At 41.7% G+C, this 481,904-nt stretch overlaps 5 protein-coding genes, 1 long non-coding RNA gene, 3 other non-coding genes and 2 pseudogenes across 19 annotated transcripts in view; 6 read left to right on the top strand and 5 right to left on the bottom strand.

The window, feature by feature from the left end:
- Nucleotides 1–24,269: 24,269 nt before the first annotated feature.
- Nucleotides 24,270–24,371, bottom strand: LOC122454068. The gene has a single exon (XR_006273288.1). It is a non-coding gene; the product is annotated as a U6 spliceosomal RNA (small nuclear RNA).
- An 11,075-nt stretch (nucleotides 24,372–35,446) lies between these two features.
- On the bottom strand, nucleotides 35,447–275,509 carry HERC2 (HECT and RLD domain containing E3 ubiquitin protein ligase 2). Of its 5 annotated transcripts, none has more exons than XM_043488204.1 (94): nucleotides 275,441–275,509; nucleotides 275,193–275,239; nucleotides 274,282–274,382; nucleotides 262,469–262,583; nucleotides 232,779–232,916; nucleotides 225,428–225,647; nucleotides 222,768–222,868; nucleotides 222,133–222,289; nucleotides 220,737–220,847; nucleotides 219,976–220,147; nucleotides 218,241–218,414; nucleotides 216,371–216,559; nucleotides 215,669–215,820; nucleotides 213,572–213,729; nucleotides 213,369–213,482; nucleotides 211,533–211,784; nucleotides 206,848–207,041; nucleotides 199,280–199,480; nucleotides 196,141–196,369; nucleotides 195,910–196,034; nucleotides 185,708–185,886; nucleotides 181,481–181,665; nucleotides 180,134–180,289; nucleotides 179,296–179,481; nucleotides 174,095–174,265; nucleotides 173,661–173,764; nucleotides 172,644–172,794; nucleotides 169,282–169,496; nucleotides 168,907–169,039; nucleotides 168,685–168,812; nucleotides 168,398–168,593; nucleotides 165,733–165,866; nucleotides 165,009–165,182; nucleotides 164,790–164,926; nucleotides 164,522–164,673; nucleotides 163,677–163,868; nucleotides 154,621–154,808; nucleotides 153,379–153,571; nucleotides 151,939–152,121; nucleotides 149,802–149,983; nucleotides 148,927–149,074; nucleotides 148,649–148,845; nucleotides 148,180–148,410; nucleotides 147,181–147,319; nucleotides 145,469–145,612; nucleotides 142,835–142,977; nucleotides 139,503–139,770; nucleotides 139,222–139,358; nucleotides 138,660–138,758; nucleotides 136,650–136,818; nucleotides 136,426–136,551; nucleotides 134,823–134,931; nucleotides 134,566–134,705; nucleotides 126,011–126,201; nucleotides 125,316–125,421; nucleotides 125,130–125,221; nucleotides 115,843–116,018; nucleotides 109,466–109,577; nucleotides 107,734–107,815; nucleotides 107,484–107,627; nucleotides 105,990–106,080; nucleotides 105,519–105,696; nucleotides 105,251–105,332; nucleotides 105,001–105,172; nucleotides 104,121–104,265; nucleotides 102,954–103,179; nucleotides 92,963–93,134; nucleotides 91,351–91,540; nucleotides 90,651–90,791; nucleotides 84,437–84,628; nucleotides 81,609–81,762; nucleotides 75,403–75,510; nucleotides 73,817–73,948; nucleotides 73,258–73,416; nucleotides 73,056–73,174; nucleotides 72,323–72,448; nucleotides 71,730–71,885; nucleotides 71,222–71,337; nucleotides 70,923–71,121; nucleotides 61,651–61,865; nucleotides 56,373–56,550; nucleotides 55,692–55,853; nucleotides 53,643–53,734; nucleotides 53,298–53,437; nucleotides 48,702–48,889; nucleotides 47,824–48,021; nucleotides 45,451–45,534; nucleotides 40,361–40,502; nucleotides 40,043–40,237; nucleotides 39,309–39,421; nucleotides 38,525–38,715; nucleotides 37,541–37,646; nucleotides 37,063–37,275; nucleotides 35,447–36,386 (listed from the first exon to the last, which is right to left on the bottom strand). In XM_043488204.1, exons 3-94 carry the CDS (start codon nucleotides 274,351–274,353, stop codon nucleotides 36,114–36,116), a joined length of 14,514 nt encoding a protein of 4,837 aa, XP_043344139.1. In that variant the 5' UTR covers nucleotides 274,354–274,382; nucleotides 275,193–275,239; nucleotides 275,441–275,509; the 3' UTR covers nucleotides 35,447–36,113. The 5 variants fall into 5 exon arrangements, with proteins under 5 accessions (XP_043344139.1, XP_043344140.1, XP_043344142.1 ...); XM_043488205.1 differs by having other exon boundaries at nucleotides 275,487–275,502; XM_043488207.1 differs by having other exon boundaries at nucleotides 154,714–154,808; nucleotides 275,193–275,473.
- LOC122453894 lies at nucleotides 96,460–96,810 on the top strand (annotated as a pseudogene).
- On the top strand, nucleotides 228,973–229,079 carry LOC122454117. The gene has a single exon (XR_006273326.1). It is a non-coding gene; the product is annotated as a U6 spliceosomal RNA (small nuclear RNA).
- On the top strand, nucleotides 244,356–245,713 carry LOC122453893 (annotated as a pseudogene). The gene has a single exon (XR_006273210.1). The product of XR_006273210.1 is annotated as a 45 kDa calcium-binding protein-like (transcript).
- On the bottom strand, nucleotides 272,372–273,019 carry LOC122453895 (guanine nucleotide-binding protein G(I)/G(S)/G(O) subunit gamma-5-like). Its single transcript, XM_043488210.1, has one exon. It carries the CDS (start codon nucleotides 272,863–272,865, stop codon nucleotides 272,659–272,661), a length of 207 nt encoding a protein of 68 aa, XP_043344145.1. The 5' UTR covers nucleotides 272,866–273,019; the 3' UTR covers nucleotides 272,372–272,658.
- Nucleotides 275,510–278,327: 2,818 nt separating the features above from the next.
- LOC122454045 lies at nucleotides 278,328–278,434 on the top strand. Its single transcript, XR_006273267.1, has one exon. It is a non-coding gene; the product is annotated as a U6 spliceosomal RNA (small nuclear RNA).
- A 39,931-nt stretch (nucleotides 278,435–318,365) lies between these two features.
- On the top strand, nucleotides 318,366–367,797 carry NIPA1 (NIPA magnesium transporter 1). The gene is made up of 5 exons (XM_043487888.1): nucleotides 318,366–318,577; nucleotides 338,009–338,056; nucleotides 338,979–339,069; nucleotides 359,614–359,774; nucleotides 361,975–367,797. Exons 1-5 carry the CDS (start codon nucleotides 318,415–318,417, stop codon nucleotides 362,484–362,486), a joined length of 975 nt encoding a protein of 324 aa, XP_043343823.1. The 5' UTR covers nucleotides 318,366–318,414; the 3' UTR covers nucleotides 362,487–367,797.
- On the bottom strand, nucleotides 362,333–372,936 carry LOC122453736. 2 transcript variants are annotated; one of them, XR_006273148.1, is made up of 3 exons: nucleotides 372,783–372,936; nucleotides 371,569–371,837; nucleotides 362,333–362,447 (listed from the first exon to the last, which is right to left on the bottom strand). It is a non-coding gene; the product is annotated as an uncharacterized LOC122453736 (long non-coding RNA). The 2 variants fall into 2 exon arrangements; XR_006273149.1 differs by lacking the exon at nucleotides 362,333–362,447 and adding an exon at nucleotides 371,509–371,568 and having other exon boundaries at nucleotides 371,653–371,837.
- A 39-nt stretch (nucleotides 372,937–372,975) lies between these two features.
- NIPA2 (NIPA magnesium transporter 2) lies at nucleotides 372,976–394,302 on the top strand. 4 transcript variants are annotated; one of them, XM_043487884.1, is made up of 8 exons: nucleotides 373,030–373,278; nucleotides 374,050–374,185; nucleotides 377,331–377,448; nucleotides 381,640–381,870; nucleotides 383,289–383,345; nucleotides 389,188–389,278; nucleotides 390,415–390,575; nucleotides 392,218–394,302. In XM_043487884.1, the coding sequence occupies exons 4-8, from the start codon at nucleotides 381,732–381,734 to the stop codon at nucleotides 392,850–392,852; spliced, it is 1,083 nt and encodes a 360-aa protein (XP_043343819.1). In that variant the 5' UTR covers nucleotides 373,030–373,278; nucleotides 374,050–374,185; nucleotides 377,331–377,448; nucleotides 381,640–381,731; the 3' UTR covers nucleotides 392,853–394,302. The 4 variants fall into 4 exon arrangements, with proteins under 4 accessions (XP_043343818.1, XP_043343819.1, XP_043343822.1 ...); XM_043487883.1 differs by lacking the exon at nucleotides 374,050–374,185 and having other exon boundaries at nucleotides 372,976–373,278; XM_043487886.1 differs by lacking the exons at nucleotides 373,030–373,278; nucleotides 374,050–374,185 and adding an exon at nucleotides 375,268–375,289.
- Nucleotides 394,303–394,772: 470 nt separating this feature from the next.
- CYFIP1 (cytoplasmic FMR1 interacting protein 1) overlaps nucleotides 394,773–481,904 on the bottom strand; it is a 114,818-nt gene continuing 27,686 nt past the window's right edge. Inside the window, exons 2-31 of one of the 2 annotated variants that reach the window (XM_043487882.1) lie at nucleotides 464,676–464,798; nucleotides 464,511–464,600; nucleotides 463,805–463,882; nucleotides 463,531–463,632; nucleotides 462,519–462,700; nucleotides 458,790–458,886; nucleotides 458,565–458,693; nucleotides 450,945–451,049; nucleotides 449,042–449,133; nucleotides 446,539–446,656; nucleotides 441,088–441,210; nucleotides 440,102–440,227; nucleotides 433,987–434,153; nucleotides 432,589–432,736; nucleotides 431,726–431,873; nucleotides 430,295–430,451; nucleotides 429,104–429,200; nucleotides 427,027–427,103; nucleotides 426,809–426,917; nucleotides 425,034–425,153; nucleotides 423,123–423,322; nucleotides 413,726–413,813; nucleotides 408,124–408,267; nucleotides 407,776–407,866; nucleotides 405,141–405,271; nucleotides 401,433–401,505; nucleotides 400,807–400,901; nucleotides 399,851–400,089; nucleotides 399,278–399,425; nucleotides 394,773–395,582 (exon numbers count right to left, since the gene is read on the bottom strand). In XM_043487882.1, the coding sequence (XP_043343817.1) occupies nucleotides 395,418–395,582; nucleotides 399,278–399,425; nucleotides 399,851–400,089; nucleotides 400,807–400,901; nucleotides 401,433–401,505; nucleotides 405,141–405,271; nucleotides 407,776–407,866; nucleotides 408,124–408,267; nucleotides 413,726–413,813; nucleotides 423,123–423,322; nucleotides 425,034–425,153; nucleotides 426,809–426,917; nucleotides 427,027–427,103; nucleotides 429,104–429,200; nucleotides 430,295–430,451; nucleotides 431,726–431,873; nucleotides 432,589–432,736; nucleotides 433,987–434,153; nucleotides 440,102–440,227; nucleotides 441,088–441,210; nucleotides 446,539–446,656; nucleotides 449,042–449,133; nucleotides 450,945–451,049; nucleotides 458,565–458,693; nucleotides 458,790–458,886; nucleotides 462,519–462,700; nucleotides 463,531–463,632; nucleotides 463,805–463,882; nucleotides 464,511–464,600; nucleotides 464,676–464,792 (3,756 nt within the window). In that variant the 5' untranslated portion in view covers nucleotides 464,793–464,798 and the 3' untranslated portion in view covers nucleotides 394,773–395,417. Of the gene's footprint in view, nucleotides 395,583–399,277; nucleotides 399,426–399,850; nucleotides 400,090–400,806; nucleotides 400,902–401,432; nucleotides 401,506–405,140; nucleotides 405,272–407,775; nucleotides 407,867–408,123; nucleotides 408,268–413,725; nucleotides 413,814–423,122; nucleotides 423,323–425,033; nucleotides 425,154–426,808; nucleotides 426,918–427,026; nucleotides 427,104–429,103; nucleotides 429,201–430,294; nucleotides 430,452–431,353; nucleotides 431,508–431,725; nucleotides 431,874–432,588; nucleotides 432,737–433,986; nucleotides 434,154–440,101; nucleotides 440,228–441,087; nucleotides 441,211–446,538; nucleotides 446,657–449,041; nucleotides 449,134–450,944; nucleotides 451,050–458,564; nucleotides 458,694–458,789; nucleotides 458,887–462,518; nucleotides 462,701–463,530; nucleotides 463,633–463,804; nucleotides 463,883–464,510; nucleotides 464,601–464,675; nucleotides 464,799–481,904 lie in introns of both variants that reach the window. The other variant, XM_043487881.1, reaches the window with a different exon arrangement.

The following is a 481,904-nucleotide window of genomic DNA, read 5'->3' as shown; positions in this document are numbered from 1 at the left end:
GGAGAGGGTGTGGAGAAAAGGGAACCCTCTTACACTGTTGGTGGGAATGCAAACTAGTACAGCCACTATGGAGAACAGTGTGGAGATTTCTTAAAAAACTGGAAATAGAACGGCCATATGACCCAGCAATCCCACTCCTGGGCATACACACCCAGGAAACCAGAACTGAAAGAGACACGTACCCCAATGTTCATCGCAGCACCGTTTATAATAGCCAGGACATGGAAGCAACCTAGATGCCCATCAGCAGACGAATGGATAAGGAAGGTACGGTACATATACACTATGGAATATTACTCAGCCATTAAAAAGAATACATTGGAATCAGTTCCAATGAGATGGATGAAACTGGAGCCCATTATACAGAGTGAAGTAAGCCAGAAAGATAAAGACCAATACAGTATACTAACGCATGTATATAAAATTTAAAAAGATGGTAACAATAACCCTATATGCAAAACAGAAAAAGAGACACAGATGTACAGAACAGACTTTTGGACTCTGTGGGAGAAGGCGAGGGTGGGATGTTCTGAGAGAATAGCATTGAAACAAGTATACTATCAAGGGTGAAACAGATCACCAGGCCAGATTGGATGCATGAGACAAGTGCTCAGGGCTGGTGCACTGGGAAGACCCAGAGGGATGGGATGGAGACGGAGGCAGGAGGGGGGATCGGGATGGGGAACACATGTAAATCCATGGCTGATTCATGTCAATGTATGGCTAAAACCACTACAAAATTGTAAAGTAATTAGCCTCCAACTAATAAAAATAAATGAAAAAAATTAAAAAATTTAAAAGACAAGATTATTCTAAAATTTATATGGAAAAGCAAATGATTGAAAATAACTAAAACAATCTGGCAAAAGAACTTAAACAGGAGGAAGTGAAGAAATTGTTAGTTTCTCAGTTGTGTCTGACTCTTTGTGATCCCAAGGATTGTAGCCTGTCTCTGCCCCTGTCCTTTGTCCATGGGATTCTCCAGGCAGGAATACTGCATTGGGTTGCCATTTCCTTCTCCAGGGGATCTTTCCAACCCAGGGATCGAACTGGGGTCTCCCTCATTGCAGGCAGCTTCTTTACCATCTGAGCCACCAGGGAAGACCAAACAGGAGGAAACAAGCTATTTACTTGCCATTATTACCATACTATACAATTGCCATTAATAATGCTGCACTATACATAATACTTTTACTGTAATATTACAATGCTATAGCTACAATAATGAAGAGTGTGTGGTGTGGCAGAGACATACACATAAGGACCAATATAACAGAACAGACAACTCAGACATAGGCCCATACAAATATGTTGAATGGATTTTGACAAAAGTGCAAAAGCAATGTAGTGCAAGAAAGATAGCCTGTTTTACAAATGGTGCCAGCATGATTGGACATCCACAGGCAAAAGAGAGAGAGAGAAAGAACTTATAGCTCTGTCTTGTATATGAAAGTTAAATCCAAAGTGGATCACATACTTAAAGGTAAAGCTGTAAAAGTTTTAGAAATAAACATAGGAAAAAATCTTCAGAATCTAGGGCTTGGGAAAGAATCTTAAACTTGATAGAAAAAGCACAATCCATAAAACAAAAAATTGATAAGTTAAAATTCAAATTAAAAATATTTTTCCCTGTGAAAACTTGTTAGGAGGATGAAAAGACAAACTACAGGTTGGGAGATATTTACAAATTACATATCCAGAAAAGGACTAATATCCCTCATATATAAAGAATCCTCAAAGGAACTTCTGCAAAGTAAAGAACCCAATTTGAAAAGGGGCAAAAACAGAAATTCTAGCAAACAGAATTCAACAACACATTAAAAAGTTCATATACCATGATCAAGTTGGGTTTATTCCAAGGATGAAAGGATTCTTCAATATATGCAAATCGTTTAGCATGAAACACCATATTAACAAGTTGAAAGGTAAATCTATATGATCATCTCAATAGATGCAGAAAATGCATTTGACAAAATTCAGCACCCATTTATGATAAAAAACATTTCAAATAAATGGGCATAGAAGGAACCTACCTCAACACAGTAAAGGCCATACATGATAAGACCACAGCAAACACGATTCTCAAAGGTTAAAAACTAAAAGCATTCCCTCTTAGATCAGGAATAGGACAACGGTGTCCCCTCTCACCACTATTATTCAACATAGTTTTGGAAGTCCTAGCTATGACTATTAGAGATGAAAAAGAAATAAAAGGAATCCAGATAGGAAAAGAAGCAAAACTCTCACTGTTTGCAGATGACATGATATTATACATAAAAAATCCACAAGAAGCTATCAGAAAATTACTAGAGCTAATCAGTGAATTCAGCAAAGTCACAGGATTCAAGGTCAATATACAAAAATCACTTGCATTCCTATATACTAACAATGAAAAATCAAAAAGAGAAATTAAGGGATCAATCCCATTCACCACTGCAACAAAAAGAATAAAATATCTAGGAATTAAAACTACCTAAGGAGACAAAAGAACTGTATACAGAAAATTATAGGACACTGGTGAAAGAAATCAAAGATGACATAAATGGATGGAGAGATATTCCATGTTCCTGGGTAGGAAGAATAGGAAGAATCAATATTTTGAAAATGACTATACTACCAAATGCAAACTACAGATTCAGTGCAATTCCTATCAAATTACCAATGGCATTTTTCACAGAACGAGAATAAAAAATTTCACAATTCATATGGAAGCACAAAATATCCTGAATAGCCAAAGCAGTCTTGAGAAAGAAGAATGGAGTTGGAGGAATCAACCTTCCTGACTTCAGACTATACTACAAAGTTACAGTCATTGAGACAGTATGGTACTGGCACAAAAACAGAAATATAGACAAACGGAACAGGAGGTCAAGAAGCAACAGTGAGAACTGGACATGGAACAACAGACTGGTTCCAAATAGGAAAAGGAGTAAGTCAAGGCTGTATATTGTCACCCTGCTTATTTAACTTATATGCAGAGTACATCATGAGAAATGCTGGACTGGATGAAGCACAAGCTGGAATCAAGATTGCCAGGAGAAATATCAATAACCTCAGATATGCAGATGACACCACCCTAATGGCAGAAAGTAAAGAAGAATTAAAGAGCTTCTTAATGAAAGTGAAAGAGGAGAGTGAAAAAGTTGGCTTAAAGCTCAACATTCAGAAAACTAGATCATGGCATCCGGTCCCATCACTCCCTGGCAAATAGATGGAGAAACAGTGGAAACAGTGACAGGCTTTACTTTCTTGGCCTCCAAAATCACTGCAGATGGTGATTGCAGCCATGAAATTAAAAGACACTTGCTCCTTGGAAGGAAAATTATGACCAACCTAGACAACTTATTAAAAAGCAGAGATATCACTTTGCCAACAAAGGTCTGTCTGGTCAAAGCTATGGTTTTTCCAGTGGTCATGTATGGATGTGAGAGTTGGACTATGAAGAAAGCTGAGTGCCGAAGAATTGATGCTTTTGAACTGTGGTGTTGGAGAAGACTCTTGAGAGTCCCTTAGACTGCAAGGAGATCCAACCAGTTCATCCTAAAGAGATCAGTCCTGAATATTCATTGGAAGGACTGATGCTGAAGCTGAAACTCCAATACTTTGGCCACCTGATGCAAAGAGCTGACTCATTTGAAAAGACCCTGATGTTGGGAAAGATTGAAGGTGGAAGGAGAAGGGAACGAGAGAGGATGAGGTGGTTGGATGGCATCACCGACTCAATGGACATGAGTTTGAGCAAACTCCAGGAGTTGGTGATGGACAGGGAGGCCTGGTGTGCTACCATCCATGGGGTCACAAAGAGCTGGACATGACTGAGCGACTTAACTGAACTGAGAGAGCCCAGAGATAAACCCACACACCTATGGGTAACTTATTTTTTACAAAGGAGGCAAGAATATACAATGGGGCAAAGATAGCCTCTTCAACAAGTGGTGCTGGGAAACTGGACAGCTACATGCAAAAGAATGAAATTAGAACAATTCCTAATGCCATACACAAAGATAAACTCAAAATGGATTAAAGGCCTAAATATAATATAAGGCCAAAAACCATAAAACTCTAAGAGGAAACCATAGGCAGAGCACTCAGTGACATAAACCAAAGCAAGATCTTCTATGACCCACATCCTAGAGTAATGGAAATAAAAACAAAAATAAACAAGTGAGATCTAATTAAACTTAAGAGCTTTTGCACAGCAAAGGAAACTACAAACAAGGTGAAAAGACAACCCGCAGAATGAGAGAGAAATAGCAAAGGAAACAACTGACAAAGAATTAATTTCCAAAATATACAAGCGGCTCATACAACTCAATACCAGAAAAACAAACAACCAAATCAAAAAGTGAGAAAAAGACCTAAACAGACATTTCTCCAAAAAAGACATACAGATGGCTAACAAACACATGAAAAGATGTTCAATATCATTCATTATTAGAGAAATACAAATCAAAACTACAATGAGATACCACCTCACACCAGTCAGAATGGCCATCATCAAAAAGTCTACAAACAGTAAGACTGGAGAAGTTGTGGAGAAAAGGGAACTCTTTCATAGACGGTGGGAATGTAAATTGATACAGCCACTATGGAAGACGGTATAGCAATTCCTTAAAACACTAGGAATAAAACCAGCATATGACCCAGCAATCCCACTACTAGGCATATACCCTGAGGAAACCAAAATTGAAAAAGACACATGTATCCCATTGTTCCTTGCAGCACTATTTACAATAGCTAGAACATGGAAGCAACTTAGATGTCCATCGACAGATGAATGAATAAAGAAGCTGTGGTACAATGGAATTCTGTGGACTGTGTTAGTTGCTCAGTCGTGTCCAACTCTTTGAGACCCCACGAACTGTAGCCCACCAAGTTTCTCTGTCCACAGAATTCTCCAGACAAGAATACTGGAGTGGATTTCCATTCCCTTCTCCAGAAAAACTTCCCAACCCAGGGATCAAACCCTGGTCTCCTGCCTTGCAAGTAGATTCTTTACTGTTTGAGCTACAGGGAAGTCTCCTACAATGGAATTCTACTCAGCCATAAAAAGGAATGCATTTGAGTCCATTTTAATGAGGCAGATGAATCTAGAGCCTATTATACAAAGTGAAGTAAGCCAGAAAGAGAAATATAAATATTGTGTGAAAGTGAAAGCCACTCAGTCATGTCTGACTCTCTGTGACCCCATGATAGTCCATGGAATTCTCCAGGCAAAAATACTGGAGTGGGTTGCATTACCCTTCTCCAGGGGATCTTCCCAACCCAGGGATCAAACTCAGGTCTCCCACATTGTAGGCAGATTCTTTACCAGCTGAGCCACCAGGAAAGGTCAAGAATACTGACATGTGTAGCCTATCCCTTTTCCAGCAGATATTCTCGACCCAGGAATTGAACCAGGGTCTCCTGCCTTGCAGGCGGATTCTTTAACAGCTGAGCTACCAGGATATTACTTAAATAGCATATACTGATGCGTATATATGAAATCTTGAAAGATGGTACTGATGAATTTATTTGCAGGGCAGCAGTGGAGAAATAGACATAGAGAACAGACTTATGGACATGGCTGGAGGGGAAGAGGAAGAGGGTGAGATGCACAGAGATAATAACATGGAAATTTACAATGCCACATGTAAAATAGATGGCCAATGGGAATTTGTTATATGGCTCAGGGAACTCAAACAGGGGCTCTTTGACAATCTAGAAGGGTGGATGGGGAGGGAGATGGGAGGGAGGTTCAGAATGGACAGGACATGGGTGTACCTATGGCTGATTCTTGTTGATATATGACAGAAAGCCACAAAATTTGGTAAAGCAATTATCCTTTAATTAAAAAAATAAATAAAGTGGCAAAAAAAGAAAATGGGCAAAAATATGAGAAGTCACCTCACTGAAGGGGACATAGAGATGGCAAACAAGCACATGAGATGTTCAGCATCATTATCTGTCAGGGAAATGCAAATTAAAACTACAATGACACGTCACTGCATGCCTATGAAAATTTCTGAAGTTTCTTTACTTTTAGTAAAGAAAACACCAAATGCTAGTAAGCAAGCAGAGGCTGGACTCCCACTGCTGGTGGGAATGCAACATGGCATAGACAGCCTGGAAAGAAGTTTGATAGCTTCTTAAGAAAGAAGTATCACATGCCCCAGAATTTACACTCCTGGACAGTTATCCTGTATTGATGAAATTTACTTTCACACAAAAACCTAGACACAAATGTTCATAGCAGCTCTAATCATAATAGGCCAAAACTGGAAGCAGCCCTGATGTCTATCAACACTTGTCAATGTCTAAATGATTAGGAAGCAGGATCAAGATGGTGGAGTAGGAAGACCCTGAGCTCACTTCTCCCCATGAACACATCACAACTACAACTACACATAGAGCAACTTATGCTGAGAATGACCTAAAGGCTAGCAGAACAGCTCGTTTACAACTTAGGATCTAAAGAAAGAAGCACTCAGAGTCTTGCGGGAGGGGAGAAGCAATATAGTAGGGACCCACATGTTAAGCAGGGGACTCAGAAGAAGAGGGGAATATCCAAGGCTAGAGGGATCTTCACTAGGCAGTGACAGGTTCAAGCCATATAACCTTGGCATCTGACACTAGGAGGATGATCCCACTTAGCTGATTTGAAAACTAGTGGGGCTTACCAGAAGGCTGTAGGAAATCAAGACTCTGCACTTGAAGACTACATGCACTTGCTTACTCCCAGTCCCAGCACAGAGGCAGAAAATTGAAATTTACCCGAGGCTCTGGCTGGCATGCCAGGAGTACCACACCATGCCCCTCAGCCCACACAAGGCACCTGCACCAGTCCCTCCTACTCCAACACTGCTTCTGCTAGTGCAGAGCTTGCCATAGCCAATAAGAGTGCACATACCTGAAAGGAACAGAGCCAATAAAGGCACAAAGGTCTTAGCCAGGGCAAAGACCAATGACACCAGAAAAAAAGCAGAGACATCTCAGTGATGCTACCCCAGCCTTCTGGCCCTATCCCTCCCCCCAAAAAGGCAGAGAATGTCATCACACCAGGGAGAAGGACAACTCCCTCGGCTCTGCACCAACCCCTCAGGTCCCAACCTCATCCTCAAACGGGCAACAACTGCCATTGAGCCTAGGAGAAGCCCCGGATGGTACCCAGTTCTGGCTCTAGCCTTTCCAACTCCAGCCTTAATCCCAAACAAGGTAGTGGATAGCAGAACACTCCAGGGGAAGATGTAGCCTGTCCTTTGGATCCAGTTCTCCTACCAGAGCCACTGGGCACATGCAGGCCATGTAGGGATGCTCCCGCACAAGGACCCCCCTTGAAGATTGGAACGGGGGCTGCTTTACTCAAGTTCATAGAGACAGCAGATAGAGCTAAACAAAATGGGACAACAAAGAGATATGTGTCAAGCAAAAGAATATGATAAAACCCCAGAATGTTGTATACATTATATATTATATTATATATAATTATATTATATTATATATAATAATATAATATATATAATAATACATTATTATATTACACTATATATAATACATTATATAACAATACATTATGATATAATATATAATTGTATATTTATAAATATATATTTTTATAAATTTTGTATAATTATAAATATTATATAAATTTTTTATAAATTTACTTCTATAAATGTTTATATATTCATACATAATTATATACAAATTATATATTATATATCAGTTCAGTTCAGTTCAGTCGCTCAGTCATCTCCGACTCTTTGCGACCCCATGAATCGCAGCACGCCAGGCCTCCCTGTCCATCACCAACTCCTGAAGTTTGCTCAAACTCATGTCCATTGAGTCGGTGATGCCATCCAGCCATTTCATCCTCTGTCATCCCCTTCTCCTCCTGCCCCCAATCCCTCCCAGCATCAGGGTCTTTTCCAATGAGTCAACTCTTCGCATGAGGTGGCCAAAGTACCGGAGTTTCAGCTTCAGCATCAGTCCTTCTAAGTTGGATCTCCTTGCAGTCCAAGGGACTCTCAAGAGTCTTCTCCAACACCACAGTTCAAAAGCATCAATTCGTCGGCGCTCAGCTTTCTTTATAATCCAACTCTCACATCCATACATGACCACTGGAAAAACCATAGCCTTGACCAGACAGACCTTTGTTGGCAAAGTAATGTCTCTGCTTTGTAATATGCTATCAAGGTTGGTTATAACTTTCCTTCCAAGGAGTAAGCATCTTTTAATTTCATGGCTGCAGTCACCATCCGCAGTGATTTTGGAGCCCAAAAAAATGAAGTCTGACACTGTTTCCACTGTCTCCCCATCTACTTCCCATGAGGTGATGGGACCAGATGTCATGATCTTAGTTTTCTGAATGTTAAGCTTTAAGCCAACTTTTTCACTCTCCTCTTTCACTTGCATCAAGAGGCTCTTTAGTTCCTCTTCACTCTCTGCCATAAGAGTGGTGTCATCTGCATATCTGAGGTTAATGATATTTCTCCCAGCAATCTTGATTCCAACTTGTGCTTCTTTCAGCCCAGTGTTTCTCATGATGTACTCTGCACATAAGTTAAATAAGTAGGGTGACAATATACAGCCTTGACGTACTCCTTTTCCTATTTGGAACCAGTGTGTTGTTCCATGTCCAGTTCTAACTGTTGCTTCCTGACCTGCATACAGGTTTCTCAAGAGGCAGGTCAGGTGGTCTGGTATTCCTATTTCTTTCAGAATTTTCCACAGTTTATTGTGATCCACACAGTCGAAGGCTTTCGTGTAGTCCATAAAGTAGAAATAGATGTTTTTCTGGAACTCTCTTGCTTTTTCAATGATAATAATATATAATATATGATATAATAATATATAATATATATATTCTGCATATATACACAGAACATTTTAATGTATATATAATATATAAAAACCATAATATATAATATAATAATATATAAAATATGTATTATATACATAATATATATGTATAAATATACAGAATATATTATATATATAATATTCATATTAATTTAAATATTAATATATTAATATATATTAATAGATATATAATATATAATAATATAATCTAAAAATAATATAATCTAATAATGATGATATATAATAACAGATATAATATATAATATATATTACATTTAATATTTTAAATATACATTTAAAATACATTTTAAATGTATATTTAAAATGTTTAATAATATTTTAATATTTATATATGAATATATTATATAATATGTTATATATTATATGATATATATTATATAGTACATAGTATATATATAAAATATATATTATATAATAAATAATATAATAATAGATTATATATATACTATATATATTCTGTACATATACAGAATATATATAATATAGATTAATATATGATATATAATAATATATTATATAATACATAATATATTAAATATTATGTATAACATATTGATATATTATATATTTTATATTTTATATATTATATACAAATAATATATTATCATATAATAACATGTAATTATATTATAATATATGTGACATTTACCAAGAGAGATAATATAATAATATAAAATATAATAATTATATATTATATTATATATTATATATACATTCTATATTTTATATATGTAATATACACACATATATATGTGCATAAAATATATATTACATTGTACACAATAATATTTATATATTACATTACATATATGTACATATATAATGGAATATTACTCAGCCTTAAAAAAAAAAGGAATGAAATATTGCCACTTGCAACAACATGGATGATGACCTGAAAGGTATTATGGTTAGTAAAATAAATCAGACAGAGAAAGACAAACACTGTAAGATTTTACTTTTACGTAGAATCTAAAAAAATAAAACAAATGAATATAGCAAAATAGAAACAGACTCACAGATACAAAGAACAAACTTGTGGTTATCAGTGGGGAGAGATATAGGGGGAGGAACAAGATGGTGAAGAGGATTAGGAGGTATAAACTACAAGTTATAAAGGTGGTGTCATCTGCATATCTGAGGTTATTGATATTTCTCCTGGCAATCTTGATTCCAGCTTGTGCTTCTTCCAGCCCAGCGTTTTGAATGATGTACTCTGCATATAAGTTAAATAAGCAGGGTGAGAATATCTTGCCCTAGAACTGGTCTTTCTTTAGGTTGGGAGCTAATAATTACACAGCCAGAGGATGTCTCTTTTGCCGTTCTTTTTCAAGCATTTATCAAGTATAGCAGAAAAAGTTTTACATATACATATATAAATAGTAAGTGAAAGTTGCTCAGTCATGTGCAACTGTTTGCAACACCATGGACTGTAGCCCACCAGGCTCCCCTGTCCATGGAATTCTCCAGGCAAGAATACTAGAGTAGGTTGCCCTTTTCTCCTCCAGGGGATCTTTCTGACCCAGGGATCAAACCCGCTTCTCTTGAGGCTCCTGCATTGCAGGCAGGCTCTTTACCCCTGAGCCACCAGGGAAGTCCTGTATAAATAGCGAGTATAATATAAAATAAATATTTTGAAAAACTTATGAATTTTTGCCTAGCTAAACAAATTGATGACATTTTAGTTCCACTTGTTTGACTAGAATGCTATGTTTCTAATTTACATTCAATCAAAACTTTGATATAGTTCCATTTATTCTGGCATCTAGTTTTACTGCTAAAAGTCTAGAAAGATTATTTTAGTGATTTTAAAAAAATTTGAATGAGTCTTGAAACTCCTAATCCAATTCCAAGAATATAAAGTTATACTACGTTATTAAAAAGAAAAACAATAGGAAATTAACATATGATACAGTATTATTAACTAAAGTACAGATTTTGTTCAAATTTCTCACCAGTTTGTGCTAGTGTTTATTATTTATTCTCACACCTTATTTAACTGCACTGAGCAGCTTCAGCTGCATGCAACAATTTCTGGTAAATTCTCTTCATGTTTATTCTATTCTATCACAAGTATTTTCTAATTTTTCTTGTTATGGCTTCTTAGATACACCCATCATTTAAAAGTGAACATTTAATTTCCAAATACATAGTTTTTTAAAGTTATCTTGTATATTAATTTCTCATTTAAATTTAACTTTCTTCTCTGCAATCACTCTCTGTGGTTTTTCGGTCTTCTAACTTTATTGAGGCTTTTAATGGCTAAGTCAAAGATCTCTCTTGGTAAATGTCACATTGTACTTCAAAATATATGAGCTATTTTCAAATATAGTTTGACATTGATTTCTAACATAATTCCACTGTTAAAAGAGAACAGACTCTGTATGATTTCAATACTTTTAGACCATGAAATTTTTCCACCTTGTTTTATGCCCCTGGATATATTCCAGTGTCTCCTAGTTGATAGTCTTTGGGAACTTGAGTAGAATTTGTATCCTATTGTTGTGTGAAAATTGTATAAATCTTAATTATGTTGAATTGGCTTATGGTGTTTTTCAGGTCTACCATATCCTTCTGCTTCTCTGTATAATCATTCTATTAACTTTTGAATGTTTGACATTGAAACTCAAACTAAAAATCTTAATTTATCTACTTAAAACATAATTTTAATATATAATGGAACTATATGTAACTTTGTTATGTGTTTTCCAAGTCTCCTGTAAATGTGTAAAATCATAAATTTTGTAATTTGAAAAATATAACTATGATACAAGTATATAATTTACAGCACAGGGAATATAGCCAATATTTTAGAATAACTTTATATCAGTATAATCTACCCAAATATTGAATCACTATGTTGTACACCTGAACTAAATATAGTGTAAGTCAATTATAATAGATAAAAGAAAGAAAAACATTATTAATGATAATAAATGACATTTGCTGGAAAAAAAGGAAAGAAATGGGTGTTATCAAAACATCATTTTCTGCCTTAAATATGTACAATATTTGTCTATTTGTTAATTATACTTTAATAAGTTGAAAAAAAGAAAAGTGAAAGAAAAAGCATGTGAGTGGTTAAACAAATGATATTACCATGGAACATATATACTCAGTGATAAAATGGCACAAGCTATTGAAACTGCAACAACTTCCACGAATGCACTTTCACAGAGACAAGCTATTCACAAAAGGTTACATATCATATGATTCTGTGTGTGAAACATTAATGAAATGACAAAATTGTAGAAATGGGAACAGCTTAGCTGCTTCCCCCAGGTTAAGTGTGGGGTGGGGTGGATGGGATGTAAGTGTTGTAAAAGGGCAACACGAGAGTCCTTTGGTGATGGGATGCCTTGTATCTTGGACATCCTCACAGTTGTACAATAGTTTTGCATGAGGTTTGCCATTGGAGGAAACTTTGTAAAGGGTTCAGGGGATCTCACTATTATTTCTTACAATTGCATGTATATATATAATTGCCTCAAAATAAATTGAATCTCCCTGTCTTCCCAGAGTCATTCAGCCACTGCCCAGTTCCCCTCCTGTCCTGTATAGCACAACTTCTCAAGACTACATTCACTTCTCCTTCATTGAACCCACTTCACCCAAGCTTATGTCCCCCAGTTTGATGAAAAACAACCTTGCCAAGGTCACTGGTAAACTCTGAACTCTGTCCCTCTCCGGGGTTCTCAGCATCCTACTGTGCAAGCACCCTTCCTTCTGGTCCCACGATTCCCTGGCCCTCTGGTTCTTCTTCTCATTCTCCTTTGCTGACTCCCTCCCCTCTTCCCATCCTTTGTCTTGAACCCTCCCTCCCTAGATCTCAGTCTCAGGGCTTTAGACACAGGCCACTCTGAAGATGTTTACTTCCCAATCCAACCTGCCCTGAGCTCAGGCTCCCATCACAGCCTCCTCTGTGTCCCTGCTCATCACTGCCCGCTGGCTCTGCTCTTGCTCAGCCCACTTTCTCAGGGTGGCTGAGGGCTCTGCTCACACATAGGTCCCTCTCTTTCTCTTATATTCCTCATCCAGTTCCTCTAAACATATCCCAAATCCTCCTGCTTGCAGCTGATCATCACCTCTCACACATGTGACTTGAGAACCCCTCATGCACGTGACTGGAGAACCCCAGCCCACAGCATGTCCACTGGGAACACTCTCCAGCACCTCAGCCCCTGGCTGAACCTCCACTGAACCCGAAGCCTCAGCCTGGTGTCATCCCACTGAACCCCATGCAACTAATCTACTGAAAGATGTCTAGTGCTCACCCTGAGAACTCCACAGATGAGGGCCTGGTCAAAATATGAGGGTAAGCTTGAGCTGGGACAGATACCTGCAGTCAGCAGGAGAGGTGCCATCCCTGGCACCCTGATTATCTGGAACAGGAACCCTCCAGTCAGATTTCCACACCAAAATAACCAAGTTGCCACCAATTTAGGGGGGAAAAAAATGGTTGTGGCTGACATTTCAGACCCAGTGGAATGTCACAGTATTCACACCTGGCCTTAAATATATCCATCTATGCTGTTTGTTCTGTCCTCTGGCTCTGATTCCTTCCCACTAGTCTAGTTGCAGTGACAGAGGATGTGCCCAGAGTCTGATGGGAGGGACCCATCAGGTGACAACACTGGGTACCAGAGTGGCCGGGGACAGTGCACAAGGGTGAGATGACTGGTCACGCCCTGCTGGGAAGACAGTGGCTCTACCCCTGTGTCCTTCCTGACCTGGTCCAGCAGCTGTTGCTCACTGTTCCAGGCCTGAGGGGAAGCTCAACAATGAAGACATTAAGAAAGGAGGATCAGTAAGTGGGATTCATCCCAGAGATGCAAGGATTATTCAGTATATGCAAATCAATCATTGTGATACAGCATATCAACAAACTGAAAGATATAAACCATGTGATCATCTCTTCAGATGCAGAAAAAGTTTTCAACAAATTAAACACCCATTTATGATAAAAACTCTCCAGAAAGTAGGCATAGAAGAAAACTACCTCAACATAATAAAGGCCATATACAACAAACCCACAGAAAACATTATTCTCAATGGTGAAGAACTGAAAGCATTTCCTCTAAGATGAGGGACAAGACAATCATGCCCACTCTCACCATTGTTATTCAGCATAGTTTGGAAAAACTCAGAAAGAGGAGTTAAGGAAACAATCCCATTTGCCATTGCAACAAAAAGAATAAAATACCTAGGGATAAACCTACCTAAAGATGCAAAAGACATATATGCAGAAAACTGTAAGACACTGACGAAAGAGATCAAAGATGACACAAATAGAGGGAGAGCCATACCATGTTCTTGGATTGGACGAATCAATATTGGAAAAGTGACTATACTACCCATAGTAATCTACGGATTCAATGCAATCCATATCAAACTACCTGCCTCCTGAGAAACCTGTATGCAGGTCAAGAAGCAACAGTTAGAACCAGATATGGAACAACAGACTGGTACAAAATTGGGAAAGGAGTATGTCAAGGTTGTATATTGTCACCCTGCTTATTTGTTTTGTTTTTTTTTTTCCTCTGTTATCTATTCTTTTTTTTTTTTTTTCCTCATTTATGTTTTTTTTTTTTTATTAGTTGGAGGCTAATTACTTCACAACATTTCAGTGGGTTTTGTCATACATTGACATGAATCAGCCATGGAGTTACATGTATTCCCCATCCCGATCCCCCCTCCCACCTCCCTCTCCACCCGATTCCTCTGGGTCTTCCCAGTGCACCAGGCCCAAGCACTTGTCTCATGCATCCCACCTGGGCTGGTGATCTGTTACACTTTAGATAATATACATGTTCTTTTGAAACATCCCTTGCCTTCTCCCACAGAGTTCAAAAGTCTGTTCTGTATATCTGTGTCTCTTTTTCTGTTTTGCATATGGGGTTATCATTACCATCTTTCTAAATTCCATATATATGTGTTAGTATGCTGTAATGTTCTTTATCTTTCTGGCTTACTTCACTCTGTATAATGGGCTCCAGTTTCATCCATCTCATTAGGACTGGTTCAAATGAATTCTTTTTAACGGCTGAGTAATATTCCATGGTGTATATGCACCACAGCTTCCTTATCCATTCATCTGCTGATGGGCATCTAGGTTGCTTCCATGTCCTGGCTATACTAAACAGTGCTGAGATGAACACTGGGGTGCACGTGTCTCTTTCAGATCTGGTTTCCTCTGTGTGTATGCCCAGAAGTGGTATTGCTGGGTCATATGGCAGTTCTATTTCCAGTTTTTTAAGAAATCTCCACACTGTTTTCCATAGTGGCTGTATGCTTATTTGTTTATATGCTGAGTACATCACGTGAAATGCCAGGCTGAAAGAAGCACAAGCTGGAATCAAGATTTCCAGGAAAAAGTCAATCATCTCAGATATGCAGATGACACTACTCAAATTGCAGAAGCAAAGAGGAACTAAAGAGCCTCTTGATGAAGGTGAAAGAGAAGAGCAAAAAAGCTGGCTTAAAACTCAACATTCAAAAAACTAAGATCATGGCATCCAGTCCCATCACTTCATGGCAAATTAGTTCATTTTAGTTCAATCGCTCAGTCGTGTCTGACTCTTTGAGACCCCATGGACCACAGCACACCAGGCCTCCCTGTCCATCACCAAACTCCTGGAGTTTACTCAAACTCATGTCCATTGAGTTGGTGATGCCATCCAACCATATCATCCTCTGTCGTCCCCTTCTCTTCCTGCCTTCAATCTTTCCCAGCATCAGGGTCTTTTCAAATGAGTCAGCTCTTCGCATCAGGTGGCCAAAGTGTTGGAGTTTCAGCCTCAACAACAGTCCTTCCAATGAATATTCAGGACTGATTTCCTTTAGAAAATCATGGCAAATAGATGGGGTGGAAAATGGAAACTGTAACAGACTTTATTTTCTTTGGCTCCAAAATCACTGCAGATGGTGACTGCAGCCATGAAATTAAAAGACACCTGCTCCTTGGAAGAAAAGCTATGACAAACCTAGATAGCATTTTAAAAAGCAGAAACATCACTTTGCCAACAAAAGTCCTTACAGTCAAAGCTATGGTTTTTTCCAGTAGTCATTTTGTATGGATGTGAGAGTTGGACCATAAAAAAGGCTGAACACCGAAGGATTGATGCTTTTGACCTGTGGCACTGGAGAAGACTCTTGAGAGTCCCTTGGACAGCAAGGAGATCAAACCAGTCAATACTAAAGGAAATCAACCTTGAATATTCATCAGAAGGACTGATGTTGAAGCTGAAACTCCAATACTTTGGCCACCTGATGTGAAGAGCTGACTCACTGGAAAAGACCCTGATGCTGGGAAAGACTGAGGGCAGTAAGAGAAGGGGATGACGGAAAGTGAGATGCTTGGATGGCATCACCGATTCAATGGACATGAGTTTGAGCAAACTCTGGGAGATTGTGAAGGACAGGGAAGCCTGGTGTGCTGCTGTCTAAGGGGTTGCAATGAGTCTGACAGGACTGAGTGAGTGAACGACAACAATCAAACTACCAATGGTATTTTTCACAGCACTAGAACAAAAAATTTCACAATTTGTGTGGAACCACAATAGATCACAAATAGCCAAAGTAATCTTGAAAAAGAAGATAGGAGTTGGAGGAATCAACTTTCCTGACTTCAGACTATATATACTACAAAACTACAGCCAGTAAGACAGTATGGTATTGGCACAAAAACAGAAATATAGATCAATGGAACAAGATAGAAAGTCCAGAGACAAACCCACGCATCTATGGGAACCTTATCTTGACAGAGGAGGCAAGAAAATACAATGGAGAAAAGACAGCCTCTTCAATAAGTGGTGCTGGGACAAAATGGACAGCTACTTGTAAAAGAAAGAAGCTAGGACACTTTCCAACACCACACACAAAAATAAACTCAAAATGGATTAAAGATTTAAATGTAAGGCCAGAAGCTATGAAGCTCTTAGAGGAAAACATAGGTGATATACTCTTTGACATACATCACAGCAAGATCCTCTTTGACCCATCTCCTAGAGTAATGGAAATAAAAACAAAAGTAAACAGATGGGATTTAATTAACCTTAAAAGATTTTGCACAGCAAAAGAAACACTAAACAAGATTAAAAGATAACCCTCAGAATGGGAGAAGATAACTGCAAACAAACAGTTCATGCAGCTCAAAACCAGAAAAACAAAGAACCCAATCAAAAAATGGGTGAAAGACCCAAACAGACATTTCTCCAAAGAAGACATATAGATGGCCAACAAACACATGATGCTCAATATCACTCATCATTAGAGAAAGGCAAATCAAAACTACAATGAGGTATCACCTCACACCAGTCAGAATGGCCATCATTTAAAAATCTATAAACAATAAATGCTGAAGAGGATGTGGAGAAAAGGGAACCCTATTGCACTGTTGGTGGGAATGTAAATTGATACAGCCACTTTGGAGAACAGTATAGAGATTCTTTAAAAAAAAAACTAGGAATAGAACTATCATATGACCCAACAATGCCACTACTAGGTATTTACCCTGAGAAAACCATAATTGAAAGAGACACATGTACCCCAATGTTCATTGCAGCACTTTTTACAATAGATAGGAAATAGGAGCAACGTAGATGTCCCTTGACAGATAAATGGATACAGTAGCTGTGGTACATATATAATATGGAATTATTACTCAGCTACAAAAAAAAAAAAAAAAAAAAGAACGCATTTGATTCAGTCCTAATGAGGTGGATGAACCTAGTCTTATACAGAGTGAAGTAAGTCAGAAAGAGGAAGAAAAATATTGTATGTTAATGCATGCATAAGGAATCTAGACAAAATGGTACTGATGAACCTATCTGCAGGGGAATAGTGGAGATGCAAATACAGAGAACAGACTTGTGGACACATAGCGGGAAGGAGAGGGTGGGACAAATTGAAAGAGTAGCACAAAAGCATATACTCTGCGTGCTAAGTTGCTTCGGTTGTGTCCGACTCTGTGTGACCCTACGGACTGCAGCCTGCCAGGCTCCTCTGCTCATAGGATTCTCCAGGCAAGGATACTGGAGTGGGTTGCCATGCCCTCCTCCAAGAGATCTTCTGACCCAGGGATCGAACCTGTGTCTCTTACATCTCCGGCACTGGCAGGCAGATTCTTTACCACTGGCACCACTTACCATATATAAAATAGACTGCAAGTAGGAATTTGCTGTGTGACACAAGGACCTCAACCCAGCGCTCTGTGACAAACTAGAGGGGTGGGATGGAGTGGGAAATAGGAGAGGGTTTAAGGAGGGAGGGGACATATATATACTTGCGGCTGATTAATGTTAATGTATGGCAGAGGCCAACACAATATTGTAAAGCAATTATCCTCCAATTAAAAAATAGAGGTAGAAAAAGAATCAAAAACAAAAAGGAAAAGGGGATAAAGAGAGCTGTGTTCTCTATGCTCCAGCTGGGGCCAGACACCCACAGCCCTTCCATGATGGCCCTGAGAGCAGAATTTGGCTAGGATTTTGTGGGCATGATAGAATTTCTTTGCATTCTAGGTTTGGTGCCAATGAGCCAGCAGAGACATAGGGACAGGAAGTGGAAGAGTGGCAAGTCCTAGGAACCTGCCCTGAGGAGCCTTCAGTCGAGCAAGACTACACCTCAGCAAGCACCTCCTTGGTACACCGTGCATGTTGTGGTGCTGTTATAGCTGTCCTGGGAATGTGGTACCCTCTTCTGCACAGACAGGCCAATTGAATAAAGTGAATGACTTAATACAATGCTAGCCTGGTGCTTTTACAGTAATGCATAAACCAGCAGTAGCAATACACACATCATGTGGAAAATTTCTTTGTAAATTTTAAAAACACTTCTCTCCATGTTCTTTCGTCATTTGACATAATGCAATAATGGAAACAGACGACAGACTAAAAGCACATTAGCTGCTGTGAAAACTTTATTATTAAGTAGAAATCACTCCACAGGCAATTCCTTCCTCCTATGGTCAATGTCTAACTCCTGAGATCACACCCAGTTATCCAATGTCCCTCTCCACAAAATCATTCAGGGCCAAAGCTTCCTTCTTGACATAGAACTGTCCAGGTAGCTGCATCCTTGTGGGTGTGACTGGGTCTTCTGCATTTGGTGCAGTCTTTCTAGGTGATAAAGCCCAGAGAAGGTGCAGGCATAGACTCTGGGATCATAGAGGCCACCAGGTATCAGCCCACCCTGTACGCAGAGACAGGCCTTTCCCAGTGATGGCAGCGCAGGTGCCTTTTCCCTCATCCCACTCCAGGCCAGGACCGAGACTGCCAAGTCTGATTCTTAATCCCTCCAGGTGGCTCTTGCAATGAATGAACTGGGTTAAAAGCACCCCTTTATGTTCTCTCTTTTTAATTTTATATCTTTAGTTATTTTTGGCTGCACTGGGTCTTCGTGGCTGTGCATGGGCTTTCTCTAGTTGTAGCAAGTGGAGGCGATGCTCCAGCCACAGTGTGAGGGCTTCTCGCTGAGGCGGCCTCTCCTGCTGTGGAGTGTAGGCTCCAGGGCACAGGCTTAGGAGGTGTGGCCCAGTGGCTGGGCTGCCCTGAGACACACGGGGTCTTCGCAGATGAGGGATCAAACCAGTGTCCCCCACATCGCAGGGTGGATTCTTAACCCCTGGACCACCAGGGAAGCCTGATGTCCTCTTTTTAAAGTGGGGACAGAGAACATCGCCTACTGGATCAGTAAACAAAGGATGTTGTGACGGTGAAGCCAGCAGCCTCTGCAGCCACCGCCAACTGCACCCTGAGGAGATTCAGGATGGAGAAGAGCAGGGGGGATGCAGGCCCTGCAGAGCTGAGAACATCAAAAGAGTGATTTCAGGGAGCCCAGACTCTAGTATCTTCTCATTCAGAGAAAAGCACTAAATTCCTGGGATATCTGGTTCCTTTCAATTAACAGTTATCTTTTGATGTTCCGACTACATGGTTTCTGCGGCAAAAATTCCTATATATCTTGGCTACTCTCTTCTTCAAAGCAATCCCTCAGAGATATCTGAAAGGCTGTCTTCTGGGGCATGAGTCCTCAGAAAACCCCCTGAATAAAACATAATTCTCAACTTTTAGTTCAGACAAAAGAGCTGTCTTCCTCTGAGCAGTGAGGAGAACTTGGCGTCTGTGTGCCGAGTTGCTTCAGTGGTGTCAGACTCTGCGACCCCATGGACTGTAACCTGTCATGCTCCTCCATCCATGGGATTCTCCAGGCAAGAACACTGGAGTGGATTGCCATGCCCTCCTCCAGAGGATCTTCCTGATCCAAGGATCAAACCCAAGTCTCTTTGTCTCCTGCCTTGGCAGGCGGGTTCTTTACCACTAGCGCCACCTGGGAAGCCCCAGGTGAAGAACTTGGAGGTCCCACTCTGTGCTCAGGCCTCTCTCTCTCTCCCCGTCGTAGGGGACAGACATCTCCCTCCCCGAAAAGAGATTTGCGAAGCAGTTAAGTCCTGCTACTCCCCTTGCCAAGGGCAACTCCTGTGTACCTAGGGTCTCGGGTGCCCAGCATGGGGGCATCCTGCCCAGGCGAGCAGCTCCCTAACAGTAGGCAAGTACCTCCACATATCCCGCAGTGCAGCACAATTGAAACCACAAAACTCTGTAAAATCTAACCAGCAAGTGAGGTTCTCACCCACGGACATGTGACTCACCAGTCCCCTTCTGCCGCTCAGACCACTGTGTTCCAGCTGCCTTCTTATCTGCCCCAGTGTCTCCAAGGTGCCCAAACACCTCTGCAGAGGTCCCAAAACCTGTTCCCTCCCCTGGGGCCCTGTGACCATTCGGGCACACACAACCAGGAGCACCTCTGATGACTCCCTCTGACTCTGCAGACCCCTCACCCAAGCAGAGCCTCCCTGACCTGACTACAGTCACCTCTCAGCTGGCAGGACTGTGCAGTGGCTTTCTAGACCCTCCTAGCTGCTCCCCACCATCTAATCACAGCAATCTTTCCAACACGCACATGATGTCCTGGACTCAGTCTTAAAATCTTCCTCAGGCATTGAGGCACCTGGATCTCCAGCAGTGGCTAGTCTCCCCCTACCCCATGATTCCTGATGATCTCAGATCTCAGCTAACCCCAAAGGTGTCATGGCTTCTCAAAGAACAAGAATGGTATCAGCGTTTGCTTTTCAGCAGTGTCATAAATCTTTAGGGACTTATATTCCTAAATCACCCCCACATCACACCTGATTTGAACAATGGCACTCAAGCATTTGTAAGCTAAATCTGCAATAAGAGGTAGTTTTTGTGCAATCCGTTACAGTTTGGCTCAGATGCTAAAGAATTTGCGTGCAATGCAGGAGACCTGGGTTCAACCCCGGAGTTGAGAAGATCCCCTGGAGGAAGGCATGGCAACCCACTCCAGTATTCTTGCATGGACAATCCCCACGAACAGAGGAACCTGGCAGAATACATTCCATAGGATCACAAAGAGTCAGACATGACTGAAGCAACTAAACAGAGTTACAGTTTACCTAGAGCTCTCATCTGACCAGTGCTCACGTGGGTTAAGTCAGTGGTGAGAGCAGATGCCATCCCACAGTTCAGGCAGAAGATTTGCTGCCTGAACTGTTCCAAATTCTCCTCCTCCGTATCCCCATGGCCCTCCAGGGCTGGGGACACCCTTTGTCTTGGGAACTTGCCTCCCAATGAGCCATTATATCCAGAAAATAACTTGTTGTGGTGTCAAGCCCGAGTTCTCATATCAGTTATTCAGTCTTAGACTTTGCGCATTTTCCCTGAGAGGAATTTTCCTTGCTCCTAAAAGCAACAATTCAGCACAGGCTTATTAAAACCCCACCTGCTCCCTAGAACAGGTTAGCTCCTCATCTCTTCTCTCCCAACTAACCTGAGATTTAATCCTTAATAGCAATTATGTGAGAGGGCTTCCCTGATGGCTCAGATGGTAAAGAATCTGCCTGCAATCTGGGAGACCTGGGTTCAACCCCTGAGCTGAGAAGATCCCCTGGAGGAGGGCATGGCAAACCACTCCAGTATTCTTGCCTGGAGAATCCCCTCGAACAGAGGAACCTGGCGGCTGCAGTCCATGAAGTCACATGGAATCAGACACACCTGAGCGACCTAGCACAACACAGCACAGGTATCTCTAGACGTATTCAATCTCCCAGGCCCTCCAAGCCCTGGCAGGCCTTGCCTCAGGGGTCTGAACAGCAGACCTCATGCCCACCCCTGACACATACACCTCGGGGATGGCATTTCCTAGATGATTTAGGTTACAGGGGACTGTGTTGTAAACACAAGGGTGTGGAAGCCGCCCACCCTGCCCACAGCCTCCTGTTGGCTCTTCCTCAAAATCACTGCAGGTTGTGGAGTTATCACATTCCTTAAATCAGTGCTCAAACATTTTCTTTGGGCAGCTTCACAGGTAGCCAGGCCAGTGTGGTGGGAGCTCCAGATACCTACCCTGTCAAACCCAAGCACATCCACACCCAGGGATGCCTGTGCTTGACATCCGTTCTTTGGAAAGAGGGGGCAACCTTAAATTCATTTACTCCACTGTGTGTGGTCAGAGTGCAGAGAAGCAGCTCTGAGGGATTTAATGTTTTCACCCTGGCGCATTCCATTCCACAAAAACGCCTGACTGGTGCTCACGTGGGTTAAGTCAGCGGTGAGAGCAGATGCCATCCCACAGTTCAGGCAGAACATTCGCTGCCTGAACTGTTCCAAATTCTCCTCCTCCGTACCCCCATGGCCCTCCCGGGCTGGGGACGCCCTTTGTCTCGGGAACTTGCCTCCCAATGAGCCATTATATCCAGAAAATAACTTGTTGTGGTGTGAAGCCTGAGTGCTCATACCAGCTATTCAGTCTTAGACTTTGCACATTTTCCCTGAGAGGAATTTTCCTTGCTCCTAAAAGCAACAATTCAGCACAGGCTTATTAAAACCCCACCTGCTCCCTAGAACAGGTTAGCTCCTCATCTGCTCTCTCCCAACTAACCTGAAGACTTGATCTTCTTCCAGGAGCAAGTTTACAGTTCAAGATGAGAGCGCTGAGTGATGATGGAGGTAGTCCCGGGAGGCAGGCGAGCTCCCAGCTGCTCCACCGTCCTCCCGCCAGCCTGGCCACGCCCACAGACGTCACGATGGGCACCCGCCCCGCCCCCACCCACTCCACACCCTCGCTGCTCCCGCGCCTGCTCCCTTACCCCAGCAGCTGCAAGAGGCCATCAAACAATGAAGACAATCGCTGAGAATTTGCTCTATGACTCAGGGAACTCAAACCCAGGCTCTGTAACAAACCTAGAGGGGTGGGATGGAGTGGGAGGTGAGAGGGAGTTTCAAGAGGGTGGGGACATAATGTATACCTATGACTGATTCAAGTTGATGTTTGGCAGAAACCAACACAATTCTGTAAGGCAATTATCCTTAGATTAAAAAAATAAATTAAAAAAATTTTAATTCTTTTAATAAAAAAGAAATAAAGAAAAGATGCTCCTGGTCAGAGGCCAGAGTTCTCTCTCCTTTTAAATCAGAGTATACTTGCTTTACAATGCTGTGTTAGCTTCTGCGGTACAGCAAAACGAACCAGCTATACATACACATAGAGCCTGTCTCTGGGGGATTTCCTTCCTGTTTAGGTCACCAAGAGCACCGAGTGGATTTCCCTGTGCTGTACACTAGGTTCTCATTAGTTATCTGTTTATACATTATATGCATACATGTGTGTACCTCAGCCCGGAGCTCCCAGGTCATCCTACCCACCCACCCACGTCCCCCTCGGCATCCAGAGGCTCGTTCTCTACATCCATGTCTCTAGTTCTGCTTTGCAGATCATCTCTACCATACAATGTTTGATTTTTCTCTTTCTGACTTACTTCATTCTGTATGACAGTCTCAAGAAATATTTCATTGTATATTTGTACCACATCTTCTTTATCCGTTCCTCTATTGATGGACATTCCATGTCCTGGCTATTGTAAATAGTGCTGTGATGAACATTGGGGTACAGGTATCTTTTTGAATACCTCATTGTAGTTTTGATTCGCATTTCTCTAATGAATGATGTTGAGCATTTTTTTATGTACTTGTCGGCCATCTATGTTTGTATTTCTGTATTTTCTCCTTCTTTGGAGAAATGTCTGTTTAGGTCTTCCACTCATTTTTTGACTGGGTTCTTTGTTTTTCTGATACTGAGCTGCATGGACTGTTTGTATATTTTGCAGTTTAATTCTTTGTCAATTGCTTTGTTTGCAAATGTTTCTCCCATTCTAACAGTTATCTTTTTGCGTTGTTTATGACTTTTTTCCTTTGTTGTGCAAAAGCTTTTAAGCTTAATTAGGTCCTATTTGTTTCTTTTGTTTTTATTTTCATTACTCTAGGATGGGGTTTAAAAAGATCTTGCTGCAATTTATGTCAAAGAGTCTTCTGCCTATGATTTCCTCTAAGAGTTTTGAAAATACAAAATGCTTCACGAATTTACATGTCCTCCTTGCTCAGAGGCCATACTAATCTTCTCTGCAAGGTTCCAATTTTGGTATGTGCCAAAATGAGCACCAGGGGCAGAGCCCTCTCTGAACACTAGGTGCAACCAGCACTTACTGTGCCCTGTCAAGCTCTACTTGATAGAAGGTAGCCAAGTATTGATACTTGTAACAGGGTTTTCCCTATGAACAAGAATTAGGAAAATGCGAAATCAGTAAATATTCTGCCTGCTTTTTTTCTGTTCTGCTCTTTAAGAATAAACCTGAGCAGCATTCATCTTATTTTCTTATGCTTTCCCACCTCCAGCCTAGGGCTGTGAAGGTTACACTTGTGGAAACCACTGTATCATACAACACACACACACCCACATACAGATGCACACTTGTACACACACGGACACATAAACACATAAGGAAATACAGACACACTGAGACAGGTAAACTATTCACAGAGACACAAACATACACACACACACATCACAGACATCACACACACAGAGATTCAGAAGCACACACAGAGAGACACATAAATAACTACACACACACCAACACAGACATATGTATAGGCACACACAGACAGACACACAGGCTTGCCGTTGACTGAGAAGCCCCACTGGGGCTTTAATCTACTGGGCACTGCAGGAAGTCCAAAGCTCTTGGCTCACCTCCAGTGTAACAGGCAGAACTCAAAAAGTTATCCTGATGGGAGTTTCCTCTCCAGGCCTCTCTGAGAGAACCATGAAGCCCAGTTACACTAGGTGTTTGAAGGTACACACTTTTAACACGTATGCTGTAGAATCAATGCTTTTGAACTGTGGTGTTGAAGAAGAAGAGGCCCTTGGACTTCAAGGAGATCCAACCAGTCCATCCTAAAGGAGGTCAGTCCTGGGTGTTCCTTGGAAGGACTGATGTTGAAGCTGAAACTCCAATACTTTCGCCACCTGATGCGAAGAGTTGACTCATTGGAAAAGACCCTGATGCTGGGAGGGATTAGGGGCAGGAGGAGAAGGGGACAACAGAGGATGAGATGGTTGGATGGCATCACCGACTCAGTGGACATGAGTTTGAGTAAACTCCAGGAGTTGGTGATGGACAGGGAGGCCTGGCGTGCTGCGATTCATGGGGTTGCAAAGAATCAGACACGACTGAGCGACTGAACTGAACTGAACTGTACAAAGCAGGGTGTGTTGGGGGCTGCCCAGGAGCAAGGACCAAGGACGCAGGGTTGCCAGGCCTCCCAGAGCACCGTGGGCATTCCCGCAGAGCGATGCCAGTGCTGGCTGTCCAGCTGGAGGCCCCTCCTCTCCAAGAGGAGGCCCAGTGCCACATCAGCAGTTGTCTCTGTTCAGACTGCCACTCGCAGCCTGTGTGGACACAGCAGCAACCCAGTTCACGTGGAGGGGGGCCACCTTGGCCAAGTCTTCCTGCAGCACCTTGAGAACTCTGTTACATGGGAAAGTGGTGAGGGGGCCCCAGAGCACGCATGTGTAGGCATCTGGGGCAGACAGAAGGTTCCAGGCTGCCCTGCCCTTACTGAATGCCCTCCATACAGTGGGAGGCGGACTGTGAGTGCCAACCTGAGCAGAGAAGGGTCACGAAGCACCAGCAGGGCAATCATGGCTACCACATGGCTCTCCGTGCCTCATGCCCATGTCCCCAGCATCTACGTGCTGACCCCAAGCCTGCCTAATGTCTCTTGAGTAGCTGCTAAACGTTTGTAGTGAAATCACCCCTATTCCTGCTCCAGGGGGTGGACTTGCATGGCCTAAATTAGGGAGGAAATCTCACCCTTGCAAGGAATTGGCATTTTCATGGTCAAACCCACATGGTAGCAAAGGCCCCTCAGAGCAGGGGAGTCTCCAAGGCCATGCACCATGCTGGATCAAACCATGAGCTCTCTCGGATCCTGATTTATTGCCAGCCCTCCCTCTTGGTTGCTGAAACCAGGTCCAGGTGGGGGTTCCCTTCTTGGCAGCTGGGAATAAGGATTGGATACAGAAGCATCACTAGAAACCTGTAGTGTAATTCAGATGGCCCTGCTTTCCCGTGAATGGGGACTAGATTTCCTCAGCCACAGTGGTTGGGGACAGTTCAGGAAAGACATGGTGATTTTACCAAGATATCACTATAAAATCACACTTTTCTTGGATGGCTCAGGAAATTCCAAAATAGCAGCTCTCTTAAGTTTTTTCAGCAAAGAGCAGCATCATTGGAATCTGACACAAAGGCCAACAGTGTGTATTTTGAAGTATATGGTACTGTTTACCCTGGAACAATATGAGTTTGAACTATGTAGGTCCATTTACACATGGATTTTCAGCTGTGCATCCCTAGCCCCCATGTTGATCAAGGGTCAACCATACTTGAAAGTACATGCAATTTCAGCATTTCTGCACTAAAATCCTTTCGCTTATATTATATACAGTGGTGGGTTTGTGTGAATGTGTGTATATGCATAGTTGATGTGTTTGTGTGTGATCCTGTGAAGGTGCCCCTGATCTCAGATCCTCAATTGATAGGTATAACTCAGGGTGATCCCTTGCCCGGCCCTCCAGCCACATGTTCAGTGGCTTCCCTTTATGAACTCCACCCTCCTCCAGGGTCCCTGTGACCACTGGCTCTTCAGGCTTCTGTGGACTCCAGCCTTTGTCTGCTGACCACAAAGCCCCTGTGTTCTGTTCATCCACTGGTCCCCACAGATGGTCAGATCAGCCAAACCTGTGTACTGATCCTTTATAGGTATGGGAAAGGAAGGGAAACTGGGAAAGATGGCCAGAGCAGTTTCCTTCTACCTCTTGGCCCACCTCAGAAAGCAGAAAAATCAAACACAAACTTGGACAGGTCTTTATCTATTGCTGTAAAAAACAAGCCTCCCCAAGTTTAGTAACAAAAATAGTGACCATCTATCATGCTCCCAGATTCTTTTGGTCAGAATGGAATTTAAAAAGGCACCAGGGAAATAGCTCATCTATAGACCGAGACAGGCAGGGCGACACAAAGGTGGGAAGTGACTTGAGTCTGGAGGCTGGAAGCGTCTGGAGGAGTACTAACTCACAGCTGGTGTGGGTCTACTGCCATTGCCCCGTGGCCTGGACCTTAATGCTTGGACTGCCTCACAGCATGCTGCCTGGGGCCCAAGAGTCAGGAAATGGAAGCCAGGTCCATGAGGCCTGACCCAAGATAGTCAGGTGTCACTTCTGCCATATTCCATTTAGCAAGCAGCCACAGAGGCCAGGTCCAAGAGGAAGGACACAGCTCCCAGCTCTTGGTGAAAGAAATGTCAAAACCATTACAGCCATGTTTTAAATTGCATGAATGGCTCTCTAGCCAAGGATAGTCTAACTGAACAATGAAGGCTTAATGCAGGCAATGGGAGGAATTCTGGACTAAATTCTGCAGTTTAAAGGCATTTAGTAGGGAGGAGACAAAATGGCAGAGTAGAAGGATGTGAATTCATCCCTTCTTACAGAAACCAACATCTACTAACACATCTACTAAATCACAACTAACTACGGAATAACCACTGACAAAAAACAGAAACAGGTGGACAGACAGACCCCATTCTTGGACTGCAAGAATCAACAGTGTGACAATGACTGTACTACCACAGGCAATCTACAGATTCAATGCGATCGCTATCAAATTACCAATGGAATTTTCCACAGAACGAGAACAAAAAAATTGTTTTAATTTGTATAGAGACACAAAAGACACCAAATAGCCTAAGCATCTAGAGAGAGAAATATGGAGCTGGAGGAATCAGGCTCCTGACTTCAGGTTATACTACAAAGCTCCAGTCATCAAGACAGAAATATAGACTAATGGCACAGGGTAGAAAGACCAGAAATAAAAACACACATATATGATCAGTTATCTACAAGTGAGGCAGGGTTACAGTGGAGAAGAGACAGTATCTTCAATAAATGGTGCTGGGAAAGCTGGACAGATATATGTAAATGAATGAAATTAGAACATTTCCTAACACCATACACAAAAACAAACTCAAAATGGATTAAAGACCTAAGTGTAAGACCAGATACTATAAAACTCTTAGAGGAAAATGAAGGCAGAACACTCTTTGACATAAATCACAGCAATATCTTTTTCAATGGGATCAAATTAAACTTAAAAGCTTCTGCTCACTAAAGGAACCCATAAACAAAATGCACAGTCAATCCACAGAATGGAAGAAAATATTTGTAAATGATGTGACCAACAAAGGATTAATCACCAAAATATATAAACAGCTCATAGGGCTATTTGCTCAATTTAAAAAAGAAAATTGCCTTAATCAAAAACACGGGCAGATGACCTAAATAGACATTTCTCCAAAGGAAGACATACAGATGGCCAACAGTTACATGAAAAGATGCTCAATGTTGCTAATTATTCAAGAAATGCAAATTATAACTACAATAAGATATCACCTCACACCAGTCAGAACAGCCATCCTCAAGAAAATCCACAAACAGTAAATGATAGAGAGGGTGTGGGGAGAAGTTAGCCCACTTGCACTGCTGGTGGGAATGTAAATTGGTACAGCCACTATGGACAACAGGATGGAGTTTCTGTAAGAAATTAAAAATAGAGCTACCACATGACCCTGCAATCCCACTACCGGGCATATACCCAGAGGGAAACATGGTTTGAAAGGATATATGCACGCTAATGTTCATTGCAGCATTGTTTACAATAGAGAGACATGAAAAGCACCTAAATGTCCATCCACAGATGAACAGATAAAGGAGATGTGATACATACATACAATGGGATATTACTCAGTCATTAAAAAGAAACAGTGCCATATGCAGTAACGTGGGTGGATCTAGAGATTATCATACTGAGTGAATTAAGTCAGACAGAGAAAGACAAATATTATATGATATCACATATGCAAAATCTTTAAAAATGACACAAACAAACTTATTTACAAAATAGAATCAGACTCACAGACTTAGAGAACAAACCTATGGTTACCAGGGGAAAAGAAGTGGAGGAGAGGGATAGACTGGGACTGACATGTACACACTGCTGTATATTAATACATATATATGAAATATAGAGAAAATGATACTGAGGAACCTATTTGCAGGGCAGGAATAGAGATGCAGACATAGAAAAGGGACTTGTGGACATGGCACAGGGAAGGGTGGGATGAATACACAGTAGCATTGAAACATATACATCACCAAGTGTAACCCATGGTTTCTGTGTAAATGTATTTTGAACTTTTGAATAAGTGCCAGGAAACACAATTGCTGAATGGAATGGTAAGAGTATATTTAGTGATGGACAGGGAAGCCTGGTGTGTTGCAGTCCATAGGTCACAAGAGCTGACTCATTGGAAAAGATCCTGATGCCAGGAAAGACTGAAGGTAAAAGGAGGGGATGGCAGAGGATGAGATGGTTGGATAGCATCATGGTCTCAATGGACATGAATTTGAGCAAACTCGGGGAGATAGACAAGGACAGAGGTGCTTGGCATGGTGCAGTCCATGGGGTTGCAAAGAACTGGACACGACTTAGTGACTGAACAACAGAGGGTTTTTAAGGCAGTGACACTATTTTGTGTGATACTAAAGTGATGAAACACTTCATTATATATTTGTCCAAATCGTTAGAATGTAACACCACCAGGAGTAAGCCTTAATGTGAACTGTGGATTTTGAGTGACAGTGAGGAGTTGATGTAGGTTTATCAATTGTAACAAATGAATCACTCTGTTGCAGAGGTCGATAATGGGGAATGCTATGCATGTGCAGGGGCAAGGGGCATATGTGAATTCTCTATACTTTCTGCTCAATTTTGCTATGAACCTGAAACTTTTAACAGTCTTTTTTTTTTTTAATGTAATGAGCTAGAGGAAAATTCATCATGCAGACTTCCTCAAAGGAGCCTCATTTTCGTATACGGGGAAAACTGTGAAAAGTGGATGAGATGGGGCCCACTGGGTTGAGGTCCCTACACTGGAGAGGGCCTGCCCCTCACCTAGGTGGAGGGTGTTCCTGTGGCGTGCCACCAGCACCACTCCAGCCCATCATTAAAGAGAAGGCGCCTGGTCCCCAGGACTAGGACACACAGTGTCCAGCACTCCCTGCTCTAGAACCAGCGTGTCAACTGCAGTTTCCAGCGTCCCACACTGGGACTGGCTGTCTGCTTGGAGAAGTCATCATACCTCCAAAGGCTCTTTCCATCCAAGCCACCTGAAAGAGAGAGCAGGGGATCAGGCTCTGGTGGCTTCCACTGGGCGTGCACTTGCCCGTGGAGGCAAAGTTGGGACTTGGGGTCGCAGCAGTGCCACCAGAAGAAAGAGGAAATAGATAATCCTTCAGTGCTTCTGAAACTTATTATTTTATTTATTTATTTATTTATTTATTTATTAGTTGGAGGCTAATTACTTCACAACATTTCAGTGGGTTTTGTCATACATTGATATGAATCAGCCATAGATTTACATGTATTCCCCATCCCGATCCCCCTCCCAGCTTCTGAAACTTAAAAAAGAAAGAAAGAAAGAAAAAGAAAGAGCTCATAGTGAGTATGCTTTATGCAAAAGTTTGTGGACAGGGCCGTAACACTGGAAGTGAGCTGGTGTGGGGGCAGCTGTCCTCCCCAGGAAGCAGCAGTTTGGGTCTCAAGACACTTTTCACTTCTAAAGCCTTTAGTATCCTCAATGATTTTTATCTGAATTACATTTATCAAGTTACCATATAAGAAATTAAAACTGAAAATTATCAAGTTACCATATAAGAAATTAAAACTGAAAAAAAATTTCTTAATAGTCCCACAAGGTAAGGTAGGGTAAACAGCAAAAATGTTAGTATGTAAAACTGAAAATTTTTTAATTATTCATTTCAAACTAAAAATTAACCAATTTCTTATTAACGTGAATACTATTTTGAGAAATTATTTTTCAAAACAAAAAAATTAGTGAATAGCATTTACATTTTTATCAGTCTCTTTACTCTCTGGCTTAAGATAACCAGATTCTCATTTTTGTCTCTGCAGTCCAAAACTGCAACAGTCAGCCCTCCACTATTGTTCCACAAGTGCAGATTCAACCAACCTCAGATCAAAAATAGTCAGGAAAAATAATCCCAGAAAGTTCCTAAAAGCAAATTTTGAGTGTGCTGACAATTTACATAGTATTTACATTGCATTAGGTATTACAAGTATGTATCATATGTATTATAAGTATTATAAGAGATGAGTTAAAGTGTATGAGATGATATACAAATGTTATATGCAAATGTTATGCTATTTTACATAAGGGACTTGAGCATCCAGTTTAGTAGCCTTAGGGTTCCTGGAACCAATTTTCTGCAGATATCAAGGGACAATCTTAATAATTTTTTTATGGTAATATAATTGTTCTACAATATCGTATTGGTTTCTGCTGTACATTGTGAATCAGCCATGCGTACACATACATCCCCACCCTCTTGAGCCTCCCTGCCACCACCAACCCCACCCCACCCTCCAAGGCCATCACAGAGCACCAAGCTGACCTCCCTGCGCTATGCCATGCAGCAGCTTCCCACCAGGTGTCTGTTTCACACATGGCCATGTATACATGTCAGTGCGACTCAATTCATTCCCACCTTTGCATTCCCCCTGCGTCCAGAAGTCCATTCTCTACATCTGCACCTCGATTTCTGTCTGCAATTAGGTTCATCAGTACCATTTTTCTAGATTCCATTATATATGCATTTAAATACAATATTTGTTTCTTTCTTACTTCACTCTATATGACAGGCTCTAGGTTCATCCACATCACTTCAACTGACTCAATATCATTCCTTTTAGTGGCTGAGTAATATTCCATTGTGGGCTTCCCTGATGCCTACAGTGGAGACACCGGTTTGTCTCCTGGGTTGGGAAGGTCCCCCAGAGAAGGAAATGGCAACCCATTCCACTATTCTTGCCTGGGAAATCCCATGGGCAGAGAAGCCTGGCTGGCTACAGTTCATGGGGTCATAAGAGAGTCAGACATGACTTAAGAGACTAAACAACAAATATTCCACTGGATTTATGTACCACAACTTCTGCATCCACTCATCTGATGGTGGACACGTAGGCTGCTTCCATGTCCTAGATATTTTAAATAGGGCTTCAATGAACATTGGAGTACATGTTTCTTTTTGAGTTATGGTTTTCTCAGGGTATAGGACAAGTCATATGGTATTTCTATGTTTAGCTTTAACACTTTCATTGTGCCTATGTTTAACATAAGCTAAATAAGATTATTATAAATTATATTATAGACATAATTATAAATTTAAGATTTATGATTATAAATTATAAATACAAATATTATAAATTATATCTGATGCAAATTTGTCAGCAAGAAAAGTTAACTTTTTAAATTAAAAAAAATTTATTCTTTAATTGGAGGAAAATTGTTTCACAATGTTTGGTTTCTGCCATATGTACAATACAATTCAGCCAAAAGTATACAGTTAGGTCCAGCTTTTTAAGGAACCTCCATGTTGCTCTCCACAGTGGTTGCACCAATTTATATTCCCACCAACAGTGCAGGAAGGGTCCCTTTTCTCCACACCCTCTCTAGCATTTATTGTTTGTAGATTTCTTGATGATGGCTATTCTGGCTGGAGGTGGTACCTCATTGTAGTTTTGATTTGCATTTCTCTAATAATGAGTCCCCTGCATTGGCAGGCAGATTCTTTACCAGTGATGTCGAGCATCTTTTCCTGTGTCTGTTGGCCATCTTCTTTGGAGAGAGATCTCTTTAGGTCTTCTGCCCATTTTTTGATTGGATTGCTTGTTTGATATTGAACTCCATAAGCTATTTGTATATTTTGGAAATTAATCCTTTGTTGCTTGTTTGCAACTATTTTCTCACATTCTGAAGGTTCTTTTCATCTTGTTTATGATTTCCTTTGCTGGGCAAAAGCTTTTAAGTTTAATTAGGTCTCAATTATTTTTGTTTTTATTTTCATTACTTTAGGAGGTGGATCAAAAAAGATCTTTCTGTGATCAATAAATTTGGTAAAGTTGCAGGATACAAAACTAACGCAGAGAAATCTCTCGCATTCCTATACACTTAACAATGAAAAAGAAGAAAGAGAAATTAAGTTAACAATCCCATTTACCACTGCAACAAAAAGAATAAAATATCCAGGAATAAATCTACCTAAGGGACAAAGGCCTGTACTCAGAAAACTATAAAGTACTGATGAAGGAAATCAAAGAGGACACAAGCAGATGGAAAAGTATACCATGTTCTTAGATTGGAAGAATCAATATAATGAAAATTAATATACTACCCAAAGCAATCTACAGATTCAATGCAACCCCTGTGAAATTACCTTCAAAGAATTAGAACAAAGAATTTTACAATTTGTAGGGAAATACAAAAGACTCTGAATAGCCAAAGTAATCTTGAGAAAGAAAAATGGCGCTGAAGGAATCAGGGCTCCCTGACTCCAGACTATACCACAAAACTAGTCATCAAAACAGTGTGGTACTGGCACAAAAACAGAAATACAGATCAAGTGAACAGGAGAAAGGGCCCAAAAATAAACTCATGAACCTATGGTCACCTAATCTATGACAAAGGAGGCAACAATATATATTGGAGAAAAGACAGCCTCTTCTAGTAAGTGGTGCTGGGAAATCTGGACAGCTACATGTAAAAGAATGAAATTAGAACATTCTCTAATACCATGTTGTTTAGTGGTTTTTTAGTCACTAAGTCATGTCCAACTCTTTTGCAACCCCATGGACTGTAGCCAGCCAGGCTCCTCTGTCCATGGATTTCTCAGGCAAGAATACTGAAGTGAGTTGCCATTTCCTTCTCCAGGGGATCTTCTCAACCCAGGGACTGAACCCATGTCTCCTGCAACCCCTAATACCATACATAAAAGTAAAATGGATTTTATAGTGTAAGAACCAACACTATAAAACTCTTGGAGGAAAACAGGAAAAACACCCATATAATGTCTTGACTGATGGATATGAAGAAAATTTGGCCTCATGCAGATATGTAGTTGAAAAAGAGGACTTTCTGGACACCTTGACAAGGACTCAGGCCTGAGTGCAGGCTGCACCTGTTCTTACTTGCTCTCCTACCCTGAGTCATCAGAAGGGCATGTGAAGCAGAGCCCTACCCAACCCCAGTCCAGAACCACACAGCCAAAACTAGCCCACCCAGATGCAGAGAGAGAGAAATAAGTGTTTATTAAAAAAAAAAAAAACAAAAAACCTTTATTTTTGGCTGCACTGGGTTCTTGTTGCTGCTCCGGCTTTTCTCTAGTTGTGGTGAGTGACAGCTGCTTCCTAGTTATGGTGCACGGGCTTATTTTGGTGGCGTCTCTTTTGTAGAGCACAGGGTCTAGGGCACATAAGCTTCAGCAGTAGTGGTGTACAGGCTTAGTTGCCCCCCAGCATGTGGAACCTTCCCAGACTAGGGATCGAACCCATGACTCCTGTATTAGCAGGCAGATTCTTAACCACTGGACCACCAGGGAAGTCCAATAAATTACTGTGTGCCACTGACTAACAACAAAAGGGATGGTGATTAAAACAAAAAATCTCACAGCTTATAGAAATTTTAATACAAGCTGAAAACTGTTATAACCAACTTGGTCAAGAATAATTGTCCATAAGAAAATTTCTCTTTGGATCTTTTAATGTAACACATTGGATCCCTGAGCAAAGTCTCCCAACATAAAACACTTACCTCTGGCCTCCATCTGGTACCGTTTACCCCAAGTTCCACTGCATCAAGCCTATCGACCAATCTTCCTACTGCAATCTCAGTCTTTCTCTCTGCAGAGCCTACTAGACATGTGATCCCATGATCCTGGAACAAGCAGCTCAAATCCTACCCCATGGCCGACGGGGCCATAAACACTCTCTTGCCCCCAGGCCTACGGGAACCACAGTTGCACAGGCAGACGGCATGGAGGACAGGAGAGGGTCTGGACCCCAGCCACTCCCCTAAACCTCGCCCGTCTCCTGATGATTTCTCCCTTTGTCACTGTAATGAGTCTGGTTCTGTAACCAAAAAAGTCTAATTAGACTGGAATCATTTTAACTAGTGCTGCATCAAACACTAATCTATATTTTGGTGGTAGTATATCCACCAGTGCTAGTTTTAACCATACATGAAAGATCAGCTTACAATTTTGTGACAAATGTTTTATTTATAGAGAATTAAAATTTAGGCATAAACATGACACAAACATTATATATAGTACTGTCCATGACAGAAGTTATGATACTGTTCACAGAAAGGACTTGGTTCAAGTTACACACCGCAAATGCTAGAATGTGCACCTGGGGAGGAGAGGGGAACTGATAGCCTTTTTGTTTTGGTTTGGTTTAAATAACTTCTGGATGCATTCAAGTAATACTGATCATTTAATGTTCAAAAAACTTTTAATAAACAAATTCCGAGTAAAATTAATTGAAATATTTATAATACGATTTCATTGTTACACAGTATTTCCAATGTACAATCAAGGCAATGCACAACATTTAAAAGGAAGGGGAAAATATCTATTGCACCCACAAGGAAAAAGGCTTTTTATTCATTTTCAGGGATGCTGCAATTCAGTATTCATGTTAAAACCTTTACGCACTTTAGTAAACACAAAGTCCTACATGTAATGCAGCATTGTGGGTTAGAAGACCCTTTTAACAAAGTTTCCAAGTGCAAGGCTAACTCTCCAATCAATATCCCACACACTAGAGGACTGACCCATCTCCTGGCACGCCCTGAACTCTGAACTGTAGCACTGCCGCCTCATTCAGTCTCGTGTGGTCTTGTGGGAGATGGCATTTGTCCACCTCAGTGTCCTGTTAAATAATCCTGTGTAGAATCTGAGGCAAATGAATCCACATCCTCGTTCTCCGAGTCGTCACTGCTGTCATCTGCAGCCGGCTCTCCTGTGAGGGCTATGCGAGCGTAATCATCTGTGTCTATTGACTTGCAAAAGTGGATGGCGTATTTCAGTTTCTCCTCCAGCACCTGCTTACAGGAATACCTGGGCAGCTTCAACAAGAAGAAGCATGTGTAGGATTCAGGAAGGAAATGGTCAGGTGGGTTGTATTTATCCAATACCTGTTAATGAAAAATGTTAAATAATCAGAGACCATGTACAAGGACAGGTAAAACTGCAATCTGTTTTATTACGTTCATTAGACTTGACTCTCATTCACAGACAGCATGATGTTTTTGGCTAAGAATAACAAAATATCAGAAAAAAATATCATCCAGTCAATTTTAGAAATAAAAAGCAGCAACTCATTAATTCTTAGAACTTTCAGTAAAAACAGCAATTGGTTACTGTGATTCCACCCCCAAGGGCTAGGAGGTAAACAGAGCCTGATTCTGACCAGTCAGAACTCAAGGCAGAACTCTCACCCTCAATCTGACAGGTGCTCTGATTTTTCTCAGTAAGCAGCATTATTTATTGATTCGCCTAATTCAACCAGAGAATCAGACAAATGCTTTGTTACATGATGGGTATGCTCAGAATCTAGAATATGCTGACTTAATAGCAGCATATTCTGGGGGTGGACAGATACATTTTTTAGAAGTAGGTAGTGGTACCCAACACCTGTAGTCATAAAATTCTGAGCTATCATATCAGAGGAGTTAAGTGTTTTTCATTTTGTTTCCAGAGGGTAGGAACACCATGTAACAGGAAAGAACTGTCTGTTTTCTCAGCTGCGGCAGAGCTCTGTGCGAGGGGCATGACTCTCAGCTGTTCCCAAAGGACATGCAGGAGCCACACCTGGATGACGAAGTCTCTGCCCCGGAAGTCGGCGATGGTCCTGGGCAGCCTTGTGCGGCCCCACACGAAGCGAAGGAAGAGGGAGCGCTCAGTGTTGGAGAAGGACTCCATCACCTCCCAGAACCACTGGATCAGGGGTGCAGAGGGCTCCACCCCCTTGTACGTTGCCACAGACTTTAAAAGGTGCAGAGGGATGTCTGGGCTGCCACACACCTGTGGAGGGACACACTTCACATCAGCACACCACAGCTTTCTACCAGGGCTGGTGTGGGGAGGGTCAGGTGAGGGAGGCTGGAGGGGAGGAGCGGGAGGCAGCGAACACTCGCTTCCTGAGCGTGTCTTACTTCACTGAAAAGGCGTGAGCAGATCTCAGACCTCCAAGAGAGAGGTTTAACTGAGAGGCTAACTGGTGGTGTTGATTCAGGGGATTACCACGAGAAGGGCGCTGCAGGGAAGCACAATGAAGGGGTGGGCATACCATCGTCTCCAATTCATATCCGGTGAACAGAGAGAGAAGAGGGACAGGCACGACTCGGGCCATCCCCTCACGAACGGCAGCTACCTGCTCATCAAATTCATGGAGTCTGAAAGAAAACATTCACTGTGCGTTTCATGCAGATCATGTTCTACTCATACCAAGTCTCATTACACGGACGAGCAAGGCGTGTGCTTTGTAGACAGAGTCTCAAAGCTTCTTGCGGACTGAGTTGTCTGACTGGCCCACAGAATTCTAACTCAAAAAATGAGCCACAGCTATACCCATTGCAAGACACAATTCTCAAACTTTCCCTCCTTCCCAGGAAGGAGACAGAATTAGACATGCAGAGTCAGAGAGTCAGGTCCCAAAACAGCCGAGCTAAGAACTTTCTGAGTGTCAATGCAGTATCCAAGGTCCTTGTGACTGGCAAGCTAGGGCGTGAGACCGATGAACACAGGTGGGCAATGCAGGATGCCTGCAACGACTGCCCTCAGCCAGAGTCCAGCAAGCCAAGCCCACCGAACACATGGAGCCTCATCCCAACGCCCAGCTCGGTGATTCTGGAGGACAAGGCTTCCAAAGACCACAGTAAGGGGACAGTGGGCAGAGACCACGGATGGCGCTGCCGGTCCACAATGCAGCAAACACAAGTGAATGGTAGTGCAAGGGCCACGTGGGGCGGAGACCATCCAAACACAGCCCCGCCCCAGCAAAGGCGGCACACAGAGGCCCTATGACTCTACCGGCACAGTCCAACAGGGGGCTTCTCACCCTGGCGTTCTAGCCAGAGCCAGGAATCTCAGGTGAGAATACTAAGTACTCTGACCCTGACCACAAAGTACGCTTGATGATTGTAGGCAGCAACTGCTAGAGCCAAGTCCATTAAATTTTACTTATGGAAAAAAGCTACCACCCAAGCAAACCATTTTCTGCTATTTTTGCTATTTATTGAGTTGAAGCTCTGGAAGGCAGACAATCACACACCTGTAGTTTATTGCGAGCCGGACGTACTCTGCGCGGTTGTCCAGAGTGATGTGCGTGTACTTGGAGCTCAGCTGGATGTCCTGGCCGCTAGCACTAGGCACTGTGAAGGGCAGGCTCATGGCCTCAAACTCCTCCGAGGTGGCTTCATTATCACGGATGTACATGAGTCCAGGGATAAAATCTTTATCGACCTTCCAGGGGAAGAAGGGAGTTCACCCATTAAGCCAGGGCTGCTCCTCCGCCCCAGACCCCAGTTCACATCCCACATACAGTTGCCGGGTCTCGATGTGCCTGGAGCCTGTGGCAAGGCTCCAAGTGCACTGCATGAGCCAGGAAATAAAGGGGGTGCAGCAGGGGAACATTTTCACCCATGGAGCTGTAACAAGGAAGTCCTTACAATCACTTGCTGAGTGATTATTGGTCAGAGGCGAGTCCCACCTGCTCTGAGGGAGCCACACCCTGGAGAGGCCCCAGGAGCCTCAACGGTCCCCAGCTGCCTGCCCACGTGCTCAGCTGTGCCACAGGAAAGACAGCAAGCTTTCTCATCTGACGAGACTGTACAAGAGGTGAAGCCCACAAAGCAGATATCAAGTTCTAGAAGCAGGCTGGCCTGAGCCCATACCGCCACTCTGCCACCAGATGGTCAGCAGACTGACCTTCCTGAGTGTGCTGGGACCTCAGGGCAGGCTGTGCCTCTGAACCAGACCGCAGGTCACCCCCACCATGCTCTGCACTGGACACACACTGAGTCCCATTTCTCTGTCCTCTCCCTCCTGGAGGTTACCTCGCTGAGGTCTGCAATGGTGAGGCTCATCCCAGCCAGCTGCTTCCAGACAGGCTCAGCAAGGTTCAGACTCAGGGGACTTCCAGTCCGAATGGCAATACCCAGTAACACACCTGCTCATTCAAAGCACAAAAGACAGGATGTACTTGGTACTGATGACAAAATATCTAGTCCATTCAACCACACAGTGGAGACGTACTCAGCCCTGGGGCCTCAGCGCCTTCTAAACCAATGCGACCCCGATTCACAGAGACTTAGGTCTGTCCTTGAAGCCTTATACCCTATGCTAAAACTCATTACTTGCTTCTGTTCCTATGGACTAAGTCTATAACTCTTCTGCTCTTTACACCAACAGTTGTAGCCACAGTGGCTAATCCTTGTTCCTTTGATGGCAAAGCAGACGGCCGGAGCTTCTCAAGGAAGCTGGATGCACTGCCATGAGTGAGGACGCAGACTCACCAGGAGGGCCCGGCCAAATGTAAGGACTCTCTAAGATGTGACCCCAAGTTTCGGATATGTTTAAGATGCAGAAACAGTATCTCAGATCTCCTGAGCAGCAAGGGCACCACCTGGTCCTCAGCACACAGCTGCTGGTGGCCCAGCTCCCCACGTTCCCGCAGCTGCACACTGAGGAAGCTAAAGGCAGGTATTTACAGCAGCCGCCACCGCTCCCCAGACAGAGCCGCCGTCACACGAGGCAGAGCGCACGGAGCCGCCCCGCACGAGAGGCCTACCCAAGAACCGGAACATGCTGGTGTGCACCGGCGCCCTGGCCGCTGGGCTCAACAGGTAGCAGTCCCGGTTGGCCCCCGACTCGTCCCTCCCATTGGGGGTTACGATCAGAAGCGGGGTGAGTCCATTCTGCAGCTCCTCACAGATCTCGGCTATGGACTCACTGTAGCCACCACCACAGTCATCCACAGATTCACCTAGGGAAAAGGGGGGTCAGCAGCTCACAGTCACTGACTGCATCAGAGCCCCCTGGGGAGCAGCTGGGGGCTCTCCCACTTCTCCTCTCACACCAACACCCCTCTACACACGCGAGCGCTCACCCACAAACTTGACCTTCCAGACGCGGTGTGGGAGGAGGAGGCTGTCAGGACTGAATGAGCTCATCTTAGCGCACATCTGCCCAAAGACCGACTTGGTCCCATCAGGACCTGCGAGGCCCCCTTTACTTCTTGAACGCTTGACCTAGAGACAGAAAGAAGGAAAATACATAACAAAGTCCATAGCAGAAAGCACATGGGTGCCATCTTCACAAGCTGACCAGCCTGAAACCTCTGCATCCAGAGCAACGCTCTGCAGCTGATCATCCCTCCTGCTACCCTCGCCTGCCTTGTCCTGGTCACAGTGGGGGTGAGGGTGGGGTCCCTCTACAGACAGCAGACAGCACTCAGATGCCTGGTGTCACCCCTACAACCTCGGGCCACTGTGAGCACCCATTAAACCCAAGTACAAGCACCTGAGCATGCCTGTGCAAACATGAAGGGCAGCTGGACCTCCCAGGACTCACCCCTGTCCGCGTCTCCTCACCCACACCTGCTGAGGACCCCAAAGACCAGCCTTGAGCGCCTCTCTCTCCCGCCCTTGACACAGGCTGCCTGTGAGACAGCGGTGGCCATCGGGCCAGGGCCCGCTCACTGGCACACACTGCACATCAGGATGGGAGGCGGCTACCGAGAGAGCACGGAACACAGGAAGGCTGTGAGCAGCTCAGGTGGGCAGTAACTGCAACCTGGTTTACACTCACACTGTATTTAACCTTACCCATCGTCTCCGTGAAGAGGAGGCAGGATACCTGAAAGCAGCCTCTGAGCAGACCACCAGCCCTGGGAGGGTCACATCAAGTGGCTCTGAGACCAAACCTGGATGCACCAGCTTGGCCAGAACAGAACCTTCCTTCCCTCCTTTCCTCACCTGCAGAGATTCTACTCAACCTTTGGGGTCACTGTGTCTCCCAGTATGATCACTTATCCCACCTGCGTTTCTCGTCATAAGCTATCCAGACTGATGCAAAAGTAGCTGTGGTTTTGCACTGTTGAAATTTGCCATTTGACACTGGAATACATTCTTAAATAAATGTGGTTATGTTATACATCATTTTAATGTGCATTTCTTGCTTTATGTTTTTTGCTAATGACTTATTACTTGCTGCTTATTTTATATTTATTTTAAACTATGGAAATGATGTTAGACCAAAAGCAAATTCAAGCGATTTTCTTATTCAAGTTCAAAATGGGTTGTAAAGCAGCAGAAACAACACATTTGGCCCAGGAACTGCTAACGAATGTACATCACAGTGGTTGTTCAAAAAGTTCTGCAAAGGAGACGAGCCCTGAAGATGAGGAGCATAGAGGCCGGCCATCGGAAGTTGACAACGACCAACTGAGAGCAATCATCAAAGCTGATCCTCTCATAACTACACAAAAAATTGCCCAAGAACTCAACATCAACCATTCTACGGTCATTTGGCATTTGAAGCAAATTGGAAAGGTGAAAATACTCAATAAGTGGGTGCCTTATGAGCTGATTGAAAATCAAAAAAATCGTCATTTTGAAGTGTCATCTTCTCTTACTCTATGCAACAACAACAAACTATTTCTCGATTGGATTGTGATGTGAGATGAAAAGTGGATCATGTGACAACCGGTGATGACCAGTTCAGTGGCTGGACCAACAAGCAGCTCCAAAGCACTTCCCAAAGCCAAACTTGCACCAAAAAAAAAGGATCATGGTCACTGTTTGGTGGTCTGCTGTTGGTCTGATCCACTACCACTTTCTGATTCCTGGAGAAACCATGACATCTGAGAACTACGCTCAGCAAGTGGATAAGATGCACTGAAAACTGCAACGCCTACAGCCAGCATTGGTCAACTGAATGGGCCCAATTCTCCGTGACAACGCCCAACCCTATGCTGCACAATGCTTCAAAAGTTGAACAAATTGGGCTAAGAAGTTCTGCCTCATCTGCCACATTCACCTGACCTCTCGCCAATTGATACCACTTCTTCAAGCATCTCAACAGCTTTGAGGGAAGAGAAAACACTTCCACAACCAGCAGAAGGCAGAAATTGCCTTCCAAGAGTCTGTCAAATCCTGAGGCATGGATTTTTATGCTACAGGAATAAACAAACTTATTTCTCATTGGCAAAAATGTGTTGATAGTAATGGTTCCTTTTCTGATTAATAAAGATGTGTGTGAGGGAGGGAGGTGGGAGGGGGGTTCAGGATGGGGAACACATGTACACCCATGGCTGATTCATGTCAATGTATGGCAAAAACCACTACAATATTGTAAAGTAATTAGCCTCCAACTAATAAAAAATAAATGGAAAAAAAAAATAAAATAAAAGGTAATAGCAGGAAAAAAAAAAGTGAAAGAGGAGAGTGAAAAAGTTGGCTTAAAGCTCAACATTCAGAAAACTAAAAAAAATAAAATAAAATAAAGATGTGTTTGAGTCTAGTTATTCAGGGTCTGAAACTGCAATTATTTTTGCACCAACCTAATAAGATGCCTCAACAGATCGGAACAAGCTCTCATTCAGTACTCAGTGGACTAAGTAACTCTGCAGCCTGAAGCTCAGGCTGTGCTTCAGAGTCACCCAGGAAGCTCAGTCTGAAGTGATGGCACAATGAGAAGTTAAGGAAAAATGATTCTGAAAATGTACTTTTACACTGACTCCTCTGGCGAAACTCTCATCATCCTTAACTTCTTTGTGAGTTCTCAGCTGAGTTTAACAGCTAATTTTCCTACTGCAGAAATTACCAGTCTTAAGACTAAAAGAACAATGACGATAATAATAACAACAGTTTCCTGTGGAGTGAGTTTCCCTACACGCCACACATTCAGCTGCACGTTCTCATATGTCATTTCACTTAGCCTCAGCAGCTCTCTAAGGCACACAATACCTGGGGGGAAAGTGAGCTACAGAAAGGAAGAGGATGTGTTCCTATGTGAGGGGAACACAGTGAGACACAGACTTGCTTCCCACCTGAAAGATACATCACCTCCATTTACAGTGCCAGTTAACACAGACTCAGCCGCTATGAAGGAACATGGCTATATGAATACAGCCAGGACACTGCAAGGACAGGGCTGTGTACCTGATATGTCTGAACAGCAGGAATATAGGTAGTTTTAACTGTCTTTAAATTTTCTAAATTTTTGGGAATGTGCTCATTTCCATAACTGCATTATCTATAATATAAATTTTTAATATACACTGATTTTTAGACCCTGTTACAAAACTAAATCAAATTCAAACAGAAATACCCTCCAAGAACACAGCCTACTTTTACTATCTCTAGGGCACTTTCAACATAAAGTAAGAAAACCTCTGCACAGGCATCCCCACAAAAGCTGCAGCCCTGGGAGAGCACGGAGAAGAGGCGACCCACACCACCTTTCTGGGTGAGTACTGGTGTCTGCATTCGCCTTGGACTTACAGACTGTTCCCTCCACCACTCTGCTCTATTTTATCTCCATCTTTGTGGAAGTTCTTCCTAATTTTAAGAGTGGGTATGAACCACTGAAGTGAAGGGAACCTGGCTCTGGCACCTGAGGGTCTCTGGGCAGCTGGAGTGGCTGCTCTGACATCAGGGAGCACTGTACGCTGCACTGAAGGTTATTTACATGCCTTTAAAAATGTATAATATCGAGTCTGTTTGCCCTCTTATCTGTTCAGACATGCACCCAACAGACTCGTAACTCGAAGTACCAGGGATATAAAGATGAGAAAGAGCGAGGCATCAGGGACACCATGACGGAACAATGTGCCTCGTGCAGACTCCAGGTTATCCAGGTGCCCAGACGACTGAGGCCCCTGGGCCTGGACACCCACACTGGGCAACTGGCCCCAACACGGTGCCTGTGCATGGCTGAGGCAAGCCTGAGATCCAAGAACACCCAACTGTCTGAATTAGATAATCTGTAGCCATCAGCTTTCTGCACTTATGAACTTTAGTATTTAAAACCTAATAAAGTAGAGCAAACCAAAATGATTCTCGAAGTAGGGAAATAAAAGCTTTCTCATTAATCAAGCTAAACAGCCCATTTGTTTGTGGAATGGGCTGACTGACCTCCAGCTTCACATTAAACACTATGACGTCAGTGAATTAATCACTTCCATCAGCATGGTCACACGTGTTCTCCAACAAAGGACAAGAGTTGTTGTCTTAATTAAAAATGCCCCCAAGAACAACTCTGGAAGAATTTCTAGTCATATAACCAGCATCAGGGTAAAAATCATGTGCTAACAAGAAGGTTCAGGAACAAAGCACTTGTTCTTCATGGCTCGCTTTTGCTCCAGAGGGGGGACCAATTTCATTTGCATGGTAAATGTCAAGCACACACAATGTCATCATTAGTGCCTTTTGTTTTAATTAATTCTTTTAATGTGACGCTTACATACATTCGGCAGCAGTATAAATCCAGAGATAGTCTCCTTTTCATTTCTTTGATTAGTACTGTGATGCAAAGTCTTAGTATTAGTGATTCTGGCCTATTAAAGTGACAAAGTAAGCCATCAGAACTGGGGAGGGTGTGAGGCTGGTGTGAAGAGGAAATCTGCTCTGCATCTCAGAACCTAACCCAAGTGGGAGACTGAAGACACACACAGAGCTAGAGCCACACCAGCCGGCCCTGCTGTATCCCAGAAAAGCAGGCCCAACTTTCCAGCCCACAGCAGAGAAATCAGCATGTGCGGCTGGTTGGCATAAACAATCCCACAGCACCAGGGCACAGGACAGAGATCTGGGTGCTTACAATGCATTAAGGGGAACAGAGAGCAAGTTACCAAAGTCTAGTTCAGGTTATAACATACCCCCCAAACATTAGCAGCAACTGTCAACGTGTGGTGGAAATATGGGTCATTTTCACTTTTTCCTTTTTGCTTAACTGGATTTGTGCTCCCAGGTTATCTGAAATAAGCTTTTCTTCTTCATGTTATAAAGAAGACCATTTACATGGCCACCTGGCAGTCTCAGCAACACAGGCCATCCCACACACATGGCACCTTGCTCTCTAACCAAGGGCACAAGAGGAGTCTTGCTGTGAGTACTTGCCGCAGGCTGCAGGGACACAACTCACAACCATGAAACCATCGCATCTGTGCAGAGAGAACCATCTCCATTTTGTTACCTGGATGCGGTTCAACTCCACCACAGGGCCGTGCTGGCGATCTCGCACCATAGTGGCTTGTACTACTTTCCGGAAAGCTGCTTCCTAAAACACGCAAAACAAAATTTAGACTGTTATACAGAAAGTATCACCCATAGATATTTCACGTCATAAAACCCCCTTTTTCAGGTCTGAGGTGGCCCAGGGGATTAGCCTGGCATCAATACACAAGTCCATGCAGAGGCTCAGGCAGCCAGCAGGGCCAGTGCTTGGCAGCACGCCCGCCCCGCCTGCCATCCGGGGGCAGGCGGCGCCCAACGTGCACTGCACACAGAGGGGTCAGGGCCAGAGCCTGAGGCGCACCTGCTCTAACTCAGGTCTCAGGCCAGGCTCAGGGCTAACGAGAAACCTGAGGCCTCCCAGCCAAACTACAGGTCCAGTACTGGCAGGACTGAGGCACCAACGATACCTCAGCACCGCTGCTCTGAAAGAGACACCAGACACAAAGTAGCTGCAGGGGCAGGGAGCCTAGGGGGCTGGGCCAGGGCTGCGGTAGGGACGGGGAGACCAGTGAGCGAGGGGACGCGTTGGCACCACGCGCTGAAAGAAGCCTGGGGAAAACCCAGGGTGAAGACGACGCGCAAAGGGAGCAGGTCCCCACTTCACCTAGGGAGGAGCATGCCTGTGTGGACCCAAGCATACGGAGAGATCGTGTGGTGGTGTGCACGTGTCTGAGGATGGGACCAGGCTCCAGAGACCCTCAAAGGAGACAGGGTCCCTGGCAGACACGGGTCGCCACAAGTGGACCCCTGTGTTCTTTTCTGGAGAAAGGGTGACTGGGAGAGAAGTAGAGGGGAGGGCACACTGCTCTGAAGTCGGAGCCCCAGAACTCCCACCTATGAAGGAGGCAAGGGCAGAGGGGCTCCCATTTGCACAAAGGGGTCCACAGACACAGGAGACTGCGGAGTAAGCCCCTCCCCACACAATCTTGCACACCGACCAGCTACCTTTGCCCTCACCCTTCCTGACCGCTGCTCTCCCCCTGCTCCGGGCAAGCGTTCCCTTCCCCACAGAGCAGCCCCACCTAGTCCCACCCTCCTAAAATGCACTCTCTTCTGGGCTCTGCTGACTCCACAGTCACCAACAAAACCTACTCCCCAAAACTCCCAGCAGAAGCAATCCTTTCTAACTAGGACCAAAATAGAGGCTGATACTCTGTTGCAGAGAGAAACTTTCAGCCTCCCTGAGGCCCCCACTCCCCACTCAGTTGCAGGAGACTCACACACCGTATGAAATGTGCTGCCTCTCTTTGCTCTCCCCTACAAGGAGAAGCTTTCTCCCTTTTATTGCGTATTATCACCTCCACTCTGAGGAATTAAAGTAACGGTGAAAGGAATCAATTTGGCATTTTTATTACTGAAAAAGGGTTGAAGCAAAGTTTCAAATTTGATTTTACCTGTCCACAATTTTTTCCTGCTCCCCATCATCAGATAAATTTTTCCATTACCACAATCCCCATCATTGTCTACATGTCTCTAAGCCACACATAAAAATAAAATGTGTGCACCAGTCATTTTTGGCTAGGAACTTTAGGAAATAAAGCTAATCCTGAAAAATAATCTGTTTAGACAGTACTCCAAAACATCTAAATTTTATTATCATTAAAAACCCTATACGTCAGAGAATCAGAATCCTAAGGACAAGGATTCCTCCATCTAAGCTCCATGCTTCCCCCTGTATCCTGCTCACCACACAACAACTGAGCCTCTTCTAGGCCATCCTGCCAAGATGCTTGCCAGAAACTTGATGACTTCAGATATTTCAACTCTAGACAGCTCAAATTATTACAAATGTCAGTGGGTCAAATCTGTCTGACAACTTTCAGAAGCCCTCATTCCTGATTCTTTTCACAGTCTGATAAATTACCTTCAACCAGGAATTTCTACATATCCTAGTATAATACTTCTATCTAAGCAATCTATAACTTCTGGGTCCTCTGCTAGACATACCTGGAGAAGAAATTATCTCATTTTTTTCCTTCCTGCTGCCAGTAGGAATTTGCCATAAAGCCTCAAGTCCAGGACAGCAGAGAGCACTGTAAGAATGGAAGCTTAGTTTTGCCAACCCCCTCCTGAGGGGTGGGGTAGCGGTAAAGAGATTATCATAGCACCTAACCATTTTTAATATAAGCTCCAAAAAAGAAGGGATTTTTGTCTGACTGTCACTAATGCATTCTAAGAACCCAGGACAGAACCTGGTACATAGTCGGTGCTCTGTGAACATTTGCTAAATCAGCTGTTTTCAGCACATTTCTGGTTTAGAAATTTTTGTTGGATTAAAACTTACTCAGGATAACAATATCACCTACAGTAAAGATTGTTACCAAAGCAGTACCTTTCCCTGGGATATCAGAATTCCTCGAAGAGTGTCAAACCCCACAGATGGCCCAAGTCCAGTTTCATCGAGAGAGCCTTCAAGGTCAAACATGGGGATGCAAGGGCAAAAGAGCTCTGAGATGTGATGCAGTAGCAGCAGCCGGTTCCTCAGGGCTATGATAGGGATTTCCTGTAAATGATTGTACTCCATGGGAACCTGAAAGATGGAAACTTGTTATGTCAATTTAGGTGTCAAATGTATAGTTAAGCCACAGTATAGTAGATGGATTGAAAATGTTCTTGAAAACAAAGAAGCACTATGACTTCTGAGTTTGGTTTGAAAAATCTTGCTGTTTTAAAAATAATATTCTGGCCATTTTGCCTGAGCCAAGAAATGTAAACCATGGAGAAAGCTTAAAAAAAAAAAAAAAAATCAGCTTATAGAAATAAATTTAACTGCAGAAAACACACAATCTGTACTACCAGACTAGTTGATACAACTTTTAATAAAGGTGACGCACTGGTGCACACAGAACGCCGCCAGGTGTGAATAGTGAGGTTCTCGTGTGTGAGTGCTCAGCTGCGTACGACTCTTCGCAGCCCCAGCGACTGTGCCCGCCAAGCTCCTCTGTTCATGGAGCGTTCCAGGCAAGAATACTGGGGTGGGCAGCCTTCTCCTACTCCAGGGGATTTTCCTGATCCAGGGACTGAACCTGGTAATTAAGGTTCTTAAAACACTGTTTTCATCACTATGAATCGGTTATTTTCAGTGGAATGCCTCTGTAAATACACAAGGGGAACGGAAGTGTGTGCTGCCTGTACCCCCGTGGCTCAGGATACAGACCCCAACTCTGTCACGACGCGCGTGCCTGCGAGCCCCTGGGCTCAACCACTGACCTGTACAGGCAGCTTCCCAGCGCTGGCGGGCTTGCTGGTTGACCAGGCGAGAGTGTGTGCTGAGCCACAGGCCACACGGTTGACCTTCTTACCCTGAAGGGCAGCTACCAGCCGAGGCCTCTGGATGGCATTTGTCGTTCCATCTCCCAACTGTCCCTCATCATTGTCACCCCACGTATAAACTTCACCTAAGGCAGCAGATGGAGAACAAGGACTTATAGACAAGAACCAATAAATGCACAACCACCACCATCTTCCCACACACACAGTCCTCACTACCCTCCAATGGCCTATTGGCAGTCATCTGTGCAAATGTTACACTTATGGGGACCTAGATGTCTCGAGTCACAATACTCAAAAGGCAGCAGGATCCCCAGGACTCTTGACAGCCTCTGCTGGCTAAAACTCCTTTTCCAACCATGTCTGTTCACCAGACTAAGCATGTACCTGGAAGCAGCTCTTAATCCGAACAAGTAATATCAAAACAGATGGTAAATACTTAACAATCCAAATTGACTTTGTATGTTAAAGGAAGACAAAGTCAGTTTTTAACTAAACAAAATCCATGTTTTAAAGGAACATGTGCTCTTCTAATGGTCATTCCGATCCTAAACACAAGACTCAAACACTAATGAGAATCACGCTCAGCTTACCATGCTAGACCAATCGTGAAACACCACTGTATGGTTACGGTGGTGATTAGAACAGAAGTGAATTCAGTTCTGTAGAGATGGCACACGCCTTGCCAGATTCACAAAGACTCCTCAGGATGCCACGCAGCCATAAGCACCACTCTATAAAGTACAAGGCCTGCACGATGAAGGGCGGGGTGTTGTGCCCTTCCCCTTCCGGTTCTGGACAGCGCCGTCCGAAAGCCACTGGGTAGGTGTCAGAGTGCAAGCAAGAGGAAGAGAGCCTCTCTGCAGAGGCACAGCCCGGTGCACGGACTCAGACCGCACAAGGGACAAGGGCTTCCACAAAGAGGGTGAGTCCAGTAGCAGAGGCAGGCCAAAGCAGGGAGCTGTATACCCATGAGAGGGCACAGTCCTGAGTGGGCGGGCAGTCACAACCCGAGTGACGTGAGGATCCACACGGGAGAGAAGTCAGAGGCAATGATGGGGCAGCAGCCACTACAGGCAGAGTAAGTTGCTACATTAGAGGACCAGGTTTCTTACAAAAGAGAAAGGAGTTATAAGGATGGGGAGAGGGAAACCTAGAATGAAGCTGTGGTTCAGAACTAGAGCTTGGGGTACTGGTGTGAACAAGCTGTGTTCACTGTACATATATACATACAGAAACAAACACAGATGCAATTTTGTATATTATTTACACATATATTCCCTAGCTCTGTCCTCTAAGAAGGTCTGACAGCAGTGATAGCACTGTAGCAACGAGCACCTATAGACCAGATCTTGTCTTTTAAATGCCATTTTCCTCCAGAGGCACCAGGACTCCTTGGGAAATCATCAAATTCTAGGTTTGAGACATAAAGACTCAGGATAAGGACAGAATGCCTTATTGTGCCAGAAAGCACAGAAATACTCAAGGAATAATGTGGGGATATTCCAGAAGATGAAACAGGGCATGATTTGAGCATCAAGGTAAGTAATAGCAACAGCTTATTAGTTTTGTTGTTGTTCAGTCACTAAGTTGTGTCCAACTGTTTGCATCCCCGTTGAGTGCAGCACACCAGGCTCCTCTGTCCTCCACTATCTCCTGGAGTTGCTCAAACTCATGTGTCCATTGAGTCGGTGATGTTATCTAACCCTCTCATCCTCTGCCACACCCTTCTCCTTTTGCAGCCATCAGTCTTTTTCAATGAGTCAGCTCTTCACATCAGGTAACCAAAGTATTGGAGCTTCAACTTTATCGTCAGTACTTCAAATGAATATTTATAGGGTTGATTTCCTTCAGGACTGACTGGTATGATCTCCTTGAAGTCCAAAGGACTCTCAAGAGTATTCTCCAGCACCACAGTCCGAAAGGATCAATTCTTCGGTGCTCATCTTTCTTTATGGTCCAACTCTCACATCCATACATCACTGCTGGAAACCATAGCTTTGACTGTACAGATCTTTGTTGGCAAAGTGATGGCTCTGCTTTTTACATACACTGTCTAGGTTTATCACAGCTTCCTTCCAAGGAGCAAGCGTCTTTTAATTTCATGGTTGAGGTCACCATCCACAGTGATTGTGGAGTCCAAGAAAATAAAATCTATCACTGTTTCCATTGTTTCCCCATCTATTTGCCATGAAGTGATGGGACCAGATATCATGATCTTAGTTTTTTGAATGTCGAGTTTTAAACCAGCTTTTTCACTCTTCTCTTTCACTTTCATTAAGAGGCTCTTTAGTTCCTCTTCATTTTCTGCCATTAGAGTGGTATTATGTTGTTGTTGATATTTCTCCCAGTAATCTTGACTCCAGCTTGTGATTTATCCAGGCTGGCATTTTGCATGACGCACTCTACCTAGAAGTTACAAAGCAACGTAACAACACACAGCCTTGTCGTGCTCCTTTCCCAATTTGGAACCGTCAGTTGTTCCATGCCTGGTCCTAACTGCTGCTTCTTGACCGACATACAGGTTACTTAAGAGGCAGGTAAGGTCTGGTATTCCCATCTCTTTAAGAATTTTCCACAATTTGTTGTGATCCACGCAGTCAAAGGCTTTAGCATAGTCAATGAAGCAGAAGTAGATGTTTTTTGGAACTCCCTTGCTTTCTCTATGATCCAACAGATGTTGGCAGTTTGATATCTGGTTCCCCTGCCTTTTCTAAACCCAGCTTGTATATTTGGAAGTTCTTAGTTCACATACTGCTAAAGCCTAGCTTGAAGGAATTTGAGCATAACTCTGCTAGCATGTAAAACGAGCGCAACTGTATGGTAGCCTGAACAATTTTTGGCATTGCCCTTCTTTGGAACAAAGAAGGAATGAATGAAATTCTGGAATGAAAACTGAACTTTTCCAGTCCTGTGGTCACTGCTGAGTTTTCCAGATGTGCTGACATATTGAGGGCAGCACTTTAAGAGCGTCATCCTTTAGGATTTGAAATAGCTCAGCTGGAATTCCATCACCTCCACTAGCTTTGTTTGTAGTGATGCTTCCTAAGGCCCACTTGACTTCACACTCCAGGATGTCTGGCTCTCGGTGAGTGATCACGCCATCATGGTTATCTGGGTCATTTAAGACCTTTTTTGTATAGTTCTGTGCATTCTTGCCACCTCTTCTTAATCTCTTCTGCTTCTATGAAGTCCTTACCATTTCTGTCCTTTAATTGTGCCCATCCTTGCATGAAACAAGATTACATATATATAACTCACCAAATAAACTAGGAAACCCTGAGTCCAACAAGACGAAACAAAAAAATTTTAAATATCTGATGAGAATAAGTAAATAAAATGTTCAAGAACTCAGCATGTCATACACAGAGCCACAATTCATCACAGTGACACAAAGCAAAGTCAGCAAAGGCACATGGACGCAGCGCAGAGAAAACCAGGAGCAAGCTTCCAACAGGCCCCTTGCAGGGGTGCCACACGGACATACTTAGTTCCCCGAGGAACCAGCTGCGGCCACCTGTGATGTGCTGCCCCCAGGGAAGCTCACTAGACACTCAGTGCCCAGGGCTGTGACCGGGGCAGGTCATGCAGGCACCTCTGTTTGGCATGTACCCAAGTTCCAGATTCCCCCCCAGAAGGAAGCAGGTTTCAGCAGAGACCACACTCTTTTCAAACATTCTAACAAGGCCTCTTTCAATTAGGGCTAATGGGTTAGCCTGAAACCCAGGTTCCAAGAAGCCAGCTGAAGGCCAACCTCATAAGCAGGCCTTTCTAAAAACAGCCATCAACGTGTGGGGCAAGGGGAGAATGGGATGAACTGGGAGATGACGACTGACATACATATACTGCTCTGTGCCGCAGGGCTCAGGGAGCTTAGCGCGGTGCTGATGACGACCAGAGGAATAGGAAGGGGCTTGGGAGGGAAGGAGGCTCAAGGCGGGGGGATATTTGGCCACTGATGCCAAAGAGCTGACTAATTTGAAAAGACCCTGATGCTGGGAAAGACTGAAGGTGGGAGAGAAGGGGACGGCAGAGGATGAGATGGTTGGATGTCATTACAGACTCAATGGACATGAGTTTGAGTAAACTCCGGGAGTTGGTGATGGACAGGGGGTCCTGGTGTGCTGCGGTCCATGGGGTCGCAAAGAGTCAGAACGACTGGGTGATCGAAGTGAACTGATAGATACATACATAGACATAGACACAGACATATAGATATACATCCATATATAACTGATTTACTTCACTGTACACCAGAAACTAATACATTGTAAAGCAATTACACCACAATTGAGAAAAAATAAATAAAAACAGCCATATCAGCCCTGCTCTGCTCACTCTTCTCTGCCGCGAAACACAATATATTCACCGGTATTAACACCAGGGGCTGAAGATGATGAAGGCCAACAGCACAGATGTATTTTCAGAATATAGTATGAATCCCTCCATACCCACCCCCCACCACCTTACAGCTGTGCATTCATCCCTGACCTCTCAGATCACAAACCTCCAAGTTACAAACTCGCCTCCACCTACCGTCCTCAGAGCAGCACACGCAGTGCAGGGAGCCGGTGGCAATGGCAATGACCTTCTTCCCCTGCAGCCCTTGGACTTGCCGAGGTCTTCTGACATGGTCGTCAGATCCATGACCCAGCCTGTGATAATCACCTTTGCCCCTGTATACAAGAACATGGAACTTGTGAGTGCAATGCCATCTCGTTCACCATGCTGCCCCACCCTTCTGGTGCCAACACCTACAGGAAGACAGAAATTGCCACCTGCCACAGAAGTTACATTTCAGTCTACAAAAAGACAGTTAATGTAACTTCAAATTAACAATCATTGGTTTCGGTGGAATTAAATAAACAGAATCTTGCATACCAAGTGTAAACAGCACCAGATTTGGTAAGGGCGACGGAAAACTGGGATCCACATTCCACTTTAACCACTCCAAGGCCTGTAAGAGAGTCAATCTAGAAGGGAAAAGGTTCAATTAGACTGATTGAACCAAGGATTTTGCTGATGGCCGCACCCATATACTGAACTAAATCTAATAAAGAACTCTGAGAACCCTTACTCCTATGCCAACTATTTATTACAACTTAAAATCCTGCTCCGTGTAACCAAGTGTTCTCAAAAGGAGCAGAAATGCCTGGCTCTGAGGGTGCACAGGCCACAGGCAGCCTGAGGCCCCTGAGACCTGACGCGTAAATGGACACATTGCTCATCCCCAGAATTCACTGTCCCGACTCAGTTTCTCTTTACGGCAGCCCCACTCTCCAGCAAGCCCTGCACTTCACATCTGCCCTCCAGCCTTCCGAGACGTAGAAGCCCGCGGGGGAGGAGGAGCAGGTAACACGGAAGAAGAGCCAAGACAAACAGGGTTCTGGCCTTCTGATACCAGCCCTCCACCTGCCCAGGTTATTCCAATTAAACACATGCTGATCATGCCGGTATTAGAATCCACTCCCAGCCCTGCCTGCTCAAGGGTCCAGAACCTTCACAGCCAGCACCCAGAGGTCTTGATGGGATCCACTGACCTAGCTATCATCTTTCTTCACCTATCAAACTATGCTCCTTATTACTTGTGACTGTTTCCAGACTCAAGTTCTCATAATTATAAGTTTAAATTAGTAATAACTTAATTCTTTTAGTTTTCTCCTCACCCTACCCCCATCACAAAGATATCAGTGATATCCTCCAGCACCCCCTCTCCCCAAGTACTTGACATTTCAATCCTGGTTAAGTCTAAAGCTTTCTCAGCATAAAAAAGTCAACAATTTTTTCATAAATGTGGAAAACATAAGCAACCTGTCATGTAGTTAAAATTCTGTATAATTATAAGGGAAAAGAGAAAGTGGTGATAAGGAGAAGGAGGCAGCCTTGAGTCCCAGATTCTCCAGCAGCACCTGCCAAGGAGGCCCTGAACAGCCACAGCCTCCTGGCACAGAGTTGCAGGTGCCGTCTCCTTCATCATGCCCTGCCTCAGGAAAGCACCTGCATGATGATGAAGCTTGTCATGTCCACACTGCCCAGCATGGAAGCGCATCAGCTCCTGAAATGTGGATACTGTCAAGTGAGGGAATTCTGATTTAGGCCAACATTTTAGTAGTCACGTGTGGCCAGTGGCTACTGTACTGAGCAGCACAACTCTGAGAAGAACAGCCTGGCAGTCCCAGCTCAGGCTCCTCTTCTGACTGGCCCTGAGTGGCTTCCCGTGCACCGTGCTGGCCTCTACCCCACACGGGCAGTCTCGGAACACCAGCTAGAGAGGATCCAGGCAGAAACAGCTTCTAGCTTCCTTTCACAGCACCTACACTTCCAAGTCCACAGCAAATCACCTCAGCTGCAGGCTACTAGGCAGTCAGCAAGTGACTCAAGCACACCAATGAACAAAAAACCTCTGCCAACTATCTATTCACAAAGGCAAAATACAGTTTTGACCACAAATGCTAATAAACTACCCAGAGCCACTCAGCTCAAGTGAAGCCTCTTCTCTTGGCTTCTCACAAGATATCCATCTAACAGCTTCTGACTAAGCCAGATGCAGCCTTTCGGCAAGTACTAGTACACTGCACAGCTACAGACCTCAGGAAACTGAAGAGTGTGAAAGAGTTGGTGCTTTTTCCTCAAACAGGGCTACACACTAATTAAAACCACAGACTATGTGATTCCTCCCTGATTACAGACACTTTCCAAGAAAGCACAAAACCGCACTTAAAACATCTTTATCCCTCTGGGTCTTTCACTCACTTTCCCCCCAATAACCCACTATATTTTCTCCAAAGAAGTTAAAGGTGAAGTTAACGCAGTATACCACAGGACATGAGCCCAGCGGGGCCCTGGGCTCACGCACGTGGATGGTGCCCATGAGCAACCTGAGCTCCAGAGACCTCACACCCGAGGCCCCAGGAGCGTCAAGGGAAATACCTTCATGGGCACCTTGCAGCCGTCACTGCCTCCTCTGCCCAGCTTGCCGTAGTCCCCATCCCCCCAGGACCAGACGGTGTCGTCATCCGTGAGGCAGAGGGTCTGGGCGTCCCCGCTGCCACAGGCAACGTCGACCACGCGGTGGCCCTGCAGCGCCTCCACCTGCAGAGAAAGGGGGCTTAGGGGTTATCTGACCACAAAAGGAAGGAGAATCTCCCCTAGAGAGGCCAAGGTGCTGAGATTTTTTTGTTTGGGGGATGCCTGTTTTAATTCTTCCCAAAAAACAGGTAATCTTAATAATCCTGTAAGAGAAGATAGAAAATACCCCTCACACATTCAAACTATAGGCATCTCAGCTGTAAGAGGCAGACCTCAGTGTCCCCTGCTCAGTGCTGCCACCCTACTGTCTCACCCAAAAAACTGGGCCTTCTAGGAGACAACGTCTCTAGGTAGATGCCAAAGCGATATTTACTAGTGTAGATAAAAGGGTATTTCAAACACTATCCTGTTTAAATGACCTATGGAAAATATACCAAGATGGTTTTTATTCCCACCAAAAATAAAACTGTTAACTCTGAAACTAAAATGAATCTGGAACAGGAAATATTTTTTATTTTTAAAAAAGGATAGTGACAATGGCAAGCTGTCCCTCCAGACCTCCCAAGCAAAGCTGCTCCTCACCAGCTTCGGCTTTAACTGGTCCTCACTGTCACTGTGCCCCAGACGGCCATACCGGCCTTTGCCCCAAGTGTAGAGGTCACCAGCTGCAGTAACACACGCGCTGTGGGCTCCACCGGCAGCAACATCAACTACCTCAGTTCCTCTTAGAGACTCAATCACACGAGGACGGTCACACGGACTGCAAAAAAATCACCAAATATAGCAGCAGGAGTTTAATTCCTGAATGTTTTAAAATTATTTCATATTAGGCTTCCAGTGTGCTGTTCACTTATTCAATGCACACCTCTCAATCTACATCAAGTCAATCATTAAAAAAAAAAAAATCAATCTGGAGGAATCATTCAGGCCTGAACTCTAAATTACATAATACCCTACCTACCTTCTTTTACACAAGCTGCCAAATGCTAGAGAAGAGATGTACAGTCTAAATCAAGGGGTAGCTCTTACAGGTTGACTAAGTCTGGACTAGAACCTGTTTTTGAAATGTCAGTGAACTGAGAACGGGTTTTACAATTTTTAAGGGTTGTAAAACAAACAAAACAAGAAAGAAGCATAGACAACAAAGATGGTTATGTGACTGACAAAATATTTATTACTATCTGGACTTTTAGAGAAACAGGTTATCCACCCTTGCTATAAATCAACTTTTCATTTACAGACTCAAATAGTCTAGAACATGACAAGCACTGACAACAAACTTCTTTTTCTTGAGTTTTGAAAGCTCTTTTTAACAATTTCAGATATAAGACCTTAGTCAAATATTTGATGGCAAATGTTTTCCTGTCTTAACACTGTCTTTATAAAAATTGTGAATTTCTTCAAAGAGAAGCTCACAATTTTCATGAAGTCCAATTTATCCTATTTTTCTTTATTGAACTGTACTTTTGGAGTTCTAGCTAAAAATCTTTGTCTGACTTAAGGTCACAAAAGTTTCCCCTCATGTTTTCTTCTATAAGTTTTTAGTTTTAGGTATATGAGTTAATCTTGGATATGATGCAAGATAATTCAAGTTCAAAGATCGAGGTAATCCCTTAGACAAAGCTGAAGATTTCAGGCTGTGGTATGTGGAATTTAGGCTGTAGTCCTTATTTCTGGATGGATTACTGGACATGTTGCATAGTCCATGCTTTAAACCAGATCTGAGCAGAATATTGGCTAGTTGGCCTAGGTAGAAGTAAGTGAAGTATTTGGTTTAATTTTGGGTATTAATGGTACAAGGTAAGAATTTAAGTTCACTGTTTACCATATGGTTATTGAATTGTTCAAAACCATTCACTGAAAAGGCTGTCTTTTCTCTAAAAACTTGTCTTTGCACTTCTGTAAATTATTCAATGCAAATTGTGAGGGACAAATCAAATTTCATTCTTCCACACTTGTTGTGTCAGTATTTGCAAGTGCATTTTTGGACTCCCCATCCTGTTCTGCTCTACTGACATATTTCTCTCTCTTTAAGTACCTCACTGTCTTGATTACTGTATCTTTATAATGAGACTTGAAGTTAGGTAGTATCAGCTCTCCAACTCTGCTCATTTTCAAAGTTTGTTTTTACTATTAGAAGTACTTTGCATTTCCACATGAATTTTATAATCAGCTTGCCAATTTCTACAGAAATTCTGAATGGGAAGGGGTTGAATCAGTAGGTTAATTTGGGAAAAACAACAAATTAACAATAATGAGTCTTCCAATCCATGAACACAGTATACTCCTCCATAATTTTAGGTCTTTTACAATTTCTCAGTAACATTTTTATAGGTCTTTTTGTTGTCTATAAGTTATCCATATCTTTGGGTCAAATTTATTCCTTATTATTTCAATTTTAGGGGAAGGGTACCATAAGTAGTATTTTAAAATTTCAACTTCTGATTGCATCTGTAATATGTATAAAGACACACAGTTGACTTTTTTTGATACAGGAATGTTTCCTTTGTCTACAACTGACCTTCATTTACTGATCTTCTATCCTGTAACTTTGCTAATCTCACCTATTAATTCCAATAGATTTTCTGTAGACACCATCAGATCTTCTACATAAATAATCATATTATGTGTAAATGGACAGTTTTAATTCTGAATGTTCACTGGAAGGACTGATGAAGCTGAATCTCCGGTACTTTGGCCACCTGATGAGAACAGTTGACTCATTAGAAAAGACCCTTATGTTGAGAAAGATGGAAGGCAGGAGGAAAGGGGATGACAGAGGACGAGATGGTTGGATGGCATCACCAACTCAGTGGAAATGAGTTCGAGCAAGATCCAGGAAATAGTAAAGGACAGGGGAGTCAGGTGTGTTGCAGTCCATGGATGGGGTCACAAAGAGTTGGATGAGCAACTGAACAACAAATTCTCTTTCCAATTTGAATGCCTTTTATCTCTTTGCATTATTGTATTGCCCTTGCTGAACCTGCTAAACAATGCTGAATACAACTACTGACATCAGTGGATGTCCCTGTCTTGTTCCTGGAGATAGGAAAACTGCTAGGTCTGTCACTATCAGGTACCATGTTAGTCCTAGGTTTAACAGAGATGCCCTTTATCAAGTTTAGGAAGTTTTCTTTCCTTCCTATGTTGCTCAAAGTTTTATCAGAAACAAAGGTTAATCTGCCAAATGTTTTTCTGCCTTTCATCCATTGAGATAATCAAAATAATTTTTCTTTTTTATACTGATCAATTTTTTAATGTTAAAACGATTATTCAATTTCTGGTATAAACCTCACTTAGCCATACTGCTTTATCCTTTTTCATACTGTTAAGACTCAATTTTCTAAACTATTAAGAATTTTTACATCTATGTCAATGAAGGATATTGGTCTGTATTTTCCTAATAATATCTGAGTCTGATTTTGATATAAGAATGGAACTGCCCCCACAAAAATCTAAATTGGGGAGAATTCCCTTCTTCACTTTTCTGAAACAGTTTGTGCAGAACTGGTATTATCTGTTACTTACATGTGTGGTAGAAATCACTAGTCATCTACATGGTCCTGAAGACTTACTTGTGGAAAATTCAATTTTTTAAATAGACACAGGGCCATTCAAGTCATCTTTCCTGAGTGAGCATTAAAGAATGTGTGTCCTTTGAGGAACATGTCCATCTCACCTAAAAAGTTAAACCCGTTTGCATAAAGTTACTCAACATACTTCATCTTTCAGTAACTACACATCTTTAGTGATGAAAACTCCCTCATTCCTATATTCCTATACATTCACAGTGTCTGTCTGTGTGTGTGTGTAGAGATAGATCAGTCTAAAAGGCGGTTTTCACTGATTACACTTTCTCAAAGAACCGACTTCTGTTTTCTTTCATTTTCTTCCATTTTTCTGTTTTCTATTTCATGGATTCTTATTTCCTTCCTTCTGCTCACTTTATCTTTTTCTAGTTTCTTAAAGTAGAAGCTGAGGTCATTGTTAGGGACCATTTTTCTTTTATAAAAAGGCATTTTATGCTATAAGTTTTCTTCCAAGTACTGCTTTTTCTGGATCCTACATATTTTTACATGCTATTTTCACTTTCACTCCACTGTATCTCCACTGTACTCTAGCTTGCATTACTGCTCATCAGAAATTCACCATCACCCTTCATCTGTTATTCTTTATATAACTGGTATTTTTCCCTCTGGCTGCTTTAAATTTTTTTTCTCCTAATCAATGATCTTGGGCAATTTGATTATGATGTGCTCTGGTGTAGTTTCCTTCAGTTTCTCTTGCTTAGGGTTCTCTGAGCTTCTTATATCTGTGGGTTTATAATTTTCATCAAATTTGAAATTTTTTAAGCCATTACATCTTCAAAATCTCCATCCTCCTCACCTGTCATTATGCATATATTGGGCCACTGGAGGTTGCCCGCGGTTCACTGATACTACTGTCTTTTATGTATTCTTTTCTTCTGTTTCACTTGAATACTTTCTACTGTTATGTATTCAAGTGCACTGTCCTTTTCTTCTGTAATGTTTAATCTGCCATTAATCCCATGAGCTGTATTTTAGGCCTTGGACACTGTTTCTTACGTATTTTGGATATTAACCCCTGATCAGTTACATGATTTGCAAATATCTTCCCTCATCCCACAGGACGCCTTTTCACTGTGCTGTGCAGTAGATTTTCAGTTTGATGAGTCCCATTTGTTTTTGTTGCTTTTGCTTTTAGTGTCATATCCAAAAAGTCAATGCCAAGACTAATGTCAAAGAGCTTTTCCCCTATGTTTTCTTCTTGGAGTTTCATTGTTTCAGGTCTTATAGTCAACTTTTTTAACCCATTTTGAGCAAATTTTTGTGACTGGTGTAAGACAGGGGTCCAATTTCATTCTTCTGCATTTGAACATGTAATTTTCCCAACACTACTGAAGAGACATGTGCCTGATAATTTTTGACCAAATGAACAATATTATAAATACTATACCATATGCTGTTTGTATCCATAAAATATTCTTGAGGTTTGACCTCTACAACACAGTTAAGTTACTTATAAGCAGTTTAATCCTTTCATGTCTTGCTTTCTTAGCTTTGCTGGTGGGATCAGAACAGCAGTTCAGCCAGTCTTAACTAAATTCCTTCGGCAGTTTTGTGCCCCATCATCCTTGGTCCTCTGCTCAGGGCCCCATGAGTTAGGAGGTCTGGGGAGTGGGCACTACCTACAGAGCTCTGTGCGCTCTGAGTCTTTTAGGTGGTCTATTCCTTGGCCTCTCAGATGTTCTCTTCACAAATGAGTGTCAGTGTTCACCTCTGGAGATCACTGAGCATACCTCACTGCCTGTTATTCAATGCCTTGAGGGCTGCTGTTTCATGTATCTTGTCTGGTGCTTTAGTTATTTCAGGTGCAAAGGTCCTGTGGCTCCAATTTGGCCTTTATTTCCCATTACTTTTTAAAAATTACTGAGTTTGGCTGTTTTGTGTAAAAAACTGTGTCATTTGTGTGTTCCTTTCCCCTCACTGACGTTTGCTCTGTATTTATAGGTTTAACATCTGCATGTTAACAAAATGCCAGCTATTAGTAGAGAACTAGGACCAGGGTAAGCAGCCTCAGGGGAAAGGACAAGATGAAGCTCCCCATACTTGGTAATCAGAAATCAAAATTCAGATCTGATGCCCCAAACAGAGAGGTCATGTAGGCGAGCCTACATAATGTCACATGAATTATTTCTGCTAAGTAAGTCATTAAGCTTGAGTAGATTATTGCAGATGTTGCCCTGAAAAACAAGCTGCCAATACACTACACAAGCATTAACACAGGCAAAATCAGGAAAAAGAAGACACAACACTGGGAACGGCGCTTCACACAGTACCTTCTGTTGCCATGCCCCAGCTTCCCATCTTCTGCTTCACCCCAAGAGTAAACTTCTCCTTCTGAAGAGAGGGCAAGACAGTGTTTTCCTCCTGAGTTCACAGCTACTTTCTTAATGAACACATGCTGAATGGATTCAAGTAATGTCGGGGTGGACACCGATTCTGTCCCTCCAACTCCTAGTCTGCCGCCCGCACCATACCCAGTGGCATATAGCTACAAGATAAAATAATACAGACATCATATTTTTATCTAAGGATCCCATAATTCAAAAATTAATAAATCAAAGCTCTAGGTATTTTTACCACAGAAAAATTAAATTTAAAATTAAGACTTTATTTTTGTTTTATAAGAACTCTAAAAATTAAAGAAAAAGTTACAATTAATAGAAACTCAAAATTCAGAAAATGTATTTTGAAAGCATGTCTTTTCCCTGGAAGTACTTCTATTTTTGTCTAGAATAGCAATTACAATACACACCAAGAAAAGCAAAAAAAAAATTAATTATCTACTATATGCAACCCCGGAGAAGGTAATGGCAACCCACTCCAGTATTCTTGCCTGGAGAATCCCATGGACAGAGGAGCCTGGCAGGCCATGGTCCATGGGGTCGCAGAGAGTAGGACACGACTGAAGTGACTAAGCACGCATGCACACACTATATGCAAATCCCAAATAACACCTACAGAAATACCCATAGGAAAAGTATACATATGTCTAATATTTCAGCAAAGCAGTATATAACACACACACACATAGAAGACTATACTATTTTTCTTTCATTCTAGGTGGGTAATTCATTTAGGATATAAAACATCTTTATCATAAAAAAAAAAAATCAAGACTGCCGTTTCCCAATGCATGTCAAACACTCCTCCTATAACAATTTAAAGACTGTTTCACATTGTTTCAGCTGGTCTGCATTGTTTCAGCTGGTCTGCTACACTGACACAACACGAAGGAAACTTGAAGGCCCAAAACAAGGAGTAAAACCAAGAATTCAGACAGATAAATGAGCCCAAAGTCAGTTTCCCCGGGAATGCTTTGAGGATCTCAAGTGTCGGGGGTTAGGAGTCAAGCCCAAAGGGAGACTTTGTAAAAAGAAGAGGCTGAGAAGGGCTTCCTCTCACTCAGACTGAATGAGAACTAAGAAGAAAACAAAGAAAGCTGTCTTTCTCAACCTTAGGACGGAATGAAAGGGTGGAAAATCTCTCCTGAGAATTCATAACCACGAAAGCTGGTCACTGAGTTAGTTTTCAGTCTGAATTAATGCTACCTGTGGTCTATATCCTGCAGACTTCCCAGGTGGCTCAGACAGTAAAGCGTCTGCCTGCAGTGCGGGAGACCCAGGTTTGATCCCTGGGTGGGGAAGATCCCCTGGAGAAGGAAATGGCAACCCACTCCAGTATTCATTCTTGCCTGGAAAATCCCATGGGAGGAGCCTGGTAGGCTACAGTCCATGGGGTCGCAAAGAGTCGGGACACAACTGAGCCACTTCACTTCACTTCACTTCATGGTCTATATTCTGTAGCTAGAGAATTTAATTTACAATGGCTTTAGACATGTAGTACCCCAGGGTCATAAATTCTCTTTTGATCAGTGACTTCAAACCAGACCTCTAAAACCACAAACTTTAACCAGCAGAGACAGGAGAGAACACTATGTGAAAAAGCAAAAAAATGTGTTGGCTTCTCTTTTTCTCTTCCTTTAGATACTGCCTGATCCCTCAGTCTCATTTAGATATGCCTGATCCCTCAGTCTCTGCCTGGAACCTTTCATGGAGCTATTTCCAGGCAGTTTTCTATGCTTCAAAAAGCTGTCCCATCCTTTCAGAGTCCTACTTCTTGCAGATATTTAACTAAGATGTTAATAGATTCTATTTCTTCTCTCTTTTTCTCTCTCTCTATTTCTGGCTAATTCCTTGGAGCGCGGAGGCCCGCTGAGCTCACTTTCTTGCCCAGGCTTCTAAGCCCCTCTGGAGAAGGCGCACTGTGCCTTCACCCACTGGAGAGGGCGCCCGGTGCCCACGTGCAGCAGCGCGAGCCCTGAGAACAGGGCTCTATTGGCTTTCCGAGTAAACCAGGGGAGATCAGCCTCTTTCTCTCCCTTACTCTCGGGACCACCAGGTTCCGGTCCATTAAAGGACCAACAAGCGCTATCAGCCTCTTTCTCTCTCTTACTTTCTTATCGTCGACTCCGGATCACCAGGTTCCGGTCCATTAAAGGACCAACAATAGAGAAAACATGGGAGAGGCAATATTTGAAAAAATAATCTCTGAGAATTTACCAGAATGTTAAAAGACCAGTTCCTAGGAACCAGGAAGCCCACCCCTCATCCCGCACCACCTGGTAAAAAAACAATAAAAAAGGACAGGAAAAATAAAAAGAAATTGACACCTAAATATATCATAGTGAAAGTCTAAGTCACTAAAGAAACATTTTAGAAGCAGCTGTTATACAAAGAAAGGATTTATAACTTTCATTTGGGTAAAAATTAATCTGACTGCTGATATCCCCGGTCATGATCAATGACACTCATGATCAATGAGGGCCAAAAACCAGAAGAATAAAACTTTTAATAGACTGACTAAAAATAATGGTCAACTGAAAATTTTGTACTCTAGGACATGGCTTGGATTACTACCCACAAGCCAAATCAGGCCCACCACCTGTTTTTTATTAAAAAAAGAAAAGTTTTATTAGAGCACAGGCACACTCACTCATTTTCATATTCACCACAAGCTGCTTTCATAATTGCAACAGAGATCAGACTGTATGATTCCCATAGCCAAAAAATACTATGGCACCCTTCATAGAAAAAGTTTGCAACCCTTACAAGCTAGAAAAAGGACAAAATTAAAATATTTTAAAACAAACAACAAAACAATCAGGAGATTAACCAATAACAGACCCTCACTAAAAGAAACGGAAAATACATGTTTAAAGTATCAGTAGAAGGACTGACCACCTGACCTGCCTCTTGAGAAATCTGTATGCAGGTCAGGAGGCAACAGTGAGGAACTGGACATGGAACAACAGACTGGTTCCAAATAGGAAAAGGCTGTAGACTGTCACCCTGCTTATTTAACTTATATGCAGAGTACATCATGAGAAACTCTGGGCTGGAATAGATTGCCAGGAGAAATACCAATAACCTCAGATATGCAGATGACACCACCCTTATTATAAAGCGAAGAAGAACTAAAGAGCCTCTTGAAAGTGAAAGAGGAGAGTGAAAAGGTTGGCTTAAAGCTCAACATTCAGAAAACTAAGATCATGGCATCTGGTCCCGTCACTTCATGGCAAATAGATAGGGAAACAGTGGAAACAGTAACAGACGTTATTTTGGGGGGCTCCAAAATCACTGTAGATGGTGATGCAGCCATGAAATTAAAAGATGCTTGCTCCTTGGAAGACAAGTTATGACCAACCTAGACAGTATATTAAAAAGCAGAGACATTACTTTGCCAACAAAGGTCCATCTAGTCAAGGCTATGGTTTTTCCAGTAGTCATGTATGGATGTGAGAGTTGGACTATAAAGAAAGCTGAGCACCAAAGAATTGATGCTTTTGAACTGTGGTGTTGAAGAAGACTCTTGAGAGTCCCTTGGACTGCAAGGAGATCCAACCAGTCCATCCTAAAGGAGATCAGTCCTGAATAGTCATTTGGAAGGAGTGACACTGAAGCTGAAACTCCAATACTTTGGTCACCTGATGGAATGAAACGACTCATTTGAAAAGACCTTGATGCTGGGAAAGATTGAAGGCAGTTAGAGAAGGGGATGACAGAGGATGAGATGGTTGGATGGCATCACCGACTCAATGGACATGAGTTTGGGTGGACTCCGGGAGTTGGCGATGGAAGGAGGCCTGGCGTGCTGCAGTCCATGGGGTCACAAAGAGTCACACACAACTGAGCGACTGAACTGAACTGAGAAGGAAAATTATCCCAGAGAATCCAAGACATAAGAAATAACTGGTGAGAAAAGATGTGTATAACGTTTGGGTAAATCCAGAAAATATATGGTCTACATAAAAAAACAATAATAACAATGCTTATCATTAGGGACACAGGTTAGGGCCAAAACACAGAATAACAAAGAATCAGCCTTTCTTATTTGGGAGGAGTACAGAAATACTGATTAACTTTAAATTTTAAATATGTTAAAACAACCAAAAAACAACTAAAAGACAGAATCGTCCAGAAAACAGAAAAAGAGAGCTACACTTCAACCCTTGATACTTCTGGGTAGCATGACCTTGATACTTCTGGCGCGTAGCCTCTGATTTGCTTCCCAGAGTCCCTGTTTGCAAGATTCCCACCCCTAGGTAATCCCTCCTTAGATGTGGGCTGGGCCCAGTGACACTCTCCTAATGGACAGAATGTAGCAACAGGGATGACAGGTCACCTCTGCGTTAGCTTGCACAAGACTGTGACTTCTGTCTTGCTCTCAGACTCTCCCGCCTTGACGAAGCCAGCTGTCATGGGAGATGGCAAAGAGCTGAGGGCAATCTCAGCCAACAGGTCATGGCAAGCTGAGTAGCCCTGTAGCAACTGCAGCCTGCCCAGAGACTCCAGGTTGGAGGACCAAGCTAAGTTACCCTGACAGACTGTGAAATAATAAATGTGTATTGTTCTATGCAAACTGTGGTAAGTTAAACAGATAATATGGTATCATAACCTGACGTGGAATGGGTAAGACAGATATATTATGATGAGGTAAGACAGATATATTATGATGAGCACACTCATGACCCTGGGTCTCCCAAAAATTCCAAACACAAACCAATATGTGTGTCTGTGTGTACACGTGTGTGTGTGTGTGTGTGTGTGTGTATATACACATATATATAAGTATTTATAAATATATAAATAAAACAGAACCTAACCAAGTAAGGTTTCTTCAATGAATGCAAGACTGTTTGATACAGGAAAAGCAATCAATCTAATTCACTATATTAATCTTTGGCCTCCTGATGCAAAGAGCTGACTCACTGGAAAAGACCCTGATGCTGGGAAAGATTGAGGGCAGGAGAAGGGGGTGACAGAGGATGAGATGGTTGGACAGCATCACCGACGTGAACATGAGTTTGAGCAAACTCTAGGAAATAGTGAAGGACAGGAATGCTGCAGTCCATGGAGTTGCAAAGAAGGATCCCATCACAGTGTTTCCTTTGCAGCCTAAATTAAGACAAAAAGAAGGTTCACCACCACCACCCCTGTTCAGTATTATACTGCAATTCCCACCCAGCCCAATTAGCTCCATTTCTCTGTAAAAGACAGGTGAACTGGAAAGGAACAAACAAAATTTATCTCAGAACATGAATTTATAAAGATGATACAAAACAGTTTGAGATACTAAGAAAGAAAAGAATATAATAAGGTCACTAGACATTTGGGCTTCTCTTTGCTTTAGGGCTTCCCTTGTGGCTCAGCTGGTAAAGAATCCGCCTACAATGCAGGAGACCTGGGTTCAATCCCTGGGTTGGGAAGATCCCCTGGAGGAGGGAACAGCCGCTCACTCCAGTACTCTGGCCTGGAGAATTCCATGGACTGTATGGGATTGCAAAGAGTTGGACACGACTGAGCAACTTTCACTTTCACTAGACATACAGTCAATATATAAATAACAACTATTTCCACGTATCAGTAGCAATTTTTTAAAAGACAGCATTACGGGAGAACTTCCAAGATGGTGATAGAATAAGATGGGGAAATCACCTTACTCTCCACAAATACATCAAAAATACATCTACATATGGAACAACTCCTAAAGAACACCTTCTGAATGCTGGCAGAAGACCCAGACTTTCAAAAAGGCGAGTCAATCTCCTTAGAATGAGGTAGGTCAAAAGATAAAGGCTAAAAAAAAGAGACACAGGATTTCAGGACGGGGACCTGAGCCCTGGGGAGAGAGCTGTAAAGGAGGAAAAGTTTCCACATACTTGGAAACCCCTCATGGAAGGGGAAGCGGGGAGCTTCAGAACCTGACAGGGGAGCACAACGGCGGGTGCTCGGAAGGCAAAATGGAGAGAAGTCACCACAGAGATAGCTGCCGAACATTACTTCCCAGGTGAGAAGCTGCTCACACTGCTGGCCTGGAACAAATGGGGGCTGAGTGCTGAGGCTCAAGCTTTGAATCTCAGGGAGATGTCCTGATTTGGCCAACTGTGAGAATACTCCGAGGAGGTTAGTAGGACACAGCTGAGCGAGTCCAGGGAAAAAACTGGGCATCTCGGAGAGACAAAATATCGTTGTCACTGGAACACTCCAACTCCTAACTCCATGCATTTGCAGACAGCGGTGTGTGCCCAGGTGGTGGCTGCCAAAACCAGCAAAACTGGTGGAAAGCCAGAGGCAGAATGTGACACGACTGCAGTTTATGTAAACATAAGTGACCAGACACTGCCAAAACCAGGGCAAGTGCCTGAGGCAGCAGACAGAAAGCCGCCACTGCAGTCCCAACCCCAGAGGTGGAAGCTGCCAACAGTGGTGAGCAGGCACAGGTTACTGCCCAAGCCATGCTGGGAGTCTAAGCAGCTTGGTTCTTCCTAGGGACCCACAAATTGAGGTATATTCCTCTGGGAGAGCACATGACCCGCCTTAGACTGTGACAACATCTGGCAAGTCTAACACCGCAGGCACTGCCCAGTACATCCTAATTGTGGCTGCCACATTCCACCCTCTCCACAGCCCAAGTGAACAAGTGAGCCCTAACAAGCCTTGGCCTTCTCCACCTCTTGCCTGGCTAAGGAACAAACACTGCAGGGTAGCCTATAAGCAGAGCTAATCAATCAAAATCACTAGAGTTGATCAACAAATATAATAAAGTCATAAGTAAGTAAGTAAGTAAGTGAAGTCACTCAGTCATGTCCAACTCTTTGAGACCCCGTGGACTGTAGCCAACCAGGCTTCTCCGTCCATGGGATTCTCCAGGCAAGAATACTGGAGGGGGTTGCCATTTCCTTCTCCAGAATAAAGTCATAGGATATATCAATAAAATTAATACACAGAAATGCCTTGCATTCCTATACATTAACAGTGAAAAATCAGAAAGAGGCATTAAGGAAACAATCCCATTCACCACTGCAACAAAAAGAACAAAATACCTAGGAATAAACTGACTTAAAGACAAAAGACTTGTATGCAGAAAACTATAAGACACTGATGAAAGACATCAAAGACAACACAAAAAGATGGAGAGATAAACCATGTTCTTGGATTGGAAGAATCAATATCATGAAACTGACTATACTACTCAAAGCAGATTCAATGCAATCCCTACCAAACTACCAACGGTATCTGTCACAGAACTAGAACAAAAAATTTCACAATTTGTATGGAAACACAAAAGACCCCAAATAGACAAAGCAACCTTGAAAAAGAAAAAAAGAGCTATAAGAATCAACCTTCCTGACTTCCGACTATACTACAAAGCTATAGTCATCAAGATAGTATGGCTGGCACAAAAAAACAAAAATATAGACCAATGGAATAAGACAGAAAGTCCAGAGATAAACCCACGCACCTATGGGCACCTTATCTTTGACAAATGACACAAGCATACACAATGGAGAAAAGAGAGCCTCTTCAAAAAGTGGTGCTGGGAAAACTGGGCAGCTACACGTGAAAGAATGAAACTAGAACACCTCCTAAGACATACACAAAAATAAACTCAAAATGGATTAAAGGCCAGAAACTAGAAAGCCCCTAGAGGAAAACATAGGCAGCACACTCCTTGACATAAATCACATAAGATCCTCAATGACCCACCTCCTAGAATAATGGAAATAAAAACAAAATAAACAAGGAGGACCTAATTAAACTTGTAAGCTTTTGCAGATCAAAGGAAACTATAAACAAGGATAAAATAATTGCAATTATTTTCTCCCAACTCTCAGAACAGAAGAAAATAACTGCAATCCAAAATATACAAGTAGCTCATGCAGCTCAATATCAGAAAAACAAACAACCCAATAAAAAAATTGGTGGAAGATCTAAACAGACACTTCTCCAAAGACATACAGATGGCCAACAAACACATGAAAAGATGCTCAACATTGTTCATTATCAGAGAAATGCAAATCAAAACTACAATGAGTTATCACCTCACACCAGTCAGAATGGCGATCAGCAAGACATTTTACAAACAATAAATGCTGGAAAGGGTGTGGAGAAAAGGGAACCCTCTTGCACTGTTGGTGGGAATGTAAATAGATACAGCCACTATGGAAGACAGTATGGAGATTCCTTAAAAAACTAGTTTTATTCCAAACTACCATATAACCCAGCAATTCCACTACTAGACATATACCTGGAGAAAACCATAATTGAAGAAGACACATGTGTTCACTGCAGTACTATTTACAGTAGCTAGGACACGGAACCAACATAGATGTCACTCAACAGATGAATGGATAAAGAAGCTGTGGTACGTATACACAATGGATTATTACTCAGCTACAAAAAGAACATATTTGAGTCAGTTCTAATGAGGAGGATGAACCTAGAGCCTATTATACAGAGTGAAGTAAGTCAGAGAAAAACAAATATTGTATATTAACATATATATATGGAATCTAGAAAGACGGTGCTGATGAACCTATCTGCAGGGGAACAGTGGAGATGCAGACACAGAGAACAGACTTGTGGACACAGTGGGGGAAGGAGGGGGATGGATGAATTGAAACGGCAACACTGAAGCATATACAGCACCGTACGTAAAACAGACAGCCAGTGCAAATGGATGACACAGGGAGCTCAAACGCGGTGCGCTGTGACCATCTGGAGCAGTGGGACGCGGTGGGAGGTGGTAGGGAGGTCCAGGAAGGAGGGGACACATGTATACCCATGGATGATCATGTTGATGTACGGCAGAAACTAACACAATAATATACAGCAATTACCCTCCAATTAAAAAAATTTTTAAAGACATTATGATAGCATAATGCCAGCATCATGACAGCAGACAAAAATGTAATACATACGTCAAATGGACTGATGCGCCAATAACTATAATATACCTTGTAAATCATACATACATACCTTGTAAAAAAAAGTAAAAAATTCTAAAGTCATAAAATACACTAAAGATTATACAGAAATACTACAGAATTTATGGCATACTGCTTTCGGAATGCCATAAATACTATTAATCTTGAAATAATGTTTCAGTACAGAATCCTTATACACACTATGATCCAAACTGCCCTCTAGCCACAGCTGTCTCTCAGTTTCGATGTCAGTATGACACAGAAAACACACCTTCTTACCTTCCCATCAGCTGTCACTGCAAAGAGCGTCTGCTCTCCTCCAATTAGCTGCACAGGTCTGAGAGCTGCAAGGGCTTCACATGGCGTAGGGACTTTAACTTTTGCACCTTCAATGCCCCCAAGCTGACCTCTATGATTATGACCCCATCCATAAATTGTTCCACTGCCACCAGCAGAAAGAGTCCAGTCATCTGGTCGCCTGTAACAGACATTAAAAAACAATTGACATGGAAAAGAACTCCATGTGAAGCACCATTTTCCCACAGACAATATTAACTCTTGTTTTGGCTATAGTCAACCTGTTCATCCACTGCACAAGCTGTTCATCTTGCTCTCTTCTAAAAATGCTGTGACTCTCATGGAGAACATCCATGTTTTCGCCATCCGCCATCAATTCACGAATTTTCTTAGCCACCTGGACAATATTATTATGAGATTATAAATCAAGCACTCATCTCTCAGGAATAAAATAAATAATACTAAGGCAAGAAGACAGGAGAGGAGGTCTTCCCAACCAAGAAAATGAGGGAATGCCAACATCAACATTGTGATTTTAGGGTAAAAAATCAAAACCGACATTATATTACATTGAAGATACTTTAAAATGCCTAGGCAGTATCATTATATCTTTACTAAAAATAAACTTTAACTGAAATTCAGTGTTATTCATTTTCAACTATGTGCTTCTTTTTTTTAATGATATTCCTTGCCTTGCAGATGTTACCATCTCATAACACTGGCATCTCTTTACACTATAAAAGAAAACACTTTGCATCCCCAAAGAGGTTTCAAAATAAGGTACCATACCTCGTCGAGAAACAGACGGGGCAGTGACGTTCTCTTGTCCAGGGCCACAGCAACGCGGGAGGCCATGCAGTACCTCCGGAACCAAGCCCACTTGTGTGTTTCAGCACAGCAAGGGAGCGTGTCTAATTCCAGGTCACAAGCAAGAGCTACTAGTACCTGCAGCCACCAAAAATTAACAACACAGGGACACTCAGAGACACAGCTTACATTCTACTTCACCAGCACTGGATGCCAAAGACAGCCCCCATGCAGGCTCTCTGGAGGTCTTCCCTCAGAATTCCTCACTCCAGGATAACTGCCACAAGCCCAGCAAGGGGCGTGGCATCACCAATGATGTGGATTATTCCTACCCAGTTCCTAGTGATGCACCTGACAACAGGTAGTCAGATCAGACCACTGCTACAATACTTGCCACCTAAGTAAAAGCATCTGAAGGCACACTGTTATCAAAGCACCAGAGCTTAGGTCACGCAGACAATCTTGAAAATGTTTCACATCCAACTTCAATACCTCAGGGATGCCTGATATTTGATGCACTGTACTTGACAGCTCCCTGGGGTTCTCTCACCGCCTCAAAACAAGCCAAGTGTTACCTTAAAGAATGGGCTGTGCAGCAGCTGCTTGCCACCTCTCACAATAGGGTCTTCATATTCAAACTGCCTTTGCAAAGCTTCTGGGAGGCCTTTCACCAAAGCAGCAAGAGCACTGCCTGAAAAACTCTTTTAAGAAAACAACAGAATTATAGCCCATACTAGGAAACCAAATTCAGCAGAGTTGGGTTGAGTGTTTTGTTTCTGTGAGTCAAATGTTTAATTATACTGGTACTATTCTCCCCTAAAACAAGTGATTGATATTTATAAATGGGAAAAAATCTAAAAAGACATAATGAATACTGAAATTAAAAAGAGCATGAAAATTCACTGCAGAATGTTTGGTCTTAATTTCAGTATAACAAAAACAGTTCTCCCAGGGAACCAGAAAGCAATTTCTGCTTCACAAACCTCCACCTCCAGCATGGTTAAGATAAGCATTCTTTTAACAGTTAACTACTTCTTCCAGCAAAACAAAGGGGATGTGGTGAGTTTGACACATAAAGCCCAACAGACAATCCTATTCTCACAGCCATCTACATGGGGCTGTTTCTATAATCAAAGTCCAGCCTGCATTCAGTACAGCAGCAACATAAAGGAGTCTGAATGCAAGAACGGCTCTTAGTCCTATGTGAAATTTCCCAACTCTTCTGTGATTAAGAAGTTAAAATAATTAAAGCAACATTTTAGTCCCAAAGGGTCACACAACTAGAAACTATAATGTAATGTTTCATACCAGAGCTCTTGTTTCCCCATCATTATCTCCAAGTAGCCTATTTATGTTAATTGATTGTCCAAATTCAGTTGTAAGAAGCTTCCTCAGTCTTTGAAGGGCCCACATTCTGTGACTGGCAGCTGGAATGAGAAGACAGAAAAGTCAGAGGATGACCATCCTTCTCAAGAAGACAGACAGACCTGACAACAGAGGTGCCACTCACCCAAGGCACTCAGCTGCGCACATGCTGCCAGGGACGCGGCGAGGCGGGGGACGATGCTTCTGTTTGAGGCAAGGTTGAGCCGGAAGTCCAGCAAGCAAGTCACCAAGTCCATGGATGGGCACGAGAGGACACAGCGGTCAGAAAGAAGGTCTTTGGGGCCTGAAGAAAGGGAATTGTAACTGTCCCCTTGCTGGGCAGAGCAACAGCTACCCCACAAGGAGATTCAACCCACAGTGAGTGCTTCATCCACATGGATGTCATGGCTAGAGGGCTGCGGCCACTGTCGTGTCACTTACCCACGTTCGGTACACCGACATTTCACCTGAAAACTCACATGGCTGAACAACTGCAACCAGCAACAGTTGGGAAACTTTGGGTGAAAACAGAGTGCTACACCCCAACAGCCAGACAACTGAAACAGCTCATTGCAGTTCTGAACCTTGATGTGGTGGGGCCTTGGCCAGTGCTGGGTCCCAACACAACAGAAGGTAGACTACAAAGCACCAAATGAAAATACATGTGTATTTCCCTTGCTTGGATCATCAAGCCCACTCCTCACCTGCAGCTGGCATGATGGGGTAGACTGTGAAGCGCCAGCCCCACCCATTCACAGACCCGTCACTGATGAACTTCCACTTCAACTCATCCCCTGGGATGCGCAGTTCGCTGGACCAGTCAGACCACTCCCGGCCTGGGGGACAAAAGCACACTGGTGGTAGGTTTACCCATCATCAGATCAACATTAACTTCCTTAGTTACAAAGTCACTCACACCCCGCCTAAAAGACAGCTGGCTCCTCCAGCCCACTGCCCAGGTGCGTTCACACCAGGGCCTTCAGCTCACACTGCAGCAAGCAACTGGGAAGCAGAGGACAGGCAGGCACTGCCCCAACAGAAGGCACGCACACACAACCACAATGCCATGGGAGAGGCCCACAGAGCCAGCCCGTGCTCACTCCAGGGTCAGGGCCTGCAGGACTTTCTCTGAGAGGATCTGATGTAATGGTTATTACCCAGGCAGCCAAAGAGAAAGCCTCAGTCTTCCTCAAAGGGGAATCAAGTGTTCAAAGACACGGGGCCCCACTGAAGCACAGGGCAGTTCAGCACAGACGAGCCACCCCCCAGGGAGAGGAGAGCAGCCCCGCCAGAGCCTGGGGTGCCCTGGAGAGGAGCTTGGGGACAAGCTTATGGTGTGCCACCCCAACCGAGCTTCCTCTTAGAGGAGTCATCAGCCAGCAGAGTGGGGGTAGCCTGGAAGGGGCCCTGTTGGAAGCAGAGAAGCTGAAGACATCTCAGAATACCACTGCATACTACAGTGACATCTGCCGAGCTGCCAGGAAAAAAAATCCATGCTCATCTGTGATACCACTTCATCCAAAGTAATGTCTTGTGAGTAATTCTACTGGTACACAGCCAGGCCCATCATTTATATTTGGTCTGTGGCTGCCTTTGCTACAAAGGCAGAGGGGAGTAGTTATGTTAGGAAACATTTGTTGACCCTGGCTCCAGATGAAGAATAAAGATATCTGAAGAGATCTGCACACACAGACACATATACACCTGCACCGATGATTCTAAAAAAGCCAGTGAAGGGCATTTAACAAGCCCCTAGACAGCGTGATTCGCTCTTGTTCAATCTCATGGAGCACATCAGAGCAGAGAGAGACCCAAAGAAGAAAACCTCCCACCTACTCCAGTACTGTCCACCGCGTGCACACGACACTTACTCCGTGTGGAGCCTAACTCCTCACAGCAATCAACTAAAAAATAAAACCTTTAAGAAGCCTTGTAGTATGTCCATCTTTACCGTGCATCAGTCTGACACTCCCAAATGCCTTACAGCACCATCTCCACTGTCTAGGTGAGACTGGGCCCCCCCCAGACAACCAGTGCCCCCAACAAGGACCGGCAGTCACACTGGACACCAGTAATCCCACCCACCAGTGGGGAGGCACATGCATCACTTGAATAAATCACAGGAATAAATCCCCTGAAAGCACAGGGGAAAACAGATACAACCTACTGTACTTTGCAGTTAGGTCACGTATCGTCCTCTCCTGCAGACGCATGTCAGAACGCAGCAGCAGTGCTCTATTTAGCGGTGCTAACAGTCCTGTTCTACAGAAGCAGGCTCAGCCCCTCCTACCTGACCGCACGGAGACGACCCTGCTGACGCCGTCCATGACTGTGAGAGGGTCATGGCGCCTCTCGGTGGAGCACTGCCGGTCAAACTCCACCCGGAGCCCTTCTGCACCTGGGGGACAGGCAAGCAGAGACAGAGTGACACTCCCGATCGACACTCCACAGACGGGGCCACAATCATACACACAGAGGCAGGGAGTCCACAGTGATGTGCAGCAAAGTCAGGAGGAACTAACCTCAAAAAATAAGGACTCCTTGCACTCCAACTCTGCCTCCCACAAAGCATTTCACCCGTGATGGAAACAACACAATTCACTCTCACTCGGCCAACTGGTTTTGTGGTCTCACTTCTGGGAAAATTTTCATGCTACAGCCCTAACCAGGAGACCAAGCTTTATTATCCTGCCCCCCACATTTTAAAAGCCATATAAAATCATGTCCACCAAGAATCTAGCATCAGATCTAGAGTCTTCTCTGGGACAAATTAGCTTAGAAAAGAATCAGGGAAGGGTATGACTTGGGTTATGGTGGAGGGAAAAAGTTGGCAAAACAACTATAAAACCACTCAAAATAGTGAGAAACAATGATTCCAGGGCTCTTCAAATCAATTCAAGGCAAACAACGAACCGAGAAGAGTTCATTCACGGAAAAACTACCCAACTCAGGTAGGAACAGTGACAGCCTATGTGTTCTCGCCTGGGGTTGCCCTGTGCGGCTGCAGCTCAACTTTCCCAAGAAGGGACTCTGTCTCCAGCGACCTCGTGCTAACTGGTGCAGAGCAGGGGCAGCGCCTGGGCAGAGATCCTAAAAGTCAGAGAGTAGGGAGCGTAACTGAGGACATCCAGAAAAGCTTGCATCTTTGCTGGCTCGAGAATGTGGTGTGGCTAGGGGGTGCCAGACATGAGAACTAGCCAGAAATCTAACAAGAAGATTCTGGAAGTCAGAGAACAAAGAAGGACTCAATGAGAACATCATGCAGTCCTGGGTGACTCGAGGCACATGTCCTCAAGAAAACGGAGAGCTGGGTGTGCGTGTGCATGTGCGTGTGTGTGCGCACACACGCACGCACATGCACACACACACAGGAAAACTGCCAAAACACTGACTTCCATGCCCTCCCTTGCTTCCATCCACAGAGATCCATCCACAGACGGGGAAATGAGCAGGCTAAATCAAGCAGATATGGAACAAACCCTAGAAGTCAGGCTAGAAAACAAAAATCAAAATAAAAAAGTAACCTGGGATATCAGTGGATATGTGATGCAGGGGAGAGATTTTAGAGAGTAATTCCAGGCATCTTACAAAAGAAACACACACAAAAAAACATAGAAATCCAGCAACAATTACAAATCTTTTTTAAAAACTCAGAATTCAAGTGACACAACAGAATCTAAAATGTCCAAGTTTTCAACAAAATATAATGGAATATGCAAAAACACTGAAAAATGTGAGCCATACTCTCAAAGAAAATCAGGCAACAGAAACTGACCCTAATGGGCCAGATGCTGAACTGAGTAGGCAATGACTTCAAAACTATAATAAATATGTTCAAAGAATTCAAGAAAACAGTGAAAACATGATAACAATGACTCTGGGTCCTTAGACCTTTTTGTATAGTTCTTCTGTGTATTCTTGCTGTCTCCTGTTAATCTCTTCTGCTTCTTTTAGGTTTGAACAAAGCCCCAAAACACATGACAGAAAAACAAATATAAATGAAAAAAGCAGGCAAATCCTGTTTTTTTTTTTTTTTTACAACTGGGGATTTCAAAATTTAGCCTTCAACAACTGACAGAACAAAGAGACAGAAAAATCTGTAAAGATACAGAAGACTTCAACAAGCCCACCCACAATCTTCAACTCTTATGCACCTCTTTATCTGACTGTTCACCTGTATTCTTTGTCATGTCCTTTATAAAAACTCCATGGGGCCGCAGAGAGTCAGACATGACTGAGCGGCTGAGCTGAACAGAACTGACAACAAACTAATGAACCTAAGTAAATGTTTCTGTGAGTTCTGTGAGCTGCTGTAGCAAATCAACTGAACTTCAGGAGGAGGCTGTGGAAACCTCTGATTTACAGAAAGTCAGCAGGCAGCATAGGTCAGAATTTGGCATTCTGACTGGCATCTGAAGTGGGTGCAGTCTTGGTGGGACTTAAGCCATTAACCCAGTGTCAGGATTGAGTTAAACTGCAGGACACCAGCTGATTTTGCACAGCTTCATGATGTGTGGAAACCCTCACATGTCTGATGTCAGAAGTAGAGTGCTGTAGCAGTGAGAATGGAGGAGATACAAGTGAGGGAGTTTTCATTTTTATTTTTGCTTTTTAAATTTTATACAGAAGACATATTCTGTAAATATGTTTTCATATTTATGGAAGAAGAATACCTACCCTACAAAAACTCTTTCAGAGAGTAGAGGAGAAGGGAACATGCTGCAACTCAATCTGTAAAGCCAGTATTACTCTAATATCAAAATGAGATAAAGATATTACAAGAAAGGAAAGCTACATAAATAAATTTTGACATTTTTAATAAAAAAATAAAAAGGAAAGCCACAAGCTGACACTATTCATGAAAATAGGTTAAAAAATCCTTAACAAAATATTAGCAAGCCAAATCCAGCAACATATACTACAGATTATACATTGTGGACAATTATGATTTGTCTAGAAATGCAATACAAGTTTAATATCCAGAAACTGATTCACATAACATGCCATACTAATAAAGGATTAATACAGAAAACAGTATGTCAATACACAGAAAAATCATTTGACAAAATCCAACACTCTCTTATGATAAAATTTCCCCCACAAACTAGGAAGAGAAAAGTTTCCTCAACCTGATAAAGGCATGTATGAAAAACCATCAGTTAACATACCAAATGCTAAGAGAATGATATGTATTCACTCTATGGAATAAGGTAAGGTTTTCCACTCTCATGCCTTGTATATAACATTAACTGCAGCTAGTCCCTGTTCTAGCATAAGACAGAAACAGGTTGTGTCCGTTAAATGCCACCAAGCGTAACTGGTTTGAAGAAGAAAGTCTGAAACAACACTTGGGAAAGGCTGTTCCAGTACATGGTAGCAAGGAAAGGATTCGCTCCACGGGGAGACGCGGCCAGTAATCCGTAGCTAGCTGCCTACGAGAGCACTGCTCCAGGCCGATGGCCTACCCCCGAAACACACCGAGGGGCCCCCATGAAAAAGGCCGTGGAGGGGCCAGGAGAGACAGGCAAAGAGGAAGGGGATGCTGCTGCTTGAGAGGCAAACAAGGCTCACGGGAAGTCGCACAGCCACCATCAAGGATCTGAGGCCTATTTTAAGGTTACAGGGGCGCACTGGCAGGTTTTAAGCAGAGTAGCAGTATATTCTGACCCTCTTTAAGAGAATCTCTCTGGTTATCACGTAAGGAGTTGGTTCTGGGAGACACAGAAGGTGAGAAGTAAAAACAGAACATCTATACTATACTGGTATATGAGTTAGTATAATAAACCAGGCGAAACTAGATGGTTAGGCCCAGAATGATTTGGAATGGTGATAAATGGCTGAATCTGAAATATATTTTTAAAGGAGAAATGTTAGGACTTGCTGGCAGACTGGATATCAAGGAAGAGAGAAACAGAAAAGAGGAAGAGGTATACTAGACTTTGTCTTAGGTAACTTCTGAGTGGAATTATCTTTTGCTTAATTTCTACTATGAGAGACTAAGAGTTCAAAGTTAAAGAAGCTTTTGTGAATCCCATCTCATTCTAAAAGTTTAAGAAAACTAATTTCACATAAAAATGATCAGGATAAAAGTATCGAGGTCAAATACAATATAAAGTTATTACTACAAAAGAGAGAATAAGAATAGAATAACATTTTCCTATAAACAATGAAGGCAAGCCAGAAAGATGTGCCCACAAAACACATGAAAAATATAATCTATTATTTCAAACCAAGCTAAAAGAAATTAGGAAAATGATACATGATATGAAAGAACAAGGTAAGTAAGAATTAGGACAAAACACTAAATGATAAAGTTTAGTAAAGAATTTTTTTAAATTCAGAAATGAAAATTAAATTAGAAAGAACATGGGGCAAATAAACACAACAGATATGCTTTGAGACAAACAGGAGAAAAGGAAGTAGCCAACAATGCCTCTAAAAGGCATCCAACACAAGATAACAATCACATATCCATGAAAAAGAAAATTGAAACAAGGCTGCAAACAAATACCACAAACTGTAATGCCAAAAAAACTGTCTTAAAAGACAAGACTTGGAATTACTGAACATTTTAAAGGGGCACTAACCCTTATCTGAGAATGTCACTTATAACAACAAACTTTCACAGGAGGAAAATATGGTATTCAATAAAACTAACTTTCAAATGTGGGCAACCAACTCTTAGAACAAGTTGACTCATGTCGGGACTATCACCCTCTGAGCCTTGCTGAGGAACTGACAAGAGAGTGAGCTTCAGACAATCATTGTAAGGAAGGAGACAACTAGAACTAAATGAAGATTAACAGGAAGAAAGCAGAGTATGCAATAGCTGTTATGCTCTGGGATTTATAGTATGACCAATCTATTCAAATTGCAACAATGAAGAGAGCAAGAAACCAAGAAAAATTTTGTTAACTATTTTCAGTAACGGTACACCTACCTGGTAGTGTTAGACTGGTACCCTGAGTCTTTGTGCCTGTGATGTGGGATAAAGTAAATAAGTGATTATGAGATATTCTATCATTCCTCTGTCTTAGAACCAGGATTTGGGGGGAGAAAAGAAACATAGATGTAACAGAAGAGGTTAAGTACAAATAGAAACATGTAGTTCTGAATTTGGATCTATTATATCATTATGAACTCAAAAGAAAGTCGGTCAGTCGTCAGTCAGTTTGACTGTCGGCTCATTTACCCTGTCTCTATCCACTGAAAAAGTCTAGAAACAACAACAGCCCAGTGATCTAAAATGCCATCTCCACTAAAAGATACCAGGGTAGATTCCAGGTGGAGAGGAGAAACGACGTGATGAGCCTAAAGCATCCCGTCTTATCAGACTACAAGGAAGTAACCACTGGACCGGAATCAGTGCCAAGAGCCAAACGCAACAAGGAGCTCAAGGTCTGGAGATGCACTAGTTTGAGCTTCAACGGGACAATAGTCATAATGGATAAAAGCCCATCATACATGTTTAAGTCCATGGGTTCATGATGTAAAAGAAAAAACAAGTAATTTTCTGACTAACTCGTGTTAAGGATTTGGTGCTTCCCCATCTGTCAGTCTGGGTTCAGTCTCTGGTCAGGAAACTAAGATCCCACAAGCTGTGAGGAGGCACAGCCAAAAAAACCCCAAAATAACTGGTCACCTTCAAAGGATGATGTGTTCATTCTCGTGAAAATGTAAAAAGAAGAAAAGAATCAAGCTTTTATCCTGCCTTTCTTATACAAACAGTACTCCTGGGGAACCAACCAAAGGATCAGGGAAAATGTCCCTATATAAAGTAATCTAGCTAATAAATGGGAAAGAAGTGAAATAATTAGAATAGCACCATTTTGCAACCACCAGTGGATTTAATGGCCTCAGGCAGTGAGCATCAGTAGCTGCTACCATCACAAAAGGAGAGACAAGTGGATACTAGACGCTTCCAGGCGCTGGATCACGAACACTAACAGTCCTGTCAGAGGGTCCGGCGGAACCAATCAGGCCGATGAATCAGGGGTCATCGGGTGGCAAGACAGGACTGAGCAACAGGTTAAAGTGCAGCCGGGATGAATTGTTGAAAAAAACAGGAAGAAGCTACAGGTTAAAAGAGACTTAAAAGATGGAAACTGTTTAATCAAGAGAGTTATGAGAATGCACACGTGGGTAACAGAAACTGCCCAGAAATACAAGCCGGCACCGTGTCACATCAGAGGGGGCGACACAAGGAAGGCTTCTGGGAACAGGCAGAGGATTACTCCTAGATCTGAGTTTCGGCAGCTAAGGCATCCACCTCATAAGCATTAAGCTAAACATTCACTTTGCATAGTTTCCTGTATTATGTTTTGGGTAACTGAGGTTTCTAGAAAAGTGGGAAAAGTGACTCTAAAGCAATTCTGTTGCTTTTTTTAAATGTAAAACAAGGACGGCTGCTTCAACTGATGCAATGGCAGAAATGAAGCCGTTCTACAGGCAGCTTTTGTATGAGCCCGTCTGCTCCCTGGGGCCAGCCCTCAGTACCTGGGATTTTCACTGTACCGCTGGACGACGTGTCGTCGGTGTAGGGATGGCTACTCTCCACCACCACAGGCTGCGAGGACAGGCGGCCACTCTGTGAGTCTGTGGCCACATCCTCCAACTCGGTGACGCAGAGCTCCAACAACATATCTGCCACCTGTGGGGGAAGCAGGGGACAAAGCAGGAAGACATCAGGATGCCTGCCCGGTTCAGTTCTTTCCACAGGGACGGGGGCATGGAGAGCTTGCGAGTTTGAGAAATCTAGTTTAAGTCAGGGCTCAGTCTCCTCACTGATAAAATCATGATAGCAGAGTTGGCAGGGGTGCTGAGAAGCTTGGAGGGATCTATGTACAAGGAATAAGGAAGCAGCTGACATACATGCCAAATGATGAAATGAAATACCCGTCATCTCAACACTTTCTCTTCACATCAAGATAAGGTTATGTCCTAGTGAGGAAAGTCTGCCCAGGAACAAAACTTTCAAGCAAGGAGCAGAAGGTGATAAAAATGACCAAGATCCTAGAAGGCATGGGGTCAAGCAAGAGGAATAGGAATGGAGAGGGATGACCCAGCTGTTGAGGCTGAACAGGGGTAGACAGCATCTGAAATGAGAGACCCGGGGTGTCTCCTGACCCAAGACGTTTAGGGCCAGCCCCCATACCATACTCGCCCAACAATTCATAATGCTCAGACTTCATTTTAAAATTTTAGTGAGTCACACCATTTAAATGGCCAGTACTTGTGATTATATTTTGATTGCTATTTTAAAAACAAACAATACATTGTTACAGTAATAATACATTAACTTCCAAAGTTTTTAAATTTAGAAAAACGTAATGAAACCATTCTCTATTCTTCCAGAAATGATTAATCTATTTTCCTTGTATTTAGATAATAAAGATTATCTTAGTAAGAAGTTTCATTAATGACAAACTATACTCATTGCCATAATTTAGGTTTTATAATTATGAATGCAAAAGTTTCTCTTGTTTAAAGAGTCTCAAATACTAGATCAGGATGGGACATAAGAGTAGCACCTGCCACTGGCCAGGAAAGTTGGAAGAAAGTCCCCATCTCTGTTTCTGTCTCCCCTTGAGTTTGAAATGTTGATGTCACCTAACTCCTAATGCACAGCCCAGCAGGGGTGTTCTGGGCTTTAACACTTTCTTCTGCAAAGACAGCCAGGACCCCAAGAGAGGCAAATAAACTCTGAGAAGAGGGTGACAGAGGGGTCACAGGTGTGGCTCTGCCCTCAGAGATCACGATCATTTCTCCCATCCACCAGAAACCTGAGTGTCCTTGAGGGAGTAACGACCACTGTGAGCTTCAGCTTTCTTATCTGTAAACAAAGGGAAAGCCTGTGCTCTGTACTCAGCGAATGCACCAAGAACCAGGCCTGGAAGATATGTACACAACAAATCCTAGGTATTATTACTTTAAATCCACGTTCTCATTCCATCCTTTCCTCTCACAAATGCAATACACTTGTAAAAACATTAATATTTTGCTTATGGAAATTCACCTTGATTTAATCTCTCAGAATTATGCCAAGTAACTTGCCTTGAAAAACTACGAAGTAGGAAACCTATAACTTTTCAGTTCTTCCTGAATCTGATTAAGAACTAACAAGCCCCTAAAATATCTACCAAATCATTTATTATGATTTCAAGAACACTCAAGCATTCCTAAGTACATTACGGTCTTGGTGGTGGGGACAAGGAAATCGAGCACATGTGATGCAGCTGCAGGGGGCGTGTGGCCGCAGACCCCCCGACACGGCCGGTGCTGAGGCAGAGCAGGGCTGCGCATAAGCGGCAAGGGGCCTTAAGGAAGCCCGGGGCTTCAGAACTGATGGGTTCTACTTCTAAGGTGCACTCATGACACTGACTTGGTACCCGACATCAGCCACATGCGGGTGTTCAAACTTAAAGTGAAATACAATGAAAACGTCAGTGCCGCAGGGGCACTAGCTACATTTCAAGAGCTCAAGGGCCGTCCGTGGCTAGAGTCAGCACACTGGGTGGCTCAGGTACAGATCACCAGGGCAGAGAGTCCTACCGAGCCCAGTGCTACCGAACACTGAAACCTACTTTAAATAGTCAAGAGTTAAAAACACGGTGATATTAAAGCATAAAAACTAGAATAATGGAACCAAAAAAAGTCTATAAAGGACCCAAATAAGTACAGAAGTTTACAATACAATAAGTGTGGCCTTCAAGTCACTGGGAAGAAGATGGATTCAGTCAATAAATTGTGTTGCTGCAACATGTTTGCCGTCTAGGAAAAAGTAAAGCTGAATCCCTACTTTATCCCCTATATCAAGATAAATTCCAGATGGTTCAAAAAGGTAAACATAATAACAAATGAAGCTCAGCTTGGTACTCTGTGGTGACCCAGAGAGGTGGGATGAGGCGGTGGGAGGGAAGCTCAAGAGGGAGGGGATACATAATCTATATATATATACATATGGCTGATTCATGATGTTGGTATAACAAAAGTAATACGACATTGTAAAGCAATTATATTCCAGTAAGAAAGTAACAAATGAAAACAAAGATGAATCAAGGAAGCCTGAGAGGCTTCTTACACAATGTCATGCTCATTCCATGTTTACAATGTAGTACAAAATCCAGAAGCCATAAATGAGAAGGCTCGGCAGATCTGACTTTGCAAAAGCTAGAAATTTCTAAATTCTAAAATACTAAGACAATGTTAAAAGGCAAACTGAGGAGCACGTCAGCAGATGGCAGAGAAGGGACTCGTTTTCGCCAGAAGCCCTTCAAGCACAGGACGGCAGCAGACCTCCGGCCCAGCCACCCCCTGCAGCTCACCTGCGGGTAGGCAGTGCCCATGCCAGACAGCACAGCTGAAAGCACGTCGCGGCCCTTGTCCCCCGCCCGGCCACACACAGACAGCTTGAGCAGGTCCACCATGACACGTGTGTCGTCCACCACCAGCAAACTGGTGAACTCATCCAAGGGCTGAAGTTCTGCGCCTGACGCTTTATTCTGGCTTTCAACATCCTAAAAAAGTTCAACAATTAAAATGAGGAATCATACAGTAACAGACAAACAGTCAAGAACTCAAAGGATACATGATTGCCAGTGATGAGCAAGGAAATTTCTGAGGTATTTAAAACCATGAAATACTAGAATAAGAAGTAACAGGCCCCTAAATCTACACCACCATGTACCAAGCTTTCAAAATCAATCAACTATTTTACAAATTATCAACAGCAGCTGTCAAAAGGAATGCCTAGACTGTAAAGAAATGACAATTTATACTGTGACCAGCTTCATATATTAGGTGTGTTTCAAGGGGAGACTTCAAATGAAATCTCACCATGTAAAATTTACCACCACAGGATATGTTTGGGATCTTCTGTCAACTGCATTTGTACACTGTACTTTTACATCTGTTGCCTAGATCCTCTCCATAATTCTTTCTCAGAGTTTTACTTAATGGACTTACTGACATATGAACATTGCTCATAATCTCTTATTCCTTAGGTACTGTTAAGAAGAAAACAGTCTTCTCAGTACTCCCCTGTTACTTCTCATTCACAATATGTCAGTTAAAACAAACCACACCTGTGATTATTTACCTCTTTCCACATCAGCAGAAAAAGGAATTGCTTGTTTGCCTGGGACAGCATCACTGACCCGTCACAATCCCACGTCACGAGGGTTTCCTGCCCAGGACAGTCACCCCACAGCCTCTGCCACCACAAAGGAGCCTCGTGAAGGCTGGCAGTGGGTCTGGCTTACGGAAGGTAACAGGGAGATCTGACAGCTTCTGAGCTCAGAGGGAGTGGGTATCAGGGACCTGAGCCCTTCCTGCTTCCTAGGCAGAGGCCAGCTCTCCAGGGAAAAGAACAAGATGCCACAAGTATCTCTTCTCTGCTCTCTTGCTTTCTGGATCTCAGTGAAATCACTGTCAGTGGTTTTCAGAAACAGAAATAAGCCAGGGAAAGCACAAGCCCCACTTAGCAATCTTAAGGGGAATGTGATCCCAACATTGTGTAGACTCCGTCAATGCTCAGGTTGGCCCTGGAAACCACAGCTCTGAGGCAGGAGCATGGCTTCTCCCTGAAAAGAAACAGACCCTGCTCCCACCTCCAGGTGAAGACACAGGGAATCAGCAAGTGAAGTGCATCAGAAACGAAGACACTCCAGAATCTCATTCACTGAAGACCAGCAAAAACATTCGGTGGAATATATTAGTCATATATAACATCTTTGGTCTTATTTGAAACAATACCAAACATTTCTTGGTGGGGTTATTTAAAAAAAAAAAAATAGAGAACAAATCCAAAGGAATAGCTGAAAAATAAAATCACTAGCTGCATAACCTTGCTGTTGTTTAGTCACTAAGTCATGTCTGACTCTTTTGCGACCCCATGGACTGTATAGCCTGACAAGCTCCTCTGTCCATAGGATTTCCCAGGCAAGCATACTGGAGTGGGTTGCCATGTCGTCTTCCAGGGAATCTTCCCAAACCCAGGGATCAAACACGCATCTCGTATCTCCTGCATTAGCAGGCAGATTCTTGACCACTGTGCCCAAAACTAACATGAAAATTACTTTCCTGTTATTAATGAAACAAACAAAATTGAAATGATAGTAATTTCAGGCTATAATCTGGATGATGCCTATGCCTCATAAATAAATTGGTAAGAAAATTATACCATCTTTCTTCTACCTAAAAGAAAAAATTTTGCATAATTCAGATTAATTTCTACATTAAGACCTCACCTTAGGAGATTGCCAAATATCACAAGTGGAGTCCAGACATCTAATTTACAAATATCAATTTTCTTATTACTACAGGTTATGAATATTTTCCATAGCATATATTTTTGTCACTAGTAACAGCACAAAAAATGAAGAGTTCTAAATGTAATTGAAAATAATATGCTTGTTCACAAGGTGAATATGGTGGCCAGGGAGACCATGTGAGCAGGATGAGATGGCCTGGGATAAGGAGCACTTGAGTAGGCTTGGGAGGACATCCACATCGCAGGGGGGAGAGGCCGCAATGTGACAGAGCCAAGCCAAGTGGAAGGTATTCCTGCTTTGGGCCAGCTGGCACTGGGGACAGGGGTGGGTCAAGCAGGATGAGAGGTCATCCCTGCACAGGCAGCCTGGTTCTGAGTGCCAGAAGCTGTGCAGGGGAAGGAGGGATCCACGTGGGCGAGGAGAGGCAGCCAAACACGAAGGCGGCTGCCCGAGGGAAGTTACTAAACTGTCAATAGAGGAGCCAGAGTCCCCACTTCCAGAGAAGAGCATGATCAGCACAGAAAAGGAAGAAACTGGAATGAATCCTGTGCAGTTATTAGTACTGACTGGTTTTCAAAACATGTAGGTATATGCCAAAATAAATATTAACATGCATAACTTATTGAAAGCATATAAGCACACGTATTTTCTAGTTCTGCCCAGTAAGAAAGGAGATGAATTACACTTCCCGCCACAGAAAAAAAAAGATATTTCAGATCTTGGCTTTGAAATACCATGCTGCAAGAAAAAGAACCACTAGTTTTTGGAGAAATATGATTTCTGTACTGCAGCATAAAACATCCTGATGAACCTAGAATTCTGTGTTGTACAGGAAACAACAAAATAAAAGAATAATGGGAACATGTTCAAAGAGAGAAAATTCTACCAAATATTTAAAGAACTGACACCAATCTTTCACAAACTCTTCCAACAAACAGAAGAGGAACACAACCTAACTCATCTAGGAGGCCAGTATTACGCTTTAATGCAAGTTAGGAGAAGATATAGTACAAAAATCCTTAACAAAATAGCAAAGCAATCCAATAGGCAAGTTAGGCCCTGGAGTACAAAAAGGGTAACAGAGTTTCACCAAGAGAATGTACTGGTTATAGCAAACACCCTCTTCCAACACCAGAGCTGACTCTACACATGGACATCACCAGACAGTCAATACGGAAATCAGACTGACACCACCATTTGGCTGCATTCTTTGCAGCCAAAGATGGAGAAGCTCTATACAGTCACCAAAAACAAGACTAGGAGCTGACTGTGGCTCAGATCATGAAGAAAGTAGAGAAAACCACTAGACCATTCAGGTAAGAACCAAATCAAATCCCTTATGATTAAACAGTGGAAGTGACAAATAGATTCAAGGGATTAGATATGATAGACAGACTGCCTGATGAACTATGGATGGAAGTTTATAACACTGTACAGAAAGCCATGATCAAAACCATCCACAAGAAAAAGAAATGTAAAAAGGCAAAATGGTGTCTGAGGAAGCCTTACAAATAGCTGATAAAAGAAGAGAAGTGAAAGGCAAAGGAGAAAAAAAAAAAGATACACCCATCTGAATGCAGAGTTCCAAAGAACAGCAAAGAGAGATAAGAAAGTATTCCTCAGTGATCAAAGAAATGGAGGAAAACAATAAAACGGGAAAGATTAGAGATCTCTTCAAGAAAATCAGAGATACCAAGGGAACGTTTCAGGCAAAGATGGGCTCAATAAAGGAAAGTAACAGTACAGATCTAACAGAAGCAGAAGCTATTAAGATGAAGTGGCAAGAATACACAGAAGAACTATACAAAAAGATCTTAATGACCCAGATAACCACGACGGTGTTATCACTCATCTAGAGCCAGACATCATGGAGTGAGAACCCAAGTGGGCCTGAGGAAGCATCACTACAAACAAAGCTAGTGGAGGTGATGGAATTCCAGCTGAGCTAGTTCAAATCCTAAAAGATGATACTGTTAAAGTGCTGCACTCAATATGCCAGCAAATGTGGAAAACTCAGCAGTGGTCAAGACTAGGAAAGGTCAGTTTTCAGTCCAATCCCAAAGAAAGGCAATGCCAAATAATGTTCAAACTACTGCACAACTGCACTCACCTCACATGCTAGCAAAGTAATGCTCAATATTCTCTAAGCTAGGCTTCAACAGTACATGAACTGAGAACTTCAAGATGTACAAGCTGGATTTAGAAAAGGCAGAGGAAGCAGAGATCAAATTGCCACATCCTCTGAATCTTAGAATTGCAGAAAATCATCTGTTTCACTGACGACACTAAAGCCTTTGATGTGTGGATCACAAGAAACTGTGGAAAATTCTGAAAGAGATGGGAATACCAGACCACCTGACCTGCCTCCTGAGATATCTGTATGCAGGTCATCAAGCAACAGTTAGAACTGGACATGGAACAGCAGACTGGTTCTAAATTGGGAAGGGAGTATGTCAAGGCTGTATATTGTCACCTTGCTTATTTAACTTACATGCAGAGTACATCATGCAAAATGCTGGGCTAGATGAAGCACAAGCTGGAATCAAGATTGCCGGGAGAAATATCACTAACCTCAGATATGCAGATGACACCACCTTTATGGCAGAAAGCAAAGAGAAACTAAAGAGCCTCTTGATGAAAGTGAAAGGGGAGAGTGAAAAGGTTGACTTAAAGTTCAACATTCAAAAAATGAAGATCATGGCATCGGTCCCATCATTTCATGGCAAACAGATGGGAAACAATGGAAACTGTGAGAGACTTAATTTTTTTGGACTCCAAATCACCGCAGGTAGTGACTGCAGTCATGAAACTAAAAGACGCTTGCTTCTTGGAAAAAAGTCACAACCAACCTAGACAGCCTATTAAAAAGCAGAGACGTTACTTTGCCAACAAAGGTCCACCTAGTCAAAGCTATGGTTTTTCCAGTAGTCACGTATAGATATGAGAGTTGCACCATAAAGAAAGCTGAGCACCAAAGAATTGATGCTTCTGAACTATGATGTTGGAGAAGACTCTTGAGAGTCCCTTGGACTGCAAAGAGATTCAATCCTAAAAGAAACCAGTCCTGAATATTCATTGGAAGGACTGATGCTGAAGCTGAAGCTCCAATACTCTGGCCACCTGATGCAAAGAACTGACTCATTGTTAAAGACCCTGATACTGGAAAGATTGAAGGCAGGAGGAGAAGGGGACGACAGAGGATGAGATGGTTGAATGGTATCACCAACTCAGTGGACGTGAGTTTGAGCAAGCTCCGCATATTGGTAATGGCCAGGGAAGCCTAGAGTCCTGCAGCCCATGCGGTTGCAAAGAGTCAGACAGACCTGAGGGACTGAACTAAACTGACTGTGCTAGAAAGTAAAGTGCTCAAAGAAATATGGGGACACATCAGAAAGACAAGCTAGATGGAAAGGCCTACGAAAGGCCAAGTCTGGGACAATTTGGGCATCAAATGATGATACCAATACATGTCATTATTTGAGTAAAATAGAATTCCATGAATATATACCGACAAAAAGATGAGATGAAAGGGAAAGTTCTTCCCTACTGAAGAATAGCAACAATGGTATTCCAAAAGGAATGATGAAATCTGAAAGATCACCATTTGACAATTATCACAGTAGTAATGGACCCAGCTGGAATTATCAAGATACTAAAAACTGGCAGATTAAAACACAATGAGGGATAAGGTAGTAACATAGTCTCAAAGTAAATTATCTCCCCATGAATATCTACAAACATGCTTTTCTTAAATTTATTAACTTCCAATGGAGAAATCTTGCAGACAAATTTAACAAAGTAATAAGAATTAATATCACCTGTAACGCAGCAAATCAACAATGCACACACCTCAACAGAATGCACTGAAAAGAACTCTGCATCATTCCTGCGGCATTTCTTATAAAAAGAGGAACTTAAGGATGGTTCCATATTGAAGACAAAAAGAGGTAACCCTCACCCCTGGGCAGGTTCTAGACCTGTAATGAGCAAAATCTGAGTCGGTCTCTGGGGCAGAACATAGTCCCTGATCAATGGCAGGATTGATCCTGCCTGATAATCAGGAAGCACACTCTGAAGCTTTAAGGAGGGTTGGGATTAAGCCATGCAGCTCTCCCACCAACAGTTCAGAAACACTAACTATTGGAGAATCTAGGTAGATAGTACAAAGGAGTTATACCATGTTCTGTTTCTAGGAAATATTTATGCAATTTGTGTGTACATTTAAGATTATTTCAAAGTAAACCATTAAAGAAGAAAACCCCTTGACCTCTTTGGTTTTGGTCATGGTTTCTGCAATGATGCTGGCAGCTCCTGGGTCATCTGTTACTGGGATAAACGGCCGAGAAGAAGCTGAGCAAGCAGATGGGGTCACTGCAGAAGGGGTCACAGCATCCTCAGAAGAGATAATCTAGTTTGAAAATGAGGAAGAAAAAGGACAAACTTGGCAACGTGGCACACTTCCCATCTGACTCCAAAAGGCTTACTTACCCGTTAGGTCATCTGGAATATGCCAGATTTTACAGAGATAACAAGACATTTATACTACCAGCTACCACCTCCACTACAATCTGGGATAGCTCCGCAAAGTTAAGCATATTCATGTTCCCAGGAAAACCTATTAATGTTCACAAGCAATCACATGAAAACAACTAAAATGAGCTCACATCTCTCCAAGCTGGGCTTTTCCCCAAATTAAATTACAAAAACCTTTAGTTTTCAGAGCGTTCAAGTTTCAGAATTACGAACAACTGTGTGGTGCACTTAGCAACTTTTTAAAAGAATATTCCCATCTACACACTAAGAGGATCCTTTTAAATAGAATACTAATTCAAGTCAAAAATCATAGTAGTAGACACAAAAACATTCTGAATTAAGTGAAAGAATGACTTACACTTTATAAGACACAAATGAGCTACCTTTCACTTCCTGATCAAACACTGCTTTACTGCTTTACCGTTTATTTTTACCTCTCCTCTCTTTTCTTGCCATGGATTTGGACTCAGTCTGTCTTCAATATCAACAGCCAGCACACACTCCTCTCCATTCATGGGACTGGCCATGGCAGATACGTCAGAAGGGGGTGCCGAGGAGGAGAAGGAAGGACACTCCACCGGGGCAACCATGCCGGCCGGCATCAGGGCCCCAACCACGGTGTCTCTGTCAGGAGGGAAAGTCAGGCCTGTGGTGAACTGCATCTACCTCTGCAGGATGGCAGAGTCAGGGGGCAGGGCAACTGTTTACTGAAGGATTCCCTCATTATTATAGGATAACTATAAAAAAAGAGTTTTAGAAAAATATTGAATGTTATTACTAGGTATCTGTTGCCTAAAATATTTACTCCTGATCTTATTTACTGAACGACCATAGTGATAACAGGTGAAAAACTGCCAGCATAAAAATCAGACCAGAATAAGCCTCTGGATTTCTCTGAGAAACCACCTTGGTTGTTAAGAGTCTAAGGATAATTTGGGGTTGTGTTGTTAGGTCACCAAGTCACATCCAACTCTTTGCGACCCCATGAACTGCAGGCACGCCAGGCTTCCCTGTCCCTCACCATCTCCCTGAGTTTGCCCAAGGTCATGTCCACTGAGTCAGTGATGCCATCCAACCATCTCATCCTCTGTTGCCCTCTTCTCCTTCTGCCTTCAAGCTTTCCCAGCATCAGAGTCTTTTCCAGCTATTCACATTAGATGGCCAAAGTATTAGAGCTTCAGCATTAGTCCTTCCAATGATTATTCAGAACTTATCTGCTTTAGATTAACTGGTTTGATCTCCTTGCTCTCCAAGGGGTTCTCAAGAGTCGTCACCAGCACCACAGTTTGAAAGCATCAATTCTTCAGCGCTCTGCCTTCTTTATGGTCCAGCTCTCACATCTGTACATAACTACTGGTAAGACTTTGATTATAGCCTTGACTATATGGACTTTGTTGGCAAAGTGATGTCTTTGTTTTTTAATACACTGTCTAGGTTTGCCACGCCTTTCCTGCCAAGAAGCAATCATCTTCTAACTTCATGGCTGCAGTCACCATCCTAGTGATTTTGTGTTTATTGCAAGCCAGATACCAAAGGTGCCTCACACAAAGCAGCGAAGACTAAATGGCCTCTCAACAACTAAGTTAGCCTTTAGTCTAAATTAGTGTCCCTAAGTATTTATTTCTATTCATCACGTACATAACCACAATACAACGACTGATGGGCCATTCATTTAGTATGCATGAAAATAGCAGCAAAATGGAGGAAAAGACAGCACTATCAAATCTCTGCCTTATCAGGAGTGAAGGAGATGACAACTGTCCTAAATATTACTATATATAAGCATCAACTAATTCTTCCCCCCAAAACAGGTCTAAAGCTTATTGGCCATAAAGAAAAATGACAATGTTTTTCAACTTGATTTTCTAATTCATATTTAAACCTCCATTAAAGAAAAGCATAAAGATACCATCATTCACTATCAAAGGGTGTATGACCTAAAACTCATAGTATTTAAAAACAGTAACAAACATCCTCCATCAAAAAATTAAAAAAACCTAAAGTTTACATAATTGTGGGATTTCAAAAGCTAGCAAACAAGCCTACCTGGCATACATGATTTGCAAGGCTGTAAGTATATGAGATAAGGCCTGTTGTTTGGCCAGATTTCCATCTAATGATAGGAGAATCTTGGCAAGAGAAGGGCGGTTTGGTTTAGAATTATTTGCACCATTGATTTTATTACTGGCAGGAGAAGAATCAGCATCAGAAGGCACACCTGGAAAAGTAAAATAAAACTGGGTTCAATTTTTAAGATCAGAGTTTGCTCTATTTCTATAATTTGACCTTTCCATTTCATTTCAAAGCACACTGCAATCTGCATTTTGCTATTTCACAGATTAAATATCAGTCTCACTAATAATCTTGCAGTTTAAAAACAAACATCTTTGTTTCTCTAAAGAAGTTACTTTCATGGAAGGTTCACTATAACTACAAAAATATGTAAATGCTTTTGCAAAATGCACTTACAACAATTTATGTTATACATATATAAGCCATGAAAATACTCTGATAACTATCTATATTTACTTATTGATGAAATGTAAAACAAAACAAAAATCCAAAACAATGGTGAGAAGCCAGTACGTTCACCATATACAGTGTTAGACACAAGTTCCAGCTCACTGCCCTGAGAGTTCCCAGGCCTCAGGACAGGGACAGAACCAGAAGGAGCCCAGTGGTCTCTCTGAGAAGAGGAGGTCGGGCTCTGCGCCAGGGAGTCCACTGTGGCCAAAGTTCACAGGACAGGATGAGAGAGGGAAAAGTCGCACAGAGAGTGCCCTGGAGACAGGCAGGCATTCTCACTCATCCAGATAAGATGCCTACAAAAATGGGCCTGACCCAGAGACACAGAAATAACTTGTATGAAAGGGCTAGGAGAACTCAGAGGTCCCAGCTACTGCCTGTTCCCATCAGCTAGAGAGAAGACCTCATAATGCACAAGGCACTGAGTAAAATACCCCAGTGGCAGGGAATTATTAGTCCCTGAATAATATCAGCTCTGAATCCACTCAACAAATCCAAGAAAAAGACCCAAAGGGATCAAACTGTTTTGAGAGTAATTTAACTGCATGTAAGCTCAAGATTCATTACACACACAAAAATCTCCAGCAACATTCAGGGTAAAACTCACAATGTATGGCAACCAACTAACAGTTACCATGCTGGAAGAAAGGCAGGAAAACACCACTCAACTCAGAAATAGGAAGAAAAAGCAACTGATCTAAACAATCCAGAATTGACAGAGATATTACCATCAGCAGATAAGTTAAGTTGAAACACTTATTATATCTGTATTCCATATGTTCAAAAGAGAATCAGAGACATGAAAGATAAAAAAAACACTCAAATAAAATTTCTAGAGAAGTAGCTAGGATGTCTGAGATTTAAATAGCTTGGTAACATTGACAGCATAAGAAAATGAAGCAAAGACGAGCGCACATGAAGATAACAGCAACAGAATCTATTCATGTGAAACACAGAAAAAACAGTTTAAAAATGAACAAGGTCATTTATCTGTGGAACAACCTGAGGAGTCCTAATATACATGGAACTAGACTTCCCAAAGGTACAGGAAAAAAATTTTTTTGAACAACAGTGACTGACAATTTTACAAAATGGAAGAAAACTTAAAACCCAAAGATCTAAGAAGCACAATGAACCAGAAGTACTTGAACCATGAAAATAAAAACCAGAGAAATAAAAAGAAAATCCTAAAAGCAGTCTTAGATAAAAGACATGCTATGTACAGAAGAACAAAAATGACAGCAAATTCTCGATGAAAACAATGTCAACGTAAAATTTTACAGTCAGCTAAAATATGTTGCAAACATGAAGTAAAATAATTACTAGTTTAGCCATAAGAAGCTGAAAGGAAGAATCGCAGATCTGAGCTGACAAGACATAAAAAGGAATTCCTTCAAGCAGAAGAAAAATGATTCGAGATGGAAAATGGATCTCCACAAAGAAATGAGGAACACTGGAAAGAGTAACTATGTGAGTAAATATAGATATTCTTCTCTTATTATTTAACTCATTTAAATAGATAACCTGATGTTTAGAAAAATTAAACTGTAACATTTACAACATACAAAGAAGCGCATAACAGAAACAGCACTATGGCTGGGAGGGAAGAAACGGAGATATATTACCGTATGATTCATATACTATACATGAGACAGTGTAGTATCACCTGAAGGTGGTGGGTTTAGTCGCTAAGTTGAGTCCAACTCTTTGCGACCCCACGGACTGTAGCCTGCCAGGTTCCTCTGTCCATGGGATTCTCCAGGCAAGAATACTGGAGTGGGTTGCTATTTCCTTCTCCAGGGGATCTTTCCCACCCAGCAATCAAACCTGAGTCTCCTGCATTGCAGGCAGATTCTTTACCGACTGACCTATGAGGGAATCAGCTAAAGGCAGACTATGATACATTAAAGGTGCATAATTCCTAAAACAACCACTAAAATGACACAGAAAGTTAGAGCTCAAAGAAAACAAAGGAGAAAATACAACATCAAAAAGAACAATTAATTCAAAGAAAGGCAGAAAAAGAGCAGAAAAAACAATAAACAGCTAGGACTAATACAATACAAAACAAATAGCAGGATACTGATTGAAAACAAATACATTCATAATCACATTAAGTGGGAGTGAAGTAAACACCCCAATTAGAGAGTCCCAGAGAAAAAATTAAAAAGCCAAATCCAACTATATGTTGCCTACCAGGAAGTTTTTTTAGTAGGTTAAAAGTAAAAAGAATGGAAAAAATATACCATAGTTTGTCATGTACCCATATTCTTATCAGTCAAACTTGATTTCAAAGCAAATAGATAAGAGGATAATCTGTCATAATGGTGTCAGTGTCAGTTACTCAAGGAGAGTAAATGTCTACACTAGAAAAGTAGGAAGACCCTCAGCCAATGACCTAAGCTTCTTAGAAGAAACGAATGAAGATTAAAGATCAGTGACACAGAAAACAGAAAAACAATGAAGAAAAATCAAGGAAACCATAAGCTTGTTCTTTGAAAAAAATCAATAAAACTGATGAAACTATAGAAAAACTGGGAAGAGAAGATACAATTACCAATATAAGGAATGAGTAATAACACCACTATAGAGTCTACAAAGATTAACAGAAAAATAAGCAAACACTGAGACCAAGTTTATGCCAATAAGTCAAACTTCCATCAAAGACACAAATCTTAGCTAAAAAAGAAACAGCTAACCCTAAATATTAAAGGAACTAAACTTGTGGTTTAAAAACACTATACAAAAGAAACTCCAGGCCCAGATTGCTTCATTGATGAATTCTATTGAAATAATACCAAATTTACCCAAAAAGGAAAATTAAAGAGAAGGAAACACCACTTCATTCTGTGAGGCCAGACAGACAGAGACATTAACAGAAAACTACAGACATGAACAGGGAGGTGAATTCTTAACTGGCTTTTTTTTTTTTTTAAGCAACTAGAACACAAAAAGGTACAAAAAGAATAATCCATATGTCAAAAATAAAGCTGAAAAATATATAAAACTGGGCTGTCATGGTGGGCTGACCACAGAAGACCACTGGCCTTGTGGGACCGGCTTATATTTAAGAGTCCACATGAGAAGCTAGAATATTGTATACAAAGATTCTTGGATGTTCTTGGATGACTCCCTAAAAATGCACCATATATAAGGTATATAGTACAGGCTACAAATGAGAAGCTGGGTACAGTTAAAACGGAACGAGAGGTTATAAAATTAGAAGAGCAACCTCAGGGTGGTCAAATAGAAGAGGTGGTTTTTTAGGCTGAAAATGAATTAAGTCTGTGAGAAGAATGGTGGAGTGGAAAACCTGGGAGTCCTCAGTGGAAGAGCCTCCTGCCAACCAATGGAAATGGGTAATATAAACATTAAGTGACTAGTGTCTTCATGGGAAACTATATAACTAAAAATACTTTTATATTAAAAATATTTTCATATTCATCGTATGATCAAAAAAACTGATAGAGAACACATTTAGGAGACTTAACAAAATGGATGATTATGGTACCAGGGGCTTGTGAATCAATTTTTGATTTATACAGCAGCTACTCAAATTACTGAAGAAGCCGAAGTTGAATGGTTCTATGAAGACCTACAAGACCTTCTAGAACTAACACCCAAAAAAGATGTCCTTTTCATTATAGGGGACTGGAATGCAAAAGTAGGAAGTCAAGAAACACCTGGGGTAACAGGCAAATTTGGCCTTGGAGGACAGAATGAAGCAGGGCAAAGGCTAATAACAGTTTTGCCAAGAGAATGCACTGGTCATAGCAAACACCCTCTTCCAACACAAGAGAAGACTCTACACGTGGACATCACCAGATGGCCAATGCCAAAATCAGATTGATTATATCCGTTGCAGCCAAAGATGGAGAAGCTCTATACAGTCAGCAAAAACAAGACCAGGAGCTGACTATGGCTCAGATCATGAACTCCTTATTGCCAAATTCAGACTTAAACTGAAGAAAGTGGGGAAAACCACTAAACAATTCAGGTATGACCTAAATCAAATCCCTGATGATAATACAATGGAAGTGAGAAATAGATTTAAAGGACTAGATCTGATAGAGAGCCTGATGAACTATGGATGGAGGTTTGTGACACTGTACAGGAGACAGGGATCAAGACCATCCTCAAGAAAAAGAAATGCAAAAAAGCAAAATGACTGTCTGAGAAGGCCTTACAACAGCTGTGAAAAGAAGAGAAGTGAAAAGCAAAGGAGAAAAGGAAAGAAATACCCATTTGAATGCAGACTTTCAAAGGATAACAAGGAGAGATAAGAAAGCCTTCCTCAGTGATCAATACAAAGAAATAGAGGAAAACAATACAATGGGAAAGACTAGAGATCTCGTCAAGAAAACTGGAGATACCAAGGGAACAGTTCATGCAAAGATGGGCTCAATAAAGGACAGAAATGGTATGGACCTGAAAGAAGCAGAAGATATTAAGAAGAGGTGGCAAAAATACACCTAAGAACTGTACAAAAAAGATCTTCATGACCCAGATAATCAAGATGGTGTGATCACTCAGATCCAGACATCCTGGAATGTGAAGTCAGGTAGGCCTTAGGAAGCATCACTACAAACAAAGCTAGTGGAGGTGATGGAATCCCAGTTGAGCTATTTCAAATCCTCAAAGATGATGCTGTGAAAGTGCTGCACTCAATATGCCAGCAAATTTGGAAAACTCAGCAGTGGCCACAGGACTGGAAAAGGTCAGTTTTCATTCCAGTCCCAAAGAAAGGCAATCCCAAAGAATGCTCAAACTACTGCACAATTACACTCATCTAACATGCTAGTAAAGTAATGCTCAAAATTCTCCAAGCCAGGCTTCAGCAATACGTGAACCATGAACTTCCAGATGTTCCAGCTGGTTTTAGAAAAGGCAGATGAACCAGAGATCAAATTGCCAACATCTGCTGGATCATCGAAAAAGCAAGAGAGTTCCAGAAAAACATCTATTTCTGCTTTATTGGTCAGAGAAGGCAATGGCAACCCACTCCAATACTCTTGCCTGGAAAATCCCATGGACAGAGGAGCCTGGTAGGCTGCAGTCCATTGGGTCGTGAAGAGTCAGACACGACTGAGCAACTTCACTTTCACTTTTCACTTTCCTTCATTGGAGAAGGAAATGGCAACCCACTCCAGTGTTCTTGCCTGGAGAACCAGGCCTGGAGAACCAGGCAGAGCCTGGTGGGCTGCCGTCTATGGTGTCGCACAGAGTCGGACACAATTAAAGCAACTTAGTAGTAGCAGCTGCTTTATGCCAAAGCCTTCAACTGTGTGGAACACAATAAACTGTGGAAAATTCTAAAAGAGATGGGAATACCAGACCACCTGACCTGCCTCTTGAGAAACCTGTATGCAGGTCAGGAAGCAACAGTTAGAACTGGACATGGAACAACAGACTGCTTCTAAATAGGAAAAGAAGTACGTCAGGGCTGTATATTGTCACCCTGCTTATTTAACTTATATGCAGAATACATCATGAGAAACACTGGGCTGGATGAAGCCCAAGCTGGAATCAAGATTGCCGGGAGAAATATGAATAACCTCAGATATGCAGATAACTCCACCTTTATGGCAGAAAGTGAAGAAGAGCTAAAGATCCTCTTGATGAAAGTGAAAGAGGAGACTGAAAATGTTGGCTTAAAGCTCAACACTCAGAAAACTAAGATCATGGCATCCGGTCCCATCACTTCATGGGAAATAGATGGGGAAACAGTGGAAACAGTGTCAGACTTTATTTTTGGGGGCTCCAAAATCACTGTAGATGTTGACTGCAGCCATGAAATTAAAAGACGCTTACTCCTTGGAAGGAAAGTTATGACCAACCTAGACAGCATATTATAAAGCAGACATTACTTTACCAACAAAGGTCCGTCTAGTCAAGGCTATGGTTTTTCCAGTGGTCATGTATGGATGTGAGAGTTGGACTCTAAAGAAAGCTGAGCACCGAAGAATTGATGCTTTTGAACTGTGGTGTTGGAGAAGACTCTCGAGAGTCTCTTGGACTGCAAGGAGATCCTAAAGGAAATCAGTCCTGGGTGTTCATTGGAAGGACTGATGTTGAAGCTGAAACTCCAATACTTTGGCCACTTGATGCGAAGAGCTGACTCATTGGAAAAGACCCTGATGCTGGGAAAGATCAAGGGCAGGAGGAGAAGGGGATGACAGAGGATGAGATGGCTGAATCACCAACTCAATGGACATGGGTTTGGGTAGGCTCCGGGAGTTGGTGATGGACAGGGAGGCCTGGTGTGCTGCAGTTCATGGGGTCACAAAGAATCAGACACAACTAAGCGACTGAACTGAACTAAACTGATTCAAATTACTTCAAAAATGATATATTTTTTTTAAAACAGAGAGATTGTGGCAAGATTTGAAAGTTAACTGAAAAAATTCCATAGATTTTCAACACAGAGACCATATTTGAGAGGTGAAGTATTTTAGTAGTATCTTCAACATATCATTTAATTTTTTATTCTGTAAAAAAACAGAAATGTTACTTATTATTTAAACAAATGTATAGGTCACTGAAGTGAAGTAGTAAGAAAAAACCCATCAAATTAGAATTTGTTATACACTGGGAAAACTAATTTGGTATTTGAAACTTTATAGTTGGAAAAACATTTCTGTCTCACTGAAGGAAGTTAGCTTTCTGGCCATTTGCCTTTAGTCTTCTTGATCAAAGTACAGCAGGAGAGAGAGAGAGTTTCTGCAAAAGAAGAGACACTAAGAGTTCTTAAGTTTACCCAACATATAGATTGGCTTGTATTCCAAACATCTGGTTGTATGGTTATAACTTCAAGCTGGAATCACTAAGTAGTTATCACTTATTTCCTATATGAGTGCAGATGGGTATCAAATAAGACAAATACTATTAAAAGAATGAAGCACTTTGGCTAGTTTAGTAAGTAAGTAAGTAAGTAAAGTCGCTCAGTCATGTCCGACTCTTTGCAACCTCACAGACTGTAGCCTACCAGGCTCCTCCGTCCATGGGATTTTCCAGGCAAGAGTACTGGAATGGGTTGCCATTTCCTTCTCCACTGGCTAGTTTAAGGTTATACAAAAATAAAATTACTTATGTACTCAATTATACATACATTTATATATAGAACTGAATGAAAAAGAAAATACAGCATATGAAAATTTGAGAGATGTAGCTAAAGCAGTGCCAAGACAGAAGTTTATAGTACTAAAAGTTTACACTAGATAAGACAAACGGTCTCAAATCAATAACCTAAGCTCTCATCTCAAGAAAGTAGAAAAGAATAGAAAATAAACATAAAGCACAAAGATGAGAACAGAAACCAATAAAACTGATAACAGACAAGCGAAAACCAAAGAAATGAAAAGTGGAGTATATATTCAAAACCAAGTAGGGTATATTCAAGGTATGGAAGACTAACTCAAAAACCTGAATGTGAATACTAATAGCAGATTTTACTTGTAACAGCCCCAAACTGGAAGTAATCCACATGTCCTAAGTAACAACAAATGCATTTCTACACACTAATAAAGAGCAACTTGAATATTTCTAGATAAGACCAAGGAACAAAAGAAATTTTTAAAATACCATTTATAACAGAATGAACAAAATGAAATATTTAGGGATAAATATGACAAAAGATATGCAAGACCTGTACACTGAAACTATAAAATATTGCTGAGAAATATTAAAGATGTAAACAAATGGAGAGAAATAGTATACTCATGAGTGGGAAGATTCAATACTGTGAAGCAAACCCCAAATTGATCTATAGTCAATGTAACCAAAATCCCAAGTAGGTTATTTTATAAAAATGCACAAGCTGATTCTAAAAGTTACATGGAAATGCAAAAGGTCTAGAATACCCAAAACATATTTGAAAAAGAACAAAGCTAAAGAATTACCAAAGCCTGATTTCAGTCTTTTATAAAGCTACAGTAATCAAGACAATGTAGTATTTGCATCAAAATACAAAAACAAATCAACAAAACATATCTGAGAATCCAGAAATAGACCCACACATACATAAACAACTGATTTTTGACACAAGTACAAATTCTTTACAGAAAGGATACTGTGTTTTTGACAAATGCAACTGAAACAACTGGATATCCAAATACCAAAAAGATATTTCAATTCATACCTCACACCATGTATGAACTTTAACTGAAGATCAAGCATACACCTGAAACTATAGAACTTTTATAAGAAAACACGGGAAAAGAATCTTTATGATCTTGAGTTAGGTAAAGGTTATTTAAATACAACACCCAAACTATGATTCGTAAAAGATAAAAATGGATAAACCAGACTTCGTCAAAATTAAAATCTTTTGCTCTTTAAAATTTACCTGAGAGAATGAATAGACAAGTCACACTGTGCAAATTAAATATCTGATGAAAGACCTGTACACAGAATACATAAAGACTGTTCAAAACTCAGCAATAAGAAAACAAACCTAGGCTTACATACAGGCAAAAGGTATGAATAGTCACTTAAAACATATTTGGGTGGTAAGTAAGACACTCAACATCATTAGTCATTAGAGAAATGCAAAGTAAAATTACAGTGAGTTAGCACTATACATCTACAAGAATGGCTAAAATTAAAAACTGACTACATCAGATACAAACAAAAATATGGAGACACTGGAGCTATAGAATAACCACTTTGCAAAACAGTTTGCAGTTCTTAAGAAGCTAAACTTCTATCTACCACATGAGCCAATCATTCCTCTCCTAAGTACTTAACCTTGAGAAACGTAAGCATATGTGTCCATATAAAGACCATACACAAATGTTCAGAGCAAGTTTATTTGTACAGTCAAAATTAAGAAGCAACAACCAAAGTCCATCAACAGGCAAACTGATGTATCAACTGCAGTATACCCCATAAGTAAAATGTTAGCCAACAATTAAAAAAGAGTAATATACTGATACATGCAACATGGATGAATCTCAAAATAATTATGGTGAGTGAAAAAAGTTAGGTTAAGAAAAAAGTGCATACTATATGATTCCCTTAATACAAAACCCTAAAATGGCAAGCTGATCTACGTGACAGAAATGAAGTCAGTGGCTGTGGAAAGCGGGGACGGGTCTACTCAAAGGCAGGATACACATTTGTTCACCGTGTTGACCGTGATGATGCTCTCACAGGTGCACACATATCAGAGCTGATGAAATTAGTCTACATATGCTGGACTGTTTTAATATGTTGATTACACCTGAACAGAGCTGTTGAAAACACCAAATGCCTAAACTCTAAAGTCCCTCTGTCTGCACATGTGCACAGCATTGCCAGAACTGTCCTGATCACAAGAACCAGCACTGTACTTCCTCAAGCTTTCATTCCAGCATAAATCACAGCACAGAGCACCATGATGATTCTGGGGCTATGGTTCAGAACATAGGTAACTCGGTGCTACAAACTTTAATCTGGTAGCAGTATTAAACATCCCATCTATGACATTCTATCTATGCAGAAGGATCTCGTATAAAACACATATCTCGGTTACCTAAATAGGAAGCACCTAAAGGGTCTCTTGCAGTCTGGAAGAGGACAGGCTCATGAACAGAGGGTGTTGCCACATCAACGGTTGTCCATGCCACACTGTGAGAAGACCCGCAAGCTACTCGTGTGATCTTCTGGCCTTCTAAGCCTTGCACAAGTGTGGGCTTCCTATTAACTGTGGTTGTGCCATTGCCCTGCTGGCCATGGTCATTGTCACCCCAAGCGTATACCTGTTAAAGGGATAAAAAGAATTTTTCAACATTTCAGAACATTCTTTAAGTTTACTCCAAAATTCTTGCCCAGTGCTTCCCAGATGGCTCAGCTGGTAAAGAATCCGCCTGCAATGCAGGAGACCCTGGTTCGATTACTGGGTCACGAAGGGACTCGCTGGAGAAGGGATAGGCTACCCACTCCAGTATTCTTGGGCTTCCCTTGTGGCTCAGCTGGTAAAGAATCTGCCTGCAATGCAGGAGACCTGGGTTCAATCCCTGGGTTGGGAAGATCCCCTGGAGAAGGGAAAGGCTACCCGCTCCAGTTATTCTGGCCTGGAGAATACCATGAACTGTATAGTCCATGGGGTCAGAAAGAGTCAGACATGACTGAGCAACTTTCACTTTCATTTACTTAATATCAACCCAATGAATTCATCTATATATTGTTCTTAGAAGCAGGAAGTTCTCCTCTTCAACTAAATATTGTAACATTTTTTCCTTAATTTTGCAAAGAGAAAATGATCCAAAACATATGTTCACTATTCAAAGAACTTTGGCTTCACAGAATTAGAAAGTATAATTCATTTTTATTTCATTCTGATTGAAGTACAATATGCTGATTTGTTGTCATAAATGAATTTCAAATTGTATTATCTATGAGCCTGTCACAGGATAGCCTCTTATGGTGGAAGAACAAACAACTCAAGGATAACTTTAGTTCTAAAATGAAATACATACATTTCCCTATCAGACATTACAGTGGGAAAGTTCACTACTTTATAACCTGCCTTAGTCAGCAAGTCTTTCCTGGGTGCCCTCACCCATGCTGACAGTTAGGAAAATGTACACAGGAACACAGTGGACACAGCCCACCCTTCTGGTTTTCCAAGTACCAAGACTCACTTCATTTTGTCACAAGCTGCACTATCAACATAAGATCTTGTCGCGAGCTCCCTTACCTGTCCTGCATCAGTGACCGCCAGGCAGTGCAGGGCCCCAACAGCCACATGCACAATCTTCTTCCCTCGCAGACCCTCCACTACCTGTGGTTTCCGCACATGCACATCCGAGCCATGGCCCAGTCTGAAATAGTCCCCCTTCCCCCTGCAAGGAATCAACAGGGAGCATTTTAACACATGATTATGGTCTGGCAAAACCCCACAGCAAAATACTCACTGCTACAGCACTAGGGCCAGCTCAATGACAACACGCACAATGCCCAAGGTCTTGGAAGTTATAAAATAGTATACCATTAATTCAAAATAACTCATTAATTCTGCTAGCAAGATCCTTAATGTGCATTTTACAGTATTTAAGTTACTGCCGTACACTTCATACAGAGACTGGAAACATGACACGCAACCTCAAAGAGCTCTTAAGAGATCTCTTCATTGATTCCTCCCCAAGCTGCCTCTGAGTCATGACGCTGAGACCAAGGCCATCACACCGTCTGCCCACGGTCAGCTGGATAGCCCACCTCTTTCTGATTTAATAATCTTTCACTAGAAACACACGTGAACTTTTTCAGGGATCAAAGAAATCAGAAATCTGTTTTCCACACATGTGATCACTAGGCTCCTTGCATGGCAAAAAAAGCAGAAAAAAGCCTCTACATATACTTTATCTAAATAAGACAGACAAGCTAGGCTAAAATTTCCCCAGTGTTCTTTTCTAAACAACCCAGTTATAATTGGAAATTTCTTCTTATAACATTGTCACTAATCCCAACTCAAAATAAATAAAAGGACAAAGATGCCTGGATGAGCAAGAAAATAAAGGCGTCCCCCTCCCTGCAAGCCCCTGAACAGACACACTGGTGGGTGACAGGCGCTTACATACCATGTCCAAACTACACCCGACTTGGTGAGGGCCAGGGAGAACTGTGCTCCACATTCGATCTGGCACACCCCTTGTCCATTAAGTCTCTCAATGTTCTGGGGGATGTTACAGCCTTCACTTCCTCCCCGGCCCAATTTTCCAAAGTCACCATCACCCCAGGAAAATACCAAACCTAGGTTTAAAAATATAGACATCAGGCCAGCATCTCACAACATTCCTCCCCCAAAATGTGGAGTCAGACAGGACTTACCTTCATCAGTCAGAGCCAGAGTCTGTGCATCTCTACTTCCACATGCCACTTGGATTACTCTGTGACCAAGAAGGACTTTCACCTACTCAATTACAAATTTAAAAACAGAATCAAGCAAGGCACCAAGAAAGCAAGGGGAATTTTTCCCCACAGACTGAAAGCCAACACTGCACATATCTTTATGAACTGTCCTAGACTCAGAGATTATCTTCTCTGGAAATCAGCAGATGGGAGGCTTTCTGTAAGCAACAAAAATATGTATAATCACCATTTTGGGCTTGAGCTGTGTTGTGTTATCCCCATGTCCCAAGCGGCCGTACTCTCCAAGACCCCAGGTGTACAGTTCACCGCTGGACGTGAGCGCCGCACTGTGCGAGCTCCCACAGGCAATGTCCCGGATTCGCTTGGTTTTCAGGGCCTCTATCAGCCGTGGCTTGTCACAGTTCCTAAAGCAAGATTAAATTAGATTCCCTATCATCCATCCAGCCTCTTATAAAGAAGGGGGAAAAAGGACATCTACACTGATCCACATTTAATCAAAACAGTATCTTTAGATTCACTTAACTATCAAACCTTAGAACATGTGAGGCAAATCACATTCAGAGATATTTTTTAAATGTATTTTTAAGTTTCTTTTGCATAAATAACCCATCCTATTCAATTTTTTACAAAAATTACCAAAAAGCATTCATTATTATTAACAGTTTCTTATTAGCAAAAATGAAGAAAATATTCTTACATTCTACTGAAGTGTCCAAGTTTGCCATCATCACCCTCACCCCAGGAAAACACTTTGCCATCGACAGTTAAAGCAGTAGCGTGCCGTCCACCTGCAACATTCACATAGATAGAGACTGCCAAAGTTGGTTTCAAAAAAGTTAACAGCATAACTACCTCTTTTGCTTGGCACACTCACAGTATGTGTGAGTATCTGTCAAATGAGTAAATGGGATCGACATTTAAGGATGACAATTATATAAAATAAATGAACATTTCTACAAAGTTTAAGTCCTAGAAAGGATTTTACTTGCAAAGAAGCAGCAAATAATGCTATTTTTAAGCATTATTAAATTTAATGGGGTTGCTATATTAAATATATAAAAGATCAAAATTCAGATGGAAAAAGTAAAACTAAGTTCACTTGCAATTAGACAAATTAGCAAGTGTAGTGGTATTCAGGCTTTTGTGAAATGCACCTCAACAATGAAATTACTAAAGCAAAAGTACCATCAACTGCAATTAAGGCATTATGCTCACTCTTCCCAAAGCAATCAGCTCACACCCTTTCCTCACCATGGTCCACTCTTTCATTCCATCCATCCCAGCTCAGAACTGAAGAGTTTCCTCTCTGTCACCAGCTCCTAGGATCCAAGACCCACTTACCAACAGAGCCCACATGATCCAAGGCAATGTGCTCACCTAAAAACGATGTTTCCCACACTCCCTTGCCCAGACAGGATGGTGACAAAGATTCGACTGATGAGTGTGGCATCCAGAAAGGCTCTTTGAAGGGGCAGAGTAGGCTTGAGGAAATGCTTATGTGCTCGCCTGCAGCTGCGGTGGGGATGGACATAGCCCAGTGCCCCTCACGGGCGCTGTAGCTGCAACACTGTCCCTCCCCCTTACCTCCAGACCCTCACAGAGGAGAAGGGTAAAACACTATCTTGCTCAAGGCACCACTGTTCAGATTTTCTGTTATATGGGGTTAAATCTAACCCTACTGTATAAACACAAACTCAGTTTGTATCTAATTCGGTTTCATTCCTCAGAAGCCAAGCACAGTGCTTTAAAATAATGCTCTGTATGTTTCCTGAATTGAAGCAGTGCGACTTTTTAAAAAATGATTCTTTCTTATGGCTAGAATTTACAGACACTTGAAATCTGATGAAACTTACAGGCCCTGTTCCCAAAAAATAACACATATTTAAGCGCAGAACATGATTACTACAATCTTTTATGAACCTGAGACCCCAGCTCAAAATTAAGAACCCCCTGCTTCGGAGGGGTATGCCCCACATAACCCCTGATCTCCAAAAAGTCCTGTGTAACAAAATTATAATTAATTAAACTCTAGACCATCTGAAGTTTTACATTACCCAATTTTCACTTCTAATAATGAGTAGAACTTGATAGAATGCAAGGGCACTCTAGGGGAAACTGTTTAAAGCCCCAGTTAATTACAGAGCACCAGCAGCAGGCTTGTCTGAGCACAAGTGTCAGTTCTGGCCCGTACCTGAGTGAACAGCCACCTTCTTGACCACGTAACTGCTGAGAGCTGTGATCTGCCGCGGGATGGGCACAGTGCCACTGGAGATGCCCAGCCCCAGCCGGCCATTCGTGGCTTCTCCGCAGGCATACACTTTTCCTTCCACTGTCACTGTAAGGAACAGCAGTGAGGAAGGGACTCACTTTTTGTGACACAACAGCTATATATTTAGGCTTCAACATCATTTAAAACTTTTATATTATTAGAATAATCATACCTGCAAACAAACTTTTAGAACCACCAGCCACCTGTACTACATTCAAAGCAGACAGGGTCTCAGAGAATGACGGAACTTTTATCTAAAAATTGTTTTAAAAAGCAAAAGAAAATTTTATTTACACTTTTAAAATTACAAGTAATCGTATTAAACAGTACAAAGAACTTACACGGTTACACTCTCCAAAGAATCTCTTGTCTATTACAGATGCATAAGCATTTTAAGAATGAAATGATATACTGTAATTTACTTTAAAATAAGTAGGGGTGAGGCTGTGTAGAAAGTAAAGACAAAAATGTGACCATCCACAACTGCTGAACCTGGTACAGTGACAAAAGGACCAAGTCTCTATTCTGTCTACCAGGTAGGTACATCTGAACATCTCCATAATAAAAGGTGAAAAATAAAATACACATACTGTAAAGATATAAACAAACATTTGGTAAACTATATTTTATTTCAGGTCATGTCCTCATCATTCTTATTAATTCTGACTTCTCTAAGAAACTATTAATATATACTTAAATTTCCCATTAGAGATGAATGTGATTTAATTTTAAAATTACTAAAGCCCCTGTCTAAAAAGCCTTTAATGATGCTCATACGTCATAAAGTATCAAACAGTCAATGCTACCATGGAAGAAGGACGTTCTCCATCACAACGATGAAGCACCAATCTACCTTTCGTGTGCAAACTGCCAGTCCATGTGCACACAGGACCCACTAGACAGCCCACAGTAATAACAGAGTTCCCAGAGCTCCTAGGCCCCACACGTCTCCAACTGCAGGGCAGCGGCCTCAAAATCACAAGGAGCCCAAGGCTGCTAAATTATATAGGACTCTTTTCATCACACTAGAACCACGGTCTTAAGGCAAATGAGCTCTAACTTTCCATTTCAGTGTCTCAACAATGTAAATAACAGGGATCTTACAAGGAGTGAGGTCTCATGAAATGCTAAGCAGTATGTGTGCTAAGTCGCTTCAGTCATGTTCAATTCTCTGTGACCTTATGGACTGAAGCTGCCAAGTTCCTCTGTCCATGGGATGCTCCAGGCAAGAATACTGGAGTGTGCTGCTATGCCTCCCTCCAGGGGATCTTCCCGACCCAGGGATTGAACCCGCATCTCTTGGGTCTCCTGCACTGGCAGGTAGGTTCCTTACCAGTAGCACAACCTGAGAAATCCAAAGTAGTAGAGATGCTCAGCCAAAAAGAAACTGTTTCCAGACACTAAACCTTGGAGGAATCTATTCTGTGGCGCCTTAGTTCAGAGCCACAGGTGAATTCAACTCGAGTTCAAATGCATACCTTGTTCTTCCTACTCTTTAAAATATAATTATAGTCTACAATTTTCACCTCTATGCTTGTCAAATGTTTTCGGAAGTGTATCTTCTAGTTTATAAAACAGCAATAATGCAACTATACCTAACATGCATTGTTTTCCAAGGACAGAGGCATCTTAGAACCTAAAATGATGTCTATGAGTTCATATCAAGAATTACTTACGAAAAGTCCATTTTAAAAACAACATATAAAAGGTATGATGTATGGCAGAAATCAAACCAATACTGTAAAGCAATATTAAACCCTTCAATTAAAAATGAATAAATTTTTTTTAAAAAAGCTCATAAAAGGGAAAATCATTATAAAAACTTTAAGAGGCCTGGCTAACTCTGGGCCTGTGTGGGCCCGAGCAGTGCAGGGTGGCAAGCGCATGGGGTGTCGGGCACACACCTTGGAACCCTTCAGACCTCCCAGCTGGTCCTTGTCGTTCAGGCCCCACACAAACACTTTGGTTCTTATTGTAGCTGCTGATTCCAGACCTGCTGCCTTCTTTCTAATAAGGCTGATCAAAGTGAAAAAATAAAACAGAAACAGAGGTTAATCACATAACCATGTTTTAAATAAAAAGGAAACCACCTAAAGCGCACAGCTTGCTGGTTACCATCAAAACTCTTAAAATGCTGCTGTAACTAAACAAAATCTGACGTGTACGCTGAAGTCAGTGGTGCAGAGGGTCAAAATGTCTACAAACCAGCATACTACCTTTCAGTACGAGAATTCAACTTTAGCTTTTCATCCTGGCAGAAATCTTTCTAGGAGTTGTTATTGTTGTTTAGTCAGTAAGTCCTATCTGACTCTCTGCAATCTCATAGACTGCAAAGTCTTCCCTGTCCTTTACTATCTCCCAGAGCTTACTCAAACTCATATCCATTGAGTCAGGAAGGCCATCCAACTATCTCATCTGCTATCATCCCCTTTTCATCCTACCCTCAATCTCTCTCAGCATCAGGGTCTTTTCAAATTAGTCAGCTCTTCAGATCAGGTGGTCAAAGTACTGCAGCTTCAGTTTCAGCATCAATCCTTCCAATTAATACTCAAGGTTGATTTCCTTTAGGATTGACTGGTTTAATCTCCTTGTACTCAAGGGACTCGCAAGAGTCTTCTCCAGCACCACAGTTGGAAAGCATCAATTCTTATGCACTCAGCCTTCTTTATGGTGCAACTTGCACATCTGTACGTGACTACTGGGAAAACTACCGCTTTGACTAGATGCACCTTTGTCAGCAAAGCGATGTGTCTGCTTTTTAACATGCTGTCTAGGTTTGCTGCTTCTGTCTTTTAAATTCATGACTTCAGTCACCATCAGCAGTGATTTTGGAGACCAAGAAAATAAAATCTGTCACTGTTTCCACTTTTCCCTTTCTATTTGCTATGAAGTGATGGAACTTAATGTCATGATCTTTGTTTTTTGAATGCTGAGCTTAAAGCTAGGTTTTCCACTCTCCTTTTTCACCCTCATTAAGAGGCTTTTTAGTTCCTCTTAGCTTTCTGGCCGGAGAAGGCAATGGCAACCCACTCCACTCCCTGGAGAATCCCAGGGATGGGGGAGCCTGGTGGGCTGCCGTCTATGGGGTTGCACAGAGCTGGACACAACTGAAGTGACTTAGCAGCTTTCTGGCATTAGAGTGGTATCATCTGCATAGCTGAAATTGCTAACATTTGTCCCAGTAATCTTGATTCTAACTTGTGATTCATCCAGCCCGGTATTTTGCATGATGTACTCTGCATATAAGTTAAATAAGAAGGGTGACAATATACAGCCTTGTCATACTCCTTTTCCAATTCTGAACCAGTCTGCTGCTCCCTGTCTGGTTCTACCTGCTGCTTCTTGACCTGCATATGTGCTTCTCAGAAGACAGGTAAGATAGTCTGATATCCCCATCTCTTTAAGAATTTTCCAGTTTGTTGTGTATCCACAAAGTCAAAGGCTTTAGCATAGTCAATGAAACAGAAGTAAACGTTTGTCTGAAATTTCCTTGCTTTCGCTATAACCCAATGAATGTTGGCAATTTGATCTCTGGGTCCTCTGCCTTTTCTAAACCCAGCCTGTACATCTGAAAGTTCTTGGTTCGCATACTGCTGATGCTTACTTAGCTTGAAGGCTTTTGACCACTACCTTGCTAGCATGTGAAATGCAACTTTATGGTAGTCTGAACATTCTTTGGTGCTGCCCTTCTTTGGGATTTGAATGAAAACTGACCTTTTCCAGTACTGATGCCACTTCTGAGTTCTCCAAATTTGTGGGCATATTGAGTGGGCACTTTCATAGCATCATTTTTTAGGATTTAAAATAGCTCAGATGGAATTTCATCACGTCCACTAGTTCATAGTCATGCTTCCTAAGGTCCACTTGACTTCATACTCCAGGATGTTCAGCTCCAAGTAAGTGAGCACACCACCAGGGTTCTCTGGGTCATTAAGATCGTTTTTGGATAGTTGTGCATTCTTCCACCTCTTCTTAATCTCTTCTGCTTCTGTTAAGTATTCACCCTTGCTGTCCTTCATCATGCCCATCCCTGTATGAAATGTTCCCTTGGTTCTGCAATTTTCTCGAGGAGATCTCTAGTCTTTCCCATTCTATTGTTTTCCTCTATTTCTTTACAGGGTTCACTTAAGAAGGCTTTCTTATCTCTCCTTGCTATTCTCTGGCACTCTGCATTCAGTTGGGTATACTTCCATTTCTTGCTTGCCTTTCACTTCTATTCTCCCCTATTTGTAAAACCTTCTCAGACAACCACTTTGCCTTCTAGTATTTTTTTTTCCTTTGGGATGGGTTTTGGTCACTGCCTCCTATACAATGTAACAAACCTCTGCCCATAGATCTTCAGGCACTTTGTCTACCAGATCTAATCCCTTGAATCTATTCATCCACTGTCTAATCATAAGGGATTTGATTTAGGTCATACCTGAATGGTCTAGTGGTTTTCCCTACTTTCTTCAATTTAAGCCTGAATTCTGCAATAAGGAACTCATGATCTGAGGCACAATCAGCTCCAGTTCTTGTATCTTGCTAACGGACATAGCTTCTCCATCTTTGGCTGTAAAGAATATAATCCATCTGATTTTAGTATTGATCACTGGGTGATATCCATATGTAGAGTTGTCTCTTGTTATTGGAAGACGGTGTTTGCTATGACCAGTCTGTTCTCTTGACAAAACTGTTAGCTTTTGCTCTGCTTCATCTTGTAGGACTTCCCTGGTGGCTCAGATGGTGAGGAATCCACCAGCAATTCAGGAGACTGGGGTTCCATCCCTGGGTCAGAAAGACCCACTCCAGTATTCTTGCCTGGAGAATCTGATTGACAGAAGAGCCTGGTGAGCTAAAGTCTATGGGGTTGCAAAGAGTCAGACGCAACTGAGGGACTAACACTTTCAGAAATCTCTCCTGTGTTGCTGAAAAGGATGTTTGCTATGACCAGTGTGCTCTCTTGACAAAACTGTTAGCTTTTGCCCTGATTCATTTTGTAGTCCAAGGGCAAACTTGCCCTGTTACTCCAGGTATTTCTTGACTTCCTAATTTTGCATTCCAATCCTTTATGATTATATTTTTTGGTGTTAGTTCTAGAAAGCATTTTAGGTCTTCACAGAACCAGTCAACTTCGGCATCAGTGGTTGGAGCACAGACTTGGATTACTGTGATACTGAATGGTTTTGCCTTGGAAACGAACCAAGATCATTTTGTTGATTTGGAGATTGCACCCAAGTACTGCATTTCAGACTCTTATTTACCATAAGGGCTACTCCAGTTCTAAGGGATTCTTGCCCACATTAGTATGTATAATGGTTACCTGAATTGAATTTGCCCATTCCCATTCATTTTATTTTACAGATTCCTAAGGTGGCGATGTTCACTCTTGCCATCTCCTGCCTGACCACATCTAACTGACCATGATTCATGGACCTAACATTCCAGGTTCCCATGCAATATTGTTCTTTACCACATTGGACTTTACTCTCACCACCAGACACATCCACAGCTGAAAGTCGTTTCTGCTTTGGCCCAGTCTCTTCATTCTTCCTGGAGCTGTTTCTCTGCTCTTCCCCAGCAACACAGTGGACACCTTCTGACCTGGGGGGCTCATCTTCTGTTGTCATGTCTTTTTGCCTTTCATCCTGTTCATGCAGTTCTCAAAGCAAGAATACTGGAAGGGTTTTCCATTCCCTCCTCCAGTGGACCATGTTTTGTCAGAACTCTCTGCTATGACCCGTTTGTCTTGAGAGGTCCTGCACGGCATGGCTCTTAGCTTCACTGAGTGATGGACATACACCCCTTAGCTAGGACAAGGTTATGATCCATGAAGGGGCTTCCTATGAGACACTAGGAACTTGGAGACACTGTCTAATTTTCTCATACATCAAGCTGACCGTGACAGCTTTTACAGCAATTACCACCCATCACCTTAACGTAGCTTCTATAGATGTAACGGGAAAGAATGCTGGTTAAATGGCTCTAAGAATCACCACCAGGACTGGCACTGTGGCCGTGTCCCTAAATCCAGACCTCTGTTCGGTCATATTTTTTCCCAAAAGAAATAATAAAATGGATAAAGTCATATGACCCTCGACGTGCTCTAACACAAGCACATGTCCCAAGGCAAAGTGCAATTTTCTTCCTCTACACCCTCTGTCCACTGCGCTGGTCAGCTGTGCTGGAAGTCCCAACCTCCATTCTACCAGGGGAGGCCTGCCCCAAAACCCAGGGTTCCTGAAGCACAGGCAGCTGGCTCCTGCCACCTCACTCATTCTATCTTCTGACCTGCCCTCAACAGGTTAAAAGTTTGAGCAACAGAGCCCACAAATTCTTCAAAATAAAATGAAAATAAAATTGAAAGAAATAATAAAAAATAAGTATAACGGCAAAACCAGCAAGTGATGTCCATGAGTTAGGTGTTAACTATACTATTAAAAAAAACTTAAAAATGGATATTGTTACTTCCAATTTGTTGTATATCAGTGTTAACTATACTGTTAAAACTTAAGAAAAATGAATATTGTTACTTCCAATTTGTTGTACATCATAATTCAGTTCAGTTCAGCTTAGCTCAGTCACTCAGTCGCTCAGTCGTGTCCAACTCTTTGCGACCCCATGAACCGCAGCACACCAGGCCTCCCTGTCCATCACCAACTCCCGGAGTTTACCCAAACCCATGTCCATCAAGTCAGTAATGCCATCCAGCCATCTCATCCTCTGTCATCCCCTTCTCCTCCTGCCCCCAATCTTTCCCAGCATCAGGGTCTTTTCAAATGAGTCAGCTCTTTGCATCAGGTGGCCAAAGTACTGGAGTTTCAGCTTCAACATCAGTCCTTCCAATGAACACCCAGGACTGATCTCCTTTAGGATGGACTGGTTGGATCTCCTTGCAGTCCAAGGGGCCCTTAAGAGTCTTCTCCAACACCACAGTTCAAAAGTATCAATTCTTCGGTGCTCAGCTTTCTTTATAGTCCAACTCTCACATCCATACGTGACCACTGGAAAAACCATAGCCTTGACCAGACGGACCTTTGTTAACAAAGTAATGTCTCTGCTTTTTAATATGCTGTCTAAGTTGGTCATAACTTTCCTTCCAAGGAGTAAGTGTCTTTTAATTTCATGGCTGCAATCACCATCTGCAGTAATTTTGAAGCCCCCAAAAATAAAGTCTGACACTGTTTCCACTATTTCCCCATCTATTTGCCATAAAGTGATGGGACCAGATGCCATGACCTTAGTTTTCTGAATGTTGAGCTTTAAACCAACCATTTCAGTCTCCTCTTTCACTTTCATCAAGAGGCTCTTTAGTTCTTCTTCCCTTTCTGCCATAAAGGTGGTGTCATCTGCATATCTGAGGTTATTGACATTTCTCCCAGCAATCTTGATTCCAGCGCGGGCTTTATTCAGCCCAGTGTTTCTCATGATGTACTCTGCATATAAGTTAAATAAGCAGGGTGACAATATACAGCCTTGACATACTCCTTTTCCTATTTGGAACCAGTCTGTTGTTCCACGTCCAGTTCTAACTGTTGCTTCCTGACCTGTATACAGGTTTCTCAAGAGGCAGGTCAGGTGGTCTGGTATTCCCATCTCTTTCAGAATTTTCCACAGTTTATTGTGATCCACAAAGTCAAAGGCTTTGGCATAGTCAATAAATATAAATATAAATCATAAATAGACTGAGTCAATTAAAAAACTATACAACAGAAGACAAAGGATACATATATTCTAAAAATGGTTGCTGCTCCTAGCTGCCAAATAATATAAATGTATTTAATGCCACTTAACAATACACTTAACAACTGGTTAAAATGGTAAGTCTTATGTATATTCTATTATAATGAAAACTTTCAATTTACATGTTAACAATAAAATACTTAACAAAAAGGCTTTAAAATATATACTACCACATACTATCTCCACAGGAAAACAAAACTGGGGACAAATAAAGAAGAAAACTATAAGAATATACACCAAAATATTAACAGTGATATTTGAGGCAGAAAATTAAACATTTTTATTTTTCCTTTTAAACAAATTTTTCTAAATACAGTGTTTCCATAGTAAATTTTTCCTAAAATTAAATTAAATTACAATTTCAGAAAACTTAACTAATATTTACCAAATAGTCCTATGAGCAATAATATAATACATATAGTCTATATAATACATATAGACTATATAATACATATAGACTGTAGTACAATAATCCTACTGTATTCTCATTATGAGATACACTCTAATTAAATATTGGCTTTTGAAAGTGAGAGTGTGGGCATAAGCAAACAGCTCTCACCTCCCACTGTTGCCTTTTTCATCTTCTTCTTCTTCATTATCTGAAGCTAAGAAAGGAACTGCAGCCAAATCTTCCTCCTCTGCACGTATCCGTCCCAGCAGGATGAGACCATGGATTTTACAATCAATTCCTGAGCTTCTGCACTGCTTTATCGCAATTTCAATATACCTGTGATACTAGACACAAACACAGCAAGCTGCAGAGCTCTCAGAGCCAAACACTTTACTAGAGAGAAGGACACATGAGACACGCAGTACGCGGCAAGTCGCAAGCCTTCATAACGCTTCAAGTACAGAGAATCTGAGATCAACATGCACACACTGCTATATTTAAAACATAACCAAAGGACCTACTGTATAGCACAGAGAACACAGATCAATGTTATGTGGTAGCCTGGATAGCGGGGGAATTTGAGGGAGAATGGATACATTATGTGTATGGCTAAGTCACTCTGCTACTTACCTGAAACTATCATAACATTGTTAAGCAGCTACACTTCAATATAAAATAAAACATTTCAAAAAAAAAAACTGATTACATACAAATTAGAAAAAACTATACACAGACCTCATAACCCCACCAACTAGATCAACAATTATCAATGTATGATTGATTTTGTTCATGTAGGGATTATCATAAGAAAATTCCTGACAATGTGTTGTTTCAAAACTTCAGTAGGTATCAGCGAAATATCAGCATTTAAAAAATACATCCACAGTACTCTTATGATAGCTAAAACAATAATCTTATGTCATCTAAGTGCTACCAGTGATCAAATTTTCTATCTGTCTTGGAAACACCTTTCTATTCTGGACATGTTCAAATGAAGGTCAAACTCTGTTACGTCTTTGCCATTCGTTATTTTACTGTTGGCTTTCTGTCCTGCGGTACGCCCCAGATCCCATACATGGCATTTCTAAATGTAGTTTATTCCTCTGCCCCTGTATTTCACTGAACAAAGACTGACTGCTTCAGGGGGATCTAACCAAACCTTAGGATCTATAATATCTATGATGTCACAGGAAGAACAGTTTGAATAAAAGAAACAAATAGAGAAATGAAAAATTTTACAGGAAAAAAAAAGAGAGTTTCTTTCTTTAGCAAGGAAAAAACAAAAGGGTTAAAATTTTAATGCAGTGCCAAAGGCAGACACTGTCTGACTCACGAATCATAGAAAGCAAATGCAAAGAACATTTATGGGATAATTTGGAAAATTTAAACATTGACTGGATTTTGTATCATATTAAGGACAAAATTTTAGGTGTGATGGCATTGTGGTTACATTTTTAAAGTCCTTGTCAGAAATTAATAATTGAAGTACTCACTACTGAAATAATGCCATGGCTAGAACTTGCTTTAAAACACTCAAAAAAAAATGGGGTGTAACACAGGAAGAGAGTTAGTGAAATGACTGGCAAAAATGTTGATAATCATTAAAACTGGGTGGTAGGTTCATGGAGGATTCAGTATACTTTCTATTTTCGGTTATGTTAGGAAAATTCTGTTAACAAGCCATTTTAGAGGAAAGGCAGTGCTAGAGAGTTCAGTAGCTTTAGGAATGATAATGCTCTACTTTGTAAGTTGGTTGGATGGGTGGAGACTGGGCCATGAATTTTCTGAGTACTCACAATGCTTAATATTTCTCATATATGTGATATAAGCTATTTCGTGCTCATCAAATAATACATAATAAATTGTTTTCAACTGAAAATTTGTTAAAAGTCAATATATCTTTTATGAATAAATCTCAGATGTTAATTAATCCTTGGTTATTGATCTACTTACAAATATAAAGTACAAAGCAAATTAAATACAAAGCAAAATTAAAACAAAATATTCAGTAGCATAATTCAAACATAAGACAAACTGCATTTTCCATTACCCAGAAATAAGTTATTATAATAAAAGGCACTAAATGCATTATCTTTTCTCAAAAAAACTTAATAATATATTACTTTTTCATCATTGGCCACTTTATTATTACCACCATTGATAGTAACTGTTAATTACACGTTATTCCACAAAATAGTTTAATGACATTCATGAATGAATGGTGTTCTACAATTTTATTCATTGAAGACTGGAAGAAAATAAACAACAAAAAAAAAATCTTCCAGTGTACACAAAGGCCAAATAATCAACTCTTGGACCTGGGGGGCAGTGCTAGTATGGTCCCATAGTCTCTAGACACAAGTTACCAACTTTCCACCCTTAAAAAAAATTAATCTATGACTGGCTGTGTATCAGGTTCTTTGATGTAACACAGTACGACCTCGTGAAACTTGTCTGTCCTGATGTGGGCATGTGTGTTAGTTGCTCAGTTGTGTCTTTGTGACTCATGGACTATAGCCCACCAGGCTCCTCTGTCTATGGAATTCTCCAGGGAAGAATAATGGAGTATGTTGCCATTCCCTTCTCCCGGAGATCCTCCTGACATAAGGATTGAACCCTGGTCTCCCACACAGCAGGGAGATTCTCTACCATCTGAGCTTCTTGAGAAGCCCTTTGTGGGAATACCAAAATAATAAAGCAATGACTGACAAACAGCACTTAATAATTTAAAAATAAACTCACTTATGATGAACTTTAGATGAATAGAAAGTCAAATATTTGACATCTTTATCCACTATCATACCAATTAAATAAGTTCTCATGAGACAACGTACTTATAGGTAGTAAAAAAAAAAAACTGCCTTAATTTGCATTTTTAAATATATATAATTTACTAAAATAGTGTAGATTTACTGAAAGATTTATGTGGCAGTGACACTAATCTATAATATGTTCTATTTAAAAGAACCTTCACTGATTCTTTCAGAATTTTTAAGAGATAAAATTAACTTGGATTCATTTTGAAAATGTCCTTATTACCAAATTAAAGGTATAAAAACAAAAAAAACAATTTCAGTGTCATATATATGGTTAAAAAGAACCACTGCTTACTAATACATATTTAATGGAAATAACATGATGCTAGATGCCCAAAGAAGCCCAAGGTGTATGGCAATGACTTTTGCCTAGAGCTTTTTACCTGCTTTTAACCAAAGACAGTGAGGAAGGAATTTGTTTTGTCTTCTTTTCAAGCTGATCTGGTAAGCAACAAATTCAAGTTGTACACGTCAAATTTTAAAATAAATAAAATTATTTAATCAAGGGGAGAAAATGGGCTCAATGTTATTATAGAGATGATGAGAAAAGGAACCTCTCTTGACATTTGCAAACCATCAAAGGAATACTATCAAAATGGTCAAGATGGCAGAGCAGAAGAATCCTTAGCTCGTCTCTTCTCACAAGCACAACAAAATCACAACCATCTGCAAAAGAACTATCACTGCCAGACTGAAACCACCAGGAAAGGTCCTCTGAAGATGGACCACAACAAGAATGGTAGACGGCGTGAACTCATGATATAATCAAACCCCATACCCTCCAGGGTTGGCGACCCACAAACTGGAGAACAATTATATTCAAGAGTTTTTCTCATGTTACTCTCCCGAGCCTGCGGGTCGGGCACAGGGAAGAGGAACCTTAAGAACATCCTCACTCATAAAGGGTGGCTGCAAAACCTCACGTGTGCCGGGACCAAGAGCAAAAGCAGTAATCTGATAGGTGCTGGGGCCACATCTACCTGCTGGTCTTAGAGGGTCTCCTCAAAGGGGAGGCAGGGGGTGGCTGTGGCCCCGCTTGTGGGTGTATACAATGGTGGCAGATATACTGGGGAAATATTCAGCTGCATGAGCTATCATGGAGGATAACACCCTGACACCAAGACCCGGCTTCAAACACCAGACTTTAGACTCCAGTGCTGCAAGGCCTCAGCCCAAACAACAAACAAGGTGGGGACACGGCCCTACCCATCAACTTCAACTGACTCTAGACAAGGCCCTGCCCACCAGAGGATCAAGACCCAACTTCACCTACCAGAGGATAGGCACCAGCCCCTCCCACCAGGAATTTCACCTATCTAAAAAATACCAACAACTTCAGATATGCAGATGATACCACTCTAATGGCAGAAACCAAAGAGGAGTTAAAGAGCCTCTTGATGAGGGTGAAAGAGGAGAGTGAAAAAGCTGGCTTAAAACTCAACATTCAAAAAACAAGGATCATGGCCTCCAGTCCCATCACATCATCGCAAATAGACGGGGACAAAATGGAAACAGTGACAGATTTTATTTCACTGCAGACAGTGCTCCAAAATCACTGCAGATGGTGACTGCAGCCACAAAATTAAAAGACACTTGCTTCTTGGAAGAAAAGCTATGACAAACCTAGCCAGCATATTAAAAAGCAGAGATATCATTTTGGTCCACAGAGTCAAAGCTACGGTTTTTCCAGTAGTAATGTATGGATGTGAGAATTGGACCACAAAGAAGGCTGAACACCCAAGAACTGACGCTTGCAAATTGTGGTGCCAGACAACACTCTTTAGAGTCTCTTGGAGTACAAGGAGATCAAACCAGTCAATCCTAAAGGAAATCAACCCTGATATACACTGGAAGGACTGCTGCTGAAGCTCAAATACTTTGGCCACCTGATGTGAAGAGCCAACTCACTGGAAAAGACCCTGATGCTGGGAAAGATTGAAGGCAGGAGGAGAAGGCATTAACAGAGAATCAGATGGTTGGATGGCATCACTGATTCAATGGACATGAGTTTAAGCAAATTCCGGGAGACAGTAAAGGACAGGAAAGTCTGGGGTGCTGCAGTTCACGGGGTCACAAAGAATTGGAAACAACTTAGTGAATGAACAATAACAATACCCACCAGAAACAAGAAAACTATTAATCCTGCAGCCAGCACATCAAGTCTGTAAATGCAGACCAGGTCCTATCCTGAGACCAGCAGGCCCCTGGCCCTTCCTTGGGTGATGAAAAGGAGGTGCACTGCTGGACTGTACAGGACGTCTCTTACAGAGGGCCACTTCTCCAAGGTCGAGAAACAGAACAAATGGGCTTCCCTGGTGGCTCAGAGGTTAAAGCGTCTGCCTGCAATGCGGGAGACCTGGGTTCAATCCCTGGGTTGGGAAGAACCCCTGGAGAAGGAAATGGCAACCCACTCCAGTATTCTTGCCTGGAGAATCCCATGGATGGAGGAGCCTGGTGGGCTACAGTCCACGGGTCGCAAAAAGAGTCGGACTCGACTGAGCAACTTCACTTTCACTTTCACCACATTCACAAAAACACAAGAAGCAATTTTGACAAACTCAAACAACAGAATATGCTTCAGATGAAGGAGCAGGATAAAACATCAGAAAGAAAACAAAGTGATGTGGCAGATTCTCAGGCAATCTACCAGGGAAACAGTTCAGAGTAATTATGGTAAAGATGATCAAAGAACTCAGGAGGAGCATGGATACACTGAGAGAGAAATTAGAAACGTTTTAAAAAAAAAATAGAAAATATACAGAACCACACAATTAATAAATAAGTGAAATGAACAATACATTAGAAGGAATGAATAGTAAACTAAATCTGACAGAAGAATGGATTCATGAGCTGGAAGACAGAATAGTGTAAATCACCACCACCAAACAGAAAAAAAGAACAAAAAGAAATAAGGGCAGTTTAAGAGATCTTTAGGGCAATATCAAGCAAACAGTCACATCATAAAGGTCCAAGAAGAAGAGAAAAAATGTTTGATAAAATATTTGAGGAGATAATAGCTGAAAACTTCCCTAACTTGAGAAAGGAAAAAGTCAACCAAGTCCAGGAGGTGCAGAGAGTCCCATAAAGGATTAACCTACAGAGGAATATGTGAGGACATATTGTAAACTAAATGAAAAAAAAAATGAACAAAAAGAGAGAATATTAAAACTAACAGAGGAAAAGTAAAAAATAACATACAAGCGATCTCCAAAATGCTATTATCGGATTTTTTTTTTTTTTTTGAGGAAAAAACTCTGCAGACCAGAAGAGACTGACATAACATACTTGAAATGATGAAAAAGAAAAACCTACACCCAAGAATACCTAACAAAAGCTCTCACTGAAATTTGATGGCGAAAACAAAAGCTTTACAGACAAGTAAACATTTTTTAAGAACTCAGAAACGCCAAACAAGCTTTATGACAAACTCTAAAGGAACTTCTCTAGGTGGAAAAGAAAAGGTCACAACTAGAAACAAGACAGGAAATCATCCATACATAAAGCCAGTAGGGAAATTAAAAGACAAAAGTAGTAAAAATCCCACATTAAGTGTTTAAGGATTATACAAAATAATTAGATGTGAGGCATAAATTGAAAAACAATGACCATAAGGGGAGTAGAGTACAAATGCACGGTATCTAAAATGTATTTAAAATTAAGAGATAAGCAACTTAAAACAAGCACATACATAACTAGACTCTTGTACAAAAAACTCACATTAACCAGAACACAAAAATCTATAATAGAAATACACACAAAAAAGGAAATGAAATGCAAACTTACACTAAAGGTAGTCAAGTTACAAGAGAAGAGAACAAAGGAGAAAGGGAGAAAAAAAGACCTATGAAAACAAACTCAAAACAGCAAAATGACAATATAAACATACATATGGATAAACACGCTAAATATAAATGGACTGCTGCTGCTGCTGCTAAGTCGCTTCAGTCGTGTCTGACTCTGTGTGACCCCATAGACGGCAGCCCACCAGGCTCCTCCGTCCCTGGGATTCTCCAGGCCAAGAACACTGGAGTGGGTTGCCATTTCCTTCTCCAATGCATGAAAGTGAAAAGTGAAAGTGAAGTCGTTCAGTCGTGTCCGACTCTTCATGACCCCGGGAATTGCAGCCCACCAGGCTCCTCCGTCCATGGGATTTTCCAGGCAAGAGTACGGGGGTGGGTTGCCATTGCCTTCTCTGTGTAAATGGACTACATGTATCCAAAGATGCTACCAGAAAACTACCTAGAGCTTATCAATGAATTCAGTAAATTTGCAGAATACAAAATTAATACACAAAAATCTGTTGCATTTCTATACACTAACAATGAAAGATCAGAAAGAGAAATTAAGGAAACAATCCCCTTAATCATCACAACAAAAAGTATAAAATAACTAGGACTAAACCTACCTAAGGAGGCAAAAAACTTGCATTTCAAAAATTTTAGACACTAATGAAGGAAAAAGAAAACAATACAAACACATGGAAGGATAGACTTTGTCCTTGGATTGGAAGAACTGATATTATGAAAATGACTATACTATCCCAGGCAATTTATAGATTCAATGCAATTCCTATCAAGTTATCAGTGGCATTTTTCACAGAACAAGAAGAAAAAAATTTTTTAATTTGTATGGAGACACAAAGTACCCCCAAAAGCCAAACGCTCTTTGAGAAAGAAATATAGAGCTCGAGAAAATCAGGCTCCTGACTTCAGGCTATACTACAAAGCTACAGTCATCAAAACAGTATGGAAATGGCACAAAATCAGAAATATAGATCAACAGAATGAAAGCCCAGAAATAAACACATACATCTATAGTCAATCAATCTACAACAAATGAGGCAAGACCATACAATGGGGAAAAGATGGTTTCTTCAATAAATGGTGTTGGGAAAGCTAGACAGTTATATGTAAATGAAAGAAATTAGAACACTCCCTAATACTATACACAAAAATAAACTCAAAATGGATTAAAGACCTAAATGGAAGACCAGATACTATAAAACTCTTACAGGAAAAAATAGGCAGAATACTCTTTGACATAAGTAGCAGCAAGATCCTCTTTGACCCACCTTCCAGAGTTATGGAAATAGGAACAACAATAAACAAATGGAACCTAATTAAACTTAAAGCTTTTGCACAGCAAAGGAAACTATAAACAAGATGAAATGAATGAAGAAAACAACTGCAAACAAAGCAACTGACAAAGGATTAATCTCCAAAATATACAAAGTAGGTCATGAACAACCAAATCAAAAAATTGGCAGAAGACCTAAACAGACATTTCTCCAAATAAGACGTACAGATGGCCAACAGGCACATGAAAAGATGATCAATTATTAGACGAATGCAAAAGAAAACTATAATGATGTATTACTTCATTAACAGTCACAATGGACATCATCAAAAAGTCTACAAATAATAAATGCAGGAAAAAAAAAATAAAAATAAATGCAGAAGAGGGTGTGGAGAAAAGGGATCCCTCCTGCACAGTTGGTAGGAATGTAAATTGGTACAGTCACCAAGGAGAGCAGTACAGAGGTTCCTTAGAAAACCAAAAATAAAGTTGTCATATGATCCAGCAATCCCACTGCTAAGCATATATCTGAACAGAACTCTAATTCTAAAGATATATACACCTCAATGTTCATAGCAGCACTAGTTACAATGGCTAAAACATGGAGGCAACCTAAATTCTCATCAACAGAAAGATAAAAAATATGTGGTACCTATATACAATGAACTATTACTCTGCCATTGAAAAAAAGAAGAATGAAATAATACCATTTGCAGTACCATGGATGAACACAGAGATTTCATATTAAGTAAGTCAGACAGAAAAAGGCAAATATCATATGAAATCATTTATCTGTGAAATCTAACAAAATGATACAAATGAACTTACTTACAAAACAGAAATACACTCAGAAAACAAATTCATGATTACAAAAGGGGACAAGGGTGGGGGACAGGGGTTAGGAGTTTGGGATTAATCTCTATGTATTACTGTACAGGCACAAAGAGAAGAGGGCAAAAGAGGAAGGATGAGATGGTGGGATGGCATCACTAATTCAATGAACATGAACTTGGGAAAGCTCCGAGAGATGGTGAGGGACAGGGAGGCCTGGCATGCTGCAGTCCATGGGGTCGTAAAGAGTTGGACACAGCTTGGCAAGTGAACAACATTACTATATATAAAATACAAAAACAGTAAGAACCTACTGCATAGCACAGGGAACCGTATTCAATATCTTGTAAGAATCTTTAATGGAAAAGAATTTGAAAAAGAACACACACACACACACACTATATATATATATAATGTATACACACAGTATTCTTGAGCTTCCCTTGCTGCTCAGCCGGTAAAGAATCTGCCTGCAATGCGGGAGGCCTGGGTTCGATTCCTGGGTTGGGACGATCCCCTGGAGAAGGGAAAGGCTACCCACTCCAGTATTCTGGCCATGGAGAAGTCCATGGGGTCACAAAGAGTCGAACACAACTGAGCAACTTTTCCACACACACACGTATGTAGAACTGAATCACTTAGCAACTGAAAACACTATAAATGAACTATATATCAATAAAAAATTTATATAATTATACCTTTAAAAAGAGGAACACTATCTAATCTACTCACCTCTGTGCAGTCATTCAGAAGAGACACTGTGGTGTCAGTGGGGTTGATGTTGATTGTCTTTAATTCAATTAGGTTATTTAGTGAATTTCCACCTAGGAAATAAAGGGGCAGGGGCATAAAGGAATCAGACAAAGGAGTTTTCGTTATATAATAGAAGATACTTTCTGAGTAAAGTAACTCAGTTACCTGACACGACCACGAGGGAAGGCATGTAGCTACTGTCAGCAGGATCTACAATCATTTTTAATCTATGAACAAGAACATCTGGGAAAATCTCCAAACGAATCCAATGCTTTAAAAGAGAAAGAAACACGTATTCTACTCCATTACTTGTTTAATAGAAGAAAGCCTCCCTCTATGCCCCAGAAATGATGCGTTTATGGCCTTTTGACCTAAGGTGGTCCACTAATATCCATCAATGGGTGGGTCACAGAAAACATTAGAATCAAAGCAGAGGAAAAGCACCGTTCTCCAAGCCTAACCTTCATGGCTGGATGAGGCACACCCACATATAAGTGCAATTAAAATAACATATAAAGATAAACATATATTTATTAGGGTATATTAGAAAATCTTCTAACAAGAAGCAGAATCTGAACTCATACATTTTATGTGGGGCAGTAAAACGAAACACAGCCCTATTAAACTCTCCATCAGTTAGATAAAATCTATCACTTATATTTTTTAAAATCTCTGACAATGAAAACTAGATGGCATATCACTCTGTACCTTTAAAATAATTATGAACTAAAATATAAAATGAGTACTGACAGGTGACATCCCAGTATACCTTCATAGGATTTTCAAAGTTTGTGTTCAAACTCTAAGACATCACACATCTAAACAGAAGTGTCTCTGGACGCGCCCCCACGGCCGACTACCTTTCCTTGTGAACCAGAGGACTGCCAGCAGGGCTCACTGCCATCAATAAGACGAGAAGCTTGGTTCACAGAGGACGACACGTTCAGACTCTTCACCATCCGGGCCCAGCTATCCAGCAGCATTCCTGGCTGACTGCTGTGACAGCGTTTCAGCTGTTTTCCAGAACGGCCACAAAATATTGCAGACTGTCCTATTTAATGATGGCCAAACAGTGTTAATACTTGTAGAACAGAAACTTCACAACCAAGAAATAAAGAATATTGCATAGTTGAGTTCCTTACTTCAAGAAAACAGTAAGTTTCCAAATTAGAAGGAGCTATTACATAATACTTAAACGGCTTCAAAAAACGTAGCCAAGGTATTTCATCCCAATTTATGACATGAAGTTCATATAATGCTATGATTTATTCCACTTGACTCCCTCAAGTAACAACAGTGACATATCTCCAGATAGAAGGATATATATAAGTGGGGTATGAAGTTCAGTAACTGTGCTTACAGAAGACATTCTTTAAAAAAGTTTTCATAAATGCAACAAAAACAAACTTGAAGAGTTTCTACTTCCATAAATGGCAAATCTGGAAATTGATCTAGCTCTTCCATTGAGGACAAGTAGAAGAGGCAGACAAAACATTTAAAGATGAATAAATCTTGAAAATATCAGAGTAAACAAGCTGATAAAGAATTGTGGGACCAGAATCAGAGGAAGGCTAAGATGAAAAGTGTCAGAACGAGCTGCCCTGTGGATCAAAATACACTTTTCCCCAGTGGTATTTGTCAGTTTCTAGCGGGAGCCTTAAACAGGACGCACAGCACAGCCCATCAGGAAAGAAGAGACGCAAAGAAAAGCTCACACCCTGGGCTCGGCTCTCAACGGGAAGAGCCACAGAGGAAGAGAAGCGTCAACTCTGCAAGGCTATCTGTTTCCAGACTGCAGCTCTGCATGAAATCATCTCAGTCAATGAAACTGGACTGAGGTGAGCCCAGACGTCAATATTTACTTACGCCAATTACCTAGGATTCCCAAATGGCACTAGTAGTAAAGAACCTGGCTGCCGACAAAGGAGATACGAGAGAGGGGTTCAATCCCTGGGTGTCAGGAAGACCCCCTGACCCCCGAGGAGGGCATGGCAACCCCCACCAGTATTCTTGCCTGGAGAATCCCATGGACAGAGGACCCTGGCAGACTACGTCAACAGGGTTGCAAAAACGTCTGACTCAACTGACTTGACTTAGCACATACACATGCACCAATTACTTAGAAGATCAACCCTCTCTCCCTCAATCTCTGGAGAAAGGTAGCATCTGAGGCGTCAAATTGATTCAAGAAGTAACTTTTGTTACCATAATGTCCAGTACATGATGGAAAATGAGGAGACAAGAAAACATGACTACAAACCTATGACAAATGACAGACAATAGAGAACTATTGTCCTCATAGAGGACCCAGATAGAATTATAAAGTACAAATTTTATAATAACTATACTTAGTATGTTTGAAAAGATAAGATGCTGAATATTTCATCAGAGAATTTAAAATTATTTTTAAAAAGATTAGAACTGTTTAATATGGCAATTAAAATAAACAACTCAATGAATAGGTTTACCAGCAGACTAGACTCATATGAAAAGAGAACTAGCAAAAATTATCTAGAATGAAGAACTCAAGAGCAAAAGTTTAGAAAACATAAATGATGTGAAAAATTTAACAAACAGAAATAAGATCTGTCTTATCAGAAAGAAGAGTCTCAAAAAAGAAGGAAAAGAAAAGAGGGCATAGATTAACATTAGAAAAAATACTGGATGACGGGAAATTGTCCAAAACGAACAAAAGATATCAAAGCACAGATTTTAAAAGCCCTACTTTGAAAGTTGGAAAAATAAACCTTACATTTTTTTACCACACACACCAAAAAAGGGTAGTTATGTGAAGTGATAGATGTGTTAACCAACCTTGCTGCAGTAATCATTTTGCAATATATGTGTACCAAATCATCTCACTGAACACTTTATACTGATACAATGTCATAAGTCAATTATAGCTCAAAAAAGTTGGAAAATTAATTAATTAAAAGCATTACTAACTGCAAGAAAGATAAATACAAAGAAATATATATATATGCATATGTAAGATTTGTGTAAGATAAAAACAAGAGTATCTCAAAAGCAGATTAAGGGGAAATACAAAGAATAAATTAGCTTTAAGGGAATAATAACTAAACTGACTTCAGCTGAAATAATATAAACCTAATTACAATGGAATAGTATTTTTAAAGTGCTAAAAGTCCCAGCAAAAATATTTTTTTTAAATAAAGAAGAAATAAAGACACACAAAAACAGAGTTCATAATCATAGAGATAAAGTAAATAAAATATTAAGGGCTATTCTTCAGGCAGGACAAAAATAATGACAGATGAAAAATGAAACATACAGAAAGGAATAGAGAAAAACTGCGGTTCATGGGGTTGCAAAGAGTTGGATACAACTTAGTGACTAAACAACAACAAATATTAAGTACGTGAAAAAAAATTCAACAAACACCAACCACAAAAAATAACAATCCTATGTCTTATATTGTTTAAGATGTATATGTGTGAAATTTTTAAACACAGTAATAAAAACATGGTAATTTAAATCAGAATGATGGTTAATTAAGTTAAAGGAACCTCAGATCCTTGCACTGCTTAGGAGGAGGATAAAAATACTAAATAATGATTAGGTTTATAAGACAAAAAAGATCATAATATCTTTAGCAACTACTAATACCAAAAATGTATATAATATACACTACTTTTATAGTACATGAATATACACCAAAAATGTTTAACTTCTAAGCCAGTGAGCATGTGTTGATGCAGGGTGGTGGGGGGTAGGGTGGTTGGCTAAATAACACAAAATTTATAAGTCCAAAGGAAGATGGAACGGGAAAAAAAAAGGGAACAGAAGACAGACGGGACAGCAACAACAAAAAAGCACTGAAAAGCTGATTAATTTACAAATATATGTTTCAGCAACTGCCTTAAACATAAATAAATACCTAAATGATCAAAATAAGAGACAAATACCATCACATTGGAATTTTTTAAAAAACTGCCAACAAGATTACAGAAAGACTGAGGGCAAAAGGCTACAAAAAGATACACTGAGCAAACACTAACTTCAGCACAGAACCGCAAAAGACATTTTTTCAGACAGGCATAAAACATGTGTAAACTCCCAGGAAATGCCAAGTCCTATGACTAAACAAAAGTTTCCCCCAAAATGTCAAAGATTAATCAGGATACACATCTGAATGCAAAGCAGAAACTAGTAAAAAGATACAGGTAGAAAATGCTGACATCTTTGAAGCTTAAAATCAATGAATAAAAGAAAATAATTCCAATGGAATTTTAAGGATATTTTTAAATGATCATGAAATATTACTAAAAAAAAATAAATAAAAAAAAAATTTAAAAAAAAGAAATATTACTACCTATCAGTATTATAAGATACAGCTTATGCTTAAACATAAATTAAAAATTTTAAGTTCAAATATCATAAAAGATAAAAGTGAGGAATTAATGAACTAAGCATTCAGAGGGGAGGGGGGAAATCAACCTAAACCTAAATTTTATAGGAAAAAGAAATGATAAAGATCTGAGAGACACGAATTCAAAGTCAAAAGTTAGTTCTTTGAAAAGCCTAATAAAATTTATAAACCCATGGCACGATGATCAAAAAAACAAAAAACAAAAACAAGAAAAGTTAGCCCTGACAAGGACCAACAGAGTAGACTAGAGAACCCAGGAAAAAACTCTCACATCTATGGTCAACTGATTTTCAGAAAGGGTGCCAAGACCATTCAATAGTGAAAAGACAGTCTTCTCAACAAATAGTTTTGGGAAAACAGGATACACATACTTCAGTTCAGTTCAGTCCCTCAGTCATATCCGACTCTTTGCGACCCCATGAATCGCAGCACGCCAGGCCTCCCTGTCCATCACCAATTCCCAGAGTCCACCCAAACCCATGTCCATCAAGTCAGTGATGCCATCCAGCCATCTCATCCTCTGTTGTCCCCTTCACTTCCTGCCCCCAATCCCTCCCAGCATCAGGGTCTTTTCCAACGAGTAAACTCTTCGCATGAGGTGGCCAAAGTATTGGAGTTTCAGCTTCAGCATCAGTCCTTCCAATAAACACCCAGGACTGATTTCCTTTAGGATGGACTGGTTGGATCTCCTTGCAGTCCAAGGGACTCTCAAGAGTCTTCTCCAACACCACAGTTCAAAAGCATCAATTCTTCGGCGCTCAGCTTTCTTCACAGTCCAACTCTCACATCCATACATGACCACTGGAAAAACCATAGCCTTGACTAGACAGACCATTGTTGACAAAGTAATGTCTCTGCTTTTTAATATGCTGTCTAGGTTGGTCATAACTTTCCTTCCAAGGAGTAAGCGCCTTTTAATTTCATGGCTGCAATCACCATCTGCAGTGATTTTGGAGTCCCAAAAAATAAAGTCAGCCCCTGTTTCCCCATCTATTTCCCATGAAGTGATGGGACCGGATGCTATGATCTTAGTTTTCTGAATGCTGAGCTTTGAGCCAACTTGTTCACTCTCCTCTTTCACTTTCATCAAGAGGCTTTTTAGTTCCTCTTCACTCTCTGCCATAAAGGTGGTGTCATCTGCATATCTGAGGTTATTGATATTTCTCCCGGCAATCTTGATTCCAGCTTGTGCTTCTTCCAGCCCAGCGTTTCTCATGATGTCCTCTGCATATAAGTTAAATAAGCAGGGTGACAATATACAGCCTTGACGTACTCCTTTTCCTATTTGGAACCAGTCTGTTGTTCCATGTCCAGTTCTAACTGTTGCTTCCTGACCTGTATACAGGTTTCTCAAGGGGCAGGTCAGGTGGTCTGGTATTGCCATCTCTTTCAGAAATTTCCACAGTTTATTGTGATCCACACAACCAAAGGCTTTGGCATAGTCAATAAAGCAGAAATAGATGTTTTTCTGGAACTCTCTTGCTTTTTCGATGATCCAGTGGATGTCGGCAATTTGATCTCTGGTCCTCTGCCTTTTCTAAAACCAGCTTGAACATCTGGAAGTTCACGGTTCACGTATTGCTGAAGCCTGGCTAGGAGAATTTTGAGCATTGAGAAAGGCATTGCCTTTCTTTAGGATTGGAATGAAAACTGACCTTTTCCAGTCCTGTGGCCACTGCTGAGTTTTCCAAATTTGCTGGCATATTGAGTGCAGCACTTTCACAGCATCATCTTTCAGGATTTGAAATACAGCCTTAATACATACTTAAATACATACTTAAAAGGATGAAATTACATATTATACTATGTACAGAAAATAACTCAAAGTGGTTCAACCTATAAACCTCTTAAAAACACAGGGACTGACTTTCAGAACTCTGGCTTTAGCAGTGATTTCTGAAGTTGACCCAGAAATAAGTATGACATCAAATGCACAGGCAAACAAAAGAAACAATAAATTAAAATTCATTAAAAGGTACAACTTTTATCACAGAATCCTATCAAGAGAGTGAAAAGAAAACCAACAGGGGGTACTCTTTTGCCCCCTTCTGATGCCTATGTCAGAAGCTTTCTCTATCTCCTTTATACTTTAATAAAACTTTATTACACAAAAGCTCTGAGCGATCCAGCCTGTCTCTGGCCCTGGATTGAATTCATCTCCTCCGGAGGCCAAGAATCCCGCATCTCATCGTTCAGCAACAACCTTTCATCTTGGGGCCTCGTCCGGGATCCTTCAGGACAAGATGGGTCCTAACCATTCCAGCCTCACTCCGTTGAACTGTATCCTGGAAAACTGGGATAGATTTGATCCCCAGGGCTTAAAGAAGACACACCTGGTCTTCCTATGTGATACTGCATGGCTGCGGTACCCACTGGAGGACGGCAAACGGTGGCCAGTTGGAGGGTCTCTTAAATGGGCCTGATAATCTATGTGAGCCTACTTCTGCTGACTCCAGAAATCCTGAGTCTGCCGTTTGATCCTCAAGACAATGCCTTCCTGTCCTGGGCTCACTCCTATGCTGCATTCCACAATCGGCCTAACTGCTGGGTCTGCGGAGCACTCCCCTCTTCATCAGTGAAAGGCTTCCCGTGGTGGACATCTCCACTTCAAGGAAAAGACTTTCTCCAGGTCTGCGAATACCTTCGACAACAATCACATGTGATGCCTTTTCTTCCTCTGATGACATCTAACAACCCTAGAATGGACTGGTGCAATACTTTGTACCTTAACTTTGGACATAACGTAACTTTTAATTTTGATTATACACTGTCTCAGTTTAATGACTATTTTGCTGCACATAAGACAAATAGGTCTAGATCTGATGGTTTTTTACCTGACGTTTATCAAGTATGGGATAAGGTTATATGGCTAACTCCTGAAAAAGGACATCTAATATCTACTGCCCCTATATGCTGGGAACAAACAGAGCCATCCCCCAAAGTTAGCCAACAAGTTAATTACAATGATTGGAAACAATTGGGATTTTTGCCTCAGGAAATATGTAACGTAATCATTCCAGTGTTTTCCAACCCCAGTTCAGGATCTACCTTTGTCTGGCCAGGCACTAATTGGGACTGGATATCTCAGTCACGCTGGCTTGCTCCAAAGAGAATTATTGGATATGTGGCTCTTACCTATGGGCTTGGCTTCCCCCTGGCTGGATAGGGAGATGCGCCCTGGGTCTAGCCTTTACCCACGGCTTTATATTTTCAGAGCTTCCAGAAAAGCCTGCTAATTTACCCCACCTTAAAAGTTGGTGGACAAGTTCTGTATTTCACCGGTATGATTATTTGGCTGCAGTGTTTGTCCCCTCTTTGGGAACTACAGATGTTATGCTACGAGTAGATGCTTTGACTAATTTTACTCAACAGGCATTACAAGATTCTCAAAAAGCTATTTCAGCTCTTAATGCTGAACAAGCACAGATTAGAAAGGTGGTTTTACAAAACAGATTGGCTTTAGATATTCTGACAGCTGCACAAGGAGGAACTTGTGCCATCATTCATACCCAATGCTGCACATAGATACCTGATACGAGCACTAATGTTACTCATTTTACTAAACACATGAACAAGATGATGGGGGCCATGGATACTCCTGAAGCCTCAATCGCCTCACTTTGGGAGAAGTTAACTAGTTCCCCATGGTGGAAAACTGTCTTAATTACAATAATTCTGATTGTTTTGTTTTTGCAGTTTGCTCTCTGCATCTGTAACTGTGTAACTGGATTTGTTTCTAGTCGCATGAAAGCTTTTAAGTTACAAATGGTTGCTCAAAAAAAAAAAAAAAAAGAAAAGAAAACCAACAGAACAGGGTAGAATATTTGCAAATCACATATCTGATTTGATGCCCACAATATATAAAGAATTCCTACAAACTAACATCAAAAGTTTTGAAACTGAATTGACACACCCCTTTGCCAAAGATATATAAATAGCAAAAAGCACATGAAAAGAGGCTCAGTGACATTTATCACTAGGGAAACTCAAAAATCAAAATCACAATGAGATAACTACTTCTCACCATCAGCATGGCTGTAATTCAAAAAAGAAGAAAATAAAATGGTGAGCATATGGAAAAACCAGTATCCTCATACACTGCTGGCAGGAACGTAAAATGCTACAGTCACTTTGGAAAACATTTTGATGGTTCCTTAAAAACAAAGAACTACAGAATGGCCGTGCAATTCTACTCCTAGTTTTCAAATAGGGACACATTTGTACATCAGTGTTCATAGCAACACTGTTCACAACAGCTGAAAGGTACAAACCACCCAAATATCCATTAATAGAAGACTTGATAAGTAAATTGTGATATATACATACAATGGACTATTAGTCATAAAATGAAATTAAGTTCTGATACACGCTATGTAACATGGATGAACCCTAGAAACATAATCTAAGGTGAAATAAGTCAGATACACAAAAACAAATTTTGTGTGGTTACACTTATAAATGAGGTACCTAGAGTTGTCTAATTCAGAGACAGAAAGTGGATAAGAGGTCTCCAGGGAGGGAAGAATGGGCATTATTGCTTAATTGGTACACTCCTATATTGAAATGGTGAAAAAGTCTTAAAAATACTGAGTGTTGACAGCGTGCAATATTCTGTTAATTATACACTGAAAAGTGATTAAAATGGCAAATTTTATGTTGCAAATATTTTACCATAATAATATATATATACATATATATATACACACACACACTAAAAGACATACAAATACATCTACCCAATTCCACATCCTATCCAACAAAACATTTATTAGTTTCTTGAGTCCATTTACTCTTCTTTATGGAAATACAAGCAAACAACACTGTTATTCTAGTTCCATGGACCACTCACTGTTTGAAAAAAAAAAATCAGCAATTCATCAAGTGGGCAGGACCATCTTTCCTGTCTCACTGTGTACACAGTTTAGTGCTCACCAATATGAACTTTAAAGAGCAACATTAAATATCCACAATAATTTTCTCATTAATAACAGTCTGATGAAAGAGAAGATAACCAGTCTACTATACCTGGTTCATTTATTCTGCCAAATGTATGCCTGGTGTTGTGTTTTCTGGTTTTGAAGCAAGCTTCACAAAAATCAAAGTCATCACAGTTTCTGCATTTGAATCTAGATCCATTGATAGGAAACATCTGACAGCCATCACACCTATTTTTAAAATAGCCATTTAGTTGATAGGGAAAACATTAGGTCATCTATCAAACTTAATTCCAAAGAAAACCATTCCTCCCAAACAAATCTAGCAATATAAAAGTAAAAACTCACGTAACACCAGGGTGAATACTAGGTACCAGCTCCATTTCTGATAACAGCCCAGTCCAGTGAGACTGCTGAGGAAAGTCGACAATAACATCTTTTCCATTGGCACTGAAAGCTAGGACAAACAGAAATTGTTTGAAACATCTCTGTCACCAACAAAAACCTAAAATTAAAATTAAATCTATACCTGGCTATGTGATATTGTATTATAGTTATTTTTGTTTTACAGAGTACTTCTCTTTTAGAGAGGCATGCTAAGACACTTTTGTATGAACTAACACATGATGTCAATTGGGAATTAGCTTCAAAACAATGGAGGGAGAGGATCATGGATGAACAACTTTAGCCAGGAGTTGTCAACTGCTGAAGCCAGGTGATGAGTACACAGCAGTTCTTTATACTATAGTCTCTATTTTTGTCTATGTTTGAAATTTGCTACAATAAGAAGGTTCATTTAATTACAGCAAGCAAAAACTCCATTCAGTATCTTAGGGAATAAAAATTACATTAATAATATATCTACTGCCCTTTAGTGAAATCTACTCTAAATATTAACTTCTAAATCAAGTTATTCTTTAAATTTATCTTTGCTTTGATTTGTAAAGCTTTGAAAAATCACTTAAGAAACTGTTAAACAAAACTGAAAACTGTTAAAGTAAAATGTTAAATAAGCTACTTTGTTAAATAAGCTACACTGTTCTTATGTAAACTTAAGAAACACTAATACCCCTGGTCCCCTGGGAAGGTACCACCATTGTGGCCATTTTTAATCTAAGCTATACAGTAAGAGTTTTTCCTACAAGGATCAAGGAAGACTAAACAAAGAAAAATGGCACTGAAAGCAAATTTAAAGATAAAACCACACAAACACTTAATCATTTCTCATGCAACTGTTAAAATGGATACGTATACCATTTAAAGTGTGCCATGTTTGATTTGAAATCTCAAGAATATCACATTAAACATAAAGTGAGGAAAATTTTGTGTTTCCAGGTGCTGACTTCTATCATTTGCACAAAGCCATTTCTTAAATTTATTAAAAGAGAGAGAAAAACACTGAGGGAGCTAGCCATTTGGCAGGATTGACAGAACAACTTCAAAAAACCCCAGCACAAGGCCACACTGAGACTGCAACAGACTGAGGTAAAAACAAAGCCACTCTTTTAACATATCCGGTCACGTTCAATCTAATCCAAACCACAAGCCCAACCTGATTAGTATAAACAACTGCTTCCTTGCCAGACATACTCTCATCATGAGTCCATTATCTCTTCCAAACAGTATTTATTAAGATATCCATTCTGAGAATTACCCCAATTTCCTGAACCCTCCCCAAAATACCAAATGCAAACTCCATCAGTCTTTGTTGCACCACTTATGAAGACATCCCATTGCCAGGATATGCACTCTCCCATGCTGCAACGAGTTAATGCACCTGACTGTCCAATAACAGGTGTGCTGCAGCTCTACAGAGTACTGAAAAGCAAAAGAATACTACGTATAAATCATAAGGCTTGTTTTTCCTGCCCTTGAATGGAAAAAAAAAAGAGTTTACGTTAGTTGATGAAAAGCTAAACACTTGGGAGTTTCCTTGCCGAGGCAGTACTACCTTTCACAACCCCCACACTTTGATGAGTCACAGATCCCCACTTGTACTTCGGTGTTGTGACCGAGGCTTTGACACGAACTTTATCACCAATTTTGATGTGAGAAGGAGAACTTGGTGGAGGATAGCCTAGAGATTCCAATAAAAAAGAAATATAATTAGCATTCATTCAGCAACTCTGAATCTAATTAAGAAAGTCAAAAGAACTTAATAAAGAATGTTCTCACCTATAAGTTCCACATGAATATACCTAACCCAGTAAGTGCCTCCTTTCTGCTGCCAATCACACTGCACATTGAGGTCATGTAATCCATCCCTATCCAATTTGATGACTTTGCCCACATCTCCTTCACACACCTCTTCATATGTTCGACAGCATCTAACCATCATTCCCACCTAAAATTAAGTTAAAAATACAGTCCAATATTAGGTGAAACGATCAATTATAAAGAAGCACTATTCTAGTCCTAAGAAAGAATCCCCTCTAGCACCCAGTATGCTCTCAATATCATTTTACACAAAATGGTACCAGGACTCTTAAGAAAACTGCCTGGCTTGATGTTTGGGGCAGGAAATATACAAGATGAATTTGGATCAATTTGTGCCCTAAAGCAAGGGAGCTATCAAAGATTAACGGGCTCCCTCAAAAGAATAACCTGACCAAGAGGAAAAATGACTGAAACATATCAAATTCATAACAGCCAAAAACCTCATCATATAAGCAAATTAAAGGTTTCTTGGTCATCTTTTTATAGTACAGGATACCAATACACAACTGAAAATTCATAATACAAGCAAACAAAAAGCAACCATCTATTCTGCCTTTCCTATAAAAACTATTTTACAGTGACAAGAGTTGATAAGAAAGTTTTTTACAATGTACAGAACTCTAGCTAATATATTTGGAAGGAATGACAAATTTAGAAAACCACTATTATGCAACCTTTCTTAATGGGTCTAGATAATACCATTAATCACTACTAAAGCTCCAAGATGGACAATTAATAAAGACTGGATGGTACAGATGACAAGTAACAATGCATGTTGGGCCATAATACAATACAGTCTTTCCCAAGATGCAGCCAGAGTCCAACCAACCTCCAGCCCTCACTCTGACTTTACAGGAGATGCAGAGAGGGAGGAAAATGTGGGGCAACGTAATTTTAGTCATAAATAAATGGCATGAAAAGAAAAAAAAAGAGCGAAAAATGGTTCTAGGTTAAAAATACACATCACCCAAATGTGTGTGGGATCTTATTTGTATCTAAATCTTAACAAATTACTATAACAAGCCATTTTTGGGGAAAACTGGGAAAATCTGAGCCTAAATTAGATAATGAGATAATAGTAAGGAACTACTGTTTACTTTGTTAGGCAATGTTAAGTAACAGCACTGTCAGTATGTTAAAAATAAATCCTTTATTTAGGGATACATGCTGCTGACTTATTTAGAGGAGAAGTGAGACCATTTCTGAGATTTCCTCTGAAGTATACTAATGGGACGGATGACCCGCTGGAGAAGGGATGGCTACCCACTCCAGTGTTCTGGGGTTTTCCTGGTGGCTCAGCTGGTGAGGCATCCACCCGCAACGCAGGAGACCTGGGTTCAGTCCCTGGGTTGGGAAGACACCCTGGAGAAGGGAAAGGTTATCCACTCTAGTACTCTGGCCTGGAGAATTCCATGGACTGTATAGTCCATGGGATCGCAAGAGCGACTGAGCAACTTTCACTTTCACACTAACTAGAGAGGAAGGCCTGGCAATTCACTCCAGTATTCTTGCCTGGAAAATCCCATGGACAGAGGAGCCTGGTGGGCTACAGTCCATGAGGTTGCAAAGAGTCGGACACAACTAAAGCCACTTAGCGCACACACATGCTAACTATAACAAAAGAACTAAAACAGGAAAAGAAAGAATTTAAGGTTGAAAAGGACTACACAAAAAGCATAGCTAAATAGTTACAATTAGATGGCAAGAAGACGACTACTTAGAGAAAAAAAAAAGCAAAACTAGATTATAGAAGTGTCCAGAAAGGGATAATCAAGAAGCACATGTGTGTGCCGCACCACTGTGGGCAAGCCACCTTCTGCACGCCTTCTGCTCCTCTGTCCTCTGCTCCAGTCACAGCTCCTCCCCTGGTACCTGCTGTGCCCGCCCTCTCTGACTCTCTGAGATGCTCAAACATCTGCTGAATGAAAACCTAAGCAATCAAGGTTCCAGCCCAACACCATTACTCACCTGAATATTCTCTCTCACATACACAGCATAGTCATCATTACTTAAGAAATCAGCTCGCTTTTTATAAGTCTGGCTCTCTGTTACAACAGCACCAGTGGACTACAAAAGATAAATAATTTTTTTTTAAATGGTGAACCAGATAAACCTACTTAAAAAGAAAGTAGTAAGTGAAATCCATAATATTAAAAAAGTATATAATATTATTCTATGTTTTCACTATAAAATTCTTCACTTAAAAAAAGACTAATAACAACAGCACTGTAAGCAGAATAAATCTCAAAAGCTGAAAGTACAGAAAATTTCTGAGGCAATTCCACATCAATCCCATAAAACAACACACTTGAGTCAGAAGTAAATGTCCTGTAAATAATGATTTTCTAAGATCATCTCTAACGGCTGCCCAGCACCAGCAGATGTTAAAGCGAAAAGCAATTAAGGCACAGAAAACCCAGGCAGCCCTTAGTAGTTTTGCCACATGCCCGGCAAAACCACAGAGAGGCCCCATGGAGCAGTGCAGAGGAATCCAGAACTCAGAACAGACGGGCACAAGGGAAGCACTGACCATAGCATAGGCCGTGTCATCCACATCCTCCATCACCTCCTCGTCTGAACATTCCTCAGACCCTGTGTCTGCATCCGAGAGGTCCGTGACCTGCACATCAGCATGGTCCAGCAGCCACCCAACCAAGGCTTCCACGCCTAGGAGCAAGCACACAGCACAACCACAGTGAGGACCACAGCACCTGCGTGCCCAAGGGGCCTCTGACATTAGTATTTCAAGGGAAGCCTACAAACAGGAGGGCAGGCACATTACGTCAAACACCCATAAGGAAAATACAGTACCTGGCAAGCCAGAAGCATTCCCAGAGGCACCAGTGAGCGACTTGAGCGCAAACTCTATGTTCCTTCTAGGAAATCCCATCTCCATGAGCTGAACTACAATGGGCAGAACAGGACCAGGAGACTGCTTGTGCTTCCTCGCTCTGCCTGGGCGAATATGCTGCACAGTGACAGGGGTCGTGGCCTCACTTGAGCCGCAGTCTTCAAACGCAGGGCTCAGTGGGTGGGCAGACTCCACAGCCAGACACTGACACACAGCCAAGGCGGCAGCCTGCGCAAATGAAGGCAGAGTTTGTAAATCAGGGGACTAAGGAGTCTAGGGAAATGCAAAGTACAGACTACTATGACAAACTGCAGTGCAGAAATATAGAAACCCAGGCTTACATGTGTATTTTTAAATGAATGGATAAAACATGTTTAAAAACAAAAAGACAACTTTCACAGTTTAATGCAGAGGAAAGATTCAATGACCCAATAACTTCTGCTTCAGTACACACAGTCTACCTGAAAAGTTAGCAAATTATCAATGTCCACCAAGGAAACTTCACAGAAGCACTGAGCTATGAGTGAGCAACATGCCAAGGTGAACAGAGGTGAGAGGTCTGATGGGGTGGGAGAAACAGACCCTCGCCCTTCCCAAAGACAAGTCAGTATTTGTCATAAAGTAACGGGGCCAGGTGCCATGGTCTTAGTTTCTTTTAATATTGAGTTTTAAGTTTTTTCTCCTGCTTTACACTCATCAAGACGCTCTTTAGTTCCTCTTCACTTTCTGCCATTAGAGTGGTATCAACCGCATATTGAGGTTGTTGATGTTTCTCCCGCCTATCTTGATTCTAGCTTGTAACTCAGCTTGTAACTGGCATTTCTCTTGATATGGCTCAGCGTAATGGTTAAATAAACAGAGTGACAACAGATAGCCCTGTTGGACTCCTTTCTCAATCCTAAACCAATCAGTTGTTCCATACAGGGTTCTAACTGTTGCTTCTTGACCCGAATACAGGTTTCTCAGGAGACAGGCAAGATAGTCTGGTATTCCTGTCTCCTTAAGAGCTTTCCACAGTGTTATGATCCACACAGTCAAAGGTTTTAGTGTAGTCGATGAAACAGAGGTGCGTGTTTTTCTGGAATTCCCTTGCTTTCTCTATGATCCAGTGAATTCTGGCAATTTGATCTCTAATTCCTCTGCCTTTACTAAACCCAGCTTGGATATCTGGAAATTCTTGGTTCACATAATGCTAAAGCCTAGCATGCAAGATTTTAAGTATGACCTTACTAGCTTGGGAGATGAGTGCAATTTTCCAATGGTCAGAACATTTTTTAGTACTACCCTTCTTGGGAATCAGGATGAGGATTGACCTTTTCCAGTCTTGTGGCCACTGCTGGGTCTTCCAGATTTGCTAATAATTATGAATTTTGCTCAAAATATTCTTAAAAACTGTTTGAAGACCCTGGAGAAAACAGGAATGGGGCAACCTTGAGCACAAGGGAAGCCCACAGGCAAGCTACTACCAGGGGCAGTGTCCCTGGACGGCGGCGGGCCAGAGCAAGGACAGGTGAGGGAGAGCCACAACACGCGCAACCGCAAATCCCTGGCTGACTGCAAAATGGAGTATGTGCGAGACTGCAGATCCCAGCCACAAGAAACTGCTGGAAGACCCAGTGCTAAGATGGTGTGCCATCCTAGTCCAACCAAGTTTCAGCATTTTGGTCAAGATACAAAGGCTTCCACTGGAAGAGGTTCTAAATCTCTCAGAATTAGAGACTAGGAACCAGCACTAAGGGGAAAACGATAAATCATCACCAAAAAGTCTAGAACCAACCTCCTTAAGACTGAAGTAAACTACCAGGTACTGAACCATCTACAAAAGAAAATAAAAGACATTTCACACAGAGCAATAAAATGCCACCGGAATTTCCATCAGGATCAAGGGAGAGGGGCTTCCCTAGTGGTCCAGTGGTTAAGAATCCACCTTGCAATGTGGGACAGCAATTGGATCTCTGGTCCGGGAAGATCCCACATGCCATGGGGCAACTAAGTCCATGGGTCAAAGCCCCTGAGCCAGGGCACTAGCGCCTGCAAGGCACAACCACTGAAGCCCTCCCACCTACAGCCTATGCTCCCCAACAAGACAAGTCATCGCAACAAGACGCCCACAAACCGAAACCAGAGACAGCCCACGTGCAGAAATGACCCACCACAGCCAAATAATGAATAAATAAATAAATCTTAAAAAAAAAAAAAAAGAATCAAGGGAGACAAAACCACCGTAGCTCTCTCTCTGGAACAAGAGCCCTTCCTGATTCATAAAGGACGACTCTAGGTCTACTTGTTTCCTCCAAGTCTTATTTTTCCCTCAACTCTGGGCACCTCCCAGCATGGCTCTGGGCTGCAACTGCTCAACACCCTTTTCATTGATTAGCTCCTCATTCCTGAGCCTCCTGCAGGAGTTATCTGACAAATGACTTGCAACATTGCCTTGCAGCAACTGTAACCCCATCTCCCATCCCAGGTTTTCAGACCTAAGGAGTAGCTGGCACTCGGACCTGGTCTGAGAACACCTGGCACCCTCCTCCCCCGGTGCCCCCATGCCCAGGGTTTCCTCAAGAATCCGTCTGCACCCAACTGGCTTCCCAACTCACTCTGGATGCGGGCTCCCCACAGGGTCTTAGTCTCTGAGTATTCTACTAGGGTATTTTCCACCTGCCAAATTGTCTGCTCAAGATTTTACTCCTGTCTTTGATATTTTTTTCCAGAATGTTTAATATAGTACACAGCAAAAAAGATTTTTTAAAATATCTAGTCTTCCATGTGGTGGGCCATACTCAGTCCTATCAGGGCTCTTCTATGGGAACACGCCCACAGGCCCCCTCCCCCTCAGCCCACCATGTGTGCGGTGCAGGGCACATGCTCCAAAACAGGGTGTTGGCTGAGAGCCCGGGCAAGTTCGAGAAAGGCTTTGGAGTGAGTGAAACAAATGAACAAGCACCATACAGTACTCCTAGGTCTAACAGAGCTCTTTCAATAATAATACTTCCTGGAAAAAGATCCCTCCATGAATACTTGAGCATTAACTCATGATGAATCTAGTTAATTTTTACAAACAATTCACAGAAACTCAAAATAAGATTAAACTTTTAACTCATTCACTTTCTGACTAGTACCACAGTGCTCTATGACAGACACGGTTAAAACCTACCTAGTCATGAGAATTATTTTGGCATATCTTTTAAAATTCAAACCATATCCTTAAGAGAATACACTTCTGGCACACACACAGAAAAGCTGTTTATAGTTTAATGCAGCAGATTAAAATGACCAGGTCTACTGACCATACCTCAAGCTCCTGTTTGTCAAATATGGCCTTCACAGGAGACGGCTGGGTGGCCGAGGCCAATAACTGCTGCAAGAGGGTCATGGGGGGCTGCGGCCCTTCAGGAGACATGTCCACAAGGTCAGGGGATACAGCTGCTCCATCATCTGAGTTTAAAAACAAAACACGGTGACACTGCATTTTCAACCACACACACTTCTTTACTGTGAAAGACAGCGCACTAGTCATGTTAGACCAGACATGACCTCTACCTAATCAAGCATTAGGCAAGCAAAATCTTCAAGGGTTTTTCACTCCCTACTTTCTGGCCTCAGTCCTTCTTTAACTCATCTGTCTGTGTCTTTAAAGCCAACCAAAGCTACTTCCCAGATTACTGCCCTTAGTCCAGTTCTTTGCCTTTGCCATCTTGGTGTACACTCATTTCTGCAGAAACCCCTTCTATGAAACCCCCAAGTACGTATCTCCAGCCCAAGCTTTTGTTAACCCTTGTTCAGACTATAACCTGACACCAAACCCAAATATGACTAGGGGTTGTAAATCTTCTCAAAGTGCCAGAGAGTGAACAGTTTAGGCTCACTGACCATAGGATCTGTCACAGCTACTCGACTCTGCCACTGAAACGTAAATGCAGCCAGAGATGACGTAAACAAGCTGGTGCAGCTAGGGGCTATGTTCCCACAAAACTGTATAAGACAGGTGGCTGTGGTGTTTTCCTTAAAGCCCTGTTCTAGACAGCTCCATCTGGAGCCCCTGTTCTGCCCCAAGTAAGGGATGGTAATCCTGATTCAGTGCTGCCATAGTTCCTCAGTGGGATAACCACAGAACAGTCAATCCAATTTCCTGGGCTCTGGTTCCCTAATCCTCTACAGTTGTGGATTATCTTCAAGGTCCTTAATGTCTAATCAAGAATGAATCTGCACTTTTATTACATTTACTTCATACTCAGCATGCTGTAATTAAATTCCTAAGTCAAGGAAACGTAACTCTTAAGTTAAGGAAAAACACCACATACTCCACTGGACTTTCTAATTTTGTCAACAGCACTCCTCCCTGTCTTCCCTATAACTCGAGCTTGAAACATTAGCCACCTTTGACTTTTCAATGATTTTCCAAGAGGTCATCATCTAAAAAGACTATAGCATCACAGTCTCTACTGGTACTTTCTTTCCATTTTTTCATGCCTTCCCTTGGAAGACACTTTATCACTTGACACAATTTCCCCATCTCCATGATCTCCCAGTTTCAAATACTCCTATAACTCACTACCATATTTGTCATCCTGAATATCCTCCTTATCATGTGAGGCCCTGCCACATATTCCCAGCCTTACATTTCACCCTGGCAGCCACTGCACTCTATCACATGATTCAACTGACCTCTCCCCAGCTTTAGCCCCATATTCATCAATAAGTCCTGAGATCCTTGCAAAGGTCAGTACCCAATTATTCACTGCTTATGCCTCTGCTCCTACTGTCTCCTCCCCCAGGATGGAAACTCCTTACCCCTGCAGCCAGGGGCTGCCACACACCCCAAATGCTGCTTGCCCTCCCCAGTCCTCAGCTCCAGCACCCCAGGACGCCCGTGAAACTGTGCTCACTCGTCTTACAGCACACAGGCCCAGACCATGGACAGTGCCATCTACTTTCATTTTCTCTCCGCACCCTGACTCCAGACAGTAAATCGTAAACAAAGACGATCTTGTTTTCCATAATATTTACCACAATGTCTTTCAAAAGGAGATAATAAAAACATATTTCATAGCTTTTTTTTTTTTTCTATTCAAAGTGAAATGAGCTCACTCCAGAAAACTGAGGTAATACAGAAAAGTACAAAGACAATAAAGTCAGATGAAATTCTACTATCACTATTCTGGTAAGCAGATGAATGCAAATCTACAAACATATGTACAGCAATATCTTTTTATCATTTTCATGTTTCCATGGTCTTAAACCTATATATGTATCATCATTTGTGAATGGTGCCATGGTATCCCACTACATGGGTACACCACCTAATAATGGGTGTTCGGGTGTCAGCACAAAAATAACACCAACAAAAAAAGCTATAATGAGCTTCTGGAAACATGTAACACGTGTTTACAGATGAGATGTAAAAAGATGTCAGCACCATGACATCATTTCATGTGATAAATTCCCACAAGACAAATTGTTAAGCAATGAATACACAAATGCATGTATTTTAAAGTCTAACGTTTACTCAAATGCCTGTTAGATGGTTGTACCAACTTAAATCCCCACTAGCATAGCAAAGTATTAGGGTGGTGCCACTCTGTGCACATATGAACCACTTCACCACCTTATTAAAGATGCAGATCCTCATTTTTTAGCTCTGGGGTGCAGCCTGAGAGTCCACATTTCTACATGTTCCTCTTAAGTGTCATCAATGCTACTGGTCCTCAGGCCACATCTCATATACTGGGGCAAGAGAACACTGCTTCCCTCCCTCCCCACCAAGTCCCCTCAGGTTTGTCTATCACTTTTCATCAGTTACTGGCCAGACTGCACATCTTCCTTGTACATACAGACGCCATCTGTATTCTCCCTTTCTCGTCCCTTGCCTGTTTTCTACTGGAGTATGCCTTTCTCACAGATCCACAAGAGCTCCTTAAAAAGATACCTGTATGGGCAGCTGCAGCCTCCTGAACAGCGGGCTGAGACAAGATCTGCCTGAGCTGGTCCTGGTGGGAAAGCAGAGCACGGCCCGCCTTCAGAATATACAGCTTTAACTGCTGGCACCTCAGCAGGTCCAAGTCTACTTGTCCTGTGGGGAAAAAAGCACTGAGCAGGAGAGGCACATGCTGCTGGGGCACACCACCCCAGCTGGCGTTCAGCCCTGAGCAGGTCCTGCCCTGAGGGACTCAGCGGATCACGTCAGAGTCTGTCTGCAGTGCAAGACCTGCCGTTCCCCGTGTTGTGGGGAAGCACGCTCTACCCGCCCCAGGTCTTCTCCCCTTCTTGCTCCCTACACATTACCTTGGGTAGGGGTGACAATTAGATGGCTTAACATAGTAAGAATCATGTTAGCTACTGCTGCATGAATGCTCAGCCACTCTCTTGTGTCCAACTCTTTGCAACCCCATGGACTGTTGCCCACCATGTTCCTTTCGTCATGGGATTATTCAAGCAAGGACATTGGAATGGGCTGCCATTTCCTTTTCCATAACTATCACCAGTATAATCAAATATTTCCTAAATTGCTAAAATTTCAACCAGATACCTACATCACAAATAAAATACTTTCTTGTCTTGCCAAAACATCTATGAGACAATTTTATCAGAGACTTACAACATACAGTTCTATAACTCATCAAAATCATAGCACTCTCTAGAATCTTGGGGCTTCCCTGATAGCTCTAGAATTTTATCTAACCCAACAACTGCAGTAATGTCCCTGAGTTGACTGAGGAACAGCCTAGGGAAGCCACTACAAAGATATAGGCAGCCCACAAGAAGACTGAGACTATAGTCATAGCTGCAGCATTCCAAAGCAAGACATGCTAGAGGTCATGGACAGCAGCATGGAGCTGTGGGAATGAGGGATGGGAGGGCATGGAAGAGTGAGAGGCAAGCTCCAATACCTGGCAGACAGGTGTATTCACTGTGACAGGAAACAGTGGCTAAGGGACAAAGTTAGCTGAATTGTGGACATGCCATGGTTTACTTGCACCTGACCCTCTAGCCAGATAAGTGAACTGGAGATCCAGAGTTAAGTGTTCACTATCGTTAATCCTACAGCAGCAATTACAGGGATGGGAGAAATGGGTGAGAAAACTCAAGAAGAGTGGCCCTAAAGAGCTAGAAATTATGGATGAAACCACAAGGATTTCCAATGTGCAAAGAATAGTCAGGGAGAAGAACTCTCAAAGAACATGTGAGCAGCAATGTAAAGAAAATCAAGACAGCAGTGGAAGAGGAGTATTTTAAGCACGAGTGGCCTTGGTCTTGCGTGGGTGGCCAGCATCCAGATGCCAAGTGAGGCAGGACGAAGCACGCAGGCCCTGCTGGGTATAGCTGTCACGAGGCCAGAGGCAGAGGTCCCAAGGTGTGATTAAGACGGGGTTAGTGGGCAGTGAGAGAGAAAACAGACTCCTCTTCAAAAAGTGTGTTCAGAATATACGCTGGCCTGGTGCTCCCCAGGTGCCACCCCCACCACAGCATCATCCTTTGTATCACACACTCTCATCACCACTCCCACCATCGCTCAACCAATGGCCACTCCGTCTGAACACAAAGGCTTCAGCAATGAAAGAACTTACTGACAAAAGAACAGACATTGCTCAAACACTAGTTAAGACTGTAGCCGTTTCATCATGAAGCACATGTACTGACCTGCAAAACCCTGTTTAGGTGATTTCTTTATTTTGTGCTTTTCCAATTTGCTTCCAGCGAGGTTCACCAACTGAGCCCAGACCGAGAGCATGGGCTCTGTGAAGGGCAGGTTGGTGACACTGAACGCCGCGGCGGGAAGCTGCAGGAAGAGCACAGAGACCTTCAAAGTGTGTCCAGTGAGAGGAACGAGCGAGCGTCCTCAAAGTCAGCACGGCCAGGGATCTCACTCTAAAACCACACATGGACTCAAAACTGCTGTTACATCTGAAAACAATGCTGAAAGAGGACCCTGAAGGTAAGATAAAGACCTACGTGTATAGTAAATATAACCTAAATTAATTTTTTGTCAACTTTTTAACAATAATTACATGATGGTGGTAGTTATTCTCAAGTATTTTCTATACATTTTAAATTTTCTATGAGATGCATATATTCCTATAATAATCAAAAACAGCATTTTATTGAAACATACAGTAAAACGGCACTTTTTCACTTTCACTTAGGTTACACAAAGTAACATAATTCACTCACTTTCCCAGTGGACCCCCAGTTCACAGATTTAAGATGACAATACCTGCTGAATAGAGTCATGTCACTCAACACAGTAATTAAGCATTTCCTACATGAAAAAAGATCATCATTTTAAAGAAATCATTTTTAGGTTTTTTCAAAGTTGAGTTGTTCAATAAAAAATAAATCTCATAAATTCACATTCTAAAATAAATACAATTAATATACTTACACAAGACCTTGTAAGTAACTAATGCCCTTTCATGTCTTTAAAGGCTAAAATAAGACACATGAACTGCTAATCTATACAACCCTGTGAGACCCGATTAACCACAGGAATGGAATGCAAACAGAGCGAGAAAGGCAGTCTTCCTCAAGTTGGACAGCAACCTAGAAGGCAGACCCAACTACAAGAACCAAGTTCCTCCCGGTTCTAACATAAAAGCCCTTCACCTCCCCACCTAGCAACATGAACACAAGCGCACTCACTGGCTTCAGCTGATTCAGCGGGCAAACACGACAGGTTCGCAGGTCACAGAACTGCACAGTGATTCTGCCCTTCGGGGTGATGCGAGTCACCGTGCCTTCTCCAAAGTCGTCATGCAGGACTTGTCCCCCAAGCCGCACCCGGCCGTCAATGCCGCCAATGACAGCCAGCACTGCCATGAGGCTGCCCACCTCCGGGCTCTCGCCATCAGGAAAGCAGTCATCTATCAGGGCCTAGTGCAGACAGACAGCGAACTCGAGGAGAGCCCAGAGGGCTACCCATATCTTACACATTCACAATTACGCCAAATTTACTTTTTATATTAGTTTCCTCAATAATTTTTTCCCAGTAAAAAATATTTTAAAATATACCCATGAACAAAATACATGGCATTTAAAAAGATAATCTGAAAGCCAAAACAACATTCTACAGAGAAACACTACCAGACGTGCAAGAGCGCGCAGCACCCACCCCTTCAGCCGGCTTTCCCGCACAGCTTCGCGTGACCGAGTGGAGCTGGGAGTTGATGTACTTGTTGATGAGGCCGTTCCACTGGCCCAGGGCGTGCAGGGTGCGGAGCAGCGCCACCACCTCCTCCGCCAGCGTGCTGCTGTGCGTAGCGGTCAGGGAAGCCTGCGGGCGGGCCCTCCGCCTCCTCAGAGCAGACTCTGCAGAACACACACGAAGGAAGGGCTACGTGATGCCCTGCTTGCTCACCCAGGACACCGGGAAGGGGGAGAGCCGCCCACCTCTGAGGAACGGGACATCCGAAGAGCAGGTGGTGAGCAAGCTGCCCAGGAAACCGAAGAGCTTCTCCACAAGGCACTCCATGTCCCTGGCCCGCTCTGTCTTGTCCCATGACGGCAGCACTGCTTGCAGTAAATGCACAGCTAAGATCTGATAAAGGTGATTGAAAACAGCAAGTATTAAAGAAAGCCGTTATCTGACAGATTGTGAGGTAAAAAGATTTTAATTTTTGTTCCTGTAATGCAATTAATCGTGTGAAAATTCTAATATTATTTTACAGCCACATAATTACCTGAAAGTTGGTTAATAATATGAATTATCAGGTTAAAAAAATAAGCTACATTACATATGCAGATACTCATTTAATTAAAAAATAATTTCTTTAGTTTAAATCTTCTCAAGACAAGTATACCACCACTATGGCGAAGATGAGAGCAGCTGGTCATAGAAAAGCAACTCATCTAAGGCTTAACAACTTCATCAATTTAAAATAATCAATATCTTTAGCCTCTTGTCTCAGGGACTCCGAGTTGGCCCTAGTGGTAAAGAACCCGCCTGCTAATGCAGGAGACATAAGAGACACAGGTTCAATCCCTGGGTTGGGAAGATCCCCCAGAGTAGGAAGTGGCAACCACTCCAGTACTCTTGCCTGGAGAATCTCTATGGACAGAGGAGCCTGGCGGGCTGCAGTGCAGAGGGTCACAAAGCACTGAAACAGCTGAAGAGACTTAGTATGCACTGGTATCTAGAAAATCCACCGTGTTAGTTCTTCTGTGCACTCAGGAACCTAATTACGATGGCCAGCCTGATACCAATGCTGATGGGGCTCTCAATCCCAAAACCCACAGTGAGCGTGGACCAGTGTGGCAGCAGTTACCTGGCGCTGTAGGGAGGCAGCGGTGAACGGTGAGTGTCCCTCCACGACCCTCACGAGCAGCGAGATCCAGGGCGGGGAGCTGAGGGCCGCGCACATGTGCGGGGTGAGGGCGATGCTGCGCACGAAGCCCAGGGTGCACCAGCTCCGGTGCTGCTCCCGGCACACCAGCCTGCTGGGGGAGGCTGGCAGAGCAAGACCGGTCAGCTCGCACCCACCTTCTGACAGGGAGCACTCGGTACAGCCTCTGCCTTCAACTCACCCGCATCACTTATTTTCAATGATAAACTCCTTTACAAATACACTACAGTATCACTGACTCTTAAGTGAGAAGAACAGAATACTTGCCAGTTAACTCAAGGAACACGTTACATTTTAAAATCTCTAAGGTACGTGGAGTAAATTCACACTCGTTAAGGAATTTCATCTACGTACTATCTCTAAGCAGTAGGAAAACAATCTATAATTCAAGTAGCAGTTATCTGTGGGAGAGCAAATACCACACTTTGTGAATTTCACATGTTTTAAATATCCCCCATGAGCTTGTTTGTATTTAATCTGCATCATAAATTCCCAGCCCAAGTTTTAAGAAGGCTGTATTACTAGAAAAAGAGTAAGAGGTTTTCATGAGACAGTGACCATGTCTGCTCCTCCAGGGTCTCCACGCTTGGGACACCTGGGGCTTCCACACTCTCCCGGCTGGCAGAGACTCTGAGGTGGGGGCATGCCATGTGACCTGCTCAGACACCAGACTAGCTCCCCTTCCCCAGTCCAGCGACCCTGCTCGCCAGGGACACCATTCTTCAGACACACACTCGTTCCACTCACTCAGTCACACTCACCCACACATACGCACAGGCCCTGGCACCCCACATCAGACACCACTCTCACAGTGGTGTCTCACTCACACAAACATACCCAATTACGCACATTCACACTCAATCTCAAAATCACACATGTATACACACTCACACCTGCACGCACACACACACATTTGCTCCAATCACTTCCTCAACTTCTCCCACACTTATACATACTCATATTCACATACTCAAACACTTTGGTAGACTGAATTGTACCCTGAAAATTCATGTTCACCCAGAGTCAGATGTGGAAATAAATTATTCACAGATATAATTAAGGTCAAGATTGAGATGATATTATACTGGATTAGGGTGAACCCAAAATTGAATGAAAGTACTTATAATAGGGAGAAAAGAAAAGGGGAGGCATTCATGTAAAGATGAGGCAGAAACTGGAATGATGTGACCATACACCACACTTCTGAAGCCTGGAGGTACAAAAGCAAAAATTCAGGGTCTTCCCCCAGAGTGTCAGAAGGAGCATGCCTTGATTTTGGACTTCTGCTATCTAGAATCCTGAGAGAGTGAAGTTGTCGCTTTAAGCCTTTGTTAAGAGTTGAATTATGTTCCCCCACAATTCACATGTTGGAGTCCTAATCCTTAGTACCTCAGAATGCGACCTTGTTTGGAAATAGATGCACCAAGTTTAGATGAAGTTAAACTAGATTAGGGTGCATCCTTAATCCAATGTAACTGACATCCTTATAAAAAGGAGAAATCTGCAGACAGACACACACAGGGAGAATGCCATCTGAAGATGAGGGATGCCAAAGGGAAGATGAGGGAAGCCAAGGAATGCCAAAATATTGCCAGCAAACCATCAGATGTTAGGGAGGGCCCTGGAACAGATCCTGCACTCAGACTCACAAAAAAGAACTTGACCTGCTCATTCTTTGATTTTGAACTTCTAGCCTTCAGAACTGTGAAGAAGTCAATTTCTGTTATTGAGACTGCCCAGGCTGTGGTACTCTGAAGTGGCAGGTCATGTCTGTGGTACCATGTATACCTGCAAAGTGTACCACACCAAAAGTGAGTTCCACTGTAAACTACTAACTGTGGGTGCTAATGATAAATCAATGCAGGTTCATCAATGGTAACAAACGTACCGCTGCAGAGGGTGATGCTGATAATGGAGAATACAGCTACCATGTTTGTGCTAATTCACTACAGCAGCCTCACCACACCGACACATACCCCCACAATCACCCACACACACACACACCCCCAAACTGACAGCCCAGTTCTGACTCTATGGCCCACAACTCTCCACTGCATACATGTCTTGTCTGTTGTTCCACTCTCCACCAACATTCGCAGCAGCCCACAGAGGGTCTTTGTGGCTTCGCTCTGCATAACTTCAGCATGGACTCCAGCAGAAAGACAAAGAGTTTGCAGTAAATTAACAGTGCTGGTAAGCATCATTGCAGTGGGGTGAATATTCCTTTCAATTTGTTCAGCTTCTGAAAAAAAGAATCAAAATAAGGAACTATACTTCCAAATAAACTGGAAAATGCCTCTACGTGTAACTTAAGGGATTTAATATCACAAACTTCTCTCTTACTGTAGAAAGGGAAGCAGTTCTTTACATTAAAGATGGAATTCAGGATGCACTGAACACGCACCCTAATCGAAGGGAATAAGACTTTTCAATTACAGTTCAATTTTTTAAAGCAATCTCATCCTACAGCTCAGAAACACTAAAACAATTTCAAGGATTCATTCTTTAGAAAAACAACTTAAATGTGAGAAGCTGGCCGCCGATAAGCTGGCTGTGCCCTGGACAAGTATGAGGTGGGCGCTTCCATGGAAGGGAAGCCAGGTGCGCACATGTACAGATCACTGGATCTTTGATAAGGAACACACGTGGAACCGGACCAGCTTCTGTCACTTGGCCAACCCTGCTCAGGCCCCAACTTCACAAGTGAAACCCCCTGGCAGAGAGGCAGGAGTAGGGACAACTGGCCTGGACACTGTCAGATGCAGCGATAACAAACGGGCATCGACTACCCAGGGGGGCCACACAGCTTCCCGTGTGCTGCTCCTGACGTGCCCCAGACAGGCACCATCAGTTTCTATCTGACAGGCCCGGAGCAGCCTGCACACACATGGGCACGGAACACCCAGCCCACCTTCCACACCACCCTCTCTCTCGGGAACTCAGTCTCTCGGCTTTTCTCTCCTCACCATGAAAGTGACCTTGGGAGCCTGCCACGCTAGGCATACAGCAGACACCTGAGCCCCCAAATCAGTGCCAGCCTCCTGGACAGTCTCACCAAGACTGGTCTCCCAAGGCCTTTCAGACATGTCTGAAAACCCTCCTCCTACAATCCTGCCTCTTCATAGATAGGATTTAACTTTCTGAGGTCACCAAACGCTCACCTTCATTTTACTGAAGGCAGTAAAGTACTGACTAAGTGCACACTGTGTGACACATTCTGCGAGAAGGTGAAAGAAGGGAAAACGCATGCTTCAGGGCATGGTGCGGCAATGTCCACGGCATGAGGCACAGGCTCGGGGGTCCCAAGCAGACCCAGCAGAGAAGAGGCGCAGCAGGCTCTATGCCACCTCACCTGCCCCCACCACACCATGTCCGAGAGGAACAGGAGCTGCCCTGCTCCTGGGCCTGTTTCAGCCAGGCCTTCGTGGAAAGCTTGCTCCCAGAAGGAAGGCCAGCCGGCACACGCGCACAGCTAGCTGCCAGGGCCCCAGACACCCACCGGAGCCGTCCTCCGTGTCCGAGTCCTCCGCGGACGGTGGTGCCGAGACCGGGGGCTCCGCCAGCTTCAGGTCGTACTTGCCCTCCTTCCCCATTCTGTAAGAGTTGGTGCTGCCGGTGTCCCACTGCACCCGGATCCAGCCGTCCTCCCCAAGCTCGCCGATCACACGGCCCAGGCCGGGAGGGGGTCCGTCCTGAGAGGGCCAGAGCACAGACCGGTCAGGGGGGCGCAGGCCCCTCACGGAGCCCGGCCTGAGGGGGGCTGCGCAGACTTCAGGTCAGCGGAGGGCTCCAAGCCCGCCTACACGCAGAGCCTACTTCATCACTGCAGGTGACGCCCACACCCTTAACGAAAGCGGTAGGTGGGGAAAGAACCACCTCACTTAGCACCCTCTGAAAGCCAACGCAGACAGCAGACTTTCCAGCCTGCTTCTGCCACCTGCTCACCGGCCCCTCTGATCCCTCACGGGGCTTCACAGGGTTGGGAACCCCAAACAAGCACCAGTACCTCCTCATTCCCTTTCAGTCCTCAATTTTCCCTCAAATCTGAAGACTGAAACTCTACTTGTAATTTCTACGAGCAGAAGCTGTTTTCAGCATGCTGCTGTTTGTTCTAGATACACTGATTTCTGAGACGGTTCTCAGGAGCTACACGCTTAAGAGTGAAGCTGAGAAAGCCTGGACGTGACAAGCATGCTCCACGTCACAGGAGGATGAGCGCTGCAGTAACGGCGCAGAGCCCAGTCCCAACCTCCTCTCGGGGAGACCCGACACACACATGGGAGCAAGGTGTGGGGGGCAAAGGGGAAGGACGGACACTGCCCACGCAGATACCTGTAGCTGCTGGGTCAGGACACCTAACTGGCACTTGGCCATCAGCTCACAGAGGCAGGGTCAGAGCTTCCACGACATGATTATTCAGATGTGGTTTACTCTCTCCTGCTCACCCTCACTCTTGCTCCAGGCCTCAAATCAAGCTTAGGCCAGGAGTTTCCCAAAACAAGCAGCTACTCCTCTAAGATGTGGTCCTGTTCAAGGGCCCTGGAGCAGGCAGCTGCTTTCTCTACTGGTTCTGAGATTCTATTCACCCACCCAGGAATTGGTAACTACATCACCTGTCGATCACACCTGTCTTTGAGTGTAGGTATTTATTCCAGTTTCCACCCACTCATCGCATGCAGGTCAGGATGCGCAGAAGGTGACTAATGTATGGCTAATGCGTTTAACTCAAATCTCTAAGGACCTGATCACCCCATTTCCAGTCCACGCCTCTCATGACCCTGGTTCCAATCTTCATCATGGCGGCCAACTCTGGCCCTGAAACTGGCAGCTGTACCGGGGCTGTTTCCTTCCGTGTCTCTTCCAAAACTGTAGCAGAAGCTCCTCGGGCAGAAGCATTCATGTCTTCTTCAACATTATCACAACTAGGGCCTATCAGAGCATCAGAAACAGCAGATGAAGTAGTTAAGTATTAATGAAGATGAAAATTTAAATAATCTGTATGACAAAACCCACTGAAAAAATAAATAAATAAATAAATAAATTTTTTTTAAAATAAATAAATAATCTATAGTGTAGTTTTTACCAATACAACAAATACCATGAAAAATTTACTGATGAGAACTAACACTTTTAAAAGGTAAGGAGAGGACAAAATATATAAATATGTATTAGAAATACATATAAGATTTTAGAAATTCTCAGAAAAGATATTTACTCTATCTCCAGGAATTATGATCCACTCCAAAAAGCAAAAATGATTAGAGAGACACTCATTACTCATATTTTTATTAGAACAGGAAAACAAATGATAACCATCTAAATGTTTAACACTGTGAGAAATTAACAAACTTTAATTATGGTACTGTGAAGAAAAGAGCTGATAAAGAAGGCCTAATACTGCTGTCCCCAGAAAAGCCTGTTTACAGGGCTGGCCCTCAGCTGGCCTTCGGGAACCTGGGTTTCGTGAAGGCTCCCATCAGTCCTTAACGGCCAAGCCATTCCTAGGCCTAAACTGCACAGACAACATGGTCTCTGATAAAATCTGCTTCTTTCCGGGGGGTCCGAAGCTTACTCTAGGGCCAGGCAGAGATGCCTACGCGACCTGCCAGTGAAAGCCCAGGAGGCCAAGTCTCCACACCCTGTACGTAAAGACTACACTTTGCATTATGGTCACAGCTCTCTGCTAGGTGAACTACGTGCACTCCACGTGTCTCCACCAGGAGAGGATGAGTGTCCGGTCTCTCTCACACTTCACCTATGTGCCACGGCTGATTTTGCTTTCCACTCTTTCACTGTAACAACCTTCAGCCCTAAGCATGACTATAGCTGGAGTCTTGTGAGGCCTGCGAGCAAATCATTAAAACCGGAGGTGGTCTTGGGAACCCTAACACAGGGATGGCAGCAACAGGATTTGCTAGAACAATGAGGACTCACTCAAATATTGCAAAACCATTGTCCGGTACAAGAGAAAATGAAGGAGTAGGACATGATGAAAATTTGGTCCCTGGAGGCCATGGAAACACTCACAGTATAAAATAGAAGCTGAGCTGTAATCTGTGAGAAGTAAAATTTACCAATGTATTTGAAAACAGTAAATTTAACCCCAGGAATCAGCATGCTGGCCTGAGGGAGTGGTATGCACACCCCTGGTAACCCTGTGGTTTTTGTTCTCTCTCCAGGTAGGACAGAAAAGGGCCCCAAACATTCCCAAAGACGGGCCTGGTTGGGTGAAAAATTTAAAGTTTATATTCTGCTCTCCTCCAAGAAGGAGGAAAAAAAAGTTGTTCAACTCCCAGGTCAGGAGTAAAGCTTTAAATAAACTAGAGGGAAAATAGTCTTTTTCTCAACCTGGGAGTGCCTCTGTGAGGCCCCAGAAGGGGCGGGGGTTCCATTCTAGCTGGTATCTCCCCAAGCAGCTATAGTGTTAACACTGTAAATGTTGAATTTGCTGCTAAGAGTTTGAATACATTTTGCAATAAGGAAAAAAGGAGAATCTTTTTTAAGGTGATTTGTATTTTGTGGCTATTGTACATGGATGTATACAGAAAAATTAATATAAAATATTATATGCTAATGATTTCTTATATGAAAGAGAATCGCCTTGATTAGAGAAAGCAACAAAGATAGATATGTACTCATTGAACACAACTCCCTGGCTTTTCACAGTCAGTACTGTTAACAGAGGAAGCCCCCATAATTAACAATTTGTGTTCTGACTTTTACCTATTAGAGTCTCTGGAAAAAAACGGAGACAACAGGAAAATAGAGGCAACCTTAGAGGAAGATACACTTTCAAGATTTTTAAAAGCAATGTTTAGTTGCTAATGAGGTCCACAGAAATCAGATGCTGACTCAGAGTCTGGTGCATATTTCTGAATGGGTCCTGTAGGCACAAAGACTGGCAAAATCAAATTGCTTAGGAAAGCTTTGCTCTTTGATTTGGATTTAGAACACTGGCGCTGCAGTATCTAAAAAATTTCAGCAAAGAACAACATTATAAATTAATCAGATTTACCAGACATGAAGAGACATTCTATACAAAAACAGCAGAAAACACACTCTTCTCAAGGTGTTCACAGAGAACACCCTCCAAGAGAGGTAGTATTTTTAGGTCACAAAACGATAAACTGAAAGAAACTAAAATCATCTAAATTATATTCTCTGATCACAGTGGAATGAAACTAGAAATTATAACAAAAGCTAGAAAAGTCATAAGTATGTGAAACCTAAACAACATACAAGTATGTGAAAACTTAACAAGACAGAGAAAGAAAAATCATAACCAAAAGTAACACTTTGAAACAAATGAAAACAAAAATACAATATATCAAAGCTTAAGAGATGCAGCAAAAACAGTACTAAAGAGGAAATTTAAATCTATAAATGCATACTTAAGATCTCAAAACAACTAAACAACTTGACTACACCTGGAGGAACTAGAAAAATAAGAACTAAGTAAACCTAAAGGTAGCAGAAGGGAAATAACAAACACTAGAACAGAGATAAACAGAAAACAACAGAATCAACAAAACCAGACTTTTTTTGAAAAATGTCAACAAAACTGACAAACTAAGCAGATTAAACAAGAAAAATGAAGATACAAATAAATAAAACCAGAAATGAAAAGTGGGAAGATTGCTACTAATCCTACAGAAATAAAAAGAATCATGAGAGCACTATGAACTGTACACTAATAAATTATTTAACCTAGAGGAAATGGATAAATTCCTAGAAACACTGAATTTATTTGACCTGACTCAAGTAGACTATGTGAACAGACCTAAAACAAGTGAAGACATTGAATCGCTAATCAAATAGCTATCAACAGATTGAGAGGCTTTCCCGGTTGCTCAGTGGAACAGAATCCGCCTGCCAATTCAGGAGACATGGGTTCAACTGTTGACCAGAAAGACTCCACACGCCTCAGAAAAATCAAGCCTGTGCGCCACAACTACTGTGCCCGGGAGCTGCAACTCCTGGGCCCTGTGCCGCCACTGCTAAAGCCCACATGCCTTGGGCCTGCGCTCTGCAACAAGAGAAGCCCCACAGGGCAGATGGAGAGCAGCCCTCGCTATCCACAGCCCGAGAAAAGGCCAAGCAGCACAGCCAAAAGTAAATAAATAAAACCTCTCAACAACAACAAAAAACCAGGACCGTTTGGCTTAACTGGTACCAGACACTGAAGAATCAACACCAATTCTCTCTAACTCTTTCAAAGACAGAACAAGAGGGAACTACTCACTAACTTACTCAGTGAGGCCAGCATTACCCTAATAACAACAAAAAAAACCATACAGATCGCCAGCCCAGGTTGGATGCATGAGACAAGTGCTCAGGGCTGGTGCACTGGGAAGACCCAGAGGGATGGGATGGAGAGGGAGGCGGGAGGGGGGATCGGGATGGGGAACACATGTAAATCCATGGCTGATTCATATCAATGTATGGCAAAAACCACTACAATATTGTAAAGTAATTAGCCTCCAACTAATAAAAATAAATGAAAAAATAAAATAAAATAAACTATTGAAGTCATGTAAAACTAAAAATAAATAAATAAATAAAATATTGCTAAAAGAAATGAAAGAAGACCTAAACAAACATGAATTCATATTCATGGAATAAAAGACTTAATATTGTTAAGATGGCAGTACTCCCCAAAAGGACCTACAGATTCAATACAATCCTTTAAAATCTCAATGGCCTTTTAACAGACATGGAAAAGCCAGACCTGGAAGTCATATGGAAATGCAAGGAACTAGAAATAACTAAAATAATCGTGAGAAAGAAAAAGTTGAAAGACATATCTGTCCATTTTAAAATTTACCACAAAGCTTTTATCAGAGTGGGATTAGCATGATGACAGACACATAGAACACAAAACTAGATTCTAGAAATTAACTTAAATAGCCACAGTCAAGATGATTTTTGACAAGGTGCTAAGAATTTGAGAACAGACTTTCCAAAAAATGATACTGCAACAACTGGATAACCAAAAAAGTAATAAAGGGAACCCTCATCTCACGTCATATTAAAAAATCATCTTAAAGAGGATCATAAAACTAAATACAAGACTTAATGGAGAAAATATAATGGGTAATCCTCATGACCTTGGATTTGGCAATGATTTCTTAGACATAACACCAAAAGCACAAGCACAGAAGAATAATAAGAATACTAATAGATAAACTAGACATTTTATAATTTCTGTAAACCAAATTAAAACAAAACCCAGAGTGAAAAAAAAAAAGTCCTCTAGTCATATCACTGTTAACAATCTAGTATCCAGAATGTCAAAGGACCCCTACAACTCAACAACACACACAACTGAATTTTTAAATGAGCAAAGGACCTGAATAGACATATTTCCTAGATATACAAATGGCCAACAAGCATGGGTAAAGAGGCTAATGTCATTCAGTATTGTGGTTGTTTGGCCACTAAGATATGTCTGCCTCTTTGTGACCCCATGGACTATAGCAGGCCAGGCTCCTCTATCCTCCACTGTCTCCCAGAGTTGGCTCAAATTAATGTCCATTGAGTCAGTGATGCTATCTAACCATCTCATCCTCTGCCGCCCTATCTCCTTCTGCCTTCAATCTTTCCCATCATCAGGGTCTTTTCCAATGAGTTGGCTGGTTGCATCAGGTGGCCAAAGTATGGGAGTTTCAGCATCAGTCCTTCAAATGAATATTCAGGATTCATTTCCTTTAGGATTGACTGGTTTGCTCTCCTTGCAGTCCAAGAGACTCTCCAGAGTCTTCTTCAGCACCACAATTTAAAAGCATCAATTTTTTGACACTCAGCCTTCTTTATAGTACACCTCTCACATCTGTACACGACAACAGTAAGTTTGTCGGCAAAGTAACATCTCTACTTTAAAATATGCTCTCTAGTTTTCTCATAGCTTTCCTTCCAAGGAGCAAGAGTCTTTTAATTTCATGACTACAGTCACCATTCACAGTGATTTTGGAGCCCAAGAAAATAAAACTGGTCACTGCTTCTACTTTTTCCCCTTCTATTTGCCATGAAGTGATAGAACCAGATGCCATGACCTTAGTTTATTTTTTTAAATGCTGAGTTTCAAGCCAGCTTTTTCACTCTCCTCTTTCACCCACATCAACAGGCTCTTTAGTTCCTCTTCACTTGCTACCATTAGAGCGACATCATCTGCATATCTGAGATTATTGCTATTTCTCTCAGCAATTTTTGATTCCTCCAACTCAGCATTTCACATGTACTCTACAAGAAAGTTAAATAAGCAGGGTGACAATATACAGCCTTGTCATACTCTTCTATCAATTTTGAATCAAACAATTGTTACATGTCCAGTGCCAACTTTTTCTTCTTGACCCACTTACAGGTTTCTTAGGAGAAAGGTAAGGTGGTTTGGTACTCCCATGTCTTTTAAGAATTTTCCACAGTCTGTTGTGATCCACAGTCAAAGACTTTAGCAATGAAGCAAAATCAGATGTTTTCTGGAACTCCCTTGCTCTCACCATGATCCAGTGAATGTTGGCAATCTGATCTCTGCTTCCTCTGCCTCTCTGAAACCCAGCCTGTACATCCGGAAGTTCTTGGCTGAAGTCCTGGTAATGGACTTCCCTGGTGGCTCAGACGGTAAAGCATCTGCTTACACTGAGAGAGGTCCAGGTTCAATCCCTGGGTCAGGACGATCTCCCAGAGAAGGAAATGGCAACCCACCCCAGTATTCTTGCCAGGAAAATCCCATGGACGTAGAAGCCTAATAGGCTACAGTTCACGGGGTCGCAAAGAGTCAGACATGACTTGAGCGACTTCACTTTCTTTCTTTCTTTCTTACCAATATGCAAAATGAGTGCAACAGTACAGTAGGTTGAATATTTGTCGGCATTGCTTCTTCTTTGGGACTGGAATGAAAACTGACCTTTTCCAGTCCTGTGGCCACTGAATTTTCTAAATTTGCTGGCAAACTGACTGCAGCATTTTGACAGCATCATCTTTTAGGAATTTAAATAGCTCAGCTGGATTTCCATCACCTCCTCTTGTTTTGTTCATAGTAATGCTTCCTAAAGCCCACTTCACTTCATACTCCAGGATGTCTTGCTCTAAGTGTGTGAAAACACCATCCTGGTCATCCCAGTCACTAATACCTTCATTGTATACCTCTGTGTATTCGTGCCACCTCTTCTTCTTTCCAATCTCTTCTGCTTCTGTTAAGTCCGTGTCCTTTCTGTCCTTTATCATACCCATCCTTGTATGAAATGTTCCCTTGATATGTATCTCCAACTTTCTGGAACATATCTGTCTTTTCCCATTCTATTGCTTTCCTCCATTTCTTTGCATTATTCATTTAATAAGGCCTCGCTAGTCTGTGGGACTCTGCATTCAGCTGGATATATCTTTCCCTTTCTCTCTTGACTTTCACTTCTTTTCATAGCTACTTGTAAAGCCTCCTCAGACAACCACTTTGCCTTCTGCATTTCTCTTTGGGATGGTTTTGGTCACCGCCTCCTACACAATGTTATGAACCTCTGCTCACAGTCCTTCAGGCACTCTGTCTACCAGACCTAATCCCTTGAATCTATTTGTCACCACCACCATACAGTCACTAAGTGATCTGATTTAGGTCATAACTGAATGGCCTGGTGGTTTTCCCTACTTTCTTCAATTTAAGCCTGAATTTTGCTACATGGAGCTCATGATCTGAGCCACAGTCAGCTCCCGGTCTCGTTTTTACTGACTGTATAGAGCTTCTCCATCTTTGGCTACAAAGAACATAATCAATCTGATTTCAGTATTGACCATCTGGATGATGTCCATGTGTGGAGCTGTCTCTTGGGTTGTTGGAAAAAGGGTGTTTGCTATGATCAGTGTGTTCTCTTGACAAAACTCCAAGGCCATACTTGCCTGTTATTCTGAGTATCTCTTCACTTCCCATTTTTGCATTCCAATCCCCTATGAACATCACTTTTTGGTGTTAATTCAAGAATGCATCATAGATCTTCACAAAACTGGTCAACTTCAGCTTCTTTAGCATCAGTGGTTGGGGCAGAGACTTGGATTACTATGATGCTGAAAGGTTTGCCATGGAAATGAATCAAGATCATTCTGTCATTTTTGAGACTGCACCCAAACACTGCATTTCAGACTCTTTCGCTGACTATGAAGGCTACTTCATTTCTTTTAAGGGATTCTTGGCCACAATAGTAGACATAATGGTCGTCTGAATTAAATTCACCCATTCCCATTCATTTTAGCTCACTGATTGCTAAGATGTCAATGTTCATTCTTGCCATCTCCTGCTTCACCACGTCTGACTTACCTTGATTCAAGGACCTAACATTTCAGGTTCCTATGCAATGTTGTTCTTTACAGCATTGGCTTTTACTTTCACCACCAGACACTCCACACCTGAGCATTGTTTTTACTTTTCCCTAGCCACTTCATTCTTTCTGGAGCTATTAGTAACTGCCCTCCTCTCTTCCCCCATAGCATACTGGACACCTTCCAACCTGGGGAGCTCATCTTCTGCTGTCTTATCTTTTTGCCTTTTGCTACTGTCCATGGGGCTCTCCAGGCAAGAATACTGCAGTGGTTTGCTACTCCCTCCCCCAGTGGACCACGTTCTATCAGTACTCGTCACTGTGACATTCTGGATGGCCCTGCACAGCATGGCTCACCCCTTCACTGAGTTATGCAAGACCCTTCACCACAAGGCTGTGATCCATGAAACAACACTCAGTACTAGAGAAGCGTAAAACGAATCACAATGAAATATCACTTCACACCAACTTGGGTAGCCTAAATTAAAAAAAAAAATCAGAAAATAACTTGTGCTGGCAAGGACATGGAGAAGCTGCAACTCTTGGCCCACTGCGGGTGAAAATGTAAAATGTGCTATATAGTGCTATGAAATAGTTTGGCAATTTCTGAGCAAGCTGAACACAGGAATGCCACGCTGCTAAGTCACTTCAGTCGTGGCCGACTCTGTGCGACCCTATAGACGGCAGCCCACCAGGCTCCGCTGTCCCTGGGATTCTCCAGGCAAGAACACTGGAATGGGTTGCCATTTCCTTCTCCAATGCATGAAAGTGAAAAGTGAAAGTGAAGTCGTTCAGTCGTGTCCGACTCTTCATGACCCCGGGAATTGCAGCCTACCAGGCGCCTCCATCCATGGGACTTTCCAGGCAAGAGTACTGGAGTGGGTTGCCTTTGCCTTCTCCATAGGAATACCATATGACCCTGCAATTCTACTCCTATGTATATAACAAACGGACTGGTAACAAGTTTGCAAATAAAAAACCTGTACACAAATGTCCTAGCAATACTATTTAGCATGGCCAAAAGGTAGAGATAAGCCAATATCCACCAAAAGATGAATAAAACATAGTATATTCATGTAGTATTTACTAGCCATAAAAAGAAATGAAGTATTGATATTAATGCATGCTAAACAAGCCAGATACAAAAGGCTGAAATGTGTTTGTATGATTTCATTTGTATGAAACATCCAAACAAGTAAATCCACAAAGACAGAAAGCAGATTTGCTACTGCCAATAGCTAGGGGAGTGGGAAGTCAGGAGTCACTGGTAAATGGACATGTGTTTGCATTTCAGGTGATAAACAGTTATAGACGACAGTATTAATGCTTGCACAACATTGTGGATGTGATTACTGACAATGAATTATGAAATTACTTAGAATGGTAAATTTTATGCTATTTGTACTTATCCACCAAAAAAAAAGCTTGTAGAAAGAGAGATCAAGACAAGCCAATGACTTTTCATAGGTGACTTAGTAGGGCAAGGCCAACCCACCGATGAGACGAAGTGCCGTCTGTGTGAGAGCGAGCGTGCCGGAATTCAGCAGAAGGCTCAGGTTGTGGGCACCGTGCTGCAGGGTGAGCATGCTGAGCATTACCAGGAGAAAGCGAGCTTGTGGGGTCGTCCCCAGGCTTGGTCCTGATGGGTTCTCGTTTGTAATGGTTTGCAAGGGGACAGGCTGGATACCTAAAAGGCATTGGCACTCAAATAAATTTCTTGTGCGTTGATCCAAGAACATACACAAAGCAGAAAGCATTAGCAATTTTTTTTATAGTCTGTCTTTTTCATCAGATATCCACAGAGTGTGGACACTGGGCAGTTCGTATTACTTTGTGATAATCATACCACCGTCACGTCACATGTAGCTGTCTCCATCTATCTACAAAACTTGTAACACTGCTCTTCTAAATATCCCTAGTGACTCACTCCTTTCATGTCAATTACAAGAGAGAGATTTCACTTGTCTTCCACAAAACCAATCCTCCCTCTGTAGATGCTCAAACTGTTAAGGAAATTATGTAGTAATAAAAAATGCATTTTAAGATATACTGTGTGATACACTTAAAAATGTTAAAATACAAAAACTTTGTATTAGGATAGTACAGTACTATCTCTTCTGCAAAATTCTGAAAGTTTAGTTTAGAATATGAGAAAGTTTAAAGCAGCTTAGATTATCATTCTAATGTACAAAGTTATGAAAGTCTTGAAAGCAAAAATGAGCATTTCAAAGTTTCCAGAATATATAATTAAGAGTCAAACTAAGAAATAATGCTAATAATCATCATTGACATCAACAGCAATTTTAATATAGCCTTTCAACCATCAGATTTTTAACTTACCAAGTTCTTTAAATTTGGCATTTGCATCTATCAAAACATTTCGAATATTCTGAACAGCCCAAGTATACAGCTTGCCAAAAGTTACTTCAAGCAGCATCCGATTAAAAGGTGGGATCAAATCAACATCCTTTAAACAATCGGTAAGGGGTTCCCTTCAAACAAAGATGAAGACTTTTACTTAGAATACTGTCAGACGTTTAACGTCAGTAAAACAACGCTCTGTTGTCACAGCCTTGCTTAATTAAGAAAAAACATTATAAAGTTTTACCCTATATCAACCCCTTCCGGAATAAGTCTTTGCCATCCACAGAACATAGCATACTGCACAGATGGAAGTAAGAAATTTTTGGCTGCCAGTTTTAAAATTGTATCTATCCCTTCCAGGCGAACTTCTGCTCTCTCCAACTGTGAAAAGAAAAAATCAATGCATACTGTTAAGTGTTTATGTATTATCCAAGACAGAGAAGAATGGTCTTAGCAAATTTACCTGTTTTAGTAGGCATTTTCTCATTTTTTCCACATCCACAGGCTCTTCTTTAAGGGCAAATTCAGCAATTGTACTGAGGAGTGCAGACTGAGGATACAAACCCTGAACATTCTGCTTCAACCATTTGTATCTGTGAACACCTGTAACTGTACTCAGCAGGGGCTGCCATTTATCCTGACAAATGAAAACCATTTTCACCATCAGTTAGCCATATTCATACTAAGATATGCTCTAAAACAATTACTCAAAGAAAACATAAATAAATGCCACTAGGTTTAAACTGGTAACATAGTTTAAATTTAGGAACTAATGATAAAAACAACCATGTTGTTAATAGTCTTATAAATCAACGTATAATCTGTATACTTATGTACTTTGGAATTGGCTAACTTGACAAAGTTAAATTATTATCCATGTTAACAGTTTTTGGAGCAAAGGCTACATTCAATGAATGAGTGAATAAATGAATGAATGACTAAAATGGTGAACAAATAATGACACAGTATACAGCTAAGAGTAAAAGAAAACACTTCTACAGCTATTGATTTGACCAGGGCACCATAAGTCAAGTGCATTTAAGCATCGCTGGGGCAGTTATTCATGCTGTTATTAACTACCATACTCTCTACTCATATTCAAAAACAAAGCAATAATACTTGTGGATTCCCTTCCAATGTGGTGTGTTTCTACATAGCGAGTCTTAGAATCACAAAAAATACTTCACCTTGGGTGATTTAATTGTAATGGGTCTTTTGTCCACATTTATAGGACTGTGAGGCAAAATGCAAGCTTCTTCTAAATCACTCTCTCCATTTCCAATTTTTTCTTCTTCATCAGTAGATTCTGGCTTCTTAGGAACTATGTTTAAAAACACCATTCATTACAAAAATCATTAAATATGATTTTAAATTAAGAAATGTTTAAATCTGCATGAGAGTAGAGGATATGAATATTGTTTTCAAAGAAAACATGTAAATATCATTGTCAAGTGCTCAAATTACAAAAAGTAAAAACTATCATAGTTATTCTCACACGACATTCAGTAATAACTCTCCGCCACTGCATGTCAGGGACAGAAAGACAGTGACAATGTTAGAACGGAGAGAAGCCCTTAAGAAGGAGAAGCCCAGACGCTGACAGACTTTTTCATAAAGGGACAGAGAGTGAATATTTTAGTCTTTGCAGGCTATTCAATCTACTGCAAATACTCTACTGCTGCAGCATGAAAAGTAGCTAACTTTATTTGTGAACGCTGTTATTTAAACTTCATATAATTTTCATGTGTCACATTCTTCTTTGTTTTTTATAAAATAACTTAAATGCAAAACCCAGCCTTAGCTCATGGGCAGTACACAGTAAATGGCAGGCTACATTTGTCAACAGATCCTAATCTGCCCACGGACTAGTATATTGGTTCCATCACCAGGGTACAACTGAATCAATTAGATGCCTTTGGCTATGTTAGTCATTTTTTGCTTTTTGGCTGTGTTTAGTGTTTTTTTTTTTTTTTTTTTTGGCTGTGCTGGGTCTTCACTGCAGCTCCTGGGCTCTTTCTTGCCACGTGCGGGCTTCCACGAGTTGTAGTGCATGGGCTTCTTTCTGTGGTGCCTGGGCCCTAGAATATAGGGGCTCAGTTGTGGTGGCTCACGGGCTTAGCTGCCTCACAGCATGTGGAATCTCAGTTCCCTGACCAGGTATCAAACCTGCATCCCCTATGCTGGGAGGCAGATTCTTAACCTCCTGGCCACCAAGATATTCCCTTAAGTTAGTCTTTTAAACGAGAGAAATTTCTATTGAATTTGCAATTTAATATGTGGCGTTGCTTCCCTACTTTTAGTACTCTTCAAGGCTTTTAGTCTATTTCTTCTACTTTATAATATAAAGAGCAGACAACACAATAAAACACTAACATACCAAGTGTGGGTTGCTCAAAGCCTGCGAATTCCCCAGAAAGCCTGTATCATCTACACTGGCCCTTGCCCAGCTCCTATGAGCTGAGCTCTGAGACCTGGACACGCTCTCAGAGAAGAGTGTGCCTTAGGCACAGGACCACCCGCACCAGAGTGAACAGAGAGCTTGTGACTTATGTCAACTGTTCTACCCTGGACGGAGTCTGGGCAGTGGAGAGTGATCATGCAGGCCCCCCGTGGCCATGTGACTGACAGCCAACAACCCTGGACACCAAGGTTCAGGCGCGCGTCCCCAACAGAGAGCTTTGTCACATGTCACTGCTGGAAGAACCGAGCAGGACTCTGTGATTCACTAGAGGGAACCCTGGAAGGAAGCCTGGGCCTGGTGTCCTCTGGAATTTCCACCACGTGTCAATGCTGCTAATCTTCCTCTGCCCGTTTTCACAGTAATAACCAAGAGTACAATAGCTCTTCTGAGTCCTGCAGTGCCCTACCAGGGAATCATCAAAGTTAGCACAGGACCAGAAACATTAATTATTTTAAAATAGCAATTAAATATGTAACCCACATCAAGACATTTTAAGAGGTGACCATGTGAGCTCAGAGTCCAGGGAGGCAATAGCCACATGGGGATGGGACTGTTCTCCTCCCAGCTGAGATGCTATCTCCTGAGTCTCCTGGCCTCCTGGGTTAAAGGGGTCTCAGAAATGCTCTTTCCCTATTTCCTAATTCAAAGCATTTCCAGGATCCAGATAAGCTATGGTTCAAGCCCAGGAACAATCAATTCAGGATGGCTTCTAAAATAAATTAGTCTTCCATGACATTATTGCTTGCAATATTCATCAAAAAGTCACTAATTAATGTTATTTAATAGGTTCATCTGTGCATAAATCAATATAATTCATAAGAGTATAACCAAATACCTTGGTAGGTTTATAATCGCAAATGACCAAATTATAAAGTTTTTTATGTATTTTCATTCAAATTTTGGTTAATACAAAAACTCTTTTTCCTATCCCTACACAGCTGCTTCCTGAAAATATGAGTAACTCTTTTGGTTCCTTTTATAATAATCCTCCATGCTTCAGAACATTCAATATTCCAAATAAAAACACTTATTCACAAGAACAGCAAGAATAATTGCCACTGGAAAGATTAAATCTTTCCATATCTTATTACCAGGACAAGTTGTTTAAAAAACACTTCATCTTTCCCATCAACTTAATAAAGTTCACAATATTTTTCAGCATCAGTTTACTAGTTACCAAAACATAACACACTCAGTCCCAAAGGTGCATCATTATCTCATGTCTCGGCAAAACAAGCAGCATTTGTATACTTAATCATAAACACACATAAAAACATTACAGCAGTTGTGAAAATGCCCACGCGGTGAGCAACAGCCAACAGCCTCCCTCAAACCACAGACAGGAGGGGGACACAGGTGAAAGCATCCCCCTACACCCTTTACCTCCTTACCTCTCTTCTTCCTTCGTTCTCGAATTATCTTCTGAGCTATCCTCTTCCAACGGGGTAAAGAACTTAACAGTTTAAATTTGGACATTATAGAGAGGTCATTACAAACTGCAGGTCTCAGTTCATTAAAGAGGAACCTCAATCGTTCAATGACTGGGGCACAGACCTCCTTGTAAGAACGGCCCTGTTCTTGATGTGTCTACAAAGTTAAATACGAAAGGACAACTTAACAACGATACCCCGCCAACTGTCCACAAAGCACAGAAGAAAGAGAATCAAACTCTACTTACCTTAATGAGTGAGCATTTTGCTTGATAGACAACTCTACAAACATCCACCACTGATTTAGGCAACGTTCTATGCTTTACTTGCTCAATACCAAGTGTACCTGCATGAACTAAAGATAATGCCACGTGACCTGCGAAAGATATTTAAGATAAAGTGCAGATTAGTTATGACTGAAATATGTCAGTTGAAAGATCTATGTACGGCTAAAATACTGAGATTCATACCTAAATCTTCATGTTTTAAGAGGCAACATAACAGTAAGCGGCCAACCTCCTCCACAGGATGCTCAGGGGGAAAGGTGATGGGTGTGGTCAAGTGGCACTGCCTACAGTATCTTTCAATCTGACACAGAAAGTCCTGCAACAGAAACAGCCAGAGGTAACTTCAGAGCCAACCTTGCAACATCGTCATAAGTTCTAAGTGCTGCAACTTCTGATGCACTTGTGATCAGCGATGCTTCTCAAACCTCACTGGACACTGAAGTGAACCAGCTTCTTGACAGCCCTCCAAATAAGATGCAAACAAAGTCTGTGCTAAGGTGTTCACAAGTCAAAGTCCTAAGGTAAACAGAAGACACAGTGTGGGAAGGCCTCACTCACCTTCACGTTGTGATCCTGAATGTTATTGTCAGCGATGGCTTGCAGGAATGCCTGGGCGTGGTCCCCCAGGGCCTGTCTGTGGGAACAGAGCCGGGACTTGCTGGCAGGAGTGCCCCCAGGAGAGCTACAATGGTCCTCGTCTTTCTCCTCATTGTAGCTGTAGTGGATCTGGCTAGTCTGCAGGCCACCGGAGAAGATGGATGACTGAAGCCACTCTAGAGAGTGCATATACAAACGTTAAAAAAGAATCTGAGTGCACCATTCAGAAATAAACACTAGGGGAAAGAGAAAATTAAGCACTTCATTTAGGAGGTGAAATTCAGGATCACTCATATGAAAGTCTCATCTAACATATTTACATAGATTGGCTTATAATTCCTATGTCTACCTGAAAAAAGGTAACACCTTCCAGTTACTCAACACATCTTAAGTATGGAATCAGAACCCCAAATAATAGTTCCAGCATTTATAAAATAATAGTCCAACATTTACTGGACACCTACTCAAGTATAGCACTGTCCAGTTTCACAGATACCGTGTAAAAACTGAGTCTGTGTTTCTAACAGGGAAAAGAAAATGAGACACCACTTACAAAAGGAATCCACAACTTCAGCTGGGATAACTATACGCTACAAAGTACTATAGTGGGAATGTGCGGCAGCAAACACCCCATTATTTGGAGGGCTGATCCAGAATGTTTTTGTGATCTGGATGAAGACCAAGACACTGAGCATCCAGGTAGGAGAACAGCACATGTGAAGAGTTCCAAGGAGAAAAACATGTTGAGGATAATACATCTCCCTAAAGCATTAATCAAAAGACTAGTTCCAAACTGGGAAAGGAGTACGTTAAGGCTGTATACTGTCACCCTGCTTATTTAACTCAGATGCAGAGTACATCATGCAAAATGCCGGGTTGGATGAAGCACAAGCTGGAAGCAAGATTGCCAGGAGAAATATCAATAACCTCAGATATGCAGATGACACCACCCTTATGGCAGAAACTGAAGAGGAAATAAAGAACCTCTTGATTAAAGTGAAAGAGAAGAGTGAAAAGGCTGGCTTAAAACTCAACATTCAAACAACGAAGATCACGGCATCTGGTCCCATCACTTCATGGCAAATAGACGGGGAAACAATGGAAACTGACAGACTATTTTCTTGGGCTCCAAAATTGCTGCAGATAGTGACTGCAGCCATGAAATTATAAGATGCTTGCTCCTTGGAAGAAAAGCTATGACCAACCTAAACAGCATATTAAAAAGCAGTTTGTGATTAATTTGTCGACAAAGGTCCATCTAGTCAAAGCTATGGTTTTTCCAGTAGTCATGTGTGGATGTAAGAGTTGGACCATAAACAAAGCTGAACGCCAAAGAATTGATGCTTTTGAACTGTGGTGTTGGAGAATACTCTTGAGACCCCTTAGACTGCAAGGAGATCAAACCAATCAATCCTAAAGGAAATCAGTTCTGAATATTCATTGGAAGGACTGATGCTGAAGCTGAAGCTCCAATACTCTGACCACCTGATGCAAAGAACTGACTCCTTGGAAAAGTCCATGATGCTGGGAAAGACTGAAGGCAGGAGGAGAATGGGCCAACAGAGGATGAGATGCTTGGATGGCATCACCAACTCAATGGACATGAGTTTGAACAAGCTCTGGGAGTTGGTGATGGACAAGGAAGCCTGGCGTGCTGCAGTCCATGGGGTCGCAAAGAGTCGGAGACAACTGAGCGACTGAACTGAGAACATTAATCATATAATAATAATGAGAGACTATTGAACATACAAGACAAGAACTTAAGTAAGGGATGGCTGCTTGGAAACCTGAGATCCAGTGTGCTGTAAAGGAGGCCTGTGTGATGCACAGGCCAAGCACCATAAGAGCAAGTCCTCTATCAGTGCCAATGGGAATACCCATATAACTGCTATGATGACTAAACTGAGTCACCTAAAAGAATGTTTTATAACTACAGATTTTTTTATCAATAACTTGTGCTATCAAAGTATTTCTCCAAAACCCAAGCAATCAAATCTGGGTTCGCTCAATGTTCTTTGACTGGAAATTTAGATATTAAAGTATTCAGAGCATTCTCCAAAGTGCCACATTAATTCTTCCGAAACACAATCGTGACCAGACCTTCTCTGAACCTCTCCATTTAGAGCTCCCTCTTGTCTCTCTGCTCCAGTGGTGGCTTCTGATGTCCTAGAATGGGGAGATCCCCACACAACAAGACCACAATACCTACTGCTCCCCTCTACTCTGACACCTGGCAGCTCCTAGTTGATTTGGAAGAAGACAAGATCACCCATCTTAGACGCTCTGAGGCAGCAAAGTGCACAGGACCTGCACCAAAGGTCTGTCCAGAAGGCAGGATGAGCAGGCACCATGGCAATCCTTGCCCACCAGCTTTCTCCTCTAACCATCCACATGCACCAGCCCAAAGCTGATTTTCTCAATGTTGCCCTCACACACCCTGCCTGCTGGGACTCCAATTTCATGATAGTTCCACCTCCATGAGATCTTTCCCTCCACCCGCTCCTCACCTCCCATGCCACTTATCAATGGCTGCATTCTATCTTCTACCACCATCCAACCCGACCTGGTTATGGTGTCTAGGTTCAGGAAGTAACTGAGTGCAGCTGCTGCCGCCGCTGCTGCCAAGTCGCGTCAGTCGCGTCCGACTCTGTGCAACCCCACAGACGGCAGCCCACAGGCTCCTCTGTCCCCAGGACTCTCCAGGCAAGGACACTGGAGTGGGCTGCCATTGCCTTCTCCAAACTAAGGGCAGGGTGCATCTAACTCTATACGTGCTTATATCCTCAGTGCCTAACATGGTAACTTAACTTCCATGAGAGATTACTCAAGAGATGTGCATTGGATACTCAGTGGAGGAACAGATGGAGAAATGCATAAATATGTGAAGAGTCATTCAAATGTATCACAGGAGATATGGAGAAAATGTAATACTCTAGGTGGTTACGAACGCTGCCATCCCCAAATACGCTGGATTGGAGTCTGGTAAAAACACAATCCTCAAACAGAACACCATCCCGAAGAACCGTCAATCCACCACATGTAGATTTCTAGGCAGCAGGGAGCTGAGCCAATCTGTTAGAGGATGTGGAAGTGAGACCACACATAGGCTCAACCTTCCTACACACCCGTCAGCTTCCTCTGATGCCACAGGTCACACAAATGAAAGCCACTCACAGCTATTGCTACGAACTGGTGTAGCCTCACTATCCTTACATTTCCTCATCAACAACTGTGCTCATTCTTCTTCACTGTCCTTAACGGCACTTACAGCTCCAGCTAAAATAACCTGCTAATCTGTTAACAGAAAACAAAATTTTTCTTACTGGCACATTCGACCTCAACTGGAGACAGTGGTGTGCTCATAGCTAAATAGGAAGCATGTAATCCAAGGAGCAGGCCCAGATTCCTCTCAGTGTCTATAAGGGGTGAAGACAGACTTCCCAAATCTGGTATGGTAACAACTTCTTGGTCAGGCTGGGAAAGACAAATTTCATTATCAGTATGAAATGAAAATACAGTTAATTAACAACATTCAATCAAGAATTCCAACAGCTTTTATCCTTAAACAAGATATACTGTCGTAATAAAGACTGTGTCCTATAAAAGTGCGCTTAGGCTGCCCCACAATAACAGGAGATATCAGTAACTGAGAGCAGACGTCATGCACAGGTCTACTGGTGGAAAATCCAAAGCAATGATAAACAACTTAACTAGAACATTCCTGAGGAAATCAAACAGAAGGTAGAACAGAAAGGGTTCAAAAGAAAATAATCTTAAACTCTGCCAGTCACATGACAACTTATAAACAAAATTAATTTTTCCCTTCATAAGATCCTTTAAACATTACAACTGAGGCATAAATTAATACATTCTGTCACTTCTATATGCACATCTGGAAAGTCAATCTCAACATATAAATCCCAATGCTTATGGATATATAGAATGGACATATTTCTATTCTAAAACCCTATGCTATGAAATAGCTACTCCTCAAAAATACCTATCAAGATGGTAAGTCCTTCCAAATTTCTACACAGAATTACAATAAAATTGTAAAGATAAAAAGTTAACTTTTTTGTGTGTGTGGATCAGGGTTTGTATTTCTTACAAATTAACAATTTTAAAATAGTTTTTCAAGATCAGTACACCATAAATCTTAACAGGAATAAATGCAAATTGGCTTATTAAAAAAATTTCTAAAAGATTTTTGCGTTTCATTTAATGACCCCTTCCTCCAAAAGATCCAGCTATCAATACTAAAGGGTAAAAACCACTTATCAGACATATCCAGAGAGGGTGCCCACTGATGTCCACCTTGCTCACCACACACACAGCCTCACCTCCAGATACTGACCAACACAGAAAGCATGCATTGATTCCCGTGTGTCTTCAAACTGCAAAGCAGCTTCCAGAGCCACCACTGGGTCTTCCCCTACAAACTGAGCTGAAATAAAACAGACAAAAGTAACATGACTTCAGCACAGGAAACAGACTGTGCAGGTTAACTCCAAAGTGATATGATCTCTCACCCTCTGCCAGGGCTGTCTGGGTCAACTCAGAACCTGAAACAAGTTCCAACAAGTGTTGGAACAAAATCTGCATAATTATAAGAAATTCTTTAAATATGTCTGAATTTGCTGTGATAGAAAGTCACTTATAGACTAAAATGTATGAGGCCTGGAGCAGTTACTAAACTGATCATTTTAAACCAAATGGTCTACTTAAAATGACACATTCACAACCTTTATCCACAAAGTAAAAAGCGACGCCTTACCAAGAATACTGTTTCCTGTTAATGACTGCGTCTGGAAGTCCTTTATATCATACACTTTTCCATCAATCACAGTCCAGAAGCCTCCATCTTTATTGTGGTTCTCCAAATCAGCTTTGCGTATAAGTGTCACTTCCTCATTATTTCTACAGTTCTGACCTGTAAAAAATGACTCTGTGTATACAGAAACCAAAATCAATGAATCAATAGATCAATAGATAAAATGACTAGAACAAATTGCGTGAAAGAACTACAAGGTGAAATAGACAAATCCACAAACACAATAAGAAATTAACATACATCTTACTATAACTAACACCACAAACAAAAATTCAGCAAAGACACAGAACAATTTAAAACCAAAAACACCACGTGATAGGATGAATAGTAAGTCTGGCCATATACCAAGCATCAAGCAAATCTCAAAAATTTCAAATAAGTCAAGTTACAGAGTATGTACAATGACTACAATGCAGTTAAGTTAAAAACAGGTAAGGGAATTCCCTGGTGATCCAGTGGTTAGGACTCTGCGTTCACCATCAAGGGCCTGGGTTCAATCCTTGGTCAGGGAACTAAGATCCTGTAAGCTGTATGGTGTGGCCATAAATAAATAAATAAAGCAAGTAACAAAAAATTAAAATCTCTACATTTGAAACTATGCTGTCATTATACTGATGTCATAAAAAATTCCCAGAAAAAAAATGACTGGAAATCAGAAAACTGAAACGAACAATAATGCAAATACTGTAAATCAACAGTATAGCTAAGTATATTTTTGAAGACATTTCTGTCTTTAAATGTACATATTAGGAAAAAATAAAAGCTAAAAAGTAAGTTAATAAACATAAAATCAATAAAATTCAATACGTTAACAATGATACTTCAAAAAAAGAGAAAACTTCATTAGTCACCTTTGGAAGCATTAGGACTCCAACTTACTATCACAGAAATCAGTTAAGGTGGGCTGGGGGTGATGGTGAGTCAAGCTAGGCTCATGTCTTTCCTGTGCAAATTGTACCTCGGGTTACCAGCTGAGGGCAAGGTTGCTTGAGGATTGTACAGTGGACACACTATACATGAACTCCCTGGTCCACGTGACAGAACTGAAGGGGGAGTCACCCAGCACCGTGGGTGAGACAGAGAGCACACAGCAGGACCTCAGAAACACTCCAACCCAGCAAAACTGAAACCAAACCTCATCAAACCCATCAGCAGTTCATAGAGAATATCACTGACAAAAGGTGTTGGGACTTGAAGAAGAGAATGCAATAAACCAAGTTCAGAAAATGTGAAATCCTCCAGAACAAACAGCCTACTTCTTTAAAAAACAACAAGAAAAATAAACAGTACAGCCAAAGTGAGGGAGGCAAGCCTGGAGATACACTGTTGGGTAGAAAAACAAGTATATACGACCTCGACTAGAGAGGACCTGTCTACATCCTGACTCAACACAACCACTGATAAAAAGGGTAATGGATCTGTTCATCTTGGACAGAACAATGCAACTGTGCTTTCATTCTCCCAAAAAAGTTTTTATCGTTAACAGGTAAAGTGTGCAAAAATCTTTAAAGACAGAAATTCACTTTAAAATAATACAATCAATCAGATAAAAAGTATAGAAGAGCTTGGGGAATGTGAGTAATTTTTTTTTTTCCTGGCCACGCCATGCAGCATGCGGGATTTTAGTTTCTGACTAGGGATTGAACCTGTGCCCCCTGCAGTGGAAGCTTGGAATCCTAACCGCTGGCCTGCCTGGGAAGTCCTTAGGAATGTAAATACTTGATGGTCCATTCATTATATTATCTTCTCTACTTTTATCTGTTGGAACATTTTCATAATAAACATTATAAAAATATCACTATGCTAACTAGCATAATTTCTCAAAAAGTTAGAAAAATTTCAGATTAAATCCTAAGGAAAAATAAATAAATAAATGTAAAGAACAGTGTAGTACCAGCACAATAATGACATTTAGAGCAATAGAACAGAATAAAGAACCCAGAAATAAATCTTCACAATATATAGGCAAATGATTTTCTTTTTTTACAAGAATGGCAAGACCTTTCAATGGGGAAAGGACAGTCTTTTCAACAAATGATGCTGCAAAAACTGAATATTCAAATGCAAATGGACCTGTACCTTTCACCATACACAAAAATTGACTCAAAATAGATTAAAAACCTAAACATATGAGCTAAAACTATAAATAAAACTCTTAGAAAAAAAACAGGAGGAAAGCTTCGTAACACTGGATCTGTCAATCATTTTTTTAGACAAGACACCAAAAGCACAGACAAGCTTCATTAAAAAAAAAAAAAAAAAAAATCAAAGGACACTATCAACAGAATGAAAAGCCAACCCACAGAATGAGAAAATACTTGCAAGTCGTATATTCTCAGAATATGCAACAAACTTCTACAACTCAACAACGACAACAAGAAACTTGACTTAAAAATACTTGAAATGACATTTCTCCAAAGATACGTACATGGTCAACAGGCTCATAAACAGATGCACACCACCATTAATCATTAGGGAAACCAAATCAAAACTACAATGTAATACCACTTGATCCTAATAAGATGGCTACTATTTTTTTTTAACTTTTTATTTTGTTTTGGGGTATAATCAATTAACAATGCTGTGACAGTTTCAGATGAACAGTGAAGGGACTCAGCCAAACATATTCACTCTCCCCAAAACTTCCCTCTCATCCAGGCTGCCAAATAACATTGAACAGAGTTCCACGTGCTATACAATAGGTCCTTGTTGTTTATCCATTTTAAATACAGCAGTGCATACATGTTCATCCCAAACTCCTTAACTATCTCATTTCCCATCCTTCCCCAGGCAATCTTAAGTTTGTTCTCTAAGACCATGAGTCTCTGGTTTTATAAGTAAGTTCATTTGTATCATTTCTTTTTAGATTTCACATATATGGGCTGTCATATGATATTTCTCCTGTCTGTCTGACTTCCTTCACTCAGTATGACAATCTCCAGGTAGGACGGCTATTATTTAAAAAACAAACAAGTGCTGGCAAGCAGGTGGAAAAATCAGAACTGTTCCTTTGTGCACTGCCCGTGGGAACTTAAAATGGCACAGCTGCTGTGGAAAACAGAATGGCAACTCCTTAAGAAAGTAAAAACACAATTATCAGTGCACTGGTGCTCAATCACTCAGTCATGTCCGGCTCTCTGACCCCACAGACTGCAGCCTGCCAAGCTCTTCTGTCTAGGGAATTGTCCAGGCAAGAACTCTGAACCGACTTTTGGCTATATACCCGAAAGAAGTGAAAGCAGGAGCTCAGACATCTACACATCTATATTCACAGCAGCATTAATCACAATAGCCAAAAGGTGGGGACAATCAGTATCCATTAACAGATGAATGTTAAATCTGTTACAAAGAAGATGTGAAATATATATACACACAATATACACACACAAATATGTGATAAAATACCACTCAGTCATAAAAAAGAATGAAATCTGCCATCTGCAACATGAATAGAAAAAACTGTGTAATCATCAAGAGATGCAGAAAAAAGTATTTGAGGAAATTTAATGTCCATTCAGAAACCAAAGGAAACATCCTTAATATTTTAAGGTATCTACAAAGAAAAAACTACAACAAATATCATACTTCATGTGTGAACTTTGGGTAGTTTTTCCTCTGTTCCTAGGAGCAAGACAAGAGTGCCCATCATCACCACTTCTATTCCACAGTGCACTAGGGTGCCAGCAAGTATAGTATGTTCTGGCAGGAAGCTCACACTCAGAAGCAGACACAGGCAGCCACTGATTTAGTCAAAGGTGGTACTCGAGAGGAGAGACTACAATAGTCCTTCCACCCAGAAGTGCTGGCACAACGATCCTACAGACAAAACACCTATGGAAAAAAATGGCATATCATCTCTAGGAATGGAGGTGGAACAGTGAGTACTTCCACACTTCGTAGAGATGAGGACCAGTACAATCACTGTGGAAATCTGGCATTCTCTACTAAAGCACGCCTTACAAATCACCAAGAAACAGACAAAAAAACATTTAAGCAATTAATTTGTTATGGGTCACATGCCTATCTGATAAAAGGATCAAGAGAAGTAGGGGAACGGCAAGCACAAAAGCCCGGAGAAATCTTTCAGTAAGACAGAGACAGTGTTTGGGAAGGTTCTGCTTAATAAATGGTTTCCCCTGTGATCAGTCTCAAAGTTGCTTTTGGTAATTTTGTGTATATGTTATACTTTAAAATAAAAAAATGTCTTATAATAACTGTCTGAACTGCTGATCAAGTTACAAGCTCTCAACCATATGGAGTAAACAGACAAAAGTCACAAATGACCATTTAAGTTCACCAAAGTAGATGAATTGTGTTGAAAATATTAGCTATAATAAAGAAATAAAAAATAATGTTCAATATCCTAAGGCTGGTTATTTTCCTTAGGACACTTGTTACTTTTTGTGTTAAGTAATCCATATAAAAATGACAGTCTACAACCGTAGAAAGGCCTACCTTGCTTCAGGTTTCCTATAAAATGAAAGGTAAACCACAATTAATTCTGTAAGTCCAAGAAGTCACAGTGCTTAGACTTAAGATTCAAAAGTGTCAAAGTTCAAAACTTTGAAAAGGTAAGTTCATTCCCATTTGGTAAGCACTAGAGACAGTAAGGATGGGAAGTGCCCAGTTGACTATGGAAATTCCATAACTCATTAACATCACATAAGGCCAGTGAGTTTAAGAAAGCCCTCCCATATCAATGTCTGCCTCCAAAGCAGGATCATAACTAAGCACTTCAACTATATCTTCTGGAGACAATTCCAAGAAAGGATTTTCCAGAATGCTCTAAAATAATCCAATTCAGGATGTAACAACCATTACTAACAGAAAAATTTTTCTTAAATATAACCCAAAACTACTCTGATGTGGATTATCTTTGTTTTCCACTTACACTACTATCAAAGTGCTCAGTCACTTCGGTCGTGTCTGACTCTGCGGCCCCACTGACCGCAGCCTGCCAGGCTCCTCTGTCCAAGGGACTCTCCAGGCAAGAATACCGGAGTGGGTTGCCACCTCCTTCTCCACACTACCGTCAGTGAAAATGGCAATAACTGGTGTTCCTTTGTCAAATTAGTCTTTCAAATCAAAGAGCAGACTAGGACAAAACTTCCCCCAGTGCAAGTCCTTAAGTGAAGATGCCATACCCATGATGCCAGGCCAGGCTAGCTCTTCAAGGTCGTCCCTCTCCTTTCCTGGAGCCAGGTGGTTGAACCGATCCAGATGCTCGAGCAAGCCGCCCAGTAAAGGCACAGCCCCAGCCTCCTGCATGAGGCCAGCGTTTTTACTGAGCAGGAGCACGACAGAGACCACCAGTTCCGGGAGGAGAATGCCTACATTAAAAAGAGAAGGAAAAAGGTGTGAGACTTAAAGCAAAAGTCTTTATCCTATAAAATCACTTTACAAGCTTGGGCTGCATTTAAAATAACAACATAAGGAACACTTGTCCTTCAGTATATTCAGCAAACATAGGTATCAAACAGAACCCTTTGAGTTATAAAAATACTTTTTGAAAACACTGTTTTAACACAAAAGGAGTAACTAGAGTTTTTTATTCAGAAAAACTAAGTGTTTCCAACTAAGTTAATCATCAGAAAAAAAGCATTCCATCATAATAATCTGTCATAGAATTAACTGGAAAAAATATTAAGCAATATAAAGGCAACTAATTCTTATGTTGCTGAAATAAAATTAGACAATTACCATTTACTTCATTATTGAAGTGCTAATAACAGTGGTATGACTCTAAAGCACCAATTCTATATACACCAGGTTGTTTAACTCTAGAATTGCAACTAAAAAAGCAAAAGGTGAAGCCGAAAGGCTAGGACTAGATATAGCCTAGTCCACAGTACGAGACATGTAGTCTAGCCTACAGGACTAGATATATGAGGTAAAGGCATGCAAGCTTATCACAAAATGATACATTTTACATCACATCAATCTCCAAAAATAAATACACGCAGACATTTAGGAAACAAGTACCAGTGAAGTCCCCTTCCACAATGCAGGCCACCTCTGCGAAGTGCCGCCAGCTGGTGGAGGCCACGCTGGCCGCCACGGGCAGTATGTCCCCAGTGTGTGTGCACAGAAGGGCTGTGTACTTCTTCAGCAAGGACCCGACCCCCATCAGCTCAGGACCTGGGGGCAGATGCACAGAGTCTCATTTGCACTATCAAAATTTACTTTGTAAACAAACTTCATTGTCTCACTATTCTATCCTTATCTATTATATCTTTTACCTATAATAATTTTTTCAAACAGGAGTGGTTAACCCTTACTTAGTCCTCCTTTTACAGCACATAATTTGAGAAACAGTGAGTTTGGATGTATCGATTTTTAAACACTGAACTACACAGTGTTTAAAAACACTAAGCCAAAGTTATAACTTAGAGTTCTAAAACCTTATATCCAATATATATGTTTTCCAAGTCCAAATCTTAAAGCCTGAAAATTACTCTCAATGAACAAAGTTACGCAGTTTTCAATGTCATAAAAAATCGTCAACTCCTCCTGCTACATGGCTCTTAACAGCATTTTAGTCCCTGTGAGTTTATGACACCTCTTTCAGACTGAAATGGTTCGCTGATTTCAACCTGAAGTTTTCCATCCTCTACAGGTGCCTAACTACTTTCAGGAAGTAATCAAGTTGTTTTAGAATACACTAGCTATCAAAACACTAACAGAAGTAGCAGACCCTTCCATCCCTGGCACAGAACTATCCTATAAAGAGCCAACCACTCCTTTGGAGTTTCTGCAAAGTGCCCTACTCTACACAGTACACAGAACTCAGCTCTTTCTTACATATCATCCTAATTCTCACAGGCACCCTCAAGTCTCATCCTAACAGTCAACAACTCCCAGGAGACTCTGTCCCACATATCCAGCAGCTAATAAACTAAAGCTGTAACTGAGACTCTCTTCCTCCAACGATGATGCATTTCTCCTACTACACCCATCCAGCTTACCAGGGTGACATACAAATACTAGGTCACAATTCTGTCCCCACATTACGTCAGTCTCTAACAGTCCATAACTAACATGTGGAATAAGTCTAACAGACCTTCTATAAGACTAACCTGAACATAAAGGATGCTATTTCTCATGTCTAAGGAATTTAAATGTGAACACAATGAAATAAAAATATTGATGAGTTTAAAACAGAAATATCTGTCCAAAAAAAAAAGTAGATGCAAAATAAAGTCCTCCAAAATTGGTACATCTACTAGTATAAGAACTACACATGTGGGCCATGCAGAATAGGTATGTCAAAAAGCCTAAATAAAAAAGTCAAAATACATACAAGACACTTTAACACTTTAAGTAACTTACTAGAAATTTCTGAAGTCTGACCAACACTGTCTCCTGGATAAAGTTTACTGATAAGTAAGCGCTGAAAACGCAGCAACAAATCCAATGAAGCAGATCTTTCACGACTATGTTGCTCAAAGTCTAGACATGATGATATCCGACGGGCAACATCTTTCAATCTGGCTACTGTCTGAGAAGCAATGTTTCTATGCAGGAGAAAGAGAATTGCAAAATTAAGCAAGTTATGTTTGTCTTTAAAGGGGGGAGGGATGTAAAAAAAAATCACAACATAAATTAAAATCAGAAATAAAGATCACACACCCACGTGACCTGCGGCTGGCTCCCTTCCCCAGTGTGACAGGTGCATGTGCAGTAAGCATACCTCACTCAGAACAGAGCGGAGGTGCACACAAGACACCGCAAGGCAGAATGACACCCCTTGCTTTACAAATGTGCTCCTAAGGAGTAGCATGGAACAGTCCAGAACAACAGAAAACTCCTCTATAAACCTTTGGAAGGAAAAGTAACTGTTATATAATTTTTTATCCAAAGCTGCATTTCAAACACAAATGTGACACTATTCTTAAAGACAAGATCCACTGGCACTTCATTTCAAATACAAATGCAACACTATTCTTACAGATAAGATCCACTCGCATTTCTGCATCTGACTCTCAAGTCTACCTTCAGACCTACTCAGTTCAGCACCAGAGTGGGCCACGTGAGGGATGCCCAGGGCTCAGAAAGCACAGGAAGGAAGTGGGCACAGATGACAGAGGTCACAGCAAGAGGTGCTCAAGGAACACAGCAACAAGGAAAAGAGCAGGGGACCTGGTTCCAACTGCAGGATCCAACTCGAGCAACAAACCATCAGCAGGTAAATGGGGAGAAGAGAGAAAGTATAATGAGAAGAGCAGTAAACGTTCCATGAGCAGAATGCAAGGGACAGGGCACAGAGGTCAAGACAAAGAAGGGGAGTGCACACAGTGGACACTGTAGGTGAGAGCGCGCCAGGCTGCTGGGGATAAATTCTGCAATGCTCAGCCACCAGGTTTTCAAAGAAAAGTGATATCCTTTTTGTGTCCAAGAAAGGAAACTCAAGTTAGTGTGAAGGCAGACCAGAAGGAGCAGAGAACAGCAGAAAAGACCCGGCCACTCGGGGGCAGTCCTGGCACAAGTGGGCAAGGCCTGGCCTGTGGCCCTGAGAACAGGAAGAGAAAGGGAGTCAGAGAAGGAAAAGAGCCAAAGCAGAGCCTGGTTTGGAACTTCTGTCAGTGCAGCCCCACCACACCAGCCCTACTCCAGCCAAAGTGCCTGGCATGGTCACTGAGCAGAGAAGTCCAGAACCTCTGCACAACACCAGGCCACGGAGAAGCATTCTACTCCACTTCTTTGATTTCTTACGTAATAGCAGGTTTAAGTAGAACCTCCGTCCATTGTATCTGCCCCCAGGGCTCAATCCAGGAACTCATTCCGTCCTCACTCTACTCTACCTACAGCAGTGGAGTAAGGGCAGAAGCAGGAGACACACATCAACATACACAGGGTTGCACAGAAAAGGAAATAGGGAACCTTGGCTTGTGCTCAGCACTCCCAGCCACAAAAAATACAGGTGGGTGCTCAGGGCTGTGTTTTTGATTCACCTCATCTTCCTGCTCCATGACCTGATAACCTGCCCTGATAACCGTATCACTAAAAGAAACGGTCTAGAATCTGGCTTTTAGGCCATACATGATGGAGCAAAATACATTAACAGAACACAATACAAATGTTAACTTATTTCCCTAATAGAAAATTCAGAACCATAGTCAAAGTGTATAATTCTGACGGAGTTCACTAACTTAAAAATCTTCATAGCTCTCTATTTCCAAATATAAATGGTTTTCTGTGGCTCTTTGTCAGCATAGGAGTTACTCTGAAATCTGTTTCATTGCTTACTTTGGGCAAACTACAACTTCTCCAACCTGTTTTCCAAATAATAAAATGCATCAGATGTCTCCAAAATCTCCAAACTGTAAACCTTTAGATTACTTTTCAACAAATGCATCAGCCAAGTCAACACATGAGTCTCATTTAGTCACAAAACCTTAAGGTTGGAAATAAAGTTAAAGTCTATCTCTGTAAGAGGAAAGGCAAATTATCTATGCTTATGAAAAGAGCTGAGGTCACAGGCATTGTTAGTGAGAAAGTCATTTATGCATTTTTCTTTTTCTCTTTTCCAAAAAACTTTTAAGGTACTATTTACTTCCATGATTCAGCTTTTGTTTTGTGTTTTCTAAACAGGTACATCTTCATTATAAACCTGCTGTGGGGCCAACTCCTGCCTGCATGCCAAAGGAACCAAAAGTAAAGAGGAAGGCTCAGAAGACAATGTGAGAATGGTACAGAGAACACGGTACAACAGGAAACGTCTGCCAGGGACTCACACATGTAATTTGGAATGTCTACCAGTCACATAAATAAAGATAAAAAGAACATGTAAAACCAGTATCAATCATGTATTTATTACCATATATTTAAAATATTATCATTTCAACGTAAAACCAGTAAGAAAAAAGAGAGTTTTATATTAGTTCTTTTCACACAAAGTCTTCAAAAGCCATTGTGTATTTTGTATATTTTGTGTATTTTGTACATTTCAATTCCGATAACTAAATTTTCATTGCAAATACTTGATTTGCACTTAATGCTCATAAAAATGAAGAGATGAAAAGGTAAATTCATATGGCTAAGTTATTCCAAACATAACTAAGTTTTCTAATAGCTGAATCAAGTCTAAGTTTTTAATTTGAATTTTAATTAATAAAAAAATAAAATCTCAGTGTCTTGGCTACATTGTGGACACACTTCAAATGTTCATCACACCAATGTGGCAAATGACTGCCAGACTAAACAGCACAGTGCAGGCAGGTAAGAGGGACAGGTGTCTACACACCGAGGGGAGAGAAAGACTGAACAGGCAGGCGAGCAAGAGCTGGCCTCTCCTGAGAAGGGTAACCGGCCACAGGGTGGCGAGCAGGGAGCCCAGTGCTGGCTGGCCGTGACACCAGTGTGCCCAGGCACAGCCTCCCCAGCGAAGGAAGGTGTCGTTAAGGACACAGAAAAGCACGCCTTGAGTTACACGCTTTTGCTTTAAAACTTCTGCATAGCAATGACCATTTTCTCACTTGATCCTTAATTAACTCTGCAATGTAAACACTGCTGTTATTACTCCCACAGTTACCACACTGGGCAGAGTTTCAGCTGCCAACTTTACACAAGCAGTCACAACTGAAATTTTCCAGGAAAAATTCTCAAGCTCTTTTCATTACCACCAACTACACTGAGTTAACTCACTTTATTTCAAATTGTGATACTGAAGATTAGAAGGTACAAACACTGATTTTTAAAAAACCATCATCAGATTATTTTTAAAAATAAGAAAAGGTATTTTATTGGCATTTACTAAAACCTATAAAAGGAACTAGCTATAAAACACCCTCTTCTAAAAGCCACAGTGTGCCCAGTAAACTCGTGTTCCTCAGGTGGAGGGCGGGCCAACCCACACCAGCACACCCACCACTGCCCTGGGTTTAGGGCTCGCTTTCCTTTCTGCATAAAAACAAACCAGGAGCCAGGTTTACACAGAGTAGAGCTGTGTTACATAAAGGACAATAATTTTTCACTGTCTAACAAATGCCTTTCAGAAACTACCCTGCTCTTTCGCTTTTTTTGAAGGGCACCGTGACACAGGCTGACATTTTTCAGCAAACAGTGAGTGACTACTTCAGCCCTTATCAATGTTAGTCTCTGCTCATATTCTGACTCTCACTGATTCTTACCTCCTCCTGATAAGTTCTTCAAATATAATGCTCACCATTCTTTTATTTACTTCAGTTTTTAAAAGCTGTCTTAGAAATGAAAACATATAAATCTATGATAGACAGAATGGCCAATGACACAACCAACTGTAAAAAAAAAAATCTTACCATGATTTCCATTTGTACCTACCTACTTACTAATGAAGATAAGAATCTCATCCTACACTTTTCACACACTCCAATTTTCTCTTGTGTGAAAACCTTTGGAATCTCTACTTCATACACTCTAACCTCTCACTTCACCTATATTTAAGAGTCTGCTCTAAAGTCTCTCCAAGGTACTTTCTGGAGTATTTCCTCAACAACTGAAGACATTTTTGAGTCCCCAGCATTCAATCTATCTTATTATGAAAATCAATAATTCTATTAAAATACATCAACTATTTACCTAAGAAGCTGTTGAATAAGCTGAACCAGAGGCAAGCACTGTTTTCCAGAAGATTCATAGATTCCCGTATTAATAAGATCTTTATCCAACGGAGTCCTACTTCTATGAAATGTCGAGGCATTTGCTTCCTGTTCATCAATTTCTTTTTCCTTCTGTGCTTCTTTTTTGGCTTCAATATCCTGTAATTCACGAAGTACAGGTTGGTTACCAGTTATCTGAGAATACCAGGGCTGAGCCTGGACCCCACGGCCTAATGAGTGCTGACTCACGCGCCTGGTGACACCGGCTCACGGCAACCATGAAACTCACACTGCTCAGCAGCTCCGTCTGTAAACAGGCAATCTGTCCTACAAACCCAACGGCCAGGCTGCCAGTGCAAACGCTCGCCAGCCTCTGTGAAGCTCTTAAAATCTTTACTCCTGCTACTGGCTCTCACAACACCCAACGTGATCACCTAGGCAGAAACTATCTGCTTCGTAAACACAAAGCACTAAACCACAGAATGAGAGGATATACGCACAAGTCCTGTATCTGACAGGGGACCTAAAAGATAGAGAAAGAATCCTTACAACTCGAAAATTCAAAGATAAATTACCCAGTTGTAAAGCAAGCAAAAAGTGAATGGACATATCTTCAAAGAAGATGGACAAATAGCTAATGAGCACATGAAAAGATATTCGACATCATTAGTCATCAGGGAATTTCACATCTGTCAGGACAGTAGAACAAAAAAGATGAATAGTATTAACAGCAAGCGCTAGCAAGGATATGGAGAAACTGGAATTGACATACAATGTTACTGGGCAAGTAAAATGGTACGGTCACTTAAGAAAACAGTCTGGTTATTCCTTGAAACATTACACACAGAGTTACCATAAAATTCAGCAACTCTACTCCAAGGCATACGCCCATAAGGAACAAACACCTATGTCCACAAAAAAACCTACACGCAAATATTCATAACAGCACTATTCATAATAACTTAAAAGAGGGAACAATCTAAATGTCCATCAGCTGATAAATAGGTAAACAAAATGTGCTATATCCATACAAGAGAATACTGTTAAGCAATTTTTAAAAATTAAGTACAATATGAATGTCACAACCTCACCGAACTTTGAAAACACTGTTAACTGGAAATAGCCAAATACAAAAAGCCACACACTGTGCAAATTCACTTTTATGAAATGTCCAAAAGAGAGAAATCTTCACAAACATAAAGTAGATTAGTGGTAGTCAGTGGCTGCAAGGAGTGGGGAATGGGCAGAAACGACTAAGGAGCACAAACTTTCTTTCTGGAGTGAGGTAAGTGAGAAAATTAGACATTGATGACGCTGAACAATTCTTCAAATGTACAAAAAAAAAAATCACTTTAAAAAACTGAATTTTATACTAGGTGAAGTAGAACTCAATAAAGTTATTATTTTAAAAAAACTCTGAAGGAGGTTATCTTTTGCCAGTCAAAGGCAACCAATATTCCTGAGGATGTACTATATAGCAAGCATTCCTCTAGCAATCAAATTTACTGTGAAAAAGCATACAACTTCTTTCCTTCTGGTCTTTATTTTCTAACAGTAAACACCAGAATAAGTCTAAACACAACAGTCTGCTCCATCCTGAGAAGTGGCTGGACTAGAACTGTGCCATCCACAATTAAGGTAAGAAGGCAACATGGGTTGGAAAGCTTAAAACTGTGTGTGCTTTTGACCAAATGTTATTACTAAAACTTTTTCCTAACCAGTTCAGTTCAGTTGCTCAGTGATGTCCAGCTCTCTGCGACACCATGGACTGCAGCACACCAGGCTTGCCCGTGTAGCACCAACTCTGGAGTTTGTTCAAAATAGTATCCACTGAGTCAGTGATGTCATCCAACCATCTCATCCTCTGTCTGCCCATTCTCCTCCTGCCTTCACACTTTCTAAGCATCAGGGTCTTTTCTAATGATTCAGTTCTTCGCATCAGGTGGCCAAATTGTTGGGAGCTTCAGCTTCAGCATCAGTCCTTCCAGTGAATATTCAGGATTGATTTCCTTTAGGATTGACTGGTTTGATCTCCTTGCTGTCCAAGGGACTCTCAGAGACTTATCTGCAACACCACAGTTAAAAAGCATCAATTCATCGGCACTCAGCCTTCAATATGGTCCAAATCTCACATCTATACATGACTACTAGAAAAACCACAGCTTTGACTAGACAGACCTTTGTCAGCAAAGGGATGTCTCTGCTTTTTAATATGCTGCCTAGGTTTGTCATAGCTTTTCTTCCAAAGAGCAAGTGTCTTTCAATTTCATGGCTGCAGTCACCATCTGCAGTGATTTTGGAGTGCAAGAAAGTAAAGTCTGTCACTGTTTCCATTGTTTCCCATCTATTTGCCATAAACTGATGGGACCAGAGGCCATGATCTTGAATTTCTGAATGTTGAGTTTTAAGCCAGCTTTTCCACTCTCCTCTTTCACTTTCATCAAGAGGCTCTTTAGTTCCTCTTTGCTTTCTTCCATAAGGGTGATGTCATCTGCATCTTTGAGGTTACTGATATTTCTCCCGGCAATCTTGATTCCAGCTTGTGCTTCATCCAGCCCAGCATTTCACATGATGTACTCTGCATGTAAGTTAAATAAGCAGGGTAACAATATACAGCCTTGACGTACTCCTTTCCCAACTTGGAATCAGTCTATTGTTCCATGTCAGATCTCACTGTTGCCTCTTTTTATTTTTTAATTGAAGGATAAATGCTTTACAGAATTTTGTTGTTTTCTATTAACTGTTGCTTCTTGACCTGCATACAGATTCCTCAGGAGGCAGGTAAGGTGGTCTGATATTCCCATCTCTTTAAGAATTTTCCACAGTTTGTTGTGATTCACATAGACAAAGGCTTTAGGTAGTGAATGAAGCACAAGTAGATGTCTTCCTGGAACGTCTTGCTTTTTCTATGATCCAACCAATGTTGGCAACTTCATCTCTGGTTCCTCTGCCTTTTCTAAATCCAGATTGAACATCTGAAAGTTCTCAGTTCATGCACTGTTGAAGACTACCTTGGAGAATTTTGAGCATTACTTTATTAGCATGTGAGATGAGTGCAACTGTGTGGGAGTTTGAACATTTTTTGGCATTGCCTTTCTATGGGAATGAAATGAAAAGTGACCTTTTCCAGTCCTGTGGCCACTGCTGAGTTTTTCAAATTTGTTGGCATATTGAGTCAACAGATCATCATTTAAGATTTGAAATAGCTCAGCTGAAATTCCATCACTTCCACTAGCTTTGTCTAGTGATGCTTCCTAAGGCCCACTTGACTTCACATTCCAGGATGTCTGGCTCCAGGTGAGTGATCACACCATCATGATTATCTGGGTCATTAAGATCTTTTTTGGATAGTTCGTCTATGTATTCTTGCCACCTCTTTGTAATATCTTCTGCTTCTGTTAGGTCCATACTGTTTCTGTCCTTTATCATGCCCATCTTTGCAGGCAATGTTCCCTTGGTATTTCTAATTTTCTTGAAGAGATCTCTAGTTTTTCCCATTCTATTGTTTTCCTCTATTTTTTTTTTTTTTTTTGCATTGATCAATTAGAAAGGCCTTCTTATCTCTCCTTGCTATTCTTTGGAACTCTGCATTCAGATGGGTATATCTTTCCTTTTCTCCTTTGCCTTTGTTCTCTTCTTTTCTCAGCTATTTGTAAGGCCTTCACAGACAACCTTTTTGTCTTTTTGCATTTCTTTTCCTTGGGGATGGCTTTGTTCACCACCTCCTGTACAATGTTATGAACCTCCACCCAGAGTTCTTCAGGGACTTTGTCTATCAGATCTAATCCTTTCAGTCTATTTGTCACTTTCACTGTATAATCGTAAGGGATTTGATTTAGGTCATACCTGAGTGATATAGTGGTTTTCCCTACTTTTTCCAATCTAAGTCTGAATTTTGCAATAAGGAGTTCATGATCTGAGCCAGTCAGCTCCCAGTTTTGTTTTTGCTGACTGTATAGAGCTTCTCCATCTTCAGCTGCAAAGAATATATCAATCTGACTTCAGTATTGACCATCTAGTGATGTCCATGTGTAGAGTCATCACTTGTGTTGTTGGTAGAGGGTGCTTGCTATGACTACTACGTTCTCTTGGCAAAACTCTGTTAGCCTTTGCCCTGCTTCATTCTGTACTCCAAGGCCAAACACACCTGTTACTCCAGGTATCTCTTGAGGTCCTACTTTTGCATTCCAATCCTCTACGATGAAAAGGACATCTTTTTTTGGTGTTAGTTCTAGAAGGTCTTGTAGGTCATCATAGAATCATTCAACTTCAGCTTCTTCAGCATTACTAGTCAGGTCATAGACTTGGATTACTGTGATGTTGAATGATTTGCCTTGGAAATGAACAGAGATCAGTCTGTCGTTTTTGGGACTGCACCCAAGTACTGCATTTCGGACTCTTGTTGACTATGAGGGCTACTCCATTCCTTCTAAGGGATTCTTGCCCACAGTAGTAGATATAATGGTCATCTGAGTTAAGTTCGCCCATTCTGGTCCATTTTACTTCACTGATTCCTAAAATGTCGATGTTCATTCTTGCTATCTCCTGTTTGACCTCTTCCAATCTAACTTGATTGATGGACCTAACATTCCAGGTTCCTATGCAATATCGTTCTTTACAGCATTGAACTTTACTTCCATCACCAGTCACATCCACAACTGGGCGCTGTTTTCGCTTTGGCTCCATCTCTTCGTTCTTTTTGGAGTTATTTCTCTACTCTTCTCCAGTAGCAGATTGGACACGTACTGACCTGGGAAGTTCATCTTTCACTGTCATATTTTGTTGCTTTTTCATACTGTTCATGGGGTTCTCAAGGCAGGAATACTGAAGTAGTTTCCTATTCCCTTCTCCAGTGGACCATGGTTTGTCAGAACTCTCCACCATGACCCGTCTATCTTGGGTGGCCCTAGATAGCATGGCTCTTAGTTTCATTAAATTAGACAAGTTTGTGATCCATGTGATCAGTTTGGTTAGATTTCTGCAAGTGTGGTTTTCATTCTGTCTGCCCTCTGATGGATAAGGATAAGAGGCTTTTGGAAGCTTCCTGATGGGAGGGGCTGGCTGTCTAGCTCTGATTGGTGGGGCCATCAGTAGATCTTTAATCCATTTTTCTGTTGATGGGTGGGGCTGTGTTCCTTCCCCATCATGTATGGGTAATGACAGTAATGGCGGCCTCCCTTAAAAGGAATCACGCCAGCATGCTGCAGCTCCAAGGACTGTTGCATTCAGTGAGCCTTACCCCATGGCAGGACTGTTATAGGCAAGTCTGGCTCAGTCTCTGGTGGGGACACTGCTCCTTTCTCCTGGGTCCTGATGCACAAGATTTTGTTTGTGTGCTCTCCAAGAGCCTGTTTTCCCAGTCCTGTAATCCTGGAAGTTCTATAATCAAATCCCCTGGCCTCCAAAGTCAAATTCCTTCGCGTCCTCAGTCCCTTTGCCGGAATCCCAGGTTGGGAAATCTGTTGTGGGCCCTTGAATTTTTGTAACATGGTGCAAGAACTTCTTTGGAATAATTGTTCTCCAGTTCGTGGGTCGTCTGCTCAGTGGCTCTATGATGAGCCTAATGGCAACCTGCTCCAAGAGGACTTAGGCTACATGCCCTGCCTCCCAGGTCTGCTGCAGCCAGAGCCCCTGTCCCCACGGCAGGCCACTATTGACCCACGCCTCCACAAGAGACACTCCAACAATCAAAGGCAGGTCTGGCTGTCTCCGTGGGGTCCCTGGGTCCTGGTGTGCACAAAGTTTTGTTTGAGCCCTCCAAGTATGTCTGGCTGGTACTGGGTTTGATTCTAAATGCAACTTCGCCCTTCCTACTGTCTGGCTGGGCCTTCTCCTTTGCCCTTGGATTTGGAGTATCTTTTTTTGGTGGGATGTAACAGTCTCCTGGTCAAAGGCGGTTCAGCAGTGACTTGCAATTTTGGAGTTCTTGCAGAAGATGAACACACATCCTTCTACTCTGCCATCTTTACCATCTTTTTCCTAATTATTATTCTTACAACCAATAACTTATAATCTTTAAGAATGTAATTAAAAATTATTTATAGTAATAATGTTGTTCAGTTGCTAAGTCATGTCCAGCTCTTTCCAACTCATGGACTGCAGCATACCAGGCTTCCCTGTCTATCACTATTTCCCAGAGTTTGTTCAAATTCATGTCCGCTGAGTTGGTGATGCCATCACCCATCTCATTCTCTGCCACTCCCTTCTCCTTCTGCCTTCAATCTTTTCCAGCACGGGAATGTTTTCCAATGAGTTGCCTCTTCACATCTGGTGACCAAACTACTGGAGCTTCAATTTCAGCATCAGGGCTTCCAATTAACATTCAAGGTTGATTTACTTTAGGACTGACTAGCTTGATCTCCCTGAAGTCCAAGGGACTCTCCAGATTCTTCTCCAACACCACAATTCAAAAGCATCACTTTGGTGTTCAGCCTTCTTTATGATCCAACTCTCGTATCTGTACCTAACTACAGGAAAAACCATAGCTTTGACTAGACAGACCTTTGTTAGCAAAGGGATGTTTCTGCTTTTTAATATGCTGTCTAGGTTTGTCATAGCTTTCCTTCCAAGGAGCAAGTGTCATTGGTTGCAGTCATTGTTCGCAGTGACTCTGGAATCCAAGAAAAGAAGAGTCTGTCACTGCTTCCACTCCTTCCCCATCTATTTGCTGTGATGTGATGGGACTGGATGCCATGATCTTTGTTTTTTGAAGGCTGAGTTTCAAGACAGCTTTTTCACTCTGATCTTTTACCCTCATCAAGAGGGTCTGTAGTTCCTCTTCGCTTTCTGCCATTAAAGTGGTATTATCTGCTTATTTGAAGTTGTTGATATTTCTCCTGGCAAACTTGATTCCAACTTGCGCTTCATCCAGCCCAGCATTTTGCATGATGTACTCTGCATATAAGTTAAATAAGCAGGGTGACAATATACAGCCTTGATGTTACTCCTTTCTGAGTTTGGAACCAGTCCATTGTTCCTAACTGTTGCTTCTTGATAAAGGTTCTTGATAACCTTTTGCATAAAGGTTTCTGAGGAGACAGGTAAGGTGGTCTGGTATTCCCATCTCTTTAAGAATTTTCCAGTTTGTTGTGATCCATACAAAGGCTTTCTCATAGTCAATGAAATAGAAGCAGATTTGGTGGGGGAACCGGGGGTAGATTTCCTTGCTTTTTCTGTGATTCAATCAATGTTGGCAATTTGCTGTCTGGTTCCTCTGTCTTTTCTAAACCCAGCTAGTACATCTGGAAGTTCTCAGTTCACATGCTGTTGAAGCCTAGCTTGAAGAATTTTGAGCATAACTGTACTAACATGTGAAATAAGCACAACCATACAGTAGTTTGAACATTCTTTGGCACTGGCCTTCTTTGGAAGTAGAATTAATATTTATAGTAGTAAAAATATCTAAAACCTAAATGGTCAACGATAAGAAATTGTTTTTAAAAAAGGAAACATTAGTCCTTTTCCTTATGACAGACTTCCCCAAAGCCAACAGAACAAACGGACATAGCAGAAGGGTATTCAATATAGATGACATGGCAACCTGATGAGTGAAAAAGATACAAGCCACTAAGACCAATTCTAGCATTATAATTACTACTGTTAGTAAATATTTGCATTTTTGAAAGCCTGGAAGACTATACACAAAAAAATATTAACAATGACTATTCCCACCTGATGAGGTTTTTTTGTTTATGCCTTTCTGTAGCTTCAAAGTATTTCTGTCCTAAAACAAATGGCCTTTTGGCTATTTTTTTATGAACCTTAACAATTACCCAGAGATCACAATCTGTATACTCTATAGCCTCTCTTCCCCTCCCAAGGTTCCACTCCCCAGCAGGAAGCACAAAATAAACATATGCTTACTAAATGAACAGGCTCTAAGAACACTGCTTGAGTCTAGTCCACATATCATAGCTCCCATCAGGTGAGCTGTTACACTGAGCCAGAGGAGACTCAGGAAGAGAAGGAAGCAGCCTAGAATCAACAAACTGCCACTCACTAGTCATGACACCTTAGCACCACTGTTAACTTCTGTGGTACTTCTGTGTCCATGCCTATAAAATGAAATTTTAAGACAACTTTTTCTACTCGTGGAAAAAATTCACATTTTCTGGCAACACAAGAAAAATTTAAACAGAAAAATTTTCTCTGCCCTATGGCCTTTCTCTCCTTGCTGTGCATGGTGTAGTCACATTAGTAAAGGTGAAGCCACTCAGTCGTGTCCGACTCTTTGCGACCCCATGGACTGTAGCTTACCAGGCTCCTATGTCCATGGGATTTTCTAGGCAAGAGTACTGGAGTGGATTGCCACTTCCTTCTCCAGGGGATTTTCTCACCCAGGGATCGAACCTGGGTCTCCGGCATTGCAGGCAGACACTTTACCGTCTGAGCCACCAGGGAAGCCCCCGGGTATTCACATTATGCACGGACTAAACCTCCTCATCAGCAGATATGCCTGCTCAACCAAAGAGAAATATTCTACCAGGATCAACAAGTAATGCCTTAAAAGAAAACCCTCCTTCTTGATTTTGTAAGAGGCCATGAGGAGGCTTAGATCTGGACTGTGTAAACTGTCAATAATAACATTATTTAATGTACAACCTTCTATCTCAAAAAACTTATATTAACTGTGCCTTGACTTGTAATGGGCTCAATAGTTCTCAGAAATTTCTGAGATGCTGTTCCTGGAGTATAATCCTATATTTGGCCTAATAAAATTTTCTATCCCTTTTTTAGATCCACTGGTTTTTTTTGTCGACATCAACATGGCTGACAAAGTTAAAAGAGAAAATGAAAGCAAAGTACACAGCATAGCATCTGAGGGAGAAAAGGTACAGAATGCACCATACTTGCTACTAACATCATTACATGTTTGACTGCTTTTAATTTTTTTCAATTTAATCAAAGAAGGTATATTTTCAAAACATTTTTAATACACTCACATCATCCAATTTTATCAGTGTAAGTTTTTAAACTGAAAACTACTATGACAACGAAAGCAACAAAAGTAGCTATGAATGACAAATATGCATGTGCAAATACAAACTAACTCCCCAGCCTACTCCCAGAATAGCTACAGTCTTTAAAAAAGACTGACAGCCTCATGTTAATGAGGTCAAGAATGGGCTGTAACTCTCATACTGGCTGCTTAAATGTGCAATAAATGCCACAATCACATTGGGAAATTGTACACACTCACCCTAGGATCCAGGAGAGTCTAATTCAGAGTATTTACCCGAAAGAAAAAACAAGTGTTCACTAAAGGACTTGTACACAGCATGATCACAGCAGCTTTAAGAATCAAAAATCATCAAATGTCTACCAACAGGAGAATGGATACATCAACAGTGCCGTATCACACAAGAAGCACTTCTCAATAGCAAAAATTAATAATACATCCAACATATTTGAATCTAAAATTCATTATCGAGGCAAAATAAAGCTAACACAAATCAGTACATACTGTATGATATCATTTATGTGAAAATCAAAACTGGCAAAAAAATAATTTTTTCATTTTCACTTCTTTACTGATTCAGTGTTGGCTGCGCTGGTCTTTGTTGCTGTGCACGTGCTGTCTCCAGTTGTGACAAGCAGGAGCTACTCTCCAGCTGCAGTGTGTGGGCTTCTACGCGCGGTGGCTTCTCTCGTTACGGAGCGCACCAGCTTTCGCAGGTACGCCACTCTGGGCTCAGCAGCTGGGGGGCCCAGGTTTAGTTACTCCTCTGCACGTGGCCTCTTCCTGGACAAGGGACTGAACTCAGGTCCCCTGCATTGGCAGGCAGATTCTTAACCACCGGAAGTCCCTTAACCAAGAAGGTCCCCCACACTGGCTAACGTCATCTGAGAGAGGCAGGAAGGTACACTAACTTCACATGCAAAGGGGCACAAAGGCACTTTCCGGGGTGATGGCAATAATCTGTACTATGATTGGGGTACCTGTCAAATTCACTTATTAATAGATAGACACAAAGTGGGTATATTTTATCATACTTAATAACTCAGTTCTTTTAAACTACTAGAAAAGTTTTAATTACAGAAATATTTGTATGTTACTAAAAGTCTTATGTTTCAAAGTTTTTTTAATTCTGGCAAAGTTTCAATCTCAGCTCACTGGTAAGTAAAATCGCCTCCATCAGCTTATACACACATGTGCACACACACATATTCCTAGGACCATACCTGGATTTCTGCAGTAATGGCTGCATTTAAGGCTGATTCTAAGCCTCCATCAGCCATTAAGCTGCCGACGAGAAGATCAATCATGAATCGACGACCTGGACTTATGTTAACTTCATTACCTGAAACTGGAAAAGGGCAAGTGTTTTCGCCAGTGTGAGGTAAGCACCATCCCCTCCGAGCACCCCTCCTGTGCCAGCCCCACCCCCACCCCTGCTCCTGGCCCAAGCCCACCTGCACAGGGGAGGAGAGCAGAGAGTGCCCGTGCCCGCTCCTCAGCAGTGGGCAGCAGCACGGACCACCCGCTCTGCAACACAGCCTGGGCGGCCGCCTGCACAGTGCTCAACACGCCCGCGCTGCTGGCCAGGGCCACCACGGTCTGCTTCAGGCTGTTGAGGAGGCCGCTGCCCAGACCTAAACCAAGGAATTCTGGGTCAACCTGGTGACTAATGGCAGCATGCAACTGAAAGGAGAAAAACAATTTTCACTTAGAAGCCCTTAAAATGAATGCTTTTCAAATTTTTATTAAAGATGAAATAATACCTCAAATTGAGTTTTCTTCAAAGAGTAAAGGAAAAACTTCCAGTATAGGTATTTTTTTTAACTAGACTAAAAAATGTTTACCCATAGTAATTGAGAATCTGAGGTAAAGTATTTCATAAGAGGAATTTTTTTAAACCTAACTATAAGTACATATACAGAAAAGCTCAATATCAACAAACTTGTTAAACCCTGTGGAAACAGCACCTCTACCACACTCTCAACCACCTGTACCATAGAAATAAGGACTATAATACAACCAAAAAAGTATTAAAAGAGTAGATAGTCAAACTGAAGGTATACAAGGAAATGCCTCAAGAGCCAAAGCAGGACTCGCACAGACACACACACAACAGGAGCCAAGGGTTCTGGGCTCTGAGCGCACCAAAGCCTTCTGAGACACACCACAGCCCACTGAACAGGAGCTGCCTGCCAGTCAGCCAGGGCCTGGGCCAACATACCACCCACGCAAAGCTTCGGGTACAGAGAACCCACAGGAAATCAGAGACTCAGCCTGCCTTACAAGCAGACGTGAAATCTAACTCATACCAACCATCTAGGTATGGATATCACAAGTCAAGAACTGAACACCAAAACTCATCTAGAGCCGGAGGAACTCAATGGAACCTCACAGACAAAAGTACAACACTGCCCTCTGAGGACATGTCCAAAGAATAACTCCTAGACATAATGTATTAAAATCACAAAACAAGGGCAAGAATCCAAAAGGTTACCAAAGGGAAAGACAAATTAGCTACAAAGAAGCAACAACTGCGCCAGTAATGATTTCTCACTGGCAACAATAAAGGTCAGAAGACAGTAGAAAATCTTTCAAGTGCTGAGAAATCAACAGACAACCTAAAAAATTAGCCTCATTAAATTACCTAGAGATGTTGAAGCTAATAAAGTCTTTCAGACGTTATAACTCACAGACCTTAATGAAGAAACTTACTGAAGGAGATATCCAGGAGAGAGGTGATACAAGTAACAATGGCAAAACAAACTGATTAAAAAAAAAAAAAGGACTACATATCAGAGTTAAGTATGACCTCTCAAAATATAATAATTAATTGAAGGAAAGTTTAAAAATAATTATATTTCACAAATCCTAGGAGGTATTTTCTTTCCTGTCTTAACAACCCTAAAATCAGAATGTATCTTATATATTGCAATTGGGAGTGTTCTTCTATTAGCTGCACACACACAAAAAAAAGTCCCTGGAGTCAATGTAACAGACTACCAAATAATTCAAATACTAATGGTAGAAAGAGACATTTAGGTTTAAGGCATCCTATGACCCTATATTTTTCAGGAAGAGAAATACTGATTAATTTAACATGTTGGGAAATTCACAAATAGTTTAATTTTTCTGTAATATGAGTAATGTCCAGAAATCAAAATTTCAAAACTTAGGAACAACTAAAGGGATTTGAAAGGAAAAAATTTGAGAAACTTGATCAAAAGATAATAAAATGATGAATAAACTTACACAAAACATCAGTAATCACAAATATAAAAGATTAAATCCACATATTGAATAAATACTCTCAAACTGAATTCTTTTTATGAATTAAGCTATATGAGTTAATTTTTTAAAGGACACGACTAAAAGACCTTGAAAGACAAAACAAAGCAATGGGAAAACATAGCATTAGGCCCATGTGTTCCAAGTGGAACCAAGCCTAGGACCTGTACAAGCAAGGTCTTTCTCCACAGCACTGACAAAAGCAACAGTGTCACTACAAGACCAGGGAAGCAGCAGAAAGCTGGGCGGACACGCCACAGGTGTCCTTGTCAACAAGCTTCTGTAAAAGACTTCTGGGGAAGGGGGGTAATTTCTAAACTTCTCCTAATCCCATTTTGCACTTAAAAGTTACATTCACTTTCCTGCTTTTTGAAAGCCAAGACAAAAAGGGGAGAGAACAAAAAGGGGGACATGATGGGTCACATAGAAACTCTCACATTATAAAGGAGGAAAATTATTCTGCTCAGAAACATTGTTCTCTTGACATTAAGTCATAGGAGTTTTATTACAAAGAAAAACATGGTGATCAAAGATTTTAGTTACAGTTTTACTTTTAAAAAAGTAAAGGAAACAAATTTTTGTAGCTTTTTTTAATTTATTTTTTTACTGAAGGATAATCGCTTTACAGAATTTTGTTGTTTTCTGTCAAACCTCGACATGAATCAGCCATAGGTATACATACATCCCCTCCCTTCTGAACCTCCCTCCCGTCTCCCTCCCAGCCCACCCCTCTAGGTTGATACAGAGCCCTGTTTGAGTTTCCTGAGCCACACAGCAAATTCCCAGCAAACTCCCCCTGGCTATCTATTTTACATATGGTAATGTAAGTGTAGCTTTTCTCATACTGACATTTATCCTTAACCTCTCCTGTGAGGAAGCGGAGGTACTTCTGGAGGAAGCAGAACCGAATGAAGGTCTCCTCTCAGGCCAGAGGAGAGACTGGCAACCACATCCCGCTGATCACCTACTGTCACACCCAGTTACTTCTTGACACACAGTAACCGTAAATTCAAGACGGACTCCCTGATGAATGCCAACAAACTGAATTCAGCCGTGGTAACACAATCAATATATATATTCTCACCTGCATGCAGGGACTGACTTACAGGATAAACACAAAATAATCAGACTGATTTTTTTAAGCCTCATGATTACACTCCATCACAATCTTACTTTAAGACACTTAAAAATTTTCAATAGTAATTCATTTAACAGGCTAAACTCCATGCCCTTTAATATGCATAAACATCATTACAAATACCTAAGACACTTATATAATGGGGAAAAGGAAAGAAAAATCATTGATACCTGAAGTCGTAGAAGATTGAGTGTTGCCACTGTCATACACTCTTTCTCTTGAGGCGGGGGCCAGTCAGCAGTGCCATCCATCCCCTCACTCACTTGCCGAAGTAGGAGATCTAACTGCTCAAAAGTCATTGAGCAGATGTCCACCACAAAAGGGACACGAAGGCCAATGGACCACTCAGAACAGGAAGACCAAGCAAAACTCTATGGAAGAAACACAAGAACCTAAAATGAATCTACACATTCAGTTATCAGCCTGTTCCACAAGAGATTCACCATTAGGAATGACAAAGAGGCCCTAAATTACTAATTTTCCATCCCTCTAATTGTCCCAAACACGCAAGCATTTTCAGTTATCTAATTCACATACTGACAGCTTCCAATTTCCTCTCATTTCAGTACTCCGTCTTGTTTTCAAAACTCTGTTTACTGCGAAAATTAAGCAACTGAGTAAAACTGAATACTAAAAGCTATTCAAATAACCCCAAAGAAGTCAGGAAACAATAAAGGAACAAAAAGAAGAAAGGAAACAAAAAAATTAATAAATGATAGACAAGGGTCTGAACATAAAAACAGAAAAAGAGAGATCATCAGGATACAGCAAAACAAAACCTAACTACACAGTATCTACAAGAAATTTACCTTAAATATAAAGATAAAAGGTGGCTTAGTAAAGGGATGGGAAGTGGCTTTAGGAACCTGGAATCTTAGATTCATGCATCAAGGTAAATTGGAAGTGGTCAAGCAAGAAATGGCAAGAGTGAACACGGGCATTTTAGGAACCAGAAAACTAAAATGGATGGGAATGAGTGAATTCAATTCAGATGACCATTAATATCTACTACTGTGGAAAGAATCCCTTAGAAGAAATGGAGTAGCCCTCACAGTCAACAAAAGAGTCTAAAATGCAGTATGTGGGTGCAATCTCAAAAGCAACAAAATGATCTCAGTTCGTTTCCAAGGCAAACCTATTCAACATAACAGTCATTCGAATCTATGCCCCAACCATTAATGCCGAAGAAGCTGAAGTTGAACAGTTCCATAAAGTTCCACAAGACCTTCTAGAACACTAAAAAAAAAAAAAACGATGTCCTTTTCATCATAGGAAATTGGAATGCAAAAGCTGGAAGTCAATAGATACCTGGAACAATAGGCAAGTTTGGCCTTGGAGTATAAAATGAAGCAGGGCAAAGGCTAACAGACTTCTGTCAAGAGAACACGCTAGTCAAAGCAAACACCCTTTTTCAACAACACAAGAAATGACTCCACCCATGGACATCACCAGATGGTCAATACTGAAACAAAATTGATCATATTCTTTGCACCTCACAGTGGAAAAGCTCTGTACAGTCTGAAAAAACCAGACCTGGACCTGACTGTGATTCAGATCATGAGCTTCTGATTGCAAAACTCAGGCTTAAAGTGAAGAATGTAGGGAAAACACCATTCAGGTATCACCTAAATCAAATCCGTTATGATTATACGGTAGAAGTGACAAATAGCTTCAAGAGATTAGATATGGTAGGAAGAGTGCCTGAAGAACTATGGACAGAGGTTCATAATGTTGTATAGGAGGCACTGATCAAAATCATTCCAAAAGAGATGCAAGGAGGTAAAGTGCATGTGTGAGAAGTCTTTACAGATAGCTGAGGAAAGAGAAGCAAAAGTCAAAGGAGAAAGAGAAAGATATATCCAACTGAATGCAGAGTTCTAGACAATAGTAAGGACAGATATGAAAGCATTCGTACATGAACAACGCAAAGAAATATAGAAAAACAATAGAATAGGATAGGAAAGATTGGAGATCTCTTGAAGACATTTGGAGATAATCAAGAGAATATTTAACACAAAGATGGGCACAATAGAGGACAGAAAGCATAAGGATTACATAGAAGCAGAAGAGTTTAAGAAGAGGTGAGAACATGCAGGAGTTACAAGAAAGGCCTTAATGACCTGGATAACCACGATTACGGTCACTCACCTAGAGGAGAACATCCTCAAGCTGAAGTCAAGTGGGCCTGAGGAAGCATTACTACCAACAAAGCTAGTGGAGGTGATGGTATTCTAGCTGAGCTATTTAAAATCCTAAATGATGATGCTATTAAAGTGCTGCACTCAATATGCCAGCAAGTTTGGAAAACTCAGCAGTGGCCACAGGACTGGAAAAGGTCAGTTTTCATTCCAATCCCAAAGAAAGGCAATGCCAAAGAATGCTCAAACTACTGCACAATTGCACTCATCTCACACGCCAGCAAAGTAATGCTCAAAATTCTTCAAGCGTGGCTTCAAGAGTACAGGAACCGGAAACTTGCAGATGTAGTGACTGGGTTTAGAAAAGGAAGAGGGACCAGAGATCGAACTGCCAACTTTTGCTGGATCATAGAAAAAGCAAGGGAATTCCAGAAAACATCTACTTCTGCTTCACTGACTACGCTAAACCCTTTGACTGTGTGGGTCACAGCATTCACAACAAACTAGAAAATCCTTAGAGAGACAGGAATATACCTATTTCCTGAGAAACCCTTATGCAGGTCAAGAAGCAAGTTAGAACTGGACATGGAACAATGGAGTGGTTCCAAATTTGGAAGGGAGTATGTCAAGCCTGTATACTGTCACCCTGCCTATTTAACTTATATGCAGAGTACATCATGCAAAATGTGGGCTGAATGAATCACAAGCTAGATTCAAGACTTCCAGGAGAAATACCAAGAACTTCAGATATGCAGATGATACCGCTCTAACAGTAGAAAGAGAACAGGAATTAAAGAACCTCTTGAAAAAGGTGAAAGAGGAGAGTGAAAAAGATGGCTTAAAACTCAACATTCAAAAAACTAAGATCATGGCATCCAGTCCCATTACTTCATGGCAAAGAGATGGGGGGAAAAAAAAAAGAAACAGTGACAGATTTTATTTTCTTGGGCTCCAAAATCACTGGGGGCAGTAACTGCAGGCATAAAATTCAAAGATACTTGCTCCTTGGAAGAAAAGCTATAAGAAACCTAGGCAGCATATTAAAAAGCAAAGACATCACTCTGCTTCAAAGGACCATATGGTCAAAGGTACGGTTTCTCCAGTAGTCATGTATGGATGACTAAGGATGTATATGTATAGACATGTATAGGATGACTATGGAAGACTCTTGAGAATCCTTGAACTGCAAGGAGATCAAACCAGTGAACCCTAAAGGACATCAGTCCTTAACATTCATTGGGAGAACTGATGCTGAAGGTGAAGCTCTAATACTCTGGCCACCAGATGCAATAAGCCAACTCACTGGAAAAGACTCTGATGCTGGGAAAGATAGAGGGCAGAAGAAATGGTGACAGAGGATGAGATGGTTGGATAGCATCAACAACTCAATGGACATGAGTTTGAGCAAACTCTGGGAGACACTGAAGGACAGGGAAGCCTGGTGTGCTGTAGTCCATGAAGTCACAAAGAGTTGGACAGGACTTAGCAACTGAACAACAGAACAAAAATCCTCTTTGATCCATCTCCTACAGTAACGAAAGTTTAAAAATGGGATTTAATTAAACTTAAAAGCTTTTACCAGCAACTATTCAGTCACTATGGCATGTCCAACTCTTTGGCGATTCCACAGACTGTAACCCACCAGGCTCCTCTGGCCACAGGATTTCCCAGGCAAGAATACTGCAGTGGGTTGCCACTTCCTTCTGCAGGGGATCTTCCTGAGCCAGGGACGAACCCACATCTCCTGCTTTGGCAAGCAGATTCTTTACCACTGAGCCACCAGGGAAGCCCTGAACAAGGAAATTCTGAACAAGGTGAAGACAACCCCCAGGAAGGCAGAAAAGAGTTACTGCAAATGTAACAACTGACAAAGGATTAATTTCCAAAATATACAAGCAGTTCATGTAGCTCAACAGCAGAAAAACAAACAACCCAATCAAAAAGTGGGCAGAATACCTAAACACTTCTCCAAAGAAGACATACAGATGGCTAAAAAACACATGAAAAGATGCTCAACATCACTCATTATCAGAGAAATGCAAATCAAAACTACAATGAGGTATCACCTCACACCAGCCAGAATGGCCATAAGCAAAAAAATCTATGAACAATAAATGAGTGTGGAAAGAAAGAAACCATCTTGCACTGCTGGTGGGCATATAAACTGTTACAGCCATTATAGAGAACAGTATGGTGATTCCTTTAAAAACTAGGACTAAAACTACCATAGAGTCCAGTAATTCCCACTACTGGGCATATACCCTAAGAAACCATAACTGAAAAAGGCATGTGCGCCCCAATGTTCATCGCAGCACTATTTCTTATAGCCAGGACATGGAAGAAACCTCTGTCCATCAACAGAGGGATGGATAAAGAAGTTGTGGTACATATATATACAATGGAGTATTACTCAGCCATAAAAGGGGACAAATCTGAGTCAGTTCTAGCGAGGTAGCTGAACCTAGAGCCTGTTGTACAGAGTGAAGTAAGTCAGAAAGAGAAAAGCAAATACTCTATGTTAATGTACATATATGTGAAATCTAGAAAACTGATACTGATAAACCTATTTTCACCCAGGAACAGAGATGCAGACATAGAGAACAGGCTTGTGGACACAGAAGGGGAAGTAGAGGTGGGACGAATTGAGAGTAGCATTGAAACATATACATTACCGTGTGTAAAATAGACAGCTAATGGGAGTTGCTCTATGACACAGGAAGCTCACCACAGTGTTCTGTGATAACCTAGAGGGATAGGGTGGGGTTGGGGGGAGGTCAAGAGGGACGGACAAAAGCTAGTGGAGGTGATGGAGTTCCAGTTGAGCTATTTCAAATCCTGAAAGATGATGCTATGAAAGTGCTACACTCAATATGCCAGCAAATTTGGAAAACTCAGCAGTGGCCACAGGACTGGAAAGTCAGTTTTCATTCCAATCCCTAAGAAAGGCAATCCCAAAGAATGCTCAAACTACTGCACAATTGCACTCAGCTCACACACTAGTAAAGTAATGCTCAAAATTCTCCAAGCCAGGCTTCAGCAATACGTGAACCATGAACTTCCAGATGTTCAAGCTGGTTTTAGAAAAGGCAGAGGAACCAGAGGTCAAATTGCCAATAACCGCTGGATCATCAAAAAAGCAAGAGAGTTCCAGAAAAACATCTATTTCTGCTTTATTGACTATGCCAAAGCCTTTGACTGTGTGGATCACAATAAACTGTGGAAAATTCTGAAAGAGATGGGAATACCAGACCACCTGACCTACCTCTTGAGAAACCTGTATGCAGGTCAGAAAGCAACAGTTAGAACTGGACATGGAACAACACACTGGTTCCAAATAGGAAAAGGAGTACGTCAAGGCTGTATATTGTCACCCTGCTTATTTCACTTATATGCAGAGGACATCATGAGAAACGCTGGGCTGGATGAAGCACAAGCTGGAATCAAGATTGCTGGGAGAAATATCACTAACCTCAGATATGCAGATGACACCACCCTAATGGCAGAAAGTGAAGAGGAACTAAAAAAGCCTCTTGATGAAAGTGAAAGAGGAGAGTGAAAAAGTTGGCTTAAAGCTCAACATTCAGAAAACTAAGATCATGGCATCTGGTCCCATCACCTCATGGGAAATAGATGGGGAAACAGTGGAAACAGTGTCAGACTTTATCTTTTTGGGCTCCAAAATCACTGCAGATGGTGATTGCAGCCGTGAAATTAAAAGACCCTTACTCCTTGGAAAGAAAGTTATGACCAACCTAGATAGCATATTAAAAAGCAGAGACACTACTTTGCCAACAAAGGTCCGTCTAGTCAAGGCTATGGTTTTTCCAGTGGTCACATATGGATGTGACAGTTGGACTGTGAAGAAAGCTGAGTGCTGAAAAATTGATGCTTTTGAACTGTGGTGTTGGAGAAGACTCTTGAGAGTCCCTTGGACTGCAAGCAGATCCAACCAGTCCATCCTAAAGGAGATCAGTTCTGGGTGTTCATTGGAAGGACTGACGCTGAAGCTGAAACTCCAATACTTTGGCCACCTCATGGGAAGAGTTGACTCACTGGAAAAGACCCTGATGCTGGGAGGGATTGGGGGCAGGAGGAGAAGGGGACGACAGAGGATGAGATGGCTGGATGGCATCACCGACTCGATGGACGTGAGTTTGAGTAAACTCCAGGAGTTTGTGATGGACAGGGAGGCCTGGCGTGCTGCGATTCATGGGGTCACAAAGAGTCGGACACGACTGAGAGAGTGAACTAAACTGAACTGAGAAAAACTGAGTAATACTATCAATGAACTAGATCTAACTGACATTTTTAGAACACTTCGCCAACAATGATGAAACACATCAACAGCAAAATAAACACTGTTTTTAAGCACATGTGCAGACCGTTCACAAAGAGAATACATTCTAAGATAAAAAACAAATCAAGAACTGAAATCATACAGAGTTTATTCTCTAACCACAATGGTTAACTAAACTAGAAATCAGTACCAAAGATAAAAGAATGATGTCCAAAAATTTTGAAACTAAACAACACACTTAATCCATAGGGCAAAGAGCAATTCTCAAAACAAATCAGAGATGAACAAAAATGAAAATATATCAAGATTTGTGGATCCAACTGAAGCACTACTTAGAGGGAAAATTATAGTATCAAATGCCTACATACTACAAAAGAACAAATGTCTAAAGTCAACAACCTAAGCTTTCTCCTGAACAAACTAAGAAAACAGTAAAGAGACACCCAAGCAAACTGGAAGGGGAAAAGGGACAAGAGAAGGAACCAATGAAACGGAAAGCCAAAGAACAGGGAAAATCAGTGAAACTAAAAGCTAGTTCTTTGAAAAGATGAGCAAAAGGGATAAACCTGTAATGAAAATGGCAAAGAGAAAAGGCACAAATCACTCATATCAGGAATGAACGAGGATATCACTGCAGACCCAAAAACTTCAAAAGGTCAGTAAGAAAATGCTAACAAGGAAAATGTTACATATAGAAACTGGTTAACTTAGACAGAATGCAGCAATGCCTGGAGCATCGCAAACCAGGAACACTCACCGAAGAGGAAATAATTTGAACAATTCAATATTAAAAAACTGAATTTGTGGTTAAAAATCTTTGGAGAAAGACATCTCCAGGGCCATATAAATTCATAGGGAAACATTTAAAAAGAAATGACACTAATTCTACTCAACCCATTCCAAAAAACAGAACAGGACAGAACACTTGCCAATACTATGTATGAGACCAGTCTTACCCTGGTAAAAAGGCAAGAAAGTTGTTTTCTAAGAAAGCCACCAACTAGTATCTCTGAAGAGCACTGACAGGAAAACTCTCAACAGTGTATTAGCAAATCAAATCCAACAATATAAAAAAAGAAGACCAAGTGGAGATTATCTCAAAAACACAAGGTTCACCCAATATTAGAAAATCAATGCATTCCACTATATAAACAGAGTAAAGAAGGAAAACATGATCATATCATTTGAGAAGAAAAAGCATTTGACAAAGGACTACACATACAAGTCAAGTATATTTCTACGTACTAGCAACAACTGACAGGAAATTAAAATTCTGTAAAATACCAAGCCATCTACTTTGTACCTGGGCCGGCCCACAGGCGATCCCGACTATATGTTTGGTGTCCAGTCCAGGCAGAGCAGAGGGTTCTGGCTTGGTCACACGCAAGGTGTCAAAGTGCTGGCACTGGTCGTTGCTGCCCCAGCTGTGGACCTCACTGTCCTCAGTCAGGGCCAGGCAGTGGGTGGACCCTGCAGCCACATCAATCACCTTCTTCCCTGGGGGAAAGGAGGATGCAGAGACAGCTTTATGCCTATGACTTGTGTTGCAATAAAGATATTTACTCTAGGCCACTCAGGTCAGAAGGCATTTAATGTCATTGCTTTAATATCATTCACAATTCATCTGCTTTATGTACATTATTAAAACCTCCACTGTGTTTTACCAGCTACAATCTATTAAGACCTACAGCCTACAAATAAAATAATACTGTCGAATGAAAAGGATCTGTTCATTTTCCTCATCCTTGTTCAGAAAAAGACAACTGTACTTTGAATTAACCAGAGATCATATTTTCTTATCCCAAAGTATAACCATGCAAAGTGTACTCCTTTTTAAAAGACTATGTTTTTGGAACAGTTATAGGTTCACAGTGAAACTGAGGAGAAGGCACATATCTGTGATATACTCCTGATCCCAATGGACACTAAGCCTCTTCCCATTATTAATTATTCATTTTTTTACACACAGACATCCAGTTCTTCTGACATTTGTTGAAATGACAATCTCTGCTCCACTGTATTGCCCTTACTCCTCTGCCAAGGATCAGTTAGCTACATTTATGTAGATCTATTTCCAAGCTCTCTCTTCTTTTCTCCTTTTCTTGTGATCGTACTTGGTGTTCAGTCACTCAGCCATGTCCGACTCTTTGCAACCCTTTGAACTGTAACCTGCCAGGCTCCTCTGTCATGGGATTTTTCAGGCAAGAATGCTGGAATGGGTTGCCATTTCCTCCTCCAGGGGATCCTTCCAACCCAGGGATCGAACATGTGTCTCCTGGGTCTTCTGCACTGCAGGTAGACTCTTTACCCGCTGAGCCATCAGGAAAGCCCATAAAGATCATATTTTAGCCAATACCAAATTGTTCTGATCACTGCAGCTTTACAGTTAAGTCTTGAAGTTGGACAGTATAAGTCTTACAACTTGCTCTTCTCCTTTAATACTGTGTTGGCTATTTTGCCTCTCGATATAAACTTTAGACTCGGTTTGTTGATATTCAGAAAATAACTTTCTGGGATTTCAATTGGAATTGCATTAAATCTATAAATCAAGTTGGAAAGACATCTTAACAATATTCAGTGCTCCTATCAATGAACTTAGAATATCTTTCCATTTAAAAAATTTTTCTTTGACTTCATTCCTCAGTTTTATAGCTTTCCTCATACAGATCTCATAAATATTTAGATTTATACTTGTGTATTTCATTCTTAGGTTGCTAATGCAAACAGTATTGTATATTTAATTTCAAATTCTACTTGTTAGTTGCCAGTATGTAAGAAAGAAATTAACTTTGGCATATTAACCTTGTATGTCACAACCTTGTTAGTTCCAGGAGGGTCTTTTGGTCAATCCTTTCAAATTTTCAACATAAACAATCAAGTCATCTGTGAACAAAGTTTTATTTATTCCTTTTCAATCTGTATAGCTTTTATTTCCTTTTCTTGTTTTATTGCATTAGCTAAACTTACAGTAATAATCTGTACAGAAAATGATGAAATGGAACATCCTTTCTCCATGACGACACCCAACCAGATGTCGCACAACAAATGCATCGCAAGCTGAACAAATTGGGCTATGAAGTTTTGCCTCATCTGCCATATTCACCTGACCTCTCGTCAACCAACTACCACTTCTTCAAGCATTCCAACAACTTTTTGCAGGGAAAACACTTCCTCAACCAGCAGGAGGCAGAAAATGCTTTCCAAGAGTTCGCTGAATCCCAAAGCATAGATTTTTAAGTGACAGGAATAAACAAACTTATTTCTCATTAGCGAAAATGGGCTGATTACAATGGTTCCTATTTTGATTAATAAAAATGTGTTTGAGCCTAGTTATAATGGTTTAAAATTCATCGTCAGAAACCACAATTACGTTTGCATGAACCTAACAGTCTTTATCAAGTTGAAGAAGTTTCCTCTATTCCTAATTTATTGTTTTTTTTAAATCACAAATGGGTAGTGAAATTTTGTCAAAAGCTTTTTTTGCACTTATTGATACAATCATGTGATTTTTCTTCTTTCGTCTGTCAACTCGATGGATTACATTAACTGATTTTTAACACTGAACCAGCCTTTCACATGTGTCTTGAGTTCATATATATATTTTTTTTTCTTTATATGTCACCCATCAATGGACACTACAGTCAGATACATGTCTTAGCTATTGTGAATAATGCTGCAATAAACATGTGGATGCAGATGTTTTTTGAGTTGGTGTCTCTGATATCCAGAAGTAGAACTGCTGGTAGTTCTATTTTTATTTTTTGAGGAACCTCCATACTGTTTTCCAGAGTGGCTCCACCAGTTTACAGTCTCACCAACAGGCACAAAGTTTCCCTTATCTCTACATCCTTGCCATCTCGTGTTATTTCTTGTCTTTTGATAACCGACATTCTAAGAGGTAAGAGGTGATATCTCAATGTTTTGAAATGTATTTCATTGACGATTAGTGATGTTGAACATGTTTTCATGTACCTGCTAGCCATAATATGTTTTCTTTGGAAAAAAGACTATTCAGATCATTTTTTTTTTTTCTGCTCTTGAGTTATATAAGATTTATATATTTTGAATATTAACTCCTTATCAAATATATGACTTACAAATATTTCCAGCCATTTCATAGTTTGCCGTTTCATTTCTTTCATGGTTTCCTTTGCTAGACAGAAAGAGTATTGATTTTAGATCTCTCTTCTTATATATCTGAAGCTATAAATTTCCATCTAAGCTTTCACTGTATCCCACAAATTTTAACAAGTTGTATTTTCATTTAGTTTAAAATATTTTAAAATTTATTTTGAGATGTCTTCATTAACCTATGTTTTATCTAGAAGTAAACTATTTTATCTCTATGTATTTGGGGATTTTCCAGCTAACTTTCGTTATTGACTTCTGGTTAATTCCATTGTAGTCTGAGAGCAGATACTGATTTCTCTCCTTTTAAACTGTTAAGGTGTGTTTTATGGCTTGGTCTATCTTGGTGAAAGTCAAAGTACACTGCTTATTTAGAAAGTTTTCTAAAACAAAATCTTTTATTTTTCTCCAAAGTTAAATGATATAAATATAAAATATATTTTTCTATTTAATAGTGTTAGCAAAGTATTGTAATTTTGCCTATTAGCATATTAAACATGACAAAAACATGCTATGTCATGTTAAGAGGTCATGCTTAACATAAGGTCATGCTTTCAGACATATCAACATTAAAAAAAATTCAGCCGAAAAAACTCTACTACAGTAAGAAAAACAATTCTATCCTAAGAGCCTCTCCTAAGAACAAATAACTATATCAACAATCACCTAAATACTCTCATAGTAAGCTATCCCTGTATCTAAATAATGGGGCTGAGGAACTTGATTTCATCTAGTAAATGAAGGGAATAAATAAACACAAAGGCAAATAAAATTTAAATACAGCTCCATAGTATACAACCAACTGTATTAACTCTAGAACTTACCTCAGACACTTAGAAAATAATAAACACCATGTGAACACACAAAACTTCTAATCACCAAAGTATTAGCATGCTTTAAAATAAAAATGATGGGGAAACGAACTGGCAAGTCTCACTTAAAATTCTCACTTCTAAACTCAAAGCAAAAACATAAAGATGAATCCAAGTGAGTAACCCAACAAACTGTATCCCGTGTGCCAAATGCAGCGCAAGGCCTGTTTCTGTGAATTGAAGTGTACTGGGACACAGGTCCATTTGTTTTCCCATTGTCTATGACTGCTTTAAGGCTACAGCAGCAAGGCTGAGTAGTTAGGAGAGGCGGCATAAGGTCCTCAAACCTAAAATCACACAGAGAGCCTGGTCCAATAAAACACAGCCTGCCCACCTCACGCGGTGCAGCAAGAGAGCACTACAGGTCCCACTCGATACACTCAGCACCAGCCTCTCCCCTACTTCTGAGGGTATCTGCAAAGCACAACGCCACGCCTGGACTCTCATCCTTCCTGTCTACTGAGAATGCATACCGGACACCTTGAAACCAAACACAGAGGATTCATCCAGCAAGGATCAGTTCAAACAAGACCACTCCAGGCTGACCCAATCCTGTCTCCCTTTGTGCTACATACATATCCATAGTCTTAGCAAGATCTACAGGATAACTACAGATGACCTCACCAAACAGAGAAGCTAATCTCACTGAGGCCGATTTAATGAGTAATGAAATGAGTACTTACCCCCCCGACACACACACACAGACAAACCTCTCCAATAAAATAGAAAAAACAAACAAAAAAGAACTCTCCAATATTGGTAAAATTTAAAGTTTCAAATTAAATTTGCTGAGAATAATTCTAGGTCACTTTTTAATATAGACAAATCACTTTCCATTTATTATCTATGCCTATTAAAATGTGGGTAAAAGCTTCTAATTTTGTGGGTCATTCATGGAATGTCAGGTAAAGGAAAATACCTGCAAACTTTAAAAGATTACTGAAGAAAACTCCTCAAACGGTTTTAAAAGTTTACATTTTGCACTCACCTTGCAATCCTTCCAAGAGTTTGGGATAACGGACATGTTCCTCTGTTCCATGCCCAAGTCTCTGGTTGTCACCTTTTCCCCATGAATAGACTTGGCCATCTTTTGTCAAGGCAATAGAAAATTGACTTCCACATCGGACTTTGACAACATCCAAGTCTTGTAGCTTTTCAATCAGCTTTGGTGTTTTGCAGCCATCACTACCACCTCTGCCCAATTTCCCATAGTCACCATCTCCCCAGGACCACACTTGACCTAAAAAGTACAAATTAACTGAGTAAAAATAGCTATACATCTAAATAAGCCTTTTAAATGTCTGAAAATAATCAATACAGCCAAAAACACACAAAAATCTAGATCACTAATGTATATAGTTGACACAAATGAAATCTAGTTTCTATCTCAGGTTGTTACAGAAGCAATTAAGAAATGGAGAGACTTCCCTGGTGGTTAAGAATCTACCTTCCAGTGCAGGGGACAGAGTTCAGTCCTGGTTGGGGAACTGAGATCCCACATACCTCAGGGGAACTAAGCCTGGGCTCGGCAACTACTGGGCCCACACACCTCCACTTAGAAAACATCTCATGCCACAACAAAGGACCCCACGCCGCAACGAAGACCTGACTCGGCCAAAAAAATTAAAAACTTTAAAAGACAGGTAAGAAGTGGAAACCCGACTTTTCATTTTGTTTTAACTGAATGAACAGTAAAGTTCTGGGTGTGCTAAGTCGCTTCAGTCGAGTCTGGCTCTTTGCAATCTATGGGCTGTAGCCCTCCAGGCTCCTCTGTCCGTGGGAGTGCTCAGCAAGAATACTGCAGGTACTGAAGGGGGTACCATGCTCCTCCAGGTATCTCCTGGACCCAGGGATCGAGCCAGGGTCTCCTGCACTGGCAGGTGGGCTCTTTACCACTACTGGGGAAGCGATAAAGTCCTAACCCTTACTAGTCTGGCTTCATGAGACAGTTTCCACTAAGGACTAAACACGGAGCAAAAGCTCCAGTGCCTCCATAAACACAGTAACTGGACCCACGGCACACTGCACGCCATTCTCAGGCCTGCCTGCACACCGTTCTTATTCCGCTGACCACATGTCAAACACACAACACTATTTATTTCCAATAAAAATTTTAGGGCAATTTAATTAAATATTACATAAAGAGATAAAACAAAGTTGCTCTCTGTGGGAGGGCAAGGCTGACAGGCTCCCAACTAATACTGACAGACAGACCCCACAATTCAAAGGACAGACTCCCACAATACTGAAAGACAAATACCATTTACAAAATCAATACTGGGAATTCCCTGGCATTCCAGTGGTTAGGACTCTGCACTCTCACTGCTGGGGGCCCAAGTTCAATCCCTGGTCAGGGAACTAAAAACCCCACAAGCCACACAGTGCAGTCAAAAAAAAAAGAAAAAAATCAACATCAAACCTGGTAAGTATATCCACAAAAAGTGTCACACGAGCACAATCTCACTAATGAACACAAATACAAAACTGAAATTAAATGCAAGTATCATACTGTGAATACACAAAGACTAACAATAAGCCGGATTTACCACAGAGAATCAAGCGTGGCTCAACATGAGGAAAAGTAATCATAATAACAGAAATATTACATGAATTACTCCATTTATTTTCATTTCTTTGTTAAAAATAAAATGCCCAAATAGGAAGGATGGCTCTGGGCAATGGAAACTACAAGTCCCATAACATCTCTACCTCTTCCAAAGACACTGAGGTGCATGTGCACTAAAGCCTCCAAAGCTCACTCCCTCTAGGGCAGTGGCCCTCCTCATCCTGAGAGCCCTCCCAAGGCGGCTCGTGCTCCACATACCGTTCTCTGTCACGGCCAGGGTCTGAGCGTCACCACTTCCACATGCCACATCAATGACCTTCAGTCCTTTTAGCCCAGCAACCAGCATGGGGATGGCCTCATCTTCACTGGAGCCTTCAACAGATAGGACTATTGTTACTGCAAGGATCTGAGAGAGCAGCAGCCCCACGCAGCAAGCCCAAGCGGGCCCAGAGCAGACATACCGTGGCCTAGCCGGCCGTAGTTCCCCCTGCCCCAGGTGTAGAGCTCCCCTTCCGCTGTGATGGCCGCACTGTATGTGCTTCCACACGCAATGTGCACCACGTGCTTCCCGGCCTGCTTTCCAGAGAAAGCAGAGATCACCTTAGGTTCCTCAAGAGGCCTGTGGAGACAACAGGAACAAACATGAATGCACTTCTGAGCCTTTCCTACTAGTGACACTCCCAGGAATAAACTGCAGCATCGAGATAACTTTGCCTTTCAGGCGTCTTATGAAATAATTAAGAAATACAGAATTTAAACACTTGCATGAATTTTTGTTACATGGGCACCTAATGCCAAGCGTCACACCCAGCATGCTGTTAAAGACACAGGTGATCAAGCCCATGGCAGCTCTGGTCAGAGTGGTCTGAAGAGCGGCCTGTTCACAGATAGCCCACGTGCAGCAACAGGGAACTGCACTGAGCGCCACAGCCGGAAACAAACACTCCCAAGTGGCAAAAACCAGCAGCCAGAGGTGGGGGGCGGGGGGTGGCAGCAGAACGGTCCAGAGAAGCCAGGGGTGGGGTGCTAACAGAAGCACTCTGTATCTCAGTCACAGTGGCTCCCAGCCTCAGGCATTTGTGAAGCTCACCAAACTGTACATGGAAAGCTGGTGAATTTGTAAATCTCATGCACATGACTGAAATTTATATATATTTGTTAAAACAAACAGGGAAGAAATGATGGGCAAGGTTTACTAATCACATTGCAATCTACATTTCACAAACAAAAAGTAGGAAGCAGCAAGGATTAATTGGGTAGAAGAGACCACTAGCTGATTCACTTTCAAAATTAACAAATGCCCAATGCTTATAATCTAAAATATGATCAGTAACACTCATTCTAGCCTGTCCAAAGACACAGCTCACTTATTTTGTGACACACTATTCTGCAAAATAAGCACACAGAAGGAGGGGCACATACGGGAAGAGGAACAAATGCATTACTCCAGAACCACCTCCCCATTCAGCTCAAGTTTCAACCCCCCACCCCAAAGCTTCACTGTAACTTCTGTACCATTCCACTTTCTTTCCCTCAACTCCTCAGGCAATAGACAAGTTATTCAACTAGCACTTAATCTCAACTGAGTGTTATTTAATTACAAACTATTTTATGCATGGTAATTATATTCAACATTTAAAAAGTAAAAAGACTAATGCCTCCAACCCAAACCTCAACCCTTTCAAGTCCTGTAAGCCCCAAGCCAATCCCTGCCTCCCTGTTAACCTAAGATTAACAACAATTCTAAATTCTGTACTTGTAGTTCCTTTTCTTCACTATCATTTTACTAGATTTGTCTGAAAGTCCTACAACAGTGTCAAGTGCAGGACATCAAGTCTGCTGAATGCTAACACCCAGACTGCATGACTCTTTTTTCACAATTTGACATCCTGGAGATGTCACGTCCACCCAGTGAGAATGGGCCAGTCTCCTCTCAACTCTGCTGCTGCCCACTCCCTGCTCATGGCTCTGACAGCCCTGAAATGGGGTGCATCTTCAAACTCAACCTAAAACCAGTGTTTTCTCCACCAACCTCCACTCACAACAGTAACATGAAAGGGTTCCTGTGATTCCAAGGCAGCTGTCAGAACTGTTTATTTTCACGACTCCACATTTAGAACAACCATTCTGTTTTGTTTCTGGTCTCTTACAATAATCAAAATAACACATTAGAAAACTCTTGATTTTTGTAGCTGTGAAAATGATAGTATGGCTCAAGGAAATGAGGACATTATCTGATAGAGATGTGCTGAGGTAATAAATGAAGGAAGAAGAGTGTGGAATTCAGATTAGAAAACTCTGCAGTATGTGTATCAACAGGAGCAGCAAAAGCCGGGGGAGCAGAACAACAGGAAGGCCCACTGCCCACTGTCTATGCAGTGTGCAGAGCTCCCACCGGGTCACAGGGGCGGGCCCATCCTGGGGGGCAGCCCTCTCCACCGCAGCCCTGCACGTCTGAACAGCTGCAAAGCCCTCAGCACACTTTCCTTTGCCACCTTATTTTGGTCACAGCAACACAAAAGAAGAGCGTATCAGGCAGAGGAACAGGCTGCACATACACGGTGTCTCCATGGCCCAGGCGTCCGCCGTCCCCGCAGCCCCAGGAATACACCTCTCCAGTGGCTGCCAAGGCCAGGTAGTGGTGACCGTCTGAATGGGCAGCAATTTTTACAATGTTTCTGGAGGCAAGCCCCTGGACCAACTGTGGGGCCTAAGAAAGGTAAAAACAGAAAGAAAATTAGTAAGCAACCCAAGGACAAGAAAACTGCATGACTTGCCTCCCTCGTGTATCTTACTTTAGCAAACCCCACTCAGACTAAACCTCTCTGGGGGTTGTCCAGCGGCCTGCCCAGCACTGCAGAACAGCACCAGGCAGGTGCCACATGGGCCCCGTGGCAGGCCTAGACCACTCTTGCACAGGGAGACGTGCAACTACAGGTGAAGAGCGCCCATCTGCCACCATCCCCATGAGCTCCTCATCTGTTACTTCCTGGTCCCAAAGTGAAATGACTTTACAGTTTATAAATGGGAATAGTAGTTGACAATAAGTGACACTGTAAGGAGTTCCTGAGCTGAAGAACTAAGAAATTCTGCCCCAAACTTGTGACAATAATGATTACAATCAAGACTTTTAAATACAATTAATAATATACAATGAGCAGATGCTTATAAACCTTCAGAAATCAGCTAACATAAAGAAAGACAAGATATGCAGCACAAACAGCAGAGAGCCCCCTCCACCAACCCACCCCAGGACCTACAAGAGTGTCACTGTTGTAGGCTTGCGTGTATACACGGCCATTCCTCGACAAAATCAGGAAGCGCTTCTCTGCACAGGCGATCTGCATGACCCCCAGGTTGGCAAGGCCTTCACACTGAATGGGACCGATCACATTGGCGTAGTATTTCCATCCTATTAACCCCCATCCTATGACTTCTTGTAATGATCCCTGTCAAAGAATGAAGCGAGTAAATATTTCCTTCGTATCAGCAAGAAAATTTCCTTCTTAGAAAAAAATTAAGAATAATTCACGAAAGGAGTAACAAACAGATATAATAAGATAAAAATTAAGCAAGTAAAGAAGGAAGCTGATTCAAAACATCAAAATAACTCAGAACACCCCATACAGCCTCAGTTAGCAGGTAAGATAAGTAACTGGACAGGTTACTTTTCCAGAGCATTTCATTTAACAGAGCACATTAAAAAGTAGCACAAGTAGATCTTAAATATATTTTAAAATGCTCAAAACATTAGGTTACCACTCTGCCATAACAGGTAGGGACCCAACGGCCTCAGCAAGCCTGGAGACAAGCATCCCTGCTGTTAGTGGTGTTAAGGGAGTCAAGCCGCATGACAGAAATTGGGGGATACGCAGCTCCCGTGTCCACCACACGTGTGCACCTGCGTGTACACACAGAGAAGAACAAAGGTACAGGGGAAGCCTTCGCAATACCACCTAAGCAGCAAACTCCTGGCAACACGAGTTCACCGACAGGAAACGGATTTTAAAAAATCATGACACATCCACACATGGACCACTAAGCTGTTTTTTTTTTTCTTTTTTTTTTTTTTATTAGTTGGAGGCTAATTACTTCACAACATTTCAGTGGGTTTTGTCATACATTGATATGAATCAGCCATAGAGTTCTAAAGTGAGAAGCTCTTCACTTACATAGAGAGCTCTCCCGTATCCTGATTAGTGGAAAGACAAGTTACATACAGAAGGGCTATAATACACTACCACTGAGAGAACACTGAAAGGACACATAAAGACCAGAAAAGTGAGGAGCAACGGGTGGAAAACGGGGTGAGACAAGGCAGAGAGACAGGAAGTGTCAATTATCCTTGCACTTAGTTTTTACTTTTCAACCATGTAAATGTATTACTTATTTGGAAAACATAAATTACTATAAAATAAAATAAATACTACTCAAATTAAAGTTAGACAGAATTCCCTGGTAGTCCAGTGAACAAGACTCTACACTCTCACTGCCAGTGATCCAGATTTAATACCTGGTCTGGGGACTGAGATCCTACAAACCTCATGACGCAGTCCCTACCTTCTCCCCAAAATTAAGAGTCAGAAAAATCTGCACTTTGCTGTACAGGAGAAACTGACACATGCTGCAAATCAACTACACTCCAATAAAAATTAACTTTAAAAAGCACTTGTACTATCAAGAACAAAGCTTAAAAACTCTGGATTAAAATCAGGGTTCTTTCTGCGACCCTCACAAGGTGCACTCCAAACGCAGCCTTCTCATCCATGTAACGGGACAACATTGCAATGATCAGGTGTGACTGTATGAGATTCTCGGTGAGCCTGTGTCAGCAGGTCCTCACACACCACTATGCTCCTCCTAAGGAAGACAGCACAGCATACGGCTGTGTGAACACAGGAGACCTCTCTGGGGACACGCCCCCTGAATCTGGAACCTGGCATGGGTCCTAAACCCTATGTGCATCAGTCTGCTCACTGTGACAGCTAATGACTGACACCTTCAAGTGTACACATTCCAAAGCTGAAAGCAAACTCCACCCCAACCCCAGAGAAAGTGAGTCTCCACACAGGCACAGAATGAGACTCTAGGAACAAATACACGGAGAATAAACCTTGCTCCCACACTTACCTTGTGAGATGTCGGAGAGCTACAGAGGGGTGGCATACAAGGGGTGGCCAGGCGGTCTAAGTGCGCCATGACAACAACTGCAGTCTGTCGTAAGTCTATAGCAAGCTCGTTGTCTTGTGGAAGAGTAAGGTACCTCAGGAAACTCTCGTTGGGGCTCAGAGGGCCAGACAGAAGCTAAAGAAGAAAAGTAAAAAACAGCTTCAGGAGTGGTGGGGAAAATTAAAGTAACACAAGTAGTCTCTCACCACTCTTTATACTTTGATACCCTCAGTCAGACATCACCTGTAAACCTCGCCCTCTCTGGCTATCATGTAAGAAGCAGTGCTGATGCGCTCACTGCACACGGGGGTGCCCACACATCCACACACCCATCACCTGTGTGCCACCTCCACACAGGTCAGGGACACAGCCCCATCCTCCTCAGGTTCACCAGCCCAAGGACCTTCGGAAGAATGCAGAGCTATCTACCTGGGGACAAAAGCACTGTACCTCAACTTGGCTTTGAAATCTGAGAACCACCACCATTATTTTCATCTAAAGCTTGCCCACTCATCAGAAAAATAACAATTTTATTTGGACATTAATAATTCTTATTCTGCTAACACCAGAACAACCTTATCATCAAAGACTGTAAAGTAATAGAATAATTAGGCTGGAACTTCATACCAGAACTGCTAAGTTTTTCCAGAAAAGACCTGCAAACTCAAACTGATACCTTTGAAAAGCAGCAGTCCCGGGGGTTCGGACCGCGGCAGGCCTGCTCTGCCACCAACCTGTTCCCTAGGACTAAACACGGTGATGGCCGAGGTAACGTTCTCTGCAACGGTGCCCCACACTCAGGAAGGGCCAACAAAGGGAGTCACTGTTTTCAATGCTGTGTTTCTAAAAATGTGTACTTCAGACCAAAGTAGGCGTTTGCAGGCCAACGGAGGTGAGCTCCATAAATGGCATGTGAAGGAGGACAGAGGAGGGAGAGAAGGTTTGCCTAGTGCCCCTGGGAGGGGCAAAACCAATCCACAGTAAGTGCTCTCAACAGACAGAGTGAGGCACTGCTGCTCCTTCCCACTCTAGCAGAGCCTAGCCTCCCTGCCCCGCTGCCCATGGCATTGCTGCAAGTACCATCAGAACACACTTGACTCTCACACCTTTTCCTGAAATAGCATCAGGATTTTTAACACATCTTTCTCCTGCTACTGTCAATACCTTGCTCCCACATGGAGTTGAGCATGCCTTCTTCACACCCTCCACAGCCCCACCAGAGCCAAAGCACGACACAAGTGGTTGCGGGGACACACGGCACTGAACATACAGACTCAAGGGGCTCAGTGCCTCGTGCAGCAGAAACAAAACTGTGGCCACAAGGCAGCCGCAGAGAGGTCTCTCTGAAAGCACAAACTGATGTATGTCAAGAAGCATGCTCCTAATACACAATCCAGAGCAACACAAAGGGCCCGGCATCTACGAAACACAGCTGGCTCTGACCCCTCCTTAGTTGCTGCAAAGAATCGAAATGTGACCATGGCAAGTTCTGCTGCATCAACTGTGACCCAACCACGACCTCCCATACCTATCTCACACCTGACTCACTATTGTAACTGCCAAGAACACACTACCCCCGGAGAAGCAACTACTAGCACAGGTATGTGCTCTGGGCTTGTTTATAAACGGTTAAATCCTTCAGGATAAGCAAAATGAAGACAGCTATTTAGATGCAAAGTCTCATGATGGTACCTACATGAACGTCACCCTCGGCATAGGGGGCCTCTTTACTGCAGACGATGCTCCGGAATCTCTGCAGCAGAGGCAGCAGCGGGGCGCTGGTGCCCTGGGCAGACCGCTCATTGTCAGTCTCCTGCGTCCCGCTGTCCCACAGTTGAAGCAACAACAGGATAGCAGATAACATTTGACTGGAAGAGAAAACATCCTTATGCTCTAGTAAAAACAGATTAATATTTTGGCCATGGCCTACAAAAAATACAAGTAGATAGCTAAATAAAATTGAAGAAGAAAAAAATAAAAAATAAATAAATAAAATAAAATTGAAGAAATACTTTAAATATGAAAGGAAACTAAAACAAGGCCATGAAAAATGAAAACAAATCTAGGCAGTAAAATCACTAAACAATTCAAGATTTTAGCACAAGACATCCATCTTCTGTGGATAACACATATAAAACCAGTTAGGAAGTTCAAACAACACTTTCTACAGGGAATTTCTAGGACCTTAAATTAATGGAATAAAAACAACAATTTGAAGAAAATTCAGAGAGAAAGGAAAAAAAAAAAACAGTTCCTAGACTACTAGAAAGTTGATCATAAAAAGGAAGCGAAGAAAACTTAAGTGTAGCCAGATCTGAAAGAAGGGTCCTGGGACATGGTTCTTTGATCACAGATCCTCACACATTTGCTGAAATCACAAATAGTTCAAGGAAATGCAACAGCTGCTCGATACAGAGGTGTTTCCCAACCACACTTTCAGCCTGGGGCACGGCTCACCTCAGCGCGCCTCTCTGCACAGCCAGTTCTAGCAGGATGGCCAGGGCCAGGTGCTGGTCCTGCAGGGGGATGCTTCCCGGCCCTTTGGTTCCAGGCGTTCCATGAACATCCCTGAAAGGACAGCAGAGGATGCGGCAACAAAGTGACAACAGAGCTTAAAGAGAATGTGCTTAAAATAAGCATGCTCTTAACGTTAAACTAATTATATTCCCTCTCCCATGAAGAAGTGTTTTTAGTATTTAGAATCAAGTTTCTGAGACTTGCTTACTCAAATTTAATCAGATACTCTAAAGGAGACAATTAACTTGTAAAGACAAAATTTTACTACAAGTATTGACTGAGATACTAATAAGATGATTACATTAGAAGACATTCCAAGTTGCTATAGCATAAAACTACCTATATCATTATTCAAATCATGAGTAGAAAAATGTTTAGACATGTTTCCAGTTTCAGTGACATGTAAGGCTATTACAGTATCAACATTCATCTACAAAACTGGAGAAGTATCCATTTATAAAACCATCTGAAAATCTATGGGCAAAATGTCAGTTTATTTTTATTTCTGACCAAAGAAACTTTCCCTTGTTCTCCAAAAATAAGTAAGTCTTCTTAACCCAAGATGAGGGAGGGAGGATCTTCCAACATCACTACTACTGCTGAATTTTTAAAATCAATTCCAAGCCTGTTTTCAGGGCCTCCCAACCCTAAACTACATGGCAATGACATCAGAAACTCTGAATAGCTAAACCTACAGCCCACTGGCATGGAGACCAGAGGTGTCTTCCTGCTGCAAGGGACACAGCAGGTGAGAGAATGAGAATCAACTCTCCTCCCGTCTCTGCTGTTTAATTTTGTACTGAGTATACATATTTTCCTTAAACTTAAAAACTATTAACAAAATGCATAGCACCTAAGACCAGAGTTCATGACTTTCCGTAAAGAAAAATGATTTACATTCATATCTTTTCACACTAAGAAGACCCATTGTAGGTTTAAACATTTCATTCTGAATCAGTTGTTTAGTCCCACAGACAATACCCACCACTCAGAATGGTGGCACCTGCATTCACTGAGAGATGTATAAGAGGTGCTCAAACACTTTAGGAAATACTGATATCCAAATCATAAAATTTCTGAAAAAAATAAGTAACAAAAGCATGATTCATCTTCCACTCCATTCAGTATGACAGCCTACTAGGTGCAATCAAAATTTCGAAAGTCAAACATTTGAAAAGCTGAGAACCAAAGATCTGGAATCACAGAGCTGAGGGTATGCAGGAAACACGCCAGGAATCAATCTACTGAGTTTCTTATCTCTAAACAGAAGGAGAGACAAGACTCTGAAGCAGGCTGGAACCATTCACACAGTAAGATATGAAAAGGAAGAACTCACCCAGTCACGACGGACCTGAGGAACCGGGTTGCTCTTTCTACCACCTCCAGCCACACAGAGGATACGGTGCTCTCATCAAAGAGGGAGGCCTCGGGCAGGGCTCTCAGAGCATCCAGAGACTCCTGCAACAGCTCACTGCAGAGGTCCGCGTCCTCCCCTGGGCACACACACATACGGCAGATGAGGCCGTCCATCCCCCGGCAGCACACACACCGAGCACTCCCCACTCTCCCAGGTGGGTTTTCTAGTACCAGAGTGAGAGAATGACACTGGCACATTTTCTATTTCCCACTTTCCTCTCAATTAGAAACCCCAAGAACTCAGAGATTAAAAGTTAATAGTTACTCCAAAGTGTTCTTTATTTTATGACTCTTATATGGGCGCTTCTACTTTCTGGTTCTCCTAGAAAATAAATCAGTACTGAGGCACTGCGGTGGTTTACCTGGGATGTGTGTGTGCATACACACCTTTTTAGGCCTGAAAAGTCAAACAGACTATGAAGTCTCTCATTTTACCAACAAGAAAAATGAGGCATGGAGAGCACATAGACCATCCTAGGGGCATGGGTTGGCAGAAGCGAACAAAGAATCCATATCGCCTGATGTGGCAGCAAAGAGAACATGCTGGGCACATACCTGAGCGCCAGGCCCTGCGCAGAAATGCAAAGGCGAAGGAGAGAGCTGCCCTGGACCCCACTCTTGCCAGGCCTTCCACGCCTTTGCCTGCAGGCCGGGAACTGCAAACAACACACAAGGGGTGGGAGGGAATGGGAACTGGTCAGTCAAGAGGCATGTGCAAATGCTAAAATAAAGTATGTAGTACAAAAGGATTTGTTCCAAAATGTGATCAGTGGGTTTCTTTAGATAAGAGGATCACAAACAACTTTTAGTTTGACATTTTAAAAACTTTTACCAAATTTCCTTTGTAAAGAAAAAGAAAATGTCCTTTGTAAAGAAAGATATTTACAAAGAATTTTAAATGACTTGCAAAAACACAAAATAATCTCAGGGAACTAATATTATTAGTTGGATAAACAGTAAGTACATAAAAGGGGAGAATAACCTCACGCAATAAAGAAAAGGCAGGTGAGAGGTGAGGCGCACACAGAAAACCACGCATCCAGGCCAGGAGTCTGCTCTGGGTCTCCCCTGCTTGGGTGAATGTGACCGCCGGGTCTGCAGGCCCCACACTCGTGCTCTTCTCCTTCATCCCACCTCCTGAGAGGTTACCCGCTCCTGAATTTAGTGCTTATCATTCTCGGGTGTCTTTTTAAGCTTTTTATTACTTACATGTGTTAATTTAACAAGACATGGTTTCATTGTGCATCTATTAAGAAGTCATACAAACCATAAAAATCATCCTTGAAAAAAAAAACAAGAAAACAAAAATGTGTGTACAGTATAAACTTAACCATAGGAAGCAATTTTATTTTCAACTTTATACTATTATGGTTTTACTACCATGTATTTTATTCTCTTTCATAAAGTTAGAAATGTTATTTAAAATGGGCAAGATATGGAATGATCTCCCCAAGACACAATATCAAGTCAAATTAGCAGTGAAGAATGTGAGGACCCAACAGAGGCAGCTGGTATGCACAAGTCTATAAATCCTGACTAGAACGGAACATGTGCCTGGAGAGCTCTAAGGAAACACAAACAACTGAAATTAGCGGCTGCCTCCTACGAGGCAATTGGGTGCCTGGAAGACAGGAATAAGGAGATTTATACTGAATAAGACTATAACCTTAATAGATAAAGATGTATAGTAAGACATGTGGTCTTTAAAACAATAAATACACAGACAAAGTCAATTCAGATGAGGTGGGAGGAGAACCCCACACAGGGAACCCTTTAAGAAATACATTACAGGAGAAGCATGAATCTAGGGCTCTCCTAAGCCAATCGTGACCTTATCCACGGAAAAAGAGCCCAGCAGTCCTAAAGTGGCATGGTTTAAGAACTGCTACATCTTCAACAAGTGGCTCTCTATTTTACAGATATTTAAGCAAACAGAAATAGAACAGTTTGGACACACCCCCATCTACACCGATCAACTATCCAACCCAGAGCTAGTTCTGTGAAAAAGGTAAAACTCACTACTATCCAAATAGGTTGAGAAATTAGGAAATCTATAAATATTTAGGAAATAACACTATATATCTAACAAAATGGCTATAGTAAATAAGTGACAACACCAAAAGCTGACAAGGATAGAAAAAAACAACCACTCACACTTGGCTGATGAGAATGTAAAATTGTACAGTTATTCTGCACATAGTATGAAAATGCCTTACAAACCCAAACCTAAGACCCAGCAACTGCACTCTAAGTTATTTATCCCAGAGAAACTGAAACTTATGTTCACAGAAAAACCTGTAGAAAATATTCACAGCAACTTTATTCAAAATACTCTAAAATTATAAACAACTGAGATACCTTCAAAAGGTGAGTGGTTAAAAAAATACGGTACACCTATACACGGAATCCTGTTCAACAATGACGACACACGCATATACCTGGAAGAATCTCAAAGGAATAATACTGAGTGAAAAAGCCAACCTCATAAAGTTACATAACAGACATGAAAACAGCTATAAAAAAGGGTCCTTATCCTATACCCTGCCTGGGGCGGTTCTGACAGAAATCTACACCTGTAATAAAATCCCCTGGAAACACACACACAGGACTGAGAGCGCCTAAAATGGGAAACATGAGTAACACAGGTAAAATGTATCCAAGTCAATATCCTAACTGTGATTCTGCCTTACAATTTCCACCTGGCTAACCCTGGGGAACCTGGGCGAAGGGTATAAGGAATCTCTCTGTATCATTTCTTACAACTACAAGTGAGTCCATAAAAGCACCTCTTATAATAAAAGAATGAGCAAATCACATTAAGAAGAAAAAAATGAAGCATCTAAACTAGTTAAGCACTACTGCAATATGATAATTTCCTATCCAATACCAAAATTAAACATAAAGAATATAATGTTCAGATCAGATTTTCAAATCTTGACATGCTGATCTAAACTTCCGACCGGTTTCTACTGCTACTGACAGAAAAGTGTCTTTAATGGGACAGATTACAGCATGGCCTGATACTTCATAAGCAAACTGGGAAAGCCATTCACCAAATTATATAAAACATACAAAAAGGGAAAGCAAGAATAAAATTTCAGAAAAAGAAAAAACAGACTACATTTTAAGTCTTAATTAAACTTTCCTTATTAAACAAACCAGACTGAGTTTTACATTTAGCTGTTATCAAGATACTTTCTTAATTATATTATTACCTTTTTTTGTCCGCAGGAGGCAAAGAAATGTTGCTGCTTTTCCACTTAACTTTGACATTCTCCTGGAAAACAGTTCTATTCAAGGCAATGAAATATCGTTCCAAAACAATGAGCCTCTGCTTGAGTCTCAGAGCTGAAAGGGTGGTGGTCGCTGATTGGATGGCCAGAGCTTGTTGCTCTTTAACCAATACAGAAAGACACTCCTTCAATTCATTCACATCTAGAAAACAACATAAAATATCCAACCTCTGAATATCATAGGCACAGTTTGTTTTAAGGTTGATAGGTAGTAAGAACAGGTAACACGAGTGCTTAGTATGTGCCACAAATGATTTTAAGCACTTAACGCACATTAGGTAATCGTCACAGGCACCACAGAGAGGTGGTACTGGGAGGGCATCCTATGGAGGAGGCAACTCAGCTCCGAGCACCTGCCCAATGTCCCCCAGACGCGTATGGCACACTGCCCTTCTGTAAACACGGGATCAGGTAAAAAAAGTTTTTAACACAACACTATGAAGTCAATGCTTATTAGCAATACATTCCTAGACAGAAAGAAAAACCATATTCAGTATTTATGTTATGAAACCAAATTCATAACGAGAATGATGTTTCAATAAATTGCCCAGCATACAACACCCACGAAAGTTGATATATTTACTGGAATATTTCAGAGGAAGATGAAATTAACTAGTCAGAATGTGCTACGGATACGGGGTATTTCGTTATACTATTCCTTCTACTGTGTATGTTTGAAATATTCCACACTTTAGGACTTTTTTTTTTTAGGTACCTAGAAGAAGTTACATGAATGAAAATAATTAAAAGGAGTCTTATCTAGCGATTAATCATAAAGCTACCTAAACTTGAACTATAAACTAAGTTACCTTCCACCAACCCCTTATAACACTACGTACCCAGTGGTGACCAAAGGAGGGGGAGGGTGCTGTTCTTTTTGTTCTGTCTCTGATGCTGATTAGTTATGAGGCTAAACCAATCAACACCCTGGTAGCTTTATATCCCAAGAGACAACAGCCACATACCTAGTGAATGTCCCTATATGGAAGACACTTACTTCTCAGCTACCCATGACCTCAACATGCTTTTCCCATGAGAAAGGAGATCACAGAAGGCATCAGATGGACACACCTCACCTCTCTTTAGGGCTGCCTCCAGGACAAAGCTTCTCTCACCACGCACAGGCACTATGGCACAGAGACAGATATTCAGAAACCAGAGGCTGGATTCCAAGTGTGGAAAGCTCCACTAGCTAAAACAGCTAACCACTACAAAATCTAGACCAAAAATACTTCAAAAATACATACATCTTTTAAACTCCACACTAGGCTCAAGATGAAGTAGAAAGATTTATACGTGAGGTACCATCCCTAGCCGTCACAGGCATCCTTGCAGAATCACTGTTGGCCCACCACTGAGAGACGCCTGATTCCTTGTGGACACACAGGAGACATCACTGAAACAGCACTGCCAAGGACAGCTCAGCAGAATTTCTCCCAGAGATCAGGTCTAACAAAAGGCACCTTCCACAACAGTCACTGCATTTTCTACCAGGAAGTGATGACATCTCTCATCTGCCTCGCTACAAAGCCCAGAGATAACTGTGAAGCAGAGAGAGCACACATGCTCTTGAGCGTCTACCTGCTCTCCTTCCTGACTGTCCTACATCTGCTTGCCCTGTCCGACTCCTAAGGCTAAGAAATCAGTCGGGTTTTGCAGGACACTTTGAAAGAAGTTGGTGAATGTTTACCTACAAGACAGAGAAATAAATCATGAGGCCATGCGGGGAGCCAGCAGAACTCCAATCCCCCTCCTGACATTAACAAAGTATAGCATCTTCTTGCTCTGTCAGAATGGTGTCACAGAAAGCCAATGAAATAGCCTCAGGATATAACCTGAAGATGCCTGTGTTTCAACACAAAGTTACTCACCACACCACGAACGAGGAAGATCTCAAAATTAATTTTCAAAAGACAATCAATAGATGGAAAAACCAAGATGACAGAGACATTACAATGCTCTGAGAAAGATTTTAAAGAAGCCACAGATTAAAAATGCCTCAAAAACCAAAAACACACTTGAAACATATGAAAAAATAGAAAACCTAAGTCAAAAAGAATGTCTATAAAAAAAAAAAAAAAAGAACCAAATGGAAATTTTGGAACCAAAATAAAAAGTTCAGTGAAAGGGCTCAACAGTAGAATGAAAAAAAAAAAAAAATTAAAAGCTAGAAGTTGCCCGATCTGAATAAAGACCAAAAATACACTGCAAAAAATAAAACCGCACTGAACTAAAACTATGCTAGAAGGATTCACCAGCACATTACATGAAGCAGCAAAAAGGCTCAGTGAACTCAAAGACAGGGCACTGTAATTCACCTAATCAGAGCAACAAAAAGAAAAAAGAATGAAAAACATGTGAAAATAGCTTAAGGGGTATATGGCACAACATCAAGCAGACTAACATTTGCAGGGCCCCAGAAGGAGAAGAGGCGGAGAAAGACACAGAGAAGTAACCTGGTGTAACACGGGTACAAACCTGCCGAACTGGGGCAGGAAGCAGACACTGAAATCTAGGAGGTCCAGGCAGTCTATACTTAAAATGGGTAACCGACATGGGCCTACTGTAGGTAATGGCACATGGGACCTACTCAGTGTTATGTGGCAGCCTGGATAGCAGGAGGGGAGTCTGAGGGAGAATGGATACATGTGGGTGTATGACTGAGTCCCTCTGCTGTTCACCTCAAACTGTCACAACACTGTTAATCAGCTATACCCCAAAACAAAACACAGTTTGCTAAAAATAAATAAATAAGAGTCATCTATATTCAGCCGACAAAAGACTATCTTCAGACATAAGGACAACACACAGACTGAAAATGAAGGGATGGAAAAAGATATTCCATGCAAATGAAAACCTAAAGAAACCTGGGGTACCTACACTTAGATCAGATAAATAGATTTTAAAACAAAACTGTAATAGGGGACAAAGAAGAGCATTACGTAATGATAAAGAGGTGAGTCAAACAAAAGGACTAACATTTGTAAAACAGTTATACACCTAACATAGGCATAACCATATCAAAGCAAATCTTAACAGACCTAAAAAGAGAAATCAATTGCTATACAGTAATAGTACAGGACTCTAGTACCTCACTTACATCAACAGATAAATAAATCATTCAGACAGAAAAATCACTAAAATAACATCAGACTTAAATGACAATGTAAGACCTGATGGCCTTAACAGATAATATACAGTTCATTCCATCCAAAAGTAACAGAATACACATTCTTCTCAAGTGCACGTGAAACATTCTCCATAATGGAAAACACATTAGGCCACAATAAACTTCATTAGATGGAAATCACATCAAGAATCTTTCCAAACTATAAAGTTATGAAATTGGAAATCAATTACAAAAAGAAAACTGGAAAACTCACAAACACAGGGAGATGCAACAACATGCCACTGAAGAATAATGGGTCAATGAACAAATCAAGAGAAATTTTCAAAAAATACCTTTAGTGCTCGCTTCGGCAGCACATATACTAAAATTGGAACGATACAGAGAAGATTAGCATGGCCCCTGAGCAAGGATGACACGCAAATTCGTGAAGCGTTCCATATTTTTACACAGAAGTACAGAACAGACTTTTGAATTCTGTGGGAGAAGGTGAGGGTGGGATGTTTCGAAAGAACAGCATGTATATTATCTATGGTGAAACAGATCACCAGCCCAGGTGGGATGCATGAGACAAGTGCTCGGGCCTGGTGCACTGGGAAGACCCAGAGGAATCGGGTGGAGAGGGAGGTGGGAGGGGGGATCGGGATGAGGAACACATGTAACTCCATGGCTGATTCATGTCAATATATGACAAAACCCACTGAAATGTTGTGAAGTAATTAGCCTCCAACTAATAAAAAAAAATAATAAATAAAAATAAAAATAAAAAATACCTTTAGACAAAGGAAAAAGGAATTGCAACCTACCAAACTTACCAGATACAGCAAAAGCAGTTCTAACAGGGAAGTTCAGAAAGATAAATGTCTACCTCAAAAAAAGAAAAAGAAAAAAGAAAACTCTCAAACAAGAAACTAAATAACCTAAGTAAACACCTCAATAAACTAAAAAAAAAAAAGAAATGAGATGAAAAGAAAGAACAAATGAAGCCCTAAGTTATTAGATGGGAGGAAACAACAAAAGTGAAAGTGGGAACAATTGAAAGAGAATAAAAAGATGATATAAAAGATCAATAAAACCAACAGCTGTTTTTTGAAAAGATAAACAAAAGTGACAAACTGTTAGCTAGAATCACCAAGAAATAGAGAGGACCCAAATAAATAAAATCATACATGTAAAAGGAAATGTTACAACTGGCACCAGAGAAATACAATTATACAACAACAAACTTCAGAGACTAGATGAAATAAATTCCTAGGAATATACAAAATTTCAAGACTGAATCATAAAGAGATAGAAAACATGACCAGACCAATAACCTGTAAGGAGACTGAATTAGTCATCAAAAACCTCCCAACAAACTAACTCCAGGACCAAAGGGCTTCACTGCGGAATTATGAAAAACCTTCAAAGAAGAATTAATTCTAATTCTTCTCAAACTCTTCCAAGGATAAACAAAAAAAAAAAAAAAGGAGGGAATACTTCCAAACTCATTTTATAAAAATAAGACCAGGATTACCCTGATACCAAAAACAGACAAGACAACCACGAGAAAAGAAAATTTCAGGACAATTACCCTGATGTTCACAGATGCAAAAATATTCAACAAAATATTCACAAAATAATTCAACAATACATTAAAAGAATCATACATCATAGTAAAATGGGATTTATTCCAGGGATACAAAGATATATCAACATCCACAAATCAATCAATGTGCTATACAACAGTAACAAACTGAAGGATAAATATCATAATCACCTCAACAGATGCAGAAAAAGCACTTCCCATAACTCAATATACATTTATCATGAAAACTCTCAACACAGTGGGTAGAGGGAACATACCTCAATGTAATAAAGGCTATAAATGATGAGCCCAGAGCTAACACCATACTCAATGCTGAAAAGCTGAAACATTTCCTCTAATATAAGGAACAAGACAAGGATGCCCACTCTCACAACTTTTTTTCAACACAGTATTTGAAGTTCTAGCCACAGCAAAGAAGAAAAAGTAAATGAAACTGTAAAGGAATAAGTAAAACTGTCACTGCCTGTAATGTCATGATGTCATACACAGAAAACCCTGAAGACACTCAGAAGAATTATCAGAACTCATCAATGAATTTGGTAAAGTTTTAGGATACAAAATTAATAAACACAAACCTGTTGCATTTCTATTCACAAACAATGAACTATCAGAATGAGAAATTAAGAAAAAGGGTCCTATTGACCCTTTTTGATATATATATCAATATATAAGTATATATGTTTATATATATAAATTTTATATATATATTTTATATATTGATATATATTATATATTTATTTTTTTTTATATCAATATATATAAAATAGCTAGGAACAAATCTAAGGAGGCAAAAGAACTGTAGTTAAAAAACTGCAAGACACTGATAAAGGAAACTGACAACGTAAGACACATAGTGCTCGTATAACCAAAGAATTAATATTATTTAAATGACCATACTACCCATCTACAGATTCAATGCAACTCCTATCAAAATTTCAATGACATTTTTCAAACAACTAGAACAAATAATCCTAAAATTTGTACAGAAATATAAAAAAAAATCTCAAATAGTTAAAATATTTTTGAGATAGAACAAAGCTAGAGGTATCATGCTCCCTCATTTTAAACTATAAGACTTTTATGAAAGACCTGAAACCATGAAACTTCTAGAAGAACAAGGCAGTATGCTTTTTGACACTGGTCCTAGCAGTATCTTTCTGGATATGTTTCCTCAGGCAAGAGAAACAAAAGCAAAAATAAACTAAAGGGACTACATCAAACTAAAAAGCTTCTGCACAGTGAAGAAAACTATCAACAAAATGATAAAGCTGCCTACTGAATAGGTGATATTTACAAACAGTATATCCAATAAGGATTAACGTACAAAAACTCAATTCAACATTAAAACAAAAAAACCAGCTCAATTAAAAAATGGGCAGAGAAAACCACAATTCTAAAAGACACATGCACCCCAATGTTTGTTGCGGCCCTATTTACAATAGCCAGGACATGGAAGCAACCTATGAACGAATAAAGAAGTACATATGTGCAATGGTACATATATACAATGGAATATCACTCAGCCATAACAAGGAACAAATGTGACTCAGTTGAACTGAGGTGGATGAACCTAGAGCCTTTTATACAGAGTGAAGTAAGTCAGGAAGAGAAAAACAAATATCATGTATTAACCTTGGACAGTAAGGAGATCAAACCAGTCAATCCAAAAGGAAATCAACCCTGAATATTCACTGGAAGGACTGATGCTGAAGCTCCAATACTTTGGCCCCCTGATGCAAACAGCTGATTCACTGGAAAAGACTCTTAGGCTGGGAAGGGTTGAAAGCAGGAGAAGGGGACAACAGAGGATGAGATGGCTGGATGGCAACCATCTTAAATGAGGTAACTAGACTAGTCAACGGAGAGGGCAATGGCACCCCACTCCAGTCCTCTTGCCTGGAAAATCCCATGGACGGAGGAGCCTGCTAGGCTGCAGTCCATGAGGTCGCAAAGAGTCAGACATGACTGAGCGACTTCACTTTCACTTTTCACTTTTATGCATTGGAGAAGGAAATGGCAAGCCACTCCAGTGTTCTTGCCTGGAGAATCCCAGGGATGGGGTCGCACAGAGTCAGACACTACTGAAGTGACTTAGCAGCAGTAGCAGTAGACTAGTCAAAATCCTAAAAACAGAAAGTGATTTCCAAGGTAAGAAAGGGAAGTTTCAGTTTGGGAAGATAAAGAGGCTCTGGAAATGGATGGTATACAACAGTGTGAATCTATTTAATGTCACTGAATGGTTCTCTTAAAAGTGACTGAAATGGTAAAATGTATGTTATACACAGTCTACTAAAATATAAACTTGGAGGAGGAAATGCCAACCCAATCCAGTACTCTTGCCAGGAAAATCCCATGGACAGAGGAGCCTGGTGGGCTACAGTCCACACAGTGGCAAAGAGTCAGACACACCAAGTGACTGAGCACACTACTAAACATATAAAAATTTAAGTTTAATTTTTAAAAATCCCATGACAAAAATAAAGTTCATCTACTCTACCTAGAAAACGAATGCCAAACCGTTCATATCAAAGAACGAGAATCTCAGAAGACCATCGTACCTGGCTGCTTGCCCCATACCCAGCTCTCTAGGATTGACTTGGCCCGATACACAGGTGCAGGAGTTTCTTCCTCTTCTTTTTTCTCTCTGTCATTCAGATCTTCTTTCTTTGTTCCAATCTGAGTATCAACACCGTCGTCTGGAAAATTTTTTATAAATTTAAGTATACAAATTGCTTTTTAAAATGTAACATAACACTTGCCAGTCTCTTTGCAAATTTTCACCCAAAAAATGGAAAAGTTAAGTTGCAACACACATCATTAGCTGACCATTTGACAATTGGGAAGAAAAAATTACATGACTCATCAACATAACAAACAGTGTGATTTAAGAAGTAATGAATGGCCGGCCCAGTGACTCCATTAATTTGAAAAATCAAAATATCACTCAAACTGTTCTTTGACGTATGTCTTCCAAGATATTCCATCATTTTCCTACTATATTTCTCAACTAAAAAACTTAGTCTTTGTATTAACATTAATTGTTTTTATCCAGTGATTCCCAATTGCAGTGTGTCCACAAGGCAAGGAGGGCATGGAATGGGAATATGATTGAAAAATCATCTTCAACTCTATACAGTGCCCTACCCCACACCAACTGAGAACCAATGTTACACAGGGCCACTACCACTGAAATAATAATTCAGGAATGCTGCAATACAGAAGTAAATGGAGTACCACAACTTTAGGCCACTGACAAGTTGGCCTAAGAAAAACTGTTATGAAACTCCTTACTTAGCAAGTTAAGAGAGAACTAATATTAACCTTGAAGTGTAAATGTATCCTATCCTAGAAGATCGCTACTAAATGAACCATTTTCTAAATAATAGAAACTATTTTCTAAATAATAATTAGAAATAGACACTTGACCCTTGAACAACATGTGCAGTCAAAAATCTGCAGCTCTTCCGTATCCAGCAATTCAAACCACTGATCACGCAGTGCCATAGTACTTACTACTGAAAAAAAATCTGCTCATATACTGACCTGCATAGTTCAAACCTGTGTTGTTAGTTAGCATCCACTATTACATCTAAATCTGTGAAAAAAGAGTGTATCATATCACAAAAAGTAAAGAGTATCTAAAACCAACAAGGGATAAAAGAAACTCCAACATTCAATAAGAAAAATATCAGATGTCCAACAGAAGCAATGCCAAAAAGCTAATGCCATGAAAAGATACTAAATTCATGCTTACAAAAAATATAACTTAAAACAATGAAATATTACTTTACACTCAGCAAGCTCACAACTGTTCAGTTTAGTTCAGTCGCTCAGTTGTGTCCGACTCTTTGCGACGCCATGAATCGCAGCACACCAGGCCCCTCTGTCCATCACCAACTCCCAGAGTTTACTCAAACTCATGTCCATCGAGTCAGTGACGCCATCCAGCCATCTCATCCTCTGTCATCCTCTTCTCCTCCTGCCCCCAATCCCTCACAGCATCAGGGTCTTTTCCAATGAGTCAACTCTTCACATGAGGTTGCCTAAGTATTGGAGTTTTAGCTTTAGCATCAATCCTTCCAGTGAACACCCAGGACTGATCTCCTTTTGGATGGACTGGTTGGATCTCCTTGCAGTCCAAGGGACTCTCAAGAGTCTTCTCCAACACCACAGTTCAAAAGCATCAGTTTTTTGGCACTCAGCTTTCTTCACAGTCCAACTCTCACATCTATACATGACCACTGGAAAAACCATAGCCTTGACTAGACGGACCATTGTTGGCAAAGTAATGTCTCTGCTTTTTAATATGCTATCTAGGTTGGTCATAACTTTCCTTCCAAGGAGTAAGCATCTTTTGATTTCATGCCTGCAATCACCATCTGCAGTGATTTTGGAGCCCCAAAAAATAAAGTCTGACACTGTTTCCACTGTTTCCCAATCTATTTCCCATGAACACTGTTAGAAAGCTAAAATAAAAGCTCCAAGGCAGGACCTTCTATTCCTTTTCCAGCTGGTTTTGCTCTCTGTATCCCAAGGGCCTAGAACAACGGATGCCAGGGAATAAGCCCTCGATGATGAGTCCAATAACTAAATAATGCCAAGTGTCAGGAGAAACGTGGAGCTGGAGGCACAAATCTTCAGACACAGCTATGGGAGAGTCGAGCCCACAGCCCACCTGGAGAGCAATCTAGCACACGGAAGGTCCAGCAGTCGCCTCCGGGCACTGTGCCCACAGAGCTCTCACATAGGCCTGTGACCGGGGGGACTTGGAAACAAACGCTCACAGCAATCTCAGGCACTCCAGACATAACTTATAATGTGTGAACACTATACACTAGTTGCACTAGTATGTTTTAAATACTAGTGTATTTAAAATAAAAACATAAAAACAAATGCATTAGACAGAAAAACACTTAAAAATATGGATTTGGAAACAGTGTGTCAGGAACTGACAAGTATAATTAACTCAGCGTTCTGCCCCTGAGGCCAAAGAAAAAGCCCTTGTCACAGTATACTACTTATGTCCCATTCTCTCAACATCATGCCATAGCTATGGTTAATGGTATCTCTATTGTTTACAGAAATATCAAGGGAATCCCTGGCAGTTCAGTGGTTGGGACTCTGCACTCTCACTGTCAAGGGTTTGGGTTCAGTTCCTAGTCAGGGAATGAGATCCTGCAAGCCACGCAACGTGGCCCAAAAGAAAAAGGAAAAAAACAAAAAAAATCCAACAAAACATAGATTATTTTTGTAATGTAACTAAAGAGCCTCTTGATGAGGTGAAAGAGGAGAGTGAAAAAGCTGACTTAAAATTCAACATTCAAAAAACTAAGATCATGGCATCCAGTCTCATCACTTCATGGCAAATAGATGGGGGAAAAATGGAAACAGTGACAGACTATTTTCTTGGGCTCCAAAATCACTGCTGACGGTGACTGCAGCCATGAAATTAAAGCTGCTTCTTCCTTGGAAGAAAAGCTATGACAAACCTAGACAGCAAATTAAAAAGCACAGACATTACTTTGCCAAAAAAGGTCCATACAGTCAAAGCTATTGTGTTTCCAGTAGTCATGTATGGATGTGAGAGTTGGACCATAAAGAAGGCTGAGAGCCTAAGAATTGATACTTTTGAATTGTTGTATTAAGAAGACTCTTGAGAGGCCCCTCGACGCAAGGAGATCGAATCAGTCAATACTAAAGGAAATCAACCCTGAATAGGCATTGAAAGGACTGATACTAATGCTGAAGCTCCAACACTTTGGCCACCTGATGCCAAGAGCTGACTCATTAGAAAAGACCCTGAAAGGGAGAAGGGGACGACAGAGGAAGAGATGGCTGGATGGCATCACCGACTCAGTGGACATGAGTTTGAGCAAAGCTCCGGGAGGTGGTGGAGGACAGGGAAGCCTGGCGTGCTGCAGTCCATGGGGTCGCAGTGTCAGACAGGACTGAGCAGCAGCAACAACTTAAAAACAACATTCCAATATCCAAAAAAGGCAGGTAAGAGAAACAGAAAACAAACAGTAAGATGACAAGTCTTAGAATCTAAACGTATCATGAATTATACTATAAATGACCTAAACACAAAAGATGGACTGTCACAATGGATTTTCTAAAAATGACCCAACTACATGCAATCTCTACAAAACTCACTTAGAATATACAAATATAAGGAGATTAAAAGTAAATGAATGGAAAGATATAGATACCAAACAATACTAATCAAAAGAAAGTTGAAATGACTATTTTAATATCACATAAAACGGATGCCAGAGAAAAGAAAATTACTGGAGATAAAGAGGAACATAATAATAAATCAGTAAATTCACCAAAGAAAACATAACAAGCTTACATGTGTATGAAGTCAAAATAAAGCCCCAAAACATACAAAACAAGAACTAAAAAGAAAAATGGACAAATCCACAATGATGTTAGAGATACCAATACTACCCTGTCAGTAACAAAACAAGCAGAGAGAAACCCAGCCCTGATAAGGAACTGAAAATCATAAGCATAAACCAAACAGGTGTGATCAACACTTTAAACAACAAGGCAGCCAACAAGAGTAGAACACGCCTTCTTTCTGAAGTATACGTTGAATGTTCACCAAGACAGACCACATTTCAAAAAGGCAGGACTTAAGCAGGGGCACAAAAGCGAAACAGCACAAGGAAAGTGAAAATAAGCTGAAGCGTGCAATACAGAGTGCCTGGCCATACAGCAGAGCATTATTCTTTTAAATCCTTACAGAACGACTTTTCCAGCAGGCAGGCTTCTGTCTCCTGCTCACAGATGCAGAAGACACTGCGTCTCACAGTGCAGTTCAGGCAAAGAGCTTGGGCTAGAATGCAGTGGAGGCTGTAACTGCTAGGCCCTACGCACCCACAGGGTCTGCCTACAAGGCTGGGGGCAAACTCCAGCCTGAAGCAGGCTTATGTATGGTCTGAAAGCTTAGAAAAGATTTCACATTCTTAAATGGTTGAAAAGTAATCAAAAGAATGTTTTCTAATGAAAACATTATAAAAACTTCACATTTCAACGTTTGCTGAGTTTTGTGAATGGCTGCTTTGGCACAACTGCAGGGTCCCAAAAGTGGGTCCCGCGGCCCTTTAGAGAAAGTCTGCCAACCTCTGATGCAAACCTCATTATAAACATTACAAATAAAAAAGAACACAAAATGCTCATATAACATCAGCAATATAATCTTTCATCACCAGGAAGCAGACAAGAAGCACCAGTTTTACTCTCAGGAGCATAAACAAGAACATTTACAATAGCAAAAGCAGGAGGAAGTCACTTGAGGATACAAAAACCACCAAGGAGAGCTCCACAACCAGCTCTGAGACAACAGGTTAAGCATGTCATCTCTTCTCTCCATTAACACAGCGTTCAAAGTTTACAGAGAGCAAACAAACAGAGCAGAAACTGCTACGGAACACATACACCCCACAGATTACGGAAAGATGGGGACAGGGGAGTGGGGGAACTGACCCTCCTAAGGCTCCAGGGTAACACCCTGCAGGGGAAGAGCAGGTTTCAGGAGATGAAACGAGGTCTAGAAGACTCTAACACTCTCCTGTTCTAGCACAGTAAGATTTTTCACAACCACCCGAAGAGATTTCCTCTCAAAGCGCTGTCAGAAGGTGCTAGGTGTTGGACCTACAGAAAGAGGAGTTCTTGTTCAGTCACTATGCTTGAGGTCCAGGGTAAGCAGCAGGCTAGAGGCACAGGCAGGCCCTCTGTGCAGGTCTCCCCACACAGGCAGGGGCCACAGCTGGAGCAGCACTCCTGAAACAGCCCAGGGCCACCATCAGAGCCTCCTGCTGCTCAACAGAAGTTCAACTGTGTTTTATCTTCACTTTAATCACTACCTTGAAGAAAGCTTGTTCACTAATACAGGCTTCTCAATTAAAAAAAAAAGAAGATCGTAATTAAAAAAAAAAGAACTGTAGGTATCTAAGAACACTCCCCTTCATGGATCACAGCCTCGTCGTTGTGAAGGGGCTTGCGTGACACAGTGAATCTATGACGGAAACCACGCCAGGTCACCCCAGACAGACAGGTCACAGGGGAGGGTTCTGACGAAACACGGCCCACTGGGCGAGGAAAGGCAACCCCCTCCAGTAATCTTGCCTGGAGAGCTCCACGGAGAACGTGAAAAGGCTTCTAAAAAGATACGACGCCAAGAGATGAGCCCCCCCCAGGTGGGAAGATGTCCAATATGCTACGATAGATGACCCCCCAGGTGGGAAGATGTCCAATATGCTACTGGGGAAGAGCAGACGGCAATTAAAGAATGAAACAGCCGGGGCCTAAGTGGAAACAATGCTCATCTGTGGAAGTGTCTGGAGGTGAAAATAAAGTCTGATGCTGTAAAGAACAATATTACACAGGAACTTGGAATGTTAGGTCTATGAATCAAGGCAAACTGGAAGTGGTCAAGCAGGAGATGGAAAGATTGAACATTAACACCTTAGGAATCAGTGAACTAAAGTGGACAGGAATGGGAGAATTTAACTGCGATGACCATTATATTTAATACTGTGGGCAAGAATCCCTTAGAAGAAATGGAGTAGCCCTCACAGCCAACAAAAAGAGTCCAGAATGCAGTATTTGGGTCCAATCTCAAAACTGACAGAATGATCTTGGTTCATTTCCAAGGCAAACCATCCAACATGACAGTAATGCAAGCTTACTCCCCAACCACTGATGCCGAAGAAGGCAAAGTTGAGCAGTCCTATGAAAACCCACAACACCTTCTAAAACTAACACCAAAAAAAGATGTCCATTTCATCATAGGGGATTGGAATGCAAAAGCAGGAAGTCAAGAGATACCCTAGAATAACAGGCAAGGTTGGCCTTGGAGGATAAAACGAAGCTGGGCAAAGGCTAACAGTTTTGTCAAGAGAACACGCTGATCATAGCAAACACCGTATTCCAACAACCTAAGAGACGACTCTACATATGGACATTGCCAGATGGTCAACATTGAAATCTGATTATGTTCTTTGCAGCCAAAAATGAAAACGCCAAGAGAAATGTCAACAACCTTGATATGTAGATGATACCACTTAATGGCTGAAAGTGAAGAGAACTAAAAGCCTCTTGAGGGTGAAAGAGCAGAGTGAAAAAAGATGGCTTAAAACTCAACATTCAAACAACTAAGATCATGACATCTGGGAACATCACTTCACAGCAAATAGATGGGGGAAAAATGGAAACAGTGAGACTTTTATTTTCTTGGGCTCCAAAACCACTGCAGATGATGACTGCAGTCATGAAATTCAAAGATGCTTGCTCCCTGGAAGGAAAGTTATGACAAACCTAGACAGTGTATTAAAAAGCAGAGACATCACTTTGCTGACAATGGTCATACAGTCAAAGCTATGGTTTTTCCATTAGTCATGTACTGATGTGACAGTTGGACCATAAAGAAGACTGAGCACGGAAGAATTGATTTTTGAATTGTGGAGCTGGAGAAGACTCTTGAGAGTCCCTTGGTCAGCAAGGAGATCAAACCTGTCAATCCTAAAGGAAATTAACCTGAATATTCACTGAAGAACCTTTGCTGAAGCTCCAATATTTTGGCCATGTGATGGGAAGAGCCAAAGAATCTGATGCTGGAAACGAGTGAGGGCAGGAGAAGGGGGTAACAGAGAATGAGATGGTTAAATGGCATCACCAACTCAATGGACATGAAACTAAGCAAAGTCCAGGAGAAAGCGGAGGACAGAGCCTCCGAACTGTGCTACAGTCCGTGGGGTCGCAAAGTCAGACATGACTTAGTGACTGAACAACAACAATCTAAATATATTACTGAAAATTCTCCATGAAAATGAAACAGGAGTGGGGGATGGGGGTGGGTACACGTGTGTTGGTGGCAGGGGGAGACTGATTTATTTTAAGGAATTGGCTTCCACAATGGCGGAAGTTCAACTCCAAAAACTGAAGAGAAAGCAAGCAGGGTGGGGACCAAGGAATACTTGATGTACAGTTTTGAGTCCAAAAGCAATCTGGAGGGAAAGTTTCTTCTTGCTGTAAGAAAGTTAGTCTTTTCTCTACTCAGGCTCTGCAAGTGACTGGATGAGGCCCAACCACATTATGAAGTGTAATTTGCTTTACTCAAAGTCCATGGATTTACGTGTGAATTTCATTCAAAATTCACATTCATAGAAACATCCAGAATAATAATTAATCAAACAAATATCTGGAGAACATGGCTTGGCAAAGTTGATACATAAAATAAACCATTACACTAAAGATCTCAATTAACAAAATTAATTAAAACTAAAAGGAGATACTTTAAGATGGTGGAGGAATAGGACAGGGAGACCACTGTCTCCCCCACAAATTCATCAAAAGATCATTTGAATGCTGAGCAACTTCCACCAGACAACATCTGAACACTGGCCGAGGACACCAGGCACCCAGAAAGGCAGCCCATTCTCTTTGAAAGGAAGTAGGACAAAGCACAAAAGACAAAGAGAGACAACAGAGGTAGGGATGGAGACCTGTCCTGGGGAGGGAGTCCTGAAGCAGGAGAAGTTTCCACACAGTAGGAAACCCGCTCACACACAGGTGTGGGGAACTTCTGGAATCTCAGGGGCAACATAACCAGGAGAAAAAAAAAAACAACCCACAGAATACACGGCTAACTACAACTGCGGAAACAAAAACTTTCCCGAGAAAGGCTCTAACCTAACAGCCTAACGCGTAGCCTGGCCCGCTCACAGAACAAAGGACTGAGGGAACACCAAAGGAGAATACATGAAGGCAGAGGCAGGCTTGCCAGAGCTGGAAGGCAAGGGGCTGCTACAATCTTAGCCCCAGAGATGACATCTTCCACCAAATGGTGAGGAGGCTCCCAGCTGCTAACGACAACTTCCTGAGATCCCAGATAGCTGACATCTGCCAGGAGGGTTGAGGGTGAGCTCAGTTGTCCAGAAGAGATACCCTGCGCACCTGGGGAACCAAGGGGGGGGGGGGGGGGGGGGGGGGGGGGTGAGACACACAGCCCACTGGGGACAGCGTGCTCAGCAAGCACCTGGGGGCCTGAGCTGCTCGGACCAGCAAAGGGCACAAAACGTACACCCGACCCACAGAGACCGAGCCAGAAGTGGGTCTGAGTGTCTCCTGTGGAGCGACGGGTCAGCAGTGGCCTGCCACAGGGGCTCTGGGTGAAGCAGACCTGGGTATGGCATAAACCTTCCTGGTGGAGGTCACCATTAACCCCACCATAGAGCCGCCACAACTTCAACAGGACTGAGGAAACAGACTCTTCAAGGGCACAAACAAAACCTTCTGCGCACCAGGAATCAGGAGAAAGGAGCAGTGACCTCCCAAGTTACTGACCCAGACACGCCTGTCACTATCCAGCAGTCTCTGGCAGGGGCTAGATTCAGCAGTGGCCTGCTGCAGGGTCGGGGGCACTGAGTGCTGCAGTGTGCGTGGGAACTTTTGAAGGAGGTCACCGTTATCTTCATTACCTCCACCATAGTTTGGCCTCAGATCAAATAACAGGGAGGGAACACATCCCTGCCCATCAACATAAATTTGGACTGAAGATTTACTGAGCATGGCCCTGCCCATTAGAACAAGACCCAGTTTCCCCTCAGTCAGTCCTTCCCATCGGGAAGCTTCCATAAGCTTCTTATCCCTATCTATCAGAGGGCAGACAGAATGAAAACCACAATCACAGAAAACTAACCAAACTGATCACATGACCACAGCCTTGTCTAGCTCCATGAAACTATGAGCCATGCTGTGTAGAGCCACCCAAGATAAACAGGTCATTGCGGAGAGTTCTGATGAAATGTGGTCCACTGGAGAAGGGAATGACAACTCAGTATTCTTGCTTTGAGAACCTGATGAACAGTATGAAAAGGCAAAAAGGTATGATACTGAAAGACGAACTGCCCAGGTCGGTAGGTGCCCAATATGCTACTGGAGATCAGTGGAGAAATAACTCCAGAAAGAATGAAGAGATGGAGCCAAAGCAAAAACAACACCCAGCTGGGGATGTGATGGGGATAGAAGTAAAGTCTGACGCTATAAAGAGCAATATTGAACAGGAACCTGGAATGTTAGGTCCATGAGTCAAGGCAAATTGGAAGTGATCAAACAGGAGATGGCATGAGTGAACATCAACATTTTAGGAATCAGTGAACTAAAATGGACCAGAGTGGGCGAATTTAATTCAGATGACCATTATATCTACTATTGTGGGCAAGAATCCCTTAGAAGAAATGCAGTAGCCATCATAGTCAACATAAGAGTCTGAAATGCAATACATGGATGCAATCAAAAACAACAGAATGATCTCTGTTCGTTTCCAAGACAAACTATTCAATATCACAGTAATCCAAGTCTATGACCTGACCAGTAACGCTGAAGAAGCTGAACTTGAACAGTTCTATGAAGACCCACAAGACCTTCTAGAACTAACACTCAAAAAAGATGTCCTCTTCATTAAGGCGACTGGAATGTAAAAGTAGGAAGTCAAGAGACACCTGGAGTAACGGGCAAATGGCCTTGGAGTACAAAACGAAGTAGGTCAAAGGCTAACAGAGTTTTGTCAAGAACACACTGGTCACAGCAAACACCCTCTCGCAACAACACAAGAGAAGACTCTATACATGGACATTACTAGATGGTCAATACCGAAATCAGACTGACTATATTTTTGCAGCCAAAGATGAAGAAGCTCTATTCAGTTTAGTTCAGTTTAGTCGCTCAGGTGTGTCTGACTCCTTGCAACCCCATGAGCTGCAGCACGCCAGATCTCCCTGTCCAAAACCAACTCCTGGAGCCCAGCCAAACTCATGTCCATTGAGTCGGTGATGCCATCCAACCATCTCATCCTCTGTTGTCCCCATCTTCTCCTGCCCTCAATCTTTCCCAACATCAGGGTCTTTTCAAATGAGTCAGCTCTTTGCATCAGGTGGCCAAACTATTGGAGTTTCAGCTTCAACACCAGTCCTTTCAATGAATATTCAGGACTGATCTCCTTTAGAACTGACTGGTTGAATCTCCTTGCAGTCCAAGGGACTCTCAAGAGTCTTCTCCAATACCACAGTTCAAAAGCATCAATTCTTTGGCACTCAGCTTTCTTTATAGTCCAACTCTCACATCCATACATGACTACCAGAAAAACCACAGCCCTGACTAGATGGACCTTTGTTGGCAAAGTAATGTCTCTGCTTTTTAATATGCTATCTAGGTTGGTCATAACTTTCTTTCCAAGGAGTACGTATCTCTTAATTTCATGTCTGCAAACATTATCTGCAGTGATTTTGGAATCCCCAAAAAAAAGTCTCTCACTGTTTCCATTGTTTCCCCATCTATTTGCCATGAAGTAATGGGACCTGATGCCATGATCTTAGTTTTCTGAATGTTGAGCTTTAAGCCAACTTTTTCACTCTCCTCTTTCACTTTCATCAAGAAGCTCTTTAGTTCTTCACTTTCTGCCATAAGGATGGTGTCATCTGCATATCTGAGGTTACTGATATTTCTCCCAGCAATCTTGATTCCAGCTCGTGCTTCTTCCAGCCCAGCGTTTCTCATGATGTACTCTGCATATAAGTTAAATAAGCAGGGTGACAATATACAGCCTTGACGTACCACTCATTTGGAGTTTCCTATTTGGAACCAGTCTGTTGTTCCATGTCCAGTTCTAACTGTTGCTTCCTGACCTGCATACAGGTTTCTCAAGAGGCAGGTCAGGTGGTCTGGTATTCCCATCTCTTTCAGAATTTTCCACACACCACAAGAGAAGACTCTACACATGGACATCACCAGATGGCCAACACTGAAATCAGACTGATTATATTCTTTGCAGCCAAAGATGGAAAAGCTCCATACAGTCAGCAAAAACAAGACCGGGAGCCAACTGTGGCTCATATCATGAACTCCTTATTGCCAAATTCAGAATTAAATTGAAGAAAGTGGGGAAAACCACTAAACTACTCAGGTATGACCTAAATCAAATCCCTTACAATTATATAATAGAAGTGACAAATAGATTTAAGGGACTAGCTCTGATGGACAGAGTGCCTGATGAACTATGGACAGAAGTTTAGGACACTGTACATGAGACAGGGATCAAGACCATCCCCAGGGGAAAAAAGACGGCTGCGGCCTAAGCGGAGGCCCGTTGGAGGTGTAGAGGGCGCTCAGGCCGCGCTCGCGGATCCTGGGTGAGGGGAGGGAGGCCGCTCCTGGCCACACTTGCAGCCTGTCCCGCAGTGCAGACCCCGGCGGCCATGGCCTCCAGGCAGGCTCCCCTCTGTGGCCTGGCTCCTTGTTGCCCCTGGCTCCTGGGCATTGTCCTTCTGATGGATGCGTCTGCCTGGCCTGCCAACCACTCGGTCTGCTCGAGAGAGAGCAGGTAATAGGGAGGAAAATGAGATCCTGCCCCCAGACCATCTGAACGGGGTGAAGCTGGAGATGGACGGCCACCTCAACAAAGATTTCCACCAGGAGGTCTTCCTGGGCAAGGACATGGATGACTTTGAGGAGGACACAGAGCCTCGGAAGAGCCGGAGGAAGCTGATGGTCATCTTCTCCAAGGTGGATTTGAACACCAACAGGAGGATCAGCGCCAAGGAAATGCAGAACTGGATCATGCAGAAGACGGCTGAGAACTTCCAGGTGGCTATTGTGGAGAGCAGGGCACACTTCCGAGCTGTGGACACCAATGGTGACAGCCACGTATCTTGGGATGAGTACAAGGTGAAGTTTTTGGCAACCAAAGGCCACAATGAGAGAGAAGTTGCTGGAAAGATAAAGAATAAGTGGGACCTGAACATCAATGAGGAGACACAGGAAGTCCTGGAGAACCTCAAAGACCGCTGGTATCTGGCGGACAACCCGCCCCCAGACCTGACGGAGAGCGAGCTCCTGTCCTTCCTGAACTCCAAGCACAGCCGCAGCATGCTGCAGTTCATGGTCAAGGAGATCATCCGGGACCTGGACCAGGACAGTGACAAGCAGTTCTCGCTGTCTGAGTTCATCTCTCTGCCCGTGGGCACCGTGGAGAACCAGCAGGGCCAGGATGTTGATGACGGCTGCGTGCAGGATAGGAAGAGAGAGTTCGAGGAGCTGATCGACGCCAACCATGATGGGATCGTGACCATGGTGGAGTTGGAGGACTACATGGACCCCATGAACGAGTTCAGCGCCCTCAATGAGGCCAAGCAGATGATCGCTATCGCTGACGAGAGCCAGAATCACTCCCTGGAGCCCGAGGAGGTGCTTAAATACAGTGAGTTCTTCATGGGCAGCAAGCTGGTGGACTACGCCCGCAGCATGCACGAGGAGTTCTGAGCCACCGCCGCATCCCCACCCAGCTCCCCACCCCCCGCAGCACCCCGCAGGCTGCCCGCACTCTGATTCCAGTGTAATCGCTGCATCTCGCTTCTGAGAACTCACAGCCCTGCTGCCGGAGGCACTGACCACAGCAGGGCGGCGGGCTCCCCACCGTGGGAGACGATGAAGCTCCTGCTGTTCCCTGGAAAACTGAAAGGTGAAGCTCTGCTGGAAACCGGCAGCCAGTGGCCAGGGTGGGGCGGGGAGCTGGGCAGGGCTGTGAGAGCCGCCCGCCCACGGCCTTCAGTCTCTGAGGAGCGTGAATACTGGTGACAGGAATCACATTAATTTACTTCAAAATATTAAAAAAAAAAAAAAAGACCATCCCCAGGAAAAAGAAATGCAAAAAGGCAAAATGGCTGCCTGAGGAGGCCTTACAAATAGCTGAGAAAAGAAGAGAAGCGAAAAGCAAAGGAGAAAAGGACAGTTATACCCATTTGAATGCAGAGTTCCAAAGAATAGCCAGGAGAGATAAGAAAGCCTTTCTCAGCGATCAATGCAAAGAAATAGAGGAAAACAATAGAATGGGAAAGACTAGAGATCTCTTCAAGAAAATTAGAGATACCAAGGGAACATTTCATGCAAAGATGGGCTCAATAAAGGACAGAAATGGTCCTTAACAGAAGCAGAAGATATTACGAAGAGGTGGCAATAACACACAGAACTATACTGAAAAGATCTTCATGACCCAGACAACCACATGGTGTGATCACTCACCTAGAGTCAGACACCGTGTAGTACCTTCCTAAGTCAAGTGGGCCTTAGGAAGCATCACTACAAACAAAGCTAGTGGAGGTGATGGAATTCCAGTTGGGCTATTTCAAATCCTGAAAGATGATGCTATGAAAGTGCTCCGTTCAACATGTCAACAAATATGGAAAACTCAGCAGTGGCCACAGGACTGGAAATAGGTCAGTTTCATGCCAATCCCAAAAAAAGGCAATGCCAAAGAATGCTCAAATTACTACACAATTGCACGCATCTCACACACAAGCAAAGTAATGCTCAAAATCCTCTAAGCCAGACTTCAACAGTACATGAACCGAGAACTTCCAGATGTTCAAGCTGGATTCAGAAAAGGCAGAGGAACCAGAGATGAAATTGCCAACATCTGCTGGATCATCAACAAAGCAAGAAAGTTCCAGGAAAAGATCTACTTTTGCTTTACTGACTATGCCAAAGCCTTTGACTATGTGGATCACAACAAATGGTAGAAAATTCTTAAAGAGATGGGAATATCGGACCACCTGACCTGCCTCCTGAGAAATCTGTATGCAGGTCAAGAAGCAACAGTTAAAATTGGACGTGGAACAGACTGGTTCCAAATTGGGAAAGGAGTACGTTAAGGTTGTATATCGTCACCCTACTTATTTAACTCATATGCAGAGTACATCATGAGAAATGCTGGGCTGAATGAAGCACAAGCTGAAATCAAGATTGCCGGGAGAAATATCAATAACCTCAGATATGCAGATGACACCACCATTATGGCAGATAGTGAAGAAAAACTAAAGAGCCTCTTGATGAAAGTGATAGAGGAGAGAGAAAAAGTCGACTTAAAACTCAACATTCAAAAAACTAAGATCATGGCATCTGGTCCCATCACTTCATGGCAAATAGACGGGGAAACAATGGAAACAGTGACACACTTTATATTTTGGGCTCTGAAATCACTGCAGATGATGACGACAGACATGAAATTAAAGAGGCTTGCTCCTTGGAAGAAAAGCTATGAAAAACCTAGACAGCATATTAAAAAGCAGACATTACCAATAAAGATCCATCTAGTCAAAGCAATGGTTTTTCCAGTAGTCACGTATGGAGGTGAGAGCTGCACTATAAAGAAAGCTGAGCTCCAAAGAATTGATCTTTTGAACTGTGGTGTTGGAGAAGACTCTTGGAGAATTGCTTGGACTGCAAGGAGATCAAACCAGTCTATCCTAAAGGAAATCAGTCCTGAATATTCACTGGAAGGACTGATGCTGAAGCTGAAGCTCCAACAGTTTGGCCACCTGATGCAAAGAACTGACTCATTTGAAAAGACCCTGATCCTGGGAAAGACTGAAGGTAGGGGGAGGAGGAGGGTACGACAGAGGATGAGATGGTTGGATGGCATCACCAACACAATGGACATGAGTTTGAGTAGGCTCTGGGAGTTGGTGACAGACAGGGAAGCCTGGTGTGCTGCAGTCCATGGGGTTGCAAGAAGAGTCGGACACAACTGAGCGACTGAACTAAACTGAAAAACAGATACATGTTTTTATATGACACTGAAATTTTTTTATATTTACAAAAAAGTACAATCTTAAGAGATATTAGGTATCAAAACTTTCTGATGGAACACAAACACAGAAGTGGCCATTAAAATTTCCCTTGGCTCCATTGCATATCAAAGAAACAGTGCAACATTTATTATGTCTAGCTCATTTTATTTATGTAATACCCCTACAGCATCCCTACACCTAGTAATAATACTCCTGACAAGAAAAAAAAAAACAATAGGACTGGGAAGAAACTCACTCTTTACTGAAAACTCCATGTTAGCTTTTGAATGCTATTACCTAGGTATGCAATATAGGTTGTTTTTCTTTTAATTTTATGACAAATTCTATTCCAAAGTGCTATAGAGACATTGTACAGAGTCATTGTTTCAGGTAAAGTAAAAATGGATAAAAGCAGTATTTCTAGCAAACATATTTTCAGATAATGTGATTTTAAATGTTGATTTAAAATGTAATAAATATTGATGAACTTACTTACAAACCAGAAAAATTCAGACACAGAAAACAAACGTATGGTTACCAAAGGGGAAAGGAGAAGGGGATAAATTAGATAAACAATAAGATCCTACTGTGTAGTACAGGGTACTATATTTGATATCTTGTAATAACTATAATGGAAAAGAAAAAATAATAAAAATTGAACACAGATCTTCTACTATTATCTATTTTGAAAAGTTTATATATTCACAACTATAGGGGAGATTTTTTAACAAGAATCACTTTATTCGGAGGCAGTAAAAAAATCCATTTATAACATAATAAACAAACCTTCCCTCAATTTCTTCAGTTAGTTCAAAGAACAAAACCTCTGACTTAATCAGAACTTACATTTAACCTTAAATATTCTAAAGTCCATCCATGTCAACTCCTCCCCACCCCTAGCTGCATGCATGTAGGATCTCAGTTTCACAACCAGGGATCAAACCCAGGGCCCCTGCATTAGCGGTTCAAAGTTTCAACCACTGGAGAACCAGGGAAATCCCATCCACATCAACGCTGGATTGACGTCCAGTCAATCCCAAAGGAAACCAATCTTGACTATTCATTGGAAGGACTGAAGCTGAAGCTCCAATACTTTGGGCACCTGATGCAAAGAGACTACTTATTAGAAAGGCTCTGATGCTGGGAAAAATTGAGCACAGGAGGAGAAGGCGGTGGCAGAAGATGAGATGGTTAGATAGCATCACTGACTCAGAGGACATGAATCTGAGCAAACTCTGGGAGATAGTGAAGAACAGGGAAGCCTCGTGTGCTGCAGTGAATGGGGTAGAAAAGAGTCAAGAGGACATAGTGACCAAACAACAACTACAACAACCTTAAAAGCAGTGTTTAAGTCTTTCTTTAATGAAAAGATATTCACCCCAATATTAAACTGATTCAACTGACAGCTAATGTGTGAACGAACAGAGATCATTCTGTCATTTTTGAGACTGCTTCCAAGTACTGCGTTTCAGACTCTCTTGCTGATGATGAGGGCTACTCCATTTCTTCTAAAGTATTCTTGCCCACAGTAGTAGATACAATGGTCATCTGAATTAAATTCGCCCATTCTGGTCCATTTCAATTCACTGATTCCTAAATGGTCGATGTTCACTCTTGCCATCTCCTGTTTGAGCACTTCCAATTTACCTTGATTCATGGACCTAACATTCCAGGTTTCTATGCAGTAGTGTTCTTTGCAGCAACGGACTTTACTTCCATCACCAGTCACATCCACAACACAGCGTTGTTTTCACTTTGGCTCCATCTCTTCACTCTTTCTGGAGTGATTTCTCCACTCTTCTCCAGTAGCATATTAGGCACCTACTGACCTGGGGAGTTCATCTTTCAATGTCATATCTTGTTGCCTTTTCATACTGTTCATCAGGTTCTCAAAGCAAGAATACTGGGTTGCCATTCCCTTCTCCAGTGGACCACATTTTGTCAGAACTCTCCACCATGACCCACCCATTTTGGGTGGCCCTATGCAGCATGGCTCATAGTTTCATTGAGTTAAACAAGGCTGTGATCCATGTGATCAGTCTGGTGGGCTTTCTGATTGTGGTTTTCATTTTGTCTGCGCTCTGATAGGAGGCTTGTGGAAGCTTCCTGATAGGAGAGACTGACTGTGGGGGAATCTGATCTTGTTCTGACGAGCTAGGCCATGCTCAGTAAATCTTTAATCCAATTTTCTACTGATGGACAGGGCTGTGTTCCCTCCCTGTTGTCTGACAAAGGCCAAGCTATGGTGGGGTACAGGGGTAATGGTGACCTCCTTCAAACGGACTTAGGCCCCCACTGTAGTACTCAGTGCTCCTGACCCTGCAGCAGGCCACTGTCAACCCACACCCCCACCGGAGACTCCTGAACGCTCACAGGCAAGTCTGACTCAGCCTCTTGCGGGGACACTGCTCCTTTCCCATGGATCCTGGTGAGCACAGAGTCCTGTTTGTGCCCTTCAAGAGTCTGTTCCCCAAATCCTGTGGAAGTTCTATAATCAAATCCCACTGGCCTCCAAACTCAAATTCCTTGGGGGTTCTCAGTCCCTTTGCTGAATCCCCAAGTTGAGAAATTTGTTGTGGGTCCTAGAACTTTCTTAACAATGCAAGAATTTCTTTGGTATAATTGTTCTGCAGTTTATGGGTCGTCTGCTTGGCAGCTCTATGGGGGGACTAATGGCAACCTCCTCCAAAAGGGCTCATGCCACATGCCACGTGTCCCAGGTCTGCTGCAGCCAGAGACCCTGTCACTGCAGCAGGCCACTGCTGACCCAGGCCTCTGCAGGAGACACTCTAAACACTCAAAGGCAGGCCTGGCTCAGTCTCTGTGGGGTCTCCGGGTACTGGTGCATACAAGGTTTTATTTGAGCCCTCTGAGCGACTCTGGTGGGTATGGGGTTTGATTCTAAAAGCAAATTCTCCCCTCCTACCATATTATGGGGGCTTCTCCTTTGCCCTTGGACATGGGGTATCTTTTCTTGGTGGGATGCAACATTCTCCTGTTGATGGTTGTTCAGAATGATCTCTGTTCATTTCCAAGGCAAACTATTCAATATTACAGTAATCCAAGTCTATGACCCAACCACTAACACCAGAGAAGTTGAACGGTTCTATGATGACCAACAAGACTTTCTATAACTAACACCAAAAAAAGATGTCCTTTTCATCACAGAGGACTGGAATGCAAAGTAGCAAGTCAAGAGATATCTGAAATAACAGGCAACTTTGGCCTTGGAGTATAAAATGAAGCAGGGCAAAGGCTAACACAGTTTTTCCAAGATAACACACTGCTCATAGGAAACATCCTCTTCCAACAACACAAGAGACGAATCTACATGTGGAAATCACCAGATGGTCAACACCGAAATCAGATTGATTATATTCTTCGCAGACAAAGATGGAGAAGCTCTATAGTCAGCAAAAACAAGACCAGAGCTGACTGTGGCTCAGATCATGAACTCCTTATTGCCAAATTCAGATTTAAATCAAAGAAAGTAGGGAAAACCACTAGACCATTCAGGTATGACCTAAATCAAATCGCTGACAATTAAACAGAGGAAGTGAAAAACAGATTCAAGGGATTAGATCTGATAGACAAAGTACCTGAAGAACTATGGACAGAGGTTCATGATATTGTATAGGAAGTGGTGATCAAGACCATCCCCAAGAAAAAGAAATGCAAAAAGGCAAAATGGTTGTCTGAGAAGGCCTTACAAATAGCTGAGAAAAGAGAAGAGAAAGGCAAAGGAGAAAAGAAAAGATATACCTATCTGAATGCAGAGTTCCAAAGAATAACAAGGAGAAATAAGAAAGCCTTCCTCAGCGATCAGTGCAAAGAAATAAAAGGAAAACAACAGAATGGGAAAGACTAGAGATCTCTTCAAGAAAATTAGAGATATCAAGGGAACATTTCATGCAAAGATGGCACAATAAAGGACAGAAACAGTAAGGATCTAACAGAAGCAGAAAATATTAAAAAGAGGTGGCAAGAATACACAGTAGAACTATACAAAAGACCTTAATGACCCAGATAAGCACAATGGTGTAATCACTCACCTAGAGCCAGACATCCTAAAATGCGAAATCAAGTAGGCTTTAGAATCATCACTAAGAACAAAGCTAGTGGAGATGTTGGAATTCCAGTTGAGCTACTGCAAATCCTGAAAGATGATGCTGTGAAGGTGCTGCACTCAATATGCCAGCAAATTTGGAAAACTCAGCAGTGGCCACAGGACTGGAAAAGGTCAGTTTTCATTCCAATCCCAAAGAAAGGCAATGCCAAAGAATGTTCAAACTACTGCACAATTGCACTCATCTCACACGCCAGCAAAGTAATGCTCAAAATTCTTCAAGCTAGGCTTCAACAGTACATGAACCATGAATTTCCAGATGTTAAAGTTAGATTAAGAAAAAAAAAAAGTTGGATTAAGAAAAGGCAGAGGAACCAGAGATCAAATTGCCATCATCTGCTGGATCATAGAAAAAGCAAGAAAATGCCAGAAAAACATCTACTTCGGCTTCATTGACTACAGCAAAGCCTTTGACTGTGTGGATCACAACAAACTGGGGAAAATTCTTAAAAGTGATGGGAATACCAGACCACCTTACCTGCCTCCTACAAAACATGTATGCAGGTAAAGAAGCAACAGTTAAAACTGGACATGGAACAAAAGACTGGTTCCAAATCAGGAAAGGAGTATGTCAAGGCTATATATTTTCACCCTGTTTGTTTAACTTCTATGCAGAGTACATCATGCAAAATGCTGGGCTGGATGAAGCACAAGCTGGAATCTTGACTGCCAGGAGAAATATCAATAACCTCAGATATGCAGATGACATCACCCTTGTGACAGAAAGCAAAGAGGAACTAAACAGCCTCTTGATGAAAGTGAAAGAGGAGAGTGAAAAAGTTGGCTTAAAACTCAACATTCAAAAAACTAACATCATGGCATCCAGTTCCATCACTTCACGGCAAATAGATGGGGAAACAATGGAAACAGTGACAGACTACTTTCTCAGGCTCCAAAATCTCTGCATATGTTGACTGCAGCCATGAAATTAAAGGACACTTGCTCTTTGGAAGAAAATTTATCATCAACCTAGACAGCATATTAAAAAAGAGTTTGTGATTACATTGCTGACAAATGTCTGTATAGTGAAAGCTATCTTTTTTCGAGTAGTCATGTACGGATGTGAGAGTTGGACTATAAAGAAAGCTAAGCGCCGAAGAATTGATGCTTTTGAACTGTGGTGTTGGAGAAGACTCTTGAGAGTCCCTTGGACGGCAAGGAGACTAAAGCAATCCTAAAGGAAATCACTCCTGAATATTCATTGGAAGGACTGATGCTGAAGTTGAAACTCTAATACTTTGGCCACCTGATGTGAAAACTTATTGGAAAAGACCCTGATGCTGGGAAAGACTGAAGGCGGGAGGAGAAGGGGACAACAGAGATGGTTGGATGGCATCACCGACTCGATGGACAGGAGTTTTGAGTAAGTTCCAGGAGTTGGGGATGGAAGGAAAGCCTGGTATGCTGCAGTCCGTGGGGTCGCAAAGAGTTGGACACAACTGAGCGACTGAACTGACTTACTGAATTTGTGAAATCCTGTACAAATGCTGAGAGAGACTACTAGATCATCAGTCACCATGCACAAGTTAGCAAATAAATGTACACATGCCTTTGCCTCTTCATGCTACTGTATGACAGGATGCAAAACCAACTTTACACCTCTGAATTAGCACATTCTTTTTGCTTACTAAACATGTAAAATGGGACTCTTATAATGTGGACTCCAGAGCTCTGCTAAAATGTTTAACAGCATTATCATACTTTTTTATCTGTGGTATAACAGAAATCTTTGTTTGGTCTTTGGTCTAGGTAAAGTGTTCCTTGCAGTTTACTCAGGAGCGCCTGTGATGCTCACAACAAGTGCCTTCCCACCACACTGAGCGAACGCTAAGCGGCTGACTCAGGACGGCCCTAGACAGCCCCGTGCTGTGAGCTGGCCGCCACGGAGACCAGACAGTGATCAGAGGGGAGACTATCGGGCCAGTCCCGACCTCGAGAGAGAGGGACTGCAGATTAAAAGAAATCTCCTGAACAAAAAACTGGGGGATATTTCAGGCTGGTGAATGCACAGATGTGCTGGGAGGTTGGAGGGCCAAGAAAAGGCATGGAAGCTCTGAGTTCCTTCCCCACACCTTGCCTTTTGCATCTCTTCCACTTGGCTGTTTTGAGCTGTCTTCTTTATAATAAACCAACAAAGTGTTTTCCTGAATTTTCTGCGTTTTTCTAGGGAATTATTGAACTTGAGAGGGTCATGGGAACCTCTAAATTTGTAGTCAGCCAGGCAAATGTGAGAGTAGCCTGGGAATCCCATCTGAGTATGTCATCTGAAGTGGAGGCAGCCTTGGAGAACTGTGCCCTTCACTTGTGAGGACTGAACTTCAGTAGTTAAGTGTCAGAACTGGACTGAATTATCAGACATCCAGTTGGGGCTGGAGAACCACAGAACTGGTGTAGAACCACACTCTGAATTCGCTGTTGCTTAGTTGCTAAGTCATGTCCAACTGTTTTGTGATCCCATGTACTACAGCCCACCAGGCTTCTCTGTCCATGAGATTCTCCAGGCAAGAATACTGAAGTGGGTTGCCATTTCTTTCTCCAGAGGATCCTCCTGACCCAGGGATCAAACCTGTGTCTCCTGCACTGACAGGCAGATTCTTTACCACTGAGCCACCGGGGAAGCCCACTATCTGAATTAGAGGCTACTTAATTCAGATAAAAGTCATAATCTCAACCACATGAATGGGTGAGATCAAACCAGAAAGAATGGCGGCAGAGAAACATAAATATATAAGCAAGATGCTAAAGGTTACTATCAAGGAAGAAAGATAGTAATTTCTGTCTTAAAGAAAAATGTCCAGTTATGCAAAAACATGAAACAAGATGGTAAGAGATAAGTTGGCAGATACAGTAACTAACAGAAGATTTGAGGTAAACTTTATCTGCCTTAGTTAACAAAACCCGCAAAAAATGTGTCAGAATTGGCAAAGTTGATCAATAAAGAAGGGTGTGAACCCTTTACTACCACCCTGGGCTTTCTCTCTGTGACTACAGCACAGCCATCCTCTCTCAAACCCAGATCAACTTCCTCTGAACGCTATTTGATGCCATCTTCCCAGGATCAGCTCTCTTCCTGTCTCTGAAACTCTCAAGGTAATAGACTTTGGCTGTACAGACACAACACACTCCTTGAAAAGCAAACATCATCAGCAGAACTTGGAAACATGTTAGAAATGCAAATTCCCTAGTTCTACCCCAAATCCAAGAAATCATAAATTCTAAGGGTAGGGCCAGACACTGGTCAGGCCAGTGTCTGACCAAGACTCCAGGTGATCCTAATGAACCACAGAGTTTGAGAACCCTTGGGCTACAGAATCAGGATTCAACTGAGTTCTCACTGCTAGGAGGACCGAGTCCTAACTACTCTTCCTAACACTCACAGCCCTTTGTGCAATAGCTTCTAACCTTGAGTTTACAAATGTTTCCCCCCAGAGTGTGTCCACGGCACTAGCAGCTGCATTCTCCTAGATTTAGATGCAGCTGAGCACTCAAGCAGTCCATGTCCCTCCAGGCTGGCCCACCCTCATCTGCTGTTCCCTGTCCACCCTACATACCAGTGCTCTTCACAGGCCTCCACCTGGAGGACCCCACCTGCACCACCACCCGGGGCCCAGGCCATGTCTCCTTGACAAACCACAGGAATCACGCCACTCTTCAACTCCACCAGCCCTGGTTGTGGATAACATCATGGGGGTTTTTATGATCCTGTTAAACACTTCTGTATGCAAATGCATTTTCTGTCCAAATAATCATGAGTTATTTGGGAAGAAAAGCCACATCCAATATTTTATATCTTCCACAGAGAAACTATAAAACCAGGAGAAAAGTTGTCAGGTTCTTTAAAAAAAAAAAAATCAAAAACTCATCTCTGGACGCTTAAAATTGAAACACATATAACTAAAGAACACTGACTAGACCAAGAGAAAAGAAAACCCTAAAAACAACGCACAATACAAAGTCAGAAAAAGTCAAAAATAAACTCTGTAAGAACTATACAAGAACTATAAAAAGTTAGTACTGATGTCCATAAATGACATTAGTAATGTAACAGAAATGGCAATAGAATTTTTTAAGAGGCCTGACTAAGCAAACAACTGACTTATATTTCTACTATCTGCACAGACTGAGAAGGTTTATAATAAATGAAACAGTTCTTGATACTGAGGTTCTTCACACAAAGGTCAGCCCCTGACAAAAATTAAAAAATTAAGTTTAGTGTATCTGTTATTAGCCTCTTAACTTTCCTTTCTTTACATCCTCTATTTTCCCTCAAAATAATAAATACAGTAACTCTAAACAGGATTGTAAGAAATATTCACTTGAAACAAAAGTGTAAGACTATAATCTAGCCTGTCTTTTGTAGGGCAGGCCCCGAAAAGGAAACACAAAGCTTACCACCTAGGTGGAAGCACTCTTCCTTATCAGTGGGATCAAAAAGTTCTAAAAGAAAGAAAAGAAGGTTTACTCCAAGGTAAGCTCAAATTATATAAAAGCCACTAAGTCCCAGAAATTAACCGTGAAGAAAACAAGCTAAACATCATTAAGAACTCATCCTAGAATTGGTGTGTGTGCGGTAGAAAACAGTCAATCCCTGGGGAAACAGAGCAAAGACAACGGTGCATCTAAGGAACTTCTGCTCTGATCTGTATTTTTCTCACAATCAGCCACACTACAATCACGTATAATGTACACTGTTTTCTGAGGAGACAGGTAAGGTGGTCTGGTATTTCTATCTCTTTGAGAATTTTCCAGTTTGTTGTGATCCAGACAGTCAAAGAGTCCGCACAGTCAATGAAGCAAATGTTTTTCTGGAATTCCCTTGCTTTCTCTATGATCCAATGAAGTTCGGCAATTTGATCTCTGACTCCTCTGCCTTTTCTAAATTCAGCTTGTACATCTATCTGGACGTTCTTGATTCACATACTGCTGAAGCAGAGCTTGAAGGATTTTGAGTACACCCTTACTAGATGTGAAATGAGCACAACTGTACGACAGTTTGAACATTCTTTGGCATTACCCTTCTTTAGGACTGGAATGAAAATAAACCTTCTCCAGTCCTGTGGCCACTGCTGAGTTTTCCAAATTTGCTAACATACTGACTGCAGCAATTTGACAGCATCATTTTTTAGAATTTTAAACAGCTCAACTGAAATTCCATCACCTCCACTAGGTTTGTTTGTAGTTATGCTTCCTAAGGTCCACTTTACTTCAGTCCAGGATGTATGGTTCTAGGTAAGTGATCACACCATCATGGTTATCCAGGTCATTAAGACCTTTCCTGTATAGTTCTTCTGTATATTCTTGTCACCTCTTCTTAATCTCTTCTGCTTCTGTTAAGTTCTTGCTGTTTGTCCTTTTTTGTTGCCCATTCCTGCATGAAATCTTCCCATATCTCCAATTTTCTTGAAGAGATCTCTAGTCTTTCCCATTCTATTGTTTTCCTTTACTTTTTTGCATTGTTCGTTGAAGAAGGCCTTCTAATCTCTCATTGCCATTCTCTGGAACTAAGCACTCAGTTCAGTATACCTCTTCCAAGTCCTCAGCCTCCTTAAACAACCATTTTGCCTTCGTGTATTTCTTTTTCTTTGGGATGGTTTTGATCACTGCCTCCTGTACAATATTACGAACCTCTGGCCATCGTTCTTCAGGCATTCTGTCTACCAGATCTAATTCCTTAAATCAATTTGTCACCTCCACTGTATAATCATAAGGGATTTGATTTAGGTCATTAACTGACTGGCCTAGTGGTTTTTCCTATGTTCTTCAATTTAAGCCTGAATTTGCAATAAGGAGCTCATGATCTGAGCCACAGTCAGCTCCAGGTCTTTTTTTTGTGGACTGCATAGAAATTCTCCATCTTTGCCTGCATAAGACATAATCAATATGATTTCGGTATTGACCTCTGGTGATGTCCATGTGTAGAGTCATCTCTTGGGTCATTGAAAAAGGGTGTTTACTATGACCAGTGTGTTAGTGTTTGCCCTGATTCATTTTATATTCCAAGCCAAACCTGCCTGTTATTCTGGGTATCCCTTGACTTCCTGCTTTTGAATTCCAATCCTCTATGTGAAAAGGACAAAAGAAGGAATCTTTTTTTGATTTTAGTTATAGATAAAGTCTTGTAGGTCTTCAAAGTACCTGTCAACTTCAGCTTCTTTGGCATCAATGGTTGGGACATAAGACTTCAGTTTACTGTGATGTTGAATGGTTTGCCTTGGAAAACAAACCAAGATCATTCTGTCATTTTTGAGACTGCATCCAAATACTGCATTTCAGACTCTTTTGTTGACTATGAGGGCTACTCCACTTCTTCTAAGGGATTCTTGCCCACAACAGTAGATATAATGGTCATCTAAATTAAATTCACCCATTCCCGCTCATTTTAGCTGACTGCTAAGATGTCAATGTCCATTCTTGACCCAGGGATCAAACCCAGGTCTCCCTCATTGCAGGCAAATGCTTTCACCTCTGAGCCACCAGGGAAGCCCTCATCTGCTTAAGCACCTCCAATTTACCCTGATTCACAGATCTAACATTCCAGGTTACAACGCAATATTGTTCTTTACAGCACTTGACTTTACTTTCACCACCAGATACATCCACAGTTGAAATGAGAGTCATTTCAGCTTCGGTCCAGCTGCTTCATTCTTTCTAGAGCTATTAGTAGTTGCCTTCCACCCTTGCCCAGTAGCATACTGGACACCTTCCCACCTGTGGGCTCATCTTCCAGTGTCGTATCTTTTTGCCTTTTCATACTGTTCATGGGGTTCTTACAGCAAAAATACTGGAGTGGTTAGCCATTCCCTGCTTCAGTGGACCATGTTTTGTCAGAATTCTTTATTATGATCTGCCTGTCTCAGGTGGCCCTGAACTGCGTGGCTTACAGCTTCACTGAGTTATCCAAGTCCCTTCACCATGAAAGGGTTATGATCCATGAAGGGGGAATATCAGACCACATTACCTGGATCCTGAAAAACCTGTATGTGGGTGAAAAACAGAATTGGACAAGGAACAATGGACTGGTTCCAAATTGGGAAAAGAGTAAAACAAGGCTGTATACTGTCACCCTGTTTATTTAACTTCTATGCAGAGTACATCATGAAAAATGTTGGGCTGGATGAATCACAGAATGGAGTTAAGATTGCTGGGAGAAATATCTACAATCTCATCTATGCAAATGATACCACTCTAACAGAAGAAAGTGAAGAGGAACTGAAGAGCCTTTTGATGAAGGTGAAAGAGCAAAGTGAAAAAGTTAGCTTGAAACTCAACATTCAAAAAACTAAGATCAGCATCCAGTTCTGTAACTTCATAGCCAACAGAAGGGGAAAGGGTGGAAGCAGTGACAGATTTTATTTTCCTGGGCTCCAAAATCACTATGAATGGTGACTGCAGCCATGAAATTCAAAGATGTTTGTTCCCTAGAAGGAAAGCAATATCAAAGCTAGACAGCATATTAAAAAGCAGAGATATCACTTGGCCAACTAAGCTCTGTAAAGTCAAAGAGATGGTTTTTCCAGTAGTCATGTATGGATGTGAGAGTTGGTCCATCAAGAAGGCTGAGTGCCAAAGAATGGATGCTTTCAAATTGTGGTTCTGGAGAAGACTCTGGAGAGTCCCTTGGACAACAAGGAGATCCAACCAGTCAATCCTATAGAATGTCAATCCTGAATATTCACTGGAAAGACTGATGCTTAAGCTTCAAAACTTTGGCCACCTGATGCAAAGAGCCGACTCATTGGAAAAGACCCTGATGCTAGGAAAGATTGAATTCAAAAGGAAGAGGGCAGCAGAAGATGAGATGGTTAAGACAGCATCACTAACTCAATAGACATGAATCAGAGCAAACTCTGGGAGATACACAAAGTGCAGGGAAACCTGACATGCTACAGTCCATGGGGTTGCAAAGAGTCAGACAGGTCTTACTGACTGAACAACAACAAAATAATGTACACAGTCTTGGGAATTCCCTGAAAGTCCAGTGATTAGGACTCTGCAGTTTGCCTGCCTTGCCTTGCCTGCCTTGGTTTGAAACCTGGTTGGAGAACTAAGGTCCCGCAAGCTGCTATATAATGCAGCCAAAAAAAAAAAAAGACCATGGTCTTAAAAATGAAATTAGGTGTATAAATCTAGCTATTAAAAAAAGTATTTTCTCATAACAAAAAGCATATATCACGTCTCATTAAAAACAATAACTTGTATTGAGTGTCAAGAAAAAACTATCCATTTGGGACCTACATAAAGAACAATTTTACACTTTGCTTTCTTTTATTTTTTTACATGTGTTTGCTTTTGGCCGTTCTGGGTCCTTGTTGCTGTCCACGGGCTTTCTCTGGATGCGCCAAGTGGGCACTACTCTCTAGTTACAGTGGGAGGGCTTCTCATCTCAGCAGCTTCTCTCGCTGTGGAGCCTAGGCTCTGGGGCATGCAAGCTTCAGTAGGTGCAGCTCCCAGAATCTAGTTTGGGGCACAGGTTTAGTTGCTCTGTGGCATATGGGGTCTTCTCAGACAAGGGGTCAAACCCATGTCTCCTGCACTGGCAGGAGGATTCTTTACCACTCATCCATCAGGGAGGCCCTACACTTTGCTTTCTAAACACCTATTTTTTAAAAAACAAAGAACAATAGTCATCAAATGTAATGAATAAGAAACAGACTTTGAATTTTTCCATGTAGTTAGTTTTTCTCAGAAATTTCTCACTTTAGAAATAATGTTTCACAAAAAACATTTTAAGAAGTATGTTTTAATGCATTAATACTGGAAGGATAGGATGAAAAGGCACAAAAACTTTAAAAGTATACAGAATGAACTACTAAAACTAATAAATCATTATAAACTGAAACAAGTATGTAACATCATTACATGATACTATTTACATGAAAGTCTAGAACAGGCAAACCCAATCCATGACAGAGAAAGATCAGATCAGTCGTTGCCTGTGAGTAGAGAGGGCAGGACGGAGCCAGTAAGGGGCATGTGCGAACCTTCAAAGTGGGAGCATCAATGGGTGTTTAGGTCACCCCAATTATGTCTGTTGAAACTTATGGGATGGGAAATTCAAAACATATATTTTATTATGGGTAAGTTTTACCCTAAAGACAAAAAGCTACACTGAAGTCAATCTTGTTAATAATATGCACGAAGTGTCTAAGGGAGTCAGGTAAGATGCACCAGTGGACAGAGGACAGGTTAGTATGATCCGGGGGATGAGTGTGCAGCTGCTCACTGTACAGACTTGTCAGTTGTGGGTGCATGCAAGTTTTCACAATAAAATATCAGGAAAAAAAATGAGCTCGCTCTGCTAGACACTGTAACTGAAAAGTTATATTGTTTTTCCAATGTATTTTCAATATGGACACTATTCTAATTCATTCTATGAAAAGTAACTACTCTCTTTTTTCTCTTTTTAATGAGGACCATGTTTAAAGCCTTTCTTTAATTTGTTACAATATTGCTTCCGTTTTATGTTTTGGTTTGGGCTGCAGGCATGCAGCTCTCCAACCAGGGACTGACCCCGCACCCCCTGCGTCAGAAAGTGAAGCCCTATCCACTGGACAGCCAGGGAAGTCCCACTACTTTCTAAAAATATTTTATCCATCCTGATGATTTTCAAACAGCAGGACTAACAAACTTCAGCAGTGGGTCTCAAGTAGGGTAGTTCAGGTTCTATAGCTTTGGAGTGGGTACAAGTATCCATTTCTTTTTAACGCCTAAAGAGTGATTCTGATTCACAGCCAAAGTCAAGAACAACTGACCTCACTGCATTTTCATAACCCTATGCCCAACATGAGTGTTCACTGACATTTCCCTGCACAAATACAATAAAAGTCCATAGGCCAAAGGCTTCCAAAAAGTGTTTTATGCACTCCCACAGGAAAGTCACAGGGGTTTCCCAGGCAGTGCAGTGGAGACGACTGCCTGGCAATGCATGAAACCAAGAGTTTCAATCCCTGGGTCAGGAAGACCCACTGGAGAAAACAATGGTCTCCACTCCAGTCTTCTTGTCTGGAAAATCCCATGGACAGAGGAGACTCCCAGGCTACAGTCCATGGAGTCGCAAAGAGTCAGACACGACTGAGCACGCATGTGCGCGCGCGCGCACACACGCACAGGATAGTCATGCTAGAAAAATTTCAGAATACTATTTCCACTCAACCTCATAAAAACCACAATTTATAGTTAGCCAAAGCAAGGTATATTTCAAAACTTAGAGAAAAAAACAATAAGTGGAGTTCCCAGAAGCTGCAAATGAGACATCAGAGGAAGGACACCACAGCAGGTGGCTCTGCAATTAAACGGCCTTCAATCTGGGTAGAACAACGAAATTCAGAAAGCACCTAATATTAATTATCATCTAGGCATTTCCAAAGTGAAAACAAAACTTCAGAGTTATACTCAGGCACACTCCTGTCCATATAGCACATTCCAAAATTTCTACAGAATGCAATTTATAAAGGTCTTCAAAAAATGAAAAATATTAGTTAAAGGCCCTTACCTTTTCTAGGAGGAAGTTCTCCATTCTGTGATAGTTCTGTCCCAGTATATACAATTTCTCCATCTTTAACCATTTCATTCCACAGACCACACAGTCCATCTCTTGTGAATGCAAGCTGGTAATGATAAATAAAATAAATTCACAGTGATCACACTCACAATGCAATTCTTAAAGAATAATGCAAAAAAAAAAAATCTCATTCCCACTTACTATTCAGTCATTCAGCATTTAATGAAAACTGTCCCAAGGTACACAGTTAAGTGAACAAGGTACCATGCATAATATCTTACATACTAAGTTTTGCTTAAGATACAAGATAAAAGACACATGTGGGCATATGCTCTGGAAAGATAAGCCAGTCACAAATAATATGATCACATATAGGAAGGGGAACATGGGTAGAAGGCAGGAGAGGTAAATGAAAGCAAGATTTTGAGTTTACCGTAAATGCAAGTTAACCTGTTATTAAGAAAACTACACTTCACCCTTGAATAACCTGGAGGTTAATCCAAATATAACTTTGATAGTGAGCCTGTAATGTTTAGGTTTGCACCAAAAAAGCTGCTCAAAGCCTGATAGGAACTCCTCCACTGGCCAAATTAAGAATAATTTTGAACAACAAAATATATAACAACTATTTTAGACTTAAATAGTAAATAAAAACATGAGTCCATACTGATATTCAAAGACAAAATAACATTCTCACAAAAAGTGCTCTTGGCTGTCCACATTTGGGAGTCAGAAAAGGTCTCCCAGAGTAAGCAGTCATGGCCCAAGGGTCAGGGCACAGTGAACACCCAGAGAAAGCATCCATTCTGAAAACTGCAGGTACAGCAGAAACCCTCCTCTCAGACAGACAAGACACTTTACACTAAAACAAACACATCTGTTTGCCCATCTTTCAATGGAAGGCCAGGGCCTTTTCTTTGCTCACAAGTCCACTAACTCGATTCTTGTCATCAATCCCGCGTACACCACTCTCATGAAGCATTCACTATTTCCAGACTCACCAAGAACTGAAGGGCACTTTCTGAGCAATCTTAGTACACAATTCTTCTAGATTTTCAAGACATCTCGCCTAAGCCTTATCAGTTCTCTCCTTCCTAAACTGTACAAGTCATTTTTTTAAGCATCTCAGTTTTACCCAAGCAATGTGTAGCAGGCAAAGCTAAGATGGCCTCAAGATTCTTACCCCCTGGCGCACACACATCCTGTGTAATCCTCTCTCTGAGTTTGGGCAGGACCTCTGAATATAGGACAGGACACCACAGCTGGAGTAGGTTTCCTTCTGTGGCAAAGGTGGAGGAATTTCTCATATATAAGTAAGGTCTCACATCAGCTGATTTCTAGTCAATCAAAAGGAAGATTCTCCGAGGGTCATGTGAGGTAAAAGCCCTTTAAGAGGATGGGACCGTCCAAAAGAGACGCTCTCCACAGCCACTGCCATGAGCTGCCTGTGGAGACGGGTGTCTCCTAGGAGCCCACAGCTCAGTCCCACAGTACCGAAAACTGAATTCTGCCAACAAGGACGCCAGTAAAACCCTAGATGAGAATGCAAACTGGTCAGCACCCTGACTGCAGCCTGTGAGTCCTGAAGCAGAAGACCCAGCTAAGCCATGGCCGGGCTCCTGACTCATAGAGAAAAGGAGAGGGTACAGGGAGCTGTTTTAAGTTGATATGTTTTCTGGTCAGTGACGTGTTACAGAGCAACAGAAAACCAATTTGGAAAGGGACTCAGTTCTCAGAGAAGCAACAACTTTCTCTCAGCACTCATATTTGTTCATGAGACAACTGCCATAAACATACTCAAGACCAAAACATATGACTGTTGGCCAAAGTATTAACTGGCAGAGGGAGAAGTAAATACTTCCTAAAACGTGAGCCACAAACATTCAGGGCCCTGCTGTTCTAACAGGATGGAAAGGTCTGGCTCGTCTGCTGAGCTGGGCAAGAGGAGGCACCCAAGACCCGTCCCTGGGCTCAGGCCAGCCCACGTGGCCACACAGGCTGGGAATCAGACAAAGGCCAGTCTCAGCAGCCCAGGCGTGCTGCGCTCGGGCAGTCACATGCCACCTCTGGGGCTCCAGTAAGTAAATCACCACACATCCAGTCAGAACGCAGTGCCAGAGCAGTGGGCAAGGACAGAGGAAGAAACCAAAGACAGAGAAAACAGCATGGGAGCCTAAGTCAAGACAAAACGAGCATTTAAGACACTTCAGATCAAACGGGACAGATCAGATGTGAAAAACAAGGTAGAGAACAGAATCAAAATGAGATAATTAGCTCAGCTTTGACCACTGAGATTTGCACCAACTACTGAACATAAACATGGAGAGCCTCTCCCCGTGCACACACATATGCGTACACACACACAAACACACACACACATATACTGCAAACACAAATTCAATCTTAGCAGAGGGTTCAGGGCTAGAGAGTCAAACCTGGAAGTCACCAGCAAATGGGCTGCAGACCTGGAGAAGATGCCCACACCCAAGGAGGCAGGGTCGTCAGCCCTGACTGCCCAAGAGGACTATCCAAGGGTGGCTGGGGTGATACAGTTACTACAGAATAGGCCGAGGAGCCCAGTTTATAGGAAGACAAGAATCATCGAATCATCTTTTCTTTCTCTCATCACTTTAGTAGTGTTGGGAAGGGTGGGGGTAGGGCAGAAGCTATGTGGAAGGCAGAAACTGGGTATCTGGAGGGACACTGCTGTGAAAGCCTCCTCGGAGCCGGGGACATGAACGTGAGTAACCACCATGCAAACCACAGTGATTCAGGCATCTGGAAGGATTCAAGGAAGGGGGAACTCTGCTAAGGCAACAAAGCAAGCTTCCCCGGAGGAGGGCTTGAAAGAGCTGGACTGTGGAAGGCAGAGACGAAGCCCCTGGGAGAGCATTCGAAGGCACCGGGAGGAAAGCACAGGATCCCAAGGAGAAAAAAACTGGGAAACAATCATGGCACTGGAGAAACAGCATCCACAAGCAATACAACTCACTTAAATTTGTCAGTTTAAGGGTATTTGTACAACAGTCTATAAATAGCTTGTTTCGGGGCTTCCTTGCTGGCTCAGTGGTAAAGAATCCTCATACGGGAGACATGGGTTTAATCCCTGACCCAGGAAGACCCGACGTCACGTGGAGCAACCAAGCCCATGCACCACAACTGCTGAGCCTGTGCTCTCGAGCCCAGAAGCAGCAGCTACTGAGTGTATCGACAGCCTGTGCTCCGAAACAAGAGAACCCACCACAACGAGATGCCCACACACCCCAACTAGAGAGCAGATCCCACTTGCCACAACTAGAGAAAAGTCCGAACAGCGATGAAGATCCAGCACAACCAAAAATAAATTTAAAAAGAAATATCCTGACCTTATCAGCAGCTAATTCACAAAAACGTTCCCAATGGGTAACAATACAGTTCTTAAATTTTAACTTTTTTCATAAAGAATCCAGATACCTCTAATTCATTCTGAGGACCCTTTGCCAATTTGCTCTTACATATAACAGGTAAAGGCATTTTCATCCTGAAAAGAAGCCAACAAGGCAGGCAGTAGTAACAGGGCCAGTTTTGAGGGACAGTAACTAAAACTTAGCAGTTGAATTACCTGACCAAGATCACCAAGGTCATCAGAGTTTGGGGGAAGAGGCCAAACTCTCCAGCTTGTTTTCTTCTCATCAATATGAACCAACAGGTGCAGTAAGGAGGCCTGGGGGAGCCACTGGAGGGGCTACAATATTTGAAAACCAAACAGAATTGGGCAGGAGGTTCTTGAAGGTATCTATTAACATGATCACTTCAGAACTGTGTGATTATGCAATATAATTCAAAATAGAATGTGCCCAATGAAATAACTGGCACTTTGATTAACTTATAGTTTAGATATTTATTTTTCCTATCTTTAAAATATTTCTGAAATGTGATCTGTTCAAATATTTGCAGTTGACTATAAAGATATCTAGCTTTTTTCTTAGCCTTGCAGAAAATACCTTCTAAACACCTGTTGAACACAGTATAACCTATCAATTCCAAAAAAAAATTTAAGAACAACAAATTCTAGAAAGAAACAAATTCTGGAAAAGTCACAAGGAAACATAAAGTATATCTGTTTGAAGATATCCAGGCAGCAAGGAAAAGCAAACCTAAGACCCGGGGGAGAAGAACAGCCCAAGGGGCTGAAGACTGCCTCCCGAGGCACCTGCCAATTCTGCAAGCAGAGCTGAGACCAAGCAGAGCTCAGCGGAGCTGCTGAGAAGGATGGAGCCCTGGTCCTCACAGGGGAGAAGCCTGTAAGCATGCCACACCTTGACCAGAACCGCCAAGGGCCACAGACACAGAAGCACGGGTAAAGTGCAAGCAGAGTGGCAGGAGCCCCGCTCTGAATCATCACAGCTCCATACTGCTCGACAGTAACCTGGAGTCACTAGTGTCCCTAGCTTGACAGATTCTCTCTAGAGAAGAGGTCATTATCCAGGGCCTCAAATGACCACAACAACTTTTCACATACAATACATAGAACTCAAAAATAATAATGGGTAAGATAGGACTACATAACTAAAAAAATGAAAAAATAAATAAATAAAAATGGAAGTCAGCATAAACAAATCAAGAGTAGATCCAGAAAACAGAAACACAGACATAGACTTTGCCCTAAAAAGGAAAGCCTAAGTAATGGACTAAAGCAGTGACACGTTCCCTGGAAGGTACCAGCCCAGGGCAGTGAGGGGACATAGCAAGTTACTACAGAAGTCAGCAAATTAAGGCCCAGCTCAGAGGCCAAATCTGGCCCACAATCTGACTTTATGATTCTTACCCCTCAAGCTAAGAGTGGCTTTTACATGTCTCAATGGTTGAAACAATCAAGAGAAGAAAAATATACTTCATGACACATGAAAATCACGACATTCAAATTTCAGTATCCATAAAGTTTCTGGGGCCTACCACTACACACTTGTTTTATGTACTATCTGTAGCTACTTCCCCATGACAACAGCAGAGATGAGCAGTTGGTACAGACAACATATGGCCCACAGAAATACTTACAATCTGGGCCTTTACAGAACAAGTTTGCGGACTCCTGTTTTACTGCACTAGTGCCCACTGCAAAATGTGCTGCAGGCACATCCACTAGGCAGTGGGGCTCTCCACCAAAGTCTGCAAGAAGAAACCACAGAACCAGCCAAAGAGGGGAAGGAAGGGGGGAGGGGGAGATTAAAACAGCCAGTTGCCTTACCTCTCTTTACCAAGTGGAGAATGTTCACCTCATGGAGAATGAGCTTCTGCTCTCCCCCACTTTCCAGACTGTCACCCACAGCTCCATGGCAGGTAGCTGGGAAGCCAAAACCTACGCCCCGTTGTGTGACATTACATCTAAGTCCAGGAAGAGAAGGGTGGCCCACAGACATGCTGGGGAACCAATCCAGAGAGAAAGGAAGATGCAGTGGAGGAATCAAAAAAGATTGCACAAGGTTTGATGTGTCCAGGCAATTAAAAGATCATTAACAATTTCAACAGAGAACTAGAAACTACGGAAAAGTCCCTAATGTGGCAGTTAAGCAAACTTCCAAAACACTTCAAACTAAACATTACAACAAATGCATTTTAGGGTTTTCCCAGTGGTCCGGTGGTTAAGAATCCACCTGCCAATGCATGGGACATGGGTTCAATCCATTCGATCCCTGTTCAGGGAAGACCCCATGTGTCATGAAGCAACCAAGCCCATGTACCACAACCACTGAGCCCGCGGAACCAGAGCCTGTGCCTACAACAGGTAGTCACCACCACGAGAAGCCCATGCGCTATAACCAAGAGCAGCCCTGCTCGCTGCAACCAGAGAAGGCACGTGCATAGCAACAAGGGGCCAGGCCTGTCAAACAATGAATAAGGAAGTCTTTAAAACACATGCGTTTTACTAAACATAACTACACCTCAGTGAAATGCAGTCATACAAAAATGTGTAAATTCTAAAACAAAAAATGCAAACCTAAAATTAAAATGCCAATAAATGAGATCAGATTGGGAAGGCCTGTTCTCCCACCTGTGAAGAAGTAACTTCTTTAGTAATTACATCTCTGGTAGAAAGCCAGACCGAATATATCAAACAACTGTTTTCCAACACTGGGCAAAAGATCCAATGTGATCTGTGATTCCCGTGAAGGGCAACAATGAAGTAAGAGCCCAAGCTTAATGCCCAGAAGCAGCTTCCAGACTGTAGCACAGAAAAGAGGAACCCAAACAGAACCCAGAAGTCTTGCTGAAAGGAGGAGCAGATTGCCCGTAAGCAGGTCAAAATGACAAGAATACAGGAGAGGAAGTTGGCTGCAGAGAGAATGATTTCTGGAGCTGGACAGAGGAGCCTCCTTGAGACTCTAGCTGGGTACTGATCTGGGTATGGCTTGAGAACACCACCAAGAATGGGCAAAGCAGCACTAAAAAAGAGCAGGCAGAGCCCCAATAAATAGTCACGGTCTAGGAAAAGCCTGTTTCCACCAACCAGAACAGAAAGACCTCCCAACACACCAAGCATTAGACAGAGTCCTAAGAAGGACATTGCCTTAATGAGGCAGATAAATTAGCCCAAGATTAAAGGCTGTGCTAGATCAGCCCAAACCAACCTTAGGCTCAATCTTTGAAAAAACCAAATTGATTCCAAGTAATTTACAAGCATATTAGACAAAACTACAGCTCTTCAAGAGAATAAAACAAAATCTAGCACAGAATAACATATTTATTTACAAAGTATTACATTCAATAAAAAAAATTAACAAGCATGCAAACATACCCCATAACCAGAGCAATAAATCAACAGAAATGATTAAATCAATCACTCGAAATAAACAAAGAAACAATAGGGGTGATGGAATTAGCAGACAAGAATGTTAAAAGCTCCACTATAGAGATGTTTCATATACTGACAGAGGAAAATATGAACATGATGACAAGTAAAATGGAAGACAGAAATCAGGACTGGAATGGAACCTCTAGAGATGAAAAATAGAGGATCTAAAGTAAAAACTTCAATGCACAGGATTAACTAGATTAGACACTGCAGAAGAGTTCTAGTCTAATCCACTATGTCTAAGCATACAACTGTTACATGCCATGTTCCCTCCTCTATAAAACTCATTTACTCTGGGTTCTATCCATAACTATAGGTCTGACACCAACCACCAGGCTTCATGTTAATCTATAGTCATTCACTCATCTAAACATCTCATCTTTAGTCTCTATTCACTTCCTCAGGAAGGACTCATGGAAACAATATCTTCTGAGCTCCTGCTCATTGATAAGTTTGTGTCCTTTTTTACCTGAAAAATAGTTTTGCTGGACCATAAAATCCTTGGCTCACATTTTCTTTTCTTAGGTGCCTTAAATATGTTACTCAGTTTTCTTCTACTTAAGGCCTTGTTGTCCCCAAGTCTGATAATAAACTCATTTTTTTCCTTTATAATTATTATTAGTCTTTTCCAAGACCCAAAGCTACAAGTTAGTTCTTTAAAAAAAGACTAATATATAAATCTGACAAAATACATCCAAAATACAGAAAAGATACAAATAACCAAACTCAAGAATAAAAAAAATGAGCAATGCTACCAATTCTACAGAAATGAAAGTAAATACAAAAAGTCATTATGAAAATCTAGTAAGTTACCTTTCAATCAAGCAAATAGCTCGTATTTACAACATTCTTTTTTTAATTTGGCCAAGCCATCTGGCATGTGGGACCTTAGTTCCCCAACCAGGGATTGAACCCATGACCTCTGCATTGGAAGCACAGTCTTAACCACTAGAGCACCAGGGAAGCCCCTACAACATTCTTTTATTTCTACATGTTATTTGTCAACTGAAAAAGGTACCTAAGATTAGAATTTACCAAGATGTTCATGTTTACATTTTTTTAATCTACTGGTACTTCCAAGCATAAAGTGATGAGTTTCATTTTAAACGCTAACTATTATGCTGAATCACTTTAAATTGATGATTAGAAGAAAAGAAATTTTTAATCTGAGTTGAATTACTGATATACCTAACAACTTTGATGGGCCTCAAAAGCATTATACCGAATGAAAAAAGCTAATTTCACAAGGTCACATACCACATCACATTCTCAAAATGTCAAAATTATGGAGATGGAGAACACAGTGGTGCTTGCCAGGGGTCAGAGACGGCAGAGGAAGGGTGCACACAGAGGGACAGCAGGAGCGAGATGGAGCACTTCTGGATCTCAATTTGGATGGTTACATAAATAGACACATATGATAAAACGGCACAGAACTAGGCACACATTACACCAATGTCAGTGTCCTGGTTTTAGCACTGTACTAAAGTTACCTAAGACTGTAACACTGAGGGGGTCTGGGATGACAGCATACAGTCCCTCTACTTCATTTGCAACTTCCTGTGAGTCTATTAATCTTTCAAAATGAAAAGTTTTAAAAATTGCTTCACACATATCTAATTTCATGTTTCACTTCAAAGAACCAAAAACAGAAACTGGAGGAGAATCACGGAGTACAGCTTATGCAAAAAAGAGCAGGATAATGCCATTCCTGACCCCATGCTCCAAGACACACCTTTAACCTTACATCAAGACTAGAAAATAAGTATGCATATATCTTTCAAAAATAAAATGTTTTTAAGGGATTATGTACTATTTTTACAGTTCTTTCCCTTAATTGACTTTTTGGTTCACCAAAAAAACTACCAATCACAACAGACAGGATTTTACTGTAAATATACAAATGGTAATGGCAGTGATTATGTAACAAATGTAACAAACACTTCTGAGCTCTCTTTTTTGTTGCTTCCTCAAGAGAATTGTGGAGGAAACTATGACAATGGAACTCCACACAACAACCAGGAAAGAGAATTGAAGAAACAAGAAGCATCATATGTGTAAAAACCAGATACATGCCTGCCATGTAACGGGCACTCCACTGGTTGCAAGGGCCCAGGCTTGAGGCATCTAAATATCTCTGATGGAGAAAGTCTAGGATTAGTGTCTATATCCTCAATAATATGTACATATTAAAACTTTTCATCCTCAATAATATGTACATATTAAAACTTTTCAGTCTCCAAAAACTTTTCCTTTCAAAAATCACTAAAAACCTCAAGGGCATTTCAAATAGAAATAGCCACAGAAAATACATTTGCTAAAGCTTATGACTAAAAAACATGTTTCTACCCCACATACTATTCATTAACCTGGTATCAATCCTGTTCCTGATACAAAAGCCCTACCTAAGGAGTGGGACACTTCTCACTCCAGGTGGAAGAGACACCCCCAACTAGACAAGGGTAAAACCTGTCAGCGTAAGGCCTGCATCCACAGCATGTGTCTTCAGGAAGGATTCCAAAGAGTAAACTACGTCTAAGTTATTCCTTCAGTTCAGTTCAGTTCAGTCCGGTCGCTCAGTCGTGCCCGACTCTGCGACCCCACGAACCACAGCACGCCAGGCCTCCCTGTCCATCACCAACTGCCGGAGTTTACCCAAACCCATGTCCATTGAGTCAATGATGCCATCCAACCATCTCATCCTCTGTCGTCGCCTTCTCCTGCCGCCTTCAATCTTTCCCAGCATCAGGGTCTTTTCAAATTCCTTAGGGTAAAACAACATTCATTCCTCACACTTAATAAGCAACACTGGAAAAATTGTATAAAACCAAGATCAGCAATCACTTTTTCCATACTATTTTCACATTTTTCTCACAGCTTCAATAACCATACCACATTTCGCCTCTGATGCACAATCCAAAACCTAACTCTTATCACTTATTCCTAGGAGTTTGGAAGACTTTTGTATAGTACTCAAACGTCTAAGAAGCACCAAAGACTTTATATTACACTAAATAAATCAAAGGTAAGATGGTAAGCACTTGAAGGAATAAGTGGTATTTCCTTTAACATGTATATTTGCCTGACTCATCACTGGCACTCAACTCAACATTAAACTCATTTTTTTATACTAAGTATTTTATTGTATGCTGCCATCAGTGTATATAAAATAATTACCCTTGTGAAACAGAAAATTCAGAGGCAGACATTAAGGACTGACAAAAGTAGAAGTTTGTATAGTATAGCACGTTACAGAGAGGCTTTTGTACAGGCTTCAAATCTGGCTTTCCTTTGAATATTCACTGGTTTATGAAAAGTGGTTTGGAAAACCTTGCCAAGATTCGTCTTACTACAAAAAAGAACAGACTTTCTGGGGCCTGAAGGGATTTGTACTTGAAGATACTCCAGTCAGCAGAGGGTCATGCTGAGCATTCTGCAGACAGAACTGTTTCAAATCTGCAGCTGCCTGGGAAACCTTCACCTGATTGAGCCCGGCCTCCAGCTGGAGCTGTTGAACTACTCTTTTCATAGCCTCGACTCTGGATGAACCAGACATGGCGCACTCAAAAGGATGGCAGATCCGCAGGCCGTCGGCAGGTCTCTAAACTCATTTTAGATCAAGATGCTAAAATTCGTATTAAGCAGTTATTCGATTATGATTGCTAACAAAAAAGAAACTTCATGAGGTAAAGTTCTTTACTTCAATTAAGTTTTATATAAAGACAATTCTTCAAGTCAGTTTGTCTGGATGTCATAAATAAAAAATTATTCATCTCTCACCTCCCCCAACCCTGCTGGGGAAAAAAAGTTACTACTACGCCAATTCTTAACCCAATTCTTCTTGATTTTCTTATCTAACAGTATGCCATTAATAACAGTTCCATCATCCACAACACAGTTCTTAACATTAGGTCTGCGACCAACTAATATTCAACACTTAAAAAAAATTTAGGGACTTCCTTGGGGTTCCGGTGTCTGAGACTCTGCACTCCCAATGCAGGGGGCCCTGGTCTGATCCCTGGTAAGAGAACTAGATCCCACATGTTGGAACTAAAGAGTTAACATGCCACAATTAAAAGTCCCAAATACCATAACTAAGACCCAGGGCAGTCAAATAAATAAATAAATATTAAAAAAAAAAACTTAAGAGGGGTAATAATGCTTCACTTCAAGTGTCTAAGATCAACTGCTTACAGAATACATGACTTGCATCATACAGTTCATAAGACTGCATTTAAACAAGGTTAAGATTACTTGAGAAATACTTAAAATAGTTAACATCAGGGAAGAGAGAAAGAACACAAATACACTGCAAAATTATTTCAGCAATTTCTGAGGGCAATCGCAAGTTACAAAAGCAGTTTTTCCATTTGCAAACAAAAGTAATGGGATAAAAAAACAGACTACAGAAACATTCCTGTTACTGCTTATTGATAATTTCTCAGTAAGTTTGCAATTATCTTAAAAAATAATATTAGAAAAAGTATGGTGAACATTTTGTTTCACATGCATTTGATACAAAAATCTAAGCACTCCTCTTAAGAATAGTGACAAATAAAAACAAACAGCTCAACTGAACTCATCTCTCCAGAAACACAAACACAGAATCCCATAAAAATGAGTTGAGTTTCTGTGTGTCACTTCTCTACCACATAATTAACTGAACATCTCAAAAAGTATCACTAATCTGTCACCAAGGTATGGCTAAGAATGATACAGACCTCTTAAAAAAAAAAGAAAAAATTTTTGTATAACTTTATCTCAAGTTTCGTGCATTTATAAATAACTGTAATTAAAATGTAGCTACACACACTCTATGAAAAGAACAATAAAAAGTACATTTTGAGTTATAGAAAATAAACCTGCTTCTCTAATAAGGCAGCATGCCCTTATATAACCTTCAGAAAGGGTTAACCAGAAATGTAACTATGTAGGTAGGAACACAAGAGAAAAGAGGTTGTCAAAACCCCACCTGTATGTCTGTTTTCAACCATTTGGAGTCAAGTCGAGCCTGAGCAGCCAAACAAAAAGACTCAGAAGGCATCTTTCCCGAGTTCCTCCCAGTCGCGAAACCTGCAAGCAAGGAATATTACTCAGCCATAAAAAAGAACAAAACAATGCCATTTCCAGCAACATAGATGGACCTAGAGATTCCGATGCTGAGTGAAGTCAGAGGAAGACAAATATCATATATTGCTTATATGTGTAATCTTAAATAAAGCTACAAATGAACTTATCTACAGAACCAAAATAGAGTTACAGGTGTAGAAAATAAACTTATGAGGGGGCAGGGGTGATAAATTAGGAGATTGGGATTGAGTAGTACATATAAAATAGACAATTAACAAGGACCTACTCTAGAGCACAGGGAACTCTACTCAACACTGTAATGGCCTGTATGGGAAAAGAATCTAAAAAAAGATTGCACATATGTATATGCCTGATTCACTTTGTGTACACCTGAAACTAACACAAACACCACCATAAATCAATGATACACCACTAAAAATTTTTTTTAAAACCTGCAAGTAAAACAGAAATATTGAAGACCTAAACCTCCTCAGAATTCTACAAAGTCCCTCCCACAAGGTTTAATGCAGCAAAAAGAAAGAAAGGGAGAGGAGGAGCGCTGGGGAGAGGGGAGTGAGAGGAGGAGGGAGAAAGAGGGAGGGAGGGAGGAAAAAGCCTACTTCGAGTCCAGGTAAGAGACTCACAGACGGGGTTCGCCCGCGTCTATACACGGGCAAGACCTTGAGAATGGACGGTCACTGAGACCAAATCACAATGTCATTTCCTTCCCTTAAATCTAAAAGGTTAACACACAAACTGCAGGAACCCCATGTCTCCAGGACAAATGACACCAGCATGCATTATCCGCTTTACCTCGGACCAGCAACTGATGCGTGAAATAAATTAATCAAAATTCACGTCTGCAGAAAAATCCAAAACAACAATCACTTGGAAATGAAAAGACAGCCTGAGACGCGCGCCGAAGGCGGTCAGCGCAGGCCCGGGCCCAGCGGCTGTGCCAACGCCCGCCGTGGCCCGGCTTGGCCCGACCCCGGCCCGCACCGCACCAGCGGCCGGCCGCCCTCGCCGCACCCCCGCCACCCGGAACACGAAGACCGTACGGCACAGCCCCGCAGCCGCCTAGCTCCCGCGCGTGCTAACACAGCCCAGCCGCCACTGGCTCCGCCGGTGCTTGCAATCCCGGCGTCTCTTGCGGCCGGAGGGGCGGGTCGACGGCTAAGGCCCACGACGCTCAGCCAATTGCATTGAGGCGTCTCCGCGGGCCCAGCCATTGGGAAATAGGAACCTCCTCGCCCCTCCTCCCGATTCTCCAGTTTCCTTGTATCCTGCTGGTCTCTTCCTTAAGCGCACCCTCTGCGGTCAGGGCCAACCCTAGACGCCGAGAGGCGGGATTTCCGCCATATGCACGCACACACGCACGCGCTCTTAACCCGGACTTCGCACTGCGCTGTCAGAAAGTCATCCAATGTGGTGGACGTCTACGACGCCAGACTAGGACAGGAACGTGCGGCCTGGACTGGCGCTGAGGCTGAAAATGAGACTGATTGGGGTCTGCAAGAGCCTCTTCCTGCTTGTCGACTGAATGCTGCTGAAACCCTGGGCAGAATACGTGGAGTAGCTGGTGACAGCGGAATCGGAAAAGGAAGCCTGAGCTTTTAGTTCCACAACCAGTAGCCGAAAAACTAATTCTTAAGAAGTGCAAAACAAATTTATGTAAAGTATGTTCTCCGATCGTAATGTCAGTCAGTCAGTTCAGTCGCTCAGTCGTGTCTGACTCTGCGACCCCATGAATCGCAGCATACCAGGCCTCCCTGTCCATCACCAGCTCCCGGAGTTTACTCAAACTCATGTCCATCGAGTCGGTGATGCCATCCAGCCATCTCATCCCCTGTCGCCCCCTTCTCCTCCTGCCCCCAATCCCTCCCAGCATCAGGGTCTTTTCCAATGAGTCAACTCTTCGCATGAGGTGGCCAAAGTATTGGAGTTTCAGCTTCAGCATCAGTCCTTCCAATGAACACCCAGGACTGATCTCCTTTAGGATGGACTGCTTGGATCTCTTTGCAGTCCAAGGGACTCTCAAGAGTCTTCTCCAACACCACAGTTCAAAAGCATCAATTCTTCGGTGCTCAGCTTTCTTCACAGTCCAACTCTCACATCCATACATGACCACTGGAAAAACCATAGCCTTACTAGACGGACCTTTGTTGGCAAAGTAATGTCTCTGCTTTTTAATATGCTATCTAGGTTGGTCATAACTTTCCTTCCAAGGAGTAAGCGTCTTTTAATTTCATGGCTGCAATCACCATCTGCAGTGATTTTGGAGCCCAAAAAAATAGTCTGACACTGTTTCCACTGTTTCCCCATCTATTTCCCATGAGGTGATGGGACCAGATGCCATGATCTTAGTTTTCTGAATGTTGAGCTTTGGGCCAATTTTTTCACTCTCCTCTTTCACTTTCATCAAGAGGTTTTTTAGCTCCTCTTCAGTTTCTGCCATAAGGGTGGTGTCATCTGCATATCTGAGGTTATTGATATTTCTCCTGGCAATCTTGATTCCAGCTTGTGCTTCATCCAGCCCAGCATTTCTCATGATGTACTCTGCTACATATAAGTGAAATAAGCCGGGTGACAATATACAGCCTTGACTACTCCTTTTCCTGTTTGGAACCAGTCTGTTGTTCCATGTCCAGTTCTAACTGTTGCTTCCTGACCTGCATATAGATTTCTCAAGAGGCAGGTCAGGTGATCTGGTATGTCCATCTCTTTCAGAATCTTCCACAGTTTATTGTGATCCACACAGTCAAATCATAATGTAATTAACTCCAAATCATTAAAAGATACAGGCCATGTGATAAACCATAATGGAAAAGAATGTGAAAAAGAGTGTGTATATATGTATATAACTCAGTCCCTTTACTGTACATCAGGAGACGCAGGAAACTCAGTTTCAATTTCTGGATTGGGAAGATACCCTGGAGGAGGAAAGGGCAACCCACTCCAGTATTCTTGCGGGGAAAATCCCATGGACAGAGAAGCCTGATGGGCTACAGCTACCGAGACTACACCGCAAAGCTCAGGTACTCACAGACACAATCCAAAGTTACAGTGCTTTGATGCCAAGATGCTGAATTTAGTTCCCAGGGAAGGAACTCCATAGTGCCATTTGCTGCTTGGGGTGCCGTCTACCTCTGTAGCAGCTCACAAGCAAAACAAATGCTAAACGCTATTTTCACTCTGCCTCTTTTTCATAAAAGCAAAAATTCTCTTTGGGATTTCTTTTGGTTAGCAAAAATGGGTAGTAATATAAAGGTTTTTTCATAAAAGCAATGTGGAGTAAAATGAACTTTTTGAAAAGGGGTTCCCTGTACCTGAAACAATTGTATACATACAAATTTGACAATTTATTTGAAATGGGTTAATTCCATGAAAGTTGTACACTACTATACTCACTCAAAAAGAAATAGATAACCCGAATAGGACTATACCTATTAAATAAAATTCACATTTAAAAAAATCTTCCAAAAAAGAAACCTCCAGGACCAAATTATTTCATTGGTGGATTCTGGTTCTACTAAATATTTAATAAAGAAGTAACACAAGCTCTTCCAAAAAATTGAAGAGTAGTAAACATTTTCATTATATAAGCCTAACATTATCCTAATGACAAAACCAGAAAAAGGCATTACAAGAAAACTTAAAAGACCAACATGCAAGCATATTACTAGATGCAAAAAATTTTAGACAACTTTTTGCAAATGGATTCCACCAACATACAGAAATAATAGCACAGCTTAACTAAATGGAATTTATCCCAAGAATTAAAGATTGATTTACCATCCAAATCTAAGTGTAATTCACCATAAGATGATTTCAACAGCAAAAAAAAAAAAAAACGGTTTTGACAAAATCCAACATCTCGTTATAAAAACTCAGTAAGCTAGAAAGAGAACTCAACCTGATAATGAACACTTATGAAAACCTGCCTGCGTACTCGCTTCAGCAGCACATACACTCAAAATGGAACGATACAGAGAAGATTAGCATGGCCCCTGCGCAAGGATGACAAGCAAATTCGTGAAGTGTTCCATATTTTTAAAAATAAATGACCCAATCAAAAAATGGGCCAAAGAACTAAATAGACAATTCTCCAAAGAAGACATACAGATGGCGAACAAACACATGAAAAGATGCTCAACATCACTCATTATCAGAGAAATGCAAATCAAAATCACAGTGAGGTACCATTACACGCCAGTCAGGATGGTTGCTATCCAAAAGTCTACAAGCAATAAATGCTGGAGAGGGTGTGGAGAAAAGGGAACCCTCTTACCCTGTTGGTGGGAATGCAAACTAGTACAGCCGCTATGGAAAACAGTGTGGAGATTCCTTAAAAAACTGGAAATAGAACTGCCATATGACCCAGCAATCCCACTTCTGGGCATATACACCGAGGAAACCAGATCTGAAAGAGACACGTGCACCCCAATGTTCATCGCAGCACTGTTTATAATAGCCAGGACATGGAAGCAACCTAGATGCCCATCAGCAGACAAATGGATAAGGAAGCTGTGGTACATATACACAATGGAATACTACTCAGCCATTAAAAAGAATTCATTTGAATCAGTTCTAATGAGATGGATAAAACTGGAGCCCATTATACGGAGTGAAGTAAGCCAGAAAGATAAAGATCAATACAGTATACTAACACATATATATGGAATTTTAAAAGATGGTAACAATAACAATATGCAAAACAGAAAAAGAGACACAGATGTACAGAACAGACTTTTGGACTCTGTGGGAGAAGGCGAGGGTGGGATGTTTTGAGAGAACAGCATCAAAACATGTATATTATCAAGGGTGAAACAGATCACCAGCCCAGGTTGGATGCATGAGACAAGTGCTTGGGACTGGTGCACTGGGAAGACCCAGAGGGATGGGGTGGGGAGGGAGGTGGGAGGGGGGATCGGGATGGGGAATACATGTAAATCCATGGCTGAGTCATGTCAATGTATGGCAAAAAACACTACAATATTGTAAAGTAATTAGCCTACAACTAATAAAAATTAATGGAAAAAAAAAAAAAACCTGCCTGCAAGCCAAAACAGTCTTGTAAAAGAACAAAGGTGGAGGACTCACACCTTCTGATAGGAAAATCTACTACAAAATTATAGTAAACAAAACTTTGATACTTTCAAAAGGATGAAAATATACATCAATGGATTAGAATACAGAATCCAGAATAAACATTCATATATCTGGTCAATTGATTTCTGACAAGACTATTCAATAATGAAAGGACAGCCTTTTCAATAAACGATTCTGGGAAAACTGGATATCCACATGCAAAAGAATGACATTGGACCCTTGCCTTATATATACCATATATAAAAACTAACTGAAAATTAATCAAATCTAAAAGTAAGAACTAAAAGTATAAAACTCTTAGAAAAACACATGGGAGAAAACTTCACCTTCATGACATTGAATTTAGCAATGATTTCTTAGCCAATGACACCAAGAGCACAAGCATCAATAGCAACAAATAGATAAGTTGAATAAACTTAAAGCTTTGCTTATCCCTAATGTTATTTAGGTTCCTACTTCTCATCTGTTTCCCGCACCTAAACCCTTTGAAACTTATAGACTATCATCCAAAACATCTTCAACTGATTTTTTAATATTCTCCTCATGTTACTATTTTAATGAAAAATTTGTTGTCCCCTGTGGAAAAAATCAGTCACTTTTTATTCTCGCACATATGTACATCTTAGGGCATGAAGTTGTTCCTGTCACTTTTAAACCGCTTTTCCTTCTGCTTCACTTAAGAAAACAAAACAAAAACCCAAACTTCTTTGAAAGTGAAATTTGCTCAGCTGTGTCTGACTCTCTGCAACCCCATGGACTGTACAGTCCGTGGAATTCTTCAGGCCAGAATACTGGAGTGGGTAGCCTATCCCTTCTCCAGGGGATCTTCCCCACTCAAGAATCAAACCAGGGTCTCCTGCATTGCAGGCAGATTCTTTACAAACTGAGCTATGAGGGAAGCCCTTACTATAAGACTATACTATCGTCTGCTTCTGATTGCCATACTCCACACTCCTTTTCATCACCTCTCATGTCCGCTGAAGAACAAGAATCACTCATCCAGTGCCCTAACCTCTCAGTTCCTCAGGACCACCCTTCCTTCCTGCTCCACCTGAGCCGTTAACCACCCTGATCATTTCCATTCACCAAATCATGAAGATCACAACTGTGGGCGTCTGACTCTTCGATCACCACATCTTGTCTTTCTAGTTCACTTCCTCTAGTAACTATACCAATGATCTTCAACCCCTTTAGGAGTCCTGAGTCACATTCTCACTTTTTTTTTTTTTGCCAATTTAGATTTTGCAGCCCAGAATATCACTTGCCCATAATTAACCACTTGCACCCCTCTCCCTCATTGTACTTCCCTGGGAAACCTCTGCACTGGATGACTCTGCTCCACTCACTTGGAATGTGGCTGAATTCCTGAGGTACACTACCAAGTATCCACTCAATAGTTCTTTCCATTCGCCTGGTGCTCCTGGTACCCAGAATACAATAGGCCTGAGGATGAAAAGCCAGATAGGACGTCCCTGGTGGCATGGGGAATAAGAACCTGCCTGCCAATGTAGGGCACATGGGTTCAATCCCTGATCTGGGATTGATTCCACGTGCCTTGGAGCAACTAAGCCCATGTGCCCCAGCTCCTGAGCCCACATGCCACAAGTAATGAAGCCCATGCACCTGGAGCCTGTACTCTACAACAAGAGAAGCCACTGGATGAGACGCTCATGCACGACAATGAAGACCAGCCCTTGCTTGCCACAACTAGAGAAAGCCTACACACAGCAAGGAAGACCCAGCGCAGCCAAAAATAAAAGAATGAAAAGCCAGCCTGAGGGGGTAGCAGAGTGGAGGGATGGTAGGTGACCCTAGAAGACATACATGTACCACTCACCAATCTTGAGCCCATTCACCCCTAGACTTACTAAGGGTGGAAAAAATTAACAACCAGGTATTACTTCTGTCAGAAGCACTCTTAACTGGTGAAACTTCTCGCCATGAAAATTACCATCATAATTTCTGTCTGTAGCTTCTTTCTTTCTTCTGTTAATGTGGATAAAGCTTCCCATGTCTTATAGGTAGACAGTCTCCCTGCTAGAGCTCTGGATCCACATCCTCAGCTATCAGTGACTCCATTCAGGGATTAGTCCTTGCCTCCCCTCCCCTCCATCCTTCCCTCTCTGCTGTATCTGTTCTAGCAACTTATAAATATACCTGGATCCTAGCTTTAAAGACCCTCCTTTGAATTCTGCATGTCCCTCATTTCTCTCTCTCTCTCTCTTTGTATAGCAATTTTTTTTTCAAGTGGTCTCTAGTTTCTACCTTTATTTCTCCATCCCGTTCTCAACTTGACCACACTAGTCAGGCTTTGTTCCCACCACTTACCAGGACATTCTTGGAGAGGTTACAAATGAACTTCACTTGGCCAAATCTCATATCAGTCATCAATCCTCACCACTTGTGAGCTCCCAGTAAGTTCATCGGAGAAGGCAAAGGCAACCCACTCCAGTACTCTCGCCTGGAAAATCCCATGGACAGAGGAGCCTGGTAGACTGCAGTCCATGGGGTCACTAAGAGTTGGACATGACTAAGTGACTTCACTTTCACTTTTCACTTTCATGCATTGGAGAAGGAAATGGCAACCCACTCCAGTGTTCTTGCCTGGAGAATCCCAGGGATGGGGGAGCCTGGTGGGCTGCGGTCTATGCGGTCGCACAGAGTCAGACACGAGTGAAGCGACTTAGCAGCAGCAGCAAGTTCATAGTTGCTCACATCTTCATTATTGAAATTTGTTCTTCACATTTACCCATGTTTCTTCCTACATGACTGGAAATTCTTCATCAGGCTCTTTATTTTCCTGACCTTTCTATATTGGAATGACCCAAGCTTATTCCTCATCTCTTTTCTTTATGAACACTTATTCCCTACGTAATGTCATCTAACCCTGTGACTTTCAATATGCTCATAACTCCCAAGTATGACATCTTTCATCAAATCTAATATGCCTTGATGTCATTATTTTCTTGATTTTACTAAAAGGTGTCAGAAGATATCATAACTGAATCACAATTTCCACTTGTCTGACGCCCATTGATAACAGGATGCATCCTTATTTCAGAGATATTAATACATGGAAAATGTGTACCTCAGAATTGAGGAAATAAGATTTATACATCTCCAGTTCTAAATTACAGTCCTACATCCAATCACCCATTTGGAAGAATAATATGTATCTCAAATTTAGCATGTCCAAAAGTGAATATAGGCTCTCCCCTCCCCACCTCCTATTCTTCTCAGTAAGTAGGCTACATTTCACCCAGTTGCTCAGGCCAGAAACTTTGGAATCATCCATAACTCTTCTCTTTCTCTCATGTGCAACATCCAACCCAAGAATAAATCCCATTGGCTCAATCTTGAAATAGATCATTTCACATCACCTCCACAACAACATGGTCCAAAACGCCTGAATCTCTCACCTGGACCTATGCAAGATGCTCGTAACTCCTCCCCCTACTTCCATTTTTGTGTACCATCATCTGTTTTCCAACCAAGCCACCTCATGATACTTTTCAAATATACTTCAGATTACCTCTCCCTAACCAAACCCTCTAATGGCTTCTCATCATACTTTGAACAAAATCCAAGATCACTATCATGTCTGCAAGCGATACCTGGTTTACCCCTGACCCTCTGTCCTTTCTTCCTTCCACTTTCCTCTTTACCCACTTCACTCCAGGCACCCTGGTCTTCCTGCTACTTTACCATGCCAAATGTGTTTCTGTCCCAGGGCCTTTGTCCTTGTTGTTCTCCCTACTTGGAAAGATCTTTCCTCAGAAACTTGTCTGGTTTTCCTCTATTTATACATAGCTCAAAGACTCACCAACATCTGACTCCACACCCCAACTCACAGTGTCCAAGAGAGGAAACCTCCTTGATTATTTCCAGGCAATGGAGAGGGTCACTCTCGCTTGAGGAAGTTATCCATCCTTGGGTCAATCATCAGAGCCAAGAGAAGAGTCATGTGATATAAAACACTTACTTAGATCCAGTCCTTCCTTAAGCAGAAGCTATAGGTTCGATGTATTTTCAATTAAGATGCATGAGTTGGGTAGGCACTCATATAATAACAAGTCTATTTACAATTTCTCTACCTTTTTGATTGGTCAAGTTTCCAATAATTAAGAGGAAGAGTTTTGCAGACAGACTGTCTCTGTTAAATTTTGTTTCTGCTTCTCACTAGCTATGTGAATTTTGGTGAGTCATTTAGTCTCATTTTACTTAATTGTCCATTTTAATATTTTCTTCATCATGCCACACAGCATATGGGATCTTAGTTCCCCGACCAGGGAGTGAACTGCACCCACTGCATTGGAAGCACAGAGTTTTAACCACTGGACTGCCAGAGAAGTCCCTAGTCTTATTTTTAAATAAGGATAATAAAAGTATCCACCTCATAGAGTTGCTTTGAGGACTGACATAATTGATACAATATGCCTAGAACAGGGCCTCAGTTCAGTTCAGTTCAGTCACTCAGTCGTGTCTGACTCTTTGCGACCCCATGAATGATAGCACGCCAGGCCTCCCTGTCCATCACCAACTCCCAGAGTTTACTCAAACTCACGTCCATTGAGTCGGTGATGCCATCCAGCCATCTCATCCTCTGTCGTCCCCTTCTCCTCCTGCCCCCAATCCCTCCCAGCATCAGGGTCTTTTCCAATGAGTCAACTCTTTGCATGAGGTGGCCAAAGTATTGGAGTTTCAGCTTCAGCATCAGTCCTTCCAATGAACACCAGGACTGATCTCCTTTAGGATGGACTGGACTGCTTGGATCTCCTTGTGGTCCAAGGGACTCTCAAGAGTCTTCTCCAACACCACAGTTCAAAAGCATCAATTCTTCAGTGCTCAGCTTTCTTCACAGTCCAACTCTCATATCCATACATGACCACTGGAAAAACCATAGCCTTGACTAGATGGACCTTTGCTGGCAATGTAATGTCTCTGCTTTTTAATATGCTGTCTAGGTTGGTCATAAGTTTCCTTCCAAGGAGTAAGCATCTCTTAATTTCATGGCTGCATTCACCACCTGCAGTGATTTTGGAGTCCAAAAAAATAAAGTCTGACACTGTTTCCACTGTTTCCCCATCTATTTACCATAAAGTGATGAGACCAGATGCCATGATCTTAGTTTTCTAAATGTTGAGCTTTAAGCCAATTTTTTCACTCTCCTCTTCCACTTTCATCAAGAGGCTTTTTAGTTCCTCTTCACTTTCTGCCATAAGTGTGGTGTCATCTGCATATCTGAGGTTACTGATATTTCTCCCAGCAATCTTGATTCCAGCTTGGGCTTCATCCAGCCCAGAGTTTCTCATGATGTACTCTGCATATAAGTGAAATAAGCAGGGTGACAATATACAGCCTTGGTGTACTCCTTTTCCTATTTGGAACCAGTCTGTTGTTCCATGCCCAGTTCTAACTGTTGCTTCCTGACCTACATACAGGTTTCTCAAGAGGCAGGTCAGGTGGTCTGGTATCCCCATCTCTTTCAGAATTTTCCATGGTTGATTGTGATCCACACAGTCAAAGGCTTTGGCATAGTCAATAAAGCAGAAATAGATGTTTTTCTGGAACTCTCTTGCTTTTTTGAATGATCCAGCAGATGTTGGCAATTTCACCTATGGTTCCTTTGTCTTTTCTAAATCCAGGTTGAACATCTGGAAGTTCATGGTTCATTTAATGTTGAAGCCTGGCTTGGAAAATTTTGAGCATTACTTAACTAGCATGTGAGATGAGTGCAGTTGTGCGGTAGTTTGAGCATTCTTTGGGATTGCCTTTCTTTGGCATTGGAATGAAAACTGACCTTTTCCAGTCCTGTGGCCACTGCTGAGTTTTCCAAAGTTGCTGACATATTGAGTGCAGCACCTTCACAGCATCATCTTTCAGGATTTGAAATAGCTCAACTGGAATTCCTTCACCTCCACTAGCTTTGTTCGTAGTGATGCTTTCTAAGGCCCACTTGACTTCACATTCCAAGATGTCTGGCTCTAGGTGAGTGATCACACCAATGTGATTATCTGGGTCGTGAAGATCTTTTTTGGTACAATTGTGTGTATTCTTGCCACCTCTTCTTAATATCTTCTGCTTCTGTTAGGTCCATACCATTTCTGTCCTTTATTGAGCCCATCTTTGCAGGAAATGTTCCCTTGGTATCTCTAATTTTCTTGAAGAGATCTCTAGTCTTTCCCATTCTATTGTTTTCCTCTATTTCTTTGCATTGATTGCTGAGGAAGGCTTTCTTATCTCTCCTGGCTATTCTTTGGAACTCTGCATTCAGATGAGAATATCTTTCCTTTTTTCCTTTGCTTTTCACTTCTCTTCTTTTCACAGCTATTTGTAAGGCCTCCTCAGACACCCATTTTGCCTTTTTGCATTTCTTTTCCATGGGGATGGTCTTGATCCCTGTCTCCTGTACACTGTCACGAACCTCTGTCCATAGTTCATCAGGCACTCTGTCTCTCAGATCTAGTCCCTTAAATCTATTTCTCACTTCCACTGTATAGTCATAAGGGATGTCATTTAGGTCATACCTGAATGGTCTAGTGGTTTTCCCTACTTTCTTCAATTTAAGTCTGAATTTGGCAATAAGGAGTTCATGATCTGAGCCACAGTCAACTGTGGTGCTGGAGAAGACTCCTGAAAGTCCCTTGGACAGCAAGGAGATCAAACAAATTAATCTTAAGGGAGATAAACCCTAATATTCACTGGAAGGACTGATGCTGAAACTGAAGCTTGAAAAATGACTCATTGGGGAAGTCCCTGATGCTGGGAAATATTGAGGGCAGAAGAAGAGGGCGTCAGAGGATGAGATGGCTGGATGGCTTCACCAATGCAGTGAACATGAACTTGGGCAAACTCTTGGAAATGGTGAGAGACCGGAGGCCTGTCAGGCTGCAGTCCATGGGATTGCAAAGAACTGGACATGACTAGGCAACTGAACAACAGCCACAATTGGTGAATTTAAAACATAAGAGCAAGGATTAAAGTGCATGAAGGGGAAAGTGGAAAGCAGGGTTGGTCAGTTATCTGGTCTTCGTGGATTTTCCATAAAGCGGAAATTCATGGGTGGGTTATCTCTTCATCTAGTTGGGTAGCTAAGAATATGTTTATTCAAGATGGACTTCTTTGAAATGTGTATGTGTGCTTGATGGCTCACTCATGTCCGACTCTTTGCAACCCCATGGACTACAGCCTGCCCGACTCCTGTGCCCATGGGGATTATCCAGGCAAGAATACTGGAGTGGGTTGCCATGCCCTCCTCCAGGGGATCTTCCCAACCCAGGGATCATACTCAGGTCTCCCGCATTGCAGGAGGATTCTTTACTGTCTGAGCCACCAGGGAAGCTCTCTTTGAAATGAATGACTGCAATCAAAAGCTTGATGTCAGGCACTCACCTTCACATATGGGATCCAACAAGCAGTGGAAACAAGCTTTGGTTGTTGTTACTGTTCATTTGCTAAGTGGTGTGATGACATGGACTGTAGCACACAGGCTCCTCCAGGAGTTTGCTCAAATTCATGTTCTTTGAGTCAGTGGTGCTATCTAGGCATCTCATTCTCTACAGCCCCCTTCTCCTTTTGCCTTCAACCCTTCCCAGCATCAAGGTCTTTTCCAGTGAGTCGGCTCTTCTCATCAGATGGCCAAAGTACTGAAGCTTCAGTTTCAGTGGCAGCCAGTCCCTCCAAAGAATAATCAGGATTGATTTCCTTTAGGATTCACTTGTTTGATCTCTCTGAAGTCCAAGAGTTTCAGTAGTCTTTTCCATCACCACAATTCAAAAGTATCAATTCTTCAGCACTCAGCCTTCTTTATGGACCAACTCTCACATCTGTACATGACTGATGGAAAACCATAGCTTTGACTATATGGACCTTTGTTAGTAAAGTGATACCTCTGCTTTTTAATATGCTGTATAGGTTTGTGATAGCTTTCCTCCCAAGGAGCTAGTGTCTTTTAATTTCATGGCTGCAGTTACCATCCACAGTAATTTTTGGAACCCAAGAAAATAAAATTTGTTACTGCTTTTACTTTTTTCCCATTATATTTGCCATGAAGTGATGGGACCATGTGCCATGATCTTTGTTTTTAGAACGTTGAGTTTTAAGCCAGTTCTCACTCTCTACTTTCACCCTCATCAAGAGGCTCTTTAGTTCCTCTTCACTTTCTGCCATTAGAGTGGTATCATCTGCATAGATATCTGTAGATATTTCTCCCAGCAATCTTGATTCCAGCTTGTGATTCATCCAGCCTGGCATTTCATATGATGTACTCTGCATATAAGTTAAATAAACAAGGTGACAATATACAGCCTTGTCTTACTCTTTGCCCAATTTTGAAGCAGTTCATCGTTCCATGTCTGGTTTTAACTCTTGTTTCTTGACCCGCATACAGGTTTCTCACAAGACAGTTAAGGTGGTTTGGTACTCTCATCTTTTCAAGAATTTTCCACTGATTTTTGTGATCCACACAGTCAAAGGCTTTAGCATAGTCAATGAAGCAGAAGTAGATGTTTTTCTGGAATTTTCTTGCTTTTCTAAGATCCAACAGACATTGGCAGTTTGATCTCTGGTTCCTCTGCCTCTTCAAAACCCAGGTTTTACATCTGGAATTTCTTGGTTCACATACTGCTGAAGCCTAGCTTGAAAGATTTTGAGCATTGACTTGCTAGCACGTGAAATGAGTGCAGTTGTATGGTAGTTTGAATATTCTTTGGCATTGCCTTTCTTTTGGATTGAAATTAAAACCAACCTTTCCCAGTCCCGTGGTCACTGATGAGTTCTCTAAATTTGCTGACATGTTGAGTGCAGTACTTTAACAGCATCATCTTTTAGGATTTTGAATAGCTCAGCTGGAATTTTATCAACCCCACTAGCTTTGTTCATAGTGATGCTTCCTAAGGCCCACTTGACATCACACTCCAGGATGTCTGGCTCTAGGCGAGTGACTGCAATCATGATTATCTGAGACATTAAGACCTTTCTTGTATAGTTCTTTGTATATTCTTGCCATTTCTTAATTTCTTCTGCTTCTGTTAGGTCTTTACTCTCTCTGTCCTTTATCGTGCCCATCCTCGCATGAAATGTTCCCTTAGTGTCTCCAATTTTCTTGAAGATATCACAAGTCTTTCCTATTCTATTGGTTTCCTCTATTCTTTGCATTGTTCATTAAATAAGGCTTTCCTATTTGTCCTTGCTTTTCTCTGGTACTCTGCTTTATAGTTCCCTTTCCCCCTTGCCTTTCACTTCTCTGCTTTTCACAGTTATTTGTAAAGCCTCCTCAGACAACCATTTTGCCTTCTTTTTTTTTTTTCCCTTTTGCCTTCTTGCATTTATTTTTCTTTGCAATGGTTTGGGCCACTGCCTCCTGTCCATAATTCTGTCCATAATTTTTCAGGCACTCTGTCTACCAGAACTAACCCCTTGAATCTATTTGTCACCCCCACTGTACAGTCATAAGGGATTTGATTTAGGTCATACCTGAGGCCTACTGGTTTTCCCTACTTTCTTCAATTTAACCCTGAATTTTGCAATAAGGATTTCATGATCTGAGCCACAGTCAGTTCCAGGTCTTGTTTTTGCTGACCGTATAGAGCCGCCCCATCTTTGACTACAAAGAACATAATCATTCTGATTTCAGTATTGACCATCTGGTGATGTCCATGTGCTTGCTAGGACCAGTGGTTCTTTTGACAAAACTCTGTTAGCCTTTGAACCACTTCATACACTCCAAGGCCAAACTTGCCTGGTATTCCAGGTAACTTTTGACTTCCAACTTTTGCATTCCAGCCCCCTATGATGAAAAGGACGTCTTTTTTTTTTTTTTTTTGGTGTTAGTTCTAGAAGTTGTTGTGGGTCTTCATAGAACTGGTCAACTTCAACTTCTTCACCATCAGTGGTTGGGGCATAGACTTGGACTACTGTAATGTTGAATGGTTTGCCTTGAAAACGAACTGAGATCATTCTGTTGTTTTTGAAATTGCAGCCAAGTACTGCATTTTGGGCTCTTTTGTTGACTGTGAGGGTGACTCTATTTCTTTTAAGGCATTCTTGCCCACAGTAGTAGATATAGTGGTCATCTGAATTAGATTCTCCATTCTTGTCCATCTTAGTTCACTGATTGCTAGTCAGTGTCAGTGTTCACTCTCGTCATCTCCTGCTTGACCAAGTCCAACTTATCTTGATTCATGGACCTAACATTCCAAATTCCTACGCAATATTTTTCTTACAGCATCAGACTTTGCTTTCACCCTCAGACACCTCCATGGCTGAACATTGTTTCCACGTAGGCCCAGCCATTTCATTCTTCCTGGAAACTGCTCTTCATTCTTCCTCAGTGGCATATTGGACATCTTCTAATTGTGAGACTCATTTTCCATCATCTCATCATTGCCTGTTCATACAGTCCATGGGGTTCTCCAGGCAAGAATGGAGTGGGCTGCCATTTTGTCCTCCCATGGACCACATTTTGTCAGAACACTTCATTATGATCCATCTGTCTTCAGTGGCTCTGTATGACATGAATCATAGCTTCACTGAGTTATGCAAGTCCTTTTGCACAACAAGGCTGTGATCCATGAAAGGTGGAAGCACGCTTTAAAGCTGAAATAGGTTTACATATTGGGGACTCAGAGATGTTTATCCAAAAAGCAGTGGCCTTGTTGGCCTGAGAGTAGTTTCTCATACTTGGAACCAAAACCTGGGATCTGACATAAGGAGAAGTGGTCATACTTGGAACAGGAGAAACTGTTATTCAACTATCAGTGCATTGGTGCCCTGAAGGGGGTGGCCTCCTTGTGAAGGAAGATCTCACAGTAACAGGAAATGAGATCTTAATGCCTGGAGGATTAGTACTATACTTGAATCCTAACAATTTGGAAGCTGAAAAATTGGTGGAGATATGGTTTTGGAACCTGTGATAGGTGCACATACTTAGAAACTAGAGATGTGTAAGCCAACAAAGAAGGAATAAGGCCTACTTGAAACCTGGAGATCTTGTTGGCTTGGAAGTTGCTTCAGTTATTCATGCTCTAGAGACCTTTGCCATGAAGTGATGGGACCAGATGCCATGACATTAGTTTCCTGAATGTTGAGTTTTAAGCCAAACTTTTCACTCTTGTCTTTCACCTTCATCAAGTGGCTCGTTAGTTCTTCTTCACTTTCTGACATAAGAGTGGTGTCATCTGCATATCTGAGGTTATTGATATTTCTCCTGGCAATCTTGATTCCAGCTTGTGCTTCATCCAGCCCAGCATTTTGCATGATGTGCTCTGCATATGAGTTAAACAAGCAGGGTGACAATATACAGCCTTGACATACTCCTTTTCCTATTTGGAACCAGTTTGTTGTTCCATGTCCAGTTCTAACTGTTGCTTCCTGACCTACATGCAGGTTTCTCAAGAGGCAGGTCAGGCAATCTGGTATTCCCATCTCTTTCAGAATTTTCCACAGTTGATTGTGATCCACACAGTCAAAGGCTTTGGCATAGTCAATAAAGCAGAAATAGATGTCTTTCTGGAACTCTTGCTTTTTCCATGATCCAGCGGATGTTGGCAATTTGATCTCTGGTTCCTCTGCCTTTTCTAAAACCAGTTTGAACATCTGGAAGTTCATGGTTCATTTAATGTTAAAGCCTGGCTTGGAGAATTTTGAGCATTACTTTGCTACCGTGTGAGATGAGTACAATTGTATGGTAGTTTGAACATTCATCGGCATTTCCTTTGTTTGGGATTGGAATGAAAACTGACTTTTTCCAGTCCTGTGGCCATTGCTGAGTTTTCCAAATTTGCTGGCATATTGAGTGCAGCACTTTAACAGCACCATCTTTTAGTATTTGAAATAGCTCAACTGGATCAACTTCTACCACCTCCATTAGCTTTATTCGTAGTGACACTTCCTAAGACCCATTTGACTTCGCATTCCAGGGTGTCTGGCTCTAAGTGAGTAACCACATCATCATGGTTATCTGTGTCATGAAGATCTTTTTTGTGTAGTTCTTCTGTGTATTCTTGCCACCTCTTAATATCTTCTGCTTCTGTTAGGTTCATACCATTTCTGTCCTTTATTGTGCCCATCTTTGCATGAAATGTTCCCTTGGTATCTCTAATTTTCTTGAAGATATCTCTAGTCTTTCCCATTCTATTGTTTTCTTCTATTTCTTTGCATTGATCACTGAGGAAGGCTTTCTTATTTCTCCTTGCTATTCTTTGGAACTCTGAATTCAGATGGGTATATCTTTCCTTTTCTCCTTTGCCTTTAGCTTCTCTTCTTTTCTCAGCTATTTGTAAGGCCTCCTCAGACAGCCATTTTGCCTTTTTGCAATTTTTTTTCTTGGGGATTGTCTTGATCACTGCCTCCTGTACAATGTCACAATACTCCAACCATAGTTCTTCAAGCACTCTGTCTATCAGCTCTAATCCCTTGAATCCATTTGTCACTTCCACTGTATAATCATAAGGGATTTGATTTAGGTGATACCTGAATGGTCTAGTGGTTTGGTTTTCCCTACTTCGATTTAAGTCTGAATTTTACAATAAGGTGTTTATGATCTGAGCCACAGTCAGCTCCCAGTCTTATTTTTGCTGACTGTATAGAGTTTCTCTATCTTCAGCTGCAAAGAATATAATCAATCTGATTTCGGTGTTTACCATTTGGTGATGTCCATGTGTAGAGTCTTCTCTTGTGTTGTTGGAAGGGGATGTTTGCTATGACCAGTGCCTTCTCTTGACAAAACTCTGTTAGCCTTTGACCTGCTTTGTTTTGTACTCCAAGGCCAAATTTGCTGTTACTCCAGGTATCTCCTGACTTCCTACTTTTGCATTCCAGTCCCCTATAATGAACAGAACATCTTTTTTGGGTGTTAGTTCTAGAAGGTCTCGTAGGTCTTCATAGAACTGTTCAACTTCAGCTTCTTCAGCATTATTGGTTGGGGTATAGACTTGGATTACTGTGATATTAAATGGCTTGCCCTGGAAATGAACAGAGATCATTCTGTTGTTTTCGAGACTGAATCCAAGTACTGCATTTCGGACTCTTTTGTTGACTGTGATGGCTACTCCATTTCTTCTAAGGGGTTCTTGTCCACAGTAGTAGATATAATGGTCATCTGAGTTAAATTCACCCATTCCAGTCCATTTTAGTTCACTGATTCCTAAAATGTCAATGTATACTCTTGCCATCTCCTGTTTGACCACTTCCAATTTGCCTAGATTCATGGACCTAACATTTCAGTTTCCTATGGAATATTGCTCTTGACAGCATTGGACTTCATTTCGATCATCAGGCACATCCACAGCTTGGTGTTGTTTTTGCTTTGGCTCTGTCTCTTCATTCTTTCTGGAGTTATTTCTCCACTGATATCCAGTAGCATATTGGACCCTACCAACCTGGGGAGTTCATCTTTTAGTGTCCTATCTTTTTGTCTTTTCATACTATTTTTGGGGTTCTCAAAGCAATAACACTTAAGTGGTTAGCCATTCCCTTCTCCAGTGGACTGCGTTTTTTCAGAACTCTCCACCAAAACCCGTCCATCCATCTTTGGTGGCCCTACACGGCATGGCTCATGGTTTCATTGAGCCGTGAAACTAAAAGATACTTTTTCCTTAGAAGAAAAGCTACGACCATCCTAGACAGTATATTAAAAAGCAGAGACATTACTTTGCCAACAAAGGTCCATCTAATCAAATCTATGTTTTTTTCCCAGTAATCTTGTATGGATGTGAGAGTTGGACTATAAAGTAAGCTGAGTGCTGAAGAACTGATGGCTTTGAGTGGTGTTGGAAAAGACTCTTGAGAATCCCTTGGACTGCAAGGATATCAAACCAGTCCATCCTAAAGGAAATCAGTACTGAATATTCATTGGAAGGACTGATGCTGAACCTGAAGCTCCAATACTTCGGCCACCTGATGCAAAGAACTGACTCATTGGAAGAGACCCTGATGTTGGCAAAAGACTGAATGCAGGAGAAGGGGACAACAGAGGATGAGATGGCTGGATGGCATCACTGACACGACGGACATGAGTTTGAGTAAGCTCCAGGAGTTGGAGACGGACAGGGAGACCTGGCATGCTGCAGTCTCTGGGGTCGCAAAGAATTGGACACAACTTAGCGACTGAACTGAAGTGAAGTGAGAGAACTTTGAACAGTGAAACAGTAAGACGAGTAATTACTGGAAGTAATTACCCATTCTCATAGTATATATTAATATATTTGCTTTCTAGCCAATACAGGATTTAATTGGTGTCCTGGGCGTAGCTGCCCATCCTTGGAACTTAGACGTTGTGGATATAACACAAAGAGGAAATAAGGCTTTCTTGCCTAAGGAACAGGGGTCCAGAAGTGGATCCTAGTCACCAGAGATTTTAAGAAGAGTAAAAGAGGTCTTGGAGTTCTAAATATTTGCTATAGATTGAATATTTTCATCCCTCTCACTCCAAATTCATATGTTGAAATGAACTAAATCCTCTAGGTTTTGAGAAAAGGCAATTACTCCCGGATCATAAAGGCCTTGTTTCCTCTGGGTATTTACTCTCAAGTTATAGGTTCTGAGTATGAGCAAATATTCCCATTGCCCAATGTGATGTAATTAGGATATAGGGCCTTTGGGATGCTCTTGGGTTATGAGGCTGAAACCCTCTTGAATGAGATTAATACTATAATAAAAGAGACCCCACAGAGCTCCCTTCCCCCATGTAAGGATACAGCAAAAAGATAGCCAACTGACTAAGAAGAAGTGGATCGTAACCTGACCCTGAATTTGCTGGTGTCTTGTCTTGGACTTCTGGCCTCCAGGCTGTGAGAAATAAAAATCTGATGTCTATAAGCCATCCAGTTTATACAAGCAGAGGAGGATGTCTGCGACAGTAGGCTGAACAGATTAAGACACATTTAGTCTGTATTTAGCCTGTATTTAGAATCTAGGGAACTTGGATCCAAGAAGCAAAGGCAAAAAAGCCATGGTGCTCCGGTAGTAATTGCTTTTCCTCAGAAGCTAGAAACATTGGACCCAGCAAAAAAGGAGAGAAGGCCATGTTCTCTAGAGAAGAGCTGCCAATGGTTGGATCCTGTATGTTAGAGAAATAACAAGCAAAGAAGATAAGATTTGGTGTCCTTAGAACTCTTGCTCATGCTCAGAACCTATAACTTGGGATTCAATGAACCGAAGAAAAAAGGCCATTATGTCTTGGGAGTAATTGTCCCCACTCAAAACCCAGAGGAGCAAAATAGCACAAGAATAGAAAAAATGGTTTTCTTGTCCATGTAAAGAAAGATTTTCTTATCCGTACTTTGAACCTAGAGATTTTGATTCCAAGAAGCAGAGGAGTAAAGGAAATACATTTATATGGAAATATATTTAATACATTTAGAGAAATAAAAGTGAAATTAAAAATCTGAGGAGAGTTTCCTGGTGGACTAGTGGTTAGGATGCTGGGCTTCCACTGCCTTGGCCTGGATTCAAGCCCTGGTCAGGGAACTGAGATCCTACAAACCACACAGCGTGGCCAAAAATATGTATAAAAATAAAATCTTGAGAAGACAAGGCAACCTAAAAATAAGAACCCTAGAAAGTTTGAAAAGGAATAAATCTTCTCATAATAAAAGTAAAATCATTGAAATTTGAAGTTCAAGTCATGGTTTAATTGAGCAAACTCTGACCTGTGGGTTGGCTACCTATTTCTCTGAAAAACTGCATTAGCACACAGCCACACATTTCCTTTTTTAATATTGTCTCTTCTCCTTTTGCAGTACAACTGCCGAGTTGAGCAGTTGCAACCACACCTGTATATCTAAAAACCTAAAATAACCACTATCTGGCCCTGTAAGTAGGGGCTTCCCAGATGGCATAATAGTAAGGAACCTGCCTGCCAATGCAGGGCACATAAGAAACAGGGGTTTGATCCCTGGGTCAGTTAAATCCCCTGGAGGCAGGCATGGCAAAACCACTCCCGTATTCTTGCCTGGAGAATCCCATGGACAGTGGAGCCTGGAGGGCTAGAGTCCACAGGGTCACAAAGAGATGGATACAATAGAAGCAGTTTAGCACACACAACCCTGCAAGTAGAAGTTTGTCAATCTCTGATTTAAACAGATTATACATAGCTGAAATAAACTAAAAGTTCAAACTGAAGTTACATCTGATAAAAGCACCTAGGATATGGAATGGAGGCAAGGAGATCTAGGATTCAAAAGATTAGAAGACCTTGAAGAAAAATTGTGATTGTCTAACCTAGGTACCAGCAAACCTTTCTGTCAAAGGCTAGGTAATAAATATTGTAGGGCCCTATGGCCTCTGTCACAAGTACTCTCCCTTGTTGTTATAGTGGATAAATCTAAAATATACATAAATGAATAAACAATACTGTGCGCAAACAAAACTTTATTTACAAAAAGAGAAAGGAGACTGTATATGGTCAGTGAGCCATAGTTTGCTGACTCTAGATCAAATACACATCCAACTGGAGTTTTTAAAAAAGAGAAAAATTTAAATGAGTGAGGGGCATTATTTGAAGAGATATTTGAAATTTTGCTGGAATTGATTAAAATAACATGAATCATAAGATTCAAAAAGTAAAACAAATCTTAAGAAGAATGAACATAAAGAAATATACGTTGCCGTTAACTGTAAAATATCTAGGACAAAAAGATCTAAAGTGCAGCAAAAAAGAAATTACATATTGACACAAATGAATGTTCATTAGACTGACAGCTTGCCAACAGCAACAATGGAAAACATAAGGCAATGGGACAATATTTCAGAGCTGAGAAAAAAAGAATTGTCAACATAGAATTTTATACCAATGAAATGAGTTATAAAGTTCAAAATGAGGGCAGGGATGTGATGTGAGTGAAAATGGGAAAAAAGCACTCTGAATATTCTTCATAAAATCAGAGAAAGAGCAGACTGGCAAAAGTTGTTAGAAACAACTCTTTCAGAACTCTGGAAATTAACCAAAGCTTGCAGCAACCTGCAGGAAACAATTGTTCAAGAAAAAAAACTGCTAAACTGTGGTAAGAATACAGATTTATGTGACATTTTAACTTTCCCCAGTCCCATCCTAAGTTCTCCAGCTCAGTGGCAGCCTTGAAAAATTACAACTCACATTAATGTGAAATCAAGAAGTCTAGCAGGCACTGGGGGAACAGAATGGGGCTGGGGTTCTTTCGGGATTTCATTCCCGAAGAATTGTCACTATTTTACCTGTCTGGTGGTTCACTCAAAGACCCTACTTGCAAGGATGTCTGTATTTGGTGGACTAGTACCTCTTCCAGTACAGAAAGCCTATTCCATGCAGGTGTTCAAAAAAATTACAGGCAAGTGTTCATCTTTATAGCTGCCCAAGGCAATAAATTAATATTTGGAGCAAATAATAGACCAATCAAAAAAGTTTAACACATGTAAAATGAGCTGAAAAGTTATCATATGTCTCCAGAAATCTAGAAGGCCACATACATGTGTCAGGCTATGTGCATGACCAGGAAGTACCTGAGAAGGACCTCAGAGTCACCTCTGGTTAATTATGAGACTGTGTGTAAGCAGGAAGTGAAGGCTAAGGCAGAGCTGGCAACTGCTGTCTGAATGTTGAAGGCATGCCCTTGTTTGCATAAAATCTATTGGTGAAGACTGGAAGAGTTTTTGGCCCCAGGTATTTAGGGAAGTCTCTGTTCAGTCATTAATGAATGCCAAGTGAACAGAATGGAGACTTGAAGGACAATGGCCACACGTGACAAAGAATACAAACTGTACACAATTAGTTTAGAAAGATCATTAAATCAACAACAAAAACAACAGTAGTAGCAACCCTGGGGAAGAGAAAGAATTTGACTTATAGAATTACCATATGTTATTTCAGATGTCCAGTTTTCAGCAAAAATTATGACACATTTAAAGAAACAAGAAAGTGCGGCCTATAAATAGCAGGGAGGTAGAGGCAGTCAGAACAAACTGTCCCAGAGGAAGCCCAGACGTTGAGCTTACTAAGCAAAGATATTTCTTTTTAAATATTTATTTATTTGGCTGCATCAAGTCTTAGTTGTGGTACACAGGCTTCTCTCTAGCTCAGGTGCATGAGCTTAGTTGCCTGAGGCATGTGGGATCTTAGTTCCCTTACCAGGGATCAAACCCACATCCCCTGCACTGGAAGGCAGATTCTTAAGCACTGGACCACCAGGGAAATCCCTAGATAAAGATTTTTTTTTCTAGATAAAGATTTTAAATAAGCTATTTTAATATATTCAAAGAATTAAAGGAAACTCCTTCTAAAGGAATCTTTACAAATAATGTCTCATTAAATAGAGAATGTCAGTTAAGAGATACATTGTTGTTCTTCAGTTGCTTGGTCCTGTCTGACTCTTTGCCACCCCAAGGACTGCAGCACGCTAGGTTTCCCTGTCTTTCACTATCTCCTGGAGTTTGTTAAAACTCATATCTGTTGAGTCAATAATGCAATCCAACCACCTCATCCTCTGTCACCTCCTTCTCCTGCCCTCAATCCTTCCCAGCATCACGGTTTTTTCCAATGAGCTGGCTCTTTGCATCATGTGGCCAAAGTATCGGAGCTTCAGCTTCAGCACCGTAAGATAGCTTACGGTGAACTGTGTCATGATCTCTGAAGAAGACAATTTAGCCTTGGGATCAGAGACGAGGCTTCAGGCACTCAGAGATTTGCGTGGCAAAGGTTATATTAAAGTGGAAAAAGGATAGAAGAAGCTTCTGACACAGACATCAGAGGGGGCAGAGAGTGCTCCACTTACTAGTTTGGATGGGGCTTTATATACTTTTTCAATTGGTTCCTAACAATAGATTGAAAGAATGTCTCAAGGTTTTAAAAGTATTACCAGTCCCATTCCCACAACATACATCTTTAAAAAACAGGCTTAGTCAGAAGTTTCTTGCTACTATGGAGAAACATTCCTCAAGCAAGATACAATGTTATTGTATAATCATTAGTATAGAGCTTAAGGAAGCAAGATGAGTTGTTTCCTTGTGTAATCATTAGTTCTGGGCTTAAAGAAAGTCTTAGAATAAATAGATTGTTGCCGTAACAACTCAGCAGTTAAGAAAAAAATGTCTTATGTGACAATAGGAAGGAATAGATATTAAAAAAAAAACAAAAAACTTGTTCTTTCTCCTCCTGGAGGTCCCTGGACCCCTTATCAACCTAAGAATCAACTCTCTCACTTACAATTAATATTCAGAGCTGATTTCCTTTAGGACTGACTGGTTTGATCTCGTTGGAGTCCAAGAGTTCTCAAGAGTCCTCTCCAGCACCACAATTCAAAAGCATCAATTATTTGGTGCTCAGCCTTCCTTGTTATCCCACTCTCACATCTGTACATGATTACTGGAAAAACCATAGCTTTGACTGTATAGATCTTTGTTGGCAAAGTGATGTCTCTGCTTTTTAGTAGACTGTCTATGTTTGTCAAAGCTTTCGTTCCAAGGAGCAAGCATCTTTTAATTTCACAGCTGCAGTCGCTGTCCACAGTGATTTTGGAGCCTGAGAAAATAAAGTCTGTCACTGTTTCCATTTTTCCCCATCTATTTGCCATGAAGTTATGGGGCTAATTAAGAGATATAAATTACAAAAGTGAGCCAAGTAGAAATTCTGATGTACAGAACAATAACTGAAATGAAAAATCTCCTGGAGGGACAAAATAGTAGATTGAAGCAGGAAAAATAAAAATAAAAATCAATGACTTGAAATTATGTTGATTGAGATTATCTTGCCTGAGAAACAGAATGAAAAACAAAAAAAGAACAAAGAAAAATAAACAGACTCTCAGAAGTGTCTAGAACACCTATCTAGTGTACAACTATACAAATAATGAGAGTTGCAGAAGAGGAGAGATCAAATGGGCCATGTGCACCTAGGAAGAATATGTGTTCTGCTGCTGTTGGGTGGAATATTCTAGAGAAAAGCAGGAGAGTCGTTCTCCCTAGCCTAGGAGTCAGTGCTGTGAGTCAGAAGCAGAAGGTAAGTTCTTCTGTTACTGAGTCCAGGCTTACTCTGCTTGCCATACAATAGGCCAATAAATCCAGGAGATGAGGTGTTGAGGCAAGGAATAAGACTTTATTTGGAGAGCTAACTGATGGAGAAGATGGCAGACTATCATTTCAGAACAAGCAAAAGCTGAGAGAATTCAGCACCACCAAACCAGTTCTCCAACAAATGCTAAAGGATCTTCTCTAGTCCGGAAACACAGGAAGGATGTATAAACTCAAACCCAAAACAACAAAGTAAATGGCAACAAGATGATACTTATCAATAATTACCTTAAATGTAAATAGGTTGAATGCCCCAACCAAAAGACAAAGATTCGCTGAATGGATACAAAAACAAGACCCCTATATATGTTGTCTACAAGAGACCCACCTCAAAACAAGGGACACATACAGACTGAAAGTGAAGGGCTGGCAAAAGATATTCCATGCAAATAGAGACCAAAAGAAAGCCGGAGTAGCAATACTCACATCAGATAAAATAGACTTTAAAATAAAGGCTGTGAAAAGAGACAAAGAAGGACACTACATAATGATCAAAGGATCAATCCAAGAAGAAGATATAACAATCATAAATATATATGCACCCAACATAGGAACACCACAATATGTAAGGCAAATGCTAACAAGTATGAAAGGGGAAGTTAACAATAACACAATAATAATGGGTGACTTTAATACCCCACTCACACCTATGGATAGATCAAATAAACAGAAAATTAACAAGGAAAGACAAACTCTAAATGATACAATGGACGAGTTAGACCTAATTGATATCTATAGGACATTTCACCCCAAAACAATGAATTTCACCTTTTTCTCAAGTGCACATGGAACCTTTTCCAGGATAGATCATATCCTGGGCCATAAATCTAGCTGTGGTAAATTTTAAAAAATTGAAATCATTCCAAGCATCTTTTCTGACCACAATGCAGTAAGATTAGATGTCAATTACAGCAGAAAAACTACTAAAAATTCCAACATATGGAGGCTGAACAACATGCTTCTAAATAACCAACAAATCACAGAAGAAATAAAAAAATCAAAATATTCATAGAAGTGAATGAAAATGAAAACACAACAACCCAAGACCTATGCTGCTGCTGCTAAGTCGCTTCAGTCGTGTCCGACTCTGTGTGACCCTGTGGACAGCAGCCCACCAGGCTCCTCTGTCCATGGGATTCTCTAGGCAAGAATACTGGAGTGGGTTGCCATTTCCTTCTCCAACCCAAAACCTATGGGACACTGTTAAAGCAGTGCTAAGGGGAAGGTTCATAGCATTACAGGCTTACCTCAAGAAACAAGAAAAATGTCAAATAAATAATCTAATTCTACACCTAAAGCAACTAGAAAAGGAAGAAATGAAGAACCGTAGGGTTAGAAGAAGGAAAGAAATCTTAAAAATTAGGGCAGAAATAAAAGCAAAAGAAACAAAAGAGACCATAGCAAAAATCAACAAAACTAAAAGCTGGTTCTTTGAGAAGATAAATAAAATTGACAAACCACTAGCCAGACTCATCAAGAAACAAAGGGAGAAGAATCAAATCAACAAAATTAGAAACGAAAATGGAGAAATCACAACAGACAACACAGAAATACAAAGGATCATAAGAGACCACTATCAGCAACTATATGCCAATAAAATGGACAACTTGGAAGAAATGGACAAATTCTTCGAAAAGAATAACTTTCCAAAATTGAACCAGGAAGAAATAGAAAATCTTAACAGACCCATCACAAGCACAAAATTGAAACTGTAATCAGAAATCTTCCAGCAAACAAAAGCCCAGGACCAGATGGCTTCACAGCTGAATTCTACCAAAATTTTAGAGAAGAGCTAACACCTATCCTACTCAAACTCTTCCAGAAAATTGCAGAGGAAGGTAAACTTCCAAACTCGTTCTGTCATTTCAAAATAACCATCTTGTCAGAGCCTGGATGCCAGATTCTTTTATAGACCAGAGATGCAGTGAGGTGAGGAAACAAAGTAAAAATACCATTTAATTCTTTCAAATATCTCCTAGATTGACAAGCCTCAGGCAAGGGGATGTGTTGATTTTTTCTTCCGGCAATCTACAGGTGAACAGGGTTATGAACAAAGGCACTTTAGTTTAAGTCAGTCAGAGCAGGGCAGGGTTCCCTGAGGCAGGCCATTGTGTATGCTTATTAAAAAAAAAGTGGCAAAACAAGCAATAAACTTTGAGGAACAGATTCAACATGGAGTCAAATTAACCCTTCCTGGTTACACTTCTTGGCTGCTGCCAACAATCTAGATTTTGGCCTGGGAGGTGGTTAGCCAAAAATTAGCTGGAAATTGACTGTATAATACTTTATTTCACTGTGTCTTTGATTACTTTTCCATGTGTTTTATAGTTCACAATTTGCTGTACTAAGTTGCTTCAGCAGTTTCCGACTCTATGTGACTGTATCCCACCAGGCTCCTCTGTCCATGGGATTCTCCAGGCACGAATACTGGAGTGGGTTTCCTCCTCCCGAGGATCTTGCTGACCCAAGGAGTCTCTTATGTCTCCTGCACTGGCAGGCAGGTTCTTTACCACTAGCACCAACAGGGAAGCCCATAGTTCACAATAAACAAAGTATAAAAATAGAAAGAGCTGATAGCTATGCACAATCAAAGGCATTTAAATTTCACTTCCCACAAATAATTTTTTCTTCTCCTTACCTCAATAGTTACAAAGCTGGAAGAGTTTTGGAGGTGGGAAGTTGTTTCTTTCTTTCTTAAAGTTTTTAGTGGATCTAGCTCAAAACTTCATTTTGAATTACCCATATCACCTTAAGGTGTAATCGTCCTTCTTTATCCTATGTGAAAGATAAAACATTGCCTGCCATATCAGTAAACAATGTTGCAGCCATCAAGCCACCACAGCTAACTCTGATAGTGAACCTTAAGGGAACTCAGCGTGGAGATGAGTGGACTACCCACTGCCAAGGCCTCAGCCACTACAACCACCCCTAGTGGTGCACCCTGAGAGAACTCAGGGTGGAAAAGAAGAGATTACTGGCCCTAAATAGCTAAGTTCGGTTCAGTTCAGTTGCTCAGTCATGTCCGACTTTTTGCAACCCCATGAATCGCAGCATGCCAGGCCTCCCTGTCCATCACCAACTCCCAGAGTTTACTCAAACTCATGTCCATCGAGTCGGTGATGCCATCCAGGCATCTCATCCTCTGTCATCCCATTCTCCTCCTGCCTTCATTCCCTCTCAGCATCAGGGTCTTTTCAGATGAGTCAACTCTTCGCATCAGGTGGCCAAAGTATTGGAGTTTCAGCTTCAGCATCAGTCCTTCAATGAACACCCAGGACTGATTTCCTTTAGGATGGACTGCTTGGATCTCCTTGCGGTCCAAGGGACTCTCAAGAGTCTTCTCCAACACCACAGTTCAAAAGCATCAATTTTTCAGCACTCAGCTTTATTCACAGTCCAACTCTCACATCCATACATGACCACTGGAAAAACCATAGCCTTGACCAGACAGACCTTTATTGGCATAGTAATGTCTCTGCTTTTTAATATGCTATCTAGGTTGGTCATAACTTTCCTTCCAAGGAGTAAGCATCTTTTAATTTCATGGCTGCAATCACCACCTGCAGTGATTTTGGAGCCCCCCAAAATAAAAGTCTGACACTATTTCCACTGTTTTCCCATCTATTTCCCATGAAGTGATGGGACCAGATGCCATGATCTTAGTTTTCTGAATGTTGAGCTTTAACCCAACTTTTTCACTCTCCTCTTTCACTTTCATCAAGAGGCTTTTTAGTTCCTCTTCACTTTCTGCCATAAGGGTGGTGTCATCTGCATATCTGAGGTTATTGATATTTCTCCCGGCAATCTTGATTTCAGCTTGTGCTTCATCCAGTCCAGCATTTCTCATGATGTACTCTGCATATAAGTTAAACAAGCAGGTTGACAATATACAGCCTTGACATACTCCTTTTCCTATTTGGAACCATGTTCAGTTCTAACTGTTGCTTCCTGACCTGCATATAGGTTCCTTAAGAGGCAGGTCAGGTGGTCTGATATTCCCATCTCTTTCAGAATTTTCCACAGTTCATTGTGATCCACACAGTCAAGGCTTTGGCATAGTCAATAAAGCAGAAATAGATGTTTTTCTGGAACTCTCTTGCTTTTTCAATGATCCAGTGGATGTTGGCAATTTGATCTCTGGTTCCTCTGCCTTTTCTAAAACCTCTGCCTTTTCTAAAGCCAAAGATAGAGAAGCTCTATACAGTCAGCAAAAACAAGACCGGGATCTGACTCTGGCTCAGATCATGAACTCCTTATTGCCAAATTCAGACTTAAACTGAAGAAAGTCGGGATAACCACTAGACCATTCAGGTATGACCTAAATGACATCCTTTATGACTATACAGTGAGAGTAGGAAATAGATTTAAGGGACTAGATCTGAGAGACAGAGTGCCTGATGAACTATGGTCGGAGGTTCATGACATTGTACAGGAGACAGGGATCAAGACCATCCCCATGGAAAAGAAATGCAAAAAGGCAAAATGGGTGTCTGAGGAGGCCTTACAAATAGCTGTGAAAAGAAGAGAAGTGAAAAGCAAAGGAGAAAAGGAAAGATATTCCCATCTGAATGCAGAGTTCCAAAGACTAGCAAGGAGAGATAAGAAAGCCTTCCTCAGCAATCAATGCAAAGAAATAGAGGAAAACAATAGAATGGGAAAGACTAGAGATCTCTTCAAGAAAATTAGAGATACCAAGGGAACATTTCCTGCAAAGATGGGCTCAATAAAGGACAGAAATGGTATGGACCTAACAGAAGCAGAAGATATTAAGAAGAGGTGGCAAGAATACACACAATTGTACCAAAAAAGATCTTCACGACCCAGATAATCACATTGGTGTGATCACTCACCTAGAGCCAGACATCCTGGAATGTGAAGTCAAGTGGGCCTTAGAAAGCATCACTATGAACAAAGCTAGTGGAGGTGAAGGAATTCCAGTTGAGCTATTTCAAATCCTGAAAGATGATGCTGTGAAGGTGCTGCACTCAATATGTCAGCAAATTTGGAAAACTCAGCAGTGGCCACAGGACTGGAAAAGGTCAGTTTTCATTCCAATGCCAAAGAAAGGCAATCCCAAAAAATGCTCAAATTACCGCACAATTGCACTCATCTCACACACCAGTAAAGTAATGCTCAAAATTCTCCAAGCCAGGCTTCAGCAATAAGGGAAGCATTAACTTCCAGATGTTCAAGTTAGATAGCTAAAGTGCATATCAAAGAAATGATTTCAGTGAGTCCAGATTCTTACATCTTCTCATACAGAGAAAAATACTAAATTCCTTAACTTATCTGGTTCTTTTTAATCACCTGTAATCTTTTGATGGTCTGACTACTTGGTTATTGTTGCAAAAATCCCTATATATTCTGGCTTCTTTCTCACCTCATCAGAGCAATCTCTCAGAGTGTCTGAGAGGCTGCCTCCTAGGTTTAAAGTCTTCAGAATGTCTGCCAAATAAAACATAATTCTCAAATTTTAAGTTGTGCATAGTTTTCAGTCAACACCTATGTTGACTTGAGAGTTGCAAATTTTTACTGGGGGCAAAATGAGGACTGCAGCCTGGGAGACATCACCTCAGTTAGTCCTGAGAGACTCCTCCAAAGAGGCAGTGGGGGAAGGTCAATATATAAGATTTTGGTGAAGGGGGAGTTCGGTACAATTAAGCACTCATTTAAAAAAGATTTTCTGCTAGTCATGAGGAGCTGATGTCACCATAAAGGGATTTAGTGCTTTCCTAGATACGAAGAGATGCAAGGATTGCAATCATGAAATCAGTTCCTGGAAATATTTAACTACCTAAAGGCCTGTTCCACCAGACTTCCTGAAGCACCCTGAGCTCTCGCAGAGGGTGTTGAAGGTCAATAGCTATTGCAGCACAGGGTTCAATCTCCACAGAGGCAGATAGCAAATGCCCTTGTTGCTCGGTCACTGACAGTGCTCTTGGCTGCCAATTGGTAGTTGACACCTAGAACTTTAAAGCTTTCTCCAAAAAATAGCACTGCACTTAATGAAATCTAATCCACTCACCAGCAACCTCCAAACAGGTTGCTGCTGGCCACTATGGTGCCTCCAGCTTGGTCCAAAAGCCCTTCTCAGCTTTAAAAATCTATTATTTACTAGTTGGTGTATGGGTCAGCATTTCTGGGTGTGGTTAGAAATTATACAGTAGGTGCCCAAGACCCACGTAGGCCTGTGCTAGGAGGGTTTTGCCTCCTTCAAGGTCAGAGCTGCCAGGCTTCCCTGTGTTTGTTCTGAGCTGGCTGACTCAGCCCAGAGTTATATACCCCCAAAACTTGCATGAGTGTAAGCAGTTCTTTACAGAAAACTGCCCTCACAGGAAGCCACTTTTCTTGTCAAAGTTATATCGTAACTAACTTTTAAACTAGGCACCACCATTGGTAAGGATAATGTATGACAACTAAATAGCTCAGAAACCCCACTGGGGATTTTAGATAAAGAGGGAACTTCAAGGGAGACCACAGTTAGTTAATGATCACTCAAGAAAGTAGGTTTGCTTAACCACAGAACGAACAGGCTTGCTTAGCAACAAAACCACACAACAGAAGCATAAGATTTGCCTGAAAACAATAAAACAATGGTGGCACATTCTACCCAGTGACTCAGTAAGTTAATGATTCCTAGGACATGCTTTCTGCAAACTTAAAAAACAATAACTCATTGAAAGTTGAAATTTCAAAGTGAAAGACCTTCTTTGTACTGAAACCTGAAATAATTTTTCCATAGTGCCTTGACAATTCTGGCTTGATCATGTAGGAACAAAAAAAACTCCCCTGCCTAATCCAGAGGGCTTCCAAGATGGTGCTAGTGGTAAAGAACCCACCTGCCAATGCAGGAAATGGAGGAGACGCAGGTTTGATCCCTGGGTTGGGAAGATCCCCTGGAGAAGAGCATGGCAACCCACTCCAGTATCTTGCCTGGAGAATCCCATGGACAGAGGAGCCTGTCAGGCTACAGTCCATAGGGTCACAAAGAATCAGACAGGACTGATGCGACTTAGCCTGCAAAGCACACCCAACCTGGAGGAGGAGCTGACAATGGAAGAGTGGTCTCCTCTCAAAAATGAGGAAGAGGGTGGTCTTTCCCCCTTCTCAGTTCTCCTTTGATTAGAAAACTGTAGCCTGCTAAGTTTTCAGCATACTGTACCCTCTAACTTGCTTGCTTGTAAGCCTCATAAGTGTCCTATTCTAACAAATCACTTCTTATCTATCATTGTGCCTCTAGCTAAAACCTTTCTGCACTGAGACATAAAGAACTGGAGCTCTTTGGAGGCCCCTAATACTCCACCTGGAAGTTTCACCGTCGTCTACTCTTCTCCCACCCAAGCACACCTCTCAAATCTTTTAATCACACACACTTTGCCTAAATTGTCAGCTCTGTAGATCAAAGGAATAAAAATGAAGAATAAATAATTAACAGGCAACCAGATTTCTTCCCTAGCCTCCTCTTCAGCAATCTCCTGAACAAACTATTGAGGTAGAAATTGTTAGGCAGTTAGTGTAGGAACTGAGACCTCAGCCTGTTTCAGTAAAAATCCCGTTTCATTAACCTAAAACTATACCCTTTGTCCCAAATTCCTGGCTCTCAGAGTCCTTGGTCTGATTAAATTATCAGCACTCCGATACAGGAAAGGGTAGTAATTAACTTCTGTTCCATATTCCTGAGGGGAAAATAACTGGTGATCATTAATCTTTAGACTATACATCTGATCCATTGTAAAATGGACAGGGGTCATGAAAAAACGTCATGGGATGGCGACTTAATGTCTATGAAAACTAAGAGTATGAGGATCAAAAGAAGACATAAAGATGTCAAGTTAAACATTGTGACCTTTAAACTGATTGGTTAGAAATGACACATATTAAAAGTAAGAACCAATCAAAAGTGTACAAATCAATGCTAGTAAGGATATAAACTGCTGTAAGTCCCACCTTTTTAGGGCACTTCACCCCCTCTCGGTGTCTATGCTGAGAGTTTTGTGCTTTCTTTCTCTCTGAAATAAATTCTGTTTGCTTGCTACCGTGAGTGTTTGGGTGTTTGTGAAGTTCATTCTTTTGTCTCTGTAAGAGCTCAGATTCCCTTTTTACTGTGTACCAAAACTGTTTGAACAAGATACCTCCAGATGAAGATCACAAGAGGTCAACAAGCCTGTAGACAAGCTTGTACACAGTAGAGGATGGTGATGACTCCCTCTGTCAATGACTGAGCTTACTTTCCTGTTCCCCTTTAAAAGTTGCAGGGACAAGCGGAATCTTCAGAGGTGGTTTTTTGGGACACTGAGCCTACCAACTCCTTGAATTTCTGGCATTCTGATTAAGGTCATTTTTCTTTTCTACTATTTGTGAGCACGTAATTTATTTTGTAAATTTCAAGCAGCAGGACTCAGTGCATTCAGTAACATGAGCACTCTTTCAGATGGGGCTAAACACTGATTTCTCAAGGCCTTTTGACTCTACCACAGACCCTGGGACCTGCTGGCATCACTACTGTGGACTCCCTGGCCCAGCCAAGCAGGCTTTCCCTAGACAGTCTCAGCTCAGTCACAAGAACTAGAGGCCCAAAGACCTGACCAGAGGGCTTCTTCCTTCAAGAACCCCTTGTCAGCCTCAGCTCTTTTCATGGGACTCATTCAACAGAGCTGGGAAGACATTGCTTTAAACCATGCTCAGTGGATAAATACACCAAGGACCTATGGATTTCATAATTCCTGAAAGAGGAGCCAAGGGGCTGGCCTCTCCATGGAGGATGGGGCAGAAGGCACCACTTTCTGCTCACCTTACTCTTTCTCTGGCCAAGCAAGCAAGGTCAGGAGAGATCAGCATGCCCAGAAGAAACCTCCTCCACCCCTTCTCTTTCTTCTGTGACTGGAGTGTATGAGACTCATGCCTAACTGGGATGGTTCTGCAAACTTCCTTCTCCAAGTTGGCTGTATCATGGTTTTTAGTACCAGAATTAGATGAACAAAATTGGTACTTTACTGAATATTACTTGGGAATGTGCATACTACTTTGATTTCCATTGTTTTATCTCTGTTACAAGTTAAATGCTGTGTGATATTGAGTATTGGTAAATGTGTGGTGGTATCAGAACTGTCAAACAATGTTTGCGGGAGTGGAGAGTAGTAAAATCACATTACAAAGTTGTTTTGTGAACATATTTCTACCCTCAGAAATTCCACCCCTAGATATTTACAGAAGAGAAACAAGTGCATATGTCCACAAGGAGATTTGTATAACAATGTTCATAACCATTTAAAAAAAATATTTATTTTGTTTTCAGCTGCGCTGGGTCTTTGTTGCTGCACATGGGCTTTCTCTAGCAAGGGCTAGTCACTATGGTGGCTTCTCTTGTTGAGGAGCACAGGTTCTAGAGCATGCAGGCTTCAGTAGTTGTGGCACTCAGGCTTGGTTGCCCCACGCCATGTGGAATCTTCCTGGACCAGGGATTGAATCTAAGTCCCCTGCACTGGCAGGCAGATTCTTAACAACTGAACCACCAGGAAATCCCATAACCATTTTTATTCGTAATAGTCCCCAAGTTCATACAATCTAAATGCCCATCAACCAGAGAATGGATAAATCCTGTGATACTCACTTAATGGAGTACACACACACATACACACAGAATGAGGCAGTAGAACATTCAATAATATGGACTAATCTCACAGATATTAGGTTGAATGAAGAAATGAGTTACAAGGGAAAATTCACTATATGGTTTCACTTAAATGAAGTTCAAGGGCTTCCCTGGTAGCTCAGTTGGTAAAGAATATGCTTGAATTTCAGGAGACCAGAGTTTGATCCCTAGGTCAGGAAGATCTCCTGGAGAAGGAAATAGCACCCCACTTCAGTATTCTTGCCTGGAAAATCTCAGGGACAGTCCTGGAGGGCTACAGTCCATGAGGTCGCAAGGGTTGGAGATGACATAGTGACCACACCACCACCATATGAAGTTCAAGAAAGCAAACTAAATGATAAAATGAAAAGGAGTCTTCTGGGGTCTTAGGAATTTTGTCTATCTTGATATGGGCAGCAGTTAGATAGATAGATAGACCAAGCTGCACACTTAAGATTCCAATTAGTAAATGTAGAAAAGCTGACCGATTTATAAAAATCACTATTTCACCATATTAATTTATTCAGGCAATGAATGAAACCATTAGTTGAAAGGATGATGGGAGAGTTTAAAGTGCAGGGATCAGGTTCTTATCACCTGAACCCACTGACCTTACCAGGCATTGGGTGCCTCCAGATTTGATGCAATAGAAGTAAAATCATTAGCACTATCTATGTCATATTTTTAACATTAAAAAGTAGAACTGGAATCTAATTAAACATGTAGAAGTAACATCCAGTGTATAGAAAATATGAATAGAGGAACAAATAAAATTTTGTCACACACAAAAAAACTAGCAGACTTCATTACTTATCTATTGTTGTACAACAAACTTAGAGGCTTAAAAAATATTTATTATCTTACAGTTTCTGTGTGGAAGGACTCAGCGTGGCTTCGCTGGTTCTCTCCTGAGGGTCTCACAAGGCTGAAATCAAGATATTGGCTGAGACTCTTTTTAACATTAAAAGACTCATCCACTTGGAATTTATTTGGCTTTAAGTTGTAATAAATGGATCCAATGTAATGTTCTTTCTTTGATCACCAAGTTGTGCTCAGCCTATCCATTAACATTTCCACCACACAATAGTTAGGCAGTTCCAATTAAGTTTACAACTTTTCTAGTTCTGTTTGTAGTTGTGTGTGTGCAAGCTCAGTCATGTCTGACACTGTGACCCCATGGATTTGTAGCCCGCCAGGCTCCTCTCCCCATGGAATTCTCCAGGCAAGAATACTGGAATGGACTGCCAGTCCCTCCTCCAGGGGATCTTCCCAACCCAGGGGTTGAATCTGCATCTCTTAACACTCTTGCATTGGCAGGCTGATTCTTTACCAGCCACCTAGGAAGCTCTGTGTGCAAAAATGAGTAAGGATTTTTTTTCTGACTAAGACTTGAGTTCCTCCTGCTTTTAAAATGAATAGAATCAATCTGTTGGCTTTGTGACACCTAGTTTATCTATTCAGATACCTTTTATGAGTGTACTTTCCGGACTATAACTGATGTATGGAGGAAACTCTTACTGCAAGTACCCAAGAGAAAAAAGAAAGAAAAGGAAGAGAAAGACTGACACGCAGACAGATAGATAGATAGGTAGATAAACTGTCCTGAGAGAGGCCTGCTTGCAAAGTTTTCCATTGGGTGACCTCTGGGAACTTGGATTTAGTTAGGCCTCTCAGAGCTTCATGATTATCTTTTCCACTAACTGATAAGGATGGTTCACTGTGCCTGTTTATTGTGCAAACAATAGGGGTTATGTTGCTTTCCTGTAGGAAGTCTTAAATTTTGGTGTAAGACTGACCACAGAGAAAATCTTTAGACTCTTGGGGTCAGGCAAGTTTTCATGGCAGATTGCACTTCATACATGTTGTCATAGCTATTGTTGAAGGAATTAAGCATATACTGTGTGACCTTTGAAAGAGAACTCTTGGAAGCTGACTCTTGGTTTCCTCCAGACTTCAACCCATGGACCCTTCCCTTTGCTGATTTTGCTTTGCAGGCTTGCATTGTAAAAAACCAATGTCATGAGTATGACTATATGCTGAGTCCTTATGAGTCTTGCTAGTGAATCATCAAACCACTGAGTGGTCTTGGGAACCCCTGACACAGATGCTTAATAAGAACATAGAACAATGAAAGAAGAACTCAGACACTGGATAACAAGACAATGAATAAAATGAAAAAGAAAATTTCAGAGCTAAGGAAATAGAACACCACCATTATCCTATTAGAGGTTTTAGTTGTTGTTGTTCAGCCACCAAGTTGTGTCCAACTCTTCAAGACCCCAAAGACAGCAGCACACCAGGCTTCCCTGTCCCTCACCATCTCCTGCAGTTTGCCCAAGTTCATGTCCATTGAATCAGAGATACCATCCAACTTCTGTCGCCCTCTTCTGCCTTCAATCTTTCCCAGCATCAGGGTCTTTCCCAATAATATATGTTGAGATAATTAAGAAAATACAGATAAAATACTATTCAACACAAAGAGAACTGGTGTCTTTAAAAGAGAGAATTTACCTGATAGAACCTAAGAAGAAGAGGGATAGTTTGAGGATATTTAAAAAACACAGTGGTAGGGACTTTACTGGTGATCCAGTAGTTAGGAATCCACCTGTCAATGCAGGGGACATGGGTTTGATCCCTGGTCAGGGAAATGGATCCTGCATGCTGCAACTAAATGATACTGTATGCCCAAATAAATTAAAAAATATATATTTTAAAAAACCACAGTGGTAAAGAATTGTCTGAAAGAAGGAAAAACAATCTACAAAAGAAAGGATATACTGTGTGCTAGGAAGAATGATATAGATTGAGCAATGTTGTAATATACCCTGATTGAGCTGTTGTGCTTCAGGAATAAATAATTCTGGAGGCACTAGGCAGAAGAGGGGTGAAATAAAGAGAGTCTCTCCTATGACCTATTTCCTTAAAACATTTGATGTAAACAGCAAAATAACAGGATCAGACAGATTTGGAAGAATGAATTTATAGATTTTTAAAAAGTGTTATTCTCAGCACTTTTATATACACTTGAAATACTTTATGATGAAGGAAAACAACATCTTTTTAAATCTTTCCTGATTTCTCATTTGCATTTTTTATTTGCATCCCTGAACACGAGGGACCAATGCCCACTATTGAACCTGATCTTGCCCTGCTTCTTTTGCATGTGAGTAAAGTGTTCCATCCAGTCTCTACATGAGTCATGTCTCTCTTGGCAACCCTGACATCTACAAACCATGGAAAGAGTAGATACCTTGGGACTGCTAGTCTTGCTGGCAGGCATTCCTATGCTATTTGCTATCCTCCATGCAGTAGGACTTTTCCCTGGGGGTGGTTACAGGTGTCATTTGCTTGACAAATCCATTTCCATACATGCTCACACACTCTTTTTTGTTTTCCTTGTGAAATTAAAAAAAAATGAAAGCTCCAGTGTAATTATTTCATCTATAAATACTTCCACAGTTGTCTGTAATAGTCAAGATATTAATATAATCACAATTTTATTACCGTACCCAAGAAAATTAACAAACATTCCTCAACATTATTTATACCATATTTGGGTTCAATTTCCCCTGACTTCGGACTCAGACTTAAAATAACATTGAATGTCAGAAGGCAATGGGACAATACCTGCAAAGTTTTAGGAAAATAAACTATGGCCTGGAAATATAAGACATGTCCATTTTTGTAGTTCAAGCAAACTCTCTGTAAATAAAAAAGCTCAAAGACTGTAGAACCCATAGTTGTTTATTTTTAATATATAGTCATTGAAAATTTTCCAGTGAATCAAAGATGATTGGGAAACCTTGGTAAAAGGATGATATGAACAATGACTCACTTTCATATATATTTAAGAGACCTCTGGGACCATATCAAATGCACCAACATTTGAATTATAGGAGCCCAAAAGAAGAAGAGAAAAAGAAATGGTATGAGAACATTTTTGAAGAAATTATAGTTGAAAATTTCCCCAACATGGAAAAGGAAATAGCCACTCAAGTCCAAGAGGCAAAAAGAGTCCCATACAGGATAAACCCAAGGAGAAACACACCAAGACACATACTAGTCAAACTAACAAAGACTAGACCCAAAGAAAGAATATTAAAAGCAGCAAGGGAGAAGCAACAAGTACCCTACAAGGGAAACCCCATATGCTTAACAGCTGATCTTTCAGCAGAATCTCTGCAGGCCAGAAGGGAATGGCAGCATATATTTAAAATACTGAAAGGGAAAAATCTACACCCAAGATTACTGTATCCAGCAAGAATCTCATTCAAAATTGATGAAGAAATAAAGTGCTCTTCAGACAAGCAAAAATTAAGAGAATTCAGTACCACCCAACCAGCTTTACAACAAATGTTAAACGGACGTATACAGTCAGGAAATACAACAGAAGGAAAAAGATCTACAAAATCAACCCCAAACAATTAGAGGATGGCAATAGGAACATATATATCAATAATTACTTTAAATGTAAATGGATTAAATGCTCCAACCAAAAGACACAGACTGGCTGAATGGATAAAAAAACAAGACCGATATATATGCTGTCTACAAGAAAGCCATGTCAGACCTCAAGACACATATAGACTGAAAGTGAGAGGATGGAAAAATACATTCCATGCAAATGGGAAGCAAAAGAAAGCTGGAGTAGCAATCCTCCTAACAGACAAAACAGACCTTAAAATAAAGAAGATTACAAGAGATAAGGAAGGACACTACATAATGATCAAGGGATCAATCCAAGAGGAAGACATAACAATTGTAAATATCTATGCACCCAGCATAGGAGCACCTCAATTCATATATATTTAAGATACATATGAATAAAGAATAGTCTCTAAGTGTTATATGTCTCAACATATAAAACATTTCAAAGAGTCAGAAAGTAAGCCGATTTCCTCACTTCTCATTGATACTGTCTAAGTTTGAAATGTGGAGTTAAGAAAAACATAATAACTACCACCTCTATTGCTTTTCATTTAAATTTTAGTGGTATCTTTAAGGAACTAATATCTCTTATGGTATATTAGTGTTTATCTAATCTTGGGTAGTTACTTCAGTTTCTTTTCAGTTTTTTAAATGTTAAATCCAAGTTATGTACATGTGCCTTCCCATTGGATAAAATGTCTACCCATATATCCATATACTGGAAATATGTCTGGAGTGGAGTTCTCAATGGTAATAAGTTACTTTAGCGAGATGAAATTTGAGATGACGTTATATTCTCTAAATGTATTGAGTTTTTTTAAAACTTAGCATGCCTCTTTTTCCAAAAGTGCTTTAGTCTTTTTCTTTTAAACAGCATTATTAGAAAAGTAAAACATTATGATCATGGTAATGCTGTTGCTGCTGTGTCCACTTGCTTCTGCTGAGATTTAAGATACAAGATGTTGTTTAGGTTTCCAAAAAACATCATTGATGTTAAATAGTATAATTAAAAAGAATAAGCAACCACTTCATACCTACTAGAATGGCCATGGGAAAAAGACTATGGGAAATAATAAGTATTGGTGATAATTTGGAGAAATTGGAACCCTCATGTATTACTGGTTGGGACATAAAATGGTATAGTGGCTGTGGAAAAGTTTGGTGGTTCTTCAAAAAGCTAAACATAGCATTTACCACATGACTCAGCAATTCCACTCTTAGGTATATACCCCAAAGAATTTAAGTCAGAGACTCCAATCGATACTTTCATGACAGTGATCATCACAACAACATTCACAACAGCCAAAGGTAGAAACAACCGAACTGTCCATCAAAAAATGACTAGATAAGCAAAATGCTGTGTAGTAGTCCTCCTTCGTGCTGTGCTCTGTCACTCAATGGGATCTGCCTCTTTGCGACCCCACGGGCTATACCCTGCCAGGTTCCTCTGTCCATGGGGATTCTCCAGGCAGGAAAGCTGGAGTGGGTTGCCATACCCTCCCTCAGGTGATCTTCCCAACCCAGGGACTGAACCCAGGTCTCCTGCCTTGCAGGCGGATTCTTTACCAGCTGAGCCACCAGGGAAGCCCAAGAACACTGGAGTGGGTAGCCATCCCTTCTCCAGGGGATCTTCCCGACCCAGGAATTGAACTGCGGTCTCCTGCATTGCAAGTGGACTCCTTACCATCTGAGCTACCAGGGAAGTCCCCTTTAACCTGCAGGCAATACGTTCCAAGAACCCCAGTGAATGCCTGAAACCTCAGGTAGTACTGAACTCTATATATACTGTGTTCCCCGCCCCCCCCATAAACACATACTTATGACGATGTTTAATTAGTAAATTATGCACAGTAAGAGATTAACAACAATAATGATAAAATAGAACAATTGTGATAATACATTGTAATAAAGGGGCTTCCCAGGTGGTGCTAGTGGTAAAGAATCAGTCTGCCAATGCAGGAGACATAAGAGATGCTGGCTCAAACCCTGAGTCAGGGGAATCCCCTGGAGGAGGGCATGGCAACCCACTCCAGTATTCTTCATGGAGAATTTCATGGACAGAGGAGCCTGGTAGGCTGCAGTCCACAGTGTTGCTCAAAGCAACTTAGCATGCACGCATGGTAATAAATGTTATCTGAATATAGTCTTTCTTTCAAAATATCTTGTACAAATGTGATGCCTTTTTCTTCTTGACTAAGCACTTATCCCTGTGGCCATAACTTTTGCAGTTTGAGGTGTAACAGCAAAACCAGCACAGATTTCTTTTTCCTTCTTCACAATTTCATGGATAGAATATTCATTCTAGGTGTAGATCTTATGACCTCAGAATACACTTTTTTTTTCTTTCCTTTCCTTATTAAATTGAGAACTTTCACCTTTTCACATGACAGAAGTACTTTAAAGCTTCTCTGTGAGCCCGTCGCACCGCCAGCCGCCCCCTCCAGAAAAAAAAAAATAAATAAAGCTTCTCTGTGGCACATTCAAATTGTCAGCATCACTACTCTTGTACTTTGGAGCCGTTATTAAGTAAAATAAGTGTTGCATGAACATTAGCACTGTGCTACCAGTAGTTGATGTGATAACTAAGATGCTCCTAAATGACCAAATGGATGATATACAATGGGCAAAGGGATAATTCATGTCCTGGGCAGGATGGCATGAGATTTCATCACACTATAGTACTCAGAACAGCATGCAATTTAAAATTTATGAATTATTTATTTCTGGAATTTTCTATTTAACATTTTAGACCACGTTGAGTTTGGGTAACTGAAACCAAGTAAAGTGAAACCTTGCATAGAGGGGACTACTGTATACACCTACAATGGAATATTACTCAGTCATAAAAAGGAGTGCTACAACACATGCATGGACAAATGCTACAACATGCATGAACCTCAAAAATGTTATACTGAGTGACACAAGCCAGTCACAGAAAGACAAATATAGTTCAATTCCACTTATATGAAATATCTAAAGTAGGCAAATTCACAGAGGCAGAAAGTAGCTTACTGCTTAGCAGGGACTAGGGGGAGGGAAATGGGATATGCTTTATAGTTATAGAGTTTCTGTTTGTAATAATGGAAAACTTTTGGAAATAGCAGTAAGGGTTGCTCAACATTGTCAATGTAATTAATGCCACTGAATTGCATATTTTAAAATGGTTAAAATGGTAAGTTTTATGTTATGTATACATTACCACAATAAAAAAGAATAAGCAAAAGACTAGATTCATTCAGCATAAAAGTTTTCATACTGAAATAGTATTTGATTTTATATTGCTTCACAAAGAGTGATGTATATAGGTATAGACTGATACTCTTCAGTATTTTTAAAACTTAGGAAAATGGTCACTTATAATAGAAAAACAAACAAACTGGTAGCAACCTTACTGTTGAAGCAGTCTGAGCTTAGGCTGGAAAAGAATTTCCAGAGTATTTCAGAAGGGAATGAGTTTATTAGGAGCAAGGAGCAAAGAGAATGAACGTGCTATATGTGCAGCAGGCCTACCTCCTGACAGACCAGGGAGAGTCAGTATTTTTGTGGCTTAGTAGCCAATCTTTATAGCCTCAAGCCAAAAAAAATTCCAGCTGGAAGGCTGGCATTAGGTGAGTGGTTGAGGCGCTATAGGGTGTTTACTGGAGTGGGCATCTTTGCCTAACTTGGAGTTAGGAGTCTAGAGTTAGTGATGATCAGGGGCTTCTGGCAAACGTTACAAAGGGGTTCAATCAGCTTCGTGGGTGAGGTTGATTCTGGGCTCTGCTTCTGTGGCCTTGGTACAAGTCCTTGTACCTATGGCCTGGGGCAGGACTCAACACTAACAACCAACAACAGCCGAAGAACAGTTACACAGATTATGGTAATTACCTTTACGGGAGATGATACTATCATTTCTGTATTTCTGTATGAGAACTTTAATGCTGAGAAGGAAATGGGAACCCACTCCAGCATTCGTGCCTGGAGAATCCCATGGACAGAGGAGCCTGGTAGGTTCCCAGTCCATGGGAATGCAAGAGTCGGACATGACTTAGAGACTAAACCACCAACACCATACGTTAAAACAATTATTGTGCAGCAACATTAAAACTGATTATGGTATATTAAATAAAAAGACTATTTTGTATACTGTAATTAAATTGTTCTTTAGGTGGGAAAACATTTTAAATAGTAACTATTAGGCTAGGGTAGTGCACTTGAGTAATTTTAAAATACTGTTCCGTGTTTTCTGAAATTTGGTATGTTTTATCAAAAATAAATTGGGACAGACAGTATGATCACAAGCTCACAGCTCCAGAGCGGAGGCAGATGACTTCATTTAGTGGTCCCATTTGAGATTCCATAGCTGGCTTGGCTTCAGGCCCCAGGGTCGGCTCCCTGCTGATCCCGGACCAGCTTTGTGGGGGTCCCAGTTAGGACTGCGTCTTTTTGGCGCTTTTTCAGTCCCGAATATTGCATGGGACAACCACTGAAAATTATGTGTTTATCCGAGATGCAAACTTAACTGGCGGTCCCGTATTTGCAGTTGCCAAATCTGGAAACTCTGCCTCTACACCCACCCACCTACCGTCTCACTCCACCCCTCACCACCGCCGCCTCTCGTAATGCGCTCCGAACCCTCATTCGCTTCCTCTCGGCGCTCACCCTCCTCCCAGAACTCGGGATCCACCCTCCACCTGACCTCCGCGAGGAGCCCAGACTCCACCCTGCCTCCGTGCCGCCCAGGGTCCCCCCGCCCCACACCCAGTCGCTTCGGGCCGTGGAGCCGGCCCCCGCCTTCTGGCCGGGCGGGCGAGCGCGCAGGCGCAGAGGGCGGGCACGGGCGGAATGGGGACTGCGGCTGCTGCAGCGGCGGCGGCCGGGGAGGGGGCGCGCAGCCCGAGCCCCGCCGCCGTGTCGCTCGGCCTGGGCGTGGCCGTAGTGTCGAGCCTGGTGAACGGGTCCACGTTCGTGCTTCAGAAGAAGGGCATCGTGCGCGCCAAGCGGCGAGGTAGGGCGGGCAGCGGCCCTGCTCGGGGTGGGGGCGGGGGGTGTGGAGGGAGCCGCCGCCGGGTGTTGGGAGAGGAGCTGCCTCAAGTAGGGGAGTGTTCGGGTCGTCAGACCGGGCGGGGCACCTCCGAAGGGCGAGCTGCGCGGGTGGGAGACCCCTTAGCCCACCCGAAGCGCAGGCACAGACGCTGCCCTGCGGGCCAGGAGCGTCTCAGCTAGGAAAGCTGCCGGGGAAATCAGCCGCCCGCCCTGAGCGATGGTAGTGGTGTCGCCGCCACTGTTCTTCTCCCTTCCCAGCGGCTGCCAAGGCCGTCTTCAGTTTTCTGCGGTTTTTCCAGCAGACCTCTTTCCTACCTCGCAGACCCAATCCCTTTGCAGCCGTGCAGCCCGCCGACCTGCTCTCTGGTTGCCGCCCCGGTGTCCCTGTCACCTGCATTCGCCGGCTGCTTAGGGACAGCTTCTTGTCTGCAGTATTCCTGGAATGGTCGGAGCCCACTGCCGGACCGGGAGGAGCGACCTTTGCTGTGGCTCGGGCCAGGGGTGCTCTTGGAGGGCAGGGTCCGCTGACCTCTCTGCCTGCAGTGGCCGCAGCAGTGCAGAAGAGAAAATGTGCGCTAGGCAGGCCAGGGTGGCACTTGCGGGCCAGGGAGGCGCTTGCCCTCCGAGTCTGTGCTTTCCTGCGGCTTCTGTTCCTGAGGTCCTTGACTGAACCATCTTTGGTTTAGATTTGACCTATTTGACAACAAATGATTTTCAGTGTGAAGAACACGCAAGACAGATTAAAATAACCAAGAATGGGCCGACTGAATATTGCTTGGGGTGGACACTTCTTATCAGTGTGGAAAGTGAGAGATGTGGCAGAGTTCTTTGCCAGTGTTCCTGTGTGCTAAGAGAGGTTAAGACTGTTTACTGAAGGCAAGATGTAGCATGCTTTAAAACTGCTAATGAACCAGTTAATGTCATTAGCAGTTCATTAACTGCTAATGTCCAGAAGGACTGAGGTCTTGTGGTTGTTCATTGTGTTCCACAAGAGTAGTGTTAGGAGCTCTCTGGGAAGGAGGAAGCCACCAGGTCATGGGTTTAAGAATAAGTTAACTCATTTAATAGTTCAGATTCTAGAATACAAGTGAAACTCTCTTGAGTGCCCTGGATGTTCAGCCATGAGTGAATTGAGGAAAGAGATAAAGGGACCTACAACCTCGAGAGAAAATATGAAATCATAGATATTTGTTAAAGAATTCAGCTTCAAAGGGAAAACGTTGCAGTCTATACATAAGATCTAAATGAAATCTAATGTAGTTTCCGTCGGCTGCGGCTGTAAACTCTCAGGTAGGAAACAGCCGTCTGGCAGCTGCACACTTTTCAGGGAGCACCTGTCAGTTTGAGGGGCTTTAGGGTGAAGTATTTGCTGTAATTAAAAAATAAGCAACATATGTGCCCTTGATAGGATGGGTACATGATCTCCCAAACCCACAACCCAGTCGAACCATGAGAAAAACACCACACAAAGCTGAATTCAGAAATAGCCTGCGAAATATCTTCAGCCCTCCTGTCAAGGCTGTAAAGTCTGAGAGACTGTCAGAGCCAGGAGGAGCCTGAGGACACGTGACCATGTGACATTAGGTAAAATCTAGGGAAACCTGGATATAGACTTACCAGAAAACAATGATTATTGAGTAAAACTAAATGTGTTGTTTCAGCTGAGCTTATGTGTTCAAGGGAGTTAGTGAACAAGAAAAAAACCCACAGAAACCTGAAAAAAAATTATTGATGCTTTTATTTATGCTTGCACACTATGCCTTTAAATTAATGAGTGAAACTGTGATATTTGCTAATTTCATTCTTCCCCAGTTACTCTCCACCATTACTAATTCAAGCTAGCTGGGTTCCTCATGATGATAGAGTATGGACATATAGTCTTGTTTTGATAAATTAGTTTTGATTTGTTCAGCAGATATTCATGAAAGTCGTCTTATATGTCAGACACTCTTGTAGGTATTGAGGACACATAGTTCCAAAATCGACTCCTCCTGGATCCTTTTTCTGCCTCTGCTGACAAGCAGCATAGTTGGCCATTATGAAATGACTGAAATGGAGAAGATGGGAGGACAGAGGAGGTGGCTAAAAACTGGAGAGTCACGTTCTTATGTTAAGGAATGGTTTCTACCTCTGTAAAAAGCTGGCTCACTGAAAGTTTCAACTTTAATGCATTGCCACGCACCAGTATTTCTTTACTCAAAAGCTGAAAGCTCTCAGCTTCAGGAGAGCCACCAATCTGGTCACAGCCCTTCTATGGGGCGGAGGGGTTGGGGTACAGCTTCCTCTGTTACTAGCTTTCACTCACTCTTGAAAGGACCTTGAATAGAATACCACGCGTGGAATGAAAATGAATAGGCTAGGAGCACCATCCACAGCACAGGCTTAAGGTGAACGGCCTCACTTCTGGGCTGGCTTTGAAGGACTCTGAAGATGGGAAGTGGTCCGGGAGCACCTGGGGCTACAGGACATTGATAATATGTTTAGTGTTAGAACCCACTTGAAGCAGAGCTTATAAACGAGAAGCAAGGTAATCATCGAGTAGATGTTTGCTGAAAGCCAGTTGCGATATTAGAATTCCTGTGCTGGTAGATAGGCTAGGATGGAGCCTCTTAGCTAGGGGGATGATGTCTTACCCTCAGACTGACATTGTAGAGACAGCCTCAGGAAAGTCGTATGTATGGATTTGCTGGAGGCTTTGGAGAACTGCATAGATGAGTAATTCTATTAGAATGTCCTAGGCCTGGAAGAATCACGAACTTTTAAAAAATTCTCTTTCATCAAAACCAGGAGATACCTCCTAATGACTATTATGATGGCCGTTGTTTTAAAAAGAAGTAGGAGGTAATAAGCATTGCTGAGGATGTTGAGAAATTGGAACCCTTGTGCACTGTTGGTGGGAATGTAAAATGGTATACCTGCTGTGCAAATCAATATGGAAGTTCTTAAAAAAATTAAATGTAGAATTACCATAGAAGCCAGCAGTTCCATTTCTGAGTATATATATCCAGAAGAAATAAAAGCAGGGGCTTGGATAGATATCTGCACACCCTTGTTCATAGGAGCATTATTCACAATAGAGAAAGCGTGGAAACAACCAAAATATCCATTGATGGATAAATGGATAAACGAATTGTGGTATATACGTTTAAAAGGAATATTATTTTGTCGTAAAAAGGAAGGACATCCTGACACATGCTGCATTATAGATGAGCCTTGAGACATTATGCTAAGTGAAATAAATCAGTTACAGAAGGACAAACCTTGTGTGATTCTACCTATATGAGGTACCTAGAGTAGTCAAATTATAGAGACAGAAAGTAGAATGGTGTCACAGGGGCTGTAAGAAGGAGAGGTGGAAAATTAATGTTTAATGGGCACAGGGTTTCTGCTTTGTAAGATGGGATAGTTCTGGAGATGGATGGTGGTGATTGTACAACAGAGTGAATGTACTTAATGCCATGGAACTGTACACTTAAAAATGGTTAAAATGGTGACTTTTATGTGTATTTTTCCACAATAAAAAAATGCTTTTCAGATTTCATAGTCTCTTTTCCTGAGAAGAGTACAGCCTAGATGTGTAGTTACACTGTTAGGTGCTCAGAAGGTGAGTGAGTTGTCTCATGAGAGTGAAAACTGGAATCCTAGTATCCCGCCTGCTAGTCTCAAGCCTCCTGTACTGATTTGAAGGGCACGTGCTCTCTGGCTGTCGAAAGTACACTTTTTCCTTGCCTCTCTTGTCATTCCCAGGCACACACCCAGGTGCATGTACCCCCACACCCGAAGATGAGGTGGACACATGTTGTCTTCACCCTTGCCATCCTTTGGGCCTGCGGTTAGTTTCTCAGCTTCTGTGACTCCTCCATGCCCTGACAGATGGAATTGGCTCCTTCTCCTGCTGTATGTCTTCTTTGTGCCTATCCTCAACCCTTTTCTGCCCCTGAAACCTGTGGTACAATGGCTTGTTCACTTGTCTGTGTGCCCCCTGGATCATGGCTGTTCAAGGCAGGGGACACGTCCTGTCAACGGGGAAGCGTATGGTGGGCACTCAATATGCCATCTAACTGGCCGTGAGTATCCGTGTAGTCAAGAGGGTAAAACTGAACCTTGTATTTTATTTGTGAGCTTTCTTCAAATTACTCAGAGCTGACCTCATTTACCTGTGGCCTCTACTAAGCAACAGAAACCAGAGTTACTGCCAGATCTGAAAACCTGTAACCCTGTCCAGCTCCAAGGGGAGATCACTGATAAGGAACAGGGTGCAGTTGTTAAGAGCATCAAGTGGCTCCATAGCCTGTGCATATCTGGTTTACTTGATAGTATTTCCAGGAGAAGAGAAGGTAAAGAAGGCTGCTACTTACACAAGACTCATGATGTCCCAGCCTCATGCATCTGTCTGGACTTAGATGGGCCCTGCTTCCTTGGGGTCTTCCAGTGGGTTGCAGTCAGACGGTGACTGGGGCTGGAGCCATCTGAGATGATTTCTTCACTCACTTGTTCGGGACAGCTGAAGCAGCTAGGGAGAGTCCTGAGCCCCCTCTCTTTTTCTCTCTCCCCCTTCCTCCCTACCTCTGTCACTATTGTAGTCTCTTCACACATGACCACCTTGGGCTTTCTCACACCATAGTGGTCGGTTCAGGGAAGTCATACCCCTTATGTGCTGGATAGCTTCGTCTAGACCAAATCTTCCAAAGACTAAAGAGATGGCTGAACGATCTTTGTGACGTGTTTTGGAAGTCTTACAATACTACTTCTGCCACATTCTAGTGGTATACTCAGAGCCAGCCCAGGTTCAGAGTGTGAGGGGACAGTATAGGGACCTGGATCCCAGGAGGTGTGATGTAGGAGAGAAGTTGAGGCATGCAGTCGATACAGGACTGCTGGTTCCATGGTTTGAACCCAGCACAGGCTGACTTTGAAGGTGGTCTTTCTCTTATGCTGCCTGTAGGAAAAGTGAACGGGAAGATATTAATATATAAATTCACTTATAAGTAAGACTTTTCTAATGAGTTTCATAATTTATTTGGGAAAAGCTCATACTATGATACTGGTTTATTATAAATAAGTACTGTATCTCCAGTACTTTAAGTCCTCAATGAGTAAATAGTCCTTTTAAAAAAAATTTTAAAGATGAGCAACTAGAAAAGACCACTTTTCAAGAAGAATATGCCTAACCCCACATTCCCTATGTATCTGTGCCATTCCCTAATGTTTCCAAATCTGTGACTGTAAACTGAGTCTTTTAGATATTGCCTGCATCAGCCAGGGAGGGTGGGCAGGCAGAGGGTTTACTTTGCTTGTTCATGCGCAACCAGAGCTCTGCTAAACAATAATATCATTCCAGAGAACTCTGGGCATTGTCATATTTTTAAAAGAGCATCTTCTTCCTGGTTATAGAAATGTGGTCATTTTTTAAAATCTGGGAAGTACATAATGAATAGGAAAATAAAAAGTATTCATCTCTTCACTTTGAGGTAACTACTGTTACAATTAGGTGTATTTCTTCTTAGTCACATTCAATACTTGTATTTCAACACTGAATTTTAATGAATAAATCCTGTGTACCTATATATATATAATACACAGGGTATAGAGAAAGATGGAATAAACACCACCTGTCAGACGCCCCCTTGAGAACTCTGTGCCAGTTTATGTCCCGTGGTTGTGCTCATCCCCCTGCTGTTAAAGATCCTGTGAAAAATATTCAGTGGTTGCATGAATGTTGCTGTGCAGTCTCTCAGCAGTGTCCAGCTCTTTGTGACCCCAGGGACTGCAACATGCCAAACTTCCCTGTCCTTCACCATCTCCCAGAGTTTGTTCAAACTCAGGTCCCGTGAGTCGGTGATGGCGTCCAAGCATCTTGTCCTCTGTTGTCCCCTTCTCCTCCTGCCTTAGACCTTTCCCAGCATCAGGGTCTTTTACAGTGAGCTCGCTCTTCACATCAGGTGGCCAAAGTATTGGAGCTTCAGCTTCAATGTCAGTCCTTCCAATGTATATGCAGGAGTGATTTCCTTTAGGATTAACTGGTTTGATCTCCTTGTAGTCCAAGGGACTTTCAAGAGTCTTCTCCTACACCACAGTTCAAAGCACCAGTTCTTTGGAGCTCAGCCCTCTTGATGGTCCAACTCTCATATCCATACATAACTACTGGAAAAACCATAGCTTTGACTAGACAGAACTTTGTTGGCAAAGTCCCTGCTTTTTAATATGCTCTCTAGGTTTGTCATAGATTTTTTTCCAAGGAGCAAGATTTTGGAGCCCAAGAAAATAAAGTCTGTCACTGTTTCCATTGTTTTCCCATCTATTTGCCATGAAGTGATGGGACCGGATGCCATGATCTTAGCTTTTTGAATGTTGAGTTTTAAACTTGATTTTTCACTCTTTCACCTTCCTCAAGAGGCTCTTCAGTTTCTCTTCACTTCCTTCCATAAGGGTAGTGACATCTGCATATCTGAGGTTATTGATATTTCTCCTGGCAATCTTGATTCCAGCTTGTGCTTCATCCAGCCCAGCATTTCACATGCTGTACTCTGCATATAAGTTAAATAAGCAGGGTGACAATATACAGCTTTGATGTACTCCTTTCCCAATTTTGAACCAGTCTGTTGTTCCATCATCTTTTAGGGTTTAAAACAGCTCAGCTGGAATTCTATCACCTCCACTAGCTTTGTTTGTAGTGATGCTTCCTAAGACCCACTTGACTTCACACTCCAGGATGTCTGGCTCTAGGTGAGTGAGCACACCATCATGGTTATCTGGGTCATTAGGATCTTTTTTGCAAGCCATCTTGAATTAATTTTTATATATGACTAACGTATGTGTCAAGGTATGCCACACTTATGGCAGAAAGTGAAGAAGAACTAAAGAGCCTCTTGATGAAAGTGAAAGAGGAAAGTGAAAAAGTTGGTTTAAAACTCAACATTCAGAAAACTAAGATCATGGCATCCAGTCCCATCACTTCATGGCAAATAGATGGGGAAACAATGAAAACAGTGAGAGACTTTATTTTGGGGGGGGGGGGCTCCAAAATCACTGCAGATGTGACTGCAGCCATGAAATTAAAAGACACTTGCTCCTTGAAAGAAAAGTTATGACCAACCTAGACTGCATATTAAAGAGCAGAGACATTACTTTGCCAACAAAGGTCTGTCTAGTCAAAACTATGGTTTTTCCAGTAGTCACATATGGATGTAAGAGAGTTGGATTATAAAGAAAGCTGAGCACCTAAGAATTGATGCTTTTGAACTGTGGTGTTGGAGAAGATTCTTGACAGCCCCTTGGACTGCAAGGAGATCCAACCAGTCCATCCTAAAGGAAATCAGTACTGAATATTCATTGGAAGGACTGATGCTGAAGCTGAAACTTCAATACTTTGGCCACCTGATGCGAAGAACTGACTCATTTGAAAAGACCCTGATGCTGGGAAAGATTGAAGGCAGAGGAGAAGGGGACAACAGAGGATGAGATCATTGGATGGCATCATCAACTCAATGGATATGAGTTTGAGTAAGCTCTGGGAGTTGGTGATGGACAGGGAAGCCTGGCGTGCTGCAGTCCATGGGGTTGCAAAGAGTCAGACATGATTGAGCAACTGAACTGAACTGAGCTGAAGGTATGAATCAAGGTTCAGTATTTTCTCTACTGGTAGACATTTGGTTCTGCATCATTTGTTTTTTTTTTTTTTGTTTTTTTGTTTTTTGCATCATTTGTTGATTGAATTATACTGCTGCTTTAGTCCATGATCTGAGTGTACATGTGTGAGTGTATTTCTGAATTGTATTCTGGTTTTATTGCGTGCTCAGTCCCTCAGTTATGTCCAACTCTTTTAGCCCCCATGGACTGCAGCCTGCCAGGCTCCTCTGTCCATGGGATTTTCCAGGCAAGAATACTGGAGTGGATTGCCATTTCTCTCTCCAGTTTTAATTGTATGTTGCTCAGTTGTATCCAACTCTTTGCAACCCCATGGACTGCAGCACGCCAGCTTTCCCTGTCCTTCATCATTCCCGGACTTTTCTCAAATTCATGTCCATTGAGTCGGTGATGCCATCCAACCACCTTGTCCTCTGTTGCCTTCTCCCCCTGCCTTCGATCTTTCCTGGCATCAGGGTCTCATTTCCCCTGAGCTGGCTCTTTGCATCAGATGGCCACAGTATTAGAGCTTCAGCTTTTTATTGTTTATGCCTATACTTATGCCAGTCTGTCTTGATTATGTTGTTTTATAATCTTAAAATCAGATAGTATAAGTCATACAATTTTTTTCTTCTTTTTCAAGATTGCCTAGCTATTTCTTTAGGAAAGTAAATTCTAGGTATCTAATAACAAACATTCAAAAGAACTTCAGGTACTAACTCCATTCATACATTGGTGAATGCCAAGTACCCAAATTGAGTGTAGTTAATGCTCTCATTTAGCTGGTTGGTGTCAGGAAAGAAGTTTTCTTGATAGTTCTTTTTTTAAAAGAACTCTGTAAAAACGTCGTAGCATCTTTTAAGTTAAGGCATTAATTAACTAGGAGAGGACTTAGTGATCCATCCACTCCTGCTTTGCTGTTAGCAGCAACTTCTGTTCTTCTTGTCAGGAGCACACGTGAATGGAAGCAATTTTCCTGTGGAATGATCAGGAGGTACGTAAACTAGATGACTGTCTGTCTGTATTTTTGTGCTAGAAAGTAATATTTTAAGGACATTTCTGATACACGTTTATAACTAAATGGAAGGTTTTAAAAATCAGTAGTCCATCATCCCTGCCAATTGATATTATCATGTCAATATCAATAGACAATAGACTATCAATAGACAACATCACTGCCAATTGGTATTATCATCCTGACAAGTTGCTTTTGTGTTTGCACAATAGTTCTTTGTCTTATGGTTCAGCTGTTATAAACAACCATTGAACTCTCAGCATCCAGGGTTTCCAGTATGAGGGGGGAAAAATTCTAGACTTTAGGTATTTCTACTTTTGGAACCCATACCTAGGAGTGGAGGGGAGGAGGCATGAGTGCAGTCAAATAAACAAACAGAAAATCATCACCATTCTACAATTCTGAGCTACTTGTTCTTGCTGAGGCCAGAGAACTTGAAGAGTCCCAAACATCAGCCTGGAAGAGGATGAGCATGAACATAAGCTTGAACAAGGGCCCCCTGAGGGTGTCAGCGGAGTAACTAGGATGTTTAGGGACAGTGAGAAGGTGAAACTATGAAGAAATTGTCATTTTAGGGCATAAGAAAGTAATGTCTATGGCAGGGCCAAGGCCTCACATGGAAGGCAGGCTCCTAAGAGTTTCTGACTGCCAGGGATGGAACCTGAGGCAGCTACTGCACAGGTGGATGAGCAGGAAGAGCAGTGGGTTTTCTTCCATGAGCACTGGGGGTACTGCTGAACTGGGGTCCTTGGGGACCATGTGGAGAAGTACCACTTTGATGTGTAGTTAGGAGTGTAACTTAATGCCTATTAAAGCAGAAAAATTTTACCTAATATTAACTTAAAAGGTGCAGGTGATTGCAGTACCTTTGGATTTCAGCAAATTCAAGCTCCTCTTGGGGAGTATGAGTGGGAGGACCCTAAACACTTGCAGCTGACTTGTACCCTTTGATTAAAGGGAGACCAAAGTCTTGTTATTTCTCAATTCCTAGTATCCCAGGTTCTTCTCCATTTTAGTGAGAATCCATTGTAAACCATCAAAAGCATACGCTGTGTGTTATGCTGTTATGCTTGTGTCGTATGGTAGCGAAAGCAGTGAAAGAGGAGAGCCTCAGTGGGTCCCCTTGTACTGGCCTCCTTGAACTGCAGGAGGGTTGCCCACATTCTAGCAGCTGCTACAGCAGTGATCCCACGCCCTCAGCATAGACCCCCAACAGAGAAGACTGTGACTGATTCCTTGATTTCTAAGTTCCTGAAATCTTTTGAATATCATACATAGAATGTTGGAAAGCTGTTGAGTAAATTAGTGTGTTCACTTGCTGTAAGACAATCTTCAAGATCTAGAATGAAAGTATGTTCAGACCTATTTTAAATAATAAGTAAGAATATTTATTTACACACAAAAGAGCAGGAGTGGCCATGCTTATATTAAACAGAATAAACTTTAAGACGAAAATTGTTACTAGAGACAAAGAAGGACCTTTTATAATGATGAAATGGTTCAATCTTCAGGAAGATATAACAATTCTAAATATATGTGGACCTAGCAACAACACCCCAAATACATGAAGCAAAACTGACAGAATAAAGAGAGAGATAAACAGTTAAAAGCAGTGGTTGGATTGGACTTCCAAGGTGGTCCAGCGGTGAAGAATCTGCCTTCCAGTGGAGGGGATGCTGGTTTGATCCCTGGCTGGAGAACTAGGATCCCACGTGCCATGGGGCAGCTAAGCCTGTGCACCACAACTAAGACCTGGTGCAACCAAACCAATAAAAATTTTAAAAAAATAGTGGTTGGAGATGTTAGTATCCTACATTCAAAATGGATAGAAAACCAAGGCTGAAGATCAGCAAAGAAGTAGAAGACTTGAACAATACTATAAATCAGTTGGCATTTACTGTTTTAATTATTACAGTTGGATTTATGCCATTTACTCTTTTTCTATACATCTCATAGATTTTATGTTTCTCTACTCCTTTATGGCTTTATTTGCATTATGTGAATGTCTCTAGTGTAACATTTTAATTCCTTTAATGGTTTTTCACCATATTTTTTAGTTATTTGCTCTAGGACTTGCCATTATATCTTAGCTAATGGAGTCTATTTCAGACTTATACTAATTTAAATCCAGGTAGACATAGAAACATTACTCCTACACAGCTGCCATTGCTTCTTTCTTTCTTTCTTTCTTTTTTTTGTAATTTCTTATAACACCAGAAACATTTTGTATTGAGGTATAGCCAATTAACAATATCCTGGTAGTTTCAGGTGAGCAGCAAAGGGACTCAGCCATACATATACATGTAATTTCTTTCTTTATTATTGTTATACATGTTACATTTTGTATGTTACAAACCCAACGATATATTGTTGTAGCTTATAATAAAGATAATATATACTTTATATTATTTTATATCCCAAAGAAGCTTAGAAAACAAAGGAAGTCAAATACAGATTTATAGTGTTTTTTATGTTTCTTTTTAAAGAAATTATTTGGCTGTGCTGGGTCTTAGTTGCAGCACCTGGGATCTTCAGTCTTCTTTGTGGCAGGCTGGATTTTAGCTGTGGCATGCAGACTCTTAATTGTAGCATGTGGGATAGTTCCCTGAAACAAAGTGAAGTCGCTCAGTTGTGTCCGACTCTTTTCAGCCCCATGGACTGTAGCCTGCCAGGCTCCTCCATTCATGGGATTTTCCAGGCAAGAATACCAGAGTGGGTTGCCCTTCCCTTCTCCAGGGGATCTTCCCAACCCAGGGATCAAACCCAGGTCTCCTGCACCGCAGGCAGACTCTTTACCGTCTGAGCTACCAGGGAAGCCCCCAGACCAGGGGCCAACCCCAGGCCTCCTGCATGGGCAATGTGGAGTCTTAGCCACTGGTCTGCAGAGAAGTCCTTGTTATGTTACTTTCTTATTTACCATTTCTCATTTTCTTCATTTGTTCCTGTGGATCAAGTTACCATCAAGTTATCATGTTCTTACTCGGTAAAACTTTGCTCACTCACATATCCTTTGTGCTGTCCTTATCAAATTTATTACTATATGTTATATATATGTATGTATATATATATATAATGTATACTATATAATGCTGTATGTTATTGATCCAACAATACAATAATGTACATTCAGTACCTTTTCAAATCAGCTAAGATGAGAAAGGACAATATATTTTCATTTCCACTGACTTTTATAATGACACAGTTACCTCTGTCATTACTGGAGTGTGTGTGTGTGTATGTGTATGTATTCAAAATACCATCTGAATTTACTTGCTTTCATCTGAAGAACTTCATTTAATGTTTATTGTAAGCTATGTCTGTTCTCAGTTCTCTTCAGTTTTACTTATCTGGGAATGTCTTTGTTTTGCCTTCATATTTGAAAGATAGTTTTGCTGGATGTAAGATTGTTGCTTGACAGTTTCTCCTTTAAGAACTTTGACTGTATTACTCCACTGCTTTCTGGCCTCCACTATTTTGCTGAGAAGTCAGTTGTTAATCTTACTGGACTTTGTTGTCAGTTGTTTTTCTCTTGCTTCTTTCACAATTTTGTCTTTGAGCATTTTACCATCATGTGACTGGGTGTGGATATCTTTGTGTTTGTCTTATTGGAGTTTTTTGAGCTTCCTGGATGTGTAGATTTTTTTAAAAATCACATTTGGTAAGTTTCAGCTATTTTTCCTTGAATATTTTTTCTGACACTTTCTTTTCCTCTGATAATCACATTATATCTATTGATATTGTTAATGATGTCCCACATTTCTCTGAGGTGCTGTTGATTTTTCTTTGTACCTCTCTCTCTCTTTAGTTCTTGTTCTCTGCTAGTGTTTTCCAGAATGTATAATCTTTATCAATATATCTTCAAGTTCACTGATTCCTTCTTCTGCCAGGAAGTTCAGATCTGCTATTGATTTTTTCATTCTAGTCATTTTACTTTTCAACCCCAGAATTTACAGTTGGCTTTTCAGTTTTTTAAAAATAATTTCTGTCTATTTGATACTCTATTTGATGATGAGTTGTCATCATGTCTTTCTTTACTTCTCTGAGCATGATTTCCTTTAGTTATTTGAACATATTTTTAATAACTGGTTTGAAGTTTTTGTTATGTCTAAAATCTGAACACTCTCATGGGCAGTTTTGATGCTTGCATTCCCCCCTTTAAATGATATTTGTAATATAGTGTATGTTTTCTTGTTTGTTTGGTGCATCTTGTAATTTTTTTCAGTTAGAGATTATTTTTTTATTATTACCTGGTTATATCATCTCTTCAGTAGTTCTTTTCCAGAAGTTTTATACTTAGTGCAAGAAAGACAAATACTACTAAAGCACTGATACAGTGCATTTTGTACTGCTTGCTGTTTTAGGCATAACAAAAGGGAATATATACATTATATTTTGCTTATCAATTTATTCATCCATTGATAGACATGTGGATTCTAATGGCTTTTTGGCTATTGTGAATAATGCTACTAAGAACATAAATGTACACATACTTGTTCAAATCTGTGCTTTCAGTTTTTATGGATATAAACCCAGAAGGGGAATTGCTGGATCCATATGCTAAGTGTATATTTAACTTTTTGAGGAAGTTCCATTCTGTTTTCCACAGCAAGTGTACCATTTTCCATTCTCACCAGCAATCAGCAAGGGTTTCAGTTTCTCTGCATCTTTACCGACACTTGCTGTTTTCTGGATTTTTGTTTGTTTTGATAGTAGCCGAAAAATAATGGGTGTAGGTAGTATCTCATCATCGTTACAATTTGCGTTTCCCTAATGATGAGTGATTTTGAGCAGCTCTACATGTGCTTACTGGCTATTTGTATTCTTCTTTGGAGAAACATCTATTCCAATCTCTTCCCTATTTTTGAAATGGATTTTGTTGTTGTTGTTACCTCATGATAGTTTTGTGGATACCGAGACATTTTAAGTAATATGTGGTAGCAACTCTAGATGCATATTCTCCTAACCCCGCAAACTGTTGTTTATTTGTTTAGTGACTTAGAGTACTTTGATAAAGTATATTTATCCATTTATCATTCCCCCGCAATGTGAAGTCTCTGATGTCACTCCTCAGAGGGGATAGCCTTGAATATGTGCACCTTTACCCTGGGATGACAGTGGTCATCCACCTGGCAACGGGCAATCTTTGACCATCTCTTACCCTGATTTCTTTGTTGTCTGCCTCATTGGGTACTACACCCAGATCTACTAATTGCTGGCTAGTTGCTGTACTGTTTTTGACAATGCTGCAATGCATAAATTGCTTTACAACCTTATCCTGTTAAATTCAGGCAGATTTACTTGTTGAGAACAGTTAGTGGGTGGGGGTGGTAGCCTCTGATCTTCTCTTCTTGCCTCTCCAGATGTAGGATCTTCACCCTACATTTATCCTCATGTTTGGGACAGGATGATCAGGGCCTGCCATGCCTAAGGTAGAGTCTCCACCCTAAAAGTAGGGACTGAGTGAAGGAAGTGAGCCTCCAACCCGCTGGATGGATTAACCAGATATTTAATCTCTTCAACTTGAAGTTGGAAGGGATTGGAAGTGCTGGAGGCCTGCTCTTCTGGTGACTGAGAGCTGAGAGGGGAAGGAGCCCTGTCTTTTGGTCACACCAGCCTGGAGTGGAGCTTCTGCCCAGCTGAGCTGCAGCAGGGAGAGAAGTGGGTCTTGGCTCATGTGCTAAAGACTCACTGTTCTTACTGAGATTTTATTGATTTTCTTGAAAAAATATTTCTTCATTTGCTGTACCCTCTTGGGACAATTTCCAGAGACTTTATTTTATTTTATTTTTACTGCTGTATTTACCAGTCATGGTTGTTTTGCTAAGGAACTATCCATGAGGTTCCTCATACACTGTATTTGAAAGTGGGCTTTATGGCCTTTCATTTTTAGATAAACAGCATGCATTTTTTAGGTACAGGGACACCTCCTTTCTTATGAAGATGTCTGTTTATTTACTCAGGCTGTGCCGAGCCCCAGTTGTAGCCCACGGGCCCTGCAGCCTTTGCTGGGCCAGCAGGATCTTTAGTTGTGTATCATGTGACGGGATCTTAGTTCTCTGACCAGGGATTGAACCTGGGCCTCCTGCATTGGGAATGTGGGGTCTTAGCCACTGGACCACCAGGAGAGACCCTGCATCTTTTGTTGTTGCTGTTACTTTTAATTTTACATAGGTATGTGTGTGAGCTTCCCTGATGGCTCAGCAGGTAGACAATCTGCCTGCAGTGCCAGAGTTATAGGAGAGGCGGGCTCAGTCCCTGGGTTGGGAAGGTCCCCTGGAGGAGGGCATGGCAGCTCCCTCCAGCATTCTTGCCTGGAGACTCCCAAGGAGCCTGGCAGCTACAGTGCATGGGGTCATGAAACTGCAGACTCGACTGAAGCACCTGAGCACGCATGCATGTATGTGTGTGTATCACCTAATGAGCTGGTAGTCTTCCTTTAATGAGGTAAACGCAGATGAATGACTGATTTTTAAATTGTATTTTTAGTGAAGTATAGTTGATCTATAATATTAGTTACACTCGTACAACAGTGATTCACAAAATTTTTTTATTTTAAATGGGTGCATAGTATTCTTTTTAAAAAAAAATCAAAATAAAATTGACATGTAACATTATATTAGTTTCAGTTTACTGCATGATTATTTGATATATGTATACATTGTGAAATGATCACTACAATAAGTTAGTTAGCATTTATCACCACACATGGTAACAATTTTCCCCTGTGATAAGACTCTTTAAAATCTACTCTTAGCAGCATTCATATACAATATAGTATTATCAACTATAGTCACCATTGTGTCTCTAGGACTTATTTATTTTATGGCTGGAATTTTGTACCATTTGACCCCCTCCACCCATTTCCCCCATCCCTTGCCTATGGCCACCACCAATCTTTTCTTTGTATATGTGAGTTTGGTTTTTTAAAAATTTTTTAAAGTCCTAATGGAGTTGACTTATTATATTAATTTCAAGTGTTCAACAAAGTGGTTCAGTTTTATATATATATGTATTTTTCAGATTATTTTACATTATATTACATAAGATTATTACCTATACTTATTATTGTATAAGGTTATTACAAGATATTGAATATTATTCTGTTATACAGTAAATTCTTGTTGCTGACCTGTTTTATATATAGTAATGTGTATCTGTTAATCCCATCCTCCTTGTTTATCTGCCTCTCCCTTTCCTCTTTGGTAACCATCAGTTTGTTTTCTAGTCTATGAATCTGTTTCTGTTTTGTTTATAGATTCATTTGGATTATTTTTAGATTCCACATATAAGTGATATTGTATAATTGTTTGTCTTTATCTGACTTCCTTCACTTAGTATGATAATCTCTAGGCCCATGAGTTGCTGCAAATGGCAATATTTCATTCTTTTTAATGGCTGAGTAATATTCCATATGCAAACACATGTATTCCCATACACCACACATCTTTATCCATTCATCTGTTGATGGATACTTAAGTTGCTTTCATGTCTTGGCTATTGTAAATAGTGCTACTATGAACATTGGGGTGAATGCATCTTTTCAGATTAAAGTTTACATCTTTCCCAGTATATAACAAAGAATAGGATTGCTGGATCATATGATAGCTCTAGTTTTAGTTCTTTAAGGAATTGCCATACTGTTTTCCACAGTGGCTGTACCAATTTACATTCCCACCAACAGTGTAGGAGAGTTCTCTTTTCTCCGCATCCTTTCTAGCATTTATTGTTTATAGACTTTTTGATGATAACCATTCTGACTGGTTTGAGGCAATACTTCATTGTGGTTTTGACTTGAATTTCTCTAATAATTAGTGATATTGAGCATCTTTTCATGTGCATGTTAGCCATCTGTATGTCTTCTTTGGAGAAATGTCTATTTAGATTTTCTGCCCATTTTCTGATTAGGTTGTTTTTTGATATTGAATTGTATAAGCTGTATATTTTGGATATCAGTCTTTTTTTTTTTGGTTGTATCATTTGCAGATATTTTCTTCCATTCCATAGGTTGTCTTTTTGTTTTGTTGATGGTTTCCTTTGCTGTGCAAAAGTTTTTAAGTTTGATTCAGTACAGTTTGTTTATTTTTGCTTTTATTTCTTTTGCCTTGAGAGCCTGAGCCAATAAACTATTTTTACGATTTATATCAGAGAATGTTTTGTCTGTGTGTTCTCTTTCATGAGTTTTATGGTGTCATGTCTTATATGTAGGTCTTTAAGGCTTTTTTTTTTTTTTTTTAAATTTTGGTCATGCCACAGAGCATGTGGTATCCTATTTCTCTGACCAGGGATTGAACCCACACTGCCTGTGTTGAAAGCACAGAGTCTTAACCACTGGACCACCAGGGAAATCTCTTTAATCCATTTTGAGTTTATTGTTTGTATATGATGTGAGGGAGTGTTTTGCTTTCATTGATTTATGTGAGGCTGTCCAGCTTTCCAAGCACGATTTGCTGAAGAGAATGTCTTTTCTTCATTGTATATTCTTGCCTCCTTAGTTGAAGGTTGATTGCCCCTGAGTCTGTAGGTTTATTTCTGGACTTTGTGTCCTGTCTCATTGATCTGTGTTTGTGCCAGTACCACACTGTCTTAGTTACTGTAGGTTTGTAGTATTGTCTGAAGTCTAGGAGGATTATGCCTACAGCTTAGTTTTTCTTCTTCAGGATTGCTTTGACACTTCTATCTTTTTCTCTTTCTTTCTTTAAGATTTCACATGTAAGTAAGGACATGCTCTAAAATGGCCACAACACTTTTGGGAAATTCAACCAGGATTCTGTATTAATAGTTGATAGTTGTTCTGCAGTATTCACTGCAGGGCATTCTTAGGCTCGGCTATATTTTCAGACATGTAGGACACCATGGGCCACATTCATATCAGGCACATTCAGAAGGACATGGGACAGGAGCCAGTGTCAGGCCCTCTGTCTTGGAGCCCGATAGCAGAGGCAGAGCTATAGGGTGCTGTTTAAGGGTGCTCTTTAAGGGTGAGGTTTCAGGCTTAGAGGCAGAACTGCAGCAGGCGGTGCTCAACTGCCCATCCTTACAAGCCTCATGCTCCCCAGTGTAAAATCGTAGATGAAGAACTCCCAGACCCTCAAAGAGCTGTGCCTGTTCCCAGAGGGGTTGCACTAAGGGGGAGCTCAGGTGATAATCTCTAGCAGGTGTTCACACTCCTCCAGTTAGGTGCCATTTGCCCATCAGGGGTCATTTTTACCCTGTTACCCCTCAGAAAGTGGACCATAAGTCACATTCTCATGTAGTAAGTGAAGAGGTTTTGTTACTTTGTTATCTACAGCAGTCCAGCTGGTTTTGCCAGTTACCCCATGCTGTCCTTTATAGCAGCCTTTTTTCCATCTAACATCATGTGTTGTGTTTAGTCACATCTCTTTTAATTTCCTGTCATCTGCAAAAGTTGTCTTTCATGACATTGCCGATTTCAAAGAGTACAAGCCAGCTGATGTATGGACCATCTCACAATTTCCTTGTGATTAGATCAGGTGATGCACTCTGGTAGGAGCTCTGAAGACATAATGTTGTACCCTTCTCGGTACACCCACAGGAGGACACAGTGTGGCTTGTCCCACTGCTGATTGTGTTAAACTTGACTTTGACCATTTGGTTACGGTGATGTTCATCAGAGACTTGCATGCTGTGCGTGCAAGCTGCTTCAGTCATGTTTGACTCCTTACGACCCTATGGACTGTAGCCTGTCAGGCTCCTCTGTCCATGGGATTCTCCAGGCAAGAATACTGCAGTGGGTTGCCATTCCCTTCTCCAGGGGATCTTCCTGACCCAGGGATCAAACCCACATCTCTTACGTCTCCTGCATTGGCAAGCAAGCTCTTTACCACTGGTGCCACCTGGGAAGACCAAAGATAACTTTATCTCTTGTGATTATAAAACTGGTGGAGGTGATCCATGGAGACTGCGTGAGAATCCATCCCTTAGCAAGCTTTCATTCACCCATTTTAGTATCCACTGATGGTTCTTGCCTGCATAAGTTTTTACTGTGATGTTGCCAAGCGGTGCTGTTTGAACTAGACCATTCCTTCTACTTCATCATTACATACTGATCTCTTTTTTAAGGTACTTTTTAAATACCTGGAGCTCTGCTTCTCAGTGAAACAGGTTGGCTTCCTGTGTTCATTATACCAAATTACTGAAAATTAAAACATCCAAACAGAATTAGGTATTTTAATCTGAAGTGAAAAAAGCCTCTTGGACTAGGAGCATTTTGACATACCTGAAGAAGAACAAGAGGAGGGATGGATGTGACGAGGGCCTGGACAGCTGCTCCCATCTCTGCCTGCGCTGGCATGCGTGAACATAGGAGGGTAATCTAAGGGAGTGAAACAGAAAGCTCTGTGTACAGTGTCAATCATTCAGTGAGTGTGAGGGTCTGCTTTCAGCCATTTTCACGTGGTTTCAAAAAGAGCCATGTGACAAAGCTTCCACATTATGAACATTGAGTAACCTGTTTAAGTAGCAAGTCATTAAACCTTATGCTAGTAAAATTATCATACACATGGGTTTCTGTAAATGCTTGAGAGAATTGTACTTTGAAGAGCAAATCTCATTTGAAATCAACATATAAAATGTTACTCCAAAGAATATTTGTCTCTAGGTGACATGTTGAGCCAGAAAACCCTACAGTTTATAAAGATTTTATTTGTTTGGATTGGCTTCCTCTTTTCAGTATGTAGCTTGTAAGCCTCTCACTTCATACTTTCCTGACATGTTTATCTCACTCTTTTACAGGTACCTCCTACTTAACAGATATTGTATGGTGGGCAGGAACAATTGCAAGTAAGTACTCTTTGGTGAAAAGCTTGGTCTTTGTAAGATCAGTCATTTGTCTGGCAGGGTTGGGTGGAGGTGGTGGGTTGAGCTTAGCTTGTTCTCTGGAATGAGGACCAAGAGGGTGGGGGGTGATGGAGGGCGAGGGTAGAGGCTCCTGCTGCCTGAAACTAGCCCTGAATTTTGTCCAGGTCAGAGTGCCCTGGGTCTGAAGAAATTAAGGCAGCTCTTGCTTCCTCATCTGTGGTTAGTCTGTGGGCATCTGGTGAACTTTAGCTCAATGTCATTGGTTTTACAAAGGAGAGTTTCTTCACTCAGCCTTAACAGAGGTCATGTGTTATAAAATTAGACTTCAGAACTTTAAATATGTAAAGAAAAATTTTGTTAGATATTTCAGATATATCTTGAGGTCTATTTGTCACATGTTGTCTTTAGGCAAGAAATTTTCTGGCAGATGTTGCTTTATTGAAGAACTCATGTTTGAGCTTTATCTTGCAGCCCCAGACACAGTCCTGTGCAGGCAATAGTGTTTCCACTGGATGTGCCAGCAGTATGTCACTGGAATGTATCCCAGGTCACTTGAAGGGACAGGGAAAGCTCTATATGATCTGTCTTAAAACAGGGATATGTTAAGAAGAAAGTGGATATACACTTTTACTGCATCCACTTCAGTCACCATTGGTTAAGTTGGGAATTTTCGTAGCAAGTTGAAGCTACTCCACTGACTAATTGGGCCAGTGATAGGTAGTACTGGGCCTGCTGTCCTTTGCCCTCAGGACTCTTAAACATGCAAACAGTGTCCCATATATCCTTCCTCACCTGGAATGGGAAAGAAGCCCTTTCAGAGCACAGTCTTGCAAAATTCAACTCTGTGATAATGCTCAAAAAGAGTTTTGTAATTGCAGTGACATCCTTGTGATTCTCTTGACAGTGGCTGTTGGCCAGATTGGAAACTTCCTGGCTTACACAGCGGTCCCCACGGTCCTGGTGACTCCTCTGGGTGCCCTTGGAGTGCCATTTGGGTGAGAACTGGGATTCTGTGTTTTGGTTTTTTTTGTGTGTGTGTGTTTTGGTTTTTAATGTGTAGTTTAGGTATAAGAAAACTTTTCATTTTAAATGTTTTTGTTAAAATAATAAAAGAAAAAGTAACTGAAGTTAGATCTTTAGTATTGCACTTCTAGGGGTAATTTTATCCCTTCAGATTTAGTTGTGTGAATTATTAACCTTCTCTTAGACATTTGCTTTAGTATATTTCAAATTCTAACTTATTCATGTTTACAAACATGATACTATTACTCTCCTGATCTTTCTCTAGAGGACTTCCTAGAGATTGGAATCATCCTAGCTCCTTGGCAAGTGATTCTAAGAAATCAGTAAGCAAAACTGCCAGTTGGTGTTTTATTTATTTTATTTGGTGTTTTATTTACCATCTCCTACTGGATGGTAGGCAGTCCCCTACTTCAGGAAGTTATTGAGGTTGGGATAAATAACACCTGGCCTCCAGTGAGTATGAAAAGGATTCGTTACTCACAACAGTCAATAGTAAATGTATCATTCAAGGAGAATGGCTCTGGTTTGATCTGGAGTAGAACAGGAACAATGCAGGGCGTTGAGTTTTTATTACAGTTAGGAGGTAAGCCAGGTAGAGTCCCATGCTCAGGCTAGGGTTTGCATGCTTTGAAATTTTAGTGCCAAGGGACTGAGTATGCTGGGGCCTAACATTATAAGCTCTCCTTTTTATGAGGTTGTTCAGATTTGAGACAAAAGGGAAAAGAGAGGATTGGGAACATGAAAGCTACCAGCCACCACAAATGGGGTCTTTCTCTTTTGAAAATGATTTTGTGAGACAGTTGTTAAATATATTAACAGAGGATCCCCAACCCCCATGCCACGGACTGGTAGCAGTCCTTGGCCTGTTAGGAACCTGGCCGCAAAGCACGAGGTATGCAGTGAGCGAGCAAGCGAAGCTTCATGTGCTGCACCCCATTGCTCCCCATAACTTGCATCGCCTGCATCATCCTGCCTGTCACTCCCATTATTGCCTGAACCATCATTTGCCACCTCACCGCCCATCCCCATCCATCGAAAAATTGTCTTCCATGAAACCAGTCCTTGGTGCTAAAAAGGTTGAGGACTGCTATATTAACACATATCCTTTTGTGAACCTATTTATATTATTTTACCTTTGAAGAAATTGTTAATAAACAGAGATAAAATAGAAGTGAAATAGAATCCAAGTTTCTAACTCATTGATATATTGGTATGCTGCTGTGTTCCAGACAGAACTACAGATACTTGCAGAGAAATGTATCTGTGATAGATGTAGTTAATTTAAAGTCACTTAGGCTTTAAGGTTCTATGGCCTAAAAAATACAAAAGCATTTTCCAACATGTCAACCTTTGAAAATGCATTTGTAATGTATTTTTCTAATCCAAACATATCCTTAGTATTACATGTGGCTTAGTGTCACTTTTCATTTTGGATGACCCTGAAAAGCTTGGATTACATGAGTGGTGCTGTCATTGGGAAATCACTGCTTCAGCTTTTCAGAGCCCAGCCTCACTGTCTGTTCCCTGAAAAATAATCAGGCAAATAGATAACCCAGCTATGTGATCTTTGCATATTTAAGGTGCATATATTAAAATGCCTTGTTTCATTAATTTCCAAAGAACTATTCTTATGGACTTTGATAATTAGGTCTCCTAATCAGAAATCAGAGAAGGCGATGGCTCCCCACTCCAGTACTCTTGCCTGGAAAATCCTATGGATGGAGGAGCCTGGGAGGCTGCAGTCCATGGGGTTGTGAAGAGTCCGACACGACTGAGCAACTTCACTTTCACTTTTCACTTTCATGCACTAGAGAAGGCAGTGGCAACCCACTCCAGTGTTCTTGCCTGGAGAATCCCAGGGATGTGGGAGCCTGGTGGGCTGCTGTCTATGGGGTCGCACAGAGTCAGACACGACTGAAGCGACTTAGCAGCAGCAGCAGCAGCAGCAACCAGAAATGTTCACTACTCTAAGTCTTCAGGAGATGTTTCCCAAAGAAGTGTGTGAAATGGCATTCTGGATTAAAAGAGTGCTTTCAAATCAGGATCCCAATAAAATATTTTTTAAAAATAAGAAAACTAAAATTAATTTGGAAAAACCAAATATATCAATATGTAGATACGTATGTATATATATTTTAAAAACAGTTCTGTTTTTGTTAATGGAATGAGGTTGCCAGAATTATATAGAAATAGAAATGAAAAGAACGTGGCACTGGGAAAAAAGATGTCTGTCATCAGTGAAATAGAATAGAGGGCCCCCAGAGAGGTCCACTTTTCCCTGCAGTGGTTTAATGTATGATAAAGTAGTAATCATCACAGCATAGTACTTTTTTTTTTTTTTTTTAGCATAGTACTTTTTAAAAGGCTTTTAAAAATGCTTTATTTGGAATTAATTTCCAAATTATAAGAAAATGCAAGGTTAAGAACAATAATCAAAATGATATTCATATTCCCCCACCCAGACACACTGATTACTAAATTCTATCCCACTTTCTCCATCATTTGCTTTCTCTATATTAGCATTTTTCAACCTTATTATCAACCTAGGGGCCAGGTAATTCTTTGCTTTGAGGGTCCAGTCTGTGCTTTGTAGGGTGTTTAGCAGCATTCCTGGCTTCCACCCACCAGATACCAATAGCTCCTCTTCCCCAAAATGTCTTTGGACATAAGAAAATGTCACCTTGTGGGGCAAATCAGCCCTGTTTGAGAAGCACTGTTCTATTATGAATGTGATGTTTGTTTTGTTTTTTGGATTTTGTTTTTGATCCTTATGAGATTAGTTACATTTGTCATGATCCTTTACCCTTAAACACTTTGATTTGTGTTTCCTGAGACTAGAAACATCTTCTTCATAACAATGGTATAATCATCAATTTTGATAGATTTCACTTTATTTTAATGTTAAATGTATCTTTGTGATCTGCCCTCCCCATTCCAATTTTGTTCATTGAGCCATTATAGTTATTATAGTTATTATAGCCAATATAGTTATTCTATGCTATTATCCTTTATACCATTATTTTTCCCTCTAGTGAATGATCTAGTATAGCAAGAGCAGCATGTAGTTGTATATCTCAAGTTTAAAAAAGAGAGTTTCTTATTCTTTAAAAAAAAATAGTGTTGGGAAACTGGTAAACAATTTGTAGGAACATCAACTTAAATCCTAATCATAGCACCATCAAAATATGATCTAACTGAACTAAGCATTATGTACAAGATGGCCATCAAGTGTGAGATACACCAATGAATGGTTTGTTGACACTACGTTCAGTGACTGATTTGTGTGATCACATGCTGTGTGATCAGTCTGTTGAGGTGTGTCGCCTCACTCAGCAGTGCAGGGTGTGCTGAGTAAAGCCGCAGTGAGCTCTGTGTGTTAGCTAGCATCCCATTAATACCTGCCTGTCTGTGACATGTAGCTACAGATAACTTGTGTCTGGTTTTCACTGAATAAATCTGCATCTCTTGCACAACCCAGAGTAAGTTATGTAGAGATTTAATCTATGAAGGAGGAGAAAAAAAGTTTAGCTATGTACCAAGAGTTTATGGCCTATGTAGAAGAAAACTTTTAATGTGTTTCATACCTTAGAAGGTTAAGAAGTTTCAAACATTTGAAGCAATAAAAATGAAAAGGTTGATTTTCTACATTGAGAGGTAAAATAAGAAGGTTGGGGAAAAGATTTCAACAAATATGACAGTAGTTAAAGTGTGATATAAAGAATTTCTTAAATTGACCAAAATAATATGAAATCCCAATAGATAAAATGACAAAGGTTGAAAAGTGCCACTTTTATACATATGAAAATAAATTTATTCCACTAATGTTAAGACACATTTTCAACAAAATGCACATAAGCAAAAGTATATCATAAACATCAAAAACATGTAGGTACTGAATGGAAGAAGAGTAACATAATATCTCACTGTAGTAAAGCTAGTCTCAATTTGACATGTATTCTGATAAGCCTCAGAGAAAGCCTTAGGAAAATAACTTTTAAAAAAGTATAGTGAAAAAAATCATTAAAGGAATTAAAATGTCACACTGTAAATATTCACTTAATGCAGAAGAAAGTAATGGAGAATAGGAAATAAAAAAGACATTAAACATAGAAAACAAAAAGTAAGATAATCTAACTCTCTCAGTAAAAACATTGACTGTCAGTGAGCTAAACAATCCAATTAAAAGGCAAAGATTGTCAGGCAGGTTTAAAAAAACAAGATCCAATTATATGCTTTCTACTTCAGACATAGTTTAGATTCAGAGATACAAATAGATTGAATATAAGAGAAAGGAAAAAGATATATTTTGCCAATAGTAACTATAAGAAAGTTGGAGAGGCTGTGGATCAGATAAAATAGATTATAAAACAAAACAAATGTAAATATCAAAGCTAAAATTGTAGAACTCTTAGAAGAAGTGAAGTGAAGTCGCTCAGTCGTGTCTGACTCTTTGTGACCCCATGGACTGTAGCCTACTAGGCTCCTCAGTCCATGGGATTTTCCACGCAAGAGTACTGGAGTGGGTTGCCATAATCTTAGAAGAAAACAGATATAAATCTTTATGATCTTGGATTAGGCAATGGTTTCTTAGATAAGAGATAACCTACACATGGACATCACCAGAGGGTCAATACCAAAATCAGATTGATTATATTCTTTGCAGCTGAAGATGGAGAAGCTCTATACAGTCAACAAAAACAAGACCAGGAGCTGACTGTGGCTCAGATCATGAACTCCTTACTGCCAAATTAAGACTTAAATTGAATAAAGTAGGGAAAATCACAAGACCATTCAGGTATAACCTAAATCAAATCCCTTATGATTATATAGTAGAAGTGACAAATAGATTCAAGGGATTAGATCTGATAGACAGAGTGCCTGAAGAACTATGATGGAGGTTCCTGACATTGTACAGGAGGTGGTGATCAAGACCATCCCCAAGAAAAAGAAATGCAAAAAGGCAAAATGGTTCTCTGAGGATGCCTTACAAATAGCTGAGATAAGAGAAGTGAAAGGGGAAGGAGAAAAGGAAAGATATACCCATCTGAATGCAGAGTTCCAAAGAATAGCAAGGAGAGATAAGAAAGCCTTCCTAAGTGATCAATGCAAAGAAATAGAGGAAAACAATAGAATGGAAAAGGCTAGAGATATCTTCAAGAGAATTAGAGATACCAAGGGAACATTTCATGAATGGATGGACACATTTAAGGACAGAAACGATATGGACCTAACAGAAGAAGAAGATATTAAGAAGAGGTGGCACGAATACACGGAAGGACTCTCCAAAAAAGATCTTTTTTTTTTTTAATTTCCACTACCCATATTTTATTTTAGTTTTTTTCCATTTATTTTTATTAGTTGGAGGCTAATTACTTTACAATATTGTAGTGGTTTTTGCCATACATTGACATGAATCAGCCATGGATTTACATGTGTTCCCCATCCCGATCCCCCCTCCCACCTCCCTCTCCATCCCATCCCTCTGGGTCTTCCCAGTGCACCAGCCCTGAGCACTTGTCTCATGCATCCAACCTGGGCTGGTGATCTGTTTCACCCTTGATAGTATACTTGTTTCAATGCTATTCTCTCAGAACATCCCACCCTTGCCTTTTCGCACAGAGTCCCAAAGTCTCTTCTGTACATCTGTGTCTCTTTTTCTGTTTTGCATATAGGGTTATTGTTACCATCTTTTAAAATTCCATATATATGTGTTAGTATACTGTATTGGTCTTTATCTTTCTGGCTTACTTCACTCTGCATAATGGGCTCCAGTTTCATCCATCTCGTTAGAACTGATTCAAATGAATTCTTTTTAATGGCTGAGTAATATTCCATTATGTATATGTACCACAGCTTCCTTATCCATTTGTCTGCTGATGGGCATCTAGGTTGCTTCCATGTCCTGGCTATTATAAACAGTGCTGCGATGAACATTGGGGTGCACGTGTCTCTTTCAGATCTGGTTTCCTCAGTGTGTATGCCCAGAAGTGGGATTGCTGGGTCATATGGCAGTTCTATTTCCAGTTTTTTAAGGAATCTCCACACTGTTCTCCATAGTGGCTGTACTAGTCTGCATTTCCACCAACAGTGTAAGAGGGTTCCCTTTTCTCCACACCCTCTCCAGCATTTATTGCTTGAAGACTTTTGGATACCAGCCATCCTGACTGGCATGTAATGATACCTCAATGAGGTTTTGATTTGCATTTCTCTGATAATGAGTGATGTTGAGCATCTTTTCATGTGTTGGTTCGCCATCTGTATGGCTTCTTTGGAGAAATGTCTGTTTAGTTCTTTGGCCCATTTTTTGATTGGGTCATTTATTTTTCTGGAATTGAGCTTCAGGAGTTGCTTCTATATTTTTGAGATTAATCCTTTGTCTGTTGCTTCATTTGCTATTATTTTCTCCCATTCTGAAGGCTGTCTTTTCACCTTCCTTATAGTTTCCTTTATTGTGCAAAAGCTTTTAAGTTTCACTAGGTCCCATTTGTTTATTTTTGCTTTTATTTCCAATATTCTGGGAGGTGGGTCATAGAGGATCTTGCTGTGATTTATGTCGGAGAGTGTTTTGCCTATGTTCTCCTCTAGGAGTTTTATAGTTTCTGGTCTTACATTTAGATCTTTAATCCATTTTGAGTTTATTTTTGTGTATGGTATTAGAAAGTGTTCTAGTTTCATTCTCTTACAAGTGGTTGACCAGTTTTCCCAGCACCACTTGTTAAAGAGGTTGTCTTTTTTCCATTGTATATTCTTGCCTCCTTTGTTGAAGATAAGGTGTCCATAGGTATGTGGGTTTATCTCTGGGCTTTCTATTCTGTTCCATTGATCTATATTTCTGTCTTTGTGCCAGTACCATACTGTCTTGATGACTGTGGCTTTGTAGTAGAGCCTGAAGTCAGGCAGGTTGATTCCTCCAGTTCCATTCTTCTTTCTCAAGATTGCTTTGGCTATTCAGGGTTTTTTGTATTCCCATACAAATTGTGAAATTATTTGTTCTAGTTCTGTGAACAATACCATTGGTAGCTTGATAGGGATTGCATTGAATCTATACATTGCTTTGGGTAGTATACTCATTTTCACAATATTGATTCTTCCAATCCACGAACACGGTATATTTCTCCATCTATTTGTGTCCTCTTTGATTTCTTTCATCAGTGTTTTATAGTCCAAAAAAGATCTTAATGACCCAGATAACCACGATGGTGTGATCACTCACCTAGAGCCAGACATCCTGGAATATGAAGTCAAGTAGGCCTTAGAAATCATCACTCTAAACAAAGTTAATGGAGGTGATGGAATTCCAGTTGAGCTGTTTCAAATCCGAAAAGATGATGCTGTTAAAGTGCTTCACCCAATATGCCAGCAAATTTGGAAAACTCAGCAGTGGCCACAGGACTGGAAATGGTCAGTTTTCATTCCAGTTGCAAAGAAGGGCAGTGCCAAAGAATGTTCAACCTACTGCACAATTACACTCATTTCACACACTAGTGAAATGCTCAAAATTCTTCAAGCTAGGCTTCAATAGTACGTGAACCCAGAACTTCCAGATGTTCAGTCTGGATTTAGAAAAGGCAGAGAAACTGGAGATCAAACTGCCAATATCCGTTGGATCATAGAAAAAGCAAGAGAATTCCAGAAAAACATCTACTTCTGCTTCATTGAGTATGCCAAAGCCTTTGACTGTGTGGATCACAACAAAGTGTGGAAAATTCTTCAAGGGATGAGAATACCAGACCACCTTACCTGCCTCCTGCAAAACATGTATGCAGGTCAAGAAGCAACAGTTAGAACCAGACATGGAACAATGGACTGATTCAAAATTAGGAAAGGAGTACATCAAGGCTGTATATTATTACCCTGCTTGTTTAGCTTCTATGCAGAGTACATCATGCGAAATGCTGGACTAGATGAATCACCAGCTGAAATAAAGATTGCCAGGAGAAATATCAATAACCTCAGATATGGCAGAATGAAGGGGAACTAAAGAGCCTCTTGATGAAGGTGAAAATGGAGAGTGAAAAAGCGGGCTTAAAATTCAACGTTCAAAAAACAATGATCATGGCATCTGGTCTCATTACTTCAAGGCGAATAGATGGGGAAACAATGGAAACAGTGACAGACTTTATTTTTGTGGGCTCCATAATCACTGAGAAAGGTGACTGCAGCGTGAAATTAATTAATTAAATTTAATTAATAATAATTAAAGGTGACACTTGCTCCTTGGAAGAAAAGCTATGCCAAACTTAGACAGTGTATTAAAAAGCACAGACATTGCGTTGCCGACAAAGGTCTGTATAGTAAAAAGTATTGTTTTTCTTTTAGTCATGTATGGCTGTGAGCGTTGGACCATCAAAAAGGCTGGGCGCCAAAGAATTGATGCTTTTGAACTGTGGTTTTGGAGAAGATTCTTGAGAGTCCCTTGGACTGCAAGGAGATCACACTATTCAATCATAAAGGAAATCAGTCCTGAATATTCATTGGAAGGACTGATGCTGAAGATCCAATACTTTGGCCACCTGATGCAAAGAACTGACTCATTGGAAAAGACCCTGATGCTGGGAACGACTGAAGGAGGAAGAGAAGGGGATGACATAGGATAAGATGGGTGGATGGCATCACCGTCTTGATGGACATGAGTTTGAGCAGTCTCTTTGAGTTGGTGATGGACAAAGAAGCCTGGCAGAGAAGCTGCAGTCCACTGGGTTGCAGAGTCAGACACAACTGAGCAACTAAACTGAACTGAACTGAAAGTACAAGCAACAAAAGCAATATAGATAAACTGGACATCATAATAATTAGAAGCTTTTGTGATTTAAAGGAGAACATCAAGAAAATGAAAATTCAGGGAGAAAAGGTGACACCAAAGGGTGATGTCAGAAAACATCTCCTTACAAAAATCAAGAATCAGGTATCCATAAAGAAAAAGAGCTCTGGGTGAGCTCTGGAGTCTACTTAAGAAATTTTAGTGATACATTGGAACCAAAACCCTGAGAATAATTGCACCAAAAAAGGAAGGAGGGTATTTTCACTTTGACGGCATTATCCTTTCCCCAAAGTTGGCATTGCTCAGTGCCATGAGGGAACTTCTCAGATAGGAAGTGTTGTTCCCCTAGCCAGGAAATGAAGAATGGAGTAAGTAACCAGTTTCCCTAAGACTTTCAGAGCACCACAAGAAAGTCTCACCTAGACTGGCAAAGCAGAAGTGTATTAAGATGGTTAGGAACAAGGAAGAAAAGCAACCATACAGTGGGAGTGATTATCGTTTGGCTCTGTGAGGGCAAGACACTAGCCTGTATCCCCACAGCTGACCCTCACCACCGTGTGCTTCCTTGAAGCTAGCCCCTTCTGCTGTGCCTTGCCATGTTGCAGGCCTCCTCTGCAATATGCCTGTTGGGAGTGGGTGGACTGGCAGCCCAGCAGAGCACTCTGAGAGCCAGCTCTCCACAGCTGCTCGTTGTCTGGTTTGGGCCCTGTAGGCATTTATGTATGTAAACTTCTCTCTATGTACCTATTTAACTGAATCCTAAATAATTTGGCATGTTGTTGCTTCATTTTTATTCATTTCAAAGTGATTTCTAATTTCCCTTGTGATTTCTTTACTGATCCATTGATCATTTAGTAGTAAGTTTTCTCTTACCCAAAAAGTCTGGAAAAGGTGACTGCTTCTTCATATGTCCAGACACCTATGCAAAGCTATAGGAATCACAAAGAATCAGAAGACATGACTCCATCAAAAGAACCTCCAGCAATGCCCAAAGAAATGAAGATCATGAATTTCCTAACAATAATTCACAGTAATTGTGCTGAAAAGTCTAAGCTTCAAAATAACAGATAAACATTTAATAATTATTTTCCTACCAGGAAAATAGTACAAGAACAAAGTGAAAAGTTTAATGAAGAGACAGAAAATATAAAGAAGAACTGAACAGAAATTTTAGAGCTGATGAATGAAATGACAGAACTGAAGAATTCAATAGAGAGCTTTAACAACAGACAGCCAAACAGAAAAATCAGTAAGCTTGAAGACAGATCAATTGAAATTATCCAGTGTGAGGAACAAAAAGAAAAAAGAATGAAAAAGAATGAAGAAAGCTTGTAGGATTAAATGGCATCATTAAGAGAAACAATGTAGGCTTCATTGGAATCCCAGGAAAAGAAGCAAAGAGAAAGGAGTCAGTTCAATTCAGTTCAGTTCAGTCACTCAGTCATGTCCAACTCTTTGCGACCCCATGAACTGCAGCACGCCAGGCCTCCCTGTCCATTACCAACTCCCAGAGTCCACCCAAACCCATGTCCATCGAGTCGGTGATGCCATCCAACCATCTCATCCTCTGTCATCCCCTTCTCCTCCTGCCCTCAATCTTTCCCAGCATCAGGGTCTCTTCAAATGAGTCAGCTCTTTGCATCAGGTGGCCAAAGTATTGGAATTTCATCTTCAACATCAGTCCTTCCAATGAGAAAGGAGTAGAAAGCTTATGTAAAGAAATAGTGGCTGAGACCCTCACAAACATGGGGAGAGATTTGGACATCCAGGTTTTTGAAGGCCGTAGGTTTCGTTAAAATTTCAGTCCAAAATGATCTTGTTATACACATAATAAAGCAATCTAAAATTAAACTCAAAGAGAGACTTTTAAAAGAAACAAGGGAAAAAATTCATAGAAGGAAACCCTCATAAGACTATCAATGGATTTCTGAGCAGAGATCTTTCAGGCCAGGAGAAAAGAGGATGATACATTTGACGTGCTGAAAGGAAGAAACTGTCAGTCAAGATTACTATACCCAGAAAAGTTGTCTTTCAGAAATAAAGGTGAGAAAAAGACTTTTTCTAACAAATAGTAGTTGAGAGAGTTTATCACCACTAAACCTGTCTATAAAAAATATCTACAGGAGTTTTTCAGGCTGAAATGAAAGAACACTGGTTAGTAACATAGAAATATATGAAAATATACAGCACACTGGCAAAGGTAAGCATGTAGCCAGATTCAGAATACTCTAATACTGTTGTTATAGGGTGATGTGTTAACTACCTCTAGTGTAAAGGTTGAAGGATAGAAGTCCTAAAAAGAGCCATAGCTACAACACTGTATTAATGGGTACTCAGTAGAAAAAGATGTAAATTGTGGCATAAAAAATACAAAAGTGAAGGAGTAAAAGGTTAGACCCTCTATGTGCAACAGAAGTTAAATTGTTGTCAGTGTTAAATAGACTGTTATATCTTTAAGATGTTTTAATGTAAGCCTCATGGTAACCACAGAACAACCTTCAGTAGATTCACAAACAAGAGAAGGGAATCAACACATAGCATTATGGAAAACCATCATTTCACAGAGGAAGGCAGCAAGGGAGAAGGAAGGGTACAAGTGAACTTCAGTAAGCCAGAAAACAATAAATGGTATTGATAAGTTGTTACCTAGCAACAATCACCGAGTGTTAGTGGATTGATTTCCCTAATCAGAACACATAGAGTGGGCTTCCGAGGTGGCTCAGTGGTAAAGAATCTGCCGATGTAGGAGACATGAGTTCGATCCCTGGTCTAGTAAGATCCCATCTTCCATGGATCAGCTAAGCCCATGAAACACAACTATAGAGCCTGTGCTCTAAAGCCTGGGAACTGCAACTGCTGAGTCCATGAGCTACAGCTGCTGAAGCCTGAGCACCTAGAACCTGTGCTCCACAACTAGAGAAGCTACCGCACTGTGAGGCCCACGCACTGCAGCTGGAGAGTAGCCCCTGCTCACTGCAGCTTGAGAAAAGCCTGCACAGCAAGGAAGACTCAGCACAGTCTAAATAAATAAAATTATTTCGAAAACCACATAGAGTGGTTAGGATTAAAATATAAGACCCTACTATATGCTTCCTACAAGAGACTCACTTCAGTTTTAAGGAAACACATACTGTCAGAGTAAAGTGATGGAAAAAGATCTGTGCCAGTGGAAACCAAAAAAGAGCAGGAGTAGCTATACTTATATCAGACAAAGCAGAATTTAATCTGAAAACTGTAACAAAAGACTGTTAGATAATGAAAAGTTCATTAGATAATGATAAAGTGGTCAGTTCCTCAGAAACGTCACTATCATAAATATAGTCACACCCAGCATCAGAGTACATAAATGTATTAAGCAGATACTAAAGAGCTGAGGCTTCCCTGGTGGCTCAGATGGTAAAGTGTCTGCCGTGGGAGACCTGGGTTCGATCCCTGGGTCAGGAAGATTCCCTGGAGAGGAAACGGCAACCCTGTCCAGTACTTTTGCCTAGAAAATCCCTTGGATGGAGGAGCCTGGCAGGCTACAGTCCACAGGGTCGCAGAGAGTCGGACACGACTGAGCGACTTCACAAAGAGCTGAGGGGAGAAATAGACAACAATACAATAATGGTAAAGGATTTCAGTACCATACTTTCATAATGCATAGAGCATCCAGATGGGAAATCAAGAAAACAATGGACTTGAACCCTATATTAGAGCAACCTAACATATACAAAAGAACTATCCAAAAATGATCTTAATGACCCATATAACCACGATGGTGTGATCACTCACCTAGAGCCAGACATCTTGGAATGTGAAGTCAAGTGGGCCTTAGGGAAGCATCACTGCTAACAAACCTAGTGGAGGTGAAGGAATTCCAGCTGAACTATTTCAAATCCTAAAGGAAAGTGAAAGTGAAAGTCACTCAGTTGTGTCCTACTCTTTATGACCCCATGGACTTTACAGTCCATGGAATTCTGTAAGCCAGAATACTGGAGTGGGTAGCCTTTCCCTTCTCCAGGGATCTTCCCAACTCAGGGATCAAACCCAGGTCTCCCACATTGCAGGCAGATTCTTTACCAGCTGAGCCACAAAAGAAACCCTCAAATCCTAGAAGATGATGCTGTTAAAGTGCTGCACTCAGTATGCCAGCAAATCTGGAAAACTCAGCAGTGGCCACAGGACTGGAAATGGTCAGTTTTCATTCCAATGCCAAAGAATGTTCAAACTACCGCACAATTGCACTCATTTCACACACTAGCAAAGTAATGCTCAAAATTCTTCAAGCTAGGCTTCAACAGTATGTGAACCAAGAACTTCCAGATGTTCAAGCTGGATTTAGAAAAGGCAGAAGAACTGGAGATCAAATTGCCAACATCCACTGGATTATCAAAAAAACAAGAGAATTCCAGAAAAACATTTATTTCTGCTTTATTGATTATTCCAAAGCCTTTGGCTGTGTAGATCACAACAAAGTGTGGAAAATTCTTCAAGAGAGGGGAATACCAGACCACCTTACCTGCCTCGTGCAAAACATGTATGTAGGTCAAGAAGCAACAGTTAGAACTGAACATGGAACAACTGACTGGTTCAAAATTGGGAAAGGAGTACATCAAGGCTGAATATTGTTAGCTCACTTATTTAACTTCTATGCAGAGTACATCATGCGAAATGCTGAACTGGATGAATCACCAGCTGAAATCAAGATTGCTGGGAGAAATATCAATAACCTCAGATATGCAGGTGACACCACCCTTATGGCAGAAAGTGTAGAGTAACTAAAGAGCCTCTTGATGAAGGAGAAAATGGAGAGTGAAAAAGCGGGCATAAAACTCAACATTCAAAAAACAAAAATCATGGAATCCAGTCCCATTACTTCAAGGCGAATAGATGGGGAAACAATGGAAATAATGACAGACTTTTATTTTTGTGGGCTTCAAAATCATTGCAGATGGTGACTGCAGCATGAAATTAAAATATGCTTGCTCCTCAGAAGAAAATTTATGCCAAAACTAGACAGCGTTTTAAAAAGCAGAGACATTGCCAACAAAGGTCTGTAAAGTCAAAGCTATTGTTTTTCCAGTAATGTATGGATGTGAGAGTTGGACCATCAAAAAGGCTGAATGCCAAAGAGTTGATGCTGTTGAATTGTGGTATTGAGGAAGATTCCTGAGAGTCCCTTGGACTGCAAGGAGATCAGTCAATCCTAAAGGAAGTCAGTCCTGAATATTCATTGGAAGTATTGATGCCGAAGTTCCAGTACTTTGGCCAACTGATGCAAAGAGCCAAGTCATTAGAAAAGACCCTGATTATGGGAAAGATTGAAGGCAGGAGAAGAAGGAACGACAGAAGTTGGGTGGCATCACTAACTCAATGGACATGAGTTTGAGCAAGCTCTGGGAGATAGTGAAGGACAGGGAAACCTGGCATGCTGCAGTCCATAGGGTCTCAAAGGGTTAGACACGATTGAGTGACTGAACAACAACATATACAGAATATCCAGTCCAACAACAGCATAGTGCATATTCTTCTCAAGTGTGCAGAAAACATTTTCCGGGATACAACCTATTATAGCTTACAGACAAGTCTTAGCAAATTTAAGAAGATTGAAATCATACCTTGTATCTTTTCCGACCAGAGTGGAATGAAACTACAAATCAATAACAGGAGAAAAGCTGGAAAATTCACAAATATGTGAATATTCGATATACACCCTTGAACAATGTGTCAAAGAAGAAATCAAATGGGATATCAAAAAATATCTTGAAACAAATGAAAATGGAAACCAAATACATCAAAACCTGTGGGATGCTACAAAAGCAGATCCAAGAGGGAAGTTTACATCAATAAACACGTTCATTAAGACAGAAGAAATATATCAAATAAACAAGTTAATTTTTCCCCTCAAGAGACTAGGAAAAGAGCAAACTATCCCCAGTGTAGGCAGAAGGAAGGAAATAAAAAGCCAAACAGAAATGAATGATACACCATCCATAAAAACAGTAGAGATGCTTAACAAAACTAAGAGCGCCCTTTTTTGACAAACAAAATTGGGAAACTTTTAGCTAGATTACCTAACGAAAAGGAGAGAAGATTTAAATAAATAAAGTCAGAAATGAAAGACGAGGTGTTACAACTGAACTACAGACATAGAAAGATCATAAGATACTACTATGAACAATTACATACCAATAAGTTGGATAATCTTGAAAATAACAGATAAATTTCTAAAACATGTATCTTAACATGACTAGATCTGTTTCTTCATAGAAACAGAAAATCTAAACAGGCTAAGAAGATTGAATCAATAATTTAAAACATCCCAACAAAGAAAAGTTTGTGGAAGAGATGGCTACACAAGTAAGTTCTAGCCAGTCTTTAAAGGAGAATTAATACCTTCTCAAATCTTCCCAGAAACTGAAGAGGAGGGAGCACTTCCAAACTCATTTTACAAAACTAGCATTACTATAATTCCAACCAGATAAGGACACTCCAGAAAGGAAATAACTTACCAATATCACTGAAGAATATTGATGCAAAAATTCTTAATAAAATAGTAGCAAACTTAATTCAACAATACACTAGAAAATCTTAAACCATGACCAACTGGGATTTGTATCAGGGATGCAGGGATGGTTCAACATCCATAAATCAATCAACCGGCTATGCCACATTAACAGAATGAAGGATGAGAATCATACGATCATCTCAGTAGATGCAGAAAAAGCATTTGACAAAATTCAGTATCTAGTCATGATAAAAGCTCTGAACAAACTGGGTACAAAGGGAACATACTGCAGTGTAATAAAGGTTATATATGACAATTTCACAGCTAACTTCATACTTAACAGTGAAAAGCCAAATGCTTTCTCTCTAAAATCATTAAGAAGACAAGAATGCCTACTCTTCTACTTTTATTCAACATAATACTGAAAATTATAGCCAGAGGAAGGCAAGAAATGTAAGAAAATGCATCTACATGGGAAAGAAAGAAGTAAAATAGTTCCTATTTGCAGATAACTTAATATAGAAAATCCTAAAGACTCTAACAAAAAACTATTCAACTAGTAAATAAATCTACTGAAGTTCAAGATACTGATGTTTATCAGTGTACAGAAGCAGTTCTGTTTCTACAGTCTAAGAATGAGCTATCAGAGAAAGAAATTAAGAAAACAATTTATAGTTGCATCAAAAACAATAAAATACCTAGGAATAAATTAAACTAAGAAAGCAAAACATGTACACTAAAAACCATTGACATTGATGAAAAAAATTGAAGAAGACACAAATAAAGGCAAAGGTCTTCCATGCTTATACATTGAAAGAATTAATGTTAAAATGTTCATGCTGTTCAATGCAATCTTCAGATTCAGTGCAATCCCTATAAAGATTCCAGTGGCATTTTTTTCCTAGAAAGAGGACTATCAATCTTAAAATTTGTATGAACCCGCAAAAGACAAAGATAGACAAAGCAATCTTGAGAAAGAACGAAGCTGGAGCCATCATGTTTCCTGACTTCAAACTCTACTGTCAGCTATAGTAATCCAGACAATATGGTATTGGCATAAAAATGGACATATAGATCAGTGGAACAGAATGGAGAACCCAGATAAAACCCACACATGTATGGGCAATTAAGACAAAAGTATCAAGTATAATGGAGAAAGGATAGTCTCTTCCTTAAAACTGGTAAAGTCCACATATAAAAGAATGAGACTGGATCACTATTTTACTTTGTACACAAAAATCAACTCAAAACCTAAGACCTGAAATCATACCAAAAAAAAAAAGACTCCTGGAAGAAAAGTATAAGGAGTAAGCTCCTTGATATTGGACTTAGACATTTTTTGGGTCTGATATCAAAAGCAAAGGCAGCAAATGCAAAAAAGTAAGTAAGATGGACTACTCCAAACTAAAATGCTTCAGCACAGAAATGAAAGCCATAAACAAAATAAAAAGGCAATTATAGAATGGGAAAAATATTTACAAATCATAGATAGGATAAGGGATTAATATCCAAATTATATAAAGAACTCTTACAACTCAATAGCAAAATGCCCTTAAACAATCTGATTTAAAAATTAAGCAGGGGAGCTGAACAAATATTTTTCCAAAGAAGACATACAAATAGCCAATAGGTACATGAAAATGATAGCTTTCGGTGAATGGTGTCAGATTCATGATCTCCGAAGAAGATGATTTACCTTCAGGACCAGGGACCAGGCTTGATTGCTCAAGAGCTTTTGTATAGCAGAGTTTTATTAAAGCATAAAAAGGGATAGAGCAAGCTTCTGACATAGACATCAGAAGCGGGCCGGAGAGTGCCCCCCTTGCTAGTTTTAGCAAGCTGTTTTATGTCTGTTAGAAAACTATTAATCAGATAAAGGAGACACCTCAAGGCTGACGGAGTTTCACCAGGCCCCTCTCCCACAGTATGCATTTTTGAGATTGAATAGAACGAGGTATGTCATCCACTAGCCATAAAATAATTGATATGAATACTGGTTTGTTGAGCTATTATCAGCCAAAAGTTAGTCTTAGGTGAAACCATTTTGAAGAAAGGCAAATTCCAAAGCAAATACATAGTTTCATTAACATAGCTTAAGAAAAACATTTCCCTAAGAAAAATGCATTGGTTATCTCAAGGTTTGAGACAAGTTAGGTTCAGGTGGAACCAGGTGTCCTGGCAACACAGAATTTTACAAGGAAAATATCTGACACTTCTAGTTTGTTTCCTCTTGCAGGTTAAGGGAGAGAAAAAAATGTCTTGACACTTGCAGCCTATTTCCTCCATTTGGAGACCCCTGGCCTTCCTGCCTGTTACCCTCGCAAAAAGATGCACAATATCATTAGTCATCAGGGAAATCCATATCAAATCCACAGTGAGATACACCTCACACCTGTTAGAATGGCCCTCATAAAAAATAAGCAAGAAGTAAGTATTGGCGAGGATGTGGAGAAAAGGGAACGCTTGTGCGCTCCGTGCTATTTACTTGTTCATGCATCCATCAGTAGACACTTGATTTGCCTCCACATTTTAGCTGTTGCTAATAATGCTGCTATGAACAGGAGTGTACAGATTTCTTTTCAAGACCTTGCTGTTAATTCTACAGCATGTTTTTGTTTGCTTTCTATTACTATAAGTTCATTAAGATAGTTTATTGACTCTTCCTTGGCATTAAGCTTCTTCCCCCTTCTTTCCCTTTATCACACTGCTTCTTACTCCACCCTCCCATCCTCGCTGCACTGCCCACACCCTCCGGCAGGATCACGCTCCTCTGTGTTGTAGCCCTGATGCCTCCATCTCAGGCCGACTGTCCGCGGAGACGTGTGCTTAGCTATGTAGATCACTTCAGCCTGGGAGTGGCCACCTTTTTCTGTCCAGGGCCAGATGGTAAACTAGGCTTTGTGGGCCTTGTGGCCTCTGCTGCAGCTGCTTGCCTCTGCCATCAGGGTAGAAAGTAGCCACAGAGCTGACTAACTGTGGATGTGGTTGTGATCAGCAAGATGTTATTTACAAAAACAGGTGAAGGGCTGCCTTGCGCCTTCAGCCATAGTCTGTTGACTCCTGACTTAAGTCAAAGAGCTTCTGTATGCTTTTTATTTAATCTTGGCTCAAAAGTTACTGCAGCCCAGGAAGAGAGGAGAAAGGGTATCCCTCCAGTTTTTTGTTAGACACTCTATTTTGTAAAAGTACTGTTTAATTTGTACTCTGGGGTAATACTAAGAGTGGAATAAAAGATGAGTTGGCCTCATGGTCCAGGATTGCCCCTGCCCCTTTCTTTCATGCATGTCAGCCCCTTCCCCTCTTGCCGTAGGCCCACCCATTGTCTCAGGCTGACTCCAGGCTATCTCTTTCTTCTTGGAGCTTCCCACTTCTCTGGTTTCCACATCTCTGTGCAGCTATTTGGAACCCCTCAATTTAACATCCAGTTCCATATTATAGTATCTTGTGTGGTTTCTTCAAATATGTTGCTTATTTTTTCTCAGTGACACTGGTGGGTCTCCTTGGGAACTGAGGACACAAAGTGCTGTGAGGGGAAGGTGGAAGTTTTGACTTCTCCATGGCTTCACCTCTTGTTAGCTCTGTGGCTTTGGCTTAAATGCTGATCATTTCTGAGGCTTTGTTTCCGTATCTGTGAAATGATTATTAGAGATAGTCCTGTATATATCTGGGTCTTGTGTGTCCTCCCTGTAAGATGTTCGTATTCTCTGAGTGCCTTTGGCATGGACAGTAGCAAATTGCCAATGACCAATCCCATGATTTAGAAAAAGCCCAGGTTTCCCAATTCAAATTATATACAGGGAAATAAGAAACACTATTACCAGCTTTAGAAAGTGAAGCCGAACTAAAGAGTCTCTTGATGAAGGTGAAAGAGGAGAGTGAAAAACCTGGCTTAAAACTGAACATTCAAAAATTAAGATCAGGGAGGGGACATGGGTAAACCTGTCGCTGTCTCATGTTGATGTTTGGTAGAAACCAATGCAACACCATAAAGCAATTATCCTTCAAATTAATTAAAGCAAACAAAAAATAAGATCATAGCATCCGGTCCCATCACTTCTTGGCAAATAGAAGGAGAAATAGTGGAAGCAGTGACAGATGTTATTTTCTTGGGCTCCAAAATCACTGAGGAAGGTGACTGCAGCCGTGAAATTAAAAGATGTTTGCTCCGTGAAAGGAAAGCTATGACAAACCTAGACAGCATATTAAAAAGCAGAGACATTACTTGGCCAACAAAGGTCTGTATAGTCAAAGGTATAGTTTTTCCAGTGATCATATGCGGATGTGAGAGTTGGACCATAAAGCAGGCTGAGGGCTGAAGAATGAATGCCTTCAATTGTGGTGCTGGAGGAGGCTCTTGAGAGTCCCTTGGACTGCAAGGAGATCACACCAGTCAATCCTAAAGGAAGTCAACCCTGAATATTTATTGGAAGGACTGATGCTGAAGCTGAAGCTCCAATGGTTTGGGTACCTGCTGCGACGAGCCAGGTCATTGGAAAAGACCCTGATGCTGGGAAGGATTGAAGGCAAAAGGAAAGGTGGGCGGCAGAGGATGAGATGCTCAGATGACATCACTGCCTCAATGGACATGCATTTGAGCCAACTCCAGGAAATAGTGAAGGACAGGGAAGCCTGGCATGTTGCAGTCCATGAGGTTGCAAAGAGTTAGACACAACTTAGCAACTGAACAACTACAAATTACCAGCCTTAAAATTATAGATATTTTATAAGGAATATTTTTTTCTTGCATTAAAGAAGTAATGTGATCACATTTTTAAAGTAATCACCCAGATTCTATCATAATTCAATTTGTTAGCATTTTGATTTTTTCCTAATTTTCTCAATTTAATTCATTTTAACATAAGTGTTTTGATCATAAATTACTTGTAATTATTTTAACAACTTTTATATCCTACTTAACATAGTTTTTTTGGACTTTTTTTGGACTCTTAAAAATATAGAAGCAATATTTTAATTTTTGGTCAATCATAAAACTTATTTTTCTATCCTGGTATATTTCATATCTACTGAAATAATATCATGGTATGACTTAAAAGTATCGTTGTATATTGGCTGTGCATGGAATTGGTATGAAAATCCTGTTTGCACTGAAATAGCAACTTCAATAAATTCCTAATCCTTCTACACTTAAAAACTAATTTAAAAATAAAATGTGACTATAAAGAAAAGGTAGCTTTAATAACATCTGCAATGAGAAGAAACAGGCCAGATAGTTTGATTTAATCATTTCTTATTTTAAAATTGAAGGTCCATTTTAGCTTCTTATCTTCTGAAAGAAAAGCTCAACATCTTGGGCAAGTTGGGGTGTCTGCTAAGCTGTGCGGGTTCTGTCGTGCTGATTATCCATTCCCCGAAATCTGAGAGTGTGACTACTCAGGCTGAGTTGGAGGAGAAGCTGACCAATCCAGGTAACTGAGGCCTCACTGCCGGAGAGCTTGCTGCCTCCATCATGGTTCTCCCCAGGGGAGCAGTGCCCTCTGCCCTGCCCTGCTGTGTGGTCTGTCCTCCAGGCCCTTGGCTCCTCCTTGCTCACCGCTGTCCACAGCTGTCCCCTGGGGCTGTCCTGCTGACCTGGCCCCCTTGCTGCCTCTTGGGACTGGACCTTGTACATTGACATTGCGTCCCTGTCCGTAGCACAGTGGGTGCCAGTTCTGCGGGTCTCTTTAGATTGTTCCCCTTCGGACCACCAGGTGTCCAGGCCTTGGTTCCTCCCCCTGTTGTGAAGCTCTCTGAGAGCCAAGGCCTGATTTAATTCATCTTTAGAGACCCTATAGAGCTCTGTATGTGTTTTTTGTTTGTTCTTTGGTATATATTTTTTACCTAGTTTTGCTTCTTTCTTTTTTTGATAACTGCAATCACCACCCTCTCACCCCCCCCACCCCCATACCCATGAGACTCGAAAGCTGAAACTCCTGCACATTCAATGTTAGTTGCTGGGTCATGTTCTACTCCTTGTGACCCCATGGACTGTAGCCCATGAAGCTTCTCTGTTCATGGGATTCTCCAGGCAAGATTACTGGAGGAGGTAGCCATTCCTTCTACAGGGGATCTTCCCAACCCAAGGATTGAACCAGGTCTCCTGCATTGCAGGCAGATTCTTTACCATCTGAACCACCAGGGAAATCCACTACACATTCAGGCTCAGCTGCTTTTTCTGATTTTTCCACAAACACAGCCCATGCTTTTGCAGTATTTTATAATACCTTTGTGCACACTGCTCTCTCTGCCCTTCACTACCTCTTCCCCTGTTTATAGGTCAGGCTCCCAGACAGCTTGCAGCTGTAGTGTCTTCCTGAATCCTCTCTTGCAGCAGAGCTCCAAGGTCCTTTTCCTTACCCTTGGGGAAGAGGGGACTCCCACCACCTGTTTGCTGGTACACATGTGCAGGCTGTACCCAGCCCTCTCAGGCCCAATGCCTAGCACCCACTTTACAATCTGGGAATGAAGTTCATGACAAATACAACTTCCTTGTACATAGAAATAGAAGTCAACATAATGCCCTAAGAATAATACTTGGGAATAAAATAGAATGCTCAAGTATAGCCACAGGAATAGATATATTAAGGACAGCAGACCCCACAGCATGCATGGAGTTGCTGACAATCTGGCAGGTGCAAAACAGACAATGTGGAGGTGTTGTCTTATTGACTCACTTGGGATTTTGCCATCATCGATGGGATCTTCTTCTTCTTCTTCTTCTTTTTCTTTGACTGGACCGAACAGCTTGCAGGATCTCAGTTCCCTGACCAGGGGTTAAACCCTGACTCTGTCGGTGAAAGCCTGGAATCCTAACTTACCTGGCCACAGGGAAATCCCAGCAGTGGGATCTTCTGAAATGGAAAATAACTCTTGAAGTACTGAAAATTTTAATATATATTAAATGCTTGCCAAATTACTTTGTTTTATACATAAAAGAGGTTCTAGGCTCTGATTATTATAAACGTTTTCCAGTTACCTGTCCGAGGTGACATTCAGAAGTTGTGAGGAGAACCCAGTGATTTTTTGTTGTGTGAGACTGTCTACACATATGAGGACCCACGGCCTCTGTGTGCGGCCCTCAGTCCCTGCCACAGCCAGAGATACCCCACAGTTTTCCTTCATGTTCTTTAAGGCCCCACATGACTCTTTTCCTGCCCCCCCCCCCCGCCCCCAACAGGAGTACTCTGCCTAGGGTTTGTTGAGTTGACCATCTTGTGACATGGCTTAAAATAAAATTCCTGAGGCTTCCCAGGCAGTCCAGGGTTGGGACTCTGTGTTTCCGCTGCAGGCGGCACGGGCCTGATCCCTGGTGGGGTAATTCTGCGTGCCCTGCCACGTGTGCAAAAAGAGAAAGAACAATCTCATAGTGTGCATGTTGACTTCTAATGTTATAGAATATTACTAATAGAAGACTTATTTATTGACTTGTAATATGTAGGAGCTATGAATTTTTTAATGATGAAAACAGTGATGGGAAAAAGTTTTTGTGGATTGAGCTCAGTGGGTCTGGTAAAGCACACCTGGAGCAGTGGAGTGTCCTGGTGGCAAGGGCAGGGGCAGGTGGTGGAGCGTGTGATGGGGGCTGCTCTGCTGGGCCCCCCGCATCACTGTGTACCTTCTCTTTTCCAGTGTTTGTGGGCTATCTGTGCATCGTGCTGCTCATGCTGCTGCTGCTCATCTTCTGGATTGCGCCGGCCCATGGGCCCACCAACATCATGGTCTACATCAGCATCTGCTCCTTGCTGGGGAGTTTCACCGTGCCTTCCACCAAGGGCATTGGGCTGGCTGCCCAGGACATCTTCCACAACAACCCGTCTAGTCAGCGGGCCCTCTGCCTGTGTCTGGTGCTCCTGGCCGTGCTTGGCTGCAGTATCATCGTCCAGTTCAGGTACATCAACAAGGCCCTCGAGTGCTTCGACTCCTCTGTGTTTGGGGCCATCTACTACGTTGTGTTCACCACACTGGTCTTGCTGGCCTCAGCCATCCTCTTCCGGGAGTGGAGCAACGTGGGTCTGGTGGACTTCTTGGGCATGGCCTGTGGGTTCACCACTGTCTCCGTTGGAATTGTCCTTATACAGGTGTTCAAAGAGTTCAACTTCAACCTGGGGGAGATGAACAAATCTAATGTGAAAACAGACTAGGATGTAACAGGAGATTGTTTGGCTTGAGGAACAGAAAGAAGATACGGTCTCTGGTCCTAATTTGATGTGAAGAAGAAAAGTAAATTTACACAAGTGCATCGCTTGTGTTGGAGTTGCTTGTATATGATGAACAGGCTGGTGGAGAATGAGATGCGTTGCTTAGCACTGGAGTGTGGACTCAGCCTTCTGTTCTCTGAAGTTGCTCAATGGTTGCCTGAGTGTCATCTCTCTCTGATGAGAGGAATCTTATGTTCATTGCCATTAACCTGGAAGCTTTGATGAATACTCTTTGCTTTTAAAACACTATCATTATTTAAATAGAGTGGGCCTATTCTGGTTAGTGTTTGCAGGGGAACAGATGTTCTTATTTAGAAGCTTACTTTGGAAATAGGAGAAAGTGTTGTCTTGAAGTCTGACTCTACAGTAAATGTGTCTTTAGTCTTGTTATTTTGCATTAAGCACGTATAACATTCAGGTGTTCCATCCAAATCAAAGGTATATACATTTAATTGTTTTTAATCCTCTGATGTGTTGACTCTCCTACCCCTGACTCCTAGACATTTTAATTGGAAACAGAGAGAGAAGAGTGAATGGATACCATATACTGTTCCATTTGCAGGATGATTTTCAGTAGCTCAAATCAATTTCAGTGCCTTTATCACTTGAACTATTCACTTAATTTGACTATTACTGTGTGTCTGTTCTCTTAGATTAGAATAATGCAACTTCCATGATTATACTTTAGTATTTCACTATTCAAACTATAAATGTTCAAAGCAGTTATAAATTATAGTATATTATTTATTGGAAGAGAATCAAGATGAAAGACACATTAGAGTAAGTTGACCCTTTCAGCATGTGTTATAGTCCAATTAAAGACAATTGAATAAGTAGCATGAGGTATTTTATTTGTATTCAGTCTAATATAACTGGGAGCCAGTATTAAATTTACCCATGTTCTCATTCAGTAAACATTGTGGCCACTAAGAAGAAATTATTTAACTTGATAATAAGGCTGTTAAATGAGGGAGTTAACTGTTCAGTGGCACATGAGTTCAGGAACAAGTTAAAGGACGCAATTAAGCTTAAGTTTTTTTTTTTTTTGCTACAAATTGGAACACACATAGTTTTAGAAAGAATTTCTAGCAAAAATGAAAAGTTTAACCATCTCCCTGTTGTTTGAGATGACAAAGCACTCTGCAGTCCCTCACCCAATCTCTCATTAAACTTCTGAAATGCAAAATAGCCATTAATGATCCCAGTATTTGGATCAAAAGAGGTCATTTGCCTGTCTATAGTAACCTTCCCTGTGTATGAAATAGTAACAAAGCACAGAGTGATGCAAATATTCATCAAGATATCATATACTTCATCTGCAATATTGTTCCCCCAACCCCACCCTGCGAGGCATGTGGGATTTCCCTACCAGGGACTGAAATGGTGCCCCATGCAGTGGAAGTGCAGTCTTAACCACTGGAGCACCAGGCAACTCCTAAGGGCAGTGTTTTGTCTAAATAGGGAACTAAGCCAAGCTGAAAGATGGGATTGAGTAAGGTGATAGGATTGACTTGGTGAAGTAGAACATGGAATTTAATAATACCCAGTTAAAATTACTAAGGAATGTCAATAGGAAAAAATGTATTTTTTTTTAGATGAAAAGAACATTTCTAAAGACCTAAGGGATAGTTCCCTAAAGTGTTGAATAAAGAGGCTAAATAAAACAAGGATAGAGCAAAAAACACCCCTATGAATTAAAAGTACATTGGATGATCATGAGTTGTCAGTGAGCTGTGAACTAACAGCAGCAAGAGTATTTAAAAAATTTTCTAAATCTTATAGTAACTGATAGTTAATAAATGCTCCCAGCATTTACTGATAGTAAAATGCTCCCAGAAATCCATTACTCTTTTTATCAGCTCTTGGAGGTTTGTTTTTTATCATCAGTATTTTTAGGAATACAGGCCTTAATTTATTGAACTGAATTTTCTAAAAATGTAGGTGTATAAATATACTTTTCAGCATAAAAATAGTTTCCTAGGTAAGGAGTTGAGATATTAAAAAAATACATGTGACTATACAAGTATCATAAGAAAGTTCATGGAAATTACTTTTTTTTTTTTTTGGTTGCAGTTTCCATGTGAAGCTTAGTTTATTTAAATCCATCTATTGATGTTCCTGGTTGCAGTTAATCTGTGTATTCCATAGACACTTAGAGGTGATATTTTCTGGATTATCTCCCTATGATTTTTTTTTTTAGTAAAATAAAATCTCAAAGTATAAACAACTTGTCATCTCTTGAAGGTGATAAGCCCCAGAATAGTTAGACTCTTCCAAATTTATATCTGTTTAGCAGATTACTTTGGTAGGATGCACAGCTTTTCTTCCACTGGAATGCAATTCATACCATCCATTGTATTCCAAGTGTGACTGTAGCCTGGAAGTAATTGACAGACTAGCAGTCTAACAGCCTACTTTTCAGGTTTGACATAGAGCATATAACTTCTGACTTACAGTATTTATTTTACAAATCTGTGTTTTTATAATTTATTTGGAATTTAAAAAAATAAAAGCTTTAAAGAGAAAGACCCAGAATGGGGATAGGTCTTACAGTGATCTTTCCAAAAGTAAACATTTTCATTATTATGCTATTCTCTGGGTTTTATCTTTGATAAAACTAAGGGAAAAAATTGTCCACTTGTTTTCAAGCCTCCTGTAAAATCATATGTTTGTGATCAAAACTTGCACATTTACCTGGATAGATACCTAAATAGGCCATTTCTCTCCTCTCTTACTTGGACAATGCCTTGTTTTCTCCTCTGAATCTTTGCATTTAAAAAGATTGCTTCTTGTTCTGCTCAGTGGTTAAGTGTATATGGCCTATTAAGGATTCTAACCCAAACCCAGCACCAAGATCACCCTGAGTGTTTTGCTGTTCTATAGGACTGCTCCACCTCTGCAGAGAAGAATCCGGAAAGAAAGGGCAGTCTCCCTGCTGCCACATGGGGAACAAGAACTCCCCACAGGTGGGTCTTCAGGGGGTATCATCGCTCAGATGTTATTATGGTCTTTTCACATTAGAAAGTTAGTGAAATACACTTTGCTGCTCTTGGTTCAGCAATAAGAAATATTCTTTCAAGTCCTACTTTTCAAGCCAATTTGTTATATGCAGTTTTATTTCCAGAAGTTGATTCTAGCTGTGGTCAATAGATTGGGTTTTTCTTTGGGTTTCTCGTCTGATAGAAGAAAGTACTATTGAAGTAGGCAGTCACCTCTCATCTTCCTTCTTCATTGACCTCTCAGCTCTTTGTAAATACTGTGCTCACTTCTAGAGGCCAGTTCCTAGACTGTAGTTCCTAGATCTGTAAAGTGCTTGAGATGCACTGTCTGTAGGCCTGGATGAGTCCACGGAGACTGAGGTATTTGTTGGTCACAGGCTACTGTCATGCTGCCTAATTCTTGTTAGGAGATGACACCTCTCTTTTCTGAGCTTCTCAACTAACCCAGAAGAGCAATCTGCAGAGCTCTGCCCATCACTCTTCTTTGATGCCTACTTGATCCTGACTTAGAAATCCTGGGACTGAGTAGGAACCTGCAAAAAGAAGCGTTGGTTTAGGTCTGTTCACGACTGACCAGTTGGCTCCAGTGGTCTGATGAAGTTGTCCTTACTGTGTCTGACACCATGGAAATAGTTCACCCATCAAGCAGGATTTGATGGAATCTTGGTGTTCTACCTTCTCAGGGACCAAAAATGTAACATTAACTCCTTAGCATTGACCTTCCTCTCAAAGATGTCTGTGTTATTGATAGTTTTTCATATGTTTTACTCATAGTTGTAGCTAGAGGTCTGTTAGAGTTAGGAAGAGAAAGACCAGTTTGTACACCAGTCACACCATAAAACAGTTTATCATATAAAATACCTCAACTTTCTGTATTCCTCACCTCCGCCTCAAAGTTGTACTGGTGATGAATTTTGAGGGTCTATCCTTTAGCTTATAGGTGAGTTTTCACATCTGGCCAGATTCTTATACCTCCATCATATACTTGAATAGATTAAGAAATATAGGAATGGGAACAAGAATTTGGCCCAACTTCACAACTCATTTATTTTCATAGTATTTCTCACCATGTGGTTAAATGCAACAAAAGAATTATATTTTAAAAAAGTGTAACTTTCTGTTACATCAAAAAATACTGTCTAGTGAAAAGTTGATATTCAGTAGAACAATGATCATGTAAATAAGCATCTATTTCAAATGTACCCAATATGAAAAAAAGCATAGTTTAGGCCCCAGAGCATGAGCCGGGAGGATTTATTTGTTCTTTTTTCTATTTTCCTCTGAATTGTGCAACTGTAGGTGAGTCACTTAACCTTTCTGTGCCTCAGTTTCTCTACCTCTAAAGGGTGGGATGGGTCTCCGTGTCTGTGTTAGAGCATTTGCATGTTTAGCTTATGCTGGTCACCTCAGACCAGAGCGCATGGACAGGACCCCTTGGGAGTGATGGACTGGGCATCCTGTCTGCTCAGGACCATGCTGTAGACACGCAACTTCAAGCACTGAGTAAACAGAGGAAGCGCTGGGTGTAAAGCTTGCATGATTTTATGAAGCTTTAATTTTCCTTTATTTTTTTGTTTTAAAAAGAAGGGTTTTATATATTCTGTTGTAAAATATGGAAGTTAAACAAGGACTTTAAAAAGCTGCACTGAGAGATCACATTCTGATGGTGTAATGAGCTTCTCTGACATTCCACAAAGGTGTATGTTCTGCAGAAGAATCAATGACCTGTAAACCAGATTAATTCTGTTGTGTTGAATTTGTAATGGGTGATGCTGAACTTCCTGCTTCCAAGTGGCTCAACCCTGACCATGAACTACCTGACACCAGGTGAATGTCAGGAACTCCCAAACCATTAGTGCCAAAGGGTCACACTGAAAAGCGCAGAATCTCTTTCATTTGTCAGACCGTAATAATTTGCCCCCAACCCCAACCTCATGTCAGTGTTTTCACACTTTGGAAAAATTTAAGAGTACTGTTTTTCAGTAGAATTCCTGAGTGTTTTTGCCTCTTTAAATAACTTTCTTGTAAAATGGAATATAATTGTGAAAGAGGAATAAAACTAGATAAAAAATGTAAAATGTTGGTTGGTTGCGTAAAATCTTTTTCATGTAAATGTATCAGAAGAGCTTCCAATTAGCACACACACATACTTGTCAATGACTAATACTTGCTTATATTCTGCTTTATAGAAGTAGTCATAGCATGTTGTAATTGCCTTATGTAAATAAAAGGCTATTTATTAAGTTTTCCAATAATATTTATTAATATGTATGTGTTTTAAAATAAAATAACTTATTTCTAGCTGAACACTCGTTGCTTTTTTGCCCTTTACATGAGAAGTTTGTGTGGTCTCAGGTTCCATATCATCTTAATTTCTCAATCAGATGCTTCCCATTTTCTTCATAGAAACAGATAGCCCAGGTCTCCATCAGGATGTAGAAAATGTCCACTCATGCATATCTTAGGAAGCAAAACTATGATGAGTGAAGAAATTCACCACCGAGAGACTACCTCCTGATACAATGAAATGATGTATTAAAGAAAACCATTTGTATTTTAATATGTTAATGTCTTTTACATGTTTCTGAGGTATATAACATATAACACATTTTAAATACATGGAAAATTTGAGAATCATAACACATTTTAATACTCTGTCATCAGAAATCTTGTCACTAATCTTTATAAGTGTCCTAAAGTAATTTTATTAAATTATTTATTAAATTAAAAAAAATTTGAGCAAAATACTTTTCCTTAGGCTCTATCCAAAAAGATTTAATTACTTACATTTTGATCATAGTATATCTGTACAGAAATAAGGAAAAAACATTTTAAGAAACCACCAAATGGATAACCCTTTCTTCATAGGGTTTTTGGGATGGAATGTGTAAGTGCCAAATTCTTCAAAAACTTGCCTGGGTTGGTTACTATTACAAAACTTGTTAGTCGTAGCTGGTAGCCAAGTATACTACTATTGAACCTGAGCTCTATATCTGATTCTGAGGAGTATAGAAAATCAGATGTGCTCCCTACTTTCCACTTCCTCTGTTGATGAGTTATGTCCCTGTCAGTTGACCTTTAGACATCACATGCCAGCATCCTTGATGTAATATTAATCACACCATATTTTTAACCTCATATCATAGGTAGTTTCAAAAAGATTTTTTTGTTTTGGAAAGCTGAGGCACAGTCAAGAAATAGAGAAATAAAAAGATACCTGTATCCATATTAGCAGTTCAAAGAAAAGAGGTATTAATTCCAGCTGAAGAAATTTATAAGTGTGGGGTTTGGAACTGTGCCATGGCAAGCAGGATAGGAGAGATGCCAATCAAGTAACAAACACAACAGATCCATGTAAAATAATTGAGATAACGGGCTGGAAGGTGGAGGAAGTTCAAATTAGGTTGTCTGTTTATAAAATGGAATCATTTTATTTTGGGCAAAGATGTCTGGAGGATCTCAGTGTTCCTCCCCTATTTTGGCATGTTTATTCACTATTGGTTTTCTATTGCTGCTCTAACAAATTACCACAAACTCTGTGGTTTACAATTACACAAACTTACTATCTTATAGTTGTGAGGGTCAGAAGTCCAACACAAGTTTAACTGGGCTCAAGTCAAGATGTTGGCAGGATTACATTCCTTCTAGAGGCATTTGAGGAGACCTATTCTCTGCCTTTTGCAGTTTCCAGAGACCATGCACATTCTTTGGCTTGTTCCCCTTTCTCCATCTTCAAAGCCAACAACGTTACGTTTCTCTTCTTCACTGTCATATCTCATTCTTTGACTCTGATACCCCCACCTCCCTCTTATAAGGACCCTTGTGATTATTTTGGGCCCACCTGGACAATCCAGGATTATCTTAAGATGCTTAACTTAATCATACTCACAAGGTCCTGAGGATGAGGACTGTGGCTATCTTTGGAGGGCCATAATACTCCCCACCTGATCCACTCAACATTTCATCAAGTGAAGCAACTGTTAAAAGCCAACATCTGATGACAACCCACTCCAGTATTCTTGCCTGGGAAATCCCATGGACAGAGGAGCATGGTGGGCTACAGTCCATGGGGCTGCAAAGAGTCGGACATGACTTAGCAACTGAGCACACACACGGATGTGTACAAGTTTTGAAGGATTCTGTGCTTATTTCTTAACAGTGTCACATGCTCATTAAAATAATTAAATATGAAAAAAGTCAACATCTGGCTTTTAATAAATATCCTAGTGTTCTACCCAAAAATTCATTTCAAGTTACTACTTTTTCAGAGAGCTCTCCCCTCTCCCTCCAACAAATGTATTAGAAAATGCCTACTACATGTGTCAGTCATCTATGGCCTTGAGTAAACTAATATTAATTGAAATATATATAATAATTATTAAAATGCTAGAGAATGTCATTATTTACTTCTCAATGAAAAAGGGTCAAATTACTAATAGGGGGTTGAGCTAAATTAAAAAGATTATCTGAAATGCTATTCTCATGTTTCTGTCTGACATCTATGGTAACAAAACCAAAACACAGGAGAGTAATTGAAGGACAATGTATATATGAGAAGTAATTTAGATTTACTAATTCATGATTTTTAAAAAATATTACTTAATAAATCTTGCCTATACTTCTCTAACAATGACAAAAGTAGATTTTAATAGTTTTATTGAGATATGATTGACATGCAATAAACTTCACATATATAAAATACACAATTTGGTATGCTTTAATATATATCATATGATGTCATATGATGAAAACATCACCACGAGCAAAACAGTGAACATACCTATCACTCTCAAGGTTTCCTTTTACCCCATTGCAATCTATCTGCCTTCCTTGCCCCCCCTACTCCCAACCATTCATCTGCTTTCTGTTGCTATATATTACCATCCATTTCCTGAAATTTTATATGAATGTATACCTCTCTTTGGTCTGGCTTCTTTCACTTATCAGAATTACTTTGACATGCCACCATATTATAGCATGTATCAACAGTTCATTCCCTTTTATTGCTCAGTAGTATTCCATTATATGGACATACCATAGTTGTTTATCCATTCATCTATTGACAGACATCTAGATTGTTTCTGTTTTTTTATTATAAATAAAGCTGTTATTAAATGTTCATTTACGTTCAGATTACATTCATTTACATTGTATCTTTTAATGGTATATACTTTCATTTCTCTTGGGTAAAATTACCTAGAAGTTGAACAGCTGGATCATTGGATCATATGGTTGGAGTATGTTTAACTTTTTAAGAAATTGCCAAACTGTTTTATAAGGAGATTGAAATATTTTACAATCCTACTAGCAGTATATGAAAAGGCATTCAACTTTTAAAAGTTTAAAAAGATCTCATGGTCAGTGCTTGAACACTTCTGTGTATAAGGTGTGCATCATCTTGCGCTGAAAAAGTTATCTGGGCATTAAGGAGCTTGTATCACATTAGCAGGGAGTATTACATATACTTATAAAAATACGCCGTGCAGACGTGTCAGGTGTGTGCTGAGTTCAGATAATGAATTTGAGATGAGTCTGTGAGCTAGTGATGACAGAAAGATGACTAGATGAGGCAGGATTTAATTGGTATGATTACAATACTGGCAGAAAAGAGGTGCAAGCAAATTTGTTAAGTCAACATAGTTTCTAAGCATTTTCACTCATATGAACGAGCCACTGCTTTCATTACAGCCATCTGCCTCCTCGAGGCACCTGTTGGAATTTATTAGTTATTGCTACATACCTCAGAGAAGGCAATGGCACCCCACTCCAGTACTCTTGCCTGGAAAATCCCATGGACGGAGGAGCCTGGTGGGCTGCAGTCCATGGGTTTGCGAAGAGTTGGGATAGGACTGAGCAACTTCACTTTCACTTTTCACTTTCATGCATTGGAGAAGGAAATGGCAACCCACTCCAGTGTTCTTGCCTGGAGAATCCCAGGGACAGGGGAGCCTGCTGGGCTGAAGTCTATGGGGTCACACAGAGTCGGACACGACTGAAGTGACTTAGCAGCAGCAGCAGCTACATACCTATTCATGTCAAAGAGTGGCTTAATAGAAGATTCCTTCATTCTTTCTCATGTATCTGTGGATCAACAGGACAGTTTTGTGTACCTCAACCAACTTGGCTCTATGTCTGTTCTCTGGGTCAGTTAGGTGGCTTTGCAAGGTGCTCTCTCCACCTGGTCTCCTCCTCCAGCCAACGAGTCCAGGCTTCTTCTCATCATGATTTAGGCGGGCAACCACCACATTTTCTTGGCTAAGGCAGAGTCGGGATGGAGTAGAACTGCAAAGCCACTCTGCAAAATGTGTGGGCACACGGATGGGTACAGAATTAGAGCCATTTTTAACAGTCTACTGCATCATTAGAGACCAGCTTGTCAACTATCTTTCAATAGTCAATGTAATTGCTTATTTGACCATGTCCTCTAGATAGAACAGGTGAGACCAAAATAGTAAACAAAAAAGTTCCTCTGAGCCAATTCTAAAAAGGACAGTTGTCTGGTTGCCAAGTTTAGGGCAGATTAAAAGCTTTTAAATTAGAAGCTGCATGGTTACCAAAACCAGAGTAGTCAGGGACTGTGCAGTCTAGATAATAATAGTCCAATGAGGCTGCAGTCCTAAACAAGCAAATTACACTTGGCGTTTTCTGACTAAATAAGCACAGACTTCATATTAGAAAGATTCCCACCCAAAATTATTTAAATTTGGTATAACAGTGTTCCCACATCTAGTCAAAAACTGGAAAAATATCCTCAGAGGAATTGCACCTGTAACCAAGGTATTATTGTTTTATTAGCAGGTCTCACTCCATATCCAGCTAACGTTGCTCTTCCTGGTTTCTAATAAATAAATGAGCCCTCTTCGTCCTTTTTTGACGAAACCATGGTCATGGGTCCCATGAACTTTCTACGTTCCGGAAGAAGCCAAGGCAGGGCAGCTTAACAGTGGGTTTCCCGTGCATCTCACGAAAAATAAATTTCCCAAGTGTCGGGAGGTCGGCATTGTAGCAAACCGTGAACTCTCCCAAAGAAAGTACCGAAGAGATTCGGATTCGGTTAGTTACCATCTGGGAAGAGAAGGCCTTACCCGGAGCCAAACTCCGCCCCGCCCCCAGCACTCGGTTTCGCCCCATTGGCCTCCTCCTACTCGCCCGGGCCTCCGGGTCTCACTCTAGTCCCGCCCCTGCCCTCTCGGAGCACCTTTCCCTAGGATAGCTTAGAGACATAGCTTCATGTGCTAACCGCGCGTGAGAATTCACCGCACATGGTACTTCTTGATGCTGATTTGTTTTGATTTTGATCACTTGGTCAGCCAACGATCCAGACCACCTTCCTCTGTCCCGCCCCTTGCTCCGGAAGGCGCGCCGGGGGCGGGGCGTTTGCCGCGCCGCACTGCGCGTGCGCGCGCTGCCTCTTGCGTCACTCGGCCGCGCCCAGGTTCTCTTTCGCTGTCTCTTTAGGTCCTGGTGGCGGCGGTGCTGGCGGCGGTGGCGGCGGCGGCGGCGGTGGTGGGGGCGGGAGGTCGTCCGGGACAAGTTCCCCTGGGCGCTCCCCCATGGAGGAAGCGGTGCGCACGGCTGCAGCCCTGGATGCTCGCACCTCCCACTGGACGGAGACGAAGGCGGTGGCCGCGCGAACTCAGGAGAGGGTAGCCGGAGCGGCCTGTGTGGGGGTGTGAGCGGAGGTGACCCGGGCCGGATAGCGGAGGGGAAGCCGCGCGGCGGGCCTGCCAACTTCGGTGAGGTCTCCACTTTTCTTCGTTTCCGGCAAGCGCGAAGGGGCTAACTGTGGGCAGGCCTGCCCCTCTTGGGTCTGGAAGGACTCCTCAGGGGCGTCTTTTTTCTCGGGAGACACTGAGCCACGCGTGTTCTGAGGTGGAAGTAATTTCCCCCGTAACCTGAATCGAGTAATTCCACCATTAATTGGATTCCCAATAAATCCCGTGGAAACCTGGCCTGGCATTTTCGGGGCGCCTGTTCGTTAAGTTCATTAAAATAGTTCCATTTTGTTATGAGTTCTAAAAGATTGTTTCAGCTACCACAGAGATATTAACTGATAGTTGAACAAGCCTTAGATGTCATTGTAACGTTTTGAGCATGGCCTGTTTAATTTCCTAACTTTTATAAAGTCAGTGAACCCTCTCTCCCTCTCCGTACAACTGAACAAAATTCATTATACCTTTGATTTTGTGTTTGTCTCTTGAATCTCTTTTCTAGATTTTTCAACTCGTTTACTACACGCTATGTTTTAGTTTTGTTTCTAGAAATTCCCTATATACCATGAACCCAGTTAGTACATTTTTTGTTAAAGTACTAACAATAAATATGAGAGAATAGAGATCTTTGTTTCGTACCAGTAAGCTGTCTGTTGAAGCAGTATGTTATGCTGAGTTGAATAGGTTTTATGTTAGTTGGTAAGTAAAATGAGTATGGAGGCTAGTAGCTAAATTTTAAAAAGTGTTCAGTAACTATTCATTCCTTTTGCTACTTCTGTATTTTCTTCTTTCCAGGCTGGAGCTACTCTGCCAGGGCTTAAAACTTTAAATGAGAATAAAGGGTTTTATTTACGAGGAAATGAGAATGAATAAGTCATCTCTAACCTCTTCCAGCCTTTTATTCATAAGAGAGACCATATTAAACTTACATGTAAGTTAAAATTTTAATTTATAATTACTGTTGCTAAATAGGATTGGAACGTTAGGTTCCATAGTATTTGAAGTTACTATGTTTAAAAGTAATTAGCCCGAGGAGAGGCTGGAAAAAATTAAAGTTGTGGAAACCAAGCAGAAGTAAATAATGAGAACTCTTAGATGTGGGCAGTCTTTATAGAAGTTGAGTCCAGTGAACACTTAGGTTCCATTTCAGGCAGTGCAACTTTTATGTGATCCTATACTTGAGATTTAACCTCTGGGAGGTTTGGTTTCTTTACCTAAAAAGTGGGGGGTAATGATAGCTTTTTCTCATTATTGTGTGGATTAGAATTAATGTGTATCAATCACCAGGATTGATAATGTGTATCAGTCACACCAGTGCCTCCAGAGGTGTTCAATGAGTGGTAGTTATTACTATTAGGGAAACATAATAATAAGAAACAATTACACTCTTTTGAGGATATTTCTACTGTATGAACACACCTTGCTGTGGCATCCCACCTACCCTGGTTCAGTTTCCATTGTTTAGTCTCTAAATGGCGTTAGACTCTTTTGCTACTGCATGAACTGTAGCCTGCCAGGCTCCCCTGTCCGCGATATTTCCCAGGCAAGGATACTACAGTGGCTTGCCATCTCCTTCTCTAGGGGATCTTTCTGAGCCAGGGGTCGAGCCCGCATCTCTTGCTAGACAGGCCAGTTCTTTCCCACTGAGCCGCCTGGGAAGCCCTCTGACTCAGTTGGTGTCAGTTACATCAGCCTTTCTTTTCCTAAGAAACAGTGTGCTTGCTCCTGCTTTGGTGCCTTTGCTCTGCTTCTTTCTGTGCTGTGTTCTTTTACTGTTTCTTTCAAGCCTCTGTGCAGTGTTACATTCTCCAGTAGGCCCCCTAACCAACTTAGTTAAAATAGGAGCCCCTGAACCCAGTTGCTTTGTATTACCCAGTATCTTTAAGATTACTCAGTATCTTTAACGTGCTTTACTTTTCACTGTATCATTCACCACCTTGCAAATTAATGTTCTTATTTACCAACAGAAGGTAAACTCCATAAGGGCAGGGTTTTGGTCCGCTGTATTCACTGTGTATCCCTGTTTTTGAACATGGTATGTATTCCTTTACTGTAAATCAGTTATTTGTTGACTGAGTAAATGAGATAAGCATACCATTGTCCATAGGGAGCCACAGTGAGGGGGGTATGAGTCATGTACATTAGTAATCATTCATAATAGAGACTGGAAAAGTGTCCAAAGAGAAATTCAGAATAAAGGTTAGCACATTCAGAAAAAAATTGGTTTATGGAATTCAAGCAGGGCTTCATTGTGGAGGTGCTTTTTTGAAGTAGGTCTTTAAAGGTGAAAGGAATAATGTAAAAAAGATACAGAGGAATGAAAGGAATAAGTAAAAATGGAAGCAGTGTGTTGACCTAGGGTGGAACCATAGTATTTAGGAAATACAGTAAGTAGAGATTTAAAATACAGATTTGGAGCAAATGGTGAAAGGTCTTAAATATTGGATTACAGAATTTGGAATTCTTTCTGTAAATAGTGGGTAGCCAGCCAGTGGCTGGCTTCTCTCAGAGAGAATCCATCTGGCACCCTTGGCCATTGTAGGCAATTTGGGTGATGAAAGATGAGGAAGCCACAGTTAGAACACGAGAAGCAGGTTGGACATGAAGACTGACCTACACTGAGAACCTGGTTTGAGTTGCCCCTTGATTGTGTTCCAACTTGGGGACTAAAAGGAAACTAATGGAAAACGCGAAAGGCTGAGGATGAGGAGACTCATTTTCTAATCCCAGGTCTGCTACTCACCAGCTGCATGAGCAGTTACTTAACATTATCACATGTAAGCTCTTGTGAAAGCGAAATGTCAAAAGTGCTGTGACAAGTTTAAAACTGTTAAATAAATAGGTATAATTTTTAAAGTTAGCTAACTTTGAAATTGATGATGTCATTTTGCAAAGCAAATATTTTTCTTTTTTTTTTTGTTTTTTTGGGGGGTTGTGCTGCAGCTTGTAAGATCTCTCCCTGTGCAGGGATTGAACCTGGGCCCAGGGCAGTGAAAGCACTGTGTCCTGATCTCTAGATTGCCAGGGACTCCCAGAACAGATCTTATTTCAGGCTTTTCATATAGGTGTTAGAATACGGGTTCATGTTTTCCTCTTCCTTCAATTGTATGTTCTCTGTGCTTTAGAAGGAAGTGGACCAGTTTCATAATTTTTTTCCTTTGAGCTGTATTTCATTTTTTACATAATTGCATTTGATGAAAGTTAACAGTTAAGTGTTCAGAGATATTAGTGAACTCAATTATGAAAAGAAAGTGCCTGTTAGAACAAGCTGAAAATTCTAGAAGTTTTTAAAAGTTGGAAGTGTGTTTAAAATTTGAATAGTGTATTTTCCGAATTCTTACTTAGCTGTGGAATCCTTGAGGACAGGAACTTTTGGTCATCTTTATAATGCCAGTGCCTGGGGCGTGTGCTGCTTAGTGTATGGCTATTGAACAGACTCCACAAAAATTAAACTAACAGTCAGGGGTAGTGGAGTAGGACCTTTCACCTGAGTCCCTCTGAGAGGTAAGATGGGCAGGTTACCACCTGGGACTTGTCATTTCTAGTTTCGGAACCTAGTTGAAGTGGAACTTAGCAAGTTTTCTTTAACTGTTTTTAAACCTGGCTCTGCCTGAAGCAAATCCTTGAGAAATAAAAAATAATCTCTGTTTCAGGCTCTCCTGGCTGTGATTGACCTTCAGTTATACAGAGTGGGAACATAACATTATCAGGTCTGAGAATAGTGAAGCAAATATTCCTTTCAGGACATTCATGCTGATGTCCATTTTCTTTCCTTTCTGTTTTTTTTAATTGAACAAAAAATAATATTTTTATAAAATGTATTAGATACCTAAATGCAACATGGTTTTTAAAATGAAATCATTTATATGTAGTCGTGTTCATAAATGCAATAGTCAAAAGCTATACAACATTAACAACAAATCCAAATGAAGATAGTCTTCTGAATTTCATGTTTCATTGAGCTCAAGACCCACCAATCTTTTAGTCGATTCTTCTACATTATTCTGTATTCACATTCTTTGCATCGGATTAGACCCCTTAATTTTGTTTCATTTTCTCTGTAACATTCCTCGCAGATCTATATCATTGGCTGCTGCTTTGGGAGTTCAACATCCTTCTGGGTGTTCATTGTTGTCCCCACGTAGCACGGAGGAACTTCTCTGCACTTCGAAACAGATTCTGACTCATTGCTGTGTAAGTCAAATGAGGTGATTCATTTACTTAGTTTAGTGGCTGAAGGCTGCTTTATAACTTGATGGTATGCAACTTTTATGTTACTTGGCATCCTTCCCCACCAATCTACACACTGGTGTATTCAGTAAGTGAACAAACACATACAACAAATAACCTTAATTTTAGAAAAGCTTATGAATCAGATTTGCCAGTATGAGTGCCTTTTTCTAGGGAAACCACCATGAAGAACTAGTCGTTGTCTTTAAGAAACTTAGAATTTATCTTCAAAGATAGAGTAGTAATTGGGAAATAAATTTTATGAACCTTCCTGTAAATAAAATAATTGCACAGGAGAGAAAATGCCTATGGACTGTAGCTACTGGACAAGTCTTTATAGTACAACTTGAAGCGTGACCTGGCCTGAAGTGAAGAGCATCCTCTTACATAGTGGAAAGAAGGATGTGAGGGGCTGTGGTATGTCTGGGCAGTGATGACTTGTCTGAAGGGAGCCATGATTCTGTGTTTGGAAATGAATTCGGAATGAGGGGTACAGCTCTCCAAAGCTATGTGCATAATAAGATTGACCCAACTGATCAAAAAAATCCATCTTTGCTTTTGTATGCTTGAAGCTTTCCACAATAAGTCAGTAACAATGAAAAGAGGGGAAAAGATTTTAAATAGCATCATGCAACTTTATGTAAAATATAGAGAAAATTTATATGTAGACATAGTAAAGTTAAGAACAGTGAACTTCCAGTGATCACAGGATAAAGTAAGATTCTGATATAATGTGTTGGTTTAGTCGTCTCTTCTTCACCTTGTTGCTGGAGAAGGTTTCCCCCCTCATGACATTAGACACTGGGCATATGAGAGCAGTTTCTTAGACAGCAGTTCATTAGTCTCTTTTACATTTCTAGGAGGATACACCACAGACTACACAGGGCCACACACATGCTGCAGAGAGAGAACCAGGGCCTCTGGGGGGCAAGCAGGAGATTCCTGCAGGAGGCTGTGGTTGGCTTGCTTGAATAATTCTGCAGCCTGTCAAGGCAGTGAAGCTCACTGCTCAGGGATAAGCAGGAAGTGTGCCTGGTCTCCATGGTGAGGAGGGCTGTTTGACTTTGGGACCTATCCATAAAAGCAGAGTAGGGGGCGACCGAAACTGGTGGTTAGGTCACCCCAGTTTTACCAGGTGTCAAGGCAGCACAATATATTGGATCTTAATTTTAGACCTTAATTTTGTAACTTGCCATTTAGTGGAAAGTTAACTTTAAGCACTAGTAAATATTAGTAAGTTGGTAGCTACATGTTTGGTATTTGAAGGTCAGTTTTATATAGTTAAAGTCTAAATTTGGATTTGTGAGGCTAATGGGATTGGAATTATAGATATAATATAGCTTGGCTTGTTTCTGAGTATGGTCCTTGCAGATAACAAGGTTCTGTTTTATTGATTCTAGGATATTCAGACTATAAGTTGGCTTGTTTTAGTCAAACCTTCAAAAGGGGGATTTTCAAAGATATAACTAGTTGCTTCCTCAGTGGAACTTGAATGATAATTAAGAACATTGTTCCATGAACATAGTGGTTAAAGGAGGAGGGTTCATTTAAGTTAGGTAACTCTTGCTCATTAGATGACTGTATCTGCCAAGTAGGCTGAAGTGTTTAGTGGTGGCTAGGTTTCTTTACTCTCATTTTCCAGCCATTGTTACTATTATCTTTGCATGTTCATTTGTATGTGGTACTATTACTTCCCAGCATACTTTCACAACTTTTTACAGTTCTTCAGTTTATAGTCTATGTTTTACAGTGGTTATGTTTTAGAATGCTAAGCTGAATGATGCAGTGGTTTTCTATCAGTGACTACTCATAAATAGCCAGCTTTATTTTTTAGGGCCAGTCATATGATTCCATTCATCAGTATTCACCCAGAAAACATCTGACATATTTTGAGATTGCCAGATAGCTTGGCACACAGGATAAATAAAGGTGACTCTTGTGCAGGAGCCCAGAAGCTGGCCTTCTGCTGAGGGTAACTGAGTCATAAAGTCATAAACGTGGATAAATAAGTTGTAGGGTATAGTGGGAACCTCTAAACACACTTTTTATTTTGTTTTAATCTTTTTTTTATTTTGGTGATAGAGCAGTTTAATTATAGATTTAGAACTTCTATTTCATTTTTGTATATTTATTAATAAGGAGAAATAAAGGAATTGATTCAAACTAAGCCACTAGTTGTGAAAAACTATAGCAAAGGGTTTCATTCCTTTGTGTTTAAGAAAATTGTCAAACTTTATTATGCAATTACAGTAAGTACTGTTTTTAAGGTATTTTTTCATACCTGGAAGTTTAGTATTGAAAGTTTTTTTTTTTTTTTTTGTGGTATAATTGACTCACAATGCTATGTTCCAAGTGCAAAATATTAAAAAAAAAAAATTTGAGCCACTTTTATGTTGTCTCATTTGCTTAAGGATGCAATTAGTTCACTATTTCAGTAGCCTGGGACCTTAGAAATGCATTTCAGGATTAATTATGGTATTTTTTATGTTGTTATAAAACGATCACCATGATGAACCTAGTTACCATCTATCACCATAAAAAGATACTACATTGGTATTGACTATGTTCCCCATGTTGTATATTTCATCTCAGCGATTTTTATTTGTACCTGAAAGTTTGTGCCTCTTAATCTCCCTCACCTATTTCACTTATCTCCCAACCCCCTGTTATAATCTGTCCCTTATCTGTCTCCCCACTAAAGTCTAAAAGCTAGTACCATTTTATCCAAACAGCTTATCATACTGCTTCGTGCACATAACGTATGTTCAGTAAAAACTATTTGAGTGGATGGATAAGGTAATTGAGGGTCTAGGTAGATAGGAAATTAAGTTGCTTTTGTTAAAGGCCAGAGTCCTATAATCTGAAGAATGGAAAAATATGGGCTGGTCAGTGAGGGTTAATGACTAAGGATCCTGACTGAATTGTAGATTAATTCTGGGATTCAGTTGTTAAATTGTGGGACTAAGAAAATCTCAGGACACACCAGAAAGTTGGGCTGGTAGTTAGTTATGACCAGTTGTAAACCTTGTAGCTGAGTAAGTGCTTTTTCCTCAGCTTTTCTACCCAATTTAGTTCATTTGGCAGCAGAGTTCTGAGTTTTGGCTATTTGAAAAAAACTGTAGTCTTTGGTAAGCCACTGCATCTTTTCTGGTCTTATAGCTTGAGTCTTGTAGGTTCCATGGCCCTCCTTTTTCTTAAAGAGCCAACAGTACCGCACACACACCATGACAAACATCTATCTGTTAGACTTCATTCTCTACTATAATAAAATAATGTGACATCTGCCTTCTCCTTACACATTCCTGAATGGGTTACATAAGAAATAAATTACCATATACTTATATCTACATAGATTTCTAAGAAGAAAATGTATGCTTGAGAAATTTTTTGTTTCTTTGTATAGAGTATTCAAAAAGACACATTTGTAAAATTGGTAAATGTTTTTGTAAACTAGATTTGTGTGTTTTTATGCCTCATTTTCATTCTGAGTTTTTTTTCTTAGGAAAGTTTGTTAACTATGGACTATGCAGCTAAGACAGGAAACAATTTTAAAATAGGAAACCAGAGTTTATAAAATCAATTTAAATATGGTTTTACTTTTTATTTTTTCCCATTTTATTGAATTATAGTTGGTATGTAACATTGTATTAGTTAAGATCTACTGTCTAGCCACATCCACTAGCCTGTGCAATACAGTGTTGTTAACTATGTCACTTATTAATCTTATAACTGGAAGGTTGTACCTTTTGACCACCTTCACTCCCTTTCCCTACCTCTTAACCCCCACCTTTCAGAATTTTCTATCAGTTCAGTGTTTTTTCTTTTTTGGCTGCACCCCACAGCATGCTGCATCTTAGTTCCCTGATCAGGGATTGAACCATTGCCCCCTGCAGTGGAAGCACGGGGTTTTAACCACTAGACTGCCAGGGAAGTCCTAGTTTTTAAGTTTGGTTTTATATCACAATCCCATCTTTTTCCATAATTGGAAGATATATAATTAGATTAGTGCTAAATAAAAATGGTAATTATATGCTATTTATATGTTAAATGTTATTAATAGTAATAAAATATTATGAGAAAAGAAACAGTAAAATTTTGCAATGATCATGCATCCTGTCATTCTGTGAAAATTTCATTTTTGTTTTCCCTCTTTAGATTTGAAGACTGCATCATCCTGCCTCCAGCACCAACAGTTTCTCTGTTCTTGATCAATGTGATTCACAGTAGCTTTTTAAGTAACAAGCGAAATGAGCCAGGGGCATGGAAAGTATGACTTTTACATTGGTCTGGGATTGGCTATGAGTTCCAGTATTTTCATTGGAGGGAGTTTCATTTTGAAAAAAAAAGGCCTTCTGCGACTTGCCAGAAAAGGCTCCATGAGAGCAGGTAGGTTATTTATGCCCTGTGTGACTCTGAAATGGCATCAGTGTGTTCCTTTGTATTGATATGTGGGTTCTTTGACCGTAGAAGACTATATCTTCATTCCTAGTGACTATATTCAAAACTTTGGACTTTATAAGAATTGTAAATGTTTATAGAGAATCATTTTTGTAATAAAAATAAAAAGTTGTCAAAATAAGTTAACTATTCACTCTTGCAGTTATTATCAAAGTGGGAATAGGGACCAATACCCAATTATCATCCAGCCCTTTCTTTAAATTTTGATATGTCTACAGAGAAGGAAATGAGGTTATATGGATAGAATCAGAATCTTATCGAAGACTAGGCTTTTTTGTCCATGATAGTAAAAGTTTGTTTTTTCCTTAGACATTTTCCTTCCTGATCTCAAATTGGCAGGAAGGAGAGCTGGCTTCTTTGGGTTGAAGTGTACTCAGTTGAGTGAAATTCTGGTTGGTGGTATAGGTTGATCCCTAGAAACTACTGACAAGCCATGAGACCCTGGGAAATGCCTGATGTGAGTGAACTCCCTCTGACTTTGGTGTATCATGATAGCTTCCAGCTTTATGTTGCATTCTGGGTATGTTCTGTCATTCAGCCTCTGCTTCAGTTTTAGACCCAGTTTTATTCTCATAGGAAAATCTGCTTTGGCAGTAAAAAAAAATTACCTTCTTCTTCTTTTCTGTGCCATTTCTATAGCCATACATAATCAAGCTCTTAAAATAATGACCTGTATTGGATTTAGTGCAGAAAGGATAAAGTATTGGCATGTACTATTTGAACAAGTATATCCTCATTCCTAAGTCAGGTACTCACATTTTCCATGTGGATATGCTTATCAAAGTGTTCATTCACACTGACTTTTTCTTTTGAATAATGGCTTAAGTACTGATTGCTTCCAAATTTTGTTAGTTTGGTCTAGAGTGAAGGGTTGTCTAGAAGAAAAGGCAGGATGAACATCCTGGAAGCTTCAAACTGTGAGCAGTGCTCAATCTTTTTATGTTCTGGTCAATAAAGGACCCTTTTCTCTAGGGTTACTGCCTCATAAGTAGGGCTAACCCACACCTAAATGGCTTCTCCACTATCTAATTCACTAGAAGTTGGGCTATTTCTGATTGGTTCACTTTGTTTATTGAAGGTAAGTTCACAAAACAAAAGCATGAAGTATGAACTGAAGTAAAAGGATTGATTTAACTCCTTCATTCACATTCTTATGATCCTCACACCCCCCTTTTTAAGATAACCTTAAAAATACTATCTAAGAAATCCCCTGTGTAATCAGGATGAAACCTTTATTCAATATAATGAGCAAATGATATTTTAAAATCTGTAATTACTAGTTGTTGTCATAAATATACTAAAGTCCAATAATCTTCCAAAGAAGTGAAATATGTTTTCATTGACAGGTCAAGGTGGCCATGCATATCTCAAAGAATGGTTGTGGTGGGCTGGACTGCTGTCAAGTATGTATAGAGGATATTTCAAGAAAATACTATAGGTGTATATTGAAATATCTATGTATACCATTTTACAACCTTATATTATCAGCAAATTTTAAAACTGAATTCTGGGGTTTTTTTGATGAACAAAACCCAAAATATGTAAAATTTAAGCCTGTATAAGTCACTTAACAGTTTAATAGTTTATTTAATTTGGATGAGAAAACTTCTGTCTATCTGATTAAAACATGTCTGACATATATATGTATTTTTAAAAATTATGCTCAGTTTAAGGTGATTTTGAAAGTGAAAGATCATAGAAAGCATCCTGTTTTTAATTCCTGTCCTTCCATTGATTTTCATTCCAAATTAGAAAGGAGGTATGCATTTGGTAAGACTTCCATGCATACTTTGATGATTACATTTTGTGTATTTATGTATTATTTTTTTGATAGGCAAGAAGTAGGTTTATTAATGTAGTGTGCTTGTGAGGAGTGCAAGGGGGCAGGCGAGGGGACTCTGATGATTGTCTTTTAAACGGTACATAGAGTGATCCTTAAGATGCTGAGCTTTCAAAATATTCAGGATTAAATTACGTAAAATTTTTTTCTAAGGGCAGTTGAAATATCAAAGAGACAATTTATTCATTCAGCAAATACTTCTTGACCATTTTTTGTATGTCAGGTGTTCTAGGTGCTGGAGATATAATAAACAGAATAAAGAGAAAAATTCTTACCCACAGGAGACTTAACTTTCTAGGTGGACAACAGTAAAGAAGATAAACTAAAATGTGTGTTAGTGATAAATGCTGACATTTGCTAGTAGTACGTAGAGAAGGGATGTATGTAGTAAAATGAAGGATGATAGGTTTATATTTTAGCTGAGGGGACAGGGCAGGCCTCACTGGAAAGATAATATTTGAGTGAAAGATGAAGGAAGTGAGGGACTGACCATATGGGTATGGTACGTCACAGGAAAGACTTTTCACAGGAAAGAACATTTTAAGCAGGAGGAAATAATAAACATGAAGGCGGCGAGGCAGGACCATGCCTGGCGGGTTAAAATGTGGTAGGCAGAACCCAAGATAGCCCGCAAAGCTTCTTGCTCCCTGGTAGTCACAACTTTGTATTATCTCCTCTCACACTGAATGAATGCAGTGTGATCAAAGTATACAACAGAGTTGATGACTTGTGACTTAAGTCATCAGAGGCGTTAGGTTTTGCCTTGATTGATTGGATTGGTCATTCTGAAGCCAAGTTCTGTGTTGGAGGACAGTCAGCCTGAGGACCGGTCCCCAGGCTGCACTCCGTTACTGACTTACTAGTCATGTGAGTTACTTTGGATGTGAGTCCTCCAGATTGTGTCTAGATGTCTAGATGTGTCTAGGCACAGGCTCCAGATTGTGTCTCGACTGCAACCTTTTGAAAGACCCTGAGTGAAGAAGTACCTGCTGATCGGCAGAAACTATGAGAAATCATTGTCTTGGCCAACAGAAAATATGGCTGACATTTGCTGTTTTAAGCTGCCAGTTTTGGGGGTGCTTTGTTGTACAGCACTGGATTACTAAAACCTCAGGAGACATGAAAGAGGTAAGGATAGTGTGGGAGTGCAGGGCAGTGGGTGAGGGTAAGTTTAGAGAAGTAATGAGGGCCTAGATTACATGGGGCTTCGTATGTCACAGGAAAGACTTTGACTTTTATGTTTGATGGGGAATTATTGGAGGTTTGAACCAAGGGGTAACATGTACAGACTCAGGTTTTAATAGGAACTCTTGGGCTGCTGTGTTGAGGCATAGACTGCATAGGGGCAAAAGAGAGAAACCAGTAAGAAGCTATTGAAATAATTCGGTAAGAGGTGATAATAGCATGGACCCAGAGTAATGGCAGTTAGTATGGTGAGAAGTGGTAGAATTCTGGATGTGTTTTGAAGATGAAACTAATAAGATTTGCTGAAAACAAGTTGAAAGACTGGACAGGATATGAAAAAGCATCCTCTTAAAAGCGTTAAAGAGTCAACATGATAGTTAAGAATTACCTAGCCAGCATCAGGGAAACGCACAAAACTCAGGATGAGATGGAGATACTTCTGCCCTAGAGGTAACTACAGACTCCATGGCAGGCCGCTTTGGAAAAGAGAGAACTTGTGAACTGCTCTAAGAAGGGTGATACCACTCGGGTGGTGGATATATAGCTGTCATTTATATTTTATTCTGTTTTTCTGAATATTTGAAGTATTGCATTATTAATCTTTGAACTCTTGAAAAGAAAATCTTTTAAAATGTGGTACATTTATTTTTTAAATTATTTTTTAAATTTATTTTTAATTGAAAGATAATTGCTTTGCAGTATTGTGTTGTTGTCTACCAAACATCAACATGAATCAGACACAGGTATATTTAAATCCAGATCTGTCAACTACTGTGCATGAAATGCCCCAGTTAAAGGCAAAGATTATTCTATTGGAATTATAAAAACAAATAATAAAAAGACTACATGCCTGTTGTAAGGTACACTATAAAACATGAGGATATAAAATGGCTGAAAGAGAAGGATGGGAAAATATGCCTAAAGAAAGTTGACATTTCTGTTATTATTTTAGAAAAAATATACTTCATAGCAAAACAACACTGGAGATAGAGGATTATTTCTTAAAAACAAAGGGTTCAACTCAGGAGGTTTTATCAGTCCTGACTTTATTTAATAATATGGCCTTGAGGATTTCCCTGGTGGCACAGTGGATAAGAATCTGCCTGCCGTTGCAGGGGACATGGGTTTGATTCCTGGTTTGGGAAGATCCCACATGGCGCCTAGCAGTTTAGCCCGTATATCAACTCCTAAGCCCTTAACCCTGTGCTCTGCTACGAGAGGCCACTGCAAGGAGAAACCTGTGCACCACAACGAAGAGTAGCCCCCGCTCACCAAAAACTGAAGAATGTTTGCACAGGCAAACAACGAAGACCCAGTATAGCCATAAATAAACAAAAATAATAATGTGGCCTTGAAATACAAAGCAGCAGTTGACAGAACAGCAGGGAGAAATACACAAATCCAAACCCATATAGTGAGATTTTAATATGACACTGAGCAGTTGATGGGACAGGCAGAGTAAAATTCTTAAGGTGATAGAAAATCTGAACAGCAGATTTAACTTCACTCACTGAACTCAACAACTTCAGGTCTACATTATTTTCAAGTGATACGGAATATTGATGCAGATGAACTATTTGCTGGACCATAAAGGCTAGTCTTGAAATTTTTCAAAGGATTTAATGAAGTTTTTTTCACAGATCATTATCATTATATTAGAAATCAGTAACAAAAATATAACATGAAAATTACATGTAGAAATTTAGAAATACACTTTTATGTAACCCATGGTTCAAAGAAGTCAGAATGGAAATTAGAAAATATTTTAAAAGTATGTTTAATTTAAACAATACTTCAATATGTTAATACAGAATACAAAATATCATAACTTATGGAATATAACTGAAGTAGAGTAAAATTTATGGTTTCAAATAAATATAATTGAAAAGAAGGATGAGGCATCTGGTTGAAGAAAATAAAAAAAAAATTGTAGAATAAACCCCAAAATATAGAAGGAGTAAAAAGAAGAGCTGAAAGTATTTAAATAGAAAAACAAAGCATTAAAGCGACATTTGGGTCAATGCTCAGAATAATGAACTTGACAAACCTTTTGTTGAAACTGATCAAGAAAAGGAAAAGATAGAATAGCTAGGTGATGTAATTAAGGTTTCATAGATATTAACAGGATATTATGAAAAATATCCAGTTATCCAGTTGATAAAAAACATAGATAAAATTTATGGAAAAGTAAAGTTTATCAATACTCATGAGGAAATAGAAAACTGGAATACTCCTCTAACTTAACCCAGTTGAAGCTGTAGTTTTAAAACCTTTGCATATACTAAATCCTGAGCCCAGATGGTTTCATAGGTAAATTACACAGTCATTTAAAGAAGAAATAATTGTAGTCTTAAGAAGTTTCCTAATAATAGAAAAAGAGGTTCCCTCACTCTTCTTAAAAAGCTAGTATAATCCTAATACCAAAACCTGATCAGGACAGAATAAGAAGGGAAAAATAAAGTCTAGTCTCATTCACGAACCTATATGTAAAAATCACAAACAATATGAGCAAGTTAGATTTATTCTGCAGATGCAAAATTGGCATAATCTTGGAAAACAAGTCACTGTAATTTACTGTGTTAAATTGAAGGAGAAAAATTATATGAGATTATTTCAGTGAAATTCAGCTATTCATGACTAAAACCACTTCAAATCAGTAATTTAGGTGAATTAAAGATGATAAGATGATAAAGGATTTCTAAGCCAAAAAAATGCCAAAACCAACAATTGCTTGGTGCTAAGTCACTTCAGTCATGTCTGACTCTGCAGCCCTGTGGACTTGTAGCCTGCCAGGCTCCTCTGTCCTTGGGGTTCTCCAGGCAAGAACACTGGAGTGGGTTGCCATGTCCTCCTCCATGCCCTCCTCCAGGGCGTCTTCCCAGCCCAGGGCTCTCTCCATCTCCTGCACTAGCAGGTGGGTTCTTTACCACTGGAGCCACCCGGGAAGCCCACAGGAAACATCAAAATGGGGGAATATCAAAGACTTTTTTTGGAGCTGAGAAAATATTCATGTTGAAGAATTACTTAAAAGCAATAAGAGAAAACAAATACCCTAATAGATAAGCTGGTAAAAAAACCCAAACTACTTCACTGAAAGATTTAACTTGGCTAATAAGCATATGGACAGGGGGCATGCAAATTCAAAGCATAATAGAATAATCCTGTTTCCCATGAACAGATTAGCAAATGAGAGTGAGAAACAAAGGAAACGCTCAGACACTGCTAGGGGAAATTGAGCGCAACCATTTTGGGAAACAGTAGCCAAGAGTGATTTTATGTGATCACATGTCCCTCCCCTGCTAAACTTTCTCAGTGGCTTTTCAGCTCAGATGAAATCCATTGAGAGACTCACAAAGGTCCTGTTCTCCCTGGCTACTCCCCGCATGCTTGCTCTGTAGGAACCACTCTGGTTTCCTTGCTGCTCAGACATGCGAGACATGGTCTTGAGTCAAAATTTTGTACTTGCTCTTCCTGCTTGGGATGTCTCCCAGTTTCCCCCACACACATAGGTGCTGGTAAATCCCTCAGTCCATATCTGACTGATCAAAATTTCCTGTCCAAGCACCCTTGCCTGGCACCATTATCTGCCTGTCACCAGCTCTTCATTCCTTTCCCTTGCTTTGTTTTCTGAATAGCACACTTTACTTCATTTGTATGTTTTGTCTGTTTTCCCTCACTAAAATGTCTTAGGTGAGCAATATCTTTATTTTTCCTCATGCCTAGAACATCTGACACATAGTAGCAACCCAAGAATATCTTTTGAATATAAGAGTTGGGTTTTAAAAAAGAAAAGAGCTAGTAAAAAAGGCTTTTATATTTGTTTAAGCTGATTTTTTGTTTTTCATAGGATATAAATACTAAGTTTTTAATTAAAAAACCCATACACAGGGGAACTGCCTGGCAGCCCAGTGATTCAGACTCAGTGCTGTCTGTCGAGGACCCTGGTTCGATCCCTGGTTGGGGAACTAGGATCCCACAAGCCACGCAGCCCAACAACAACAAAAAACCCCACATAGAAATTAGATATTTTCCGTTAAAATTATAGGTTTGTATGGTTTCTAATTGGTTTGAATTCTCTTCTAATGTTGATAATTTACAGGCGAACCCTTATGGATAACAATTTAAATAGTATGTTAAAAAATGTATGTAAAATGCAGCCTTTTCCATTTTGACTAAATGTGTTCCTGTCTGAGCGTTTTCTTTTGTTGTCTTTTTCCAAGTGGGAGCTGGCGAGGTGGCCAACTTTGCTGCATATGCCTTTGCACCAGCCACCCTAGTGACTCCGTTAGGAGCACTCAGTGTCCTGGTAAGGTAAGGACCCTCCTCTTCACGTGTAGAAACAGCAGTTAATGTTTCAGGAAGGTATTCAGTACCTACTAATTACACATGCTCAGTTTAATTTATATTTAAACAACCTTGAGACTCTTTTTATGCTGTGTAGTAGTTTGCTTTTGAATTGTTACTCTGCGCATAGGTCAGCTGTCAAGTTGTGGGAGAAAATGCTTTTATGCTTTGCCTTGTGTTTAGAGTCAACCCTAGTTCTACTTTAATGTCAGTATTTTAAAATTCCAAGTTGAATTCATTACAATATTTATCATTTGACACATGTATACTTTGGTAGGTGGTGATTGGTGATGAATAGATTTCTATACCTTCTCTAGAAAATAATTGATTGGAGCAAGGTTGAAGACTGGCCTGGGATACTTTTTTGGAAGGAATAGTCTCAGACTTGTCCTGTTTCTGTTATTTTAATCATTAGCTGAAACAGCTAAGCCCATATTGAAATCTGGATTTTGGCTAGTATTCTGGAAGTTGGTTGACTGATAGGTATTTTTATCCTTTTTTTTTTTTTTAACATTATTAGTTATATAAATCTATATTGTATGCAAAATTATATAATTTTCAAGAAACTATATTATACATAATATATAAAGATACAAGATGCTATATAATAAATATATATTATGGTAATGTCTTTTATTCTTTCCTATTATGCCATTATATTTATAGGTTTATACTTTTTTAAGATTTCAATAAAACTAGCTATAAAATATTAAAACTTGGTCATTAATAGGCAAGTTATGTGGAATTAAAATATATGAAGGATTCATCACTCAGTAAGGATAAAGTTGAGCAGATAGGTCCAAATGGACCTAGATTCTTAAATTTTTATCATAGCTCTGTTTATTGTAAAATCTCATATTGATGTCCTACAATAGAAAGATGGTAACTATACTGACTTAGTGTGATGAAGCAGGTGGTTCCCAGAAACTTCCATTTTATGATTGAATGTGCATTTTCTTTAGCTTGGCTGAAAACTAGACTCTTTATAAGCTCACAGTGTTTTAGTTTGACTTCAGTAACTTAAATTCTTAAGTTGTGTTGATATTTAAAAATGAGAAAAGTAGCTGATTATTTAATAATCCTCCATCTTTCCCTCATTTTAGTGCCATTCTTTCTTCATACTTTCTAAATGAAAGACTTAATCTTCATGGAAAAATTGGATGTTTGCTAAGTATTCTGGGATCTACAGTTATGGTCATTCATGCTCCAAAAGAAGAGGAGATTGAGACTTTAAATGAAATGTCTCACAAGCTAGGAGATCCAGGTATGAAAAAATAAAAACTTTATTAGTCTTACTGTATTCTACTTTCTTTCAAAAATAATTTTTGTTAAATCTCTGGCTGCACTGGGTCTTCATTGCTTTGTGTGGTCTTTCTCTAGCTACCTCAGGGTACTTCTTTTTACTTCAGATTTTGACTGCTTTGATTCCTCTCATTTCATTATTGTCTTTGAAGTTTCCCTCTGTCTACGTTGAACTAACGAAGACTTTTTCTGTTTGTTTTGGCCCCTCTCTAGTGATCCTTGACTGCCTTGGGAGTTGGGCTGGTTAGATTCCCAGCCAAGTTTCCTATCTGGCTTGCCGGCATCCTAGGATTTGAGTGGGGAAGAGGAGATGGCTACCATCATAGACATATGCCTTACTCCAGCCCCCTATTTTAGTGAGGCCCCCACACACTCAGCTGGTCTGGGGTCCTCCCATACACTGTGGCAAGGGGACCAGTCACTCAGATATTCAGAACTGGGCAAGGATCTGAAGTGGTCTCAGTGCTCTTCGAAAAGACTTTAGCCAGGCCTCCTGTTTTTAGTCTCCTCTTCAATCCACTTCTAGAGGTAGTTTGTATCTTCAGAGCATTCTTTGTAGCACACTGAGTCACTTTCTAATCTTTGATCACTGCTGATGTGGGATTCAGCTTTCTTGAATCTGCTGTTATCAGTTATCTTCTGATTTTTGGCTTTCATGTTTCTATCATCTTACAAATTCTTATTTTTGTGTTTCCTTCTCTAAAAATCATACTACTAGAATTAGGGGAGTTAAAAAAGATTAGACAGCTGCTGTTTCCTCATCTTAAAATTACAAATGACAGTGTCTGTGTTACAGGGTAATTGTGAGAATTTAATGACTTAATTGATGCAAATTGCCAAGAAAAGTGTCTGACCTATAGTGCTACACAGTCATTAGCTATTATCATGTTGGGTTCAAGTCTCCTATCTAACGTGGATTCCGACAGTTATTGTCAAGTTCTCTTACTGATTTTTTTACCCCAGTGGTTGATCCTTAAATATTCTAAAAATTTGCTCCTGTTGGACAATGTTCTTTAGCATCTACAAATCATTGAGCATTCCAGGTCATCTCATAATTTCTCTCCACTGGTTTCTGATTGTTCTGATTGTATTGCACCTGTTCTTGGAATTAGAGCACCCCAGTGGGTGGAAGTAGTGTTCTTGGATGGATGGCTGTGAGTCAGCCTGATACTGTTTCCCTTGATATACATTTGACCCTTTAACAACACAGAGGTTAGGGATATCTGAGAAAACCCACTTATAGTCCATCCTGTATATCTGAGGTTTCACATCCACAGGTTCAGCCCTCAGATTGTATTGTACTGTATTTATTGGAAAAAAAAGTCCACGTATAATTGGATCCATGCAACTCAATCCCATGTTAATCAAGGGATATCTGTATAATTATGAGGCCCAAGATATTACTATAAAAATGTTAGTAGTATAATAATTTGTGAACATGAAGCGTAATCTTCCAGTGTGTACATCTAACTAAATTATTATGAGTGTGTTTTTGCTGGGGCAGCAAAAGAAAGCTAATTTTTATTTTAGGACCATACCTTTTCTCCTCCTTATCAAGTATTTAAACATTTTAACTAAATATAGTTTTTCTTTGCCTCCTCCAGGTTTTGTGGTCTTTGCAACACTTGTGGTCATTGTGTCCTTGATATTAATCTTTGTGGTGGGACCTCGCCATGGACAGACAAACATTCTTGTGTATATCACAATCTGCTCTGTAATTGGGGCAGTTTCAGTCTCCTGTGCTAAAGGCCTGGGCATTGCTATCAAAGAGCTGTTTGCTGGAAAACCTGTGCTACGACATCCCCTGACCTGGATTCTGCTGCTGAGCCTTATAGTCTGTGTGAGCACACAGATTAATTACCTGAACAGGGCCCTGGACATATTCAACACTTCTATCGTGACTCCAATATATTACGTGTTCTTTACAACATCAGTTTTAACTTGTTCAGCTATCCTTTTTAAGGAGTGGCAAGATATGCCTGTTGATGATGTCATTGGTACTCTGAGTGGCTTCTTTACAATCATTGTGGGAATATTCTTGTTGCATGCCTTTAAAGACGTCAGCTTTAGTCTGTCAAGTCTGCCTGTGTCTTTTCGGAAAGACGAAAAAGCAGTGAATGGCAGTCTTTCTAGTATGTATGAAGTTCTTAATAATAATGAAGAGAGCTTAACCTGTGGAATCGAACAACACACTGCTGAAAATATCTCCCGAAGAAATGGAAATCTGACAGCTTTTTAGTAGGAGAGATGTCATTAATCTGTAACTGTTATAAAGTGAATCTGAGTATCAGAATGTGTCTGAAAAAGCATTGTTCTCAAATGATGTTCTCTAGAGACAATCCTTTTTTTTTTTAAGGTTTCACTAATTTGGACCAAGAAATTACTTATGTTTAAATGATGACTCAATACATGGCCAATTTCTATTAACATTGTATTATTGTAGAGTTATTTTAAATTTTCCTTCACCAAAATCTAAATGCACTAATGACAATTTTAGGTCTATAAAAATGCTTTTTTTCCCCACTGGTGATGAAAATCTGAAATGTACATTTTTCATGCCCACTCTATCAATTCCTGATCATTTTAAGGCTTTTTGATTAAAAAAAAATTAATACATTATCCTTTAATTTATCTTACCTATAAAAATGACTCCCATTTAGTGAATTATGTAAGTTTTGAACTATTAATTTAAGAGACCCCTAAATTATTAAATGAAGGAAACTTACAAACAAAAAAAGGTAGGAAATCACTGCATGAAGTACTCAGGCTGGGAGTTGCCATCATGAACATCTGATGGCCTTCCTAGGTTACACCTTGTTCAATCAGCACATCCTTTGTCAGACGACAGCCTGGCTGGTCGTCTTCTTCAGTTACTCTAATCCCTTGATGGCTGGACCCCTGATTACCATTTTACATCAGCTCTTGTACTTTTCCATATATTTTCATAATGAGTTATACTGTCATTTAGCTCTTCTAACAACGCTGGAAAATAAAAGTCAGAAGACTAGGGTAGATTCTTAAATTTAGCTCATGTTGAAATAAAAAAACTGAAAGATCTTTTCTAAGTCTGAATGTTTAGAACAAACAGGGTGTTTGTAAAATATAATTTCTTTGTAGCACTTAACTTTTGCTTGAGTTTGGACCACTATTTTGGTTTTGTTAAAATGTCCATGGAAAAAATGTTTACAGAAAACATCAAACCTGTGCAAAAAATAAGTGTAATGAACCTCTGTCCAGCTTCAAAACCTGTCATCAATTCGCCTCAAAAATACAACTCATTTCCACCTAGGTAGGAAGAACTCAGGCCTGTTTCCATTCTGTTGCTCCTGCCCACAGTCACAGAGCTTGGTCTACTGTGTAAGTAGCCACCCATGGGAGCTTCACTGTTCACTGGCCTTATCAGGGCAGAGTTGACACTTTCCAGGTCTCTGAAACACGTTCCATTTTCCTAGTATTTTATTATTGATCTTCTAAGGAGCCTCTGTAGACATTTTTTTCCTAACTGCCTCTCTCCATGTAATTTTAATACCACAGATATATTCTATATTTGCTTATGTACTAAACCGTAACCATATCCATGCTTTGTATACAATAGATGAAAACCAATTTTCACCCCTTTGGGTGTGATATTGCCCTTGTTGAGAATGCAAAGATTTATAGTAATAAATTTGTAATTATTTAACATCTTATAGCACTTAAAATTTTTATTTAGTTTAAAATTAAGTCTTATAAAACTCATGAATTATTTACATTTACTCATTAACTTAATTTTTCATCATATTCTATACTTCCATTATAGGGTGAGCACAAATACTACCTCTTAAACTGCAAGAGAATAGTGGCCCCAGGGTTACTATTTCACCTTATACACAAGCAACATTTTTAGGTTACTTTTTCTAAAACAGTTGTTTTATGTTGTCAAGGTTAAACAGTAAAACCAAGTAGTTGAGACTTTACTTTTGGTGCCATAGATAGTGCACCTGGACTTTGGTATTAATGTTTTTAAAACCATACAGAAGTAACCGCCATGATTGTGTCCCTTCCTTCATGGCTGCAGGGGACCTGGACTCAGCCTGGTTGTGCAGGCGAGCAAGTAGGGGAAGCACCTTACCAGAGCCAGGGCAGGGCGCACGGGGCCACAGTAATGAACGTACGCAAACAGGTTCCATTAGTTTTATTTCTGCAACCTTTAAATCCTGTCACAAGCTAGATTTTGCTACAGCTGGATTTAGTAGGAACAGAAATCAAGTTCACTGTTTTCTGAAACACACAAAAAGGGAAAGGGGAATGACTTAGAAAAGGTTTTCATAAAAAAACCAGAAAAATCCCTCAACAAAAGCTAATCATTAAGTTTAATTCTAATTGGTAACGGGTTTTATTACAATTAGCTGGTATTAAGTTTCTTGCTTAAATTCACAAATCTTTCCTTAAATGTTACAGATCCTTTGTTACAGGACAAACGGATGAACTCAGCAGCACTTCATGACATAGTTAGCTGTTGGAACATTCCATAGAAAAATGGAAAATGATTCTGTAAAAACATGATGGCAACAATCTGCAGTCAACATTCTCAGATTTTCCAATTACCAAAAGTATATACAATTTTAGTGTAGAAAAATAAGTCAATTTTATAAAATCAAGCTTTTAGATTGAAAAGCACCCCCTTATTTTAACAGGCACAGAGATACTGAAAAATAGTTCCTAAAAATCCCACTAAGTAGTTTATGGAAAGAAAAACATGCCCTTCTAGATCTTAAATGCAGTCAGTACTGGAACTCTTCAAAAACAGGTGATACACACTCCCTCAGCTGCTGGCCAGGGACTGGTGGATAGGTGGTTGAAAGCAGCGGACATGTTCCACAGGAGTGCTCTCTCCATCGCCTGACTTCAAGTACTTGTCCAAGATAGTGATTATCTCATCATTTAGAATCTGGAACTTGCGAATTCTTTCCACCATCTTCTTCAAAGGCTACAACAATTAAAATTAGGATAGCTGCCATTTATTCTTCATGCTTCAAAGTATGTCAGGATTTTCATATTAGAAAAAGTGCAGCCAACTATTGATACAGACCATCTCTCTAACTACTGGAATATATTTTGCAACATTTCTCTGTTGGTTTCATGCTACTATAGATTCATTTGTTTTTTAAAACTTACAGACCTATTTATTCAACAGACAGGTATTGAGAACCTATGGTGTCCTAAAAGCTAGAAATGTAAAGATGAAGACCAGTAAACTAATACAACACAAGTAATTTCCAGTTATTGTGGACATGATGCTTTGACAGACCCTTCTGCTATAATGGGCTTCCCTCATATCTCGGTTGGTAAAGAATCGGCCTGCAATGTGGGAGACCTAGGTTCAATCGCTGGGTTGGGAAGATCCCCTGGAGAAGGGAAAGGCTACCCACTCCAGTATTCTGGCCTGGACAATTCCATGGACTAGGGGTCACAAACAGTTGGACATGACTGGGCGACTTTCACTTCACTTCACTTCCTGCTATAATATAACTAGATTAGAAAAACCACACAAAAACGAAAGCAGAACAAACTTTAAAGTCTATTCCAGTTTAAAGCACGGCTGGTTTTGCCTATGTGAGAAGTGAGAGAGAAGCCAGGCTCCTCAGATACAAATGCTACCAGCAGGGGTGGGATGAAGAGAGAGCCTGGGCTTTGAGCAAGGTGGACTAGACTCCCAGGCTCTCCAGCAAGCCCAGACCTCTTATGAAGTTAAAAGTGGTTCTGAATTGGCAATAACTCTGGGAAATGAGCAGTAAATGGAAATCCTGGGAGAAAGGCATCCCAAATTAAATTCAACCAAACAAGAGCTGCCAAATAAAATCCAATAAACAATGAAACATTTCAGAGTTTCAGATACACCTTAAGGTCTTGGAACTGAAAAGTAAAGACTGATAGGATGACTTATTTCTTTATATATTTAGACTAGATGTATAAAGAAACAAAAACGGAAAAAAATTCTGTGAAGATAAAATTTCAATTACTACCAAGATTTGAAGAAGGAAATCAACATTTTAAATATAAACTAGTGACTTTCAAAAGTTAAAAACACAGCAGATCACACAGGTGAAGTCAGTTAAATCAAGTGAGTACCTGGGTACAGCCCAGAGAGCCGAGGAAATGGAGGTATGGGAGGTACAGTGGTCTCTCAAAGATGCTGCTGCTGCTGCTAAGTCACTTCAGTCGTGTCCGACTCTGTGTGATCCCATAGACAGCAGCCCACCAGGCTACCCCGTCCCTGGGATTCTCCAGGCAAGAACACTAGAGTGGATTGCCATTTCCTTCTCCAATGCGTGAAAGTGAAAAGTGAAAGTGAGGTCGCTCAGTCGTGTCTGACTCTTAGCGATTCCATGGACCGCAGCCTACCAGGCTCCTCCATCCATGGGATTTTCCAGGCAAGAGTACTGGAGTGGGGTGCCATTGCCTTCTCCGCCCTCAAAGATGTCCATGCTCAAATTCCTGGAACCTGTAAATGTATTACTTTCCAATAGCAAAGGGGACCTTGCAAATAAATATAGTCAGGTGGTTACAGACTTCAAAATAGGAAAACTAGGATGGATTACCCAGGTGGATCCAATCTAATTATACGAGCAGAGAACTTTCTCCCGCTGGAGACAGCAGAGATGTGGCACAAAATTAAATTAGAAGATTAGTAGTGTGAGAGGGACTTGATCATGTTGGCTGGAAGGGGTCATGTGGAAAGCATGAGAAGGGATGTGAGCTAAATAACCAGCAAGGAAATGGAGTACTTAGCTCTCCAATGGAAACGAGCTGAATGGAGCCAACCACCTGAATGAGTCTGGAAGTAGATCCATAACTAGAGGCTCTGGAACAGAACACAGCCCTATAGACACATTGATAGTGGCCTTGTGAAACTGTAAATGGAAGACCCAGCTGAGCCATGCTGTACCCAACCTCTGGTGTAGAAAACAGAGATGATAAGTCCCACACAACTGCACTCATCTCACAGGCTAGTAAAGTAATGCTGGAAATTCTCCAAGCCAGGCTTCAGCAATACGTGAACTGTGAACTACCAGATGTTCAAGCTGGTTTTAGAAAAGGTAGAGGAACCAGAGATCAAATTGCCAACATTTGCTGGATCATCAAAAAAGCAAGAGAGTTCCAGAAAAACATCTATTTCTGCTTTATTGTCTATGCCTAAGCCTTTGACTGTGTGAACCACAATAAACTGTGGAAAATTCTGAAAGAGATGGGAATACCAGACCACCTGACCCACCTCTTGAGAAACCTATATTCAGGTCAGGAAGCAGCAGTTAGAACTGGACATGGAACAACAGACTGGTTCCAAATAGGAAAAGGACTAAGTCAAGGCTGTATATTGTCAGCCTGCTTATTTAACTTATATGCAGAGTACATCATGAGAAACGCTGGGCTGAAGAAGCACAAGCTGGAATCAAGACTGCCGGGAGAAATATCAATAACCTCAGATATGCAGATGACACCACCCTTATGGCAGAAAGTGAAGAGGAACTAAAAAGCCTCTTGATGAAAGTGAAAGAGGAAAAAAAAAAAAAGAAAGTGAAAGAGGAGAGTGAAAAAGTTGACTTAAACCTCAACATTCAGAAAACTAAGATCATGGCATCCAGTCCCATCACTTCACGGCAAATAGATGGGGAAACAGTGGAAACAGTGGCTGCCTTTATTTTTTTGGGCTCCAAAATCACTGCAGATGGTGATTGCAGCCATGAAATTAAAAGACGCTTACTCCTTGGAAGGAAAGTTATGAACAACCTAGACAGCGTATTAAAAAGCAGAGACATTACTTTGTCAACAAAGGTCCGTCTAGTCAAGGCTATGGTTTTTCCAGTAGTCATGTATGGATGTGACAGTTGGACTATAAAGAAGGCTGAGTGCAGAAGAATTGATGCTTTTGAACTGTGGTGTTGGAGAAGACTCTTGAGAGTCCCTTGGACTGCAAGGAGATCCAACCAGTCCATCCTAAAGGAAATCAGTCCTTGGGTGTTCATTGGAAGGAGATGTTGAAGGTGAAACTCCAATATTTTGGCCACCTGATGCAAAAAGCTGACACATTTGAAAAATCCCTGATGTTCGGAAAGATTGAAGGCAGGAGGAGAAGGGGATGACAGAGGATGAGATGGCTGGATGGCATCACCGACTCGATGGGCATGAGTTTGGGTAAACTCTAGGAGTTGGTGATGGACAGGGAGGCCTGGCGTGCTGCAGTTCATGGGGTCGCAAAGAGTCAGACATGACTAAGCGACTGAACTGAAGTATAGACATGTCTAATGAAGTCCCCAAATGGAAGAAAAACTAAAATATTTGAAAAGATAATAAGTATTTTCTGGAATTCAATTACAAAGAATCCATAAAATGACAAACCTAAAAAGATCTTTAATGAAGGAAGCCAGAAGACTTGAAGAGTATGCCAATATACTGAAAACGCAGATCTTACAGGCTCTATAACATGAAGTAGATCTAGATACCTTGAAAATAGAAGGAAAACAGAACCAGACTCCTTTGCTTACTAATTCTATTTAGATTCATTTGGGGAGTAAGAAGAAAGTTTCATTTGGGGGCACCTTTTGTCCTCAGATGAGAAACATTCCCAGAAGAAAAAAAAAACTTTTAATAGGAAGTGTCTATCTTGGTGAAGCTTCCACATACCACGTTTTTGATAATCTCATCTTTGCCATCATGTTTCTGGACTTTGAGCAGATGGTAGCAGAAATCCAGCACAGCAAAGCGCCGCTGCTGCCCAAGGAGCACGATGATCATACAGCCAGCCCAGTGGAGCCCGTCGCCAAAGCACTGCCTGGGGACAAGAAGCAGGAGGTAGAACGGGTGATCAGATGCCAGCGGCCAGACCACCTGTGTGTCCTGCAGGGAGTGATGAGCAGAGGTGTGTCCCTGCTTTGGTAAACACCTCTTCGGGGTTCCTCTGGCAAACTCTTTCTGAACCTCTTTTTAGATCAAGGCCCCACCATGAAGAACGAGTTCATGAAGTGTTGGTCATCCTGTCTAGCAAAATACACACCTGACTTGCTTAAGTTTCCATGAGTTCAGAAAACTCCAGAAGCCCAGCCCTGAGGCATTTCCTAGGCATCAGCTAACAGCCCGTACTTAAGCCGCTTTATTGCAGCTCAGCAACATGGGGATCCATTTCCAGAGGAAAGTGGTCCTCTGCGTGAGCCTAACGCCAGCTTCCCTCCCATCTCCCCTCCCTGAGCACTCACTTACTCGACTGTAAACTCGTGTGTTCCCACAGGAATGCAGTAGACAAACTGCATGGCACTCCACAGTCTGTGAAACTCAACACAGTCATCCACGTGCATGACCCCATTGCTGGGCAGAGGCCCGCGCCAGATGGAGTCGTCCAGAAAGGTCCGGATCCGAGTCAGGATGACTTCAAACATGGACAGGCCACAGCAGAGACGCTCCTTTGTCAGCAGGTCCCCCTCTCTTGCTATCGCAATTTGCTGCAGAAAGGACAAAACGTCACAGGCATGGCAGGCAGCCAGAATGCTGAAGTTGAAGCACTCCAGTATTGTTTTCGACTCACTGGAAACTATCACAGCTTGCAGAAGAAGGTTTTTAAAAATAAACATCAACAAAATATGTCAGCTATTACTTATATGTCTTATCAGACTAAATAGAACTGTCAAGCACAGTTATTCTTAAGGGAGAGATTTATCTCCTGAGGACATATGGCATCGTGTAGAGATACTTCTGGTTATCACAGCTTGTGGGTCTAGCGGCATCTAGTGGGTAGAGGCCAGGGATGCTGCTAAATGTCCTACAATTCATAGGACAGTCCCCCCGAAACAAAGAATTATCTCATCCAAAATGGCAACAGGTTGAGACTGTGATGTAGCTAGCTTAAGTTCCTCCCTGCCTTCTGTTCTTAGAAAGCTTTCTTCATGAAGGGACAGACAACAAAAACAGCAGTGTGTACTGTGAACGTCTCCCCTGCCAGGTGATGTTCTGCATCCTTTCACGTGTTAGCTCATTCAAACTTCCCCGCCACCCTGTGACAAGGTCCTATTATAAAACTCACTCGGAAACTCAGGCCTGAGTGGCTGAGCAGGCCCATGCAATCTCTTGATGCCTTAGGACTAGGTCTCACCCACAGTCCATCAACCCTGACACTGACTGACCCAACTGGGAGCCCAGCTCACAGCAGCATGTTGCATTACCTGTGGAGTTCCGAGTCTTTCAATCAGAGGGACAAGGTGCAGTGGAGCGTACTTTGATTCTAGTCTTTTCATTTTCGCATCAAGTCTCTCTCCCTCTACGGTGGAAAAAAATATTTTATAGCCTATTCCTTTGTATGAATAACAATTGCACAAGTTTAATTTTGTCAAAAAAAAAGAAAAAAAAAAACAAATGAAAAATGTTTAACATTATGCATAGAGGTTCTCTTTGAAAATTCTTTTATGGAACTGGCTCATCTGCTATTTTAACTCAAATAGAGAACTGAGTCTTTGCTCAATATTCAAACTTTTTAAAACTTACTGAAAAATCCAAATGTAGTCAAAAATAGCATGGTACAATGAAGCCTCTGTGACTATCTGTTGCTACAATCATGAGCTCATGGCATTCTTCTTTCATATATACCCAATACCCCTGCTCCCATGCTATTCTGAAACACAATCAAGATACAACACTTCCATCCTAAATACTTCCATTATTCAGTATTCATTCAACTTTACTTCCAGGATGTGACTGAACAGGAAGCAAACTCAAAGCTGGCTCTTTAACTAAAGAGAACTCTCTGGCAACACAGACATGCGTCCCTACCCCGGTCAGAGGATTGGCTCACCTTTCACATGGACCCTTGGCAAGATATTCTGGAAAGGGGCTGCGTGCAGCAGGTCACATACTTCTTCTAGAGACTAGAACCATGAAAAAGAAGGCTGCATGAAGAAGCTTATCTCACAGTACAGATGGACAAAGAAATCAGATGCTGAAAACAAGGCCCATCTTTGTCATTTTGTGTAAAATAAACACTGCAAGCAGCACTGCCCAACTGGAGTGTCTGCGCTGGTGGAAATGTCCCTTGCTGTTCTGTCCAGGTAGCTACCAGCAACATGTGGTGATTAAATACTTGGAATGTGGCTAAGGAGCTGAATTTTCATTTTTACTTACTCAATTTTCATTTTGATTAAACACAGACCAGAGATCAAATTGCCAATATCTGTTGGATCACAGAAAAAGCAAGAAAATGCCAGAGAAACAACTACTTCTGCTTCATCGACTATGCCAAAAGCCTTTGAGTGTGTGGATCACAAGAAACTGTGGAAAATTCTTAAAGAGACGGGAATACTATACGATCTTAACTGCCTCCTGAGAAATCTGTATGCAGATCAAGAAGCAACAGTTAGAACTGGACATGGAACAATGGACTGGTTCAAAATTGGGAAAGGAGTATGCCAAGGCTGAATATTGTCACCCTGCTTATTTAACTTATATGCAGAGTACAACATGCAAAAGGCCGGGCTGGATGAAGCACAAGCTAGAATCGAGATTGCCTGGAGAAATATCAATAACCTCAGATATGCAGATGACACCACCCTTACGGAAAAAAGCAAAATATCAAAGGGGTTGCAGAACATCTAAAACTCTACCATGAACCCAAAGATGGTCAAGAAGGGTGCCCTTCCCTAGTTAGAGGGCCCATAAACAAGGGAAACTCCTTAAGACAGAGATGTGCTCAGCACAGGACAAAAAGACAGGAAATGAGTGGGCTCTCCTGCCTCCTACTCTACACCCATCCTGAAATCCTGATAAACAAACTGCTAAACAAAGAAATGGTCATCAGAGAATCGAAACAGACTAACTGATAAAGAGTTTCCCTTCTGAGGATCTCCACAAAGATGACAGCAAAACTAAGACCAAGAGGAGGAAGAGAAGGCTTTCTGTACCCATCATGTAAAGGTCCTGTCGTCACCTAACATAAGCTTGGAAGAGCAGTCAGCCAGCCAGCCCTGCTCCTCCAGAACCTTCCAAAAGGATGCTGACCACCGCCCCCCCCCCACCACCTCCTATGCCCAAGTCCAGAAAGAACACAAGTTCTCCACACAGAAGGAAGGCATCAGACGATGAAGGCATACCACGCAAACACAGATTAGAGCGTAATGTCTGTGGAGTATCACGCAGCTGAAAAAGGCTGATGACTGTCACCACTTACTAATGTGGAATGATCTCCAGATTTACTGTCAAATGAAAAAGGGAACGCGGAGATGGGCGTGGATACACACAGATGAGATACTGCATTTTATGTATGTGTTCAGGAAAAGTTACACATGAAGGGACTCTTTCTGTATTAAATATTTAAAATTCATGGTGAGTGATTACTATTTAAAAGAATTTCCCCTAACTTATCTTGCTGCTAAAAATTCACGTGTATTTAGGTGAAAGATTCAGTTCTCCCTCAGCTGTTCCTGGAGCACGGCTGCCCTGGACACTGCTCCTTGGGGAGGGGCCTGTTGGCCCAGCACCACCAGTCCGGCTGCAGGCAGCAGCTGGGCTGAGTCGCAGGCAGTGGGACAGCAAGGGCCTGGGAGCTGCCCGCCTCTGGCACCACATGGAAAAGGTCTTCTGTGAGCTGAGTGGCAGAGTCGAGTCTGAGAGATGCAGGTCCTGACCGGAGACTGCACCCTGCACCCGAACTTGGGCTCCTTGACAGGACAGCCAACATATCTTTTTTGAGTAACCAGGTGTAAGGTGCCTGGTCCAGGCCTGCAGTCTGACTGCCACACCCTGCACAGTATATGGAACACCCTGGCCCAGGTCATTGTAAAACACACCTTGCCTCCTCTGCCAAGGTGCCAAGGCTCCAGAGAGAGAAGAGACTGCTTTAAGAAGTACCAGAGCAAAGATCTCCCCAGATAGAGCTAGAAATGTAACACAATTCCCACTGAAATGTCAGTGTGCTTTTTCAGGGTATTTGGTCCAAGCTAATTCCCATACTTTCAGAGCAGAGCAAAGATCCACAAAGAGGGAGCATGTGCTTGAAGAAGAATAAGGTAAGGGGCATGTCCCACCAGGGGTTAACACTTTAGTTAGAGCTACCACGAGTGACACAGCACGTTAGAAGCCATGGACAGAAACAGACTCGTAGGAGGAGGAAGAAAACCAAGAGACAGACTGGCACAGCCACAGAAAGCTGAAGGATGACGGAGGGTCACTGCTGACCGACAAGGAAAGGAGTCTTCCTTCAGTCGCTGGAGAAGCGACAACTGGTGGCCCCACGAGGAAAAAAGAATCTTCACCCACATCTCACATTACACACGAAAACCAACTCCAGAAGGATTATAAACTTAAATGTAGAAACAAAACCTGAAATCTTTAGAAGAAAATATGAAAGAACGTCTTTATGATTCCTAGAGAGGAAAGGACTTCTTTGAAGAGATAAAAGAAGTGCTTGTATACAAGAACCACAGAAAAGAGACTGTAGTCAAATCAGGAGTTTCAGTTTCTCAAACATCGCCACTATTAGAGTGAAAAGACAAGCTAAAATCAGGGAGCGGTATTGGGCTTCCTTGGTGGCTCAGTGGTAAAGAATCTGCCTGCCGATGCAGGAGACACAAGTTTGATACCTGGGTCGAAAAGATCCCCTGGAGAAGGAAATGGCAACCCACTCTAGCATTCTTGCCTGGAAAATCTCATGGACAGAGGAGCCTGGTGGGATATAGTCCATGGGGTCACAAAAAAAGATTGGACATGACTGAGCAATACACAACGATATTAGCATTTGCATGAAACGCACAGAAGATACACAAGTTGTAGTAGAGTGGACAAAGGATACAAAGGGAACATTTAACAGAAGGAGAAGAGCCCAGCAGCAGGGAAGACGCCCCGCTCCCCAGGGCCAACTGAAAGAAGAGTGAGGCCGCCTCCAGAGGGCTCTAGTGCAGAGCAGGCAGCTGACGTGACCACAGGGACAGAGGGAGAGGCTGAAGGACGCCCCCGCAGGCAGGCAGTGGGACTGCGGGTGCCCCACGCGTGATTTCCTGGTGTTGCTGGGCTCCGAGTGTTTGCTTTATTATGCTGTCCACCTCAGCAGGCATGGGCCATGTGTACCTATTTCGATGTAAAAAATTAAAATTCAATGAAATTTAAAACTCAGTTCTTCAGTCACATGGAGCCCCACTCTGAGGTCTCAACAGCCTCAGCTATGGAATTTTCCATCACAGACAGTTCTCCCGGGCAGCAGCTTTATTTATTATGTGTATGTCGTATATGTTAATTTAGATGTGGTAAATACTATATAAAACATTCTTACAATGTTCACACAGTAAAACATTCTTAAATGAACTACTGCATTTCTGTTTTTCAATTGTAGGGAACAAATTCAAATTAAAGTCTAAATAACCATGGAAAAAAAGATAAGTGCTTTACAACACTTGTTCTCCTTCCCCCATTAAATAACGCCACTAAGTGCAGCATCTAAAGAATGGCCTCTTCTGTCGTCCGCGAGGAGGAAGGGGCGTGGTGGGACGCGGGCCCGGCGGCGCTCGGCACTCACCAGGCTCTGCTCTATGAGCAGGCAGAAGAGCACAGCGTTGCCCACCTCCCGCAGGTTCTGGAAGCACACCGTCTTCAGCTCTGCATACTCAACTATGTCCTTCAGCTGGTGGTGGAAGAACTCCAGGATGCCTGCAGTGGGGGAGAACGAATGTGGGGCTGGGAGAGGCTGGACGGGCGGAGCGTGACAGTGCGCGGCCGGAAGCGCCCGTGCCGACAGCAGACTCTGACACTGCCATCCTGTCCACCAAGCAGGTGGCCCTGTCTCCTGTTCCACCGCCTGGATCCTGTCCTCAGTTCCAAAGCCTGTCAATCCAATCCAGGCACGGCTTGTTCTTCTGTGCTTTGCAGATATTATTTTTACAAATTGAAAGTCTCTGGCACTCCTGTGTCAAGCAAATCTATAGGTGCCATTTTCCCCATAGCATCTGTTCACTTCATGTCTCTATCAGATTTTGATAATTCCTACAATATTTTAAAGTTTTTCATTATTATTATACTTGTCATGGTGATCTGGGATCTTTGATATTATTGCAAAAAGATCACAACTTGCTAAAGGTTCAGATGATGGTTAGCATTCTTTAGCAATGACCTGTTTTAAGGTCCTTAGTTTATTTATTTACAGCTGTGCTGGGTCTTCATTGCTACATGCAGGCTTTCTCTAGTCGTGGCAAGCAGGGAGTCCTCTTCATTGCAGCGTGCAGGCTTCTCCTTCGGGTGGCCTTTCTTCTTCTGGAGCACAGACCCCGGGGTGAGGGCTCAGTACTTGTGGCACACTGTCTTAGTTGTTTCAGGGCATCTGGGATCTTCCTGGACCAGGGATCAAATCCGTGTCCCCTGCATCGGCAGGTGGATTCCTTACCACTGGGCCACCAGGGAAGTCCAAGATGTGTATGTTTTAAAAGGCGTATCTTGTGTTTCTGTACACTTAACAGACCACAGCATAGTACAAACATAACTTTATATGCATCAGGAAATAAAATTCATATGGCTTGCTTTATTGTGATAATTTGCAGCTGGCTGGAACCAGATCTGCAACATCTCTGAGGTCTGTGTATACCTTCAGAGGAGGCATCATGTTGCAATAAAGGAGTAAGACCACACTCATCTCCAGCAGAGGTAGAAAAGGTACTTGATAAAATTAAAAATTCCTTCGCAGGCATAGAAGGGAATGTATTTAATCTGATAAAGGACATCTATAAAAACCCTGTAGCTAACATCATACTCAGTGGTGAATCCGCATGCCTTCTCTCAGAGCTCCAGAGAAAGACAGCACATCTTCCCCACTCTCCTGGAGGTTCTGGATGTTGTCGTAAGGTTGCAAAAGATGCGAAGCATAAAGTCTAGGAAGCACTCTCTGCATTCACTGCTGACACAGTCAAAATCCCCAAGCTGACTCCAGAATTTATAGTCATACAGAAGACCCAGAACAAGCAAAACAACACTGAGAAAAATGCTGGATACTTAAGAAATTTCAAACCTCTCATCCCATCAGGTCAGGCCCTGAGTGCGCTCCACAATGGCCCTACAGCCGTGCCTGCCTGAGGGACAATCCTTTCCTCTTGGTGGTCCACCCCAAGTGAGCCTGAGAGCGGGGGTCCTTTCAGCAATACGGCACCACCTCCACAGTGACGCCATGCCCGCTGGGTGAGGACGCATGGAACCAGCCTGGAAGTCCGCAGCTCTCCCCCAGGCCAGCTCTGGATTTGGCCTAAATGGCTTTGTCTTTGACATTTAGAATATCCACCTCTAATAAGGATCTGAGCACTAGTTTTATTATCCCAACATTACTCGTCTGCTTTCTGAGATTTCCCTAAGCCAGGACATACCAATGGTTATTCCCTTCCCAGTGGCCAAATGGGTCACCTCACTGTCTCCTCAAACACCACCAGCAGCCCTGGGTGGTGCCAGGAACACCCAGGGGCTCATCCACACCAGTCAGCTGCCTATCAGGACAGTGTCTCCTTGGGACCAACAAGATAGTTTTCCAGCTTTCAATAAAGTATTAACAGATATGAGATAAAAGGCAGCTTTGTTAAGAGACAAGGGTTCTTGTAGTTCAATTTTATCACAAACAAAGCTCTCTGAGGTCATGAAGTTTATCCATGTAGAAAGCCCCAAATCCACTCTGGTCAGGCCACATAGGTTCTTCTGGCACCCCAAAGACCACAGCTGCCTGAGGGCCCTGCAGCTGGCCAGTCAGGGAGACAGGCCCTCAGTAGAGGCAGGCTGCCGGACCGAGACGGACAAGGGGCATGGTCGGGGAAGCGGCCCCCTGCACGGGGCCCCCGAGGCCGGGCCGCTGAAGACGGGCAGGCAGTTGGACCAGGCAGTGGGGCTCCCTGCCCCTCCCTCATCGGTGATTTGCAAGATCCCGACTGTAGGAGAGCCAAGGGGCACAGGGCTCACAGCACTGTCACCCCCCACCCAGCTCTCCCACCCCCGCACACCTGCTCCTGGTTGAAAGGCTGGTTTGTTCTGTTGGAAACAATCAGCTTCTGGTTGGGCTTCCCACCTTCTCCCACTTGGGGAAGGCAGATCTGATCCTTACCAGTAATTTCCAACTTGATTTCCCTTAAGTGGCCTGGGGCTGACACTGCCCACCCCCGTGCGCCCCAGAGCGACGCTGTGCTCACCAGGGGAGCCGTACTCATGTCGCGGCAGCCGGCAGACCTTGGGCATCACCTCCATCAGCGTCTTCACATACTGTAGGATTGTGCCTTGTAGCTGCGAGAGATGGTCTGTGTCAACCACCAGCCACATTACCCTGCAGGCTGTCGGTGCGATGGGAACTTTTGAAAACAGATTTGTTAGTAAAATGCACGGTAATGACCCAGGACTGAGAATCACTTTGGCTGGAAAGGAAATCTCACACACAGAAGAAAAGCAACCTTGATGGGGTGGGCAGCCCCTCGCCACACAGGAACTGGGTACAGAATCCTTCCCCCAACCCTGGGAAGGAAACCCACCAGAGGGAAACATACCAGGCTCTTGACCACCTTCAGCAGCTCTTCCATGACCACTGCAATGCCCTGGTAGCCAAGCAGCCGGCAAATGACCTGGAAGTGTGGGGGCCCCACAAAGTTCCGGTAGCTGCCGTAGATGCTCGAATAGGCCAGGTTTAAAGCCTGGGGGCAGAGAACATTAGTGCTTGATGAAGCTGCCAGGTCTTCAGTCTAGCCCCATGCACACATGAAAATGAAGAATCCACATCTACATGCATTAGCACACAGTGCCCTCGGGTGCAGGGATCCAGAGAACCTGTTAGACTGCCCTTCATTGGTATCTATGTTTTCAACCTGAAGACACGAAAACAAGCTCGCTAAAACAGAAGGAAGAAAACAAAACCATTTGGTCTTCCAACATTTATTAAACTACAGAAAATATTTTGAGGTCTTGGAATGAGAAATGAATATATCTTAGAACCTCACTGCTGCCCCCATATTACTGCTCTCCGTCTCCTAAGGGAGACGCCCAACAATAGGTTCTGATGGGACAGTGGGTACCAGGGAGCTGGAGACAGCAGCCCCCGCATGGCGGGCAGGCAAGAAAGGTAGGCAGGGTAGTTTCTGGTAAGATAAGGCCTCCAAGTTTGTCTAAGGACGCAGGTGCACACCCGTCAGCGAAACTCCTAATGTTAAGCATTTAGTGCTATGTATTTCATGCTCAGCACTTCTTCAGCTGCACTCTGCAAATTCTGATTTACTTCCCTTGAGACTTCCTCTTGCCCTAAGGATCATTTAGAAATATATTAATTTCAGTGTCTGGAGATCTTCTTGTCATCTCTGTTACTGATTTCAAGTTTGAGTTCACTGTAGTCAGATAACACTCTGTAATACTTCAATACTTTGAATTCTGTTGAGGGTGTTTTAATGCCCAGGACATGGTCTATTTTGAGAATGCTCCATGGGTACTTGAAAAGAACGTGTGTTCTGATGTTGTTGGCTGAAATGTTCTACACATGTCCGTGAGATCCTGCTGGTTGGTGGTGCTCGTTCTTCTTTGCTGCTGATTTTCTGAACACTTACTCTTTCGATTACTAAGTGAGAGGAAAGTTGACTTCCCCAACTACAACAATGGAGTTGTTCATTTCTCCTTTCACTTAGTCAGTTTTTGCTTCAAGTATTTTGAAACTGTTGTTTGGTGCAAAAACATTACGGATTGCTATATCTTCTTGGTGACTTCACCTTATCATTATGTTATGTCCCTCCCTCTTTGCCCCTGATGCGTGATTTACTTATATCATTGACTTGAAGTGAGTTTCTTATGCAGTCATACTTTTTAATCCACAGTCAATCTCTGCCTTTGAACTATCTTTAGACTACTTATATATAATACATTCACAAATAATGCAATTACTGATTTTTAAGTAGGCTTTTTCTTCTTGTCTTCCTATGGGTCACGTAAGACATTTTCTGAACTCGGTTGTGACGTAACGGTGGTATTTTTGAGAGCATCTCTGCACGGTCTCTCAGTGACGCTCCAAGTGTCACGTTATATGTCATGTGAGTTAACCTATGAGCTTCCCTGGTGGTCCAGTTAGTAAAGAATCTGCCTGCGATGCAGGAGAGCCAGGTTCCATCCCTGGCTCGGGAAATCCTCTGGAGAAGGGAATGGCTACCTGATCCAGTATTCCTGCTTGAAGAATTCCACGGACAGAGGATGTAATGTATGTGTTGTATTATACATTATGTAAGTTATAGGTTATATAAGTTACCACTTTTGAATGAAGTGTTTTAGGATTCCTCCTTTTACATCTCTGTATTCTTTCCCCTTCCCCTCTTATAACTGTCTTAAATATTTCCTCTACAAACACAGAGAACTACATCAGGACAAGAAGATTCTGAAGACCTGGACTAGCAAGGCTGGTTGTTCAGCTCTGAATGAATATCCTCAGGAGCTGTTGTTGTTCAGTTGCTAAATAGTGTCCAAGTCTTTGTGACCCCATCGACAGCACGCCAGGCTTCCCTGCCCTTCACTATCTCCGAGAGTTTGCTCAAATTCATGTCTACTGGTGCTATCTAACTGTCTCATCCTCTGCCTCTGTCTCATCCTCTCCTTTTCCCTTCAACCTTTCCAAGCATCAAGGTCTTTTCCAATGAGTCAGCCTCTTCACATCAGGTGGCCAAATTATTGGACCTTCATCGTCAGCATTAGTCCTTCCAATGAATATTCAGGGTTGATTTCCTTTAGGATCTCTTTGCGGTCCAAGGGAATCTCAAGAGTCTTCTCCAACACCACAGTTCAAAAGAATCAATACTTCAGCACTCAGCCTTCTTTATGGTCCAACTCACATTTGTACGTAGCTACTGGAAAAACCATAGCTTTAACTATATGGGCCTTTTTCGGCAAAGTGATGTCTCTGCTTTTTAATAGATTTGTCATAGCCTTCTTTCCAAGGAGGAAGTATGAAACGTCTCATCAGTCGTCAACTCCCGGGGGATCATTCCATCCTCAAGGCTTATGGAGGCTATTCTAGGTGTTTCCCTTTTCTCCTGAGCAATAACTCTGCATTGTGAGCCAAGAACATCTAGAATCTCACTGCCTCTCAAAAGAACCTATTCTAGAGTGACTACATCTGAACAAAAAGGGAAACTGGGATATCACACCTTGTTTCTTATATGAGTAGAAAGCTGGAAACCCATGGACATGTACAATCAGGCCTTTCCTGGCTCCGTTCCTGGAGCGCCAGAGATTGGTGGCACAACCTTCATTTTTCTTTTCTTTCTTGGCTGCAACACCTGGCATGTAGGACCTTCGTTCCCTGATCAGGGACTGAACCAGTGCTCTCTGCAGCGGAAGCGCAGTCTTAACCAATGGGCCACCAGGGAAGTCTCAGAACTTTCCCTCTGCTCTGTTCCGATGTGGATTCCAGAAGCAGTCATCCTCATGGAGTAAATGACAATAATAAATATCCCATCAAAAAAAAACAAGGGTTTTGTGACAATGACATGCATTCTATCTGCTTTGCATCACATAGAATGTGTTTCTGATAGCTGTGCACTGTCCCAGAAGAGGGATACTCAAATACTTTCTGGCTACAGTAAAAGCAAATTAAAAAATAAATACATTCCCTATTCTTCACAATCTTTAAAGTAAAAGCCCTGTTAATTTTACCAGTGATGATGTACAGTAAACTTACTCTCCTGAAGTTTTGTTTTCATTATACTAGCAAGTGGAAAATTATAGTTAGGAAGTTGTGTTCTACTTGAAATGTATGAGACAGCTGCCAAACTAATTTCTGTGTGTTACTTCTTAATATTATGGTGCAGGTCTGTTTTGTTTCTCATCCTGCACATTGCATATTCTCCCCACCCCATCTCCTTCACTATACCCAAACTGTACAGTTAGTGTTTATGTACAGGGAACACTCCTTGGGAGGCAAGTGTTGAAGATGACAGAGGACCAATTTGGCAAAGAAGCTGGATCTGTCACTCGCCACTTTGAAAAAAATCTACTCAAGCAAGAACACCTTTGTGATTCCTCTTCTAGGAAGCCTGATTCTTGTCTTCTGCTCACCATTGTTGTTGTTCTTCAGTCATGAAATCACGTCTGACTCTCTGCAACCCCATGGACTGACTGTAGCCCACCAGACCTCCAGTATCTCCTGAAATTTGCACAAATTCATGTCCATTAAATCGGTGATGCTAGAATTCTGTCAGAATCACATTGTTGTTGCTATGCTGCATCCAACTCTTTGCGACCTCATGGACTGCAGCACACCAGGCTCCTCTGTCCTCCACTATCTCCTGGAGTTTGCTCAAATTTATACCCATTGAGTTGGTGATGCTCTCTAACCATCTCATCCTCTGTCACCCCCTTCTCCCCCTGCCTTCAATCTTTCCTAGCATCAGGGGCTTTTCCAATGAGTTGGCTCTTCACATCAGGTGGCCAAAGTATTGGAGCTTCAGCTTCAGCATCAGTCCTTCCAGTGAACACTAAGGGCTGACTTCCTTTCGGACTGACTGGTCTGATGTCCTGCAGTCCCGGGGACTCACACGGAGAGCACGTGAAGTCTGAGAGCACCAGTGCAGAGCTGTCTCACACAGATATTCTAGTTTCTTCTTCATCCTGAGCTGGTCCCAAACAAAGCAAGGCGGTGTCACTTCATTACCCAAGGACGATGACACCATCCTGAATCTATTTGAAACGTGTGAGTTCAGCTCGCTGGCACTAAAGATAATCAAGCTGTTGTTCCTGATTCCATTTCTGGCAGCTAAATACACTCTCGTCAGCAAGGGCTGGCCGTGGACTGGTTTCCAAGCTTGGGAGGGAGTGCAAACACGAGCACGGTTTTGTTGTTTAGTCACTAAGTCGTGTCTGACTCTTTGGTGACCGCCATGGACTATAGCCCACCAGGTTCCTCTGTCCGTGGGATTTCTCAGGCAAGAATACTGGAATGGGCTGCCACTTCCTTCTCCAGAAATTTCTGTCTTAATCACCAAAGTTTCTAGTTCTGTCTTCTAAAATTACATAAAACTTCTTTTAGTTCCAAGGGGGTTAAACGCTGTATTTTAATTCCAAAAGGAGGTGCATTAGAGCACTTATTCTAGTCCTTTTAAAGTTATCCACTTCATGCCCTTACCAAGCGGTAGAGGAGGAAGGCTGAACCCACTTATGAGCCCAAACTGTATTATCTACCCATTTCCAAGGTGCAAACACCGCTGCACATCTGAATTCCAGCTACATCTGCAGTGAGAGGGCGGAAATGAAAGGCTCACATTCTAAGGAGGCTCCCAACCGATATCCCCGCCTCTGCAGACCCAATCTAAAGGGTGGGCTGGGCACCCAGCGTCACCGCACGGGCAGCTCGGACACCATGACAACACGTTCCTGTGTGGTCCCAGAGCGTGGGTGCCACCTGGGTGTGGGGAAGGGCCAGTCTTGGGCCTCATGCTCCACCCCACCCATCACCTGTCCCACCTGCCCAGCTGCTCAGCAGCAGTACTGAGCAGGGGCTTTCGTCTCTAACCCCCAGCCCCGAACCGGTGAGGCAGGTGGTGTGGTCAGTTAATCTGCGGCCATGCTTTTTGTGACGGTGATGCATTATTGGCCCTGTAACACACTTCACTTTGTACTTGTCTGACTTATTTCCTTAGGAGTCTGACTTCCTACAAGTGAGAACATTTAAATGCTGGTGAATACAGATGGCCCCCTAGGATTCTGTGTACTCCTCCAGCCACACATAAGGCAGCACTACATTACAATTTAGACAGGTGCTAACAGGAGGACACAAGCACGTTTCGTACGTGGCATGATGTGTGTGTGTACTTAGTCACTCAGTCATGTCTTTGCTACCCTATGGACTGTAGCCTGCCAGGCTTCTCTGTCCATGGGATTCTCCACGTGAGAATACTGGAGTGGGTTGCCATTTTTTCCTCCAGAGGATCTCCCCAACCAAGAGATCGAACCCGAATCTCCTGCATTGGCAGGTGGATGGATTCTTTACCACTGAGCCACCTGGAAAGCCCTATGTGGCATGATACATTTGAATTATTGCAATTAAACTGATTCAAACTAAACTTCAAAATACACTTCACTGTGAACTTAAAAATCATAATATAATATAAACACGAAAGAACTTACCTTTGATCCATGCAAATACTGAGGTTGCGCATTTGGCTGTTTATCTCTCTGAAATTCTTGAGAAAATGGTAATACTGTACGAACAAATCTAAACAAGATTTAAAAAAAAAAATCAAAAATTGAATGGTACTTCTTTAAAATTGAGAACTTTTCTATTACTCACCAATTAAATCTTCCTCCCAATTAATCACTGCATAGGAAATCAAAACCCATATTAGGAATGAGCTATAAATACTCTGAAGTTTGATAAATGTATTCAAAGTTCAAAGGAACAGAGTGAGAACACCAGGGCCCTTCTAGAACATAAAGAGAGCCTCCAGAGTTGGCACCAGAACCATTTCAAGCCTAATGCAGTCTTCTGAAAAGGGGCCTGTGGACACAGCAATGATGCCAGGCACAGGAGTAGGAAGGCAGATGTGGGTAGTGAGGTGGTCACTTAGGTCACTAATACAAACTGACAGAAGATAAGTCCAAAAACACACTTGCAGAGCCAAGAGACTGTGGCTTCATAATGGATTAGGAGCCACTGAAAATGAAACAGTTGGATCTTAAAGCAGAAATATAAAAATTGACTAAGTTTCATCAGAAGGGTTCATTTAAACATACTAAACTCTCACAAAGACGCATGATAAAAAACAAGTCATAGACACTAAAAAACTATAGTCATCAAGACAGTATGGTACTGGCACAAACACAGAAATATAGACCAATGGAACAAGATGGAAAGCCCAGAAATAAACCCATGCACCTATGGATACCTTATTTTTGACAAAGGAGCCAAGAATATACAATGGGGCAAAGACAGCCTCTTCAATAAATGGTGCTGGGAAAACTGGACAGCTACATGTAAAAGAATGAAATGAGAATACTTCCTAACACCATACACAAAGATTAACTCAAAATGGATTAAAGACCAGAAACTATAAAACTCTAAGAGGAAAACATAGGCAGAACACTCGATGACATAAATCAAAGCAAGATCCTCTATGACCCACCTCCTAGAGTAATGGAAATAAAAACAAAAGTAAACAAGTGGGACCTGATTAAACTTAAAAGCTTTTGCACAGCAAAGGAAACTATAAGCAAGGTGAAAAGACAACCCTCAGAATGGGAGAAAATAAAAGAAAATAAAACAACTGACAAAGGATTAATTTCCAAAATATACAAGCAGCTCATACAAACTCAATACCAGAAAAACAAGCAACCCAACCAAAAAGTGAGAAAAAGACCTAAACAGACATTTCTCCAAAGAAGACATACAGATGGCTAGCAAACACATGAAAAGATGCTCAACATTGCTCATTACTAGAGAAATGCAAATCAAAACTACAATGACTTCACACTGGTCAGAATGGCCATTATCAAAAAGTCTACAAACAATAAGTGCTGGAGAGGGTGTGGAGAAAAGGAAACACTCTTGCACTGTTGGTGGGAATGTAAATTGATACAGCCACTATGGAAGATGGTATGGAGATTCCTTGAAAAACTAGGAATAAAACGACCATATGACCTGGCAATCCCACTCCTAGGCATATACCCTGAGGAAACCAAAATTGAAAAAGACACATGTATCCCATTGTTCATTGCAGCACTATTTACAATAGCTAGAACATGGAAGCAAACTAGATGTCCACTGACAGATGAATGGATAAAGAAGTGTGGTACATATACACAATGTAGTAGTATTAGTCATAAAAAGGAATGCATTTGAGTCAGTTTTGATGAGGTGGATGAACCTAGAGCCTATTAATACAGAGTGAAGTAAGTCAGAAAGAGAAAGATAAATATTGTATACTAACATATATATATGGAATCTAGAAAAATGATACTGAAGAATTTATTTCAGGGCAGCAATGGAGAAACAGACATAGAGAACAGACTTATGGACATGGGGAGAGGGGAGGGGAGGGTGAGATGTATGGAAAGACTAACATGGAAACTTTGTTACTTTGTTTCATGGAAACATGTAAAATTTGCTGTATGTCTCAGGAAACTCAAAGAGGGTTCTGTATCAACCTAAAGGGGTGGGATGGGGAGGGAGATGGGAGGGAGGTTCAAAAGGGAGGGGATATATGTATACCTATGGCTGATTCATGTTGAGGTTTGACAGAAAACAACAAATTCTGTAATTATCCTTCAACTAAAATATAAATTTTTTAAAAAGTCATGGATTTGTTAATTATTAAATTCTAAGAACTTGATGAACATATATCACACTTTAATAAATAAAAGAGTGTAACTGTCAAAACACTAACAGCTCATGAAACAAACATTTGCAACCAAGGGGAGGAGCAGCCTGTGGCTCTTGAGCACATTGATGTGGAAACGTCACGGTGTTGAGTGGCTGGATTTTGTCCTTAACTTTTAAAGAATGCTGAATTTTGGGGGGCAGATGGTTAAACTGCTTGCAAGTCAACTGGTCTGTTAGGGTGTAAAGTAGCCACTGGGCTTGCTGGGTAGCTCAGCTGGTAAAGAATCTGCTCAGGAGGCAATGGCACCCCACTCCAGTGTTCTTGCCTGGAAAACCCCATGGATGGAGGAGCCTGGTAGGCTGCAGTCCATGGGGTCGCTAAGAGTCGGGCACGACTGAGCGACTTCACTTTCACGCACTGGAGAAGGAAATGGCAACCCACTCCAGTGTTCTTGCCTGGAGAATCCCAGGGACAGAGGAGCCTAGTGGGCTGCCGTCTATGGGGTCACAGAGTCGGACACGACTGAAGCGACTTAGCAGCAGCAAGAGCAGCAACAACTCAGGAGACCCCAGTTCGATTCCTGGGTCAGGAAGTTCCCCTGGAGAAGGGATAACTACCCACTCCAGTATTCTTGGGCTTCCTTGGTGGCTCAGATGGTAAAAAATCCACCTGAGGGATTTCCCTGGTGGTCCAGTGGCTAAGACTCCAGGCTCCCAATTCAGGGGCCCCAAGTTCAATCCCTGGTCAGGGAATTAGATCCCACATGCTTCAACTAAGACCTGGTGTAGTCAAATAAATAAATAAATATTTAAAAAAAAATCCACCTGAAATGTGGGAGACCTGGGTTGAGAAGATCCTCTGGAGGAGGGCATGGCAGCCTCCTCCAGTATTCTTGCCTGGAGAATCCCCATGGACAGAGGAGCCTGGTGGGCTAGAGTCCACAGGGTCACAAAGAGTTGGACACGACTGACTAAGCCCAGCACACAAAGTGGCCACTACCCTCGTGCTGGCACTAAGACAGGCCCTGCCGGCAACTCTACCGAATGCCTGGGTATTCAGGCAGCTCTCCCCACTCTCACAGGCAGCCTAAAGTGACTCCTAGTCCTGGTGAGCTCTGGGAACAAGTCCATCTACAGCTCCGTGGCAGCTGTTCTTCTACCAGGCTTGTGGCGTTCCACTGAGCTCACACAGTTTCATATTCAAGAATGGGGACTTCCCCGGTGGTCCAGTGGTTAACACTCTGTGCTACCGTTGCAGCAGATACAGGTCACATAGGTGGTCAGGGAACTAAGATCCTGAATGCTGTGGGTACAGCCAAAAATAAAACCACCAAAAAACCAAGAAACCAATGCGCACACACACACAAAAAAAACACAAAATACATATGTAAGCAAAGACTGGGCTTCCTGGTGGCTCAGATGATAAAGAATCTGCCTGTAATGCAGGACATCCGGGTTCGATCCCTGGGTCGGGAAGATCCCCTAGAGAAGGAAATGGCAACCCATTCCAGTATTCTTGCCTGGCGAATCCCCATGGACAGAGGATTCTGGGAGGCTATAGTTCGTGGGATTGCAAAGAGTCAAGACATGACTGAGTGACTAAGACACAAAGGGCTCCTAAGTTGGTGCCAGGAGTTCTTCTGATATCTCTTTCCTCTCCCATGCTCTGCCGTGCACATCCAGCCATCTCAGCTTCTTTGTCTCCTCCACCAAGCAAGACACCTGATTTCAGGTAGGAAGCCAAGGAGCCACACAGCTCCATCCTTCATTTCTTTTCCCTCCAGGAAACATCTGATGAAAACAGTTGTTTCATAAATGCTGTCCAGTATTCCACTTGTTTAAGTGAAAGAGTAAATTCAAACGCTGTTACTCCATTATTTCAAATAACTTTTAAACACCACATTTTGACTATACAAATTTCTCAATCTAAAGACAAAAAAATGGGAACAGCACTGAATTCTAGTTAATAGGTTTGTGCTTCACAGTCAGAAGGTTAAGTAATTCTGAAACTACTTTCTTCTTGTCCTGGAATTCAGCAAATGAATAAATACATTAAGAATGACAAAATAAGAATTCTCAGTATAGAAGGAAGTTAAAAAATGGAAATGAAGCCTGTGTCGCTGACCTGGAATCGAAGACAAAGTTGTGTAAATTCATGGTTTCAATAGAGAGAGAGCTGGGTACAAGTAGCATGTGACTTAACTGAAAGTCACTCAGTTGTGTCCAACTCTTTGTGACCCCATGGACTATACAGTGCATGGAATTCTCCAGGCCAGAATACAGGAGTGGGTAGCCTTTCCCTTCTCCAGGGGATCTTCCCAACCCAGGGATCGAACCCAGGTCTCACGCATTGCAGGTAAATTCTTTGCCAGCTGAGCCACAAAGGAAGCCAAACAAGTAGTATGCGTGTGTGCTGAGTCTCTTCAGTCATGTCTGACTCTTTGTGACCCTATGGACTGTAGCCTGCCAGGCTCCTCTCTCCACGGGATTCTCCAGGCATAGAATACTGGAGTGGGTTGCCATGCTCACCTCCAGGGGATCTTCCCAACCAAAGGACTGAACCTGTGTCTCCTATATCCCTTGCATTAGCAGGCAGGTTCCTAAACCACTAGCACCACCTGGGAAGCGTGCATACAGGTAGACACACATGTACACATTATGGGTTTGTGTCCCTCCAAAAGATAACTTGAAGTCTGATTATGAGTACCGCAGAATGTGTTCTTATTCAGAAACACAGTTGTTGCAGATGTAATTCATTAAGATGAAGTCATGCTGGAGCAGAGAGAGCCCTTAATTCAATGTAACATGACTCATTTCCTCACAGAAGAGGGGAGAGGCACGTGAGGAAAATGCCACAGGCCAACAAAGATGGAGACGGGAGCCATGCAGCTGCAGCCAAGGCCGGCTGGCCACACCAGAGACAGCAGAGACCAAGAGAAGACCCCGCCCGGCCTCAGAGGGAGCACAGCCCTGCTGACACCTTGATTTTGGACTTTTTGCATCCAGAACTGTGAGAGAATAACGTTCTGTTGTTTTAAGCCCCCCAGTTTGTGACAACTTGTTCTGGCAGCCCCAGAAATCTGGTATAGCACAGGTGCAAGTCCTTCCCAGCTCTGACCACTGAAAAGAGGAGAGAACAAGGAGGGCCAGCCGCAGTGAGTACACCTAACACTCAGACTTTGCTTAATTTTAAAATATTCTCCATTAAAAGGCATCACTGACTCACAGATTACAAGAGTAAAGAAGGATAATTCTAAGATGAACCTGGGACTTCTTGTGTTACACACAGTAGGAGGCTTAAGAATCATGGGACAGCCAAGAAGACAGAGAAAAGGGGCAGAAAGGGCTCCCGGGAGCCAAAACAAGACAGATTTGAGCCACAAAAACTGAAACCAAGTCATGGCAGTAACAGATTATAACCCTGTGTTAAAATCCCCACATCCCTACTAATGATAAATAAAAAATGCTAACACGTACAGCAGAATGCCAATGAATAACTGTAGATGGAATGACAAGGTTAGAAAATCACCACTGTTCAAACACCACAGGGATAATTGACTTGGGTGTGAATCATCAACAGATGTTCAGATTAGCGGGTCAAGTTTTAACAAGGAACCATTTTGAAAGTTTTAGATTATCTCCTTAAACATTACTTACAAATTTCAAACAGAAAAATGGAAACATGTCAGCAGAGAAATTTGGCAGCCAGCAACCTAACCAGGGAAGATCCCCTGGAGGAGGGTATGGCAACCCACTCCAGATTCTTGCCTGGAGAATCCCATGGACAAAGGAGCCTGGTAGGCTACAGTCCATGGGGTCACAGAGTCGGACAAAAGTGAAGCAACTTAGCATAAGCAGCATGCTAACCAGGGGACAGATGTTACGATGGCCAGTGAAGGGATAACCTGTGGTAACTGCACCCTGGATGCACCCTCCTCAGCAGTCTTGCTGCCAAACAGGCAGACTCTTCCCAAAGGCTGGCTTACTTTGAGGGCTATCACACTGTCAAAATCAGTAGCTGTACAGGTTAAATTTAAGTCACATGTCACCCCATGTGATCTCCCACAGTCACCAGGCATAAATTATTAAGCAGAAATAAGCAGCAAAATTAAGGAGCTATGACAAGAAACAAATGGAGTGCGGATTTCCTGCAAGCAGCTCTCAGAAAACCCTCAGTGTGGAATTAAGATACTGGATGGCATAGTTTTATCTGTCTTCTCAGGTTTCCACATGCAAGGTGGAGCTATAAAATCCTGTTTTTTACTGTCTTTTCCAGATAATGAAGCCCTAGGGGATCTACTAGAAGTCTGTTAAAAATACAGAAGTAATTGACTTTGCCAACACTAAGAAAGGTGAAGGCCAGCAGAGCTGCCCTGGTGAAGATGGTTTCTCTGAACTGCACACGGTTTTCTGGGCCCAAGAAGGCTGATGTCACTTTATGCCGGCCCCTGCCAGACTGCAGCTCCTATGCATGTGAAGCTGTATTTCCTTGAGATCACCAAGCCTGCTGAAGGCGGCACAGGCTTCAAGGGCCCGGGGCAGAGTGACTTATCAGCGCCTCCTGGGAGGCGGGAACACACACCACCAGGTGAAGGCAGCCTCCACTGCAGGCTGATCACACGCGCTCTCACATGCGACGGGCTCCAGGGCTGCGGGCAGAGGGGCCTCACGGCAGTTCACACACCTGCGCTGCAGTGTCCTCCACGGACCCACAGCTCGACCAGGCGGCGAGAGTAACCGCCTGGGGGTGGCCCCGCTCCTGCTAAGGCCAGGGGCACCGCTTCCCGACCTGAGTCCCTTGTCTCTCGTAACAAGACTCCTGCTGCGACTAGGACAGGTGGCCTGGGTGGCGGTTTGTTCCCCAGAATCAGCCTCCATCAGGCGAGGGTACCCGTGTGAACCCAGCTTGGCAAGCAAGGCCTCAGCGTAGATCTCTTTTCCTAACTTCACACCCACCACTCATCATTCCTGGAGGGTTTTCAGACAACGCAGTGACTCCATAGCAGGGTTTACATGAATTTCCATCATCGTGTCAGTTCCACCTGCCCACCCCGCCCCCACGCCCGCGGCCCTTCCGCACAGCTGCTGTGGTCTCTGAGCCCTCACCCGCTGGGCCGCCGCTAAGACGACCAGAACAGGCCCCTGCTGCCACACGTGCAGTGCAGGGGGCACAGAGGGGGTCCGGGAAACATCTTCAACTGCTCCTTTTACAAGATCTCTGGGAATTCTTTAAAGGGCGACAAAATGCTAGATGATCAAAAATGCAATCTCAAATAAAGAAAAACATTAGAACTCCTTATGTTGCCTGAGTCTAACCCTCCCACCCCCGCCCCCACTGTAACAAATTTTCTCAGTTTGTGTATAGCAGGGTTCTGTTGCATTTCACCTTTGAAGATGCCAATTCTAAGCACTAGGCAAAATAATTTAAGGGACATAGTGAAACTGAAAGTTGCTCAGTCGTGTCCAACTCTTTGCGACTCTATGGACTATCCGTGGAATTCTCCAGGCCAGAATACTGGAGCAGGGAGCTGTTCCCTTCTCCAGGGGATCTTCCCAACCCAGGGATCAAACCCAGGTCTCCCGCATTGCAGGCAGATTCTTTACCAGCTGAGCCACCAGGGAAGCCCAAGAATACTGGAGTGGGTAGCCTGTCCCTTCTCCAGGGGCAGGCAGATTCTTTACCAGCTGAGGTACCAGGGAAGCCTGTTAACAGACATAACAGAAACTAATTCCCAAAGTTCCAAATGGACCAACCAAAGCAAAGAAAATCTTGCAGATGGCCATGAATTAGATTTTCAAATGCACAATAAGCAAATATGCACCCTCACTAACACAGAATACCCCTCACTGTGACATATGACGTGAATAAAACAATGTGAACTTAGCAGTATGCCTCCATTTCTGCAAAATAAAAAGTACACATGTATATTTGCCTGTATGGCAAAAATTCTAAAAGACAGACATTTTACAAGGGAAATTTCTAGGCATTTAATTATTGCCCCCATAATATTCCATATACACAAACACAAACATGACTTCTAGCTTTTCTATAATTATGATGCATGACTTGTGTAATAAAAATATTTTTCTAGTTAATTCTAACCCTAAAAAAACCTTAAGTTTGGTTTCAGTGCATTATACCCAGTTGGGCATAGGGCCCCTGAACCCAAGGAGGCCAACCAGGGCTCCTTCACCAGTGGCTCTCATGGCCATGGCCACACGCCCCCTGGTGCTACATGGGGTTGAGACGATGGCCCTAATGGGACACCTCCATGTACCAGCAAGAGGCCTGTATTCCCACAAGGAAACCAAGCCTGGTGTCCCAAACAAGACAATGGCAACAGCAGGTACGGTCACGCCGAAGGAGGGCCTCCCTTCTGCCCTTCGGGTTGAACCTCTGCATCCCGGATTAAAACACAAAAATCTAGGACTAAAAGTCAGTAGTGATTCAGCTGACACTTAAAGGGATGGGATGTTCAGATGCAGTAGGGAAGCAAAGTAAAAGCAAAAGACATTTGCTTTAAAAAAGTGGTCATCACGCTCAAACACACACAGTCTCTCACACACACCCTCATTCGCCCTCACTCCCATTTCTCTACCCACCCATGTTTTCTGTTTCACACACACACACACACACACACACACACACACACACACACACACACACGATCCCACGAGCCCCTGGCATGTGCTGACACAGCAGGAATGAGGCTCTGCACAGAGCCGGAAGTGACACAGGGCCTTCCCAGGATGCGGACCACGTGACCCTGCAGCCAGCAGCCACGCCGCCGCCCAGCAGGCCGCTCCGTGCATTCAGCACAGTAGTGAAACGGTAGATGGGCGGAGGGAGGCTCCAGCATCCCAGCATGGAAGCATGACAAGTGCAGAGTCGCCCAGCACATCCCAACATCGGGAGACGTAAAAGCATGGAGGCGGTGCCGATCCAGCAGCTGCTGCCCATGTGTACCACAGACTTGACCCGGGCCCCACGGGAGTGCCCACGATAGGAACGCTGGCCCCACGTGTGTTCTGCACATGAGAGCCACGACCACAGAACCCAGGGCTGGCCCTGGGCTGCACCTGCAAACAGAGGCAATCACAAGGGCCTGCGTATCCTGGACACGGGGAAAGATGGGCCCGGAGACCATCCTCTCTCGCTGCCCAGTGACGGGGCACCCGGAGCTGCCTGTCAGGCGCCACGCTTACCGGTTGGTGGAGCCGTTGTAGCAGTAGTTGGGCAGGAAGTCATAGTTGAGCTCCCAGAAGACATGGAGGGTGATTCTCCCGTAGGGTGCAGACACGTTGTGGTTGGCCTCCCGGAACATGGCATCAAAGCTGTCCAGAGTCAGGTACTTGCTCAGCAGTTTGTGGGTCATGCGGTTGATTTCTAAGAGGCCATCCAGCTCCTACAGGACCACAAAGTCAGGCACGGGAGAGCAGAGTTGGGTGTGGCACGGTGGCCTCCACCCTCCCATGGGCAGGGCCGTGGTGGGGGCCGGAGGCGGGCGGAGCAGGACAGCACGTGGCTGGGTCAGTGTGCTAGGCCAAGAGCCCACATGCTGGGGGTCTGACAGGTGATGCAAGCCTACTTCTCACACCTAAGTTCATCACGCCTTATCCAGGGCTCTTAAAATGGCAGAGATGCCCCACCGTCCGATGCTATCCTCCAGACCCTCCACGGGGCAGAGAACACGGAGATGTGTCCCCCGCACTGATGACAGACTGTGTCCTCGGGGGTCAGCCTCAGTCCGCCTCCCTGAAACACCTGAGGTAATGCAAAGCTGCGCGGCAGTGTGGGCAGCGCGCAGACGGCCTTCTGGGCTCTCACACGGCCCCTCGTGAACCCGCCTGGGGCTCTGCCATCCACGCTGGCAGCCACTGACCACATATGGCCACAAGGACGTGGTGGCCTGAACCGCGCTGTGCCATATGTGTGAGATACAGACAGATTTCAGAAGCCAAATATGAACACAAGGAACAGAAAATATCCATGCCAATAAAATTCTTATAACAATTATATGTTAAAATGTCAATTTTTGGATATATTGGATTAAATAAAATAGATTATTAAAATTAATTCCCCCTATTTCTTTCTCATTTTCTAACGTGACTACAAGTAAATTTAAAATGGTCTCTGTGACTTGCATTCTGTTTATACTGGTCAAAGACTCCACTAAGTCATGAAAGACCAAGGACATGAAAACACTGTGGCCAGGTCCAAGCCAGGCTGAAGGGAAGGCCACTTCAGCCTGGATCCTGAGGAAGGATAGGGAAGCATGCTCATTACTGTGGCAATGCTCGGCTCTGAGGTGGGTCCAGGAGACAATCCCAACCCACCACTGATTTCTAAGGACAAAGAGTTTTCCTGGAGTTATCATAAGTTCATTAGCATGTGCCTGCAGCCATCATTCCTAACCATTATGCCTAATCTGTCATTAATCCTGACAGATTTGGCAAAAAGATTCTTAAATTGCACCTCCTTTTCTGCCAGCTCAGGTCTGAGGACAACTGGATTTTTCTTTCCCTGATCACTCTGCTCAGATATCCACAGGACTTTTCCTTTTCTTCAAAAGTTCAATACTACAGTGTTCACTACAATGTTCCTTGGTGTTGGCCACTTTAGGTCTGTTTTCCCTGGTATGTGATATTTGCTTCTAGTAAGTATTTATACTGTGTTTTTCATCAAAGTTTTCTTGAAATAGCATTTTTAATGTTTGTCCCATCTCATTGTTTGGTTTTTGTCTTCAGGGGCCTCTCTATGACACATTATGTTGAATCTTCACTATCTCATCTTCTACACGATTTTCTCTCAAATCCTTTTTGTCTGTCTTCATTTCTTTTTAATTTAAAACTTCTCACCTTTTACTCTTTTACCATATCTTATGCAATAGTGAGATGTAACTATGTGTCCTCTGAAGTCGATTTGGAACTGTGGACGCTAAGAGCAAATGCCTAGGCAGGCCCAGCTCAGTGAGTGCACACTTTTTGAGTTCTATGCAAAAACTTCACCTACAATCAGGTCAATTTATTAATAACGACAAAAGCAGTAGCAGCTCCAACCCTTGCAACCAGTCCTCTCCCAAGTGTGCTGCACCTGAAAGAAGGGGGCGCACTTACAACTATTGATGTCAGGTCTTCACTCTCAAATCGCCCAATTGCCAGTTCCAGGGACTTGTACATGGCAGCGGAGACGCGCTGGGTAATCAGACGATTGAGGTCGATGGACCTGCCCAGAAGCTGGGCACAGAGGGTGAAAGTGTGAGCAACAAAAACCAAACATGCAAGAGAATACGTACCTACCCCCAGAAAGCTATTCCAAAGGATAAGACAAATAACATACAAAATGTAGATGGCAGTATGATCAAATACCCTATATTCCTAGAGCTGAAATTCTGCAAGTCAAAGCTGTAAAGTACTTTTTGTAGTGTTCATGGCAGTGAATTTGCACTTACATCACAGGCAGAGATGCCAGGTCTCCTGGAGAACCTGGGTTTGTCACTTAGCGCACCCCTTGTAATGGGTCAGGGCCACCTCCCAGCACAGACTGGCTTGTGTGTGCCTTACCTCCACTGTGTCACAGGGATGATAAGAGAAAAACCACTGCAGCTCTACTGCAGAGTAGTAACAACAAGGGTCTACCTCAGTATCATTTCAATAGCATAAAGATACAGACAAAACTCTGGTGAAGATGCCCCAAAATATGAATGGCGGTTATCTGTAGATTGGAGAAGGGAATGGCAACTCACTCCAGTATTCTTGCCAGGAGAATTCCAAGGACAGAGGAGTCTGGCGGGCTATATAGTTCCTGGGGTCGCTAAGAGTCAGACATGACTGAGTGACTAACACTATCTGTAGACAGAATGACATGAAACTTTCCCTACAACTTTCTGTATTTTCCTTTTGATTATATATACATATATTATTTTTAAAGCAACAAAACAAGCACTGCATTTTTACTCTTCATGCTGGCCAAGGAAAAGCTCCTCCCCACCACTCTGAAAGTCTTAGTTAATCAGTTGTGTCTGACTCTTTGAGACTCCATGTACTAGGTTCCACTGTCCATGGAATTTTCCAGGCAAGAATACTGCAGTGGTTGCTGCTGCTAAGTCGCTCCAGTCGTGTCCGACTCTGTGCGACCCCATAGACGGCAGCCCACCAGGCTCCCCCGTCCCTGGGATTCTCAAGGCAAGAACACTGGAGTGGGTTGCCATTTCCTTCTCCAATGCATGAAAGTGAAAGTGAAGTCACTCAGTCGTGTCCGACTCGTAGCGACCCCATGGACTGCAGCCTACCAGGCTCCTCTGTCCATGGGATTCTCCAGGCAAGAGTACTGGAGTGGGGTGCCACTGCCTTCTCCAGAGTATCTTCCCAATCCAGGGATTGGGAATCTGAATTGCAAGCAGATTCTTTACCACAGAATTTGAGCCACAGTGGTAAAGAATTAGCCTGCAATGCAGGAGACACAGGTTTGATCCCAGGGTCAGGAAGATCCCCTGGAGGAGGCATGGCAACCCACTCCAGTATTTTTGCCTGAAAACCCTATGACAGAAGAGCCTGGCGAGCTGCAGTCCATGGGGTCGCAAAGAGTCGGACGCGACGGAAGCTACCGAGCACACCACTATAACAAGTGCCCGAATCTTCTTCATTCGAGTTCTGACTTTTGGGCTCCTGGAGAGGCCCTGCGCTGGGGCCGAGCCTCCAGGGAGCTGCGCTGGGCAGCCGTCCCTGGTGTGTCAGCTTGTCCAAGAGAAACTGTTCATCTTTAAAATCTCAGCTATTTACAGGGATGTTCCCACAGCCACATCCATTAAAATCTGAGACGCCCTCGGAAAAACCCCACTTTCCCACTGCCGGCTCTGTGTCTCGCTGCACCCAGGCGAGGCCTCGCTCACCTGCACGTGCCTCTGCTTGAGCAGTGTCTCGTAGCGGTTGGATGGCGGGAGATGGATGGTTGCGCCCTGATTCTTGCATTCTGATCGTAACCGTTTATCAAGAAGCAAACTAGCATGGAGAGGAGAGAGGACAATTTCTCACGCACAATGAATATTAATGGAAATGTCAGATCAAATTGCCCAAGATTTTGTACCCAAATTGCTAACCACATACTTACCTTCCTGCCATAACCTTATAATATGCAAATATCTGGTCTGCCAGCTTATAAACGAATTGGTCAAAACAGAGATTCACCTGAAGAAAAAGAAAGCATGCATTGAATTCTGCTTCCCCAGGGATTCCCCTGGCAGTCCAGTGGTTAGGACTCTGCACCTTCACTGCTAAAGGCACAGGTTCCATCCCTGGTAGGGGAATTAAGATCCCACAAGTTGCACTCTCGCCCCAAATTTTGCTTTTCTGAATTAAGATCACATTTTAAAAAAACTTAAAAATTTTTTTTTGATTGAGCAATTCAAATTCTAAGTATTAATCTAAAGGAAATGGAAACACTAACTCAAGAAGATATCTGTACCCCAAAGTTCACTGCAGCACTATTCATAATAGCCAAGACATAGAAGCAAAGTAAGTGTTCACTGATGGATAAATGGATAAGATGTGGTATGTGTGTACACACAGACACACACACACACACACAGACAGTGGAATACTGCTCGGCTGTAAAAGATAAGAAAACCCTGCCAATTTTCAACAACATAGATGGACCTTGAGGGTGCTAGGCTAAGTGAAGTAAGTCAGACAAAGACAAATACTGCATGATCTCACTTATATGTAGAATCTTAAAAACAAACTCATAAATTCAATGAACAGATTGGTGGTTGTCAGAGGTGGAGCATAGGATAAATGGGTGAAGGCTGTCAAAGGTACAAACTTCCAGTTATAAAATAAGTAAGTCCTAGGGATAAAAAAAAAATCTAAAACCACAAAACCTCGACCCTTCCACAAAATCTCAACCCTTTGTTAAGGCAACTACAAGAGGTTCTCATGAGAAAGGATACAACTTTACCGTCCAATGATAGTAAATTAAATCCATTTCAGTGGGACCAGGAGTAACCACCACACTATCACTGAAAATTATGTCAGAACCTTTCTTAATGATGGAGAAAAATACTTCAATTCTCCTAAATAAAAAGAAATATTAAAAAGTCTCTCTTTATCATGTACTCCAAGGGGGCTAATGTGCACTGCATTTGGGCTCCTCCAGGGGGTATAGTCAAGGCTACAGCTTTTCCAGTGGTCATGTGTGGACGTGAGAGTTGGACTATAAAGAAAGCTGAGTGCCAAAGAACTGATGTTTTTGAACTGTGGTGTTGGAGAAGAATCTTTGAGAGTCCCTTGAACTGCAAGGAGATCCAACCAGTCCATCCTAAAGGAAATCAGTCCTGAGTGTTCATTGGAAGGACTGATGCTGAAGCTGAAACTCCAATACTTTGGCCACCTGATGCAAAAAGCTGACTCATTTGAAAAGACCCTGATGCTGGGAAAGACTGAGGGCAGGAGGAGAAGGAGACAACAGAGGATGAGATGGTTGGATGGCATCACTGGCTCAATGGACATGAGTTTGAGCAAACTGCAGGAAATAGTGAAGGACAGGGAAGCCTGGCACGCTGCAGTCCATGGGGTCACAAAGAGTCGGACACAACTAAGCAACTGGACAGCAACAATGGGGGATGAGACCCATACGTATAATGAAATCTGTTAAGGTTAAATCCTCTTATATTCTGAGCTAGAAAATAAGATTTATCTCCTTAATTGCATGTACACAGACTTAATAATTCCACTTAGAGGAATTTTTCCTCAAGAATAACCCAACACAACTAAAAAGTCACATGCAAGGAAGTTCATTAAAACATTATTTATAATGAGTAAAAAATAAAAAGCTAGAACTAGAGCAATAAAATCTATTTCATAGAAGGCCCCTGTTCCAGACTGTGTTCATGCAAGAAAACAGGCAAGATATGTGGTGCTTATGACATGGGGTCATGTGAGACATGGGATCATGTGAAAAAAATGTCACCCAACAGCTGATGGGTGGCTTGAAGCTGGTTTGAAGAACACAATCGTCCTGTGTGGATGCATAAAAAAAGTGCTGATAGAAGGGTTCATCCCAAAGTGTTTATTTCAAAGTTCATTCCATTGTTTAAATCTCTTTGTATTAAAAAGAAAGTCTGCTTCCTCTAATATTCAGAGGAAAAAGGAAATTAAAGAAAGTCTGTTAAAAGTGCCTGGGCCCTTACCTCTGCCTCGATTTCATCATAGAGAAACTGCTTGTTGAACCTGGTGAGGGCGTAGTGGGCACTATCATTGTATAGGTCCAGTGAGTAGAGGACGTACCTGCAGAAGGGGAGACAGGTCACCTGGCTGCCCACACAGGCTTTCTTGGCTTTCACACCCTGCCCCCCACCAGAAATGTAACACTCATTGTTCTCCTTCCTCATGAGGAAAAATAATTTCTTACTTCAAATGCCAAATTTGGTTCCTGTGAGTGCCCTGACAAAACAGCCCCATCAGGCAGGCTGGGCTTTTGGCAGGACACGCGTGGTTCAGCCATGCCCAGGGCAACGGGCAGGTCCATGACGGCCTCCTGCAACTTCATCTTCTCACTTATCGTGTTTCAAAGATTTTCAGGCCAATTTGCAATTTTTTAATAACCACAAGAATGAGTCACTTTCTTATTTTTAAGAATAAACTGCCTGACCTAAAAAGAAAAACATACAAAGGTCCCGGGTGCCATAACTGACCAAGAGCAAATCTGGTGTGGCCAAAGCCCCTCTTACCCTGGACAAAAGGTGGTAACTAGCAGTCTGCAGAGGTAAGGTCTCGTTGAGGGCTTGAGACACGTGAGCAGCAGGCCCAGCGCAGCCCTCAGAGAGCACACACGCTCACCAAGACCTCTAACGTTCCGGAATAGATGCCACTGCTGCTACAGAGGGCAGGCAGGCTGCTCTCCTGGTGTGCACAGGCCAGGAAGACGGGGAGGACAGCTGGGCGGGGACCCCATCTGCTCACCACACGAGACCCTGTTTGCTATTACTTTCCCTCCATGGATTTCATATTTTCTGACCCCTTCATAGTCTCTGACCCCCAGCCCTGACCCTGAGCCTCACACTAAACAGTTCCTCTCCCAAATCCATCTGGGTCTGAGGCCACACCACACTAGAGGTCAGGCTACCTCTCCCCTTGCCAAGTTCCCAGGACCTTGCTGGCACCTGGACACAGAACTTATTAATCAGTTTTATTGCTTGGGCACCAGATTTCAATCCAAAGCCAAGACACCTGTTTCTTGTATTGATCTCTGAAGGCTCACCCCAAGAACTATGACTTCAAATGAAGCACAGAACAATCGGCCCCACCTCCACCTCCCAAACACCACCAAGGACTTCAAACATCATGGACAGGAGGCTGGGACAGGCCTCCAGAACACTTACTCCATCATTGATGCCTCTTTGGTTTCCAAGATGTGGTCTGTCAGGATCCAGGGCATGGACATCTCAATGGGGAATTGGATCCTTCTGCCCATTGTCAACTCCAGAAAGAACTCTCGGAACCACAATTGCGAAAGGTCACAGCACTGCTGCAGCGTTTCTTAAGGGATTCAAAAGACACCACATTAATCTTCTATAAGCAGAAAAGACTCCACAGGGCAATGCAAGGGAGCACGTGCCAGGCTCTCAGCCCTGGGCCTCGGCGAGTGGACATGAGTATGTGCCTTGCACACAGTGTGGCCACAGACAAAGCCACTTGGATGTGCTGATTCTCGTTCACAAACAGGAGAGTCAGCGTCCAGCACTGCAAGCCCAGCAACACCCATCAACGGGACACGGTTAACACTGTGCGCCTTCTGGCAGGATTTGCTTTACTTGGGATACAGACACAGTATTGTATTCATACTTAGTGCATGTCTATCTAATGCAAAACAGATTGGAAAAAAAATGTTTCCGTCCTTTTATGAAGAGAAAAACAAAAGCCTAACTGTTACTATAAACCTATAGCACTTGCAGCCAAGATAGTGGCTTCGCACCCTGAATAATGGCTCCAGCACAGAAACAAACATGTACAGCTCCATGAAGACCAAGGGCGTCCACAGACACCATGGTCACCCCAGGACGGGATGTGCAGTGTGCACCTCAGGTCACCTGCTACTTTCTACACTTAGCCTGGGAGTGGTTTCTGAAGCCAGGTGACAGCGACACTGGCCTGAGTTGCTGACCCAGTGTAGGCTACAAAGACTTTGCATCTAGGTCACTGGGCCAGCCCGGCCCAATGGGCCTCACTCTTCTAAGGGCCATGCCACATGGAGGAAGTCCCTGGCCAGCCATGCATTTAAAGCAACAGGCGAGGAAATGCCACGAGGGTTACAACATGTGTCACTGCCTGGGAGGACAAAGGGACCACAGCAGGAGCAGCCAGCCAGGCAGGAGCTTTCTAGACAGTGTTAGTGGTGTTAGAATATGCTGGGGCAGACACTGGTCAGCAGTAGGTCTTACCACTGAAATTTATCAAGTGGGTGTAGAAGAATGACTCTCGATGAAATTTTTCTATGTCCAATATGGTGGGCCCCTCAAGGCTACTTCTCAAGGTTTTCTTGGAACCACTTTTGTCTGCAATGAGGGACTCTAGCATGGTTCTCACCATGTAAAGCTGCATTATCCAAGGAAACATTTGTAGGGGAGAAAATATACATGGCACATTAGTTACAACAAACACAGACAAACCACGAGAAGGTCTGCCCCGCTGACACTGCGTTGGCTCCTTGCAGGGGGAGCACCAGTCCACATGGCCAAGTCGTTGCTGCTTGGGACAAAGAACTCAGAGCCTCATGTCATAAACGTCAACAAGAAAAACAAATGATGTCTTACCACCAAAGGTTAAAAGGGGCGGATAGACGTAGGACTGCCTCAGAAACGCGTTAACCACATGCAAGAGTCTTTCCGCGCCCACAGACCTGAGCTGCCTGAGCAGCTCGGCAGAGCTCAAGGACTCCGCCATGGTACGCACCAGGTAGAGCTAAACACGGACAGACAGGAGAGCGTTAGTCACGGGGGCACGGGGCAAGGACACACGCGGACGGGCAGGGGCGTGCACGCCGGCAGATGGGAGGGACCGGCCCGGGGGGCACCCTCACCCTCCGCCCAGGCACCCCAAGATTTCCTAACTGGCGATTCTCCGAAAGGCTGACAGAAGAGACTCTAGAAGCCCACAACACAGAGCTGATGAGAACACAGTTCCCAGACAGGAGGGGAAAAAGCAGAGGGCGATGAAATCAGATGTGAGGATCAGAGGAAAGCTGCTTGAAGGGGCAGGAGGGAGCTGTGTGTGCAGGAGAAAGACTAGCAGTGGTAGCTGAAGACCAGGGACATAGCAAAGCTATGTTTCCAAATTTCCAAAAATTTTATCTTTAGGAATAATCATTTTTTAGACTCTACATAAAAATGATAACCACACATTTAAACACCCACCAGGAAATACAGTGTAAATATGGACACACAGACTTTCATCCACATTTTGGGGATAGGAGTTGATGCAGTCAAATTAAGTTCTGCATGCAAATGACCAAACCTGGGACTCATGGGGTGTCTATACCCTAGATTCACTTGGACAAGGAATAAAGGAGCAAAAAAGACCCAGACTGTACTTGGCCACGGTGAGGTCATTTCACTCCGAGCCTCCCACCAATTCCCAGCTCACAGTCACCCCACTCAGTAGAGCAAGGAACGAGAACCTGGGTGCTGGAGGGTCCTACAGCGCGCCGCGGCACTTTAATGTCGAAGCCACTCTTTGGGTCCTTCTCGCCCCGCAGGGCTGGGTCGTTGAAGGGCTCATGCCCTGTCTCCCAGTCACACACAGTCTTCCTGATGGCCTGCAGGACACTAAACCACCAGTCAAGTTGTTAGGGTGTGACAAAGTATTGACATCCTCAGCACTTTTACAATCACAGTATCCTAACTTAACTCACAGCCAACTCTGACACATGAGTTCCCTTGTGGGCAGTGGGAGGACGTGGCAATGAGACAGTTCAACATCAAACTTTCAAAGTAGACCATTTTCTTGGGGATGTTACCACCCTCAGAAAATCTAATGTGCTGGCATTTTGCATCAATTAGCCCAGAAGTGGTGTTTGATTTCTTAAATACTGAGTCATGCTAAGGGCAGCAAGAAGACAGGCCCTAAACATCCACTCAGAGTTCAAACAACCTTCTCGAGACTTACCCCTTTTCTCATTTGAATATGGTCACCAACACAATCCTGGGGACTCTGTCCCCACCTCATTTGGACATCCGGATTCCACCACTCCCAACAGGGCTCCACCATGTGGAGTCCCCCACAGGCACCACGTTCAGGGCAGACACACCCACAAGCCCACTCTGATCACTTTGAGCTAGATTACACTGCACATTTCCCAGACAGTAGCAGTGAGGCTCCTTGTAGCAATACTGAGGCTCACTGAAAACATGAAAATTTTCACTAAGCCTTCCAGGTGAGAGAACAAAAACTAGGAAGCCTGACAGTGTAGTAAGATCTTATTAGTGACATTTATATCAACTATAAAGCAACGAAAAGAAATCACTATCCATGTGAGCCCTTCTGAGCTTCATTTTATACAAATGTCTCTGAAAGACGACTTTATCTTTTTTTTTTTTTTTTTACAATGAAAGATGACTTTATCTAAAATGCTGAACATTAATAGAAACCTAGCTTAAGATTGCTGTAGGATCTCTGAAATATGTATGAGGTTTATGACTAATTTGTAGGACAGGCCATAGGAATAGAAGAAAAAATACTGAAGATAATAAACTTTGAAGTGGGAGATGAGATGCTGAGTTGTGTGTCCCTACACTCCTGATAAGCAGAATTGTCGCACAGATTTTGAGACACACCCACGTCTAAGATACCAAACCCTTGTTCCTGGGTCTCCAGACTGCTTAGACCTTTGTATCTGACTTATTGTGGGTTGTTCAGGTTAATAACTGGACCCATTACATTACATTTAGAGGAAATTCACCAAACAGGTGTCTGGAGGTTGAATATAAGTGTACTGAGCATATTTATAAAAAAGTAACCTAAGCTGACCCTTCCGTTACGGACGGTTGTGCAAGGAGGTGTGTGCAGCAGGGCTGACCTCTGGATGACATTCTTCTTCTTCTTGATGGCCTGCCGGAGGGGCTCCCTTAGGGTGACCTGGGAGAAGTCCTGTAGCGCAGCATAGACGGTGTGGCGGATGGCATGGTTGAACACACTCTCCATCCTGCCCATCAGGACCTGCAGGCCTTTGATCATGGCAATCACCTGCAGGAGGACATGTGACCTTCAGTGGGCGGAGGGTGGCAGGCGAGCCTGACACACGCCGGGTGCCTGCCTCCCCTGAGCCCAGGCCCTCGCCCCCGGCCTCCTGTTTTCTCCCGTACATCTGCAGCTGTCCCTGTTTCTGGGCCTGACCCCATCGCACTACAAGTGCCCGAGGGCAGGGACAGATCTGCTTGGCCTGGAGCTAACAGGAGCATTTGGTAACTGACTCAAAATACTTCTCAATCTACTAGGGTACATCTCTCTGTGAAAGACTTCAAACAAAAAAGAAGAAAAAGATTGAGGAGAGCAAATCTGTTATTATCTGGAAAAGAAAAAAGAAATTACAAGTTTGTAACCCAAATCCCATCTGTTAACAATGGCATAGTGAATTAAAATGCATAGGAAGTCCGAAGAAAATGCAGTGAACTGCTTAAAGTTCATTTTTGTGATGGCACCAGAGACAGGATTCTATCCTCATTTCACATGCATGTTTTCTCTGTTTGCTTGGAGGATTTATACAATGAACACGGGTTCTTTTCTAATGAGGAAACAAAGGGAAATTTTCTATTTAAAAAAGCAAATTCTCCAATTGAAGTTGAACTGAATTCAAGCTCACAGCAATCTAAAGGAAATCTAATCCTAAGGAAATCAACCCTGAATATTCACTGGAAGGACTGATGCTGAAGCTCCAATATTTTGGCCACCTGATGTGAAGAGCTGACTCATTGGAAAAGACACTCGTGCTGGAAAAAGTTGAAGGCAAGAGAAGAAGGGGATGACAGAGGATGGGATGGTTGGATGGCATCACTGACTCAATGGATATGAGTTTGAGGAAACTCAGGGAGATAGTGATGGACAGAGAAGCCTGGTGTGCTACAAGTCATGGGGTTGCAAAGAGTCAGACGTGACTCAGTGACTGAACAACACTAACAACATATTCAAACTATGGAATGTAGGAAAGGTGTGCTGAAAGGTAAATCTGGAGCTTTGGACTAAATATAATAACAACAATACTCATCACTAATTTATAAAAAGATAAAAATAACCCCCCCAAAGTAGAAGGAAATGAATATCTAAAAGCAAAAATTAATGGAACAGAAAACAAGCATGTACTAGAAAGTGACAAACTAAGAAAAAGCTGTTTTATAAACAAACAAATGCTCAGGAAGACTGATCAAGGGAAAAAAAACAGACAAGCATTATGAATAAAGAGGGGACATTAGCACACAATCCACAGATACTAAGTGATTATGAGACTGTATTGGAACAGGATAAACATACAGATTGACAGACTAGAATTAAGAGTCCAGAAATAAATCCTCACATTTATAATCAATTTGTTTTCAACAAGGGTGTGAAACAATTCAATAGGGAAATACTATCTTTTCAACAAATGTGCATGCGCTCAGTCACGTCTGGCTCTTTGCGACCCAAACAGATAATATTGAGGCACAACTAGATATCCTCATGCAAGAGAATCAAGCTGGACTCTTGTGAAGGAAAGGGTCATATCAGTAGCCTGGGATGAACAAACCCTGCACGTTCCCAGGGAAATCTGGCCTGTGGCTGGCTCCTAGGAAACGACTCCAAGCCACTGGAATACTCAGCCCGAAGAATATGTATCTGAGGCTTTGGGCCATCTCAATAGCAGTTTCACCAGACATTTTATGCTAACAATGTGATTTATCAGAAACAGCTGTTTTTCTTTTAGGCCTACAGTCTGAGTAGCTGAGTGCTATAGCAATTGTGCTACACGCCAACATTACTGACCCTCAATAAAAACCCTGGACACCAAGGCTCAGGTGAGCCTCCCTGGTTGGCAACACTCTGCATCTGTGGTCACCCATCACTGCCAGGAGAAATAAATACATTCCCTGCAGCTCCAATAAGGAGGGGGACATCTGGAATTTGCCCCTGGCTTCTCCTGGACTTAACCCAGGTGTCTTTTCCCTTTGTTGATTTTAATCTATGTCATTTCTCTATAATAAATCATAACCCTGAACAGAACAGCTACTTAGTTCTATGTAGCTTAGTCTAGCAAAATCTAGGCTAAGGGTGGTCTTGGGGACCTTTGATGTAACACCCTATCTCATAGCATTAAAAAATTAACTCAAAATGGACCATATACATTTAAAAATATCTAAGACAAAACAAACAAAACAAGACAAATCTTTGTGACTTGGCTTAGGTGGTGATTTCTTAAGATATGACACCAAAAGCACAAGCAACCAAAGAAAAAATTGAAAAACTGAACTTTATTAAAATGAAATACTTTTATGCTTCAAAAGATCCCATTAAGAAAGTAAAAAGTAAATGGGAGAAAATGCTGCAAATCATATGCCTGGTAAGAACTGCTTCATAGAAATATACAAAGAACTCAATAATAAAAAGACAAATAATTCAATTAAAAAACGGGCAAAGGATCTGACAATTCTCCAAAAATATACAAACTGTCAACTGTGTCACTCAATTGTGTCTGACTCTTTGTGACCCCATGGACTGTAGCACACCAGGCTCCTTTGTCCATGGAATTCTCCAGGCAAGAATACTGGAGTGGGTTGTCATTTGCTTCTCTAGGGGATTTTCCTGACCCAGGGATCGATCCTAGGTCCCCTGCATTGGCAGGCAGATTCTTCTACCACTGCACCATCTGGGGAGCCCACAAACTGTCAGTAAGCACATGAAAATATGCTCAACGGCGTTAGTTATTATAAAAATTCATATCAAAACCACAATGAGACACTACTTCACATCTAGTAGGATGGCCAGAATCAAGACAGGCATCAGGCTTGGCAAGGAGTTGGATAAAGTGGACTCTCACGCACTGTTGGCAGAAATGTAAAGAAGTGTTGCCATTTTGCAAACTATCTGGCAGTTTCTCAAAATGTTAAAGGCAGAGATACCATATGACCCAGCAACTCTACTCCTAGATGTATTATAAGAAGGAAGGAAAACTAGTCCACACAAAAACCTACACACACAAGTTCACAGCGGCATTATTCATAAGTGAAAATGTAGAACAACCCAAGTGTCTGTCAGCTAATATGGATAAATAAAATATGATATATACATAAAATGGAATATTACTTGGCAAAGAAAAGAATGAAATATTGATATACATGGGAACCTTGAAAATATTATTAAGTGAAAGAAACCAAGCACAATCACATATTGTATGAAATGCCCAGAATAAGCAAATCTACAGAGTCAGATCGCAGACTGTTAGCGATGGGATGAAGGAAGGGGAAAATGCGGGGGTGACTCCCAATGGGTGTGAGTTTCTTTTTGAGACAACAAAAATGTTCCAAATTTGTTTGTGATTATGCAATTCTGTGAATATATCCCCTCAAAGCACTGAATTTTACACTTTAAATGGGTGAACTGTAGGTATGTGGGAAAAAGCTGTTACCAAAAAAGATGAAAACTTATTAAAAAAAGTGTCAAAAATAATAAAATTTAGAAAGATTCTTAGAAAAATCTTTGAAAATACAACTTACCAAACCTGATACAAGTAATAGAAAATCTGAATACTTCTACAAATAGCAAAGAAACTGAAAGTTTCAAAAGCCATCCCATATAGGAAAAGCTTCAAAAGTAAATGCTGGAAATCATTTAAGGAAAAAATAACATTTTACACAAACCACTACAGACAACAGAAAAGATGGGAGTGTCATCAACCATTTCATGAAGCCAGAATCCAAACATTAGAATGGAAGGTTATCAAGGTGTGGGCTAAGCACAATAGCCTCCTCCCTAAAAGCACCCTGTGAAAGTGGGTGTTGGTAGCTGGTGCAGGCAACCTCACAAAAGTGACACCTGGACATGCTCTCAGACAAATGCCCAAGGTCAACACCAGCACGATGAATCAATAACACTGACAGCATGGGCCTCTGACGTGATGTTATTAAAATCGCATTTCAGCTCTGCGCTCCTCCTTTGCAAAAGCTACAACCCCAGTCTAATCATGAAAAAAACATCAGATAAATTCCAGTTGAGGGATATTCTAAAGACTAGCACTCCTCAAAACTGTCACAGTCATCACAAACAAGAAAAGTCTGAGACAGTGTCATGACCCAGAAGAGTCAAAGGGTACATGATGACTACATGTGATGTGAGATCCTGGATCAAAGGAAGAATGTTATAGAAAAAGTGAGGATATGTGAATAAAGCATGGGCTTTAGCTAATAATAATGTATTTACATTAGCTTATTAAAAATATAACAATACTAAAATAAGATGTTAGTAATAAATGAAAAAGGACACAGGGTATATGGGAATCCACTGTACTATCTTTGCAATTTTTCTGCAAATCTAAAAGTGTTCTAAAACCAAACATTAAAAGAAAAAAGTATTATTAAAAGCCACTCTTACTCATGAACTTCAATGCAAAAATCCATATAAATATCTTAGCAACCTGTATCTTGCAATATATAAAAAGGATAAAATACCATGATCAAGTTGAGTTTATACCAGGAATGCAAGGCTAGCTTAATATTAAACCTGATCCAAAAAACCCTATCAATGTAAATCTAGCACACTGATAGAATAAAAGAATCATAAAACTATCTTAATGGATAAAAAATGTTTTATAAAACTAGTATCTATCCATGATAAAATCTCTTAGCAAATATGGAATAGAAGGCAATTTCCCTGATCTGAGGAAGGGTAGTTACAAGGAACCTATAACAAATACATTGTATGGCAAAATGTTGAAAGCTTTCCCTTTGGGATGGGAAACAAGACAAAAAATGCCTAGAGTCTCCTTCTATTTAATGAGTAGGGATCCTACCCAGTGTGATTAAAAAAAAAATAGAAGGGAGAGAAATAAGACTGTCATCATTTCCAGATGATATGATTATATAACTAGAAAATACAGAAGAATCTATGGATAATTTATTACAATTAATAAGTGAGTTTAGACAAGGTGGTAGATACAAGGAAAACTTTAAAAAAAAAATTTGATTTTAAACACCAGTGATAAATATTTAGAAAAAAATAAAGCCAACGAAAGATGTGCAATAGTTTTACAGATGAAAAGAGGTATTAGAGAATCTTAACGAATGGATGGACATATCAGATTCATGAAAGACTTAAGATGATAAATTTGTCAATTCTTCCAAAAATGGTCTATAGGTTTATTCATACCCTTATAATATATTTTAACATGATTCACTGGGACATAAATAGATGGTTCTAAAATGTATGAAAATGCAAAGGGTGAGAAGAGCTAAGAACTCTTGAAGAGAGAAAGATGTACTTTACAAGACACCCTTAACTATTGTAATTAAGATGGAGGGATTAGGAAAGGACAGACAGATTGACCAATGGATTGGAACATGGGCAGAAACACGCCTGCCCGGGTATGGTCACCTGACGCGCAACAGAGATGGCAGGCAGAGCAACTGGGAGGGTTGGAGGAGGTATTTCGGATCTAAATGCGAAAGGCAGAATAAGACATCCAGAAGACAATGTAGAAGACTATCTTCATGATCTTGGGGGTATGCAAAGATTTCTCAAACAAGGTAGGAAATGTACAGCTACAAAACATACATCCAGAAACTAGAAGGCACAGAAATTAAGACCTGTTCATCACAAGAGTCCTAAACATCATGCAGAGCTGGGAACCACACAGCTGTGAGTGGGGTTCCTCTCCCTCCAACACCCAGGTCTCAACTCACTCCTCTTGTGTTTGCCAACAAAAAGCTGCTGAGGCTCCCAAGCTCTAGCCAGAACACGCCCTGATCTGGCTCAGGGGAGTGTCTATGCAGTGACCAGGAACCCACAACCTGTTTTAATCTCTATTCTGACATCTGTGACAGATTCAAAGAGCTGCCCTACACAGATGAAACTGCATAAAACAAGTAGTTCATTCATGTTTTTGCCTTTCTTTGTAAAGCAAAGACAGTCTGAGGTCAGAATCAAAGGAGGAGAAGGCAGGCAAGCCATACCTCCACCAGGGCGAACTTCTCCTCGCTGGTGTAGTTGTAGCGGGTGGCACGCTCATACTCCTCAGCATTGTCAGGGCAGTCCTTGTTAGAGTACTTGTCCGTTGGGTGCACAAGTTTCCATGAATACTGGTGTGATCAAAAAAGAGGGGCGACAGTCACACTGAATGCAAAATGTTTAACTGCTGGTCTGACTTACAGGACTACTGCCAAAAGCTACAAAGGTCAAAGGTCAGCCTCCTCTTGTTCACTGAGTCTGAGAATCACACACAGGCATGAGTGCTTGCATGCACACACACACACAATGCATGTACACATGTGCACATGCACACTACATATGCATGCACACACAGTCCATCTCCGTAAAACTACAAAACATTCTGGAAATGTGACTTCAGTTTCAAGTAATGCATCAAAAACTTAAGAAATACATCAGGTAAAATGGTCTGGATATTTTATGTGGAATATCTAAGACTATAAGCACTTTATCACCATTTCTAAAAGAATTAGCCTTTCAAACAATCAAGTATCCATCCAAATATAAAAATTCTTGTCTGAGCAAAATAAACAACGAAACAGAAAAATCTTCTGACTTATGAGTATCCAAACCTTTTTATGCATCATAAACCACTTTACTAATCCTAAACAAAAGAAACTGATGGCTAGAAATACAAAGTGTTCTCTTTTAAAAAATGAGAATTAAAAATCATCATAACAATACAAATGTAATTCTACCAATGTGTTTTAAAAGATAAGGACCCTGAATTCTAATATATGTAAATGAAATGTACATTGAACCATCTTAGAAACATAAATTAATATATACTCTTATTTCTAGTGCCAAAGATAAAAAGCCAATTTGTTTTTGATCCAATGGCCAAGTTAAAGCAGAATAAATATAGTTTAGTCAGTTTATTGACAAGTTTAGGAAGAAAAGCACTTCTAATTAACTAGGGGGTGCATTTCCAAATAAAAGTGAGAGGGCCCACCACTTCCATCACATGAGCACTCCACTGGGACAGCAGCTGAAGACCTTGAAGAGCCAAGTCAAAGAGCTTCCGGTATTCAGCATCCGTCTTCTGAGCCTCCTGGCGGCCTGAGCCCGTGACCACCTAGAGATGATAGAGCATTAAGAAGTCACCAGTGTCCAGGAAACCACTTATCAAACCCATTCGAGGAGCCTACTCCAAATGTACACTGGCAAAAGTAGTTCTAAAAAACTAGCTATTACTTTAGATGATGCTAGGGAAACAATTATTTTAATAACTGATACACAGAGCAAAGGAATCCAGCTCTGGAAGGAGCAAGGAGCTGAGGGGACCACCAGGCTGAGCCTCAGTCATGCCTCAAGGCAGTGGATGCAGCTGTCCACATCCCAGACAATCAGCTGGATCCCCCAGCAGACCTCAGCATGGCTGCCCAGGGGCCAGGTGGGCCTGGAGAACGGGAGCTGTGTTTGACGGGGCCTCTAATCTGGCAGTGTACAGGACACACAGGGGAGAGGTCATGGCAAATGATGGCACAGAAAATGAGGGTGGACGTAGGCGCGAGAAGGGGGATGGCCACGTCAACCACTGCAGCTTATACACGGAGGCACAAAACCCTGGGAAAATAAGCCACTACCGCTAATGAGCAAAGAGGGTAAAAGTGAGCAGTGACCAGCTGTTTACTACTAAGGAATACATACTTGGTTCTTTAGGTGTGATGCAATTATGGTTATGTTTTAAAAGGGCTCTTCATTTGTTAAAGACACATGGGAAATATATTCATAGGGAGTGCTATGTTATCTTGCAATTGCTTCAAGCTAACCTGGAGGAGTAACTGAAAAGGGGTAGGTGATGAAGCCTCGTGTGGCATCTGAGGGGCCAGGACTTGTCTCTTCATTTGTGTGCTTGAAAATTTATGTAATGGAGAACTAAAACACAAATAATAAAAATGGAACCCTCCTACACTGTTGGTGGGAATGTAAGTTGGTGCAGTGACTATGGAAAACAGTATGGAGATTCCTTAAAAAAACTAAAAATAAAATTTCCATATGATCTAGCAATCCCACTCCTGGGCATATACTTGGACAAAATTATAATCCAAAAAGATACATGCAGGGTACTTCCCTGGAAGTCCAGTGGTTAAGAGTCCACACTTCCCATGCAGGCGGCACAGGCATGATCCCTGATCAGGGAAGATCCCACGTGCCTCGCTGCACGGCAAAAAAAGATACAGGTACTCCTATGTTCACAATAGCAGTATTCACAACAGCTGAAACACATGATCATACGACTCAGCCATAAGAAAGAACAAACAATACCATTCACATCAGCAAGATGCAACTAGAGATTATTATACCAGTAAACTAAGTCAAACAGAGACAGACAAACACCATATGATACCACTTATATGTGGAATCTAAAATACGGCACAAATGGACCTATCTACAAAACAGAAACAGACTCTCAGACACAGAGAACAGATCTGTGATTGCCAATCGGGAGGTGGGTGGGCCTGGGAGTTTGGGATTAGCATGTGTAAACTATTATTTATAGAATGGATAAACAACAAGGTCCTACTGTATGGCAAGGGGAACTATATTCAACATCAAGCGATAAATCATCATGGAAGAGAATATTAAAAAAGGAATGTCAGTATGTGTATAACTGAGCCACGCTACGGCACAGCAGAGATTGGCACAACACTGTAAATCAACTATATTTCAATTTAAAAACGCGAGTGTGGTGCTGGCCTAAGGACAGACATGAAGGTCAATGGTACAGAACTGAGAGTCCAGAAATGAAGCCTCAGGATTATAACCGACTGGTTCTCCCCCACCCAGTTTTACTGAGGTATAACTGATACGTACATAAGGTGTACAATATGCTTTGATTTGATATGGGTTTCCCTAGTGGCTCTGACGGTAAAGTATCCGCCTGCAATGCGGGAGGACCTGGGTTCAATGGCATGGAAACTCACTCCAGTATTCTTAACCTGGAGAATTCCATGGACAGAGGAACCTGGTGAGCTACAGTCCATGGGGTCACAAAAAGTCAGACACGATTAAGCGACTGAGACAAGTGCAAATCCTGTGAAATGACTACACAATAAGTTAACATCTACCAACTCACAGTTACAGTTCTTTTTTTTCCTGTGATGAGAACTTTCAGGATTTACTCTCCCAGGAACTTTCAAACATATAATACTGTACTATTTAACTACAGTCACCATGCTGCATATTACAGCCCCAGAAATTATTTATCTTATAACTGAAAGTCTGTACCTTTTGGCCATCTTTTCTCACTTCTTTTACCTCTTGCCTCTGGCAACCACCAGTCTGTTCTCTGTATTCATGAGTTTGGTTTTCAGATGCCACACAGAAGTGATATCACACAGTATTTGTCTTTTTCTGTCTGACTCACTTCACTTAGTGGGATCCCCTTAAGGTCCATCCACGCTGTCACAGACGGCAGGACCTCCTTCTTTTGTATGACTGAGTAATGGTCCATTGTGTACCATATATCACATTTTCTTTATTCATTCACCTATCTGTAGACACTTAGGCTGTTTCTTTGGTTTGAGTATCATAAATAATGTTGCAATGAACACAAAAGTGAACAGTCAATTGATTTTGATGAGGGTGCCTTCAGTGGAGAAAGAATAGTCTTTAAAAAACAATACTGGCAAAACTGGATATCCACATACAAAAGAATGAACTTGAACCCCTAAATTATATCATACTTAAAAAGTAACTTAAAATGGATCATAGATCTAAATATAAGAGCTAAAACTTCTACAAAACTCTTAGAAGAAAACAAGAGGTAAATCTTTCTGACTTGGGTTAGGCAACGGTTTGTCCATTATGACCAAAAGCACAACCAACCAAAGAAAAAACAGATAAAAGTGGACGACACCAGGGATTCCCTGGGGGCTCAGCAGTGAGGAGCCTGCCTGCCAGTGCAGGGACGTGAGTGTGAGCCTCAGGCCAGGAGGATCCCACCTGCCCCAGAGCAACCACGCCCGTGCGCCATAATCACTGAGCTTGTGCTCTGGGGCCTGCGAGCCACGACCAGCGAGCCACATGCCAAAGCTACCGAAGCCTGCGTGCCCTAGATTCTACGCTCCGCAACAAGAGAAGGCACCACAGCGAGAGCAGCAGCCTTGAGAGAAGCCCCTGCGAGCCGCAGCTAGAGAAAAAGCCTGCACAGCAGTGAAGACCCAGCACAGCCAAAAGTAAACAAAACAAACTGGACCACATCAAAAATAAAAAATGTGCTTCAAAGAGCATCACTGAGACAGCAAAAAGCCAGAAGGACAGGAAAAAGACAGAAGATAGAACTCCAAAAGAACAAGAGAAAATATATGAAAATCACATGACAGATAACAGAATATTAAGAACCTAATAGTAAAAAAAAAAAAAAAAAGATAATACAATTTAAAAATGGGCATATATTTCAAGAGACATTTCTTAAAATTGGCCAACGAGTACATGAAAAGATATTCAGTTTCATTAGCCATTAAGGATATAAATCCAAACCACAACCAGGTACCACCTCACATTCACTAGGACGGTCAGAATTAAAAAAAAAACAAAAACAGAAACAAGGGCTGGGGAAGATGTAGAGAAATCAGACGCCTCACAGACTGCTGGTGAGAATGTAAAATAGCGCAGCTGCTTTGAAAACAGCTTCGCAGTTCCTCAAATGTTCAACAATGAGTGCCATATGACTCAGCAGTTTCATTCCTAGATATCTACCTAAGAGAAATGAAAACTTACGTCCACACGAACACTTGTACACAGATGTTCATAGCAGCATTATTCATAATGAACCAACAAAATGTGGTATGTCCAAGCAATGCAGTATTATTCAGACATAAAATTATTTTAAATATTATAAGCCAAAAAATTATTGATGCAGGCTATAACATGGATGAACCTTGAAAATACAATGTTAAATGAAAAAAGCCAGTCACCAGAGAGCACGTATTATATGATTCCATTTATACGAAATGTCCAGTAGGTAAATCCATAGACAGAAAGTAGACTGCCAGGTGCCAGAAGGAGGGGAATGGGGAGTGACTACTAACGGGTGCAGAGTTGCTCTGGGGAGGCTGACAGTGTTCAACAAGACTGTGGTGACAGTTACAGAACTCACTAAATATATCTTTGAACTGCATAATTTAAATGGGTGCATTGTCTGATACGTGCATTATGTCCTCATAAATCTGTTTAAAAATAAACTGAGCAAAGCTTTCAAAGGTAGATCTCCTTTCTCTCGTTAAAACCATCATCTGATTATAAGGGCATTATGGCAGAGCTCAGAAGGCAGACAGGAACCACCCTGCTGTCAAATGCTCCATTTGGAAAGGCAGACATGAGCTCTCTGTGCTGTTTGAGAGCGCCTCATGAACTCAGCTGACAACTACATGAAGTGCAGAGGGCTGGCCCCCGGCTCTTCTCGGTCGGCCGCCACCTGGGGTCTGCAAGGGGGTAACAGGCCCTGAGCGTTTCGGCTATCTTTCAGTCATTTTGGTTACATATTGACTAGTGCTTGTGGTTGAGGGATGGAGTTCTCATTGTCCTGCAATGGGCAGAACCAGCATACAGAGTTCTTCCTCCAAATGTAATGGTCCTCCTGAGAACCCCAACATACTACAATCTCAAAAACCAGACCTCTCTATGTGGCCCCAAGTCCCTAGGTCCCTCTACACCATTTGCAGCACCCATCCACGCCACTGACCACTGCTCTGACACTGATCTGGTGTCTCGTCTACTAGGACGTGAGAAATGACCCTCCCGTTGCTGCTTCTGCTCCCTTAGACCCCTGACCCACCCTCCCCATGTGAGTAATGCTGGCTTGGAGCCAGGCATGCAGCAGGTATGGGCAGTGTGACTGGCCCAAACAAGGACACAGAAAACCCAGCTGCAAAGTGGGGGGAATTAACAAGGCCCGTGGCCCAAGAGAGAGCACTACCTCCCACACCCATCTTCAGGCCTTTTTCTGGGCACTTGATGTTTCTTCGCATCCACTTGGAAGCTCTTGTACTTCCTCCCTCTAGACAGGAAAGGGCACAAGTCAAAACCACCCCTTCTGCTCCTGATGTCTTCCACTCCACTCTCCTTTCTCCTAGCAGTTTGGAACCACGGAACTAGACTAGAAAATGCACTTAATTCATGGTCCCAACTCAGTCATTTTTTGGGGATCACTGCTAATATTTTTCCAAAACAAAAGAAGATGCTTTTTGGACAGCTGAACAGATCCAAACAAACTCCATTATATCGTATCTGCACTGCCTCATCCATTACAATGACAGCTTGTTAAGTACATAGTACTTAAACTATGCTTCTCAAAGTAAATGAAGGGTGTAAAATTCAAACTAAATTTGGGTGCAGAGAATACAAGGACATCTGACATGGTGTTGCCTGGTGTGCACTGCAGGCAGAGGCCACTCACCTCGCTATTGCTGTAGCGTGCCAGCTCCGAGATGAAGCGCATATGGTCCTCCCGAATCTGGACCATCTGCTCGCAGATGTTGTACTGTGGGCTGCTGCTGGAGGATGTGCAGGTCCATCTGGGGGTAAAGGGGAAATGTGCGTGACCTGAGGGACACCTGCAAGGCAGGCCCACCCCCAGCCCAGCAGGCCTGCTGAAGCTGAGGTTGAGGTGTAGAGCAAACGCGGCATCCTCTGCATGGTAACAGCTGGGTCTGCCTCAGTTCGCCGTGTCGGGTCAGAATACATGGCTGTATTCTGGAAAAGGAACCGTAATTTCTCCTTAATCAGTAAACTACTTTCCACAAAGCTGAGAGTTGCTGGATGCAAGATACTGCGTAACCCTTCCAGAGCCCCTTGACACATTGCTGCACAGTTGGCAGGAACTAATATTTCTTTATTATTCACATGTGAAAATATAAACTAGTACAAAACAAGTCAGCCAAAGACTCAGGAACAAAAGTTATCCTTGATGGGAGAGTTCAAACTGACATGACTTGGAAATTAGACAGTGTTGCCATAACTAACTACATGTACAACACACCATTTCAGCAGCAAACAGATGTAGTCAAAAGAGTGGAAAAAAAGGGTGTCAAAGCTTAAATCGGGGAAAAAAAAAAAAGATGAAATCTGTTGGCATTCTTGGGCAGAAAGCATGGGTCTTCGGGCTCAGAGCAGTTCTCCTGGTTTCCTCACACTCAGCACCAACTTGTACAATGTTTCTAACAAGTTTGCCCCCTTCGCCAGATGGAAAGGATGCAGATTACCAATTTTCAAGATGATCAGTACACTATCTCCAGCAGCATCACTTTAAACTTTGATTCCACTGTAAGATGACGTGACGATTACAGAGGCACTATCAAGGCGGCTCCTTGAGTCTGCAGCAAGCACACAGGCCAGGCCCGTGCCAGGGTCCACTCTCAACACACTGGCCTTCCCTGCAGGCCCCAGACAGCATGTCCACCTCAGGAGAGGCACACGTGTTATCAGATTTATCGGCAAAAGTGTTAGGAAATAAGCTGGCACAGGAGCCAGATGCCAACATCTTCCACTTGCACCAACCCCCAGGGGCCAGACACAGGTGCTAGACTGTTGGGCTGAGCTCTCAGAGCTGACTGCTACAGGCTTAGGCATCTGCCTCAGTGGCTGTGAAACACAGAAATTAACTGGTAATGATGGCCAATGACGTACACCAGATCATACTAAAAACAAAGTATGCAAAACTCCTTGCTTCCTGATTCTTTCATTGATTTCACCATTACTTATGCTATAGAGATGATTGTGTTTGTTCCAGTAGGAGGTGTACACTGCTAACTTACATTTAGGCATTTCTATTTATACCATGGAAATCAGTACACCCTCCAAATCAGAGCTCAAGTCGATGTTGAAAGGAAGAGAGGGTTCGGTTTAGTGAATGTGATTTTGAGGAAGCTCAAAATATCAGATTTAATGGCAGATGTGTTAGGAAATAAGTTGGCACAGAGGCTGGCAAGCTGCATACAGCACAGACCCAACGTGACCAGTTTTTATGTGCCCCAGAGCCACACAAATGGTTTTTACAGATTTTAAAGAGTAATGAAAAAAAAAAAGTAACAAGGGATAAGAGTATGTGACACATGTGGCTAGAAAGACATAATATGTTTATAATTTGGCCTTCACAGAAAAAGACTGCTAACCTCTGAGTAGCCAGATTGAGGTGCAACTGTATTTTTCAAAACCACGGCTGAATGGAGACCACGGATCTGGTGAAAGTCAACAGAAGCATCCTATGAGACTCAAGTGACTACGTGGAGGGCACAATAAAAAGAATTATATATTTACTATCACTTGTAACTAAAAGCTGCAGATTCTATATAAACAGGGATTGGTCAACTGTCTTAGCACAGGCCCAGAAAGTAAGCACTTTACAATTTGGAGGCTACACTGTCTCTGTCATATCAGCCGTAGAGCCATCATCTTAAAAACAAACAAACAAAAAAAACCTCTTTAAAAATGGAAAGACCATTCTCAACAACTGAGACCTTGCGAAAATAAGCCTGGTCAGGTTCTGGCCCTCGGGTGATAGTTCTATAACCTCTGTAAGTTGCATACAAACATCCAGCCCCTTCCCAGCAGACTGGTTGTTAAGCTTTTATCAGCACCCAGAGGATTTGTTTGTACTTCCATATATGTGACCAACACTGTCTAACAGAACTCTTTGGGATGATGAAAAGTTCTCTATCTGTGCTGGCCAAAACAGTAGACCCTAACGATTAGATATCTGAAATGTGGCCATTCTACTAAGAAAATAAATTGCACTTGTAAATGCATTTAAATGTAAACATCTAGACACGGAAAAGACTACCATATCAGGCATGTGACTGACAATGTCAAAGGTGGCATCTCTGGATAGATAAGCAGCATGTCAGGAACCACAGTGAGAACACTGAAGAATGCTCTGACTGGGCAACTCACTCTCTGCCTACCGAGATTTGTTTTCCTCATAGTGGGCGCTGGTCTTGATGTACCGGGCCAGTTCTATTTGCATGTCTCCAAACAGCGGAACCACCTGGAGTTGCTGTATTCAAAGAATAAAAATAAAAAACCCAGGGTCATTATATATTGTATTTAGTCACCAAATACAATCTAAGGAGAATGAGAAATGCTAATAATCACTGCGGGTTGAATGCTATTTGTGCAAATCACTTACTGCAAAAAAGCTGTAAACAACTTCTACATTCACTTAAAGAACCAATTCAAACATCAAAATTAACCTATCTTGTTGCTAGAACCATGGTCATTAAAAAAAAACAAACTGCATTTCTATATACAAGAATCAATTAGGAAAAACTAAAGAGAAAAAAATTGCAATAGCATCAAAAAATAAAAGTATGTATTATTAAATCTAACAAAATATGTTAAGACTTCAAAACAAAATATTACCAAAAATTCTAGAAAAAATTTTAAAGTTCTAAGTGAATAGAGAATTATGTTAGGTTCATGTATTGGAAAACATGGTATTTTAAAAATATCCATTTCCCCTAAATTGATCTACAGATTCAACAGAATGCCAAACAATATTCCAAGAGGAAAAATGGCTTATGGGTAGTATGTGCATGTGTGTGTATGTGTGTGTGTAAATCAGCAAGTCAATTCTAAAATATATTTCACAAGATAGACGGACAATGCTCAAGACAACTGTGGAGAACATAACTTGACGACCTGCTGGAGACTTACAGCAACTAAGCCAGCACAGGTGCAGACCAGTGGGGCAGAGAAACTTAAGGCAGAGTCATTCACATAGAGACACCTGCTTTATGACCCAGGTGACTCCTTAGAGCAAGGAAGGGAAAACAGAGTCAATTAGACATCCACAGGGGAAAAAATATCCAAGACTGTCAACCCCCTATCTCACAGCATACATTACATCTAGATTATAGATCTAGATGGAAAAGGAAACGATGATGCTACTAGATGGTAATGCAAAAGAAAATTCTCAAGATTAAGAACCTCAGTTCACCAATGACTCTTCAAGAAAGTGAAAAAGAAGAGCTACATCGGGGAAATCCATGTATTTTAGAACACATGTATCCGACAAAGGACACATACCCAGAAGACGTAAAGAACTACAAATCAACATGGAAAAAAAAAGAATGAGAGACTTGAAAGGACAGTTCACAAAGAGAACATACAAAAGACTAATAATACTGTGAAAAGCAATCAGGGAAACATCAACTAAACCACAAGGAAACACTAGCCAATAAAATCTCACAGACACACAGGTACACCCTTCAGGATGCCCCCTTCTTCCCAAAGAATGACAGAGCCAAGTGTTGGTGACGATATAAAGCCCCAAGAAGGCTCACTCATTGCTGGTGCGATGCAAGTCAGCACAGCCATGTGAGGGAATTGTGAGGCTGTATCTACTGCACCGAAAACGTCCATTCTATTAGAGGAATACGCAATCCACCACTGGGCACTCATCAGTAAAAATGTGCACAGATGTGCACAAACCAGCACTATTCAGACAAGCCAAAACGCAGAAACAATCTCATGTTCATCACAGAATGGATAAGTAAATTGCAGTTTAGTCATAAAATGTAGAGTCATACCACAATGAAAAAGTAAAAACTATGGTTGCAGGTTCCCATAGGGACGATCTGACAAAGTGTGCTTAGCCAGACACAAAAGAATACATATGGCATGATTCCTTTCGACAAGGTTCAAATTCAGGCAAAACTGCTACAAGGGCAGGAGACAGTCTACTCACACCCACCCACCCGCCAACACTGCATTTCCTACTATGGACCAAAGTCACAGAGGTTGACCTCCCGAAGCTCAAACTGCATTCACTTCAATAAGAAGGTTTACTTAGAAACAGCAACTCACCTTGAAGTATTTGTCTATTTTGGATAAGTTTATTCTTTTCTTGGCATCTAGTTTATAAATGTTGCTGACACTTCCATCCATCAAATATAGACCAAATCCCATGACCTGAAAATCACAAAATGGCACATAAAAAGCTTAGACCTGCAGGTTTAATTATCCATAAACACACTGCTATAGTTCATAACTTTGAAATGACAATTCATTCTTATTTCAAAAAGCACTTTTTAAAAAAACTGTAGTTGACCTACAACCCTATATTAGTTCCAGGTGCACAACAAGTGAGTTGGTATTTCTATACATTCAAAAATGATTATCATAATAAGCCTAGTTACCACTGGTCCACCATGCAAAGACAGACAGTATTAACAACGGTATTTCCAAAGCAGTACATTTCATCCTACGGACTCACTTATTTTGTAGCCAGAAGTCTACACCTCTTAATCTCACCTATTTCATTCACTCCTCTACACCACAGTTGGGAACCTCCTGTCTGTTCTGTTTCTATGAGTCTGTTTCTGTCTTATGTTTCTTCATTTTTTTTAGATTCTACATATAAGTGAAATCATATGGTATTTGTCTTTCTCTGCCTGATTTATTTCAGCTAGCACAATACTCTTTAAGTACATTCACAAATGGCAAGATTTCATTTTTTATGGCTGAATAACATTCCATTATATCTAAATATATATCTATGTAGATATATATAATCTTCTTATGCAATGTACACTTAGGCTTTCATGTCTTGGATATTGTTAACAATGCTCCATGTATCTTTTTTAATTAGTATTTTTCTTCATATAAATATCCAGAAGTGGAATTGCTGGATCTTATGGTAATTTTTTTTATTCTCTGAAGAACCACCATATTGTTTTCGGTTGTGGCTGCAGCAATTTGCATTCCCACCAGATTTCAAACTGTACCAGCATTCCCTTTTCTCCACCTGCTTGCTAGCAATTGTTATCTCTAGTCTTTTCGACAACATCCATTCTGACAAGTGTGAGAATGATACTTCACTGTGGTTTTGATTTAAATTTCCCTGACGATGAGTAATATTGAGCATCTTTCCATGTAGCTCTTGGTCATCTCTATGTCTTCTTTGTAATTAATGCAGATTCATATTCTCTGTCCACTAAAAAATTTTTTTTCATATTGAGTTGTTCAAGTTCTTTCTACATCTCAGATATTAACCCTTCGTTGAATATATTGTTTGCAAATACCTTCTTCATTCAATATGTGGTCTTTTCATTTTGTTGACAGTCTCCTTCAAAGTTTTTGAGCTTGATGTAGTCCCATTTGTTTTTCCTTTGCTTCCCTTTTCTGAGGCGACAGATCAAAAAATATATATATTGCTAACACTAATGATGTCAGAGCTTTCTTTCAGGAATTTTATGGTTTCAGTTCAGTTCAGTTCAGTAACTCAGTCATGTACGACTCTTTGCAACCCCATGAACCACGCACGCCGGGCCTCCCTGTCCATCACCAACTCCCGGAGTCCACCCAAACCCATGTCCATTGTGTCGGTGATGCCATCCAACCAGCTCATCCTCTGTCATCCCCTTCTCTTCCTGCCCTCAATCTTTCCCAGCATCAGGGTCTTTTCAAATGAGTCAGCTCTTCGCATCAGGTGGCCAAAGTATTGGAGTTTCAGCTTCAACATCAGTCCCTCCAATGAACACCCAGGACTGATTTCCTTTAGGATGGACTGGTTGGATCTCCTTGCAGTCCAAGGGACTCTCAAGAGTCTTCTCCAACACCACAGTTCAAAAGCATCAATTCTTTGGCGGTCACCTTTCTTCACAGTCCAACTCTCACATCCATACATGACCACTGGAAAAACCACAGCCTTGACTAGATGGACCTTTGTTGGCAAAGTAATGTCTGTGCTTTTTAATATGCTGTCTAGGTTGGTCATAACTTTCCTTCCAAGCAGTAAGCGTCTTTTAATTTCATGGCTGCAATCACCACCTGCAGTGATTTGGGAGCCCAGAAAAATAAAGTCTGACACTGTTTCCACTGTCTCCCCATCTATTTGCCATGAAGTGATGGGACCGGATGCCATGATCTTAGTTTTCTGAATGTTAAACTTTAAGCCAACATTTTCACTCTCCTCTTTCACTTTCATCAAGAGGCTGTTTAGTTCCTCTTCACTTTCTGCCATAAAGGTGGTGTCATATGCATATCTGAGGTTATTGCTATTTCTCCCGGCAATCTTGATTCCAGCTCATACTTCATCCAGCAGGCATTTTGCATGATGTATTCTGCATATAAGTTAAATAAGCAGGGTAACAGCATACAGCCTTGATGTACTCCTTTCCCTATTTAGAACCAGTCTGTTGTTCCATGTCCAGTTCTAACTGTTGCTTCCTGACCTGCATACATGTTTCTCAAGAGGCAGGTCAGGTGGTCTGGTATTCCCATCTCTTTCAGAATTTTTTCCACAGTTTATTGTGATCCACACAGTCAAAGGCTTTGGCATAGTCAATAAAGCAGAAATAGATGTTTTTCTGGAACTCTCTTGCTTTTTCCATGATCCAGCGAATGTTGGCAATTTGATCTCTGGTTCCTCTGCCTCTTCTAAAATCAGCTTGGTTTAAGGTCTTAACAATTAAATCTTTAATCCATTTTGAGCTTGTTCTTCTATATGGCATGAGAGAGTAGTCCAGTTTTCCCAGCACCACTTGTTAAGAGGCTGTCTTTTCCCTGTCACATATTCTTGTTTCTTTTGCCACAGATTAACTGCCCATTAAGTGAGTTTATTTCTGAGCTCTCTGTCCCACTGATCTATGTGTCTGTTTTTGTGCCATACCACCCTGTTCCGACTTTGTGGTATAGTTTGAAATCAATTACATCAAACTGGAGTGTGATACGTCCAGTTTTGTTCTTAAAGCTTTCTCTTATAAGATTGTTTGATTATTTGGGGTCTTTTTTGTTTCCTTACAAATGTTATAATTATTTGTTCTAGTTCTGTGAAAAATGCCACTGGTACTTTGATAGGTGTTGCATCAAAACTGTAGATGGCCTTGGGTGGTATGGGAACTTTAATGATGTTAATTTTTCCAATCCCCGAAACAAAACAGATCTTTCCATTTGCTCACGTTGTCTTCAGTTTCTTTCAACAACGTCTTATAATTTTTCAGAGTCCAGGTCTTTTACCTCCTTGGTTAGATTCATTCCAAGGTTATTTTATTCTTTTTGATACAACTATAAATGGGATTTTTTAAAAAAATTTATCTTTCAGATAGCTTGTTGTTGGTATATAGAACCACAATGGATTCCTGTATATTATTTTACCTCCAGCAACTTTACTAAATTCGTGTATTAGTTCCAAAAGCTCTTTGTGGGTATCTTTGGGATTATCCATGTATAGTATCATGTCATCTGCAAACAGTAACAATTTTACTTCTTCCTTTCCAATTTGGATTCCTGTAATTTCTTTTCTTTCTCTGACTGATGTGGCCAGGAGCGCCAATACTAGGCTGACTAAAAGTGGTGAGTGAGTGGGCATTCTTGCTTTGTGCCTGATCTTAGAGAGAACACACCTTCACTGCTGAGTATGATGCTAATGTGGGCTTGTCATACACAGCCTTCATCATGCCGAGGTATGCTCCCTCTATATCCACTTTGTTAAGATGCTTTATCATAAATGGATCCTGAATTCTGTCGAGTTTTCCCCACATCTGTTGAGGTAGTCATATGATTTTTATTTTTCAATTTGTTAATGTGTTATCACATTAATTGATTTGCAGTTATTGAATTATTCCTGCATCCCTGGAATAAATCCCAGTTGATCATGGTGTATGATCTCTTTAATGTACTGAATTTGGCTTGCTAATATTTTGTTGAGGATTTTTGCATCTATGTTCATCCATAATATGGGACTGTAATTTTTGTGTGTGTGATATCTTTGTCTGGTTTGATATCAGAGTGACGATGCCTCACAGAATGTCGAAAGCCTTCCTTCCTCTTCATTTTCTGTGGTGGGGGTGGGGATATTTTGAAGATAGTTGTCAACTCTTCCTTAAATGTCTGGTAGAATTCACCAGTAAAGCCATCTGGTTCTGGGCTTTCATTTGTTGGAAGTTTTTTGATTACTGATTCAATTTCATTAGTGGTAATCAGTTCATTACTGGTAATCAGTGGTACCAGTTCATATTTATTTTCTGTTTCTTCCTGATACAACTTGGTAGAATGCACGTTTCCAGCAATTCATCCATTTCTTCTAGGTTGTCCATTTTATTGGCATATAATTGTTCATAGTAATCTCTTATGACCCTTTGTATTTCTGTGGTGTTGGCTGTAACTTCTTTTTCATCTCTGATTTTATTGATTTGGGCCCTCTTGCTAATTTTCTTGAGGAGTCTAACTAAAGGTTTATTGATGTGTCTATTTTTTGAAAAGCGAGCTCTTAGTTTTACTCTTTTCTATTATTTTTAGTCACTATTTCATCTATTTTTCAGTCCAATCTTTATTATTTCCTTCTACTAACTTGGGGTTTTGCTTATTCTTTTGCTAGTTCCTCTAGGGGTAAGTTTAGATTGGTTATATGAAATTTTTCTTGTCTCCTGAGGTTTATATTGCTATAAACTTTCCTCTTAGAACTGCTTTTGTTATGTCCCACAGATTATGGAACACTGTGTTTCCGTTTTCATTTGTCTCCAGGTATTTTTAAATTTCTTCTTTGATTTCATTAGAGACTCCTTAGTTCTTTAGTAGCATATTGCTTAGCCTCCACGTGGTTGTGTTTTTTGGGGGTTTTTTTTTTCTTATAGTTGATTTCTAGTCTCATAGAAGCTGAAGCTCCAATACTTTCACCACCTGACTCGAAGAAATGACTCACTGGCAAACACCCTGACGCTGGGAAAGATTGAAAGCAGAAGAGAAGGGGACAACAGGGGATGAGATGGTTGGATGGCATCACTGACTCGATGGACACGAGTTTGAGCAGGCTCCAGGAGCTGGTGATGGACAGGGAAGCCTGGCGTGCTGCAGTCCATGGTGTTGCAGAGTTGGACACAACTTAGCGACTGAACTGAACTTGCTTCTTTATAGCCTGGCATCAACTTTTCCTCCTTCCTGATGTAACTTTGGTCTGGCATCCACTTCCAGGACAGTCCTGTCTCATCCACATTACAAACCTGCTCTGGTAAATATAAGCCTTCATCAATAATTTCTCAAAGCATTTCAGGAAATTCCCAGGCAGCTACCCTATCTGCACTAGCTATCTCGCCACTTGCTTTTATGTTGTAAAGGGTGACTCTAGCCTTGAACGGATGAAACTAGCCATGGCTGGCATTAAAAGATGCACCCTCTGAGTCTTTACTGTGGTTCGTCCTCCAGTCTTCACAAAGGCTTTTAGCTTTCCTTTGAATCAGCATTGAGTGGCTGACCCTGCATCTACACACTGAGAAGTTCCTCCATCTCCTCTATCATTTTTCTATACTTCTTCGACATTATTGTTGACATCACAGGCACAGTGAGCTTCCACGTTTCATGATTTTGTCCTTGTTCTTTAGAATTGTGCTGTTAAGTCTTTGTTTTAGACTATTTTGTCTGATATAAATATTGCCACCCTAGCTTTCTTTCCACTTCCATGAAATATCATTTTCCATCCCCTCACTTTCAGTCTATGTGTCTTTAGACCTAAAGTGAGTCTCTTGAAGGCAGCATACATATGGGTCTTATTTTTTAACCCATTCAGCTACTGAGTATTTTTGACTGGAGCATTTAATTCACTCACATTTAAATTAATTATTGATAGGTACTTCCCTAGTGGCTCAGCAGTAAAGAATCTGCCTGCCAATACAGGAGACACGGGTTCAATTTCTGTGTCAGAAAGATCCCCTGGTGAAGGAAATGGCAACCCACTCCAGTATTTTCGTCTGGGAATTCCCATGGACTGAAGCAGCCCACAGTCCATGGAGTCACTGAATCAGACACAATTAGCAACTAAACAACAACATGCTTATTGCCATTTTATTCATTGTTAAGTTCTTGAGTTTTTCATAGTTCCTATTCATTCCTTTCTCCTTCTTTTGCTCTCTTCCCTTGTGATTTGATGACTATCTTTAGTGTTAGGTTTAGATTTCTTTCTTTTTTTGTGTGTATCTATTATAAATTTTTGGTTGTGGTTATCATGAGGTTGATATATAGCAACCCATATATATGTATATATATGATTATTTTAAGTTACAATCTCTTAAGTTTGGACTCATTCTAATAACTCTGCATTTTTACTCCCCTACTGCTTAATGTTTCTTTAATCATGTTTTATATCTTTTCTATATCCCTTAACTATTTATTATGAATTTAGGTGACTTTACTACTTTTGTCTTTTAACCTTGCTACAAGTTGATCTACTACTTTTACTGTTTACTTGTCTTTTCCAATGAGATTTTTCTTTTTGTAACTTTAATATTTCTAGGCTTGGTAAAAAGTATTTTTAAAAGCCCCTCAGAAATTAATAGCTGGCCCTTCACATGAAGCTATTTTATGTCACCGCTTGTTTCCTCTTACATGTAGACACATCAGCTCCCCCTCTCCTGAAGCACAACGCAGTAATAACGTCAATTTCCAAAAGCACCTATTGCCAGGGGGCTCTTGTATCAATAGGTGCAAACAGAATGTTCCCAGTATCATAAAGCACCCCACTGGACAGTGCCCTTTTTCTCTGACCCCTGCCCCATGCTGTTCTCCGACATGGAAGAAATCTTGGAGCTGGGCCCACTTGCTTGGGGCCAGCAGGACATCCAGCACAGGGTCCCACAGAGCTGCCCTCTATGAAGGTAGAGAGCAAAGTGAAGAGAATGGCAGAACCATCTCCTCAGAGCTACTCAGTTTTCCTGGGTTCTCTCCAATGTACACATTATTAAACTTTCATTTGATTTAAAAAAAAAAACCAGATTCTCATTTTCCCAATGAGAAGCATCATTGAAAACCTCCCCAATTTGAAACAGAGCAATAATGAGGAATATGTTAAATGGCATGATTCTTGAACAACAAAAGTCTACTACAATCATGGTGACGTGCCTGTATGCTAAGTCGTCTCAGTCATGTCCAACTGCAATGCTATGGATTACTATAGCACGCCAGGTTCCTCTATTCATGAGATTCTCCAGACAAGAATACTGGAGTGGGTTGCCATGCCCTCCTCCAGGGGCTCTTCCCAACCCAGGGATCAAACCCACGTCTCTTATGTCTCCTGCACAGACAGGCGGGTTCTTTACCAGTAGAATAACCTGGGAAGCCCAATCATGGTGACACAGTATACTAAATTTCTAGGAACTACACCCCTGCCAAGTAAAATCTGGCACAATCTCTGTTACAAGAAGCTTTATGCTGAGAAAAGTCCTTGACCGAAACCTCCTTATCTACAAGCACCTTCTCCAGGGATGGGCATGAGATCTACCAGGCATTGGGCTCAAGCTTGGGACACACTCACGGGAATACGTCAAGGATTTGTAGTGCAAACTGCATGCAGGGTGGAAGATGCTATATGTACACACACACACACAACCATGAGAGAAAAGGTTGGCAAAACAATCATAAAGTTCAGCCCATTCATGGAAAGAAGGCTGCCCCCTTCTCATGGTGCTGTTGGTAGTCTTCCCTCAACACACGTACCTTGAGAAGCATGTGTTTCTCACTGGGCGTCAGGTACATTCTATTCTCATAGTAATCCACACAGAGATTCACGATGTCTGCTAGGAGCTCTTCATAACCAGAAATCACTTCTAGCTGCTGCTGCAGAGACTGAAACACAGGGTGAGATCTATGTCACTGACCACTCTCTGCCCCTCTGCCCCCTAGCAATGTGCCCCATCAGCCAGAGTGGCAAGTGTGAGTTACTTGTGTGATCTTGTTGTGGTTGGCCAGGAACATGGATAGATTCTGTGATTCCTGGATGGACTGTGGATCTGCCATTTTACGTAAAAACTGAGCAGCCCTATAAAAGAGGGGGAAAAAAGGGTTAATCAACCAACATGCTTAATGATATTAAAAAAAAAAAAAAAAAAAAAACAGCCTGGGAAGATCAAAATTACTTTACTACTGCTACAGTTATCTGCAGAAATGTGCCTCACAGACGCTGGTTTCAATTTCAGCCTCCTCCAGCTTCTCCCCTGAACTCCAGGTAAGTCTCTCTGCAATGTGGACAGCTCATGACCCCACTGTCCGTAGCTGAAGGACCTCCTCAGAGATGTGGAGCACCACTAACAGGTTCTCCTAAGGGGCACCGACACAATGGCCTCTCACGTTGGCTCCATCCCCAAGTCTGAAAAAGGCTGACACTCCCTCCGTGATTCCATTGCTGAGAGACACAGATGGCCAGCACCGTTTAGGTTCTCTGTCGAGAAACTTATGGGCAGCCAGACCTCCCACCAGTCAGGGACCACCCCACACACAGTTCTGTGCCAAAGGTCTGAGACAAAATCCTTACTCCACCACCAATTTGCAGCTCCATCTTGGACAAACCTAAAGAGCTGGTACCAAGTCTAACATGAGGAGTGGGTTTTCCCACACCATCAAGCAACAGTCTAACACCAGCTGGGTGGCCTGCAATGAACTCAGTTCTGACACTGCGGGAAGACAGCATCAGACCCCATGAGTAGGGCAATGTATGGGAAAGAATGGGGGCTTCCATGACCTCGGCAATCACCACTCCACCAAACTTCCACATGTTCACCAACCTGGAAGCTCTCTGAACCCTGTCCTTTGGGTCTTTAATGGAAGATTCCTCACATAAACGTGTTTGATTAGATTACTGGACACTGGCAGTGGGTTCAACCTCTAACCCCTCTCTCCCCTGAGGTCAGGAGGGTAGGACTAAAAGTTTCAACCCTCCAGTCCCAGGGCTGATTCCTCTGGTGACCAGCCCCATCCTGAGGGTACCTAGGGGCTTTCCAAAATCACACTAACATAACAAAAGAAACTTTATTGTTTTCATCACAGGAAATTCCAAGGGTTTTAGGAGTTGCGTCAGAAATGAGGATGAACACACACTTCTTATTATAAATCAATACATACCCCCTGAATTCTCCTGACTCTCACTGTATCTGAAAAACAAGACCTATATGACCGCCTCACAGGCTGACAAGGGAACGGTGGACACAGAAGGACCTGGACACTGAGGTCCAACGATCCTGCACAACACGTGCTGAGTCTCTAGCTTTTACCAAGCAATATGAAAGCACATAAGAGGACTCTGCACATCTAGGGCCCCCCCAAAAAGTTCAGGACCTGTCTGTGCAACCTAAAGTTGCACGGTTTTACTAAAGAAAAGCTTTCATGACAAAGACTAGTAACCTCCCCAACTGTCATTTCCTTTCCTTCCTGCTTCAAAATAAACCCTGAGTTTCTACAGTGCAGCAGTGTGCCTCATCTCCACCAGGATCAACTGCTCAGCCATGAGATATAATGCAAAACTTTGTAAGGCGCTTGAAAGTTTACTGATAAGAGATATTGTGGGGCCCTCAACTCTCCTTCCTTCCTGCTGACCTGAAGGCAGAGACGACACCTGGAGCTCAAGCAGCCATTCTGGGCTACAAGGCAACACACAAAGACAGCAGGAGCCCTGGTTCCTGGACGGTGCAGGACCCACTTAGCGGCAGGCCACCTACATCAGGGCATTTCAGGTGAGAAATAAACCGTAATCTTGCTTATTTCTGTCAGTTTTTTTAAAAAAATACATGCAGTAAAATAATATTAACTAGCAAGTTTACATTCTTTTTTAAAGAATGTATAGTGTTCACTTTATTGACTTGAGTGATTGTTGAAGCTGCAAGAATGGAAATTAAGCAAAGGACCAAAAATACCTGTTTTTATTTTCCTTAAGCCTCACCACGACAATATGGGTTATCTGGAACTTATACTTAGAAGAAGCTGTAACTACCAGCTAGGTGCAAATAAAGTGTTTTTTGATTTTTTTTTTTTAATAAAAAGGGTTTTGAATGTTGACTCTGGGTGTGAGGGCTGGGGATGAGTAAGGGTTATTGTCTGGGAAAGTGAACCAACAGAGGGTCCATAACAGAGATCATAGCAAGAGGATGCTGGAAGGATGAGGGGTGCCTCAGCCCTTTTCTGCGCTCAGGGGAGCCTGGGGGGTGGCAAAGATGGTGGGCAACTTCTGAAGGGGGTGCCCAGGGGCCCTCCAATGGCCTTCCACAGAGCAGTCCCATCGTTAAACTGTTTTCCAGATTGGGCTTTGAAATAAAGGTGCTACTGCTGAGAAAGAGAAAAGAAACCTTTTTAAAATGAAAAACCACTGGTGCTGTCTACCTCCCCATGTCTCTGATAGAGTCAGAAAGGCTAAGAAAGCTGATCAGAATCATGCAACAAGGGATTTGTGCCATCAGGAGCAGAAGCTGTCCTCCTGGACTGGGAAGCTCAGAAGCCCCATGCTCCACCAAGAGTCCCACACACTTGAAATCCCCGAATACTGGCATCAAATGGAGACAACTCCAGACTCTCCAACTGGAGAGGAGTTAACAGGACAATTCAAAAAATGTTGTCATTCTGAAGATCTACACTTGCATGCAGAGCCGACTCTTGTAATGAACGGAACACCTGAACTTATTTCACACGAACAAGGCTTGAAGTCTGGGAGATCTAGCTCCACCCCCACTGCTGACCCAAGCTCAGATCTGTTTCGTGCTGCATCTCAAGTTAACTTCATTTTAAAGACACAGCAATGGTTGCATGATTTTAGATGTGTATTACGGTTCAGGGTAGGCTGCCCCCAAATATGCCACTGTGGCATACTGATTTATTCTGAATTAGTTACTTCAACAGTTGCAAGTACATTCTGACCTTCTCTGTGGCCCTGAAAGCGGGAAACAAACCTTCCACATGAAAGGTAACCTCCTTGTACCAGGAGGTCAGGAGGCATCCTCATCACCAGAGGCTGTGTGAACAACCTTCCTACCTCCTCACTCACTGACCACGCCAACTCAAACTTCTCTGTCTTATCAATTCTTCACAGGTTACTTTTTCTTTGTTTAAAAGGTTACTTCTTTGGGTCTCATATCTTGGGACCCCCCCCCACATATTTATTAAATTAAATTTGTTTTGCTCTTAATTTCTGCTTTCTTAAGGGTGGTTCTCAGGCAAGAACCTAGAAGGGCACAGGAAAAATTACTTTTCTTTCTCTACAAATGAAACCACAGCCTATTCAGATGCAAAGTAAATCTCTTCTAATTCAACTGTATGGCTAAGATTCATTGTCTAACAAAGGAAAGAGAAGTCAGCATCTCACTCCAGCCAACTTGTTTTAACAGTCTCGGGCACAGACTTTCTCTACAGAGTTGGTTACAGGGCAGCTGCTCCGCTCGACCTGCCACCAACACGCTCAGTCTTACAGACACACTGCTGTGACGTGCCCTCCGAGACCAGACACGCAGGCTCACGGCAGCACACTGTCCTCTAGGGTGATGGGAGCCCAGAGCCCACTCCACACACAGACTACAAGAATGCTTCGCAGGGCTCGTGATCTGTCTCAGGCCCAAGAATGGCCCTGGTAGGTGCCGCAGCCACCAGGCAGGGGTGCCCGAGAGCCCAGGAGTGAGGCCCAGGCGCGCTCACCTCTTGTAGGCCGAGTGGTCGTTCTTCACGCTGCACTTCATGTTCTTCAGCTCGTCCAGCACAGCAAACATGTTGATGAACTTGCCCAGGGTGATCAGGTAGGCTTCGGACACGAAGTCCTTCCTTCTCTCCGCGTGGCAGAGGCGCCTCACCTCCCCACAAAAACGCTCAATGGCGTTTCTCTGTGCAGACAAAGCAGGACAAATACACTGCCTTCAGGGACGGGCCCACTCCAGACCCAGCTCCAAGCACAGGGTCCAGACTCACATGACTCTCTGATGAAATGCCCAACCAACAGCTCAGGTAAAGAGACATTTTCTAGAAAGTGATTTCCACGTGTCTTTGCTCTGTAATAATCATCATCGATTTTGCACTTTACCAACTATGTCTCCAAAGTAAAAGAATTTTGTTGACTATTCCAGCAAAGTTACTGAGCAAAATTCTGCAAAAGAACATCTGTAAAGCAGATTGCTTTAGCTTTCAGAGTTGAAAAAAGGAGTGGGAGGATTTCCACTTGACAATTTTTTAAGATAAAACAAAAACTCATCACCTAAGGAGTTGTATCTTCTCTGTTTGCTAAAGGAATCTATAATAAAAAAACTCACACACATTTCTAAAACATGTCTTTAAAAATCCCGAAAGTCCCTCCTGTGGCCACCCTGCCTAACCCAAGGGCCAGAAGGAGTCAAAACCAGGGTTAAGCCCACCAGAGCAGACAATGGGATGAAAACATGTGAAAACCAGATGAATCAAAAGTGCAAGCACACTGATAGAAAGCAGTCTTCATACAGGAAACACAAATCCTCTCCCAAGGGAAGAAGAGAAGTGAAACACAAAAGCAGCATTTAACTTTGAAACAGCCAGTCAAGCTTTAGCCTGTCAAAGGTTTAGTTCCCTTTAGTCTCAAAGCTGTTGTGAGCATCTGAATTTACATGCAGTTTGTTTAGTTAGTACATGGTGCCAGCGTCCCACTCCCCTGCACTAAACCCCTGGGATCATTTCACCGTTTTACCTGGAAGTACATAAAATTCATCAGTTTTGTGACCTCAGGCTCAAGGACCTCCACGGTTTTCTCATAAATTTCAACTCTGTTAGGCTGTTCGTTACATTTCACCTGGAAGTAAACGAGCATGACAGAGATAGGCTTCAGCCCAGAGAATGTGAGGAGCTGCTGGAGGAGGACAGATCGGATGCCGGGTGTGGTGTGACGGGCAGGGATGAGGCCCGGTCTGTCTGGAGTGGGGCGTGGCCAGTGGGGATGGGGCGGGGTCTGGCTGGGACGGCACCTGTGGGATGGCCCGGGAGCAGCTTCTCCAGGTGTAGAGCATGACAGCGTATTCTTGGCCTTCCTCCAGCATCTCATTCTGCAAGGGCACACCGGGCAAATCAAAGGCAAGCAGAACAGTCACAAACTGCTAACATATACAGCCATAAACCAGAGGGAGAGGCCAGGAGGCTGACTACAGTCTGAAAATACGTTTAAGATGTGTTAAAATGCTCACAAGGTTTGATCTAATAACTTCACTTGTACAAATCTAGACAGGGAGAATAATTATGTATTTAGGAAGATATTCATCATTGAACTTCTTACTATAAGAAAGCAAGGCAAACTAAGTAAACACACAAAAATAGTTAAATTTTGAACATTTATAAAATGGACTAGACAGCTATCAAAAATTACTTCATCTGGTGTAATTTAATGACATACCAAAATGTTCATTAAATCATTAATATACATAATTATAACAATGCAATTCATTTCTGCAATCTAAATCCCATACGGGTGTGTGCCTGGTACGCTTGAGCACAAGTATAAGCCAAGGAGAGTGCGCTGGCTGATGTGACAGAGGTTTTCTCTGGGCCACAGAAGCCAGCTGTTCAGAAAGAGCATGTACTGTTCTTAGTAACAGAATAACACACACACACACACAAGGCATTTGCCATTCAGATGTGTCAACCCCTGGCCTCCCACTGAGGAAACCATGCAGTTACCATGCTAGAGTGGACGGTTGCTTGTTCAATGTATCTTGCGATGCCGGTAACAAATGCATTTCTGTCTTCAAAATTAGTGTTGAAATTTGGCTGGAAGGAAAAAGAAAACCATCACATGGAGGTCGGCATCACAGGCCTTGTGTCCTGCAGCCGCCCAGCACCCACCTGATAGAGCAGTGAGGACGGTGGGGGCTCAATGCAGGGCTGCTGGTCAGGCAGAGGCAGCTCTTCCAAGAGGTCCACGTTGGACAGTGCGTCCTCCAGCGTCACCTGGGCTGCCATCCTGGCCTAGGACCAAACACAAAGCCCCTGCACTGTGAGGAAGGGCATGACAGTCCCTCCAGGGTGGGGTACTTAGGGTCCTGCTTCCCTGTGCCTTCTCCTTAGGGAGCTGGGGGTGGCAGAGGCATCTTAGACTGTCCCTGGGGCCTGGCATCTCTCTCGGGCCTCATCAGCAGGGGAGTCACAACACAGCTGCTGCATGTCGTGGTATAGGCCACAAGGGCCAACACACGTGCCAGGGCTTCCTGCCACCCTCCCACCTCAGGGCCATCATCCTGGAGGGCTCTCTGAGAGGGTCTAACAACCCTTTCACTGAGCTGGGGGCAGGAAGGAGTTCCTCCAGGACTACGTCTGTCCTCAGGAGGCCAGCACAGCCTCGGATGGGCAACAGTGCTTCCAACCAATGACTCTTCCCAGGCGGGTCCTCCGAGCGGGGCCACACGCTCGGGATGAAGATGCACAAAGCCAGTGCCCTGACTCCAAGAATACAGGACAGCCTGCAGGGCCCAATAAGGTGAGGGCCTATGGCTATGGAAAGAAAAGAGGGAGAGGGCTACTGGCAGAGGACTCGGTGACTGCCACACAGAAGCACAGAAAAGCAGATGGACTTAATCTGATGCATCTATGCTGGCTCCAGGAGGGAGGAGTCAACAAACTCCGGCTTGCCTCCCGCTGAATGTTGCTGTGATCCTGGATGGGACTCAGGGAGCAACTTTAACTCCAGATGGACATGTGAAGCAGCCCTGACCCCAGCAGGATATGTGGGGCAGCTATGTGGACAGCTATGTTCATTCTGAGACTGGAAATAACAGCAGGTGGGCTGGGAAAGAACACTGCAAGAAAAGGAAGGGGTACCCAGCTGTTCCACTTGGCACCGGGCACCAGACAGGCATGGGTGCGGAAGTATGTGGCGAGGCAAGTTTCCAAGCCTCAGCACGCTGCTCAGAGAACCAAAAAGGGAAGCCCAGGGCACTGGAAAGCCCCAGGGACAATGTGGAGAGGAAGAAGCTTGGAAGAGCAAGCCCACAAAGCTGGTCAGAAACGTCATCAGGCTCCCCCTCAGGCTGCACACGCGTGGATCTGATCCTCATATCCCAAGCCCTGAGACCACAGCCAGGTCCCAGACGGCTACAGGAGGCACACACAGGACAGATCCAAAAAGCACTGCTGAGCTCCAAAGACAGGAGTGACACTGTACCACAGTCCAGAGAGGACAGGTCAGAACGGCCGCCTAAATCAAAGCAGGTTGTTTGCCAGCTAAAATAAAAACAGCAACATTTCCTAGGATTTCAACAAGACCCACAGTCTCATACTATAATATCCAAAATGTCCAGCTGCAATCCCAACTACTCAGTAAAGAACCAGTAATGTCTTAGCTCCGACGGGAAAAGATGAGCAACAGATAGCAATGCCAAAATAATACAGATGCTACAATTATCTACCAGACTTAAAGTACCTACTGTAAAAATGCTCTAAACAAACATGGCACTCCTCAACTGAACAAAAAAACTGAAAGTCACAAATAAATAAATACATAACTGAATGGAAATTTAGAACTAAAAAATACATCATCAAAAAAATCTACAAAAAATAAATGCTGGAGAGAATGTGGAGAAAAGGGAACTCTATTACACTGTTGGTGGGAATGTAAATTGAAAGAGCTACTGTGAAAAAGCGTAAGCAGAGTCCTTAAAAAACTAGGAATAAAACTACTATATGACGAAGCAATCCCACTACTGGGCATATACCCTGAAAAAATCATAATTTAAAAAGACATCTGCACCCCAATGTTCACAGCAGCAGCATTTACAATAGCCAGGACATGCAAGTGTCGCAGACATCCATCGATAGATGAATGGATAAAGAAGCCATGCTACATATACACAATGGAATATTACTCAGCCATAAAAAGGAACAAATGTCAATCAGTTGAACTGAGGTAGATGAGCCTAGAACCTATTATACAGAGTGAAGTAAGTCAGAAAACAAATTATCGCATATTAACACATATATATGGAATCTAGAAAAATGCTACTGATGAACCTATTTGGAGGGCAAGAATAGAGACACAGACGTAGAGGATAGATGTACGGACATAGAGGGGAAGGATGGGGTGGAACAAACTCAGACGAGCACTGCCATGTGAACACTACCACGTGTAGAAAGAGCTAGCGGCAAGCTCAGCGGGGTGCTCTGTGATGACTTAAGAGAGGTGGGATGGGGTGAAGGGTGGCAGCTCAAGTAGGAAGGCACGTACTATACCCATGGCTGACTCATGATCTTGTATTCCAGAAACCAATGCAACACTGCAAAGCAATTACCCTCCAATTAAAAATACATTTAAAAAACACAATACTGAAATTTAATGAACTCCCCACACGAGCTTAAAAGCAGAGGAAAGATTCAGTGAATTTGAAGACAGAGCAACAGAAATAAGCTAATTTGAATGACAGAGGGGAAAAAAAGACTGAAAAAAATGAAGAACCTTGAGGACCTCTGGAACAAGAAAAAATATCGCACACTGTCTCATAAAAATACGAGAACAAGAACAAAGTGTCTCAGCTGGATAAACAGTTGAAAACAGGACTGAAAACTTTGTAAATGTGTCTACAGATTCAAGAAGCTCAGCAGACCCCAAACAAGACAAACCTAATGAAATCCCTACCCAGACATATCACAGTCACACTGCTGAAAAATAAAGACAACGAAAAAATAGCTTAAAAATAGCCTGAGCAAAGTGGTTCATGACCTAGAGAACAATAATTTGTGAGAAATAAATTTCCATTGTTGATAAGCCAAAATGAGAGAGAAGGAGAGGGAGGGATCTAAGAGGAGTTAAAAAATAAAATGTGGACCTAAACCCGAACATGTCAATAATTAGATTTATCAAAGTAAGTTGAAACATACCAATTAAAGACAGAGGTTGTCAGAATGGATTTAAAAACTCCTGACCCAAGCATATGCCAGCTATAAGAAACTCATTTCAAACATAGTGACATAGGTAGCTGATAGGAAATGGGGAAAAGAGAAACCACGCAAAACTAGTCAGAAGGAAGCTGGACTGCTCAAGCAGCACAGAAAGCTGGCTTCAAAGCAGGAAATGCTCTGAAGGAATAAAGGGGGTGCACGACCGAAGACCACTCAGAAAGGGAGCAGCCACGCTCAGTGTGAGTGCACCACAAGAGAGGGTCACACCAGGCAGAGGCCCACAGCCCTGAAAGGAGAAGCAGCTCCACCCTGGAGACAGCGGCCGCACTCAGCCAGCATCGCGGGGAGGACAGACGCTCCCGCCTGTCCTGCCGGCGCTGCACAGAACTCCCCAACCCCGACAACAGCACAAGACCTACTCTGCACGGTGCTCACCAGACACGTTAATGCTAAATGTGGCAGATATTTTTTCACAGCAATGAAAGAATCTCCCTTTCATTACCAACTTCCTTCTGTCATCAGAACTTCCTATTCCACACACTCAAGAAAGGAGTACATCCAGGACAAGGGTGCACAGAGCTGAGTCCTCCTCCCGGTCACTGCCCGGCAGAGTCAGGGCAGGGGCCCCAGCGGTGCCCACACAGGGCACCTCAAAACTGATGGCCTCCGAGGAGCCAGGCTGCCCAGCAAGGTGCCTTGTGGGCCCACGGGTCTGCCTTGCCTTACCCCTGCGCCTCTCACCTCCACGGGTCAAGCCAACCATCCAGGAGCAGCCATGAAGCCCACAGGACCAGCTGCCCGAGCTTTCCCCTTAGTGCCCAGGGGACCCCCTTCCTTCCCACCCTCTGCCCAGGACAGGCCCGATCACCCGCTGATGGAAGAGGTGGTGCAAGAGAGTTGCAGAAAGGCTCTGTGACACACTTGGGTCACATCCTAGGAAAAATGTCAAACTTAGGAAAAATGTTCAACTTATTTCAAATCAGTGTTTAAGGACTTTTTTTTTTGCTGTGGTTTATATATACAATGGGATATTATTTGGTCTTAATAAGGAAGGAAATTCTGACACATGCAACAACAAAAATGAAGCCGAAGTCATGCTAACCGAAATAAGCCAGTCACAAATGGAAGAACACTGCACGATTCCACTCATAGGAGAGAAGTCAAACTCAGAGAGAAAAAGTAAAACGGTGGTTACCAAGGGGTTGGAGAAGAGGAGACTGGGGAATTACTGTCTAATGGGCAGAATCCAGTTTGGGAAGATGGAAAAGTTCTAGAGATGGATGGTGGTGACGGTTACACAACAGTGTGAATGTTCAAAATGGTAAATTTTATGTTCTGCAAATTTTACTGCAATTAAAAATTAGGATAAAAAATTATCAATATTTATTGCAGATAAATCAGAAAATAAAGAAAAAGTAAAGGAAATTATCCATAATCCTCTGATCCCTCACAGAAACAAGATGATATAAGTTATTCTGTAAGCTGCTTTTCCCTTCCAACTTCCATAAAAACACTGAAGTTGTTGCACATTCTTTCACAGCATGCTTTAACCTTTGTGTGAACTACCAGTCAAGGCTGTGTTATCACACACAGAGGCTCCTTCCTAATTGTTGCATTTTCCTCTCTGTGCTTTTCGATCATGAACACACCCTACAAACATCCAGTTTCAGGGCCATGGGCGCCTCCATGACTCCAGCCTGTGCTTCTTCCACAAAGAAGAAGCAGGTGTCTGCCTCATCTGTTAAGGAAACCTGGAACCGTCAGTTCTGAATTCAAGTCCCCAGTCTCCATCTCACCGCTTTCTTTGACACCTCACAAGTTCACCTCAAGATTCCATTTACTTTTCTCCATTTCTAGTGGCCACTCCCTTGTCAGGGGTGGCCCACTGCCCCAGTAATAAAATCCACGCTCCCTGTCCCTGCTCCAGCCACCCTAAATCCAGAATCTTGCCAGCCTCACCCCCTTCGGCCCACTGGGGTTTCCTCTCAGCACAACACAGGGGCCTTGTGTGCCTGGCCACCCACCCCACGGCCGTGGGACAGAGCCTCAGCTATACCTCAAGGACTGACACGCCTTTGCATTGTCAAAAGCCACAGTGCCGAAGCCCAAGAGTGTAACAAACTAACACATCTGGAACACACTCAAAACCTGCCCTGCTGCCACACAGGACTTCACAGTTGAACAGCTCGATTACACTTCTGTCTCCCTTGGCTCAGCTCAAATGAGCTCAATACCCTCCACAGCTTGGGGCCTGGTCACAGAGGGACCAGGATGGCACGTGACCAGAGGCACAGAGGGAAGGCCAAGTGAGAACACGGCGAGAAGGTGGCCATCTGCAAGTCAAGGAGAGGCACCTCGGAGGGAACCAGCCTTGCTGACACCTTGATCTCAGACTTCTATCCTCCAGAGCTAGGAGAGAATACTTCTCTATTGCCTAAGCTGCTTGCCAACAGAGGTCCATCTAATCAAGGCTATGGTTTTTCCAGTGGTCATGTATGGATGTGAGTTGGACTATAAAGAAAGCTGAGCGCTGAAGAATTGATGCCTTTGAACTGTGGTGCTGGAGAAGACTCTCGAGAGTCCCTTCGACTACAAGGAGATCCAACCAGTCCATCCTAAAGGAAATCAGTCCTGGGTGTTCATTGGAAGGACCGATGCTGAAGCTGAAACTCCAATACTTTGGCCACCTGATGTGAAGAACTGACTCATTTGAAAAGACCTTGATGCTGGGAAACATTGAAGGCAGGAGGAGAAGGGGACGACAGAGGATGAGATGGTTGGATGGCATCACCGACTCAATGGACGTGAGTTTGCGTAAACTCCAGGAGTTGGTGATGGACAGGGAGGCCTTGGCGTGCTGCAGTCCATGGGGTCACAAAGAGTTAGACACGACTGAGCGACTGAACTGAACTGAAAGCTGCCTGGGGTATGGGTTTTGTTCCAGTTGGGCTTCTCAGGTGGCGCTAGTGGTAAAAAAAAACAAAAAACAAAACTTGCTTGCCAACACAGAAGTTGGGGGTTTGACCCCGAGGTCAGGAAGATCCCACTCTAGTACTCTTGCCTGGAGAATCCCACGGGCAGAAGAGCCTGGCGGGCTATAGTCCATAGGGTCGCAAAGAGTTGGACAGGACTGAAGCAACTTAGCACACACACAGTCTGAGCAGACCAACACAGCTAAGACTGAGTAGAGTAGAACTGCCCAGACAGGGTACCCATCCCCTCGTGCAGACTGGCCACCACAACCACCCTCATGCTGGCATTTTCCTGATATACACATACTTAATGCACAAAAAGCAGACTGCTGGGAGCAAAACAAAGACTGACTGACCCACCAGGGCCTGGGTCTCAAAGTCCAGCATCAGCAGTCTTGTCTGTGACCCACCCCTCCCACCACCAGCCTGCCCCCCACCCGTCGCATCCTTCCTTCCCGTGGGGGTGAAACAACGAAGCAAACAAATACTGTCCAGGGTTTCTGTCCTCCCACAACACAAAAGCCAGGTATTTTTCTTCCTTGATTGATTTCTTTCAACAGCAGTTTTCAACCCTGTTTCTGATTCCTATAGTTTGCCAAGTTATACAAATGAATTTAAATATGTCAGGGGAACTGTCTTTTAACAAGCTATTAACTCATTTATTTTGGAAGTTTAAGTTTTTAAAACAAAGATTTCAACTGGGACTTCCCTAACAGTCCAGGGGTTAAGACTCGGTGCCTTCCACTGCAGGGGGCGCAAGTTCACTCCCTGGTCAGAAAAATAAGATCCTGCATGTGGCCAAAAAAGAAAAGACATACTGATTTCACTTTGTTTGAGTGTCCCTGACTCAGGGAGCTCTGGGGCTCAGGGGACACCCAGCTCTGGACAGCTCCTCAGTATCTTCCCCATGGGTAGGGTGAGTGAGCGCAGAGCCAGAACTCCAAGCTGGTAAAACCTCATGCACACTGCACCACCACCCACCCTGCTTGTTCAGTTATCGGCACGTCCTGGGGTCCCACAGCTGGGCCCTAGCACTCGGACAGTGTGCCTACACCCATGAGCTCGAGAGGAGGAGAGTGGGCGAGATTACCGGCAAGGCCGAGGTACGGGATGCTATGCTGTGACACCTTGCAACACTTGGAGCCAGTGAGACCCACTGCTTCCTCCTGCTACACTCCCTGCCTCCTGCCCTTGAGTGAGCGGCCCCTAGGGCCCAAGGGCCTCTTCTGACTTGGCAGACACACGTTCTTACACCTAGACTCAGGCTCAGCTCTGTGCAAGGCAGGGTTTAAAATCTTGCCTCCCTTCCTGCCATGACATGGACCACTGCGCGGAGCTGCACCAACCCCACTCTCCCAGGACCAGCACTGAGACAATCCTGGTGTGGCTCGCAAGCAGAGCCAGCTAGTGACCTTCCCTCTAGTCCCTCACCTGGAGTTGGAATCTACGAATGACCAGAACTAGGGCCAATGAAAGTGCCCTAGAACCTCAGGTGGCCACCACACGTAGGCATCAGATGACCCCAAGTGGGACCAGGAGACCCCAAATAGGGGCAAGCAACCTCAAGTAGGTAGGAGGGCAAGGTTCCTGGTGCCAGGCTAGAAACCCCCTGGCTGCTGACCCTCACACGATACTGTCCGCCCCCCAGCCTAGATAACCCTACATCTTCTCAACAAGTCATCCTCAGTCACCCTTCAGGTGGGGTCATCACACTCTGACAGCTGAGCAGAGAAAGGCACAGAGCCACAGCCACGGGTCAGGGGCAGAGTCAGTGTGACCTCAGCAGCAGACGCTGTGTGCACTTGGGCAGGGGACAGGGGCAGACAGAGGGCAACACAGTGACTTTCACAAGCACGATGTCAGTGGTAGAGGAGCCAGCCAGGTCCGAGGGCAGGAGAGGGGCAGCAAGAGCCCCAACCCCCAACCAGCAGTTGGGTGGAGGGGGCCGTGTTGGGGGTGGGGACAGGGAGACGCTAAAAGGACTTCTGTGACTCACAGCAGTCACCACACACTTCAAAACCAGGAACAGTGGATAACAGAACTTGTGTTGTTCAGTAAGTATGATTTGACTATTTCCCCTGTCTCTGGACATCATGAGAGTTGGTGGGCAGGAAGAAAGGGAAGCCTCCTCTGTTTGCTGGCAGTAACAGACAACGTAGTAACAGACAGCGAACCTTTCCTTATATAACTCAACACTTTTTAAAAAGAACACTTAGACTAGGCTGCAAAGCACTGATTGAAATTAAAGGGGAGAAACTAGTTTTCAACCTGGTGGCAAGGGTGGCACCAAAATACGAAAAGGAACAGGGAAAAGTGTGCATGTGTTGTCAATGAGCCACTGTGACGGAGAACACAGACTTCCCCACCAGAACACGGGCTGCAGAGACAAGACGAAACTCAGGCACAAGACTGAGACAGAGGCCTCAGGAGATGCACACCACAGCTGAGGCACAGAAAGCGCTGGGGGGGCAGGGATGCCCACCCATGGGCAAGCAGCTGGGGCCGCGGTCCATGTTGGTCCAGACGGGCAGCGCAGGGCAGGCAGGAGGCTGTGCCAGCCCCAGAAACAGGGAGCGATGGCATCCAGCACAGACAGGGCCCAGGGTCAGACACCAAGATAAGCGAGGCTGCATCCCAGCCGAAAGCCAATGAGCGGATGCTTTGCATAGGCTTTAAAATAGAACTGCCAAGGCAGCTTGACGCCAAGGTTGCATAACATGGTAAAACAACAGGAGAGAAAATGCAGAACTGATGGTTCATGCCCATCTAAACATCCTGCCTTGGGGCATCACTGCCTGTGTGCCCATGTGACCCTCCAAGCCCATGTAACCTGAGGCAAGAGGGTGGTCTGGCTGGAAAGAGGGTCTCCCCAGCAGCTCCAAACCTGTACTTCGGAAACTTTACAACTGGACAGTGTGTTACTTGTCCAAGAGCACAGCATAACCAACCCACAGCAAACTACAAAATGTTTCTCATTGATTTTCTTCCTCTTCTATATACAAATAATGGTACTTCCCAGAAAACTACATCCAAACTTTTGTGCGGTCTGTTCACATGTAAAATAAATCATCTGAGGAAGACAAGTATACTTTATTCAACTGTGTCTTTCTATCCTGCATTTTAAAACAATGTGTTTTTCCAATTCCAGCTTCTTTTTCCAGATTAAGCAGGATGGGGAAAAAGAATGGGGCTGCTATAATTCCTAGGAAAAAACTTCGTAATTAAAACACAAACATCATCTTCTGCCCAAGAAGAGTATAGTAAACTTCTTTACTATTGAAGAAATTCAGTTGCACGAAATATTAACTTCCATTCTCAAAAGCAGCACTGGTCTCTTCTGCAATTACCTCAAAAGAATCACTGCATCAACAGAGAAACAAAAACCAAGTTTGCTTGAAAATGACAATAAGGTGAAGCTAAGACAGAGCCCCCAGAGGAGTCTTGAGTCGGTCCGTCCTTCGGTCCTGACACTGGTCTCCTGCCCTTCATACTCTGTCTGCAGACCTGGGAGAGAGTTTTCTCAAGACAGTGGTCTCTCTGCCTCCTGAATGCCTTCTCTCCAGGTTTCCTGCTGCTGCTCTACTCAGCCCGACTGGCCCCTTCCCAACCTAGAGCACTCATATGCCACTCTCAAGGCTGCCACACCCCTTTTTAATTCCTTTTAACTATGCAAGTAGTACTCTGACCCTGTGGCTCTCCTGCTTACATGCCTACAGCTGTGGGTTTCAAACCATGTGGCCTGGAATTCCGGGGTACCCCATGATGGCAAGGGAGAGTAGCACTGCACTTATCCATTTATGAACTGGGATGCCACCTGAGATTTTATGAAAAACTAATCTGAGGCAAATACAAATCAATCAACAAAAGGTGGGGCTGGGTGTACGACTCCACAGAATCAGTCTCAATTACTGAGATAAAGAGGGTCCTCACGGCGTGCAACGCCCACACCGGGCCCAGACTGATACCCCGTGCTGAGCTCTACGGCTCCTGCCGCCTCCAGTGGGTCCTTGGAGGGAAAATGGAAACGTTCTGCAGCTGCTGCGCCGGTACACCAAGCACAGAGGTGAGCCCGGTGGGGCCAGCTGGCTGCAGCGGGAAGAGGTTGGGACAGTGGGAGGTTGGTTTCCTCCATGGTCTGGGACCCTCTGGTCCACCAATGCCTGACCATTTCTTTGTGACTGTGGTGGCCTTCATCTTTTACATAGACTCCAGTGCATGTTTAAGACACTAGAGAAGAGGCCAGTAGCAACTCAGCATGTTCTTTCTAGGATGGAGTCATGCTTGGCAGTCTCTGGCACTGGGGGGTGGTCACACCACCCAGAGGTGCCACCAAACTTCCAACCAGGCTGGGGGCTCCCCATCCACCGTGACGGCTTCCTGCCCCAGAAAGGAGAGCGAGCCTGCACACAAGCCTGAGGGCCCGCCTGCCAGGTGCAGAGACATCCCCACTCAGCACAGGGAAGGCCCGGCCCCACAAACACGGACCTGGATGCTTCCTGTCCAGGCTCCAGCCGTCCCTCCATACTGGAGGGTGGCTCGACCTTGCTTACACAACCTCGTAAATGCTCCCAGGAACTCTGACCCAGCAGTCCTCCAGAGCCTTCCCTTCATGTGAGCCATTTTATTAATAACAGATTTTTACCTTCTAGATAAAAGTCTAAGATGACAACATCTGGGCAGAAAGGTCCAGTATAATCAGTCCTCCTTACGCACAGACGCAAAACCTGGGATACAGAGGACTGACTGTATTCACGGTACAACTTCTATTTTATATAAATGACTTAAGCATCTGTGGATTCCAGTATCCACAGAAGTTTCTGGAATCAATCTTTGGTGGATACCAAGGGGTGTCTGTGTTTTCAGATGACTTTCTTGGCAGCACACCCCAAGAGTGGATTCTTTTTTTTTTTTTTTTAATTGAATGATAATTGCTTTACAATATTTTGTCAGTTTCTGCCATACATCAAATGAATTAGCCATAGGTATACATATATCCTGGAGAAGGCAATGGCACCCCACTCCAGTAAGCTTGCCTGGAGAATCCCACGGACGGAGGAGCCTGGTAGGCTGCAGTCCATGGGGTCGCGAAGAGTCGGACACGACTGAAGCGACTTAAAAGCAGCAGCATACATATATCCCCTTCTTCCAAGAGGGGATTCTTAAATCACATGAATGTCTGTCTTCAAAGCTGCAGGAGATGATCCATCAATCCTACTTTCGGCCATTTATCCAAAGGAAACAAAAGCACTAATATCGGGACTTCCCTGGTGGTCCAGTGACTAAGACTCTGCGCTCCCAATGCAGCGGGCCGGAGTTTGATCGCTGGTCAGAGAACTAGATCCCACATCCCACAACTGAGACCCAGCACAGACAACAAAAAAAGATATCTGTACCCCATGTTCACTGTAGTATTATTTACAGTAGCCAAGATATATGTGATGGTAAGTGAAACAAGTTAGAGAAAGACAAATACCCTATGATCTTACTTGCATGTGGAATCTTAAAAAGAAAACAAAGCTCATAGATAGATAATAGATTGGTGGTGGCCAGAGGTGTGGAGCGGGACAACTGGGTAAGGGGGTCAAAAGCTACAAACCTCTAGCTATAAAAATAAACAAACAAGTCATGCAGATGTAATGTATAGCATGGTGACTGGAGTTAATAATACTGCATTGCGTATTTGAAGGTTGCTAAGAAAATAGATTCTTAAAAGTTCTCATCACAAGAAAAAAAATTTTTTGTGACTGTGAAGGTAACAGATGTTAACTAGATGTACTGTGGTGATCATTTCACTATAGTTACATATATCAAATCATTATATTGTTTACCTGAAATTAATATAATGTTGCATGTCAATTATTTCTCAACTTTTAAAAAGCTACAGGTGGATTTGGGTGAGGACCCCCACAGCGTCCCAAAGATACCAGCATGGACAGCATCCAGGCATCACTTTCATTTTTACAATTTAATAAGCGGAACCACATCTAAATGTGCTTATATATAAAATAGATAATAAATAAGAACCTGCTGCTGTAGAGCACACTCTAACAGCCTACAGGGGAAAAGAATGTAGGAAAAAAAGAGTAGATATATGTACCTGTATAACTGATCCACTTTGCTGTATCCCTGAAACTGACACATTGTAAATCAACTACACTCCAATAAAAATTTAAAAATAAAAATAAATACTAAAAACTGGAATATCAAAAAAATAAAATAAATGTTTATTTAATTTGTATTACTTTTATTCCTATTAAGGAATTTGAACAAATTTTTATAGAGTAACCCATTTTTTTTCTTCTATGACTTGCCAGTTTGGTTTATTTTCTTGTTATTTTTGTCCTTTGAAACCTCAGTGTTTTCCTCATCAACGTGGCAGGTACTCACTATACGTCTACTTCTGATAGTAGAGACATTAAAACTGTGAAAGTTGCTACAAAAATGTTTCCCAGTCAGACTACTTGCCTTCTTAAGTCACTTACTTTTTTCTTTGAAAACTCAGTTTAAAATATTTTTACCATTCTCAACTTCTCAGCCTTTTCCCTTTGGAATCTTTCAGTTATAAATTTATCAAGTAGGAAGAACTCGACCAGCCCCATGATGCCATTAGGGAATGAAGCAGTTTCTAACTCACAGTCCCTACTTGAGTAAACTGCTGACCTCTGTCAGAAGTCAAACAATTGCCCATCTGAGAAACATTTCTGAGACAGCCAGTAATCTCAGAGATTTAACTTGAAAGTAATCCTGAGATTCAGAGAAACAGTTCCTAGACTCTGGCCCACTCTCACCTCGTTACGTTTTAAAATGATGGCATAAAGACAGGTGAACCACCACCCACAACAAAAGCTAGGGTCCTGGCTGTTACAGACAGCAAATCCCACCTGGACACAAACCCCCTGCCCTTTGTGTATATAAGCTGCACTTCACCTATATACATTCTCAGAAAAGGACTCTTTTTTTTTGTTTTTGTTTTTGTTTTGTGTGTGTGTAATAAAGTTTTATTAAAGTATAAAGGAGATAGAGAAAGTTTCTGACACAGGCATCAGAAGGGGGCAAAAGAGTACCCCCTTTGCTAGTGTTAGCAATGGAGTTACATACTCTCCAATGAATCCAAAGAATGTCTGGAGGTTGCAAAGACCTCACCAGACCCACTCCCATAATTTACATTTTAAGATAACAGAGTTGGCTAGAAGGTTTAATCCAAAGATTGTCCTCAGGCAGGATACATCCTTGTAAAGACCAGACCTACTCCCATAATTTACATTTTAAGATAACAGAATTAGCCAGAGGGTTTAATCCAAAGACTGTCGTCAGGCAGGATAGTATATAATCCTAAGGAATGTAGAGGAAAAAAAGTAAAAAAGTTTGTCCTTTCTTCCTCCTTGAATATCCCAGACCTCTCTCTCCTTGGGGACCCCTAGACTTCTTATCAACCTGCCTAGGAAATGACTCTCTCATTCCCCCCTTTTCTTTTAGGAGAATTATGTTGCCTAGGGAAAAGGGCGTCGTTCTCATTCCATAACTGCTTCCGAGCTGACAAGGGGCGTTGTCCCTAAATTGGTGAGGCAACATATTCTCCTAATCCTCATAGTGAGGATGTCTGATCCAGGGGCTCCAAGTAATAGTTGGAGGAGGCTGTGGCACTCATAGGAGCTCGGACAACTATTTGTAAATTAAAAGCTTTTAGATGGTTAGAAAACCCCATTATACAGTTACAGATGTAAGGCAAAATAGTCATTAAACCAAGTTAAAATCAAAATGAAAAGTCACATTATGTCCATAGTTACATCAGTCCATCTTAAGGTTGTTAGATGTCATCAGTTTAAGAAGAGGCATCACATGCGATTGTTGAAGGTATTTGCAGACTTGGAGAAAGTCCTTTCCTTGAAGTGGAGATGTCCACCATGGGACGCCTTCCACTGATGAAGAGCGGAGTGCTCCGCAGACCCAGCAGTTAGACCGATTGTGGAATGCAGCTTAGGAGTGAGCCCAGGAAAGGAAGGCATTGTCTTGAGGATCAAATGGCAGACTCAGGATTTCTGGAGTCAGCAGAAGTAGGCTCACATAGATTATCAGGCCCATCTTGTCCTGAAGGATCCCGGACGAGCCCCCAAGATGAAAGGTTGTTGCTGAACGATTAAGACGCAGGATTCTTGGCCTCTGGAGGAAACGAATTCAATCCGGGGCCAGAGACGAGGCTCAGAGAATCGCTCAGAGCTTTTGTGTAATAAAGTTTTATTAAAGTATAAAGGAGATAGAGAAAGCTTCTGACATAGGCATCAGAAGGGGGCAAAAGAGTATCCCCAGAAAAGGACTCTTAAAATTCAGTCTTTACAAAAGAGTATCATGCTGTTCTTACCTGTCTGATTCATTTTCTTCACTACGGCTAAAATGATCCACACACTGTCACATACTGCTCTGAGGCACTGTTTTGACAGATTTATACTATTTCATTGAATGAATGAATCCATCTGTGCGCTGTCTCCTGAGGTTCCCTTAACAGGGTCTTTGTTACGGTAAACTGTGAGGAAAATTCCTGCACACTAATAGATGCAACGGGTTCTCTAGGACACGATCAGTAAACTTTTTCTATAAAGGGCCAGAGTTGGTAATTGTTCTGTGGGTTTGCAAAAGAATATCCTTACCCTCAGGAAACACACACAGGTATTGAGGTATTTTTATTTTTGCAATTTTTTTAAGGGTGAATTTATTTTAAAACAGCAAAACAAGGAATATCCCTCCGAAAACTTCTTGTGAACATAAAGGAAAGAATGAAAAATGTTGAAAACACCTGTAGAGTGACTCCTCACTGCTGTGACCCAAATCGGGCTATACATTTGCACATAGTTCAGTTCAGTCGCTCAGTCATGTCCGACTCTTTGGAACCCACTGGACTGCAGCATGCCAGGCTTCCCTGTCTATCTATCACCAACTCCCAGAGTTCCTCAAACTCATGTCCATCGAGTTGGTGATGCCATCCAACCATCTCATCCTCTCATTCTGCCTTCAATCTTTCCCAGCATCAGGGGGCCAAAGTATTGGAGCTCCAGCATCAGTCCTTCCAATGAATATTCAGGACTGATTTCCTTTGGGGTTGACTGGTTTGATCTCCTTGCAGTCCAAGAGGCTCACAAGAGTCTTCTCCAACACCACAGTTTAAAAGCAACAATTCTTCGGCGCTCAGCTTTCTTTATAGTCCAACTCTCACATCCATACATGACCACTGGAAAAACCATAGCCTTGACCAAACGGATCTTTGTTGGCAAAGTAATGTCTCTGCTTCTTAATATGCTGTCTAGGTTGGTCATACCTTTTCTTCCAAGGAGTAAGCATCTTTTAATTTCATGGCTGCAGTCACCATCTTCAATGATCTTAGAGCCCAAGAAAATAAAGTCTGTCAGTGTTTCCATTGTTTCCCCATCTATTTGCCAGGAAGTGATGGGACCAGATGCCATGATCTTAGTTTCCTGAATGTTGTTTTAAGCCAGCTTTTTCACTTTCCTCTTTCACTTTCATCAAGAGGCTCTTTAGTTCCTCTTCACTCTCTGCCATAAGGGTGGTGTCATCTGCATATCTGAGGTTATTGATATTTCTCCCGGCAGTCTTGATTCCAGCTTGTTTTTCATCTAGCCTGGCATTTTGCATAATATACTCTGCATATAAGTTAGATAAGCAGGGTGACAATATACAGCCTTGTCGTACTCCTTTCCCAATTTGGAACCAGTCCGTTGTTCCATGTCTGGTTTCAAACTGTTGCTTCTTGACCTGCATACAGATTTCTCAAGAGGCAGGTAAGGTGATCTGGTATTCCCATCTCTTGAAGAATTTCCCACAGTTTGTTGTGATCCACACAGTCAAAGGCTTTGACATAATCAACAAAGCAGAAGTAGATGTTTTTCTAAGAGATCTCTAGTCTTTCCCATTCTATTATTTTCCTCTATTTCTTTTTTTTTAATTTTTTTTTTTTTTTTCCTCAGAGCAATAAGAGGATAAGGCTTATTATTTTCCTCTATTTCTTTGCATTGATCACTTAGGAAAGCTTTCTTTTCTCTACTTGATATTCTTTGGAACTCTGCATTCAGATGGATATATCTTTCCTTTTCTCCTTTGCCTTTAGCTTCTCTTCTTTTCTCAGCCATTTGTAAGGCCTCCTCAGAAACCACTTTGCCTTTTTGCATTTCTTTTTCTTGGGGATGGTTTTAATCACCGCCTCCTGTACAATGTCACGAACCTCCGTCCGTAGTTCTTCAGGCACTCTGTCTATCAGATCTAATCCCTTGAAACTACTTGCCACTTCCACTGTGTAATCATAAGAGACTTGATTTAGGTCATACCTGAATGGTCTAGTGGTTTTTGCTACTTTCTTCAATTTAAGTCTGAATTTTGCAATAAGGAGTTCAAGATCTGAGCCACAATCAGCTCCAAGCCTTGTTTTTGCTGACCGTATGGACCTTCTCCATTTCGGGCTGCAAAGAATATAATCAATCTGATTTTGGTATTGACCATCTGGTGATGTCCACATGTAAAGTCATCTCTTCAGAATAAAACACATCTTTCCAGTCTGAGCATCTGCCTTGGAAATCCCTGTTGTCTGCCCAGAGTCCTGCACTCTTGAAGAAAGCTTCTGACCCAAAGGAAATCTGGGCTGAGGACCACACATCCTCAGGCAATTCAGCCCTCAGCAGTGATCCTTTTCATTCTATAATCAAGTGTTTCAGAGCAGTACAACTGCAGAGTAGTGGGCTTTGTTTAAAATATACACACACTCCAAATGTTTAGCTTCAATTACTTAAAATTTTACACTTCCCAAATTTTTAGGATCTGAAGAAACCAGCTTATACAAAATAGCAAGAGATCTTAAAAATATAAAACCATTTCCACTTCTGGCCCAGAAAAATAGCAGCAAAACTCTCTCTCAGAGACATGTACTGAAATGCTTGTGACTGAGATAAGATGCTGCTTCTGGGACTTCTTCACAACAGCACAGTGTGGGGCAGGGGTCACAGGAGAGCTCAGACCACTATTGAGGGTTCATAATACTATTTTCCATGCCTCTGCACATTAAGGAATTGCCCTCCATGAACAGTTTAATATACATACATGTGAGATTTCAGGGTTCAGACTGAGCTAGAATGATGTAGCACCTAGTGGCTCTGCTTATAGCCACTGGGCCCTGAGGCCACCTTATTTAAAGTTCCTTCCTGGATAGTTC

Source organism: Cervus canadensis, chromosome 15 (assembly GCF_019320065.1).
Source record: "Cervus canadensis isolate Bull #8, Minnesota chromosome 15, ASM1932006v1, whole genome shotgun sequence".
Classification (NCBI taxonomy): domain Eukaryota; kingdom Metazoa; phylum Chordata; class Mammalia; order Artiodactyla; family Cervidae; genus Cervus; species Cervus canadensis.
This window is presented reverse-complemented; position numbering and strand designations above follow the sequence as displayed.

What these genes read in the sequence shown, in the direction of transcription:
- LOC122453895 (XM_043488210.1), bottom strand. Translation starts at nt 272,865, where the DNA reads ATGTCTGGTTCATCCAGAGTCGAGGCTATGAAAAGAGTAGTTCAACAG.
- HERC2 (XM_043488204.1), bottom strand. Translation starts at nt 274,353, where the DNA reads ATGCCTTCTGAGTCTTTTTGTTTGGCTGCTCAGGCTCGACTTGACTCC. An exon ending in GGCTGCAGCTGCCCATACAG is followed by an intron (nt 142,978 to 145,468) that starts GTATCTTTTTAA and finishes TTTTAAACTCAG; the next exon opens with ATGATGGAGCAGCTGTATCC. An exon ending in CTTGGACACTTCAGTAGAAT is followed by an intron (nt 105,697 to 105,989) that starts GTAAGAATATTT and finishes ATCTTGCTTTAG; the next exon opens with GAACTGTGACAAGCCACGGC.
- NIPA1 (XM_043487888.1), top strand. Translation starts at nt 318,415, where the DNA reads ATGGGGACTGCGGCTGCTGCAGCGGCGGCGGCCGGGGAGGGGGCGCGC. An exon ending in CGTGCGCGCCAAGCGGCGAG is followed by an intron (nt 318,578 to 338,008) that starts GTAGGGCGGGCA and finishes ACTCTTTTACAG; the next exon opens with GTACCTCCTACTTAACAGAT. An exon ending in GTGGGCAGGAACAATTGCAA is followed by an intron (nt 338,057 to 338,978) that starts GTAAGTACTCTT and finishes TTCTCTTGACAG; the next exon opens with TGGCTGTTGGCCAGATTGGA.
- NIPA2 (XM_043487883.1), top strand. Translation starts at nt 381,732, where the DNA reads ATGAGCCAGGGGCATGGAAAGTATGACTTTTACATTGGTCTGGGATTG. An exon ending in AAAAGGCTCCATGAGAGCAG is followed by an intron (nt 381,871 to 383,288) that starts GTAGGTTATTTA and finishes TTTCATTGACAG; the next exon opens with GTCAAGGTGGCCATGCATAT. An exon ending in GCACTCAGTGTCCTGGTAAG is followed by an intron (nt 389,279 to 390,414) that starts GTAAGGACCCTC and finishes CCCTCATTTTAG; the next exon opens with TGCCATTCTTTCTTCATACT.